General features: G+C 44.2%; 11 protein-coding genes across 12 annotated transcripts; 6 read left to right on the top strand and 5 right to left on the bottom strand.

Moving 5' to 3' along the window:
* The first annotated feature begins 60815 nt into the window (after nucleotides 1–60815).
* C22H1orf174 (chromosome 22 C1orf174 homolog) lies at nucleotides 60816–67530 on the top strand. Its single transcript, XM_065421197.1, has 4 exons — nucleotides 60816–60888; nucleotides 61909–62022; nucleotides 64222–64731; nucleotides 65707–67530. The coding sequence occupies exons 1-4, from the start codon at nucleotides 60874–60876 to the stop codon at nucleotides 65809–65811; spliced, it is 744 nt and encodes a 247-aa protein (XP_065277269.1). The 5' UTR covers nucleotides 60816–60873; the 3' UTR covers nucleotides 65812–67530.
* Nucleotides 67531–68022: 492 nt separating this feature from the next.
* On the bottom strand, nucleotides 68023–74784 carry DFFB (DNA fragmentation factor subunit beta). Its single transcript, XM_065421196.1, has 7 exons — nucleotides 74655–74784; nucleotides 73938–74064; nucleotides 72919–73107; nucleotides 72065–72144; nucleotides 71696–71866; nucleotides 70169–70269; nucleotides 68023–69591 (listed from the first exon to the last, which is right to left on the bottom strand). Exons 1-7 carry the CDS (start codon nucleotides 74766–74768, stop codon nucleotides 69372–69374), a joined length of 1002 nt encoding a protein of 333 aa, XP_065277268.1. The 5' UTR covers nucleotides 74769–74784; the 3' UTR covers nucleotides 68023–69371.
* A 6138-nt stretch (nucleotides 74785–80922) lies between these two features.
* On the top strand, nucleotides 80923–105578 carry CEP104 (centrosomal protein 104). The gene is made up of 21 exons (XM_065421389.1): nucleotides 80923–81035; nucleotides 82186–82359; nucleotides 83426–83564; nucleotides 84553–84615; nucleotides 85553–85629; nucleotides 87690–87858; nucleotides 88089–88247; nucleotides 89041–89271; nucleotides 90583–90786; nucleotides 91455–91622; nucleotides 92727–92900; nucleotides 96605–96781; nucleotides 97211–97417; nucleotides 98011–98118; nucleotides 99245–99281; nucleotides 99920–100001; nucleotides 100681–100789; nucleotides 102912–103050; nucleotides 103518–103585; nucleotides 104508–104598; nucleotides 105442–105578. The coding sequence occupies exons 1-21, from the start codon at nucleotides 80923–80925 to the stop codon at nucleotides 105576–105578; spliced, it is 2826 nt and encodes a 941-aa protein (XP_065277461.1).
* A 12136-nt stretch (nucleotides 105579–117714) lies between these two features.
* Nucleotides 117715–133207, top strand: LRRC47 (leucine rich repeat containing 47). The gene is made up of 7 exons (XM_065421325.1): nucleotides 117715–118377; nucleotides 119175–119636; nucleotides 122597–122713; nucleotides 127459–127574; nucleotides 128538–128640; nucleotides 129988–130077; nucleotides 132260–133207. The coding sequence occupies exons 1-7, from the start codon at nucleotides 117721–117723 to the stop codon at nucleotides 132500–132502; spliced, it is 1788 nt and encodes a 595-aa protein (XP_065277397.1). The 5' UTR covers nucleotides 117715–117720; the 3' UTR covers nucleotides 132503–133207.
* Nucleotides 133208–141028: 7821 nt separating this feature from the next.
* SMIM1 (small integral membrane protein 1 (Vel blood group)) lies at nucleotides 141029–142525 on the bottom strand. Its single transcript, XM_065421478.1, has 2 exons — nucleotides 142422–142525; nucleotides 141029–141155 (listed from the first exon to the last, which is right to left on the bottom strand). Exons 1-2 carry the CDS (start codon nucleotides 142523–142525, stop codon nucleotides 141029–141031), a joined length of 231 nt encoding a protein of 76 aa, XP_065277550.1.
* Nucleotides 142526–148405: 5880 nt separating this feature from the next.
* On the bottom strand, nucleotides 148406–159238 carry CCDC27 (coiled-coil domain containing 27). Its single transcript, XM_065421164.1, has 12 exons — nucleotides 159098–159238; nucleotides 158195–158324; nucleotides 156757–156882; nucleotides 156011–156153; nucleotides 155408–155569; nucleotides 154548–154781; nucleotides 151552–151768; nucleotides 150693–150823; nucleotides 150440–150517; nucleotides 149642–149854; nucleotides 148690–148794; nucleotides 148406–148543 (listed from the first exon to the last, which is right to left on the bottom strand). The coding sequence occupies exons 1-12, from the start codon at nucleotides 159236–159238 to the stop codon at nucleotides 148406–148408; spliced, it is 1818 nt and encodes a 605-aa protein (XP_065277236.1).
* A 20074-nt stretch (nucleotides 159239–179312) lies between these two features.
* Nucleotides 179313–194333, top strand: LOC135893484 (myo-inositol 2-dehydrogenase-like). The gene is made up of 8 exons (XM_065421314.1): nucleotides 179313–179485; nucleotides 180725–180795; nucleotides 182354–182462; nucleotides 184672–184802; nucleotides 185129–185236; nucleotides 186192–186310; nucleotides 187034–187190; nucleotides 192951–194333. The coding sequence occupies exons 1-8, from the start codon at nucleotides 179346–179348 to the stop codon at nucleotides 193097–193099; spliced, it is 984 nt and encodes a 327-aa protein (XP_065277386.1). The 5' UTR covers nucleotides 179313–179345; the 3' UTR covers nucleotides 193100–194333.
* A 3145-nt stretch (nucleotides 194334–197478) lies between these two features.
* Nucleotides 197479–234315, bottom strand: TP73 (tumor protein p73). Of its 2 annotated transcripts, XM_065421396.1 has the most exons (11): nucleotides 234082–234315; nucleotides 208627–208813; nucleotides 206334–206449; nucleotides 205347–205456; nucleotides 204387–204529; nucleotides 203168–203256; nucleotides 202261–202385; nucleotides 201625–201779; nucleotides 200917–201049; nucleotides 199780–199873; nucleotides 197479–197799 (listed from the first exon to the last, which is right to left on the bottom strand). In XM_065421396.1, exons 1-11 carry the CDS (start codon nucleotides 234298–234300, stop codon nucleotides 197479–197481), a joined length of 1692 nt encoding a protein of 563 aa, XP_065277468.1. In that variant the 5' UTR covers nucleotides 234301–234315. The 2 variants fall into 2 exon arrangements, with proteins under 2 accessions (XP_065277468.1, XP_065277469.1); XM_065421397.1 differs by lacking the exons at nucleotides 200917–201049; nucleotides 201625–201779.
* A 45216-nt stretch (nucleotides 234316–279531) lies between these two features.
* WRAP73 (WD repeat containing, antisense to TP73) lies at nucleotides 279532–305392 on the top strand. Its single transcript, XM_065421215.1, has 12 exons — nucleotides 279532–279600; nucleotides 283150–283302; nucleotides 283892–284008; nucleotides 296632–296704; nucleotides 298188–298291; nucleotides 298936–299022; nucleotides 299522–299656; nucleotides 299741–299818; nucleotides 301420–301525; nucleotides 302589–302714; nucleotides 303680–303871; nucleotides 304862–305392. Exons 1-12 carry the CDS (start codon nucleotides 279532–279534, stop codon nucleotides 304969–304971), a joined length of 1350 nt encoding a protein of 449 aa, XP_065277287.1. The 3' UTR covers nucleotides 304972–305392.
* A 920-nt stretch (nucleotides 305393–306312) lies between these two features.
* TPRG1L (tumor protein p63 regulated 1 like) lies at nucleotides 306313–313376 on the bottom strand. Its single transcript, XM_065421216.1, has 5 exons — nucleotides 313179–313376; nucleotides 312008–312099; nucleotides 309994–310170; nucleotides 309137–309290; nucleotides 306313–307925 (listed from the first exon to the last, which is right to left on the bottom strand). Exons 1-5 carry the CDS (start codon nucleotides 313374–313376, stop codon nucleotides 307731–307733), a joined length of 816 nt encoding a protein of 271 aa, XP_065277288.1. The 3' UTR covers nucleotides 306313–307730.
* Nucleotides 313377–324657: 11281 nt separating this feature from the next.
* MEGF6 (multiple EGF like domains 6) lies at nucleotides 324658–572870 on the top strand. The gene is made up of 38 exons (XM_065421373.1): nucleotides 324658–324743; nucleotides 333029–333163; nucleotides 348468–348577; nucleotides 374482–374586; nucleotides 459884–460006; nucleotides 497361–497483; nucleotides 517281–517406; nucleotides 518346–518468; nucleotides 519284–519406; nucleotides 522052–522186; nucleotides 525533–525655; nucleotides 527031–527153; nucleotides 528621–528788; nucleotides 529596–529727; nucleotides 532100–532228; nucleotides 535366–535494; nucleotides 536510–536644; nucleotides 537035–537169; nucleotides 542688–542813; nucleotides 545207–545338; nucleotides 546640–546768; nucleotides 547303–547434; nucleotides 548270–548398; nucleotides 550804–550932; nucleotides 552859–552987; nucleotides 554830–554958; nucleotides 555860–555988; nucleotides 559906–560034; nucleotides 560838–560966; nucleotides 561610–561741; nucleotides 563407–563535; nucleotides 565143–565271; nucleotides 565442–565570; nucleotides 565799–565927; nucleotides 567619–567747; nucleotides 568577–568705; nucleotides 572155–572286; nucleotides 572806–572870. The coding sequence occupies exons 1-38, from the start codon at nucleotides 324658–324660 to the stop codon at nucleotides 572868–572870; spliced, it is 4788 nt and encodes a 1595-aa protein (XP_065277445.1).
* The last annotated feature ends 3846 nt before the right edge of the window (nucleotides 572871–576716 follow it).

Raw genomic sequence — 576716 nt, 5'->3', positions numbered from 1 at the left:
GACTGTCTCCACACTTAATGAAACGCTGTACTTGCTAATCACACTTTGAGCAATGCTGCTTGGAGTATGTTCCTCCTCTGGGGTCTGAAGGGTCTGAAGAATCATCAAGAAAATAACCACTCAATTAAAACATATTTCATGTACATAGATAGAGCTGGCTCAAATCATATTTCCCTATATACATGGAATGCAGTGCAAGTGACAGCTGTATCTATGCCCAGTGTTTTAAAAAAAAACACAAGATGCAGATCATTTCATTTTGGATTTATTTGTTTGAGATTTGTTTTTAAAGGTTCAGTGGAAAATGTGTTAGTCTGCAGATTTTACAATCTGATACCAATTATATAACAAAAACATATATTGTGATAAAATCTTGAGAGTTGGCAAAACTGGAAAGAAATGGAATCACTGAATCAGTTTCAAGAGAAGGCTTCTTCAGATTTGCACAAGTCTCATGACACTTGATTTTTTTAAAAAACACCAGCTCCTGGAGTCAGGTGATTAAACAAAATTAAAGCTGAGATTCCTGCGTAAACAACATGCTTAATGGTTGCAGAGAAAAGCTTGAAAAATTGTCCTGAGTGCACCCTGAGAGTCCAGAAACCAGAAGGGAAATAAAAAGAACCCATTATGTATTACCTTTTTAAATCTCATTATTTGGGAGGAGGGTGATGGCTGATGCATGATTAGTGAATGCCTGGAGTTGACAATCCTGGCTCCCGTTTTCTTTTTAATTCATTCTCCACTCTCTCGTAGGCAGAACCAGGATTCCATCCCAGTTTTATTTTAATAAAACCACTTATTCTAAGCCAACTTTCTAACCAGTGCCCAGAACAGACTGAGTGGAGTCCTTGACCTTACCGCAGCAATGCAATTTGTATAGTGGTCTCCTGTTGGTACAGGGAGAAAAGAATTAACCTCAGGCATTAAAAATTGTATGGTAGCCCCTGTAATTGTGTCATTAGCAGTTTCAGGGGGTTCACCGTTGCCCTATTAATCTGTTTAAATTCATGTGTTTTGAACCCAGGAGTTTCACTTTGAATTTCAACACTTCAAAGCAAATCCTGGTTACAAATGTGAATTTCACAGGGCTGCATCACTGAACCATAAATCAACCTTGGGTTTACTGGAAACTGAGCTCCCACTGAATCTGCACAGGGCTTCAAGTTTCTAATGGCACACAAGCCCACATAAGCATTTTTAGCAGTTTTCACAGCTGTCATTAGTTCCAGACTAAAGGCCAAATTTTCAAACAGCAGAGCCTAGCACGAACCTGCAGAACATGCACAAGCACTTTCAAAAAGGTTATTGGGCTGGCAAAACCAGCCCTTTGCCTGAGGAAATAAATAACCACTGCCCTTCAGAGGTGTGACTTCCAATGTCATGTCATTTAGGTAGCAGATAAACTCTTCTCTGGATTTGCAGACATGGTCTAAGTAGGCAAACAGGAAGAGAAAATTCTCTCTGCTTTTTCTCAGGTGTCCATCGATGGCTACATGCTTCCTGAGCAATGCTGCGAATCTCTCAAATTACCAACAACTCTGGTAGTCTCTAAAAGATCTACAGCAGATTGTCGTCTACGAAGTGAAACCATAGAACTTTGGACTGTAATCTTGTCCAACCTCATAAACGAAAACAAGATGCGGTTAGGATAGATCAGTACTCAGATGAGCTACCTCCAAAGAATGCCCAGGTGTGTCAGGAAGTGATTTGGAGGGTGCAGTCGGTGGCATTCTTCCCTCTTAGTATTCACCCAATGCAACAGCATAATGTTGGGGAAACTGTGCTGTTTCAAATGAGACATAAAACCAAAGAGTTGGCCTTATATTAGCTTTGAATCCCATGGCACTTTTCACAATAGAAATGTTTAACCCAGATGTCCTGGGCAAATTCCAGGTTATCTAATTACATTCTGCTTCCCTAAAATTCTCACTGCAGTTTCAGATAAATAGTCTTTTTCATCATTTCCTCTCCTAACTACTATATAGAGGTTCTGTGCACTGATTAAACAGCTGCCACATTACAACCCAGAGGTGACTGCAAACTATATACAAATGGGTCAGTTCATCCACTACTGAAATGCAAAGTGTACTGAGATCCTTTGGGGTGGAGGGGTGAAAGGTATTTTTAACAGAGGTTAAAAACAAAAAAGGGCCAATATCTGGCTTCTTTGACAATTCATTTCATTCTGGCACTTTATCCTGCATGTGCAGTGGCTAGAAATGTTTGTAGCTTAGACGGAGTGGTGACATGTGAGGAATCAGAACATTAGCTGCAAGTGCCTGTTCATACAGTTCTGCCCTGAGAGGATCTGATTCTTAGCATGCAGGGTGAGATGTTTGAGCAAACTTTATGATTTTCAAGATTATTGCAATTATGTTTCAGTGTGGGCTGGAAAAGGGAGGTCTATTTTCTTAGTTAACAAGGTTTATTTTTACTGCAATTGAATAATACATGATTAATGTCAAAATAAATTACAACCCTTCCATTTTGAACCACTTTGCTGTCCTATATCTTCTCTTTTTTTCCCCTTTATCTCCACTCTCCCTTTAATGTTCCCTTCCCTCTCTTGTCACTGTTATGCCATTCATTTTCACAGCAGCAAAACTGGAGTGGAGGGGTGGCAGTGGGGAGCCAAAATATCTAGTATTTCAGAGTCCTATAAGTCGTGAGTGTCTCAATAAGTTATGTGATCTGAAAGGCATATCTGGGAAAGAAGAGGTTGAGGGCCCACATGATATTCATTCCCTATCCTTCATATTATCTATTTAACCTTTATTTTAAAAGTTATAATAACAAAAAATTCCCCTTGACACCAGAGGATTTTTTTATGGAGGCCTTGCAAACTGAACTTCTCAGCTTTTCAAAATCAATGCACGTTTTCCATCACTTTAGACGTGTGCTGGGTTTTTATTTTGTTTTATTTGCAAGTGAGCCATATTATACACCAAAAGTTCAAACTGTTTGAAGCCTGCTAGTATCTATCTCTATTAAAACCTCTCCGGGAGACTGGCTTTGATTGTCTGGCAGACTGGGACCCATCCATCTAAATCAGGAAGATCCCAGAAGATGTTAGAGACTCGGCCTGCATCCATTAACTGCAGGCAGTTTTCACCCTAAAACTATTTAAAATACATAAAGCATGGATCACATTCAGCTGAGTTAACATAAGAATGCATCTCAGATGTGAATTCCATTGAGCTGTATGGACTTCTTGATACTGACATGCTCAGAAAGAGGGACAATAAGTTTCTGCCTGCAAAGCAAGGTGTGCAAAGAACCTTGTTTTGCAGCAATGCAGAGCTCAACCCCTCTCCAGCTTGTTACAGGTTGCACAGGCTGGAACTCAGGTTCCCAAACTTTTTCACAGTCTGGACCACCTCTTCATAGAAAGATTGTGTCACAGAGCATCTCCCTACCCATTCCCAATTGCTTAGGCCTCCTCCCCACACATTCACATTTGTGTAGAAACTATAGCAGTGACTGGCTTACATGGAAAAGTGACGTTAGAGGGGTATGTAGTTGTCATTTCATGTGACATAGCAACTGAAAACAAGGAGAAGCCAACACCACATGACTGACAAGCTCTCTATGGACCACCAATAAGCTCTCTAAGGAACACAGCTTGGGAACTGCTGGGCTATAGAATCCTTCCTTGTTAAGCCACTGTGGAGTGTTGCTGATCAGTTATTAAACAGCTGTCGAGTTCCACCCCAGAGATGGTTGCACTTCAAAGGTGAACGAAGCAATTCCTATTTGCAAAGCACTTTGTACATTTCTTTCAGCTTAACAGGCTCATTATGCTGAAAATGCAAGATGTTGGTCAACCTTTCCCCCCCCCCCCTCCTTCCATAGAGGGAATGAATCCTCCCTTCCAGGACTCCCTGCAACAAGACTAGAGCTAGTAAATTAGCCTCCATAGTGGCATTAGAGAAAAACCTGATATGAGAGACAAGCCACCCTAACAGAACTCTCTTGTTTGTAGGCTAATGACAAGAAGAAAACAGGAGGATGGAGACAAATAAAGTAATAGCAAAGGAGCAGTTGGGAAAGGGATGCATTATTAAGCCCAGAGTTAGTAAATATGTTTCTCCTTCCAAAGCTGCTTGCATAATGATATCATCCTCATTTGAAGAGCGCATTACTGGTATTTCCTTACAATACCGTGGCATTAAGCAATGAAAATGGTAATTTCTGTCTCCTCACAATGCAAAATTTTCTGAAAATAAAGTTAGAGAAAGATCCCATTACAGGGTCTGAGTGAGTACACCAGCCAATAAGGCAAAAAAAATTGCTGCCGTATAACTTGGTTAATTAAGTTTAAACATCCTGCATTCAAAGATCTAGAAAGGCATGTGTGCCTTCACTCATCCAGAAACACACACACACATGCACAGAATTCATCCCTACAGACACATGAACGTGCACACTTGCATCTTTCACCCAGAACCATGTATATTCTCTCTCTCTCTCTCTCTCTCTCTCACACTCACACACACACACACACACACACACACACACACACAGTTCATCCTTACGCACATAAACATGCATGCCCACTTGCATCTTTCACCCAGACCCAAATATATTCTCACAGGCACATACAGACACACACACAATATGGGACACACACATGTCCCGGCACACTCTCAGACACACGCACAATCTGCAGAGGAAACACATGGAGTAACTACAACTACTTCCTCCACACCCATTGCAGCAATCTCCACTGGGCAGAAACTTTGACTGCCATGAGACAAAGTGACCCACCCTCAAAACCAGCAATGTGCATGTAACTTAGCAAGTGGCAGGTTGAATAACATTCACTGAAATGTACAGAGCAAAAAATGCCAGATTTGACAGGTACAATGATGAAGACTAATGCAAATCCAGACTACAGATAAGTAATAATGAGGGCCAGGGACATATTCCCAGATGGTACCCTGTGATGTCTACAGTGACTGCTGACCTGTGTTTGACATAGCCAAGCAATGAGCGCTATGATTTCTTCATACATAGCTACATCACCAAGAAAACACCTTTCTCTCTAACACAATAATATTCCATTAAAAACACCTCCATTTCCCTTTAGCCATGTGTTAGCCACCCTCCCCTCCCCATCTCACCCCTCCAAGCATCCAAGTAGTTATACTGTCCTGCCCTTTATCCCCTGTGGTGTTATTTTCTCGTGTCTGTCTCTGTCTTAATTTATGTCCTGATCCTGCAAACACCGATATGTTTAATTTTGTTCATGGCATGCACATTTTCAGAATCAGAGCCTTAAATTCTGACTTCCTTGTTGCAGGGCACCTATGTTTCACCTAGTGTTTTTAAAACAAGCATCCTGCACATCTACGGTGCTACATCAAAAATAAGTAAGAATAATTCAGTGAAGGGTGCAGGTGATCTGCTACAGAGAGATAGAGCTCAAAGCCTAGAGATCATTGCACAGTGGACTCTATTGGCCTCCAGGACAGGGACTGGCTTTTTGTTCTGTGTTTTCACAGCGTCTAACACAATGGGGTCCAGGCCCGGAGATCCTAGGTGCTATCGCAGGCCAAGCAGGCATCATAAATAATGTTGGTGATACTAAGTCCGGCTGTTCCTTTTTAACTTTTCATAGCACAGACTAACAGGCCTCTTTGCACTTTCGAAGCCGCTCTGACTGCGTAGTTTGAAGGAGAACCAGCACATGTTTATGAACTGTAGAATTATTGCTGCATAACATATGGGGAAATGGAAGGGTGACAACATCCAGAAGTAAACCCTGGAATTTCTATAATGAGACTGAAAGCACAGTTAATAGGCAATATGTTCCCATTCATGTTTGCATATTAAGTGACACAATGCCCCAGCCCAGTTGAAGCTGGCTCCATCTGTGTTGTGCCAATACAGGGCTGGATTCCGGGCTTGTTTGGGGTTTGAATTAAATGTTTGACTGTGGGGACATCTGCAGTTTTGATCATTTGTTTGTGTTTGTTTTCCTCTGAGGGAATCTGTATCATTTGAAGAGAAAAGCAGATTCCAGGGCTGGGACACAGGATTTCAGAGTCTGCACTAAGCTGAGAGCAATTGAGCTTCATCTCAACGTTGCTGCTGGAAAGTGCTCATCTGTCTCTCTTTCTGGTCTTCTTGTTTCCTTGGCTCTGTCATGAGGGCACATCTCCACTAGCTACAAGCTCAGATGGACAACTTCCTTCACACCGCAGGGGCCAGCTGTTAGAGTAAGAGCTGTCAGGTGCCCTCATCTTCCCCGACCAGGACCTGATATGCCAACAAAAGAATTCAGACAACTCCATCTCTAAACACCCCGCAATAATGCCCTGCCTTGGGTTTCATGTGCAGCCAAAGAGACCGAACCATTCATGGAAGAGCTCTGTCCCCCTTTGCAGTTAAAAATACCGCTTACCACAAAGAGACACAAAGGTTCTAAGAATACAAGCAGGTTTTCAATAAATTCCCAGTTCCTTCAATAGTCAGCGTATCTTAGACACGTTCTACCTCAATGAAATGGCTGCTTCTTCTGCTCCAGGCACTCCTGGGTAACCAAGTTCTTGATAATCTTGCAGGAGTACTGGGGCCATGGGAACTAGTTTGGCTCAAAATCAGAACCGATCCAAACTTTGGGCCACATCATAAACAGAACCCAACTTTGTGTGAGGTTTGAAAAAGATGGGCTTAGTTTTCCCCCCGTGCATCTGTGCTCGGTGGGTTCAGCTGATAAAGGAAACTGAAAGAGTCTGACTCGGCTATTCTCCCAGCATTTCCCACGCAGGCAGAACCAGGAAATCTGAGAGGTTTCACCCAAGAGCCTGGCCTGGTTTTACTGGGATCCCAGCTAATGCTTGAATCCAAAGGGTTTGGATTAACATCCAGATTCACTTTGTGTTTACCAGGGTTGGAAAGTTATGATGCTATGAGTTATCGAACTTGCTATACTAGCAAAAATAATAATACAGAGGCAGATTTTCCCATGCAGCACAGCTGGTACAATGTGCACCTAACGCCTGGCTCCTACCCCAAATCCCCAAGAGGTTCAATAGTCTCTTCCATGGGGCTCCATGTTCCTTTAAACTCCTGTAAGTCCCATGGCTGATGCTGAAATGAAAGCCTATACCACAGCATTGAGAAGGAAATAACCAGTGAAGATGAGGGTTCAGGGAGCCTGTGGCTTTGTGTGTCTCTCTTCCTTACAGGGCCAGCCAAGCCATACGGGAATGCTACGACTTCCATTTGTTTTTACCTCTGACAGGCAACGGGGGGCGGGGGGGAGGGAATAAATTTGAGGTTAAATCTGTGAAGAAAATAATGAAATTGCCTGAGGTGGACTAGAATAAAGAGAAGTAGCTGCGTGTCTGGTTAGAACAATGTTATTAGGAGCTCTTTGGGTAGCTTAGCCTGCAGCTTTCTTTAAAAGTCCAGTGAGATGACGCAAAGTGGCGAATTGTTTGGGGTGGGGTGGGAGGTTGGGTCTTCTTATTGTTCCATAATAATAACCTTTAAAACACAACATCCAAGGATAAAACTTCAGGGAAAAAGAAAACTCTTCCTACCTAGTTTGAAAGTTCTTTAATGTTCCCTAACTCTGAGCCATGATTTATATATGACCTAGGAGATGATGGCAGTTAGAATCTCTTGCAAAAAATACCCTAAATATGTTAGATTAAGATGAAGAATGCTGGAGCTGGTTCCACAATTCCCAGCCACTGAAAGCCAGAGGAAAGAGACCTCAATTAGGCCGTGCTTAGTGCTCTAGACCTATATCTATAAGGACCTGGGGTTTAAGGCCAATTTAGGTCACAAGCAAGAATACATTCATAAGGTCTTATTTTACCCACACCCCCATATGTACAAGGCAGGGGTCTGTGTTCAAGAAGGTCCAGGATCTGAGTAGCATGAAGTGCTGGCAGGTCAGACCTGAGTGGTATGACCCAGAGCTGGGTGAGGCTTGTGTCTACACGGGGATAACACATTGTGATAGCAAATGTGTGAACTCACACAATGTAAGACATGGTTTAACACTCACTGTAGATGAGGACTGCCACATTGACAATTGCGTTAGCTGCTTGGGACTAACCCCATGGTAATAACATCAGCCATGAGCAGCTAACATGAGAGCCTTTGTCCACACGGAGGTTATGTCTACACTGCGAGGAAAAAACCTGCGGCACCAAGTCTCAGAGTCCAGGTCAGCTGACTCGGGCTGCAGGGCTAAAACTAGCAGTGTAGACGTTCGGGCTCAGGCCTGGGCTCTGAGACCCTCCCACCTCACAGGTCTCAGAGCCAGGGCTTCAGCCTGAGGCCAACCATCTACACTGCAATTTTCAGCCCTGTGATCCCAAGTCAGCTGGCCCAGGCCAGCCGCGGCCATGCCGCAGGTCTTTCATCGCAGTGTAGACGTGACTGGAGTTTTTAACATGGTGTTAGCCAACATATGTCACAACAGGATGCATTTTCCCAATGCAGGCAAGCCCTAAGTGACAGCACTAAAGTTCTGATCCTGCAAAGCTCTTAAGCACCTGCTGAGCCTTGGGACTCCAATGGGACAACTCATGTGCTTAAAGGTAAGCGTGTGCTCAAGTGCTTCGCTGGACCAGGGCCTAAGGGCTGATCCTGCGAGGTGCTCAGCCCTTCCACTCCCATTGAATTCAGTGGGAGCCAGTTGCCTCAGTGTAGCGATTTGCCGTATTGGCTTCCTCTCTGAGGAGCATTAAATTCACTTGTGTAGGGAAGCGTCTGTGGCAGCATTTACGTCCCCAAATCATTCTCTCCGAGTCAGCACAGTTGTTCCTGGATACCAGCGAATCTGGGTATAGAACCATATATAATTACAAAAATTCATTCGGGGCAATGAATTTATGCTGTGCATTTGAATAGGCTGCCCACCCTGCACATGCATAAATTACTGGCGATGCCTTCATCAACTGCAGTTAAATTGTCTTATTGATAACACTCTGGGGGGAAAACGATAACTCATTATATTAAATTAAATACAATATCATTCAAGCTCTGGAAATCTGGTAATAGGCTGTTTTACATGCAGCTCTAACTGGGAGTTTGTCATTCCAAGGTCTGTGATGATGCCAGCAGTAACACACAATTATCTCCACTCAGCATTGGGTAAGAGAAACACCAAACACCAGCTGTCCTATCACACCCTGCAATCCCTCCAGGAGGCACCTTGGACAGGGGCTTAGAGCATACTCTGGGGCTATGCAGCATTCAACTCCTTTGGTCACTCGCTCTCTAGTGGGGGCTCTTTGGCTACACTGGAGCATAAGGGCCGTAACACTGCACTGTTGCTGGGCCTCCCGCTTCCCGATGGCATAAGAGCAAATCGGTTCTGGGCTTGGTCCCTGACCCTGTTCCTCTTACCACCTTAAAGACTCTGCCCTTCCGCCAGCAAAGCTCCCACTGAATTTTGGCCATCAGGACACCAACACTCCACTTTTGCAGGGGACCTTGATGTTTCTGGTGTCTGTCCCTTTTCTCTCTGAGGTCTGTGTTGATAACAGTACTGGAGCAGAGTACTCCTGCTATTATGCCAGGGCCCGACCCTACTCCCACACACGTCCTGGAGAGCTAGCCGTGCCACTGATTTCAATGGAAGTAGGATGGGAGCCAAGGGGAAGCATATTCCGGGTAAATCCAGTTGGCTGCAGCTGAACCAGCCGCGGGTGTTGCAGGGTGTGATAGGACAGCTGGTGTTTGGTGTTTCTCTTACCCAATGCTGAGTGGAGATAATTGTGTGTTACTGCTGGCATCATGAGGTTAGGCTCCTCATCCTGCTCAACAACTAACTTCTTGTTGCCTAGCAACATTAACATGTGTATGTATGGTGCTGTTTTGCTGTATTTCTCTGTTCTGGTGTTGGCAGGGGTGCAAACACAGCACAGCCACGCACAGACACATACGCAAGTCCCAGGTGTGCAAACGCGATTGCCACATGCATGCCAACACACAACTGGCGCACATAGACGTAGGCACAAGCTCAGGTTATCTTCATCCTCCGGAGAAGGCTCAATACATGAAAGAAACAAAGGCAGCAATAATAGGTAAACCCAGACAAGTTCAGCAACCCCACTCTGATCTGCCTTTCAAGGCTAACAGGAAGTTTAAACTCACCGTCAACCTGCTTGTGGGATAAGGCTAAGAACTAAATGAACTATTCCAAACAGCTGCACCAGAGTCCTTCCTCAGAGGGCAGCAGAGAGACCACTGCCTATGTCCATTGGGGCTGATTATAGTAATAATGGCCTAGTGCTACGGACCTAGAGCTTCAGTCCAGGCTACGATTCTCCTGGCATCTCTCACTCTTTTTCTGTATTGTTCTTTCAGACGGTTGGATGGTGGCACCACTAGAGGCATGGGAGATCCCAGACTGGCTTCTTTGTCTCTTCTTGTTACGGCTCCTTCTAAAAGAAACCACCCTCTGGTGGTTGATGAGATATAATGGAGACACAAAGAGGCTATGTCTCCGGTGTTTTTCCCTTTCTCCCATAACCCCGACAGTTTTTCCACATATCTTCCTAGATGTGCTGGACAGACTACCCTGCGTAAGGTAATATTGTGTCATTCATTTCCTAAGCATGAGCTCTAACCCTCCCCGGTACCTGCTCCTAGCTGCTCACAAGCAGATAGCCAGTTAACAATAACTAGGGCCACGGACAGAGATCAGTTGTTGGGGATATTTAATTCCAACTGGGGAGGGAAGGGTGGGTGGGGCTGAATTGACAGTCCCTATTCAAACCACCAGAGAGCACTGTAATGCACTGTGATGCAGCTGAATTCCATCACCTGCCTGAGATGGGGGGAAAACCTACACCTGTGGGGCGATTGAGTGCCCCTTGGCCACAGGGGAGAAGAGCTAGGGGATGAACTGTGGGTCACTTGGGCCATATAAGCAGACTGAGAGAGCGCAGTAAGGGAGAAGAAAGAATTTATCACCTTCTATGGGTTTGTTAGGGCTCGGATAAAGAAAGAGAAAAGGATTTTACACAGCTTAAGGTAACAAAAGTTACATTCCATTATTTAGTAAAAATGTTGGGGAAATGGAGCAGTATTAGAACGCCGCTGTTACGGTACCGCAAAGACACAGGGCAGATGACAGAATATAGACCACCAGGTATTTAGGAATTAGAATTGGTGGTGTCTAGAAACAATCCAGTCCAGTCTGCTTTGCCATGGGTGGGAGGGAAGGGGGAAAGGCTACAGAGAAGGCAGTTCTCTCCTGGAGGAAGAGCTCCGCGGGAGCAGCATAGGGGCCTGTGGCAGGGGAAGCTCTGAGCCAGGGTCTGCAAGGAGCAGGGAGATCCCTTAAGGAAGCTATCAGAGTCCCTAGGGAGGGGAGGAAACCTGATCCATCAGAAGCACCAGAGAAGGAACTCTGCAGGAACATGTTAGCGTCCTGTGGGGGAAGCCCCCAGGAAGGGGCAGTCAGAGAACTGAGAGGGGTTTTGAACTCTTACGTGACTTTGCTGGAGGGTCAGGCCCCAGAAGACCCTAGAGGCAAGTGGCAAAGACAGGTAGCTTGCAGGGGGTGCCGGAGATGAAACCCCTGCAAATCACACCCTGACACAAGGGGGCACACTTGTTGTGAGTATGCTACATTACAAGCACATACAGAAAACAATGAGAATTAAAATGTCCTCCTGGCTTAGAATAAGGAAGCTATAGGTGGTCCCATTTTCTGCAGATCCTTTAGTTTGCTCTATAGATTGCCTGTGTCTTAGCATTAACCTCCCATAAGCTAAAGTGTTTCTCCTAGAGTTCTTCTAAACCGACATTGCAGTCACAAGCCCACGTAGTTCCCCTTGTTCTTCTGTGTACCATTAAGCAGGGCATATCTTGTCCTTTCTTGAAAGAGAGAGACTATTATTCCAGGGAACAAAGCATATCTTATCCAGTTTTATTACCCGCCTCATAAGGTCACAGAAACACTGTTTCACATTATTGTACGTGACCTGCTGCTAACCCCAGTGTTAAATTAGCAGCCCATTTTTCATAATTTACTCAAGTGTAGGCTCAATAAGAGTTTAGGCAACCGCTTCTGCTGACTACCCAGGACATTCTAAATTATAGCCTGCATCTCATGTATTCTCTGAGTTCCCGCCAGTCATTATGGAAAGAGATGCTGGCAGTGTTCTAAGAATCTTAAAGGTCCAACTAACACCTAGCCTCATAGACTTTAAGGCCAGAAGGGACCATCGTGATTGTCTAGTCTGACCTCCTGCACAATACAGGCCACAGAACCTCACCCGCCCACTCCCGTAATAGACCCCCTCACCTCTGGCTGAGTTCCTGAAGTCCTCAAATCATGATTTCAAGACTTCAAGGTACAGAGAATCCACCATTTACTCTAGTTTAAACCTGCAAGTGACCCATGCCCCATGCTGCAGAGGAAGGCACACACACACACAAAAACCCCAGGGTCTCGGTCAATCTGACCTGGGGGGAAATTCCTTCCTGACCCCAAATATGGCAGTCAGATGGGCCCTGAGAATGTCAGCTAGACCCATCAGTCAGACACCTGAGAGAGAATTCTTTGTAGTCACTCAGAGCCCTTCCCATCTAGTGGCCAATCTCCGGCTGTTTGGGATATTTGCTAGTCGCAGTCATGGATGGGCCTTATACCATTGTAGGCAGTCTCATCACACCATCCCCTCCATAAACGTATCAAGCTCAGTCTTGAAGCCAGTTAGGTTTTTTTTGCCCCCATTGTTCTCCTAGGAAGACTGGTCCAGAACTTCACTCCTCTGATGGTTAGAAATCTTCATCTAATTTCAAACCTAAACGTGTTGATGGCCAGTTTATAGCCATTTGTCATTGGCGCTTAACTTAATTAGCTCCTCTCCCTCCCTGGTATTTATCCCACTGATGTATTTATAGAGGGCAATCATCTTGCCCCCTCCCCCCCCCCAGCCTTTGGCTAGGATAAACAAGCCAAGCTCTTTGAACCTCCTCTCAGAAGGCAGGTTTTCCATTTCTCGGATCATCCTAGTAGCCCTTCTCTGCACCTGCTCCAGTTTGAATTCATCTTTCTTAAACCTGGGAGACCAGAATTACACACACTATTCCAGATGAGGTCTCACCAGTGCCTTGTAAAATGGAACTAACACTTCCTTGTCTCTACTGGGAATACCTCACCTGATGCATCCTAGGATTGCATTCGCCTTTTTCACATCCACATCACACTGGTGGCTCATAGACAGCCTGTGATCAACTAATACACCCCGATATTTCTCTTCCTCTGTCACTCCCAACTGATAAGTCCCCAGTTTATAGCAAAAATTCTTGTTGTTAACCCCTAAATCCATGACCTTGCACTTTACGCATTTCTATGTGCAAAACTCCAGTTTTCAAAGTCATCCAGATCTTCTTCATATTGGCAATACCTTCCAACTCTGTATCATCCACAAATTTTATTAGCACACTCCCACTTTTTGTGTCAAGGCGTAGTGTCTACAAGAGTCTTGGGGGGAAAACAGTACAAGTTCTTTATCAAAGTCATGGCCCTCTTGCTTGGGATTTTTATCAGCACAGCTTGTTTTAAGATGGTGCTTTCAAATGTAGCAAGAAACATAATCTAGTAGTGGCTGGGGCAGGAGAATAGGTAGATATCTGGGGTAAAATTGCAAAGATGTATAAACTGATCAGCAGCTGGAAGATTTTCTCCATGGTATTGTACAGATATATGAGTTTCTCGGAAGAATCTGGTATTGATGTCTTTCACAATACTAACTGAGCAAGTGCTTAGGTCTGGAATGTCAGGAAGTGGACTACTGGACTAAATGGACCATTGGCCATTGCTGGTCTGGCAATTACATTCCCAACACTCCTAAATAGCGCCAAAAAAAAAAAACTACCAAGTCCTAAAATCAAGAACTCTGGCTCCATTGAAATGCAGGCTTGTCACAGTTGTGTCGCTGCTAGTGCCCTTAAGGGACTGAGAGGTGTGAGATTCCATTAGTGAAGTTAGTGGTGAACTGGAGGCACAAGGGCCAGGTGGTTGCTCATCAGAGAAATGGAAACCGGGAGAAATGGCCAGTCTCAGACAGATCATTCGTGGTGTAATTTGTCCTGGGGGGAGGGGAATGATTTTGCTAAATGCATCAAACAGGAGGATAATGGCTGCCTATGGTACATTAACGCTCTGGAATATCAGAGACGAGCACAGCAATGCATGGCCTCAGAGTCATTTCTTCAAAGGGCTGTATAATCAGCTTGCGGGAGTTCTTTACCTTTCTCGCCGGTTTTTCTCTTTGGGGATGAACGTCTTGGCTATAGAGTCCAAATGCAGCTCTAGCATAATGTGAAGTGGAAACAGGCCGACACTAATGGCTTCCCCCATGGCGAAATAGAGGGATTGAACAGACTATTGCAGCGTCTATTAAAAATCCCCATGTAGATCATTTGCTTTTGTGCTGTGGCTTGTGGGGGGAGGGGACTATGGAATTTTTGTACGCGCCGTTCGGCAAAGTAACCTGGTTCTCTTACAACCCGGAACAGTCTCGCCCTGTTTTGAACCCAGCACTCAGAACTCTCATTTCCCTTTTAATCATACTTCAAAACTCCGGAGCCAGTGCAGGGTAATGACCTAAAAGTAAGCAAAGGAAGCAACCTACAAAGAGAGAGGGCCCTGTTTGATCTTTATTTGAAGGGAGATTAGGAACCAATTCAGAATAGAAAAGCCTAAAGTAACAATGCTGGAAGGAAAAATCAGAAAACAGCAGTGATCAAAGAGGCCATGTCTGATTTTGTGACACCGGAGTGCCTGCCTGTAATCTCCTTTCAGAAAGCCAGTGGATCAGCATGAATTCAGAGCTTTTTCATCCTTCCAAAAACTGCTGAGGTTTCCAAGAGCAGTAGGAGAATTTGCAATATTATGGATCTGAATATGAAGCACAGCTTTTTCTGTAGAGGTACAAATATATATGAAAAATCACTGTGCTCCAAGAGGCCAGCAGCAAGACCGAAGACTCTTGACTTCCATGCAAGTTCTCTGTGTTACATGAGGCAGATATAGCTCCACTGGCTTTCAGTGAAGGGCTTTCAGATGAATCATGTATTTAAAGTTTGCTTTTCACCTCAAAGTCTTTGGGGGTCCCTCCTCTTTTTCCCTTTCCTGGCTACTTAATGTCATTCTTTCTACATAACGTTGCTCTAAGTGGACTGAAGCCTGGTCTACATTTTTTCATAGCCCTGAGCATTTCACACCCTGAGTGCCATAGTTAGGTTGACCTAGGCCCAGGTAGGTTGATGGAAGAATTGACCTAGCTGCTACCTCTCAGAGCGGTTGGTTAATTGTAATGATAGTGGGAACTTCGGAGTAGGAACCAAAGTTACCCATAGTGTTGTATGGGGGGGGGGGAGAATCATGGTGAAATGACCCTTAGCGGAAGCATGTTGCTATGGCACTTGGGAGCCAGGCAGGGGTGCTGAACAATGTGTATAGTGGGGGTGCTGAAAGCCACTGAACCAAACTCTAAACCCTGTGTATGACGGAAACCACTTCAAGCCAGCGGGCATGGCAGTCCCCCCAGCATCCCTACTTCCAGCACCTATGGAGCCAGGCAGGAAAGCCAGAAACTCTCAGCAACACGTTCAGCAAAGTCTCCACTATCTTACGTTATAATAGCAAGTTGGCAACAGCTATTATACTAATTACGTCAATGGAAAACCCCTTCCGTGATGTAGGAAGCATCTACATAGACTATGGCTCTGTGGTTGTACCACTGCAGTGTAGCTCAACCCTCAGGTATTTCCATGAGGCGTTCAGTGTCTTCAAACCAGAGTAATGTCTGCTCTGCAGATAGGACGGTTAAGGATGCAGAACATCCATAAAACAGCCTCACACTTTGGCAGCTGATCTTGGGTACCTCACTCGTGAAGGATGAACATTATGTTTCTTTTATGGCTAGGCGAGACCTATAACTCAAGGGTGCTGAAGGCATGAGAGAAAGCTCTTTTATAGTCTTTTTTCCCCCCCACAAGTGAAAGAAATGGTAATCACCCTTCATAGGTGAGATGTTTAGGTCATCACACAGGGATTCAGATTTTAGTCATTGGAACTTTTTAACTGTAACATCACACGTGAAGTTTGAGAGAACCAGTGGGTGCTAATATCAATTCTCCATCCCTTAGAAAGATTGCAGAGAGACATTTCCCCAGTAACCAATGTGAACAGCTTGTTAACAAGCTATAGGTGGTGCAGCAAATCAGGGCTTTTTCTGATGCAGGGGTTTTTTAAATGGGTAAAGTGTTCCATTTAAATTCAGGTTACCAGCAAGGACATCCTTAGACAGTGAGAAAATGGGCCCATTCCCATAAACCTGAGCAGCATAACATGGGCCAGTGAGCTCCGTTGTCCTCTCACTTCAGTTTTACACAGTGCAACTCCATTGATTCAGTGAAGTGACTCCTGATTCAGACCACGCTTAAGGAGAGAAGCAGGCCCTGTAACAAGATTTGTATCAGCACAAGTTCTGGCACTTGTGAATGCAATAACTGAAATCATGAATGCTCGTCCAAAGCACAAATTGCTAACTGTGGTCCCTGTCTGTTACCTGAAATTTGGCTCAGTTCTGTGAACCAGAGATCCAGAATAAACTGGAGTCTCCTGTTCCTCCTTAGACTCTGAAGTACATAGATGAGTAGACTCTATATGTTGTGTTGTTAAATAACAGGGGAGTAGAACAGGGTCCCATCCCCTAGTGTAAGGGACACTTGAGAACAGGAAGTGTGAAGTCATAACTAACATTCAAAGAGCAAGTGCTTCTCAACCTGATATTTTATTGCATTTGCAGGCACAAAAGGTATTAGTCTCTCTGTAAGAGGTTGTTTGTCAACATGATCTTATGGGCTTGACTAGGAGTGTGAGAGCTGGTTCCATTCCTCCCTCTGCTCTATGATCTTATGCAAGTTACTTCCCCTCCCTAGGGCTTCATTTCCCCATCTGTAGGGGGGTATCAATGGGTATCATGATGGTACCTGCCTTTGGAAAGCAATTTGAGATCTGTGGGTGAAAAATGCTGTTATTCATTATTAACAGCAGGCAGGCAACTGTTTTCCGCACTGGTTTTGTTTAAGAAATGGAAATATTTTCCCATCCCAAAGTGGGATGAAAAGTCAAAATCTCAAAAATGTTTGTGAACTGAAAGTCTGAGTGGAAAGCATTCAGTCTGAGACTATCAGAGTTTTATTTTGATAATTTCAAAATGTTTCATTTTGACTGACCTTTTTATTTAATTTATTTATTTTTATTATAATTAGTTTAAATTTCCAAATAAAAAGTAATTTTGAAGTGGAATTTTGTTTTGAAAATGTCCAAACATTTTGTATCAACAAGTTCAAAACTTTTTTTCCCCAAAGATGTTTCCTGTCAAACTTCCCATTAAAGGTGTTGGTTTCAATGAACTGGCATTTTCTGATTAAAAAAAAAAAATTTAAAATTTAGTCAACCAATTTTCGATCAGCTCTATTTATCATGATTATTCATTGTTTACCTTCCTGCCTCATATTGGACTGTATAAGTAAAAAAAAACAAAAAAACAACCCAACCATACACACACCAAACTGGCATTGCAATGTGTGTGTGTGTGTGCATGTGTTGAAATGAATGTCTTAGCTACAACCCAGCTTTCACTTTGAATGGAGGAAGCAGATCCACACGGAGAGAGGATAGAAAGGCAATATCCATATCACTTTGATTCCAACTGGTGCATAGTGAGCTGGGCACACAGCTCGTAGTAAAGTGGTATAATTACCCACAGTTAACTTCTCAAGGGGAGCTTCCATCAGGGTATCGCAGGCTTTCCTGTTTTGACTAAGAGCTAGCCTCAAGTGCTGCCTGAGGTAATACTTTTTCGCACAAGGATTCAAAAGGGAAAGCTGAAAGCTGCTATGAAGTACAGAATCAGGTTTCTCCCTGCAATAACAATAGCATATAGAAGCTGGATTTAACGTGGCCCCCTCCTGCACAAGAGATTACTTGGTTTTGTCAATATGTATCTGAGCAGCATATAAGCACTTACAAACATGTACTAGCATCCAGGGGCGGCTCTATGTTTTTTGCCGCCCCAAGCACGGCAGTCAGGCGGTCCGCTGGTCACGCGGATTCGGCGGTGTTTCAGCGGGTGATCTGCCAGTCCCGCGCGGCGTACCCGCCGCCGAATTGCCACCGAAGGCGCGGGACCGGCGGACCTCCCGCAGGCATGCCGCCGAAGGCTGCCTGACTGCCGCCCTCACGGCGACTGGCACGCCACCCCCCACAGCTTGCTGCCCCAGGCACGCGCTTGCTGCGCTGGTGCCTGGAGCCGCCCCTGCTAGCATCTCTGCTTCAACAGACTGGAACTGAGCATGGTCAGGTTTTTCCCAAGCTGTTGACTCAATTCCATCCCCACAACACATTGCGAAAACTTCCCAAATGGCTTTGTGCTGAATGGCAGTGTGGAGCACACTGGGATACCTACTCACCATACACTGCACTTTGCATTGACACAAGCACTCCTGGTGTGTTCGTGCAGCATCAACGCAAGCAGCCAAGTATGCATGCCCCTGAGTGGTATACAAACTTCAGCAGCTGTACAATGATGTAACTTGCCTCCACTAAAGTTGGCGTGCAGACACAGCTTAAGTGAGTGGGTTTTTCCCCCCTCTCCATTTGTTGCTGCTTTATTCAACTACATAACAATAAGTTCCCACCCTGAAGTACTGTAAGTGAAATGTTTCTCAAGCACTGAGTGGTCCCTTTACAAAATCACTTTGCAGAACAAATGAACACAGTCCGTGCTATGGAAACCTTAACGAGATAACAGGTGGGGCAAGACAATGGGGCCGGGGGATATGAGAATAGGTTACAGCAATGAGCATGGAGGGTGGTATCACTGGCCTTGCATGTTTATTACTTCATTTATTTATTTCATTCTGTAACTTGGCCATTAGCGTTTAATAGACTGAAGCATTAATGCAGTGGAATTTTTTTTTTTCAAATTAGAATCTAGAAGGTCAGTGAATAGAAAGACCAATGATCACAAACTAGGTTACTAGTCTTGTAGTAGCAGATTTGTCCTCTGCTCTGAGGCCAAATCAGCTGTGACTTGATCTGTCCACCAGGCTATAAATTATTCAAGTCCTCTAATGACCGTTGTCAAGAAATCATAAACCCTTCTCTGCTGTGCGAGAGCTCGTGGAGGGAGATAATGATCTACTTATATTCATGTGTTCATTGTAGAGATTAATTAAAATGTTTTGGTTTTTTTAACCATCTGTATTCATTTCGGGGAGGATTTTAGCAATGTAATTGCATTATCTGCAAATAAACTAGAACTAAGGGATTAACATTTTTTTTCCTGATTGGGATATTAAAAAAATCTCTTGAAAACTGTCTGCTATGGAGGGGGAAATCCATTAATATTCCTATTACACCATATTAGCCAAATGAAATGTTTTGCTTGTAGAGGAATTAAATAGCCTGGCGCAATCGCAGCCGAAGAGCTGGTGAGAGGGAAATAACTGCTTTTTTAAATTTAAACGTTCACTCATTAGTTGGGTCTGTACTGCTGCCGGTAGTGACTCAAGAGCATGAGTACCAACCTCAGGGCAGACTGCTAAGAAGCAGGGCGCAAACCCCAAGTTGAATGTGAGTTCTATACTTAGATTTCACCAACCAATTATCAAGTATAAACTCCTCAGGCACTATAACAGACTAACCATGAGTCACAGACAGTCCCCTTGGGTACGTTGATCTACCTTGCCACCCAGGTGAGCTTACCTTTGTGAGAGATGGTCCCTTACACCAAGAATCACAGCAATATTCAGGTAACTCCCAGTCCCAATGGACCAGTCACTTACCCCAGGTAAATTGCACCTTAGATCTCACACCAAAGACAACCGTTGTAGCCAATTCTATCATAAACTACATGAAGAGTTGTTAAAAAGGGAAATGAGAGTTGTTTACAAGGTTAAAGCAGGTAAACAGATACACAAATGAGTTACAATCATAGGTTGCAAAAGGTAATAGAAGCTTCTATAATAAGCAAGTTCTATATGTCCTTTAGGGCTAACCTAGGCTGAGCAGCTGGGGATTTCTTGCTTATGCCTAGAAACCTTGCCTTGCAGACTCCAAGCAGCACAGAGATACAGTTCCTTCTTGTTAGTCATTTTTACCCCCCTGTGAATCAGAGAGACTCACAATACAACCGCTCAAATATTACCTTACAGTATGGGATACAGATGTTAAAAGTGAGATTAATGCATCTAGAAACTCATAAGTATTCAGTAAAGCCTAAACACCGTTTTATAATTCTAATACCTATTTTAACACTACTACCACACAGGTGAGCCAGACTGGCTCCAGCCGTGTATCTGTCAGTGTTCCATTGAGACATGGGGACTTTGGCATGAGCTGGCACCTGTTTTGCTAGTGTCACAGGTCCTAGACTATGGGGAGGCTGGACATCACTTCTGTGTCGGGAGGCAGAAAAGCCTCTGGGTGCTGGAGGGAGGAAGGCAGAACCAAGAGGGCCATAATCACTCATGGGCTAGAGCCCTAGACAAAAAAAATGCAAGCTTCCTGCAGGTTTTTGCCTATAGTTTATCTACCTAGTTGCTTTTCTGGCCTAACCAGCCATCTGCCCCTGTGATGCTGGATAGCTCAGTCGGCAGAGAATTAGAGTCTTAATCCGAGGGATCAAGTTCCTGTTCAGGTGGTAGGTTTTTAATCTGCTCTGTACCTGAGCAGCTCAATGAATCACTGCAATAGCCTCATTAACTTAAGGCTTCTCATAAGCCATAGAAATGTCCTAGCAAGGGCCTGTTTCTCCAGGTGCCTATTGGCCTGCCTGACTTCCATCGGAGTATGTCGAGAAAACTGACTGGGGAAGTGAATCCTCCTGGCTTGCTAGACATAGATGCTGCAGGGCCACAGGAAAGCCCGTCTATGATCCCTTCCCACCATTCCCTTCCCCTCCTGACTCATGACTGGGAGGGAGGGAAGCTGGGATTTGAAGTCATGACCGGAGGGGGTGAACGCAGAGGAAGACTTGCTAAATTCTAAATAATGCCACATGAAATCTAGTCAGTCTCTGCAAGCCAGGCTCCCGTGCAGCCCAGGGCGAGGCTCGCTCGGAAGGGAATGTGTGTGCTGTCTGAGCTTGACCCAAGGACTCTCCCGTCACACCTGCTTGCGTCACACCACAGACATGCTGAGCACCATATATTTAAATGACCCTCTACCTTTGCACCTGTGGTGATGTCCCAGCTGCCGTCTCTGTGAGCACAATTCATGCTCGGTGCCAAACCAGAGGCCAGTTTTTAAAATGTGGCATTAAAGCAACATGTGTACTTGGAATGTGCGCAGACCCTGCAGGCCATGCATGCCTAGCTAAGTGCAGAGCTGGACCCGGGGCCGCCAGCTCCTCCTCCAGATGCACAACCTGAATGCACTGGCCATGCTCAGCAGAGATTTCCTGGAGCTGCCTGGGGCAGAGGGAGAACTCCCCCAGACCACACTCCATGGCCAAGACCGCATCACCGTGGCTGTTTTCGCTCCCTACTTGTGCGCTGAGTGGGGTGGCAAAGCAGTGGTACCGTGTAACTGTGGATCCCCCAGCTCCTTCTGACCCTCAAACTCCTGTAGGTCAGGACGTAGGGGGCTCTCCCATCGTGTCCCCACACACGCACACCCCACCAGGGGAAGTGGGACTGTGTCGTTTCTGCTGAGAAGGCAGGAGGGAGACCCGACCCAGACAGAACAAAATCCACCAAACTGATGCAAAGCCCAGATGCTGCAGCAGGATCCACTTGGTTGGTCCCTAGCCCCCAAGCAAAGTCCCGCTGAAGTTCGGGGGGCTGGTGAGGGCTTGCACCTGTGGATCCCATTGCAGCAGCAGGGCCCAGGGCTGTCTGTTGAGACAGGAGTGTGGCCTGGTGGTAAACACATGATTAGGAGCTGCACATTTCTAACCCCAGCACAGATACTGACTCACTTCTCTGTGCCTCACTCCCCTCACCCTCAGCCCTGTGCACGACATGTTTGCGTGGGCTGGTCCTGGACCCCAGATCCACTTGTCTGGGCAGGGGACAGGGATTTATTCCCTCTCCTCTCTCCTGTTAACCAAAATCAGTTTGCTTTCACCAGCTGGATCTCCGTATTTTGTTCACTGATGCCACCAGAGCCACTCCTGACTTATTCTGGGGTAAGCAGCAGCTAACTCATGCCACAGTATGTTCTCTTAAAGTTTGGCCTATTCGAAGAACTACTTACCTGAGTTTTGCAAGAGCTGCTGTGTATGGCCCAAGCAATGCATGAGAGTGCTTTCTAATGCTCGGGAGAGACAGGCAGTAGAGGAACCCTTCGCCATATGTGCCAGCATACGCCACAGATCTTAAATAGAAACGTTGTGTTGAGAAACTGACATCACTGTCTTTCTCAAGGTCCTCAGTCACTTGATCATCTCTCAAACAAAACAAAGACATTCTGAAGACATATTGTGCTGCAGGCTAGTAAATAAAATTCATGCTAAAAAAGTCACAATCTGTAATTACATCATCTCTCATCACAAAAGAGAATGGCAGAATTTGGCTCTTGATGCCTAACGTGCTTTTTCTGCCATTGTTTTAAAGTATATTTTATTATAAATATTTATATAGCAGAAAAAATCCTTGCTGAGATGCCAGGCTTCATTTCCAGGGCGGTGGAGTTAGCAGCTTCAGAAAGTTACACATAATAACAAAGCAGGTTTTAATGAGCCTGTGCTGTCATGCTGTCTGGAGTGGCTCACAAGCGTGAGTGCCTACCTCAGGGCAAACTGTCAAAACCAGGGCAGACACCCCAACTTGTGGTGTGTTCTATAAGTAGCTTGCACCAAGCCAGTAACAAATGTGACTTCTTGGATTGCTATCACAGTCTTTCCATGGAGTCACAGACAGTCCCCTTGGACTCTCCAGTCTATCCCGCCACCCAGACAAACTGGACTTGGTGATAAATGGTCAGTTACACCAAAATTCACACAATATTCAGGTTGCTTCCAGTGCCAAGACACCAGTCATTTACCCCCAGATCAATTGGTACCTAGAGCTTACACCAAAGACAATGCCTGTAGCCAGTCCGTAATAAACTATCTAAAGGTGTATTAACTAGGAAAAAGAAATGAGAGTTATTTAAAGGTTAAAGCAGCAAACATACACACAAATGAGTTATCATCTAAATACTAAGAGTGACAGAGTTGTAGTGATCTGTCAATTCCAAGTGTCTCTCAGGGCAGACTCAGAAGGTAGCCTCTGAGGATCTCTGGCTTCCATTTGGTGTCTCTAGCCCTGTGAGAGTTCAAACAGTGAAGAGATGGAAAATTTTCCTGTGACTTTGTCTATTTTCATTCAGCTTCCAAGTCCACGGGATGCACTTCCTTGCACGTAGCATTTCCAAGGTGCCATAGGGCCATTAACCAATCCTTTGTATTGCAATTTTCCTTGATGGCCCATCTGAGTTGATTGTCCTTCTGGATAGGCCGGGGAGACGATTCTCATGCCTGGGTTCACAAATTCAGAGCAAACATTTTCAAAGTTATAAAGCAAAACTTACATATTTTCTTACAGCCTGGAATATTCACTGTGCAAGTGAGATTAACGCAGGCAGCAACTTACAAGCATTTCATAGAGTCTAAACACTAAATACATTCTTACAAGATTAATACCTATTTTGAGCAAAACTAACATACAGGTCAATTGGTCCGGTCTGCAGCTACGAGTTTGTCCTTTCCAGCTAATGCCTGCAGCCTGGGCAAGAGCTGGCATCTGGCCTGGCACCATCATACATGCAACCTTGGTGCTTTTGATGTCTCTATTTCTTGAGTGTTACAGCATTGAGGATTGTGGAGCTGATCTTCCAACTTCACATGCAGACTTTAGGAGGCATGGGAATCATGTTGGCGGCTCTGCCTTCCTCTGCAGAACCAAGCAGCTAAATGTTGGTAGTTCACCTAGCGTAGGGAGCAATCCTGTCTCAAGAGGGGGGATGTGCTGCAAGAGGTATCTGCTGTGCCTATGTGATCTGGCATCAGCAAGCAAACTCATTTGCCTTCACAGTCCAAACACAGGGCCAAAAGAGGAATTAGTTGCCTACCTGCTTCCCCATTCAGTCGCAATAGGACCAAGAAATGCTCCTTCAATCGTGCCTAGCTCTACTAACCCTAAGGATACAAGGTGTCTCAGACTGCACCATAGTTGGGGGAAGGGGAGTTTTCCATGTCGCTCCATATCCACTTTGCCGTCTTCAGTATCTGTGATTTGTAAACAAAATGTTAGCAAATCTTTTCTCACTGTAACAGTGATTCCAGCTTTAATTTTTAATGCAATTGATTTCTTAAGATCTTGCACATTTGCTTGCCGAAATTTGCTGGGAACGTGTTTAATTGTAAGTCCCTGACAGACAGCTTGCGACGAGTGAGCTAAACAGAGACACTGGAAGCCTTATCAGTGTGAGATGGAGCCTCCTGAAGCAATGTTTTGTGAAAACAAACTAAGGGATGGGAGATATCTGTAAAAATAAAAAGTGGTTAATCATACGGCACTTGTGATAATTGCTCTGCCTGGAATCCTCATGCACTGATAATTATTACTCTCTGGATTTCATTATTCAGTATTGCGATAGATAGGTAGATATTGTGTGTTCATCTCTTATACAAAGCTCTTATTAACATTCTCTATAGTGAAATTATTTCCCATCCTACCAGTGAAACAAGCCGAACACAGGTTGGAGCATAAGCTCATAATGTTATAATTACCGTTCTCCTGCTGTTATCTTTCACACATTATGTTAACGAAGAGCGGTGGCACCAGGGGCAGTGCGTGGGGGCACTGTGCAGCTTTTCAGTGAATGGCAAAAAAACTCACACTTGGCTTCCAGGAGTTCTAGGGAGAGGAGTGTGATTCTGTAGGAATAGCAGCAGATGCTTAGAGCCAGATTCTGCTCTCCGAGGTGCTTACATTGCCCTCTGGGAGCGCGACATGCACACTGGAGGGCAGACTTTTGCCCTAAGAGTAAAAGCTGTCATAGAAAACTGCTGTTGTTTTAAATCCCTAATTGTTATGTATATTAGAGATGATAGGTCGTATTGCTCAGAACTGGATACAGTTTTATTTCTGTTAAACGTGGATTTCCCCAGAGATTCTCACTGCTCTATGCAGAACTTATCGAAATCGCTGTCTGCCGCCTTTTTCTCAGGCATCTAACATGGATGAAGGATCCAGAGGATGTGGTAGGGCTGTCACTCCTGTTTGCAACATCTGTCTGTCTAAGGGCTTATCTATGTGAGAAAGCTGCACCAATTTAACTTAAGGTGGGATGTTAAACCAGCACAAAAGCCTGTGAGAGGCCTTTAGTTCAGTTTAGCTTTCAAGAGGGAAGAATCAGTTTAAGCTAAATAAACCACTTTTAAACAGAAATAATGGGGTCTGCAGAGGGGATTGCCCCAGGTTAGCTACATTGGTTTATAAACCAATTTAAGTTAAACCGGGGCAACTTTCTCATGTAGACAAGGCCCAAATGCTCTGAAAAGGGGGTTAACTTGGGGCATTCCCCATCCCTGAGGAAAAATACCTTTTGCTGCTATTGTCTAGTGTCAGCAGGATCCATGTGACAGCGAACTTTCTGAAGTCTTGGTAGCCTGTTGAAATGCTGATGTTCATTGAGATTGTCCTTATTATGCACAGAGTGACCTCCAGGATGGTTTGTGTGCTGCTCAGGACACATTCTCAGTGCTGAAGTTATCACACAGATATAAACTACTGTAAGCAAGGTGAGCAAAAAATAGACTCCCAAAGAAGGCCTAGCAACATAATCACGCCCACAAAGAGACACGCACACACTGTGCTGAGACTGCTGCCTGCCACGAGAACGCAGAGCTACAAGAAACAAATCAAGGCTTGTCAAAGCAATCTCCACAGACAAATGTACCCTGTGGAGGGGATGGCCTGTGGCTTTCTTGTCCTTTAACACCGAAGTGCCACCCAGGATGGATCATTGCAAGCTGAGTTCTCCATGTGAGCCACACCTCATTAGGAAAGACAAAGGAGAGGTGTTACGCTCCCAGACCACGGATCCCTTGTGAGTACTACCAAGGCAACCACAATCTGCTTGATTTATTGCCAGCTAAGATGACCTGTGGCTTCCAGCAAGTTCCCATTGTGTCCTCAGGGTAAGCCATCCTATCAATCAATTCTGCACTTCCACAAAGGTGTGGCTAAACCTATTGCCAGTGCTACATGTCAGCATTTCCTAATGCTTCATTGAAATATAACTTCTGGCCATTCCTCCTCCTGATAACCCCTGTACCATAATGGAGAAGGACAGAAAATATTTCATGTGTTCCTTAGCTGGTTCCTTTAATGCAATATGGAAACATGTGAGTGGGATGGAAATTTGCCTAATGTTGAGCCTCATTCTTAACATTTTCTATTCCACCTGCTTGACTTTTGCACTTGTCAGGTACAAATGGCACCCAGTGGGTGTGTGATGTGGATAAGAGCCCCCCAGAGCTTTGTCTGAGACCCAGTAAATGCATTTCTACTTGTGCCCGTCATATACACTGTAAAGGGAAGCTGAGCCTCTGTCCCTGTAGTGAACAGAAGTGATCCCTATTCCCCATCAAAGGGCGCACAGGGAAAGCTACCACAAAGCTTGCTCAGCTGGTTCCACACACAGTATGTGAGCCTCACACTGAACCCGACTGCTCCACTCTGCCTCTGCCGTATCCCACTTCTTTTTATTTAAAGTGACAGTTGCCTTAGGGAAACAACATAGACCTCAGAAGAACTGGAGTCTAGGTGTAGCGGGATCACTTTAGCAAAGGTAGATAAGTGACTAGCTGACGCGTGAGCCTGTTGTGCCACCAAGCCGTGGTCTATGCTTTGTCCTTAGCTGCCCCTGTCAGGAGGCAGCAAACATTGGGATGTCCTTTGTGCCAGCCAAGGTAAGCTAAGCTAGAGGCCTGTCATGTAACAACCAGCCAGGGATCCATTCTGCTCCCAGGAAGCCAAGGATCACAGGGTAACCTCAGGATCACCAGCCCCTGCCACCTCCACACCCAGCCCCCACTGTACAGCCATACCCAGAAGGTGTGTTTCTTATTCCTCCTTTCCTGGCCTCTTCTCCCCTGTGATGTCAGCCCCCCTAGGACCTATCCTCTCCTGTTGCAGGGTCTGTTGTTCCATTCCTGCATGGGTTGTGTCAGGCCTGTGTCTCTAGCACAGCTCCCACCCTGGCCAGCCTCACGCTCCCCTCTCCCAGCATAAGCAGCTCCCCATGCTTTTCTGCTTCAGAGTGTTTGTTTGCTATTGAACTACTGATCTGTGTTTCCTTCCTATTGTGCTGAATGCCCTCCCTCTCCGCCAAAGGGCACTGTCCTTACCTCTCCTCTCTGCTGCCCGGTCTCCTTTGGCACCTTTCCCAATCCCACCTGACTCTGGCAGAATGGAGTGGCACCTCCTTTCCCCTCGCTGCCTTGATTGGCTTCTTAACAACACTTTACAATTTCCCTTCTGAATGAGTCTCTCTGATTCCTGCCCCCTGGCCTCCATACCCTTTTCCAGAATCTCAGTCCTTTCAGAGGTCAATATCCCGGGGCCCTTTACCTCTGCCACCCACTGGAGAGCAGCACCCTCGCTGCCTGTGGCACACACACTGAGCGACTGCACTCACTCGGTGTCTGTAGTGAGAGTGACGTGTCCAGCTGGGTTGTCACTGGGTGTAGGTCACAGCATGAGTGCCACCAGTGCAAGACGTGGCAAAGTCCCTGGGCCTTTCCTCGTGTGTTTACCCTCTGTTTGCCTTTCCCCTTCAGTGGGGGAGATGGGGGAACTCATTCAGGCTAGTTTATGGGAGGGTGACCTGAGGTGGCTGCTGTTGTTTACAGAGAAAGCTTGCTGTTCCTTTTGGTGGGACACAGACATCCTATGACCTGATGACAGAACAAGGAGTAATGGTCTCAAGTTGCAGTGGGGGAGGTTTAGGTTGGATATTAGGAAAAACTTTTTCACTCGGAGGGTGGTGAAGCAGTGGAATGGGTTACCTAGGGAGGTGGTGGAATCTCCTTCCTTAGAGGTTTTTAAGGCCCGGCTTGACAAAGCCCTGGCTGGGATGATTTAGTTGGGAATTGGTCCTGCTTTGAGCAGGGGGTTGGACTAGATGACCTCCTGAGGTCCCTTCCAACCCTGATATTCTATGATTCTATGAAAGTATCATATTCTATGATACTTTTCCCAGGAGAAGCCAGAAGTAGGGAAGTGAACAGCTCCCAGCTGAACGCAGCCTGGTGGACATAACAAGCGGGGTTAGTTCATTGTTTTACTTTCTAAATAATGTTTCAAATGGGCAAAGCCGTAGAGTTCTGCCTCGTTCCAACAGCATCTCCACCCCCAGCTCACTTCGTGCAAAAGCAGGACAAGCTGCAACAGCTTCTCACCTAACCCTCCCCCAGGATAAGTTGCTGCAATTCCATTTCTGCCATTGAGAGCTCAGCTGTTTAAGTCTCAATATGCATGAAGACAGGTGCCCACATCACAAAAACTACCACCCCAGCTGGCACTAACAGGCATCGCTGTGAGCCGTGCCAGCAGACAGCTGGAGGAACCAGAACTCTCCTCTCAGCTTTTGAGGTTGTCCCTCCAGAGAAAGGCCAAAGCCCCCAGCTTGTCCTGCCCTCTACCTGTTTGGGGGTATACAAAGGACTGCAATCTATAGGGCCACCTGCCTGGCAGATTTCCAGAGCACTAATCATGCACATGAACCCACATGTTCACATACACTCACGATGCACAGAACTCACTCATTTCAGGGCATACTTTCGTACTGTCAAAAAGCTGGAAGATTTAGCTCCTGGCACATGCCCGAGTCTACAGATTCCAAATCCTCTGAGTTCTTGCTTGGGGCCCCAGCCCCATGAGGTTAGCCCTGTCTCCCCCAAAGCAGGGGGCTGGCGGTGGGGTAAGGAAGAAGCAGAGAGGTGCAGGAGAAGCCGCTGAACTGCTTTCAACTCACCACTGCTCTCTCCTTCCCAGGTGGCCTGCACACCGCCCTCTGCTCCACAGAACAATATGCCGGTAGTGGCGTTTGCTGTGCTTCCAAAAGAAAGGGAAAGTTCCATTTAGCTTTTCTGATGATCCATAAAAGGCTGCCAGAGGCAGAGACAGCTGCTGATATAAAAAAGTTACAGTTATGGTTCTATGGGCTATGTAGGACTGCAAGTGCTACACTGTTAACAAGCTAATAAAGTGCAGTTCCTAGCAATTTGTTACTTTCCCATCTGTATTTATGCAGGTGCCACGTGTCCATTTAGGGGTCCGTCTATAGGGCTCTGTTCTCCCTGGGTGTGCGACTCCCTTCTGTCTTCATTTCACAGGATCAGATCCCTCTAAGGAATCTCCTGCCCCCAGAAGCACTGCAGGAAATGGTGTCAGTCCCCTACCCTCTGAGTCTATACTGAACCAATGGCCCTGAGAGGTTGCTGGGGGGGGTGAGGGGTGTGCCACTCGAGATGCTGTCTTTGAGATGAGATGTAAAGCCAAGGACCCTGGCCATTTCTATACCACAACAGGCCCATGACACTCAGACCCTGAGCTCATTTACACCTGTGTAAATCCAAGGCAACACAACTGACTTCCGTATAGAGATACTCTGCATTGACACCACGATAAATAATATCAGAATCTGACCAAGGAAGGAGTGCCCAGTCCCTTGCAGATAGTTTGGTCATTTATACCAGTGCAAGACTCATGTAAAATGCTACCACTCTGATCTGGTAGAGTTTTACTCCGGGTTTGCACAGAAATAAATTATGGCCCCAAATGCAAAACAGTGGAGAATCCAGCCATGATTTTTTTTTACTCCCTGCCCTAACCCATATGCAGTATCACTGTATAGTTGTTAACAGCTGTAGAAGTGGCTGCATTTCAGGTGTAGGTGCAGTTTTACAAGATTGTTTCTTTCCTAAAGCTCTTTAACAAATTAAAGTCATTATTAGATGTTGTTATCACCATACCATCCAGAGCAATGGGGACTTAGTTGCTATGCTAGTTTAACTGAATTTTAGCGTGTTAACATTCTAGCCAGAGGCCCCAGTGTAATGCTACAAATATAAATGCCTGTTGGGAAGTAGGTCAGGCTGCAAACAGGCAAGTCTCACAGCATGCACTGTCCTTAAGGTTTCCCTTAAGAAAGGGAGCTTACTTTATAAACATGGAAGCTAAATAACACAAACAAATCCCACATCTGGATGCTCCGATCAGCATTTTAAAATGCCTCTTTTGCATGCCTAACTGTCCATTTGTGTGTACAAATGCAGGAGCTGTTAACTTCAACTTGGTTTGTTTAAATTTAGGGGTATCTGTGGCACAGTCATTGTAAACCAGTAAAGAAACAAAAGCCTCCCTGTTTGGGGTCTGATCCACCTGCCTCCATGAGGGCAGCCCAAACTATCCTCAAGAAACATATACTGAAGCTAAAGAGGAAGAGTCACAAATGGAAAAAAATAATAATATATGTGGGAAAAACCCACAAAATAACTAATAGCAAGTGCAGCTACGCTGCGGGAGTGTTAGCGTTGTTGCATTCAAAGTGAAAAAAGAAATCTTCTGTGGCAAACATTCCGTTTGTTATCCCAGAACTATGGCAGCATGTTATAACACATCATCAACAAACAACATTGACCAGAGAGGGGAGTAGATAGCAAGGTGGTGAGAATAACATGAGCTCCTGCAAAGACAGGACCCACCGTAGTTACCAGGGCCCCCTGGATTTTGGAAGGGCCCAATTTACATTTCACCCAATCACATCCACCATGGGATTATAACCAACATACGGGCTGGAACTTTCAAAGCAGGCTAACGCACCCAAATCCCACTGAAAGTCAATGGGCATTGGGCAAGCCATTCCCTGGAAGCTCCAGGCTCTATGGGTTTTAAGTGCTGTTTTCTTCTTTGGTTTTGTCATGTCGTTGTTAATATTTTTGAGCCCTAATGATGCCCCTGGGGAAATGGCATCCTTGTGGAACTCAGCCTCCTCACAGCCTCCTGGGCTTCCTGCCAACCTGCCTTTCTGCACCCCCTGGGCATGATAAGGATACTTCTACTTCACCATCAACACTTCTAATCAAAGTCTGATTAACCCTGGGCACCAATGACAAGTAAATGGCAACTGTCCCATGGTATTGTTAGTACCATGGCATTTCCCATGTTTCTGGGGCACTGTATACTGGGTGCCGTGAGGATTAGCTACCATGCCTTGAGGCTGACTCCTGTTGGAAGGGTCCCACATGGAGGTATCCATGGCTCTCCAGCATGGCAAATGTTTACGTGGGTTTTAGCCCATGAAAGCTTATGTCCAAATAAATTTGTTAGTCTCTAAAGTGCCACGAGGACTCCTCGTTGCTTTTGTTTATTTCTGAGTGACACTCACTGTGCCTTTCACCTAGGGGAAGGGCAAGCAGCCTTCAATGAGAGGAAAATTAGAAAGGGATTATATTGGAGAGATCGAATGATTAGATTGCTGTGTAATGTTTCTCTAAACAAAAGCTCCCTGTTGTAATGGTGGTGGTTCTGTCTCTGGTATTAAAGGCCAGAATTTGGAAACTTGTAAAATTTCCTAAGTAAATAAATAGTTGGGGGGAAAAAAAAAAAAAAAAAAAAACCTGTAGCAGCTGTAATAAATTGAGAAAGGTTTCCTTTATAGGCACTGCACAGAAAGGGGAGGCGGGAATTGTACAATGGGTTTGCCTGTTATGGCAGGAGCCTGGACTTGATGCCCCAGGAGGGCCCCTCCACTCCTGTGTTCTTATGGCTTAGGGCCTGATTCTCGTTGAACCTCTTTACACTGCTGTGGGGGCTTAAGAGTGAATGGGAGTGAACACCTGGCCCTCGGGAGCAGAAGGGAACAAGAATCCACCCAGGAATGTGGAGAGGAAAAGGGCTAAGAGAAGGTATCCATTGGGGGCATAGTGGAGGGGTGAATAAACCCCACTCTGCCACAGCCACTAAGGGGTTAAGGGACACACTCACCATCTCCCCAGCTGCAGCTAATTGGCTGCCCAGCAATGCTTGGGATAAGGGGCTGCAAGAGGAGAGGGGGGCCGCTAGAGAGGCTGAAGAATACCCTACCTGAGCAGCCAAGTAGCAGAAGGCTGCCTTGGGAGCAGAACCTGAAGTTCCCTGGGGACTGGGGTGAGACAGCTGGGGAAATCCCACCAGCCTAAGTGGGTCCCCCTTCTCCTATTCTCTGGACCCCCTAGGCCTTGTGACCAAGCCCAGGAGGGATACCGCATAAGGATTTGAAGATAGCAGGAGCTGAGCCAAACAGCTAAGAGAGCAAGCTCTCAAAGGGCTGGTGGATTCTCAAGAAGCCCAAGGACAGGTCAGGGGACTTAGCCTCCTCACAGAAACATAAGATTTTGGGTGATCTGGGCTCCATTTGGCCTTCCTTTTCCCACCCCCTGCCTGCAGCCCAGAGGGTCAGGGACCCTCTCATGGTCAGCACATGAGCAGCATCCAGCAGCACCCTCTAGGCAGTACAAATCAGCTGACGAGCCCAGGCTTTTGCAGGATACCAGTGATCTGAAGCAAGACAGGGGCTCCTGGAGTGAAAAGAGAAAAGCCAGAGAGTGCCAGGGCCCAGGGCGCTGCAGCAACACTTACTGGGGAATTTACGTGACTATTTAACAATGGAGTGTTCAAAAAGGGAGTTGCCATGGCAACTGCTACACTGTGGTCCTTCACACAACCATAAAGGGAAACACTTATGCTGTGTGTGTGTAGCCATAACACTGATGGGTACGCTCCTCCTTGAAAGGCAGAATCTTATTTCCAAACAAACTGGCAGTTGTCTCCTTCGGAAGCTCTTTTGCTCCTAGTCATCAGTTCTTATATAACCGCTTTACTCTCCAGCATCCCTTAATCTCCCAGGATGCATTGCGCTCTTGTGACAATCACCCTCGTGAGGCACTGGAGACATGGAGACAGCAGCCAGGACAGCGGAGGACAGCTGGTCAGCAGTGTTTTAAGCAATATGGTGACTGTCAGAGCAGGTCTCAGTGGCACAGGAATTACGCCAGGAGCTGGTCTACACTAGGGCTTCCTCTGCTGCTGCCGGCAGGAGGGCCTGATCAGTGCTAGAAATGGGGGCAGAAAGCCTGATTGAAGACACAGTCTCTATTACAATTTAAAGGGGGGAACCTTGAGAATGGAGGCTTAGAAGCTTGCCAAGGAGTTTTTAAACGGACATGCTGAGATTCAAAACATAATTGATTATTTCTGCAATGCTGCCTCTGCCTCCAAGGAACTTGCAAGCTAGAAGAGATTGTTTAAAAAAGCCAAGAGGCCTTCCTAGAGGATTGGTATCCACCCAGGGCACAGCACGAAGGGAGATGGAAAGCCAGCCTCGGATTAGCAGCTCTGTAGCCATTCTCACAAGGTCTGCACAGGGCATTAACTTTCCTCTGTTCAGTGTGTAGAACACGGGACTTTGTGTGTGACGGAGTCACAGCAAAACTGCAATGCTGCCAGCAGGTCTGCCTAACCTCGCCCCCAGGACTGTGCTGGCTTCTTGCATCCGATCAACATTCATTGCAGCGGAAGGAATTGAGAGAAGATGAGAAGTGCCCACTAGGCCAGTGAAATCACTAAATGGAACTGTTTGCCAGCTGGCACCATCTTCTAGCGAAGCCCAGCCTGTGGACTCTCACCCTGAGCAGGTTTTGGAAGGCAGCAGGCTCGATCCATTATTTATCAGCACTGTTTGTGTGTGTTGTATTACACTCTGAAGTCTTGCCTAGTTGATATAGGACTGGCTGCTCTGCCTTCAAAGCTGTTCACTAATGTGCTGGCATCTAAGGCAGCTCTCAGTGCAGCTGTGCCCGGCTCCCCGTACCTTTGCTAAAGATACATCCCTTGGCCAGTTCTAACATCCTTCTTGGTGAGGTCTCTGTTTTTGGGATGGGAACCACAGGAGTTTACTCTCCAGAGACTCAGCCAAACCTCCTCTGCTACCTCCCAAGCCTTTGTATCATCTAGGCCTTGCATCACCTGGTTTAGGGAGTGATGTGATTTGAGGTGCTCTCCCATCGACTCCAGCTCCCCCAGAAGAGTCATCGTGAGGGCGTCTCCCGTCGACACAGCATGGTGTAAACACCGCAGCAAGTCGACCTGAGCTACGTCGACTTCAATTGCATCTGACGAAGTGGGTATTCACCCACGAAAGCTTATGCTCCAATACGTCTGTTAGTCTATAAGGTGCCACGGGACTCTTTGTCGCTTTTTACAGATTCAGACTAACACAGCTACCCCTCTGATACTTGACTTCAATTATGTTATTCACGTAACTGAAGTAGCATAACTTAGGTCAACTTACCACAGGAGAGTAGACCAGCCTAAGTTATGTTTGTTCCCAGAACAGATACAGTAAGAGCAACAGCAGGGCAGTGTGCTAGGTAATTGTGCACTGCCTACAGACCCCTGTAGTTCCCTCTATGCAATATATTTACTTGTCCCTTTCCAGACGCCAGAAGGAGAAGCAGAGTAGGTAGATGCCGATATTCTTTGATAAACAGAAACTTTGTGTTTTAGCTGAGAAAAACCTTATCTGTGGATGTCCAGCATATTTGAAGGGTAATTGTATGATCAGTGATGCAATGATATAACTGTTCATTTTCCCCTCCTAATTACCTTGCATGCCAATTTAATAGCTTAGTTGCTAACTAAGACTAGATTTTCGTAGTAATAAACAAAACAGTCTCTTGATGGGAGGGAATTTTGGCATTTCATCTGAATTCCATAATGAATAATTTATAGAAAAGCTTTATTGAAGCCCAGAGTTACACAATAAATGTTCCATGAGAACATGCTCAAATATTTCAGTGTTAATATCTCTCCAGTGAATTCCACTGACAGCCTGAACCAGATTGGAGTTGCTACATTGCTTATTTACGTAAAATATCATAATCTCACTTTTATTTGCATTTCCATGGGGTTGTTAGAGTGATGGATTTGGAACATACATGCCCAGTTAGCAGAATGCAGCTGTGGCTGTTAATTTGGGGTGGGAAGTGAGTTCAGGATTTCAAAGCAATGGGCAGCCAAGAGGAGGACTGGCTATTGGCAATGAATTGCCCTTGCAACACAAAGCAGTGCTTGGGTAAATGTCAATGGAATGGGAATTAGGTATTTGTGTCTAGGGGGGAGTGCACCTATGGGTGTTTGATTGCGTGTGTATGCTGTCGTTCCTCTTTAGTTAGGGCCTGATCCTTTCGTCCTTACTCTGTAAGCAGCGCCATAAAAACCTAAGGAAAGAAGGAGGGAAATGGACTTAGTGACAAAAGGATACTTGATAAATCTAAATCAATATCGGCCATTTCAAAATTGTCTGCAAAGATTCAAACACCGTCCTTCCACCACAAATTCCATCCACTGTGCATTTATCCCCCATCCACACCCCATTTAACCTGTCCTGTCAGGAACAGCCAGGGAGAGTGCATAGACCAGGGGTTCTCAAACTGGGAGTCGGGACCCCTCAGGGGGTCATGAGGTTATTAGATGGGGGGGTCGCGAGCTGTCAACCTCCATCCCAAACCCCACTTTGCCTCCAGCATTTATAATGGTGTTCAATATATTAAAAAGTGTTTTTATTTTATAAGGGGGTCGCACTCAGAGGCTTGCTATGTGAAAGGGGTCACCAGTACAAAGGTTTGAGAACCACTGGCATAGACCTTGCAGCATGCCTTGAAAATTGATGCATCCAAGCTCTGATAGACTGAGGCAGGGGAGTAAGTTGCAATAGCGATGGCCCCTCACTGAACAGATGCCAGCACCAGCGCCTCCTCCCATTTAAACCTGGGAGCTGCTAGCTCATGTGTGTGTGCCCCTTGCAGGTTGTAATGTTCAGCAGAGCATGCCGCAAGACTGTAGTTCCAGGGGAGAGAAATATGTCTGGCATATGGGTGTCATGGGTGAGGGATAGCTCAGTGGTTTGAGCATTGGCCTGTTAAACTCAGGGTTGTGAGTTCAATCCTTAAGGGGGCCATTTAGGGATCTAGGGCAAAAAAAAAAACACCCACAGTCAGGGATAGTACTTGGTCCTGCTAGTGAAGGCAGGGGACTAGACTCCATGCCCTTTGAGTTCTATGAGAAGATAGATATTAGCTTACAAGAGCTAGCAGCTCCCAGGTTCAAATGGGAAGAGGGGCCAGTGGCAGCATTTGAAGCATCAGCTGATGCTGACCCTTTTTTTCAGTGGCACTGAGAACCTCCCTCGCCGCTAGGTGCTGCTGGACCATTGCACATCCCTTGCTGTGGTTGTTTCTGAGACACAGAACGTTTTGTGGACGTGCAAAAGGCAGAGCTAGATCCCGAGGCCTGTGTAACCAGCGCTGTGAAGTGCCAGCTCACCAAAGGGGGGAGTGCGATTTCTCTCTTCACGGTGACTGTCGCTCAGGCTGGGCAGCACTCACCACATGCACCCTCCCTTGGCTCCCTTCTAAGCCACTTCTCGAGAAGTTGTTTTGCCTGTTAGTGACGGGGAGTTCTACTTCCAAGACCACATAATCTCTTAAACTGATTTGAATGTAAATGCAAAAGGCAGGATGCCAATACAGGGGGAAGGTAATTAATCTCAGGAGGCTAGAATTGGGATTTAAGCAACGAGATCGCATTAGGTGGATGCATTTTACCTAATTAAGAAGAGAAGAAATCCCTAGAGAGTCTGCTGCTTTTTAAAAAAAATCTATCCTGCACTTGGATGTAGCATTGCTGAAAGGGGCCAGATTATCACCCCGGAGAATGAGATCCTACATTTATCCACAGACCAGGGACAGCAGTGAAAACACACCCAAGTGGACCCCTGCTTAATGCGTCTCGCCACTGCCCTGGGGTTCCCAACAGTGAGAGTGGAGGTTGGTACATTTATTCCTTAACCTCCCTGCTGAGCGGAGAGCTAGCGGCTCCAGGGTGTTTGGGGTGATGTGGGCACCTGATCTCAGGGAACCTGATTGAGACCAGCCACCCATCACATGTGTGTCACTGTCCAGCATTCAGAGCAGCCCTAGAGACAGCAGGGAGAGTAGAAGGACAATTTCACCAGCCATTCTAGGCAAAAAATTGCCCCAAGTTGTCTTTCTCTGCTCCCTGTTGTGTCAAGCTGACCTTCCTTGTGGCTGGGATGGGTGGCTGGATGCATCTCCCAACACCGTTTGTCAAATGCTGCCCTCAAGTCATTCAGAGAATAGCCTGCAGAACAGTGCAGTCCTTGGGTCTCAAGGAGCGGAGCTTCGGAAGAGGGGAGGTTTCAGTCTTTCCAGAATCCGCATGTCCGTTAACGTGCATTTCTGCTTGGAAACGTGACTGCAAAATGGCTTTGCAGGGGTTTCATTGTCTCTCGGGGACTCCTAGTCAAATCCACTCAGTTTATTAATGAAACAATGGCTTTTCTCTCTAACTTTCATCCCTACAAACTCAGCCTGGGATCGGAGAGCCAAGCTGGGCTCTTTCCCTTGCTCGTTGCCACCAGTAAAGTCTCCACAGGTCAAATGAGGCCCTTGCTGACACCCATGCAGCCCCATTGTTGCCAGCAAGTTTGCCAGGTGCAAGTGATAGAAGTGTAGCAAGCAATTCTGTTGATGACACACAAGTAGGGTAGAATCCAGCACACTCGCTCTCTTAGCGGTGTTAGCCCTGCAGGGCTAATGGATTTGAGAGCTCATAGATATGGGAATGATGGATGCTGCAGAAGAATCTAAGATAAGTAAAGAACAATACAACTTGTTCTAGACAATAAAGTGAGCTAGCTGGACTAAAGACTCAATAGACCTATAGAGTGACATCATTTTTACATAGTCACTTTTGCAAATAAAACCACACTTTAAAAACAAAACCTTCCTTAAAGTCAGGTGCCATTTTGAGGCTGCCCACATTAGCTCTGATCCTTTATCAAGTTTCCCACTTGAAGCTGATGGGAGAAGAGCTGAAACAACGGAAAAAGGGAGTTCATCTGATCCAACAGCAAACTCAGCAGCATTACTGTTTCCCCAGGGTATTTTGGGTCCAGCTTCACATCCCTGTCATTCTGCTGCCTGGGCAAAGAACTTGTGACCAATGAGTGCTTGTGATTCCAGACAAACCATAAATTCAAGCCCTCCTGTAACTGCAGTAACACTTCTCAGCGCTGTTACCATCACAAAGAAAATGGAGTTGGAGTTATCTCTCCAATCCTTCTGGGATTTGGTGAAGATACCAGCACAAACAGCATAATGAACATTACAGCTGTCTCCTGTGTTTCACATGGACAATCTTAAATATTTAAGGAGCAACATCCCTTTCACAGTTAGAGAGACTCGAAATCCATCCTAAATGAATGAGGCATATTTTCCTCTCTGTTTGGGGAGAAAGGAGATTTGTACAGGAAACATCCCTTAGTATTAACAGTGGGATTTGCAAACATATCAAAGATGATCCCATGCACTGACAGGATATTACAGTCCTTGGTGTCTCTCTTATGAATATGCTCAGATTGAATTTTTCACTTTGAAATCACAAGCTAATGACCTGGAATAGACATCCCTGGACTGGACAATATCAGCTTTCAGTCCTGCCAATCAGGACGTCTGATTACGAAGGATAAAACCTATTCCAGACCTGGTTTTTATCCCTAATACACACACAATGTATGGCGAGTGCTGTATCTTATACCAGTAATAATGCCTTGCGATTCTATAGTCCTTTTCATCAGAGTATCTCTGTAGTGAGTGAAAAACAGATCCAAGAATAGAAATGTGAACTCCTGATTCCCACTCCAACCACTAGACCACACTTCCCAACCCCACACAGAGCTGGAAACAGAACTCAAGAGCACCAGTTCTCAGTTACTTGCCCTAAACACTCCTCTCTCTGCCAGCAAGAGAACCCAGGAATCCTCAGTCTCTGCCCTCTGCTCCAGCCACTAGGCACAGTATCTAATAGCTCACCACCACGTTTTACTTTCTTCTCAAAACTATAGATTTTGATTTTCTATAAAGGGTAGGTCCTGCGCAGCACCCTGGGAGGCAGGGTGGCCTACTGGACAGAGCACTGCATGGAGTCTTAGGAGACCTGGGGTTTATTCTTGGCTCTGACACAGGCCTGCTGGGTGACCTTGGGCAAGTCACTTTGTGCCTCAGTTTCCCCATCTGTGAAATGGGGATAATGACACTAACCTCCTTTGTAAAGCACGTTTAGATCTACTGATGAAGATCTAGGTATTGTTATTATTATAATCAGGCTCACAGTTTAATTGCAGCAGAATTAATGAAGCCCATGTATTCCAAACATCTTCCCAAGGGTCCACCAAACAGCAAAACATATCTTCGTGCCTTATTTTAATTTCAGAGGAGAGGAACAAACAACCACTAGAAGTAAAAGTCCCTGCTGGCTGTGCAGGCCCCATTCACCCTTTCAGGCCAGGTATCTTTACTCTGAAGATAGTGAGCACAGCAGAAACCTTTGGGATTGTTTTTAAAAAATACCCCACTAGAGGGAAGCAGTCTGCTTCCCTCCAAAGGAGCCTCAGACATATTTAATGCAGCAATCATCATTTTAGTAGTTTAATAAACTCCATCATGAAATATTTATGGAGATCCATTTCTTTACATTTTACCGAAGATGCAACACGAATGAGTCTTGGGGGTTTTCTTCCCTTCCCTGATTATATACTGGTGAAACAAAACAGGGGAAAGCACACAACTGCAGCAAGAGCTTGGGACCCAAAGCACAAAGCAAAGTGGACCATATATCCTACATTAGAATGCATTGACTTTAAACTGCTATAGGTAAGCAGCTGGGGGCCCTATACTCTGTATGCTTGACCACAGCACAATCCTGTGGACAATTCATACGACAGTAAACAACACAATGCACTCCCTGAGGAATAACATAGGTCCCCGCTGACATAGGTGTGAGATGGCAAAGAACCAGATCAACACCCCAATGTAAATCTATGTAGCAACCTTAGCTTAAACACCAGATGAGATACACAGGCCCCTAAAAATTCAGGGCCTAGGGGAAACATAGAGGACTAGAGCCCGTCAGAGGACAGCAATTGTGTTTCATGGTAACTTTCAAAGTTTAAAAATTTGTTTTCATTCTGTTGTTGATTCAGCAGGACTGGGGATAACAAACTCTGCTCTGAATCCAGCAAAGTGTAGGGATTTAAACCTGGGTTTTCTATGATCCAGGCCAATGTCCTAGCTACCAGGTTATCAAGTCAGTCTCAGTAGCATTTGCTCTCTCTCTCCCCCATTACTTTTGACCCAAATAGCCTTCCCGATGAAAACTCTGTCAAAACCTAAACGTTTTGGCTTTGACAAAACAGCATATTTCATCAAGAATACTCCTCTCATCTCATACACAATCTATGACTCACAAAGGGGAAGGCAGCCCCGCTAAATGTGTGGAAAATCATGCAGATGTGTAGCTGCAATGTACTAACAGCTTATTAACTGCATCTCTGAACAACTTAGATAGAAAATTACCTGTTCTCTGTCATTCAGCAGAGCCCCAGAATGATAGACCCCCACACCTAGAATGACTGCTGTCTAGACATTCTGTATTTGACCCATTTGTACCTTTATATTGTTAGCTCTGTGTGGCAAATACCGTTATTTGGGCCATCGATATTACTCATTTGTAGCATAATAGAGATAACAACACTGACTTAATTTTACTTTAACCCTACTAATACTTGGGCTTATTTATCATGCAGACTAATCACGGTTAGATCCTTCCTATGTTAACATGGCTAAAACCATTTTCCATTCTCCACCCAGGCATAGGATTAAAAGATTCATTCAAGTGCTTCCTTCTGATCTCACTGGCCACAGGAGGCCAGTCTGTGCCTTGCAGTCCATTACTTTGTTATCTTATGCTTGCTCCCTTGGGAAATTGTCCTTCATGCCCAAGCTCCAATTCCCCAACAGTTCCAAGAGATGCATGCTTTGTTTTCTATTTAAAATCACAACAGGAGGATGGGAAGCAGGAAATAGTTTATTCTTTTATGAAGTCTCTCATGTTGGCTGACATCATGTCACAAAATGTCAAAATGCCACAGCACACAACCTCCGGCCCTTTAAGATGGCATTTGAAGGACTGATTCTTTGGTTGAAAAGAAATCACCAATGGGGATTGGCTAAGAAAATCTGGTAAGGAAGATCCTGTATGTACGCTAACAAGTATAACTGTCATTGTTATCTCACATGTATGCATAGCACCTTTTGTCCTGAAGGATCCCAAGCTCTTTACAAACTCTGGGTCATGTAACAAGCCTGGCTAAGGCCCAGTTTCCCATTTTGAGGGCACAAGTCCCATCTGCAATGCTGGCATCTGCAAATGAACGGTGTGCATAGCTCTGAGTGCTTGCACCTCTAATGACCTGATTTGCATCCCTGATTTGTGGGCAGAAAATGAGAGTGCAAATTTTACAGGCTCAGATTGCACTCAGAAAAGAGGGAAGGTGTCCTTTCAAAAAAAAAATCACAAAAATCTCTATATCTGGATAATGGAGCCAGTGGAGTTCTCCCAAAAGTGAATTTGGCCAGGGTGGATGATTCCTATGTGGTGTTGTAAGTGCCCTGACTTTATAACCAATTAGGCTTTAGTGCTTTAGCTACTTTAAGACAGCAGTAAGCTCTTGACATCTTTTACAGCCATGAAAGCCATGGCAAAAGAGCAGCATGTTAGTATTTCCAAAGAGCAGAAATCAGTGTGCCCACAGAATAAGTAGAAACCTGCCCCTTTTCAACAGACCCAGGGTTGTATTACAGAAACCTCCACCAGAGTCAGTGTGCAAATGGACTGAAAACACAGCTGCCTCGGAACTGTAAAGCCTGTTATTTACCTTGCTGCATCTCAGCCATTCGGACAGACGAAGATGGGAAGTGACAATCTGTGTTTATGTCCTCAAAGCAAAGCCACCCCAGACTCTGCAAACACATGCTTACAGTGCACTCCTTTCAGTGACAGTCCATTACTCAGCACAAATGACCTGGCATGACCAGGGCCGGTGCAACCATTTAGGCGACCTAGGCAGTCGCCTAGGGCGCTAGGATTTGGGGGGCGCCATTTTCTTTGGCAGCGACCGCGGCGGCCGGATCTTCGGCCGCCCCGGTCGCCGCCGGCATTTAGGCGGAGGGAGCTGGGGCAGTGGAGCACGGGGAGGGCCGCCTGCAGCAAGGGGGGGGGGGCGGCACGCAGGGGAACTCCCCGCCCCAGCTCACCCCTGCCCCGCCTCCTCCCCGAGCACGCCGTGGCTGCTTCACTTCTCCCGCCTCCCAGGCTTGCGGCGCCAATCAGCTTAGGTGCCACTAGCCTGGGAGGCGGGAGAAGTGAAGCAGCGATGGCGTGCTCGGGGAGGAGGCGGGGCAGGGGTGAGCTGGGGCGGGGGGGTGCCTCAGGGTGGGGGGTGGGGAGGTGCCGCAGGGGTGGTGCCTCAGGGCGGAGGGGGGGAGCTGCCGCGGGGGGGGCGCCTCAGGGCAGAGGGGGGGAGCTGCCGCGGGGGTGGGGTGCGCCTCAGGGCGGGGGCTCGGGGACGGGGGTGGGGGGCGCAAGGTGGAAGTTTCGCCTAGGGCGCAAAACATCCTTCCACCGGCCCTGGGCATGACAGTCTCAAGCCCAGACGTGTCACTCAAATCGAAAACTCTCCAAGTATAAAAAGCTGTTTTCATTCCCAGCAGTCCCAGAGGATTGGTTTCAAAGAGATATAGTATGTTGAGGGCAGGCAGGAGACACCAGGTAGATTTCCAGGCAGGAGTGTGCGTTTTGATAGCACTTTTCACCCAAAGGTTTTATTATTTAATTCTGTTTCTGAGTGATTCCGCATCATGCACTGAGCACTATTAGTGTGCACAGAAGAAGCCTGGAAGAGCTTACCACCTGTCATGGAACAACTGATTGCAGAGACTCTATATGGTTACACACAACAAGGGAAGCTGTGGTGTGAATTACATCATACCCAGCTGAAACTGCAGACGGTCCGAATCTGGCCAGGATACCCAAGCAATCATTCCTGCGCTTGCAAAAAGTGCTGTTAATGAATCAGTGATGTAATGGTCCCTTTGGTGGTTGGTAGGAGGACGTGTGGGGGGATATTTGCACACACTAGTAGATGAAAACCCATGCTGTCGCAAGGGTGTAATTCATAAAGCCATATGCGTAAAAAAGCCCAAAATGCCTGAGAACTTAAAACTGGCGGTAACAGTCCATGAATCCCTGTGATGATTCCATCTGGTGATGCTTGCAACTGTTTCCATCACTTCACGCTGGCTCAACAGACGTTCTAGGCTTCTGAGTGATGTTTGGAGTAATTATGTGTTCTGGATGTGTTATTCTTGTGAGTGGTTGTGTAGGTTTGTGTGTGGGTTGTGTTGTGCTGGGAGAGTTGTGTGGATTTGTGCAGGTGGTAACTGCGGGGAGGGGGAGTCCTGTGGGGAAGGACTCTGCGTAGGAGGTTGTACATGCTGGTTGTGTTGAGATGTAGGTGGTTGTGTTGATTTGTGTAGGGGCGTTGTGCTGGGAGATTTATATTGGTTTGTGCAGGTGGTGAATGAGGGATGTATGCTGCAGTGAGGGGCTATATGTGTTTGGGGTTACTCTGTGTGATGGTTGTGTATTTGTGCTGGCAAAGTTGTGTAGTTTTGTGTGAGTGGCCAATGGGGGGGTGCAGTGGTGAGGGACTGTGTGTTTGGGGTTAGATAGGCTGGTTGTGTTGTTGTGTGGGTTGTGCTGGGTGATTTGTGCTCATGGCAGTTGGGTGCATGCGTGTGGCCATTTGTCCAAGTAAACAACCAGTCTCCCGTAGACCACCAATGAAATTGTTGAGTGCAAACTAGCTGTAGAGTCAGGGTGGTAATGGTTGAGTCAGCTCTGATATCACTGGGGCCTCTTGGCATGGCATAGACACCTGCCCTGCTATTGCTGCACACCATTCAAAACGGCTGAGAACTTAAAAATGGGCCAGTAAGAGCACAAAATCCATCAGGATTCCACCTGGTGATATTCTGACCCAAAAGAGCCCTCAGCCATGCTTGTAGCTGCTCCCATCGGGTGTAGGCTTCAAAGTGACATGCAGACAGAGTGACATTCCTGGGATCTGACCCTATCCATGGAATGTCAGGAAGGGAGCGGGAGGAGTCTGTGACAAAGCTCTGGCTCCCTGAATCAGAGCGGATGCAAAGCTGATCATTGAAGTGCTGCTGCTGCATTGGAGACCCATAAAGGACTGAGTCCAATACAGTCTGGGACATTGGAGCAGTTGCCCTAGCATGGACCTTTCCAGCGGAAGAGCTGCTCTGTTAATTTAGCAGCTCTTAAAGAGAATTGGGAGGAAAGTCAGAATATTTTCCTGATTCTCTTTTCCCATTTTACCAATATAAATCTTACCCCCAGGGCCCACCGGTGCAACCACCACTACTTCCACATCTCCTCACACTCTCGGCTGAAGAGATGGGTGCAGCTCTTTAAGGGAAACGCCTGGCCATGCTCTTTTTCTCTAGAGTGTGTTCATTTGTAATTAGCCTTTTATTGTGGGGGAAGCACTAACGCAGTGAACCAGAATGATATTTCTGCAGTGGCTGAAAACCCCACCCTGTAAGACACTGGAGAAAGATACACCTGCCACGGAAAATATTTGTGGGGGGGTTTCCTTGCGATGGTGAGATGCTACTTGGCCTAGCTAACTTCATCTCAGCTCGGTGACCAGCAGAGAGTTTTATTTCTTATGCTTCTCCGTTTTGGCTGACTCAAGTCCACAGGGATATGACTCATCTGCTTAAGACCTGGCATTTCTTAGGAGGCAAGAACTGAACTGCTGGTGTTTCCTAAACTTTATTTTTATTGACTTTTCACAGGATAAGAAATAGAAAAACAACAACTGTGAATTTAGAGTGACAAGGAGGGAGAGAGGCCACTAGGTAATCACTTCACAAGGCAACACAAATATTGATGGATCCCGTGCGCCAAACAATTGCTCCTCAGCCCATTGCTCACTAACACAAGTCCCATTAAGTCACAGCAGTAAATCAAGACTGGGCTGTGTTTTTGGAGCCATTTAAGCCTTGATCTTGCAACAACTTACGCATGTGCTTAGCTTTAAATTGAGCTCAATGGGACTACTCAGAAGCTTAAAGTTAAGCATGTGTGTAAGTCTTTGTAGGATCAGGGTTTAAAACATTCCGACTGTCCTTGGAGAGACACTGTCAGGATAAAATTAATATTACTTAAAATAAAAATTGATATGTTTAACAATTGTTGTCCTTCCCTGTGCTATTAATAACACCAGAAGTTGGTGAACCTGAGAAAATTTTAAAATCTCTGTCATAGTTGCTGGGCTCGCTGCACTTCCGTCTCTCTGTGGTCTCTGAGTGCACACCCTCTGGTGTCAGGGGTTGCCTTCACTCCTCTCAGGTGGACTCACACGATTATCCTACCAGGCCCTTGGCTGCAGTACACTATGCATCAACCCTGCAGTTCCAATGAGGTTTAGGATCCTTGTTCCCCTTCAGGAGCCTGTGACCAATGGTATTCAGAGACCCCATACAGCCCTCTGAAACCAATGTATGGTTTATTTTGTAGGAACAAAGCACTGAAAGAAAATGGATTTTAAAAACAGCAAAGGATCTACAAGCATGCCTACCGTACCTAAAGTCCTTCCATCAAAATGGCGACCTAGCAAACTAAGGCTAAAACACCCTTAAAGTCTGTGCTGGGTGTTAACTGTCTCTCCTCCTGCTTGATGAACCGTGTCTCTCTTTAAAACCTCTTGGACCATTTAATCTTCCTTCCCCACACAGGTACTGATTCATTCAGGAAACGGGTCTGGCAAGCCCAGCAGAGCATCTAAGCAAATGGCTCTTGCACTTTGCTTCAAGTTTTTGTGAAAAGTGAATACCAGGATCCACCTCGCCACACCCCTTACTGAAAATGCTGTTACTGAAATTAACTCAGTATATGTATATAGTAAACATCACATAACCAGGTCAACACGTGATATTCATAAATTATTACAGGCAGCTCCAAATCCATCACAATCTCATTGATGTTTTCCACATTTTTGCACTCTGCTTACTTCTTTGCATTTCACTCAGCTTGAAATAGAGAAGCCAGACTGGTCAGTTTCACTTTCTGATTCTCCTGCACCAGCAAAGGTTGTTGTGTTTGGGTTGCAGACACTGAAGAGGAAGGTCTAGATTTCAATTAAATTAAATCAAAGTGGAAACACTTTATCTTCATGGTAGATTTTGTTAAAGATTTTTTTTTCCCCAAATGAAACAAAATGGTGCGGCCAAACTATATGACCACCGAAAATCTTGCAGTTCCTCCTCAGTTGGCCCCAATGACAATTAATTGAAAGACCCCTCAACTCAGATCAGCACAGAATCTAGTCATGCAACCTTCTAGTTTCTATCCATCTTGATAAGTTTCCACATGGCTACTCCTCATTGCCAGTGAATGCCAATAACATTGCTATGATATACTTGTTATCAATACAAATACAAATTAAGGGTCGAATCCTGCAGCTCTTGCTCAGACTAGCCAGTCTACATAAGGTGTTTTAGATAGAATCCAGGTACTATTAAAGTGGTGTTGCCAACTCTCACAATTCTAGAGTGTCGCAACATTTTAGTGGGTTTTTTTTGAAAGTCCCAGTTCCTGGATTCATGTTATTATAAAACCATATGTTTCTATCCCTCATAGTTATGAAGAAAAGGTGGAGAACATGAACACCAGCAGACAAATAAAAAGAACACCACATGCATTATTTAAAGTCTCATGATTTTTCAGCCACACTCGTGATTTTTGGACACTTGGGGTCGGTAATACTGCTGGAGTCTATGAGAAGACTCCTCTTAGTAAGGGCTGTAGAACTAGGCCTTTCAGTGTCTGCCCCAGTTCCCTCATCAGTGTTATACAATGGTTTTTGCTGAAGAGATTCATGGTGTTACTCAGTCTATTCTGACAAAGGCAGGATAAGTCCTATCTTTATTCACAGCCAAATAGTGTCATTGATGGGTCAGAATTCGGTGCACCCCGGGGAAAAGGTCTCTTTAAGGGTCTGTTTGGATTTTTATTTTTTAATATATGTAGCTGGAGCTAAATATTCACCTCAGACTCCAGTGATGCCACCTCCATTTTGCCTCCCATCCTTCAGGCTGGCCCTATTCACCTGCTCTTAACCACGGTTCCACTCAGAGAGCTAATGCGCCATGTACCCTGTCAGATGGCCGGACAGACGCCGATTAATCTGAAATCACGTTGACCTTTTAAGCACTGTTCTTACCTGAATAAGCAAAACACAAATACCTCAGTCCCTAGGCACAAGCAGGAGCAACTGGACACCCAAGTTCATTTTAAGGAAACTCATAATAAAGGGGAAAGATGTGGTTTGCGGTAATTTTTAGGAGGTTGGGACCATTATGTCAGTCAGCTTCCAGGCAGAGGAGACTGAAGGTTAGAAGTTAGAGATGAATCAAAGCCAGACCCCTTTTCCTAACTCCCTCTCTGCACTTCGAGGATTAGGAGAAGATGTCACCTGCATCGCAACCACCCTTTACTGCTTTTCCAGAGCTAAAAGGAGTGAAGAACCCACCTCCATCCCCCATTCTGCAGAGCCCAGCAGCTTTGGGAAGCAGCAATTCTCAGCTTAAATAATTGGGGCAGTGGCCTGGAAAACACAAGCCTTTATTACACACGGCCCCAAGGTGGCTGCCTCAGCCCTTTGGAGTGCACTGGACTTTATAGCACTACTGACTCAGGCAAAAGTCCCATTAGCTTCTGAGGGAGCTTTGCCTGAGCAAGGAGTGCGGAATGGAGCCCAAATCACTCGGGGAACTAACACACTGAAAACAACCTCTTTATTATGGCTTAGCAATAAAAAACACCTGGATCTGTGGGAGCGGGGAGATCATCTGGGATTTCCCATTTGACCTAACACTCCGCTCCTCAAAAAGGATCCTCTTTGTGATTGATAAGGTATGGTAAGACTCCCTCCAGGGCCTGTCAGCACCACTTCCTGTATCTGTCACATCACAAGAAGCCTCTTGAGAGATACACCCTTCCCAGTCCCACCTCCCCAGGAGAGGAGGTTGCTGGTTTAGCAGTTTCTCAGGCTCCTTGTCGGACTTCATCTCTACAGTAACCTTCTGTGAATGCCACTTTTTGCCTGATTAGGAGCTGGACTTCAGGAACATGCATCATTTATGTCAGATGCTTCCTTGGGTTTTTTCTCTTTAATGCAGCATGTCCTGCCCTCAGCTCTGCCTCTCCTCCCCATCAGCTTCTCACTTCAATCCATTTCCTGTGGCCAAGTGCACAGCAGTGGGGTGGGAAAGTCCAAGAAGGTGACAATAAAAGATACTATGCAAACAGAGAATTTAAAAAGAAGAACATCCCTAAACACGCACTCCCACAACTCAGCCTTCCACTGCAGCACGACAGAATGTGCCTTCACTTTTCAATGGGATGCCTAGAAATTACCCACTGCTTAAAGACAGGGCTAGAGTGGGTTAGATCCTCAGCTGATGTAAATCATCAATGATTTCAATGGGGTTAAGCCAATTTACCCCAGCTGAGGATCTGACCCAGGCTATTTTGTGGTCTGATGGCACCAGAAATTATTTGCTATTACCTGCAGATGATAACAGGAAGAATGTAGTTCATTACCAGCCCAAAAGCAATCAGCGGGGAGCTTTGAGATGGGTTTTAAATAATCTCCCTGCCTAGACCACCAAGCCACTTTTAAAGAGCCCTCCACATATTTAGCAACAACATATTATTGATGGAAAATTAATAAAACTTCAGCATCAAATATTTATCCCATTACACCAGCTTAAGCAATTTAAGCTGCTGAAATCAACATAACGTTTATATTTTTAATGAGCCTTCTGTAAAGCAGGCTCCTCTGTCATTGTCAGGTGTGTGTGGCAGAGAGCTACATTTACACAAAGCAATTTTAATCTCCCCAAAGAAACAATGCTAAATAATGCAGAACGTTTACTAAACTGTTTCCTGTGACTGAAGGAAAATCTGGATGCAGTTAAGGCTGATATTCATTAGCATGTAGGATGGATGCATCTTGCATTCTCTTGCTATTGCCTCTGAAATATGCTCCACGGGAAGCTTTGACACAGAGTGACCTGAGCAGTTAAAACCTAGAGCTGCACCTAATGTTTGAATTTGTTCCCAGGCTGAGCTTTACAGAAGTTGGAGACAGCATCTAGTCTATAGAAAATTCTCCTTTGCTTTATCCAGGCTAGTGTTCAAAGCTTCAGGCAATGAGGTATCCAGCGCTTCCCTTGGAAGAGAGGTCCGGAGGCATATGGGGTGTAGCCTCCTACAATACAGGCTTGCAAACTGCAGAGACAGGATCTCACTATGCCTTTCAATGTGTTGTCGGAGATCAGGCACGGAGCCTGCTACGAAATACCTGGAGATGGGAGGGAGGTGGGATAAATGAGCACACCAGGTTGTCCAACTTTGCTTCAGACCTCCTACATCCAGTCTCAACAAGAAGCTTTAGAACTGAGTGAGGCAAGGCAGTACCACCTTTCTGTCCCCCAGTTCATACCACAAAGGTCTGCTTGTATGTGTCGTGTGTCCCTGACTTTCAAGGATGTCTAAGAACTAGAGATGGGCTTCAGCCACCAAGTATAGACCTGGAATCAAACCCAAATGGGATTTCCCCAAAGCCTAGGGAGCAAGGGAGTAGCTCACATCCAGCAATCTAGCTGGAGACCCTCTCCACTAAAACCCCTCCCCACATAACGGGCAATCTTCTGAGCAACAGAACCTTGAGCCTTCAGTGTTGTGTGGAACTTCGAAACCAGAGTTACTAAATGAGGCGTTTGGTGCTCACAGCTTGGGTCAGAGGGCAGCAGCCCAAACCACAGAGAATTATTAGCCTATATTAGTAGAAACAGAGAATAATTATCGGGGGCCGGTCCTGTGAGCTAATGGCAGAATTGCAGTGCCAGTGACCTCAGGCTCACACTCCTCCAAAGGGACATGCTGTGTCTCTGGAGAGGAAGTGCTTTATGTCACTCTCTAATAAGGACAGACACCCAAGGGTGAGAGCGTGTGATGGGCAGAGAGGAATCAGCAGGGAACGAGGAAGCCACAAGACAGGAAGGAGAAGGGAAGACCTTCCCTAGAAGAAAACCTCTGAAAAACTGATGGACAAATGGAGGCATGACTGAGCACAGCTCATTAGCCAACACCAGCTAGTTCCAGTGGCTGTGAGGAGGATAATGCCTGAAATCTCTCAAAACAACAAGCCGTCCTGCAGCGAATTTTTCAGGCCATAGGCCAATATTGTCAGAGTCCTGATGAGCTGGCAAAGCACTCATAGGCTTTTTGAAAGAGGGAGATATTGGGAGCAAGCGTTAACGTGGAACAAAGGGAGATTCCAAACTGTTAGGTGTATCACACAGGATGACAGAGCTGTAAGAATGCTCTGCAGGAATCTGGTCAGTACAGAAAGCCTGGTAATTAAGGGGAAATCTAAGAAGGGCGGGGGTAAGGAGCCTTCTCTCCAGGTGGAACCACAGCTGCTTGGCAATCAGATTACTCTGAGGACCAGTGGGTTGCAGGAAGTCCAGCAATGACAGATCAAACACAGACCAAATCTGGGAGCCAGCAGAGTCAGAGGGGAAATGGCCCAGCACAGACATGAAAGAGAAAGAGACAGCAGGCCTCTCCCAAGGGAGAGTAGCAGAGAGGGACAGGTAAGTCCAAAACTGGGAGGGCCTTAGACACAAATGATGTTTGTTTCTATCTCCCACTGCAGCCCCTTTATACTGTTCTGGAGGCATAAAAGGAGGTGAAATGACCCTTCTGAGAAATCTCTCTCGCATAGTCCAGTGGTTCGATGATGATGTTTCCATGCTATCTCTTATTGTGGATTCTGGAATTATTTTGAAGTCCAAAGCATGACGTGCATGCTTGTGAGCAGATCGGGCAGACAAAGTCAAGGGTGAGCATCTTGGTAGCTATAGCAGTGGTCTGATGCTTTCCCTTTTCAGCTAACAGTTGATTATTTCTGTCCTCTTGAAAGGCTTGGAAAACTCGGGGTGCTGAGTGTCGCCAGGCTGATCTATTTGACACAGCCTTCTTGAGATCATCCGGTTTTATTGCACCTAAGTGTGTGCTGTTCTTGATGCTGTCCTTATAGCACTTTCTGGGGCGGCCTGGATTCCAGTGTTCTTGTGCCAATTCTCCATAGAGAATTGTTCTGGGGAGTCAATGTTCAGGCATCTTAATGATATGTCCAACCCAGCGTAGTTGGGCTTTTATCAGCATGGCCTCGATGCTTGTGGCATTTCACTTTTGGAGAACCTCCAGGTTGGTAATTTTGTCCTGCCAGCCAGGGCCGGCTCCAGCAACGGAAGCAGGTGCTTGGGGCGGCATGTCCGGGTCTTCGACGGCAGGTCCCTCAGTCCCTCTCGGAGGGAAGGACCCGCCACCAAATTTGTCTTTTTTTTTTTTTTGCCTTCGCCGCTTGGGGCGGCAAAAAAGCTGGAGCCGGCCCTGCTGCCAGCAGATCCCCATAATGGCGGGCAGAGACTGCATATGGAAGGCCTCTAGCTGTTTGATATGCCATTTGTATGGTGTCCAGGTCTCACAGCCGTAGAGGACAGATTTGAGCACAAAAGCATTGTAAAGGAATATCATTTTATATACAGGGGTTCCCTCACTAGTATCAAGCTCCAGCACCGTCCAGCATAGGGGGTGGTTCAGAGCAAGGCGGGAGCGATTCTGAGCCACACATGTAAAGCCCCGCCCTGGAATTGCTCTAAGGTGAGAGAGATGCCAGGCAAAGCCAGAATTTGCCCTTCCTCTACCTGGACTTCATTTTGCAACCTCTAGTATCAAAAAAAAAATTATTTTAATCAATTCCATAGCCTGCTTTCTGGAATCCTGGCTAAGAGAGTTCATGGAGGATGGAACCCAGCTTGATGTGCCAAGCACATGTGTGTGAGGGAGTGGATGTGTGTGAGTTGCCTGATTGGAACTGCGGGTGGGCGGAAAGTAGTCACTCTATGTGGGAATAAGTCACCTGCTGTGTTGTGTGAAATCTTGCTCATGTGCCCAGAGGTGTTGTACCAGGTGCATTTTACACCCTTTTCTAAATTAATGGAGAGTAAATAAAAACAAATAAACAATAGGAAAAAAATTTCCGCCTTAAACTTTGGACTTTTAAGCATTCCCCAAGTTTAGTCTTGCAGGAGACAGGAAGTAAAGCTATCAAAATCTGGATTGCTCAGCTGAAATTCGGGAGTGGTGGGGACCCCAGGCCCAGACTGCTTACCTGCACCCAGTCAGCAAATGGAAACAGCGACGGGAGACTGATGGAAACAAGAGTGAAACTGTTTGATGCTAAGTGCCACACTGGCTGGGACTAGCAGATTGTCAGGGCTATTAAATAAAATAACAGCTCTGGCTCTGTGAATCCCCATCGGCTCTGCAGCAAGGGAATCGTGCTTGGAACTGAGCGTTCTGGCCACCCGCAAGAGAGCTAAATGGCTTGACACAGTAGGTAAGTTCCTTTCATGATAATCAGCTCTGCGCCAGAGAACAGCTGCTCCTCACCCATTAATACATTTTTAATATTACATGTTCATTCCCTGTTTGTCTCAAGAGTGCTGAGAGGGAGTCTGCAAATGGAGAAATGGAAAATCAACATTTTCCCCAGCCCTGCTGTGGCTTCAGGCTGCACTCCCCCTGGACTCTGACAATCCTGGGAGCCAAGAGATGTGCTGCTTGCTCCCTCTAGTTTGTCAATCCCATTCCCTGCCCCACACCTGGAACTTTCCTCCCCTCCCCCACATAAGGATAGCCAGGGTCTAGAACCACTATGACCACATGGCAACGAGCTGCCCTTGCTGCCTGCTTCCTTGTCTGTGTAGTTAATTTCCTATCTAATACTGACCCCAAGTGTTTGGGAGCTGGGAGGTTTAAACAAAATGAGCTTCCAACCCAGCACTTACTATATGACCTGTTTAGCCTTTACAACACCCAGGGGAGAGGCACCAAGAAAGACAGACAGACAAACAGCTGACAAGTAATTTGCACCAAAGGACTAAAAACAAGTAGCTAGCTGCTGCTGCTGCAAATTAATCCTGGTTCACCCCCCACCCAGTGAAGCTTGTGAGGCTTGCACTGGATGCAGAGTCAAGAGATTTGGCTTCATTTCTCCCCTCTTCCACCTGTTTTCTATGTAAACTAGACCAGGTCATTTAATCTGTCTGTGCCTTGGTTCCCCTTTCTCTATACACAAAAGGAGAGTGTGGGGGTTGTGAGAGATATTCACTAATGATCATGAGGATACTCGGATACTCAAGTGGGGGGACTATATAAGTAACTAGGTGGGTAGAAGCATTCAGAGCTTGATGCAATTTCACCCATAAACCCGTAGAACTAAGATTTGGGAATGAAATGGAAAATGGTTAAAAAGTGGGTGTTGGAGTAACCCACATACCCCCCGGGTGTGGTGTTCTGTCCCATCTAGTAGCACTGAGACCACTTAGAGAGAGATTAATGAGTCTGCTCTACAGCCTTAACTCAGAGCCATACAGCTTTTAGCTCATGCAGTAGAGGATCATCCATTTAGCTCCCGAGGTCCGATCCCACCTGCCGCCGACCGGGCTCTGTCGGTGTTACATTGGCTTGGTTAACTTACCCATAGTTAAACCCACTGTTAACTTAACTCGGAACAAAAGTTCTGTAAGTCCCTGGTATCTGTTGCTTCCTCAGGACAATGCCCATTCCTTCAGCCCTGCTCTAAAGGATCAGCCGGGCTCCTGAAGCAATGGTAGCGATTCTAAGGGTATGTCTATACTGCAATTAGACACCGGCGACTGACCTGTGCCAGCTGACTCAGGCTACAGGGTTCAGGCTAAGGGGCTGTTTCAGCTTGGGCTAGAGCTCGGGCGCTAGGACCCTGTGAGGGACAGGATTCCAGAGCTTGGGTTGCAGCCTGAGCCGGAACGCTACCCTGCAATTAAACAGCCCCTTCGCCCGAGTCTTGCAAGCCCAAGTCAGCTGGCATGGCCCACCCACGGGTGTCTAATTGCAGTGTAGACATGCTCTTCGATGCTCAGTGGGATATTTGTGCTGGGAGAGATTTACTTATATTTGATTAAATTCTTTGAAAATAAACATTGTACAAAGCAATTAAGCATTGCAAGGGGTATAGAACTGAGGCAGACTCATTTCAAAGCCATTCACTCATGAGTTAAGGTTTGTAAAGTGCTTTGACAATGAGTAGCACACATCGGGGCTAAGGACAGTTACTATCACTGAGTAATTGTGCTGATTACTGGGACCTGTTAGATGGATTCTACTGCCAACAACAGGGAACACAGGCCAGGGGCCAGTATCTTGTGTAATATCAGAAACATTCAGAGGCCTGCAAGAGATAACTGTATATTCTGGCAAATAACATTCCCATCTGACCATGAGATTTCTGATTCCCTGTTTCCTTCCCTTAAGGTTTTTGGCTAAGGTCAGGCATGTCATAAATCCTCTCTTAGCTGTTCCTTACTGCGGAACTTGCTTAATTCTAACCCTTCTGACCCCACCTCTCACCCTGCCAAGGCTCTAATGTAGGATGCAGTGTGTGAGAAAGATCCAAAGAGCAGGACACAAAAAATCTCTTCATGCAGGAAACCTAAAATGCCGTAGGATTACTTCCTTTAATGTAAATAACTTTGTCTATAATCTCTGCTTCGGGAGTCTTTATTTCTAATGTGAATAATTTTCAGCGATATAAAGGCACACTAGATTTGTACGGTGCGACTTTGGGACATTTGAGAGTTAGGTTATGGAGCAGTACTCTCTGCTGTTCATGCTGGGCTGGGCACCTTAGAATGTTTTGGGAGCCCATATAAGATCTATTTTATTTGAACTGAGATGAAATGATATGAGGACACACCACACCTGGGAGTAGAGGGTCTAATGTATTAACTGAGCTTGCCTGGCAACCGCCATCTTGGTTGAGACTATGGATTGAACCAGAGAACTCCAGAGCAAAAGCAAGTCTCGACAGCTTGTGCTAAAGATTAACTCATGCAGCTGGGACTGTTACCAATTGACATCTTTTCTCAATCAGACACAGAAAGGGATGTGTAGCCCACTCTGGGCAGAAGCATCATGCTGATTAGTAGACAGTTCCCTAGTCTTCATGCTCTCTCACTCTCAATACCCCCACGTTATCTTAGCAAAGAGGAATTTGGACACCTTAGCTCAAGATGATTACTTTCTGATTCAGGAAAGCATCACCAAGTGTCTCTGATTGATAATTACTTGGCTTGGGGGGTGGGGGAACCATCCAACAGTTAATAGCCATTACACTTACAGGCAAAATTCATTCCTTTGACTGCTGTCCCTGTCATGTCCCTAATGTTCAGCCAAATGAGCCCAGAAGGTTATAAAAAAAATGGAGACACTGATGAGTGTGGCAGGCAAAGAGAAATGTGCTGCAACAGACTAATTTACACATTCCGTTTCACAGTTTGTACCCCGCCGCATGTTTAATAAGATTATAGGCTGGTTCCCCCACCCCAGACCCCCCTTGCTTAAAGGCAAAAGAGCTCTCAATACAGCACTTTTCATCTCTTTTTTTCTCCTGCCTGTCAGCCCAAAGGTTAAAAAAGACACTTTTTAATCTAATTGAAAATACATCCTCTTTTATGCAATCTGATCCCCTTGTAGGGCTCCTTGGTGGTTACTAGTCACATTGCAATTTCTCAAGTCACTTGTCCCCTGAAGAAGTCTGGAGTGGTCTCAAAGGAGATCTCCATAACAGCTCCCATTTCATGGTGCACTTTCTGTGTTGCACTATGGATGTTTACTCTGTGTGGTATCAGGGCTACACCTCTACCCCGATATAACGCGACCCGATATAACACGAATTCAGATATAACGCGGTAAAGCAGCGCTCCGGGGGGGGCGGGGCTGCGCACTCCGGTGGATCAAAGCAAGTTCGATATAACGCGGTTTCACATATAATGTGGTAAGATTTTTTTTGGCTCCCGAGGACAGCGTTATATCGAGGTAGAGGTGTACTTCAGAAAAGCTCCCAGATCTTCAACTTCAAGAATTCAGAACTTCCATGAATTCTTTGCATTGGTCTTCACTGCAGACGATGTTGGGGAGATATCCACATCAGAGCTATTCTTTTGGGGCAATAAATCCAAAGTACTGTCCCAAACTGATGTGTCAGTAGAAGAGGTTTTAGAACAAATTGATAAACTAAAAAGTAATAAGTCCACAGGACCAGAAAGTATTCACCAAGAGTTCTGAAGAAGCTCAAATATTAAAATGCAGAACTAACTGCAGTATAGAACCGATCTCTTAAATCAGCCTCTGTACCGGATGACTGGAAAGTAGCCAATGTAGTGCCAATTTTTAAAAAGGGCTCCAGAGTTGATCCTAGCAATTACAGGCCGGTATCAGGCAAACTGGTAAAAACTACAATAAAGAACAGAATTATCATATCGTATTGCCATGGAATGTTGGTCTGAGTCAGCATGGCAAGTCCTACATTCTTATATAACATCCATGGCCACTGAGTGCAATGTGTTTAGGAAGGAGAGGGAAAGAACCTCATTTAGAGAGGATATCAAGCCACTTGGTTTCCGGTGTACTTTATCTTGTCAGCAGTTACAGGGTGGAGTATTTGAAAGGAACAGTATTAGGAGCTGGAAGCAGGACATCTAGGTTATCTTCCCACACCAGCCTCCGACTCTCTGTATGACCATAAGCAAGTACCTTTGCCACTGAGCACCTCATTTTCTCCATAATGACAATACCCAACTCCCAACTTTAATGAATTATGTGAGGCATAATTGTTCAGAACCAGAGGTAAAAGTAAGCCGGTACAGTCTGGTATGGCATACCAGCAGGAGCTGGTACACAGCCGACCATACCAGCAGGGGGCAATTTAAAAGGGCCGGAGCCCCAGGCCCTTTAAATCATGATTTAAAGGATCCAGGGATTTAAAGTCCCCGCCCCTTCCAGTTGAGGCCCCGCCCCCTGCTCAGGACCCCAGCCCTGCATACGGGTAAGTCCCTTAAATTACTTTCACCCCTGTTCAGAACATGTTTTTCAGATCTTCAGAGGAGAGAAGCTCAGGCAGTGCAATGTGTTAGATTAGATTATTCTGAAAAGGAAGAGTTGCTAATTTCAAGTATTGGCCAAGACTGGCCAAGCTAAAGCAAAGCTGAATATTGGTCCTGATGTGTTTACAAAGCAGGGTATACATTTTCACTATATAATAAAAACAATCGTCTGTATTGCTTGGCTGCAAGCGACAGTTCTGTAAGGGAATAGAGAACATTAGGATGCTTTTGGAGGAGGATATGAATTACACTTCAGCTACAGAACAAAGCACAAAAGGACCCTTGAGCAGTGCATGAAATTGCAGAACAACATAACAGGCATGTCTCTCAACCTCAGTTTAACTGTGAGAACTTTATGCTGCTGAGAAAAATGTCTCATTTGAATTTTCTCATAGGTAAAACATTAAACTGTTGCCATTTGTTTCTAAAACATAAGTTGTTGTTCATTTTTTTAAGGCTGAGAGGTGTGGACAAGAGTTGTTCCCTGAGCAATAGGGACTTGGAGAAGAAAGGTGGGTAACAACATCAAACCACTGATGAATGTTTGTATGGTTTTGAAATCTACAAATGTGTGAAAAGTTCCCTGTGAAGAATTCAGCTCTCAGGCCTTTAATCATGTCACTTGTCACTTCAGAGTCACAGTTATGGTATTGTACTGCACTGTTACTCTACTGGTGACATAGCAATAAAAGTTTCCATGTAATTCTTGATCCATTAAACCAACAAAAAGCAGATGTGCAATTTAGTGTGACACTCACAGATGTGCATGCACCAAGGCCTGAATCCAGAACCCACTGAAGTCAATAGCTTCCATTGGATAGGGCTCCAACTCTTTCCCAGAACATGTGCTCTGGGTATTGTAACACAATCAGTTACAGACCACAGATACCAATAATTACTTGAAATGATAAAATACTAAATAATCCTTATTAAAAAAATAACTACATATTTAAATGCAGGTGTCTCATTCCTTGCTTCACATAAATTCATCTACTGTATTATCATTGAGTCAAGTATCAGGGGGTAGCCGTGTTAGTCTGTATCTACAAAAACAACAAGGAGTCTGGTGGCAACTTAAAGACTAACAGATTTATTTGGGCATAAGCTTTCGTGGGTAAAAACCTCACTTCTTCAGATGCATAGAGTGAAAGTTACAGATGCAGGCATCATATACTGACACATGGACTCCCTGCTCTCCATGTGTCAGTATATAATGCCTGCATCTGTAACTTTCACTCTATGCATCTGAAGAAGTGAGGTTTTTACCCACGAAAGCTTATGCCCAAATAAATCTGTTAGTCTTTAAGATGCCACCAGACTCCTTGTTGTTTTTGTATTATCATTGGTGTCACTGGAGTCCTTGAAGTTAAACAGAGATTTGAGTTACTAACATACTTTGTTCCCTGTGGGTTGCAAAAATGAACTGAGAGGCAAATCTGAATAAGTCCCTAACTGAACATATTATAAATCAAACTACAGTTACAGAAAGGAGATGCAGTGGGAAGGAAAAGGATCTGTAATGTTTATAACTGAGAGAGAGATAAGGCAAAATTTGTGTTTTTCCAAACCTCAGCCCATTGGGGAGCAACTTGAAGCAAGAGTCTTCATTTTTATAAAAAGGTGATTTTAACATAGTCCTGTCTGTGGGCAAAATTCTCTTCTCCCAGCTGCACTGCCAGCCTCCAGTGAATGTTCTACCCATAATTAGCATCAATTGCTATTCCACATTCAAAATGTGCACTAGAGACCCAGCATGCAGAGGAGAATGTTGCCCCTTTACTATTATATCCACTTTAAAACTCTTTTTATGCCCTGAATTATCTCACAAAATATAACCTTTTTGTTTGTTTGCAAACTTTTGGCGAGGGGAATGGCTCTTCTTTGTTCTCCTTCCTTTCAGAAAGGGGATTCTGTGTGATTCCCACAATGTTTTTTGACGAAAACAACCATTACAGAAAGGAGAGAACAGTGAAGGAAGAAATTCAAGATGCATGTGTTCCTTCCTCCGTCTCCTCCAAACTCTCCATGCCAAGGCCCAAATGTGACAGACCCAAAATGGGGAACATACCAAAATTATTAATTCAGGCAATTTCAAACGCTGCAGGATTCCATCGTGTTGTGTAATCAGTCTTTTGGTAGCACAAGTTTCCAGATTCTTTATTTCTGATGTAAAATAATTGTCCATAATAAAAGTTTCTGTCACAATAAGGGAGAAGGGTATAAGTAACTTTAACACTAAAATGAGTGATGTTCCCTTGTGATGAGGGACATTTGAGATCAATGGCTCTGCAGGTGTGCCACATTTCTGAGAAAGCAAAGGTCAGAGCAAGACGAAGCTGAAAGGATCTCATAGTAAATGAAGTGACTTTCCCTCACATATACCCCTGTTGCCCTCATCCCAGAGATGTGAAACATTAGCCATAATATTGCAACATCAGGCATTCAAACAGCATGAGTGCAGCCCCAGAAATCATGAGATTAGTTTAAAATCATGACTTTTTCTAAAACAATAAATGTGGGGTTCTTTTTGCTTTCTGGGCTTTGAGCTTTTTTAAGGGTCCTATTTTCAATCTTTTCTTCACAACCGCAAGGAACTAGAAATTTACTGTATTTTAAATTAAAGCTGAGATTCCCACATACTCCCATGACTCCAAGAACTGGAGCTTCATGAAAAACACTAGTCATTGCAAGACTCCCACCAGATGGCAACACAAGGCAGCAAAAGCATGGTATCAAATATCATGTCAAACTGCAAAATCATTATCTTTGAAATCTCATGATTTTTAAGCCAACCTTGTGACTAGTTTGGAGTAGGCAAGGCTGCCTCATGATTTCTTAAAGCTTGTGATTGGCAATAGTGATTTAATCTCTCTGTGGCACATGATTGCCCCGCCTAGCCATGGGAACTTCTGTGGAGAAGAATACCCCCATCAAATTGCAGGTAATTAGGGTTGGAAAAATAGATTTTTATGGATAAACAATGTTTTCACCATCCACACAGAAACTGGTGAAAAACATTCTCATCAATAATAATGGAAATGTACAGAGAGGCAAAGTAAGAAAAATGCTGCTTGAGAACTTAAGGGAGTTTGATTTAAGGCCATTCACTTTGCATATTTTGACATGTGTGTTGACAATTTCTGTTTAAGGCTATAAAGCGTCAACTTCCCTGCCCCCAATTTCCCACAACTGACAAATCTATAGGAATTGGAAAACCCCCAATTTTATGCAACTGTGAAAACTTAAATCGATATAAAAGAAGAAAATGCTTTAAACTGAACAGCAACACGAGCCCCCCCCTTACACAAAACATTGCATTCTGCTCAGCCTGCTTATTATACAGAGCTCCCACGCGCTCAGGAGGGCTGTGCCCTTCCAAAGATGGCGGTTGTGTTCGCCCCGCCCCTATTAATGCCCCTCAGAAAGATGGCGTCCGAACTCTTCCCCCTCCCCTTGCGCTAAGCGCCCCTCACAAAGATGGCGCCTGCTCTTTTGTCTTTCTTCCCCCGCCCTTCGCCGCCCGCCATGTTCAAAATGCCCATCACAAAGATGGCGGCCGCTCCGTGCGTGGCGTAGTGTCGTGTGCGCGAGGGTGGGCGACGTCCGAGCTCGTCCCGGAAGCGGCGGGGCGCCGGCCGGGGAGGGGAAGGCGGCTGGAGCTGGGGGCGCCCGGACAGAGCCGTCCCCTCCTGGGCGTCTTATGAGGACCCGAAAGGTGAGGAGGGCCCAAGGCCAAGCCCGAGCCCGGCCCGCACCGGAGCTGCTCTGGCCGGGCCAGTCACGCTCCCCTGGGGTGGGGTCTACACGGTCAAAGTCTCCCCCGAGCGCCCCATCACTCCCCACAGTGCGCCCTCCCCCCCACTGCCCCCTAACTAGCGACCCCCCAGTGCTCCCTTTATCCCCACAGACTACCCCCCAACCAGCGCCTCCCCCCCACAGACTGCCCCAACCAGCGCCCCGCCACAGACTGCCCCAACCAGTACCCCCCAGCGCCCACAGACTGCCCCCCAACCAGCGCCTCCCCCCCACAGACTGCCCTCAAACCAGTGCCCCCACAGACTGCCCTCAAACCAGCGCCCCCCCCCAGGGCGCCCTTTATCCCCACAGACTGCCCCAACCAGCGCCCCCCCAGGGCGCCCTTTATCCCCACAGACTGTCCCCTAACCAGCGCCCCCCCCACAGACTGCCCCCCAACCAGCACCCCCCCACAGTGCCCCCCAGAGCACCCCCACAGACTGCCCTCCAACCAGTGCCTCTCCCCCACAGACTGCCCCCCAACCAGCATCCCCCCCACAGTGGCCCCCAGAGCACCCCCCCCAGACTGCTCCCCAGAGCGTCCCCACATCCTCCCCTGCTGGGAGCGGCTGCTGGGGATGCTGGGCAGAGGTTAAAGCTGGTCTGTGGCGCTGCGGTTTTGTGGCCCCTCTGCCTCCCTCACCGCAGAAGCTGCCTTGTTCCTGTCCCGATCTCTCATGCTAACCCTAACCATTTTCAAGTTCAGGTGCAGACTTCTCCCAGGTGCTAAGGAGTCGAACCTCCTGCCTAACGTAAATGGAGAGCGGATTCTGCCTAAGCGGTCTGCCCTGCATTCCTGTGGGATCTGTGTCACGATCGTTTGGGTGCACACCGTGATACTTTCGGAGAGTCCTTGTTGCTCGAATGGATGCTTCTACCGCTAAAGATTTAACAAGACCCCCCACATCCTTTCTGCATTGTAAAATTGCATCTGGTTTAGCTTGCAGATGGAGTGCCATCTTCAGCACGCCAGAAGGCTGGAAACAACGCAGCAACCCAGTCTTCATCTCATCAAGAGGTTGATCTTTGCAAATCTACTAAAACAGTGTGTCTGGTAGGAAAAACCTGTGACTTTCACTCTTTCTGAAATGTTTTTAAAATGTTACGTAAATTCATTTTGCAATGAGCTGTTTTGGAATATGATATAGGGGATGTTTTGACTTTTAGTAAGGCCATGAAAATAATATGTTGTGCAAAATGTTTTTAGTTCCTTCATTCACTTTGTCTCTGTAATAATATCTTTTATTGGACCAACTTCTGTCAGTGAGAGGGACTAGCTTTTGAGCCACACAGAGCTCTTCTTCAGGTCTGGGAAAGGTACTCTAGAGCAGGGATCGGCAACCTTTGGCCCATGGCCCACCAGGGTAAGCCCCTGGCAGGCCGGGCCGGTTTGTTTACCTGCCGCGTTCGCAGGTTAGGCCGATTGCAGCTCCCACTGATGGCGGTTCACTGTCCCAGGCCAATGGGGGCTGCAGGAAGCGGCATGGGCTAAGGGATGTGCTGGCCGCCCTTCCCGCAGCCCCCATTGGCCTTGGACAGCGAACCGCAGCCAGTGGAAGCTGCGATCAGCAAAAGCTGTGGACATGGCAGGTAAACAGACTGGCTCGGCCTGTCAGTGGCTTTCCCTGTCAGGCCGTGTGCCAAAAGTTGCCGATCCCTGCTCTAGAGTGTCACAGCTAAATGCTAAGGGACCATTCAACAGAAATTGGTCCCATAAAAGATATTACCTCACCCACCTTGTCTCTTCAACATCCTGGGACTGACATGGCTACAGCTAAATTTTAGTTAATGTACACGATTATCCAGAGAGCAAGGGAGATGGAAATAAACATGCATAACGTACATGCCTTTATTAGCTATATAAATAAATATAGCGATGAACATTTAATATATTGACATATGGAACATTCATTTCTGCTTGTTAATGTGGATGTGTCAGTAATTTGAGGTACTCCAGATCAGAAATAAGTAATTCTGATTCCTCAGGTTGTTACTTCAGGATATCAGCGTGGCCGTGGTGTGTGTTTTTTCTAAACATGCAACCAGTAGTGCATACATGCAAATAAATGCACTGGCACCTTTTTTCTTTTCACTCTAAAAACAAGTTTTTTGCATATTATGTCTATACTAAGGTTGAATTGTCCAAGTTTTGTATCATAAAACCTTGGAAATGGTTCTAAGGAACAACAGCATACTATAGTGGAACACACTGGAAGTGAAATCCTGCCTTCCTGTTGGCTACTGTACTGGCATTTAACCTGTTCTGTGTATAAAAAAAAAAAAAAACCTCTATAATAATATGCAGTTTTATCTTGCAGTTTATAAAGTGGTAACTTATTTTTCCTTAAACTTATAGTTTCATGGTTAATAATGGCAATAATGAATAGTTAAGGCATTTTCTGGTCGATTAATGACTGGTGAGGTTAATGACTCCATTCCTTCAGCAAGTCACTAATTACTAGGAAATGTGTCCTCCCCAGCAATCATTATCACTTACTTTCTGTATAGGGTCTGTATAGGGTTTTAACGTTAATATATGTGCAGTGTGACCTACTTATGGCTGCTGTGGGAACCACAGTTCTTCTGAGGTTTAAAATCTGTTTAAACACTGCAACGAAGGGGTTTTTTTTGCATCTAATTATAAACAGCTACAAAATGAGCTACCAGTGTGATAGATTTAGCTTGAGAATTTGTTAAAGAAAACTTTTTTTTCAAATTCACTATATTTACATTATTTGATTATATGGCCATGCAAAAAACACAATCAAGGGAACAAGTTTATACACTGTGGAGTCAGTTTTCCAGATTTGTTGTTCACAGCATAAAGTGCACTGTGGTAAACCATGTGTGTATGTACTGTCTTGTGAATTCCTATATAATAGCGATCTCATAATTTAAAGTGTATAAAGTTCATTCTGTTATGGTAACTATCAAGAAGAATATTGTGAAAAATATGATGGGTGATTATCCACATGCTACATTAGTTCTGTGCTTTCCATGGGAAGAGGATTCCAAATGGTGATTAATTGTTTGTTTGTAATTTTGTGAAATGTAATTGAGTCAAATTTTAAACCCACTGTTTATCATAAAATCAACTTTCCTTAGGCATGTAGCTTTGGATCAAACTGCAGTCCCCTAAAAAACACCCAGTGCTCACTTCATTAAGCCGTTCAGCTTCATATCCAGCCTGTCACTAATGTTGTCTAGTGAAGTTTGTTTGAAGTAGACCTTAGATCTTCTTTCTTTGTGATAGGCTTCTTCACACAAAGCAACTGACAGACGCCCTTCAAAGAGGCTAAAATGTGAAAAAAACAGTCTAGTGAAACTGGAGTTACAAGAACTTGTATCTGGAAATGGAAGTGTTCCTCTTCTGAAAGAACCAACGGAAACGTCTGATGAGGATCAACATTTGGGAGATTCAGTTGACCCCAATATGAAGCCTTTACAGAGTAAAAGCAGAAGTGCTGCAAAGATTAATGAAGAGATACAGGGGAATGATGATGATGTTTCCATAAAACCATCTGCACTGAAGGGAAATAGCTGCCCACCAAAGAAAGAGGAAGATGAAACTTTCCTGCAAAACCATATCCCAAATGTGGAAGAGGAGAGCAGCTGTGGAACTGCGTTTTCAGATGAGTCTGGGCTGGAGACCATGGATCTCCAGAAGAAACCAATACAATTGGATAATAGTGCTTTCTTAGATGAGGACAGTAACCAGCCAATGCCAGTGGACCGATTCTTTGGAAATATGGAGTTCATGCAGGTTAGAAGAATAAAACTTTGAAGTGTGTTTTTGTTGTTGTTTTAATTTTGCTCTTATGAACTCCTTTCTAGCTTTTAGTCTATATGTCCAAAGAATGTTAAAGTGGTGCCAAAACTTGAAGCAAATTTGACCAGTATTGACAATCTATTAGAGAAACATCCTGAGCTATTGGATACATCTGGCTGAAAATCTTTCAACTGAACAGTTTGCTGTTTTTAAAAAAAAAAAAAAAAATAGCAGTTTCATCTAAATTGAAACATTTCGCAGGAACTTTGATTTTGAAAGGAAAATGTCTAAATGTTTTTTCAGCTTTATCATTTTGTTTTGATAAGATAAAATGTTTCATTTCAATAATGTCAAATTTTTGACTTATTATATTTTAATAATATAATAAGATCATCTTTCATATTCTAATGTAACAACCAAAACTAAACATTTTTCCCTTGCAAAATAATGTTTCTGAATCAGGATTTTTGAGAATTTTCCCACAGAACAGAAATTTCCCACCAGCTCTACTAATGGATTGAGTATGGGACAGGATTTTGAGTTCTATTCCCAGATCCACCACTGACACATTGTAATTTTGGACAAGACATAATCTTTTTTCCCCAGCTGTTTAATGAGGAATAATACTTAACCATCATACGGGGTAATGTGTGGATTTGTTTGTAGAGCACTTAGCCCAATAATTCCCCCCCCCCCAAGTATTAAAAAAGAAAGCAAGCACCACACGCTAAGGCAGATATTTTTTGCTCTTAGCATGAGCTCACATGAGTAGTTTGAATAGGCTCACCTCAGACTGCTGCTGCTTTTACTTAAGATCTATGTGAACACAGTCAGCTGTAGTAGGGATATGTTAATGTCTAGCATATACCAGTTGTGGAACCTGTATATAGTAATGTGAAATGTCTGTATGGGAGGGCTGTTTGGTTGCTACAGCAGCTGGCTTTTGTTAATAAATTCTCTTTCTTAAAGGACCTCCCAGCAGCTGCAGTCGCGTGCACCACAATGAGCAGGCGGGAACTTAGAAAGCTGCACTTCATTGCAAAGGAAGACGATGATGACGATGATGCACTTTAAGCACAGAATGCAAAAAAGATAACTTTTTAAAGTTGTTAAATTGTCTATTTTTCTATAAGTCTGTTAAAATAATTAGTGATCCTATTATAATTAGCTATCCTACCCATCACATGTCACTGGCATGACATCTTTCTACAAGTGCCTTTCTTAGAGAGAAACTGTCTATTTCTATAGGAATCCTAGACAAAACCCAAAGCTGAGTGTGGAAGAGAGTGAGTGCCTTTACTAGTGAATGTGGAAGTATGAAGTCAGCAGGATTTAGAAGCCACAGCTACTGATTTAACAGAATTAAACAATTTAATAGAATTAAAGGACTGGTTGCTTTAATAAACTAAGCAATTTTACTTTATCTCTTTGTTGTGAAGAGGAACAGCTAACGAGCATTATGTAAATTTGAGTGCATACAACACAAGTCACCGTGGGGCTAACAGTAATTTTCTTAAAAAGCAGAAAAATCTTAAAAGCAAAATGTGACTAACACACTTGTGTTGTTATTGTATGGTGTTCTTCATAGGTGCCTAATAAGTAAGCTGCTGGTACCCAATACCTAAGAGGGAGTCCATCCTGTATTTCTTATGTTTAGTGTTATACCATTTGTTCACTTCTGAAACTAATCAATTCTACTTACAAAGCTTTAAATTGTGGTTCTGTTGGGAAAACTGGCCCTGTACAAATGTCAGTGTGGTTCTATGTTTTGTCTCTAGATGACCAGATGTGCTTATTTTACAAACAAGTATGGGAGCTTTACTCTCTGCCTGTTCAACAAACTCCACCTGCCATCTGAGATATAAGCTGGGTTTTCTTTCTTTCACATATATTACCAGCAGTAAAGATACTGCAGGATAAATATTGCCCTCACTTATACCCATGTAACCTTACTGTTTTCTTCAGTTGGTTTACACAGCTCTTACTGATGGGAGCTCAGTAAATAATTCTGTTGATGCTCAAGAAGGAATAAAAACTAATCTCTGAGCTTTCTTCAACAGTTTATTACTAGATGAATGGTGTTGGAAGTATGGAATAGGGTCGGTCTGCCTGATTTTCCCAGGCGGTAGTGGTTTTGGGAAATGAGCAGCTTCAAATGACTTTATGAAAATTATTAGTTAATCTAACGTTGGTAACACTTCATTGGAAGTGGTTATTAGGCAATAAGCTTCCAGATCTATATTTTTGAAACTTTAAGTACTTGCTCTCAGGTTTCCTACTTTTCTAGAAATACAATCAGCAGATGGCTTATCTAAATATTCATTTCTACAGCTATTGCCTATTAAGCATCCACATAAAAGCTGAATGAATTGTATAGGGTATGTTCATTCTCTTATTTTCACTTCATCTGATATGCTATTGCTGTCAGCAATGTCTTACTGCCTTTCCTCTTTTCTAATCCAGTAATATAAAGGCATTCAACTTTTTTAAATAGTGTGATTATGATTTTTAACAACTAAATCTTGCTGTAATCCCTATACCTTTGTCCTTCAGGCTTTTGGGGATTTATTTGTGAACCACTGTCCCTCATAAGTGTCTATTCGGGTGGAATAACATTTATTTTTAATAGCATCTTGAAGGGTGATGTTAAATTATTTAGGGAACATACTTTATAGACCACATTACATTTGTCAGCAGGGCAAGAACAGGATCTTCATTTGTTATGACATCTCCAAAAATATCATCCTGGAGTGTGTGTAGATTTCTTATTTACAGGTATTAAAACAGTTACAGATTACTGTTCAATTGTTTTGATTGTATAAAGTAGTATATGTTTAAAAATTAATGGGGACAGGTAACTATTGGGACTGCCATAGCCCTGCTTTAAAAATGCACCTGCTCATTGTATAGCAGCAATGCTGAATGCTTATTTTCTGAGTTTTACTCACTTTTTTTTTGTATATAGTAAAACTTCCCCACTTTGAACAATAAGATGGTATTTTTGTACTAATAACCTAATGCTACTTGGAGCAGTGTTTGTGGTGGGAGAGAGAGAGAGAAGCAAGTACATGAAAAAAGAGGCCTCTCCAGAGAGGAGGAGATATGCATGTTGTGACCAGTGTTTCATCAAATGTAAAAACACAACTCTGTGCCACAAAGACACTATTCTAGCCTGACCAATTTATACTTCACTCTATCAGAAGTGGGTATTAGTTCATTTCATTTTGCACTAGTTGCTTGTACACACCTTATCTCTCCTTTATACTTATGTATGAGGAAAAAGATGCCTGAAAGATCTTTATTAAACAAATATATAAAAATATATGGAAGTTTTACATTTACATAGTTCCTGAGAATTCAGTTGATTTTAGATGGCCTTTCAAAAAAAAAAATCATTCACATTTTACTACATAATTAAGAGGTAGAGGGGAACACAGCTGAACAGACAATTATCAAAGATATTGAACATACAATACCTTTTCCTATAATATCCTTCATATGTAGTACTGTACAACACTGCAAGAAAAGTCAAGCAGCCAAGGAAGTTGAAAGATGGTATTTAAAAAAATAAAAGGGGAACATGAATAAAAAAAAAGACAGAATCTAGCACCACTGATAGTTTCTTTAGAAAATATGTACGTAAAATAATAGTAAAGGTTAAAAATGGGAGTCATTAGTAGATTAGAGCAGAGATCCCTGGGACACAGGACTGGGAGTAGCTCTGCCACTGAGTGTGTGGTGGCCTTTGGTAAATCTAAGGCACAGGGATGGTTTGCCCAGCTGTAAGCTCTGTAAAACAATTTAACTACCCCACAGACTTAACGTTGAAAGCAATAGCTAAGTGCATTGTTGTTCCAGAGCGCTCGGAAATTAATGATTTGCAGAAATAGCTCAATGTTGCTGGAGCTTGCTTCTTGGACCTGCATTTCTAATGTAAGAAAGAGATCAAAGCCTGGATTGGTAATGGGATACTAACCCTTTCATCTCTCAATCAGATCTAGTTCTGAACATGTTAAGTCTTTACCCATCTGGCAGTTTGTGGTCAGTTGAGGGGGAAATTTTCTAAAATGTCTAAATGTTTAAGTACAGGCCTCAATGAATTTTAAGGGGATCTCTGCTGCTAACTTCCTTAGGCACCCTTTGAAAATCTCCCTCAAAGTCATTTAGTGGTGTCCACGTTAGTACAACTTTTCCCATTTTTGGCACGCCTACAAAACTGGCCAGGATTGAATCAGTTATAGAGACTGAACTTTATTTCCAGGCAGCACCCCTGTCTGGCTTCATGTGAGACAAAAAAGCCAATATGATTGGGTTTGGGAGAGACTTCAACTGCCTAGGTTGTACCTATGGCTAAAGGGCCAGGACACTTGGTATAAAAGGTCTGTTATATAAACTACATTTCACATTCTATAAACTATGCAGGTTGCTTGGAAAATGAGCTGGGGCATCATGAACCAAGTGAAAGGTGGAATGACAAATGTTTGAACTAGGTTTGATTGCAGACACATCTATATTAGGGAATTTAGCAAGAAGAGATCAATCTATGATCTTTCACTAAGAATTTCAGAAATATTAAAAATGGTGTCCTTTCAAATAGTTTAGAAAACTACAGCAAAGAGCCACCTTCAGGGAAGTCACTTTGAGACCTTCCGCATACGCTTTCTTTTTCTGTATATTTTAGTTTTGTCACAGGTAAGATTATGGCTGGTTTTCTTATGGCAAGCAATATGCACTAGTTTTAAATTTTCCAGAGTAAACAGCAACTGATAGAAGTATTCCCAGGCCACTTCCCTTCCATCTTGTTCTTTGACAGCTTCTGCCAGTGTTGGGACAATAGTACGTTTCTTCTCTATTCTGCAATATAAAATGAAGGGAGCATTTCCCATTATTGACAGTAACAAACTTTCTTTTTTATGAACCATGTATGTATTCCCTAAAGGAGTGATGGGAGTTAACCTTTCAGTCATGTGTAAGATTTTTCTGCATTGATATATTAGGATGTGTGTGATGGTGGTTTTTAAATTCTAAAGAAAGGAGCTTAGCATGAATAACGTGGACCCTAGAATCCTATGTAATTTCTAAGTGCACAACACCTGAAACAGCTTTGGGCAGGGGCAGAAATGAAAGAGACCAGTCACCTGAGGAGCCTAGTGGGGGATGTTTGTAATACAAAGAGAAGTTAGGGATAAGAGAAGAGCAGCTAATGATGAATGTACTAGAATGTAGTATCTAGTGTAGAGCTCTATCCTGCCACCCATTGCTGCAATATCTGAGTATCTTCCATCTCAGTGGACTTAGGATAAAATGAGCAGACCAACAGACTAACTATCAGACTTCCCTGTAAGATGAAAACGAGCTGGGTGGTAACTTGTTTGACACTGAAGGTAGACAGTGTGTAACAGGTATGTTTGGTTTAATGTTTTATACGTACATATGATCGAGATTCCACGTACTGAAGAGGATTCTGCTCTCCCTGTTACTGTAGGGATTGATGGAATGTTTACACAGGCAGTAATCCCTGTCAAAAGGACCCTGTAAAAAGATAAAGGCAGTGGGATGGTATCCACATAGCAAAATGTATTCAACTTGTTGCATAGGAAAAGATAGGGGAAGAATCAAGGCCATCCACTGCCAAAGCCTCCCTTTGGAAATACAGGATCAAATTTTAATAGTTCTTCTCTGCACACATAAGCAATCAATATCAGTAAGCTAACTTGTGCTTGTATTTAATTGGGTATCTAAGTAGTTATCTCTTTCCTCAAATTCCATCACTGTAGAGCAGAGGTGGGCAACCTGCAGCCCGTCAGGGTAATCTGCTGGCGGGGCTGCGAGACAGTGTTTACACTGACCGTCCTTAGGCACGGCCGCCCGCCCGCAGCTCCCAGTAGCTGCAGTTCGCCGTTCCCGGCCCATAGGAGCTGTAGGAAGTGGCAGCCAGCATGTCCCTGCGGCCCGCACCGCTTCCCGCAGCTCCCATTGGCTGGGAACAGTGAACCGCAACCACTGGGAGCTGCAGGCGGCCATGCCTAAGGATGGTCAATGTAAACGCTGTCTTGCGGCCTGCCAGTAGATTACCCTGATGGACCACAGGTTGCCCACCACTGCTGTAGAGATGCCAGCACTTGCTGCAGCCGAGAACTCTGGCTAAGAAATGACTGTGAAATGTGTGCCTAGGTAAGAGGTGAATGGGGGGCAGCTCTTAGCATGGTGGAACTTTTAACAATGATTGGAAAGCCAGTGCTGAGGCCCCTGATACCGCTGCTGTTTTACAACAATTTGTAGAGCAGTGGTTCAGGGCAGCAGATGTGAAATCCAATTTGTAGCTTATGAAGGGCAAGAAACAAGTCCTCTTTTAAAGCTGCGTGATTGTTTACACAACAGTTGGCACCATGTCCTGCTGAAAGCCTAACTGAAATGTCAGCCTAAATCAGACATTTTACTTAAATAAAATACAGAATCTTGGAAAGCCTTGCCTCCCCTAGTAAGGCTTGAATTTGTTCAGCAGTATGACAATCAGCAAAGGGACACTGTCAACTTAAAAATGTTGTAAATAAGTTAGTTGTTACCCACACCCTTAATTATTAAAAGAGGTAATTTGCCACAATTTATGCTTCTCAAAAGTTGGATGCTCAAAGTAATTAGTCAGTTTCACTCTCAGTGCTACAATGTTTAAAATATCAGGCCAAAAACCAAAAAAAAAAAAAAAAACAGTTGTTGGTTTTAAGTCTTGTTTAAATTAGTAAAAACACCAAAGTATTTTATCTGAGAACAAATTATGCTGGCAGCGTCCTTCAGTCACTGTACGTAGGTACGTTGTTTCTCTTCAGTTTAATATTTGTAGTGCCCAGAGGCTTATTCTTCCTTTAAATGCATAACTCCCATTACAATTTATTTTCATGAGCATAGCACATAAAATATACCGTACACACACTTCTCGATCTTAGAAATAGTTCCTTACTTGACAGGAGAACCATCCTTCAGTACTGCAGAGGCAGACCGCCTCCTCCTCTCTTCTGTCAAAGTAACAGCCATTATATTTAACAGACTTCAGTTTATCCAACATAAAGTCAGTTATTCTTTTATATTCTGCTTGTGCTGCTGGATGAACAGCTGAAGTATAACTGCTAACCTTTAAGAAAATAGAAAGCACTATGTCAGCTCAGACAGTGCCTACTGCACCCTGAATCTATTTAATAAATCCAATAGATTTAAATTTAAAACTTCCATGGCTGTTTATGGGGAAAAAATCAGCTGTTCAGGCCTAATGTAAAGATTTATTTTTAATAACAGCTTGAAACCAAGCTACATTCAAAACAGCAATTTTTACCTCTTTCATATAACTTCGTATTCTGCTTTCACAACTGTATCTCATATAACTTGATTTATTCTTAAAGCGAGACTCTATACCTAAAAGAAATAAAAAATATTTTATGACTTGCTGCTTGTACAAAAACTCTCAAGCTGTTGTTTTACTTGGCTGGACCTCTGGCTCCTTTTCTTGGAAGAAATGGAATGAAGTGAGTATGGCTGTTTATTTGCTGTGCTTCCCTGTTCGGAGTGTAAGCACTCCGGACACCAAGAATGCCTTACTATTTTGGCTTTACATAGGGCTCAGCATGTTGTTTGCACTTAATAAATCATATACCAATCATTGCTCTTAATGGTACTCCTTGATGGCCCATACCTGGAATACTGTGTTTAGTTCCAGGCACTTCTGTATCAGAAAGATGACAAACTGAAGGGTGTTCAGAAAGGAACACCACAATGATTAGGGTACCAGATGGACGGGCTTAAAAGGAGATAGTTAAGCTATAGCTATTTGGCTCTTTTAATAAGTGACATCTAAAGGGAATAGATATCTAAACATAAAGAGGAATATAAATCAAAAATATCTAGATACTAAAGAGTTGCCCAGAGACTGTACGTGTAGAAGAAATGGGAGGAAAGTAAGAGGAATATCTGACAGATCTACTTAACTGTGCAATAGTGTTCCCAGGAAAATGGCAGGATCCTCTTCACTTGGGTCATTTTAGAATTAAGAGTTGATAAAGCATAGAGGAGTTGAGGACATAGACCATGTGTTGTGATCAAATCACAGAAATTAAAGATGGAAACGATTTTAAACTATCTCATCTATCACACTGCTGAGAGGTTTAACTGTTATGCTGATACAGAACTTACCTTCAAACCACTTTCTGTCTTCCTCTCTGCTTTCCGCCAAAATGTTTTCACTTAGGTTTTGAATGAGATCCACTAGAAGCTTCTGTCTCTTGGGAGCCTGCTCATCTGATAGCAGCTTTTGTGCAGCCTCAACAATGTCATCTTTTTGTGTGTAAAATGTATTTAGGAAGTGATCTATGTCACTGACAACTGTAGTTTTAAATGAAGAAAAAATTAAACTAGTGCTAGGCAAACTTATGTAGTCTGAACTGCGCTTTCAGCTAGGATTTTGATGTGTTCCATAAAAAGTTTGTCTGGGACTGTATAAAGAACATTTTAAGAGTATTATGCTATTTTTCAACATTTATATCTTAATGAAAGGTAAATCCCAAACTGCAGTATTGACTTTCTAGTGTTTCATAGGAAATCTGGGAGCAAAGGGTTTCCTTCAGGCCAAATTCCCTGCACCTTATTCATGTTGAATAGCACCTTCCTCTGAGTAGCCCCACTGACTTCAACATGACTACTTGAGGAGTAAGATTCCACTCTGAGTGAGTAAAGGCATCTTTACTTTTATTCTGCACCTGTTCAAAAACCCACCAAGCTTTTCTCCACCCAATTGATCAACTCTGAAAAATAAGGGAAATTTCTTCCAGTTTACTTTTTACAGTACTACCTTAGTAATATAGTAACATCACTAATAAGTGGGTGGCCCATTGCACACATTTTTAAAATAAGGGTGTGAACAAAAACCCAGTGATAAGGCATCCAAGTGTATTTAAAGATGAAAGCTGTAGATTAGCTTTAGTAGTTCAGACTAGTAAAGGCACAGTAGAATGTTGTAATGAAGTTTTAGTATGGTATCATACTCCTTTTACATATTGGTAAACTGCGGCACAAGGAGGCCTTTACAAGGTCATACTGAGCCACAGTTGCAAAGATGGAGATAAAATCCCAAATTCTGACTCCTTCCCATTTGGGGTTTTGAAATGTGAAACTGTTTAAGTTGCAAGATAAACTGATAAATTTTTCCCACTTACAACCCTGCCAGGTCTCCCCTGGGGCTAGTAGTATAAGGTCCGTATTATCTGGAATACTGTGGAAGTAACCTTCAGTCAGTTCGGTCCCATCCTCATACAAACAGAGCCGGCAGTCAGGAAAAGAAAGCTGTTCACAAAAAGAAAACACACACAGGCACACATCTGCACTTTAATAAAGTTAGTTTGAAAATGGACACAAAGAAAACTTTAAAAGTGAAATCGGTTAAAAGAAATAAAGTAACTGAAAATGGAAAAATACAGATTCTACTAGCACCTACAGGTGCCTTTGCTGTTACAGAGCTAGAGTCTCTGGACTCCGAGACGGGGTGAAGGCGCATTGGCACCATGATCTTCCACTCCCCAAAAGCGGGGGGGGGGTGATTCTTCGGGGAGCTATTCTCAGTGCTGCTGGACAATCCCTGCTCCTGCTCAGAGCGGGTTTGCGCCCCTTGCCCCCCACGCTCAGACGCTACTGTCTGTCGGGGGCGCCCACAAACACCCCGAGATACACCAAGCGGCCGGGCCCCCGCCAATTTACTGCGGGGGGGGGGGAGCTCTCAGGGGGAGGCACTGACAGGGCCTTGGGCCCCGCCCCAGGGAGTGTGCCGCAGGAAGGGGCTGTGCCAGGCCGAGGTCACCCCATCTCCCCCGTAAGGCCCCGGGGCGGCCTGCAGCCGGGCTCGCCGCTGTCCCCGGGGCGGCGGGCTCAGGCAGCACCTGCAGCAGCTTGCCCCCCTTGCGCAGCAGCTCCGGCAGGCTCCTCCCCGCGACCCCGTACTTCTGGGGGCCGCGCAGGCTGCGGATCTTGAAGGCCTTGGGCCGCGAGGCCATAGCCCAGCCGAGAGCGGTGCCCGAGCCTCTGGCATCAGCAGCTTCCGGGCCCTAGCGCCGCTCACATTCAGTTTGCGCATGCTCAAAGACACACAGCCGGCTCCGGACGCCATGAGAGTTACCGAGGCGGAAGCAGTTCCCCCCCGAAACAGCAGGTCTGGTGCATGCGCAGATGTGGCCCGCCCGCGCGGTAGGATGCCGCGCATGCGCAGGGGGCGTGTACTAGGCCGGTTGCCATGAGAGCGGTGGCCCTGGCGATGGAGCCGGAGTGAAGTAGGTGAGGGCGAGGGCTGCAGCGGGGGGGATCGTTGCCCCGCTCGGGGTCCTGTCATGCCCGAGGTGAGCGGTAACGTGTGTCCCTGCCCGACCCCGCCCCGCGACTCCCCCGTCCTATGGGGACCCCCAGACCCGGCCGGCCTGGGCAGGGCTATCCCCACCCCCCTCTCCCCCACTGCGCTGCCATCCCGTCCCTCCTCCCCCACAGCACCCCCGTGCTCGGGCCTGGGGCCTCTGTCCACGCCCCTGCTACCTCAGCCGGCCCCTGACAGCAGGCGCCTCCCTGCCGCCCTCGCGTTGCTGGGGGGGGGGGGCACCGCAGCGGATTGCATTTGTCTGTGACGCCCCCGCCGGAATCATTGTCAAGTTCTTGTTTTACAAACGCACCCAGCCGCCGCGTTTAGGGCCTGGGCCCCGACCCTTCCCCTTTGACCGTCCTGGAGAGAAAGAGCCTGATGCTCACCGGGGATGAGCCCCCCCCCCCCCTTCTGCGGTCAGCCCCTCTGTGCAGGCGTCTCAGCAAGCTCTCCGCCCCTGACAAGGGCGCCAATTGGGGGGGGGGGGAGCAGAGGAGGGCCGGAGCCCCCTGAGTTTCATACAGGAGGTGCAAGCTCCCAGCTGGCGCTCTTAACTACAGCCCAGCATTAGTGTGCCCTTGTGCAGAGGAGAGGTGCCCCGGGGCAGGGAGCCTGTATTTTGTTTACAAGCAGAGGCGGGGTGATTAAGATCAGAATTAAATTAAGGGTGTGGAAGTTTAGCCTGTGAGGGAGGGGGGGTTGATTTAGAGAGAACAGGGGATTCAGAATGAAATACAGCAAAGCACTGAGTCCAGGTTACATTCAGAAAAGGGGAAGATTTGGGAATGTAGGCAAAAAGAAGGGGTCAAACTCAGGGAAGAACTAGCAGTGTATAGAGAAGTGCCCACTCTACCTGTGTTATTTATGTGGTTTCATCACCATAGTATCTGAGGCTGCGCCTCACAACGTCTAACCTATTTCTCCTCCCAACGCCTTGGCAAGGTAGAACAATGCTGTTATCCCCATTGTACAGGTGGGGCACTGAGGCACACACAGACTAAAGGCCAGATTTTCAAAGGTATTTAGGCACCTCATGAGATTTTCAAATGCACTTAGAAGATTTGGTGCTTTGTAAACCCCACTAGAGATCTAACTGCATCGTTGGGTGCCTAAAAACCTTTGAAATTCTGTCCTTAAAGCACAGGCCTGGGGTGGGGTCAGACAGGAAGTCCATGGCGGAGGGGAGTAGAACCCAGGTCTTTCAGGGCTAGTTCCCTATCCAGCAGACCAGCTTCTCTCTCTGCTGAATGCTTCAAAAAAAGAAGACTCTGATAGATGAGAGCAAAACCAAGGCAGCCAATTCTCTGAGACTCCAGCAAATGGTCCCAGGATGGATGTCCTGGTTGACAGCATGAAAAGCAGCACTGAGGTTAGGAAGAATGGAGCATGAGAGTCAGATGAGAGGAGATAGCTTAACTCCAAAGAGGTGGCAGGTTCTGCCCCATGCTGGGTTGTAGAGCAATAGCTGCTGTGCAATTTTACATTTTAACTGAAAACCATTTTGTTCTGTCATTTTTTGTTCTGAGCTTGAGAAAAGGAAGGAATGAGAAAGTGTCATAAGTTTCAGATGTGTTTATGCCTCAAATTCTTAGGGTTTCAGCTCTATTCAGGCCAATTCCAGAACAAAGAACAGAAACTGCATCCACAGAGTCCATAAAGTCAACGATTTGTCCATAAAGTCCCTGAGCCAATGCATATAAAATGTGTAAATCTGGATAAGATGGCTCAGATATTTAAGTTTGAGGTGTATAGTTATTGACCACTCATTATCATATGTTCACTGTGATGTTTATAGCTATGAGTGGAGGCACTGATGACAATAGAAGTTTTACTTGATTAAGGACTAGAAGATTTGACCCTCCAACTTTCTTTCTAAAGGAAGAGCTGCCCAGAGCTCCTGTGCCTGTTTATTTTCCTTTCCTGCCTGCAGTTGCCGTGATATACCTCGGAAGTCTGTTTTTTTTTTTTTTCCTCAGCTTTAAAATATAGAATTTTCTTGGTGTTTGGTTTTAAATATTCTCCCGTAAGAATGGCAACTCAATCGCTGTAGTGTGTTTAAGAGCCTTTTGAAAAGTAACTAGCTTTTAAACAGAAGTAAAAACACTGTTGCCAACTCATGATTTTTGTCATGTGTCTCATGATAATTGTTTTCCTTAAAGCCCCAGCTCCTGGAGTCAAGTGGATATGTGATGATTTCAGCTTTCATTCTTAAAGAAAAATTAAGTTTTTAGTCCTCATGGCTGTAGAGAAAGCTTCAAAATGTGACCCCAGTGCTCAAAAAGCAGAAGGCAAATAAAAAGAACCCCAAATCTGTTATTTTTACATAATCTCATGATTTTAAAGCCAGTCTCATGATTTTTGGTGAGCCTGATTCATCATTTTTGAACATTTGGGATTGGCAATACACCTCTATCCTGATATAACGCTGTCCTCGGGAGCCAAAAAACCTTACCGCGTTATAGGTGAAACCACGTTATATTGAACTTGCTTTGATCCGCCGGAGTGCACAGTCCCGCCCCCTGGGAGCGCTGCTTTACCGTGTTATATCCGAATTCGTGTTATATCGGGTCGCGTTATATCGGGGTAGAGGTGTACTGTGAAAGTGACTTGAAAGTGTCAGTTTCACTCCTGTTTAAGGTTAGTTTCTAGTCTATTATTTGAAGTGAGGTAACACCTCTAGGGCCCCAGGAAGGTGTAGTATAAACTCACAGTGGGCAGTTGCCCTAGTAGGATGTTTCCAAAGTTAAATGATCTACTCAAAGCTTGATGAACTGCAAAAAAGTGATAGAAAGTATTCTAGATAATATTAGAGCTGAGTGAGTCTAATGTTTATTAAATCCTCTTTTATATATATATATATATATATATATATATATATATATATATATATATATATATATATATATATATATATATATATATAGGAATTAGATACAGTGCTCCTATCAGCTAATTTCGAAGTTATCTGCAAAACAAACACACACACAAAATCCCTAGAGTTTTCAGGTGCCTAAATTGCCCCCCACTTAACAAAATCTGAAATGGTGCCCCTGTTCCCTGTCCCAGGGTCACTGAGAGTTGGGGGGGGGGGGGAGGGGGCTGGAGGAGTGCAGGCTCAGAGAATGTGAGAAGTGGGAAAGTGCATGTGCTGTGTTAATGCTGGCCCCTGTTTGCTGTGCATAAAGCATGATGAGGTGGCCTAGAAGTTTAGCAAAACTGAATTTCCCCCCAGGAGAACTATCTTATCACGTGAAAGTGGACCACAGTAACAAAGGGCACAGGGCACAGGGCAGCCCACAAGAGAACGTGTTCTGTGGTGTTAAAGCCTGCTCCAGTCACCAGTGCAAGTGGTCAGGTTGAACTCTGTTTAATATTTTTTGTGGTAGGTTCACAGACTCCCAGGATTCTGCATGTATCTCATTTTAATCTAATCATGATATATTTTATTTACTTTGTCAGATGTTATAGACCATTTATGTTAGTTTTCAAAACAGAGTGCAACTCATGACAAACCAGCTTGTGAGAGTTTAAAACAGGTGATGAAGTTTGAGGCAGATGGTGATGAGAACTGAAGGTGTTCTACTTTAGACCTTTTTGTAAGCAACACAAGAGTACTCTAGGAGGGAGCATTTCTTTTACAGACTTCATGAACTTTACAGGAGAAGGGATCTCGCCATCCCTTCCTGATGCCTACTTTTTGTGTGAAACTACAATGTGCTCAGTTTTCAAAGATAACTTAATACATTACTAATAAGTTATTTTGTTGCCAAGTAACCTGTTTGCAGACCACTCTAAGTGGTGAAATGATGGATATGTTTTACAGACATTATAGGAAAGCACGTGTTACATGTTAGCTCTGTATCCTTTTCACTGTGAAATGAGTTCAGTTTTATAAGATCACTAATCAGGAGGCTGTTCTGTGATCAGAGGGATCCATGCACTTTTTTCTGCTTTTGCCTCATGAACAACTGACTACTGAGTTACGTGGAGTGTCTGTGATATCAGAGGTATTTCGGTAAATCTTTACTTTTCTCACTTACCAGTTCCATTCATTACATAAGAACAGCCATACTGAGTCAGACCAATGGTTCATCAAGTCCAGTGTCCTGTCTTCCGACAGTAGCCAGTGCCAGATGCTTTAGAGGGAGGGATCAGAATAGGGCAATTTATTGCGTGATTCATCCCTTGTTGTCCAGTCCCAGCTTTTAGCTGTCAGAGTTTAGGTTGCATTCCTAACCATCTTGGCTAATAGCCATTGATAGACCTATCCTCCATGAACTTATCTAATTCTTTTTTTGAGCCCTCTTATACTTTTGGCTTCAGAACATCCCCTAGCAATGAGTTCCTCAGTTGACTGTGCATTGTGTGAAGAAGTACTTCCTTTTGTTTGTTTGAAACGTACTGCCTATTAATTTAATTGGGTGTCCCATGCCTGGTCACTGGTTTGTTTTATGTGAAAGAGTAAATAACATTTCCTTATTCACTTTCTCCATACCATTCATGATTTTATAGATCTCTATCATATGCCCCCCCTTAATTATCTCTTTTCCAAGCGGAACAGTCCCAAGTCTTTTTAATCTCTCTCCATATGGGAGCTGTTCAATACCCCTATTCATTTTTGTTGCACTGCTCTGTACTTTTTCCAATTCTAATATATCTTTTTTGAGATGAGGTGACCAGAACTGCATGCAGTATTCAAGGTGTGGGTGTACCATGGATTTATATAGTGGCATTATGATATTTTCAGTTTTATTATTTATCCTTTTCCTTATAGTTGGTAATATTCTTTTTTTACTGTCTGCACACTGAGCAGATGTTTTCAGAGAACTACCCACAATGATTCCAAGATCTCTTCTTGACTGGTGGTAATTAATTTAGACCCCATCATTTTGTGTGTGTAGTTGGAGATTATGTTTGCCAATGTGCATTACTTTGCATTTATCAACACTGAGTTTCATCTGCCACTTTCTTGCCCCGTCACCCAGTTTTGTGAGATCCCTTTGTAACTCTTCACAGTCAGCTTTGGACTTAACTAGCTTGACTAATTTTGTATCATATGCAAACTTTGTCACCTTATTGTTTCCATTTTTCCCAGATCATTTCTGAAGATGCTGAACAGCACTGGTCCCAGTACAGATCCTTGGGGGACCCTGCTGTTCACTATTGTTCACTGTGAAAACTGACCATTTATTTCTACCCTTTGTTTTCTATCTTTTAACCAGTTACTGATCCATGAGAGAACCTTCCCTCTTATATCATGACTCTTTATGTTACTTAAGAGCCTTTGGTGAGGGACCTTGCCAAAGGCTTTCTGAATGTCTGGTTCTCATTTCCTTTACATTTAAGCCTGTTGGTTAAAATGCTTTGAATTCTTAAAATCGTGTTTTCACTAAATTGGTCCTGACACTTTTTGGGCTCTCACAGACAGGTGGATATGGAAACTTGGTCACTGAAATCCAGTTGGAACGGCACAGAAAACAGTGTTACTAAAGTGGAAATTCTGAAATTGTGCAAATCGTACAAAGTTCCCTCTGAGTTTGGAAGTTTTTATTGACTTCATTAAACAATACTTGTAAAGTTAGCTAAAACTAATACCTTTAATATTAATGAGGTTTGATAGGATTTAGATTAAGAATCTGATGTGCTAGTATTTATTCAAGAAAGTTCCCATGAAAGTGAACAGTCATTTTGTCTAAGTAGAGACTGCAGGAGTGGGTTGTACTTATTTAGTTGTAGCTTTTATAAAATGGATTAACTTGATTTTTAAAAAGTCATTGTTTTGATCAGCTCAACTGTGCAGAATGCCACACAAAATTGGATTCGTAGTTATCAGTTCATCAGGACATGAAGATGGCTTCAGTGCAAAAGAACTGATGGTTCATGCACCAACAGTCAATGGATGGAGATCACCAAGGTACTGTAAGTGAAAGAGTTATTTATATTAAGGAAGCATTGAAGTGTCTCTAAAATATGAGATACAAGTAATTCACAGGGAAATAATTCTACCCTGGGTATCTGATTACACCATAAAATGAGAAATCTAAGATAGAAAATCAGGATTTTGCATAGTTGCCTCTCATTCAAGATCACAAAGAGTTTGACAAAATCCAGCCCCAGTCCTGTGAACTGCTCCAGGCAGACTCCTGTGTCCACATGAGATCCCATCAAAGTCAGCTGCCTGGTTCTGTCTGCCCAAAGCAGATTGCAGCGTGAGGGACCTCACTGGCTGTGAGAACTATGGACCAAGTTCTGTAGTTGCCTTTCATCGCACGCAGCCCTTGTTTCCCAAAACTCCAAAGTGTTCTTAAAAGAGATCCCATTAACTTGAAACAGGTCAATTAAAAAAAAAAGTGATTTTGGGCACTACATCTGCCTTGGAATCCCCCTGCCAATTTTTGTGGTTTTACAATCACTTGCCTTCTCTAATTTTTGTAATGCTTTTCTCTCCACTTCTATTGTGTGACAGGCCCACGCAGCCAGCAGGGGGATCTGTCTATACACACTGCTGTTAAATATACAAAGTAAATTGAAAAAAGAGCCCCCCCCCCGCCCCCCCAAAGAAAACCAGCTTGCTATATAGTGATGTTAGCAGGGCTGCACATTTTGGGGTGCCTGGGGCAAAATCTGAAACTGAGGGCCCCCACCCTGCTAAAAAAGTTACCACTGAAGGAAGGGGGGGGAATTGGAGAGTGATCCCACACTACACTCAGCCTGCAATAGGAGCTTGGCTCCTGTCTCACAGGGCTGGGGCTGGTTCCCTGGTCTGGGCTTTCCAACCTATAACGTGGAGTTGCAGAGCCATTGAGGTTTCGTCTGGCTGACCCTCTATTGTGAGTGGCACTATGACCCTGCATGCCAGGTGGCAATGTCACTTGGTTTTAGGAACCCTCTCAAACAAGGGACCTGGGCAAGCTGTCCCTCCTCCCCACAACCTTCCCAGCATGGCTCTGAATGTTAGGAGTTACTTGTAGAAATGAGAGAGAAACAATTTTTTGCCAACTTGAATCACGTTTTGTCTATAACTCTTTAAGAAGATGATTATTGAAAATTTTCTTTACTTTCAGACTCTGCCAGTATCCACAAGAAATCGTCCTTCAGATGGTGGAGAGATGTCGAGTTCGAAAGCTGCAATTACTCGCTCATCAGTATATGATTTCAAGCAAAATTGAGTTCTACATTACTGAAAATCTGCCTGAGTACTTTGCACCGTATCAGTCAGAGCGGTTTCGCAGACTGGGGTAAGTCAAAAGGTGCTAAATGATGGTGTCACTTTAATCAGAAAGGTAAGATTTGGGAAGGGAGTGGTATGTTAGTCATGGGTAAAATGTTGATGTGATGTTATGCAAATAGGGAAGGGAAATTCTGTCCCCCAGCTGCACCTGTGGAATGCCACAATAATAAAGTTGGAAGTCACTAGAATTGTATGGGTGCAACTGAGGACAGAATTTTTCCCTGGGCTTTCAGAACACGCGTGACAGCTGCATTCTTTTCTGTGTTTTTATTAAATATGGATATAGACATCTTACTAGACTTATTGACCAGTATCTCTCAGTACACAAGCTGACATGTCATGTTTTTAAATATGCATGTGGAAGAGCACAGTTGTTGAAAGGAGAAAAATCTATCAAAACCCACTATGTATTAAGTGCTGTGTCATTATTATTTATTTGTATTGTGGTAGCACTTAGAAGCCCCAGTTATGAACCTCACTGTGCTAGGTGCCACTAACACACAACAAAAATATGATCCATATCCCAAAGAGCTTATAATCTAAATACATTATTTCAATTTTAATATCTTCAGATAGAAAAGTCCTTTTTATTGCAGTTTTAAAGGGATGGTGGTTGCCATAACTTCAGGTGGTTTTATGCATCTCAGTTCTCTGGTATTCTATTAATAGTTGAGCATATTTAACACATCAACTCTTTTAATACATAGGCCCCAGTGATGCAATTGTGTCCATATGTGTGGCTGCCAGAGTAGAGCCCCAAGGGTTCCCTCACACGTTTTCTCAATGCGGGCTCAGGGCTATGGGGCTTATTCTACTGAAGTGATATAGGGACTGATCCAAAGCCCTTGGAAGTCAGTGTCAAAACTCCTGTTGATTTCTGTGCACTTTGAATCAAGTCTGTAGAGTGTTTTTTTTAAAAAGAGAAATGGCATTCTTTATTTCAGTTCTCAATACCATTTTAAAATTTATCAAAATACTAATTTGAATGGATGTTGTATATAAACAAAATATATCTTTCTTATTTGCGCATGTTTTTACACATTTCATCTGCTTAATCAATTTTCCTTCTACAGTTATGTCTCTCTCTCAGACAATGAGAAGACCGGGTACAAAGCACGGGAGCTGAAGTCAGTCTACGTGGATGCAGTAGGACAGTATCTAAAACTCACTTTCCATAAAAATTACATCAATAGATACAACTTATACAGTCAGGTAAGATGAACTAAAATGGTGACTTGATGCTCTAAACAATATTGCAGTTGTCCAAGACTTCCGAAGCAAAAAGCTGCTTTGATTTATAAAACTAAAATTGCCAGTGGGAAGTTGTTGTGAATGAGTAATTATCAGAAAAAATGTCAATTAAAAGTCTGGTGTCTTTTTTCTGTAATGTGCAAATTATTAGCTTCAAATTATAGGGGTCTAAAGATTTCTATTCTACACTTAAGACATTTGGATATAATCAAGAGAGCTTTCGTCTGGCACACTTTCATCCAAGCACTGCATTGTATATTGAGAGTATCGATAATATCTGAAGGTAAAAGTTCTCTTGCTGGCTGCTCTTATATCAGATTGGCCAGAAGTGGTATTCAGTGTATCCAGAACAGATTAATCAAGTGTGCAGTTCTATGCCTCTTTTCATTTTGAGCTCTGAGTGCTTAATGTGTAATACAGCCAAGACAAACAGCTTTCTCTGAGATGGAATGCTGCTGATGTCTTGCACACCACAATACAGCGCTTTGGGATTGGATTTTTTTTTTTGTAAGTGAATTAAGTAGTTACACTGCACATCTATCCAAAATGAGAGAAGCTGAGAATCAGCCTCTCTAACTTTGCATAGTTATGCTGTGTATGAATCAGACTTATGGCCCTAAAAGGGGAGTAGCAGACCACTACACCATGTTGTTTCTAGCCAAGTTACCTTTAACTAATTTAGTAACAAATTGTTAAACATATGCATCTGACCCTTACAATGAGCTCTTGCCTACCTATGTTTGGGTGCATAGGGCCCATAGAATGTATGAATTTAAGTAATTCACTACTAGATAATTTTCAGAAAGTGATAAAAATATTTTAGAGGTGCCAGCACAAGTTGTGTAGTGGCTCAGTGCATGTTCTATAATGACGTTGTTCCAGTCTTCATAAATACAAGTAAAGTAATAATGGTCTTGTGTATCCGTATTTCTTTTTAATTCTATCTTAGGTTGCTCTGGTAGCAATAAATATAATTGGGGAACCTGCAGACTACAGCAATGACAGCAATAATGTAAGTATATAAAGATGATTATGGAAGAAAGTTTCCCTCTCAAACATACTGTCCTTTGGATGTTGCTACACGTACTTAATAATGATGTGCTTCCCCTAATGTAGGGTGCCTTTTGATTTTTGTTGTTGTTACATTAGTGTTGTTTAAACAGAGCTGTCATGCACTTATTTTCTGTTTTTTGTTTGGTTGTTTCTTTTTAATGTAATTTTGAAAAGAAATTCCCTTTGGAAGGAGTAAACCAAAATAGCATCATGGAACTGAGTGTGTTTGTATTTTCAGCCTTTTAAAATGCACAGATTATTTTACATGCATGTGTACATGCAGTCCACTATGTAAAATGCAAAATGTCCCCCTTCCTGGCTTTGGAGTTAACAAAGCAACAACAAGGTAGCAAATTTCAGGTCCAGCCTTTTCATCAGGCTGGGTAGTATTCCTCACATTGGACTGCTCAACCTGCACCCTCGTTTCTTTATCCTAAGAGTCACATCTCCCTATCCACAGAAGTGATGGTCCAGTAGAACCTTCTTAACATTAACCCTACTATATTCTCACCTGATAATGAAGTGTGGTGTTTCAGGCAACTGCTGCTGTTCTCTTATAGTACAGTAAATATAAATTATAGAGTTTTATTTTCAAACTTACTCTGTAATTTGCGTATAAGAGAATAGTTTTGCCATGTTTACTTTTACTGTTGTGCTAAACAAAACTAGTATTTTGTCAGAGATGTAGTAAAAACTCTACTAACATTGTGAGACCTTTTTATATATGTGAGTTTGTTTGAAGATACTGTTAATTCAACTTAGTTATTTAAGTCTAAATATAGAGGCATATAGGAAAAGGTGTGACATGATGTCTCACATTTAATTGTTTGAATCTACAGTTTCTATCCTCTTCACAAAAAAATTGGTGACATTACATTAACCTTTTTCTTCCAAAGCCTTCAAGAGAGAAGCTGATTGACCATTACCTTGGGAACAATCCAGATGACCTAACCTTAGATGGAACATACCTTGGGTAAGATTTCTCTGCTGAGATTTGGATCAGAGGAGTTAATAAAACTAGTGACATCATGAGCTATAACTAAAAACAATTTAGGTGCCAGAACTTTGTCATTTCCAAGCTGTGAATTGTGCTGATTATTGTTGGACTTCAGCACTTAATTATGTCTTACATGCTTGGTGAATGAACAGTGTGCAGTCACATTCTGTTGGGTCTTATTTCTTCATCAGCCACCCTTGTGTCTTATTTCTCAGAAACATTGTTGTTCCTTAAATGCCAAATTTGAACCCAAGCGGTTGTTACCGAATTGACAGCACTAGCTATTCTTCTTGGCATCTTGTTAACCAGCACAACTTTAACTACCATTCATCCTATTTTCCTCTTTAACATTTACAGTGTGGTTGCCATCACAACATGTATGCCGGCAGTCAGGGATTCAGCCAATGTGGCGGCACTGCAAATTTGGCCAGTGGTGGTAGTTCTATCAGCTGACAGACGAGGAGAGTAGTTTGGCTAACAGACTAGCCTATACTCTCCAGAAGCTAGCTAGATCTCTGAGTTACTCTCCTACCGATATTATTGTCATAGCAAACAGCCATGTAACTGTCAGAGACCACCAACAGCCAGCCCTGTGTTTCTCAGTTAGGCTTTTTTGGCTGCATAATTTATATGGCCCACATTTTCAAAACTCTACAAAAGCCATACACATTGTGCCTACAGAAGCCCTCTTTTGGGCATGCAGATCAAGTAACTGACTCAGTTTGTATGCCAGTAAGTGTGCAGTTACTTGATTTACACACGTGTTGGTTTTTGCATGTGTTGTTGGTGTATGAACAATCTGTGTCCATTGCATGGGATTTTGATATTTTGGCCTATAATACTTCCTGCTTGTTCTGATCAAATTGATCCAATTCTAGCATTATTTGATTAGAATAATCAGCAGATGATTGAATTATCTGTGTGACAACTGGAGAAAATATCATAGCATGCCTGGTACACAAAAACACTCTATCAGAATAACACAATCTTTTAGTTTTCAGGAATCTTATTTTTCTGGATCTTTTTTCTTGGTTCATTTTAAAAATGTTAGCATCTCACTTAGAAGAAGAGACTGTTATTCTCAGTGATAAATTCATATATTTTTAAGGTCAGAAGGAACCATTATGATCATCTAGGATTCTAGTCTCAACTGTATAACACAGACCTTATAGAAATTACTGGGTGAAATGCTATCAAACCCCTATCTTGTGGTTGGGTTAGAGAATATATTTTTAGAAAGACATCCAATTGTCATTTAAAGACTTAAATGATGAAGAATCTACCATGTTCCTTGGTAAGCTATTCTAGTGGTTAATTTCCCTTGTAAGTAGGAGGTATTTTCTTTTGAATAAAAGACAATTTTCTCTGGACATTGAAAAATTGTTTACTTACTAAAATCACTGCAGTCATAGCAACATTGACTAGTGCTAGAGGCAGTATTTTCCAGTTTACCTCAAAGTGGATCTGGGAGGAAGAGGATTTGGTGAATGATGGAAATAACAGGAGTATAATAATTAGCTATTACCTAGTACTTTAAATCTTCAAAGCCGTGTATAAACATTATAACAGACATCTGCTCTTCTTCCTTAGAAAATCTCAGTGACCAGAGTCTTGAGGAGCTCTTTCATTTACATAGAAATGTGATAATTTAATCATATAGATGTCACTGAAAACAACAGATCACATCAAAGTCTTGGTGGTGGTAGGTCTAGAACATTGAGTTAGGAGATAGCATATCCACTAAACTTCATTGTAGAGTAAAATGGAAAATATACATTTGTTTAAATATTCTTTTGGTTTCAATAATAACTTTACAAGAGCTAAACTTGTATTTCAAAGTAAAACAGGAAAAATGTGACTTTGATGAGCCATTTAAAATAAGTGAGATCCACAGTATTCTGAAGAATGAGAAAAAATAATTGTCATCCTAATATATATATTAATCTTCTCACAGCAAAAAGAGAAGGAATATATTGTAGGTGGTGCTTCAGATTTAATCTCAAAAATATCTTTCTTTTTTTTTTTTTATTCTCCAGAAAACCTGACTCTATTTCACCACTGGATGATTTGGCTTTTGATATGTACCAGGATCCAGAAGTTGCTCAGATAATTCGTAAACTGGATGAGAAAAAGCATGAAGCTGTCCATCATGAACGTTATGACTATGCCAAGAAACTCAAACAAGCTATTGCTGACTTGCAAAAGGTACTGTTTAATGACTGTTATGTCACAAATCCATGAGTTTTTCATTTGTCCATAAGGTGGTCCTCAATCTTTGCAGTAAAATACATTTGTGGTGGCTGCAGGTCACCCCTCTGGTGTGTTTAAAAATAACAAATGAAGAGTCAGACAATTGAGTCTAGCTGGAATTCTATATACATTTAAAAGAATGTGATTTCCAGCAACCTTAATGACATGAAAGCACCATTTTTCAGGTTGGGGAACGACTCGGGCGGTATGAGGTAGAGAAGCGCTGTGCTGTAGAGAAGGAAGATTATGATCTTGCTAAACAGAAGAAACAGCAGATGGAAGAGTACCGCCTGAAGGTGTATCAGCAACTGGAGCTGCACAACCTTCTGGATCCAGAGCTGATGGTAGGGATCACTAGTCATAATATAAAAATAAACACATGGTGACTTGACTCATAAGGCTTTATCAAGTTGTATTATAAATAGAGATGTGCCTGAGAAGCTAAAATAAACTCATGGGATAGGACTCATAAGATAATTGTCATAGAGTATTTTTGTTAAATCTTTATATTTTTTTACTTGGATTGTTAGTTGCTCATATAGCATCACAGGTTGGCTTTCTCTGCCATTGATCTGTACTCATCTAGTTTTTCCAGCTATATACACTTAATGGTCTATAAATAATAATGAAAAGGCACTAACATATCACAGTTACACTAGATATACTCACGTGTTTTGTCACAGATTTTCAAGGATAAAAGAGACCATTAGATCACTTAGTCTGACCTAAACGTAACCAAGACACGTGGCTTTCTCATATTTCTAAGCACCTCTTGTTGTTGCTATCATACATGCATAAAGGGCTTCTGGTGGCATCACTGCAAACCACAGGAGTTCAAAATGAGTGACATACCACAACCCTAAGGTGTATTTATAGCTTAGAAAGCTATTGGAAAGCATTATTTGCCAATTAGGTGAGGCTGTTTATAATCTGTTGTCTTCTCCCTTGTGTTGCTTTGCTGTTATGCCAGACACCTGCATTTAGAGCCATGATTTCCACTAATTTTTATAAGTGGAGTTGTAGTGTTTATTCAAAAGCAGCTGATATAGTAGTGGTGACTGAGCTTCACTTTCAGAATTTTATTTTGAAGCAGTGTACTGAAACCTTATTGTACAAAATTGCCCTTTCTTTTCTCAGATCCAAAGACCTCCTGAATTGCCACTTGAGCCTATGGTTTATTCAGTTAGCCCTCGGCAAAAGAAACCCATGCAGTCACCCCAGCATGAGAAAACAGAAGCACAGAAGATTGAGCCTTTGCCACAAGAAAAGCCACCCAAGACAACTTCCCCTGAGCCCATTGTTCCTGAACACTCCGCTTCTCCTGTTGCCCAGCCACCAGTCTCTGTAGAGGGTTTTCCAAAGATAAATGTAAGTGATCTTGTTTATCTGAGTCTTCTCTGCTTCTCTGATTTGAGGCCTCCCACATTTGCAAGAGATCATCATATAATCATGTCCAGCCAAAAGTCACCTTTCTTGGCCATTTCTATAGGAATCTACCAAAGAAAAGATTTTCTTATTACATTCAGCTTCCTATAAAAATCTGATCATCTTTTGGTTATGCTGATGTCTCATATGGCATCAGAGGTTGGCTTTCTCTGCTGTTAATCGGTGTTCATCTAGTAATAATAACGTTTAGCATCTCTTGTGAGAAACTCTTGAAAGCCTTTACAAACATTCATGAAGACTGAGTTAAGTAAGATTATACCCAATTTACAAATAGGGAAACTGACGTAAAGAGAGGTTAAGTGACTAGTCCAAGGTCACACTGCTGATTCACTTTAGAGCTGGGCTACAACTCAGCCTGTTCCTCTAATGATCTGATAACACTCCTCTTTTATAAATTATCATGTGTGAGTCCAGGCTCAGGGCCAAAACAGCAGCAAAGAATATGCTGGAATGAGACTGAAGAACATAGTAATGGCTTGATGGCACATGCACCACGAGGAAAAGTAATCCAGGCAGTAATCGTAATAAAAGTCTTGGAACCAGCAACACTAAGCGTACGTCTACGCTGCAATTAAAACCCCATGGCTGGCCCATGCCGGCTGACTCGGGCTCACAAGGCTGGGGCTGCAGGGCTGTTTCATTGCAGTATAGACATCCAGGCTCAGGCTCGAGCCAGGCTCTAGGATCCTGTGCAGTGCTCAGGCTGCAGCCTGAGCTGGAACATCTGCACTGCAGTTAAACAGCCTCTTAGCCTGAGCCCAAATCAGATGCACCCTCCAGCTCTAGGTGTCTAATTGCAGTGCAGACATAACCAATAAGGCCAGCCCAACTTCCGCTGAAGCCAGTGGAGACTCCCATTGACTTCAGCAGGAATTGGATTGGACCCTAAGAGCAGCAATAATCTCTTTACAGCACACTGGAGTAAAATAATGTAACTGTTTACATTGTCTTCATATCTGGAGAGTGGCTATAAATGGAATTCCATAATGTTTTATCTTATCTGCTTAATGTCATATAAAATATATCCTTTGTACTGACTTCCATTCTGAAAACACTGTTCCCATGGTAACAGGATAAAAAAAAAGGAAAACTTCCAAACCTGCATTTAAAATGCAGGAGATACCACTCTGGAGAAAAGTCTGGCTGGATTGTGTTGAAATGAATCAAAGTAGTGATGGAACAACATCAGATCTGAGTCACAATTAGAATTACTTTGCTTGTCTTCTCCATTAGGTTGAATTTTTGCCATACGATGAGAGACCTCTTCCAGCTATTCGTAAGCAGCATGAGGATGGATTTGCCTACCTTGAGCCAGAGATGAATGAAGAAGATATCAGTGATACTCCAAGAAGTGGCATCACTGGGGAACCAGAACCATTAACTGAGAAAGTGCTGAGGGAGGCTAGCCCTGCCATTGAAGTTTTCGGAGAGGCCTTGGTAAAGACCAGAAAAATAAACCACTTCATATTTATAATCCAGATCTTGAGTCATTTTAGAATTCACTTTGTGAACAAAAGCATGATGAGATAATGGCTTCATATATGTAATGATTAAATAGAACGTCAAATCTAAAGTTTGGTACTGCTATAATTAGTATTAAAATCAGGTGCCTATTTTCAGCATTTACATGGCTATCTAACTTTCTGTTGCTAATGAGTTGATTACATATTATCAGAGGAATCTATTATATCTAGATAAGTTTATGTAGTTCATCCATTTAGTTCATCCATTTTTGGGAGCGAAATAAGATGTTTACAGATTATCTGCTTTCGAATTTGTCCTCTGATGGAAGTTTCACTGCTAGTGCCAGTGATTGGTGCTTTGTCGGTAGATAGGTAATTGCCAAAATCTGGGATAGTTTTTTGAGGTTAAGGTATTAATCCCTTTTCTTTTGGTATAAAGTCTCATTTTTCCTTTAAGCAATCTTATGGAAGAGATTTTCAAGGCTGCAAAAAGAAGTAAAATGCCTCAGTCCCATTGAAAGTAAATGGGATTTGGGCGCTTAATTCCCATTTTGCCTTTGCAAATCTCTTTCTGTGTCACACTAAATTATGCATTGAGTTGCCAGTATTAGCCATTTTAACAGTAATCTTGCTCTGTATCAGGTTGCAGGAGCATATTCCAAGACTTGGTCGTATCGAGAAGATGCATTGCTTGCTATATATAAAAAGCTGATGGAAATGTCTGCCAGCACATCTAAGGATGATTTAAAGAATATGCTTAGAGCTGCTGTCTTTCTTATAAGAAGAGCCATAAAAGACATAGTGTCTTCAGTGAGTAATACTGTTTCATAATAAAAATATCCTCATTGAAGCTCCAGTCCTGCACAACCTTGTGCAGGGCTATACTCACATGGAACAAGTTGCAGGATCAGGGCCTAGTAAATGAAGGCTTTTAGTTGAGAAAATAATTGTAATTTAATAATATTAAATATCTGAATAGCCTACACTCTAAAAGGGAATGCTGTTATATTAATTTTGGCTTTGAATAATAGGTGCAATTTTACAAAAATGTGAGTTCATGCAGGTTTTTAATTGCTGTAGAATTTAGGGAACTGCATAATATAGAGGTAAATATTTTAATAGTTTATAAAATGTGAGCATCTTGGGTTGTCTGTATATTGCATACCACCAAGAATAGTGACAGTGCTCAATAAATAAGTTTTATGAAACTTTTATACAGAATGTAAATGCTATAGTAGAAAGAGAAACTTAGGTTATTTAGCAAATAATATATTTTATGGGTAAGGCTCCGTGTTTGTCATGGAAGTCACGGATTCTGTGACTTTCTGTGACTTCTGCAGCGGCCAGTGCACCTGGCCCAGGGGCCGCCTGAGCAGCTCAGGCAGCTCCCGGGCCAGGTGCACCGGACTCCGCTGGAGCAGCAGGAGTTTGGGTGTGGGGGGGCTCCAGGCTGGAGGTTGGGGTGTGAAACGGTGCTTACCTGCAGGGGGGCTCCCCGGAAGGGTGACAGGAACTCTCCTCCCTCAGCAACTAGCTCCACAGTGCTGCTTCTGCCCACAGGCACCGCCCCCGCAGCTCCCATTGGCCGTGGTTTCCAGCCAATGGCAGCTGCAGAACCAGGGCTTGGGACAGAGCAGGGGCAGCATGTGGAGCTAGGAGCTGGGATCGCCGCTTCCCAGGAGCTGGGTAGGAAGCCTGCCCCAGCCCCACCATCCCCCTCCCCCCCGAGCACCCGCAGTGCCCCCAGGGACGCCCTCCCGAGCTGACCCCTCCACAAGTTTTAGTCAGGGGTATACAGTAAAAGTCATGGACAGGTTCACGGGCCGTGAATTTTTGTTTACTGCCCGTGACCTGTATTACATGGAAATAGGAAATTTTAAAATATTTTTTGTTTTAATAATCTTTTTAACTCAGGTTTTCCAAGCTTCCCTGAAACTTTTGAAAATGATCATCACTCAGTATATACCAAAGCATAAACTGGGTAAACTGGAAACAGCTCATTGTGTGGAAAGAACGCTTCCAAATCTGCTTTCTAGAACAGGAGACTCCTCAACCCGTCTTCGTATTGTGGCTGCCAACTTTATTCAGGTAGGAATGTCATCTGGAAATGCATATTAGACTGACTTTTAACACAACATTTAGCTGTTTTACCCACACATACGACAGACTGAGAATGCCACCAAGACACGGACTGCATGACATCTGTCCAAAATCAAATGTAAAGTTAATATATGAAAATGTAATAAGATATATTGGTGCTATAGTAATCCGTTTACTGCTGCTGGATTAACCTAAATAAACTCCATATCATGGTTGGTTGTTTTGACACTAAATGTTACTTATCCTTTTTGGTTTGAATGTGATATTTCTGGTCAATACTTCATTACAGATTCCACTTCCAGACTCCTGGGCTGGCTGCCTCCTGGGCTGCTCAGCTCCCAGGCAGGCAGCCATAGAAGCCAGCTTGCCCTCAGGTCTGGAAGCCCTCCATCGCCAGCCCCAAGAAGGTCCACCCCAAACGTTGCAAACCTTGGACGCTCCAGCTGAATGGCTGACTGAAATGGACATTCTTGTCCATTTCACTGCGGTATCCTGCCAAGAAAGTCAATTTTAGTCAACAGCGGCCCTCTGGAAAGCGTGTTTCTTTTTTGGAAATGTAATGTGTTGGTATATGAGAAGCAAAATATTTTTCAGGATTTCCAGTTCATCAGAAATTTCAAAATATTGTGCTGAATTGGAATTAAACCATATTTCAAAATGTTGAAATATCTCGTGAACTGGAACTCCTGAGATTCATCTTGTACTGCTTGTGAATGCAGGAGACAGACCTCTCACAGGATTTGGACCTAAACTGTGGAACTCACTCACAGAAGAGATAATGACCATGAACCTCACAGTAGTTGGAACTAACTCCATTTGTCTGACTTAGCTTCCTCACAATTACTTTTTCAGCAGCTTGCTCGAATCTACTGGTTGTGGAGTAATCTGCTAGCTTTCACTCTACTCCTGCAAGAGCAGAATGGACACAAAGTTTCGTTTGCCATTCTTTTGAGGGGTACTGCAGTGATGAGAACTATGAAAGTACCTAGATAGTCCTTGTCTCCTATTTGTAATGTGGTAGAATTTTTGATTACAAGAAAATATATTTACACTCAAACTAATTGTAAAATTATAAGTAAACTTACCTGTTCTGTGACTGAATTTTAGTCATTTTATAGTCTTTTAACCTAATTGCAATAAAAACTAAGGGAAAAGTTTAATTAGAAGTAAACAAATGATATAAATATCAGATTTAGCAAAAGAAAAAAAAGATGCCAGTTTAAAAATTGACAATCCATTCCTCATGTGGTGGCACTGAGCATTTGTGAACAGCTGTTGAAGTATAGACTCTGTTTTCCAGTAAAACTTCGACGCAGGAAAAGTAATTCTCTGTGTGTATATGTGTTAATATAGTGCCGGGAGGGTACTAGGTGAGTCACTGTCTCTGGGTTATTTTATCATTGCATTCATCCAGATGGGGAGAAAAGCTTTTTCTTTCATTGCTGACTTGACTCCGATTTTAATAGGGATAGTGTGAGCACTGCTCTGGTTTGTCACTCTAAAGCCAAAGGTGGCTTATTTATTTAATGAATACCTCTTGGCTCATGTACAATAGATTTGTAATTGTATACTTGAAAGGAAATGAGGAAGCCATTAGTGGTGTAGTTTTGTAGCCAGGACATAGAGTACTGTTACTTGGAAAAGGAGGAAGATGTACTTACTATATTATTGCTAGCAGAAAATAAAAAAAATCTTAATAGAACCTAAACAATAAAACTTAAGAAATATTTAGAGTGACAGTGTAATATTACCGTAGGATTTTTGTATGACATTTCCCTACAGGAGGTATAAAAGATGGTCAAACAGCCCTTTTCCTATATACACTTAGTACCTTTTCCTGTAGGTTTGCCTCTTACTTGAAAAGTGAATGCAGATCATTCATGTGTCCTTTAAAAAATATGAACTAAGTTTAAATGAAACATTGCTCCATAATCACTTAAAATCAAACCAATTTATGAAAGAAGCTGTTTCTCTAATGCCACTTACTCCTTTGGCACAGGGGTCCCACACAGACCGTGCAAATGAAAGGTTCATAAATTATCCTGTGCAATGGGTGCCGGCAGATCAGTGTTCTTCCTCCATGCGCATCCACTACATATTCTTTTGATCCTGGTGTAAGCTGCTTCACATGTCTCACTTTTCTCCTGTAAGCTGTTACTCTCTCTTTCCTAGCCACTGGCAACCAATGTTCAGTCAGTTGTGCTGGCAAGACCAATAGTGGCTTATGGTCTGAGCTATGTTGCAGTAAGCCTGTTAAAACAGACTCTTCTTTCTGCACAACCTACCTGAACTAATGTCTGGCTCCTTCTCTATTGTTCTCCTTTTTGTCAGGTTTGCTTACAAGAGGACAGAGTGCAGTGATTTCAAGGGAATACTACCTGGCTTCATAGCCTCATGATCTGGTGCCTGTGCTTCCATACTTCTATTGTCACAACTGACTTGGGTGTTTCTTTTAATTTACTTGTTGTTGGTAGCTCCTTAGACAAGTCAGGAAACCTTAGCTTAAATATACTTTTCTCCTTTTTCATGTGACCTTAGCAAATTTAAAGCACAACTATTAAACTAAATGTTATGACTTTTTTTGGTGTTGAAGACAATAATGATGCTTGGCACCACACTGAAAGTAAAAATAAACCAATGAACCAAATTACAAACATTACTTGAAATGTTAAAAAATACAAACCAAAACCTTATTTTTGCGATGTGGCATTGAAGAAATTAAATGGGCACAAAAGTTAGTGTAATTTGAACACAAGTGAGACCTCCAATTGCATTAACCATGTTTTAGGATTTAGAACTTCTGTAGGAATGGAGAACTGTCCTAGAAATATGCATTTCTTTACCCTTCATAAAAGCACAGAATATATGAAAATGCTAGTCTTCACTGTTCATTAGTGGAAGGAACAATTATTGATTCATCCATATTAATATTTATTCACAGGGAAAAATAACTGGATTTATTTGTTAAATTTACTCAATTGGTCAGATTCTGATCTGTTATGCTACATACTAGATCAGGAGCTGGTGGATTTAATCCAGGTTTCTTATTGAAATCAGAATCTAGCCTAATAAAACTAAAATGTTAAGTGAAAGTTACTTTATTTTTTTCTACAAACATGTTAAAATTATCAGTTTTGTGCACACAGCTAGAATAGGTACTGTCTAGCATTGAAAGGACTGAACAGCAAGCATCTTATGACAACAGAATTCAGCTATGAGGCTGTTTCCTTAGTAGATCAATAAAATGTGAGGTGGTAGATTTCCTCCGCTGAAGCACTTGCCTGAGATCAGTCTTGAGGCATTATCATCAGACTTCTTCTAGGACATTTTCTCTCTACTTCAGTTATTTAAAAACAAAAAAACTTAGTATCCAATTCTGCAGGTTTTGTTCAGATGAAAGGTCCAAGTGAAATACATATGTCTCAGCAGATGCAATATGTGCATGTTCTTTGTCAATAAAGCTGTTGTCAATAGCAAGACTGACACTTTTTTTTTTTTTTCTCTTTATGCTGTGTACAGCAGACTGTATTGAACTAGTGAATGACCTTCTGCCTCTCCTGAAAGGCTTATCTCATTGTAACTAACACGGTACATTCTTGGTTATGAGGTCCTGAATAACATTGGCTTTGCAAACCATTTCATCCTGTGTTTAAGCATTTTTCTGTGCGAGTTAACTCTGTATTTCCCTACAGGAAATGGCACTATGTAATGAAGTTAAACCTCTTCAAATCATTCCGGTTCATCTGGTCCAGCCATTGAAACCAAATTCCCCTACTCATCTGGCAATGAGTCAGGTGGACTTGGTGGAACGGCTGTTGAAAGACCTGGGAACAGAAAACTCTGGGTTTACCATTGACAACGTCATGAGGGTAAGAGTCTGAAACTACAGTATTTTAAGTCTCTTTTTCTTGGATGAATGTTAGTTTATTTGTGTTAGAGTGCCTGGCGCATATGCCAGTTAATGAGGCCCAGTGAGCTTCTCTAGGTGGCATTAGTCAACCTTGTGAAGATCCATAATGCAAAAGAAAAGCTATAAAGGATACTTGGTTGGAGAAACATGTCTGTCTGTCGGTCTGTCTAACTAGGCAATAACAATGCTCCCATTGCAGTGGGCAATCGCTCCAGATTAAGGGACAGATCCTTTGGCCTGACCGAGCTATGCTCGGCACACAGTGGAAATGGGGCTGGTGACGGTGGTTTAAAGCTACCTTTGTTTTTCCCCCAATGTAGTGACAATAGTCCAGCCCAGTTTAACTCCAGAAGAAAATTAGAATAACCTTTTACCCCAATATTTTCAGTTTGCGACAGGGGCATTGGAGCACAGAGTATATGAGGTACGCGATACAGCATTACGGATTATCTTCGACATGTACAGGCAGCACCAGGCCATTATACTGGACTATCTTCCTCCAGATGATGCCAACACACGCAAGAATGTTCTCTATAAAACACTCTTTGATGGATTTACAAAAATAGATGGTAGACTTACTGAGGCTGAGCTTAGGGTAAGTAATAAGGCTGGAAAGTGTGCAGCTATATTAAGATAGTGTATTTTCAGCAGTCTTGGTGGAACCGTATATTGAATTTGTAGCTGCACTGATCATATAGAAAAATTGTTATAACACTTATGGCAGAATTTCATAATTGTAAATATCACGGTTGTATAGTAAAAAAACAGACTCGCACTCACTTTACTATATAAATCCGTTTATAATCACTGTTATAATAGGGATCAAACATGGAAAAAAGCACAGATTATATTTCTGAAACAGTAACAATATTTTCACATCAGTAAGGTAAAAATCTAGGTTTCAATGGCAGTATGGTCATTCTGTGACTGGGACGAATGGAAGATGTGTTAATTTATTCATTATCTGTCAGTGGGGTATTTATAGGATAAACATGTCTAAATCATAATGCATTTATTTAAAATTAGCATAGAAGATCTTTTTTTGTTTATATTGTGATGGACCAGTTGTTAGTTTTACACACGGTAAGAAAACAATTTTAAGTTCTAGATTAAATGGTGTTTTTGCATCCTTCCCTGTATATGAGAGTATTACAAAACCAGTGTAACTGAAAGAGTATTTCTTAACAGGCACAGAAAAAGGCGGCCACAGAAGAAGCAGAAAAACAGAAGAAAGAGGAGATTACGGTCCTGCAAGGGCAGCTAGCAGCACTGAAGGAGATCCAGGCAGAAGTTCAGGCTGGAAAGGTCAATATCATTTTTGATCAGATGTCCTGGGTTGAAATTATCTTGTAATGGTGGAGTAATTACAGGTACTGGTCCTATTATTTTTTCCTGATGGATGCTGGAAACAGATTAAGCTGCTGTGTTCTGTGAGATGAAAGCTGCTTTGTGATAACTCTGGTACTATATTAAACCACAAGAAGTTTAACTGAAATACATGAAGGGACTGGTCTTTACTCACATCAGAAAGAGAAGTCAAAATTAAAATTCTATGCTTTGTTTTTGGTACAGTGGTACAAAAATTGCATCCATGTAGAATTGTTTAATCCATCATGTGGTATTTGGAGGCTGCTTCTACAGGCTTTAAAATGTCCAAGTACTTGTTAGAGCAGTGCAAGGATACTATACATCAGGGGTCGGCAACCTTTCAGAAGTGGTGTGCCGAGTCTTCATTTATTCACTCTAATTTAAGATTTCGTGTGCCAGTAATACATTTTAATGTTGTTGTTTTTTTTTTTAGAAGGTCTCTTTCTATAAGTCTATAATATATAACTAAACTATTGTTGTATGTAAAGTAAATAAGGTTTTTTAAAATGTTTAAGAAGCTTCATTTAAAATTAAATTAAAATGCAGAGCCCCCCAGACGGGTGGCCAGGACCCGGGCAGTGTGAGTGCCACTGAAAATCAGCTCGCATGCCGCCTTTGGCACCCGTGCCATAGGTTGCCTATCCCTGCTATACATAATAACTCATGTAGGTCACTTTAGAATGATGCTATACTATATAATTGTCAGCAATTGGATTTGAACATACTGGACTTTAAAAGGTTAATAACTGCACCCTGACATGGTAGAGGGGCTGTTGCCTACTCTGCTGCAATATACGTGCCTGTACCAAGGCAGGGAAAGGAATATGTCTACCGGAGGAACACTGTTGTGACCCAGCACACAGGAGACATTCTCTTTTTGGGAAGGTTGCCTGTCTGCATCACAACCTATGCTGCCTTGACCGTGCATCTCATTTGTTCACTGACTGGACTTTCTCTGGATTTCTTCTTTCTTGAAATACCAAGAAATCATTCTTTCTTGGCTGGTGCCTTAGTCACCAAGGCAGTTACTGACATCAACTTCTCTGTTTGGCAGGAGAAAGAAAATGATTTTCAAAAGCCAAAGACTCAAGGTAGGTAAAGCTTAAAACTATTCAAAGAAACACAGAAACCAAATTAGCCTTGAAATGTTTTGGATGGGGAAGTAGTTAGGACACATGGCAACCAGTAGATGACTGGCTATGACATAATGCACACTGACTCCTCTGAGTTCAGAAACACACCGATCCTAGAGCTTTGGATTGGTTGACTCAATCTGACAGAATCATTCAGTCTTCAGGGGAGAACTGACCATTTAGTGTGCCAACATTGGTTGCCATCAGCTAGGTGGGTGGTTTCTTGCACCAGATCAGATTGGCTTGATTCAATCAGATTGGCTTGGATTGAAGCCAGTTTGGATTTCTCCTCACACTGAGGTAAAATCATCTGCCGCTTTATTTTCAAAATGTTCACCAACATTTTAAGTGGTGACTGTGTGTGCAAACGGTCCATTGCTGCTGTTTTGTATATGGCAGTGCACCCAAAAGGCAAGCAATTGTCCTGCTGTATCCAGGAACCGTTTCCTCTTGGCACTGCGTACGCTTTAGTTACTTTTCGATGTTTAGGAGTGTACTATTCCAAATAGTCAGTTACCATTAAGACCTTGAGAAACAATATTTATCCAAAAAGAACTAAGAACCATCTATTGAGTTTAATAGATTCCTTGTTACAGGTGAGCAGGTAAAGAAAGTCACCCTACCTGCGGCAACAGAGATTCCAGATGATCATTCCTCGGTTGCAAATTATTTAGATAAGTAAGTAAAATCAGCAGCTTCTAACCACTTTAAAAGAGTAATTGCTAAAGAGCAGTTAGTGATCATCCAAATGCAAATATCTATACTGACATTTGTGGACAGTTCATTAAATAAGATTTAAATTGTTAAGTGTTAATAGGGGCCATTTTGAATATTTTAATTTCTTCCTCCTTATTCTTTATCTTCCAAAATAAATATAATTAATAATGGACAAATCAGGATTACATATCCTTCACCACTTGTACAGTGTGAGATTTGTACATGTGTTTGAGAAGTTGTGTCCATGGATTAGAAAACTGTCACAATATAACAGCCTATCACTGCTACAGGAACAGAGGCAAAGCTAAGACTAAGATTGTCACACTTAGGGGCTTGATGAAGATACAGAATGCTTTCTGGGATCAGGTAAACTGTCCAAGTGAGCTCTCCCCAGTATTTATTTGTAATAACGTCTCTCTCTTTGAGTGAACGTTTTTAGTTATAGCTACATTACAACTTTACAAAAGTCTCTGCCTGAGCCCAATCAGAGGCGGGAATTCTGTAGGGAAGATGTTTTGTACAAAAAAACTGTCTATATCACAGAATTATTTTAAACTGGAAGGATGTTTCCCCTCGACTTGGACTACCTGTTTCTTTTAGTAATCTATAGCATTTGTTATTCTTCCTCTGTCTTCTCCAGCCTATGCATTTTTTGTGGTGAAAGGGACGAATCCTTCACAGAGGAAGGCTTGGATCTCCATTACTGGAAACATTGCCCTATGTTGACAAGATGTGAGCACTGCAAACAGGTCAGGCATTGGACTCAAAAGCCTGTATCAATATACAACCTAACATACACATTCCAGAACTAACACAAGCAGTGAATTATTCTGTTGTCAATTGATAAGCTGCAAAAGGTGAAAATTGCTGTTTAACAAAAAGTTCTGTTTGTAGCAAAATCATTGTCATGGACAATAACATGAGGAGAGGAGCAGTATAAAGAACCAGATTAACAACCAAAGTAAATCTGCTCAACATACTTGTCCATTTAAAATGTAACAGCACCATTAGAATGAGGAAACTGGAAATGAAGGGGATCTCTCTTCTGGGTTAGGACAAATACCTTTTAAATAGTGTTGTTTGGAAGGAAAGGCGGTGTCACATCTATAGGGGAATCACTGCTACGCAGTATAAGTTGCAGATGCATGTGTGAAAATCAGAGCTCTTGCTGTGTGTGAAATTCTAAATCATTTCAGACCAGATGTCATATTGGGGGAGAAGTTAGTGATACTCTTCCAAACTCCACCCACAAAATCAGCTCTGCCCACAGAAGAGACATAGTCAGAGTTGATTGCGCAAATGTTCAAAATATGATCACACATGCTCTCTGGGCTCGGCTTTCCCCCGCTTGGGTCCTAATACACCCCTGGCTCTGCTGGGCTTCTTGAGCTTGGCTTCCCCTTAATCGGATTCTGCTGGGCTCAACTCTTTCTTCATTGAGGGAGGAACGTAGCAGTGTCTCCCAAACACATTTGCTGCAGGTGGCCAAGGGAGCTGTCATTCACAGTAGATTGTGAATGTGCAGATTTTCATAATCTAACCTTCCGTCTCCTTTTTTTACACAGTCTGACAATCAGTTGTATTGTTAACATTTTAGGCATCTCAGTAAGCTCCCATTGAGATGAATCGGGCAGCTGATAACACTCGGTGCCGTTGGTTCAGGCTCTGCAAATGTGGGCAGACATCACTTTATCAGTTTCGCTCCATACATGTTTTTGAGGCTGTCTTGACAATTATCACATCTAGAGACTAGATTTTGTCTTTTAAAAAGCGCTGAGATTCTGGAGAACAAGGCAGCATGCCATATGACTACTAACCAGCTCAGTGTGGGCCCTGTTTCAGATATGTATTTATTTGTGGGGGCACTTTAACATTCCAGTGTTACTTGTCGAGTAACTTGTTCCAATTTGTCATACATTTGTTTTGCACTTTCAATTTAACGTACATCTTGGGTGGGGAGAAGAGGGATGTAGCAGGAGAAGCAATTAAAACAAGCACTAAAAAGTGAGAGAGGCCGGGGGTAGCTTATTTCAATTGCTTTTCCTCTTCCTCCTCCCACCTCTACCTTTCTGTTCTTTAGGGTGTAAGCTCCGTTATTTTGTACACCCACTGATTTTTAGATCAGTCCAAATTTACTTCAATATTTACATCTGCTTTGTGACCAACTTCTACCTGAAGTTCAGCTTACAACACTTGTTGGCCCCGAGACTTCCAAGGGAGTTGCATCCATTTATTTCAGGATGAACTTGGCCTAGGAGCCCTTACTGAGGTGTTTAATGTGAATCTTTCATTTCTTTACTCAACCACTGGCAGTCAAGGTGGCTTTGAAGCATCTATCTAGACGCTGCTAGCTATGTTGTGCAAAGATTGTCCCAGAAAGAAGCATGTGTTCCTGTTTTGTCTCAGTGCCTGCCTGTACATACATGCAGTGTTAGCAACTTCTATGTTCATACAGAGTACAATACATGGAATCATTTCTAACAACTGTATTTAAAGGTAAGAATAGAGTTAAACACAGGAACAAGTTTTAAGTTATCTTTGCTTGTTTTATTTTTAAGCCTATAATGATACATTTTCACTTTAAATTTGCAGGTTACATGTGTAAGAAACACAAGCAGAGTTTTATCAGATTTAGGCATTTTTGAAATTTTACCCTGAGCCCCATTTTCAGAGGTGAATTAGGAGCCCAAGTTTCATTGATTTTCAATGACATTTAGGCTTGTAAGTGCCTACGTCACTTTTAAAAATGAGATTTGAGCTCTAAAGTCACTACAGATCTTTGGAAAATATTATTCTTAATTTCATAGCACAATACAAGTCTATTCCTGTATCTCTTGTATTCTCAGCCACCTGTCTGGTTTCCTGTTGCAGGTGGTGGAGATAGCAAGCCTGACCGAGCACTTGCTGACTGAGTGTGATAAAAAAGATGGCTTTGGGAAATGTCAGCGCTGTAGCGAGGCCATTCCAAAAGAGGAACTGCCCAAACATGTGAAGGGAAAGACTTGCAATCGTGAGTAGTTTCAAATGGAATAAGTGACGCCAGGGGGAGCTGCAAGGACTCAATTCCTTTGGAAAATCAGGCCACTTCTATGTAGGTGCTGAACTATGGATTTGGAATCCTAACTTGAGGCTAAGGATTGAATATTTTTGGCCTAAATGTTTTTGCTTTTCAGTGCTCCCTGCACTTAGCTCCTATTAACACATGTGGGAGTGTCTACGGAGCAAGAACAGAAAACCCCTGAAGATTGCTCCACAGTTTAGTTTGCTCCTCATCACTGTAGAACAAGCTGAAGGCACTTCCGTGTTAGCTGTTCTCTCTTGATCATGAGATCGGTTTCTTGACTAGGCAGGGGAAGGTAGAATAGCAGCCAGTTCCATCTCTTGCTCACAGAAACTGGCAGAGATCAATCTGTTCCTCTTGCATTTGGCAAAGCACGTGGCAATAGCGTAACTTTTTTTTCTTTCTAATCATTTCAGCTGCAAAACCAGAAAAGGTGGCAAACCATTGTCCATTGTGCCATGAAAACTTCGCCCCAGGAGAGGAGGTAAGAGAAAATGAGTGTAGTGTCAAATTGGTCTTGCTAGTCTTGTTACTAAGACTTCAATAATTTGTCCTTTAACACTGAAATTACCTACATTGCCTGAACATAACCATATCAAAAAGTGCCTGGAGTCTCTGCCTGTGGCTTCAGATTCTAGAACAATGATAGGTATCAGGTATCAGAGGGGTAGCCGTGTTAGTCTGGATCTGTAAAAAGCAACAGAGAATCCTGTGGCACCTTTAAGACTAACAGATGTATTGGAGCATAAGCTTTCGTGGGTGAATGCCCACTTCGTCACATGCATCCAACGAAGGGGGCATTCACCCACGAAAGCTTATGCTCCAATACAGCTGTTAGTCTTAAAGGTGCCACAGGACTCTCTGTTGCTTAGAACAATGATAGTAAATGCAAACTGGTAGCAAACTACTTTCAAAGGCTGTTCTAAAAGATTTTAATGGCCGCCTTGCTTCTTTTGAAATCAGCCTTGGAGCAGAAAGTGGTGCCTCTAATTCTCCCCCCACTTTAATTTCCTTTGGTAAGTGATTTGATGGAGTTACATTTAGGCTTGTTCAGGTTACAGCAGGAATTGATTATCCATGTTTGGCTTTCATTCAGAGGTCTCTTCTAAATCTGATCAAGACAGTAGTTAATAGGCAAAAGAATGAGACAGCGTGTCATCTTAAACCCAAGCTGACTGTGAGATGTTCCTGATTTTGTCCTCAGTGCGGGCCAAAACTATTGAAATCTGCTTGCTTTTCTCAGTAAAATAACACCTAGCATTTCATTTTTCCTTTGATGCTGTAAAAAATGTGTGTGCGTGCGTGCGCACGCCTGCGCATATGTGTAGATACAGAAATAGCGTTCGTATGAAAGACCTGCTATTTCTCTGCTTTTGTAACACCACTTGTTTCTTAATTTATCATAGGCCTGGAAATCTCACCTAATGGGTAAAGATGGCTGTAGAATGAATCTGCGGAGGGCGCATACACTAAATAAAACCCTGCTGATGCAGCCTGGTATGGATTTCCTTGTGATTACTATGCTTTTCACTTTGTTCACTTATTTAAGCAGAAGGCTCTATTCTAGAAAGCAGGTTGATCCTTCGTCAATAACCATTCAATGCATTATTCAAGTATTTGTATATGCTGACTCTGTATTTCTAAATATGTTGGTATAGAATAGCACACACAGAGGGCAAATTACCCTCTGATACTCCAGTCAATCTCAATGACTTCAGCACAGATGCGCTGTTGTAATGGAATGGAGAAGTTGCATCGTTTTTCATTTTGTCTTATCGTTTGTCTCATTTTATGGAGCAGCATGCCCCAAAGACTCTTCTTGCTGTAGTTGCTCTCTTGTATCCTACGGTATGCTATGAACCGAACAGATCCAGTAGTGCACAGGCAGCCGCTTAAATGCTATACTGTCAATGTGCCTCAGGCTTGAGAGGGGCCAATTAGAGATGCTAATCTAATCCTAACTATGGAATGGAGTGAAGTGAATAGGTAGTCTTTATCTGTCCTGTAGAGAACTAGAAATGAGGACACTGGGTTGATAAGCATCATACAAATGCCTGAGGCAGGTAGGTAGATGGGAACTGAACTCTGACCATGGACTCGTGTCACATATGGTGGGTCTCTGAACAAACTGATGGTATGTTGATGTCGGATGTTAATGTTTACTCCCTGGCCTGGATTCAAACTTACGATCCATCTCCTATTACCACGCCTGTGAATAATCCTGTCACTTAGAAATAATAAGATTGACTTTGGTCAATGTTGTAGCTCAGGCATGTACTTGAAATGCAAGAGATGTGCAGTATTGGTTTGTGATTGACAATCTGTATGTTCTTTTCCCAGGCAAAGCAGCAGGATTAACCGTAACCAAATCCAGTCCTACAGCAACAAAGTTTCGATCCCCCTCTGTAGGAAGCAAGATCCCTACCCCAAAAGGGGGCCTGAATAAAAGCACTGGCAGAACATATGCAAAGCGATGACATGAGAAGTACTTGTTTCCTTTGTCTCCATAACTGAGCAAGTTTTATGTGATGCACAACATTTCCAAGATTTGTTTACAAGTGATAGGAGCCCCACATCATCCATTTCACCTGAACTACACACTGCTGTTTATCAACCACAAATAGTGTTTGACTGCTTCATTTACCCAATAGTTAAAGCTTAGATATTGGTTCTCTCTGTGCAGTGTTGTGTATAATTATCCCAAGAATCTGCATCTCGCTTTTAGTGATGTGCAGTCTTTTGGGGACAGCGCCTCTGGCCTGCTGCACTCCTTTTGCACTTCCCCGATAGCATGGAGGGAGCAGAAAGCAGCCGAACCTTCCCTGATGAGGATTCTCTCAGCCTGGGGGAGTCCCTAGTAGTATAGATCCAGCATAGCCAGATCCTGAGCTATCCACTGCAGCAGCAACCAATGTAGAGATCCTGGCCAAAATATAGCATGCTTCGGCTGTCCCTGGCCAGTGTATTGTCCCATGGGACTAGGGTGGTAGCTAGTGTAACAAGAGCATCCTGGACGCTAGGACAAGTAAGGAACTGGCCCCAGGATCAGGAAGCCACAACTGGCTCTTTTGGCCCTTCCGCGGAGCATAGCTGAGACTCTAGCCCTTCTGATTCAAACTAAATCAGGTTTTCAGAACAAAGCTTTGAGGTATCTGTTCCTTTGAACCAAAGCTAATGTTCGCTTACAAATACTCCCCAAACATCTAGGGAATGCAATCATTGTATCATGTGACTTTATCAGTTTAATGAAGTCACTATACAATTTGTTAGTAATCGTTCTTTGCCAAAACTTGCTTGGTTGTGTGACACAGTAAAAGTCATAGTGTCACTACATACCTGATTGAGAGGAAATAAGTACTAGTTGTATAGAAATAGAACTACAATAAGACTATAGTATCACTTACCTACAGTATAGGTCTACTATGTGTATTTCTGCACCACTCCAGCAAATCAAAACCAATCTACAGAGAAATTATCATATTTAGGCTTTGAAACACATCACTGAATATTAGAAACGCAATAGCTGTATTGCAATCACAGTAGCCTTGCTGTTGTTAAGTTTGTGTCATAGGAGTGTCACAACCCAACTGTTCTAATGTACAGCTAACAAAAATTAAAGTAGAAAGTAAGTCTTGAGCAGCTAAAAGTATTCCTTTACTAGACACCTTGAAATTCTCTAGCTGGCCAATGTTACGTAGCCACAGAATGATGTGGGTAAACAATATGCTGTTTCTAGAAAAACTTTAACTGCTCTTACATTCCTTTGGGTTGGCTGTCTTATCTCCAGATCCAAGTCTGATATGATCAGTATAATGAATATTTCAGGTAGCAGCTTTTATATTCTATTATAATTACATATACATAGAAAAATATACCTGTTTATACAGAGTACCTGTTAGACATTTATAGCAAGGGCTTAAGCATAAATTATTCTGTCAGTTAGTCATGTTTAAAAAAGCAGATTGTACTTCCAAAACAATTATTTTATAAATATGATTAGACAGACTCATGTGAACAGATACATACCTGGAGCAGTGAACTTGTGAAATAGCAATTTCCCTAAATTAAAACTCTACCAGAGCTGTTTAATTCAGAAATAACATTGGAGAGTCACCAGTGCAGGCCAGGAACATATTTTGAATCCTGCAAGACCCAACCTGTAGTTTCTCTCTACCCATAAGGTGCCCAGTTTATAAGCAGGACAAGAATCTGAAAAGTTTTTGTCAATTGCCTTGTTCTCTGTTATCCACCCTAACATCTTGTAAAGCAAAAAATCATCCCATTCTCTGAAGACTGTAATTATCCATTATGCCACATACTAACATGATTTGATAGTAATTCAGCAACACCCATTGACTGAACCTTAATTATAGTACCATCAATGTGTCTACAGCAATCCCGTCTGTTCAGGGGTTTCTAATCATTCTGGGAGGCAGGTTATTGGTTGAGGGGGCAAATTTTGTTTTAGCAAAAGTGGACAAAATAATTTTGGTCATTTAACTTACAGAACTGTAAAAAGCTAGTCATTTCTCTTGGATGCTTCAGCTCAAAACTGCTATGTTTCTAAACTGAGATTATGCAAATTATTTTTCTGTAACAATAATTTATACTTCATTTAGGACCTAATTCGACTCCCAGTGAAGTTTAATGGAAAGATTCTGATTGACTTCAGTAGGTTTTGGATCAGCCCTTATAACAATACATGTCTGTGAGTAAAAGCTACCAGGAAGTGTAGCTTTGAAAAATAGTTTCTCTAGAAGGAGAGAAGTTACTGTTCAAAGGCTTTTACTACACTTTTCAGTGGGTTTTACGACCTGCATTTGCTGTGCACAGTTAGTGCAGTACATATACCAAAATGTGTTTCTCCAATAGACAATAAAAGTTCCCAATAAATTTTAATTTTTTTAAGTCACCAAAGTGCCAGAAAAGTTGCTGTTTAAATAGCCTCTTTGACAGCCACGTAGTCTCCATCAATGATTTCTCCATCCTATTTGCTCAGACAACGTAACACTTTCTGAACTGCAAATAAGAGACAAACCTATTCATAAAAACGCATTGTGAAATCCTGGCCCTGTTGAATTCAATAGAAGTCTTGCTATTGACTTCAGTGGGGCTGGAATTTCACCCGCAGTCTAGCTTATTCTACAGCTATGTGTTCGTGAGCAGCTGTTTGAAGTGTTAACCCAGTCTATTTATTGTTTAACTTTTAACATAACATGCTGCACTTCTACGTCACTTTCCTCCCAAAGAGCTGAATAAGATTGTTGCTCCACTGCCCAGTAGTCTGTGGGGATGGCAAAAGGTTCCTTTAGATAGAATTGTTTGATATTGTAAGAGTGGGCTAAGCGAAACCTGCTACCAGTAAAGGCTATAGAGTGGGAGGGGGAAGTGTCTGTTGCAGGAGAAAATACTTCTTGATTAGAAGGGAACAGATTGTATAACCACAGGAATTTGAAGCTCGTTAAATTGTTACTAACTACACTAGTGTAAATGCATAGTAAAATGTTTAACTGTATGCCCTTCCTTGTGTGTGTGGACAAGCAGCTTCCTTAGGTATTAGCAGAAGCACTGACTGCAAGAGAAGGAAAATATGGTATACCTCATAGGTTGTCTCGCTCTAGGAAATTTGTGACCCATTATTTGCCACCAGTGTAGCTCCACTGCTGGTAGCATTAGGGGAGGAGTATAGTCTTGAGACTGATTTCCCCTCTGTAGCTCAGCCCACCAAAATGATGCTTGGAGACACTAACAAAAACCGTGTATACTGAGAGGAGAGAGCCGGTACCCTTGGTGAAATTTGGCCTTCCTTCTGTTTACTCATAAGTCTAGACTTTTCAAGGAGGAGTGCTGCCCAAATCTTAGTTAATGCCAAGACTCAGCTCTAAATAGAATCCCAGAGGTTGGTTGAATATTGCCTTAAAAATGGGAAAAGGTTTCAAGAACTATAATTACTAAAAAATAAAAATCCCTTTTAAAAAATATATATATATATATTTTAAAGCTTTAGCTCTAGTGACCTTCTCCCCTGGCTATTTTCAGGGCCCTAATTTCATAATAACAGTTTCTCTCATTAGCTTTTTAGTAAAATAAACATTCATAAATCGACATTCCACTGTGCAGTTTTGCTTTAAACAGAACACTGAGTTCTGAGGTGTAGTGTGTTAAAATACAGTACGTGCACACCCTGGAACAGACCTTTAAAACACCTTTTATTCATTGTAAATTTCAGGACATTTCCTTCCGAGATAAAATTAATTGTTCTACACCATTGTCCACAGCAGGATTCAGAAATACAGGATTATAGTAATCTGAAAGCAATATTTTTTCTTTTGCCACATTGATATGAATTTGCTGTATTTATTGTGTTTTGTATATACTATACTATATTTGTAGTGTACAGTTTTTATAGAGCTTGTGTGCTCTGTACATGTCTATGAATTTTATAAGCACATTGTAGCACTTGCATTTGAAATGCTGTTGTATGTAATCTTTAAACACTCCTTCACATATTTGTTAGAAATTAAATTCTGTCTCCATTTTAGAACCTGATCTTGGAGTCCCTTATGCAGGCAAAAGTCCTGTTGACTTTGCTCAGAGTTTAGCTTGTGTAGTGACCGTAGGGTCAGTTGATAAGATCCCAGAGTACAGCTTACCTTTGAACGGCCCAAACCTGTCATCTTTTATACACGGAATTCAATGGACCTACTCCTGTCTGAAAAGGTTCTTGTGCATGTAAATATTTGCTGGATTGGGCCCTCCTGGGGTGCACGGCACTGGTAAATGTGACTCTTCTTACAGTGTGGTGTTTTTTGAATCCGGCGATTAATAGTTAAAACAAAGGCATTTAGTTAAATCCTTCGCATAACTGCAGCGGCAAAGATGCTCGCTGTCTCTTATTTTGACTAGGGGGAAGTCCAGAAAACGGCCAGGGGATAGACTTTTATAACTACGTCATTTATAGGTTAAGCCCAGGAATTGGAATAAAGGCCATATTTTCTGTTGTTACTCATCATTTTGAATAGCTGATAAATTTGGGGATGAACTTGGCATTGTTTTCAGGAATTCAGTATTGCTTCTTTCTGGCATCTCCAATTCTTCCCTTGGCTAGGACTTGCTCATCTCTAAGGTGTTTGAAAGTTGTGATGCTTAGGTCACCTGTCTAAAATGTGCATCTCCCTATTTCATGTGTCAGTGCTTCACAACAGGTGTATGAACTGCTTTCCTACTATCTTAGGCGACTTTCTAGAGTTTAACTAGGCTCCTTGTCTGCAATAACTGCACAGCTTCCTTACATTCTACTAGTCAGTGCTAAATGCTTTTGTATTTATACTTGCTAATACAAAGACCCAAGGCAAACTTCAGCACTTTTGAACATTATCGGGACTGGGGCCATTGCTTACTGGATTTTGATTCCATAAATAAAATACAAAAAGGTTCAGAGAAAGGCAACAAAGATGATCCAGGGTATGAAACGGCTTTCCCACACAAAGGGACGTTAGTGCTGTTCAGCTTAGAAAAGAGGGGACTAAGGGGGGGTGGGATATGATAGAGGTCTACAAAATCATGAGTGGTGTGGAAAAAGTGAATAGAGAAGTGTTATTTACACTTTCACACAATACAACAATGTGGGGTCACCTGATGACATTAACAGGCAGCAGGTTTAATACAAATAAGAGGAAGTACTTCTTCACACAACGCACAACTAGCCTGTGAAACTCATTGCCATGGGATGTTGTGATGGCCAAAAATAAACTCCGTTAAAAAAAGGACTAGATAAGTTCATGGAGAATAGATCGACCAATGGCTATTAGCCACGATAGTCAGGAATGCAACCACATGCTTGGGCAATCCTAAATCTCTGACTGCCAGAAGCCAGGAGGGGAAGACCAGTGGATCACTCCCCCTGAAGCTCTGGTAGTGGCCACTGTCAGAGACAGGATTCTGGGCTAGATGGACCATTGGTCTGACCTAGTAAGGCCGTTCTCACATTATTTTGATAGCTTTTTTTTTTTTTTTTTTTTTTTTGAATGTTGCACATATGTTTCATGTTGTGTAAAGGAGAACGGTACTCCTTTTTCTCCAGGCTAGCACTATGAAATTCTAAAATGCAAGCAGCTCCTCTCTCCATGCATAAACTCAGGATTACATATTGTAAATAGCTTTATTTCTCTTCTAACATTCCAGGCTTCTGGGATGAGCAAAATGGATCCAAATTTCTGTTGTCTGCATCCTCTCTGTAACTCACTCCTGGTGCAGCACCAGTTCTGTTCTCTGCAGGTCTATGCACCTCAGGGCTTAAAGCACTGGCAGGTTATCCCTGTTCCACGCATACCATTGCTAGCACTAGAGGAGCTGCACCTCGCTGATGTCATTCAGCTATTGAGCAAAGTTAGATGAGAGAGTAGCAAAAATAGCTAAGCCCTACACTACAGCTTCAACATCTGCTGCCTTCAGCAGTTCCACTGCGGTTGAGTTCTGGCTATAAGGTTTGCTAGTATAGATCATCCCCAAAGGAATGCTGTTACTTTTTAAAGCTTTTAAATGTTTTTGTGTATTTGTGTGTTTTTTAATTTTCAGTGGAAACTTTGTTTAAATGTAAACTTTCCCCTTCAAGATTGTGATCCAAACACAACTTTGTGAAAGTGACAAGACAGACCAGTTCTGTTTTCATTGTCCCCAGTGACTGACGTGCAAAAAGTAAACGCAGTGTAAATGGTGAAAAGTAAATGTAGGTTTAAAATTCTGTTTGTCAAAGTAAATACAGTAGGGTAATAGCTAAGGTTTTAGTAACATAGGAACAGAGTTTTTCTGATGACCTTTTTTCCACATTGTCTCAACTATTTTACAAAACCGTACTATGGATTGGAAAGCATGTATTCACAGGAGGAAATGAGGATGCAGCCTGTTGTCTCACGGCATTTAAAATAACAATAAAAATATGTACCCCATGGCAACTCCTCTGAAGTCATCTTTTAAGTCCTTAATGCCTTCAGTTAAGTCCAGGGTAGCTTACATTTTTTGCAACATCTTTTAGGAAGTGCACATTTTAATAAGGATTTTAGAGTGTGTAATAGTCTATATATATCTGAGCATGTACTACGAAGTCAAAATTGCAATCCCAAAATAGAGGTTTGATATTATTAAATTATCTAGAATTAGAAACACAATTTAGAGGTGGATAAGTGGAAATTTTCAGAGACCTCAGAACACCTTTATTAATAAACACAATAACACAATTATAGATACATTTTTTTAAATTATGATTTAACGGGGCTGCTTCCTTTTTAATAAGCAGTCTGTTTTCCATCCTTTGGTAAAATAAACTCTTGAATGAAAAACACAATGAGACATTCCCATGCTATGAAAGAAGAAACATGTTTCCAGTGGCTTTTGTGGGTTCTGGAGTAAAATATTCTGGAGCTAAAACTATTTTGCAAGGTCATATCTTGCAGGGTAAAGGAATTCCCTCCCCCCAAAAAACAACCTGATTATCATGTGCACTCCTAGCTCAGCAATATTGCAGCATCACTTCTAAAGACAGAACAGACTTTGGCTCCTATTCTGTGGCTTTTCCGTTTTAATGTACTGGGCTCTGTGAGTATCTGCCAATTTTTTCATCGATCTAAATGGCAGAGACTATTCAAGAGCATACAGCAGGCACTCTCTCCAGGAGAGTCTCCTAGGCCTCTGCTTGGAATTCCACTACAACAAATTATTTGATTGTTCAGTACTTAGCAGTTGTGGTGATTTTCCTTGGTTGATCAGAATAATCTATCTCTGGAGAGCAGGCCTGATCCTAGAGGTCTTCAGCTATCATGTGCAGTGGGCTAACACCTGGATGAAATATATAAATTAAATTTTATTGCCATGTTTTAATAAAATTCCATCTATTTTAGCAAGTACTGATGGTGTCTCTGCTTTTGACAAACATGCTCGGTCCTGTGTGTGCTATTGTCTGCTGAGCTCACTAACCTTCCAGTGGTTTGATTTCTGATTTACTCAATTCCCACACGAAACCTTCGCAGGTGAAGTTAAAGCTGCAGGCACAGCTCACTGGTATGACTGCACCTCACCTTTCAGGAACATTAAAAGGGAACCCAGGAAAGGCAGATTTTTAGCTGCTCTTCTCAAACAAGGCACCCAAATCACTGATTTTCCCGCCCTGAAAATATGCCCTGAGAAAATCTGGAACAAGAAGTTAGCGGTTAATCAACATGTGTAAACCTGAATAACAAAGCATGGTTCTCCCCTTAGAGAGTACATTACATATTATCTTGCATCATAGTAAACTTATTCTCTGTTGGTTGTTTCGCATACTATCTCACACACACACTCTCTCTCTCTCTCTCTCTCTGCCTTCCTGCCTTAGGGTACACTGATGTCCATGTAACTTGCATGATCTCTGAATTTGTCCTTGTATCTTGTAACCAGGTTAAAAAAAAACTAGTTAATTGATGACTCAACAAGTCTCATTCATTCATAAAAACAAGCCTCTCTCAGCACCTAGTTTAAACTGATCTCTGTTGTCTGAGGCAAGAGGGTGCTGTGGTCTGGGGTCACAAATTTCCCATCTAGCCTTTGGTTTTGGGAAAGCTGCAGCAGCAGCAGCATAAATGCAGAAGTGGGCAGGAAATGTAAATCTGGTGAGGCAATGCCCAGTCACACTGCAAAGCAAAGGATTTCACAGTGCAGAGCAGCTCATCGCAAGGCCCCGGAGCATTAATGCTCCTGGGCCATTCTGGCCAGAGCTTTTTGAGTGAAGTGAAATGAACTGTCCTAGCACAGCTGATTCTCTTGTCATGCACAAGCTCCCACATCCTTACTAATGCCTCTGGGGTCATCTTGTGCACCAACAGCAAGCCCTTGTAGAAGCAAGAGTCCCTGTTCATAACACTGCTTCTGCACCTGACAGTCCCAAAAGTCCTGAAGCCTGGGTGGGCCTCGGGCATATGCCCAGGAACACATGGTCAATGGGGAAGAGCTGGATCGTCTCGGAGGCCAAGAACAATCTTCTGGCCAAGGCGGTGGCTATGAAGAAGCCTCCCTCACCGGCACAGGAGGTAGGGCTCGTCATAGAGCCCCTTGGGGATATAGTACCTGCTATGCCTGTTCCGCCTGGGGAAGGCCCCACTGCTGATGTCCCCAACAAAGGGCCAGGGCAGGTTGGGGTCTCCGCGCCGGGATCCAGGAAATCCAGCATGTTACCCGTGTGCACGAAGACGTCGCTGTCTTGGAAGAGGAACTCGACCTGTGGGCAGTGCTGGTGGAACCAGCGCAGGAAGTTGACCTCCTGCAGGGTGCGCACAAGGAAGAGGGTCCGGACCCGGCCGCCCCGGCTACCTCCAGCTTGCGGCCCCGCGTGCCCTGCACGGCCACCTGCCACTTGAAGTGCTCCAGCCCTGACTTGACAGCGAAGAGCAGGGCCGTGCGGTCGCCCTGGCATTTCTCGGGTGGCTGAGTAATGGCAGTGGCGGTACAGTAGGAAGGGGTGGAATCGCCCATCCACCTACCCAAGACAGCCCGGGGCACCCAGCACCACACAGCTTAGCGCCCTGCCCCAAGAGGAGCCCTGGCTCAGTCTACTATGGACCAGCTGGAGCCAGCCCCGGGGGGGCCCAGTGCCCCCTGGACCCTGGCTCCAGTTGCTGCAGCTGGTGCAGGGTGAGCAGCATGACCAGGAGACAGGAGATGCTCAGGCCAGCCTGCAGCTGCCTTCCATGCTGGGCAGCGGACCCCTGCCAGCAGTTAGGCATCCATGCGCCCTGCCTGGGCCCCTGCGCTCGCCGCCTGCCGGGGGCACCGTCAGCAGGTCTGGCTCCAGGTTACCACTTCTCCAGCCTGGAGCTAGCCCACCCCAAGAGATGTGCAGAGTGCTTCTGGTGTCCTGGCCATGGGCTGACTGCAGGGCCACTCCCCAGGGCGAGCCTGCCAGGATAGGACTGGCTCCCTGGGCCACCACTTGAGCCCAGAACTGCTTGGCTTGATGCCCGAGTTGCAGATACCAGCATGGCCCTCTGTGTGGAGAAGCTGGGGGGAAGGGAGTGCAGTTCTTGGCCTCCCTGACTTAATGCATTGTTCAGCCTTTCTCATGTCGATCACATCCAACAATAACAGGGAGAGGCAGGGGGAGCAGCCTTAGCGGGACTCTGCCGGCAAGTCTGGGGCTGCGAGATCTGGCTGGGTGTTGGAATAAGAGTGCAGAATGAGCGCAGATCAAAGCAGGCTTTTGGAGACAGTGCCAGGGTTTTAAAGCACTACAAACTTGCCAAGTAACTCAGATGGCTGGGATGTTAATATGACCCCAGTGACTCCATTTCTTGCTGTGCAGGCATAGTCAGTGCAGCTTGTCCAAAATGACCCCCTGCCCACACACACACATACCCCTGAAGAAGAGCTCGGTGTAAGCTCCAAGCTTGTCTCTCTCACCAACAGGAGCTGGTCCAATGACAGACAGTACCTCACTCACCTTGACAAAGAAGTTGCTGTGTGAGTCTTTTAAGAGAGGCAATGAGCACTGAGAGTTAGCCCTGACTGTTAGAAAATCAGAAGTGTGAAAATTGGGAATAAGATTTTTTTTTATCAAATAAACAGATTATTTTACATCTACTATAATCACAACACACACGTTATTGCTCAACTCTCAGGGAAGTAGAACAGGAAAACCAAAAAGCTAGTTGGCTGTCAGTAAATGACCAGCAATCAGATCACTAACTTAAATTTAAGCAAGTGCAAAACTATCGGCAAGCCGAGAGTATTAATATTCCTCGCTATAACACCCCTTTATAATATTTTCTTGCTCTAATTGAGCAACATATGGCACTAGTCATCTTGCTTTCTGGTAATATACATACGTGGACAAGATACCCCCTCTGTTGGCAGAGCAATAGATTCACTCCTAGTGTTTTAGCTAGAAGTTAGAGACATACTCTGAAGACACACATAGCATCTGATTTTGCTGGTATCTGTGTTTCTGTACCATAGTGTATATTTTTTGAAGTTTCTTTCAGAATGACAGGAGAATGTGAACTGATTCTTTAGGATACCAGAATAGAGTATATTTAATTATCCTACTTGGTTTGGCTTTTTGAAGTGTTTGGCTTTTATATTGTGTCTCTTAAGAAGTTTGCATAGCTCTAGGTTATAATTATTACATTTTCACTGTTTGAAAATGTCCCTTCATAGGGGATTCTTGTAAATGAGGTTAATTAATGATTGTCTCTTGATAATAATAACAAAGGAATTAAATGGTCATCTTTTAAATATATCATCGGACATCCAAATACACATATTTTCAGGAAGTCCACAAAGTCCAAAAACCATTTTCTAAATTATTTGGGATATTAAACAGTTCCTATTTTATTTTTAACACATTTTATTTCACATTTAAAGGTTACATGTTGTATAATTAAGGTCAAATGTGTGTGGTATTAAAGGGACAAATTCCTTTGAAAAAAAAATTGTATGTGCTTATGTAAAGACTGTATCATAATCCATATGCAGAAGGGAGATGAATTAAGGCTGCTTAGGCATTTCTGTCATTTCCTAACTTTTGAGTGATTGACTTTGCACCTTAATGGTCTTTTACCATAACTTTTGTTTTTTGTTTTTTGCTATAGTTTTGGGAGAATAGAGGTGGGGAAAAGGAGAATGATTCCCCCCTGAATCCCCCTGCCTAGGCTGAGATAGTGAGCCCTCCCTCTCCTTTCAATGTCCTTTAGCCACACTCATTTCATGTACAGTTAGTCCCATTTATGTCAGTGAAAGAAGGTACTTCCCATCCTTTGAGGTGAAAAAATGGGCCCTTATAGGCACTGGCACCTTGTGAGAAAATGGTGCAGCCAGGCATCAGCCACAAGCTAAAATCTGCCCTCGGCTTTGCACACACATTTAGGCCAGGTCTACACTTAAAAATTAGATTGACCTAGCTACACCGCTCAGGGCTGTGAACAATTCGGTGCCCTGCATGACGTAGGTAGATCAACCTAACCCCCAGCTGACCTAGCTGCTGCCTGTACTGCCTCTGGGAGAGGTGGGTTAGCTGCTGTGAGTTACCTACATCAATGGAAAACCGTGGATGTAGGGTCTGCGCTATGGTGCTACTACATAGGGTTGCCAACCCGCCAGGATTCTCCTGGAGTCTCCAGGAATTAAAGATTAATCTTTAATTAAATGTGATGAAACGTCCAGGAATTCATCCCCCCAGAATTGGCGATCCCAGGGCTACAATGGCACAGCTGCTGTGGCTGTAGTGTGGACACACCCGCAGTTGCGGGCACAGGCACCAGCTGTCCCAGAGCTGGGCTGAGACCCCCACCCTGCAAGGTGACTCCAGGCAGGTTGGCAATAAGGGGGAGGCTAGTGGGACACTCTAGCCTCCCTTTGTGCTGCTCTCCATGGCAGCCACACCCACTCTCCTCCCTCGGAAATGGGAACGCGACCCTCTGGCCTCTCTGGCGGCCCCTCACTCTATGGCAGTGCCGGGCGTGGCTCTGTACAAGCGATGATGGGACACTCTAGCCTGCCTTTCGCGCCGCTCTCTATGGTCAGGCGACCGACCCCAGGCCAGCACCGCCCCCGGAAGCAGTGCCGTGACCCGGAAGTGCGGGGGCGGCAGGCAGCATGGCGGACCCGGCCTCTTGGCCGGAGCTGGAGGCCGCGGAGCGGGAGCGGCGCCGGGAGCTGGTTCTCCCCGGCGCGGCGGTGGAGGCCCGTATCCGGGCGGGGGGTGGCCGCCTGCCCCCGCGGCTCCTGGCCCTGCCGCTGCTGCAGGCGCTGGAGCTGAGCGGCTGCGGGGCGCTGCGGGAGCTGGGCCCGGGGCTGGCGGCGGCGCTGCCGGCCCTGCACACCCTGGTGCTGCGCGGGAACGGGCTGGGCCCGGCGGGGCTGGGCGCTCCGGAGGGCCCGGGGCTCGGAGGCCCCTTGCCGGCCCTGCGGGTGCTGGACCTGTCCGGGAACGGGCTGGAGACGCTGCCCGCGGCGCTGGGGGGAGCCCTGGACCCGGCCGGGCCCTGCGCTCCTGGGGGGCCCCCCGTCTTCCCCCAGTTGCGGAGCTTGAACCTCACCGGGAACCGGCTCCGGGAGCTGGGGCCGGGCTTGGCCCGGGCCGCCCCCCAGCTCCAAACCCTGCTGCTCTCCGGGAACTGCCTGAGTGCCCTGCCCGGCGGCCTCCTGCCCCCAGGCGCCTCCGGCCTCCTCCCACTGCTCAGCCAGCTGGAGGCAGCCGACAACGGGCTACAGGAGCTGGGCTCTGCCATCGCCAACCTGCCGGCCCTCAAGGTCAGGGGGAGAGGGTGAGGAGAAGGGGCTGGGCAAAGAGACTGGCTACCCCTGGGGGAGGTGAGGTTGGGCCCCTCATATGGTGGGTGGAGAAGGGGTTGAGGGGCTGGGACCCCACAGGAGATTGCAGGTGGCTTCCTGTAGGTTGGAATGGGGTGATGCTGCAGCCCTGTGGGAAGGGAGAGAGACCATTTTGCCAACCCCCGTGTAAAAATATCACAAGTTAGGCACTTAAAAAAACCCTGTGATTTTAACTAACGCCACATTTGGGCTTCATTTTATTTGCTTTCTAGTTTCTGAGCCTTTAGATTGCATTTGGTTCAGGTTATCAAGCTTTTCTCCGCAACCAAGAGGGCTAGACACTTTTTTAATGGAAGCAGAGCTTCTCGCTTCATTGATCCTGGATACTGGGGCTTTAAGAAAGTCACAAATGTTGCATGACTTGTGAGAGTTGTCAACCTGGGTGACGATTAGACCTTTATGAGAAAAGGTTGATGCATTGGAGTCTGCTAAATTACAAGTTCTAAAAGTGGTGGGTGTTCTATAGAGGAACTGGCAGAATTCATGAACTATGTAATGGTGCATTGATAGAATGACGTATCTTGGCTCTAGGGTTAGGTAAAACAAATGATATTTTTTGTGGGGGGAGATGTCTACATAAAATGTAGACATTTTATGCCATGCCTTACCATGTGGCATCTAGCTGCCTTCTGAGCAAACAGCGTGCCAAGGCAGAGCTAGGCCCAAGCCGTTTCGAAGCAGCCAGTCTAACTTTGTAAATGCTTTTCCTCCCTCAGATCCTGGATGTTTCCAATAATGAGTTATCAGAAATCCCCGCTGAGCTTGCTGACTGCCCTAAATTAAAGGAGGTCAACTTCAAAGGGAACAAACTGAAAGACAAGCGGCTGGAGAAAATGGTCAATAGCTGCCAGACAAAATCTATTCTGGAGTACTTGCGGGTTGGAGGCCGAGGAGGCGGCAAAGGAAAGGGGAAACCAGACAACTTTGATAAAGAAGAGAGTAAGAGAAAAAAGAGGGATAAACACCAGAAAAAGGATAGCGGAGATGGGGAACAGGACAAGCTGGAAGAGGTGAATAAACTGATGATCAAGATTCTGCACATTGCAGAAAATCCAGCTCCGATGGTAGTTAAAGTTAGTCCAAATATCAAAGAAGTTCGGCCATACATTGTTTGCTGTGTGGTGAAGGGAATGAATTTGAAGCAAGGAAATGCCTTGAAGAGATTTCTTTCTGCACAGGTAATTATTGAAGGATTAGGTTAGAACTTTTGTGAATCCGTTTTCAGTGTGATCATTTTACTCCCATTCCAAATGAACAGAATTGAGAACAGTCTGTTCCTTGGTATAGACTCCATTAAAGAGAAAATAGAGTGACTAAAGAAGCTATTGCACACAAGCATAAACCTCGAGGACTGCTTCTCTGTAAGTACATGAGTTTAGTTTTTTAGAGAGGGAGCTTTTCCCAACCAAGGAAGTAACTGATCAGTTGTTATGATGAACATTGATGTTTTTAAATTCTGGGGGACTCTTAGATTGACTGCAGTATAACAGTACATAACAAATTGCATCTATTCCTTTATGTGCAATTTGCTTTAGTTTCAGATGTTTGCCCCAATTTGTACTAAACTGAAATTTGCAGTAGATCACTCAAAGCTTTCTTTATGAAATAGGTGTTAGGAGCTCAGATACTATTGTGGAAGGTGCCACATAAGCACGCCGATTTCTGCTACCAGTTTAAAAGCTCCTTGTAGCTTTGCCATATACATTATGTACTGGGAACGAAGGATAAATGTGAATCCATGTTAAAATCAGAGACAGCAAAGACTGTTTCAATCAGTGATACTCAGACCTCAGTTGTTCAGGAGCCAAATTAGGGATCAACGTTACCCAAAAGAGCCACAGTAGTGTGAATTCATTGTTTCATTCACTATAGTACTATATAGTCATATTTCAACAGTATGACAGGAAATATTTAGTTTATATATTGCTGTGAGAATATCTATATAATATATAGATTATATTATTATTTTATCAACTACAGTTGGTTAATAACATAATACAAGCATCCTGATTGGTTAAGAAGTTAGACTGGTTAATAATTAAATCTCACAGTGTTTTAATATGTGCTGCAAATAACCGCAGGAGACACTAAAGAGCCACTTACAGCTTACGAGCCTCAGTCTGAGTATCACTGATTTCGATCACAGTGTGTTTTTTCTCTGGTGCTGGACTGGTAGTTTCCTACATCTGTTCTTCAATGCTTTGTCCAGTCTAGTTTTAAACACCATTTGTGGCTTTAAAACTATATTAAGCCATACTAATAGCACATGTTTGTACTCTAGTTTTCAGACTTGAAGGAGGTATGTTTGAAAAAATGTCCTAACTAGTACATTAGTCACCTTGTCCACTAGATGGCAGATGCTAGCTTTTCTCAAATGTACAGGTCCTTGTGCATCTATAGTTTTTCTACCTTGGTCGACTTGTGCTCTGCTACACATTTCCTAATGGAAAATGATGTATTAGAGGGATAGATCACCCAAAGTGCTTTTTGTTCATTCAAGTAAGTGCCCAACTTTGGTCCCATACAGTAATTGATGCTTACAAATGCACAATCTTTCAAAATATTATGCATAACAATTGCATTTAAAGTTGCAGGCTGCAATGGAGTGTTTTCCCCAAAACACCTTGTTGAGATTGGATCAGTTTCTTTTCATGGGTTTGCTAGTTTTGCCATATGTGGTAATAAGCATCTTCAAATACTCAGTCTCCTTACTTGTATAGTTAATAAGTATGGGATTTAGGGGTGGGGAGGAGAGAGTGGAGGATGGGGAAGATTATTTTGGAAGAAAAACAAGTAGTGCGGGGCAAAATTTGACCTACCATAGAGTTGTAAACTGGAGGGAAGTTTCCTCTTGTAATTGATATATTAAATATCTAAATAGAAGCATTTTATCTGCTCCCTAATTATTATCTTTTGTCTCCATTTTTATGGAACAAGCAAAACAATCTGAACTCCTCTCTTCTGTCTCTGCATTATAATTAGGCTTGGCAGAAATTGATTTTTTCCTCTAATTTCAACAAATTTTTTAGGGTAAAAAAAAAAAAAAGTGGAAAAAATCCCACCCATGACAGCATGTCTGAGTTCACCCAGGCTCGCATATGGGGATAAAAATAGCAGTGTAAATGTTCTTCCTCGGGCTGGAGCCCTGTCTCTGAGATACACCCCCCTCGCCAGGTTTCAAAGCCCAGGCTCCAGTCAAACGGGAATGTCTACACTGCTATTTATAGTCCTATCGCATGAGCCCAAGTCATTGACATGGACTTTGAGACTTGCTGCTATCAGGCTTTTTTGTGGGATCGATATATCCTTAATTTTTACAGTTGCTGGAAATTAAGCAGGGGTTAGGTTTGGGGTTAGGGCAGCACTGACAGTAGGAGAATACAGGAGACTCCCTGCATGGCTGACGGGACCCAGGGTGCAGGGAAGACTGTGGTCCTGGCAGAGCCCCTTGCCCCAGGTTGCTGCTAAACCGTTCCTGCACAGGGATGGCTTCCACATTCCTGGCTGGTGAGTGGGTGGGGCTGTGACAGCAGAGCTGCAGAGGGCTCTCTGGGCTGGTGACTTTGGATCCCTGCAGGCCAAAGGGGTGAGGAATGCTGTTGTCCTGGTATGGCAGAACAGGGACCCCCAGCACTCCCAGTTAGTGAGAGCAGGGGCTGCAGAGGGCTCCCTGCACTGCCACAGGGCTGGTGACACCCAGTCCTTGTAGGTGCAAGGCAGGGAGGCTGTGCTCCCGCTGACTGTTACTAATCAGTTTTTTTTTTTTCCCCCCTGTCGATTTCAGTTTGTCAGTTGAAATAGTTTACCGACATCTATCCATTTAAATGGAATGCTACAGAGCGTAATTATCAGGAAATTAAGAAGCATTCTTTCCAGTGCCATGTGGACAATGGTGAATTACTCTGTTTTGTAAACAAGTAAAGAGAACGATTGCTTTCAGCCCCATCCAACAGAGGGGGAAGCAAAGGCTTGTCAAATGGAAAAAGACTAAGTTGATGGAGGGGGGGGAAATGTTTGGATACTACGGGACTAGTTTAATAAGACAACTTAGAGTAAGGTTGAAGTTGGGAATGGTACAGGAATGCTGAAGGACATTGGCTGGTAACTTCATATTTCTGTGTCCTGCACATTTTGTTAGATCAAACTTCATGATGACATCTGTGAGAAACGAACAGCAGCAACCATTGCCACACATGACCTGCAGCTGATCAAAGGGCCCCTGCTGTATGATGCTCAGCCACCTAACGAATTAAAGGTAGGATAAATAACCTTTTTCCTGTTGCTTTATCAAACTTTGGAGTGATACGGAAATGGGAAGATGCAATTTTGCACGCTAAAGAAATGAGAAAATTTAACTGGAACCAGGAGGTTAAGTTCAGAAAGTGTGCCAACATTGTACCAATCCCTATCTAAATCAGGCTCAGAAAACTCCTCACTATTCAAATATCCTTCAGATGGTGCACGTTTATCAAATTATCTGATTTACTAGTAGTCATAGAACCCCTAGCACTAGTTGAATACCTTAAACATTCAAACAGGTAAAGCAGTCCAACATGTGTTTCTCCATAAAGAGCATTTTGATCTTGCATGTTACGCACCTTTGCTTAGGGTGACAGAGGTCTTGGTGTTTCCCTGTTAACAGTTTCACTGCTGGTCCTCTCATCCGTGTTGAGCTGTTGCCAAGTTAATGTTCAGTGGAAGTCCATAAAATGTTAGGATATACCTGGAGTGTTGTGCAGCATAGCAGGTGTTCATTCACGTGAATGTACCAGGAGTGATCGGCAGCAGTCTATAAGGTAATCAGCTGAACCAAATTCAGGCTCTGTTCACCAATTCTTTCTCTCTGGCAGTTTCTGTTGCCACACCCCCAGATAATGTAATCATTTACAACTCATTAGTATACCGTGCTCTTAAGCTAAACTCGATACGAGACTTAAACCCATGCTACAAAATGTTACTTTAACATGCTGCTCAGGAAACCCCTTTGTGAATTGCCATTGTAAGAGGAAGTCAGTGAACTCATTAACTTCATTGTTGATCTGATTAAACAGGGAAGTCTGAATAGTGTGGATTTTGAGAGCAGCTCAGCATTGTTCATTTCTTCTCTCTGCACACAGTCTAATCAGCAGGGCCATGTACTTCATTTCCAGGGATTGCCCAAGTATGGCTTCTGCTGTGATACCGTAGTTATCCTCATTCAGTGTGTGATGATAGCAAGATGGTTGTGCCAGTCTTTGTGATGGTTAATGTGCTTGTTGCTTTCAAATTAATTAGATGTTGTGCCAGTCATTTCAAAGGCAGCTTTTACCACAGAGGGTAATACTTCATGTTAGAAAGAAATTGAGGTTCAGGACTGAATATGTCTGGCAAAATTGATTTTTCTACAATAACAAGTAGCAGAAAACCCTTCTATGTTCGAGGTCTTACACTTGAAAAGCTCTCTCAGAATTTACATGGGCTAAAAGTAATGTTTCTTCTCCAAGGTGCTATAGTGTCCAGTTAGTGAATCTGCAGGTTCTCACCAGGGTTTGGATGTAAAACTAAGCTCTGGGTGCTCCTGCAGTAACTCCTCTGTAATGAGCCATTTCAAACAGGAACACTGCCTGCTTAGAGTAGAAGTCAATCTGCTCCACATCCATTTGTGTTCCAACAGAGATGCGCACTCTAGTGTTCAGGTTCATTTGCAGTACTAAAAACTAGATTCTCTCTCTCTCTCAGTTCTTGGTTCCTTCTTACTAATCATGGGTAAGCTAGCCTCCTGACAGGAAACTCGGGTAAACACTGGAAAGAAGCTTATGTAAAACATAACTCAGTATTACACTTGGATATTCTATCAGAAATAGCTGCACTCTTTGAACACATATAATTCTGTCAGTGTTTGTGCATCGCGTGTTATTGATAGTAGGCAATGTGTTGTCATGAAGAGAAGAGCAGGTCTCTTAAATCATCACATCTGCACAGGGGGAGCCAGAAGAAATTTTCAACGGCACTAAAGCTTGTTTAATTCTAGATGCTTTGATTGCAAACCAGGTCGGGGGGAGGGGGGGTGTTAAGGTTCGGGAGCTATAGAGTCCTGAAATATGGTCCATGACCTCACTTTGGCTGGCTAGAACTCTTAGATGCAGACTGCCTTCTTTCCATCGCTAATAATGCAATCATCAAGGCATTTCTGTTCATTTCCATAGGAGTGCAGGCAAATGTTAGTAATGCATTTTGTCTAAAGTGTTTAATCATATACAGATGAGGTTCAGGCCTCCAACAGTTGCCCTCTTATGGACTGAGGCCATTTGAAGCTAGAAATTATTTGGAACAAGTCCAGTACTTGTCTCTTGCTACAAAGGAACTGACAGGCTCTAGTAAACTTACCTACCTGTTGCCCAAGGCAAAAACACTTTTAACTGTACTTCCTGATGAAATGTTGCTAATCTTTGGTTCTTTGTTTACTTTTAATAGTCAAGATGGCAAAGCATCTCTGATTTAAACCATGCAGACCACAAAGTAATCCCTGATCAAACAAGGCTTTCTGAGAACCCACTCCACAGAATATATTTAACTCATAGCAAACAATACCAGCCAGCAGTAGAATCCAGGAACCAGTCTCTCATATATAATTGAAATTAGAAAAAATGTTGCAAGTGTGGACTTTGGCCAAGAGATCACAAATAAATCCTGAACTTCATTGCCTCTCTTGTGGCCTTAATTGCAGGTGCAAATACTAGAATGTGGACATCTAACTGCCTGACTCTGCTTGCCAATTGGGCAAACATGTTTAATACAAGTTATTTTGTGTGAATAGTCACAGAATACAGCAGGCTAATGAACACTTCTTTCACTTCTGGAGACTTTGGTCCAATTATTTCCTTGGGTCACAAGTGAAAGCTTTTGTTGGATCTTCAAATTTAATTGTCCACAACATCCTGGTTCTAAAGGGACCAGAATCCAAATTGTGGGGTAGTTCTTCATAGTATGAGCCAGTGCTATATTTTTTCTGCCCGTTATCATTAATTGATGACCAAACTATGGGAATAGCCTATGAGATGCACCTAAAAACGTGTTTTTCTCATTCCATTAATACAACAGGAGAGCAATTGACTAACCTTTTTTTTTTTTTTTTTTAAGGTGGTGGGAGGAGGCAAAGTGGTGAAGCAGGGGTTATTTGCTTATTGGAAATAAACCATAGTGTGTGTTCCCCAGTTGGACACAGCTCCCCTCCGTACCGTCTCCTCTCAGCTGTGCAGGAGTATTTCCAGCATGGAGTGATTAAAATAAAGGCATATAAATCATTGTCATAATTTAAATTACTTGATCTAAAACCAATACAAATAACTGTTTTAAATCACATTGAGGCTTTGTAAAATGAATTTTAGATTTTGTCCATTGCAACTTTAGATGAAGAAAATTTGTGCTGGATTATAAATGAGGATGGTTCTGTTTTAATTGCACTATTGTTAGGGTATTTTATTTCAGTTTTATGTAACTGCTATAGGCAAAATAAAACATTGAGAACTAAGGTCTTGATCCTGCAAACACTTAAGTGGGTACATAACTTCACTCACTAATAGTCCCATTGATTTCAGTGTGCTTAAAATCAAGTGTTTGCAGCATCTGGGGCTAAAATTGTATTGTTATTAAATATTTTTCTCTGAGTAGAATAATCATCTTTGTCATTTTAAACGGCTTGCTTCGGTGTTAACCACAAGAAGTTTCGATTTTCAATATGATAACAAAATGATTGTGGCCTTTATATGTACAGGCTAAAATATAGGAGCCTAAAGTTAGGCTCCAAAGCCCCTGTATAAGTACCTCTGGGTGGAGTTTTCAAAATCACCAGAGTGACATGGGAATGCAAGTCCCATTGACTTCAAACTGAACCATGATTTAGGACTATAGCCTGTTTGAAGCATTTCAGCTTTCTTGACTTGTGGAAGTACAATCTATCAGAAGGTGTTGGTTGTAAATATAGCATGGGCTATTTGCGTAGCCATTTTGTGTTTGAGTTTGTGGGTGTTCTCGTATGAAGGATGTGAGTAGGCTCTGGACTCGTTTTTCCACACAGATAAACATTTGAAGTGTGATGGTTCTTGGAAAGAAATCTCTATGTAAAATCTGAAGTTCTACAAGCAATTAATAAACTAAAGAGAAGTACAAAACAAAGACTAAAGAAGGCAAAGAACTAGCAACATGTAAAGTTAAATAAAAAGTTTGCTTTTTTAAAATGATTTTTCTACCCGTTTTCCATCCTGCTGCTCCCTCTGAGTCTTGCTTTGCTCCAGTCTGTTTGCAGCACCAATGAGAAGGCGGATTGCAGAGCGGATCAAATAGTGAGGGACCATAATCACTGCTTGAGCATGTAACAGCAGCCACCCTTGATAAAACCTAGGGCAACTAGAAGAGACTTCAGCAGCACTAATTGGGGTGGGGGAGTTTTCTAAACTCTGCAGACTCGATTAAACTCTACAGCTCTATATAGTAAAGTAAAATCTGAGATATATACATCACAAATTAGGCCTGTAGGGCATAAGAGTTAATACTAAAACTATTCAGTTTTTTCTTCTAAAATAGTCCAAAGCACTGGAAAGTCCTTGGGCGAACTATGGTTCTAAGATATGTATCTCAGGTCAAGCTCTTTATTCTTGAATGTCTCCTATTCACTCAACTCAAAAATAAACATGATGTTCAAAACTCAAGAACATAGCATAATTAATAGGAATGTCCCTTTGGTGTGGTAACACAAACAAGAGTCCTGGCAGGGAGATTAAACATGCCTGAGTATCTAGGATGTTTTTAAAGAATGAAATGTCACCCATGTTTCATAAAATACCCCCTTGTCTATGTTCCAAGCAGTATATTGAAATAGAAGAATTAGTTATGAGGAACTTTCAGTTAAATATTATAATCTCCCCATTTTTTATCCCTTTAGCTCTTATGAACTAGCTCAGATAGTCCTGACGTCAATGAATGACTCTTAGCTTTTAAGTATTTGCTTTCTCTCTGATACAGGTAATGCCACTGGGTCGGAAGGAGATCAAGGCAAAGGATCTTGTCCGTCAGTTGCAGTTAGAGGCTGAGGAACAAAGAAAACAGAAGAAGCGTCAAAATGTTTCTGGACTGCACAAGTCAGTGTATTAATGCACATCTTTTTTCAAATTGATCAGACACATTTTGGCCAATTTAAGATCACGTGAAAAGCAACAGTATTGTAACTGCAAAGAACATCAGATTTGCCCTCTGTGCTTAGTTATGAAAGGCAACATGTAATGGTAATGGTGCATATGCACTCAACATGAGCTCCTGAAAATCTAGAGGGGAAAAAAGGGTTGGGGGGCAGGGGGGATTTACAAATAACAATACTGAGTAAAATGTGGTTGTTTTGACATGTTGTTGTGCCTCCTATTATACCAAGAGTTAATTTGGAAGTTGTCACCATTACTACAATATAAACTGTGCCTAAAGACAGTGGATGTTTGAGAGGCGGGAAAGTGGAGGGGAGCTACATATAAATGTAAGCACAATAAGTTTACTTATATGAAATGTCCAAAATTCTGTCAATGGAACAGCTTGTAAGGAGCTGAAACCTTTAAGTGACTATACATCTAATTTGAAGGAAAGCGACACATCACCCTTCCCATCCCGTTCCTATTGGGATCATCTCACATGTCCATCATGGTGCATGTTTGGGGGAAACTGACCAGGTAAACACAGTGGGGATTGCATATTTCTGTAAGTGGTGGAGAAAGGTAGAGAGACTTAAATTTAAGCATATGAACTCGTAGTGTCAGTAAAACAAGCTCTAAAATGTTGCTATATTTTGAGCACTGGGCACAATAAAAGCATTAAGAACATGTGTGCTCACTTTGGCAATTGGAATATTACTTTAACTTTAAAGTGCTTCATGATATTACTGCATTACTCACCTTCAGTGCAGGCCGTGCAGTTGTTTGTCATGATGCTGTAGTTATGTTTTTCTGTGTGTTGGATCAGAAACACACAACCTCCATTTTCCCACTCTTCTAACTGTCTTATTTATTGTTGCCTGATTGTTCTCTTTCCATTATCTTCACTTTTTTTTTCCTTGACAGGTACCTTCAATTACTGGATGGGAAAGAGAACTATCCTTGTCTAGTAGATGCTGAGGGTGTTGTGATTTCTTTCCCACCAATCACTAACAGTGAGAGAACAAAGGTACAAAAGTTTCAATCCACTTATATCTGAGTCTCAATGATAGTGGAAATGGGCCAGGCTTCAAAACTAAATCACTCCAATCCTCTCCTTGTCAGGAGATACTCAGAGGTGTTGTGGAATAAATACTCCTGATATTACCATATGTTCAAGTCTCCATTGAAATTCATGACCGAGTTTAGAATCTGAACTTTAAGGTCTAAAGTTTATATACTAAAAGCACTAGATTTTAAAAAATGAATTTAAAGTCAACCTATGCATTTTTAATGCTGAATGTCAAAATTATGTTAAGCTATTTAGCAGTGCTGCTTAACCTTGATGGCCTGTAGCAACCCAGTGAATAGCTTTACTGGAGCGAGAAAAAAATCTGGCATACTAAGTATTTTTATCTAGATTATATAATGCATGCTGCTGTAATAATTACTAAAAAAGAACACTGTGCATATCATAGCAGTGGCTCCTGTCCTGTGGGGCTGGCTGGGCTTGGCTCCCCACTCTGGGTGTTGTAACCTCTGGGGTCGTAGGGTTACCCACTCACATTTGGCCCGGCCGGCAGCCTGTCGTCATGATGGAGGAGTGGTGCTGTGACCTCACGCAGCAATAGTACATACGAGCCCAGCCAGTCCTGTAGGGGTCACTGCTGTGGGATGAGTGTGGGAGCCTGCCCCATCCCAGGGCCTCCCATCTCCCCAAGGGCAGGACCTGACCAGGCCTCCCACTCGACTGTTTGGCTACATCTACACCATGAGCTAGGGATGTGATTTCCCTTGATCGTGTACAGATACTTGTACTACCTGTCATCGAACTAGCGGGAGTATAAATAACAGTGTAGCCATCATAGTACAGGTAATGGCAGCAGAGGCACAGCTAAGCCATGCTGAGTATGTACTCCCCTGAAACCAGTAGGTATGTACTCAGCATGGCTGTAGTGGGTGGACTGCTGTTGATACAGCTAGCATGAGTATGTGTTCGCAAACAAGGGCATCATGCCCTTAGCTCATAGTGCAGGCACAGCCTTTGACGAATCCTGGCCACCCGATCTTTGGATGGCAACCCACAGGCTGAGAAACCATGCTCTGTAGTAAGCCGTTCCAAAGGTACGATGTTTTGGCCTGAGCCAGCTGGTTATTGAGCTGCCCAGATAGGTGCAGACATACAGTTCTTCCTTCATGAAGTTAGCAAGATTCACGTGTAGTTACTTGTGCACTTGGATGTTTTTCAAATAAAGCTGAAATATTCTTTGAAAAACAAATGCACCAATGTGATTATGGAGCTGTGTGCACTAGTTTCTATTTCATTGTATTACAATTCAGCCTTCCCTTTTCTGAGTCCATCTGGAATGCTTTTCAGATTAGAAAAACCACTTCTGAGCTATTTCTGGAAGTGACAAGCGGCACCAGCCTTCAGATATGCAAAGATGTCATGGACACCCTTATTCTAGTAAGTATTCCAGTAAGCTGACTCTGTAGGTTGTTCTTTGTGTGTGCCCCTGAATAAGAGAACCAAGTTGGAACAGAGAGGTACATGGAGCTTAATTTCTCCCTTTATTGTTTATAATTTTGTCTTTATTGCATGTTACTATGAACATTTACTATTGGTAACTTTATTGCATGTGACTATGCCACTTCTTAATCAGGAAGTGTCAATGGACTTCAGATGCATTACTGCCTATTGGACATGCACACCTCTATATAGATTCATAGGCTCCAAGGCTAGAAGGAGCCATTGTGATCATCTAGTCTGACCTCCACAGGCCAGAGAACCTCCTCCAAAATAATCCATACAGCAGAGCTTTTTAGAAAAACATCCAATCTTGATTTTTAAAGTGTCAGTGATGGAGAATCTACCACAACCCGTGGCAAGCTGTTCCAGTGGTTAATTACTCACTGTAAAAAATGTACACCTTATTTCCAGTCTGAATGTGTCTAGCTTCAATTTCCCACCATTGGCTCATATTACACCTTTTTCTGCTGGGTTGAAGAGCCCATTATTAAATATTTGTTCCCATTTAGGTACTTAGACTGTAATTAGCTCACCCCTTAACCATCTCTTTGTTAAGCTAAATAGATTGAGCTCTTTGAGTCTGTCACTAGAAGGCATGTTTTCTGATCCTTTAATCGTTCTTGTGGCCCTTCTCTGAACCCTCACTAGAACTGGACACAGTATTCCTGTAGTGGTCGCACCACTGCCAAGTAGAGAGGTAAAATCATCTCTTTACTCCTACTCAAGATTCCCTTCTTTATACATCGCAGGATCGCATTAGCTCTTTTGGCCACAGAGTTAGACTGGGAGCTCATGTTCAGTTGATTATCCACTGTGACCCCCAAATCTTTTTCAGAGTCACTGCTTCCCAGAATACAGTTTTGCATTCTACAAGTTTGGCCTACGTTGATTTTCTAGATGAATACATTTACAGTTAGCTCTGTCAAAACGCATCATGCTTGCTTGTGCCCCGTTTACCAAGCAATCCAGATCACTTTGAATCAGTGACCTGTCCTCTTCATTGTTTACCACTCCCCCAAATTTTGTGTCCTCTGCAAATGTTATCAGTGATGATTTTACAGTTTCTTCCAGGTCATTGATAAAAATGTTAAATAGCTTAAGGCCAAGAATTGATCGCTGCAAAACCCTCCTGGAAACAGACCTGCTCGATGACTATTCCCCATTTACAGTTACATTTTGAGACTTGTTTTTAATCCATTTAATGTGTGCCATGGTAATTTTATATCATTCTAATTTTTTAATTAAAATGTCATGCGGTACCAAGTCAGACGCCTTACAGAAGTCTAATTATATTACATCAACACATTACCTTTATCAGCCAAACTTGTAAGCTCATCCAAAAAAATGTGAAGTTAGGCTGACAAGATCTATCTTCCAATTCACTTCAAAGCCTCCCACTATCCAGGTCTCCAGAATAGTCTGGCAGATTGAGCAGATCTTTCACCAGTCATCAGAAATGGTCTCTCGGGCCAGATATAGTCTGCCTCATTTTTCAAGACTGGGGGATTCCACACTTAAACCTCTTTGCAACACATCACAACAAAGTGTCATCAGTTTTGTTCATGTGAAGGTCCCCCAGTCCAGGGTGTCTGATGGATGCTTTCCTCCTGCACTGGAAAGACAAACTCATGTATGCTTTACCCTCCTGGTTCCACTCCTCCTACACTTCATTAATTAACGATCATTACCATGTTCTGAAGTCCAAGTTCAACGACACGTGTGTAGTTGATGTAGGGCAGGAATGAGGACAACTTAAAATATGTTGAAAGCAGAGTCCTTAATAGTGACACTGGAGCAGGTTCTTTTCATTTAGAATCAAAGGGCTGGGATGCAAAGCCTGATTTGTAAACCTGCTTGTGTGGAATGTGGGGACAAGGCTAGCAGGAGGATTTCCGATAGAATTCACTAACCTATATAGAGAGCTGTAAGTTTCTTTAAAAAAAAAAAAAAAAAAAAAATGCTTAAATGAATACTGAAGGTTTCCATTTATGGTATCAGTCCCTCAGGAGTATGTAAAGCTCAGGCCTGCTTATTGGAAACTCTTTAAGCAATTCACAGCCCATCCATTGCGTTCACCCTGTACATTGAAATCTTTGATTCCTTTTTGTTTCCTAATCAGAAAATGGCAGAACTCAACAAATTCACTTTAGAGAATAAGGAGGAAGAATCCGTGTCTGATGGTGAATCGGACATGACTTCTGAACCAGTGAATTCAAATCCCAGCCAAAATGCAGAGCAAGAGAATTCTCCATTAATGGTGGAGCAGGTTCGCGTTGTGGACATGGATGGGAACTTAAAAGTACTGTATCCATCTAAAACTGACCTAACTCTGGTCTCATCTCTTTTAACCATAATTCGTTAACAGCCATCAAGGTTCTTGTAAAATGCTTTGATTTTGATTTCGAATTTTTTTGCGTATTTTACAAATAGAGTTTGTATATGGTAAAATTAAATTATTTAGACCCCTGTCTTTACGAAAACATGTAAAGTGCCCTCCTTTTGGATGCATAACTCAGATGATTTGATCCTACTATGGCAAGGAGCACTACATTCTTTCCTGTCTCAGTAATAAAGTCCCAATGTTATAACTGGTTAGAGATGTGAATCGGTTTTTAAATGCTAAACTTGGGATCTAAGTATTTCACATATTTTGTGCTCAGGATCATTCTTATCCCATCTAGTTGTAATATATAGATATGGTGACCTTGGAAGTTGAAATAATATTGACCTGTTCTAAGAAGCTTTGAAGCAAAATACCAGTTTATGAAATTGCCCGTTCCCCAAAAATCAGTCTTTTTATAAGCCTGTTTTTTGGTTTGTTTGTGTGAATTAATGTGGAAACCTATTTGTGACTTAATGAGTAAATTAACAGATAACATAAAAACTGACCAACAAGGATATATCCCATCTACTGGTACTAAAGACATTATGCAAAAACTGCATCAGCTGTCTAATATACCATAAAAAGATGAGAAGAGTTAAAGCTAATGCTGATTATCATCACTTGAGTCTTATTTTTTCCTGATGCAACTTTATTTTGTAATGTTTATATGGGACTAAACCTGAATCACTGCAAACCCCGTAACCTCTTGTGGTTTTTTTAAACTCTTCAATCTAACTGCAGCCAAATCTTTTTTTTTTTTTTTTTTTTTTTTTTAATTTCAGCAATAAAACTTTCATGTGATAGTTACTCCAATATATTGCTATAGATATGATGCTGCTTCTCTTGTTCACCAAAGCACCAGCAAGCCACATCAGGAGGTGTTTATCATGCTGCATGTTGAAGCTATAATCCATTCACATTGAAGTATCAGCCACTGTCGAACCTTCCCATAACCATTCCATTAGCTGCCTGTTGAGTTTGCTCAGAATTTATCCTACACTTCTGTGGTTGAGGTCTATTGTTTGCAAAAGCATCGGTGTTCCCCCTTGCGCTGTGCACCACTCAAACTCTCCCTTAACCCGGCAGCCCAGAGAGAGCTGCTGCCGAAGGGTGACTCACGAGCTGGAATGTCTCATTAGCACACTCGGTATTGATGGAATGCACTGGGTGAAATAACGAAAAGCTTTTTTGAACAGGCAGGTAACATTAATGGAGAAACTAACAAATTCCTTGCAGTCTGTGTGTGGGGGATGGTCTTAATTCCAGCTACTAACTCAGTAACTGCCTACATGCTAATGGTTCCAGGCTGTTGGATGACATGTAAACTGTTTTTCTCATGGAGACAGGCTGTGTCTACGTAGTTGAACCACTCACTGTTCTATAAAACATATTGAATTTTGCTGAGATCTTCATAATAGATGGAAAAACTAAAGTAGGGGTGCCTGTAATCAAATGTCAGTGTTGTCTTTAGCATTGTTGTGTTCAAGTCATGTAACCTGCCAGAGGTACAGCTGTGTAGTAAACAGCTGTGTGGAGGAGATGCTTCCAGTAAGCCAGCTTCTACTTAAATAAGGGTTTCTGTGGGTTTTTTAGAGCAGTTTGAACTTGCCTTCAGTTCACTTAGTTTTTTCTTTACGTGTATACGCCCCATGAAAATACACTAGAGGCTTTGCAAAGAATTGGTCTACGTCATCTGAAATAGCTTCGAGTGTTCCTGCTAGAGCATGAAGGAACTCTTACATTGTACTATTAAATATTTCCTAGGCTAGGGCGGTACTTTACAAAACTCTGCTTATTCTCAGTAGAGTTTTCTCCATTACTAGTTCTTGAACACGTAGTTCAGGGACCTCAGTACTCACTCCAATCACAGTCCAACACAAGAACAGCTGCACTACTCAAACCACTTTCTCTCCATTAAGGCTAGTGATATACTGTCTATCTGTATTCTCTGTGTATGTGAGGAGCTATTGTCATACTCAAGCCCTACTATAAAATACCCTGTTCTTAAGGAAACACTTTCTGCAATTCAGAAATGCTCACTTCCACAGCTGCAGGTATTGCTGTGGGTGGAGAGAAGAGATGTGCATACAGGCAAGTTCTGGTGCCTTTTCCTTACTGTAGAAGCACCTCCACTAGAGCCCTGCAAGACTGTGGATATCCGCAGACCATTTTGGGGGATCACAGATGGATGTGGATCCAAATTTTATAGCTAAAGCCCTGCAAATCCATGGATCATTTTTGCAGATTGTGGATTGGATGCAGATATAAATTTTGTATCCCTGTAGGGCTCTAACCTCCACCCTCCAGAAACTGTTGCTTTGACTGGGCAAGTGCCTAGTTTAATATAGGGAATGTGGTATGTAGTGTTTTCCTATAGAAGATAATTTGGTGTTCCACCCACCCCCTTCCTCACAAAATACCATCTTCTAAACCAGGGAATGGAAAATTCCATAAATTGTTCATGCACTTTACTGCTGCTCAAAGCCCTTTTCATTCCTAAACCGAAGTACCAATCACAGAGCGGGTGAAGTTTGACTACCCCCCTTTCCTCTCTCCCTCACTTGCAATCCGAGTCAGGCTGAGCCTGGCAGCTGCTCTCAATGCCTGCTCCAGGGGAGGTTGCAGACCCTGGAGGGCAGTGCTTAATGGGTAATGAAAGAGGTGCCAGGGCTCAAACAGTGTTTTTACTTTCATAACTGACGGCAATATGTATGGCCAAGCCTAGAGGAGTCTGGGCACACCCCAGCACAAATTAAGCACTGCTGCAGGGCTCTGTTACTGCTTGGAAAATAAACTTGTGCAGGTCACTTGTAAAGTGAGCCAGGATTCCTGCTGTTTGCTTTCTGTGCCCTGAGGGCTGACGCTTGTGGCCTCTCACAGCCTAGGCTAACTGCAGCTGTGTGCGTGGTTTCTTTTAAGACCATGGCAGATATTCCCTCACGCCTGGCGGCTGAGTGAAGGAGCAGAGCACATGGGCACGGGACCTAGGGGCATGGCAGGTGCTGCAGCACCCCAGGTTGCTCTGTGAAAAGTTTGCTGGTGCTGTCAGAATGAACCTAGCAGCATTTTGCAATTGTTCAGAAGCCCGAAGCTGTGGTGTGAGCGGGAATTGTGCTTTTTCACATTGCTTTTGAACACATGTGGGTTACAGTTTAATTCGCTGGCTTTCAGCACCCCCACTATAAACTCTGGCCCTCACCCCATCCCCTTGCAGCTGGGATGGGCTCCGCCATGGGAGCAGCCGGTAAGTGAAAGCATGACTGTTCTGGCAGGCTGACCCAGGAGCAGAGGAGGAAGGTCCCTGCTGAGCAACGGGGACTCCCAGAGCCAGCTGGGCTGGTGCCCTATGGCAGAGCCTCGCCTGCAGGGCTCAGCAGGGAGTGGGGGTGGCTGGCCGGGGGAGGTGCCCCAGGCACATGGGGGCTGAGCCAGTGGAGCCTGGCCAGAAAGAAGAGCATGGGCACTGCCTGCACCTGCCGGCCAGGCAGTGGTGAGCAAGGCTGTCGCAGGGGAGCCGGATCTGCCCAGCCCCCAGCTGGACCCTGACAGCATGCGGCACATCTGGGACTGGCTCCTGCAGGTCAACCAGAGCCGCTTTGCCCTGGGGAGCCCCACACCGGAGCAGGACACCACCATCCCAATCGTGCACTGGTGTGGGAGCTTTGCTGGGAATCAGCTATAGTCTCACTGCAAAAATACTCCAGCCCAGTGCACTGGATGCTGAGCTCCTCCCCAGACCCAGGCGCTGAACAGTGAGAGGGACCAGCCTGCAGATTTTCCACTGGTGAATTTTCCACTCCAAGATGCTAGTTAAATAAATTATCCAATCAGGGAACAGAATCAACACCATGTGACTACCCCAGCCCAGTGAAAGTTGGCAAACAGCTACTAGCACCTGTGCAATAACGTACAATCCCAAGAGTTTACAAGCAATTTCAAATACCAAAAGTGCCACATTTCACCATTTCTTTGCAGACAATTCACAAAGAGAAGCCGAGGCAGCCTCAGTTATCAGTTATTTTATTACAAATAATTCCCCTCAGCTCTACCTGGAGGATTTGGGAGGGATAAAAAATGATCTGTATGGTATAAATCAGCATTGTTTTGTTCAGGTCAGTAACGTTACTCTGATCTGTACCAGATGAGGCGCTGGCCCAGCGTATCCAGGGGGGAGGGATAGCTCAGTGGATTGAGCATTGGCCTGCTAAACCCAGGGTTGTGAGTTCAGTCCTTGAGGGGGCCATTTAGGGATCTGGGGCAAAAATCTGTTTAGGGATTGGTCCTGCTTTGAGCAGGGGGTTGGACTAGATGACCTCCTGAGGTCCCTTCCAACCCTGATATTCTATGATTCTATGATCCACAGTGAAACACATAACATAATATAGTAGTGGGCTCAGGAAATGGGACCAACATACCATAGTGATTGGTGCACTAGAACTATGCATCTAGATGGAAATGTCTTGCTGTATGTGGAAATCAAGATTGAAGATGATCTTTCAGCAGGACAGTGTGGCATTACCAAGAATGGGCCTGTCACACAACAGTAGCCATCGATATTAGCAACACTCGCTTACTGGCGCACAGATGGGATTTTTGCTTATTTTTTCTTTTTGTTTAAATTGATGTTTGAAATGTAGGAGACATGTTTCCTAAAAGGTTACAGCAAGTTTCTGGACCAGGGAAATAGGTTGGAAATAGGTTGACAAGTGTCCTTCTAAAACAAACAAGAACTACAAGCCTTAGCATTCAGAAGCTGTGGGGGAAGTGGGATGAGGGTATCAGAGTCCGGTTTGGCCAAACTGCTCACTCATTATGCTGTACCAAGAGGTAGGTGTTAAGGTTGCATCAGAACCTTGGCCTGTGATATTCCCTCCTCTGCAAAACTGCTTCAGCCCCTAGCAACGTGCCAGAAACTGGCACAAGTTACATCAGTGAGACCAGTGTGTGCTAAGTGATAACTGTATTTCACAATTGCTTCTACACGTCATTACTGTCAGGCATGAGATACAGCAGGGGTCAGCACATAAATACCTTAGCTAGATACTGGAGTGGAATTACTCTGGGTTTATGTAGGTGTAAGATAAGAAACTGGCTCAATTTGCCACACATCAATTCTCCTAACAATGATCTCCAACACCAAAGATTTGGTGTGCTCTCATACAATGTTTTAAAATGCAATCACTCCTCTACTGATAACTTTTTTTCTCTAGATTGCTTGGTTCAAATCTCAGCCAGGTCAACAGCAACCAAAGTTACCACCACATGGTAGCCTGTGTGTGAAACCAATTGGGTGGGTCTGAGCCCAGTTCCAGGAGGGACAGGTGATCACATCACAAAACTACCATTGCATCCAGCACCAATGAGCATCCTTGTTTGTGGTCTGTTGGAGAGAGCACAGGATTGATGTGGAGGCTGAACTCTGCTCAGACCTAGAAGTACCCCTGACTGATGGGTGTCAGCTGCACAGTGTGGGGAAGTTGACACTGCTGCTGCCTTGCTCAGAGGACACCAGGTTCCTGCCCCTTCGGGATAGCGCTTTGGACAAGCACCGACTCAGGGCCCCAGTAACTGCGTCAGACTGTTTGGAAAGAGACAGCTCCCATCTAGCAGCACCACATTTGAAGACAAACAAGGAAACCAGCGTTAATTCAGGTTAGTAAAAGCTATTCCCAGAGGAGAAATGTCAGCTTTTGTATATGCTTTCTGCTGGCTGACAGGTTTAATTGTGCTTGCTTCTTTCATTCTGCTCAGATGATCTCATGGTGATTAGGTCAGGAATGTATTTTGCTCATGAGATAGCTGGTGAAAAGTTATTTTAACAGCCAAGATGAAAAGTTAAGCAATACCATTGTAAACAGGAGAAGAGGCAACACTGCCAGGTTCGACCTACCCCAGAGGTGTTTACCCTCCCTGAAGTGATTGCCAGACAGCCCAGGTGGGATGAATCACTCTCCTCTGATAAGCAGTCCTGTGAATGAGCTGCTTGGAGATCCGAGAGCTTAATATGTCTATTAAACAGCCTTTACCCTCCACAGCTCCCGGAGAGCCCCACAGTAATCAGGATTCTGAGCCCTACATAAGAGTGGCCTAGGGATGCAGAAGCTATTTCAGGGAAACACATGGAATTGTGGGTAGTCGCAGCAGGGGAAGTTGAGAAATGAGTACAATGAATATCAAACCCAAAATCCTCCCTTGCCTCATCCTTTTGTTACCCTGGAGTCTCCCGAGCTCCTGCCCTGATCTGCTGCCCCCAAGGCTGCTGACCAGCTTTCATTCTTTACCAGTGACTTAAAACAAAAACCCAGGCCCCTTGGTAAATAAAAAACTCTGTGCTGCTTTAGTTTGCAGTTTGTGCTATCGAATGTGGCTTCTCTGACGGTTATATTTGGGGGCTGGCCTGTCTCTCCCACAGATGCATCCTGGGCCAGACCATCCAGAGCAATAGATACTGCTGCAAACCTACTGCTGACAGGGTTGCTCAAATGCTTTTCCTCTCCCTTGTGTGACCTTCCCCAGCACAGATCTGGGTTGTCTCAGCATCCTGTCGAAAGGCTCCATTGCCTGGGCTGCGGTCCAGTGAGGAATGAGGGAAGAAGAGAGGGATCGAAGCAGAAGTTAGGAAAGGCAGCATGTACCTGAGGGAACCCTGCCTCCTGGGGAAGAAGAGAGGGATATGCTGATGAAAAATGACATGAAGAGAACAAAGGCCTACTGCCATTTTGTTTGCAATCAGCCGTGAGGAAGGGGGGGGGGGGCTGGCAGGTGGGAAGAGAACAGAATCTGCATAACTCTGGCTAATGCTCGTGTACTAAATCCCTGAAATAACTGCATCAATCTCTCCCTTTTGCTTGGTTGTGTCAGGACAGGCTGCACGTGTGTGCATGGCAACAGTCCCACATGTGGCTGGGAAAGCATCAATGCATATCTTAGATGAGCTCTACCAGCGGGGCCTGCCTGCAGGATCAGAACTGGGGCTGTGCTCAGATGGGGTGAATTATTCTTGTCAGGATTGTTTAGAAGAGGTATGAGCTCAAATCTTTCTGCCTTGGGTGGGGTGGAGTTGGAATCTGGATCCCACCCAGACTTTTTTGGGGGGGAGCCCTTGACCTTCAATTAGTTGACCCCCAAATACATAATGTACAGTCCCAGGCCGCTCCAAGAGTAGATTTCCCTGACACTTCCTATTCAAGCTGCAGTCACAGGAAATGAGTCCAAGACAGCAAGATACACTTCAGTGGTCTCCCCTGTACATGCCTTTCCATTGAGACGCATATTCCAGCACTGATCAGAGACATGGGCAGCCTGTTGGCTTTAAATCTGCTTTTTATTGCTTAAAATAATTTGACTCTGTTGCAGAAATATACAGAGCTTTACATGCCTGCTACACAGTTTGAAAATCCTATAAAACAGGCTGTGTGAGAGCCCTGGCCTTGAAGAGAGCTGTCTAAAGGAAATATTAACACGATTACAGGGAGCAACAGGTTCCTTTGCAGGGGGAAGCCAGTGAGGTGCTGATTAAAATAAAGATTCCCATCAAACTGGTTTATAATGAACCCAACTACACTGGGAGCTGGCCTGCAGCCTTCCTGAGGAGTTAGTAGAGAAGTTGTGTGCAAAAGCCTTTAATCTTCCTGGCTGACGTGACTGATGGAGCATAAAGAAGTTTCAAAGGTTGGGTCAGCAAGTCCTGTGAATCCAGGCACTGCACTCGCAGCCTCTAGTAAAGTGCGGGGTAGAAATAAGGGCTTGAAAAGAGAAAGATCCCAAATGTAAGGGAGCAGCACCTTGCCCCTGGAAAAGTCAGAGTCAAATAGAAGCGTGTGTGTGTCGACCCAGTGATCAACAAAGGGCTCCAGTGACTGCTAAGGAATTGTGATTAAAGTCCCCTGCATGTGCAGTCAGGTGCACAAACGGAGGTTGGGTGCCCAGTGACAGGTTTGCTCACACAACTACCCATTATGTGCTCACAAAACAGGTGTTTTCACATGCATACAGATGTGCCAGGAGATATGCAGATGCCATTAAGAAGCTCACAGAAAACATGCCCATGCAAAACCGGTACCCAGATCCCCTGCTGATGGGTGTGTCAGAAGGGGTAGGGATGGAAACCGCAGGACCAAGAAGCTGTTCTCATTGCAATACAGGTCATTTTGGCAGCAGTGACAGATTTTGGAAACAGCACATTTTGCTGATTCATGAGGGAGAGCACATCCATTTCGAGTTCCTCCTTTGCCTTTGTTGAGCCGTCAGCTGAGATTGTACAATCCGTTCTCTCGTAGGCAGCAAGAAGTGCTGCATCTAGCACTGGTTCTGTGCACCTCCCTAATCCTGATGCTGATGGTTCCCTTTGTGTGCTCATATGACACATAGTGAAGATTCCTGCATCTTGCATGCATGCTTGCTGACCTGCCTGATTGGGGGTGGGAACTGGGACAGGGAGGGTTGGGATTACCTCAGCAGAGAAATCCAGGCCTGGGGTCCTGCCGGTGAATTTCACTGTTACTTCTACTTGCACTTGTGCACATAGTAACCTGTCACGTAGCCAATGACAAAAACCGTCCAAAAGAGGATGTTTCCTCCAATCACTTTAACTGCAATGCCGATTTTCCCAGTGCACAGCTTAGTGTAGATTCTGGGGAGATAAACATGGATAAAGAACAGCTGTTGTCAGTGGACATCCTGGCTGCATTAACAGGCTAAGCAGAGCTGACTCGGTTTGCTATTTGACTGGGAGACCTGCTGTCGAACTCCAGGTTGGTACCGGAAGTGGTGCTGGTGATTCAGTAGGTGGCACCCAGTCACTAGTGATCAGCTGCCCTCAGAAAGGGGCTGTGAGGGCTGTGTCATCTCTTGGATGAAATATAAAACCCAGGGTCTGACCGCTTGTGGAGATTCTAGATTGAAGATTCTACAGCATCTCTCCTCAGAGTCGAAATCTTAGCCCTAATGCAGGGCATATTCCACCTGGAGTAATTAAACTTTGTCCCCCTCAACCTTCCCTGAAGCTTCAGTTCAACACAACATTCTTCACTGCACCCCCTGAACTGTTGTGTAGCGTTGCTGTGTCCGGCCAGAGGCAGCTGGTTTTAGTGGCAAGTGAAGTGATTCTAGTTTATTGTAAAACACGTTCGGGTGAATGGTGTTAGAGAAATAAATGTTACTATTGTTGTTACGGAGTCTACACGGGGGGAGAGAGAGAGACCATATTTCTCTTCCTTTCCATGAGTGAGGGTCAGTGGGGGAAAGAATCACGATGCTCTAAGCCACTCAGTCACTGTTTGCAATTTGCTAGAAAAAAGGAATTCTTTAGAATTGTGTACAGACAGCTTAGCTTTTCAAATAGTAACATGGCAGCCAGTTGTATCTGTAACTTCAGCTAGATTGTGAATAGAACCCAATTTCTCTGCTTTAAAAATTCCAAATTTGGTTCCCATTCCTGAAATCAATACTGAGGCACTATCTCCCTGACATCCGTGGCACTGTCCAACTGGAACCTTCGTGTGTTCCTGCGCTGTTCGGTAAACTGAGAGAGAGACAATCCTGGAAGATCTGACTCAGTTATCTTCCAGAAGGTGATCTGTGTTGGCCTTGCAGAAATGCTCTTGGTAGATCCTAGGGAACTGTGTGTCTGCTTCTAGGACCATGTATGGTGGATGAAGGGCTACTCTGCTGACTGACCATTGGCAGTCAAACCGTGTGGGGTTCTTTAATTCCAGCACAGAAGGCTAAAAGGTTGACAGACTCGCTAAGGCTAAGGAGAAGGGCAGGAGGGCCTGCAGGGAGCATCCATAGCTCAGGAGGAACACCTTGGGAAGAGGAATAGGTTCTGGACAGCTGTTCCTCTTGTGTGTGTTGTTGAGTCTACACCTGTCAGACAGCTGAGCCACAGGGGTCTCACCTTTTACTTCCCGACACCTCGGCAGTGGATGTGTTCACACTGACTTCATCACGACTACTGTCGTTCCACCTGCTGTACTGAACACCTGTGTCTTGAGGCTGCATCCTTCCAAGGAAAAGGTTGAAGGAAAAAGACTCTAGGAAGGAGGCAAAGGCAGATACAAGTTAAGCTGATGCCTTGACAAGAGGAAAAACTTAATGCAGTTTCCTAACTTGTTTGTTCTCCTTTATTCCTTATGAAAGTGACAATTACAGTCAATGATGTGACACCGGGCATGACCATGTGGGGTTACACTCTCTCTTACTGACCCCAGATCAATAGCTGTCAAGAATAATGAGAAGTACAGGCATGAAGTAGTGAGACAGCTCTACGTACCAATTACTATCCAGGTTAAAACGGAATCCCCCTGGAGAGTCTGACAGGACTTTGAACGGGAACTTTGATCAAGCCTAAAAAAAAGGGGATGGGTGACTCTGAAACCACTCCTGAGATTCCATTTATAGATCCAAATATATCAATCAATTGGGCTGATGATAATTTTTGACGTGTAAACACCTGTTCACTGGGAATTAGACTGAGACTATCAAACCAATTCACCCAGGCAAATAAACCTACAATCTGGGGTGAAAGGCTCCATTGAGTCATCCAATCTTTTATATGCATCTGACTCGGGTCCTGTCATAAACATACAGCTAAGGGTAGCATAAAATCCCTCCTTTACCTGTAAAGGGTTAAGAAGCTCAAATAACCTCGTTGGTACCTGACCAGAAGGACCAATGGGGAAAGAAGATACTTTCAAATGGGGGGGGGAGGCTTTGTTTTGTGCTCTGTGGGTGTTCTCTCAGCAGACAAAGGGAGAAACCAAGCAAGTAATCCAGCTCCTACTGAAATAATACATCTAATATTACAGAAATAGTAAGTAAGAACAAGGAAAAGCGTTAGAGTATCTCTTGTTTTAGCTTGTGAATTTTCCCTGTGCTAAGAGGGAGGTTTATCCCTGTTTTTGTAACTTTAAAAAGTTTTGCCTAGAGGGGAAATCCTCTGTGTTTTGAATCTGATTACCCTGTAAATTACCTTCCATCCTGATTTTACGGAGGTGCTGCTTTTACTTTTTCTTTATAATAATGTTCTGGTTTTTTAAGAATCTGATTGGGTTTTTAGTGTCCTAAAAACCCACGGGTCTGGTCTGTGCTCACCTTGGTCACGCTCAAGCCTTCCCAGGAAAGGGGGTGAAGGGGTTTGGGGGGATATTTTGGGGAAACAGGAACTCCAAGTGGTTCTTTTCCTGAATCTTTGTCTAACTCACTTGGTGGTGGTGGTGGCAGCATACTGTCCAAGGACAAGAAGAATTTGTGCCTTGGGGAAGTTTTTAACCTAAGCTGGTAGAAATAAGCTTAGGGGGTCTTTCATGCGGGTCCCCACATCTGTACCCTCAATCAATTGGGCTGATGATAATTTTTGACGTGTAAACACCTGTTCACTGGGAATTAGACTGAGACTATCAAACCAATTCACCCAGGCAAATAAACCTACAATCTGGGGTGAAAGGCTCCATCGAGTCATCCAATCTTTTATATGCATCTGACTCGGGTCCAGATTCCAAACACCCACAAATCTTTGGAAGACTTAAGAGCCCTCTCCCTGCAGAGTAAGGACTGCCTAGCTGCTATCTTCCACACCCCAACGGTCTCTGCAGTTCAGTAAGGAGATGTATGCATGTCCCATGGGTTTTGAAGCGTATTGGGATTCTCATGGTGAAAGGTCCCCCTACAGAAATGTAAAATTTTATTTTATGAAGCCTACCTAAAATTCTCGCCCAGGCTGAGTTATCTAAAGTTACTCCTTACTCTAGGACCTGCAATGCAGCTTGTCTATCTGTTTCTCATGTCATAAGCTCTTCCAGACTGGGAGTCCCACATATTTGTGTCTTGTAGAGAACACGCCGTCGGCACTTAACAGATCATGCTTTACAACTGCTAATTTGCAGTAATTTTAAAATTCTCCCCTTGTTGCCACCTCCTTTTTGACCCAGCCCTCCCGCTCCTGAGACAGGGCTCGAGGCACCCGGTGGTGTCAGACAACTGTGCCTGGCAGAGGGGGCGAGAAGAAAGGGTGGTCTAATGGGCAGCAGCACAAAGAAAACTAGAAATGCAGCTAGTTGATGTGTGTCTGGTAAAGAAAGGGGACCTGGAACAGGGATGGGGCAGGACTGGGAGGGATTATGCTGCCTGGGGGGTATTTTCAATTTGCCTTTTTAACTGTGATTATTTCCACTTGGATCCTAGCCTGTGTATCGTAAATAGGGGACTTTACGTTCTTGGCTCGCTGACATAACAATGTTCCTGATTAAGGTCTAAATTCTAAGCCTGCTAGTGCCAGCAATCGCACTGGTGTTTGCTAACGTACCATGTTAGAGATTAGACCCAGCAGCTCCCTTCAGAGTTTTGGCTCTGCAATCTAAATGCCTCTTTGTGCATATCTCTGTAGCATATTGCAGGTCTTTAGAAACATTTACTATTATCTGCAACTTGGCATGAGCCTGGCATATTGTGAGGGATCTTTTAAAATATTTTGACATTTTTAAAGATGCCCCTTTTTGATCAGTGTGGTGCCGGATCAGATTGGGACAAAGGTGGCTTTAAACCACTTTAGCATTTGTCCAATCTTGGGGCCACTGGAAAGTGGGTTAGAGCAGCCTGTAGGCTGCTCTAACTTACACCCCTCTCCAGAGGCCATGCAGGACTATCCCAGACTGTCAGCCAGACACAACAGTGTCCTGGCCAAGCCTCCTCTTTGCTAGGCTGCACCTCCTATGCTGGGGAAGGGGGAGTTGTGCAGGGCAGGAGGCACCCTGTACCACAAGAGGATTCCTCCACGTCAGGGGACGTTCCACTGCCGGACTTTGCTGGGTTATATGGCTGCTTTGTGCTGGTGGAGCAGCACTCTACAGCTGCAGCCCCGCTGGGAATCTGGCCCCCAGTTTTCCAATGGGACAGTGACAGGGGTGGCACAAGGAGCCTACTCTCCTTTAGAGTCCCAGGGAAGGACCTAGCACAACGGGAATCCTTGCACTTTGGGAGGTTGAGGAGCTGCTCCTTTCCGGTGCCTCCCTAGCTGCCTTCTGTATGATTTCCAGATCCAAAGGTCTCCTATCCTCTCCAGCGATCAGTGTATTCAAATAACATATTGACCAGTTGCCTAGAGCAGACACATTACTTCTGGCTGAGAGATTTTTAAACTGAAGCCATATTGCCTCTCTTCACTTCCCCCAAACCAACCAGTAAAAAGTAGTTTACCACTGGAATGGGCTTGGATTTTATACTCCTCCTCTCCTCCTAACGTCTGCGCAGAGCTGGGCTTCAGCAATTCTACCCCTGAAAATAGGGTGGAAAAGTGGGGGAAAAAAGTCAGAAAAGAAAAGCGAGTTTGCCAAAGACTGTGTTTAAAGCTGCAGCGTGCTCTCACCTGAGGATCAAAGTCCTTCTCTGACTCCGCTCCGAGCTGTTTCTTGACTAAAAATAACCCTTTGCCTTTAGCTCTTTCCTTTCTGGGTTGATTGTGAGCTTTTAACAGCTGTGTGTGCTGTTGTGTTAAACCAAGATTAGAGGAGGAGCGGGGAAGGAGGTGGGGTCCATCAGTTCAGTGCCTTTCAGCACAAAAACACAGGTGCCAGCTATAGCTGGCTGACTCCATACGTTCTGACCTAACCAGCAAAAGTGCTGGGGCAAAACTTCCACAGTTCCCACATGCAAATTCTTTAACCTCACTCCGTCTGAAGGCAAATGAGATGCATGCAATGGCGAATGCATGCCAAAGACTTGATTTGAGGAAGGAGTATAAGGGTTACCACCAGAAACATTGGCCGTTGGACCTGGCCCTTCCTTTATTTCAGCATTCTGACCTCAGTGCCATGACAGCATTGAGATTCCAGTGAAAGGAGTGCACGGCCCTGGGGGAAGCTGGACAGCAAGCAAGGGAGACTCTTGAATATTCTGAAATCCTGCCCGCAGCCCTGACTCACACAGCCCTTACTCCTCCTGGGCTAGATCCAGAGCTTCTCATTCTGTCCTCCATTATAGTTACTCCAGATTTACATCGGTGTTGTGAGATCAGAATAGGTACAGTGAACCAGAGATCTAGTCAGCACTATCAGTCTGAAGCAAAATCCTTCACTTCTACTTCTGTTTTTAATGGTGCAGATTAGGGAACTGGACAGCTCGGGGGAAGGTTGCTGATGGGATACAGAGCCTTTCACATGGCCAGATTGCTTGCTGCAATGCAGCTCTGGTCTGTTGTTTCCAACTGAAGGCTGTCTGGTGCCCTGTCTGAAATGAGGCAGTAGCCCCAGTTCAGTACTGAGTGGGCAGGTGTCAGCATCCCAAAATCACCTTTACAACTGGCAGCTAGATCATCCATCTCAGCAGAGAGGGCAATTAACTCCTGTCTTGCTCCCAGAGATGGTCCACTCCAGGCTGGAGTGGAGGCCCAATGTCAGGGTTCTACGGAGCTTGCTTATGTAGGACCCTTAGTCTAGCATCTCTCATCAGTAGTCAGTTCACAGGGAAATGCAAAAAGGAAGTTGATTTTGTGTTTGGTTGTATCAGAAATATTAAAACTGAACAGAAAAGCAATGGCACATCCCTCACTAATCATCTGCAATGGTAGACATTCAGCTGTGTGAAGATGCCACCTAGAGAAATGCAAAGATCAGACCGAAGACAGCAATGGCAGATGTTAGTCATGGAGATTCAGCCTTGTGCTAAGCTGAAGAGGAAAATGTACTTTAGCCTGGTTGACTTTTGCAATAGACCTCTGGATGCAAGCGTTGTAGAACTCCAGGCAAAGGGCTGGGACTGCCACATGGGGATGGATTTCATTTCTAAATAACCATGAGGACACCATCTGAGTTGCGGACCTATAGTTCTGTTCGGTAGCAGAGAGGTTGGCATCCTTAGCCTTCCTAAGGGCTTTGGGTTTGAATCTCTTGTCACCCTGTGCCCTTTTGCAAAGTAGGAGTGAAATGGTACAAGTGAGTGGAGAATCCTGATTTGGCAGCGTTTCATCACCACTTTACACTGGTGTAGATGAGGTCACAAGGTCCAGGCCCTGGAGAACCAGACCTTTTATTTACTGTGACATAATTCAGCCAGAAATCTCTTACAGATGAGGAGGCTGTTTTATGCATTTGGAATAACTTTGTCCAATGGGAAATTCATAAGTGTGGCTCTTGGTTAGGGGTAAAACACGAACATGCAATTTCGATTTGTAATTGACTTTGGAGCTACCTGCTGACAGCACGGAATTGGCATGTGGGGAAGTCTGCTGGGAAGTAGATATTAGGGTATTTGATCTGTTCTGTTAGTTAGAAGGAATAACTGTGTGCATGTCAAGGAGGTGATCATCATTGATTATGGAACTGGTTACAAATTTTGGTCACAAAGGCAGGTTTCTAGCTTGCTGTTATTAATGGCAATAAGGTACAGTTGAAAAGTCACTCTGTAAAAATGACAGAGTGGGGTTCCATGTTTGTTGCTCAGTTATGCTCACTTTGCAATCCAAAAGATTTTTTTTTTCTAATTGCCAGCCCTGCAAACTTGATCTTGGTATCTGAAAATCAAGCTGGTTTTCTATGGCTCACGCATCGCCAACAAAAAAGATTTTGCAATGGGAACTCAGTGAATAATTCTGATAATAATTCTCCCGTGAGAGGCGGAGATTATTCTACAGATGGAAAACCTGAGAGAATAAGAGATTTATGGCAAATTGAGCCCTGATTCCAGTCCCCAATTCCAATTATGAGGCAACAGTGTAGACTAATTAGAGATCAGCTGGCTTAACAGAACGCAGTTGAAGTCAAATTTAATTGTTTAATTTGTCAATAAAAAAACAAAACATCAGAGAACAAACCAAAATACAACCAGGAAAGAGCCTCAGGAAAAAGCACCTTCCTGACTCTGTGACTCAGAATCAGCTCTCGGCATACCCTATTTCACAGGACTCTTTTTGGTGGTCTTAGAATTAGGAGAGGACAAATTTGCTGGCTCACTGCTGAAGAGAGACGGGACCTTCACACCCTTCTGTTTCAGCATCTGATGAAAATCCAGCCGCTCGCTAATTATTCTCTGGAAATCAGACACATTCACAGGAGAATCCAGCATTAGCCATGGAGGTGATAGGATCATAAAGCTTTTCCTTCTCCCCTCACCTCTCCGCTGGTCCCCAGCTCAGGGGTCCAAGCAGAAGCATCATTCCACACCGAATCACATACCTGCATAGCCTCCAGTGCCTCCTCATCGCTAATTTCAGCTTGGGGGGATTTGGTGCCTGCAGCGCTGTATGTGGCCTGAATTATTTTGCTTCGAAATCTTTCAAACTTTGATTTTAAAAAGGAGGAAAAAAAACGACCTCAGTTTAATTAACCAGGAATTAACCAGGTTTCCTCCAATTAAAGAGGGACGCTGTCTGGCACAAGCAAAGACCTTCTCTCAGTAGAGGGAGAATTTAAAGCAACGCTTGCTTTTAAGCTATGCCAACAAGAGGGTTGGAATGACAACTGGCATTTCTGTCAGGTTCTCCTGTCTCTGAATGTCCCCAGGCCAACAGCGAGGTGCAGGACTGAAATTCTGCCCTGGGCTGAGTATGTGCAATTCCAGATGGCTTCAACAGAAGCCCCACACAGACACCTAGTGGCAACTTGTGTCTCTGAATTAGTAACCTAAGCAAATCTGACCTGACGTTGGATGGAGTCGCACCTGCTTGCAGCAGGTCTGAATATGTCCCTTTAAGAATAAATATGGAGAAATGTATTCCCATGATGGCTGTTTAGCCTGTGGCTGTATTTGAGAGAGGGGGATCCCCAGAAGGGCTGGGAGGCTGTGGGATAAAATTCAGAAAGAAGTTTGGCGTTGTAACTATTCTGCTCTGAAACCTCGGGGTCTCTTTTTCTTGGTATCCCATAAGACCCATAACTTAAACAAAGGCCCCTGGCAAGCGCAGGAGCCCAAACCGCCAGGGAAAGGTTGGGGAACAAGTGGACTGTTAACTGCCAGCCCCTCCATTCCTGCTGCTGGAGCTGAGGTGCCAAAGGGAGCCCCATGCAGTCCACCCAATGATTGTGTCTAAAGATGGCCCTGACTAAACTGGGGCCTTTGTTCTCATTAGCTGGAGTCCCTCCCTCAGGGGAGAGGCCCGCAGTGAAGGAGGAAGGAGGCCACCTTTACCCTAGCACTGATGCACTCCAGTGCAACTTTGGCCTGCTGCTCAGCGTGCTTCAAGGCCTTGACTTGGCTCTGCGTCTCACTTTGGTCACACAGCTGCTTCTGCATGTGGTGCTGGGCTACCATAACCTCTGCCTGGAGCTGGTTGATCTTGCTCTGCAAATCATCAATCAGTTTGTTTTTCTCGGCCAGTCTGGATTCTTGTTCCACAATGTCCTGAGGAGAAACACAGTTCAGGAGGAGTGGAGGAGAAAGCTGCCTAATTCAAACATGTCTCGCTAGAGATTTTGCCCTGCTATTCCAAACCCTTCCTAAATTTTCCAGAAGGCAGTGGTAGCAGTATATGTCAGTGCCCAGTAATGTTACTGGTTTGGGACTTTGTCCCCGCCAGGTTTACCTATAGTATTTAATAATAATTCTAATTAAGAGCCATTAAAACAGGTTTGTTCCCTTCTTCATCAATTCAGGCTCGTTAGAAAAATTAAACTGAGCAATAAAGTGTATTGAGAAACAAAATAGGCCAGGGCTATCCCATCTCTGATTTTCATGGGACAGACTCCCCTGCAAAACTAGGGAGGATATGGATGGCTTTAGTGTTGAAAGTAACTAGAGTGAAAGACACAGGACATCAGTGCAGGATTTGGAGAGAGAGCAGGAAAGGACCTAAAGGAGCACAAGGTGCTCACTAAATGGGATTGTTTTGTTTAATTTATACAGGCCCAGGCCTAATTGGGGCCCAGCAGGGAGAATTAGGGTGTTGGCTGCTGTAACTGAGCACTGGAGTTTGCATTGATGAGTCACCTGTCGGAGTTTGTAATTTTCTCTCTCTATTGTTCCCATCATTTCTTCACGCTTCCGTTCTTCTCGAAGGCTGGAAAACTGAGAGAAAAGGCTCCAGTTAACACATCAGCCCCATTACTACAGGTCACAGAATCATGATTTCCTGACTTGTTGAAAAAGAATAAAAACAAGTCTCACAAAGAATAAATTCCCAGTTTCCCCCACACTACACAATGGTGGCCAATGGTCTGTGTTGTGCTCTGAGTGACTGTACCTTGGCAGACATGGCTTGCAGTTGATTTCCCCGCTCTCGAAGCTCCTTTTGTAGCATTTCCTTTTCAGACTCAGCTCTCCGTAGCTGTGACTCCTGGAAAGCCAGCTGCCTTTGCAAGGAAGTGATGGCACCTGTACAATCAGAGTAGAGTCCTGAACCAACTGAACCCTGTTAAAGCCCTCGGGAAACCTCCCCTAGGTGATGAAAAAGGGGCCAGTCATTTTATTCCATCATCCAAAAATCATCTGGCTGTGGACATAAGTTATCTTAGAACTACAGTCACTACAGAAGTACACTTCAGCTGAATGATACTTTATCGCATCACTGAACTGAAGTGTCCATTTCTTAATACCAGCCAAATTCATTTTGTGCAAGAGTCAAAAGACTTAGAAATGGTTTGATATGCAGAAGCTCCCTCCAGGCTAGCAACACGTCACAGAGGTGCTGCTAGCTATACAGAGCTGATCCTCTTTGTTCAAAAGCTGCTCTTGATTAGCACCCGCATTGTTTAGCAGTCCAAACCTTACCAAGCACTTTTAAGTAGAATCTGCCCTTGGTTGGTAATGGGCATCTTTACCAGGCAGGCGGTAAGGGAAAAGAATTCAAAAGTAGCTGCTGTTGTTGGGAAGCTACCTTTAAAACTGCAGCGGGAATAGAAGCTGCAGCCTCTCAGTGAAGATCTAATGTAGATCCTTCCTAGACAGGGAACTGAGCCTCAATAATGACTTCCTCTTGCTCCCCATAACCAGCATACGAATTGTTCACAGAATAGGGGAAGAGTTTGGGATCTAGCCACTAAAATTTCAGATACTCTCTGGTCTTTAGCCCTTTTGTGTTCCCCGTATGCCAGTCCTGGTACCTGTGGCCATGTCATAGTCCGTCTTTGCTTTCTCCAGTTCTTTACAGAGTTCTTGGTTCATTTGCTGGAATTCTCTGAGCTTGATCAGGGATGCTTTCTCTTCCGCCTCTGCCTCATTCTCCTCCTCCTCTTCAGAAGCCACTTCAATTTCTGTACCACTGAGAAGCTCTTTTTCCATGTCCTCTTGTCTCAAGCCCTTTTGCTGCATTTCTGAATACTGTAAGGACAAAAGGACGGGAAGAATTTTGAAAGTTGAAGCAAAATGCAGCCTTAGGTAGAGACTGGCTTTAGTCATATAAGGCTCCATTTCTGGAGCTGAACGTTTGGAGGGACGGGAGTCTAGTTCTGGAGTTGCATTTAGGGCACCTCTCTAACCCTGAGCCAGAGACCTTGCAAATGGAATAATATAATGTATAGTGAAACATTGACACAGGCTTAAGAAAATGACTCCGTAACTGCTGCAGCTTAATTACTGGTTCCTTTTTAAACTCTTGAGTTCTAGTCCAAATACAGGAAAACTGTGCTTCCTGTTCTTCTTTATCTAAAAGTATCTATTGTGTCCAGCACTGGAGCATCTGGAGACCTCACAATGTCTAGATCGGGGTGGGCAAACTTTTTGGGCCGAGGGCCACATCTGGGTGGGGAAATTGTATGCAGGGCTGGGGCAGGGGGTTGGGGTGAGGGAGGGAGTGCGGGGTGTGGGAGGGGTGCGGTGTGCAGGAACGGGCTCAGGGCAAGGGATTGGGGCAGAGGAGGGGTGCAAGGTGTAAGAGGGGGCTCAGGGAAGGGGGTTGGGGTGCAGGAGGGGGCTCAGGGCAGGGGTGCAGAAGGGGTGCGGGGTGCAGCAGGGGGCTCCGGGCAAGGGGTAGGGGTGCGGGGTATACGAGGGGGCTCAGGGCAGGGAGTTGGGGTGCAAGGTGCAGGCAGGTGGCTTAGGGCAGGGAGTTGGGGGGCAGGGTGCAGGCGGGGTTCGGGCTCTGGCCCGGCGCCGCTTACCTAAAGCGGCACCGGGTTGGCAGCGGCGCGCACCAGGGCCAGGGCAGGCTCCCTGCATGCCTGCCCTGGCCCCATGCCGCGCCGCTCCAGGAAGTGCTGTGGTCCCTGGAGGGGGGAGGGGAGGCGGAGGGCTCCGCGTGCGCTGCCCCTGCCATGCCTCCAGGTAACTCCCCCGAAGTTCCCATTGGCCGCGGTTCCCCGTTCCCGGCCAATGGAAGCTGCGGGGAGCAGTGCCTGGAGGCAAGGGCAACGCACAAAGCCCTCTGCCCCCCGACCCGGGGGCCGCAGGGAAGTGGTGCCAGCCACTTGAGAGCAGTGCGGGGCCCGCGGCTCCATGGGGGCAATCCCATGGGCTGGATCCAAAGCCCTGAGGGGCCGGATCCGGCCCGCAGGCCGTAGTTTGCCCACCCCTGGTCTAGATATTAAAAAAACATACAATCATGGGTCTCATGCTCCTGGAGGCACAACCCATAACCCCATGCAGACCTGGAGCAAGATTTCTGGAAGTTCATTATTTGGTCCAAATGTAAACAGACACCAAATGCACTGACCGTGAACTTGACCCAAAGCCAGGTAATATCTCCAAGATACTACAAGGGAAGAAGATTCTGAATATTTGGCACTTTTACACATGAGCATTTGAAATATGCTATATTGGAGCACCTTTTTGGATCTGTGTGGTTTGTTTGTTCATAGGCCCCCTCTGCACAATTAGGAGGATTAATTTATTTTAGGATCTGTCCACACTGATCTCTTTAGCTTCTGTGGTTAGACAATTTCCCTGGTATCTTCACAGCAGTGGACCTGGGAAGGGGGATTAAATTATATGAATCTTGTTGTAGATGTACCTTCATTTACACTGATATAACTGAAAGCAGAATTTGGCCCAGAGATGTTAACCTAAGTTATTCCTTATAATGATGTTTCTAAATGCTTTGGTTTTCTGTTTACACTTTCCTATGTCTGCAAATCAGAGACCCAAAGGGGATGGGCGAGAGAGGGAAATCTAGAGCAGGGTTTCTTGCAACAAATTTTTTGGAGGCCTCAGAGTGTGGCCACCAAGTCTCTTGGTGGTGGCTGCTTTGACAATTTTTCCTAAAATACTTAATTAACTTTAGGAGAAACAAACACATATGCACATATACAAGTCCAATCAGTGTAATTTATTTTTGTAGGGGTGTTTTTGCAGACTCAATAATAATAATAACATACAGTTGTGTCTATTCTTTACTGGACCTAAACAGAATAAAAACACAAATAAGGTGCTTTGCATGTTCCTGTCTTTGTTGTTGTTGTTTATTTTGCTTTTTTGGTTGCAGGTTTGTTTGTTTTTAGGCTTGCTAGCTAGTAAGTCCCCTTCTGTGAAAAGTGATATTTGTATGTTTGTTAATATCACTTTTTCACAGCAGAGACTTGTTACCTAGCTGGGAGGCAGTGAAAAGTGATATTAACAAACATGCACTATCACCTTTCACAGCAGACTTACTCAGCCTTGGCAAGCTGGGGGGACAAATTAAGCCTTGGATGGGGAGGTGGGTAGGGAGGCAGTGGGGGCCAGGGGCGAAAAGGGGGGGTGTGAGTCTGAAGCCCAGCTGCCGGAGTCCGCCGCTGTGCAGCGAGAGCCCAATGCCCCACAGTCAGAGCCTGTGGCCAGAGCCTGCCGCCCACCATACCAGGGCTGAAGCTGGAAGCCTGAGCCCCACCGCCCCCGGGAAGGTGGGGAACTCACACCGGCTGTCTGTTCCTCCGATGTTTGTGGTTCAAGAGGGGGTCAGGACCCAACCCCTCCTTGCTGCCCCCTCCCCCCGAATCACTGCCCAAGAGGTTGTGGCTGCAAGAAAAGCCCCTGGTGGTCGCATTTGAGAAATGCTGATCTAGAGGATGCAGTCACTAAAGGACACCTTTAGCAGCAGTGTGAAAAGCACATAATAGCATAGACTCCTCTCAGTCTACTGTCAGTTTCTTTTGCCATATCTGAACTAGTGCAGATCCTCTTTCACCTCCTTTTCCAGTTGCCATAGTTCCTCCTGGTCTTTCATCAGGGACTCAGACAGGCTAGCAATCTTAGAGTCCAGAATTTTATCAGAGTAGCTTAGTTTTAATTTTAAGCATGCCACCTCCTCTCTCAAATCTTCTTTAGTGCCACTTTGTCCTAAGCCATCCTGCACTGAGCTGCTTAGCCCAGGCATCTTTGTCTTGCTGTCATCAGCTACAGGTTCTGAGGCTGTATTTTTCTGCAAGGGAAAATTTAGTATGAGGAAAACTACCTAGGAAGCTGCTTTCCACACTCCTAGCTTGCAGCACATAAAGGAAAGAGCTTGGTGCAGTAACCGCAAATACACCTCACCTTGTCAGTGAATTCTTAGTGCTAGGCCTCCACAATGGTTTTGGGGAAGCTGATAACGTGTTTAGAACATGATGCACAAATGAGCACTCTCAGCATTCCATTCTGCTTCACATTGCCTCCGACTGGCACAGTCACATTCAGTAGCTTTGTTATATCCCTTATGAGGATCATAAAGTGGGACTGCTGGATGGGGTCTCATTTGCATATAATTACCCAGAATGCTTTTCCCTCTCACTGTGCTACTTGTGAATTCAGGGCACAGGAGGGCCTTAAATTGCTTTTATTTTGAACCTCACTTCCTCAGTTTGGTTGTTTTTTTGTGTGTGCCCCTGTTTGGGGAAATCCCCTATCTGCTTACATCATAGAATCATAGGTTCAGAAGGGACCACAAGGGTCATCATCATCAGCTTTTCCACTAGCGATGGCCACTGCTGATAGCCGTTTTGTCTCTCACTATGAAGTCTATCTTAAATGCGTGCTTCATTTCATACAGAGAAAATGAGTGCAAGTCACCTCCTCTGTGATGACACTTTCCCTCCTGAGCAGCTCCAGATGCTTCTTCAGATTCTCCATCTCCTCCCTAAGGATAGAGATTACATCATCCTTCCTTGCACATTCCGCTTCACATCTTGAAAGACGATTAATCTCTTCTCCCATCATCAACAAGCATCGTTCCTGGGAACAGAAACAGGCATAGTGTTCACTCAAACAATGCATCTGAGGTTTGATGGGATATTGGTGGGCAGGAAAAAGATAGATGAGTGGCATACAAGTGGATGATGTACTGTATTTCAATACCTGCCCATCTGTAGGGAATTTAATGGCATCTAGTCTAAGGTACTAGGACCCAGGACTCCTAGGTTCTCTTTCTTATTTTGACGTGGACTTACTGCCATTCTCCTCTCTATGTGCTTTCCCTTCTTTCCTGCACTTCACGTTGTTTTGAAAAAGAACTTTGAGATCCTTTGATTAATCCATTTATCCAAATACAATTCTATTATTAACTTAATTTACATCACACCCTTAGAAAGTTAATTTTCTAGCTGGATCACTTTGCAATTAACTATGTGCGTGGTCTATTCTTCTTTTTGAAGTATTATAGCAACATTTTCTTACCTTCTCACGGATTACATCAATGTACCACGGGATTTTACTCTCTATAGGTCCTCTTTGTTGTTCAGCTGGAACGATTCCTTCTGTGAAACTCTTCCATTTAGAGAGACCACTGAAACTTTTACTGAGTAGGAGCTGGCCAGCTGCTGGGGGGGGGGCGAGGGGAGGAAGGTGTGAAATAGTGGAACGAACATTTATCTAAATATCACCCAGAGACTGGAAAAACATATTTGTTCTGTCAAACTTATTTTTTCTGGCAACAAATCTCTATTACTAGCCTCAACTTTTTGGGTTCCACTTACTGTACCATTTAAAAAACTCCTCAGAAAAGATTATTTACCATATTGAATTAAAAACAGTGACCCAGCCTGCAATGGGTAGGCTTCAAAAGGGAGTTGTGTCTTGTTTAAACTGCCTGCCGGCTTCAACCTTAATCAGCAAAATCCTCCAACTTGTGGCTGGACTTGTATGTGCCCTGTGTCCTGCATATAACCCCACCTAGACTGGAACAGGGACCGTGAAGGACTATAGGCAGCACTTCTACCACACGGTGCAGGTTGCTCTATGGAGTATATAGCTTGGAGATCATGTCATGCCACCAACGGGTTAAAAAGAGCAACCAAGGCAAGCCCAGTGGTTTTTCCTATAGCAACGTAATGCGCTGCCTTGCAAAAGCACTGATTTCACAGCGGATTTTCACCCTTCTGGGAAAACACACACGCATACAGTCTTCACAGTCATCCCCTTACCTTTGGCCGATTCTGATGGATATGTGTTCTGAAAGGCAGCATTCCACTCTTCAAAGTTGAGTTGGGAGGACAGACTGATGGTACTCAAATTAAAGGACAAATCAGGGCTGTGTGATAAAGTACTTTCTGTGTTGGAAAAAAAATCCTAGTTACTTCTAAGTGGTTTTTATTGTTTGTTTTTGGCAAGAAAAATATCTATTTGACGTATTCCAGATTATCAGCACTCTGGCTTATACCTTCTGTCACAATAAAGGGTTAAAACTCTTACCAGTTTCAGAGAAGTGAAGAGAATGTGGGTTTTATGCAAAATAAGATGGACTGATTTAAATATTATACATTTATACTGAATTCCTAGTTCAGGTATGTGAGGAACCTATCACTTTTAATATCCAGGTAGATTTACCTGGTCATGGTAACACAAACTTATGCTAGAATGAAAGGGGCTGAGATCTGAGTCACCTCGCCCTTCTGAATAAGGAAAAATCTGTCTTCAGTCACAGAGCAGGCTAAAAGGGACCACCAGAGCATCCAGAAACTAGTTCTGAAACTCCGTTCAGCATGAAACTGTCACAGCCCAGCATAAGCCCAAAGGTTCCTTACCCTGAAAAATGGGGTTGGTGTTCAGGACATAGGGAAAAACTCCTCTCGGTAGGACTACCCTACTCTGCGACTACCCCTTCAAGAGACGTGTGGAGTTTACAGCCTAAACAGCCTGGGTGCAATCAAGAAGCACCCTGCCCCGCCTTGGGGCTATATATAAACAGGGAAAGGCCGCTGAGTGAGAGAGAAAGGAACCAGAAGTGGTATTGGTGACAGTGGCCCACTCCTCCCATCGGTCACCAGCCTTACCTAGGCTGAGAGACTTTATTTTCTGATTATATGCTTGGTTACGCTGACTCAAGTCTTGGAGGTAAGAGCCTTATGAACTTGGTTAAATTGTTCCTTCCCTGACCTGCTGTCTAAGGGAAAGGGAGACAGCTTGCCTGCCTCCTAGAACAATAGGAGAAGCTGGAACTCTGGATGGCTGGAGGTGGTCTGGAGGCCCTCTGAAGGCAGGATTTTTTTTGTTTGGGTGGTCTTGGCCTCCTCTTTCTTGGATCATGTACACTTGCCTTTGGGTTTTTCACTTGCTACCAGCTAGGCTTTTCTTTTTTAACTTTGTGGTAGCATTGAGGAAATGTTGAATAAATGACACTGTCGAAAGCCCCTACTAGCAAATACATACTAGTCAAGTGCAAGATCCGTGTTACATGTTAAAGTTGTGCTGAGGGAATCATCAGTACTCTGGCTACCTGCAATTTGAAGAATGAATGGGGAAACAATTTGTAGGACTTAAACGGGAGTTCTGGGGAAATAAGGGCTATCATGTGGGAGAAATAGCTTAATATATCACAGGAAAGAGTACTGGGGGTTTGCTGATTTCTCTTGTGAGCCTTACCAAGATGGGATGTTGAAGTTGCTCTGTTACTAAATCTAGGACATCCAGGGCGCATTAGAAAAGATCTCTGTAATTCCTCCACCTGGGGCTCATACTCTGACGCAGAGACACCAGCAGGTTTGATATCAGCCTGGCAAAGAGGAGGAAATTAGACCATTAACTGGATGTGTCTTATTCAAAAAGTGCTTTTTAACTGTAGGTTGGCAGGAAGGTAGGTGTAAATCCATTCTGTGATGTGACAACCAGCAATGATAGGCTGCTCAAGGTCAGGGCCTGATCTGCAAAGTGCTGAGTATCCTCAACTCCATTCTGAAGTTGGAGGGAATAGAGGGGGCTCAGCATGTCACAGGAGGCACTGAGTTCACTGCAGGATCAGACCCTCATGAAGAAAGCCTTCATCAAATGCTAAAATTCCTTTCTCCCACTTTCTTTCAGCTAAGATTTTTCAAGGGAGTTAAATGCCCAAATCCCATTGCAACTGTGTGCCTAACCCCTTTTGGAACTGCCAGCATTAATCCTGGGGGTGGGATTATGATTTTGCTGATAAACAAAGCATTGCAATTGCATAGGAGGGATGTAAATCCACTTCTTGCCATTATCTGCATATTACAGTTGGCCTTTGCTGCACTTGCCTTGAGAGGCCCCAATATTTTGTGGGTAAGCAAATGGCATATGATCGGCTCCTGTGATGTGCAGAATCTATTCTACTTAATGGGATTTTCCTTTCTTTGGAGCTCAAACCTGAAAGAAGCTGCTGCCCAAAATGCCAATCCGCAAGGTGCTAAGTACTTCTCAGAAGGTGTATAGTGTTAGCAAGGCAGCCCCTTGTAACCCTTTGCTTCCCAAATCAAATCCCATTTTATCATGTCTAAAACGTGATTAAAATAGCAGCATATTAAATACTTGGTTCTCATAGTAGCGTCTGACTGCTTGAGCCGATTTACTCAGCGTGGATCTACCGCTGGGAAGTTTCCATACTGGTGTCTGTTGCCTTCGGCTGCTTAATTCCTGGAGCTCACTGAAACCCTTTGTCATCAAGTTCATCTCTCTAAAGGTGTTTCACCAATCTCAGCCTTTCACAAAATAGAGAGGGGGAGAATTAACGGGAGCCTGCTGGGTTAAAAGGCCTCTAATTTTACAAATCATATTTCCTCATTTGTGTTCCTGATAAGTCTCAATCAGAGGTTTGCAAACTGTGGGGCCTGCCCCCCGTAGGGGGGGGCAGAAAGGAACTTTCAGGGGGACACCAGCCCCATGTGGTTGAGGATCTGGGCTGTGGGGAGCAGGAGGGAGGAGGGCTGGCTGAGGGATTGGGGGGGAGCAGGGAGGTGTCTTAGGGGCTGGGGGCAGGGAGTGGAGGGGGCTGGGGGCAGGTGGCTAGGGAAACAGGACGGAGGAGGGCTGGCTCAGGGATTGGGGGAGCAGGGGGCAGGGATTGGGGGCGGGGCTTGTGGGGGGGTCTGTCTGGGGGCGGGGCCGGGAAGGGAGGAGCAGGGGGGCTGGGGGCAGGTGGCTAGGGGAGCAGGAGGGGGGGCTGGGATTGGAGGCGGCTGAGGGGCGGGGCCGGGAGGGGAGCAGCAGGGGGGGCTCCTCACCTGCCGCGGCCCCGGCACCCCACGGTGGACTCTCCACCAGCCTCAGCCAAGCCGCTCGGCCTGCGGGAGCCTGACCAACCCCGAGGCGGGACGGACAGGGGAGGTGGCCAATGAGCTGAGGGAACGGCGAGTAGCGGGCGGGGGAGGCGCCCGGCTTGTGGACGGCTGTTGCTAAGCAACTGGCTGAGAGCGTCGGGGGCGAAACAGGCCGCTGAGAGCGCCCGCGGCGGCAGCGCCCCTGGCGGCCAGCGCGGGCAATGCAGGCTCCCTGCTCTGGCCCACCCCAGGCAGCCCCTTGGCTGCACCAGCGCGGGCTGGGGAGATGGAGGCGCGCCCCCCCAGACCGGCCCGGAGCCCAGTTCTCCCCCCCTCGGGCAGAGAGAGGCGGGAACTGACCATGGGTCTCCCACTGCAAGTGCCCCATCTCCCCCTCTTTCCGCTCAGCGCTGAGCTGCAGTGTTAGCAACCGCCCCGGCCAGCACACGTCACCTTCCCCGCAGGACCCTTGATCCCCCCAAAGGCCAGTGGCGCCCCTAGCCCTAAAACCAGCGCAGGCGGAGGCCGGTCCCACGCCTGGGAGCAGCACCCGGGAACGCCGGGTGCCCAGAACCAGCGGCGCCTTCATGCTCCTTAGCGGGACACTTTGCTTTTAAAAAGTGAGAGGCAAACAGGGGCAGCATTGGGAGCTCTCCGGGGACAGTGCATGCGGAGGGAAGTAGATCGGTGCCTTTCGGATGCATCTCCTTTGACACCACCATGCCCTGGCAAGCAACAAGGGCCGAGTCAGCTGGCCGCCCGCTGCAGAAGGAGCCGATTCAGCACCCCAGCATGGGGACAGCTCTTTGCAGGGCTCTCCAGTCTGCCCGGCCTGGCTTTGAATGGGCTGCAGGACACCGCTCCTTGCTGCTTCGAATCAGAACCCTCGGAACAGTTTGAACGGAAACAGACCCTCCCTCCGCCAGAGCTCCAGGGCAGCCGCTGGCTCTGGGAGCTGCACTTTTCAGACCCCCGCAAGGGACCAGATGGCTCCCTGGGCTTCTCTCTCCCACGGACTTAGAGGCTTGATCCTGGAGATCTTCTAATTCCACCAGAAGCAGCGAGATGTGAGATTTAGACCAAGCAGAGATTTCACTGAAAATGCTGGACAAGTGGATCCTCCTCCTGTCATTATTAACAGCCCAAATTCAGAGCAAAACCCAGGGTGAGTTATTAATTAGCAGTGGAAATTAAACATAAATTCTGAGCTACCACCCTGGATAACGTTCAGGGTCTTTAGTACTCGGCGTTAAATTCTAATCCTGGGTGAATCTAGAAGCCTAGAGTCAAAAGTATACTTGAAACATTCCTTAAAAATCTGTTCTATTTCAGCAATTATTGATGTTCGTGACTGCTAAATTAGAATTGGATGGTGACATTTTACTACTAAGCTGTGTGAAAGCTCCTGATGAACTGCTAGATTTCCAGAATGCAAAAATCTTTGTCCAAAGGCTGTTAAAATGTGTCCTCTGATAACACAGCCTTATATGAAGATTTCACACACACGGGAAATGCTGATCCATATTAATTCACATGCAATTTGTTTTTCATCGGGAATCTAGATTTTGTTCAGTTTCAAATTACATTAATTTTTGCAAAGAAACAAAAAATATATTTTCTGGATTAACTCGATTTAAAAGAAAATTAAATTACCAATTTGTGCTGGAGATTCTGTTTCCAGACTTGGATCTGTGCGTCTCCCAAGCATTATTGATTGGTCTCATCTAAAGCCCATGCAAGGCAGTTGGAGTTTCTCCATTAATGTCAATGGATCAGGCCTTCTGGGACTTTTTGATTCTATCATTCTATCCGCTTTGCATACTATTGATGAGCAGGGGTGGGTTGGGAGAGGGGAAAGGTGGACTTAAATGACCCCTTGAGGTCCCATCCAGCCCTACATTTTTATGATTCTATGTGTTGTAAACAGTCTTTCTTTCCAGATCCATACAAGCAGGAATGCAGTACAAGGGGAATCCAGTGTCATCCAAAGGCAATTTGTCAGCTGGATGACGTGACAACCTATTTCTATTGCCAATGTCTGCCAGGATATGAGGGTGATGGCACTAATTACTGTCAAGGCAAGTGCCATCTTAAGCTAATTCTGACAGCATGTTTAGGGGACCTCCTTTCAGCAGGAAGAAGTGTGGATCAGGAGTCAGGACTCCGGGATTCTTTTCTCTGCTTTGCCAGTGACTCACCTTGAGCAAGTTACATTACCTCCATGTGCCTCAGTTGACTTCTCTATATACCGGTATAATAATGCCTATTTATCTCACAAGGGTCATAGAGCAATTAACTAGAGCTTATTAGATGCATTGAGATCCTTCCATGGAAAGGACTAAAGATGCACAAAGTATTATCGTATTATTGCAGGTAAGCAAAGGGCTGTACTGTAAAACGTAGACTAGGACAAGCCTTAGCAGCCAGGACAGACCAGTCCATGTCCATCCAAATATGAACAACTGCCCCCTATGGGCTACTTGTGCCTGGAGGTAGCTGCTTATGCTGCTATTGTAAAAGTGAAATTGGTCAGACCTTTGTGGAGCTTCCTGTGTGTATCATTTTCTGTGTCCAGAGAGCAGCAGCAGCAGCGGAACTACACAGGCAATATGGCTGAAATGGAGATTGATTTTTGACATCTTCTACCAGGACTGATTCACTTAGATAACAGTAATAAACAAGAGCAGGTGAATGCTTCTTGCCATGATTCTAAAGACAGACAAAGATCTTTGTTTATCCTTTTCTAGAGCCTGCTGTCAGCATAACTGTTTTCAATAACTCTGATTGTGATGGTTTTGGAGAGCAGGTTTGTCTTATCAAAGTAATGACTGGAAGAACAGTCACTTTCAGAGTCTCTATCGCTGGGAACCACCAGCCGTCTATGATAAAATGGTACAAATTCTACTCTGCCCAAGGACCCCAGTTCCACAGGTATGTTTAGAATAGTTCAGATTCCACACCATTATGGATGTTACAAGCCTATAATATGTGTAACAGAATGCATCAGATAGTGCTTATTACAGGAAATTATCTATTTTTACAGGTGATGATGTCTTTGTTAGGTATGCTGGGGACCAGTTTGGATAAAATTAAGAAACAATCACAGCAATGTAGGGCTGGAAGGGACCTTGAGAGATTATTTAATCCAGCCCCTAGTGCTGTGGCAGGACCAAGTAAACCTAGACCATCCCTGGCATAGGCGCTGACTCTGTGGGTGCTCTGGGGCTGGATTACCCATGGGGGGGGGGAAATGGTGGGTGCCAGCCCCCCATTAGCTCCCCCCAAACTCCCAGTGCCTCCTGCCCGCTGGCAGGCCCTGCAAATCAGCCCCTCCCACCCGCTGTGAACAGCTGTTTTGCAGAATGCAGGAGGTGAGGAGGGAGGACGCAGCACGCTTGGGGGAGTGGGCGGGAAGAGGTGGGGTGGAGGTGGACCAGGGGCGGGAAGAGGCAGGGCAGGGGTAGGGCCTTGGGGGAAGGGGTGGAGTGGGGGCGGAGCCTGGGACAGAGCCAAGGGTTGAGCACGCATGCGCGCACACACACACACACCGGGCGCTTGGTAAAGTCGGCACCTGTGATCCCTGGCAAGGGTTTGTCTAACCTGTTATTAAAAATGATAGGGATTCCACAACCTCCCTTGGAAACCTATTTCAGATCTTAACTTATAGTTAATTCCATGCTCCAGACCATGGCTGAAGTAGCTGAGCAGGACTTTCAAAATCTTGGGTTGCAAATGACCCAAGGAATATAGTTTTCCTCTTTGAGCACTAGATAAAAACTTTTTTTTTTTTTTTTTAAAGAAGTGGGAAGGAAAACTGAATTGGTGAGTCCGCTTGCACCTGGTTCATTTCAGAATTAGTGAGCTTCTGCTCTCCAACACCTTGAGTTCTTCTTCTCATGGTCCACATGTCAGAACAGAATTAGCAGCTTCCCTAAGAGGAAGGTTTCTACACAGAAGCCTGGAAACATTGCATGTATGTGGCAAATGGCATAATAATTAGGGGAACCCTCTGGAACATATTTTTTGAGGGGAATGGCTTTATAAAATTTTGTTTCTTCCTCAGTCCCCGTTAGCTATATCCCTGTTGTCACCCTGTTAGCTGGAGGCTGCAGTACTGCACTGTGGATTGCTTAACAAGCAGATTCAGGACACTAAGTTTAGCAATTTTTGTAACCACTTGCCTGAACCTTGGCAAAGCTTGAACTGGACTGCCTCTTGATAACACAGGGGGAAATTAATGCCTGCATAGAAGACCACCACAAAATCTACCAGCCCCTTAAATCCCCTATAAATTCTCCAAACTGGGCTTATGTGGGATTTAGATGGTGCCTAGGCCTTGGGTTGGCCCTCTGCATAGGAGAGAATTTCACCTTGAATTCTGATTGATTTTTAATCCCATTGCAATACCACTTTAGACACTAAAGGGCACTTGAATGTTACTTAAATTGGTGCATGAAGTATTGTAGCCCTGTGGGTCCCAGGATATTAGAGACAGGCTGGATGAGGAAATAATAAAAGGTCCAATAAAAGATATTACCTCACCCACCTTGTCTCACTTAAATTGCTATCAGTCATTGGTGTGAGTAGTTTATGTAGTGAGTGAGGCTGAGAACAGCTAGTACATAACAATCCTGTATTTGAAGTTCCTGCGTATAAGTTTAGAGATTTTTAAAGAGTGTTTATCTGCAGTCAATTTTTGAGTCTCAGTTATCGTTTAGGGTGGCCAGCCATTTGTTCAGAGCACCATTACTGATCACTGTAGAAATGTGTTTGTGGGAGGACTTATTAACTAGTACACTTTTATATATACATGGCCAAGTCCCCAGGCATGGTGGAATAGGACTTTTTTGCATGTGGTGGTGAGGGAGAAACACACAGATAGCTTCATACCATCTTTACCCTCCAATGACATTGGGAGAGGGGCAATTGGCCTCCAGCACAAGTTAGATAGTTAAGTTACATCAGTGAAGAACGTCCCCAAGAAGCCACTCTGCTGGCCAGGTTCACCAGAGGAATGTTACACTTCTTCATTCCCCCATGTTCCTGATGTGGCCATGGCCTACCCCCAGTTACACCTGGTCTGCCCTCTGGGTGGGGCAGGAGTAACTGTTGTCACATTGGCAAACAGAGTATTTCTCTACTATATAGTACAGAGGATCTAACCCACATGCATTCTAAATGCATTACTTGCATTCTATGTGAGTGGCTTCCATTGGTGTCAATGAGATGTGACAAACACTGAGGGTAGTATATGGCTTGGCAAAGATCTGGAAAAGACCAGTCACCATTTCTATTCCCCTCAGCCTGGGTAGAAGATAGTTGCCCTCAAATATAGAGTGTATCCAGTATTACACTGATCCTACAATTGACCTTAGCCAAAAAATCCCATTTGGTTACAAGGACTCTTTCTTTGCAGTTATCGAAGGAGATTGACACCAGCTGCTAACCTGTCCCCAAAGATGACTCTGGCCAACAGCAGTCTGGCTCTGAAGCTGTTTTCCATTGATGAGGATGATTTTTACCCAAACATGTTCTGGGCTGAAATCCAAGCAAAAGCCTTACCTGATAAACAGGCGAAGATTGAAGCCTATGATTTCACAGACTTTCAGATGTTAAACCCTTCTCACTTGAGATACTTTTTCGTCCTAGAAAGAATGCCAATAGGTAAGAAATGGAAACTGCTACCACTATTCACATTTAGAAAATGTTGCCATGCTGTAAGGGTCAGTGTGGAAATCTTTGTCAAATAAAACAAAGCTGGTTGTAATCATTTTTGTAAAACCAGAAACATGCATGGTGCTTTGCAGTAACCATTATATCTGTAAACATCCCCTTAAATGAGAAAGGACTGGCCCATGGGCGTTCATCCATATCAGGACCCATTTTATCGGAAACAGCTGACCTGTACTAACACCAGCTGATAAATCATAAAGGGTGGCATGCTCCTGAGCTAAGCCTTTTGTGTTTGGGATCGCCAGCTGTCTTACATTTCATGAGACTTTCTTTTTTTAGTAAATGAACAGACCCTCTTTTCTTCTGTAATCACCTACAGAGGATGTCTGTAGGACTGTTTCTCACCTATAAAGAAATAGTAAACTATACCTCTTTTTGTGAAGGTAGCACCCTATCTATAGGTATCCCCATTTATTCTGTTATATTCTTCATTCAATTTTGATTTTAGACTTTCATATCCAGCGAGACCTGATATTGGAGGGAGGAGTTAAAGTCTGATTTACATTTACAGCTTGTGGCTTTGCTTTTATATTGCATTATATGATGTTAATTTCATGCTGCTTATTAATATGATTATATTCTAATTCTCTTTACAGCCCCCTGAGTGTTGGTGCAAGGACACATTATAAAAAAAGTTGGCTTCCTCCATAACACTCTGTTTAGATGCTTGTATGTTACTGATCATTAAAGATCAAAGTACACTGAACAGTATTATGAACACTGACATAATACTGTCTCCAGGATCTTTGCATATCTTTATCTCCAACCTCATGGAGACATATATCACACTTTGACTGGAGCATAAATCCAAGACATTTCATTCAGTTGACTGTTATTTTCCTTGAGGCATACTTGGCATGATTTATATGTTCGATTGCTTTTAGAACCAATGAAAGTTTGGGGTTTTTTAGGAGCCATCATGAATGTTTATTGATCTTGTTCTCTGGTTTTGTATTTGTCTTTTTAGAGCTTGGACAGTTTTTAGAAGGAGACACTATTACCATCCAGCTGCCCCAGTATCTTCAGGTGTCTCCCTCCAGCTTTGTAAAGTGGACCAAGGAGCCTGCGCTCATGACTCTGTTTGACACCAATGCTGTTGTGCTGGCCAATGGGACTGAGGGGATTGAGATCAAAGGAGTAAAGTATGACTGTAATCTGCTGTATTTTCAGCCTGTAAACTCCTGTTTCCTTCTCAGTGTCCAGGAGTAATGCATCTTCATAAGAATGACCATTCTGGGTCAGACCAATGGTCCATCTAGGCCCAGTATCCTGTTTTCCAACAGTGGCCCAGGCCAGATGTTTCAGAGGGAATGAACAGAACAGGGCAATCTGAGTGATCCATTCCAGTCCCAGCTTCTGGCAGTCAGATGTTCAGGCACATCCAGAGCATGGGATTGCATCCCTGATCATCTTGGCGCATAGCCATTGGTGGACCTATCCTCCTTGAACTTCTTTAATTCTCTTTTGAACCACCTATATTTTGGCCTTCATAACATCCCCTGGCAAGGAGTTCCACAGGTTGACTGTGCATTGTGTGAAGAAGTACTTCCTTATGTTTGTTTTAATTTCATTGCGTGACCCCTGGTTTGTGTGTTATATGAAAGGATAAATAACACTACCTTATTCACTTTCTCCACACCATTCCTGATTTTATAACCTCTATCATATTCCCCCCCGCCCCATATGCACACCAATAGGGGATTAGCATCCACAAGGAGCAGAGAATAAGGCAAATAGACTGATGGGATTATCATCACATAGTGGTGCTCTTAATACTTTGCTGTAAAAATATTATTTCTTCAATGATTAGGAATAGAAACAGATCTAGAGAAGGAGAAGAAATAATAAGCAACTGTGAACTGAGTCTATAAGAAAAATAGCCATCAAGGGGTTCTGCAGCTGTCATAAAACAGAGTGGATCTCTGCATTTTAATCCCCTCATCTCCTATCACCTCTACTTCCCCTTTCCTTCTATTTCTTCTCTCTTGAGTACTCTCCCCCTTCTCTTCCTAAGCTACCCTCCAGTTGCCTGTAGTCTGAGGGGAGACAAAAATCAACAAAATGTCTGAGTTCTAATCTCCTTCCCTGCTCATCTAGAAACCTGTCCCCAGAGTGAAGTCTGAGTACTGTAAAGCAACCTTCAGTAGAAAACCTGAGTGGGAAATCGAGGATTCTCATTTCCTTTCTGTTTTACCTTCTCTCAGGAATAGTGAATTTGGTTACATCCGAGCTCTTGTCTATGATTTCACCCCTGATGTTCCTGGAAGGGTTATGGTAGCCCAGAGGCTCTTCTTCATAAAGAAGGGTACTGAGTGTTTTTAAATTTATGGTGCATTATCCTTAGTATGCTTTCATCAGGATTTGACTTCCATGTCATCTCTACCTTTTTACTTTGATATTCAATGCCACCAAATCAGCCAATGCAATATTTAAAAAAAATCATTAAAACATTCTATTAATATTAGCTTTGGTAAGACCGCTTTTTTATTTAAATTATTATTTTATATGCAAATATAAATAGGCCACTTCTGCTTGACAGTGCCCTTTTAACATATGAGTGAAATTAACTGTTCACCAAAGCTTTTAGTGAATCAGGTTTTCCACATTTTTAAAAGGATGCTGAAACATTGGAGAGGGTGCAGAAAAAGAGTCACAAAAATAATTTGAGGGCTGGAGTAGATTCCTTACAATTAGAGATTTAAAAACATGATCCGTTTAGTTTTTCATCAAGAGGATTGAGGGGTGACTTCACTGCAGTATACACATACCTTTACAAGGAAGAAATACTAGCTCTTTAACCAAGCAGAGAAAAGCATAAGAAAAGTCAATGGCTGGAAGTTAAGGGCATGATAAATTGAAATTAGAAACAAGGGACAAATTTTTAACAGTGAGGGTGATTAACCATTGGCACAAACTACCAACAAAAGTGGTGAACTCTCTATTTCTTAATGACTTTACCTCAAGACCGGATGCCTTTCTGGGAGATTTGCTTTAGACTTTTGTCAAGCACACGTTATTGGGCTCAATGCAAGTGTAACTGGGTAACATTCTATGGCCTGTGCTATAAAGAAGTCAGTCTAGATGATCTAATCGTCCCTTCCGGCCTTAAAATCTGAGTCTGTGAATGAACCAACACCCATCGCGTTTACTATAAAGGGCAACTATGTTTTTTTGACTTGAATAAAATGCTATGATTAAATGGATCAATTACTTTATTTTGGCCAGGCACCTGTTTGTTTGTATCACATGTGCATTTTTCCCTCCCAGATATTAGCAAAATGTGCAATGGAACTCGGAATGAAAAGAATTGCCACTGTAACCCGGGATTTGAGGGAAATGGCGTACACTGTATTGGTAAATATTCATGCACTTTGCTTCCTGGAGCATTTTCTCATAATGTAAGCATAACATAACATAGAAGATACTGAAGCGTTCGTGATCCTGCTGCAGCCATTCAATTCCTTAGGATCAACATATATCCATGAAAAGGATTCCCATGTGAAACCAAAATGCTGCTTGCCTCATTGAAAAGAATAAAAGCCGGGGGAGGAGGGCATCCATTTCAGAATGTTATAAAAATAACAGAATTCTTCAGTAATGACACTAAAATTGCACATTTTAATGATTTTGCTAGTGTTTTAAGCTGCTATTGTAAAAATAGTGTAGCCTTTCTAAAGGGTTGCCTCAAGGTGAAGATCAGAATAAGATTAATCACTCATTAGATATAACAATGAGTTTTGTTAAAAACATCTTTATGCTGTGCCATGCAGCTTGTGAAGGAAATCCAAAGTTAATTCCAGAAAGGTTGGGTTTAGTCAACATTCCCTTTCATGGCTGGCTTGAATTCAGTTTTATTGTGATTTTTAAAAGTGTCTGATATCCTTTTTTGCACCTGCAATGTTTGCATGACAGTGTAATAGTGAGATGCACTATGAGAAAGCACCTCTCTGTCATGCTGTTAATGGTAGTGGCTGAAGTTTTTAAAAGGACAAGACACATTTTGGTCCAATAATACTATTTTCAATCATATAACCTAAGATAGAGAAGTAATCAGGCCATGCTTCTGGGCATCTTCTGACTATTTGTGGAGGCGAAGCAAGATTTTCCCTCATGAGCAGGTTTGCACTTTACAATAATGGCAAAAGAAAATGCCCAAGCATTGGTCACAGCATGCTAGACTTGGTAAACCAATGGCAGGGAGATGGGACGCTGGACAAGTAATCTGATGTGATGACTCTTCTGTGTTTTGTTGAGAGCAAGTTGCAGGAATTCCATACAAGAGCAGTTGGATATCTCTTTAGTGCCCACAAAAGAGCTGGTCACACGAGCAACAGACAGAATGGTCAGGGACCATTATTCAAGTTAATGAAGAATAGTCGACTGCTGAGGCAGCATTAAAACGATGACAATCAAGTGAACACCCCACCCCCCCCAATGTCTCATGAACAGACACCAAGCCATGCGCTGCATTCTTTGATTGCTCAACAGACTGTTCCAGTGTCCTGCTGGGCCAGTGAAGACCCACCTTTGTGCACAGGATCAGCATTTGAGTGCACAATTCACATAACAGTGCAGCTGCAAATGTCAATTTGTGCACACAAATGTGGGTTTGTGTGGGCCTAGTGGGTTCACACACACTGGTGCAGGTGTGTATCCATTGTGCCCACAGTCGAAAACTGTGACTCGGTTATAATTAGTTAAATCTGCTGTTAAAACTTAGGCACATTCACTTCTTTCTGCTTGAAGATATAGATGAGTGTGTGGAAGGAATGCCCATGAAGTGCCTGCCCGAGGCTGAATGCATCAATAGATATGGATCGTACTTTTGTCGTTGCCCACACGGATTCGAAGGAGATGGACTGTACAGCTGTGTAGGTAAAGGAAATGTGAGCTCTGAGACTTGAGGTGGTTTTTTTTTAACTGAGTTAGCTTGTCCGCTAATACATTCTGAAGTCTATTTTTCAAAGGCTGTGGTTGTGCTTTACAGGGACCAAAGCAATGTGCAGAAATAGCTTCTTGATAGGCCAGAAAAGGACCAGGCAGTGAGCCCTATCAAGATGGCTTGGAATGATGGAGGCCTAGGGAAATCAAGTCCCATTCCTACCAGGGAGCCTTGGTCAAGACAGACTCAAAACAATATTTGTGGTTGTTTCCCCATGTCAATGGTCCTGAGTAAAGATACTGTTGTGCTGTAGAAACCTGTAATTTACATGAATCCTGTATAACTAAATTTAAATGGAAAAAATAGTGTCGGTTTTTATCTCCATTCTAGATATAGATGAGTGTGCAGGAGGTATCCATAACTGTAATCCGGATGCTACTTGTCTGAATACTCTTGGCTCCTATTTCTGTGTGTGTCAGAGTGGGTTTATTGGTGACGGCATTCACTGTAAAGGTAAGGAAACGAGATTACCTGTTGGTTACTTACACGTGACTGGGAAGAAGTGAGGAGTGGATTTTTTTCTCATTCTGATGTTTTCATCTTTGTCCTCCTTATGGCAGCAAAAAGCATATGGTCCCCATGGTCTCCGTGGTCTGTCTGTACTGTCACTTGTGGATACCAAAACCAGATGCGGATCCGTTTGTGCACCCATCCAGAGAGTGGGATGCGTTGTGAGGGACCTTCTGCTGATCTCAAGCTTTGTCCCAATCTAGAACCATGCCCAAGTGAGTCCAAACTCATTCATCTTAGAGTATGTATATATCCACAGCTACATTCGTACAGATTGCTGTATGATTTCTATTCCCTATGCAACGCTTGTCAGCTAAACTGTGCCAGTTTGGCGTGGGAAACAGAAATTGGGATGTCCTGCACCAAAACAGGCTAAATAAGAAGGCTAGGTCTACACTACAGCGGGGGGTCGACCTAAGATACGCAACTTCAGCTACGTGAATAGCGTAGCTGAAGTGGCGTATTTTAGGTCGACTTGCCTGGCTGTGAGGACGGCGGCAAGTCGACCGCTGCCGCGCCGCCATCGACTCCGCTACCGCCTCTTGCCGCGGTGGATTTCCGGAGTCGACGGTAGAGCCATCAGGGATCGATTTTATCGCGTCTTCACTAGACGCGGTAAGTCGATCCCCGATAGACCGATTGCTACCCGCCGATCCGGCGGGTAGTGAAGACGTGCCCTCATTTGCTCTCAGCAGCTCTGCTTCTTTTTAGTTCTCTATCCCCTAGAGCATGAGTCATCACAAAATGATGATCAGTTGTGTTGGTGTAACAGGATGGCTGATCCCAAGACCTTGTACAGGAATGTAGGACTCCTTGAGTTCCCCTAGGTGCAGCTCATAAAACCCTGTCTTAAGATTCAAGGTAATTACTATTAAGTCATACTGGCAGGTGGGTGTAGTAAACTCCAACCAGTGTATAAAGGGGTTCACGGGGTGTCTCTGGCCATAGGGGACTAGTACAGAGGAAGGAAGCCCGAAGAACATGTAAGCTTGGAAAGTTTAGATTGAGGTTATGTTATTGCTTTTGAATTTCCACTAAAGCCAAACCCAGGAAGCGGGTGCTTGGATACTAACTCAGGAACTGCTTGCTATGTTGAGGATGGGAGTAGGGACTCAACCTGTTCAAAGCTGGTTTGCCATTCTCTCCAGCAGTGGAGCCATAAGAAGACAGGTTGTAACAGAAGCTATCTCACTGACAATCCCTTGTATTATATGCTTCTTTAGTTGACCACAAGTTAAAGAAATTCTTAGGGCTTGATCTGCTGATGACCTGCTCTTGTGTAGTCATTTCCACTACTGCAAAGTGGGCATAAAATATTACCAAACGAGAATGGTAGCAGCAGTTTGCATTGGTGAAACAGCTACCTGAGGTTCAGGAAAACTGTGAACTGGGCCCTTAGTTGGCACCTGTAATGGGGTAAACTTATCATTGATAGCGCCCCCTGGTGCCTCGGGTCCAACTGAAATCTATAAACTAGTAACTCTTCCATCCCTCTAGGGCTCTACGGAAGTTCTCTTATAGGCCCTCTCTGGGGGCCTCCCCAACAGGATCCCAACTTGCTCCTGCACAGTTCCTCTTTTGCTGCTGCTTTGTCACAGGATCCCCCCACTGCCTCCTTTCCCTGGGGACTCTGGTAGCTTCCCTTAGGGATCTCTCTGCCCCTTGTGGGCCCTAGCTCAGAGCTTCCCCCACAGGAGCCTACCCTGCTTTGTGTGGGCCTTCCAGCCTGACTTCTTTGCTCCTCTCTCCCAGGCCTTCCCCCATAACCTTTTCACAGCAGGGGTCAGTAATTATCATTATTTATTTTCACATCACCATCAGGTGGGGGCTAGTTGCTAGCACACAGGCTGAAACTTAAAGGACCAGCCAGCCTGTGACAGCACCTATCAAATAACATTTCATCTCCTGCATTTGAAGGAAGAGATCATGTTAATGGGGTAGAAGGTGGTCACAGGAGAGCATGGATTGTCACAATTAGGACTGTCACTTGGAGGAGCTTGCCCAGCAAAATGAGCTGTGCTGAGCCATGACAGGTATCAACATGTGATCATCACGGTGATATTTTGGTATGTTTTAACAGTCTATCTCAGAGCACACCCAGTGGCCCCATTGCTTCTAGAACAATGGTCTCTCTACACCCCATTGCAGTATGTAAAGGTAAAAGCTGAGTTCAGGGCTTCACTAAAAATATATCCATAAGGTAAAGCAGAGACATTTCTGCTGAGAGAGAGAGAGAGAGTGCTATTTATTCTGTGACCACATCCTTGTTCTAATGATTATTTTCCATTATCCTCAATGATGTGAAACCCTTTCAGTGAATCTTGTCACATTCCATGAGGATACACTTCAACACAAATAGCTGCTAATAGGCTGAATCAATGTGGATCTGCCACCTTGCTCAGAGAGGTGAGAATGCTTCTGTTTCATTTCTCTAGTGAATGGCCAGTGGTCAGAATGGTCACCCTGGTCAATGTGTTCTGACACCTGTTCAGGAATCAAGAAAAGAATCCGGATTTGCAATAGCCCTGCTCCTTCCAGAGGAGGTTTGCCCTGTGCTGGGTTAAAGGAGGAAGTCACGGTGTGCAACAACAACAAATGCCCAGGTACAGTAGTTATTTTGAATTCTGTAACATTTCACCAAAATATCAGACGCAGGTGAGACTGAGAAAGAGATTTTGTTGCATAAGTAATGTCAAAGGTGCTTCAGTACCAGATTGGAGTGTCCCCACCACATCTCTGCTCCCATTTCACCCTACCCTTCCTCCCACGCCTAACTGCTCCCTTTGTCTCCTCCTCCCATCAGTAGGTGTACATCTTCCTTATGCCTTGATGCTTAGAACAGCCATCTTTTCCTGCATATCAAATCTCCATTTCCTCCTTCAAGTTCTCATTAAAACCCCTTTTCTGTGAAGACTTTAGTTCATGTTCCCCTCACTGTTAAAGTTTCTGTAGCTTCTTGCATGTGAACTGCTGATCCACGTTTTTGTTCAAATTGGACTGTAAGTTCTTCAGGGCATGGTTACTGCGTTTTTCAGGTTTTGTAAACTGTGATGTACCCTCCCAGTACTTTATGAATAACAATGATGCTGCCAGACGAAAAAGTGGCCAGTGGTTTGCATGAAAAGACCAGATTTGCAACAGCCCATCTGAAGTTATCTTTCCTGAACATAAATGCCTGAAATGTGTCAAAATTAAAAAGAAATGAAGTACATAAGCACTGGTCATGCTTGGTTTTTCCTTTGTCTCAGTTGATGGGATGTGGTCTCCGTGGGCATCCTGGACTCCCTGCCCCATCTCTTGCGGCCTAGGCGTGGTGAGCCGATCTCGACGATGCAATAATCCTGCCCCGGAGCATGGGGGAAAGAATTGCACTGGACATGGATATGAGGAAGGTTCTTGTGGATTTCCAGTAAGTCATAGATCTGTATGATAATTGATTTTAGAATATTCCTATCTGAAAGAAAATGGGGATCTATTATCACTGATGGTAGAACTTTAAGTAGGTTCAGAGGAGCATCCAGAGTTCAGATGCTTATTAAAATGGACAAAATGGGCTTGAATTGGAAGAATGGTAGAGTACCTCCAACGATCAATAGGAATGACGGGAGAAGTCCCCCCAAAAGGCTAAAGTCGTTCTGACAGTATCCTAGCGGCTCACTATCAACCTGATCCTGAGATACTCTTCTGTTGAAGCCAAAGGGAATTGTTGCTGTTCAGGATCGCTCAGAAAAAGGCCTTTTATAAGGGTGTTTTGTTTTTTTGGAACTGTCAAGTCTTAATATAAGCAAACAAGATAATGAAATTTCTAGAATTCTGCTTTATAACACATTTCAGGAGAACTCTATGCATGTTATATTTTTTTCTGTTTATTTAACCTCACGTTTTTAAAAAATGACTGGTTAACATCTAATTTTTACTCCAGTCACTCATAAAGGGCAGAATTACTCACACTACAGATCTTGGTTGCCTACACTATGCTTGCTTTGCTAGTGGAAATTGCATTGATGTCAATTAAAGTTTCAGATGTAGACATTTCAAGATGACCAACTGCACATACTAAAGGAGAATGTGATCTGATAATGCTTTCCTTCTAAATGTTTCTTTCACAGCATGCTAAGAATACTGCATTAGAAATTCAATCCTTGCCACACAGTCCGTCTTTTATCTGTTTTATTTGCAGGAGGACTTTTGCAAATACCTGAAGCGACCATCTGAATCCATTATACCAGGGAAACTGATCCAGTAATCAGTCTAAGGAAGTTAGTGTGCTGAAAAACTGTTGAAATTCACTGGCCTCTAACTCACTTACATGCCTTTGAAAAGCCCAGCTATACTGAAAAGTTCCAAAAGAAACCTGCCTCAATAGAAAACGTATAGTCCTGATACTTACTGGAAAACACACATTATGGGTGTTGGAACCAGTGCAGTGTACTGAATGCTAAGGCCTATGTTGTTCATGACTTTCGTAGAGAAGAATAAAAGCCGGGCACAAAATGAAGACTTAGAGTTAGCTTTTTTTGCTGCAAGGCAGAGTGGGACTTGTACTGTGCCTTTGAGTAAGAAAGTGAGCCTCAGTAAGCAAAAACTGAAGACAAGGATGGGGAAAGGATGCCAGGGTCCAAGACAGACACAGAAACCAAAAGCATCCTTTTGAGGAGTGGGACATAGAGCACTGTACTGTGTGAATTTACAGATATGATAAAACGCCCGTGTCACTAACACTGTGTTTATGGCACTGCTTCATGGGCAGGGATGGTTTCCTTAGCCTCTGTTTGCTAGAAGCTGGGAATGGGCAACAGGGGATGGATCACGTGATGATCACCCATTCTGTTCATTCCCTCTGGGGCACCTGGCATTGGCCACTGTTGGAAGACAGGATACTGGGCGAGATGGACTTTTGGTCTGACGTAGTATGGCTGTTCTTATGTTCATTTACTTTTTGTGGGTGATTCATCTGGCACTATCCCTCCCTCGCATCAGCCAGGGCACCAGGTAGCAGTGACACCCTGGACAGTACCCTTCTACCCTGGATCCCCTCAGTCTCTCTTGGGCCATGTGGCAGGAGCTGCAGCTTAGATCCTTTCATGTTCTTAGCTCAGGTTTTTGGGTTTGTACAATTTCTGTATGGATTTAATGAAACTGGTACAGTTAAACGGATACCATCCCCAAGGGTGAATGTAGTGACACTGGTACCAAAGGGGTTTATATTCGCTCATTCAGGCAAATGCATTGTAGTAAGCTCCCTGACAGGCACCTTCATACCAGCAAGAGTGTGGCCACGCTAGGGGGTTGCACCAGTATCAGTATAACATCCTCTGCTACCCACCCTCTCTCACGGAGCCATCAGTACAAAAACTGGCTGGAGACCAGCCCTGGTTATAAATCACATGGAGGAGGAGGAGTCTGTGAGTGTCCGTCCGTCCAGGGAGAGCAGTGCCTGGGGGGTTGTGGGGGGACAATACCTGAGGGAGGTCAGGAAAGCAGTGTCTGGGGGACCCTGGGGGCAGTTGTGCGGGGGGGGGGGTGTCCAGGAGAGCAGTGCCTAGGAGTGTGTGTGGCTGGGCGATGGGGCAATACCTGAGGGAGGTCAGGGGCATAGTGGGCGGGGGGGGGGGGGGAACAGCAGTGCATGGGAGGGGGGAGTGAGGGAGTGTCGGGGAGGAGCAGCAGTAGCTGGGGGAATTGGGGGAGCTGTGTGGGGGGAGTGTCTAGGGGACTGTGGGAGCAGTGTGGGTGGGGGGGGAGCAGCAGTAGCTGGGGGGATCGGGGGAGTTGTGCGGGGGAGGGGGTGTCCAGGGGACTGGCGGAGCTGTATGGGTGGGGGGAACTGGGGGGAAGCAGTACTGAGGGAGTGCCGGGGGGAGCAGCAGTAGCTGGGGGGATCGGGGGAGCTGTGCGGGGTGTCTAGGGGACTGGGGGAGCAGTGTCGGGGGGGCAGCAGCACACGGGAGGGGGGTGTCGTGGGAGCAGCAGTAGCGGGGGGTGATCCCCGGATCTCAATGAGGTGTCTCGTCCCCCCACCGCGGAAGGTCTCTCGGGGGCGGGCAGGTCCCTCCCCCCCGCGTGGCCGCCGCGGCCTCCCGACTCCGAGGGCAGGTCGGGACTTCCGGTTCCGGGGTCGCGGGGCGGTGGGTCCGAGGGGGCCGGGCGCTGCGGCGGAGGCAGAGCGGGGACGGGGCCCCGGGGAATGGGAAGCGGAACGGCCCGGAGGCGCCTCCTCCTGCCGCGGCCGGGCGGGCCCCCCGCCAGCCCCGCGCCCCGGGACAGCCCCGCGCGGGGCCGGCCTCGCGCCCGTTAGGGGAGCGACCCCCCGGGCCCGGGCAGCGGCTTCCCGCCGCGGGGCCCGCGAGCCCCGTCGCTGCTGGGGGGGCGGCCGGGGCCCCCCGGAGCGGCCGCCCGCCCGCCTGGGATGAGAGGCAGCCCCCTCTGCCGGCCGCGGAAGGGAGAGCGCCCGGCGGCCGCAGGCGCCCGAGGCCGGAGGGCAGCGCGGGCCCCCGGCCCGGCCATGGGGCGCAAGAAGAAGACGCTGCACGACTACGCGGCCGAGTTCAGCGACCTGGGCGTCAAGCGGCACCTGATCGAGCACGGCGGCTCCGGGGAGAGCTCGGTGGTGGAGACCCTCTACTGCAAGTCCTGCGAGCTGCCCATGCGGGTGCGGCGGGACCGCATCCTGGAGCACCTCTCCTCCGGCCGCCACTACCGTAACCGCCGGCTGGTCAAGCAGCACGGCCTCCGCACGCCCATCCTCATGTGAGTCCGCCCGGGGCGCGCCCCCCGCCCGGAGCCCCACCTTGGGATCCATTTCTTCCTTCTCTCCTTCAAACCACCGAACGATTACACGGGGCTTGTCACGCTACGCTTATTTCAGCTTCGTGTTTTCTTCATGTAACAGCAGGGAGCGGTTATTCTTCATCATAAAAAGCTGGCATGCTTTTTTTTTCTAGTGGTGCTAAAACTTCCTGAGTCCTTCCTGCTAATTACACAACACTCCTGCAGATAAACAGATGGGAAACTGTATCCGATTTCCAGGCAGTAAGGGCTAGTGGTATCCTTGTATTTGTCAATTTCAATTTGGCATAATTTGTTTAAAAGAAAAACAAAACAAAAACCCCCGGGTTTTATAAAACCTAAGATCTATAGAAATATTTTTACCACTAAGAAGGTAATTGTTTATTAAACATTCCCTTGCAGCCTTTGAAACCCAAATATTTCAGTACTAAGAGCTTAGAAGTGAAACTGACTTAATTGCTTTTCATTATCAAAGCAGAATAGTACAAAAATACACTCAAAAGTAAACTGTTTAAAAAAAAAAACCACCACACTTGTTAATTCAAAGTAGTGTGGTTACAGGTGAAGAATTTTTTCAGAGTTGGTAATGTGCATTTTAAGATGTGTATGTTGCCTGCGTTATTTAAAGTACACTGACTGGGAAACATATTGCAAATTTCTTGAATTTTATGGATTAAGAGGAAAGTAAAACAAAAGCAAGTGTAAGTCATCAGAATGAACTTCATCCATTTATTTTGATAACTGTTGTTTAAATATAATGATTTACGTTAGTTCATAGAATACTAGAACCTGCACTTTGTATATTTTGTGAAAGTGTAGCTAATAGCTCACCATGAAGAACCTGCTATTAAATCTTTGTTAAGAAGATGGGAGATACTATTTTCTTTGTGTATAGCTAACTAAATTTAATTGCCAGATAGCATGTCAGTCAAATGATGGAATAAAACTTTAATAAATTTATGATCACACACCTAGAGACATCTGAAGCTCAGTAAAATTTCCTCAGTTTTCTCTTGTTGGAACAAAATCTTTGTATTTTAATAATCCTGAATTACAGCGGCTTCCTTAAGACTTTTGTCCCCTTTTATCTAGATCTGCAGGTTCAGACCTTGGTACCAGCCTTTCCATGCAACTTGACACTCCTTCCCTGCTTTCTCAGCCTTCATTTATTCTCTCAACCAACCCCTGCATCACCAGCACTGGCACCAGCTATACCATGGTACCATCTCCACCTTCCTACCACAAGTCCTTGATCCCTGTTCACCCCAGCGCCATCAGCTCCACAACCAGTGTCATGTCTGCCAGAGAAGACCAAACACCCTCTACCTCTACCAGTCACCCTTCGGCATTCGCTGCCCTCCATATGAGAAATGCGCCTGTCCCCTCAAAACAGAGCACCCAAAGACTTGTTATTTCTGAGGCATCCAACAGTGTGGCTTCTGGAGGGTCAGTGGGACGGTACAGCAGTAGTGGGACTTCAGGAAGCAATATTGGTCTTGCCCTCTTCGGCGTGGGGCTTGGTAACAAAGCATTGTTTCAAAGTTTGATGGAAGAAAATGGCTGCTGTTTGCTTTACATTGTGGAGGATCAGCTGCCAGATGTGGAACGTGCCTTCAATACAGAATTCCTGGCCAACACCAGGGTGCTACGGCAGCAGGATGCCGACATAGTGCTCAATGATCAACGGTACAGTCCGCCAATAACTTCCATGCATGTTTCCTTATTAAGTAATTAAGGCTTTAAGGGATAAGTAGCACAATCAATCAGCGTTCTTACTCTGTCTTTGGAAAATTTTACTGAAGTTAGGACACACTTGGGGAATCCTGCTTGTCTGACCTCAGTACCCTCAATATTACATTATAAGATTGGACCGCTGTATTCCTTTCAACAGCAGGTGGCAGCTATAGGTGTAGTTGAATTACTTTACTAGAAATCCTGAGGATAGCACACATTCTAGGATCTCGCCGGGAAGCTTAGTTTAACTTCCGTATATAGGGCTTCTGGATGTAGCCGTACAAACAAACGATCAGTCTCGTCTCTGCAGATAGTTTTGTAAGGGATGATGCCTTTGGTCAAATTCCCTTCCTCATGCTGTCATGTAGCATGTTGTCTGTCAGTTTCCCTGCTGGCTGCCACCCTTCCACCGCAGAGTGCCTGGCTTATTTCAGTGGAGGTGAATGTGTAAAATTCATAAAGCACTCCAGGATCCTTCAAGATGAAGGGTACAGTGGAAATGTGCAATATTATGTTGTGTTTATATCGCTTTACTGAACATCCTGGAATGCTGATCTAGATTAATACAATAAAAACCCGTTGGCTAAATAGAGTTCCTGTCAACTTTCAAATGAAGGCAATATTTCAGATTTCACACAAATCTTAAAAGGGAACAGTGACTCTGAAAAATGTTACTTTACAGTAGAAATTCAAAGGTTAAAAATGGGTTAAATTGTACTCACTGTACATTTTCCTGCAATTTGCTGTGTAAATTTGTTTTTTAAGCCTTTCCCCATATGTTTTGATAACCTGGAGGGTTCAAACAGGTTTTGAAAGAAACCATTTTAAAGGTTTTTCTATTAAGCTGTGAACACATGCTCTTTATAACTACACCGTTTAAAAAAATATCTAGTGAGGCTACGGACCATGAATTAAGTCAGCGTTCCATTTAAAAACTCTACTAAATGTAGTAACCCAATCTGTTCCTGATACTGTTGCCCCAGAGATTATGTTCTTGCTGTTCTTAAAGAAATAACTTTCCCAGCTCATAATATTATTGTCTCCTGGGAGTTGCTGGTTTCTTTCCCCACCGTCTTCCTGATGTGAGGAGCTTTTGTAATGAAGAATCTTTTTCTCTCCTTAATTTTGACCCCCGTTTGTTTCAGCAGAAGTTTTGTCTCCATCTAAGTATTTTTCTCTTAATTTCTGCAGTGTCTCTGGAGCCATTGTCTGTTCACCACCTGAAGCAGCCTCAGAAATTGTGATAGATGCTTTACGAGCAGGTAAGGGGAACTGAAGTAGATCTGCAGCAAATTCTGCTTTCATATATAACCTGTTGTCCCACTGAATTGGGCCCACTATGTTTATAAAGCTACCGTTTGGGTAGAGACACAGTGAACCCAAAAACTGACCGTGTACTAAAAAATAATTGGCTTTTGAAATCTCCAGGATCTCCTTATTGGGGAATTGATCTGAGACATGCTATTAGGGACCAATCTTGTGCTCCTGAAGTCAGTGGCAAAACTGCTATTGACTTCATGGAAGCAGGATCAGGCCCAGTTTAAGTACTAAATTGGCTATTTTAAAAATAATTGTAACATTAAAAACATCCCAAACTGCTAATTTTCCGGTTTTTGTATATTTCTCCAGCTAAAGATCAGCCATATATTTGTTCTGAATGCTTGTTCAAATGAAAATTGTTCCAAGAATGAAATCCTTTTGTGTCTTTTACATATGATGATTAAAGAACATCTGCCCCAGCAAAACTTTGCACTTATGATCACTTTGTCAGGGAAGTCCGTGTCAGAGCTGGAATTGAGGAGTTTCTGGATCCCATTCTCAATCTCAGCCCTACCCTCAGTCCACTAGAGCAGGGATCCACAAATTCTTTTATAGTATCAATCCATCTTAGTGGGGTGATTATCTTGTGGACATCTCTGTTCCCATTTGCTGTCTCATGGCATAGTTGTGGCAAGTACAGCATGGGCATACATGGTAAAGTAACATTAGAAAAGTATTAATGCATTTAATCAACTGTAAATGGAGAAGAGAGCCAGCACCATGTAACAGGCCGGCTCTCCATGGACTGCCACCAATTGCTCAGTTGGTCAGTGGTGGTCCATAGTGGCCTAGTGAAGTGGTGGTCAAAACAAGTTGCCTCTCTTATCTTTCTGCTAAAATGTCTCAACACTTTTATCTGTGGAAATCATTTTCCTCTGGTGGCCTAGAAACTGTACATCTCTAGACACAAATTGAGCTTCCTGGTTAGTGATGATGTATCTATGTTAATGCCCTCTGAACAGGACTGACTTCAGTTTTATTTGTAAATTCCTTGTCTTAATTCAATAAGGTCCTCCCATCAGCATTTATATCAGGGATTATTATTCCTCTCCAGTGATTAAAATCACTTGCAGTCTGCCTCTTTGTACCTTGCAGCTTCCCTTGAGGCATACACGGAGTGTCTAATTGCATAATTAGGGAGAATTTAGTCCACTGAAGACACTGACCCTAATGACTTGTAATGTCAACGGAGCTTGTACTGTGTTGTTGTTCTGACTACAGGTAACTGAAATGTCTGTTCAGAGAAACACAGCTAGGAATAAAAGAAAAGCCAAGAAGATCAGAGTTTCATTCTCTCTAAAAACAATCACTTCTTGAGGTTTGTAAATAGTAAACGGTAGCTGCTGTAGGTATAGAAAATCATTCAGCTAAAACAGGTTTTCAGTTTTCTGAAACCTTGCCTCTGGAATGTGTTGACATGTATAGAACACTGTAGAATATATAATGTTCAGTGTGGATTATGTCCTGCCTTCAATTTTGTATTCTATGACATTTACATAGGGAAAGGCGTGTTTTGCGAGAAGCTACCCAGTTTAGATAGGCAGACAGCAGAGGCTTGTTTTGATGAAGCTGACAGATGTGGAAGACCATTGGTCTGTGGATTCTACAAGTAAGACCAGCATTTTTTTGTTTTCAACAAGAAGCATAAATGTAAAATAATGTTTATATCTGATGAAACCTTCCTAAATTTTTCTAGCTACTTAATTCTTGTTTTAGAGAAATTTTGCTTAGAAAGTAGCTAAACAGAGAGCTTGGTTGACTTGCTGCTTCAAAATTCATTGTTCACGCTTCATAGAGATAACAATCGAATCTTTTCATAATTGGCATAGGATTAAAATTAATTTATTCATCTACGCTGGATTGGGTGCTAACAGAATTTGCATTACAGGTACCTAGGGTAAGATTTTCAAAAGCATCTAAGCATGTTCAGGAGTGACTGAAGGAGCCTAAGTCATTTATGTCACTTGTGTTCTTGAAAATTTTATGCCAGATCTTTTTTGGAGGTGAGGAAAATGTACTGGTAACTAGAATTACTGAGCCATACTATGGATCAACTTTGTTGGCATGTGGTTTCAGAAAAAAAACAAAGTGGGAAGATTTTTTGTATGTGTATACAGTCGTCTAATTCAGCAGACATGGGTTTTGGTAAAAGTTAGACTACTTGAGATCTGCATTTGGCTGTTCTCGGTTGCAAAATAATGTTCTTTTTAAAGAATGTATGTAACAAAAAACTCTTTCTGAGCTAGTACTGATGTAATTAAGCCACTGTAATTTGGTGAAATTCATCTCTATGCATATAGCCAGTATAGTACATATGTATTATTTAAATGTTACGTAAGCCCTATTTTGAATACCTTAGGCTGACCTTCTGTATACAGGTGAATTTAGCTCGTTACTCCTTATAACACCTTTTGGAAGAAGTAGTTTTTGTACATTCTAAGGTTGCATAATGGACATCAAAATGAAAGTCCTGCTTGTTTTCAGAATGGTTGGTCCATTTAATAGGAGTACATGTAGTAAATATTTAAAAGTGTTCTTTCTCCTTGTGGTTGTATATATAGATCTTAGGGCTTGTCTACACTACAGGTTATGTTGGCATAATTTATGTCTCTCAGGAGTGTCAGTAAGCCACCCCCCTTGGTGAAATAAGTTACACTGACCTAAGTGCTGGTATGGACAGCACTGTGTTGGCGGGAGAGCTTCTCCCACTGACATAGCTACTGCCTCTTGCAGAGGTGATTTTATTATGCCGACGCTAGAGCTGCCTTTCATTGGCACAGAGCATCTTCACCAGACACACGATGTTAAAGCGCTGCTGTAGCGCTTCTAGTGTAGACTAGCCCTAAATCATAAATCACTGTAAATATGGGGAAAGACGGTTAATTCAATGTACTTCCGCTTTGTTACAGTTCTGTAAACTTAGTAACTCCACTGAAGTCAAGGAAAGTGGCTCTGAGTTTACACCCAGAATTTGACCCAATATGTTTAGTAACTGGATTATTACCCTCCCTGCCTTCCCCCCAGCCTTGACCACTTATGTTTTTGTTGTTGTTGTTGAAAACTGTTCATTTCATTTTAAGCAAAAATTATCTGTATGCAAATTATATATTTATATGGAAATATATTCAAACACAATATATATTGTGATATTGCATTTTGGTTTGAGTGCTACAGAGAAAGTTGAGCCCAAGCCACAAGGTTGGATTTGAACTTCTCTAGAGTGGAGGGTTTTTTTTTTGTTAAGACCTAATTGAATATAAAACCGTAAAGGTGTCTTTTTTAGCTATACAGGCAAGTCGCATCTTAGGCACATTTAACATGCGCGAATTCAGCTTTGCGCGGTCGGCAAAAACGGGGGGGAAAAAGAAAAACAACAATATAAAAACTGCATCTGTAGTGCGGGCGATTCTGCCCGCCATTGAACTCAATGAGTGTTTCACTATACGCGGTTTTCACTTTACGCACTAACTGCAGAATGGAACCCCCGCGTAAGATGAGACTTGCCTGTATATAACTTCCTGGACATTATTCATAGTGGCTTAATATCTTAGTTTATATTGTTAGTAAAGAGCTTTAAGGGCAAATACTCATTCTGCTTATTGCCTATGAGAACTTATTTTGAGGTTTTGAAAGTCTCATAATTTGCTGAGCAATTGATCTCATCAGAAAAATTGGACTTTGACCCTTGTCTAAGTTGGAAGTTGTCTGAAGTCCAGACTCTTTTCTGCTACCCTCAAACATCTGACTGCATGTCAGTGGTGTAGATGACCTGTTCTGTACTCAACACTCACTGTTCCACATTGGCTGTCTCTCTGTAGGCGTTTTGATCCAGCCCTGCAGTTCTTGTATAAAAAAGTCCATGACAGCCAGGCACTGGGGAGGATTCATCGGATTTCGACAGTTAGCAGCATATATCCAGCAGCATCTCTTAGCTTCCTAAAAAAGTCAGGTACTGAGTAGCTTTCTTATAGAAGAAGAGGTTGGTTCTGTGAAGGGATAGCAATTTATCTTGCCGTGTGTGTGTGTGTGTGTGTGCGCGCGTCCGTCCGTCCATCCCCCTAAAATGCATTATTCTGTTCCTTACGGCAGGGAATATTCCCTTTGACCCTAATGTTGATTTCTGATGAGTGAGTATATCTGTATGTTCTTGGAAATAATATTTCTGGTGCTCTTACATTGGTTTCCATGCAGTATAGATATCTAGGTTTGCTCATAGGTTTTACAGGAATTAAATGCTAAATCTTGTAGTGCCCATTTTTTCCTTCTTACTTCCAGGTGGGATTTTCTATAATGCTGCTGTACATGATATTGATATTATCAGTTTGTTGCTGGGAGAAAGTGCACCAGATACAATATTTTCACTGGGACATGCATTCTGTGCAGGTAAAACTACATGGATTGGTGACATTGTATTGGATGTGTTGTTAGTTTCCTAGTCATTGCATATTTCAGTGCTAGAAATTTGAAAATATGTGAAGGGGCAACTAATGTAGCTGTTCTCTGATGGATCTGTTTGAAAATTGAAATACAGAACAATTTCTAGAATGTTGGGATAGATTTGCAAACACTTAAAAAACTTCACTGAATTCTGTGAATTTCTCAGTGCTTCAAAACTATTATTGTAGGAATATCAGTAATGCCAATTACTGTGAACATTGGGTGATCTGTAAAGGGTTTATAATATTACCATTTCCAGGGGGTTTCAAACAAAGCTTTGTGCTTAAAAATACCATTTTTTCAGTTCTTTGGTTAAACCTGACCTAGATAAAGTTGATTATTTCCCTTTTAATACTTCAGACCCCTTTATGGACCTGGTTTACATCAGCCTGTTAAACTATTAATCAGAGCCTAACTATTTTAAATGTAATATTGGTTGCTGCCAGCAATGGGCTGCCATTGCTACAAGCTGCAATATAGATCATCTTAATGTATGGTAGGGCATTGAATTGCCAGGAATAAAACCAATAAGTTACCATATAACGGAATCTGAAGGCTGCCTGATGTTGCTGTATTGTAACGACAAAGGCAAGTGTTTCAAAGGCAAAAGGTTCTCTCTAAGGTAGGCCATGCTGCTTGTCCTGGAGAGTTCAACCCCCAGTAAGTACAGTAGAAGCAGCTTCAGAGTTTAGCGGTGCTGAAGAGTGGTGGGTTGGACTGTACTTTGATTAGTGTAGGCGGCCATAAACATGTTCAATATTTACTGTGCTTCTTATTTTACTGTTTAAAGATGTTCTTTTCACCATAACGCCTCTTACGAAATAAGAGCAGTTTTGTGTACAAGAGACTTGCTGGTTTGCTTAATTTCCTAGTCTGAGTTAGTGCCTCTCTTGTCGCTCAGATATGGCCTACTTGAAGGATGCAGACACTGTAGCAGTCAGCATGAAATTTCCTAGTGGAGCAATTGTTACTTTGGACGTCAGTCAGCACTGTACTAAAAGCTGTGATCAGAGACTAGAGGTGGGTTTTTTCAGATGAGTCTGTCGTGATACTATGGGTGTACGCACACTACACACAACACTGCTACTGCAATAGAAGTAACAATTAACTGCCATGCTCTCAATTTAAAATAAACCTTCTGTTTTGTTAGTCAAATTCTGCCAGTGGATGTGCACATGGTCATTTTTTGGAGTTACTGTGAGCTTCATACGGTCACGCAAGAGCAGAATTTGGCCCTGATACTTTCTCAGCTGTTTCGGGTCCCTTGAGGCTTAAACTCTGTAGACAACCTATCCCTTTTTTTTCCGTAATGTTTTTATTGTGGACACAGCAAGCCAAGAGGTAAATCAGAGTCTCACAGATATAAAAGGTACCAAGGGGGGGGGAAAGGTACAGATCTCTCATTATTGGAGCAAATCTTTTCTGCCTAAATTCATGCTGGTTTATATTAGAGTTCTCTAAGCTGGATTTGGCAGGGGGAAATGTTTAAGCCTTAAAATAAAAGCTGCTTGTTTCATAACAAAGGGAGAGTGGATATACTGTGCAACTGTAACCCAGGCTAGTACAACGTGTGCTTGTGTCCTCTGTAGTGACTGAGCAAGTAATTCTACCTGCTGGAGGAGTTACTCCTCGGGTGGTACAAGCCAATGGTTTATAGATGGTTTTAAGGCCAAAAGCATGTTAATTTAGGGATCTTTAACACGTTTATGTGTATTTTTGGTTTTTTTCCCCCTTTTCTCCTAGGTTCATGGTTCTCAAGGAACATTACGGGTAGATAATCAGAATCCCTTGGGAATTACAGAACATGGAACGTCTGTGTCCATATATTCACAAACCCAGGCTGATCGGTACAAAGAAGCATACAGAGAACTCTTTAGACACTTCCTCAGAACCCTCAAAGGTTAGAAAAAATTGCAAATATATGCAATGTCCATTTATTTGTAAGAGTAATCTTAATTTCACTTTTGGATTTGCTTTTAAAAAACAAAGTCTTGAAAATTGTTCCAAAAGCAATGTCAATTAGGGGTTCATTTATTCTTGGAATCTCGGTCTCCACAAGGAGAGAAAATGAAGAAACTGGTGTTCATATGAACTCTAAATACCAGCCAATCTGAACAGTTTGAAAAGTAAAACCCTTAAATAACTCTGAAATCTAGATGGTTGTTTTTAATATTAGAATTGACATTTCTGGTGGCAGCCAAATAAAATGCTAATTGATGACACTGGCAGTATGGGAACCCAATGAATGGGTCTAGTTCTGCCTTTGGATGTCCCCCAGTGTCACATGTATATCTGAATACAGAAGTTTGCCCTAAAGGTGTTAGACGTAGAAAAAGAGAGTAGATTTTCAATGTTTAATGCTTAGTGCTTAACTTGTTTAAGGTTTGCTGGTGGTTTAAAGCAGCATCCATAAGCTGGAAATTTGCTGACAGTACAGTTGTCGTAGATTCGGAGGCCAGAAGGGATCATTGTGATCATCTAGTCTGACCTCCTGTATAACATGGGCCAGAGAATTTCCCAAAATAATTCCTAGAGCAGAGCTATTTAAAAAAAAAAAAAAAAAAAATTATAATAATAATAATAATCCAATCTTGATTTTAAAATTGTCAGCGATGGAGAATCCACCACAACCCTGTGTAAGCAGTTCCAATGGCTAATTACTCTCACTGTTAAACATTTATGCTTTATTTTCAGTCTGAATTTGTGTAGCTTCAGCTTCCAGCCATTGGATCATGATATACCTTTCTCTGCTAGATTGAAAAGTCCATTATTAACTATTAGTTCCCCATGATAGGTACTCGCACACTGTCATCAAGTCACCCCTTAACTGTCTCTTTGTTATGCTAAACAGATGGAACTCTTTGAGTCTGTGACTACAAGGCATTTTTCTAACTCTTTACGCATTCTCGTGGCTCTTTTCTGAACTCTCTAATTTATCAACATCCTTCTTGACTTGTGGGCACCAGAATTGGACATAGGATTCCAGCAGTGGTCGCACCAGTGCCAAGTACAGAGGAAAAATAACTTCTCTACTTCTACTTGTGATTCACTTGTTTATGCATCCAGAGATCGCATTAGTCTTTTCACTGGGAGCTCATGTTCAGCCGATTATCCACCGCAACCTGCAAATCTTTTTTCAAATTCACTGCTTCCCAGGACAGAGTTCCCCATTGTGCAAGTATGGCCGACATTCTTTGTTCCTAGATGGGTACAATCACATTTTGCCATGTTAAAATGCATATTATTTGCTTGCATCCTGCTTACCGAGGGGTTTGGATCACTCTGTATCCGTGACCTGTCCTCTTCGTTATTTGCCACTTCCCCAGCTTTTATGTCATCTGAAAACTTTGTCAGTGATTTTCTTTCAGGTCATTAATAAAAATAGGGCCAAGAACTGATCCTTGTGGCACTCCATTAAAATTATTGGTGATAATTCCCTGGTTACATTACGTTTCTGAAACCTATTAGGTAGCTTTTATCCATTGAATGCATGCCATATTAACTTTATATCATTCTAGTTTTTTTAATCAAAATGTCATGTGGTACCAGGTCAAACACCTTACACATATCTAAGTATATTACTTCAACAGCCTTACCTTTATCAACCAAACTTGTAGTCGCATCAAAATAAGATATCAAGTTAGTTTGACAGGCTCTATTTTCTGTAAACCCATGTTGAATAGCATTAATTATATTGCCCTCCTTTAATTCTTTATTAATGGAGTCCTGTATCAGCTGCTCCATTATCTTGCCTGGGATCATTGTCAGGCTGACAGGCCTATAATTACCCAGGTCATCCTGTTTACCCTTTTGAAAATTTGGCACATTAGCTTTCTTCCAGTCTTCTGGAACTTCCCCAGTTCTCCAAGATTTACTGAAGATCAACATTATGGTTTGGATCAGTGGTTCTCAAGCTTTTGCACTGGTGACCCCTTTCACATAGCAAGCCTCTGAGTGTGACCCCCTTTATAAATTAAAAACACATTTTTATATATTTAACACCATTATAAATGCTGGAGGAAAAGCGGGCTTTGGGGTGACGGCTGACAGCTCGCGACCCCCCCCCCCATTATAAATGCTGGAGGAAAAGCGGGCTTTGGGGTGACGGCTGACAGCTCGCGACCCCCCCCCCCCCCATGTAATAACCTCACGACCCCCTGAGGGGTCTCAACCCCCAGTTTGAGAACCCCTGGTCTAGATAATACTTAGTCCTGCCATGAGTGCAGGGGACTGGCCTAGATGACCTCTCAAGGTCCCTTCCAGTTCTATGATTCTATGATTAACAGTCCAGTGAGCTCCTCCGACAGCTCTTTGAAAACTCTTGGATGCAAGTTTGTTACCTGGCTCCTAGCATTGGTATAGAGGAAACTAAAGAATTTCTTCCCTTCTTGTCCTTCAGTTCCTTGATTAATTTTGTTCTCGAAATCTCCATTTTGAGCTGAGTACACCTATCTTCCCTCTTTTTATCCTCCCTGTTTATTAGTTTAATGCCCTTGACTACTCTAGCCAACCTGTCCCTGAGAAGATTAGTCCCCCTTCTACGAAGGCCATCCAAACTATACAGCCCCTTCACCCCACAGAAGCAAAACCCACCACCTTATACCACTTACTTAGCCAGCAGTTCATTTCTAGAATCTTCTATCTTCCTTTGCTTGTGGGGCAAGAAGGAACTCAGAGAAGATAGCTTGGACATTCTATATTTTACAGCATGCTTCAAGTTCGCTGAAGTCATCTACTGTTTGCAGTATGTCCTGCAACACTGTCATTAGTGCCTCTATAGGATCCTTTCCCATCGACTTCAAAAGCCTATCCAACTTTAGAGTGACATCTCAAGTCTTGGCTCAGGGAAGGTAGCACACCAGGGTGTTGTCTGTCTGTCCCTTGTAGAATGTTCTTTCGATTCTTCTGAGTTCTGGATTGTCTGTCTTCCTTGGATGGTTGTAGAACTTTGTGGGCAAGCTTGATTTTCTTACAGGTTGGGCCAACCTGCCGTCCAGAGGTGTATCCCATACATCTCTCCGTTCCCTTGGACCAGCTGGATTTTGAGAGGTCTCTTCCACAGTTTCCACTCTGAGGAATTGGTATTGATTGGAAATGTCTAGTGTGGAATTCCTCCAGGTCCTTTTCTCTGTGGTAGCCACAGTCTGCCTGTTCTTAGCTATCACTAGGCACATAGAATGCCAACATAACGTCTTGCCTCTTGTGGTTACGAACTGCCAAGCCTCCACTCTGACTTCCTCTCTCTCCTACTCCTTGGCGGCCGTCTCCTTTCTTCCTTGAAGCTGGAGTACTGATGTTTCCTGAACCTGGCTGTCTAGGGAATGCCTCAGCTTCTCTTATTCTCAATAATGTGTCTATTTCCCCATCTTGTCCAAGAATTTTCTCCTTCAGCACAGTCACCGGCCTGCACTTAATGCACAGGAAGTTGCTTCTAGTTTTAGGCAGGAAAGAAAACATGGCACATCTGTTGCAGGTCACCACCATGCTTCTATCACTGGCCATTTTGAAATCACTTGTAGAACTGAACCTGGAAGATTCTCACACTCCCTTCTCTAAACTCCCTCTGAAATTCTCCTGATAGCTGCCTCTGTTCATGGCTCCCAAGTTCATGTAATAAGTACAGTATAAAATGCCACATTTTAAACGAGGTGCTATTAATACCAGGATCCAAAACAATAGCTAAATTGAAGAAATCTTTAAAATATATCTAATATCTTCCCCCCCAGAGAGAAGTGCTTCTTTCCTTTCAAAATTTTCATACTGTGTTGAGCAAAATGGGTGCAATATCCTCCTACAATGCAAAACTTTAGAGCCTACAAGTTCACTCAGTCCTCGTCCTTGTTCAGCCAATTGCTAAGACAAATAAGTTTGTTTACATTTATGGGAGATAATGCTGCCCACTTCTTATTTACAATGTCACCAGAAAGTGAGAACAGGCATTTGTATGGGACTTTTGTAGCCGGCATTGCAAGGTATTTACGTGCCAGATATGCTAAACATTCATATGCCGCTTCATGCTACAGCCACCATTCCAGAGGACATGCATCCATGCTGCTGATGCTCCTTAAAAAAATAATGCGTTAATTAAATTTGTGACTGAACTCCTTGGGGGAGAATTGTATGTCTCCGGCTCTGTTTTACCCGCATTCTGCCATATATTTCATGTTCTAGCAGTCTCAGATGATGACTCTGCGCATGTTGTTCGTTTTAAGTACACTTTTGCTGCAAATTTGACAAAACGCAAAGAAAGGTACCGATGCGAGATTTCTAAAGATAGCTAGAGCACTCGACCCAAGGTTTAAGAATCTGAAGTGCCTTCCAAAATCTGAGAGGGACGAGGTGTGGAGCGTGCTTTCAGAAGTCTTAAAAAAGCAACACTCCAATGCGGAAACTACAGAACCCGAACCACCCAAAAAGAAAATCAACCTTCTGCTGGTGGCATCTGACTCAGGGGATGAAAATGAACATGCGTCGGCCCACACTACTTTGGATTGTTATCGAGCAGAAACTGGCATCAGCATGGACACATGTCTTCTGGAATGGTAGTTGAAGAAGAAAGGGACATATGAATTGTTAGCGCATCTGGCATGTAAATACCTTGCGATGCCAGCTACAACAGTGCCATGAGAACACCTGTTGTCACTTTCAGGTGACGTGAACAAGAAGTGGGCAGAATTATCTCCTGCAAATGTAAACAAACTTGTTTGTCTGAGCGATTGGCTGAACAAGAAATAGGACTGAGTGGACTTGTAGGCTCTAAAATTTTATAGTTTTATTTTTGAATGCAGTTATTTTTTGTACATAATTCTACATTTGTAACTTCAACTTTCATGATAAAGAGATAGTACTACAGTACTTGTATTAGGTGAATTGAAAAATACTATCTTTTGTTTTTTACAGTGCAAATGTTTGTAATCTGAAATAAATATAAAGTGAGCACTGTACACTTTGTATTCTGTGTTGTAATTGAAATCAATATATTTGAAATTATAGAAAACATCCCAAAATATTTAAATAATGGTATTCTTTATTGTTTAACAATGCGATTAATCGCGATTAATTTTTTTAATTGTGTGACAGCCCTACTTCTAGCATGTAAAGGACCAATCGCTTTGCAGATTGCATAAGGCAAGTTTCAGGGTGTTCTTGCCTACTTTGCTTACTATAAAAGTGCCCACAATAATTGGTTTAGTTATTTTCTTTCTCCCTTATTTACCATAAACATATTCAAAATAGTTAGTTGTTTCAGCAATTACTTGTTCAGGCTTGTCTTCTCCTAACTTGGGCCTGCTTATGTGAGCTAAGTTAGCTCTACAAACACTTGGATATTACCAGATAATGAGATACACTGATGAACCATATTTTTATACAGATCATTATTATTTGTATTACAGTAGCTTTTGCAGGATCCAAGTGAGATTAGGGCCCCATTGTGCATAGGCACTGTACATGCAGATAGGAAGAGGTAGTCCCTGCCCTGGAGAATTTATAGTCTAAGCAGACAAAGGGTGGAAAGGGAAACATAGGTGAAGTGACTTGCTCATGATCACACGTACGTCAGTGGCAGAGCTAGGAACAGACCCCAGGACTCCTGATTCAGAGTCCAAAGCCTTATCCACTATACTTCATTGCCGGTAGTAACATATTTTTACTTTTACAGGCAAAGAACCCCCTGTTATCACCAAAGAGCAGTTTCTCTGGACGATTCAGGTAGCTGCAGCTGCCGAGCAGTCTTGGAGGAACGGATCTGCTGTTGACTTACGCAACGAAGCAATAGATGTGTCTCTAATCAAGACTGAAATCATGTGACACACACTGCTGTTTGAAGTGAAGGCTGTTCCCTGAGCTCTGCTAAAGGGAGTGAAGTCTCTTCATCTAGTGAGGTTTCCACTGTTGTCTTAATACAAAACTAAACAACCTTGTTTATATTTTTTTATTTTTTTTTACATTTTCACTGGAAACACCTATAACTCGGATACCTTTTAGAACTACATAAGTGTTCAGTACTAGTGTTACCGATGATTCTTAAGACATCATTCAGGACTCTGAGAAGAAATTATGGGAGGCTTTGTCTACAGTGGCATTTCCTTTTTGAAGGAGTTAGTTTCGGGTTCTGGAATACTGTTTTCCTGATAGTGGATTTCCCAGACACTAATCATGATAAGATAATGACGTACTGACAACCAGCTGTTGTAGTGAAGACTGTGCAATGAACATCTTTAATGGCAGCTTGAAAATGAGGTGCAATCATGGTGTTCAAAATGAGAGCATCCATTTGGACCATACTGTACATCTCATTAGTATATGCAGGAATGTGATTTGTCTACTAAATACCCCTCTTCTGAGTCCCCCATCTATAGAACTGTCCATATTGTTCTTAATTCATTGCTGTGGATTTGAAATAACGTAGCTGAGAAGTTGTGAGCATCTAACTTTTTGAAAATGAGCAGGCAGGGAGACTTCTTACCAACCTGGCTCTAGAGTGTAATGAAAGAAACTTGGAAGGCATGCTATAAGTTGGACTGTTTCACAGAGCAAACCATGCACTTGTTCATTTCTATATGAACACTGCATCACTGTTAAAAAAAAAAATAAAGGTTTCTTTTAGAACAAAATCGTGAATCTCTATACAGTAGCACTGTACAACATCTGTTACGAAGAAACGTCACCTGGATGCAACAAAGAGAGTGCGATCTATTGGCAGTTTTGTTTTCTTTGCTTGAATCCAAATTCATGTTTCAGTGTTTCTTCAATAGGGAAATTAAATAATACCTGTTTTCCCTGAGTGGGGGAAGGGAATATGATATACATGCTTTTTACAGTCCGCCAGATTTGGATTACACATCACAGAAAAAGATAGTGCCTTCCATAACAGGCAAGTCTGTTTAAACCAGGTTATTTGTAACTTTTTATTCTTATGTTGAGCATATTGAAATTTATATATTTGACTTTTTTATTCTTGTTTGTATTTCTCATACCCTGGTTTTCAAGATTTAAAAAAAGTTTTTTTTTAATTGTATTAAAATAACATTCTGTATATGTCACATTTTCTCTTCCTAAAAAAATTTAACTGTCAATTTCCAATTCTTATATATATATATACACAGTATATATTACTAAAACTAGAAATAGCTGTGATATTTATAACTAAACACAGTTCTCTTGTGGAAATGGTTTTTTAAGTGTCATTTTTTTTGAAACCCAAAGAAAGCTGTGTATTAATGATAAACGTTACTGTCAGATTTGTGGTATATTTTCTGGCCATTTATTGAAAGATAGTTTATATATAACCCTCTCCCCCAAATTCCATTAAACCAAGATAGCCACTTATTAAATGAAAGCGAATGTTTTTCTTTTGTTGGGTTTTTTTCTTTTTGACGTGAATGTTTGATTCAGCCATAGTTCTTCTAAAACTTATACTTTCCTAAGTGTAACTTCCTTAAGTATGATCTCAGATTGTCTCTGCTTATATGTTGCAGAAAGTAGCACCAGTGTGCTAAAAGCTTTTAGAAATGAGGTAGACTTTTTGTACGCACTGACCAAGGTTCATCCACAGCTGCTCCCCAGTGACAGATGAAGGCCATGTCTTTTTTTGAATGATGGGATCCTGCAAGCAATTTGCTCAATGCACTCAAAGCCTATTTTAATTTTACTTTGGCTTGGGTAAGTACTTTTGTCCTTTGCTCGTTTTTATCTTCACACTACTCACTGAGCTTCACATTTCCTGCTCAAACTTCAGGCCAATTCTGAAAGGCAGAAGGTAATTCTCCAAGTTGTAGATCAGGACATTAGTTACTATCAGATCACCTCCAGGGCCATCTAGTCAGGAGTTGCTTTTCTATCAGAGCCACTGTCTTTCAGACGTCTGTTTTATTGTGTTACAAAAAAAACAAAACAAAACAAACCACAGCTATAAAAATAACACATTTCCCAAAAGATAACATTACAAAAAATACAATTAATAGAGTTGGAATATATCCAGTAATACTGCTGGAAAAAGCATTAGTTAACATTGAAAACATGAATGATTATTTAACAAAATCTTAAAGCATTAAAGTGCTTTAATTCACTACTACTTAGAAAGCGCATGTTCACAGCTCAGCAACACCCTCAAGTGCTAATCCCTAAAGAGTACAGTGTGCACAAGTGTACAGCTTTCAAATATGGTGGGCTGGCTGCTTCCGCCCACTTAGGTTGGTGGGCTGGGGTAAAAGCCAGTGGAAACTGAGCTGGTAATCCCAAGGAGCAGAGCAGTGGTTTCCTGCCTTCCCAAGCTGCTGAGCTGCCAGTGGAGAAGGGGGAATCTGCGTAGAAATGGGGAAGGGACAAGTACACTTGTGCTACTGTGCTGGCACTTGCAGAGGTACAGCTCAGTTTCTCTGTGGCACTCCCTCTGCTAAGACTGAGGACAGTGACCATCCTGCTTGAGAGGAGAAGGTAGATCTTACGAGGTGAACACTGTACTTGCTCATAGGTGAAATCCTACCTCTGGCCCCTGTATGCCCGGTAAAAGGCCCTGAGCAGCATAAAGGAACTCTGAAAACCTCAGGCCAGGGGAGGAATCCCCCAGTGCAAGCACAGTGGAATATAACCATAAGGCTCTCTTTCAAGGAACCCCTTGCAAGCCCCAGTGTAGGGAGTATGCCAAAGGCAGGACTGCAGTGTTGTGGAGATTCCAGACAGTGTGAAAGCCCCAAGCTGCCATAATTTAGGTCTCCAGGGCTGTCTAAACTATGGGGCGTATAGTAGCCCAGGACTGGGAGGGGACAAAGTTGGCTTAAAGCCACCATAGCCCCTCCTCTGCCTGAGCTGTGAATTCTGTGCTGTGCCTCTTAGAGGGGTCTCACAGAATCTCACCCAGAGAGTTTCCAGCTGACTTGCACAAGACATGGAGATGAATACATCTGCATGCTTGACTGTTTCCAGCTGAGTTTTTAAGTTCAACCAGAAGACAAACAAAAGGCTTGAGGAAAATTAACAAAACACCTATCCACAGGGACTGTAGGGAAGGAAGAAACCATTTCCACTCACCGATGTGGAAAATATAACTATTTTACCAGATGGGGATGATTATCAACAGTCTGGGAAATCCAAATTTTTTTTTTTTTTTACACATACAGGTTAATGGTTAAGGCAAAATTAATGGTGTGCTACAAAAAAAAATCTGATTTCTAGCAATATCAGGAACTTTGAGCAAGATTTGGGTGAACAATTGTAATCAATTATACAGAATCCTCTAATTCCTAAGAGTGGGGTCCATGGATTTGTCTCCAGAATTGTATTAAAAATCCACATGGGAAAAAATGAATTTTTTACAAGTAAGGCTTGAAATATATCAGGTTTTTGTATGTTTACATGCTAGAGCATGAAGTTAATTTAATTATGACACAGTAGTGTCTTAGGGGACATTATCAATATTTTTATAGCATACAGGTACATGAAAATAAATCTCTCTATCCTTACAGCACGGTGAATATACTGTACATACAGCATGTGTCTATATACACAAATATCATTTAGATACATGCACACAGTCTGGAATCAGCAAATAAGTTGCTTTTCTGCTCTACAAAAAAACAAAAGAAACAAATACTTTTTGGCAGTCCATCAGGAAAGCAAGTCCTTTTGTTCTTGGGTATCAGTCAATGGCAGATATCCCTAAAGAAAGTGGAACAGTTGAGGGTTAAACCACTTTTTCACAAGACACAGGTCTTTATTATTCAGCCATCCCTTAGCAGACAGAGCAAGGATAGGGTGGAATGTGGGGCAGGCTAGAGTTAATCAAAGACAAATGTGTGTGTTTTGCTTTTACATTGCAATAGAGTTTGATGCAAAAATGGTCCAGCAAATTGTAAAGTTGCACTGTACATTGGCAAGTTAATATTCCCCTGCCACACAAGGCTAAAAAAACTCTACAGCCCATTGAGAGATTTGTGTCAGCTGCCTTTTTTCCTCCCCCTGACCACTCTCATAAAACCATTGGAATTTTCCTCCTGGGGAATGTCCCAGACCCATGTCCTCACACAGCTCTGAGTTCCCATCTCTTGAGTAAAGCCATGTTAAAAAATATTTCTCCAGACACTCAAAGCTGGAAATGTTTTGCCATTTTTCATGCTGGGATTCTAGATTTTTCCCTATTCCTTTAAATCTCTGTATCTGGTTTCTTGCTGCCACACTGCTGGAGACCTTCAGTTGATCTCTCCCTCTGTGAACTCTTCTTTTATGGACTGTTTGCGGGATTTGCAGTCCGGGAGGTCAAAGCCAAAGTCCGCCCACTCATCAGCCCCGCTGCGGTTAGGGATAGTGATGGTGTGACGCACACGGAAATGCACCGCTTCCATGACGCGCTGCCGTTGCAGCTCCCCAGAACTGCCAATGGAAATGGTGGAGGCATTGCTGCTGGAGCGGATAAGCTGCTGGGCTCCATATTCATGGCTCTGTTTGAGTTCCTGAAGGCCTCTCCAGATAATTATCCTGTACTGCTCTGGGATCTTCAGTGCTCCGAGATCCTAGAACAACAACATCACTAAGGTTGGTCTCTTCAATAATAGCCATTTGCTAAATAGCACAGTCAAGATAGGGGCAAACCCACGGACCATTAAATGTGTCTATCAGTGTGTGGGTATAGCCACATAGTCAAACCATGAGACGATCCCGGCTTTGGGTCGTACACCATATCATTTTGTAAGGAAAAGAGAATTCCTTTGCTTTAAATGAATCTAATTAACAAAACGGACAGTGTGAGGTTGACCCCCTTCATTGTGCAGGTTGCAGAGCACCATGTGAGGTGTCGGGTCATTTGATTTACTGAAATAAAGAGGAAACCATCATCCCAGTTTGCCTGCAATCATTTCTCTCTCCCCTCATAACCTGGATTAAGCCTTGAACTAAAACGCCAGGTTACAAATGCTGATGGGATGGGCAAAGGTTGCCTTGGGGAGCATGATTGGCTCTGGATGGCTGCTGTTTCTCTGCTCTACCAATATGAAGCGTCACAGGATTCTTGTGCATTAACCTATGCCATCATGTGCACTAACTGAAGTTATTCATCACAGACATTAAGTGCTATGGTCCTAATGTTAACCAGAAGCATGAAAACTTCAGGATTGTATCATACGTGCCAGAGGCTGCATCAGAAAAAATACAAGTGGTTTGTATTTCAGACGTATTGAATTGCTGCTAGAGGTCCACATTAACTCCAAACACACAGACTCACTCATGAGCATTAATTCCATAGGAAGTAAGTATGTAATTAGGGGTTAAAAATGTCAACTCAGACACACAACCCAGCAATCGGTTTTGACCATTCCATACATGTGCTTTTTGGCAGATTAAAAAAAATCACTTACAGGGTTAGTTATTAAAATGTTTCAAAACTAATCTAAGACTATGCAACTGGCCCCAGCTACCAATGAAAAATCATTGTGTCTTCAATAATTATACCATCTGTGTTCTTGATTGGTTCCTAGCTGCCAGACTAGGAGGGCATACAGCAAATATCTTAAGAATGAGATGGGATCAGGATAAGAGCTTTGTCCTGGTCAAAATACTGAGTCTGGGATTTATTTGGGTCTGTCATAGATGAAGTGTTAATGAATTATGTGTATGCTGGTTACATTACTGGGCTCAGGGAGCCCCTTGCCTCATTGATGTCGAGACTGGTTGGATGACCTTACAATTTTCATCAGCACCAAAGGCAGGTGAATTTCATGCAAAGTTGGCTCCTCCTCTCCCAAGAGATTGTCCTTCAACCAAGAAATAGCTACAATAAAACTCCCCACACCCAGAGGCAAGGGGTTTAGACACAAATTAGAGCATTTCCCATGTAATGTATCAATTAAAAAAAAAAAAAGTACAGCTCTTGACCAGCCAGCCCACAATATCAGGTTCTGGGGTTGAAACAAAAAATCACTAAATACAAAAAGCCTGATTCTGACCTTGTTTGTTCTGTTTTTTTGCTAATATGACTCCATTTGGCCAGTGCAGTTACTCCTGATTTGCAAGGGAAGAAGTTGGGGCCTGCGGATCTGAGCTAAAGCTCATCGAAGTCAAATGGGAATCACTCAATGGGCTTAGGGTCAGTCCCTGAGGGCTGAGACATATTTAGTGAAAAGCAATTCCAAGTCTGATTTCTGTATCTTTGGCTTTATTTTAGATGTGCACATGAGGAGAATGATTGAACCTGAATTCTTTTTCATGTTTGTTTTTGTCTGCATTTCTTTCTTAATTCAGATCTCCGCTAGGCCTTGCATCCTACAGCCTGGAAAAATCAACAGTAGAGAATATTACAGTTTCTTTTAAGGATTGCACTATTGTTCTAAACCTATAGGACTAGAAAGAATGCATAATTGGGAAACATAAAACATGGGGACTATAAAGCCTGTATGATAGGTAGGTGCACATTTATTTCCTTTATTTGGTTGTCCTTGTTTTAAGATCAACAGTGGGTAGAAACAAGTGATAAGAAGAGATCTTCCCAAAGCATTTACCTCTATGGTTAGATTCTGCAGGTGGTAAATATTCTGTAACCCTTGTGAGGTGAAATAGTCGATGCAGTTTGGACACCCCAAGCCTGTTAAAAAACTGCAGAAAGAATTTGAAAGTAAAGTGGCATTAACTTGTCAGGTATATATGCTGTGTTCTCAAGTGTCACCACTGTGGCAAAGCACTTTTGAATTCACGTGAGGGTATGGGGACATTTGAGTGGACTCATTTCTTTCGTCTGAAGGCTTGGCAACTCTTCTCATGCTACTATGGTATTATGGGATGCAAGAAATTGGAAGCATAGCAAGAACCCATTTCAGGGATCCTCAAAACTCTGGTCAGAGTTTTCTTGGGGCTGAAAAGCGTGAACTAATTTGGCATTAATGTTGGAGAGGTAAAGCTCATGGGACCAAATTCATCCTAACAATTCCACTGGCTTCAGCAGTCTTCAATGGTCTCAGTTAAATGACTTATATGGAATTACTCCAGGGATTAATTTTTCCCTTTGAGCAACTTGACTGAGGAAGGGTTGTGGAATTTGGCCCTAAGTCATTTGGTCAGCAACAATTAATCTTTGCAATATAACATTTGGTGCTGGAATATTTTATGTAGAGCGCTTGGCTGCAGCTACAAAATGCTAGCACTGATTGTGCTACTCCGTGATTCTGGTAGACCATCTGGGAAAACATCTGATGTATCAGTTCTTTGAGAAGGACATCAAATCACGGACTACAGACCTGATAACATATGGATATAAATCCTCTACTGCAATTTCCAGTCACCATTGGTCCGAAAGGGGGAAGAAGGAAGAGCTGCAAAGTTATATGCCAGTGTTTGACATGCAGGGCAAGGTGCCTTTTCGTATCAGTCTGCTAAAGGGATCAAGTTTTGAATGAACTTAGTGAAAGTGAATAAGCCAAAGATCTTTGCAGGTGATTTGTGTTTCTAACTAGCAATTGGCTGGCGAGGACAATTTCTGAAGTGAAGAGTGGTGAGAACACACTGGTTTCATGAGCAGTGATTTCTCAGTTGGAACTAGTGACCAGTTGACCAGTTGCTAAACATATTTTTGAAGGTTAGAGTAAAGGAAAAGAGCATGAAACAACGACTACAACACACCACAGGTCCGGTGCCGTCCCTACCTGACAAGGCTGGGGTCAGGGTTGTAGGGTGGAGGAGGAGTGCAGTGTGAACCTGAGACCATGGCCTGGGAGGAGTGGCCTCCGTTCATGTCTCCATTGGATTGCATGGGGTGGCTGTTCAACATTCCAGGTCCTGAGCACAAGAAAAAGCAAAAGAGTTTCCATCTCATGGGCTGTGCCCAGAGTGTCCAGGGGAGAACCATTGAAAAGTTTTTGATTTAACTTAACTCAAAGAAGCTACAACTGTCCTTTCCCAAGCACAGAGCCCCATTCTCCACTCTGCAGGAATAACCCACCTCAGGGACCAGAGCCCCTGGGTGTTAACTGGCAGGATTCCCTGCAAATTCACCCGTCGGGTGGAGGAGGGGTGAAGAAGCTGGAGGTTCCACCCCCACAATCCACAGATTCAGGGGCAACCTTTGCAGACACCGGCTACAACGTGGATCCGGGCAGCCTGGCTTGGGCAGGGCTCTCCCAGCTACTGGCATGGTGAGTTGTTCCAAGCAATGTAGCTGCATAAGCGACTAATGACCAAGCCCATGGTAACCTACTCTGCTTGGCATGGGAGAGGGGGAGGAGGAGGAATTTGGAGCTCGGCGTAGGGAGCTTTGCACTGCTTTACGTATTGTTTAGCCGAGCGAGGCTGCTGTCTGTCTGGCTTCTTGGCCCTTGGTGATTGCAGAGCCCGTGGCAGTGCGGGTGCCTTACCCATTGGGCCCAGGTTGGGCCCGGAGCTGGAGTTGTGCTGCGGTGGCTGCCCCACCAGCTGGTTGACAGACGGCAGTTTGTTGATCCCTCCTCCGTGTACTTTGTTCATTGGCGAAAGGACGGGCCCGTAGGAGGAAGGGGACTGCAGGTGACTCCTGCTCGGGAAGAGTGGCACAGTCAGTTAGACCCTAGTGGAGACTGAGCAAATCAAACCTCTCTAGGGACTCCCTCCTGGGTGTCACTAGACTCCCACCTTGGCCGTGTCCGTACTGAGGTTTTAGCCAGCGCATAGCTGCACCAGTGCAAAACCCTGCTCCAGACGCGACTGACGCTGGTTTAAGGTTGGGCATATTGCACTGGTGCAGATCGTGCCGCACCCCTATTGGGGAAACCGACTCTGTACCTGTCTGTCTGGAATGTGCATGGGATGCAGAACAGCTGGCTTCACCTTAGTAGCAGGGCCCTTAAGGGCATCCTAATACATAGCATTTACACAGCTTCCATCTCCATTGCCCTGTGCGAACCCTAAGGGTGGTTAGGCCAGCTTCCTGGATCCCTGTTATGTCTTACGGTTAATTTGACGTATCTCTGGAGACCCCTTGTGGCGACAGTGGACAATACGGTCATGGTACTTACTGCCTCTGCAGGAGTTGCTGCTGCTGTTGCCGATAGGAGTCGACTAGCTGCTGCGGGACTAACTCCACCAGCTCCAGACTTTCCTTTATCTTCATGAGGATCTCAAAATTCTCCCGGCCACGAACCTGAATCAGGGACCAAGGCAAGCCTGTACTTCGGTCTGACTTGCCTTGTCAGGTTTGCTGAGGACCCTCTCACACAGCCAGTCCCACCTTCCCCCTCCTTTACCCAGCCCACTCAAGGGACAATGTGAGGATAGCCTTAAGCACAAGCAAGGCAAGCAGCTGCCTGGGGTTCCATGCTTCTAGGAGAGCCATCCTCAAGAAATTCAGTTGCAACTCATGGTCTCCTCTAGTCCCCTTCCTGCAGGAGCAGAGTGGGGTCTGATAACATGTCCCCTCCCCTAGCAGCAGGAAGATGGCGTAGCCAAGTCCCTGGCCGTGGGAGCGGTGCTGAAGGCACACCAGGCCAAATTCCCTCTTGCCACAGCGGGATCAGGGAGGAAGGTGACTTGCAGCCTTGTTTTGGAGCAGGCAATGCCAGTGCATGATTCTGGATCTCCGCTCCTGCTGCTTGGTGCTCAGCGTTCGTTGCAGACTTGCTCCCACCCGGTTCTTCACTGTGCCCAGTCTTAGCCCCATCGGTCTTGCTCCTTGCACCCTGTCTGCCCTCTGTAAGAACTCATCAGGCCTGTAAGCGCCAGCCACCCAAAGCAAAGCACTTCAGTGCTGTGTACTGCTGGGAATGCCAGTCTGGGGAGGGCTCGTCCTTTCAGCTAGGTAAAATATCACTTCATTGCCCTTTGAATTCTGGGAGCTGCTCCTCCATATCCTATCCAGGGGCCAGCGCCACTGCATTCCCAGAGCAGGGCGCAGACACTACGTGCAGCAGAAGATTTGATACTTACTGGGACATAATACATTTCCTCTTCCCCGTGCCGCCTTTTCTTAACGCCAGCCCCTAGTGCTGGAATCCCCGGGGGGCTCTGTTTGAAAGCTGAGGAAGGAGATGGGAAACAGTATTACGGGAAAATCAAGTTAAATATGATCATCTAAGCGGCCACTCCCTAGTTCTTCCATGATGTTAGAACGGGACCCGTGTTAGATAAATGCAACAGCTCCTAGCAGAGCAGGCAGCTGCTAACGGGCCCTGCTGAACGAAAGCCAGAACCCAGGAGCAGGGAAAAACAGGGCTTCCCTGACTACCAAGCCCATTGCTGGACGATGCAAACCTTACTGCACAAACCTAACTATGACTCCAGCTCCCAAGGGGAGAAAGAGGGCATCGCTGCATGGCCCTAGGCCCTTCGGAGTGATTTGCTTTGTTAAAGTTGAAGAAGATCAATATAGATCATTAAATTCACCCACTTGACAGGTGACTAAAAGATGAGTTATCACCATTGTGATAGAGGGCGAGTGAGAAGCTCTTGTGCATGAGCAGATAAATCGCCAGGATCCTTCTGTAAGGTTTTACTGCAAACAGTTAAATAACTTCCCTGAGAAGGCTTAGCTGAGCATGTGCCCAATTATTGGAGGGGGGGGGGGGACTAGTGATGAAATATAATATGCTTACACAGAAAATTCTTTTCCTCTGCCTCCCACTTCAGCCCCCTGCCCTACACTCAACAGAGGTTTTGCCTGCTGCTAACCTATCTCTGGGAGGAGCAAGGCTTCAAAGTACAGCAAAAACTCCCCACTGGCCAATGCTGGATGGGAAGAGAGAGGGCAAAGAATTCCTTTCTGATGCCTGCAGAAGAGAAGCTTAAAGCTTATGGACCATGTTAGTTTTTTAACTATCTTAGCACTAACAAACACTTGCCTAATGACGATGATGATGAACAAATAGATCTGGCCAGTGAAGCACCTGCACAATAATGCCACTCTGTTTTTCTGACTGCAAGGTTTATATCTGATGACAGCTGGATTTGAGCAATGAAGTTTGGATCAGAGTATTGCTCTTCATCTAAACTTCCCCCCCCAAGTTCCGTAGTTCAGAGTGTCCGTTGCTGCTGCCCCTGGAAGCCTGGGCCATGCCCTGGACAGCACCAGCTCAGCAGTGCTAGGCAGTGCAGAACTGGGGGTCTCACTCGGAGTCGAGGGTCCCCCTTTCCCGAGAGGAGGACTCACTGCGCTTGTTGACGTTGCCATTTTTAGCTGCATTTTCGTTCAGGGCTTGCTGCTCTCGGTAATGATCTTCATCGGCTTTCCGATCTCGGCCGGGACAGGCGCAGATCCGCCCTTCAAACGATCTCCTCCCCAGTACTTGGCCACTGGGGAGCAGAGTAAAAACCCCAAAGTATTTATTTTTTTAGGGAACTAATCAGACTAAACCTCATTCTCTATGGGGCTGGGTTTCTGTCCCTTGATCAATTATTCAAAAAGCTTTTAAACACCCCAGAAAATACTAAAAAGACAGGAATTTGCTGAGCTCAGAAGCCCAAGGCTGCTGTACATAGCCACCAGGCCTGACGCAGCACACAAGGTGCTGTGTTCCACGTAAGGTCTCACGGTGATGCACGGGCTCTTGTGCAGGTCCCTTTGGCTGAGGGTGAATTTCCCCCCGGTGGCCTTTCATCTCTGATTGACAAAGGGCTAATACAGTTACACCCTGGGAGACGGGAGGGAGCAAGAGTTTTTTCAGGCTGTGAAAGGTGTGCAGGGGGAGCAGCCTAGGCCCCTGTCCACACCCACCTTCCCCACACACCCACCCTCTAAGGCTCTTCGTAGTCACTAACTTCCCCGTCAGGGAATGCCACTTCCCCGCCTCTTCGCTGTGCTTTGGACTCTCCATGCCAAAGATGCTTGACCAGGAGTTTGCCTTGGGCTGCAGCTTCCAGAACTTTATGGGCCGCCTTCTCCTCCAGGGCTCTTGCAAATCAATCGGGGGTTTTGCTAACTCCTCTGTTTCCCTGCTGAGGCTCTCCCCAACCCCAGATGTGAACTGGGTGAGCCTCTCTCCAGCTATTTACCCAGCTAAAGTTCAGCTCGTAACCTGTCCAGGAGGCCCCAGGAGAGCCAGGCTCAGGAGTGCGAAGGGGAGGGGGGATGTCTGTCCTTTGCAGCACAGGTACCATAAGAATGACTCACTCTCTTGTCTCCAGGGTTATAATGATGAGGATGGGTCGCCTGTTCATCCCTCCCACGCAGCTGCTGTTGCACATGAAATTGTACAGAATGGTGGTGAACTCAGTCCCAACCTGCCCAAAAGAGAGGAAATGACATCATGGTGGGGGCGGGGTTAGTAGAGGGGGGTGTTAAAAGCCCAGGGGAGATGGTGGCAGACCTCAGTCACTGCAGCAAAGGGCTGCAGCCAGACAGGTGCAAAGAGCATGTCTCATCTCACAAACCAGTGGGGGTGGGGGGGTTGTGTGTGTTGGGGGGAATATTCAGGGAGGAAGGCAGGGAAGATGAATTTCTGACCTTTGCTCTAAAGAAATATCCCCTCAAATGGGGATTACGTAGCCACTGTAACTGCAGAGAGCCTGTGTTACTTTCACATCATGCTGGTTTTGTGGGACCTTATTGCTAGATATTTCATTCATTGACCTGGGCGTGTGACATTGCAGCTGGAAATCAACATCACAAATGCACTAATTTAACAGTGCCCTAGGGGGCGTGCTAAGCTTTCCACTCACAATTTTTATTTTATTTCATTATTGGCCTTTTGTGCCCCGAGCAGTTACTAGCTGGCCCGAAGTTTCTGTTAACCTGCACAATGCTCTGCGAGCCCAGTGGGTTTGAAGCAAGATTCCCCTTTACAGTGAGATGCTTTGGGAAATCCGGAAAGGGAAGGAGAACAGGCACAATGTATCTGCTATCCGGGCTGTAGCAAGAGGGATATTACTCTCCAGACACTGCAGTGCCATCAGGAGCCTTGGCAGGGATCTCAATTCACCTCCTGAATTCCACAGGGTGGATGCTGCTTTCAGCCCCCCGGTGCCAATGGAGTCACTGCAGGGTCGGAGCTAGTGGGGCAGCTATAACTTTATTTAAGAAAACTACTATCCCTATTTTCACCCTCCCTCCTGGCCCCTCCCCCCAGCACCTCTAATCCTCTTCAAGCAAAGAGAATACCTGTGGTGGCTCATATGGCACCATTACACTCTGCCTTCCGGTGACAGGGTCGTCCACGTACTGAGAGAGATTGTTGCCTTCCACCCGGATCAAGTGGCTGGCTGGAGCGGACTGGCCTGCAGAGGCAGAAGGGAGAGTTAGAGATAAGACCCTTCCCGGTGGGCTTGCCGACCCAAGAACGTTGCACGGGGTGATTATAAAACCTGTTTAGTTAAACCAGGGCAAAAGGCAGTGTGGACGCTCACATTTTGGTTTACACCACATGCATTTCAGTTTAGCTTAAGCTGATTAGGAATTGGGTTAAACGCAACCAAAATAAGTGAGTTAAACTGGAAAGAGTGTTGTATGGGATGGTTCTGGTAAAATGGTTTTAAAAAAACGATGGAAGTTAAACTGGTTCAACTTCCATGTGTAGACATTGTTCCCTTCAGCTTCCCCTCAGCCCCACCTGCTCTTGAGGGGCCAAAGGGGGCTGTTATGGCCACATAAAACCTGACCTGAAAATTCCACCCAACGTGGCATTCAACCTAAACCTGACACTCTCCTGAGGAGCCAAAGAATTTGTTTAACTGACTTTTACTTTCATCTGCCTCTGAGTTTACTGGGTGTTCCAGGTGGGCCCGAACCAAATCAGGACTGGTCCCCATCACAGTAGGCAAGTACAAACACCTAGCAAGACGCCCATGCCAGGCCGCTGTCCCTCATCCTCTGAGACTGAGAAACCCTGGGCATCTGCCAGACAGGAGAATCCCGAAGCAGCCCAGTGGGCTCCAAGCATACCCAATGGCAACCTCTGGGCAGCTTATTTGCAGAGGTGGTGCTGCTGCTTCGCTTCGGTGGTGCAGTGCCTCCAATGACCTGTGCAAAGGTCGCCTCAGGCTGCGCAGGAAGGTTTGCGTTCACAGCCACTGTTTGTTTGAGCGTTTCGATGCTTTCTTCATCAAAGTGTCTCCGAGGCTGATTTTGTGGCCGCATGCACAAAATCCCTGGGCTGGGCTGCCTGGATGTGGCTCTGTGGAAAGGGGGCACTAGGCAGGCCCCAGCCAGGGAGAGTTGAATGTCTGGTTCTGACCGTGCCGGGGAACGTGGGGACAATTGCCTGGCCTGAAGAATCCTTTGGCTCTGCTTCACACCTGCTCATTCCTGCTGACCGGCGAGCAGGGCCCCACTTAAACAGAGGCACGTCAGGCAAGTCCTGCAGTGAGAGGTGGGGACCCCCTAACTACCTAACCCCTTTCAAAACCCCTAGCCCCATTCTTTCCTGCTGCATTTGACTGCGCTGGGCTGCATTTTCAGCAGGCAAAGGGTTCTGCTGGGAGCAGAACATTATGTGTAACAGCAGGAATCTCACAAGCAACACGTCGGGCTCTGATCCTTTTGTCTTCTCTAGATGGAGTTTAGTGAGGAGCTCAGGGTGCTGGCTGGAGCCAAACTGAGTTCAGGCTCCCTGCCTTTCTTCCTCTGAACGTCTTTAAGGGAGATGAGATCAGTAGATAACATTTTCAAAAGCACTTAAGCAGCTCTGCTCCATTGATGTACAGGGGACTTTGGCTCCCAAGTCACTTAGGTCCAGATGCTCAAAGGCATTTAGGCTCCTTACTTCCAGTGAAATAAATGGATGTTAGGTGCCTAAATACCTTTGAGGATTTGGAACTTGGGCACTTTTGAAAATTCTATCCGAGAGTCACAAGCAGCAACTTGAGGAACTTGTAGCTTAGCTAGTAGGTGACAAATAGCTCACAGGCAAGCAGCTCAGACCTCGAAATAATTTGCCTAGGGCACGTGTCCTGTCTCCACCGGCAGAGGGGCCCAAGAGGACAGGCAGCACAGGAGAGGTAAGGTAAAGGATGATGCTGTCCTGGCACAGAGTGGATGGAGCACTTAGATCAGGTCTGAGCAGAGGCAGAGCTAACAAGCCCTGGAAGCACTGCCTGAGCTGTCTCACCTGCCATCAGTTCAGTCCCGGGGCTGCCAGGAGCGATGGTTCCCAGCACACATCAGGCAAAACATGGTGGTGTCATCTGAGCTTCACAGGCAGCTTTTTGGTTCTCAGAGTGAAAGGGGAGAGGGGGAAAGACTCCTGTATACAGGAGTGAAAATGGAGGGCCTTGAACTCCACCTGTCAGGTGTCGCGTGGCCCTGTTCATTGTCTAGTGCAAGTCTTGGTCATGGGGAAGCTCTGGGCTACAGGTTATCAGCATGAGACAGGTTCAAACAGAATCATTGTCCCCACCTGGGAGGCGGATGACGGAGACACTGACCCGCTATTTGAGGGGAGGAGACCAGCTCTCACCATCATTAAAGTCGCGTCCCAGCTCATGGTTGGGGCAGCGCTTCACCACCTCTGTCACGTGCTCTGCCTTCTTGTAGATGGGCATGGCCCGGATGACGGTGCCTGGCGGGGGCGGCGTGGACACTTTGATCTGGATGGGGCATGTCTTGGCGATCTGACAGTAGAGCTTCTTCAGCAGCGGTGAGTACTGGAAAAGAGCAGGGAGAGCTGGGCTTAAGGGCACATCCCTTGGCGCGGGCAAAGGGCGGTCGGGGACGGAATGAATTGCAGCATCAGGCCTGTCACAGCAGCTGGAGAGACGGAGCTCATGGAGCTTTGAAGTGCAGGCACCATGTCTCCATTCCAGTGTGCCCCGCACTGTGGGCGCCAGGCACCGCTGCTCAGACCAGCACGCTCTTAGAGCTTCAGAAAACCCACACATAGGACTGGCTCCTTTATTTATTGATTGATATTACAGCACCAAACGGCCCCAATCAGAATGAGGCCCCCCCTTGCGCGAGGTGAGTGAGACGCTCCCTGCCCCAAAGTGCTAGCAATGCAATTTATCCAGGCCCGGGGTGTGGGTGTGCATTGGGGCCCTCAGGCTAAGTGCCTCCCTGCCCCACACCAAGGCAGATTGTAACCTGCATGTCCCACTTTTTAGAAATGTCTCTTGGCTGAGGTCACCTGGTCTGCAGCCCTGTTCCTCCACTGCCCCCATCTTCATCTGCCTTTCCGCACCTTGGCTGCGCCAGAGAGCCAGGCCATGCATGTGCCTCTGGCCGGCACGCTTGGTTTTCACGCAGAACACGTGGCGGGTTGCTGGGGAAAATGTTTGGGGGCAACTCAATGAAAACGATAAGCATGTAAAGGAGGAAGGGTAACGCCTCCCCCCCACACACACACACCCTGGGGAGAGCAACGGCCAAAAGCCACATTCTGCCTTTATAACTTATACGCCTGCAACCTGACAGCCCTGAGGGCTGGGTCCAGCAAGTCACTGGGGCTGCACAGGTATGAGGCGGAGCTGAGACTGCAGAGACAGCTGCCCGCTGGCTGATGTCTCCCTGCCCCCTCCATGGAGGGAAAAGCAACAAAATTTCCTTTTCCAATAATCCTCCGCTCCCCCCCCTCCCCGCCCCAACCTGACTAAATGCAGCCTGGCTGCACAGGGGTCTGTGCCGGCGTGTGGGACAGGAGCTTTATGTGCCATTCCTAGATGCTGAACCCATGGCTTGCATTCACATTGGGTTCGGGAGTTAGGAGACAAAAACTCATCCCCCTCCCATCCCTGGCATCTGCTAGACGCCTGTATGACCCTCCCCTACACACACAGCTCAGCAGGGATACCTGATCAGCTCCCCCCGCTGTACCCGCATCAGCCTGGGCTGAGACGCTTCTCAGCGAAGATTTGGGGATTTTTTTGGGGGGGGGAGGGGAGGGAGGCTTATTCCAACATGCTGGAACAGGCAGGTTTGCTCAGGGATCCCAAAAATTCACCAGGAGCTAGAGGAGCTGTTCTGCACCAGTTGGCTCCCTGCACAGACGTGCTGCAACAAGTCGGGATGAACTGGATGCAGAGGGTAGGAATGGAGGGAAGAGCCCCCTTTATGGTGTCCGATCAACTCCCCTTCAAATGGGGGACGACCAATCACCCCCCCCCCCACCACACACACACACAACAAACTTTTAAAAAGCCAGATAAAACAAACAGAGGCAAACCCATAAAGAGATTTTCGCTTCAAGACACAATTCCCTCTTCACTTCCCGGTAGCTCTGAGAAGGAGAGCTGTCACCTGGCAAAGAGACTTACAGCACTCAGTGAGTTTTAGGCCCCCAATCAGCAGACAAGCTGCACTTCTGCTACCATTGGCGGCGGCGGCGGAAATCAGCTTATTATTGTTCTTGATTTCAGAAGACTAAATCTCTCCCTTTTCAGGATACGAACTCCCAGAGCCTCTGGCCCGAGCTGCTGTAGGGGTGCTAACTTTACAGCAGCTGACGTCTGTGCTTCACTTGGACCGTCTCTACACTTGGAATTAGCCCGATTCCACTCCTGGCTGTAGCTGCCCCAGTACAGACCCTTAGTCTAGCTGGTGAAGCCAGCGGTGGCCCTTCCTGCAGCCAGGCGGAGTATTACTGGCGCAGATCCTAGCTTTCCTTTGCTACGTCAGCGCTGCCACCCGGCTGGCTGAAATCGGGGCTAATTCTGCATCTAGCACTGAGCACTTCACCCATTCCCTCGCCCGCCCTGACTAGCACAGGTATGGGGGTGCGCTCTGAATCCAGCTCCAGAGAGGGCGGCACCTCCACACACAAGTGCTTACTCTGCAGTGTATTTCTGGTAGCTTTTCTGTAGCCTGCAGCTGTACCAGCAGGGAAGGGAGAGGTCCAGGGATCACAGGCACAACCCCGTGACATGGTTAGGGTTGGCTTTGGAGCAGGGTCTCTGGGATTCTCACTGCATGAGCCTGGGCAAGTCACAGGGGTTAGCAGTGTCTATGCAGCACGTTAACATCCTTTGGATGGAGAGTGTGAGGGAAGCTGAGTGACCGCCCCCAGCAGGGCATCCATTCCCCAGGAAAAACCTGCACCCACGTCCTTTGGCTATTCCAATGTGAAAATGACCAAGACTGGAGTATATGAGACTTATTGGCAGCAGTTCTGAAAAACCAGGGTTACTATTCAGTGCTTAAATGGCATCAAGGAGCAGCCGACCTCCCTGTAACAAAAGGGAGCTGGAACTAAACTGACCCAACTCGCGGCAGAATGGATCGGGGTGGCAAGCACCCCTGCGGGATATACACAGCCCAATTGTACCTGCACCTAACACAGAGCGTTCAGCACCAGGCAGCGCGGTACCAGAATGATATTGCCACTTTGGAGAGAGTTCAGAGGAAAGCAACAAAGATGATCAGGGACTGACATGTGTGGGACTGATTAACAGAGCTACATTTGTATCTTGGCTATGAAATTACACTGTGGTGGGGACACACACACACACGTCAGAGCCATGGGATTCCACTTATGTTACAGCAGAGCTCAAAGCCTGGCACCAGATCGGGGCCCCATTGTCCTGGGCGCTGCCCAGACGCAGGAGAGGCAGGCGCTGCCCGGAAGAGGTTACACTCTAAACAAGGAGGATCACCTCTCTTTTGCACACAGGAGGAGAGGCACCACGAGCTAGGAACTGAACCCAGCCCACAAGGCTGTCCTGTCTCTGAATACTTTGTACCCAAGTGCCATGTAGGAAGAGAGCCCCAGGGGCCGTTGTGGAAGCCCCATTGCTTTGGTACTTAAAGCTGCGCTGCACAAAGCAATACAATAGGGACCAGCCTTGTGCTGATGTGTGTTGTGGCTTCTGTTCTACTAGGCCTGGCCTTTTCCATTTCTAACTCTGACTATTAGCCAAGTATTGCAGCATGTCCACTGCCCATTGAACGTACACATGGAAATAAGAAATGTATTTTTTTTGCTGGCATATTCTCAAGAGGAGTTGCTGCGGCCTGGCATTCTCCATCACTTTGGTACCCAAAAGGTCATTCTTTTTCTGGACACTTTGAGCTCTAACTGCTCTTGTTGTCAAGTAGAAGTTTAAAAGTGCTCAAGCTCAGCACTCCTGCACCCTACAGCGTGTGAAGAAAATGGATGTTTGTTTTCCTCTGGCTTTTCTGATCCTCCCACTCTCTGCTGTCTGTGTATTTCAACCCAAGTGCCAACATGGCAGGAAAGCAGAAAATTGAAATAATTACTTGTTAAAGAGCCAATTATTGCCTTTTGTGTTCTAACCACTTTGAGGTTATTGTGCCAATGTAAAGATTCTTTGCTGGCAAAGGGCATCACTTGAGAAACACAGGTATTCCTTTGAAGTTATTTAATAGATCACTTCTTCCTTCCATTGCCTTTCTCACATGTCAGGCTACATGACAAGCTGCTGTTGTGTGCACATCGTGGGGTTTCTGTAGTACATCATTAGTGTTGAATGCATTTCCACCAATTGTTCTTTGAAGTAATTCCGCATTGTCCTTCCACAATCTCTGGCCTGAGTTGGAAGTATCTGTCTAGAACCTAATACATGTGCATTACACAACACTACCAGAGTATCCAGGACCCATGTAAGTCACACACACCTGAACACTTGGGGCACTGTGGGCGTGATTTTCCAAACAGCTTATTGCCCCAGTTCCCCTGTAGTGTCTCATGTAACTAGAGCATCTCAGAACCGTGTAGGGCCTTGTTATGCCACTAGTGTTCAGTTTTGTATGGCTTCCTACCAGACTCCAAAGCAGAGACTAGCCAGAAGGGTCCAGTCTGATCAGCCAGTCTAACCTCACTATTACTGTAGCGGATACTGAAGACGCTGTACTAAAAAATGTCAATGGCGAGAGAGAGATACTGTAAGAGAGAGAGAGAGACAGTCAGACAAAGAGTGGTGATGTAGTCCCGCAGGCAGTCTGAGATGTGCTCGGAGTGGTTGGTTGTAGCTAGAAAACAATTTTATCTTTACCATTGAAATATTCTCCACAAGGCTCTTACAGGATGTGCTTGATCATGTGAAAGAGAAGCAAATTCCTGCTAGCCAGGGGCTGCCATTAAGAAAGGCAAACCCTGGTGTTTCCAGTGCACAGGTTTCATGGGCGTGCTATTTGCTTCCACTGGAGAATCACTAATTAGTATTGTAATGATACTTTGCATTTAGATGGTGCTTTTCATAGGAGGATTGCAAAGCCATTGACCAGCATGAGCAAGTATTATTAACCACGTTTTCTAGAGGGGAAACTGAGGCACAGAGACTTGCCCCAGACCTCACAACAATATACCTAGTTCCCTTGGACTAACCACACTTTCTCTTGTAAATCCAGTTTCATGGTCAGGTATCTACCAGGCTTAAATCAGAGTGCAGGTTACACAGCAATTAGTGTAGGACCTACCAGCTAATCTCCCTGAGCATGTAATTACCACAGCATGTACGCCACCAAGTCAGACCTGTGCAGTTACCCTGCAAGTACAAGAGCACTTACATGGTAATCCCTGCCAAATAAAGTACCACATCCCTCAATGGATAAAAACCTGAGCATGGAATCTGGCAGGGATGGGGTTAACACCATCCACAGGTGCTTGCTCTCAGTGCAGCAATTCCCAGAGCAGGGTGGGCTCAGCTGGGCTGAATTGCTCCAGGAGCCGAGCTTATAAGAGGCGTGAGCTGAGGGCTAGAGCTTTCCCCTTACGGTTAGGGGCTGAGCTGGTGCGGTCATTAGGCCTTGCTGTGGGGAGAGATGCTCTTTGCATAGCTGCACCCCAGATCAGCGGGTGGCTGTTTTCTTTCCTGCCCTGGGGATGTGTGTTGGTTCTGGGGTGCAGCCAGCTATGGGTAGGGACAGCATAGGGCACAGTGCAAAGAGCTGTAAATGAGGCAGCAGGAGGAAGCGGTGAAAAGGGCGTCCGCCTACTCTGCAAAGCCAGGAGGGAGCTTTCCAAGGGCAGGGAGCTCCACAGGCAGGGCCCAGAACTAGCAGCCTTGTTACTCTGGTGCCTGGTGCCCTGGAAATGCATCTAGATGGAGGGTTTCCAGAGGCACCTTGGCAGGGTGGTCAGCAAAGCCTGTTCTGTATTCCTCACCACAAGCAACGCCCAGACGCTGAGCTGCCAGGGGTTGCTCCAGTGACTAGGGGGTGCCAATGACTGGTCTGCACTAAGGAAAGCTGCAGAGAGGTCTAGTTTCTACAGAATGAGGCTGGGGTTTGGAACAACTGGGTAACATTATCAGCTCTGCCACTGACTTGCTACATGACCTTGGGCAAGTCACCTCCCCTCTCTGTGACTCAGTTTCCACACCTTAGCAGTGGGGATAATATTGTTACCCAACTCGCAGGGGTGATAGTTACAAGGCTTGGTTCATTAAGATCTGTCAAGTGATTTGGGCTCCTCATACTGTCACAGTCACGTCCCAGCTTTCTGTAGACTGCTAAACAGTGCGAATGTGTGACATGCCTCTGAGGTCACCCCCGGGCCTGATAGTGTGTGCGGGCCCCCTGCATGGCTCAGCATATGGGGATTTTCCCACTCGGGGTGGAGCACAAAGCATAGGGTCTCAGTGTCACATGTCCTGCCTCGGTGGGGCATGGAAGCATGCTTGTGAAACAGTCCACTGCTTTGCCACTTGGTAGGAAAAAGCCACACTGAGGTCCCAGAGCTGGTGACGTGTCACAAGTGTTCATACAGCTACAGCAAAATACACACCAGAAGAGTGAGTCTATGGGATGTTCTGGAACATTTAAAGCCAGGGAAAAGAGAGAAGTGAGGAGGGGGGAGCTTCCCTGCTGCAACTTCCATTTCAATGAAGCGTGTGGCTCCCCTCGCTCTGTCAGGAAATCAACGAGTCCCTTTTCCATTCCACCTCCCGCCAAGGTGCTTTGCAGCTAAGAAAGAGTTTGTTTGTTTGTTTTGTTTGTTGAGACCTCCTCTCCTCTCCTGCACACACCTACAGTGCAAGCCGATCATGGCAGGGCATGCTCCTGTTCAGAGCACTGTATCTTATCCCCGACAACACCCACCTTGTGCCAAAAGATACCACCGCACAGGACACCTGCAGGGTTGGTAAAGCTTGTCCCGAGCCATCAAACACACAGAGCAAAAGCCAAATTGTGAGACAGCAGGAGTCCTGCAGCTTCCTGGGCAATGCGTGGACATGAGAGCGGCGGGTTCTGACTGGAGCCAAGCTGCCTTGGCTGCAATGAAATGCTTTAGAAGCACGGGTGCTCTTGTTCCATTGCACTGGCCACGTGACTCTGGCACGCCTCCAGCCAGCCTTTCCTTTTTCCTTATACTGAGTCCTTAGTCACTTGGTGCACCCAAGAGTTTTCTCCCAGGCCAGTTTCATGCTTATAAGAGACGGGGCTGCAGGGTGCCCGGGCAGGTGCCGCTACATCCACCGAGGATTGCTGCGAGTACCTTTGGGTTTTTAAGATGGCGATGCTGTTTTTGTGGTTCAGGTCAGCTGAACAACAGGACCCCGTGGCCAGTGCATTTCTAGGTGATTATAGCCTGTCTTGCCAAGGCAGAGGGCCAAAGGGCAACTGGTGCTAACCACCCAGGAAATGCTACGATTGTAGCTAATTTAGCAATCTGTCTTAATGTGGATCAGAGATCCCTGGCTTTCCTTATTCCGTGATCTGAGTTAATCATGTGCACGTGCCTGCGTAGCTGAGACAGAGGCTGTCGAGATGTTTGTGGTGATACAAAGGACTGTGAAGCATTTGCAGTCACACACATTAAAATATAAAGTATAGAGACACCATATGTATGAGACAGAGGATGGCTGAGTGGCCTGAGCACCAGGTTTGCAATCGCTAGACTCCCTGGAACCATAGGTTTGGATTGTGGCAGGGTTGACTCAGCCCTTCATCCTTGCGGTGCAGATAAGGGAGTTCCATGCGTTCACTGTGTATGGGGTGGGGCTTTTGGAGGACAGCTGACATTTTGAGATCCTGGCTGCCCTGAATGAATGTTTATGATCCCAGAGTAAGGATTTGCTCAGTGTTTATAGTGAAAATTGCCCTTTCTCTGATTGTTCTGTGATGTGCCGTGGGCTGCTCTACCAGGCTGGCTGTCACTGGGGTAGCAGCGCTCTACGGCAGTTTTTCAAGTATTTTGGAGCTCTCTCATGCTGTGTTAGTGTAAGCTGTGATTGAACACGATCCACCATCACACAGACACATCCAACAAAAACCGGTCTAACCCCTGGAATCTAAAGCGGAGTGCCTGACAGCTGACCTTTCTGGCAAACACACCTGGCTCAAAGTCACCCCCTTTGGTTTGAGTTTTGTACACTAAAAAGGCAGCGTGAATTGGACGTAATTTTTGTTCCTGTCTCAAGGCATGTTATCTTTATCGTGCCTGCACACAGAATGCAGCTGTCTCAAGGTCTCTGCTGCCCTACCACTCTGCACTTATCAGTTCCTATCAAGATTGCTGGTCAACCCAGATGAGGGGTGGACGGATGGATTTGTATAACATGTGACTTCCAGTAAATATTAGCAGCTACATGCAGAAGCTCCCTTTTAGGTGGGTCTTTGCGTTGTGGGGGCATGTGTGTGGATACATTCTTCTAGGAAATTCTGCTGTGGAACCCAGGCCCGAGGAAATTCCATGAACGTCTATTCCCCACTGACAGACCAGTGCAACTTCACTTTGGTTTCTCTCCTGTAAACTGCATCTCAAAATAAAGCAGCTATCAAGTGAAATGCTAGCCAAAGGGGAAAGAAGTTAGGAGAGAGAAACGAGGAATGAAAGGGACCTTTTCAGCTGAGAGCCATGAAGCGATGCAGAGAGGGCTTAACACTGTCCCAGATGGCAGGAGCTGCAGAGAAGACGGTTCTCTGACCAGCCGGGGTGAGATTGTGCAACGGGCCAGGGAGTAAGTGAAGGTATCAGGGAAGAGAGCCAGAGGCAGGGAGTTGGAGGGTTTTAAACACAAAGAGGGGCAGTTTGGATCTGGCTCCGGAAATAGAAGAGGTGTTTGAAGAAGGGGTGGGGCGGGGGGGGGGTAACAATTTGTATATAGGACATGAGGGTGAATTTGGCAGTAAGGATGCTCCTGGCCTGTCTGAGTCGCACAGATATGCCACTGTCTGATCACACCTAGGACAGGTCAGCTTCCTGTTATAAAGGCAGTAGAGTTCTGTGTGACACTATGAACATGCCTCTTTGTGACATACCCAGATCTCAGGCTAATGAAGGGTGCAGGATCTGACTACATTTTGATGACATACTGAAGTCAGTTTCTTAGATGTGATACCATTTAGCATCTAAACCAGGCTTTGCACTTACTTTAGATTAGATTTAAATAGTCTCTCCTGAAACACGTACAAAGCTGCAATTTGTGAGCACAGAACAGAGAAGCATGACCCCTTTGCTTTTGCCCATGTAACCTACATACTCTGTGTGATTGTGATCTGATACATTCATTTTCAGCAGGCAGCATGGCAAAACCAGGGTTATTTGGGGGGTTCTTCCTGGCCAGGTGTTAACATACTGACAACTCCTGTCAAAGAATCTTTTCATGTAGACATTCCCGGGCAGTCCCCAACATGCCTGGGAAATAAAATTTTTCTGGAAGAGTAGAGGTGCATTATGGTAAGTTCTTCGGTAACACATGCTCTCATTATACCATGTTATGACATGGATAAATCTCTGTTAAATAGCAAAAACGATTGCCCTGCAGGCAAAAGAGCTGCAGCCGAACACAGACATGCCTCCACTGATAACCTTATCGTGTCTTAACAGCTCCAGGATTGTCTTCAAAGATCCTTCAACAATAACAAGCTATTCTTTTAAGGAACTGTGTGCTGATAACTCAGAGAGAGCAGTAGCCTGTTTTATATCCCATTTCAATACTGCATACAATACACGGCTCTTTTCTTTAGCACAGATGTCCTATCACCTACCAGTCAATGTCCACTCAGTTCATGCATCTCCCATTTGCATGCCCTTTGCCTTCAGTAGGATTCTGGTGGGAGTGACCGGTTCCTTGCCTCTTAGAGTTATTCCTTTGACAAGAGTAGATATTTCTTTGTGAATTAGCCTGTTCACGGCCGCTATGCACCAGAACCCTCTATTTTAAAAAATTAATTATACTTTGCACGTACACAGCCTGATTTTCAAAAGGAAGAAGCCCAAAATATTTTGCATTCACCATAATGCTCGTGAAATTTCATATCTAGTTCAGATGCCAAAGTTAGACATCTAAATGGTGATTTGCATGAGCTAATCATCTATTGCACTTGCATTTCTGTCCATAGTCCTGGGCTTCTGGACTTTTGAAAAAATGGACCCATGGTAATTAGCACCAGCACTTGACAAGCATTCGTTAAGATATCTGTGCCCTATTTTACAAAGACATACACTAGTGAAGTTACTTGCTCTTGCTCAGAGCGAGTCAGTTGCAAAGTTGGAGTTCGAACCCAGGACTCCCAAGTCCCAATGCCTTACACTAGTTACTAGCCCAGAGCCACCACTTTGCCTTTTTCCAGAGCACACTTTTGACAACAGCCATTAAAGACCCTGGCTATTCATTTGTATTCCCTCATGTTCTACATATTTTGAAATACGTGGCCTCTTAATATAGATTTTTTTTTGGCATTGAATTATGTGATATGAATTATTGTGTAGCTCACTCACAGGTAAGAGGACAAAACCAAACCTTCACATAATCCCTAACGTCCCATAGTGCAACGTGACATTTGCTCCGGGCTGCATTGCTTGCACTCCATATATATCAATAATCCTCAGATACATCTTCAGTCTGAGTGATTGTGCTATGTTTTCATAGATTCCAAAGCCAGAAGGGACCATTGTGATCATCTAGTCTGACCTCCTATTTTCAAGGTTCTTGTCTCAGTTTGGAGAAATTGTGACTCTGTTTTTTCTTGTAAAAATTTGTTGTTCCCATTCGGGTGAGAACTGGAAAGAAAGAAAGACAACAATGGCTTCCTGAAAGGAGCTGTTGAACAAGCATTTTGAAAAAAGTCTTGGACCTCTTCCAAAGGAGCTGTCCCTGGTCTAGGTGGAGCACAGTCAAACTAAATGTAGATGTCTTTACTCAGCGTGCATATCTAGTGGCTTCATCAGGGGACTAGCTCCCAGGACACCTGGGTTCTACTCCTTTTCTAACTTCCCAAGGTGGATTAATCTATCACCAGAGAGACCTCCCTCTTAGGATTCCATTTCTAATAGAGACTAGATCTTAAATATGTTCCCTGTTCTGTCACCTCCGTATTATTCCTACCCTTTATTTTTGGTCCCTACTGTACCCTTTGGGTATTTATAGACCTTTAGCCTCTTCCTTCCCACTAGCTTTATTATTAATGTCATTTCCCTCACTGAACAAAGGCAGAGACTGTCTTACGCTGTGTTTGTATAGGAATGAGCACAACAGGGCCTCAGCCTAGCTGGGGCTTCTAGGAGCTACTGTGATAATTAATAGCAAATAATGGTAGTAGCACCAATCTGATGTAAACTGAGCTTGTTCTATCTGAAATGTCTTTTAATCCAATTTTTGCCCTATTGATGCAATTTCTAATGCCAGAGTTTTTTCATTTGTTGCAATGAAAATCAGACCTCAACCTGCTTCGATGTTTCTTCTCTGCTACTGCAACCTCCTTTCTTTAAGTCCAAGTAAATTCCAGAGTTGTAGGACTTATTGGAGGAGCCAAAATAGTGAAACACTGACAGCCTTTCACTATTCAAGCACATCTCTGAGTTAATCCCATGCATTTTTCCAGTGCCTTTCACACCCAAGAATCCCAGAGTGTCATGGGATAGAGGTCACTTCCCCTATCTTCTGAAATGCAGCCATTTCTGGGGCGGGACAGAGCAGCCATTGTGCACCAGTGACTGGGGATGTAATCTGCTCTTGTGAATAAGACTCTTTAATAACATCCATCCCGAGGCTGATATTTATCATCTAGAGCTTAGGTCCAAGGAAGGGTTTTACAGAGACATGGTCGAAATCCCATTCGAATACTCCACGCAAACCCAGTGAAGTCTGAGCTTGTCTGCAGTGTCAAACTGCACCGAGTTTTACCATTTACTGCCCTGCATCCTGAGCAGGGGAACAGAATTCCAAACCCCACTAAGGACAAAGCTACTTCATTGCTTATATCTACTGGCGCTGCTTCCTGTGATGGGGACAGGAGAAAAGAGAAGCATTTTCCCATAGCGCTTTGAGAGCCTAAAACCAAAATCTAATCTAAACATTCTGTGTGAAAAGGCCTAATCGAAACATCCCTCCCCCCCCCAGTTCTCCCTGTTCTGCAGAACCGCTAGGCGGATGTGTCCCAACAGATTCTGAACTGATAAAAATCTTATTTATCTTCAGCTGTTGACACAGAAGCGTCTAGACTTGTCTACTTCAGGAGGCTTGGATCCGAGTGCTGCTTCTTTCTTCCTTGAAGGAAATGATTTGCCCAACAATTACTTTTTTCCCCACTATCTCCCCCTGCCCCCCCCTCCTCCTCCTTACATTCCAGTCTCTTCATTAGTCCTACTCAAGACGTGTCCGGGACTGCAGTCAATGGATCCCAATAAAGCCACTAGACTGGCAAGAGGGAGAGAGAGAAGAAAAGTGCTGCCTCAGGCTGCTAATTTCCTTGTACTCCCTAGCAAGCAGCTGTGGAGCTGCATCCCAGGACAGGTTTGGACAGATCACAGCAGAGAGGTGATAATAATGTGTCTGTCATTTTACTCAGACATGTAGGATCTTGCAAACCGCAAATACCGTTAACTGGCTCGGACGAATCTGTTACAACAGATCCTGGAAGACATGCCGACTGCAGGGCTTTTTTCTTTCTAATTTTTTTAATAACCATTTTTTAATCATTGGTCTTTATAATTTCTCACTGAGCTGGAAATTCCATCACAAGTTACTTTGTTTCCCTTTTAGCGTGAGCAAGGATGTGGATGTGTCCAGGGCATCATATGCACTGTATCGGGAGATGTACACAAGATTTACACGGACTGTCTATAAAACTAGAAAGTCCCAGTCCCGTCTGACCCCACTTCCCATCCACTTCGTCCAGCCCTCCAGAAGAAAAGAAGTGGAGTTAGTGGCCATTAATGATCAAGTTGAAGAGAACAATTTCAGGTCTTTCACACTGAGCTGCTTGGTTCTGGACAGTGGTGATCACAGGATGGCTGCAAGTGAATGTTTAAACGAGCGGGACAGTAAAAGGTTGGGAATATAAAGGGGATGTAACAATACCTAGCTCCTATACAGTGTTTTCCTCCATAGGCTCAGAGCTCTGTACAAAAGGAGGTCGGTAGCATTATCCCCATTTTATGGAATGGGGAAACTGAGGCATAAAGAAGGGCAGTGACTTGCCCCAAGGCCACCCAGCAGAGCCGGGAGTGGAATCCAGGACTCCTGAGGATCATACGTCTTCCCCAAATCTCCCCTGGCTGCAGCTATACAGTGGGTACAGGTTCCACCCAGCTGTGGGCATTGCTAGCCTCACCTTTAACTCGAATGTAACGTTGCTCTCGCAATAAACAGATTGTCAAAAAATTGCCTCTTCACCCGGAAGGCTTCATGGACACAGGGACACAAAGGTGTGCATAGCATCCTAGCTTTGAAAGGCTTGCTGTGGGCTCTTCCCAATGCGGCAGGCCCCTTAGTCTCCTCTATGGATACTGCAGTTGTTTGCCTAGTCAAAAGCTCCTCACGCAGAAGAGGGCTCTGCTCCGAACAAACACAAGGTGAGCAGGGAGACTCGCAAGGATCCCCATGCCGAGATCAGCTCACTTCATCCCCTCAGAGGGTGGGCTTTGCTCTGCCCAAGGGCTCACTCCACACCTGGGGGATCTGCAGGAGGACCTGTGACCGCCAAACCCAGCTCTCACTGAGGCGGTTACCAGAGACTCCCGAAGGCTGCACCGACCTGCTGCACCCCAGATCTATTAGCAGGACCACAAATGAATAGATTTCTTGTTCTTCAGCCTGCATTTTTCTGTGCTTACTATCCTGCCATTACTCCTAATTACAGTCCCATGGTTCACCCTAATTGATTTCCCTCCCTCCCTGACATTTACACCTTTAAAATACCTGTCGACTGGGCTCACATCCTCTCTTACTCATTGCTTGGCCGAGCCACACATACTTAGTTCTTTTCAAATCTTTCCAGTACATCTGACTCGCTCTCTGTCTGGCTACTTTGACCACGTGACCAAGTCTGCACAGAGGCCAAGTGCCACTAAGAAACAAGCAGAAAACCCAGCAATGCAGTTGTTTTGGCATGTGTCGGGGAACTCGTGGGGGTAAAGAGTGAAGAAATATGGTTGGGGGAATCTAGCTGAACACGCTGGTGCAAAAACACAGGGCAATAAAATCTGACCTGGAGTCGGATCCTAATTAATCTTTAGCAGCTAGCACTCCCTGAACAGGCCCCATGGTGCACTGTCACAGATAGCCTTTGCCCAAAGACCTCACAATCTAAATAAAGAGAGGAGGAAGTATTATTATTATTTAATTTATTATTACCCCATTTTACTGATGGGGAAACTAAGGTGCAGAGAGATTTTCCAAGGTCCCCAGGGAGCTGTGGCAGAGCCGGGAACTCAGACCAGCTCTCCTTGGTGCATTCTGACACTATCAGCTCAGCACTGACACCACCTTCCTGTTGTTCCCAAGCTGTGAGGCTCCAGGGTGGTGAAAGAGCCTGAGTGGGCAATCAGGGCTTCAGCGCATTCCCTGCATCGCTGGGAAGTGCCCCCGTCTCCATTGCATGGTGGTTTCCATGAGCACTTAGTATTTTCCAGTTTGGATTCAGAAAGGCACTTGAAAGCCATACAGAGAATTATTGTGACGTCCTTTTAGCTAAGAATGAAACTTCTGGGTTCAAGTAATGGCCCCCCTTCTAGAATCATTCGCAAGGAGTTTCCTTGTTCCTCATGCACAAGAGAGGTCTACAGGCTGAGTACAGAGCAGCCCTTCTGAAATGAAATTCTGGCTTGCAAAGCATTGAGATCGGAGCTATTTGCTGAGCAAGACCAATTCTGCAGCCCTCCAGTACACCTCTCCCCCAAGATCTGCCTGGTGGTGACACACGAAGTGATATTAATGGCAGGTACATTTAGGACCAATGAAAGGAAACACTTCTTCACACAGCATGTATTCAAACTGTGGAACTTCTTGCTGGAGATGCTGTAGGTTGACTTTATACAAGGCAGGATTTGCACCTATGCAGGCTTAAAAAAAGGCATCCAAGCTCATGCTTCGGGACACCCGTTGATCACTCCAGGGGTCAGGAAGGAGTATTCCCCTAACGGCATTGCACAAAGGGGCAGGTGCACTATGGTTCATTTTGTTTGCCCCCCAGTATAGCCTCAGCTATGGGTCCCCACTGGAGCTAATGGATGGACGCTCTGATCCAGGATGGCGCATCCTATGTGCCTAAACATGAGATCAAGTGCTCTTGCATTATCCTATACTGGACACATACGTGTTATTACTGAATTCCAGGCTGTGTATTTATCTTTACTTGGTCAGCCTACTCAGGAACCATAAAGGAGTCATGCTACATCTCAAGCTTTACAGGGCACAGTATGGAGCAAACGTTGGCTAATACCCTTTTTCTACACCAGTGGAGGAGATGACTCTTGTGAGGGCTGTTTTGCTCTGCTCTGTAGCACAGTTGGGATTAGGGAAAGGCTCGTGCCTACCAGAGTTGTGCTGCTGATTTGAGAGGTTTTCGAAGTGGCTTTTCCTCAGAGCTGTATTTTGTAAATTTGGTTACTATGTCCAATGTGCTTTTTGTTCTTTTTGTAATTGCACCAAATTCCCAGTTTATAGGTACAGTCTTCCTATCAGCAACAAGAACCCCAAATCCCTAACACCGAGACAAGGATAACTGGAGCATAAATATGCCTCCTTCCCCCAGTCCCCAGCCTCCTTCTCCCTCCGCATATACGACGTTGGCCTCCTCTGTGTCCCTGCTCACCATTGTTGGAGCCAGAGACATCCCCTCTGCAGCTTCTGACATCCGACGACTTCCTTTTGTATCTTCCTGCCTGACTCTCCAGGTGATTTCAAACCTCAGCAGGAAACAGGTGTCCCTGAACTTCTCTGCTGCTTGATAATGCTGCAGAATTTGGAGTGTGGGAGAGAGGCTGATCAGCTGCAGGCTGTCATGTAAATAGAGAGGTCTCAGTCTGACACCACTGGAAACTATCTGAAGTTTGTGTTTGAAGTCAGGGTCAGGCCCTAAATGAATTGGCTGATATAGGAGAGAGACAGAGGTGAGCGAATGGCCCAGAAAATTCCTGCATTTCAATCCCTGGAACGAGGTGTAAATCCAAGGAGCCTAGTTAATAAACAAGATTTAAGATGATTTTGCTTTGGCAAGTAAAACATTGGGAACAGGCATTCAACCATTTGCATAGCAGATGTCCGCTTCCTGCCACATGCCCCCTAAGTACATGGGTCAACATAGTAAGATATGTCCCTGCCCCAAAGAGCTTACAATTTAAATAGACAAGACAGACAAATGGCAGGAAAAGAAGTGATTTTTATCCCCATTCTACAGATGGGGAACTGAGACCCAGAAAGACAAGTGGCAAGGCCAAGTCTGTGGCAGAGCTGGGAACTGGCTCAGATCTCCAATCCCTTAACCACAAGACCATCCTCTCTCCAAACCGCTGAGGATGGCAACGCACAGGTACATTGCCCCCGCCCCTGAATCCGTCACTAGAATCCACTGGAGGGTATGAGAATGTCACTAATCTGCTCTAATACAGAAGAGGAAAAAACCTGATCCTCCCCACGTAGCAGGAGAAAATACAGCAGGCAAACAGCCTTCCAGATGAGATCAACATGCCCCTCTTTAGAGAACAAACCCTGCTGAACGAGGACTGCTACAATCAGGTGGGCTGTCTGACTTCCCTCCCCCACCCCCAGCAGTGCCTGGTAGCGATTCTGTAAAGGACCCGGTATTCCGTTTTCCTCTTTTCAAGTGAATCGGCCAGTTGTGAGAGGTGCCCGACTGACAGCCTGGGAGAATCAAGGCCTTTCTTTATGCACAGAATAGGTGCCGTGTAGGCTGCATCAGTGCAAGCTCTGCAGCTGGGCACTTCATCCGGGGCAGCCCAGAGGACGGGAGGAGAAGGAAATTCACCCTTCACAGCCCATGCAGTCCAAGGACTCTTTGGAAAGATAGCCAGCCAGGGGGCAGTTAGCGCCAACTGTGCTGCAGCTATTGTGATCTGGGTAACAAGGCCAGTCAATCTGGGCTGGAATTTTGTCTAATTTCACCCCCACTCAAACACTGGGAGTGTGAAAGTGTGGCTGAGGTTTGGGCATTATTGGGCTCCTGGTCCATGCAGGGGACAGTGTGAAAAGAGGAGCAGACGGGGCTAGAGAGGGAAAAGGCCAGTGAAAAGAGCGATATGGTGACCGTGGCTCACACTGGTGAAATCGGTAGTCACTCTGGGCCCAGGATCAGTACCATACACAGCAGCCGTTATAGTTATCGGCAAGCAAGGCAGCTTCTTAGGGTGGCAGATTTCTGGGAGCTGCCTAAGGCAGCAGATTTGGCCTGGTCACCCCTCCATCATGACCATGGATAAGGCCAAACCTGCGACCCCCAGGAGCCAGGTTTCAACGCCACTCACTTAAACTTAGCTCAACTGCCCCTCTGTCATGACACGACAGGTGGATGGGCAAAATCTGAGAGGTGGGGGGCATCATACTCAAGTGTTGCCTTGGGCAGTAGGTTGCCTTGAGTGGCCTCTGACTATACAGGGGGTGGGGGGAGTGTGCATCTGTCCTCAGCACCGGCTTCCCGTGGCGAGCACAAAACATGCCTTTATTTATTTGTAATTACAAATGTGTTTAAAATGGCAAGAAACCCCCCCTCAAAATAATGTGTGAGGTTCAGGCCTGGGCACACCTAGGCATCAGAGCCACCCACTCCTCACACAGCTCACTGAACTCAGACTGGATGCCAGTAGCTACCAGGTCTGGCGTCAAGCTCCCTCTTCCCCCAGTCCCCAGGCTCAGGTCTATTTTCCATTGGTTCAGACACAGAAACATAGGGAGAGATTTTCACAAGCACCAAAATGTGCATGGAAAACGTGCACCTGGCTAAGCATGCAAATTGCTCCTGCGTTTCGGTGCATGTACGTGCATACTCAGAGCCATGGAAATCAGGCCTGGAAGAATGCTTTTCGTGACCACTGCTCATGGCTCCCGAAGGAGACTGATTCTCACCACATGGGACTTTCTGTTGTTACCACATAGGTAACAAGGTCCGGTCCCTCCGCTGACGTAAATCAGCTGGGCCTCACTGACTTTAGAGGACCTCAGAGGTGTCACGCAGGGGTGAATGGAGCTTGCAGAGGCCCAGGAATATTTTGATGCAGTGCTGCTAATTTACAGGGGCCCTAACTGTCTAACTGGGCTCTGCTGGCAGCACCAAGGAGGGAGAATTCTCTCTTCATGCTAAAGAGCAAAAGGCCTCACATCCATCAGTGCGTTCCATAAACTTCTGAGATAATGTAACTGATACCACGGTCATGTTGGAACAGCCGACTGCTCCAGCGTCTTCCCAGGGCCTGCCGAAAATAGCTCTCACAAACACTGCCAAGGGCCTTTCTCCTTCGCAATCCCACTGTGGCTGGGACTTAGGAGCATGAGCCACGCCCAGCTGGAGCCAATGGAAAGACTCCCAGTGACTTCAGTGGTCTCTGGGTCAGACCCCCGCTGCGGATGCTTTCCTATTTCTGCCATTCCAGAAGCTGAATGATTTCACCCACTCAGATTTCTTTTCAGCTGCTTGGAGACAAGCACAAGTGTTCAGAGCTCAGAGGCAGAGTGTGATCTGACTCACGGTCACGGCCCTTATTAAGGGACATTCATCAGACTGTTGAGCGTTCCACATCATTAAGGAGCGGTGCCAGGAGTTAGTTATTTCCTACTGCTGCTGCTAGAGGGAGACAGATTTTTGCCATTGTTTGTTTACAGGGTATTTTAGATGATGACTGTAGCAGGCGCAACCAACTTTTGGGATACATTGTTCGGTCATCCTCTCCCTTCCCTGCTCTCCCCATCCCAGCCCCTGGCCCTAACATTTATGCAGTAAGAAATCAAGCTGTGAAATTGGAGAATCAATCTAATTAGGCTCCTATAACATGCCCATCACTGTAGTATCTAACTGACTTAGCTCTGGGGTTGGACCTGGTTTGGATTGGGTCACCTGGTCCAGAACTATTCATATCCCTGACAGGCTGATATCTAGTCCCAGCCTTGAATCTCTCCAGTCATGGAGATGGTCACAGTCTCCCTTAGCAGCTTGGTTCCATTCTCTGGATTGTGGTTGAAACAATGTAAGTGAACTGGGCACTAAATCCACCCCAGGCCTATGTCAAGATTTCAGTCCGGCACTGCTCCACTTCAGTTTGAGGACTATCCAGTTTCTAGCTTCAGAGTGCCAGATTGGTCAGCAGCTGAGGTCTGGGGTGAACATTGTCTCCTTCCTCCAATAACAACATCCTCACCAGGACCATGATGGAGAGTTACACCACCTGTGGCAGAGCTGGGGTCTGATTCTCTATTGCCTGCACCACGTGCAGTCATATCCACCTGAGCGAAGAGAGTGCAAAGTGCTAGTGTAAACCATTAGCAAGGCCAGGCAATGGAGACTCAGGCCCACAATGCTGGACTGGATGGACCCTTCATCTGTTCTGGGTCATCAGGGAATGCAGGGACAAGTCTTGATCTGAAGGAGGAGGGTAGCTTGATTCCTAGGGCTCTTTTTCAGTGAGGCCGCGGGAGGCCAAAGACCCTATTAACGGTTCTGCTGGCTTTGGTGAGGACGATAATGTTTTTAGAGGGGAGGGAAGCAGCAGTCAGTCTGAAATTGTACTTGAGAAAAATACTAATTATCTATCAGTTACCAGCTGGCTGGCGTGGCAAGGGGGCTGAATGTGAGAAAACAGCCGAGATCGGCTCCCAGCTCTAGCATGTACAGGCAGCTCCAGGCAACGGAGAGTCCTGACAGCTTCCAACAAGCAGGTAGGCGCCCTGCATGCCCTGTCTTGTACTACTACAGATCCACTCCCTTCCTCCCACCCCAGGAAACAAGCCACCAGAGGGGCCTTCCAAGGCACAGAAAAAATCTCATTTTCAGGGTCTGGCCCACCTCATGGCCCTCTGCTGACAAAGAGATTGTTAGAAAAAACAACCTGGCTCCAAGGTTTTGCATAAAATACAACAACGGCTTTATTTCCAAAGGATTGTGCTAAGAGACAGAAACCACTAACGCTTTGCTGAGAGACAGGTTTGGTCTGACGGTCAGTGCACAGGACAGGCACTCCCGAGTCACATGCATCTTCTGCAGGAGATTCCCATGGAGAAGCCCTAAAGCAACATTCTCTGACCCACATAAGCCCTCAATTTGCAACTGAAGCCTCGGTCCTTTTCTCTGTTATTCCCTTTCATAGATTCATAAAGTCACAGATTTTAAGAATTTTAAGAATTACGATTTTGTCTGACCTCCCTCCTAGCACAGGCCAGGGAACCTTGCCAGTAATTCCTGCGCTGAGCCCATAATTGATGCTTGAGCTAGAGCTTCTCTTTAGAAAGATATCCAGCCTTAATTGAGATGCTTCAAGTGTTGGAGAAACACAACCTTTGGTAAGTTGTTCTTACGGTTAGTTATTCTCACTGTTAAAGATTTGCGCCTTATTTCTAGTCTGAATTTGTCTAGCTTCAGCTTCCAAGCATTGGATCGCATTATGCTTTTTAATTCTAGACTAAAGAGCCCCGTACTACCAGAAATCTTTTCCCATGCAAGTACTTGGAATAGCAGTATGTCAAAGCACACTATGCAACTTTTAGTGTGTGGTACCAGGATCCACATAGCCATTTAGTGCAAGCTGGTCACTGCAGATTTAAACCCAGGCTTGCTGTGCACTATTCCTCTGTGTAGAGATGCTCTCAGTCAAATGCCTTACAGAAGTTTAAGTATATTATGTCAACACACTTATCTTTATCAACCAAACTTGTGTTCTCATCAAAACACAACATCAAAGACCTATTGACAAGACCTATTTTCCATAAATCCATATTGACTGGTATTCATTATGCTAGCCCCTTTTAATTCTTTACTGATTGTATCCCCCATCAGCCTACCCATGATTATGCCTTGGATCACTGTCAGGCTAACTGGCCAAGGGGGTCTTTGATCATCCACTGGCTTTTTCTTTTTTCTCTCCAATCCAGTGCTCCAAGATTTATTAAAAATTAACACTAGTGGTTCAGAGAGCTCTTTGGCCAATTCTTTTAATGCTCATGGGAGCAATTTATATGGTCCTGTTGATTTTAAAATGTTTAACTTTAATAGTTGTTGTTTACAATCCTTCCTAGTACTGATGGAATAGAAAACATTTCTTTATCTCTATAAGATATGAAAACATCTTGCTTCTTTCTGAACACAGAACAGAAATATTTGTTGACTACTACTTTCTGCATCATGATTAATAATTTTGCCATCTTTGTTTAGTATCAGAATTATAGCAGTACTAGGATTTCATTTGTTCCTGATATATTTAAAGAAATCTTTCATGCTGTCCTCAACCCCACTGGCCATAGAGTTTTCATTGATACCTTTAGCTTCCCTTATCAATTGTCTGCATTTCCTAACTGCTGATTAGTACTTCTTTGGTCGAGACTATCTGCTGTTTGCATATAGCAAGCGAAATTAGACTGTGATCACTTGATTCAATTGTAATCATTTTCTTTGCACAAATACTCATTCTCCAGTCTTGTATCCAGTGGGGAAATAAAGCATGCAGTCTAGTGGAGAGAAAACAGACCTGGAAAATAATCTCTTTCTTTTAACAGAAAATACAAAATTACAAAGTTCAGACACTTTGTCAATCAGACAATGGTGCAATCTGGGATGAGTTTCGCTGCCAATCCAGCATGACCAGTATTTGTTAAAAGAGAAGACGTTACAATGGTCACTGCAGAGTCACATGGGAACTTATGCTCCCTCCAGCAAAACAGCTGACGTTTGGAACCAAGCATCTGCCACAATTTTCACTGTCCAAAATACAGGGAAATGATAGGCCTGATTCTGATCTCGCACAGGTTTTACATGTTGTAACTATACAGACTTTAGTGGCGTTACTCCAAATTGACTTGCAGTGGAGTATATGAGAGCAGAATCCGATTTTTATCTGTCTCACACATTCATTCCACATATTCATTCTTTCACTGTGGTATCGAAGTGCCTACAACTTCCTGGAGGCTAATTTTCAAAAGTATATTTGAGCCACGTGGGCTTACGTGCCTCGTTCAGGTGTTAAAGCTGATCTGGGCACTTGAATGCATGGCTGGGGATGATAATTCGGGGTTCCAAACATGAAAACTAGCCTCTCATGTTAGTCATTTCCTCCCCCCAGCACAGATCAGCTTCATTCCAAGTGTAAGGATACAATAAACCAGGGTTGCAGCCACCACAGTGTGCTCTGCTGAAACAGTCTGGGACTTTCGTTCTACTTCATTCTAAGCGGAATTCTACTGAATCTGAATGAAATGCAAAGCAGGTTCCACTGTGCTTCCCGTGAGATAAGAATATCCTGATTTCGATCATTTGTCCTGCGTTAGTGCAAGGTCCTGGGAAGATCTCAGCTTCTTGAGCAGGGCTCTGTAATAATTGTAGAACTGAATATCCCGCAAAAGAATCCACCCTAGCTTTTATGTGGAGCCCAGTGCATGATGGCAGAGGACGTTGGTAGTATAATCAGTGCTGTGTGGATGCCCATGCAGTGGAGACATCATCAATGAAGCTGAGCATGCCCAGATCTCTAGTGACAGAGAACACACTCACCAGTCCCAAAAACGGAGCTTCCACTAACCTGGGACACAACAGTCAGCAACAAAGCTGATATCGATAGAACAATGGCACTGAAACAGAACGAGGGATGTGATGCAGTCAGTGGCTGCGCGCCGTATGGGACGAGCCCAACGCACTTGTTTCTGCACTTGTTTCTGTGCTGCTCTATCCTTAACTGTTGCTGCTGCTAGTGTGACCAGACAGCAAGTGTGAAAAATCGGGACAGGGGTGGGGGGGTAATAGGAGCCTATATAAGAAAAAGACCCCAAAATCAGGACAGTCCCTATAAAATCGGGACATCTGGTCACCCTAGCTGCTGCTATTGTGGGAATGATGTGGCATTGGGTATATACACAGTGTGTGTATTCCAGGCACAAATCCTATGATCAGTGAGCATTTGAGAGCAGGAAAAGGGCATTTTCCTAATGGTTCATTCAACTGTGATCAGTGGGTGCTCCTTCAGCAGGTGCTTTCCCTTGATTCACATGTACTGAACAGCTCCTGTCCACAGCTCTGTGTCTGTGTGTAATAATGTCAGGAGTATTGTAAGAATCCAGGAGGGCATTCTCTGCTATCCGGGATCTGTTCCTGTCCCAGTGAAGCCAGCTGGCTAGCACAGGCTGCACCGTCTCTGGCTTTTCATTGTCTTTCAGGAGTTTGTAGCTGATACACTCCGCTTGCATCACTGGTGGGAAATACCAGACCAAGTAGGCTACTGAATCCCCCTGGGAAATGCTGAGTTTATTTTCTTTGCTGTTTGCCGCCAGGCTGATTATTAGTATCTCACCTGCACTGTCAGGGGATGGGATGTCAAAGTGCAGGCCTCACGATTAAAGCAGCCCTGCCTTTTGTATCTGACCAAACCATGTTCAATGACCACCATGCTACCCCGGATCCATGTGGTGGCTCCCAGCTCACGGGAGTGCCCAAGGAGGGAGGAATCTCAGAGATGAGACCCATCACAGTAGCCTACATTTGTTTTCCATTTGGCATCCCTTCCTTTTGAACAGCCCCATCAAAGAACCAGGGTTTGGGCAGAAAATTCCATCTTTCATCCAAATCTGGCCCTACCGATTTACCTAGGTTCTTACCTGACTCCTATCACAGGCCTGAGTCCCTCCACTAGCTGGGCAATTCCTACTGACCTTCACATTTCACCAAGGGAGCTTTCCCCCCAAGGGAAGACGAACAGGCTAGGGTTGTTTCTTACCCTCAGGGCCTAATGTTAATCCCAGACCTAACCCAGGGAGATACCCCGTTGTTAATCTACACATCACAGACCCAGAGAGGGGCAGGGGATACACTGCCATCCAGACACCCTGTCCTCTTAACTAGAATGCTGGCCAGGTACAGATTCCCCATAAAATGTTTGGGCCGGCTCCTCAGCTATTTACACCACAGCATCTGGCCAAGCCATGAAGTAAGCGATGATCCCTTGAAAACCAGATTTATTTTTGGTTTGCTTTAGAAGCTCTGAGCAGCTGCTGAAGACTGAGTGGTCAGTGCAACGCCGTACGGATTGACCTGGCATTTGCTTTATTTTATACCACAATGGCTCCTTATTCTTTGCCGATACCAGGATCCAGTATATTTTGGCGTAGAATTGCCGGGAGATCATTCCGACGAGAGCTCGTTGTGTGCTGAGGGCACCGGGATAGGAGTTCCCTACTTCAGCGCTGTGCTGGGCATGCTTAGAATTCAGCAGTCCCGTTCATCTCCCTTGCCTGCTCACCTGGGAGCCCCGCGGAGGTGACCCCTCACTGCTCTCCCTATTCATTGTCACGGGGCAGCTTGGCTGTCTAGAATTACAAAACAAACTGCTGGGAGACAGCTGTTATAAATCACCCTTTTAACCCCTTCCCCGCCACGCTCCCACTAGGCAATATTCCGTGTGCACTTTCCATTCCCACACGCAGCAGCTAGAGGGGTGGCATGTATTGGACTGACAAGAACAGAATAGGAGCTGCAGTTATTTGGGGTTTCAACGCTCTTAGCCCATACATGAAGCAGCCGGAAGACAACTTTTTGTCCATCATTAAAAGGCCTTTCACAGTAATTAAACACATCAGCTTCCAAAAATAAGTCATTATCACACGTAGGGCTGATACATGTTGCTCATGATCTGCTGTGCTGGTTTGGTAGCACGGTCAAACCATAACCCTACAGGAAACCCCTTTGCTCCCTTTCTGTGTCAGCTGTCTCACCTCAGTCTTTATACCCTGGCAGGCATTCCCCCAGGGAAAGGAATTCTGTCTATAAGATGCATCTATTTTCCCAGGCGTTTCTTGGTGGGTGGGAGCTGAGTGGGTGCTTTAGTTGCACTGGGAGTTTTTTTGTGAATACTTTGTTTCCAGAGAAATGTCTAGGACAGAAATGTTTTAAAAATAAATAAGTGTCAATATTTTTTTTTCTTCATAGGCCATGCTTATGCAAAAGCCCCTATGACATGAATTTAGGACCTAACCGCTGATGAGAAAAGCAGCACCCTTCTTCTCTCAGTCATTTCCCTGTCCCTTGCTCTGCTGAGATGACGCTTTTCATAGACCTCAAGACATGCTGTGAAAGCCATGGGCTGAGTGGCTGGCTTTTGGGGTACTTGTAGGGACAGGTCTATGCAACTGTGTTATCCACTGGCTGCTCTGTTCATTTTTCTTATTGTGTGACGTTGCTGAATGATATTTTTGTGGCTGCAAGTTTAATTCTCATCAGGGCTCCTAGAGCTTGAGTGATTCATTTGCTATTACAAATCAACAGAAATAAAAAAATATGAAAAATCTAGGGATCTACTGTGTCTGGAAATAAATCCTGAAAATAAACCCCGCTATTTCCCAAAGTTTTGCTTGTCAGGCTTGAGTTATATTTGCTGCCTCTAAAGGTGGCAACCAAAATACCCTCTGTTGACTATCGAATAACTATACATTTTGCAGCTGACATTGCAACGTCCGCGGTATATAAACATGCACTGTGTATCCTTCTGCGAAATGATACAGAGACAGTAAAGGGTTTGATGCAGATTCATTGCAAACATTTCTATAGACACACATGCATCTCTCTACTGAAGGCAAGAAGAACTCATGCAACTTACTGTCCAAGTGGCAGACTTGGCTGTGCTGGATTGCTGGAACGTCACCTCAAAGTGGTGGGGCCCAGGGTAGTCAGCGTTGGAGGGGATGACAGGAGCTGGGGACATGGCATCAAAGGTAGAGCTGGGCTGCGAGTAGGGAGAATGCGTTGGGACATTGGAGGGGTGCTCAGAGTTGTAAGGGCTGGTGGAAGCTGCTCTGCTGCCGATGCTCTGATCCATGCTGCTGTTCAGCAAATTAAACTGGGACTGGAGGAAGGGAAAAGGGGAGGAGGGGGGAAAAAAAGAAAACACCAGCCAGTTTAGAGACAATGAAATCTCAGCTACACTTCTCCAGGACTTCAGGTGTCCTGTTACAGCCTCCTTAAAGGGCCAGCGCACTGGAACGTTAGCTGAAATACCTCCTCTGGGTTGGTTTGTTTTTAAAACAGGTCACCACTTGTGAAAGGGATAAAACCTGACACATTGACATCACCCCCTTTTGTCAGCTTCATCCATAATGGAGGCAGCCAGGTGCCAAGATTCCTGGATTGCCAGTGCACTTTACAGTGTAAAACCACCTCTTTCGCTAGCAGGGAAATCACCGCGTAGCTAGGAAGAGATGTATATTTGCTGTTTTCTGCTACTCCCCTTATGGGAATGGCCTATTGACTAGAAAATGATAATGATCTTAGAGCTCACCCTACAGAACACACCAATACTACAGAACTCCATAGGATGCCAGAACAAGTGTGATGGAAAGGCTCTCATCCTCTGTTAAGTTCTGGAAATGTTCAGAGGGATTTCTATAGATCCCCGTTGGTTCCATCAGGGACCTTTCTGTAAGGGCTCATTCACTTCCATTTCAAATCTCAGCACTTTCAGTTCATGTGGGACCAAACCAACCCCCCACCCGGAGCCAAACACTCCCAAACTTCACAAAGGAACCCAGGCCAGGAGCCAAACTTTGCAAATGGCTCCTATCTTTCTAAGGGGCTGAACCAAACCCCCAGATTCCAGCCAACCTAAGTTTTGTGGGGTTTGAACTCTGGATCTCTTTTGTAGGTTGGGCCCACCTTAGCTGTAGAGAAGCCCCATCCCAGAAGCTCAGCAGTAGCCAGACTTTACACTATTTCATAGAAGGAAGGAAGGAAGATCTATTAGTAAACTGAAAACAAAATAATCAGTTCTGAAGAGAGACTGATGCTGACGCCTTGAATTTACCTTCCAGCCTTTCTGATTATCTTTCTTCCCAGGGTTTGTTCATTGCTTGAGATGCCTCTGTGTAAACACAGGGGCTTCCACCCCCCAGTCACTACCCATCTACCTTCCCATCAGATCCCACCGTGATGCCTGTGCGTATGTGACTTTATTTTCATAGCAAAGCAGTGCAGGGTTGTGCCTTCACTGCAGACTCCATCGGGAGACGGAGCCAGGCTGGAAGAGAGAGGAGAGTCCTTAAAACACATGCATGCCCAGTACTCAGGAAAAAACCGCTCACGTGTGTGGAGTAAAATGCTCCCTGCTCCCCACTTCGCTCCAGAAGAGTCACCTTGAATGAATTACACTGGTGGCTAGAATGTGAGTGCGGAGCCCACGGCTCCAGTCTCCATGCACACGCTGCACTCTGTTAGCAGTGGTATCACACGGAGCCAGCACAGGGTTTTAAAAGGATCCACTCTGCTGCAAAGAGCTGCCTTCAAGCTCTGACCCACCAAGTGGATTCATTGTTATCAGCTCTGGGAAGCAAGGCTGTACTGTGGCAATCTGCTATCTATGCAGATGCACTGTGGAGACATATCGAAGTGATAACAGAGGGAAGTAGGATGGTCTGGTGACCAGGGTACAGGGCTGGAGTCAGGACTCCGGGGCTTGATTCCTGTCCATAAACTAGCTGTGCTGGGTTATGCTGAACATAGACACATCAACAAATAAGTGGGGCCCGCCTGTTAGTTACACGTATCTCACCTGTCACATCTGCTTGGTTAGCAATTGTGGATCATGTTTAGTTCATATCATATCCAAACTATTGGAATACACCTTATTTCTTCTTTCATTCCCTCCTTTCTCTTCCAGCTTTACTCCTCCTTCGTGCACTTTTCCTTCTTCATTTCCCCTCCCAGATCTATTTAACTTTCCTCATTTTTTTCTAGCTGTTCCCAATTCTTCCCATCAGGAAAGTGACACCGATTAGACAAACTCTTCCTCATGTGTCTCTTTCCTCCGCTTGCCATCACATCGCAGGCTGATTGTGCTCCCCCCAGTTAGTCTAACACCACCGACACCATTTAATGCCAAAAGCCCAGCCGTAGCCCATGCAGACGATACTGAGGGATCGCAGCAGCCCATAAAGAATCATCAAACTCTGACTCTAGTCCCTTTGGAACAACCTGTGGGTGAAACCCACAACCATGATTCCGCTGCCCCCAAAGCAACAAAGACCACTCGGGAGCTGTAAGAAATTTAGGAGAAGATAACTTCGAAAAGTCTCTATCTCCTGGTAATTGCAGCGTGCCCAGAACCAGACAGCGATGTGTGCACATGTACATACATGCTGCAAAACACAGCTTCTGGGCTCAGCCCAGGGAATCCTTGGCAGCCAGCCCAATAACAAAGTCAAGGGTAGGCTTGAGCAAAGGTCACCACTGTACCAAAGTGGGACAGAATGCATTTCCCTGGGGGGGAATGCACCGAGTAATGATATATTGCACGGACAGCTCTGGGACTTCTAAGCACCAGGGGGAGGCGGACTTCTAAGCACCAGTTTCCCAGCCATTTGGCCTTTGGGCACCTATTGCCCGACCTTTCAAAGGGCGCACCTTTCCTAGGCATCCTGCACCATGTCCTGTCTGCCCTCCATGACACCGGGGGGCGGCAGGGGGGGGGGGGAAGATGCAATTGGCTGCTGCATTCAGTTCCATAAGGCCGACCGAATCAAATATATTGGACAAAACGACTCACATTGGTAGGTGGGACTTTCTGCACAAAGATGCAATTGCTGGCCAATGGCAAGGCCTCATCATAGCAGTGAAACAAAGGTGGGGTTTGCTGGAGGTTCGTTCGCAGCGGGCACCGTCGTGAATCATCTTTGGGGATTAAACTGAGGACCTCCAGCACCATGTCTACCACTTGTTCTAAAGGACTCCTCTAGCTGATAGCTGTAGTTCAGTCATTCCCTCAATGGATCAGCCGCAAGACGAGGTCCCTTTGTTAAACATGACATTTAATAATCATTTGCTAACAGAAATTACTGTGTGTCTTGCTTAGGGGCACTTCTGAGCTTGTGAAAATGTGGGTCTGATGCTGCTTGTTAACCCAGACGGACACACGCACACACACATTCTCCCTCTTCGGTAATTAACCTCGCTCTTGGCCTGTCATGACCCTATTATGTCAGTGATGCCCACTCCCAGGCCTCAGAGTGACATTTCACATCTCGGTTTTTGGACTAACTCCCATTGAAGGGACACTACAGACACCAGTTTGCCTCCTGATTTAACTTTCACCCCACATATTATTTTCAAAGCGACTACTGATTGTGGATGCCTGAGTTAAAGGGACCTGATTTTCAGAGGGGGATGCTTGCTTGGCACTTTCTGGAAATCAGGCCCTTTAAGATGTCTCAACGTGAGGACTCAAAATCACTGGTCCCTGTTGAAAATCTTGGACTTAACGACAAACTGAAATTCTTTATCTACCCTGCGCTCATACAAAGCTTTCCGGTCATGTAATCAAGTTTAGCAAGAGAGATCATCTCCCACTGATTGTCTGAAAAGCAGCCCCCTCTGCTATCTCCCAGAAACATACACTAAAACCTAAATGATTCTGAATGGGTTAGAGCTGCAAACTGGAGAAATCTAGGTCTGACTGTCCAAAGAATAAGGACCAGGAAATCAAGGCAGAACACAACTGTTACTTCTGCCAATCCAGACCACCAAATGGGCTTTATGGCTCTGATGTCACCAACCAAACCTCATCATAGCCCCCAGGTGCTCAGAAACTACGCAGATAGGGGTGCGTCAGCAGATATATCAATAGACCCTGCTCCTGAAGTCAGTGGCAAACTCCTGTTGATTTCACAGGGATGAAAAAGGGGAGAGAGTTGCACAATATTTCACACCAGCACAGGACAAAGGATCCTTCTCTTAAATGAGATCTCCTCTTTCTCTGTCTCTGTTAGGAGATGCATGCATGCATCCATGGGACAGGAAACCCTCAGAATCAGGGAGAAGTTGGATGCACTGGCTCTGTTTGTGGGATCACACTGAAAAAGAAAGTAATACTCCTAAATATAAAAATATCAAGGGGGGGGGGGGCTGGAGAAAATACCCCATGCCTGCCCCACCAGCCCACTGGTTAAACCATGGAGCAACCCCTATCTCACAGCCATTTTTTGTTCCTCTCTCAGATTTTTCATGGACTTAAGGCTGCTTTTCAGTTACAAAGTGCTGTTTGCTTTGGGGGAATAGGGGCATTTCCTCCAAGGCAAATGTCGTAGAAAGTTATGAGACTGACGCCCTGGGAAGGGTTGGAATTTTATCTGGTAAAAGGTGCAATTTACTGAGGGACACAGCGGCAAAGTTTGTTCGAGATACTCATAAGAGTCATTAGAGTGCCCTCTGTCTGTACAAAGTGGTACTGCCAGACTCTGTAAATGAATCCTTGACAAGGCCTCCACTCTGGAGCAAGCAAACATTCCCCTGCATGGGATGTCTTGAATACCACAAACAGCACCTGAATTACTCGGTGGTGAACTTGGTACATACAGCCCACAGAGCACCCCCCCCCCCGCATCATTAACATACCCGCCAATAAGATGATCGCATTGTTGCAAATAGGGCCTATTTCTCACTTTACACATGCACACCCATATCCATCCATTCACCCCTTCACACCCACTCATGCACACACCCACCCAGTTTCCCTATTTAGGTTTGTGAGGGTGGATTAACGTTGCAATCACCTTTCAGAGGCAGGCTGTACAATTCATTTTACACAAGTGATGTTGTCTGTTAGCAGTTTGCAATAATGCAGTCCACGGTTTGGGAGACGCTCAAACGCACAGCTTTGATGCAGAGTGAAAATAAGATAATTGGCCAGATTTACCCCGGCTTGTTTTGTATGTACTGGGCCAGGTCCTGCCTTCTTATAAAGCTGGTTTTTGGCATCTATTCTGAATTTCCATTGTCAAATATTTCCATTAACAGCTGATGTCTGTGACACTTCTGGAGTTACCAAGGTGTCCAGTGTGAATCACTATCACCTGCTCCCAGCACAAGAGAGCCTTATCTGTGCCCAAAGGGGAAAATCCTCCCGTGCTCTGCTCCCGGCTCTGCAAGCCCCTCCCCGCTCGTTCCCCCAGCAGGCTAGCAATTAGCACATGCCACCTCGTTACACTCGAGTGCCCAGTCCCTCATCTTCTGGACACCCTCAATGTACACTGATCTGCTGCCTCCATGGAAGCAGTGCACCCCCGTCCACCAGCCTCCTCTCAGGTCAGTGCTCTCTTCAGCGCAAGGCACTGGGTCGTGTCCACTGTAAAACCAGACAGAAGTTTATTTAGCACAGCTTAAGATAAAGATCCAAAATGGATGCAAGTAAAAGGACTGGAACCACCAGGTTACAGTGTTACATAAAATGTAAAATGCAGTCGAGAGCCTGTACTTATTAACCAGTTCCCTTCCAGTCTAATAAAGTGTTTCTCACCCAGTGGTCAGTCCTAACAGCACTGGTCCAGTCCAGAGAGATGGGATCCACTTTTCATGGGATGCGCACACTGGCAGATTGTCACCTCCGTAACGAATAACATCTTGTGCCCTTTCTTCTTCTTCTTCTTCTTCTTCTTCTATGCAGCCCCAGACTTTTTGTCTCTTTTCATAATCAGTTCATTTACTTCAGCTCAGCCCTTGAGGGTCCCCTGTTCAGAATCTTTTGTTGGAGTTTGTTTGTTTTTGTCTTTGTAGATGCTCAGGCCTGCATCTGGTCCAGACTGTGAACACCAGGCTGGGCTGGGTCCAAAGATGTTGATTATTCTCACTCTTGACTGAGTTACCTGAGACCCTCCCCACCTCAGGTGTCGTTTCATCTCCAACAGTTTGGGACCACAGTATTCTACATTTTACGTAGCTCTTAAAATATTTGCCATACAAACCTCTCACAACAACCATGGTGATCAGCTAGTTCTTAGTTTTCCCCCACTTTGGTGAAGTATCATGAAGCTGGTCAGACATAGGTGTAATATGCTTGCCTGGGCATGTTAGGGCATGTTTGGGCATGCCCGTGTCACAACGGCACAAGATGGAATTTGTTCTCCTCTATTTGGTAAATCCTATGGCCTTAAATATCATGTAAGTGTAGCAGAATCACTCCGGGGAAAACAATAACTGACCTAATTCTACATCCAAAACTCAGACCAAAATCCAGCCTTTTTCTGAGGTTGAAAAAAACCAATTCCAAAAATGTGAACTTTTAAAAAAATAAACATTTAGCATATTTTTTGGTGTCACCTGGGATCAGAGCAGAAATACCTCAATTCTCCACCTCAAGCATTGCTCCTCTGGTGTTTCCTATTCAGATGCAGTCAGAACACTCTGGAAATCTCACAAATGAAAAAGCCTGTTCTCATGAGATTATCATTTTGATCTGAGAGAAGTTTGATCTATTACATGTAGAACCTAGTCTTTGGAGAAGCTGAGGACTTTCGCATTCGATGGCTGAACATTCTAGCAAAGTGGCTATGAGACACATCCATTGAATTAAAGCACTGAATTCATCTGAGATTTGCTCATGAAGAATCTTTACAGAATTTTCCCACCGTTTCCCCCCTGTGATGTTTAATGGAAAGAGTTATACATTTTTTACCCATTATTCTATAGGTTTTTTCACGTGTCTTATGGCAACTTTTCACATATTCTTGTCAACTGTACTAAGACCATGAACAGCCAAGAGAGTATTTGTAATAACTCCTACCAGCCTCGGGGCCTTGTTCAATTTCACAGGGTCTCTTTTAGGTGAATATAATGATCCAAAAAGTGTCTACTGCAAAGCCTGAGCTCATCCATACAACAGGAACAGCACAAGCCGTGCAAGCCTCCTCCAGATAGCGTCCTGCAAATGTGTTCCAAGACACCTCTGAGGGAACCATGTCCAGGGAACAGACTCTATTTCAGTCTCCCTACATTCACTCCTTTCACCTTGTCCCGGCCAAGTCTGTCTCCTCGGCCATCCATCCCTCGGTATTTCTGCTCAGGCAGTCTGCTGCTATCTGAACTCAGAGCACAGAGGCCACCAAACTGCCCTCAGACAGGTAATTATTGTCACTCACTCCCAGCCTCAGCTGGACCTCACCCTGCAATCCAGATGTGCAAATCACCATCTGTCTTTACCCTGAACCATCCAGTCTTCCATTGCTGAGGCCATTGCGAGCTGTTCTCAAACCAACCCCTTTGCTCTGGGCGGAAGGACTGTCCTTGCTGTCACACATCATGGCTCAGAGTGTATAATCACACTTGGAAATGTACATGTGTTAAACGACAAGTCATTAAATGTATTGTTTGTAAAAGCATGATTTCTCATGACAAACAGGCACAGCTCTTCACACTCCTCCTCCCCCCAAACGAAGTCAGTCTGAAATGCTTGCAACTAACCAGATTTCAGACTTAAGAGACATGTTTTAACTTGGGAGCCTAACCTCACCCAAAGGAAAGTTACTGGTTTACAGTATAATCGCTTTAAAAAAAAAAAGCTATCAAGCTTTTCCAAGTAAGACCTCCAGTTCTCTACATCTCCCACAAGATCGTCAGGATTCTGTGACTAACTGATGGAATGTCAAACAAGATCTAACTTGCATTTGCAAATACATCTCTTTTCTCCCCTTAAATATGTGTATTAAACCCTCTGTCTGCTTCTCCTGCTGTATAGTTTGCCTAAGATAAACAAGAACCTCATGAACTATCCATAATTCCAGAAATAATCACAAGAAACTTCATCTAAACTGATATCAAAATATATCTGGAAAACAGTCCACAGAGCCCATGATGGCATGTTCAGCCAGCTAAGCACAGAGCTGCTGTTTTCTTACTATTCTTGGAGTAATAAAATGAACTCCAAGATAACATCCTGCCAAAAACATTCATCGTCAAATAAGAAAATCAAATCTATTTTCTCAGGAACAAACGGAAAGTAACTGGTTTACATTGATGAACCAACATACTGATTTTTTTGGGTTCTCATTCTGTACATAAATATTCATCCTTCAAAAATAATAGCAATGTGTGTTCTGATCGTCAGGGATAAAGAATAAAGTGTGTGTTGGTTCAGTAGTTATATCCTGAATAGTGGGAAATAAACATGAAACATTTCCCGTCTCGGCAATTTCTATTTCCACGGAATCAAGAGCTCTGCAGACTGCAGAAATCCAGAAACCAGAGGTCTGTTGGAAATGTTTGCTGCAAAATTCTACAAAACTAGGAAGAGTTCTTAAACGATGTTGCAAGTTTACCCTGGTTAGAGTCAGGACCCCTGGGCTGAGGATATCCAGCCCTACCACCGATTCGCCATGTGACTGTGTGACAGAGCCTTACTGAGCCTCACTTTACCCGTAAGTAAAAGGTCCAGTATGGGAATGGGGGAGCAGCAGCAAGCTACCACAGCCTATAGCTCCCCCAACCCATACGTTCCCCACGGGGAAAGCCAAGCCCACCTTTCACCCACCATGGACACAGCCAGCTGACCTGACCTCTCCTGTGCTGGGGGTGACTTCGGACCAACTTCCTGAGCATCTTTCCTGAAACACTTCCTGCAGGTGAGGGAGCGAGGGTGGAGGAAGAGAAAAGACAACCCTATACCTCCCCCCTCTACTCTCAGGGCTGCTCCTGTAGGGAGGGGCCTCACATTCTGCTCCCTCTCTCTCAAAGATACTGCCTGTCTTGCTTCTACGAAGGCTGCCATCCCGGCACCAGGTTCCCTGCTCCCCAGAGGACTTGTGAGCTATTGGAATGAAATGCATAGGAGAGGGAATCCTTTCTAGCCATTCATCCCCATCACAGTAGTATCTGAATAAAGGCTTTCAGCTTTGGGCCATACACCATGCTCTCGGGAATCATTTTTCCATTGGGCAATATTTTATTTGTGTTTATTATTATTTATTCTTTGCCTTTCCATAGTTCTAAGATCAGTCATATGCCTCATTGGTCACAAAAACATGGCAAAAAGACAGTCCCTTCACCATGGAGTTCACAATGTCAGCATAAGTACTCTCTGAGTCAGTCACTACCTGCAAGCAAGCTACGCTCCCATCAGTGTGCAAAGCATTGATCTGTAGCACTTAGAGCTAAACACAAGTCCCTTGCACGAATCATTGCCAGGAGAAAGGACCCAGTGTTTACCAGTGTGAATGTTCCCACACAATTTTAGTGTAGTAGGTGTGATCGGTTCTAAATAAGAGCACAATGAAACAGAGGCTTCCTGGTCTAGGATGAGCTTTTCTCGGGCCATGACATTTTGCAAGAGATAGATACGCAACAAAATTCCTGTTGGTGTTTCAAAATACCCCACAATGAGGGGTAAGATATTGAACTTGAAAAGCACCCGCTCTGTATGCTCTATAAGTGCTTTCAGAAGGATTTTGCTGCCCCTTTAGATTCATTATATGCAACTGTTAACAATAATGTGCAACTATTTACAGTACAACATCCACTCCAGCCAGCTGTCCCAGCGTGTGCAGTGCCTGTGTGCAAGAACAATGTACAACGTGCAGATAAATCAGAAGTGACCCACTGCCACGAGCACGGATGCTCAGAGTGTGAGAGACACTCTTCTTTTCAAAAGACAACACCTCTGATAAAAGTAAACCACTCTATTTGTGAGAACAAGAGCTTCGTGTCTAGCAATCTAAGTGATCATTTGTACATTGAACCGGACACACCATCCATTTCAAATTCACATTTCTACCCAAAAATGTGTTCCCTATCATTGTTACAGAAACATCGCAGATTACGAAGGGCTGGATTCTGCCTCTAATCTGTGAAACTATTTACAATTGTAATTGTTGGGGTGGGGAATTGTTTGAGAGATGGGGATTGTGGTAAGCTATTTTAAATTGATGCACTTAGGCTATACACCTCTATCCCGATATAACGCTGTCCTCAGGGGCCAAAAAATCTTACCACGTTATAGGTGAAACCGCGTTATATTGAACTTGCTTTGATCCGCCGGAGTGCGCAGCCCCGCCCCCCGGAGCGCTGCTTTACCACGTTATAGCCAAATTCATGTTATATCGGGTTGCGTTATATCGGGTTAGAGGTGTATTTTTAATTTCTCTTTTTAGCACTCCTATAAGCTGACATAAGTAAATTAAATAAATTAAATCAATACAAAGTCAAATTGCACGCAGAGTGAACAAAGGTGCCAAAACATAGTCCATAGAGATTAGTCAAAAGTATTACCCTCACCCCTTTTTTCCCCCACTATGTTTTCTCTGTGCGTTTAAAAGCACTTTGGGTACAGTCAGTTTCCCTGTTTCCCAGTATAGTTGGTTTCCCCTGGCAATTGTGTGAACTTGTCACAAAGCAACAGGCAAAAGAAACAAGATTATTTTTAAAAATAGGAAACTGTGGTTGTAAATCCCCAAATGTCAGCAGTGGGCTTCAGGGGCAGCTGTCATACCCAAAATTACTTTAACTCCTTTTTTGAGAATGATTAGATTGCAAGTTGGTGGTATCCCTTTAAAAGAAAAATCCACAAGTAAACATTAAATAGAAATATCACTGTAATAATGGCACACAGAGTAACAGAATTACAATGCAAAACCAAGGCACCACATGTGGAAACAGAAACAAGCAATTCAATAATTTCAACCAAGAATTGCAACACTGTTTTACTCTATATGTATAATTATTCATCAATAAATACAAAAAGAAAACTGCCCTCAGAAAAAAATTCTTTGTTATTTAAAAAGGAAATGCATTTGGGGATAGATGTCTTTCCTTCACCTTGTATATTCATTAAGGACGCTCTTGCCTCATATATCCTGAATACCAGAACAGCAAAAACAAAATCTGTACACTAAAACAGCATCATATTGTTTATAGACCATGCTGAAAATGTATATATGAGAATCTATGTCCAGTGCTAATTGTCATAATCTCCCAGCGCCTTTAATCTGCAGAAGGAAACCTATTTGGGGACACAAACACACATGTGCGCACACACACACACACACAGCATTACAGAGATGCAAGTGTTCCCATGGTTTCTGCAAATGAGCAAGTCCCAAATGAAGGATGCACCAGTGCCTTGGTGCTGCTGAGCAGCTAAGCAGTTTGAAGACCGACTGTTTCTTTAAACTGTAGCTCAGAGCTGTAGTTAGTTAAAGATACGGGAGAAACCACAATGCAGGGTATAGAGGCTTGTACAGATGTATTCATGTGGGACTCGGGAGCTTCAAACAGCTACCTCAGCCGGAGATTTAAATCGCATTGAAGACTTTGCAAAGCACAACACACATCTTAGATATACAGAGAGTGCACCAGAGACATGCCAACTAAGTAGACAACATTTTAACCACCCCATCCTGAAGTAGAATCTGGCGAAATTTCCTCTTGCAACATTTTGGAGTTGCCCATAAAGTTGCAACCTGCCTGATGGTCAGAACAGATGAGTGCCTCCTGGTGCTAAAACAACATGATCTGTTGCATGTGCAGAAGAGCACATAAGCAAGCATCCATCCAACTTCCGTTCTACATCAGCCCCTTCTTGCACTGGGCCACCCTGCCTGAATGAGGACTGAATCTCACGCGTGGCATTTCTCATATAGCAACAGGCGCAAAACTCAAGAAAACAGAATGAGAGCGCAATATTCTGCAGAGCCTTTTGCCTTGGGGGAGAGGACATTCCCTTTGGAGGAAAAATAATAAATCAAATGCTGTTCAGAAAAGGTAGCACCTACCGTGGTGTAATGCTGCATTGGGTCGCTAATATACAGCATTTTAGTCTTCTTGGAATTTAAAAACAACTAGGAACTTTCCCGCCACAGGAGTCATGGGGTCGGGGAGGATGGAAAAAATAAAGAGGGTATTAATCAACGTACGATAATGGAACGTAAAGACAAGGGCAAGTGACTAGGGAGAGGCAGCGCCGGGGATGCTGGACTGGCTACCTGTCTGCAGTTTGTTGGCTTTCTCGCTTTTTCCATCTCCCTTAGTTCTGTCATCTGCATCTAACAACAAAACTCAGGCCCACCCCTTTCTCTCCCTCATGACTATTCATTAAAACACAGGGCAGGCTGAGGCTTGCCCAATGATGTATTGGATTGTACCAAATGTCCCTACCAAGGGGGAGTCTGAGGGTCCTTCTCCATAATTAAATTCAGCTGGATTTAATTCCAAAAAGCTGCTTGTAGAGGATCAATGGAGCTAAAAGCCATTTGAACTGCACCTTTTATCAGTAGAATAAGGCAAATAGATTTGCACTGATGAGTGCATGAAGTGACTTTGGGATAACTCAAATACTGTGTTTCTGGAGCTGGGCAAATGTAGACATTGGCCTTTATTCATTCTATCTATCTATCTATCTATCTATCTATCTATCTATCTATCTATCTATCCCATGATTCTGATATATGGCAGGGGTTGTTTTTAGTTTCCTCCTAAGGTCTGTTATCCATATGACATCAACAGGGTTTCCTTCTTTTGCTCCTGAAGGACTGGAGTTGATAGCGAGTACAATGCAGAAAGAGGCACGCTCAGCTCACAGGGTTACTGTTCACCATGTCTAGGAAAACATCTCCGAAGGAATAAAGTGGGATGACATCATTATCTCTTACACATAAAAGAGCAGATTGCCTTTAGTGAATCAGTAGAGAAGTTCCCAGAGTGTAGTCACACAAATGTCCCCACGCTGCAATCCAAGCTAAATAGCAACTCATGATCCACTAACCAAACAGTAAACTACAAGAAAATATTGAGAGGAAAAATGAACATGATTCACTAGTTGGGAAGTTCTTGACAGTTCAGAGGCACAGAACAGCTAGTTGATGGGTGGCTGATTTCCTGGGTTTTCTCCCCACCAATAACCCATGTCATTCTTATGTCATTCAATGTTCTTATGTCATTGGATTGCCTCTTTTCAAGAAGAGATGATCTACCTATCCTTAACAAGCCTGAAAAACACCAAGACTTCCCTTTACTCAGCTACATTGCAACACTGTTAATCAATCCTCTTCCAACATGAAATCAGACTATAAGATTCCTTCACATCAAATGCAGCTTGTGAATGATCATGATGACCACAGTCTCACTCACCTACCAACCGCCCAGAAAATACATTTAAAAATAATCTTAGGCACAAACAACTATTTGGCTGGAGACAAATTCAGTGACATTCACTATCTGAGCCATGTTTTGGATCTGACAGATCTCTCCCCTACCTTGGGGTTGTGACTCTGGAGTTTCCAATTTCTGAGGACTGATGAAAATCCCTGCTGGTCGTGAGGGTCTTCAGAGGTGCTGTTAGGTCTGGATCAAGAGAATTCAATTGACAGTATGGTCCAGGAACAGCTCATCAGAGCCAGATGCTGATAATATAGAAGCAAATGGTGGGAGTGGGGGGGGGGGATTATTAGCTGGAGAGGAGGAGAGTGGAAGTGGACACAGGCAGACGGATAGTGTAACTGTCCACACCAAGGATGTCAGAGTCTGATTAGTGACCCTAGCAGAGTGCAGAACAATGGTGCTGGTTCCTTGAATAGATGGTGTCTGCTGCATTATCTCTGCAAACGTTACATTTGGGAGACAGTGATAAGCTTCTTTAATGTTCCCTGAATGTACCTCCCTTAAAGGAAGGTGAAGGTCCGCTCTTCACTGTGAAAGTCACTTGACAGGTGAATAGGATTTGATGCACCACATCAGACCACTGGTCCATCAGCTCTGGCATCCTGCCTGCAGCAGTGACCTCTACCTGGTGCTTCAGAAGGAGGTGAAAAACTCACAATATATTTGGCAATTCTGCCCGTGGGGCCCAGGTGATCAGCTTACAGCCTGAAGCGTGAGATCCGACGACCTGTCTCTTAGCATGTACAGCCACAGATGTGCATAGGTCATAATATTGTCCAACTCTTAATCCAGCTATAGCATTTAACTCTATGCCACACCACTCATGTGGCCTAATCAGGCATCTCTTCACACTAAGAAGATTTGTATCTTTTGCCTGGTAGCTCATGGACTTTTTAAACATGAAACTCCGCCTTTAAAAATAAGTGCTATTATTAACCAGCAATCCCAGGTGTACTATCAGCCTCACACACACAGGTATTGTGGCAGAGCAAGAGTCACCCAACAGCTCTGAATAATTGCAGGAAATCAATGCTGTGGCCAAAGAGGCCCCATGTCTTTTCTTTTTTCATCCAGTAATTCATTTTCTTTTACTGCTAGCTAACGATTACTGTGACATCAGCGTTGAGTGATTTTAAACCCACAATAATATTCCTGTGATCACAAAGAAAACCTGCTTTTTCCCACCTGCTGGCGCCTGACTAACGTCTACGCTAGAGAGCCAAGTACACAGCGCTATGCAGTACAATACCAAGCACTGGCAGAATTCGAGAGAGATGCTATAGGAATCCTGGATGCTAAAAACTGCTTCTGGGTGGAACATCATCAAAGTCAGGGGAACTGTGCAGGATCCAGGAGTGTCAGTGACAGCCCAGGGTGAGACAAATTGGTCTGGATAAAGTGAGAACTTTACCAGAAACTTCATCCCATACTAGAAACAAACCTGAACCAAATCTGTGTGCAGATTTGAAGAATGGTGGATAATTCCCCTCCCTCAACAACACAACCCTGCCTCAGGTCCTCAGTTCAGTCAGGACTGGAATCAGAAACAGCACATCCGTATGGGAAAGGCCACCCTGGTGGCACTTCTGATCTGGCTGCACCCAGGATGTGAGAAATTTCCTGACATGCCTGTTCCCAGGACATTTCTAGACCACAGAAAAGCAGAGAAATATCCAAATGCTTTGAGGCTTATGCAGACTCAACTTTCAAGCCTTTAGAGTTTTACTGTATACAAGCCATGCATTGTAGTAGTTGTACATATCGGGGAAATACAGAACATTTCCAAATTTGTTTAGCATTTCTTAATTTCATATTCAAAAGTCTTTGGTGCTTTAAGTAGCTCCATCTATCCTTTTGCAAACCCGTGCACAAACCAAAAGTCTAACAATGTCATAAATTGCAAGGCATCTTTGCTGTGCATACAATTAAACACTGGAAAGCTGGTCACTGGCAGGTCTGCCACAAACACCTGCTTACACGATCTTTTTCAGATGTGCAGTAGCTCCAGAATTAGCCTGCTCTCCTCCTGAGAGATGGGAGTGCCTGGCACTCTGAGCCAGATGCCCAGGAGACACCTTCATGAGATGCACTTTACGCCTGGCTAGACTTCATAATGGAGCTATATCTCAATATCCTTGGAGGCTTCTCAATCCCATCAGGAACACGGGGTAGAAAGAAAGCCACAGCCCACAAGCCCCATATCAGTGGAGTTGCCCCTTGGTTTGAGACAGATTGTTTTGTGCGGTTTTCTGAATGTATGGGAATTTTTAATACACGGTGGGTCATATTTTCAAAAGCTGGCACAACGGGTGCATCTCCAAAACCCTAGTGGGTGTGTATGTGTCTGCACCGATCGGAGAACAGTTCTCCTGTTGTAACTGCCCTTGCATGTGCAATTATCTGATCTCAATATGAAAACTTCTGTTTCCATACACCATTATGGACTGTTGCAGGAAATAGTGCACAGTACGAGTATTTTGCTGTGCCTTGACCGCAGGGTCAATCGAAAACATGGCCCAATATTTTCTATTTAAAATAAGCCCCTTGGTTTGCATCTGCCAGTTTCTGTGGGCACCAAGGGGGCTTGTGTGTCACCACAGAAGGCAGCATGCAATGTTTCTTCTCATTAGCAAGGTGGCCCTCCGCATTGAATAGAATACACAATCTACTGCTAAAACAGCAGGTACAATTACAGACCTGGCAGGTAAGTACCATGTTTGAATGAAAACCCTCAACAGCCAGGCACACACACACTGTCTGGCCTCTTGTCATGGGAGGAGACGGGATCCTTCTTGAACTACTAGGACTCAACCCAATAATGATAATAATAATTTCAACACCAGATACCCCTTAATCTTGTAGACCAATAACCCAGTATTCCCGACAAAACTTCTGTGACACTGTCTCCTTCAGAGAGAGATGAAAAGCTTTAGGTGAGTGATAGGAGAGGTGGCTTAAAGATGTCTTTAGTCAGGATAAAAAATAAAGAAAATGCAGCTCTGGTTGCATGGCACCTTCCGGACGTGGAAACTGTCATTTGAATTGTAAGGGTAAGAATACAGTGGTGTTGTAGCGGTGTCGGTCCCAGGATATCAGAGGGACAAGGTGGGTGAGGTCATATCTTTTATTGGACCAACTTCTGTTGGTGAGAGAGACAAGCTTGCAAGTTTGACTCGAAGAAGAGCTCTGTGGAAGCTCGGCAGCTTGCCTCTCGTGCCCACAGAAGCTGGCCCAATAAAAGACATGACCTCCCCCACCTTGTCTCTCTTGCGAGGGCAAGGGCAGGAGCCTGTACAGTGTGGTATTTATCAGATGACCTGACATGTCATCTGGACACTATGCACCACCCGCTTTATGGATTTGCTCTCTTTGGTTCTCCAAGAAACTAGTAGCTGTGGGCTAGAATTCATGTCACATCTCTAATAACAGCGCCTTCCACCGGAGGAGCTTGCAATGCTTTACGAAGACTGGTGAACTGAGCAGCACAACCCCCAGGTCATGAAGTAAAGAAGCACCATTATTCCTCTTTTGCAGATACTTAGGCAGGTCACTTAAACTCAGAGAGTTGAAGTGACCTGCCACGGGTCACAAAGCAAATCAGTGGCAGAGCTGGGCGTAGAACCCTGGAATCCAGTAACCACAAAACTATACTGCTTCCCTTAGAAATCTCTCTAAACCTCATGAGCACTTTGCCTCAGAAAAAAGAACTAACAGCCACCTCCTTTACTCAACACATATGCCACTTTTATTTCAGGCCAACAGGATCATGTGTCTATGCCTTTATTTTTATACTTGTGAGCCTGCTACACATTTTAGTGGTGACAGATAGTACCAGCTGGACTCATCTCATCCTGAGCTAAGCAATATAATGTACAGTCCCAAAGCTGGGCCAGTATAAATGTTTACTAACAGCTCATTATATCAAACTAGTGCTAACATGCACTGGCAGTTAGCTACACCCTCTGCACACGCTCCCCTGTTCTAAGCCAGGACGTTAGGAATCCTGCATGCTCACCAGCCCATGGCATGTGTCCTGCAGTATGATGTGGGCAGTAGGATGCCCCCCCTCAGCAGCAATAACCAGTTGCATGGAATTCACACTTGGCCCAGCTTATGTTACAGCAGGAATAACGAGAAGGGAGGCCGCGGCCAAAAGGCTGGGGCAGCACCACAATTAGCATTTCGCTGGCCACCTGATCCATCTGCCAGGCAGACAAAGGCTGCGGAGAAGAGGGAAAGAGGCCCACAGAGGAGGGAAAAGTGCAGACGGAAGGAGACTCTCAGGACTTTTAGGAGGGAAGCAGGAGGTTTGAGGAGGGAAATTTAATAAATGGGCAGGAGTTCTGAGCACTTGTCTGTGTGCTTAACGTTAAAGAGGGGACGTTCCCAGGAGACCAAACCTGTTTGACAGGGAAGTTTTGACACACTAATCTCTGCAAACTGCGCATCAGAGCGGCAGAGACATATGGAGCGAACAGTTCTAATCTAGACAGGTCAGAGCGATTCTGTGTGTGTTTTCTATGAATAATAATGCTTTGCGCTTCTCAACACTTCTGTGAGGACATGGGGGGCCTGCCATTCGGGCTGACAGATGCAGGGACTCAGGCACAGAGAGGGGAAGTGACTTGGTCAAGAACATGCACAGGACCCAGATCTCCTCTCCTCCTAAAGCAGGGCTGAGGTGTGAAGAGCATAAGTAAAGTATCCGGAACCGTGTGTGTGTCTCACTGTCTGTGCAAAGAGTTAGGGGAATAGTGGGTGGAGGTTCCTGTTCCAGAGGAGGGCAGGAGAGCCTGTGATGTGTCCCAGCGAGGGCCATGACAATAAAGAGGGAAACATTCTGATCCCTTTGGAGCGCTCAGCCAGCGGGAAGCAGCTCATGTTCACTTCCCGCAGCAGCGGAACATGTGACCATCTCATTAACACTAGCGGGGGGGTTGTGAGTGCAGGTTTGCCTGAACCAGCCCTGCTTTCATTCTCTGCAGATCAGTACATGGATTAATGGACAGTGTGGAGGAAAACAGACCTATTGAGCGATCAGTATCAAGGCAATGGATCCAAATGCTAGAAAGAACACATTGCCCAGACTATACAGGTTTTCAATCACTAGATAAACTGAACTGCACAAGCCTCTGTGTCTGCATTAGCCCATGAAGTATGATCTGGAGACAGTCTGAGGCCCAGGGCAGGCATTCCCTGCATATACTAGGACAGCTGGCTCTGGTGCATTTTGTAAAAGAGTAACATAAAAATTGCATATTATGGATCAGTGATGCTGGCAACTTTATGAGAGGAACTTGCTGAGAATACAGAGTTGGTGCTTTTTAAACCTCTACTCAACATATGAATTTACTTTATTATAGCCATTGTTGTGAAGGTTCCTAATAACAAAATGAAGGGTCTGATCTTACAAAAACCTTACTCACCTGAGTAACTTCACCAGCTACTCGCATGAGTTAGGCTGAGCTCACATGAATAAAGATACGCCGTCTTGGGCCTTAATTTTGGTGAGCATGGAAAAATTCCCTGCAAACTGCCATTGTCTGAAACAGCAAGAAAATCAGAGAGCAAAGCCCACCTCAGTCTAGGGAGCTTCTGTTTTATTTTGCTCTTTCCCCACTTAGAATCAATCACATCCAATAAATGCTTAAACCCCTTTCTCCTTGATGGACGTGGCATCTCTTTTCCTAGCCCTAACAGAGAGACTATGCAGACAAAAGTACTAAGAACCCAATCTTGCCTCCACTAAGAGCCACAGAATCATAGAATATTAGGGTTGGAAGAGACCTCAGGAGGTCATCTAGTCCAACCCCCTGCTCAAAGGAGGACCAACACCAACTAAATCATCCCAGCCATGGCAAAGCTCCTCTTCACTGCAGTGGGAGCAGGAGTGGGCCCTCACTGAGTTATGCCTGTAGAATATCTTACAAATGACTTTTACCACGCAGCGTGTTTATACTTGAGCAATTATAGGTTATTTATGTTGTTAAATGGTACTTGCACAGCTCTCCACCTTCATTATATCCGGGAGCCTGTGTCTTGCGAGTTCAAGCAAGCAGAGGCATGAAGCAAGTGTCTCAGTGCAGCTACTATGACTGAAGTGCTTTAAACTATTCCAGCTCCAATAGCACCTCCCTCTGTGCTCTGCTGCCTTCTTGTCTCAGGGGTTTGATTTTAGCATGTTGCTCCCACGTGGGATACTTTGGGGCATGGGGCAATAACAATAGCTGCTCCTGCTGAGTATATGGATGGGGGGAGTCCTTCATCAAGTGGCCAGAGTTGCTCTGTGTTTTAGCCGGATGGTTCTACAGACAAGAATCAAACAGGGACCACCATGGTCTATGGAAAGCACCTTTGCCAGGTGACACAAAAGAGAGCCACCCCGTGGTCAAGCCGACAGACACTGTACTGAGGTGATCTCTACTCCATGTCTTACCAGGACACTAACCCACGTGCTGTTCTGAAACAGGCACCTCGTTGGACAATCCAGTGAAACTTATTAATAAGGGACTGCTATTTTCCTGGCCATTGTATGAGGTGGCTGCATAATGCAGTACAATTAATATGGAAGAGCCCTGCTTATTCCATTCACCCATACAATGACTTTTGGCCAGCACTGACTTTGTTTGGCTTATGAGCCAGTAACACAGAAATAAATGCCTCCATATCCCACTAGCAGCCCCTTGAGCCATCCAGTCCCCCAGGAGGGAAACAACCTCTTATTTAAAATTACTATCTTTCTTGTAACCTGAATGCACTCACCATGACTGATTCATTCATACTCCTCATCTGGAAGACATCCATTGTGACCTCGGTTTGGTTAGACACCTCACTGCTTCCTGAATGACTGGATGGAGGGAGATCAAAATAGGTGCTGTCTGGTTCCCTGAGAAAAGGAGATGACATGTCTTCAGCTCCCACATGCAGCTTTCATCAATCCCACCCAATAGCTTGGCTTTCCCTTGAACTTTGACCCCTTCAGCCTTTTGTTTTCCCAAGACAGGGCTGCACCCTTGAGCACATTTCACTTAGACAAATTGGTGGACAAACAAAGCATAAGACTCAGAGGACTTAGAAGTTGTCACTCAATAGCGATCGATTAGCCAGGCAGAGCATTTCTTCCTTCCGGGAATGGCTTTAAGTTATAGAACAGCTTGGAGGAGAAAATGAAATGGAACACAGTCCTCCTTCCCTATTTGATCAGGATGCTAAGTATAGCGGCCAGAGAGGTTGCAAAAGCCGTGGTGCCATTAGAAAATGCTGTGTATTTAACTTTGGAATGCTCGTTTCTTAATCAGGCAGACCCTGAGTGGTGTAAGGAGGTCAGGCCAGAGAGAGAACCACTACAATAGGAGTGGGTCTTACCTGATCCATCCAGCAGAGGGCACATACACACGGGCCTGTCCGTCACATCCACCTCTCCCACTAAGCAGGGGCCTGATCCAACGCCCATTAACACCAGTGGAAAACCTTCACATCGGCATTGGATCCCTGTGCAGGGCGCTGTGGCAACACGACTCCATTGGAGTCACATGAACCGGGACGCCTCACGGCAGCAGCTGCACCCAGGGCCCCCAAGTGGGGCTATGAAGGAAAGATAATGCAGCCCAGGACTGGATGCTCTTGTCTGACTAACCTGTGTGGGGCTAGAGGCGGACAATGTGTATCCCTCTTGCCCTGCCAGTCTCCACCCACTTGCCCCAATGTGGAGTCTGGACCACACAGGGAGGACTCCAGGGTCTTGAGTGGAGGGACAACGCTGCAGAGAGAGCTGAGCGGGGAGAGCCATGTGTAGAGAGCACAATCCCTTGTGAAGACGGGCAAACCCTCCAAGCAGCCATGTCAGCTAGAACAACCCAAACTAGCCTATGCCAGCTTCCCGCGGCAGCACTGTGTGAACCAGCCCTGCTTTAATTCCCTGCAGTCCAGTACGTGGGCCAGTGGAGTGTGTGTGAACCCTACAAAGGGCTGAAACAGGCTGGTAAGACTCGATGAATAGAGGCAGGCAGGAGAACAAAGCTGGGCACAAGCTTGGCTGCTTCCATCTCAGCAGAACTTAAGTCCCTTTGGCTGTCACATCTTCCTAGTTTCTTTTGACTTTCAATGAGCACTTCCAAATAGTCCCCTCCAAACAGTAACGTTTGCTACAGCAAAAGGAAGTGCCTGGGCGTTGACCTTCAATCAGCAAGGGGGAGACCAAATTCGAGCTTTGCTGTAGTTATTTTTTGCAGCATTTTGAAATGCATCCTTGCATTTGTGGTGCAGATCTAGAGCATTAGCGCTGGTGGGGTGGGGTGGGGGTAGGTTCAAAAGCAGCCACTAAAACAGGAGGCCAAATTTTGGGTGCCCAGGTTTTTGCATGTGCAAGTTATGGACCAGATCCTGTGAGGTGATGGGTGGTTTCTCGTTCAAGATGTTCCACGATCTCTGCTCTCACTGAGTTGTCTTACATCAGGACCTCCACTGATGCAAGGAGATTGGGCTGGTAAAAGGTAGTCTGAGCAGACAAATCTGAGCTATTTTGCAAGCAAAAATCTGAACATGAAAAATTCATGCATGAAAACATGGGCATGCAAAACTGGGCTTGCAGCTTAAGAGACTGGGTAGAGGTACCTATAAAAATGTTTCCCTTTTAAGTCCTCCTCAACCATATGAGTCACTAAGCATTAAACAATGATGGACCAATTATTTCCCAGAATGAGTTTTAGCACAACGGTCAAGTAGCACTTACAGTGTGCTCCAGAGATGTTCAAACGTCGTTCCTTCATCAGCTGGAGAAGACTGGGACATCTTCACAGAGGGGGAGTCTGACAGAGGATAAATCACTCTGGGCCCAAAGAAAAACAGCATCATTAGTGTTGCCACAATGCATATAATCATAACAGCCTGTACTTACACAGCACCTTTCAGACAGAGGTTCTCTAAGTGCTTTACAAAGTGTATATACAGGGGTGTGCTCTGAGCATGCAGGGGGGTGGAATAGACGATCAAATGGTTCTTTTCCATTTCTTTATTTCCAGGGCCTGCACGGTGCATCTCATGTATAATAAAATCAAGATACAATAAACTCAGTTTAAGATAAAGTAGATTGAAAGTCCCATATTGAGCCATTACATCACAGCATGTGGATAACAGTGGGCTCTAATTTTAGGGGGGGAAATGGAGGATCCCACTGGATATAACCCATTGCTGAAAATCCCCCACCCTCGGTTTTCTCACTGGCTCCCAGTTTTGCTCTGCCACAGCCCCTGGTGGAGTACAGTACTCTCAGATGCGCCCAGGGAGCTCACATGTAGCTCCCCAGTGACGTTGCACTTGGAACCAGAGCTCCATAGAACTCATTACATTGAAATGTTGCCACTTCCTCTCCTGCCAGCATTGTAATCTAGTCCCAAATCTGGCAGAGCAGGCCTCCAGAGGTCGTCAGCGTGTGAAAGAAAGAATTAGTAGCTGCCTTTCCCATTCGTTTGGCACCGCCAAGCCCTACAAGCCCAGGCCTGTTCAGTATGGGTCACCAAGAGAAGGGGGGAGGAGGGAGAAGCAATCTGTCACTTCATCCAGCCTTTGGGTCCTTATTCAGCAAGATCATGTGAGACTCTCAGGAGGTTTCTGAATGGAGGGTTTCACTACGTACTCCACAGTAGTACCGACCTGAGGCGGCTCTGTCACAGGAACGCTGCTTTGTTATGATTTAGTACTTGAGTACAAGGCAGCAGGACTTGGCTACAGCACTGGCCGGAGATAATGAATTGCTTGCAATGGAGGCACCCAAACTTTACCCATCTGAGGGCTGCCATGCTATAATCCAGAGACAGTTTGCACAGGAAAGAGGAGATTGCATCCACCTTCATGCTGAATAGTGAAGTATGGAGAGCAAAGACTAGAGGTTCCAGCATGCAGTGTTCCATCTCAACCTGAGAAAGATGGCATCCCCTCTCCTAAATGACTGCTAGTAAAGTCTGAGAGCAAAATCTGGCTCTGTGTCTGTGAACCTTTCATTCATCTAGATGTCATTTCAAAGAGCCAAGACATTCAACCCCCCCCCCCCCCCCGGAGTGAGGGGTTGGAAATTCTAAAAGACAGGAAATTCTTTCTCTTCTTGGAGGTAGATCCTCAGCTAGTGTAAATCGACATAGCTTCACTGAAGTCAATGGAGCTAAGCTGATTCATGGAGCTACGCCCTTCAGTGGAGCTTTCTGATAAAGCTAAAATAAATAGCGTTAGGGCATGAAATGTGAAACCAGGCTGATGAGATGCTATTCTCAAACCTCTGCTTGAAACTATCCTTGTGTTTTTAAATTAATGCCGCACATGGTCAGTCATATGGAGGTGCCAGATCTCAAAGAGTTGTACCATAATTGTATATTTTTAGGCAGGCTCCACTCTACTAGGACAATGAGTTGCAATCAGCAATGCCTTGCTTTCGCTCAGTAGAATACCAAAGCCCACAGATACCAGTGATGGGCACAGCATAAGAACCAGAGAAGAACAGAATCGATCATTACCAGCAATAGAAAGGAAAGGATGAGCTGTGCCAGTGATTCCATATAAACCAATTTTACTGTCACTTTAAGAAACAAACAAACAACTCTGAAAAGCTCAGCACTAACTTATGAATCAAATGTGTTTTGCTGGGTTGAAAATGATAACAAAACACAGCCAATAATTTACAGACAGGGACTCTCCAAAGCGTTTATATTAGAGATTCCGTGCATGGGGGCCCTATGCCGCGACTAGAAATTAATATAATTAGTTACCATCTGCTGGCCCTTCAGCGGCCTACAGTAGGAAATAAACTGAGGCCATAGTAGAGTTCCCAATGAACTCATCATCATTGACACTAATTGGCTCCCTCACTGACAGTCTCAACAGAGAAGCCAAGGATTGGATGAGCCAGGGAGACTGAGGGCCTGATCCAAAGTCAACTGAAATCAATGGAAAAACTCCCACTGATTTGAATGGGCTCTGGGTCAGACCCTGACTGCCTTACCCCTGGGTGGTCCAGAGCGGGGTTGAGGCTCTGTGGTGAGGATATGATGGGGAGGTTGCTCTACCTCCGCCCATGCCATACCTGATCTCTAGAGAAAGAGATCGCCAGTCTCCCGGGTTGTCAGCTTGTCTCCTTTCATGACCACAAAATCAACTTCTGGTTTTAAAGAGAGAGCGAGCGAGCAGTGAAGCAATGGAAATGTTCCTTCGGCAGCCCTCTGGCTGCTGGGGCTTTCCCAACTGTGCTGTATTTCCAGAGATGTCATCACCATTCTGTATGCTTCTAAATATACCGAAAACTTGGAAGGGACTGATGTACAGTGGGTGCTTGGATTCCAACCCATCTCTAATAAATACTGGCTCCGTGACTCCCATTTGAGAAGGTTACAATAAACTTTATTAAAGTGTCAACTGTTGCTTCAGGCAGCCCTCTTTAGCCAATGGTGTGCTCTGTAGACAATTATTCCTAGTATTCACTTCAGCCCTAACCGTCTGACTACTCATTTCCATTAAAGACCACTTACAGTTGGGAATATCATTTGCAAACATATTCACTGAATATTTGTTGCATTTTTCTCATAATTATTATTTACCCAACCTGAGTCACAAATGTCATTGCCTTCAAATTTCCCTTTCAAATTCAAACAAATATTAATTAATAATTTTTGCACTGATCAGCAAGTGCAATAAAACACAATGGAATCAGACACAATCTCACATCACAGCTCTTTGAATCTGGGCTCTCTGGTTTGAACACAGGCTCTGACCCCACCGTGACATGTCTGGGTTTGGGGGTAACCACAGGAGTCCAGAGTTTACAAAGCTCTCCTTAAACTAGACAATATTTTGTATATATGACTATGGGAGTTACTACCTGTGAGTCATAGCAAATGTAATATGAGAATATTAATATCACTTTGAAAGCCAGCCCTGTCCTCATGCAGCCCTCTACAAAAGTTCACGTGTTAAGCCAAAAATATTATCAAAAGCAATTTGATCTCCAAATGCTCCTGCAATTCTAATACTAAGGTGCTCATTCAAAGGAACATCTCCAAACTTGTATCAGATTGTTATTAACCTTAACTAGCAGGAGCAGAACGTATTGTTCTTTATTAGACACTGTTCAACAACAATAAGCTATAATAAAAACATTCTTAGGAAGCACTGTTATAAAGCTTTTCTCCATTAATATTAATCCTTCTACAGCACCACTCACTTGGGATTACAAAGTGTTCTGCCAGCATTAATTTAGCCTCATAACTCTCCTGTCAAGAAGGTAAAGTTTATTATACACAATATACAGATGGGTAAACTGAGGTACGGAGAAGAAAAATAACTCTGCTACCCTCACAATATAAGCGAGCGGTAAAGCCAGAACCCAGATGTCTGGAGTTTTATTTGTCAAGGTATTTCTATGCCTTTCCCACCCAACACCTATGCACCTCACAAATATGAATAAATGTATCACATTATAATCTCCGTGTGAGTATTCTTATCTCTACTTCACAGATGGGGAGCTGATGCACAGCGAGATCACATGACCTGCCCAGGGCCACACGCAGGAAGTTTGTGGCAGAGCAAGGACTTGTCATTTGAATCCCAGCACAGCGCCATAACAACAAAAACCACCCTCAGGCCCAGGCTGAGCGCCTTGCTCCCTCCTCTAGAGAACATTTTCTCGCAGGTAGTTGTTGACAGACCTCATCTTCTAAGCAGCCCATTTGTGGGATGTGTGGGGCAGGTGCATTTATCAACCCTGTGTTTTCCAGCGCTTCTAGCGAGCAGAAGGTGACTGCCAGCGGCCTCACGCTATCCTCTGCGAGGATCATCGAAGTCACGTTCTTACCGTGGGACTAGTGTCTGCTTAGGAAAGGACCATGACCCAGAGTCAGTTTGTGTAAAGCCTAGGGGCTTACATGGAAACTAGTGCCAAGTAGGAGACTCCTAGGTGATATTGCAAGGTCAGGAACATAATGAAACCAGGAGGCGCACTGGTATTTTCCTTCAGCTGCCCTCATGGAAGTGATGGACTCAATACGCCCCCAGAGTTCTCCGCCAAAGCAAAGGATTCGAAAGAGGAAAGACAAAGAGTTTATAGGGCTGAAAGGAAGCAGAGGGTAACGGCTCAGGAAGAGAAAGAGAACGTGTCGATACGGCGCTTTAGTCCTTATCAGTGTAAATTTTAGTCTGCACTAGCATGTCCCACACTACCTGGCCCACGTGTAGTCTACTGGCATGCACTAAAGTCCCTAGTGCTTTTAACGTAATAACGTAGGGTCCACGTGGACCAGTTAGTGTGCGACATGCCAGTGAGGACAAAAATGTACACCCCTCTGGTGTGGATTAAAGTACCATGTAGACATGCCCAGAAGTACAACAGACAAAACACAACAGGGTTTACTGGGTGGAGAAAAAACTGTCCTAAGACCACTAACAGTCTCATCGTATGGCCAAGAAATGGGGCTGAAATTAAGTGTCAGGATTTATTTTACACTGTGGTTTTCTTTGTAGTTTAACAAAATATGGTGATCAGTCTGAAGTAATTCCCTCACTCCCCATGTCCATAATACCCAGCACCCACCAAAATGCCTGCAGATTAAAAAACTCTAAACTGATCTTGATTAAACACTTAGATAGTTTGTACCAAATTTTCAAACAGGGGGCTCAATCTTCACCTGGAGATTCTGTGCACACATGCAGTGACTGGTAAATGTGCACATAAAAATGCACATTTGTGACTGCAAAATAAATGCACACCCGCACAAGTATCAGAGTGTGCAGTACTCATTGTGCACATACAGTTATATTTTCCCATGTGCTCTCACAGACCTTACAGTGAAAAATTAGGCCCTGCTTTGCAAATTATAGATCTGTGAGCATATAGGCAAATCTCAACTGTTTCAGACAATGGGATGCTATTAGAAAGTAGGCAATCCACCAAAGAGATCTTCCTTATTAGTTTCAACATTGGATCACTTTCGACAACATGTTGGGGATCAGCTGCCAGAACTCTGGCAATCCGGATTGTCAGCCAGGGTGAGTAGAGAAACTCAGCTCTGGTGGGGCCTGGCATGATTCCAATGGTAGCCTTTGACAGCACACTTGGATTTGCTGCAAGTCACTACGAGCCGCTATGTGACGTAGGCATGCCTAGACTTGCCCAGACATGTCCAGGCAGGCTTATTACACCTATGTCTGACCAGGTTCTCGATACTTCACCAAAGTGGGGGTGGTGTGTGCTCTCTGGCAAAAGCTAAGAATAGCTAATCGTCATGGTTATTGTGAGAGGTTTGTATGGGTAATATATTAAGAGCTGTGTAGAATATTATGCTCCAAAATTGTTGGAGATGATGCCTGTCACCTAAGGCAAGGTGGGTCTCAGCTAACTCAATAAGTGAGAACAATCAATATCTTTCAACTCAGCCCAGCCCTGAGTTTACAGTCTGGACCAGATGCAGGCCTGAGCATTGACAAAGACCAAGAAAACCCAAGAAAAGACACTGACTAGGGGCCCTCAGGGCTGAGCTGAAGTTAATGAAAGGCCCTGATTATGAAAAGAGACAAAAAGTCTGGGGCTGCATAGAAGAAGAAAAAGAAAGAAGAAGAAAGGGCACAAGACATTACTCGTTATGGAGGTGATGCTCTGCCAGCGTGCGCATCCCATGAAAAGTGGATCCCATCTCTCTGGACTGGACCAGTGCTGTAAGGATTGTCCATTGGGTGAGAAATACCTTATTAGATTGGAAGGGAACTGGTTAATAAGTACAGGCTCTCGACTGCATTTTACATTTTATGTAACACTGTAACCTGGTGGTTCCAGTCCTTTTGCTTGCATCGATTTTGGATCTTTATCTTAAGCAGTACTAAAAAAACTTCTATCTGGTTTTACTGTGGACACGACCCAGTGCCTTGCGCTGAAGAGAGCACTGAACTGAGGGGAGGCTGATGGACGGGGGTACACTGCTTCCAAGGGGGCGATGAATCTGTGTGCCTTGTAGGGTGACCAGATGTCCCGATTTTATAGGGACAGTCCCGATTTTTGGGTCTTTTTCTTATATAGGCTCCTATTACCCCCCACCCCCTGTCCCGATTTTTCACACTTGCTGTCTGGTCACCTTGCAGGTGTCCAGAAAACGAAGGCCTGGGCACTCGAGTGTAACAAGGTGGTGTGTGCGAGGAATGAGCGGGGCTCGCAGAGCCTGGAGCACTTGTGCTGCCAGCGGCTGGCGGAGTTGGAAGGATTTCCCGTGGTGGGCACAGATAAGTCTCTCTCATGCTGTGAGCAGGAGGTAGTGATCCAACGTCACACCCTGTAAATCTATATTTTCATGGCCATTTCCAAATCCAGACATAAATGTTCAGGGAGCACAAGCTTGATCACTGTGCCCCACGGATTCATCTCCCTTAAATCCATCAGAAAGACGCCAGCATTTCCTGGAGCCACCAGGCTGCAGCCATCTTGGACTCTCTGCTCCCTTACACTGCATGGAGCCATGCTGCAGAATCATTCAGTTTCACTTCCTTGCCTTTCCCCTCCACGGACACTGGACCCCATTTGTATCCAGTTAGTGACATATCCCCATCCCAGGAACGTTGGGTAACCTCTTTCAGGCAGAAGGCCAGTATTACCACCTTATAGCACCTTCGTATTGTCATCTAGGACTAAGAACTTAAAAACGTCCTGCTTTTCGATCTCAAACTGCAGAATCTGGAAGCAGCAGCTTTCTAACCAAGTGAGCTATTGTTCTTAGTACAGAGGTACCCCTTCTGGCTCAGGGATTCCTCTGGTCATCCCCTTTCTCTCTGTGCTTGCCCTGAGTCAACTTGAAATTTAAAGGATTAAAAAAATGACTGAAAATATCACATTGTAAGTTAAAAATGAAAGCAGCCCGAGTATTCTCTTTCAGCTGATCCTAGATCCTGGGGTTCTATTAGCTTTGTGTCTTGTCTGTGGGATACAATGTCCACACATTATTATCCGGAGGGCTTTTCCAAAGCAACAGTGGACTCTTTTGCTACGAATTTAGCCACAGTAGGATTCTATTTGTTGAAGTCCCATATCCCCCCGCTCCATTTTCATAAGAGAAAGAAACTTTGTGCAAGAAAGGAACATGGGCTGCAGCTTTAAGAGAAAGCATAGAACCATTCTGAGCTGCAGTAGGGCTTTTCTTAGCAACCTTACCCTGGCTCCATGCTGCCTTTCTCCGTCCCAGGAATGAGCAATCTCAGGACTGAGCTGCACGTTCTCGTTCAGCAGGGAGAGCACAACAGCAGCACCCACTACAATGTGGTCATGATGGGTGACACGGTTTCTAACCACGTGGTTCGAGTCATTTTCAGATGAAAAAAAAATCTGAATATTTTAAGGGCGTTTTTGGAGTTCAGAAGCCTGATCTGTGTTTGCAAAGCCAAGCTAGTGTCTCTGTACAGCTCAGAGCTCCCACTAAAACTCTATGGTATAAATAGAGGCTTGGGCTATTAATATTGTTACTACACTCGTCAGTGCATTTGCCAATTAATTTGCTGTAAAGGAAGTGGTAGAAACCAGGAGAGAGTGTGGCTGAGTAGTAATAATACTACTTTGACAGCCTGGAATGAAAGGCAGAGAACTGCAAAGTGCTGTACAACTATTAGTAACTCCAGAAGTCTTCAGCAATATTAATGGCAGTACAGCATCCTCTAAAACAGGGGGTCTCAAACTTTTTTTGCTGGGACCCCTTTGAAAATATGTGATGATCCCCCCCAAAAAGTGATGACCCCACTCTCCATACCATGCCACCCTTACTTCTGCACTGCTGCTGGCGGCAGCGCTGCCTTCAGAGCTGGGTGCCCATTCGCTGCTCTCTGGCCTCCCAGCTCTAAAAGCAGTGCAGAAGTAAGGGTGGCAATACCGTGACCCCCCCTACAATAGGCTTGCGACCCCCTTTTGGGTCGGGACTCCCCAGTATGAGAAATGCTGCTCTAAAATGAGATCTAATTTTACACCATTATTTCTAATTAATGACAAAATTATTTAGGCTTGGGGGAATGTCTGTAACACAAGATTTAAACATGTCCTTGCAGTGAGATCCATTGGAAGGGGAAAGTGTCCCAATGCAAATTGGTGATGATCACTTAAATTAATTAAAAGTGAACTGGGAAGAGCCCTAGAGAATAATCCTGTATTGCTAGAGAGGAGTGGGCTAGATAATCCAACAGGTCATTTTCCTCCCTTCTTTCTGAAGCGCTATGGTTACAGCACTGTGAGGTGGGGAAGTAAGGAGTAGTATCCCCATTTCCCAGATGAAGCTGTGAGGCAAGAAGTGACTAAACCCAGGCTACACACACAGTCAGTGTCAGAGCAAGGAACAGAACACAATTATCCTGATTCCCAGTCATTAGTTCACACGATACCTGGGATTACATAATGAAGTTGATGTGTTTTTTCTCCTGACACTGTATAAACACTGCTGCTGTATTATAATGCACTTGATACTCAATGATAGGGAAGGCAGCAGATATCAGTGGCTCTGTTAACGCAGCTAAGTCTGAGGCAGGGTAGTAATATAGTGTGGAGGGGTTAGTGTTCATTGACAATAGGCATCTCACTATTTACATGTTTTATTTAGGATTTCACTGAAACCAGGTCTCTAGATTCACTGGTTGATCCTCTCTGGAGTTTTCAGTGTCAGATGAAGTCCCAGAGGACTGATTATGGGCTGTAGAGATTTTCATGCCTAACTCACTGGGTTGAGTCCACCCAGGTGGGCAGAAATGGCCAAACATTGTTACCACCTGATGGCTGGCTGGTGGGCTACCTTGTCCGTCCCTGTCCAGTTAACGTCCACACCAGGAAACTACCATGCAACTGGCCCTTTGCTGACAATCTCAAAAGACACCAAATAAGCCATGGAGATTAAACTCCTCTCTCATTCTTTAACATGGTCCCTCTTGATTAGGACTGAGGTTTCTCGGCAGAAGAACCCTCACATTACCTCTGCCCCTGCTGGGTGTGTGATCTATGACTAAACACCATAGACCAAATCACCAAAGCCATCAGCCCAGCACCTGTTAGCAGCACTGAAGTCACTTTGTCAGCTAAGGATAAAGTCTCTAGGTAGGGCTGGTGTTTGGATGGCCAGTACTGGGAAGCTTTCTGCAAGGGATAGCACTCTGGCAAAAAAAAACAAATTGAAGACCCTTGAATTTAGGGGGAATTTAGACCCAGACCCAAACTGTGCCTTTGAAAGCCCAATAATGAACATGTCTTTGCCTGGGGAATGCTGCAGCAGGGGATCCTCTGCCTTCTGCATGTCTGTGCATCATGCAAATTGCAGGGAAAGTGAAGAGTTTTACTAGACATGCAACTGATTTGAACGCCCTTAACTGTCTACCAGCTAACTGTGGCTGATGAACGGACATTGCTGGCTGCAGCGTCCCCTCTGCACACTGTGGGGGATGGGAGATATTCTGCAGAGCAGGGCACATGGCAAATTTGTCTCAGGCATTTAAAAGGGCACAGAATTTAACATGCATATTTGGGTTCTTTGGCTGCTTTAATCCAAGGTTACTGGTGCATTTGTGCTTGTGTTTTCATTCAAAATGGAGGCTTCCACACCAGAATCCCCTTCTCTAACCCCACCCCTGCAGCTGCTGCTGCTTTCCTCTGACGCTAGTCAATGCCTTATAGGAAATTCCCTGAGTCGAGAAGATTAGAAATAGCTGGGGCAAAAGCAAATCTTGCTTTAGTTTGTCTCAATTCAACATGGTCCCCTGACTGGTAAATATCCAGGGCTGCCCTTCTCACACGGAGGCACTGGACTTTTGGACTTTAAAGTTTGTGGAAAGACTTTGGTTTGTTCCAATTGGCTTGATTTGTTCTGTGGATTTATCATCCATGTGAATTGCCTGCACAAATGGTTTCTAAAGAAGTCCTTTAGACATGTTTAGAAACACTCAGTCTCCTTGAAGAACCCCCTCTGGTGTAACTTTGGTTGTATGTACATTCCAAGTAAATCTGATTAATATTTTCCACCGAAATGACCTCTCGTGCCAGTGTAGTCCGAAGAAAGTGAATCAACAACATGCCCCAGGAGTCACTGATGTCTTTGGAGGAGAAAGAAGTGGTACTTCAGGAAAATACAATAGCTGAAACTGCAAAGCCACAGCCATGATTAATTCAAATTTAAAAACAGATTTTACTTAGAGGATGACTTCAACCAATGGAACCCATGCAATTCTGAGCTAGGGCTGATACTCGGTGCACACTTCCCTCTGCCTGCATGATGGAGAAGCAGTCTTAATTTTCAGCACCTTATTGTTAGCAGAACCTGTGTGTTGTACCCCACGGCATAATCGCTGAGTATCTTTTTGTAGTTGCTATTGTTAAAAATTTTCAATTCCTTTGTTTAACAATGTACAAACATAAAGGATAATGTTCTCTCCTGTTGATATGATTTTGGCTGTAAGTCTGGTTCAGATCTAATACCATAGCAATGGAGTTGTTCTGGCATCTATTCATATTCATATTACGACGCTACCCAAGGGCCAGGCCATAGTAGGTGTCTCTCAGAGATATTTGACGTAGTGTTCTAACTCCTCCATTATCCTTCTGTGCAAAGGAAACCTTCAATTTTACCACCACATATATCCTTGTTCCACACAGACTTACTTTTTATGTGTAATGAGAAAACTCCACTGCTATCAGCATTCTAAAACAGCATGCTACTGAGACCTCACGGAGGCTTGGCTCTCCACTGCCCTGCTCCGTCGTTTGTAACAGTGCCAGGTGAGTGCACAATGAATACAAAATGCTACCATTCTGATCCGGTGACATTCTACACCCATTGTGCACTGGTGTAAACGACTGTGCAAGGTGGAAGGCCACAGGGGGAAGGCCACATTCAATTCCCATTACCCAACAGCCTTCAAACATGTCCTGAGAGGAAAAGGCCCATGCACAAACAGGCTGTATGCCCTAGGTATATCAGCACCACTGGGGCAACTAGTAAGAGATAATTGGGCAGCCACGTTTCTGAAAAGGGAGTGCTGTCTGTCTAGTGGTTAGAACAGAGGATTGGGGTCCAGACTCCTGGGTTCTATTTCCAGCTCTCCCACTGACCCGCTGTGTGGCCTTGATGTCATGTGAATCTCTTTGTACCTCCCTCTTCCCATCTGTAAATGGGAACAATGATGCTCACCTGAACCAGCGGTGGTTGAGAGAATGAATTAACATTGGCAAAGTGCTTTGAGATCCTCATGTGATAATTCATGACTATTATAATTAATCATATGCTATTCAATTCATATCTGGAACATGGAGCTTGTATGAATTGACAAGAGATACTAAGCTTCACTAAAGCACACTTGAGTCTCAAATCCTCTGTTAGTGCCCATGAGGACAGAAGCAATTTGCCTGTCAGTGTGCCTCGCTACCATGAACCGCAGGGCCTTTTTCATGTTTTTTCTAGCTGTCTCCTCAGCCCGAGGTAATGCTGTTCCTTGGCTTGCTGTTCTCAGGTTTTACTCATGCACGGCCACCTCCTAAGACAGGCACGATACATACTGTACTTTACGGATCCTGTGCTGTGTCCAGTTTATAACAATTGTCAAACAGGTCAGCCATGCAGTATCATAAGGGAGTAGATGATGTTCCTCTTTCAGGCACTGAGCACTGGCTAACCCATGATGCCTCCCATAGAGGAGGAATTATTCCTCTTGTGATGGGAGAACAGAAGAAATTAAAGTAGCCCCAATTATTCAGAAAACAGCCACCACAGTGATGAATCCACAAACGAGATTAGATAGGTGAAATGGGAAGATGGACTGGTACATAGAGAAGCAGAAGGAGAAGGAATCTCCGGGAGTTTTGTGATGGGAGAGAAAACTAAATTAAAGTAACTCCCCCCTTCCTTAGGTCTGGCAGCTAAATTCCACCTCTGAGTATAAATGTGAATCCACTGAAGTCTACTATTGTAGCTCTGGCATGACACAACTTCCCTCTGTCACCATGTAGGTGACATGGCACCGGGCATCTATCTATCCACAGCAAAGGATTTTTATCTGAGTCTTTGTTGCTATTTTTCTCCACCAGTGCTATAACTTTGGATCAAAGACGCATTGGATCAAAGTATCCAAGATGTTTAATGTCATATAACTACTCTAGGGAGCAAAGCAGCCACAAATCATCCTCCAGATGCCATACTGAGAAATCCAGAGAGAGACTGTGCTAAATAAATCACACACACACACACACACACACACACACACACACACACACACACACACACACACACACACACACACACAAAAGGCCCCCTACCTGCTCTGTAGCCCTGAGAGTTTTGAGTCCCCCCGGAGGTCTCCAGCAGACAGGGGCGGCCTGGTATTGTGAATCTACGTTATTTGCTGCACTACAAGCAAGTAGCGTCCCGGTCGCCTAGGCGATGACATTGGAGCTGTTGAAAGCTATGTGAAAAGTGTGGCAAGGGCTTGCGCTCTCCTTCCTGGAACACAAGGGAGTTACAAGGGGGTGGGGAACGCTCAGCCAACTGTGCCTGGGAATTAAGATGGTCACTTAGGCCAAGCAAGGTTGGCTCATCTAGGGCTCCAGAAATGCCCAGCCATTCAGTACCGTTGAGCAGCAGAGTGCACTGCCCTCATAGTAAATATACCCATGAAAGGAGAGTCTCTGTTTTATTAGTGTTTAATCAAATACTGTGAGAATGAGGCTGTTATCACTAGGCGATAAGCTCACGCTCAGAAGCCGAGGAGTTTTCTCTCTCTCTTCAGACAGTTGTTGAATAGTATAATTTATCACAGGCACGTGGACTCCGGTGACATCTGATTGCGGGTGGGAAAAACTGACCTGCCAAGCAGTGCCTAGAGCAGTCGCCAGTAAAGACCACTCCATTTCTGATTGAAAACAACAGGCAATGTCCATCTGGAAAGCCCTGCAGAACCTCCAACTAAGACGCTAATTATCTTTGCATTACAAAATTGTTGAATAACTTCTTACTGTCTCTTGTCCCTGAGTTATCAGTTTTGTTGATGTTTATGTGCTTAACCCCATTCAAACACTTGAAAAAGGAAGCTGAAGTGTATTCATTATTTTAAAAACATCATTTGAACTTGTTTGTTTATCCCCACTCAGTGTCTACCAATAACCAAAAGTCTGTACTTAGGCATCCCCAAAGCATACTTAATGGGACAGACTTCTGTCTGTTGTTAGAATAGTCAGATCTTTTATTCCCACATATATATTCAGGTGCGAACTAGATGATCTGATTTATTCATTATAGGTTGACATTTACAAGGGTCTGAACGCATTAGCGTTGACATGTTCATATTGCCTGAGATGAACATAAAATCCTTGCGTTTATTGTCACAGGTGAAAAACATGCTTCATTTTCAAAGGCCTCACTCGGCTGCAATAGGTTATGAGAGCAATGCCTTTTGATGGAATATATTTGCACATATTCTTAACCTCGTGTGAAATTTGTTTATATTGTGCTTTCTGTGTAGATTGCAAGCTCCTCTGGACAAGGACTGTCTCTTTGGATAGATGTTTGTACAGTGCTTAGCGCAATGCGGCCCTGCTCTAAGATTGCGGCCCTTAGCACTACTGTGATTTGCGTTATTTTCAGAGTGCCCATTTGGTGCTGTAGGCAGAGGAATCTCTTTAATACCCCCTGTGCTGGCCACACATGACAGGCAGCAGCTTAATACTCTGCTCTCTCTCAGTGGCTGGCTGTACAGCTCGGCCTACGGAAGCAATGTGATTTCAGTTTCAGAGTCTGAGAGGTTTGTATGAACAGTGCAGAACTGCACTGGGGAAGCTGTTGTCCCTGCCCCAAGGAGCCGACACTCCACAGTCCAGCCCGAGTGGGAGCAGTTCAGACCCAAAGATGCAGGGGGGAATGTGGCTGTGCTGGGCCTGGCAAGGGAGGGGAGGAGAGGTCCACCCTGGATGCCGGAGGTGCAGAGAGGGCAGGGCAGGGAGCTGGAGGTTGCACCAGTGCAGCCAGGGCAGGGGCCACTCTAGTGATAGGTGAACCTCCAGCTAATATCAGCCCTTCCTGGGGGGAACTCTCTCTGATTGGCTGCTCTTCAGCAGGAGGTAGGGCAGTGGGCTCTAGATATTGGCTCTAGATTGTGATCGACAGCCAGGCTAGAAGCTGTTGTAACTTCAGTGCAGTATAAATACTTCCTCCTAAGAGACTCAGAATGAATGGTACTTTTAACCACACTGGGGCAAAGAAAGAAAGAAGCCAATGGGAAATTGTTTTTATGCAACAGTCAGGTTCTAAAAACGACTTCACATATCACCTCACTAATTCAGAATAACTGATCTTGAGTGACCCAGAAAGAAAGATAGAGAGGACACTATCTTGCGCTATTTGAAGTCAGTGGACATAGTATCAGGCCAATAAGGCAGGTACAGTTTCAACCTGAATTATCCATTAAATATTTCTTTGAAAGATAGTGGATCAAATTCATCCCTGGTGTGACCCCAGGGATGTTACAAACAGCATGCAAATTAAACTGTTATAAAACAAGGATGCAATTTAATTAACTGTTAAACTGAAATTAAGCATGATTTACACCTTTAACACTGATTTTAACATAGAGTAGCCAGCCTTCCCTCACTTTATTTAAACTCAAATCCACTTTGCATTTTTCTCAGAATCTTATGAATTTCCCTTTTTATCCAATTTTTGTTTACCAATATATTTCATTTTTAATTTGCAGTCTCACTATAAAAGCTGAGGGAAACTTTCACAAGTTGATGTCTCTTCTCTCATTACTGCCAATAATTAGTCAGGAGGAGGCTGCTCATGATCAGAAATTAAGAATCAGGAAGCAAGTTGGAACATGCTTTCTTCAAATATATTGATATATATAGGGGACTCTTCTAATTATGAGACAGTTTTGTTGACATTTGTGGACTGTAGTGAATGAGGAATGTGAAAGGGGGAATGAGAAAATTGGTGTCTAATCATGGTGTTGCATATCACATCTTATTAAATAGTGTGCTGATTGCTTATCCTATTTGCATAATAATTATTAGTTTAATCTCTGTTCCTTATCATTTGATTATCAGACTTCACACATAAATTGTTGCTAAAAGCAATATACGTTCAATAGCTATCTCCCATTTCTTTATTATTCAAATAACTGTATTTTATATACCAGATGGAAGTTTGTTTAGATAATGATATTCTCCTTTGGATGTTGAGGTTAAGTGGAAAGGAAGAATAGTTTTGCGGTTAAGACATTGGACTAGGATTTAGGAGAGCTGGGTTCTGTTCCAAGCTCTGCCTCTGACTTTCTGCTGACCTGGAGCAAGTCTCTTCTGGCTGGATCTTTAAAGGTATTTAGATACCTAAAGATGCCTTTCAAAATGTGGCCCTAGGAGCTTTTGAAAATCTCAATAGGTGCCTATCTGCATCTTTCGGTGCCTAAATACCTTTAAAAATCTGGCCCTTAGGGTCCTAAATCAGTGGAACTTAGGCCCTTGAGACATTTAAATTTGACACTAGGAAGTTTTACCTCTAACTGTACTGGTATAATTAAAGAGCTACAACCCTCTAGTGTGGATGTCCTTATACTGGTATTGCTATTCTCACACTGGCATAAGGCACCTTCATATTGGTATAATGGCATCCACACTAGGGATTGTACCACTTTTATTATTTTGGTGAAGAGTCACATGCTAACCCGTGTGTAAACCAGGCCTAAGGAGAGTTTGGTTTTGAGGAAGTTGAGGTAGGGCTAGTCTCTGCTGGGCCAACATCACAGGTGACGGAAACACTGGCTGTAACTCTAAATGTAAGAACGGCTTCCTGATTACATAGAGAGGTTCCCCCAGAGAGGCTCTCCCAGGAGAGCCCACTGCAGCCAGAAACAGCAGGCGGGAAATTAATCACAGCAAAGGTAATAAAGTGAATTGAATCTCCAGATGGCACTTGGCACAAAACATGTTGTTCTCAGATGCTGAGAATACGTTCAGATTGCAAAGGGGGAAAACACCTCAGACAAGGCGGAGAAACTTCTAAGTCATTATACATTCTGTGACTACTGTGCATGCATCATGCTCTGAATTGACTGTAGTCTTCTTAGCAGCAATGAACTTCTAATTTATGCCCAGGTGCAAATAACAATGACATTGGAGTGGTTATTATTCTGGCTCCACCTAATCTAGGAGCAGAATATTCATTTAAGAAAGATATTTTCCCTAGGGACATCAGTTATTAAAAATTTTCTTTTCTATAGCACCTTTCATCTAAGGATCTCAAAGCATTTTACAAACATTAAGACTCTCAAGCACTCATTATACCCATTCTACATGTGGGTAAATTAACACACAGGTAATTCTGGTGACTGGCCCAATATCAGCATATCAAGATCAAGACTGATAACAGAAACCAGGAGTCCTGCTCTGAGCAATAGGAATTAGGAAAGTATTATACGGTATTAGCCTCTGCTTGGATGGAAAGGTTTATCTGTCAGCTATGGAACATAAGGCCAAGTGACTATTATATTAGGCCTGCCCCATTGGCTTTGTAGAGTTTTCACCTAGTCTTTCCTTCTGGTTTGTCCTTGTTCTTGGTTTAGAACCAATCCCATTCACCAGCTGCTTTGGGGGACAAAGTCTGCAGTAGAATGGACTAGCAACATTATCCTGCCCGCTAAGATACACTTCTTTTCCTCCCTCCTTTGAATGAGGAATGAGGACATTGTATATTCAGTCCTTCTAGGGAGACGTGTGATATGTCCTGGATGGAAGCTGGAGGAAATGGGGTTTTTTGCATCTGAAGAAGTGGGTTTTTTACCCACGAAATCTTATGCCCAAATAAATGTGTTAGTCTTTAAGGTGCCACCGGACTCCTCGTTGTTCTTCCAGGGAGAGAAAATCTATGAAGGTGGATAATCTGTCTCCTCTAGAGCTCTTACTGAAACTCTGAATTTACTGTTGTGCTCTGTGATCTTTTAAGAAAACAACAAAGTAAAAACAAACAAAGAACTAAACACTCCTATCAAATACATCTTAAAATGCTACCCTGTCCCCCTAAACTCTCTATTTGAAATAATTTCTGCAAACATATTGTTGAATTGGAATAATGCCATTTCAGTTCATTTTTTGTTTGTTAAAGAAACCCAAAATATAAATAGGTTTGTAAGGATTAGATTTTTATCTGTGAATGTCAGTAAATGTTGATTCCACCATACACACAAACCAAAATATTTCCATTTATAATAATCAAATTTTACAGTTACGCAAAATAAGAAAAATTCTGCTTGAGAACTTATTAGAGATTGATTTAAGGATATTTATTTTATATTTTGACATGTGAAGTTGACAATTTGTGTTGTAATGCTTATCAATATTTAACTTTTTGAATCGCAATGTCTACTGTAATTAGATAATTGTTTAATCCCTTATTATCTGGACCCCCCTCCAGAATCTCCGGCAACTATGAAAATTTAAATCAATAAACATTGAAAAAATGCTTACACCCTTAATTTTCCACTACTGTGAAAATTTAAATAAATAAAAAATGTAAAAAGCTTAAAAATAAACATTTATATTATCCATCAAAATTATATTAAAAATCAAATTCTGCCAAGCTGAAATATAAACATTATTTGTGATAAGGAAAAGTCATACACCTATCCCGTGAGGAGGAGAAGCAGAAGTTCCCACCTTTGACTGACCAAGGATACGCAAATAAAATCAAGTAACATCTCAGAGTTAGGAAAAGGTATGGCGGTGTTTCTAAGTGATGCAACCGCTGGTGGAATTCTCCATTGCAAAATAAAATTGAAACCTAGGCAGCACTAGCCTAACCTTTGTCACCTCTCATGTTCTGCTAATTCTCCAGAGAACACTTCTCTATCTTTGTTTTAAAAGTTCTGTTAAATTTTGTAGCTTGGCTTCCTCACCTGTGTAATGTTCCTAGTTGGTTACATTGGCATCCATGGTAACAACCATAGTAACAGAATACAGTTCACTCCTGCAGGGTCACTAACGTGCTCTCTCAGGATTAAAGTGATTGGATCTGGAATACACACTGTGGACTACATTCTTCTCTCAGTTACAGTGGGGTAAATCTAGTGTGTAACTCCAGTTAAATCAGTGGGTTAAATTCTGCCCTGAGTTACACCAATATAAATCAGAAGAAACTCCATGGTAGTCAGTGGGCCAGGCCAAATTTTGCTGTCATTTATACTGGTGTAAATTCGGCTTAATTTGATTTTCTTCAGTCTATTGGATTTATTTTGACTTCAGCAGGGTAAAGTACTATGCTCAGATACTGCAGTGATGATGACCATCAAAATACCTAGGTAGATAAGGATACTCCAAATTTATACCACAGTGAATGAGAGCAGAATTTGGGCTAGTATTGTTATAAGTCTGTCCTGCTTTGACCAGAACATCTTTTTGGGCAAGGAGCATTATTTTCCTTAGTTCACAAAACATTCTTTCCCACCCACCCCCTTCAGACAGATCCTTTATATAAAATGTGTCTGCTAGAAATCAGCCACTTTGAAAGCTTGCAACATAATTATAGGTTTACACCCCAGGAGATTCTGATGTGTAAATCCTCATCCCGCAACAGATTCAAGACATCACCTTGGCTCTGACCTTGGAGACTGCCATTCTGAGACCAGCTGTTGGGGGAAGCCATGAGGGATGGATGCTTCCCCACTCCCCACTCCTCCCTGCACCCCTACAATGAGAGTGAAATCTTCACAGTGACCCCAGGCCAAAAGAACCAGGGATCCCAGACCACTCTCAGACAGGGTTCTCACACCGCATGTACAACTAGAAACAGGGCCTGATTCTCCTCTTGCTTTCACCAGTTTGACACTGCCATATATCTCCACTGACTTCAGTGAAGTTATTCTAGCATGAGGGCGAATCAACGTCATAGTTACTGATTTCATAGCCACCAATTTCCAAAACATCATCTTGCAAACAACAGCCCTAGGGAAGTTGGTGCAAACGTCCTACTGTTCAATCTCTTCTTTCACCCTCTCCAGTTTGAGAGACAGTTTGACTGAAACACACAATGCTCAGATCAGTGACCAGAGGCTACTACATGTCAGACATCAGCTCTCAATCCCTGGGAGAACAAGGAATCACTCCACACAGGTCTGGATTGTCTGCATTTGTCTTACTCATTGGTTTGGAAACCGTTGTGTAGAAATAGATGCAGACCCGGACACTTTGTGCGATTAATGTTCCATTTTTCTTGAGCCCCCGCCTCCCCCCGAGCTGGCCTGGCAAAGGACAGGCGAAATGAAAAGCCGTGGCGGAGATCAGCCTGAACACTGCTCTACTGAGAGCGAAGTTTGAAGGATCACCCAGGCTATGCCCGGGGGGAGGGGAGGGAGAGCTGGTTAACCCAGGACTTTTCACTAGTATCCTGGGTGTTTCCCCGCGAATCCCCCCTCCCTGGTCCCAGGATCCCGGGCTGGAGGGCTCCGGCGCAGCCGGGCAATGCAGAGGGACGGGACGCGACGCGAGGGGGAGAGCAGAGCCCAGCCTGCCCCGGCTGAGCGCCGGGAAGCCCCCCTCAGACCAGTGGCCTGACGCTGCCCCGGCTCCTCGGGCAGCGCCCCCGCCCCGCCACCCCGCCCCCGCCGGGCAGGGAGCCCGGGCTGCCCCGGCTGGGCCCCGCAGCCGGGCCCACGTGCGGGGGCCGCCCTACCTGGCTGCTGCGGCGGCGGCGGCGGCGGTCTGTGCGCATCGGTGCCACTGGCAGGGCAGGAGCCGGGCTGCGCGGGACCCCTCGCCGCCCTCTCCCCGGGCTGGGGCTCGTGTCACCGCCTCCTCCGCCGCCGCCGGAGCCCAACCACCCCGCCGGCTCCCCGGGGCCCGTGCACGGGGCCTGCTTAACCCCTTCCTGCCCGCGCGGCAGCCGGGGCCCGGGAGGCGGCTGGCTGACAGCTGGGGGCGTGTAGCCGCCTTTCCGCGCTGTGCGGGCGGGAAGGGCCCGGGGCAGGGGGGAGGAGGAGGGAAGGGATGAGCTGTGCGAAGACAGGGGCTGGGGCAGCTCCGGGGCAAGGCAAAGGGAAGGAGGGCAGCAGCCCGGCTAGGTGGTTCCCAGCCGGGTCCAGACAGGAGCCGAAGCTCCTGGGTTCCAGCACACACTCCTACCCCACCTGCGGGCCAGGGAGACAGAGGAGCTGACTGCAGGGGCTCTTTGGCTGACGTGTGTGTGTGTGTGTTTTGGGGGAAGGTGTCTATAGAGAGAAAGATGCCAGGACAGATATCCTCTCTGCCTAGCCATACACAGTATCAACCCTTCCCTGTGTCCCCTGAAACTGAAGCCCCACCGTTGTCTTCCAGGCGGCACATCCCTGAGATCATCCCTTTTCCTCAAGCTACGAGTTACATATTCACCGCCACTCTGACCCCCCAGATCTCCAGCACTAAAATGTCCTTTTAAAGAGGATCCAGGCGCAACACACACACCCCCTCCGACCCCAACTCATATAGCTTTAAAAGGACAAGACAAGAGAGGGAATTTGAGACTGATCTTTAAAGGGAGATTTCAGATATTTCTGATCTTTTCCCAGGAAGGATTTTATTTTAAACCTCTCCCTGGGATTTTTAAACACAACCCTGGAATTGAGGTTCCCGAACAACTGAGAATATATAATTAACGCAATTAGAAATACTGCAAATCAGTCACACGCAGACCGAACAGGCGCGGGGACTAGTATTTACACCTTCCGAAATGCAATAACATGGAACGAAACGATCATTCCAATGAAGCATCACGGTTTTCCTGCAAGAGACGCATTCGTATTTTCTCCTGTTATGTGTATGTGACCGTTAAGTCGTTTTTAAATTTATTTTTTATTTTCTAAACCTATTTCCAGGAAATCAAATGGAGAAAACATATGTCGGTACTGGCACCCAATTCTGGTATCAAATTAATGCCACCCAGGAGTGTCCAGGGCAGACACTGCAAATAAACAGAGGCTGGAGAAACAGAGAGAATAAAACCCATTGCTACAGAAATTAAAACAAATAAATTAAAAGCAGGAGAGAATTATTAACACATATTTTGTCTCTGGAACAATGGCCCCATTCATCTGCTAAGAGAGGAATCCGTTTGCTTTTAATCCGACATTGTTCAACTGACAATTTGCAGATTCAAAATATTCTTTCTGCAAAGGTAGGCGATGCTATTCCTTATTTAACACCAGAGATGGTTCCGTAGAGCCATTGGCAATAATGAACTATAATAATTAATACGGGGCCTAGCCTGCAGTCTTTATTTAGGCAAAACTCCCCAGGATGAAGCCCTTGAAACGTCCAGTTGCGTATACAAGTTTTGCTGAAAGGGCTTTTTATAGTACAGTATAAGGCTAGCAGAAATACTTCGTAAATGCTATGTAAACACCTTCGGCAGGGTTTGGTCAGATGGCAGTCGTATAAAGTAAATACACAAACAATTTCCCTCTATTGTTAACTAAATTTCACTGAATGATTTGTCATCACCGAAAGTATTTTTAAATAACATGTTGTCATAAGAAACATGATTATTTTTATTTTGTACATTCATAAGCAGAAAACCATCGCATTCTTTTAAACAGTGACCGCACTTATTGTTTGGTCCCAGTAGGTTATTTAGTTATTGTAAACAGCTTTTGGTTAAAAAAAACATTCGGAAAGGTTTAGTGATGCATTCGTTAAAAAACGGATGTGATTGTATATAACAATGTATTTACAGGTGGACGCTTCCAATCGGATTGTAAACAAAACAGAAAGCAGAGAGGTGCCAAGAAAAAAAATCAGGCCTGAATTGTAACATTAGCTATTTCATAATTTATTTCTTATAGCTAAAAAGGGTGAGAAGAAAATGATTTAAAATCTGATATTTAAAATATTTCAGGAAAGCAGTTAGAGAAAAGGGTTCGGGATTATTGTATTGCCGGAGGGAGGGAAAATTGAAGGGTAAAATTGGAAAAATTCACCGAAAATTAATGGAAACAAATTAAAAGTTTTAGGAGCAGAACCAAAACGTGAGATTTCTGTTCCTTGCTTGTATGTATTGTGTGAGCACATGTGTAAATAACTAATGCCAAAGGATTCCCAGGCGTAAATTCACAGGGAGGAGTTGGTTTCAACCTGCCAAGGTACAGACAGCTGGGCTGGCAGCAAACAGACGTTATCCCGCATGTACAGGATAAAAGTAGCTGCAGGGGGCACCTGTAAATGGATTAATAGCTGCGTGACCAGATTAACGCTGAGACTCTGCGAGGCATTTTCCCGGCGTTATTCTGCACCAGCCGCGTCCCGCAGTGATGCGACTCGAGGAGGATGCCCAGGAGACACCTAGCTCTGGAGAGCTCCCCGTGCACAGTACGGGACCTCCCCTCCGGCCCCTCGCCAGCGCCAGGAGCTCGATACTAATTCAGGTGGGGCCTCCGTACAGACAGATGCACTGACAGTCCAGTCCCTGTGTGTCCGGAAATAGCCCGCAGCAATCTGCCTCCAGCCCGGCCTGCCCTCGCCGATTGTCTGTCTGTCCCACAGATACCCGTGTCTCTCTGTCCCACACATACCCCCTCTGTCTGTCTGTCTCACACATATCCGTGTCTCTCTGTCCCACACATAACCTGTCTGTCTGGTCTACACAATGCCTCCCCCCGCTGTCTGTCTGGTACCCCTGGGTCTGTCTCTCCGTCTGCCCCACGCACGCCCCTGTCTGTCTGTCCCACAGATGCTCCTGTGTCTGTCGCACCCCCTCTCGATGCAGTGGTACCTGTTTCCCCCCCCACACACACCCCGGACTACAACTCCCAGGCTGCCCCGGGGCGGGCCCGGCCCTGATAAGCCGCCCGGGTTCCCGGCGCCGTCCTGCCCGCTTCCGGCCCGGGAAGGCGGTTAGAGCGGGCGGGGAGCGGGCGGGTTTGAATCGGGCTGTGGGTTCACACCCCCTCCACCTCCAGAGTCGCGGCCTGGCTCGGGCCCCCGGCGGCGGTTCTGGGGGAGGCCGCGTTGCCGGGGGAACGGGGCAGGCCGCGCTGGGGCCTGGCTCCCTCCGGATCTGGAGTGACACCGGCTGGCCGCTGCCCCGGGCACTGGAACCGCCTCCCCGGGGGCCCGTGCACCCGTGCCGGGAACTCCCCGCGGCTGCTCTCGGGGCCCGCCATGAATTTCTCGGAGGTGTTCAAGCTCTCCAGTCTGCTGTGCAAGTTCTCGCCCGACGGGAAGTACCTGGTGAGTGGCCCGGCCCGGCTCTGCGACGGGCGAGAGACCCGCAGTCAGGCGGGGGCTGGTGCAGCCCGGGCTCTGCAGGGCCTGGCTCACCCAGAGCGCATCCTAACAAGCACCCAGGGCAGGCAGTTGGGCAGGCTGCCCCCCAGCGCTTCTAATTCTCGGGCATCTGGGGGGTGGGTTTCAGGCAGTGCCTTATGTTCTGGGGGCTCTGCCCTTGGCTGCAGTGTCAGGAAACCGGCACTCTGCGTGTCCCAGCCACCCAAGGAACCTCTCCCGTTATCAGGGGATCTCAAACTGGGGGTCGGGAGGTTATTACATGGGGGGTTGCGAGCTGTCAGCCTCCACCCCAAACCCCCTTTGCCTCCAGCATTTATAATGGTGTTAAATATATAAAAAGTGTTTTCAATTCATAAGGGGGTTGCACTCAGAGGCTTGCTAGGTGAAAGCGGTCACCAGTACAAAAGTTTGAGAACCACTGCATTAGAGCCTCATGGAGAACCAGTTGAATTGACAGGAAATGTATAACTAAAGTGTGAAAAGATTTGTAGATGCATGAGGGTAGTAAACCTCTAGCCAAAAGGTATTCACTGCAAATATGTGACTCTTTCTAAAAATTAATCTAAAACAAAGTACAAGTGAAACCGAGAATGACTGTAAAAAGCAACAGAGAGTCCTGTGGCACCTTTAAGACTAACAGATGTATTGGAGCATAAGCTTTCGTGGGTGAATGCCCACTTCGTCGGATGCACCCACGAAAGCTTATGCTCCAATACATCTGTTAGCCTTAAAGGTGCCACAGGACTCTCTCTTGCTTTTTACAGATCCAGACTAACACGGCTACCCCTCTGATACGAGAATGACTGGTGTCTAGAGTGTGTGTCATCTGGGCAGAAAACAGTCAACAGGGGTCTTGCAATGTAAAATGTAATTGTTATATCAAATAGTAAATGTCTTTTAAAATATAACATTTTATTTTAATGAACACACTTTTATTTTGAAGATAATGATCTTGTAGTGATGTTCCTAACCAGTGATACATTTTTGATATAAACATTTTTGTGTGAAAATTACATATGGAAATAACACATAATTAGTATAATTGTTGAGACTCATTAAATAAATTCAAAAGCAATGTTAATATTGATCACAACATTCAAGATTTTACTAGCAAAAACTCAATTTAATCTTCCTGGGAAATTTTATATTCCTGCTAACCACTTATTTATTATAAGGCTTTACCAACTTTTTTAGTTTCCTAATAAAAGTATTTCAATCATTAGTAAAATTTGCATTTATCATCCGTTCCTATACCCAGTGTATATAACAGAACAACAACAGACATGCACCTAACTTTGATAACATTTTTAATATGTAATCAAAGTATTGTATAGAAAATTGGTCATTAAGATTAAACTGTTTTAATGGTCCTCAACTCTGGATATTTCATTACATACAAACAAACCAACAACAACAAAAATGGATGGGGGTGAGGGAGAGTATGATTACAGCCATTAATACTGTGTGGATTTAGTTAATGAAAAATGATCCTTCACATACTTTACAATATTTTTTTCATTGTGAGTAATAGCAGCTGTTATTTAAAAAAAAAAAAAAAAAAAAAAGATAGAAACCTCTGTATTTATTGGCCTTGGTGCTTTTTGAAGAAACTGACTTTTGTTTTGAGGGGCAATAATTATTGGGGACGGGATGACACACTCCCTTGTTTTGCTTTGTGTAAGAATTAGCTGTAAGTTTAGCAGTAGGAATCTATAAATGTATTGTTCAAATAAATGTTAAATGCCACCATTTTACTGATTCTCCCCCCCGCTCCCCCCCCCGAAAGCTACAGGCAAAGGTATCATGATCCTGCAGCTATGGCACTGCACCGAGTCAGGAGGCCTGTGTTCTGTTCCCAGCTCTGCCACTGATTTGCTAGGTGACATTGGGCAAGTCACTTCACCTCTCTGCCTGTGTTTCCCCTCCTGCCCTTTCTGCCTTGTCTAGATAGATTGTAAGCTCTTTGGTATGTAGGGACTGCTGTACATTGCCTAGCATAACAGGATCCCTATCTCAGTTGGGGCCTCTGGGTGCTACCATAATAGTGAACCTGAGGGAGAGACAAATAGCAGATCACGTAGTCTTTTGCAATCAAATCCTCGTACTTTGTGAGTTGTTTTCTATACTGCAGGTGATAAAAAAGCATGAGTAACTTAAAAAAAAATAGTTTTAGCAAAATAATGTAGTGTGAACAGTCAAGTTACAATATATAACCTCTAAATTTTAACTTCTCTTTCACTCTAATGACTGTAAAGATAATGTCATACAGTATTAAGTATTATAGTGACACCTACTGGTGATCAGTTTCTTCATTACTTGCAGTTACTGTACATTAGTTTCTTCATCGCATAAAACTTCACTTTGAACTGACTGACTGTCAGACAAGATCTCAGCCCAGAAATTGAATTTTCATGGTCAGGCTTGTTCCCAGTGAACTATAAATGGCAAATATTTCTAATGCACTGGTTCTAATGCACCGGTTCAGTCAATTTTAAAGTTATGAGTCAAAACACAAAAAATTGCAAAGTTTAGACCCATTGTCTGTATTGTTTGAACAAGACACTTTTTAAAATCTTGAGGCTCTGATCCTGCTATGAGTTGTCAGTTGCGCAATTGCTTACATGTGTGTTACTTCACTTGCTTGTTGTTCACTTACTCCAGAATAAGGCCTTAGCCAATTTTTCATTAAAAGGAAAGCATGAAATGGAAGAAAAATAGTTTTGAAAAGAAGATGCAATTGAATAGTATATAAAAGCAAATAGATATTTTCCCTTACTTATATAGGCCTTAGTCCTGAAAATACTTAAGCAGCTGCTTAACTTTTATGACTAGTATCATTATAATAACCCACCCCTTTTTTCTCTTTGTTTACTTTATGCATTTGATGATGCTTTCTGTATAGTCCTGTGTTTTAAGGGCATAGCAAAAGGAGAGAGATAGAGAAAATAAACATTTTAAAATAAGAAAATTGACTCAAAAGCCACAAAAATTGGCTGGGGGATAGTCAGGGACATGTGCAATATTTGAAGCTACTTTAATTCATTTTTGAAATTGACTAGATTCAAGTTGATTGTATCAGCTTAAAAAACAAAAACAGTTTTTGTGATAGAAATGTTTGAAAATGTTTTTGTACTTTAAATGTAAAACAAATTTAGTACCTTTTTAAAATAATAAATTGGCCTAAAACCAAACATTTCCATCCTTCAGCCTCGAAGACATAGGTGAGTTTTGTAAACTCTTAAAAAATAGATGGTTTTAATGTAACATTTGCTTTGGATTAATCTCTTTTCACCTTCTTTTGCAAATGATTGTGTAGCTCATACAAACCTACAAATCCAAAAGTATAAACTCTGGTGCATCCAAAACATCTAAACTCTAGATCGGTGTGGTAGAATGCGAATGATGCAGCACAAGCCCTGGCACTCTTAAGTCTCAGTTAATAACTCTGATATGGGTGCGTCAGTTAAGCAGTTTATTTTTGTTTGCATTCAGGCTTCGTGTGTGCAGTACCGTTTGATAGTTCGAGATGTGAACAACCTCCAGATCCTTCAGCTGTACACTTGCCTGGATCAGATCCAGTACATAGAATGGTCGTCGGACTCTCTCTTTATATTATGTGCCATGTATAAACGAGGGATTGTTCAGGTAAGTACAGATACAGCATGGCGTATTGTTTCTGTCTAGAATTTACTAACTGCTAAATTGAGAACTTCTAATGTCAAGCACTAAGTGAGTGTCTTTGCCAAAGAAACTGACACTCTGATTAATAACACATGGTTTGAAGAAAGCCCAGGTTGCTGCTGTTTGTCAAAACCTTGATTAAAAGGTTATTTGTTAGTTTGAAGACAAATAACATCAGAATAAAAACACTTGGAGCAAATGTATAAAAACAAAAGCTGCTACTGAGTATCTCATACATCTATTATTTCAGAAGGAAATGAATACATGCAGACTCTTATTAAAGGGGGCAAAAGCTTTAAAAAGGATGGGTATTCAGAAAACATGACAGAAGAAAATATGCTTTATGACTTGTGTTAATGCACAGAGATGTGCGGCTTACTTTTGTAATGGGATCCAGCGCCAGTCCTTCATGGCCAAAGGCTTTCAAAGGTTTCCTGACCCCCTTGATATGTGTTGATGGAATTTTCTTTCTTAGCTGTAGCGTGGCTCTGTGAGGAGAGGAGGTTTTGATGTGCTATTCAGTTTGCTGCACTGACTAGTCTCTCTGACCTAGGTCTGGTCCTTGGAGCAGCCAGACTGGCACTGCAAGATTGATGAGGGGTCAGCAGGATTGGTGGCTTCGTGCTGGAGTCCGGATGGTCGTCATATTCTCAATACAACCGAGTTTTACGTAAGCGTGAAGTCATGATTGTTCTGTAGAGTATCATATTACTGTCTGCACTCAGCTTCTAAAATAGCCCACAGCTCTTAAAGCTGTAGTGTTCTATTAATCAATGTATATGCACATTTTTTCTCATTTTAGATCAATTCTGATTTAATTACTGCTTGGTTCTTTTAAGTTTGCTTTCTGAGTTTTTGATGAAAAGGTGGACTACTGAACACTCGTGCCTTTCAAAATGAAGTTATGCATTTTAAAAAAAGATGATTCAAAACTGGCAAATGTGACCCAAAGTTCAAATTTGGGCAAAAAACAAACATAGATGTACAAACTTTTCCAAAATCTATTAACAGAAATGTTTCTAAAACTCTAACAGGAACAGTTATTTTTAAACAGATTTCCTCCCCTAAGGCATTAAGAGTCTGGAAGTGATGGTAATCTAACTGATTTTCATCATCCAACCTGAGGGATGCAAAAAGTAAGCATAAGCATGAAAAGTAATACATAAGCAGAATTTTTTAAAAATGTAGTTCAAGTAATTTAATGTGATCTGAGTAATATAGGTTTATAGCATGCTTTTTAAGTAAGAGTGCCCTTTTAAATAAAAATAAGGCAATGCTGTTTAGATAAATTACTTCGGAGACTTAGAACCTGACCTGCAGAAAGTTCCACATATGCCTAACTTTACTCATGTGATTAATCTTATTGATTTCAGTGGAACTTCTTGCAGGACTAAAATTAAACACGTATTAGTGCTTGCAGAATAAGGGCCTTAGTCTGGAATCCTAGCCAAGATATGACACTGGGAGTTTGGTCAGTATGAGCCTGGTTCAAAGCTCATTGAAAACAGTGGGAGGGGTTTCATAGGTGTTTTCAGAACGATCTGATTTGATCAGGGCTCAGAGCAGTAACGGTAATAGTGAAAAGAAGCTAAGAACTAAATACAGTAAATTTGCCTTGCCACTGTATCTGTTCTCTGTGACTATTCATAGGACTTGATATACCAGGGCTGTCACACCAGCAACTTTCACCAGCACTAAATTCACTTTTTAATCCAACAAATTAATAGTATCTGTGCTGCAGAATTCTTTAATGCTTATGGAGATTTCACCTGACTGGATCTGAGCATCGTTTTAGAGGTAAAGGTGAGGAAATGACTTGAGAAGAAAATTCACTTCTTCATTCTACACAGTGGACCTTGATTCCTATAGCCTGCTCTTTTTACATGTGTGAAATTCCCATTATCATCAATGGGAGAAGCCTGGGCCAGCAGGGAGAGCAGAATATCAGCGTTGGTATCTTTGCTGTGGATATGAGAGGAAGATTTTGTTCTGTGTGGACTGTAGAGAGTTAATGCAAGCCTTGAATGCTAACATTTCTAAGTGAGTCTGAGAGAGAAATTGAATACAGCCAGAAAATATTTCATGACCCACGCACTGGGATTTTTAAATGAGTTTCACATGGGAAACTCATTTGGTGTCAGGTGTAGAGAGAGAACAGTTTTCTGACTATACATCAGCACTTCCTTTCTTTTTCCAGGGGACTGTGGTGACCACATGGTGATGAATCCAGGAAAGAGTTTCCTGGTTTTGATTGTCCTTGGTGGGGATAAAAATGAGTCCAGTTGTTCAAACTAAAGACAGACATATGTCTAACAGGCAGGATTGTTGTAGTTTGAGAACCAAAACTGTGGGCGGCTCCTGCTGCTGCTGCATGCTACAAGTAGGCTCATAATGGCACGTGCATGCGGGGGTGGACTAGTGAGTATTTTTTTACCACCTATCAGAACTCAGTTTGACCCTACAGGATTTCATTTAAGCCTTTGCCAAGTTGGCATCTGTGCTGGGATAGGTTTTCTCTCCAGCTGTAAACAGGTTGCTAAATTAACTTGTGTCAGACAGCTGCTTGGGTTATGCCAGTGTCTGTGTTGTGTTTACTCTCTAGTACACTATATCCATAGTCTCTACTGGGACAGACAGTGTTTGAGACAGGAACTGTCATGATACTTAATATCATCGTATTATGTACATTATCAAGTTCAGGGATCGTTTGATGGCTTTAAAGGTTCTGTTTTAACTCATACTGCTCAGATTTGGTAGTTTGACATTTTCATATAGCACCAACTAATTATGACTCAGACTTGTAATTCTTCAGGTCAATATGTAAGCTCCAAAATGGGTTCACTAATATCTTTTCATACTTTCACTACAATGTGTGTGTGTGTGTGTGTGTGTGTGTGTGTGTGTGTGTGTGTGTGTGTGTGTGTAAAAAAAAAAAAAAGTGTGGTTGTGATAGTTTGTTTCTAGCTACCTGTACGATTTATAACTTTCTATAACTAAACTGCATATGCATTATTTTCATAGTGGGTGCTCTGTATGGTATATGAATTATAAACAAAGTATAGTTCATAACACTGATTTTTTTTCTGATCTGATTTGCATACAGGAAACCAACATTTCCATTAAAATAAATGGAAAACTTTTCCATGAATACTTCAAAGTCCATTCACCGCTCATGGTGTGCAAACTCAGTAGTGGATACCTTTTTGAGAGAGACAGCATTATGTTGTATGTATCTAAGATCAATGCAAATCTGAAAACGTTTCAGTTTAAACTTGTTTTATTGCAAATGACAAGCCTATATCTCCAAACATTATGGCATAACATCTAGGAATACAAAATGCTACAGGTAGATGGAATCGTAGGACTGGAAGGGACCTCGAGAGGTCATCTAGTCCAGTCCCCTGCACTGAAGGCAGGACTAAGTATTATCTAGACCATCCCTGACAGGTGTTTGTCTAACCTGCTCTTAAAAATCTCCAGTGACGGAAATTCTAACACTTCACATGAATGATGCAATTGAAACATGCAGAATGGTACATCGTTCAACTCAGTGACACGGTCTTGCTGGAAATCGAGTATAGAAAAGTGCTGTACTTTTCCTTATTTTATTTTTTGCTGAGTACTGCCCAGCATTGTCATTTGTATTGGTAGTTATGGTATATTGAGTTTAAACGAAGCTGAGCACAAATCCCTAACTTACATACTTTTAAAAACTATATATTTTCTTTTGTGTGTCTTCTCCTTGTTTTGCTGCCTAATCTTTAATTGCAGTTAGCCCACACTTTATTGATTAAATCTCTTGGAAAACATTAATCAGTGGTCAGCAACTTTTTGAACGTTGAATTTGGTCCACTGAATCCAGCATCAGCCCCTATAACTCATTACAGATCGCAAAAATAAAAAAATAAATAAAAAAAAAGAGACCCTCTCCATCAAACATCTAAAATTAGCAATTGATAGCAAATATTTAAATAAAATTATAGGCTCTTGGTTTTAAGCAATAAACTATAAGCACTGTTTTCAGTTTTTGAATGGTATGAAAAAGTGAGATAATTAGGATTAGAAAACATTGAGTACTATTTTGAATAAATAAGGAATGTGTTAACAAGAGAGATCATTTTATGTACCATTTGTAAAGAACCAGCTATATTAGGGATAACAAATGGTAATATTTAATTTAATGAAAGAGTCCGATACAATTACATCACATAATGGCAGGCAGACAGTTTTTTTTTAAAGTGCTTAAATACGAATACTAGACGTCTAAATATGAAGATGGGTGAACTTGAGTGCCGTGTATTAAATGAGGATATTGATATAACCAACATCAGAGAAACTTGGTGGAATGAGGATAATCAATGGGACACAGTAATGCCGCGGTATAAAATATCTCAAAAGTACAGAATAAGTTGTACTGATGGGGGGAGTGGCACTATATGTGGAAGAAAGCGTAGAATCAAATGAAGTAAAAATCTTGCCGACCACCTGACCAGGATGCTGATAGTGACAGTGAAATGCTCAGGGAGATTAGAGAGGCAATAAAAATAAACTCAGTAATAATGGGGAATTTCAACTATCCCCATATTGACTGGGTACAGGTCACCTCAGGACAAGATGCAGAGATAAGGTTTCTTGACACCTTAAATTTTATTATGTTATGGTCACTATTACCAAGCAGTTCAACTATATTCACCTCTTGGTCGAGATCCTGTGCTCCACTTAAAACTAAATCATGAATTGCCTCTCCTCTTGTGGACTCCAGGACTAGCTGCTCCAAGAAGCAGTCATTTAACATCCCTAGGAGGAGGGAGGGGGTGGGGACACCAAAACAGCCCACCACGGTAGCATTTAATTTGAGAACGGGGAACTACACAAAAATGAGGAGGTTAGTTAAACAGAAATTAAAAGGTACAGTGCCAAACATGAAATCCCTGCAAGTTTCATGAAAACTTTTTAAAGACATCATAATAGAGGCTCAACTTAAATGTATAACCCAAATTAAAAAACATAGTAAGAGAACCAAAAAAGTGCCACCGTGGCTAAACAACAAAGTAAAAGAAGTAGTTAGCGGTAAAAAGGCATCCTTTAGAGAGTGGAAGTTAAATCCTATTGAGGAAAATAGAAAGGAGCATAAACTCTGGCAAATGAAGTGTAAAAATATAATTGGGAAGGCCAAGAAAGAATTTGAAGAACAGCTAGCCAAAGACTCAAAAAGTAACAGTAAAAAAATTAAGTGCATCAGAAGCAGGAAGCCTGCTAAACAATCAGTGAGGCCCCTGGTGATCAAGATGCTAAAGGAGCACTCTAGGAAGATGAGGCTATAGCGGAGAAACTAAATGAATTCTTTGCATCGGTCTTCATGGCTGAGGATGTGAGGGAGATTCCCCAACCTGAGCCATTCTTTTTAGGTGACAAATCTGAGGAACTGTCCAGATTGATGTTTCATTAGAGGAGGGTTTGAAACAAATTGATTAATTAAAACAGTAATAAGTCACATGGACCAGATAGTATTCACCCAAGAGTTCTGAAGGAACTCAAATATGAAATTGCAGAACTACTAACTGTGGTACGTAACCTATCATTTAAATCAGCTTCTGTACCAGATGACTGGAGGATAGCTACTGTGACCCAGGCTCCAGAGGCGATCCCAGCAATTATAGGCCGGTAAGTCTAACTTCAGTACAAGGCAAATTGGTTGAAACTATAGTAAAGAACAGAATTATCAGACACCTAGATGAACATGATTTATTGGGGAAGAGTCAACATGGTTTTTGCAAAGGGAAATCATGCCTCACCAATCTACTAGAATTCTTTGAGGGGGTCAACAAGCATGTGGACAACGGGGAGCCAGTGGATATAGTGTACTTAGATTTTCAGAATGCCTTTGACAAGGTCCCCCACCAAAGGCCCTTAAGCAAAGTAAGCTGTCATGGGATAAGAGGGAAAGTCCTCTCGTGGATCAGTAACAGGTTAAAAGATAGGAAACAAAGGGTAGGAATTAAGGGTTGGTTTTCAGAATGGAGAGAGGTAAATAGTGGTGTCCCCCAGGGGTCTGTACTGGGATCAGTACTGTTCAACATATTCATAAATGATCTGGAAAAAGGGGTAAACAGCGAGGTGCAAAAATTTGCAGAGGATACAAAACTATTCAAGATAGTTAAGTCAAAAGCAGACTGCGAAGAGCTACAAAAGGAGCTCACAAAACTGGGTGACTGGGTAACAAAATGGCAGATGAAATTCAATGTTGATAAATGCAAAGTAATGCACATTGGGAAATAATCCCAACTATACGTATAAAATGATGGAGTCCTAATTAGCTGTTACCACTCAAGAAAGAGATCTTGGAGTCATTGTGGATAGTTCTCTGAAAACATCTGTTCAATGTGAAGTGGTCAAGCAGTCAAAAAAGCTAACAGTGTTGGGAATCATTAGTCCGTCTGTCTGCATGTTTCATAATGTGGGAGTCTATGTATCTTGAAGAGAACTCAGCTAGAATGTAAGGAGGGGGAAAGTAGACGTTTGTAATTAGCTATATAATGCAGATTGTTCGTGTGTGACTATAGGATATTGTCACATCCCACCCATCCTGCAATTTATGCCAATTTGATAAGTTCATTTCTCCCCTATAAATTATTGTAGATAATTCACTCCCCTGATCCATAGGAGATGGAGGCTTTAGGTTTCCACTTTTTCATTGTGACTCCCATGTTTACCAAAGTACAAAACAACAATCAGTAACATCAATTCATCCAGTATTTCATTAGGAATCATATTTTATGAACTGCATATTTCTGCGTTTTTTAGCTCAGTCAGGGAGTTAAAACACCAGTGAACCTATTGTAAATTACAGCCACAGTTTTAAAAAGTTTGCTTTTTGTGCATATTAGAGCTACTCCTTAGTAATTGTAAATAGCTATATTGGTTGAAAAATACTTTCTGTCAAGGAATGTGCCCTGAATAATCCTCTGAAATCCTGTGCTGACAGACACAGCTATGTAAGGAGGCCTTGTGACCCAGTCAAGTCTGGGACAAAAGTTGACAGTCACTTGAGATGCAAGTTTGTTTAAAATTGTGGTTTTTGTCTAGTGAAAATCACCAGTCTCACACCTGCCTAAAGCTGTCAAAGTTGAGATGAAATCTCTACCCCAGCACTGGAGACTGTTTATCACGTTACCATCTAAATACTTTTTTATTCTCAGCTGTTTTTAGGCTATTTTAAAAATGCTGCTGCTTTTGGTTTGTTTTTCCACTGCAAAACAACAGCTGAAAACTTCCTGGACACCATTACCATTAGGATTTGAGTTTGACATTTCACTTAGTCCAGTCATCTACACTAAAGAGAGGACGTCTTGGGATGGTCAGTAAAGAAATGCTTGCAGCTGATCAAATCAGTTTTTCCCTGCAGCAGAAATTGTCTTTTTTCACAGAAAACTCTTTTGTTAAATTTTAAATGGCTGTTTTACCTGTTTTCACATGCCGTGAGCACTATGCTCTCTTCCCTCCCTTCTTTGTTTCATTGATAGCAGAGACAATCTTTCTTGTGCTAGTTTGCATAGAGGTTTAGGGCAAGTATGTGGATAAGTGTGGCTGTTACCATTGGGAATATGAAGGCTCTCTTGTCCATGGGACTAGTTGCACGTTGACAATGAAATGTACACAGTATAATTATACTCTGCATTTCATCCATAGATTTCAAAGCGCTTCTCAAAGTTTGGGAAACAATCTTCCTAACAGATGGAATAACTGAGTTGCAGAGAGTAAGAGCAATATCTTCAAACTTGGGTACCAGAGTTTAGGCACTTCAAGTGGCCTAATTTTTCAAGTGCCTGATGTTAGGCACCAACGTTTGAAAATGTTGGTCTGTGACTTGTTTAAGGTATCAATGAATCTCAGATCTCGTGACTCCCAATTATATGGTTATTGTACTAGACCATAGCTGGTCCTCAAGTGACATATCTGAGCTGGACAGGAGAGCCTATGGGTTTTTATGTGTACCTGTACTCCAAAGGTGCATTAAGAGACTGAAGATATGTGCTTTGCCTACTCAAGAAGCCTGTGTGCCCACTATAAGACCTTCATTTAGTCTGGTATTTGTAACAGTTCGTTACAGACTTGTGTAATGTACTGGGTGTGCAGTCTGAACCTGTCAAACCCTCAATATCATAATGACCATTTTATTTATTCATTATAAATGAAGTAACATACAGGTAAGATATATGTAGAAATATGTGCAGTAATATTAAAACATGCTCTGAGTGTCCATGTGAGCACATGCTATCGTAATAAAACACATATTTAATAGAACTTTACAGTGAAATTTGTCATAAATGGCTTCTCCAGGGACTGACAGAATAAGGGGGGATAAAGAATTGTACCTGGTACAGTCGCAGATATTTTGGAGCTGTTTTAAGATTGGAGTTGCATAATAAAGATCATGATCTCTTGTATAGGTTTCTCTGCAATAGTGAACAGTAAATGTCTTTGAGAAAATATTGACTGCAAAAATGGTACCCTTTTTTGGGCTATATATGCTTCATAGGTGTTTTCAGAACGCTCTGATTAAAAATGTAATCGTTTTATTTTAATCACTTTTCCTGTCTGTAACCATGCTGTATCTGGATATACCTTTTGTGAGTTTTGTGCTTTCATATACATGTATTTATTTAAGCTTAGAAGCTACCAAACAGCACAAAAGCCAATAAAGTTCTTGGTTAGAATAATATATTGTATACATAATTCGCTTATTTATTCCAAACTGAGTATTCTCATCTGGTGTCCAAGCAAAGTTAGCTAGAGGTGCAGTCCATCCCTTCCTGTGCAGTGGAACTAGTGTGGTCCTGCTGTATGAGAAGACAGGCTGTCGGGCACCGATGTGGGGTTCATTCTGCACTGCTGTAGAGGGCAGAGCAGAGATAGGGCAGGTGGCTCCTCTACCACCTCATTTCCCTCATGGAGTGGAGGCTGAAACGAAGAAGTTAGAGTGCCTCTACGGCCTGTGGGGAGGCTTGCTTTCTCCCCCCTCCCCTTGTGGAGTTCACCCTTGGGTTGACTCAAGCAGCAGGGATTTGCCCTATACTGGAGGGCCAAGACTGTTTATGTGGGGGCAGGGCAGGAGGGCATCATGCTGGGGATTTGGACACTGGCACACTCTGTTCTGCCTATTCTCTTCCTGTGGCACATACTCCTCCTGAGTCTCCTGTGGGCTGTAATGCTTTGGTCTAATTTCAGTTGTTGGGTTTAGTGTGCAGCTGTGGGTTGGTGTTGGTCACCTGAGACCTACAGGAGGTCAGACTAGATCTGGTGACCCCTTCTGGTCTTAAACTGTATGACACTTCCATAGCCAGTAGGTACTTGGTCAGGAGGCCAAGTCAGTGTTCCAACTATAAACTTGGATGCTTAACTATAACCCAGAACTTAACATTCAAGGCTTGGGGTGTGTGTGTGTGTGTGTGTGTGGCTGGATTGGATTAAAGGAGAAACAGAGGCAAGTACAGTTAACGGTGCAATTAATAGGAGCAAGCAGCATGTCACTGTTGCAGTTGCTGTAGAAGAATGTGAGTAGGCATGGTGTTGGTATTTTTAAAGTAAATCTTGTATCAGGAACAGCCTAATGGTGTATTTTTGTGTGTCCGGAAGTCAACAGTTGTGGTGATATAAAACTTGATTATCAAAGGTCAGCCTAGTGCAGGGATTCTCAAACTTCATTGCACCCGCAACCCCGTTTGGACAATAAAAATTACTACATGACCCCAGGATGGGGGACCAAAGCCTGAGCCAGCCCAAGACTGGGGGAGTGGGGGCTAAAGCTGAAGCCCAAGGACTTCTGTCCCAGGCAGGGGCCTGTAATTTGAGTCTCGACGCCCAGGACTAAAGCCCTCGGACTGCAGCTTTGGTCCTGGGCCCCAGCAAGTCTAAGCCAGCCCTGGTGACCTCATTACTATGTGGTTGGGACCCACTTTGGGATCCCGACCCACAGTTTGAGAACTGCTGGTCTAGTGGATTTTTGTTGAATTACTATATTACATACTCTTAAAGTTAGCACTATAGGCCCTTGAAGAGCTGTCTAGGGGACGGTGAATTGGGCAACCGTTCCAGGCCCCGTGCTTTGGGGGAGCCCTGCAGGTCAGTGTGATTGGCCGGCGCCGCATGGGCGGCGGGTGAACCTGCTGGCTGGGGGAGGCTACTCCCAGCCCCACCCCTTCCGCCCGAGGGAGAGCATGCACCCCGGAGTGCTGGGAGGGAGAGTGCGTGGCGGCACTGCTGCAGCTGCCCCCCAGCCCTGGAGTGCCGGGAGGGAGAGCAGCGCCGCCGAAGCGAGGCCCTGGGGTGTGTGTGTGTGGGGGGGGGGGCGCGGAGTGTGGGCAGGGCCACACCTGGCTGTCTGGGGAGGCACCGCCTCCCCTACCCACTCCCGGCGTGGTTGGTCCCATTAGCGATGTCACTTCCGCCCCAGGCCCCGCACCTCCCTAGGAATGGCCCTGGACCATTGATTCTTAGTTCATAAGACGCTAAATAGGAGAGTGATAGGAGCAGTTAAACACTTGTCCTCTGCTCCCTCCTGCACTTTTTCTTTCTTTTTGCTTGACATGAAAGAGGCTTGGGGGCCCAACTGGTTTTTTTCTCTTTCCTGCTATCTAGAAACCCTGATTCAACTTCTGAGTGATGTCTTTAAATCTCTTTACAAGCTTCCTTGCTCTTTAAATTTATTCTTGTGATGCTCTATGTAGAGGCTGGTGTATTAAAAAAAGAAAGTGTTAGTCCTTTTGCTTTGGGCCTCTCCTGATGCTTCTCTGTGGAGGTGACATTTAGCAGGATGCTTTGAAGTTGAATTTAAGTATTTCAGTTAGGACATGGGGGCAGCACTAGACTTTACAGTTTGCTCCAGGTACTAGGTGTGAGAGTGCCCACAACCAGGTGATCAAGTGCAGCCAGGATCTATCTTGGTGGCAAGAAAATGCATTCTAGTAAAATGAGAGAAGTCTATAAAAATTGCTGTAGAAACATAAATGCCACAGCTGATCAGACTAGTGGTCCATTCAGCTTGGAATCCCATCTCAATGGTGTTCAGTACCAGTTGCTTCAGAGGAAGTTGCAAGAATTCCTATCATGGACAACTGTAAAGTAAACTAACCATGGTGGAAGTTCCCCCCGTCTGGCAGTGGTTGGTTTATGCCTCAAAGGAAGATACTTCCTCTAGCTTCAGAATTGTTATAGACCAACCAATGTAACTGTAGATATAGCCATAAATATTCTAGGTTTTATTTTTTCCCCTTTGCTCGGTGGAAGGGTTAAAATCAATACATAGAGTGATGTGGTTAAACACTGTACTAGGCCTACTTTGCTATTGTTCGTAAGATTTGGTGGTGCTGCGATAGTTTCAGAAAAGATTTCTTGGTGTCCCACTGTACTGTACCTGTCACTTTCTTGTAGTATCCCCTTGTTATAACAAAATATTGAAAAAAGCTAGAAAAAAATTATATTGGAAAACATTCCTCTCTCCAAATATAAATGCAAAGGTTCACATGAGACACTGATGAAGACACATGTCTGGTGTTGCTGCCGTTGCTATGGTATAGTAAGTATTTGTTTTTAATTGAATAATCTGCAGATGGTAATGCAGAGCTTCTATAATACAGGCTGTGACCTTGACCTGCGGTGGAGAGGCCTGTTTTGCAGCTGACTGCTCTTTCTATGGTTCCCAAATTCTACAGATGCATGAGTCTCCACAAATACCCCAAACACTATGTAAACGGTTCATACTGATTCTTTTGAAAATCAAGTCCTTCCAATAATTGCATAACATGTCACTTTTCTGTTTGTGTGGTTGAGAAAAGGGAAATTAAAATGAAAATTGGTTAGCACAGGTCTTGATTTTTTTGAAACTGAAAAATACAGTGAAGAGTCAGTAATTAGTAATCTCATTCCAAGAGATGCAGCATGTTACTTTTAAGTTGAAATTGCTGTTTCCTATTCTCATATCATTCACTAAGGACCTAAATACAAGAAGAATTTCTCACCTCTTGCCAGCCTATATATTTCACATTCTTCCAGATTCCTGAGATGGTTTAGAAATCACACAAATCTGTGCAAAAATGATACACGTTGGCAGTCATGATGCTAGCTCTTGCACTACTATCAGCATTTAATAATTCTTAATGTAAATTTTAATAAAGTATTGTTGGCCCTATTAACTTCCTGCTTCTTTTATACATCTCATCAACACTGTATTGCTATGTGCTTCCATTACTAAATTGGAATAAATATCATTGACTGAAAAGTAGGGATGGGGTTTTGTTTGCGGGAACCTAACATTCCTAGCAATCAGAGCTCACAAACTTCCTTAGTTAAACCCACAGAAATAAGGAAATGAAAGGATAAAGCTAATCTGTAGTTGACTAACTCCTCTCGTTGTGCCTAAATGTTACAGCACACATATGTACGTTCAGTTTTGTATAGAGGCTTGCACATTAAGGTTAGTTACACTGGTCCGGATCCTCAAAGGGTTGATTTCAGCAGAAGCTAGGAGCTTAAAATACCTTTGGGAATCTGGGCCATACTTCCAAAGTGTAGTACCGGGGATCTAGCTTGTTGTAGCTCCCAAGTTCACTTGCATTTTTAATAACCTGATATCTTATTAAGCACTCTACCTTGAAGCTTTTTAGTTTTGTTTTAAAAGGAGACTTAGTACCCAACCTGGTCCAGAACTCTGGCAACAGAACCCTGGGCTATATGTAAAATGGCATATTAGATATATGTCTGGAAGAGGGCTGGGTATGTTGTTTTGTTGGAATCTCCAGCCTTTGGGCAAACAGGAGTGCCAATCTCCATGTGTCCTGGATAATTCTGCATACTACAGTACAACACAACTTGATTATTTTATAATGACTTCTATATAAACTCCACCTGAAAACAATTTACAGAACTAAATAAAACAGGATAGCTGTATATCTGTTAAGTTTGAAGCTGTTTTTAACTTGATCAATTATTACAATATCTAATATGTGAAGGGCATTACAGAAGGGTTATACATTTGTTAGGAAAAGAGGTTTTTTTAATAAAACCTCAAGTGCAATCTAATATAGAGACACTAAGATTTAAGTGGAACAGTTTTGTTAAGAAAAGTTTTTGGTTCCATGTTCCAGTCTGTTTTAATGTGAGACCCTCCCAGTACAAAAAGTTTAGTGTTGAACTAGATCTAGTTTAGTGTTGAATTAGATTCTCGGTACACTTTTTTTTTTTTTTTAATCTGCAAAGATAAACAAATACTTCCTTGTCTCTTTCTCTTTCCAACAGCTGCGGATAACTGTCTGGTCCTTGTGTACAAAATCTGTGTCTTATATCAAGTATCCCAAAGCTTGTCAGCACGGTGAGTATATCAGACCTAATATAGGAAGAGTATTCTTAATATGGCAATAAAGGAAAATGGAATTTACATATGATGATCAAGCATATGTTTATGGTCAGGGTGTATTCAAATACCTTCCCACTGATGCTTGTAGATCAGCCTGGAGGGACACGCACATCTTATTTAAGGTACGTCCGCACATACAGACACTGCACGCCCAGCTTGCATGGGTATAAATAGCAGTGTAGACAGGGAGGCCCAACGTAGGCAAGTAGAGTGACCTACACACCTGAACCCTAGGGTATATATCTACATGGCTCTCTACGTGCCCAAGCAGTGCCTTCCACATCTACACTGCTGTTTTTTAGCAATTAATGTCCAGCTGCCAGAGCTTTCTCCAACTCATTGAAAGGCTCTAGTAGGGAGGAGGCAGAGGGGAAAGGCTCCAGCAGCTCCCCGAGAGAGAAGTGTGGACACAGCCTGCCTTACACTGGGATGTGTAGCTACGTGTACCCTACATGTCCCCACAAATATAGACGAGGTCTTAGTGAGCTCAGTACCAGTGCACTACCATTACTGTTTGTGTGAACCCTGGGAGCTAATCTGCAGTCATCGTAGTCTTACTAGGAATGAGAAGTAAATATTACATTTAGTTTATGCACCTGTCCAACTTCCAAACACCAGTGAAAAAGAAAAGATACTGAACAAAACCATTGCCAAGTCTGCTAGAAATCAGTAATCTAGTATTTTCTGTAGCTAGTATAGCTAGAGACTGGATTGTGAGACAAACCCAGAACAAAAAATAGGGAGTATAAGTAGCCCCTCTCAATTGCTCATCTTTTTGTTACGCAACTGTATTCAGTCCTCATATACATGTATGTAACAGGGTGACAGATTCTGGGATCCTGCACAGAGACTCAAGGCTCCTCAGAGTCATCTTAATGTCAGGTGCTTGAACCACGTAGGAAGATTTAGAGTATTTACTGCTGAGTCAGTAGCAGGTGTATTTTGTTACCTGAAGGCAGGATGGAAGAGAGGCTGAAATATCCCTCTTGCAGAAGCAAAGGGAACTAAGGTGGGAACAGAGGAAATTCTTTAGGGAAAATACTGGGTACAGCCAAGCTTGGTAAGGGAGATCTGAGATTGAAACTTGTTGTATTACCATGAAGGTCAAAACGGAGGAAGGGGGTAAGATTGGCCTATGTACAGTGTATATCCTCTTCATAGAAGGGTGGGAACTCCATCTGTTCAGTTTTTTAGATTATAGACTCTTTGGGACAAGGATTTTGTTTGCTTGAGTCTCAGTGAAGTGCCTAACACGCTTTTTGGGCATCTAATAGGTATTCCAAAATGATTTCCAATCATCATTTACATTTTTCTGAATAAATTCTTTCTTCCAGCTGATCTGGCTCATAATTGTTTTCCGCTTTGGTGCTTTAATAGGGCGAGTTTCACAAGTATATGTATTACTGGTCCGGACTGTATTTTCTAATCTCTCTGGCAGGAATAGCCTTCACGAAGGATGGTCGCTATATGGCGTTAGCAGAGAGGCGTGACTGCAAAGACTTCATTAGCCTCTTTGTATGCAGTGACTGGCAACTGCTGAGGGTAAGATATGTCCTTGCCTTCCACTGCTGTTGCACAGATTTAAAGTGTACTCTGCGTAGTGTAGAGTATAACTAAATTATTAAACAACTCTAATGCTCCATGTTAGACTTGGCATTTCCTCTGATGTCTCCTTCATTGGCCAGCAGGTGTGTGGGCAGGCAGAAAAATTCTGCTTCAGACGCCACATACAGTAATGATAAAGCACTACATTTTTTTTATTGTGAGAAGCATTCAAATGTTCTGGCTTAAATCTGAGTAATCATGTTGACAGTAAAATACATTGCAGAAGCACCATGCTCAGACCTTGCTTTTGCCAAAATGATGATCTGAACAACAAGTTACAACATAAGAGAATGTGGTCTTTTTATTAGAAAGTGCACTTTGTTTCAAAAGATCTTGATTTTGTATAGTTTGGTAGGAGAAAATAAGGAAGCAGTGAATGTAGTGTATTATAATAAAAGGAAAGGAAATGTTTCTATTTTATGCAGTCAGACATATAAAAGGATGTGCTGCTTTTTTTTTTTTAAATGTGTAAAGGTAATATACTAATTTAGGATTTTACTTTTAAAGTCAGGTGCACCCATACATTTTAAGTACAGTTTTTAAAACTGTTTCATTGTTTTATTTTCTCTGCATTTGGGAAGCATTTTGACACTGAAACTCAAGACCTATCTGGGATTGAATGGGCTCCTAATGGCTGTGTGTTGGCAGTGTGGGATACCTGTCTGGAGGTATGAGAAAATACAGATTATTTCTGAAGATCTTGAACATTTAATTAAGGGCTCCTGAAGATATTAAGTCGACTTTTCTGGCTGCTACATAGAATGCAGTCTCTTTTTGGAAGAGGGGGGGAAAAAAAAAAAAAAGGCTTTAAGAAACAATTTGTAATATTGTACTTAGGTATTGGTGATGGGTGTCAAAAACTGTTGCTTAAATCTCCATATAAAGTCATTGTTACCAAATTATCCTACTTATAATATTTTCCCATAATTTAAGTATCTTTTTAAAAAAAAAAATTAATTTACCAACTTGGTTTTAAAAATTGCAGAAGATTCTAGCAACTATGCAAATAACTAATTGCAGAATTAGTTTATAAGATATAGAAAAGGGAAACTCCATTTTGAACATCTGTGCATTTGAGATGGGGATGGTTTTAAAAAGGAGTCACTTAGTCTCTATTAGTTTTTAACAGTGTCACTAGTCTTTAAATCAAATCAATTTGTGTTACAGTATAAAATCTTGCTGTACTCCCTTGATGGCCGTCTGCTGTCCACATACAGTGCATATGAATGGTCACTGGGTATTAAATCAGTTGCCTGGAGCCCCAGCAGTCAGTTCTTGGCGATTGGTAGCTATGATGAAAAGGTAAAAAAGGAATTTAAACCCATTCAGGTCAGTTGCAAAATGTTGTCATAGCAATCCCCTCTTACTACACTTTCCTTGAAATAGGTGCGTATCCTGAACCATGTGACTTGGAAGAAGATTACAGAGTTTGAACACCCTGCGACCATTGCTAACCCAAAGATAGTAAGTATAGAATGGGGACCCATTGGATCATTAGCAGCAGTTTGTTTGATATCTTTGGTAAAAGCTTTTTTACTTTGACTGAAGTCCTGCTTTCCTGCTGATCTGCAAATGCTGCTAAGGAAATTGAACGAAAATGTTGAAGTAAGGAAAATAGATTAATCGTTTTTAGTTGACTTTTCAGTGAATTCTCTTTTCTTTTCCCCTCCATCCCACTTCTCTATGTAAGGGAGTCATGGATAATTATTGCTAAGTACTAATATCTTCTGGTAGAGGTGGTGGCTGTGTTTACAGACTGGGTTTGCATGTGGTGGTGTACCCAAGTGCTCAGAAGCTGAACATGAATGAGAATTTTGTGTATATTAGCGCTATACAATTTGCAGTATGTGAATAGTGTTGGATTTGATTTGAAGTGTTTTATGATCACACCTAATCTCATTTGTATAGGCAAATCCAGCTCACTTAATGAGCATTTTCTGTAAATGTTTGTCACAATCTGTTTTTTATCCTTGCACATGTGAAGTCTGTGGCCACAGTTTTTACAGTTCTCAGCAGGGAGATAAATGCATATTCTACTTCAAAATCACAGGCACTCTCTGTCCCCACCCTTTGTGAGGTAGAATCTCCATTGGTTGTAATATTACATAGCCAACAGAGGGGACAGAACAGGTCTGACATAATATGTTATATTAAGGATCAGTGTTTGTGGTGTGCAGACTTAGATTTAGATGATTTTTTTTTTTTTAATTTATCATTGTTGCTTATCAAGGAATCTGCCAGGCAGAATATGCTTAAGTAAAATGTCTCCTTGCTAGAAAACAGTTCTGGTTCTGTGATAGCTGTCTTCATTATTGCTCTTTATTTTCTCTTCTGGTCAATGTGACTCAAGCATTCTAGATATAAATCTGGCTGCCAGACTAAGTGCTGCAGCACCCAAATGTATTAGTTATCCTTCAAATTCAGAATTAAGAATAAAAATCTAAACTTGAGAGGTAGAATGAGAAACAAATGAAATAGTTCAGTCCCTTTCCATTGGAAAGACGAGAGCTCCTGCTGATAGTTAGATTAGGAGCTCCAATTTAGTCACATTGTTAGCATTTCATCACTGTTTCCTTTAGCATTATCCCATTAACATTGCTTGTTTGCAGTGGTTTTCAATGGCATGGAATGAAATATTGCATGTGTTATCAGAAAAAAAACTGTCCTGCTGTACTAAAGATTGCAGTTATATTCCCAAATTCACTTTCAGTTGGTAAGGGGTAGGAAGGTGCATTCTGTTTGACTCATTTTACATAGGCTCTCCAATGACAACAATTGGATTATTTGAAGTTCCATACACTGTCCATTTCTGTAGTACACAATTGCTTTTTCTGATTGTGGGCCCAATTTTCAAATATGGGCACCATCAGGTCTCAAAATTCACTATTTCCATGCCCAAATCTGCCTGCTCCCAGTGTACAATAGCAAGGAGCATTGAGAAACACTGTAAATTTAAAATGAATGTGCCTTAATGCTCATTTTCAGCATGGGATGTGGAGGACTCAACACACTAGGTTCAAATCTTGCTAGGCCCTTTTGTGAAACTGTCTTCTCCTTCTGTGCAGATTGTATATAAGGAAATGGAGAAATCCCCAAGAGTTGAAACAGAGAGCCTTGCCTTCCCTCCAGCCAGAGCACAAGCCAGCTCTCTCTTCAGCACACAGAGTAAATGTAAGCAAACTAAAATGAACCACTTTAGAATACCTGTGATGTAAAATATTTAAGCCTTGTAAAGCAACATTATATCACACTTTGCCTCTGAAGGCAGGGGCAAAACTTAGGTTGCTAAGGGGAAGCCCATTCAATTAAATGCAAGACCTCAAAGGATGTGTTTTCCTCAGCTAGAAAGGATGATGGTTGCAGAATGGGGCTAAAGGTGAAGATCTTAACTTAAGGGCAATGAAGGGCTCCAGGAGAGGCATGGCAAACTTTGGGGGTGAGTGTGGGTAGACGTGATAGACAACCCCCACCCCTGCCTAATGTTGTTGTTTTATTTGTGCAAAATGTGCCTCAGAACAGGGTGATTTTTGGCTGGTTTAAGTCTCTGCAACAGTGATATTTCTTGTCTAGAATTACATTAACTGCTGCAGATAATGCAGAGTAGATAGTCATCTTATTGTAGGAGGCTTCAATCAAAGGGAATTTCCACACTTAAAAAAAACAATTCAGAAGATATGGCAACCTAAAGCCTCTCTAGCTGCCTGTATTGAGGATAGAAACCCTGCCTTTTTGTATGGTCAGGTGGAGAAATGGGTGGCTACATAAGGAAGGGTACATTACTTTTCTCTAACAAGTTCTGAACTTAAATTAGAATTATTAAAAAATTCAACACCTTTACTTTTTCAGACAACATCCCTGATCTCTTTAATACTAACGATATTTGAGTGTCAAATATCAGTATATACTATTATAGTGCTGAACAATCATTAACTAGTTCAACTTCATTATTCCCTTGCCTTACATGGGTGTTAATATGTGAGATGTTGTAAAACATGAATCAGAGTTAGGAGATCTTGATTGTATTCATAGCTTTGTCTCAGACTCTTGTGTACCTGTTTTTCCTTCTGTAGAAAGGAGAAATACTATCTGACAGGTATGTTGAGATGAAGTTTGTAAAGATCTGCAGTATATTACTATTTTCCTATCATTTCAGAAATAACTGTTTTAAGTTAGAAATATTACTGCCAAGTCCATATGGACTTGCTTATTAAAGTGCTTTTATTTCAAATTTCAGATGACATTTCCCAGGTACCAGTTTCTTTACAGTATGTCAAACCGGTTGCTGATCGGGCAAATCCCAGAATAGGAATTGGAATGCTGGCATTTAGTCCAGATAACTGTTTCCTGGCAACCAAAAATGGTTAGTACCTAGTGGGCTATATTTTAAAGGAGAAACCCTTTTGGTATTATCTAGATTTTGTTGTTTCTGCTATAAATAAACAAGTAAATTACTTAATTGTGAATTATTTGTATTCTGGCTGCAGCTAGAGGCCCCAGTAGGGATTGAGGCTAGCACTGTACACAGAGGGACTTCAACCTTTAGCATAAACCACTAAGCTGTGGGACCAGCTATTAATTGCTGCATGAACTCATAGCCTTGGCTTTAAGTACCATGTGCTAAATTATCTCCCTTCATATTTACCTTAGCTCACTATACTGTATACATAATCTTGGTCAAAATCCATCTCTTCTCCCCTCCCTGCACAAGTCACTTTCAGAATTTTTCAAAATATTAGTAATTAATTTTGCATTAGCAAGAACTGTGGGAGTTCTGGACTTTTTATGTAACCTTTTCCCTTGTAGATCTGGAGCTCTGTATATCAGGATATAGCATTCCCTGGTGCTAAGGTGTTATCAAAGGGAAAAAAATCTTATGAAACTGGTGGAAGGGTGGGGTCTTAATCCAGTTCCTAGCTGAGAAATGTTCACATGATAGAACCCACCAATAATGGCATCTCTATGTAGTTTTAGAAAAGCCAGTGAAGGAAAATTCTATAGATTGAATTACTCTTTTTGTCGTAGTGGCAATTTCCCCAAGGAAGGCGCACTGCCAGAGTACTGCTGTGCTGTACTGTACTTAAGACTGCAAGCCCTCTGCACACATTCCGAGTGATGTCACCTTTCACCATTTCTTAAAGGGATAATGAGTTAAGTGTCTTGTAAGGTTATGAATCATCAGTGCTAGTTGCCCAGATTTTTCTGCACCAATGCTGCAAGCAGTAGTTTAGATAGGCTATTGGTAGTGAAGCCCATTTAATGTGAGAGATTGCAATAACATTGCATATAGTGTTGTGTTCCTTACAGTATTCTAACCATTTCCAACAGATAACATTCCTAATGCCATCTGGATCTGGGATGTTCAAAAGCTGAAACTGTTTGTAGTCTTGGAGCAGTTGTATGCTGTTCAGTTGTTCCAGTGGGATCCACGTCAACCTCGACTTGCCATATGCACTGGGAATAGCAAAGTGTACCTGTGGTCCCCAGCAGGGTGCGTGTCAGTGCAGGTACCAATGGAAGGTAAGGCCGCCTAAAACTACTGCTGCAAGTCAGAATCATTAGTTGGTTTGTTTGTTTAATATAAATAAATTATTGTACTGTTAGTGATAAATAGTGATGTTTTGACTGCTTGAAGTGATCAAACATTTTGGGTACTTAGTCACATATTCCCATAATCTCTTGAATGTAGGGAAGAATGGCACAAAGCTTACATCTAAGGTAATTCAGTTATTGCCCTAGCATGGTAATTTGACATGTAAATAGAAACACTTTAAGGTTTTGCTTTCATATCAATTAATTTTATATGGACGCTGTAGCTGTCTAAAGCAACAGAGGGTCCTGTGGCACCTTTAAGACTAACAGAAGACTCTGTTAGTCTTAAAGGTGCCACAGGACCCTCTGTTGCTTTTTACAGATTCAGACTAACACGGCTACCCCTCTGATACTTGTAGCTGTCTAGTATACCAAAATAAGAACTGTATAGTGCCTACCATACTTTTGGGTACTTTAAACATTAAAATTCCAAAAGCACCACAAAAAGTAACATGAAATCTGAATCTTAAATCTACTCCAAAAAGGCAGAGTTAAGGTTCCTATCTATCCTTTCCTCTATTCCAATATGCAGGTATACAGTAAGATCTTTCAGTGGACTGTAATATTAGCTGGCTAATTGCTTTACAAATATCTTTTCTGCTTGCAAGTTCAATATTATAGTAAATATAACCTTTTGCATGCTTCTTGGCTTAACATTTTCTTCCATGGAAGAACTACTACCTGCAGTGTCTGGTTGCAGATCTTTGCAACAGTGATCAATTTTGTGATATTTACTTGCAATAAAATATGGTTAAGCTCAACTACAATGGTATGTACAGTACAAAATTCTCTTCACTCAAGCCTCTTATCTCTTACTGATGAAATTACTAAGCTACTCCAAGTAAAAAAAGATTTCTGGAACAGAATTATTGTAACTCTTGATTTCTTGCTACTTATTTCTTTAATTTGTATCTGCAGGTGACTTCCAGGTCCTCTCGCTTTGCTGGCACTCTAGTGGGGACTCTATGGCACTCTTGAGTAAGGATAATTTTTGCATGTGCTACTTGGAAAGAGAAGAGGTAAAATAAGAGCTACTAAAGGAACCCCTCCCTCTGCCCCCAAGGCTAGAAAAGCCTACTTTGCAAATAGATCTTTGTGGAAAAAGTGCTGCTATATCTATATGGAACAGATAAGAATGGGCAGGCCCTCTTTGTTCAATAGGAAGAGATTTTGTACTAATAGCAAATCTTATGTTTGGGGGAGTGTAAGAAGACTCCCTTGGGTGAAGTACTGTGATAGTTACTTGAATGAAGTGTGTTCGACAAAGTAATTTAGAAAGAGCTCTTTGATTTTGCAACTAAAATTGTGGAAACTAGCAGTCTGAATTTTATGAAGTTTTAGGGTTCAAAGAGTTAAACCTTATTTTGAACTTCTGTCAAAATATTTTCTAAAATGGTATGTTTGTAAATAGTGTATAGAAGTTATTTAATTTGTATAAATGTCAATAAACATTTTGATAACTTCTGCTAGTGTGGCTACAGTCTATCAACCCGGCACTATCCTAAAGTGTAGAATCCTCTACATTCATATTCTGAGCTGGAACTGAAGTTTGAAATGCACATGTACATATCACTGTTGCTGTCACCCTGATTCCAAGTGGACAGTGACTAACTGCATAGCATTGCACATCAATCCTCATACCCCAAGGACACAGGGTTCAAGAAAGAATAAAAGGCAATTTTCCAGCTATTTTCATGGAGTAGTGTACAAGTTCATAGATCAGTCTTTGCATTTAGGTCACTCAATACAGTCAGTGCTCTATTCTATTAGAATTAAATATGGAATGAAATGCATATAGTTGTTAGACCCTGAATACTTGGAAGGAATCAGTAACTGCAGTTCTGACAAGGCAGTTATTTTATTATCATTTTAGCCATGAATAAGTGTTAAGGCATCAAGTGCAACTGTGTAAGAACCAGTTTTCTTTACCAACTAAAATGTTAAGTTGGTATTGTATCAGAGCCTGAACTGTCTTCCTCTAAATTAGAGGATTGTGTAGAATAGCATTTGAAAAAAGGACAGGTGAGATTCTTACCCCATGACAGTCTCCTCCTCACTCACACCTGCTTTAGTTGTGGGAAGAGACCAGCATCAGGGAGAGGATTCATATAAGCTGTTTTAAAGAGACTTAATCACAGAAATGTGGAGTATCAAATTGGATGGAATGGAAGGTGTGTGTAATAATTCCATAATGATTTGGGGAAGAGGAGGTAGTCCATCTTGGTCAACACCAGATGCCCCAATAAATTACTACAGATTTTTTTTCTACTCCGTATGAGTTTATGCTTGGTTTATGACCTAAAGCATGAGGGTTTATATTCCTGCTTTTACAACATCTAGTGTTCTGCCAACTAAAAACCAGAGAACAAAGATGGTTAAACTTATCTTTACTGCAAGATTAACAAATGCTAGACACTGGTGTCTTAGAAAAGAGCCCATATTGACAAGAACATGCAGCTGGTTGCATTCCAGAGCCATTCAAAAACATACATACAGTTTATTTCAAGTTAAAAGGTAAAAAAATATTTTAACATACCACTTCCACTGCTGCACAGCATATCACTAACATGTTAATGGGCAGAGAAATGCTTCTGCTAAAGTTATATATTAAGATGGTCTGTATAAAGGATTCATCTACAGTGAAACTTGTCACAGTAATCCCATGCTGTAGTTCTGTTCAGTATCTTTATATACTGCTGCATTTAAAGTTAGCTGTACTACTGAATTTACTTTCTACAAACTTAAATGGAAGATTACATAAGACTGAACACAATACTATGACTAAAGCTTCCCCTCTCCCCAACAACTACATGGCCACATAGGTTACAAAAACCTTACATTGGTGCTAGACCAGATTAGAATATGTATTACTAAATGAAAACACAAAACAAAATACACTTTTGCTAAGGAAATATAAAGCTACTCAAAGTAGAATTCCCTTTAATTATAAAACTACCATTCCCATGTTGCATTAAAAGTAACTCCATAGGAAGGCAAAGATATCCTTTAACTGTCTGAAATTTTTGGCTATTCTAATTTAAGATATTTCTTTAATAGATGGCTGCAAAGAGAAGCCTTAAATAAGGTAAACCTACAAATTATACAGATTCAGGTTTGATAGCTATTTAAAAGAGACCAGTAACATTACTCAAACACTTCAATTTACAAAGTAATTGTTCAATTCCACTGGTTAGGAGAAGGCATAACACTCTAGTTTTGACCAAATTAGTTGTCTTTGCTAAAGAATGACAGTTCTTTAAAAATTCGTGACACTGAATTAAATTCCTGAGATTACCATAGTCTAGACATTAGTACCTTCTTAGCCAATATAAAATCAGTCTCAACTGCACATGAAATAATTTCATTGCAATTGAATCCTTATGTAAATATAGCTATAAAGCATGAACATGCACCTTATCTACATTGGATATTGATATGGAATATTTGTCACAGATAAGTCACGACCTTTAGCTAGAAATGTAAGAGGAAATATCATTGCTCACTAGACTTGCATACAAATAGTGACAGTGTAAGTTAAATCCAGGTACTCTAAGAAAGCAACTACCCCGTGACCACCTGAACTCAATACCTGACTTAGCCATCTATGAGCTTCATAACAGTAGTGACTGTTCTGTGAAAGTCATTCATTCTGCAACTAACAAATCCCTTTTATCTGACATTTTATTCATTTTTGTTCTTTTCTGCCATGTACTGAGTTCTCCCAACTCTTTCCCCATGATACTAATCTCAAATCACTTTCCCTTTAAGTGGATTGATTACAATGAATTTAAAATCCAATTTTGCCTCTTGTCATGGAGTAGCCAAGCTTGGCCTCATTGTTGATGAAAGACATCAATCCCACGTAAGTTTCAATAAGAAGAGGACGCTCCAGCACTAGTACTCCATTGGCCCTCCCTGGCAACGGACACTCTTTATGGGCCTTCTTCACAGCTTGGATTAATTGAGTCTTAAAGTTTTCCAACTAAGGGGGGGAAAAAAACATTTTAAATAGACCTGCTCTACTTTTGACAATCAGCTTAATGTTTTCCCATTATTTGAAAAGCTGTTGCTAGTTTGCTTACAAAGGCAGAATTATACATAAAAGAGCCACTGCTGCTGAAATAGAAGATTACGGACATGTATATAAAGTTGTAATTGTTATACATAAGACTACATACATCCTATAATAAATTCCACATGCTAGCATTTACTGATGCAAGTACACCTCTACCCCATATAACGCTGTCCTCAGGAGACAAAACTGCATTATATCGAACTTGCTTTGAGCCACCAGAGTGCGCAGCCCCGCCCTCCTGGAGCACTGCTTTACCGCATTATATCCGAATTCGTGTTATATCAAGTCGCGTTATATCGGGGTAGAGGTGCAGTTTCAAATGAGAACATGCTTTCCTAAATGAGACGTTTGCATAAATATCAGCTATAACAGTAATTTTTATAATATTAAATGCTTAGCTCTACAACTGTGTCCACAACCGATTGTCTTAGGGTAAATAAACTTTCACCTGAAGGGCTCTTTAAAAAAAAAAAAAAAAAAAAAAAAAAGCCACTGAAATACATGTGTGCATAGGAGGGGTATATATTTTGTAACTACACAATTTACTAGAACAACAAGGAGTCTGGTGGCACCTTAAAGACTAACAGATTTATTTGTTGGTCTTTAAGGTGCCACCAGACTCCTTGTTGTTTTTGTAGATACAGAGTAACACGGCCACCCCCCGATACTTGACAATTTACTAGGATTCTTCTAGAATTACAAGGTACAAATACTCTAGGTAAAGCCTAGACCTCTTCCCAGGAAAGAAGGTTGATAAAACTCTACCTGTTTAAGGAAATGTTTTCCTCTTTCAGCTTCAGGTTTTTTGGAAATTTGGAAATCATTGCAACCTCTTTCACTATATGAACATGATTTGAAGAGAGTCAACAAGACTTGCCTGACTTCTAGCAACAGGCAAGCAGCAGCAACCCTGCTGAAATAGATGGAGAGCATAGAAAAAGCTTGGCCAGTCTCTTTACATTTATTCTCTGCTTCCATCATAAGAATTTTACCTTCTTTTGAAAATGACTTTAAGAACTGAATCCAGCTTAAATCATCAATGTGATTTATACCTAATACAGTATGGAAATCTATTAGATATAAATCTGTATATCTAACAGTATAGAAAACTTCCTTACTTGGCAAAGGGATGCAATCTTCTCATCAGCATTTGCCATTGGATGTTCCGTAAAAGTAGCATAGGGCACATTTGTGGACCATGGATTCCATCGGTTTATGAAGGATGCACGGCTTTGCTTATCCCATTGAATTCGAATGCCAGTGCCTTCTCGCCTACCAAATTTGAAGACACCACATATTTGATAGGGTAGGCCTTGAAGCTCTTTACAGAGCAGGTTAATTTGCTTTTTTGGAAACATTTCTGAACACCTTAATGAAAACTAAAGTCCATTTTAGAATTTTAACGTTTGTTTCTTAGATAGTAATGTCTCTAAACAAATCAGCATAGTTTATAATAAACACCTTGAAAATCAGTTATTTATACCAGCTCCCAAATTAAGTAAAGATTGTTTAAATGACAAGTTGTATGAAAGATTAAGTTTATTAAAATTAAACATACAAGTCTTCCATATTTATATTCATGCAGCCTAATACATCCTAGTATATGGTCTAGGGTTAGACTAATACTCAACATAATCAGATTTACTTACAAGTTTCTAATATAAATGCTAACACTGAACAATTAAAATAAAATTACTGGAGTGCTTACAAAGACATTCCCCAAAATAAAGTATAGTCCATGTTATAAAAAATATTTCAGGAGTAAACTGTTTTCAGTATAAATGGTAACTGTTTTAAAAATGTTGCTTCCCTCCTGATCAACCAATTTCAATTCTTTAATTACAGCAAAATCAAAAACCTTTACTAATACAAATAAATGGAAAGGCTATCAAACTTGATATATGGCTAATGATAGACTAATAGCCTTAACATTAGCAGTATCATTAGAAACTAAAAAATAAAAATCAAAACTTACTTATTCAGTGATTTAGGTGGGAACTCAAATTCTCCCACAGAAATAGTGTCAATTGCACTGAGTGATATTCTAGTAACCTGCTGGCACTGCAAGCTGATGAAGTCATATTTACAGATCAGAAGGGACCAGTCAGTGATAAGAACCAGACGCTCCTTCTCATTGTTCCAGTGGTCAACTCTGGTAAGACAAACAGTAAACACTGGTAATCTTCTACCCTTCTTGTAGTAGTATGACTAAAACAGGGGTAGGCAACCTATGGCACACGTGTGCCGAAGGAGGCACATAAGCTGATTTTCAGTGGCACTCACACTGCCCCGGTCTTGGCCACCAGTCCGGGGAGCTCTGCATTTTAATTTAATTTTAAATGAAGCTTCTTAAACATTTTAAAAACCTTATTTACTTTACATACATATTATAGACTTGTAGAAAGAGACCTTCTAAAAACATTAAAATGTATTCCTGGCACACGAAACCTTAAATTAGAGTGAATAAATGAAGACTCAGCACACCACTTCTGAAAGGTTGCCGACCCCTGGACTAAAACATGTAGTAGTTTGACTAATACAGTAGCAACTGAGAATTATTTAAGCAACAGCAGTATTGTTCTGTAGAAAATTAAAATAATGATGCTGTATTTCCCATTCATTCCTATTTTTATATAGGATTGACAAGAATCTGAAAGCATGTTTCAAATACACAGAATATAGGAAACTACTAACAGTTTTAAAGATTAAGGAAAAAGCTTCAGATGAATATATAATCAGTTTGTAATGTTTTAATGCTTACACAAATCAAGAAGTAGCACAAATCTACAACTTTTACAATGAAGGCCAACAAATTCTAATACAGCTTACTGTTTTGCTGGAAATACCAGTGACCATAGGCCATGTTTCTATATGCATAGGGGAAACAATTGCCTCCAATACATCAGTGCCTCTCCATTTCTGGCTCTTTAGTACTTAACTATTGTAGCAGTCTCAAGTAGACTATGGCTTTCACCCTTAATCACCACTGAGGGGGCACTGACTCTTTAGAGGATTCAAAACAGTGCATTAAAATGCAGCTTTAATAGATGGTAGAGTTGGTGTTATTTTCAGAGAAAACAAAATTTTGTATGATGCTTTAAAAAGAGGCACTGTTAAAGTAAAGCTGACTAGACCAAAACTGCTCCCCTCTTTTTAAAAAATAAAATAAAATTCATAGGCTGAGTAGCCAACCAAAGCATGCCTGAACTGCAGCTACTTCCATCTTACCTTCTGCCAGTTCAGATCTTACTAGCAGGCACAGGATTGAAATTGACAACTTTCCTTGCTCTGTGAAGTGCCTGGAGCTGAGGAACCCTGGAGCTAAGCATAGAGCTATCTTTTGGTCCCTCCCAACAGAGTTTAGGAGCGATATGGGATATTAAAATATAGGCTGCAATAATTTGTTTAATAGGACATGGGACTAATTTTGGAGTCTTACCAAGATTGAGAGTCCCTTTCGTTCAAACAATTAATGGCTTGGGCTTTTGATAAAGCCAAGTCTATTATATATTCTATTCCAGTACTAAGACACAAGGTGGGTGAGCTAATATCTTTTATTGGGTACAACTATACTGCATTCCAGAACTAAGACATTTACCAGGTTTAAACTGATCAAAAAAAGCAAGCAGGTAAATGAAGCAATTATTTATAAATAAATCAGATGGTGGACCAACTGAGGAGAGTTCAGGATATGCTGGCAAACATGGGATTTTAAGTGATTTGTAAAAGCATTTTACAAACACTGAGTCAAATACATCAACATATAAAACATGCAGTAAAAAACTTGGTTTAAAGATAAATGTTGCTGGATCAACTGTATACTAAAGACATGATTTTGTCAGATTTGCACAAGAAAGCTTTACTCTAATTACTTGTGAGGTTTCACACAGCTAGCAAGAGCATTTTTAGTAAGTGTGCAGCTCCAGGAGAAAAATCTTATCCTGAAAAGCTGAGAAAAGTTCCATTTGTCTATTAGTACTGTTACTTACTCTGTTAGCAACCACACACTTTGTACCTCTCCATCTTCAGTGGGCATCACAACAACACGAATCTCATTTACTGCCTGCTCTATAGTTCCAGGCTAAATCAAAAAGAGAATCAGGTTTTATATTTCTCTATTTACATATTAATGTTTGCAACTGCTTGACAGAGTCATGCTGTTCTACATTTTAGGAGGTATTGAACCTGAGTTACTCTATAGCTCCTGTCTACCAGGACCAGCGTTAGAGATCTGAGAGGCAAAGATCCAACAGATTATTGTAATCATCTAGTGGGGGTCAGGTGGGTGCTCCCTATTGTCTCCTCCTGGCCTCTCTGTATCTCAAGCAATGGGACCTCCACTACTGCCTTTAAAAGATTGATATTCTAACTGGCCTCTCACTTCTAACCAGTCTGGGATGACCACTTCTTGCCCCTGTCAACAGAACAAACGCTAAATTTACCTTTCTTTTTGTGGTCTGGGTTCCCAAACCCTGTTCTCCGAGATTGGGCTAAACTCTGGCAGGGGGCTCTGGGAATAAGGAAGATGAGAAAGAAACTACTTTCTCTAATTCCTTAAGAGCCCAGTGCATGATTTGCACACTCTGGAGAAAGCTATGGCATGAAAGCAGATCACTGCAGTCACTCGTGGGAACAACGGCTCCGATTGCTGGAGTGGGATGGAGAAGAAATAGACGAGCATAATTTACATCATGAGGAACCGTGGAGGAGAAAAGTAGCCCAGGTACTGAAACGTTCCTGGCCCCGAGGCCCTTCCCCCGGGCCTCTCCGCAGAGGCGAACAGCAGGGGGCTGGGCCTGGGGGGCTGGTTGTTCTCAGTGAAACCGAACGGGGTGTTCTAAACAAACATCATTTAGTGCAGCAAACCCCTCCCCGGCTGCGTCTGTCCCCAGAGGCGGCGGCCGCCCCGGGGGAGGCGCACGAAGCCCAGAGGCGGCGGCCGCCCCGGGGGAGGCGCACGAAGCCCAGAGGCGGCGGCGGCCGCCCCGGGGGAGGCGCACGAAGCCCAGAGGCGGCGGCCGCCCCGGGGGAGGCGCACGAAGCCCAGCGCTGCTTGGCCGACAAGCGAGCGAGCTTCTCGTTTTGCCCCCGCTCCCCCAACCCCTCGAAGGCCTCAGCCGGGGCAGGGCGCCCGGCTCTAGGCCCGCCCCCGGCCCGCACCCGGAACACGAAGTACTCCTTGAGGCGGCCGCCCCGGGTCGGGTTGCGGACGCTGAGGGGCCGCAGGGTCTGGCGGGGCGGCAGCGAGTCCCCGGGCGGGCTGAAGGGCACGTCGGCCTCGGCCGGCACCAGCAGTGCCGCCGCCCCGGGGGGGCCCCCGTCCGGGTCCCCCTCCACCGCGTCCCGCAGCTGCAGCATCGCCCGCGGGCTCCGGCTGCCCGAGTCCCACAGCCCGGCGCCGCCTTCCGCCCCGCCTACGGCCCGCTTCCGCCCCGCCCGCAGGCCACTTCCGCTTCCGGCGCCGCGCGGGGGAGCGGAGAAAGGGGGAGGATGCAGGCGGGGGAAGGGGCTGGGGGAGGAGGTGAAGCGGGGGGGCTGGAAGAAGTTGGAGAAGTGGAAGAGAAACGGGCTGGGGGAAGGGAAGAGGGCCGAGGGGCAGGGATGGGGTGAAGGGAAAGGATGGAACAGGTGGGAGGTGGGGCAGGCCTAGGGGGCTGGGGGAAAGAGGGAAGGGATAGGGGCTGGGGGGAAGGGGGTAGGGATGGGGTAGAGGGGGAAGGCTGGAACAGGCGTTGAGGGGGAAGGGATAGGGGGCTGGGGTGAAGAAGGAAGGGATGGGGGAAGGAGGTGAAGGGAAGAGGGAGAGATACCAGGGGTGTGAGTGTGTGTGGGGGGAAGGGTAATTAAAACACACAGCAACCTCCCCTCTGCAGAGTGGAAGCTGAGGGCTCCTCCTGCAGCCAGCCATGGCCCTCTTATGGGGTGGAGGGAGAGAGGGGTTGGTGGAGCCAGGGACTGAAGCTGGTGTGAAAAGGGGTTGGGGGCTCAGTACTACCTGCATCAGTAGTGTAGTCAATAGAGCTGGATGGACAATGTCCATCTAAATGAAATCTCAATTGAAAATGGTAAAGAATTTTCCTAGGAATGTTTCCCTGTCTAGCCAACAACAGTGTTCTGCCGCCTCCATGTCATGGACCTATGTTTCTGATGTCAGTAATTTACAATGGAGACTGTCCCAGAGTGTGGTCTGTGGAGTTCAGTAATTGTCCCGCCTTCTTTAATACACATGTGTAGCCCAACCAAATCGGCAGTATGAAATGGGCTGGCTCAGATCACGGTGATTTTGACCTGTTCCATTTAATGTACTTGAGTTTGGTCTTTGGGCTCTTAACAAGTTGCCAATGAGTCTCTTGTCTGCACAGAATGTGGGCACCCAAAGTAGGGGAATAAAAGGTGTCATAACTATAAAGGGAAGGGTAACAGCTCTCCTGTGTACAGTACTAAAATCCCTCCTGGCCAGAGACTCCAAAATCCTTTTACTTGTAAAGGGTTAAGAAGCTCAGGTAACCTGGCTGACACCTGACCCAAAGGGCCAATAAGGGGACAAGATACTTTCAAATCTTGGTGGGGGGGAAAGGCTTTTGTGTGTGCTCTTTGTTTTAAGGGGTGGTTCGCTCTTGGGACTGAGAGGGACCAGACATCAATCCAGGTTCTCCCCATCTTTCTAAACAAGTCTCTCTTATTTCAAAATTGTAAGTAAAAGCCAGGCAAGGCGTCTTAGATTTACTTTGTTTTCTCAACTTGTAAATGTACCTTTTACTAGAGTGTTTATCTTTGTTTGCTACACTTTGAACCTAAGACAGAGGGGGGTCCTCTGAGCTCTTTAAGTTTGATTACCCTGTAAAGTTATTTTCCATACTGATTTTACAGAGATGATTTTTACCTTCTTCTTTAATTAAAAGCCTTCTTTTTAAGAACCTGATTGATTTCTCCTTGTTTTAAGATCCAAAGGGGGTTTGGATCTGTATTCACCAGGAGTTGGTGAAAGGAAGGAGGGGGGAAGGGTCAATTTCTCCTTGTTTAAGATCCAAGGAGTTTGGATCTGTATTCACCAGGGAATTGGTGAAAGGTTTCTAAAAGCTTCCCAGGGTAGGGAATGGTGGCAGCGGACCAAAACTAAGCTGGTAGTTAAGCTTAGAAGTCCTCATGCAGGCCCCTACATTTGTACCCTAAAGTTCAAAGTGGGGATACAGCCTTGACAAAAGGTATCCCAAATTTCTGTGGATGTAAAGGGGTTTGGGTCTCAAATCTAGGATTTGTCCCCTTTCTCTCTCTCATCATAATGGGGTCTATCAGTCAGTGCTGTGGGTTAGGCTGGGAGAGGCGGCATTGTAACCTGTTTGGAAAACAAACAACTGTTGAGAAAACATTAAGTGTCATAAAAGCAATAAACAAACTCTACATGTAGGGACTGAAAAAGCATATTGGGAAAACTGCTTCTGACTCAGTGCCAGGCACATGATATTTTTTTTAAAGCAATAGCTGGGTATGCAATTTTTACTGGCACATTTCCCAGTGTTCTTATCTATTTTCACATAACAAACAGTCAACCTGTGGAACTCCTTGCCAGAGGATGTTGTGAAGACCAAGACGATAACAGGATTCAAAAAAGAACTAGATAAGTTCATGGAGGATTTGTCCATCAATAGCTATTAGCCAGGATGGGCAGGGATGGTTGCCCAGAATGGGTGACAGAGGATGGATCACTTGATGATTACCTGTTTCGTTTATTCTCTCTGGAGCACCTGGCATTGGCCACTGTCAGAAGATAGGATACTGGGCTAGATGGACCTTTGGTCTGACCCAGTATGGCCATTCTTATGTTCCTGGTATAAATAAAAAGTGTTGTTTAAAACACAAAGCTAAGAAAGATTTAGGCTGACGTGATCAAATTCCTGGGGCATATTTGCAGGGTGTGATTACAGAATATTGCTGACATCTAGAGACCAAGGCCCAGATCCTAGGTATTTTGGCTCCTGACTTATAAATATCTTTGGGAATCTGGGCCCAGGTCTAAAATTTACAGCCCGTAGCTATGTATGAATCATACTGGCATATACAGTACAATGCAATTTTATATTATGTAGGATCATTTATGTAGATTTTTGGGTAACATTTTCTTAAGTGCTTAAGGCACTCTGACTTAGGCTTCTGAGCGTCTGTCTCTTGAAAATGGGACATAGGCTTCCAGATCACATAGGTGCTTTTGAAAAATTTACACTTCATCTCAAAACACATTATTGAGTTGAATAAAATATAATAATACAGTGAGAAGGAGAAATGAAAAGTCTAAAGGAGGGGAGTAAATAATGTTTTCAGATGAGATTTGAAGTGTTGGAAAGCTGATGAGTCAGATCCATGAAGGTGGTTCCACATGGCAGGAGCTGCAGGGGAGAAAGTCATGGAGACAGAATTTAGAGGGATCAGGATTGAGACAAACTGACACTAGTACCAGGTTATTATGGGGGAGAAGTTGCCCATCTTGTTTTTTTTCCAGCCTGTATAGTTTTTAATAATGGCTCTCTGGAGCCCCCTGAAAGCACTAAATTCACTAAGAATTGTTTTTGAAATAAAATAAGAATAGGCATTTCCTTTAAATTTGTTTGAATAAACATTTATAAAGATACAAAAAATTCTCATCCTGTTTGAACATATGGGACCAGTTTTTCCAATCTTTGTTAAAGTTGATCACATTTCTATCAGCAGATGGCAGTATAAATCATCACAACCATCCTGGAAATGCTGGATTCCATGGCCAAACCAAACCCTGCTTTTCTGTAAGTAACACCGTGAGATTACACTACTTACTGTGCTCCAGTGCTTATTTATTTTATCAATCTTGTTAATAAGCAATCAGATATGTATCAGTTAATAAGCAGATACAAGTTAAGTCATACAATATATGTTGAGTCAAAACTGGAGGGAAAAGCATAACAAACTGAGCAATTATCAAATGACCATAAGTATAAATATTCCAGGAGACAAGAACATGGGAATAATGCTTACCGTTTATATAGCATGCTTCATCTATACATCTTAAAGAGATTTACAAAGGTGGGTAAGTATCACTGTTCTCATTTTACCAATGAGTAAACACAGACAGAATAAGTGATTTGCCCAAGGTCACATAATGAGTCAATGGTAGAGTTTAAAGTCTAGCATGCTGTACACTGTACCATATTTCCTCTGTTTGATAGTCAAGATTAAATAGCTGGGTATCAAAGCATGTAGATTTTTTTTCAGTTCCCTGTTTGCAGATTCTATATATACTGTTTATCAGCCCATATTGCAACTCTGTTACCACTTTCCAGGGTTACTATACTTGGTGCCAGAAGAGGATATTTTTAGCAGACAATTGTGCTAGAAGACAGTAAAAACTGAAAACATAGTCAAGAAACTTGACATACAATGTATTGGATTTCAGACATTCATCTTTTACACGTGTTTCCTAAGTTAAGTCCATTCTTGAAATCCTTACTCAACTCTTTATTTATGGAAGTACCCCCATAGTCTTCGCTATGTAGTCATAGGCTACTAACGTAAGGTTTGTAGAATTGGCCTCATGTTCAATAACATTAACTGACCAAACCTTGGGTGTTTAAACCAGGGCTTTCTCCATCATAGTGTCATCTTCTCTTCTCAGTCAACCCTACAGGGTAGCCACACTGTGTGATAACCTTAACCATCAACCTATGTACACTACCTGGCATCTACGAAAATCAGTCTAGAGGCTATTCAGACTGCACCAGTTACTTGATGTCTGAATTGGGAAGATAAACTTGCAGCTAGAATAATTCCTCTTTTGGTTCTTCCTCTCCTCTCCTCTGCCCTTGTGTCTGTCCACAGGGGGCCACTGTTCCTTTTTCATGTTTGGTGGAAATAACTGACTCCCTAAAGAAATGACTCCATTCTTATAAGCTGCATGTACCTTCCAAATACACAAGAGGGAGCTACTCACTAAAAAGTATATAGTCCACAAACAGAACTTTGTCTCCATATTTTTAAATTGGGTTAGAGGGTAAATTGGTTTAGAGCATTGCAGTTGCTGTCTCTCTTCATTTTTCACAACCCTAGGAGTAAAACATTTCTTGTACCTCATGTTCTCCAAAGCTTTGAATGTCTTTCCTTAGTCAAAAGGACAATGCAATTCTTTCCAGGCTCATGAAGGGATGGGACCCATGGCAAAGCGGAGGGAGTAAAGTTCAGACTTCATTAGGTTGTGGAATATCCAGCCAATGTTTTTTGTTAACCATTGAAGTGTGATTCTACTCCAAAAAAGTGACTTTGTAAAAATGGCGCTTGCACAGAGTGGCTGGCCTCTTTAAGGGCTTATGGGTCCAGCCCCACCTGTAACTGATCAGTTGCCTTCTAGTTGAGGTTGTGGGGTAGGTGTCATGTGATAGTTTGAAGAGTACCATGCTCCGAGTTTTAAAGTCAGTGTGATTTATGCTCCTAAGCACCTAAATCCCTTTTGAAAATGAGATTTAGGCTCTTAAATCAGTTAAGCATTGCAGTGCTGAGCACAGCAATGTCTAAATACCTTTAAAAACCAGGGCCCTAGTCTGTATAAAGGCTAGCAAGGGATCAGTTGAGCTGGAGAACCATAGGTGAAAGAACTCCGCTATTAAGTGACTCGCAGGTAGAAGGCCTGAAGAGTGAGAACTGGAGTCCCTATGGGCACGTCTTCACTACCCGCCGGATCGGCGGGTAGCAATCGGTCTATCGGGGATCGACATATCGCGTCTAGTGAAGACGCGATAAAATCGATCCCTGATGGCTCTGCCGTCGACTCCGGAAATCCACCGCGGAAAGAGGCGGTAGCGGAGTCGACGGCGGCGTGGCAGCGGTCGACTTGCTGCCGTCCTCACAGCCAGGTAAGTCGACCTAAAATACGCCACTTCAGCTACGCTATTCACGTAGCTGAAGTTGCGTATCTTAGGTCGACCCCCCGCTATAGTGTAGACCTAGCCTATGACAGGGCAAGGTCCTAGAAGGGCTGAGAGGGGTGCGGGAAAAGCCTTTAGGAACTATAGCCCATGTTGGACAGGGGAAACTACTTTATTTTGGTGTTTTTGTTTATGTTTTCTCTTTAACCAATAAATTGTGCCCTGAGGCAAGGGCCTGAAAAGAGACTCTGAAGTGGCATTGATCCTTCCTGAGCTAGTGAGTTAACCAAGCAGTGTGCAGGCACCTTCTGCTCCTCAGATCTGTCCCGTTTGTATTCAGAATCAGAGCTGCTCTCTTCCGTGACTAAAATAAGGCTTCATTGCTTTCAACTCCCTTTAAACCTGCAGAACAGCACAGGTGAGAGTGAGCTGAAGTCTGGTTTTTGTGCATCATCACCAGAATTGTTTACTAAGCACCAGTTGCAGGACTGTGATGCCCTGACCAGGTGCAGTTTCATAATGGTCTAATTTGTACTCATTCACTCATAGGCCCTGATTCTGCAAACAGTTGGATGGTTAACTTTACTACCTTGAATAGCTCCGCTGAAATGAATGGGACTACCCATGGTAATAAAATTAAACACCTTTAAATGGGACCTTAGTAAAGACAGTTTGGCAGCAAAGGTTTAACTGAGCACAGGCTATGTCAGCATTGATAGAAAATCAGAAGTCAGAATATATATATATAAATCCATTTTATGTCCACACCTTGAATACTGTGTGCAGTTTTGTTCACCCCATTTCAGAAAAGATATTAGAATTGGAAAAAGTACAGCGAAGGACAACAACAATGATTAGGGGTATGGAACAGCTTCCATAGGAGGAGAGATTAAAAAGACTGGGAATGTTCAACTTAGAAAAGAGATGACTAAGTGGGGATATGATAGACGACTATAAAATCATGAGTGGTGTGGAGAAAGTGAATAAGGAAGTGTTATTTACCCTTTCACATAACGAGAACTAGGGGTCACCTAATGAAATTAATAGGCAGCAGGTTTAAAACAAACATAAGGGAGTACTTCTTCACACAATGCACAGTCACCTTGTGGGCCTCATTGCCAGGGGATGTTGTGAAGGCCAAAAGTATAATTGGGTTAAAAAAATAATTAGATAAATTAATGGAGAATAGGCCCATCATTGGCTATTAGCCAAGATGATCAGGGATGCAACCCCATGCTCTGTGTATCCCTAAGCCTCTGACTGCCAGAATCTGGGACTGGATGACGGGATGGATCACTTGCTAATTGGCGTGTTCTGTTTATTCCCTTTCAAGCATTTGCTACCAGCAACTGTCAGAAGGCAGGATACTTTTTAAGAGCAGGTTAGACAAACACCTGTCAGGGATGGTCCAGATAATACTTAGTCCTGCCATGAGTGCATGGGACTGGACTAGATGACCTCTCGAGGTCCCTTCCAGTTCTATGATTCTATACTGGGCCAGATGGACCATTGGCATGACACAGTTTGGCCAATCTTATGTTCTTATTGGTGACGCAGAGGTGTAACTCAGGGAAGATTTTTCATGAAGAATCTATTATACTGGTGATGCATGAGCCAGAAGGAACTGATATGAATTTCAGATCCCAGGTTGAGGTTATTGGCTTTGAGATTTGGAACATCTTTCTTCTTGTAAATTGAGCAAATTTGATCTGGAGTCCTTGGAAGACCAATGCAGAATTCCACAGTGCCATTTTAACAAAGTTATTTTTCAGATTTGAACAACACTTCAGAAATTAAATATGAAGATAATTTACAAAAGATACTCAGTAGAATTTACCTGCTGCTTACAAGAAGCAATTTTAGGATCTAAATAGTTTTACAGTTTCCCTTTATTTCAAGAAATCAATGTAATTTCACACAAGGCTTCAGGGTGCTGAGAAGAAAACGAGTGCTTGAATTTCCTTATTGCGCTGACTTACACTCTGAAGTTTTAACAATAGAATTTTTACATAGCCATGACCCTTTTTTAAAACAGAAAATATCAACGTCCCAGCTGCTGGGCCAGACAGCTTCTTAGTTCCTAAGGGAGAATGTTACACACATAGCTGTAAAGGTGGTACATGGGACACTTATGAAAGGGTTCATGTGTAAAGCCAGCCATTTGCAGAAGTTGTTCCTTTTCCATCTTCTTCAGCTGGATACATTTAGCTGTTAACAAAAGCAATTGTTATTTTTCTAACTTGCCCCTAGACTATTAATATGTTTCTCCAAATTCAGCAACATGTGCAGTGCCACATGTCATCACCTTGCTCTTCCTGAGGCAGGAGCCCTGCATATTTTTATTGTCTAAGTGCCACTGCAAGCTTTATGCCTAGAAGAGCAGTAATAACAAGACCATGTATACAACAAATGCAAGTTGCATTCCTCAAAGACATAATTAGGGCGAGGAGCATTTCCCATGGGCCCCATTTTCTTACCATAGCTGTACACTGGAATTCACACACCATGCACTAGAGAGTTTGAGTGTCAGGGTCATTCAGAAGCTTCTGCCCACTTGCTCACAAAAAGATTCTCTCTATCTTTACTGAAAGAGCTGGGTAACCCGTTGTTCCTCTGGAGAAGTATAGGTGGGTGGTGGGCAGTGTCTAGTGAAGCTGGTTTTGGTGTGAGTTCAATCCAGCAAATATAAACTCATCTCACATCACATTTCCATAAACTCTTTGGGGCAGGGACTGTCTCTTACAGTGTGTTCAGCACCTGGCCTAGTGGGGTTCCAGTCTTCCTCTGGGTGCATTAATTCCGAAGTCTGGTTTCTTTCACCTAGTCACGCAGGGCCAGTGCAACCCATTAGGCGACCTAGGCGGTCGCCTAGGGCACTAGCATTTGGGGGGCGGCATTTCGAGTCCTTCGGCGGCGACCGCGGAGGCCGGATCTTCGGCCGCCCCGGTCGTCGTCATCGGCATTTAGGCGGAGGGAGCTGGGGCAGGGGGGCGCGGGGAGGGCCGCCGGCAGCAAGTAAGGGGGGGGCGGCATGCAGGGGAACCGCTCCCTGCCCCAGCTCACCTCTGCTCTGCCTCCTTCCCATAGCACGCCGCCCTGCTCTGCTTCTCTCCCTCCCAGGCTTGCGGCGCCAAACAGCTGATTGGCGTCACAAGCCTGGGAGGCGGGAGAAGTGGAGCGGCGACGGCGTGCTCGGGGATGAGGCGGAGCAGAGGTGAGCTGGGGTGGGGAGCTGCTGCACGGCTCCCCAGGCCGGGGGGAGCTGCCACGGGGGGGCACCTCAGGGCGGAGAGCTGCCACAGGGCTCGGGGAGGGGGGGCGCAAGGTGGAAGTTTTGCCTAGGGCGCGAAACATCCTTGCACCCTCCCTGTAGTCACGCACATTCCTGGATGCACTGCTGAACCAGCTGGGGCTGGAGGTCTCACTGGAACAGACTCTCCCTCTGTCTTCCTGCACTCCTCATTGCTCTCTCTCTCTCTCTCTCTCTCTCTCTCTCTCTCGTGCAGAAGGCCAGTCCTTTGCTGGGGACCAGTCTGTTCACCTCCCTCTCCCTCATTGATTCCCCGCCCCTTTTTGAAAGGCAGCTTTTGTCAGCCAGCTCCTCCCTTGGGTGTTTGTTACTGCAGCGCTTTCACACTTCTTGTCTGCTCTCCCCACCTCCTCTTGTACCAGCCAATGCGCCTCAGCCCCATCTGGTGGAACCATCTCTAGGGGCAAGCAGGGAGTTCAGTCTTTTTAGCCCATTTAATCCTCAGCACATCTGCTGAGACTGACAACAACAGGGCAATTAATGCCACTTGTGATGCTTTTTTTTTGTTTTTTGGATGGGGTGGGGAGTAACACTAGTCCAATTAGGAATTGTACTGAGACCTACCAACTTATTTCACACTGGCTAGTTAACAGTCATTGGATGGCAACACAATTTAGTCCCTAGTGAGCTGCGTTTGGTGGGAATCAACGAACTAGAAGTCAGTCTTAATACGCCATTTCCTGAGCGAGTCCTACTCTCAAAACCATTCCAGATAAATAGATAAAATGCACTTGTGACTTTGAGTTAAACTTCATATTCGGGCCAAACCAAAATGTCTAGTGCAGGTGGGGTATGTTTTCCACTTGCCATGTATGAACTAAAATAAAAGTTCGAAAGACTGCTTGGCCATAGAGCAATGTTTGAGGAAAAAGAGAATGTGAGGTAGTGAGAAGCATGCTGAACAGGGACAGCAGAAGGCCACTGTGTTTGTTTATTTGGATTTATACAATAATAAAACGGGACCTCTAGGCACCCCAGACACAAGTTACAAGGACAAAAATTAAATTAAATAACAGCCTTACCCCAGCAGAGGTCAACCCCCAATAAAACACAGCTTCCCTCTCCCACGCAGATCTAACCCCCATCAAACCCCACTGCTCATTTAGTTTTCTTTTGCAGGAGGGCAATTAACTAGGAGAGGGCAAATAACTAATTAGTCTTATCCCTTCTGTCCCCCACTTTGCCCAGTTATTTTGGAATGATTTTTTCCCCTTGGATCCAGATTTATGTATTATTTTAATTATAGTTTTAATCTTGCCCCACACCCCATATGCACTTCAGCAAACAATGCACTAAATAACAGGATTTGTGAGCAAGGCACTTGCGTACCTATTAACCCTCCAGCCATCAAAGTGTTCTTCCTGCCTGTCCCTGTCAGCCTTCACACACACACATCAGAATTTCTCTTGGAAGAGTTGTGAACTGCCTTATCTGTTCTAGATGTGCAGGAAAGCTTGGATCTCTGTGACTCTTTTAGACCTGTCTTTGGGGGCTGGAGGGATTGCATAGCTTTGGGAGTTGGCAGTGGGTCCTGCAAAAGAATTGTCTTTTGATCAGCAAAATGAAATTATTCCTGCTACTCTTCTGCTGAGTTCCCCCCTCCCCTTCCTCTCCTCACGGTTGGGCACGGCTGGTGGGAGGGATTTCTGACTGTCAGCAAGAAAGAAACAAGAGAGCATGTGAATGAAAGGCAGACCTGGGAAAGGCAAGAAGAAAGTTTTGTTGGTCTGTAGTGCAGGGGATAGAAGAGCTGCTGCTTTCGAAGCGAGTGTGTGTAAGAGAGTCCTGCCAGGAGAAAGGTGGAGGTTGATGGAGGGAGGATGACTTAGGGTGTGCAGTGAAGGTTAATGGAAATCTCTGCCCATTGCTGAAAGGGACTGGGAATTTTGTGGGTCCTCAGGGAGGTGGACTTCTCTGTGGGAGCTCCCATCCTCAGAGTTGGGTTATATATTGCCTTGTGAAGTGGATCAGGACACCAAACCAATCAAACCTACATGGGACTTCGCTGCTGGACTGAACCCAGATTTTGTAAGCCACCGGCACTTTGGATCTCATTAGAAGGCATATGCCAGAAGGAAAAGCCACCTCAGCATACTTTAATACTAATAAGAGAAACTAAGGAGCCAGGTTTGGGTTTTGGAAAAGCTCTGTGACCACTGGCATTGTAATCACTTCCCTTGGACTGAAGATACAGGGGAAACTGCCTGTAGGAGGAAAAGTCCAAGAGTGATAAATCTGCTCTTCCAGCGAACCCCAGCAAGAATCATTGTGTGTTCCCATAGTGTTGTTCTTTGTCAGCAAAGGAGAAACTGGCAAAGTCAGGAAGTAATCATGAGCATTTTTCTTTGAGGAAGAGACGCTTGCCAGCCTCTCACTTGGGCAGGCTGTAAAACTTTCTAGGCACCCACCAGAGCCACCCTGGGAAGGGAAAGGAGCAACAGCAATGGAGCTACACGTGTTGGTGCTATCATTCATTCTCGCCCTGCCAGTGTCTTCGTTCACCTATAGGAACAAACTACAGCCCCTTATGTAAGTACTCAGCAAAGAGAATCACCAGCGTTGGTCAGATCAGGTCAGCAAATATTTAAGGGAGAAGCTGTTATATGCAATTTTTAAAAACGTTTTTTTTTTTTTTTTTTTTTTTTAGTTTTCCCCGGTCACAAGTGTGCATAGAACAAAGGCAAACAGGGATTTGAAAAGTATGGATGCTTCCCTTTGCCTGTAGGAGATGCTTGGATTTTTTTTCTCATTGAGATGTAGGTAGTGTGTGAGCATGAAATGTAATTATATAGTTTGAAGACTGTTTTCCTATGACTGCTGCTTTTATATTATCCTCTTTTCTATTTCTCTTTTCTTATCACATTCCTCTTTGTAGTCACCTTTTTTCCTCCTGCTCTTAATCTAGAGGCACTTAGCCCCGTATTTTTTAATGAAATGTTATAGCTTTAGTTTGGCATTAACTGTGTGGATCCTTTGGGAAAACTTCCTTACAAGTTTGGTATCCTGCCAGGAGAAGATCTCTCCTTGCAGGGGGATCTCTCTGCTTTTCTTTGTAAATGAAACTAGCATTGTGCAATGAAGTAAATCCAAACCATCTTTTCCCTACATCAGTAACTCGGTTACTGGGGATGGAGGCACTCCTGTTCAGTGGATGTGTTTTGGAAAATTATTGCAAAGATATCTTTCTTGCTTATGTAAAGAATTTCATATTATCTCCCCAGCAGTGCCTGTTAGGGATTGTTGGATCAGATACTGGAAATGAGATGTGTGCCAGTGTATTCAAGAAAAGAAAATGCCAGGGAATGGGAAGTGCTGAATTTAATTTAGCAACTTAATTCCCAATAGAGCACTGCTGACAATACTCTTTAGACACAAAACCACTGTTTGGTGCACACAAAAACTCTCCTTCACTGCAATAAATTACTCCAGAAACATTGCTGCTGCCAACCGCATTCTTGTGGTTCTTTTTAGTTCTTCCTTTTGGGATGTGCAGACAGCTAAGGGGTGAGGCATTTGTAAGTAAATAGCAAAGGATATACAGGGCATTCTGTAGATTGCCCTTTGATCAGCTGTAAATGCAAGTTTTGATAGTTATTATATGGATGGATTTGTTGTCTTTTGGAAAAGGAGATACTAGCAAAATAATAACTGCTTCCCCGGCCTCCGTCCATCTGGGACTTGGGTCTGGTGAACTGATGTGTATGAGGCTTGGCTAACTGAATAGCTCTTCAGTGGCCACATGTGAGAACAACAGGACAGGATTTTAAGGCAAAGCTATGGGGAAACATGTCATTAATCCAAAAGGTATTTTCAGGCTTTCTGTAACAGTATCCTTATTGAATGTCTTGGAGCAGTAAGGTGCCAGCTGGAATTGCTATACTTCTCCATGTCTGAATTATTGAGTTAGTCTGTTGCTATAGAAAGGGTTTTTTTTTTTTAATGCATAAGCTCTTTTGGGGAACCGTAACCACCAGAAGTGGAAAAAACCCCAACAGATTGCTCCTAAATCTCATTAATTCACAGACTAATGTTTGCTACACCTTCTAAAATTAAAACAACAGATTCATATTCCTTGAAGCCCAGTTAGTCAGAAAAGCGGTTAGGCAAAAATGGCACATACTCACTCAATAGACCTGCTTCCTAACTCAATCAGAATTGCTCACCTTACTAAAGGAAGCATGTACACCTGTCAGCATCAGTGCATCTAGGAGATAGTGAGCTCTCTTTGCAGCATCAACACAATCCATGTGTAAGTTCAGTGGCAGACTCATTACTTCTGGTGATTGGGTCAAAGGCAGAAGGATCTCAGGTGGGGTTTGTGAGGATGGCCGTTAGAAAAACAATCTGTTAACCTGTAAATAAAGTTCATATATTCTGGAATAATTGAGAGTGGATGAACATGGATCCTACCATACATTTTGAAATCCAGACCCACAAGAAAATTGCCTCCTCTTTGACTCTTGCTCTTTCTTAAGGTGCTCTTTCTTAAAAGTCCCTAAAATAAAAATATACCTGTTGGGGATCAGTGGACAAGTAGTTGTTGGATCTTTCATAGAGGCTTTACAGTTCACCTTGCCTAGAGGTTCAGTGCATGTGAAGAGTGTTAACAGCTATGAGGTAAGCTTCTCCTAGGGAGACAGATGTGAATAATTGCTATTCTGAACACATGTTTATTTGCTTTATGATTTTGAAATATTTTTCACACTCCAAGCAGAGAGCTCAGTCAGACTAGATATTTACTGAAAAGGCTTATAGAGCCTTGTCTGAAAAAAACAGATGAAAAGATTCAAACTTCCTTTTTTTTCCTAAATGCAGTTCCTGTGAAAAAGACAATTACTATTAGTTCTTTAAAATGTAGAATCATAGAATCATAGAATGTCAGGGTTGGAAGGGACCTCAGGAGGTCATCTAGTCCAACCCCCTGCTCAAAGCAGGACCTAATCCCAACTAAATCATCCCAGCCAGGGCTTTGTCAAGCCTGACCTTAAAAACCTCCAAGGAAGGAGATTCCACCACCTCCCTAGGTAACCCATTCCAGTGCTTCACCACCCTCCTAGTGAAAAAGTTTTTCCTAATATCCAACCTAAACCTCCCCCACTGCAACTTGAGACCATTACTCCTTGTTCTGTCGTCTGGTACCACTGAGAACAGTCTAGATCCATCCTCTTTGGAACCCCCTTTCAGGTAGTTGAAAGCAGCTATCAAATCCCCCCTCATTCTTCTCTTCTGCAGACTAAACAACCCCAGTTCCCTCAGCCTCTCCTCATAACTCATGTGCTCCAGCCCCCTAATCATTTTTGTTGCCCTCTGCTGGACTCTTTCCAATTTTTCCACATCCTTCTTGTAGTGTGGGGCCCAAAACTGGACACAGTACTCCAGGTGAGGCCTCACCAATGTCGAATAGAGGGGAACGATCACGTCCCTCGATCTGCTGGCAATGCCCCTACTTATACAGCCCAAAATGCCGTTAGCCTTCTTGGCAACAAGGGCACACTGTTGACTCATATCCAGCTTCTCGTCCACTGTAACCCCTAGGTCCTTTTCTGCAGAACTGCTGCCTAGCCACTCGGTCCCTAGTCTGTAACAGTGAATGGGATTCTTCCGTCCTAAGTGCAGGACTCTGCACTTGTCCTTGTTGAACCTCATCAGGTTTCTTTTGGCCCAATCCTCTAATCTGTCTAGGTCCCTCTGTATCCTATCCCTACCCTCCAGCGTATCTACCACTCCTCCCAGTTTAGTGTCATCTGCAAACTTACTGAGAGTGCAGTCCACGCCATCCTCCAGATCCTTAATGAAGATATTGAACAAAACCGGCCCCAGGACCGACCCTTGGGGCACTCCGCTTGAAACCGGCTGCCAACTAGACATGGAGCCGTTGATCACTACCCATTGAACCCGACAATCTAGCCAGCTTTCTATCCACCTTATAGTCCATTCATCCAGCCCATACTTCTTTAACTTGCTGGCAAGAATACTGTGGGAGACCATATCAAAAGCTTTGCTAAAGTCAAGGAATAACACATCCACTGCTTTCCCCTCATCCACAGACCCAGTTATCTCCTCATAGTAGGCAATTAGGTTAGTCAGGCATGACTTGCCGTTGGTGAATCCATGCTGACTGTTCCTGATCACTTTCCTCTCCTCTAAGTGTAACTTTAGTGGACTTCAGAGAAGAGGCAAACTGACCTGGATGGCTCTTCTCTTGCAAATCCTGGCACTCTTTTTGGCCAAAATCAGATGTCCAGTCAGTTTATAATAATATGAATGCATCCTCTTTTTGGGAAACTGGAGCCTGCCCTTGCAAAGCGGATAGCCCTAGTGATCTATGCAGTGTTTTTTTCATTTGCAGACCCCTACAAAATTTCAAATGGAGGTGCTGATCCCTTTGGAAATCTTAGACTTAGTCTGCGGACCCCCCTGCAGACCACAGGTTGTAAACCACTGTTGTATGGTAACAACAACCTTTCACGGACCCTTAGTCATAGGGTTGAGGACCACTGAAAAATGCATCTTTCATGTAAGAGTAACTACTGTTAGTCTAATTCAGGAAAAGGGTCAGGGCAATGACTAGCTTTGGCTATGAATAAACCTACTGTTGCTTCAGATCCTTTTAATGAAAAAGGGGGCACGATAAAGGTCTATACTCTTTCTTACGATAAGAGAGCAAGGGAACATCAGTTTAAAACACACGAAAGTAACACATTTAAAATGGAGCAAAGTGAAAACAGATGCTCTACATAATGCATAGTTGGCATGTGGAACCTACTGCCACAAGATGTTTTTGAAGTGAAGAGCTTAGCAGGATCTAAAAACAACATAGACGTTTATATGGATAATATGAATATACAGTTACAGAGAGAATAAAAATAATAGCGGATATAAACCATTAATTCCCACTGGAGTTAGAAAGAGATTTCTTCCGTAGGCATTGCATTGTTGTCCGGTATGGAAGTTTTGGACATTTACCTCTGAAGCATTTGGTGCTGAGCCCTGTAAGAGACTGGACTAGGTGTACCAGTGCTCTGATTCTGTATCGCCGTTCTTGTATTCCTAATTGTGGAGGAAACCTGATTGAAACGGGAGTTAAACAAAACAAAACAACCGCTTCAGAACAGAACAACACCCATCACCACCACCCAGAAATATTCAGAATAAAGAGAGTGCTAGTGTACAACTAGACTAGTGTACAATTAAATCTTTTCAATGGTAAGAACCAGTTGGGACCCGTTAAGAGAATTCCTATCAGTCAGAAGTTGGGTGACATTAGTATTTACTTTAAAAGGTGGGAGCTGTACAGGATATAATACGTGACTTTAATTCCCATTGTAGAAAGCAGGGCAGGGAAGGGTGAGAGTGAACCAGAGCAGGACTTCTCAGTTTTTTTTCCTCCTGAGACCCACAAGTCACTCAATGTTTACTCCTGTGACCCCAGATCATACAATTTTTGTACTGATATCCCTGAAGTATTTTCATTGTTTCATTGCTAAAACATAAAAAAATGTTGCAGTGCATAGTAATTTGTGACTTTTTAAATCTATATTCATTGTGCCATATGTGGTCAAAATTAGGTTAGGAACCCACTCTGCTGGCTTCACAGTCATTGTTTTGAAAATTGGTTATAATACAATCCTGTAGTTGGCCAGCAGGGGGTGCTACAAGAGGGGAGAGAGACCTATCTTTGGGCTGGTCTACACTAGGGGAGGGGATCGATCTAAGATACGCAGCTATGCTATTCGTGTAGCTGAAGTCGAAGTATCTTAGTTCGACTTACCTGTCTGTCCTCACGGCGGCAAGTCGACTGCCGCGGCTCCCCCGTCGACTCCGCTTACTTCTCCTGCCGAGGTGGAGTACGGGTGTCAATTTGGGGATCGATTACTATCCGCCAATCCGGCGGGTAGTATAGACGTGGCCTTTGTAAACAGGGTATGAAGTAACTCATTCCTAAAATGAGCTCAGGTTTAACCAGTCTGGCAAGCAAGAATGCCAAATACAGAATCAACATTTCTAAGAAAATGTTAAGAACACCAACACAAAACAAAAATCCTCTTTCTGAAATGCGGAACTCCCACTGTAGCAGCCCTGTCGTGGCTGTAATGCAGCTGTAGCTTATTTATGGATCAGCAAACACATTCTCAGCTCTTCACTGTCCAAAACTTGTGATTTCAAAATATCTCTTATACCGGGGTAGGCAACCTGTGGCACGCATGCCAAAGGTGGCACATGAGCTGATTTTCAGTGGCACTCACACTGCCCGGGTCCTGGCCACTGGTCCGGGGGGCTCTGCATTTTAATTTAATTTTAAATGAAGCTTCTTAAACATTTAAAAACCCTTATTTACTTTACATACAACAATAGTTTAGTTATATATTATAGACTTATAGAAAGAGACCTTCTAAAAACGTTCAAATGTATTACTGGTACACAAAACCTTAAATTAGAGTGAATAAATGAAGACTTGGCACACCACTTCTGACAGGTTGCCGACCCCTGTCTTATACTATCCATGATCAAGTTCGCAGTGGCAACTAAGACTGACTTCCAAAAGGTTCTCCACTTTATTATGTATTGGGGGGAAATGCCTTTTTTACTACTTGGTAATAATTGTATAACCACCTCAATTTAGCCATTTTGCTAGTCAATGCTATTGTAGCTTCAATGAACAGCAGCATATAAAGTCTCTGTTTGATGAAGCAAAGGTTTGGTCTACTATGGCAAATCCCGTATGCCTGTTTCTTTCCAGGAATCAACCCCAATCACTTCCGTTCAGTGGGAGGGCATTTTGGAAAATTTAAAATGAACTTAGCAACAAACAAACATTTTATTTTGTGTGGAGAGGCAAAAGCAAATAGAAATCAAATTGATTAGAAATTTTAAACTCTGGGCCTCTGATACTTGGAAAGAGATTACACAGCTTATTATTTATTAGCATTTGGAAAGCCAAAATATTTTAATCTTTTAATAATTTGGTTGCAAAGCACTAAGACAGTGAAGTTTGTAGTACGCATGAGTTCTTGATATGTTTGCTCTGTTTCATCAGTTTTTGAAGCTGTTGATTAATTTTACGTGTTCCAAATGCTATAAAACAGGGGTGGGTAAACTTTTTGGCCCGAGGGCCACATCTGGGAATAGAAATTGTATGGTGACCCATGAATGCTCACCAAATTGGGGAGAGGGGTGAGGGCTGTAGTTGGGGGTGTGAGCTCTGGGGTGGGGTATGAAATGAGGAGTTCAGGGTCCAAGAGGGGGCTCCGGGCTGGGGCGGGGGAGTGGGTTGTGTGGCGGGGTGAGGGCTCCAGCTGGGGGTATGGGCTCTGGGGTGGGGCTGGGGATGAGAGGTTTGGGGTGTAGGAGGGGGATCAGGGCTGGGGTAGGGGGTTGGGGTGGGGAAGAAGTGTAGGTTCCGGCTGGGGGTGCGGGCTCTGGGGTGGGGCTGGGGATGACAGGTTTGGGGTGCAGGAGGGGGATCAGGGCTGGGGTAGGGGGTTGGGGTGAGGAAGGAGTGTAGGTTCCGGCTGGGGTATGAAATGAGGAGTTCAGGGTCCAGGATGGGGCTCCGGGCTGGGGCGGGGGAGTGGGTCGTGTGGCGGGGTGAGGGCTCCAGCTGGGGGTATGGGCTCTGGGGTGGGGTTGGGGATGAGGAGTTTGGGATGTAGGAGGGTGCTCTGGGATTGAGGGGTTCAGAGGGCAGGAGGGGGATCAGGGCTGGGGTAGGGGTTTGGGGTGGGGAAGAAGTGTAGGTTCCAGCTGGGGGTGCGGGCTCTGGGGTGGGGCTGGGGATGAGAGGTTTGGGGTGTAGGAGGGGGATCAGGGCTGGGGTAGGGGGTTGGGGTGGGGAAGAAGTGTAGGTTCCGGCTGGGAGTGCGGGCTCTGGGGTGGGGCTGGGGATGAGAGGTTTGGGGTGCAGGAGGGGGATCAGGGCTGGGGTAGGGGTTTGGGGTGGGGAAGGAGTGTAGGTTCCAGCTGGGGGTGCGGGCTCTGGGGTGGGGCTGGGGATGAGAGGTTTGGGTGCAGGAGGGGGCTCTGGGCTGGGGTAGGAGGTTGGGGCGTGGGGAGAGGCTCAGGGATGCAGGCTCCGGTGGCACTTATCTCAAGCAGCTCCCGGAAGCACTGAACTCCTCATTTCATACCCCACCCCAGTCCGTCCACCTTTACCATGTTGGAGGCTGATATGTACCTGATGGGGTGTGGTGAGACTTAACTGATCCATGAAGGCCTTTGGTCCTCCAGTGAGACACTCTTGAAGTGGAGGTGCTGGTGTTATTTTATTATATTATTTGTACTGAAGCTAGTGCCAAAAGTGGTGGGCTGCTCGGTAAATAGACTGTCTCACCATAAGCATATTAAACCAGGTTTCAGAGTAGCAGCCGTGTTAGTCTGTATCCGCAAAAAGAACAGGAGTACTTGTGGCACCTTAGAGACTAACAAATTTATTACAGCATAAGCTTATGCTCTAATAAATTTGTTAGTCTCTAAGGTGCCACAAGTACTCCTGTTCTTTTTGCATATTAAACCAGTGCTCCGTGATCTGAACTATCTCCCTGGGGGCTCCCAGAAGGAGTTTAAGGTGTTGGGTGATGTACAAGGCCCCAAAGGGCTTTGGACCTGCTTAGCTGAGAGGCTATGTCTCTTCCATTTCCTCCCGTGTAAATTAAATGTGTAGATAAATATTGTATAGAATATCTTGTGAGACTCTGTCTCAGAAAAAGCATAGCTTACCCACACCCTGTTCATTCTCAAGCTGTCAAAGCCCTGTACTGGTTCACTCCAAGGTGTTGAGGGTAATATAAATATGTCTGCTTCTCTCCGTTCGACAGGCCAAACGTTTGTGCGGAGCAAGAGCTGGTGATAGTGGGGCACAGGCAGCCATGTGTCCAAGCGTTCACTCGGATGGTCAAAGTGTGGAAACAGGGCTGTGGAGGACAGCTGTGGTGCACAGGCTATGAACGGAGGTAAGTGCTGCTTTCTGGTGCTTTTTTTCTCCCTTGTCGAATGAAAATAGATTGTTTCTTCTGAGTGGAAATGCTAACCAAACTCGCTTTCCTTAAGCGTGTGTGTGTGTGTGCGTGCGTGTGCACGTGCAAGTATGTGCATGTATGACAGCAAGAGAGACACACAAAGATGCATGCTACTAGACTGAATTGACTTCAAGTTTATTCAGATTCTGGACTGGAGGAGGTGGGGATTGTTGTAAAGGTGAAAAGCCAGGCAGACCAGGCTGCCCTTCACCTTTCTACCTTCCTCGATGGACGAGCCACAGAATAGCATTGAAAGCGGCCTTAGAAGAGGCTTGGTGCAGTTATAATGAGTGCTGCGGGGAAAGGGGGGTATAAGTGGTGTATTCTAGTGTACAAAGGGGAGTGGACAATACAGGTGCTCCCCTGCTCCCCCCTTCAGCTCAGAGGGGGAAGGAGTGGGCAATGCAAAGAATATAAAAGGTGCATTATAAAGTAACACGCCTAACAATAACAGCTAACAAAGTCACCATCGACTTGGTATTAGGGCTCGCAGAAGGATCTGGCATTAAATTCAGTCACCAGTTTGGAGAATGCTAGTTACTACTGCGTATGTGCCTTGGCTATCTGATTTGTATTGATTTCAGCTTGCAGTTTTTATTAGGATAACATAAAGAATTCATGTAGTGGCTGACTCAAACTTACGAAGGGAGACGTGCAGAGAAACATGTGGCTCAAAGCCACAGATTAGCCATCGATAGTGCAGCTATTTAATTACACCATGGTCTGGCTAGAAATAGGGGAATCCCAGAGGATTTTGTGAACCTTTGAACACAATCACGGGACAGGGACTGTGTGTTCCTATGTGTTTGCACAGCATCTAGTGCAATGGACCCTGATTCCAGCTGGTGTCTGTGGGTGCCAGCGTAATACAACTATTATAACAATGCTCAACTTTGAGAATTTCAAATCCTTTAAGCATTTAGTGAGTAGAATGTAGATTCTTTGTTTGTTTTTGGAGCAGGGAAGCCATTGTATTTGTTTCCAGATATCTTAACCCATATTGCATCTGTTTGCCATGATCATACCATGTTAATTACATTAATTAAGTGCATCATCTGTATTATCCCAGCAGCTTTCAGTTGTGTTGGCTTCACAGCAGGAAGGTACAGATAAAGTCACTATAAAGTTTTAAAGGTCAGGGCTTCTCAAACTGATCACTTATTGTGAATTAAGTTTATTGTGTGTTAATAAACTGGTTGGAAAACAGAAAAACATTTTTGCTGACAAAAAAAATTCTCTGTTAAAAAACCCAGCAGGATTTAATCATGATTAGTTACTGGATGTGATTTGTCTGGCCTGCTCTGACCAGTTAGCACTGTGTCAGCAACTCAATTCTTCACATCCTGGTACATGTGGTAAAATTTTGCAATGTAGACAAGAACCTAATGGCACTGGTGCAGATTTTCCAGGCAACTTTTCAGTTACCAGGGCGCAACTTGCATGGAGTTCATGGAGAATTAAGTGAGCAGCACTTGTTCTCATTAACACACATTGTTCTCCTATTACATTGGGCTCTGTTTGCCAGTGTAATGTAGCTGAATTAACATTCAACCTGCTTTGCACGTTTTGGTGTTCATGGGGTTGGAGTGTACTGGCCACATTTTCAAATAGTGGTGGCAGAGTTGCTCCCGTGAAAGCCCTCCTTTTGTATGCACAGTTTTTACAGGTGTAATGTAAGTGCCAGTGTCTGAAAACTTGGTCCTATGTGTAAGGCTTGTTTTGTATTGTAAGGTCGACCCCTGCCCTAGCTCTGCCAGTGATATCAGCCTTGATAATCTGCTTCCCCAAGAAACACTTTTTCCCACGCTGCCCCTTACAAGTGGAAAAAGCTCCCAGTCAAAATCGGACCTTTCGGTCCTTCAATTCCTTTCTCAGAACTTGCCTGTTACTCGATACAGGTAGGAAATTGCAAGCTGATTAAAAGCTAGGCAGGTGATGAGTTGTGGTTACAGTCTCTGATTGGTTAAGAACTGCCTGCGTTCTGTTAGCTTTTAGGACCCTGTCTTCCTGAGCCTCCACCCAGTCCACTTGTTTGTCTCGCCCACCTGCTAAGGCTTGTTCTTTAGACTGTGAGCTCTTTGGGGCAGGGACTGGAATTTACTACATGGTTGTATGGCACCCATCCCAGTGGGGCCCCAGGCTGGTTGCCACCCCGCGATTATAATGTTTAGTAATAGCAAGGCTGTTTCGTGTGGATAGGAGCATCTGAGACCCTCTTTACTCACATCCCACCTTGACACTTCAATTGTGACCATCCTCCCGCCGGCTGAAGGGAGCTGGAGGTTGCTTCTTCCAGAGCCCGTTACCAGCATTTCATATGTAACAAGGGGTGCTCTCCTCACTGGAGTTGCTTGCACTGTGTCCACAGCCTTTCCAACCTCTGCCGACTTAGGGGGTCCCACATTCGTTTACCAGTTCCTCCCATAAGTATTTTAAGTGATGCCAAGTAAACAGTGAAGAGTAAGAACTCCTTGTGATTGTTAGTAGGAACTGACATATGTTAATATATCACAAAGTGTTACTTGGGCAATAGAACATGAATAAACATGTTACTTGGGCAATAGAACAGTGCAGAATAAATCCAGACTACCTTATTTTATAGAATATTGTAAACGTCGTTTTTCTTATTTATTGCTCTAGCAGCTATTAAGAAAAAGGTTTAATGCTGTGTAAAAATTCAATGTTTACTTTTCATATCCCATTCCCTGCCACCTGGTACCATGCTCTGCAATGCCAGCACTTTATAAGTCTCCTTTAATGTCTCTTCCACACATGAAAGAATTCCAGTATGAAAGCTGAAAGTGAAATGTTCATCTGCTAAAAAGCTCCAAATGACCTATACATATTCCAGAGGAAGGGGGAAGCAGTTATTCAAGTGGATCTTTCGAAAGCTAGGCAAAGAGAAAGGAATGAGGTCCCGTCCCCCAACAGCTGTCCCAAGTTGTTCTCATTAAAATAGAAGTCCCAAACCTGCCCTCTTCCAAACTGCACTGACCAAGGCAGCAGCCTCTTTTAAAGGGATTGAACCAGAAACACTGACATATAAAGACGATCGTGAAGAACTGGATGTCCATATGATGGTGAGTTCTGGAGAGAAACTAGGAGTCTTAAAGACTGAAGGGACATTTTATTTTCTGTAACCATCTGACAATGTGGGGTTATGTTCCTGGAACCAGATTCAGAGTGTTAACAGGGTCGCAGAAGTGATTCCCCCCTTCACCGGTTTCAGGTGCTGGCACCACAGACTCATCCTGGGGCCTTACAAGCTAGCTGAGTTCTTTCTGCTTCTCGCCTCACCAGGAATGTGTCAGAATGTATCTTACAGTTTTGTGGATGATGGTGGAGTCTGTCTCACTACCCTGATCTGTATTTGTTCCTATCTTGCTACTAAAGCACGGGAACAAAATCTTTCCTTTTGTAATTAAAATAAGCAGATATTTGCTTGTTTGATTTTTATACTATCCCTATCCCAAGACTTTACGCCCATGGGAAATCAGCAAAGAGCACATCACACAATAAATCTGATGAAACAACACTAACAAAACATTAAATGCTTCTCACCCCCCTACAAACACAAGCTCTGCCCTCCCTTCCCATTCACCCTCCACTAAACGTCTACATAAATAGAGAGGTCAACAAATTCAGACTCTGACAGACCAATGTGGGGAAGCGAGTTCCAGAGTCAAGGACTCTTCACACTGAACCATCCTGCCCCCAGATCCTAACCAATCTAGGAACTGAGAGACTGAGTGTCCCAGCTGATCTCAACTGCCGTGGTTTAACAGGAGAGAGCCCAGTCTCTAAGAAACACATAACCCAAACCATTAAAGGGCTTTATAGATTAAACCAACACACAGAACTGCAGATCAGTGCTTTCTGTGGAGCACAGTTGTAATGTGCTCCATGTGGGAATCTACATTCTTCAATAGCTGAGTTTTCCACTTGATCTTTACTGTAGTTGTATCTAGGGCTGGGTGAAATTTTTCAGCTGAAACTATTTTTGCTGAAAAATGCAGATTTGGGCCTGTCAGACTGTTTTGTTTCAGGTCCAATGAAACCTTTCCTTGACCTGAAATGAACTTTTTTTCTTTTCAGGTTTGGCACTGAACTAAAAATCAATTATCTGCACAGCTTTGGTTGTATCTGCAATGCAGTAATCCAATCTGGTGCTGGACTGGGAGCAGATACGTTGTGGGAGAATCGTTAGGGGACCAGGGACACATTTTAAACTGACAATACTAGGAATCAGTTTGAGCTGGATAACCCATCTTTTTTGGGGGGTTTAAGAATATTAATATATTCCCATTTTCTTTTAATCTCATCAGAGCAAAGACTGCTCAGTAATCAGAAGAATAATAGGATTGCCTGGAGCAGTTACTATATGAAAGTACAGAGAATCAACCCAAGCCATGAAAATTCAATTGAGGGACATGCTCTGATTTTTAACAGTGACAAAACTCTTCTCCTGATTCTAACGGAAAAAAGTTTTAGGCAGAGATTTAAGGACTGGCTCTGTTCCAGGATAGAACAGGTCTTGAAACTAAGACACTGACGCACATCCCTTTTACATTATATCAGATTCCGTGCATGGGCCTTGACCATGTTAGATTCGGATTTGTTGGTTCTCCAGAGAGGCTGTTGTTTAAAAAAGATACAGTGCGGTACTCACGCTGCCTCTGAGATATGACTGTACAGTGGTCTGGGCTGAAGTGACTGATTCCTAGACAGTCAGATTGCCAGTGAATATGCTGACTCACATTTAGGTTGGTTTGTTGGCATAGTGGATATATGCACATTCACTGCGCACTGTTTCTTGGCCTAATTAGGGCCTAATATTAGTCTTTCAGAAATCAATGGCAAAAACGTCTCATTGACTTATGTGGAAGTAGGATTCTGGTCCTTAGTCATTGAAATGTTTAACGGGGGCTCATTGGCTTCTCTGGCTGTACAGAGCTAAACATCTGAACAGATAAATGTCTACAGGCTGAAACTGCTTATGCTGCAGTTAGCGGTGGAGTTCTTCTAGGCTTGATTAAAGACTCACTAGGTAAAGTTCTATGGGCCATGTTATACAGGAGGTCAGACTAGATGATCATAATGGTCCCTTCTGGCTTTAGAATCTGTGAATCAGAGAATAACATGCTGCCATCCATGGGCTCCCTTCCAGCCGGCACTGGGCAATATGAATGTCAGATTTGCTGGAAAAAGATTAAATTAGTGCAGGATGCTGTCAGCAGCTCAGCTGTGGTCTTCAGCTGCTGTTGGCTCTGTGATGTGGAGTTTGTTAACAGCAGATACGCATCAGTGATCATCTCTGTAACCTTGGAGCACCACTGAATGAGGCAGCATGCTAGGCTGTGGATGAAATCAGTGAGGAGCAATGGGCTGGCACTGCCAGAAGAGCTATAATGTCTGCTCTGAGAGGTGGTGGCTGTTGGCAGGGTCGGCTCCTTAGTTTTTGCCGCCCCAAGCAAAAAAGCAAAAAAAAAAAAAAAAAAAAAAGCTGCGATCGGGAACTCTAACGCCGCCGCTTCATTCTTCGGCGGCAATTCGGTGGCCGGTTCTTCCCTCTGACACAGACTGAGGGACCCACCGCCGAATTGCCACCGAAGAGCCGGACGTGCTGCCCCCTTCCAGGGGCCGCCCCAAGCACCTGCTTGCTGGGCTGGTGCCTGGACCCCAGGGCCGGCTCTGGCTTTTTTGCCGCCCCAGGCAAAAAAGCCTCCGGCCGCCCTCCCCCCCCCTGCAGGGGGGGGGCGGCGGCCGGAGCCCCGGGGGGAGGGCGGCAACTCCCCCGGCGGCCGGGGGGGGAGGGCGCCGGGGGGGAGGGCGGCCGGAGCCCTAGGAGGAGGGCGGCGAGCCCCGGCGGGGGCTCCGCTCTCCCCCCGGCGGCCAGAGCGCAGGGGGCAGGGCGGCGAGCGGCCGGGGGGAGGGCGCCGGGGGGGAGGGCGGCGAGCCCGGCCATGGCCCCGCTCTCCCCGGCGGCCGGAGCGCCGCGCCGCCCCCCTCCAGGTGCCGCCCCAAGCACAAGCTTGGTGGGCTGGTGCCTGGAGCCGGCCCGCCTGGAGCCGGCCCTGCTGGAGCCAGCCCTGGCTGTTGGGGAGATTCACTATGATAACTGCTGTCATGAAGCAGATGACTTGATGCTTGCTTTGATGCACTATAGGGCTTCCTTAAAAATGGGTGATAGAGATAAGTAGGACCAAATTTAGCCCTGATATAAGCTGGTACAACTATACTCAAGTCAGGTGAATTACACTTGCCTGTATCAGGGATGAAGTTGGCCTTTAGTAGTTGAAGTGCAGTGATCTGAACTGAAAGTGATGGCAGGTGTTTAGCTTCCTAGAATATCAGATAAGTAGCAGGTGAGCCTAATTTGGGAGCATAGAGGCTGTTGAAAGCTGGAGAAGTGGGTTGTGAAGGAAGGACACTGCAAATGCTGAATTCTGGATCTTTCCTTCTCTGGCTGCAGTCCTGGCTAAAGTAGGTCAAGGCCAAGCACAGACCTCTTTTGCGTTATATTGCTTTCTGCCCCCTTTTCTGTTTCCCCGTCCCCTTGAACAGTTATAAGCCTTTTTTATAAAGCCACATCAGGAAACTAATTCTAAGGCGGTATCTTGGACTGGAGACAGCTTTTAAGTGTTGGGTTTAAGGAATTGCTCTTAACCTATAACTGTCAGTAATTATCTTGGCGATAATATCTATGTAATGGTAATAAAGCAGCAAACAAACCCTCTTATTTTCAGTCACAGAGTCTGTCTCTCTGACTGTGTTTGAGAGAGCACTTTGAAATGATAGGTGCCTTGTCTGCTCCTACTTCAAAGGTTGGCAGTTCTCCAGTCACAAATGTCTGCTTCAGGTCTCTAATGCATGTTTTTTGACATTGTAAATCAAGGAACTAAAAACATCATCATTTTCCATTGGGAACATCTGTCTACTGGTGAACAGAAGTTGCCTTGTACACAGGATGAAGGTAGAGGTTCAAGCTAACCATGTATTATTATTGCCTTTTTTGGTGGAAAACAATGATTCTGTGTATCTGTTTCAATTTGTTCTTGGTTTGGTTTATGCACTTTTTAGTGAATGTGGTGCTGGTGAAATGTGCTGACTTGGCAGCCCCATAGACCAAAGGTCTCTGTTTGTCCACAACAGACACAGTGTAGGCAGCTGCAGCCTGATTCCCCATTCTGTCTGCCGAGGTACATCAGCCCTGAAGTGGACTGACCATTCCTAAGAGAAAGAAAGGGGTGCGTTATCCAGGCCTATTCAGACCTTAGCTTCTGGATTAAGACTCCAAACAAGATTTGTGTGGATAGGGTTTTTTTGGAGTGGACCCCTGTCTGCTAGGAAATGAGCAGAGGCCCACCAAGATAACTTCATAGTTTGGTTAGCTAATTTACAGAGTTGCACAGACCCAGCTCTGAGAGCTGTCTTGGAAAGAGACATCACCTTGTCTGAGGGTGGAAATCAGAGCCCTCAGAGGTGGCCAACTAGTGGGTTGGGCAGGGCCGGCTCCAGGCACCAGCCCACCAAGCTTGTGCTTGGGGCGGCACCTGGAGGGGGGCGGCGCGGGGCTCCGGCTCCGGCCGCCGGGGAGAGCGGGGCTGCGACTGGGCTCCGGCCGGGCTCGCCGCCCTCCCCCCGGCGCTCTGGCCGCCGGGGAGAGCGGAGCCCCCGCCGGGCTCGCCGCCCTCCTCCCGGCGCTCTGGCCGCCGGGGAGAGCGGAGCCCCCGCCGGGCTCGCCGCCCTCCCCCCCGCGCTCCGGCCGGTCCGGGAGAGCGGCCCGTGGCCGGGCTCCTGGGGGAGGGGGCGGCGGGAGGCTTTTTTGCCTTGGGCGGCAAAAAAGCCAGAGCCGGCCCTGGGGTTGGGGCAAATGGTGTTTCACAATTCCAGGGCTGATGACAGCTTGTATGTTCCAATGCTGGGATTTAGTTTCTGCCAAAAACCATGGGGCTGCCCCCATGTAACTGGGAGCAGAATTTACCTGTCGAATTTGAAAAATAAGTGATATAAAAGGAACTTTAAAAATCCTTTCATCAGGCTGTCTCTGCTGTTCTCTTCCCTCTGACCTTCCTGCTGGAAGTTTCCATTGCAGGAGCAATACATCCCATTAGAATGGCGATCTGATGCCAAACTCTCTTGTGCCGTGCAGCTGAAGTCACTGGAGTGCTCGGTTACGGCATCCATGTGAATGTTATGCAGCCTCCGTTTCACCCACTGGAGCTGCTCCAGTTGGACTGTGCTCCAACAACACTGGGTTCAGGAAACATATTAACAGGCTCAGGATCTGACACACAGAAGGCTGGTCTGAACTTGGCTGCAATTTATCTGAGTTAATGGACGTGACTAGGAAAATACAGCATCTGCTCTTCCCCTCCCAAGTGCTTCTGTGTAGTTTCACCTGCTTAATGACGAGCATCTGTCTGTAAGGCTGAGTTGAGAATAATTCAGTAAACATTAGTGGTAATTATCGATAACCCCTAATGTCCCTGTGAATGTTCTTGTGGCACTGCAGATACTGGTAAAGTCCTATCATTCGGAGCCTAAACGCATAGCAGGCCTGCTAAAATGGATGAATTTTGTGTGGGTCAGAGTCCACTAACAAATCCATTGTTTCATGTTTTTTTTCAGGCTTTTTCTGGGCGGGGTGGGGTGAGTAGCTGGGTGGGGCAATGGAGAGCTGAAGTTGCACCACAGTTACAATTACAATTGTCTATATATACAAACACATACATTCAAAACCATAACCTGTGTGCCTATCTCAGAGTGACTGTCCAGTGCATTACAAGCTTCCATAAAAGATCTTACTCAATGTACTCTTACAATAAAATAACACAGTATGCAATCAGTTGGGTTAATTGCTTATTTTTGAGGGTTTAACCTTAATATATGGAGATATACCTATTTCATAGAACTGGGACCCTGAAAGGTCATTGAGTCCAGCCCCCTGCCTTCACTAGCAGGACCAAGTACTGATTTTGCCCCAGATCCTTAAGTGGCCCCCTCAAGGATTGAGCTCACAATCCTGGGTTTAGCAGGCTAATGCTCAAACCACTGAGCTATCCCCGCTTCTGTTCTCCCCTTGGGGTGTCTGGACACTGATTGTCCCAAGAGTCAGTTGGGATTTTTTTGGGGGGGGGGGGAGGGTATTGCTATAAGTGATAGTGATTGTTTTTATAAAATTTGTACGTGGGCACAGATTATTGGGATTGCCACATTTTATAAAACTAAATAATACTTTATGCTAGAAAATCTACTGTAGGGAACTGTCCTTCATTGTCCGGGGCATTAGTGGTGGTGGACTAGATTATCTAATAGGTCTTGTCCAACTACCACTTCTGTGTTTCTGTGGTCCTGCTGGTGTATTAATATGTGGGACCTCAAGACATGGTGGTTGCTGATTTAGAGTGTGAAGAATTGTTTTGTATTGGCTAAACTAAACATCCAAGGGGCTGTGTAGCTAGCTGCTCCTGGAAATGTAATATTTTTGGTACTATTTGTGTCTGTTTTAACAACAAAGAGTTTAGTTTGAGACAGCCTTCAGTAATCACACGCTGATGCATGTATGCAGTGTACTCAAGGGTCTGCAAATGGATCTTTCATCAGCAGGACACGACAGTATTTTTCTAAGCTAGAGTTCCATTAGCTCTCGCTGTTCTGAATAACTCTGGGCCAGAAACTCTGAAAGAGAAAACAAAAGCTAAGATAAATAATCTCCTTTAACAGTTCTTTCCACACCTCCCTATTCCACCTTCCACTTTCTTTATACTTTGTGACAGCCATAGAGGCACCAGCAACTGGGACTGTGCAAAATGTTTGCATCACATTTTAAATCTACTTGAACTAAGCCTTGGGTTCAAGATTCAGTAAATGTGTTAACCTCGGGCTTGACTCATAAAGTTAATTGGAGATGGGCCGATGTTCACTCACAGCTCAACTAGACATTTAGAAATCTGTTGAGGGCAGAATGGAACCCAGGCTCTGTGCAGAATCTCCTGCATTATTAGGTTTTATTGATTGTAAAGGAGGGCAAGAAAAGAGACAGATTGACATTGGGTTGCTGCACTAGCTGGTGGCTTTGCTTTGCCATCAGAATGAATGCTTTTCATAGCCGTTATCTCTTGACTGAGATTAACGGTTTGCTGCCAAGCTGATATTTTATCCCGTCTTGGGGAATGTTGATTGTTTTGGGTCCCATTAACTGTGTTTTTCCATTTCTTTCTGTGCAACATCTCTGGATGCTCTGTTAGATAGCAAGAGTAGCTCTCCATCCTACCAGGGATAGCTCAGTGGTTTGAGCATTGGCCTACTAAACCCAGGGTTGTGAGTTCAATCCTTGAGGGGACTATTTAGGGATCTGGGGCAAAAATCTGTCAGGGACAGTACGTGGTCCTGCTGTGAAGGCAGGGGAATGGACTCAATGACCTTTCAAGGTCCCTTCCAGTTCTATGAGATAGGTATATCTCCATATAAAAAATACCAACTCATGAAGGAAGTTGGGCCAGTGCTCAGTGAAACAAAAAGATCAGAGAATCATTCAAATTAGGGATGCAAAAACACCTAAGTTATTGAGTCACCCCAGCAGGAGTGGAGAGTGGTTCCCAGAGCTGTGTTTTCTCCAGTCTAGTTTTCAGTGTCTGGATCAGTTGGAATATTTAGTGCTTCATTTGTTGTAGGATGTTATATTGGATCCCATTTTTCTTGGTAAAGTTTTGCATATGGTAGGACTTTTCCATAACTTCAACTCCTCTCCCGTAGTTCTTAGCCACTGTCATCTCCGTTCCACTGCTTCCATAGGTAGCCTGTCATAATATCTTAGAGAGTTTTAGGCTTGAGCACTGCTTCCTCCACTCCCCTTTGACCTAAGTAGGAGCTGCACATGAATGTCCAAGGGCAGAATACAGTCTATCAAGTTTTTCCTACTGTCCTTTGATTTTCCTTGGAGCAGCTTGTCTTCCGTGTATGAGTCTATGCAGCCTAAAAGAAAAACACACTGTCTGTTGTAGTACAATCCAGCAATGTCTCCATGAATCTGCATGGGAAAAAGATCTTTTCCTGTCACCACAATGCATAGAAATGTTTGCATTCCCCACTCATTGGTGGGTAATATTATTCATTTCTACACTGAATGCTTTTGGGTTTAGTTACATACCACATCCCTGGCATTAACTTTGCACATTGTAATGCACATTACATTACATTAAAAGCAATATTTGTTTGGAACATAAGGCGTTGGGTGGTGGGACCAAGAGAACCAGATAGATTTCAGCCTGATTGCTAAATGTCTTTAGTGCCTGAAAGATTGTAAATTCCATTCTTAGCTGTATGTGGACCCAGGTTACTTCCTTCACAATTTGCTAGCAGCTTGTCCAAAAATGGGTAACTGCTTTTATTTTTGTCAGCTGTGAGGTCACATACTCATTGGCAATGAAGTGTAGTTGAAGATTTCCTTCATGGGAATTAATTGGGATAGTGCACCATTATTTAGTTTCTTTGTAGAGTCATGTAGACAAAGTCAAACAACCAGGATTAGTTAGGATAAATATTTTCAGTGGATGCATACAACACTTTCAACTGTACCAAATATTTGTTGTTGTTGTTTGTCCATTGTGCTTTGGGTGAGCAGTTTCATGTTCTGCCAAAGTAGGATTTTTAAAAAAAGCTTCAAAAGTTGTATCTCTGTTTTGATTTTCAGATACACAGAGCACTAAATTTCCGGGGGGAAAAGTCACATTTATTGATGTTTTAACTCAACTTCTGTTCACCAGACTGACATCCCACCCTGTAAGTCATGAGCAGAAGTCATTAAAAGATCTTCAGTTTCTGCCTTAGTACAATGTCTGTGGTAACAGAGCCCCATTCCTGCTCAGGGCCGTGGGCATTACCAAAAATAAGCATAATGATCCTATTGGGCCCTCAGAAGTACTGGAGCTTCAGCCGCTGCAAGAGCTGTGGTGTGACTTAGCGGATAGAGCACAGGACTGGAACTCAGCAGACATGGGTTCTATTACTGACTCTGCTACTAGCCTGCTGGGTGACCTCGGGCTAGTACTTCCCTCTTTGTGTGTCAGTTTTACCACCTGTGAAATGGGGATGATGTTACTGACCTCCTTTGTGAAGGGCTTTGAGATCTATGAGTTAGGTATCATTGTTATTTACCCTGTGCAACAGATTTCTGATGGCAGCTGGTGGGGTTTTTTTCAGGATTTGGTTGGGTGGGATATTGGGGTGGCTGTTAATTGGGAGCTGGGAAGGGTTTTAACAGATGGTGTTATGCAGGGGGCACATTAGATCAGGGCACTTGTTACTGGGGGCTTATCTTTCAGAGTTGAGGGGTCATGGTGGTCCAGAATGGGAGGGAGTTCAATACAGATGCTGAGGAAGAAGTCTCCGAGAAGCCTGGGGTCTGATGGGGTCATGAATGGTGCTCACCCTTCAGGGGGGCCAGAGAGAATATGAGCTATATTTGGCTTTATAGTTTGTTATTGAGAAACATCTTGTGCCTGAAAATGTCCCAGATCCGACTCGCTGAGGATTAAATGTTCCATTCATCCCCAGAACATGTGACCCAGGAATTAGATCTGTGAGGATTGCACGGGCTCTTTCTGCCTTTTGGGTTGCCCTTCCAGAGAACACTCCTGTGTTTGGATTTGAGATAAATGTCTTCAACTCACCAGGGCCTGATGAAATGCATCCTAGAAAACTCAAGGAGCTGACTGAGGAGATATCTGAGCCATTAGCAATTATCTTTGAAAAGTCATGGAAGACAGGAGAGATTCCAGAAGACTGTCACTATATTTGCCCTTTTTCCAATCTATAAAAAGGGTTATTTCCCAGAGAATTACACACCAGTCAGCTTAACTTCTGTACCCGGAAAGATAATGGAGCAAATAATTAAGCAATCAATTTGCAAACATCTAGAAAATAATAAGGTGGTAAGTAACAGTCAGCATGGATTTGTCAAGAACAAATCATGTCAAACCAACCTCATAGCTTTCTTTGACAGGGTAACAAGCTTCATGGATGGGGGGAAGCAGTAGACGTGGTATATCTTGACTTTAGTAAAGCTTTTGATACTGTCTCGCATGACCTTCTCATAAACAAACTAGGGATATGCAACCTAGATGGAGCTACTATAAGGTGGGTGCATAACTGATTGAAAAACTGTTCCCGGAGAGTAGTTATCAGTGCTTCACAGTCATGCTGGAAGGATATAACGAGTGGGGTCCTGCAGGGATCAGTTCTGGGTCCAGTTCTGTTCAATATCTTCATCAATTATTTAGATTATAAATGTATTCTCTATGCCATTAAGTTTGTGGATGATACCAAGCTGGGAGGGGTTGTAAGTGCTTTGGAGGATAGGATTATAATTCAAATGATCTGGACAAACTGGAAAAATGGTGTGAAGTAAATAGGATGAAATTCAATGGGGACAAATGCAAAGTGCTTCACTTAGGAAGGAACAATCCGTTGCACACATACAATGACTGCCTAAGAAGGAGTACTGTGGAAAGGGATCTGGGGGTCATAGTGGACCACAAACTAAATATGAGTCAGCTGGTAACACTGTTGCAAAAATAAGCGAACATCATTCTGGGATGCATTAGCAGGAGTGTCGTACGCAAGACATGAGATGTAATTCTTCCGCTCTACTCTGCGCTGATCCTCAACTGGAGTATTGTGTCCAGTTCTGGGTGCCACATTTCAGGAAGGATGTGGACAAATTGGAGAAAGTGCAGAGAAGAGCAACAAAAACGATTAAAGTTCTAGAAAACATGACCTATGGGGAAGATTGAAAAAATTGGGTTTGTTTAGTCTGGAAAAGAGAAGACTGAGAGCGGACATGATAACAGTTTTTAAGTAGATAAAAGGTTGTTACAAGGAGGAGGGAGAAGAATTGTTCTTCTTAACCTCTGAGAATAGGACAAGAAACAATGGGCTTAAATTGCTGCAAGGGAGGTTTAGGTTGGACATTAGGAAAAACGTCCTAACTGTCAGGGTGGTTAAACACTGGAATAAATTGCCTAGGGAGGTTGTGGAATCTCCATCATTGGAGATTTTTAAGAGCAGTTTGGACAAACACCTGTCAGGGATGGTCTAGATAATACTTAGTCCTGCCATGAGTGCAGGGGACTGGAATAGATGACCTCTCGAGATCCCTTCCAGTCCTATGATTCTATGATTCCAGTTCAGCCAGACCCTGAAATGCACCACACTGCCTAATTTGAATGTAAGATTAATAACCCCTCCGTGGGAGAGGAGCAGGTTCACTAGAAACTTGGCCCAGGATTGCTGTGAAGGTTTGCAGTCCTCAGGGACCCTTTGAAGAACCTGGGCTGGATGGTGGGTACTTTTACACAGAGCCCAGTACTGGGGACATGTGAAAAGCGGTGTTGCGTGTGGCACCCCATGCTCCTGTCACCCCTGTAGTGGCCTTAGCTCTCAGATGTGAAGCCAGTTTTATTTTATATAAATAGGACAGTTCTGGAAGGGGCAAGGAGTGGCAGGAGCCCCAAGAAGATCTTGATGCATTTATGAATGGGATTATATAACTGTATTGACTGCAATATCAGGGGACTAGACTTGATGAGCCAGTGCCTTCCAGTCCTATGTGCAGTGGTGTAGGGTTGAGTGTTAGTCATGGTTGCTAAGGGGGAGCAAGAGAATTGAGGAGACTGGAAACTTCCCCACAGCTCTGCCTGTGAGTAGCTTGTTGTTTAATTCACAACTGCATTAGGAGCCGTCTGTGCATGGAATAGCTTGACGTTTCCCAGTCGGATGCTAGCATGATTTTTTTTATTCCTTCATCATAAGCCAAATAGTTTTTGAGCTCTCACCAGCCCCTTGGTGTGACTCGCTCACCAGTACTAGATGAAATACCTGTGGTTTTTATAAATTGACTTTCCTTTGACAAATAGCAGTTTAAATTAGGGGGGAAGCAATCACACAAAACTGCAAAAGAATTAATGAAATACGCAACTTGGAAAAGAAGAGAAGTGCTAGGCTTGTTCTGGAGCCCACTCCCCCTGGGCTCTCTCCTCCCTGGTTAAAATGGATTGAAAAGCATTATGTTAAGATCCATGATTGTTATTAGAATACGTGGAAAATATGCAAAGTATTTGAAATTAAATTCTTTTTATTTAGGTTCTACCGTCAGAATTGAATCTTCTGTGCACTCCACTTTCCTACTAAATCCTCCTCCTCCAGGGGTTAATGGTGGTTGTGTTTTGTGTTTTAGAACAGCCTATTACACAGACTACAGGCAGGTGTACAGCATGGAATACCAGACTGTGTACAAGTGCTGCCCAGGATGGTCCCAGCTTGGAGGGGATGCTGGCTGTCTTTACTGTAAGTACCACTGCACACCAGTGAGGTTTTCTTCTCATTCCAATTGTCTTTGCATGCTTATTTCATGGCCTGTGCACTGCAGCAGATGCTATAAACCCCTGTCTTAGAAGAATACTTTCTTTTAATGGGAGGGAAAGTTTCTCTCTGGACTCCTGTGAAGTGGTGTGAGCCACTTTCTGTTTTGTATAGAACTTCCTCATTCTAACACACAAAGATGTTCAGGGTCACATTATTCAGTTACCCAGTTGCCAAAAGCTACTAACATTTTAAAACATGTCACAATCTGGTGATATAAACTGTCCCACTGGCAGAAGCTGCAGAAAGCTGTAATCTGAGTGGAGTTATCATTAAGCATAACATTAATTGCTGGTTATGTAAGTGAACATGCCAGTGATAGCTAATTTGCCCACAAATTCCTCTTGCTCAGCATTCTCTGGAGCTGCTTCTCACCTCTTCATCGTAGGAGGAGGCCTTGGAAATGAAGCTTTTGAACAAATGAAGCCCTTGAATCGTTCAGATACAAAAATGTGCTTCACTACTGTGTTTCAGGAGCCCTGTGAGATTTGGCTGGAAATTGATGGACACTCAACTGTGTGTGCTTCCTGTTTTGTTTGCCCCTCCCTGCACTTATAAATGAGAGAGAGAGAGAGAGAGAGGTTCATTCATGAATTTACATATAAGGGGAAGTGTCTCTCAGACTATCTTGGAAAGGATCAAATGTGTCAAATGATTTTTGGTTCTATTTTAGGGTTTTTCATGCTTGGAATTCAGCTTGCTGAACTTGGGGCTCTCCCTACCCCTTTCTTTTCAGCTGATCTCCCCTTATAAAGGACGTTGGGACTTCTTAAACTGCTGGTGTTTAGTACTGTCAGGACCTCGACAGAAGGTGTTAGTGTCACATTCCCAGAACAGGAAGTTAACTGTCCAGTATGAATAAGCTGGGGTTGTGATATCTCTAGTGGTTTAGAGTGAGGGACTTGGAGTCAGGACTGCTGGGTTCTAGTCCCAGTTCTTCCACTGCTGTGCTTTGAGACTTTTGGCAAATCACTCTTTGCCTCAGTTTAACCATATGTAAAATGGGTATAAAAGTACCTACTTCACAAGTGTGTTGCAAGGCTCCTTTAATGGTTTTTAAAATGTATTAAAATCTCTTGATGGATCATGCTCTGAAGGTGCAAAATATTATTATTATTTGCTGTGCTTTTATTATGGAACATGGTTGATTAAAATGGTATATTTGGATAGCTTGAAAAAAGGAAAATATTCTCTTGGATCTCACACCGATCTAGCCAAGCACATACATAGAAATAAAAGTCACTAGAGAGGGAGTATCATGTATATTCTTCATGATTATATTATTAATTTCATGCTCAGTAACTGAATAAAATCATCAGCTCCTTTTTTAATTAGCATTGGGAGATGCATTTCCTACCAACGTCATTAAAATTTAGCTTTCATTAGAGGTGACAGGCCGGTGAACTAACAAAGGGGGTGCATGCTTGGCTGTCTTGGCATCAAAAGAATGAAAGCCAACAGTTTTCATATCCATTTTAAAAATAATTTTGATTGTAATTGACCTGGGGCGTTGGAAAATGTCTCCTACAGCTAGTCCTCTTTTGTTCTCCAGAGGGGCTTGCAGACCCCTTTTCTTGCACTTTGCTTCTTGAAGTGAGGTTGAAAGAGTAAGATGTGTCTAGCAAGCCAATTTTTATTTTTCTGATTTAAAGGATGATAATATAGGCGACTAAGCCCATTGCATCAAAGGAAACTCTGTGGCTACTTAATAACCCAATGGCAGCAGGCAGACAATACTCTCAGCTGAACTCAGAAAAGTGACTACTGTAATGAATTTCCTATAGAGGAAGTGAATAATTCTATCCAGGAAGGGAGCAAGAGGAAAGGAAAGAGAGCGGCCTAGAGAAACCTCTTAACTTGTCATCCCAACTATACGTACTGAAAGTCAAAGGTGTAGGAATAATCTCTAACTGCACTGGACTGTTTGTAGAAGAATTGATTCAGGGGATACTAAGCAGAGGGCATGGATGATGCTGGACTCTCATAAAGAATGAAGTATGTCTGGGCCTTCTGAGAACAAAGGCATTGGGCTATTTAAATATTCATCATGTGCCTGTTGCTGACATAATAGGAGAACAAATGCCATTTACTTTCTTATTATGCATAAGTCAATAGACCCTGTTGTTCCCTTTTAAGTTTTGTTTGCTTGGGTATTTTTGCTTATGATTCCTGGGAGGAACAAAGCTGGAAGTTTTTGCTTTGTGCCTGCAATGGATGCTGAAAAGCAGACTTCAAAGTCAATGATTTTCTCTTGCTTCCTGTTCACTAGCCTTGAGATTTCAAGGGAGAGTGGGGGGGGGGGGGGAGGACGTGATTCAGGTAACCAGTTAAATTAATATTTTGGTGGGAAGGGGGGTAAATGTGAAAAAATAGGAGGCTCTGTGACAAGAACAAGGACCTGTCTGATGCTTTAGAAAAGGAAGGCTTTCGGGAGGGTCGTTGCTGGCCCAAACCCACTTCAGTAGAAATTCTGGCAGAATTGGAGAATCTAGAATGCAAAAGGGCTGCCTTGATAATGTGGAGCTGTTGTTTAGTTTGTGGCAGAAGGGTTTCAGTTTCCGAAGTCAAAGGTTTTTTCACTGATCACATCTGGCATGGGCTCACATGGAAATGTGCACTGGGTTTCCAAGCGCCTTTCTGGATCTTACATTCAACCTTCTTTATTTTTTATCTTCAGTTTCTTTTGAGCTTAAAACTGTGTTTATACCCCTAGCAAAGTGAAAATATAGATGCTCCATCTCCTACGTTCCATATTCAATACGCCCATAGCATATTTCTAGCTTGTGAGGCTTTATAGTGGTATTTAATGATATGGCACACACTGAGGTCCCAATAGTACTTCAAGGGAGAGCTGTGCTTTAACTGTGTTAGGAGACAGCTGTGTTGTAACCATGACTGCATTAGACAAGGACTATAGACTAGGTTTTTGGCCCCAGTTATAACATGGTTTGGTCCAGTCTGCGCTGTCTGGTCAAACTTTGTTAGAACCCGGTGCAGCAACAACAGAGTGCTTAAGACTGGTGGCTAAAGTTGGCACACCACTGTCAACCACAATAGGAGAGAGCTGCTGTTGTTTATCCTAAATGTTCTATCAACCCACCATTCAACACTGCTCTGTGGGATGGCAAGTGACTTGTATCCAGGCTTTCTGCTTCAATCAGCAACATATTGTGATTGATGTATAAGTCTGTTGTTCTTTCATGTATCAAAATATTCTGTCCTGAGGGTGCCCTGTAGCATCTCCAGCTTTTTGGCTTGCATGGGTGTAATTACTTTTTTGCCCAGTCCCCCTGTTCTCTAGTGTGAACTTTTTGTTTTTTTTTGGTTCTTTGTTGAGACTTTTATGGATCCTTTAAACAGAAGGGGAGGGGTCAGGATGGAGAGAGGAAATGAGTTGAGTAAACTGTATGAATGAAGAACTACTTTGACAGAGAAGTGTGCCCAGTAACCTGTGAATTCTGCAAGATTTGCTGTGGAAACTACCTCATGTAACACTGAAGGCTCAGGGCCTGGTCCTCAGCTGGTGTCAATTGGTGTAGTTCTGTTGAAGTAATGGAGCTATGCCAAATTATTCTAGTTGAGTGTCTGTCCTCAGAGATGTAATAGATCTTGTTCCTGCTCCTTGCAGACACGTGGGCAAGGCCATCAGTGGTAAAAATATAATTAGAACTGTTGGAGACTGTAAGGCAGAATCAAGCCAACAAGAACATCTTTTTCTGTCTTCCGATTTGACTTAACATTTCTTCACCACAGTATGCTCGTTCCTCCAGGCATTTGAATGCTCCTTTACAAATCTCTTCACTTCTGCTCTTCTTGCTTTTGTGAGGCTAACCCCTCCGTCTGTCTAAAAGCAGAAGCGCATGATGCTCTATTAACGTAACTTTGTTCTTATACTCCCTGTGTTCTTATACTCCCTGTGTTCTTATACTTGTGCCCATAGCTTAGCCATGCCTGTAGTTTCCCTCTTTCATAGTAATGAGGTAGTATCTGATGTACGATAGGGTCTGCTAAATAATATTATGGGAGACCAAGGCCCCGGTATCTGCCTGGTTATTAACCCAACCCTGAAGAGTGTGCTTCCCCCAGGGCTATATTACCTGCCTGGCAGGAGAGTGCTTTGCCTTGGCAACTGATACCACACTCTGCCTCTTCCTTGTTTAGCAGGCTTACAGCTGACTTGAAACACTGAGGGCTTATTCCAGCCTCCAAAATGTGCTTGTCCAAGTATTTAGAGGTGTGAGAATGGCCTATGCAGTACCATCAGGCTGGGACCTGCTTAACGACCCACAGAGTTCAGCATCTCTGCTGGGAATGAATAATTAGGAAATGGATGGAAAGTTTCATAGAAACACCCTGTAAAATGTCACTTAAGGAAGAGGTCTAAAGAATTAATGCTCCGCAGAGATTTGAAAATTTCTTGAGGAATATTTGATTTCCCTGCTATTCCCCTCCCCCTGTGCCATTTGCAATTGTGTCTGCTGGGCTTATAACTTTCCCAGGAGTTGTCAGATCTCACCTTATAAATGTGTAGTGCTCAGTTCCCTTGTGGATTACCTGCTTTTTCTCCTCCCTTCTGCTCACAAATAAGTGGAAAACAAGTGATGATTGATTAAAAAAAATCAGATTTTTTAAAATTTGAATTGGATTATTTTACTTTAATCCATTTTTCTTTTTTAAGATAAATCTACTTAAAATTAAAATTAGAAATTATGATAAGGCCTAAACTACTTGTAATTAAACTACATTTAAATAAAATAAAAAGTAAATAAATAAAAATTAAGGTGCACATGTTTGCTGCAGAAGTTCTTTAAAAGTCAAACCTCTGAACTGGTGGCAGTCACTGGCTAAGCACCTGGAACCAGAGAGTGTTGAATTCCTTTTACCAGCTTTTGACACCACTAGCCTTTTTTAATTTCAGTTTATTCTGCTAGTTCAGTTGAATGACTAGTTCAGTCAAAGTTAAGAAACCATCAAGAGTTGAAAGGCAAGCTTGTCCAATCTATGAGAAAAACTAGGTGTGAGAGAATGAGATCTACTAGTTCTAAAGTCTTGAAGGACATGGTCACCAGAAACAATCAGCTCAATTTACTAATTACAGATACTTCCTTTGTTTAATAAATCAGTTTTAAATGCAGAATGTCTCAATAAACTTGCTTTTTTTCTTGTCTAGCACGTTTAAAAAATTTTTTTTTTATTTAACTAATATACCAGTTTTACAATGTTGTTTTTATACACTTTTAATTGAATGCCAATTTCTACCCAAATAGAGCTTGATACAAATCACAAGTAAAAATGATCACATAATAAGTGCATTATTCACCATTTTCTAATATAATGAAATATGTAAACAATAATCTGAATATATGTGTGTTAAGCTATGTAATTGTTTAAATATGTATAGATATATTGTGTTCTTATGGTTAGGAAAAAGTACCAAACTTTGTGTAAAGAGCTATGTTTATTTGTAAATGAACATATTTTTAAATAGATTGAGTCTCATTGGTTAGAAACTTTCTTTAGGAAAATAATTAAAAAATACAGTTGCAAAACAAGATGAAAATGGATTATTTAAATCGAGGTTTCCTGCTTGATGATTTAAATCATGATTAAAATGTGATTTAAATCACTTTGACTTAAGTCAAACCATGCTGCTTCGCTGCAGCTCTGTTACCATGTCATTCCTTATTTCATTTTCACCCACCTTTGTCCTGGGCCATTCATCCGCACAGCCCAGTTTAGAGAGGGAAAAGGTCAGAAGTCATGACAGCCTTTTTCACTCATGGTCTGGTATCAGATTCCTTTCCTTAATGATAACTGATAAGATTGACTTTTGAGCTAAAACTATTAGTTTCAGATGACATCTGAGATGTCACATAAATTCCACATGGGTTGAATAGTGTAGTTAAGGTCCTTGCTGTGCAATACAAGGCCTGTGTGTCTGGGTAGCCTCACGATGTCTACTGTTAGCTCCAGGATGCCTAAAAGTTGGGTCCCGTCAAGTCTGTACAATTGGTAGCTCTTAACCTGAATGGAATGATTGGAGTTCAGTAACAGACACTGTGTCTGGGCACCCCTGCTAACTCCTTCCATTTCAGAGAATGAAACTGTAGGATGGAGAGGAATTGAGGATGGCGAAAAGGAGGGAAAATGAGGAGAAACAGGAAGAAAGATTTAGTGGGAGATTCAGTACTTTATGACTTTTTGATGGGTACAAGCCAGTCTCAGTGCCAGCATTTCTTGTGCTATTAATGACTCTTGTTTGTCTTCCAGGTTCTGAGGCACAGGCTTGATTGTGGCTAAAGAGGGAGAATAAAATGTTAAGTCTGGTGTGGGGGTGGTTATCAGAGACTGAGGTGGGTTGAAAGAGCACTTTGAGCATCCCCAAGGGGTGCATAGAAAGCAGCCAAATTCTAATCGCCTTATTAAGAGGGGAGCTTTTATTAGTCACAAATGGCCTATTAAAGACTCCAAAGTGAGTTACCCTGCACTGAACTACATATCACACTGCCAGCTCTGTTTAGCTTTAGCATATCATCTAGTGAGCAGTTAAACAGCACTCAGCAGGACCTACTCTGGCAGCCACGCTCAGCTGTTGGTTTTTATTCTGCAAATATGTCAGAACTCTGCTTGGTGCATAACCATGGGCTGCACAACCCTCCGAAAAAATCTTGTACCAGGTCTTCATGAGGGAAGGCTTGATTATTTTATAAGGTGTGTTGGTTTGGTCCACAGCAAATATGTTCATATAACAACTTAATTTCCTTAATAGGTTGACTTTCATGTGTACATTGCCCCTCGGCTCCTGGAAGCTTATTGTTTTGTCAGTTCAGAGGGCTAAATTGTATTTCTGTTCATAGAATCATAGAAGATTAGGGTTGGAAGAGACCTCACGAGGTCATCTAGTTCAACCCCCTGTTCAAAGCAGGACCAACCCCAACTAAATCATCCCAGCCAGGGCTTTGTCAAGCCTGACCTTAAGAACCTCTAAGGATGGAGATTCCACCACTTTCCTAGGTAACCCATTCCAATGCTTCACCACCCTCCTAGTGAAATAGTTTTTCGTAATATCCAACCTAGACCTCCCCCACTGCAACTTGAGACCATTGCTCCTTGTTCTGTCGTCTGCCACTACTGAGAACAGCCTAGCTCCATCCTCTTTGGAACCCACTTCAGATAGTTGAAGGCTGCTTTCAAATCCCCCCTCACTTGTCTCTTCTGTAGACTGAATAAGCTCAGTTCCCTCAGCCTTTCCTCATAAGTCATGTGCCCCAGCCCTGTAATTACTTTCGTTGCCCTCCACTGGACTCTCTCCAATTTGTCCTCATCCTTTCTGTAATGGGGGACCCAAAACTGGACGCAATACTCCAGATGTGGCCTCACCAGTGCCAAATAGAGGGGAATAATGACTGCCCTTGATCTGCTGGTGGTGCTCCTATGAATGCCATCTTGGCAACAAGGGCACACTGTTGACTCATATCCAGCTTCTCGTCCACTGTAATCCCCAGTTCCTTTTCTGCGTAACTGCTGCTTAGCCAGTCGGTCCCCAGCCTGTAGCGGTGCATGGGATTCTTCCGTCCTAAGTGCAGGACTCTGCACTTGTCCTTGTTGAACCTCATCAGATTTCTTTTAGCCCAATCCTCCAATTTGTCTAGGTCACTCTGGACCCTATCCCTACCCTACAGCATATCTACCTCTCCCACCAGCTTAGTGTCATCCACGAACTTTCTGAGGGTGCAATCCATCCCATCATCCAGAGCATTAATGAAGATGTTGGACAAAACCAGCACCGGGACCAACTTCTGGGACACTCTGCTTGATACCAGCTGCCAGCTAGACATCGAGCTGTTGATCACTACCGGTTGAGCCCAACGATCTAGCCAGCTTTCTATTCCTCTTATAGTGCATTCAACCAATCCATACTTCTTTAACTTGCTGGCAAGAATACTGTGGGGTGAGCCTTTTGCCTAGGATCAAGTATAATTTTGGTTAAAGATCTGATGTATCCTCTTTTGAAAAGCTATCTTCTGTCCTGGATGATCTCTTCCATATTTAACTCATATGAACATGTATGTTGTGGTGCAGTGTATGGAAAATGCTTTTTTCAGTTAACTTTATTCTATTGTATTTGACTTCCCAGGAAACCTATTCTACTATGTTCCTGTAAGCCTCTACCCCTTGTCTTTTGAAACAGTAATAGGCTTGGCAGGGTTGCATTTAAATGAGTAGTTGTCTGTAAACTTTGATGTCACCTGACACACACACAAATCAACAACAAAACAATCCATTGATAGTAGCTGGTGAGCGCAGCCTTTGCTGCACCTTGCGCCTGCAGGGATTTATTATTTCAGCCCTGCAGCCGCCAGGGAGCTCTCTGCAGCCCTGCGCCCTTACTCACCAGCTGGAATTGTGAGGGCTGTCTCTGGGCAGGAGCTGCTCAGCAATGGGGTGGCTTCCCCCTGTTCGTCCTTCTTGCAGTGCTTTCTTTCTAGCTTCTGCCCTCCTGAAGTAGGAAGTGCTGGACTGGCTCCTATCAGGTAGGGAAGGGTTAAGTATTCACTTAGGCTTTAAAGTTCATGCCTAAATATAAATAACATTGCCAAGGAATGAGCCAGAGAATGGTGATTTCCCCCTCCCCTCCCACCCCCAGGGTCAGACATAACCCTGATAAAAGCAAGTATTTCTATATGGTAGCTATTGTCCATTTCATAGTATAATACAATATGAAACTTGTATACCATCTTTTATGAAAGATTCTAATTAACCTTTGTAGTCTATACACAACAATCATTTCATCCATTAAATAGCAGCCATGCCTGGGATGAAATGTAGGAACTGTTTAACAGTAAAGAGCTGCACTGTGTAACAGTGGAAAACCATATGTTGCATCTTCTGTCTGAGGATCTCTTTACAAGCATTAGTGAATTAAGACTTTTAGGCCCCTTTTGCCCCTTATGGAATAGGATATTATTATTATTTCCACTTTACAGTTGGGGAAAAGGAGGAACAGAAAGGTGAAGGTACTTGTCCAAGCCTCAGAGGAAGTTTGGGGTCTGGTCAGGAGTAGAACGCATATCTCCTGATTTCTAGTCACGTATTTCCAGTATCCCCTAGAACCATGCGGTGGGCCTTCCTTGTACTGACTTGTAGGGAAGAGCATCACTTACTGCACTGTCAGTACCACTCCATGCAGCATCTAGAGGTTCCTTGTGGATGCACAGCCAAACACTGCGCCAACCTGACTCTATCTAGCTTATGAGATCTCACAGGATCAGAGAATGAAACCCGAAGAGCCTTAACGTTCTACCGGGCCTGAAGGTTATTTCCTGCGTGCAGAGAGAATTCCATTGAATAATATTGACGTCCTCTAAAAAAAGATGCTCTCTTCCTGTAGGACTAGAGTACTGGTGATATTTTAAGGTTGTTGGACTTTACTAAAGATGCAGCATGGCATATATCCGTGATAGGAAGTCCCAAGGAAAATATCTATAGATACTTGGTCAGTTTGTCTTTATACTTGGGGGGGGGAAGACCTGTGCATTTGGAAGGAATATATAAAAACTGACATTTGTAAGGGGAGCCACCAGAACTTGATTTTTATGAGTGGGTTTCTGAGCTTCTCCACAGGTAAAATGTATGGGTTTGTAATGACACCCAAGGCTACATAGTCATAAAAAGTGACTTAAACATTAGCTAGGAAGATTGATGGATTTCTGAGGCAGCATTTCATCACAGTCTCATTAGTCTGGGGATAGGAGTATTTTAACTTCAATGCTACCTTTTGTATTATTAAGCAGTCTTTTGGGGAGAAAATAAAAAGTGGTCAAATACTTAAACTCTAAAACAAGAACTAGCACCCGGGCTAAGTATTTCAGCTATAATGTCTCTAAGGTCTAAGGTGGGGGTTCAGACATGGGTCAGAATGGGATTTAAATCAAGGTAAAGATACAGCTCAGCTTTGCCAGTCATGATCTACTCCGCTCCATGACAAGGGAATGTTTGCTTCTCAGAGTTAACTGCCTAAGCCCTTTGAACCTGAAGCAGGTACAGAGGCGGGACAAATTGTGACATTTATAGTGCTGTGAAGGGTAACTAAATAATGACACTGTGTCTTTAAGAAAAATTGGAATTCTGCTGGGCTCAGTTGACCAATTGATGGTCATTTTAAAGAGAGTCTCCAGAGACACCAAGATATAGCTGATTAGCGCCTTTGAAAGAAAGGGGAACTGTAGTTATTATTACTGATTCCTGTAACATAGAGTTAAAGATGTGACACTCAGAGCACATCTCCAAGAAACAAACCAGCATAACAAAACTAAATTATTCCTCTCCAGGTACTCCTGATCTTCTTTGCTGGGTTGGTTGGGGTTGAATTACCTGGGTGGTCATCTCTCCCTCTCCCTCTTCCACAGATTCAACCTTTAGTCATTGTGATGGAGAGGTCAGTCTGTCCTGATCTTTGTTGTGAGATTTTTGTGCTTTCACTTATTTTGAGATTGCACACCAAGCTCCATTTAAGGATGGACCCAGGTGTATGTCTTTCCTGTGTGACAAGAAGGGGTGAACTGGTATCCATCATTTCCCTGTGATACTACTCCAGCAATCTAATAATCTACTCTCAGGAATTGTTTCTTGATATTCAGCATTTATTGCCTTCTATTCACTTATGTAATAACCCTTTGAGTAGAGAACTGAACCCATAGGGAATTAGTAGGAGAAGAGAAAAAATGCAAGCAGTTAACATAGATGAAGTTATTTCTTTGTGTGTGTGTGTGTGTGTGTGTGTGTGTGTGTGTGTGTGTGTGTGTGTGTGTGTGTGTGTTGTGAAACAGGAGGAATTTACGCCGTGGAAGAAAAGCATGATAAAGGACAATGTCAGGACCTAGCATACAGTGGGAATTTAGGAAGCCAATTGTGTTTCAGTAGGAAAATCGAAGTCAATATTTAATGCATGTAGCTATCAGTGGTAAAAAGAGAATAGCAGGAAACTTAGTAATGGGGAAATTAGTTCTCCATTTTGTAGTGGATCATAATTGACTGCAGTCTGATAAAACACCACGATAAGAGAATTATAATCAAACACGACAAAGAATGTAATTTGAAGGATTGGCCGCTAAGATATGTCCCTAATATAGCCTCACTAAGCCATTACACAGAACTGGAATAATTTCCTCCAGTTTATGGTTGATACCTCTTTCCATATCAATGGAAATTATCTGCTCAGAGCTCCCTTCCCTGTACCTTTCTGCTAAGGGCTCATGCTTAGGTCCTTTGATTTTATACTTGCATTTTCATCTTAATTCCAAGCAACCCTGACATTTCCCAGCTGTATCCATTACACTGCCACTACTCCAAAAAGCTCATCAATTGACTCCCAGCCTGGATGTTGCAAAATGCCTCTATGGCTAAACTGTCCTATGTGGTCTTGGGGAGTGCATCCTAACATCTCAAAGAGTAATACTGAGCTAAGGGAGCATTGCTGAGTCTGGGCAACTGGATCTACTGCAGTCAGAGATTTAGGGTGACCAGACAGCAAGTGTGAAAAATTGGGACGGGGTGGGGGGTAATAGGAGCCAATATAAGAAAAAGACCCAAAAATCAGGACTGTCCCTATAAAATTGGGACATCTGGTCACCCTACAGAGATTACAGAATAGTTATGGCGCCTCTTACTGTGCTGTTAAATATAAATCTCTTGTATGCTTGCCTGGGGTAATGTTGTTGTGACACATGATAGCTGATTTCTTGTGAGAGGCCCTCAAATCTCTTATTGATTATATACCGATAGTCAGTAGCACTGCAGTTATACAAAGCAGGTATAGTTCCAGTGGGAACACAATATATTGACCAGAATATTGAGGGATAATGGGGAGCAGTATAGGGAATTAAGTGAGAATTACTGTATCGAATGGTTAGAGAAAGTGGGCCTTGGAGTCAGGACTCCTGAGGTCTTGCCTCCAACTTTGCCACTGACTCACCTTGTGCAAGTCATGTAATCTCTTTGCCCCTTTGTTTGCTCACCTGTAAACGCGAGGAGGAGGAGGATGATATATACTTCAGTGGAGCACTCTGAGGCTTAGTTAATGAGTATTTGTAAAGTGCCTGGAGATCCTCCAATGAAAGGTTCCTAGAAGTGCAAAGTGACAGAATAGAAACATAATTGGGAAATAGGGATTGTGGCTCACCACATAGTTGTCATTGTTTCTTAAAGCATTGCTGCCCTGAGACTGCCAAGGACTGCGTGGTATTCATTGTGAATGGGGGGAGGGCAAGCATGGTATATTTTTTATAACTCCCAGTAAGAGGTAGTGATCTCTCACATGCATCGAAGTGTCTGGCGTCGTGTATTTCTTTCTTTCTCCACTGCTTTATTTTAACTAACTGGTGCTACAAACCCCATAAACTCCCTTTCTAGTTTCTCTTTGGAAACAACCATAATACAGAAACTAAAGTGTGGTAGTTCAGTGCATAACAGGATGCCAGTTCTCGCTCTCCCGCTGATCTGGAGCTAGGATAAGATTTACACTGGGTGGCCAATAATTCACTACTTTCTCCTGTTTCTGCCTATTAACATTCCAGCCCTGAGCATTACAAGAACCCAACAGCACTATTCCAGCCCTGGAGGCAGTGAGTGACAATGCAACTTATTATAGTTGTAGCGGATGGGCTGGGATGATGCCCATGGGGTACGAGTACCCCCTCCTCCACGATACAAATACAACCTGCTTTCCAATATGGAAAATAGAGGGATGTTTTATGGAGAGCAGAGCTTCAGGAGATTTGGCATGTCTAAGACAGCAGGGAACAAGTCTCCTCTGCGTAATGATGATGCATTTTAGATGCACGCTGCCTTTTTAGTCAGAAGTGTTGTAAGCACATCAAATGTGCGGGTAGTCTGTCAAGTTGCCAAGCTCCACTTTCGAGGTGGTTGCATATCAGTGGTGGTGCAGCTATATAATTTGTGTAATGCTTTAGGCTCCTTTGGGAAAATATGGAGATGATGTTCGTGCAGTATCATCGTTGTGCTTGGTACTGTAATTTGGGTAGAGGAAGAAGTGGTGCCTCCTCCTGGGTCTTACAGTTTCAAGACTCAATTATACAAGATGCTTAGGCCCCAGCTTTTTAAAGGCATTTAGGCTTTGCTCTGCTCAGCGTTCATAGATTCATAGCTTATAAAGGCATAACACAGGCCAGGGATCTTCCTGAATTAATTCCTGTTTGAACTAGAGCATATCTTCCAGAAAAATGTCTAAACTTGACAAGCAGCGAACTTTATGCTCCTAAGTGCCTAAGTCACTTTTGAAAATGGGACTTAACAGATGAAGTCACTTAGGCCTTGCAAAGCTGAACAGATCAAAACCCAAATACTCTCAGAAATTGGGGCCTTAAAGATTTTTAAAGGTATTTAGGCACCTAGTGGGATTTTCAGAAGTGCCTAGGCACCAAACACCTATTGAAATCAAGGAGTTGTAGACACCTATGTGCTTCTGAAAACCTCACTAAACACCTAAATACCTTTACAAATCTGGCCCTTAGCGTTTTAAGTTACTATTTACTTAATGAGAGTGAAATATACGCTCAGAATCCAGCCCTTAATTATACAGAAAATACAGACAGATCCATCTATTTTAGGGTTTTCTCAGACAAATATAATTCAGACACTTAATACACTGGTTGACCAGCAAAGAGTCGGTCCTAGACTGGTAGCAGATGTATTTTGTTGGTTGATTAGTGTTGAAAAGTATATTTTTAAGAAGGGATGGATGCAGAGCAGCTGGCTGACCCCAGCACTCTTGCTGCTGCTGCTTCCACCGGTGGAGCTGTACTGGTCTTATAGCCATGCTGGGAGGCTTTGAGGAAAAAAGCTCATTGTAGACACAGCCAGTATCCCCTGGGCCTTGGAAATCTCCAGCTGGTTACATTTTACATACCTGAGTGAGTTATAAAGTCTAATCCTGTGGGTCTCTGTGGGAGACAAGGCCAACAAGTCAGAGTGATAATAAGAGTTAACAATCAGGTAACTGTGATTTCAAGAGCTGTTTGCTCCCAAAGTTTCCATGAAGCACAGTTTAGTTAAGAACAATTCTGTCTTTTCTGGTATAGTGTCTCTCCTCCTCCCCCCCCCCCCCCCCCGCCGCTAAGGACATGTGCATGAAAACAGGCTCTTTGTTCCTTGGGACTTCACCCAATCCTGCTGCTTAATCCCCACCTGAAATCCTCATTTTTTTTCTTTTCTTTCTTTTGAACATCACAGGCAATTGCTGTGGTGACCATTATGATATCACAAAGAATGGATTATGATTTTGGTTGAGCAGTAAGCAGCAGGAACCATTGAACTTTAATGTATGTATGTATTTACAATAAATATTCCTAGTTGTATAATAAAAGTACAAATCCTGAAAACCTAGGGCAGAAATGCCTCTGAATTTTCAATGATGTCAGCTGCTGTATATCAGTCACCTTGTTAATTAACATTATTTCTCTTCTAGTACATTGCTTCTTAAGGACGTAAATGAAAGTACTGGCTTTGTTCCTTAGATTCCTTGATTTTTTGGGTCAAGCTGCAAAAAAAAAAAAAAAAAATAGTAAAGAGTAAAGTTTTTTTTTTCTCCTGCTGATGATAGCTCATCTCAATTGATTGGCCTCTTACAGTTGGTATGGCTACTTCCACCCTTTCATGTTCTCTGTATGTATAAATATCTTCTTGCTGTATGTTCCAGTCTATGCATCCGATGAAGTGGGCTGTAGCCCACGAAAGCTTATGCTCAAATACATTTATTAGTCTCTAAGGTGCCACAAGTACTCCTGTTCTTTTTTTAAAGAGAATCTGTTTTCTCTCCCCCCTGTGTGCCCCTCCCCATTCCCTATTTTTAACATTTGCAGCCTAGACACAGAATTTTAGCATGTAGATTCCATGTACTCCATTCAGGTGCTTATCTGACACATGGCCTCTCTCTTCCTTCCCCCTCCCACTCCTTCTCTGTTGCAGAAATATGTCTTCACCACAGGCTGGAGTTTTTGTTCTGTCCTTTTACTCTTTGGTTGTGGGCTCACATAAAAAATGCTTTGATCTCCTTTACACCATTGATTGATTCTCAAAAGCTCCTATGTCAGATCTGCTAGTTACCATCTTGCCAAGAAGTTAAAAGGCTCTGTGAACTGCTCCTTGGAGCCAGGTGACTGCAGAGTTCCATTGCACATCCCCGTCCCTTGACCTAGATCTGCTTTGCCAGGACTCAGAGATGTTCCTTTTGTGTAGCTCCAGGTGACATAATTACATTTCTTCCCAGCATCAGGCCCTTTCACAGTCTAGATTTATATCTCTCCAGTCCAACTTCAAGAAGCAGCGTATTTCAGCGAATCTGAAGTGAGCTGACAATGAGCTCTGTGCAATTTAAGAAACTTTTCAACGTTCTGAATTTTTTATTGTGTGTGTATGGGGGAGTGATGGCACCAGTTAATGAGACAAAGGCCACATTGTGTTAGATTCCCTGTGTTCATCCCATAGGATGGACACAGGAGTTGGGAGGAGGAATGGGGCGAGGAGGGAAAGGAAGATGACCCGTAGTGCCCAAGCAAACACCTCTCTCTGATCACATGTCGTATTGCTACCATGCAGGTCACATTCCTATCTGTGCAAGTATTAGCAGTGCTGTGAGCTAGAGAAGAGATATTGTTCCACACCTGGCATGTTGATACATGTATTTTCATCCATTTGTGTGTGCAAAGCCTCTTGCTGGCATGTGCAAAATAAGTATTCATGCTCTTAACTGCACATTTTCCACGTGCAAATACTTTATTTTTTGTATATAAATGATTGTATCTGCAAGAATTATGGGGACATTTTTGGAGCATCCCTGCTAACTATAATATGGCACAAATGGATGTGAATTGGAGAGCCATTAGCCCTGCTATTTTAATAGTGACTATTGTTAGTTTGGGTGACGGGGAAAGGGGGAACGCACAGACTGGATATTGCTATGTTGCCAGGAGGGAGTAATGCACACTCAGTGCACAGTGTACTGCTTTGATTTGTCCTAGTAATTTGAATCTTGGGAGTGAATGTGTGAAGAATAGGACCTCCCAGGAATTGCGCATCAGAATCCTTGAAACCAGATAGGAACTAGAGAGGTTCCTGCTGAATTAGAGACGTGGTGGGTGGGAGGGATGGGGATAGGAGCTATTCCACCTACACAGTTATTGGGTGATTATTGCTCTTCAGCTGACCCCAGGTGTTGGGATATTTGCCTGTGTTTTAACCACCCACTTTTGTGTGCCTGGTCACTGACAGTGAAGAAGGGCAGTGCACCAATTCCGTCTTAGGGCTTGAATTGGCTTTAGTGCTTGTCTGCTGTGGAGTTCTTCCATGTGCTGGTGCCCATGGCTGAGCCCAGTACATCATGCCAGCAGGTGTCACCATCGTCCCTTCAGAGCCTTACAAACATCGTTAAATAGCTGAAGACAATCAGTTACCAAAGTGTATGAAGCCATGCTGGAGATGTATTTAATTCTCCAGCATTTTCCTTTATGGTAAGTCATAAATACAGAGCCAGCAGTACTGCAAGCTTAGATGAGAAAGAATTGCCTTTCCACAAATTTTTGTATTGCATTGAGGAGCACAGATGATGACAGCAGGTGCTGCTGCTATTGTCTCAGTTAGTATTAATGTAGAATCACAGACACTTTACAAGGGGTGGCCGTAAACACACAAGAAACTTCTGGGTCAGCATGAAATTTCCCAGGGGCAAAGAGATGGAGGAGGACACTCTATATCATAAATAGGTTCACAATTGGTGTGTTCCTCAACCATTTCTTCATGAAGTAAGGTGCTGCATGTTGGCAAATGAAAAACTTGAAGTTTCCCTTTAACCTGAGTCCAGGACACTAAAGTTAGTACATTTGGAAGAGGGATAAGCTGGTGATCACAAAAGTTTCAAACTGGGAATCCAATGATGATGATTGTTTAACAGAGAACAGCATTCGGCAATATCAGTAATTCCTAGTGGAGCAGAACCTGCAAAGATGAAATTTTGAAACTGTAATTAAAGCCTCATTACAGTAGGACTTTTTGCACTGTTGGTGCTGGTAATGGTAAGTTCAGGTATTTTTCCCATGGTTTTGTGTAGGTAGTCCTGCTGATAGCCATACTAGTGCTAGACAAAACTAAAACAAACCAAAAAATAACCCCCGTGCTCTCCACAATTCTTAGTGTATTTAGATGCACCCTAAGAAAGCATCAGTCCCAAGCTGTGAAGCAAAAGGAGTGCTCCCATGAGAGGGAAGGTGTTATATACTTAAACAAAAGCCAACAATAAAGTCTATCGGCATCAGATGTTGCTTTCCTCAGTACCACCTCTATGTCACCTGGACTCATTGATGGACTTGAGGAACAACTAAGATATTAAATAGAATAACATCAAACCAGGTATCTAAATCATCACTGAGTTAGAATGTCAAACTGTGATATTAGAGAGACAAGGTGGGGGCGGTGATATCTTTTATTGGACCAACTTCTGTTGGTGAAAGAGACGAGCTTGTGACCTACCCAGAGCTCTTCCTCAGGGTAGGTCTGAAGAAGAGCTCTGTGTAGCTCAAAAACTTGTTTCTTTCCCTAACTGAAGTTGGTCCAATAAAAGATATCACCTCCCCCATCTTGTCTCTCTAATATCCTGGGACCAAAAAGGCTACAGCTACACTGCAAACAAACTGTGATATTGTCAGGAATTAGGAGAGGGAGGTGAATGACAGAGTAACAATTATATTTTCAGTCCAAAAGATGAAGGAGAATTCTAACTTTCCAGCACAGACAGAACCCGATATATGCCTGCTCTGAGCAAGCTTTGAGGATAGTGTCTGGAAAGGTGCTTAGTGTGCTTTGTCCATAGCTACAGTTGTAGTTAAACTGTATTCAGCACTGGCTCAGCTGCAGCCATGAATGATGTGATGACAGCAGCAGGTAACTTTCTTAAAGAGAAGTATAGACAAGGCTTCTCTGTCTCTCTCTCTCAGCCCAGCCCTGCTTCCACTGAAGTCAGTGGCAAGATTCCTGTTTGCTTCCTTGGGAACAGGGTTTCGGTCTGATAAAGATTCACGATATGTCTGCGAGGTGACACTTTTTGCTGGCAGTCAAGCTTCACTCAGTGATTATGCAGGACAGCAGCCCATGTTAGTCAAAGGAGTCCAGTACAATCTGAACCAAACCCCAATCTAAGCTGCATTTGGCTTTCATTGAACCGTTAATGTTTGTCAGGGTCACTTGCTTTCTCTGCTAGTTCTAGTAAATTAATGTTTCTGAGCCAATAATTTTTGGATCACCAGCCCTGTCTCTTGTAATTTCAACTACTTGAATAATTATGGTCTCTGGACTCATAAATTGGATCATTGGGACAGGAGGGCCCCTAAAATGGATGATCACGACAGAATTGGCAGTTGCAGTACATTCCTCTCTGGAATGCATAAGCTGTAATACATCATTTCACACTCTTGCTTTTGCCCCAGTCTTGTCCAGGATGCACTCCTTACTCAAGCAAAAGTCCTACTGGAGTTAAAGACTGAGTGAGAACTGTTGGATCAGGAACTATGTAGAGGTCTGTTTCAGATGCACAAAGCTGCAAACTCACTCACTCATCTAGACATACAGTACAATGTACAGATACATGTACACTTCCCCCCCCACACCTGCCCTGTGTTAATAATTATCTGGCTTGTGATTGCCCTTGTGAAATGTATTAGTATCCACTTCCGTTATAAAGCGTATTTTTGGACTCGGTTACAGAATTTGTTTAGTCAGTGAAAGAAGTGGTTATGGGGTGACGGAGAGAAGGAGACCGAAGTAGTAGTAAGACAGGAGAGCTGGAAGGGAAACACCCACCCCAAACCATTGTTACGTCCTGCTCAGAAGAGTTGTGATTCTGGATATGATCTCTTGGGAGGAGACAGTCCACTGCTACAGTGATTGACAGCATTGTAAGACCCCAGTTAGACAATTTTATAGTCCAAATCTTTGTATGGACTTAAAAAAAGAAAGAAAGAAAGAGACAGAGGCTGTCTGTGTTTTCTTATTTTACACAATTCTGTCCAGATTAATTTTATCCTAGTGGGAGGTATTAACTAATTATTTTGTGCTTAGGTAAATCCTAGGAATCAGACATTTAATGGGGAAAGAACCTTCCATATTTAAAAATGTTTCCCCTAACTATGGTGTTAACAATAATTTAGATTATGAAAAAGAAGGGATTTCAAAAACTTGATTGAATGCTCACCGTCTGTGTATATTTTTGCACTTGATTTGGCTAGAACAATGAAACTTGACTGCTCAGTTTTACTTTTTGTTTATGCTCAGTTTCATTTTCTCACCTGCTAGAATGGTGATGCTGTGACTATCCAGTAGAAAGTAGTTTCTGCTGATTTAAATAAAAACCAAACCCTCCAAATTCTTGACAATGCGTACTTACGAAATAGTTAAGACCCTTAGTGCTATACTATCCTGTACAGTCATAGTTCTGGCTATTTTGCCTAACTGTGGGGAATAACCTCGGCAGTTTAGTTCATCCCCAGAGGACTAATAGAGACCGTATCAAATCTTCTTTTAATTTTGACTCTGTCCAGTCATATTAACCCACAAGCAAGTAGATGATATCATTGGTGCCATGTTTTCTATCACCCAGCCAGCAAAGCAGCTAGGAGTATCTGCGTTTCTCTAAACACTCAGTATTTGCTCAGTAAACACTAACACTAGCTCTGCTGTTTATGCATTATTTTGAGCAAAGAATTTGCAATGAGAGTTAAACACACTGGGTTTGTCAGTGGAAAGCAGCAAGTTGAGAACAGGGTTCCATTGGAATTCCAAAAGAAGAAGTTGGAGAAACAGAGAATTAATTGCATATTTAATCTCTGGTTCTCAGGGACAAAATATCCTGAGCCTTGAAAGAGAAGGTTTAATAGTTATTATATAGCAGTCTTCCTGCTGCAAGATGCAGGAGTCCATCCGCTCTGATGTAATTGGTCTTTCACGCATCCCACTCGGGGATGTTTTGATGTTTTGGGGGAGTATAATTTTCTTGATTTGCTAACCAGTTATTTTTCAGCAACACTTTTCATCCAGAAACTAGCTGTCTGCAAGGGCTGGGAAGGGAAATGCAGCTTTTCAGCTCTCGGTCTCTGGTTCAAATGATTCCCTAGCTGGTAGTGACTGAAAGTTTTTGCCATCTAATGTCTGATCTGTGTGAACTGGTGAAGTCAGTCCAGTTGCCAATCTATAGGTGTTCACATTGCAGTTAACAATTAGATGATCCCCACCTCTTGTTTGTTGGCACTTTCAACAGAAAGGGCCAGGGAGTGAGTGGTCCATGAAGATGAATATATCCAGTTACCCCCTAGAGACGTTCCCTCAAGGACAGGGCTAGTTCTGAGAGTAAATAACCAAGGTAATTCACTGGTAGAGGAAATAGCTGTTGTTTATGTTAAAACAAACGAACAAAAATAATGATTGCATATGGATTCATTCAACCAGAAATATGGGGGACAGATTCCAGAAGTGGACATACGTTCCCAATAACAATAAGAAGAAATGCAAAAGGAAATTAAGATTTTATTGAAAGATGGAATCAGAAAATGAGACCATATGAAGACTAACCAGAAAAAGCCCCAGTGCCAGACAGGAAACAGGGGAGATACACTCCCTCCTTTCCAGACTCATTGTAACCACTCAATACATTGTCAAAAGTGTGTAGAGGAAGTGCTGGGAGTCTGCTTGGGAACCATACTGGATACGCTGATCAGACACAGGCTAACGGAGCACCTGGAATGTTAGCATTTCATTAGGATGGATTCTCAAAAGGTAGATCACACCTAACAATTCTAATGCATTTTTTTGGTGGGAAAGCAGCAAAGAATTGCCAGGAAAAGCAGCTGTGGATACAAATTTACCTCTGCTTTAGGAAAGGGTTGATGGAGAATTGTACAAAGAACTAATCAAAAAGTCATAAATGAAACATATTGTATTGCATTTTAAGGTGCATTAAAGAGCTAATGTACTTGTATATAATTATTCCTAATCAGTACTGTGGAGTTAGTCAAATCATCATGAAAACCATCCTTATCTTCATTACTTAAATGGGTCCTCCTTTTTACCAGACTCTGCTAACAAAAAAGCTGTAGCATCATTGCAGTAAAATATAAAATAACTATTCATAACAAACAGTTCACCAAATTCAGTAATATTTTCTGTTAATAAATTATCAGCAAATGGCCAGATTTGTATAAATGTTTATTTAAGATTTCCAGCAAAAAGGATTAAGTGACTATATTTTTGCCTATGGATTTCTCATGAACCATTTGCTGTGACTACTGCTTAGAGTATTCGCTATTTGTACTGTGTGATTGGTCACCTACGTAATATGGTAATGTTTCTGCTCTCTGATTGAATGTCTCCCCAAATCATGAAGAGCTTTCAGGATGGCCGCACAAACAGTTTTGTAGTATGGATACCTATTGGTGGTGTTATACATACATGTATGCTGCATATATACATTTGATGGAATAATGAATACCCAAAGCAATAGTCTTGGTGTAAGTCATCTGTAAGGAATGATACTTCTTTATTGGAAAACTTCAAACCATTACATAAATCTGGCTGTTTGCAGATAATTCATGGAGAGAAAACATTGCTAAAGTTGTTGAACAAATTGTTATGAAGAGTTCATCCAGCTCAAGTAGATTCCAAGACTTTGTGTTCCCTACAGCTTTTTAGTGGCAGTGAGGCATTATTAAAACTAGGGCTGACTTTCAAATCTCACCTTTTTTTAGTTATGTAAAAAAAAATTTTTTTTTTACATATAATACAGAATTCCAGACCTTGAAAATTCTAGACAGTGGAGATTAACATTTTACTTATTATAAGCCCCAAATCTCAGAGCATCATCTGTTTAAGTATCCGTTGTAGAGTAGTTTCCAGAGTACCTGTGAAGTTACTTATTGTTTAGTTTTCCCCTGGGTTCCAGTTCAACACCTGTTTAATCAATGAAAGGATCTCTCTGAAGCTTTGACGGGACACATTTCAAACAGGAACACATGCTGCCTCTCTCTGTGCTGAGCTGCACATGTGTCAGCAGAGCAGTGTGCTGGAGCCATGAGATCGCTTTGCTCTGAAATTTGGAACTGGACCAGCAATCAGATGATACATCTCTAAAAATGTATGAAATGAGTTCCTAATTGAACCGTAAAGCAAAGAATTTGCTATTGAAGGCACAGAGGGAGCAGGAATGTGGGGGTATTTGGAGAAGTATCATCACTTCCATCAAGGAAGGCTGAATGCACAAGGAATGGCACCAAGGATATCATGTTAGAAAAATTCTGGAGGGGGGCGGGCAAAGTTGTGCAGCATCCTCGCTTCTGTCTCCCTGTTGAGGCTGCAGCTGCTTATTGGGGTTAGCGGGCCAGGCCTATCCCAGGGAGTGGGGTGGTGGGCTGGGGGGTGTCTCACTGATGGCTGTCCCAGGGCAGGGATCAGGGTCCGGTTCACTCCATGATAAGCTTGTCCCAGGCCACTGCTGCTGCTTCCTGTCGGCTGTTGGGGAGTGGGGAGGCTCTGACAATGCTGTGATTAGGGGCCCCGTTCTGCCCTGCAGTCAACACTGCAGCACCGACTGGGGAGGAGCTATGAAAAATTGGTGGTGGGGGGGGGGCAAACCAAAGACTGGGTTACCACCTCTTGCAGAGGCGGGTTTACTACAGTGAGAAGAGCGTCACTGATGCACCACTTGCTGCGCAGCTGCTGCGTAGCATTTTAAGCGTAGATGGAACCTGTATTATCAAATGTCTGGGTCTCTGAAGCAGCTCTGGAAGACATTGGGGCTGGGATATTCTTTGCAAGCCAAGAAGTGCAATATGTTGCAGTTACCACTGATGGATATTTTCATACGGGAAAGTGTTTTTCTAATGGCACATGGATGAGAACAAACATGCTGCGTCCATTGTGGTCCCCAGGTTCTTTAGCTTGAAAGAAAAGAAAGCGCAGTTATAACTTTTGCCTTAGCAAAGGGGGTGGTTCTTCCCGCAGTATCGCACTGTCTGGTTGGGGGAGAAGTCCAGGCACACAGACACAGATGGTTGCAAGGGTAAAATTTTCAAAAGCACCTAAATCCTATTTTCAGAAGTGAATGAGGCACTTGGAAACCTAAGTGCCTCAGTCATTTTTGATAATGGGACGTAGGGTCCTAAGTCATGTACGGGTTTTTGAAAATGTTAACCCAAGACTGTTCTGTTGGCAGAGCTGTGGTAGCGTCCACTTCACACACTGTAGCAGCAGCCTCAGGGTTCTCAGGTTACCACTCTCTGGTGGCCCTAAAGCCTGGCCCAAGCCTCACAATGGCAAGTGCCACGTAAACAACTTGCTAATGCACATAATTTGCATAGTATAGAAATGATTATGAACATCATAAATCTAATGTCTCGTCTACTTTAAAGTGTAAGATCCTAGGGGCAGGAACCTAGTTTTATTTCTGTTTAGCGCCACGCACACCAAGGTGCTATCTGAAAAATAAGAACTCTGCATTTCTATTGTTCCTTTCATTTGAGAGTTTCAAAGCACTTATTAAGCCACATACCATCCCAGTGAATTAAGTCAGAAATACATGAAGATCACTTCACTCACTGCTGAAACACAGCTAACTCTAGGCTGGAAGGCAGCAGTTAGCACGCAGCAACACTATGGAGGTGTTTAGAAGAGGAAGTGAAGAAGAAAATCCTATCCAACTGAAACTGCATGAGGCATTTCAGGGGCAGAGTGTATTTATACCTGAGCTGGGGTTTTGGCCAGGATGCTGAGTTTTTAATAGTGAAGGGGCAGGCAGCGCTGAATAAGGGTCATGCCCTTCTGCTTGGGAGGAGTCGCAGAATAGCAGTACTTTTGGAGGGCTGTACATGTCTCATTCATTTGACCTTAAGCTCCACTGCAGAATGCCCTAAAGCCACTTAGCTGGCTGAAATCTGCCAGCCTGCTGTTATGCACAGAATTCAGGAAGTTTACAAAAGATAGAGAGAGCTACTTTGCTGTCATCAACTCTGTGTTCAGTGCAATGGTTTCTGGTACTGTGCAGATGGACCTCGTCCAGGGAAACAACTGGCTTTTATAAACCCCGGGCCTTCATAAAAATGCCCCTTTGGATTCTCACTATTTTACTGTAATTACATTGGATGAGCTACAACTTTGAGCAAAACGTGTTTCAGACCAAGCTGATTTTAATGGTCCTTTTAGAAACAAAATGTTGGTTATGTGATTATGCCATAGGATATGTTACTTTCCGTAAGCTTGTTCCACAGAATACACTTAATTCATGTGTAGCCAGATCTGGAGAGGTGCTTAGGATCCGCAAGTTGTGGATGCTCAGCCCCTCCCAGAATTTGTCCCTTACAAACTTTATCTAAAGAGTAATACTTTGCACTTTCCTAGTATCTTTCATCCAAGTATCTCAAAGCATTTTACAAGTGACCTAATGAGCGGTGCCTCTCGAAACCTGTGTGAGATGGGTCAGTAGTATTGTCTTCGTTTTGCAGATAGAGAAACTAAAGTTCTGAGAGATGAAGTAACTTGCCCAATGACAGAGCCAGGAGTAGAACTTTTCTCATTCCAAGCCTCATGCTTTCTACACTGGAGCTTAATCTCCCACAAATGCCGATATGAATCAAATGCACTTGAGAGATGATACTAAGTGCTTGTTTCTCTCTTTGTGGGCAGCCCTCACTTTGAAGGGAACTGAAAGGCTTTTTAACTGTAACAAGTATAAGGTTTTCTGTTGAAGTCACTAGCACCTTAGTACAGGGTAAGGAATGCAAGGAATGTAGTTCCTGGCTGCTGCTTTTGGCATTAGTGATGTCAGCCATTGTTGCAGGAGCAACACGGAACAGAACCCTGGACTCTCATTTTTGGCAAATAAATAAATCAGGGAAATATTGTTCAAAGAATGTGTTTGAAAAAGAATGTATAATTTTAAAACGTTCATTTGTGTTCCGTGATTGGGGATCCGTGGACAGGTTAAACACTGATTAATTGAAAGAAAAAAAACTCATGTTTGAGATTTTTCTCATTTATAAGATTCCAGCCTCTCTCCATCCCTGGAATTATTGCCGCTTTCTAGAAATCCTTTGCTAAAGTGGAGCTTGCCTAGCAGAGGAAGAATCAGGGCAGTGCCACCTTCTTCATCCTAATGATCCCACTTTTAACTTAACCCAGTTGTTGTAAATTACAGCACATATTCTTTCCTCTGGATCCCCTTGTATTCTACAAGCTAAGTAGGGTTATTCTGGGTCAGCACTGAGATGGGGTACCTCCAAGGAACACCCATCTGTAGGCACTGTAGAAAGTGATGTTGATGATTCAGTAAGTGGCATTGTTTCTTCTGATTCAGTTAGGAATTAATGCCCCAGATTGGATATAAGGAAATCACTGGTGCTGGATAAATCACCTTTCAGATGAGGCATAAAACAGTCATTAAAGACCCCTTGGTGCTTTGTAAGACTGGAGTTTAAAACCTCAGTACCCCCCCCCCCTCCATGTTTCAGTTTGGGCAAATGCTTCGAATGCAAACATGGTCACGAGGTCAGATATTCTTTCTCTCCTGTCCTGGATTTCTGGGGACTCTTTTTGTGTGCTATTAAACTGCTGCTCTGATTTAATCCACAGGGGGATGCATTTTGGGGTTGGTTGTGTATTGGTTGTATATCTATTTACGTTTATAATGGGCTCTGGGAGCCTTCATGATGAATGGACGTTGAAGTTAATTTAATGTGTGTACAATTATGATCTCATGTTGTTCCTTCTTCCCTCCCCTTCAGCTGTCTGCAATTATGGAGTTTGTTTCAATGGAGGAAACTGCATGGAAGGATCTTCTCAGCTCTGTCGCTGCCCTTCTGGTTTCCAGGGACCCCGCTGTCAGTATGGTGAGTAGCCTTTCCAGACCCTTACCTTAAACCTTCCTCCTACATATTCTGAATTTAAAGCCGAGGGAGCAGGCGATGAAGGATGTTTTCCCTGATGTTTGCTTCCTGACCCCAGCATCCTTTATCTTTGCAAGCTGCAGTTTTATCTGCACAGCTCCATTAATTTGCTCTACACATATTCTGGCTCCTGTTTGTTATGTTTTGAGAATGGGATGTTTGGGAAGGAAGTGCTTGTCATGACTTGCTGTGAATACAGCCCTATCTCTCCATAATATACAGTACAATGGCCTTTATTCCTGGCCACCACCAGCAGAAGTGGTTTGTTGGAATCAGAGAAGGAAGCTGATTAAAGTTGGGTTGAACAAAGCAACCCTGGGGTCGTTTCCTGTGAACTGAACCTTTAGCCATTGGACAAAAGCCAGAGGGAGCCCAGCAGTAGCCCGTCGCCATTGGAAGGGGACAGCAATGGTTAAGCTATTTCTAGCAAGGGTGTCAGCACATGTTTTCACATGTAGATGTTGTTTAAACATTGACAGAGTCTACATCAGAAAGGACTAGCTAGAGCTGTTATGTCTTCTGTCAGGCCTTACTGGTTTTGAACTGTTAAACTTTGTGTAATTAGCTCCTAACACAATACACACATTCTCTCTTGTGAAGGTTATTGAACTTCTTATGTTATGCAATTCAGACTCTTCTTGTTGGCTGATATGCTATTCGGTAGCAAGCTGCGGCTGGAGAGCAGGCCAAAAACTCTGAGCACTACTCTAGACCTAATTTATACAAAACAAATGTGTAAGAACAATGTACATTGTATTATTCCTAAGGGGTCTTGGGAATGTCCATCCGTAACATCCAATCAATCAACACATTTATTTGGTTGGCAGTCTGGAAAATGTGCCATGATATAACGATTAATCACAGTGCATTGCAAATCTTTTACAACAAATTAAAAACCAATAATAAGTATATATTTTTTCACAATGCATAATTAATTGTGCAATTCATGACCATTAGATATCACTGTGGCCAAGACCTTAGTAGTAGTCAAAATGGGATTGGACATTTATATGAATAATTAGATAATCCTCAATTACATCAGATAGGAATAGAAATTTTTGTGTGTCAGAGTATAAGCCAAAGGAAAGGAAGAAGTTTCCTCTATGGGCAGGTTATTTGATAATTGCCCACTAATGGGTTTTGTGCACCTTCCTCTGAAGTATTTGGCATAGATCACTGTCCGAGAGTACTGTAGTAGACAGTTGGGACTCAGGGCATATGTAACCCGCAATCTCAGATTGCGGCGTGTATAGAAATACACAAGCTAGCTTTAATCCAGCAGTGGAGTCATGGTAGCACAGGCGTCAGTGCAGGTTAGCTCAGAGGTGGGCAAACTACGGCCTGCCGGCCACATCCGGCCCGTGGGATCGTCCTGCCCAGCCCTTGAGCTCCCAGCCGGGGAGGCTAGCCCCCGGCCCCTCCCCTGCTATCCCCCCTTCCCCGCAGCCTCAGATCGCCGTGCCGCCAGTGCTCTGGGCAGCGGGGCTGCGAGCTCCTGCCGGGCAGTGCTGGCTCTGGCCTGGCGACGCAGCTGCCAGCCCTGGTGCTCTGAGCGGTATGGTAAGGGGGTGGGGAGCGGGGGGGTTGGATAAGGGGCAGAGGGTCCCAGGAGGCAGTCAGGGGACAGGGAGCAGGGGGCGGTTGGATGGGGCAGAGGTTGGGGGGGGGAGTGGTCGGGACGAGGAGCAGGGGGGGTTGGATAGGGCATGGGAGTCCCTGGGGGGCCTGTCAGGGGGCGGGGATAGGGGGTGGGGCAGTCGGGATAGGAATCAGGGGGGGTTGGATAGGGGGAAGGGGGCCAGACTGTTTGGGGAGGCACAGCCTTCCCTACCCGGCCCTCTGTACAGTTTCGGAACCTTGATGTGGCCCTCAGGCCAAAAAGTTTGCCCACCCCTGGGTTAGCTGCTTGAGTAATTACCCAGAGTTCTAGGTGGGCTTGTACAGCCTGCACTGAAGTCTGTGCTACAATGACTTTGCTGCTGTTCATTCCCTAGTTGTATTAAAGCTGTACACGAGCTGCAGTCACGCCCTGGGACGTACTCGAAGTGAAGGAGTTCTGCTATATTTTTCTTTCTTTGATGAATTTAAGGAAGGTGGAAAATTCAAGTCAGTATTATTTCCTTCCTGTTTTAGAACCATTGGGCGGGGGGAAGAGTTTGGTCTCTCTACCCCAGATTGTTGATTAGCCATGGTAAAGGGTTGGTCTTAGCCCAGTGAGAAGGGCTGATCAGCCGTTTAAGAAGGGCTGGACATGGGGGAAGAGCTGGGGTTGGGAGGACACAGTTACACTTCAGCCTTTGTGGCCGGAATGCATAGAAGAGGACTGGGGAAACAGGGCAGTTTGCTACATTCCTAAATTGTTGTACTAGTTCTGTTGCCGCAGAATAAATGAGCAGCTTAATGGTGCACTTTGAAGAGGGCAAGGTGACGAGTTCCCACCATTCTGGTGCGCCAGAAAGCACCTAATTACCTGATATGGTGGCCAGCGAGGTTTCAGCTGCTGGGTCAGCATGTTAGAGCCGATTTTTTCATGCCACATCTATTGTAAGGAACTTGAATTATTGTTACAGGTATCAATTAAGAAGTGCGTAAAAGGCTTTAAGTCTCATTCAGATAATCCTGTTAAAGAAAAAAAACCCTGGTTTGCTCTCATTCAGAAATGCAATTTCAGGTTAATCAAGAAACTCTTTGCTGCTTTAAGAGTTTGTTGTCAACGTTAGATTGTGTTTTCAGCTGGCTCTGTATCCATCCTGGACAGCCAGGAGGAGTGGGAGTGTTTTCCACCAGAGAATCTGAGCCTTCCTTTGGGCTTGACTGGACGGTGGAACAGCCAGTGCATGTTGAGTTGGCATGTGATCCTTTATCTGATGGCCACCCCATTTGCCTGGTGTAAAATACCCACATAGGGGAAGAGCCAAGTTCCTTGGGAATTGAAATAGGAATTTCTTCAAAGGCCCAGGTGCGCCGGCAGCAACCCTTTGCTGCTGCTATTTTGCTGAAGGGCATCCCAGCCTGAATTATTTTCTGAAATGGAGACTTCATTTGGGAACAAGTGGCCTCTTGAACCTGGAGCCCAGTGCTCTGTTGCTGATGGACTGCCTGCAGAGTCAGTAGCAAGCTTAGGGCGGTGCTGCTGGAATACTGTGCCCAACACAAACACGTCCTCCCGTGTTTCATTATGTGCATGGGGATGCTGGAAGCTGACTGCACAGCCTTACCCCCTCGGCAGAGACAATAAAGCAACAAGATGCTCGCTTCCCAGGCCCTGGTGGAAGAGAACAGAACCACTCCAACTTGTTTGTGACTTCTCTGATGAGCTGATTTTTAACAGTAGAGTACAGAAGAATCAAAGGCATTGGTACAATACAAAGTGGGGATACTGTCTGTGGAAATGTACTAACAGAAGTTTAACCAACTAGGAAACCTGTGTGAATCAAGCCTTTTAAAAACAACGGAGTGAAAGGTGCCATATGAACAGCCTGCTGAGCCAGGGTGAAATTCTGGCCCCACTGAAGTCAAGAGCAAAACTCCCATTGACTTCAGTGGAGGCAGAATTTCACTTCCGGGTTCTTCATTGCTCTGTAGCCTAGGTTTAGCACAGCCAGCAGTGGTGCAAACCTCCCTCATGCTGTTCCGCCACTGTTCTGACTGTATTTACTGTATGATAAAAATTCAGTCTGTGCCTCATGAAATCTGTAAGGATACTGTTGAGGCTGTGCCAGGAGAGTACCGATTACACTGCTACTCGTGATGCAGACACTCCTCTGTTAGGCGGTAGACTGCGTCCACTAGCTAATTTCACGTAGTCCTTTAAAATGGCCATGACTCTCATTCACTACAGAATAAAGGTTCTGTCTCCCATTACCAATTCATCTTAGACATCCAGTCCTTGGTTTTAAGTCTCTTTTTTCCCCCTTATTGATCTTCTTGACGCTGTTGAAGAGTTTGCAGTTTTGGTTACCCAGACCCTTTTAGCCCTGACTGCATTCACATGACCTAGGGCTGACGGAGAGCCTATGCCAAGCCTCTCTGCACCATACATTGCATGCCCTGAATGAAACTTTGAGATTACATCTCTCACATGAAGATAAGCACTGGGTAGCGTAAATTGAAAGGGCAAAGGTATCAAGTTTTTCCCAAAGAGGCCAGAATTTCTAGTCAGAACATGACATCTTTTCATCTGTTTTGTCAATCATAGCTGAAAGTTCATTTTAATAATGAGCTGCATGCCAGTTGGAAATGTCACAAAGTATATTTAGACATACAGTATGATTCTGCACATAGTTCAGTGCAAAAGCTTTAACTATTGTTGAAGCCAAGTTTGGCTTATTGACTAGCAAGGCAAAAGGGAGCTAAGATCCAGAGTCCAACAGCCTAGCCATGCTTTCTAACCTCACCTAATGGTATGGCTAGGAACCATTCAAAACAAAGGCGAGGCTGAGTTTTGTGTGTGAAGTAACACTCCAGAGCACATGGATTTTGTGAGGTACTAGATTTCAGTTGTGTGTGTCTTCTCTACAAGAGACATGCACAGTGCTCTGATCTATAGTGACGGAGATCACATACACATCTGGTCTCCTGCATGGCAGAGCAGGGCATTAACCACTAGCACCATGCAGCACTGATCACACAAGGGCACATTTTGCCACCTATGAGCTTAAATTGGACTACTGCCCTGAAGAGTAGTAGTACTCAGTGGGAGTAAGGGTGGCAGATCTTACTCTTGACCCACACTGAGGCATGAAATCACTGCTTGAGTGTCCCATACTTTGCGCCTTGTTTTTCTGTACAGGGGAGAGGATTTGTTTCCCACACCAGTTCTTACATGTCACCACTGCACTTTCACTGCAAAGCCACAGCAAGGCAAATGTTATAGCGTGGCGCATGACATCACCCCCAGATTCATCGTCCTTCTATCTAACACATTTTCAAAGAAATCATCAGGCAGTAGTGACAGATGAAAGCACACAGGGTGGTCTATCCTGTTGTAGTTTTTTTTTTTTTTTTCTTCTTTTTCTTAAAGTCCTCCTATCATAGAGAGACACTTCATTTCATGGGCTGTTAGCAACATGATGCTGGTAATTTAACATCTGCTCTTGCGTGCTGTTTTGAATATAATCCTGCAGGGGGCTGTCATATGTTTCATAGCGTGGATAGAGTACAGGACGGTGTGAATTTTCTTGAGCCATGTTTTTTGTTTCATGTTGCATTCGGGCAGATGTGGAAATTTTTTTTATAGCCACTCCAAATTCTGCTGACAAAGCTGGTACAGAACTTGATTGTCACAGCTTCTCCCTTCCTGTATTTGCCTGCAGGAAACTCAGTATTCCAGTTTTAACCTGTTGATCACTTAACATTCTGGGGCAGGGTCAAGATTAAATCCAAATTTTAGTGTAAGAAGAAAAAGGGTTTGGTGTACAAATCATTTACAATCTACGTTGCTGTTTTTGTTTTTAAAGCTAACGCATATTTCCAAAATACCCAACAGTAAATTTTTTTTATAATGATATAGCCCCAGGGAATAATCTGTGCATGCAGTTATTCTTTAACATCTACCATTCCAATCCACTTGTTAACCTTTCTGTTTATCTCTCATTCTCTACACGAGGAGGTATCAGAAGAGAGCTAATTCACAGGTGATGTACTTACGACAGACTGCTTTAGTATGCGTTTGTGAAAGAGAGATTAGTTTCCTTTGGAAGTAAACATTCCTTAAAGAGTCATTTGCAATTTTTTTTCATATCTTCCCTCACACAAAATAATAAAAATAAATGCAGGGAGCCTTCCCATATAGAACCTGGGAAATATCAAGCATTGCCACATTTGTAAATGTTTAACAAATGCCTAAATTATAATTGATTGCAGCTTTAAAAATAAACAGCATATTTTCTGGTACCCCAAAATAGTATTGTCTGACAAAAAGAGGGAAATGATTGGTTTATTTTGGAGAGAGAGAAAATACATCTGTAAATTCCACTAACGTACCCCCCTTGAAGAAAGGGCCTGAAGTCAATGCTTTAGGCTTTAAAAGGTCAAACTTTGTAGTGCTGGAGATTAGCCTTTATTTTCCTTCTCTGTAAAGCTTTTGCAGGAACAGCATGAGACAGAAAGGGAAGGACAATAGTAGCTTGTGTTAGTGGCACACTCAACACCCTGTGCCTTATTCAGACACTTCTATGGGGCTGGTCAGGGAAGAAACAATGACCTTTACAAAGGAGGAAAAACAGCACAGAGCAATCGAACCATAAATCACTTATCATCCCAGTTAAACCAGTTTAGTTTTAGTTTTCCCATGATCGTAACAGATTTGCAGGCAAGCAGAAGCATCTGCTGGAAAGGGGCACTTCTCACCCAAATAACGAGCGGCCATTAGTGAGTGGGAGTGGAAATTATGGTCACCCATTAAACGCTAGTGCTGGGTCAACCTCCAAAGGGCCAGTTCGGACAAAGCACTCTTAATAAAAATGCCTCTCCCAAGTGTCTGAGCTGCTAAGGAGTGCAAAATGGGGTGGGAAATCTTGCAGAAACAGGCCAATTTGACAAGATTTCCTGTCCAGCTCTCTGTCAGGTTGAGTACCCTGGGAGAACAGTCTTTCTGGTGGCAGTTCAGGATTTATTTCTGGACAGAACCAGAAAGCAAAGAAGCAACCACAAAAACAAAAAAATCAAAGGGAAAAATGTTACCCAAGCTTTTCTGTTGAACCTTACAAATGGTTTGCTTCAGATTGTGCTTTGAATGGTGGTTCAGAGAATTCACTCGTCTGTAATTATGTTGTTAAATTTTAAATAACTCTCCAAAATGCAAAATACTAGGTAGTCAGCTCATGGGCTGGTGTATTATTGCAGCATAGCTTCATTGATGTCCACAGAGGGAGGCTGAGTTATACCAGCTGAGGAAGTGGCCCAGAATGTGCAAAAGGCAAAGTGCTGCATCCCCAAAGCTATCCTTCACTGAAATTAAAGAGAGAGAAAACCTGTTACTTTGGAATAAGCTAATTAAAGAAAAATGGAGAGGAGAATGTGGAATATGGTGGGTAAATCATTCTTCATGGCTCTTACTCTGTCTATAGAACATTCATTTTTAATTTCCTTTGTAAAACAGCAGAACCCAATTGAATTGAGTGGACTGTTTTTTGTTTGCTTCCTCAAATTATTTTAATTCCCAAGTGAAGCGTGTCTCAAAGCGCATGGCAGGAGCAACCTCCTAACATCCCATTCTGCCAAGATAGCTGTGTACTGTTCGTTAGTCCTACGGTTCATAAACTTTCCAAAGGCAGTCATCCTGCTCCTTATAGGGAATCCATCCTGACATGAATGTCTGCTCACGTCAAGGGTTCGGAGGAAGTGGCAGGACTTTTGAAAGCTCAGACCTAAACAGGAAATGCTGCATTGTTTATGACTTCTATTGTTTCCCTGTTCTTATGTTCAAGTAGCGGAAGATGTAAGGTAACCAGTGCTGAATTTGGATCCTGAGTGAATTCTAAGAAAAGGACTAGAGGGTGAACCTGTGAAATTCCAAGACCCTGGAGGAGTTTGCACGAATAAATGGTAACAACATAGGTCTCAATAGTGCAAGGTGACAAGTGTTTCCTGACAGATACTGAGCTCCCTCAATTTCATTGGGAAGTTAAGGATCCTCAGTACCTCACCGAATCAGGCCCATAGTGTTATGTTAACATCAAAGGATTCTGAGGTTCAAGCGGGATAAGGACCCAAAAGAAACTATTTTGGGCTGGAAATCTCCTGAGAACCAACTCTCGTGAGCTTTTCAGCAACGGGGTCAAACAAAAAGATAAACTGCTTTTCACAGCATATTTCCATTTCAGAGCCAAAATCAGGAAGCACAAAAAAAGGCACACAGACGTTCTTGTTTTAAGTTACGTAGGTTTATTGCGTGAAGGGAAAAGGCACTATGAGCGTGAAGTAAGATAAACCCAAGACAGGCAGGCACTGTATGAAGCCAGGTTGATCGTCTGTTTTAAAGTTACCTCAATTTTATCAACTATTAAAAAGCGTTAAAGCTTGATTCACATTTTAAGTAAAGTTTCGGCCTTGTTTTTACTTGATCCCAACTGGCTCTTCTGTCTCAAATGGTGCTCAATTATCTATCTAACCGTAGATAATCTTGCTGCAAGGCTGCCTGAGGTGAAGGGGAAATACACTCACATGAAAGGTAACTAATGGATAGGAACTAAAGTGCCTGTTTGAAACCCTTAAACACCAGCTCATCATGTGTTGACAGCAAGCTGCATTCTTGAAATGGCCAGGTGTAGATCAGTTCTTGTAATGCCAGGCTTGAGGTGTAAAAGATTTTGTGATTGCTCCTTACTTAAGGGTATGTCTACACTGGCAGAGTTACAGCGCCACTCACTGTGGTCAGCACCTCTGTGAAAGGCTCAAGCAATCTTGTGTCGTAGCTACTATGCATGGTGAGATCAACGTTGCCCTCCTCTTGCCTTTGTAGTTTAAGGAATAACTCCACTGCCACTCGTGACGTGTTAATCCGAGCGAGCAGCATACTGGTCAACAATGCGGGATCCATTCCTGCAGGCCGAAGAGGCAGTGCGCGCAGTACGCAAACTGTTGAAAGATGGCGCCAAATGCAGACAGAAGCACAGGGATTGCTGGGATGCGAAGCAATGCATCAACGGGGCATTGGGACAGGACCCAGAATGCCCCGCGACCACCTCCGCCTTCCCACAACAATTAGCGGCAGAAGAGGAAGAGATGCTCTGTGGGATAGCTGCCTGGAGTGCACTGCTCTGAATACTGCTGCAAGTGCCGCAAATGTGAACACGCTATTGCGCAGGCAGCTGACAGTGTGAACACACAACAGCGGTTTCCCTTCAGCGCTCTCTGAGTGGAGCTGTAACTCTGCCAGTGTAGACATACCCTGTATCCCAAGCTGTGGTCCTGGCTTGTTCTAATTACCTGAATTTTAGAGAGTGGTAATTTTAGGCCATTCCTTGGATTTGGCGGTCCTAATATTTGGATAATATTCAGATCCCAGAGTCTGAGCATCACTTGCTTGGAATCATATTCTCTTGCACCTTCCCCCAGCATTCCTGGATTTCCCCCTGCTTCACATCAGAATTTTCCTCTCCCTTCCCTTGCTCCAAGATGCCCTAGAATATCTTAAAGATACTTTGCCTTTCCCCCCTCTTCCTGGGATCTGCAGGATGCTCCCCATTTCCATATTTCCGGGGTCTCAGAGACAGTTTGGCCCACTGCCATTCCTGAAAATGGTATGGTTTGGATCACTCATCTTCAGATGTAGGATCTATTACTCTCTCTCCTTCTGCCTTTTGGTTCATATAGCTCTCTGCAGAGCTGCCTGCATGAAAAGTTTAACTCCATTTGCTACGTGCAGTTAGAATGGCACCTGCTCTGGGATTGTCATGTTGTGATAAATGGAGCTCATCTGTAGTGAGGGTAATCCCTGTTAAAGAAAAACTGCGGGTGTCCTATTCTGAGTCAGCTGAACTGGATTCAGGCTCTGAATGGAGGGCAGAGCACACAGAGAGGATCTTAGAGTATCTTACTGTGAGAGCACCTGTACTCAACGTGTTTATAAAGGAAACAGTTTACTAACCCCCAGTCAGGTGCCCGCTTCTTTTGTTTATTTCCCAATGCAGGCAGTGGCTGGTGAGTTTTGAATCTTCTGGTTTTATTAGGAGCAGGTGAACTAACTGATTTACTATCCTAAAAACAATGGTGGTGAGGCTGGAGAGCAAAAGAAGGGGTGAAACTAGATACTACTTTGCTTCCTCAGAGCACTGAGTATTTTAGGAGTAGAACTGTGTGAATCGCTGAGTTTTTAGTATGCTGACAATTCCAAAAAATTGAAAGCAAAATCATTTCAGGTTGACCAAAAACAATTTTTTTTTTAAATTTTTGGTTAATTGAAAATTGGGGGGCAGAAATTGCTTTGGGTGGAATGACATTTTCATTGTACCAAAAATGAAAGGGTACATTTTGATTTCGAGCCTTTTAAATTTTTTTTTATAAAAAAATAAAACTAAAAGTAATTTCAAAACAAAAAGTTGTTTCAAACCGCAAAGTCGAAATGTTTTGTTTTGAAAATGTCAAAAGAAATGCTTAGACATTTTAGATGTTTAGACGGAGAATATCTTATTGCCCTTATATAAATACATGGTATGCCCACATCTTGAATACTGCATACAGATGTGGTCTCCTCATCTCAAAAAAGATATACTGGCATTAGAAAAGGTTCAGAGAAGGGAAACTAAAATGATTAGGGGTTTGGAACAGGTCCCATATGTGGAGAGATTAAAGAGGCTAGGACTTTTCAGCTTGGAAAAGAGGAGACTAAGGGGGGATATGATAGAGGTATATAAAATCATGAGTGATGTGGAGAAAGTGAATAAGGAAAAGTTATTTGCTTGTTCCATAATATAAGAACTAGGGGCCACCAAATGAAATAAATGGGCAGCTGGTTTAAAACAAATAAAAGGAAGTGTAGTTCTTCACACAGCGCACAGTCAACCTGTGGAACTCCTTGCCTGAGGAGGTTGTGAAGGCTAGGACTATAACAGGGTTTAAAAGAGAACTAGATAAATTCATGGGGGTTAAGTCCATTAATGGCTATTAGCTAGGATGGGTAAGGAATGGTGTCCCTAGCCTCTGTTTGTCAGAGGGTGGAGATGGATGGCAGGAGAGAGATCACTTGATCATTACCTGTTAGGTTCACTCCCTCTGGGACACCTGGCATTGCCCACTGTCGGCAGACAGGATACTGGGCTGGATGGACCTTTGGTCTGACCCAGTATGGCCGTTCTTATGTTCTTGTTCTTTTTTGGAATTTTTAAAAAGTTTTTTGACTGAAATAATTCACTGAATTCGACACAAACTGGTGAAATGTTTTAGTCAACCTGTATCTGCATTTTTTACTGAGAAAAATTAATGTAGCAAAATTTCACCTAGCTCTAGTTAGGAGGATTGCTGGGGAAGGTGTTTGGGGGGGAAACAGTGAGCATAGGTTCATGTTCCTGTAATATTTTAGTGGTGATAAAATATTCACTTGATGGGTGCTAAACATATCTTGGTGAGTTGCTTTTTCTCTCCTTATCTGACAATTGTCTAATTTTTTGTCTGTTAAGTGACTGAATACTTTGTGCTCACGTAACCCAACAATCATCAGGCCTTGTCATATATTGATATAGGTTTCCTATTCTGCAAACAGATGACACAAGTGAAGCATTTCGTGTTAGCTACAGGTGAGGAAAATGATATATAGACAAAGTAGATTGGAGACTTTGTATTTATTTTGCCAGAGCATTTTCATGCAACTTTCCCCAGTCCCCAAACTTTCCTTTTAAATTCTGTTTTCAGCCAGCCCAGCTTTGAAAAACATGTTGTGGTAGGTACGGCTCTTGATTCCTGAAAGGCACAAAACAAAAAAATAAAATAAATAAACATCAGTGGCAAATATTGCTTTAGTGATTGCTCTCAGCAAATAGATGCTTCTCAGATTGGTGTCTCCAACTTGTGATGCCTTTCCATTACTCCTAATGCTTTCTCAAAGCCAAAATCCTTAATTGGTTCTATTGGCTGCCTGAGAGAACAAGCAGACCAGCGCTGATTAAAAATGCTGGAAGATCCAGTTGCAAAGTTAACCTGCCATTCTGCTTCATTTCTAATCCCTGTGTCCTAAAGTCAAGAAGATTGGATTGGCAGCTGTAAATGCCTTTTCTTGTCACTTGTGAAGTCTTGTCCTGTCTCATCTCCACATTCTTTCCAGTGGTCTACACACACAGTTGCACTGGATTAACTGAAGGTGTGATGTTAAACTACTTTAACTAAACTGATGCTAAATTGTATGCTAAATTTCAGGGGCAAGCTAAAGCAATGTCTGCCAGGGTTAAATCAGTGTATGAGTTTCTGCTCATAACATTGCACTGATTTAAATGAACCTGTTCAACATTTATATCTCTAGTTAAACTGGTGTGGGTTCTCTGGGTAATCTGTCTCTTTTCAACTGCCTTAAAAGGAATCTCTGTGGAATTAACTAGGCCTACTCTACACTTAAAACTTACACCGGCCTAGACATAGTGGTAAGGGTGTGATTTTTTTTTTTTAAATGACCTAGCTATGCCAGTACAAGCTGTCGTGTGGACATGCTAATATCGGCATAAAAGTGCTTTCCCCAGCATAGTTGATGTCTCTTGAAGAACTGGTGTAAGCCATGCCCGTTCATACCCAGAGTGCTCCTGTTCCTGAGTGGAATATAAGCCATTGTTTATCGAGTCAAAAGTAACCTACAACTCCGACATATAGATATATTGGGCCAAAAGGATGACCGTAATCCATTGACTGGAAGGCTTTGTTTTTTTGAAGTATAATATTTAGCTATTGGCAGATAAAGCAAGGCAGGTGGTTCCGGTGGATAGATCACTTTGATTCTAGGGGACCTCAGTCCAGTGCCAATCACAACACCATCTGCATCTGGTCAAAGCTTGTCTTCCAATTTCCCCTCACAACATGGCAGTGCTGCCTACACTTAATGTTTGACATCTAGCCTTTAACGTATACTTGTATCTATGGGAGGAATAGATGATAATACAGCCCTCTGTATTTCCTCAGAATTGCTGAGTGCCTGGTTTAAAGATGCTTCAGCAATACAGTAATTACTTCCTATAGTGACTCTCTACAGTGGGTGAAGAAGGGCAGCCATCTGGCTATAGTATTCTAGTGGGTGGAGGTCTCAGGGCTGGATCATTCATACATGTAGGCTTAGAATTAAATTCCGTTGGCTGGAACATGGATGATCTTTTGGGTAAGGCATGGGACAGGGGAGAGGAGTGGTCAGAAGACTTGCGTTCTGTTCCTGGTTCTGCTACAGACTTCCTGTCGCCTTGGGCATGTCTCTTAACCTTGCGGTTCCTCTGTTTCCCCATTGATAAAATGGGTTGAATTCTGGTTTGTTTGTAAATAGCTTTGAGACACGTGAATGGAAGGTGTTAGCGATGGGCAAAATTATTTTAGTATCATTGTATTATTTGTGGGATTTCCTCCGTAGAAAATAGCAGTGGTTCCAAATGAGAGAGAAACAGGGTGTCTTTTCAGTCCTGAGAGGCTCCAGGGCATTTCCTGCCGCTCGCTCTCTCCTCTCCTGGCAGCAACAGCAGTGCTGTGATACGCCTGGCAGTGGGACTGCTCAGCAGCCTTTTCACCAGTCAGTTTTGCATGTAGCATTGATTCAGAGAGAACCCAGTGGAAGGACAGCCATTTCAAACCTCTGTTTAGCCGTTTCCCATTTGCCTGCCCCTGCTGCGTGGCTGAATGTATCAGGTACACGTGGATAATACCTACTGAAGATGCTGCCGAATGTAATCGGTTCTCTCTCCCACATAGCTGACGTTCCATTTTCAGCAGACTGTCGTGGCACCGAGAACCACTTGATGCATTTCTACAGCATAGCGCCAGTCCCTGTGCATTTTGAGAACGTCGTGTTTTTCTGGGAACTTTTGTGATATGGGGTGAAAGCAGCAAAGGCCGTTATTTTTGTTTTATGCTGTAAATCAGCGACTTGGCTGGATTTCACAGCAAGTTAATTGCCTTGGCTTCATGTTTGTTTACTAAATATTTCGTTGTACAATGGACAGTTTCAACCACACTGAGTTTCTGAGGGCTTTTATATTCTAACTTCGCTGTGCTTTAGCGATTGATCCTTCTAATTAGGCTGGCTGTGTTTTGAGTGGTCAGCCAGACCAGACCAAACCAAACCTTCTTTAGCCACATAAAGAAGAGGTTCGCCAACTAAGAGAAGAAGGCCCTGTTATTAGTGTCCTCTTTTTCAAAGCCAGCTAAGAGAGTTTTTTTCCTCTCCTTTAGGACGTCACTGTTTCTTTCCTTTGTTTTGCTGTCCTCATTTATACAAATGTTTGACTAGCCCTCAGTTTTGCTTGATTGACTAATAACGCTGTTCCTCTCACTAATCCCTTCAAATTGTTCAGCTGGAAGTGCTCTGGAGTGTTTCTGCATGGACTGCTGAGTGGTGAGGAGTGCAGGGGCTGGAGAGATGGATTTACTGTAGAGTTGTTAGCAGAGGTGATTGTTGGCGAAAAAAGCAACAAAAAACACGAAACTGTAAAATACTTTCAAAGCATTACAGACAAACCTGAAAAGGTTTTGCTTCCCCCGCCTTTGGAAGCAAAGGAAAATCCCTTGTAGAGCTCTTCTTGGGTGGAGCAGCCAGGATCATCGTTCCTGCATCAGAACGAAACTTGGGCTGTATTGTGTGTGTGTGTGTGTGTGTGTGTGTGTGTGTGTAAGTGTAAGTGTAATAATAAGACATTGAATTCAACTCAGGTAGCTGTTCTTGTCCAAATCCACTGAACCCCCACAAAGATTCACTGGTTTGACAGTAACAGGATATTGTGCTTAATGTTTCATGGTTTTACAGTTCACAAGGCTGGTTTAAAATATGTTTGTGGAACTAAGTAGCAGCAGTTGTTGTTGAGCTCTCATCAGAGTACTAGATAGTTTCCACTGTTAATAATACCACTGCTAAATAAAGTAGAACCTTTTTTCCTCCAGCAGCCAAGAAGTTTCATTGCTCGTATTGACAAACAACCTACAGAGTGTGGCTTTTTATAATCCTGCTGGAGGCGGAGGAGCAGAGGAGTGCATAAACCCATAGTGGGTCGCCTGCTGGGTTTGCTCTGTGATTGTGCTTGGCGAGGCTTTTCCTTTCTTGTTCTTTTTGGCTCTGACAGGTAAAGGAACAAGGGCAACTTGTGCGAAGCTCTGCTTCATTCTGCGCTATCTGCTTGTCCATCAGTCAAATATTAAATATTTAGTAGTTGGCAAACAGGTAGCTCTGCACTCTTTGAGGAAGCTAGTAAGAGGAAAATAAGCCAAATGCACGTGTGGGTGTATTTATTTCAAAAGGAGATTTTGGTAAATAAGTTTTAAGGGGAAAAGCAAACATGTCTGAGAGCCACATTTTCCTCCTGTCCCTTTCCTGATGTGTGTTTGAGATCAGAACCCGTGAATAACACATTTCATGTCAAAAACACCATTCAGCATGCCGCTTCAGGTTTCTGATGGGATGTGTCTGGAGATGTGAAGTGTTTTTTAAATAATTTGGATGCAAGTATTGGGGCGTTAGTCTATAAATAGTGTAATTATTTTCATGCTTTTGAGTTTCTAAAGGTTAACTGAAAAGCCTTTGGACAACTTCTATGTGTTAATTTATTTACAATGTCCCAGATCAGTAACATCATGGATTCAGAGGCTTAAAATTATTACCAGACCATTTTCGTTTTGAAAACACTTGCAGTAGTGGAAAGCAGTTGACTTTTTAGGGCCTAGCCTATCTCCCCTAGAATTCAGCAGGAATCTTTCCATTCACTTCAAATTTCTCTTGGGTTGAATCAAGCCCTTATTTACCAGACAAGAGTCAAGATTCAAGATTTTGTCTTTCCTCTCGAAAGAGTTGATTACATCAGATAAAAGAAAATGCAGTGTTGATGTTTTTTGGATGTCTTGCAATGCTTTACTCAGTCCTTGGTCGATAAATGAAGAAAGAACCGATTTGCAAATAATATGTGTTAATAATATTTAGTTCTTAATAGGTTCAAAATCGTCATACAGACTTCCACTGTTTAATGCCACCTGAATCATGGAAGTGTTGTGCATATTCTCTGCATTTCACAGAGAGGGAAACAGAAGTTAGTCAATCAGCATATATCAAGTTGCATTTTTTGCAAATTTCATGTCCTCACGAGGGTTCTGTTAATTATTTTGGCTTTTGAGCAGATTTTTAAAGCTGTTGTCAAACATGTCTATAATGTGAAAAGTCAGGATTTTAATAGTCATGCAAACTTCTAGAGCCTGCATAACCAGCCTGGAAATCTCATGGGAGCTGGTTCTCTTATCATGTTTATAGGCAGGCCAGAAATATTGTGCAAACAGCCTGGTATTGCAGTACTAAGGGGTCTGGTCCCAGACAGAAAGCACAGAAGTGTGTGAAAATGTAACAGAATGGAAAAATGTAACCAAACATTTTAGAAACATAAAGTTCTGTTCAGATTCATTTCTAGAGCGGGCAGAGGTCTGGCAGCATGTAGAGGAGAAAGTTCTTATTTTTTCTAACTGGTTTTGCTGTCTTTAAGAACAAGCGGTGTGTGGATTACCCAAGCTTTTGCAGCATAATCCTCACTAATAACTGTCCTTCAGTGTTGGTGTTTTATATCGTTCCGTTCCTACTATCCCCAGCAAATTCCAGGTGCACATAAAAAGGTGCCTTTCGTTCCCAAGTAGGTATTTAATGTTGCTCTGAATATTTCCAAAGTACTCTGACAACCCTCCAGGAATATGGTTAGAAAAGAAACACAAACAAGTTTCTGTCACTGGGTGATAAAGGCTCAAGTTTCCCTTGCAGACAGCAGTTGTATTTGAGTGGTACAGCTGGGAGGAATCCTACATCTCTTAGTCCAGAGAAAAATGACTGAGTTTGAGTTTTGCAGGGAGATGGGGGCAGTAGCCTGTTTGCTTAAGATCTGATACTAATAAAAGAGAGATGTGGGAGAAACTGCCTAGTTATGCCACAGTGTCTAAGCTTTGTTACTAGTCATTCTAACTTTAGGCCCAATCATGTGAAGTGCTGAACGTCCCCTTCATGGTGCCGCATGTCCTCAGCTCCCATTGACTCCAGTGGGAACGGAGGACGCTGAGTGCCTCACATGGTCAGGTTCTTAATCATTACAGCACCAGTACAATAGCTGACTGTCGGTCCCAGCTCTAATCTTCCCCACAAGGATTTAAAGCGGATGATTACACTCAGCTGTGACCAATTGAAAGGGTGGTTTTTTGGTGTGCAAAACCTTAATGACTTCGGAAAATTTAGATTGGGATCCAGAGAGCATTTATAATGGTTTCTCTTTTGTTTGTGGTTTGTGAGCTGTGTGTTCAACCTAAACATTTTGCTCCCATAAACCATCTGTTGAAAGCCAGAATGTACGCACGGAGGTGAGTCGAATGATATTTGTATGGAGAGAGCACGTCATTTTCCAAGCAATGAAAATATAATAAAGTCTGAAAATGGACCTCCTGGGGTCTCTTAGTGTAATTGGTACTAAGGAGAACTTGATGCATGAATGCCAAATGGAGAGAATTAGTCCTGAGTCCTTGAACCATTACATGGAGAATGCGACGGCTCCCAAAGTCAGGAAGTCAAAGGCCACTGGAAAATCACAAACACTGACCCACCAAGCTGGCTTACCTGAACAGCAGATAATTAACAAACTAATACTATATACATTAAAAAATAAAAGGATTCAGTACAGTTTGGGCAGAATAATCAGCTCTGGGGATGTGTATGAAACAGTGTCTGTATCAATGGAATCGCATGATTATTGGTGGGGATCAAGCTTTAGATGAATTTTTTCAGAGGAAAAAATAAAACTCATCAAACCTTTGTTTATGTTTAGAAGTGAATCCAAATCAAACCCCAGGAAGGTCTAAAACATTTGGTTAACGTTTATTATTTTATTATTTATTTCATTTCTTTTAGCTCCTAGAGGTTAAGGTAGTTTGGGTGAGTATCCAAACTTCTGGGTGCTTATCAGATTTGAACCCAGACTCTATTGAGATTCACCAATGGCTGGATAGTGATGACAATTAGGGATGGGGAGTGAGGTACCCAGGCTCATAAGGATTCTGATGCTTTGGGAGCTGAGAGTTTGACCTTCATGTTACCTGAAACATTCTGTAATAATCTCCTCGTGATCAGAATGAGCAGCACAGGCACAAAATAGTCAGGCCAGGATGACTTGAGCAGCTGGGTTGTGTCGTCTTTTTTTTTTTTTTTTAAGCTAATAGGAATTTTGGGGCTTGCTTCTGCCTCTCTCTCTTAGAGAGCAGATATTTTCATGAGAACAGAGTGTTTGTTGCAAAACAGAGGAAGGAATTTGTCTGTGACAAATCTGAGACTTAAAATTGGGGACAGCAAAAGGTCCACCAGGTGGGATTGCAATACAGGCAAAAAGCTCTGAAGCCCACTGAGGTCAGTGAGAGCCTTTCCACTAATGTATGTGGGCTTGGACCAGGCCAGTTAAAGGCTCTAATCTCCAGAGGTGAATCTGCCAGCTGTAGCTTTGTGCAGCCCTTTGTGGTTTCATAGATTCATAAATACAAAGACCAGAAGGGACCATTGTGATCATAGAACTTCCCGAAATAATTCCTAGAGCAGATCTTTTAGAAAAACATCTACTGTTGGATGGAGAATCCACCATGATCCTTGGTAAATTTACAATGGCTAATTACCCTCACTGTCAAAAATTTACACCTTATTTCCAGTCTTGAATTTGTCTAGCTTCAACTTCCAGCCACTAGATCGTGTTAGACCTTTCTCTGCTAGATTGAAGAGCCCATTGTTAAATATTTGTTCACCATGTAGATACTTACAGACTGTAATCAAGTCACCCCTTATCTTCTCTTTGTTAAGCTAAATAGATTGAGCTCTTTGAGTCTGTCACTACAAGGCATCTTTTCTAATCCTTTAATCATTCTCATGGTTCTTCTCTGAATTCTCTCCAATTTATCAACATCCTTCTTGAATTGTGGACATGAGAATTGGACACAGCACTCCAGCGGTTGTCACACCAGTCCGAAATACCGAGGTAAAGTAACCGCCGTACTGCTCCTTGAGATTTCCTTGTTTACACATCCCAGGATTTCGTTAGCTTTTTTGACCACAGCATATTATTGGAAGCTCACGTTCAGCCGATTATCCACCGTGATCTCCAAATCTTTTTCAGAGTCACTGCTTCCCAGGATGGAGTCCCCTGCCCTGTAAGTGTGGCCTACATTCTTTGTTCCCAGATTTAAATTTAGCCATATTAAAGCACATATTGTTCACTTGCGCCTGGATTACCAAAAAGATCTAGATCGCTCTGAATCAGTGACTTGTCGTCTTCATTATTTATCCCTCCCCTAATTTAGGTATCATCTGCAAACTTTATAAGTGATGGTTTTTATGTTTTTTCCAGGTCATTGATGATAATGTTACATAGCATGGGGCAAGAACCAATACCTGCGGGACCCCACTGGAAACACACCCATTTGATGTTTCCCTGTTTACAATTACATTTTGAGTCCTATCAGTTAGCCAATTTTAATCCATTTAATTCGTACCATATTAATTTTATACCATTCTAGTTTTTTAATCAAAATATCATGCAGTGCCGAGTCAAATGCCTCACAGAAGTCTAATTATATCACATCAACACTATTACCTTTATCAACCAAACTTGTGATCTCCTAAAAAAAAATTAGGTTAGTTTGACAGGATCTATTTTCCATAAATTGATTTGCATTAATTACATTACCCTCCTTTAATTCTTTATTAATATAGTCCTGTATCAGCCGCTCCATTATATTGCCCAGGACTGATGTCAGGCTGACAGGCCTATAATTACCTGTCATCCAGTTTATCCTTTTAAAAAGTTGGGCAACATTAGCTTTCTTTCAGTCTTTTGGAACTTCCAAGACTTATTGAAAATCAATATTAATAGTCCAGTGAGCTCATCAGCTAGCTCTTTGAATACTCTTGGATGCAAGTTATCTGGTCCTACTGATTTAAAAATGTCTAACTTTAGTAGTTTCTATCACCCTCCAGAGATATAAGTGAGGTACTGCTAGTACTTGGTACTATTGTCAGGAGTCAGGACACTTAATACATTTCTTGATTTAACCTCACTGGCTAGTAGCAAGTCTGCAAAGTATGTTAGTTGTTAAGGTTTGTGGAAGAGTCTATTTTTATCCTCTTTTGAAATAATACTAACGATAAGTACATTGTGTTTGTTTCTAGCATGCAAGAGTTGGAAGGGTTTTGGTCTTCAAAATTTCTTGTCTCTCTGGATTATGTAGATAAAATAAAATGCACTTTTTTTTTTTTTTTTTTTAAATACCTATTTAATGCTCAGAAATGGTATTGGACTGACAGCCTTGAGACTGAAACCCTCTGGCCCTAGAGCAGATTCAGCATGGGCAGTGGCAATGTAAGCTTTCTCCAGAGCATCCCCTACCAATTATGCCAGACCAGCCCTTTCTCCAGAGCATCCCTTCATCTCTGACCTGCAGTGTAGCTTAGACTCCATTCCCACTTCGTCTTTAGCAGATCTTCACAACAAGGAGACCAATTAGTGTCATTTATGGTGGTGACTGTTATTTATCTAATTCATGGACCTGCTGCCAAAACAAATACAAGAGATATGTTCTAAAAAGATTTTCGCCGGGAGCTCTGAAATGAGGCTGTAGCCTTAGAGTCCAGTTCGTAGTGGACAGGTGAACATATATTTGTTTTGGCAGCAGATACACAAATTAGATAAATAATGTTACTCAGCATGTTTAACTGATGTCTTTTGTGTCTTCTGAGGTATGCTGGGACCATTGTGCAGGCTGGGGATGAAATAATAAACCAGAGTAGACTTTTCACTTCAGTTTCCTAGAAGAGCTTATCTAGTTGCTTTGGGAATGTCAAGCAAATTCCGCCTTCAGATGTCTGTCCCTAACAGTTCCCCTGCTTTCTGATTGATCCCTGTTGTTGTTGAGTTCTTTCTGTTCTGTACCCCGCTGAGAATTTTCAAGTCTCTCAGTCTTTTTACATTATAGAAAAAAAGTGTCTTGAGAGAGTTTATTTCTCATGACCTTTAATTGGGAGTTATCTTCAAGAGACTTATGAAAAGCCCCAGATCATCTCAAACTCATATTAGTATTAACCCTATATCGGAGCTTGGTCAAAGTTGTGATAATGTTGCATTAGGATTCATAGGTCAGCAAAACATAGCAAAATTCAAAACCACTCAAAATTCAAGCACTTTTTTTTTTTTTGCCTTTTGATTCAAATTGGAAAATGTGACCCATTCCAGTGAAAATAGACCCTTTTCTTAGTGAAATTAGAATGAAGATTGAAGGAAAAAAGGGTAAATGTTAGCACACGCTTTGTGGAAATGGTCAGAATTGCCATGTTTAAGGATGATTTATGCACTGGTCCAAATGTCACAAAAGAAAGTATTACAGCTAATGTTTTTGCAGAGATGGATAGTCTTACACTGCTTTTTTCCTCAGGAGCGTGTTGCGGTTTTTAAGGCACCCAATTAGGTCATTTTGTGCCAGTTCACATCACCTTTTAATTCTGTTTCTGAAACAATCAATCAGCTCAGCTGAAGGTTTCACCTTCATCTTTATTATTTTTCATTGTGTTTAATCCTAACGCATTTTCTTCTCTCCCCCCATGCTCCCAGCATTAAAGGAGCATCAAATGAATAGAATAATTTAACATTTATTTTAAAGCAACTAATATAATAATTCAAGAAACTAATAATTGGGAATGTGAAAATATCTTTGAGATGCTGTGTGTTCCGGGAAGAGACATTGAAGATTCCAGCTTCCAGTGGTATAATTAATGAGGGGCATATGAGAAAATAGAACAATTTCTCCATATCCTTGAATCGAATTCAAGTGCTTGGCAGCTTTGTGCATTCCAGTGGCTCTCTGGAATTCCTTTACTGCAGAGGAGCCTTGCTATTCTGTGCAATATCAAGCCAGACTGAGTTGTTTGATAACAACTCCTTCAGAGAAGGAGCAGAAGCTTTCTCTGGCAACCATCGTAACCAGATCAACAGCTGGCACCAGCCAGAGAGAAAAACAATTTGTTACAATCATTTTTTTTATTGCGTAACATCTGTTACCAAATGCCAATGAAAAATGATCTCTCAGGAAACAGGAATCCTGCTTATTCTGGTATCATTACATCAAGTTCAAATGTGAGGTTCAAGCTAGTATTTGCCCTTGTACGTCTCTTTTCTTTGGGGGGCTTTCCAACAGCTGTTGGTTTCACAACATTAATTAATTAATTAATGTAAAGCCTCACAGGAATAAATGGGTGAATCAGTCTGGGTAAAAACAAAACCAAAAAACCATAGACTTGCCCTTCTAATCCACGCCTTTGCCTTTTTTTTAGAACCAAACTCAAAAATCAACCTTGACTGAAGTTCTGCAGTGTTCCAGTAGTTGTATTTTCACTTCCAATTTCATGCTGAGACAGGAAATGAAAGTGTTATAATATCCCCCAAAAGACTGTTCTTGCAGGATCTCCAGTTGGGTCTGGAAGCTGACCTAACCAGAAGTTCTTCGAGTGATTGCTCATATGTATTCCACAGTAGGTGTGCGTGCTCGCCACGTGCACCGGTGCCGGAAGTTTTTCCCTTAGCAGTACCCGTAGTGGGGTGGAGATGGTTGGTGAGCACCCAATGGCGGTTTCCCTCGGGACCGGGGGCCCGACTTGGGCGGTGCGCCCCGCACCGGAAGGACGAGGATGTCACACACTGCCTGTGCTGCCTCCGGCATTGAGGGTATCCTTACCAGAGGAGAGGCATGCGCGGACGGGACCGGACTACTCCGCTCCGCGCGAGTCGGAGGTCTAGGTCCCGATGGGGATTGTGGGCTGCCCAACTCGGGTCCGGCCTGACCCCTATCCTTGTCTCGGCGCCGCTGGGTCTTCCCTTGCTTCTTAGCGGGGGAGCGGTGCCGACTGGTCCCTTGCTCCACACCGAGGACGCAATGCCTGGCGCCGGGTCAGGTCGGCGCACCGGTGCCGGGGCCAATGCCGACTCCATGAGTAGAGCCCGGAAATGGATATCTTGTTCACGCTTCGTCCGATTTGCAGATTTTGCAATGCTCACTTACGTGAGTCTCGCCCAGACAGCGAAGACACCGAGAGTGTGGATCGCTTCTGGGCATGGAATTGCGACAGGAGTCGCATGACTTGAAGCCTGGGGCACGGGGCACGCCCCGAGCCAGGCCGCTAACTAGAGAAACTAACTACAGTCGAAGAATCGTACCACTAAGGCTAGAGAGCTACAGCTAGGCTGGAGCACAAAGTTCCGACTACCTTCACTGGTGGTAAGAAGGAACTGAGGGTGGGGGGAGCGCGCAGCGCCCCTTATAGCGCGATATGGAGGTGCCACTTTAGGGGTCGCAGCGGGGCTCCCCCACTACGGGTACTGCTAAGGGAAAAACTTCCGGCACTGGTGCACGTGGCGAGCACGCACACCTACTGTGGAATACACCTGAGCAACACATCTCGGAGAACGCCAGTTACGGAACAGGTAACTGTCCTTTTCTCTGTGTTCTAGGGGGGGTGTCTGGCTAATTTTGGAGTTGGAGGAGATTCAGATGGTAATTATTGAAATTGAACCTTTTCAGATTTACCCAAAACTACAAGCAGCATCGCTTAAAGGTGGATATCATTACATCAGTATTACAGATGGCTAAAGTGATACACAGCGAGTGTTATTGATTAGTTGACAGCAGTCCATTCTGAGGAGGGACCTGCCTGTAAGCATCAGTACCTGTGGAGCATGCACTCATCTTCACCAATTAGCCTGGCTAAAATTCATCAAATAGAACTGCTGACCCCAGGCAAACTTAATTTCCCCAAACTGGAGACCTCAAACCCAACCCAACTGGATCACAGAAAATAGTAAGACATTCTGTACATTATTAGATTGAGAATGTTTTGGTGATTTGATTGAAATATGTGGGATTTTGGATTTCTTTTGCGGTAGCCAGTGGTCTATAATGAGTAAGTCTACCAAATGTCAGGTTTACCACTGCAAATGGGACTGGAATGTTTGACATTGGATAAGAAAGACTGATGCCCTTTGATGACCTTGGATGGATTGGCCGAAGGTCATATCTGGCCTTAGAGAAAGCGTGTACCACATTTTACCTCAATGGAAATGTGAAAATGAATTGCTGTTCCATCAGTCTCCCCATTACAAGGGCCTATATAATTTCATATGATTTATCTATCTAGCCCTAGAAGTGCACATGATGACAATAGACAAAGCTGAGGCCCCAAATTGGACAATGAGTTAATGGCAGAACATCAGGCATCTTGATTCCCCCGTCCTCTATCCCATGCCGCCTCACAGAATTAGTGCTTTGTGGAGCTAACTTCAGGGTGGGTTTGTTAATTCTTCTTTATAATGCTGGCCATTAGTGCCCATGCCTCAAAGAATAATAGAATCCTTAGGAAACTAGGTCAAATCTCTGCAATAGGCTATATGGTGGGGGTGGCTGGAGTCATGGGTTTTTTTCACCTGGCTGAGGAGTGGAGTCAGAATGCTAGCAAGCCAAAAGGAGGTGCGCACAGCATTTTCGCCAGCAGAAACAGAGACTGAATGGCGTATCCAATCAGCATTTGCTATTTATGGGGTGAGGTTTTCCAGTCTCAGCTGCATTAATTTCCTCCCAGACACCCAACTGCATGCTTAACTTTATGGGACCACTGTTTCTTGTGGTCTGACGTACACACACGTGCACATGAACTGCATGCAATTATGCAGACGTTTTTTCTTTCCGTAGATTAACATTTGTGGGGCCTCTGAACCCACTTTAGTTATTCCCATTGGTTGCAGTGACACCTGCTAGGCTCTCAGTTGGCAAACGCCAGCCAAGGAACTGTTTTGAATGCCAACAGGTGTTTCTGATTTATGGGAATGCTCAGAAACTGGCTTTCTTTCCATCTCCGGGGCAAATAAAAACACAACTGAGATCTGGAAACTCTCCATTTGACACCAGAACAGCAAGCTGCGCTGTGCATGAATGCCAAGAAATCAAAATAAGGCCCTCTTCTGACTCTGACAGACCTATGGATTAGATTCCTGTGCTGCTCTCCTTCAGTAATTGCTTTAAAAATACATTTTTGCTTTACATCCCTTTTGTTTTGGAACAAATAGCTCAAGGCTTTTATAGCAGCTGGCTTTGCCTATCGGTTCTCCTGTGTTGCTGTCTGTTGCTCAGGCCTGTAACCTGGATGTCATCTTCAATTCTTTCTAGGTCTTCAAGTTAGTGCTATAAGTCCTTGCAGATTTTTCTGCATAACCTTTTTAAGATGTGGCTTTTCCTATCAATCCACCCACCTAAAACTCTCTTCCAGGCTATCATCTTGTCTCTCGATTACTACGATATCCTTTTCTCTGGCCTTGACAAATGCAATCTTGCCCTGCTCAGGTCCATTCGGAATGCTGCTGCAAAAATAATTTCCCGAGCCTGTCATTTTACTGTGGCACCCCTCTCTTTTCATCCCTCTATTGGTTCCCCCTTCTCTATCGCATCGCACACACGCTGCTTGTCTCCACTTTCAAGGCCCTTCATGAACTATCCCGGTCCCACCTGTTTTCTCTGTTGAGAGGTCAGCGCCTACCTCTGATCAGCCCATGATGCCAGCCTCCACCTCCCACTTCTTAAATGTTCAAACATGCCCCTTTGCGCACTCTCCCGTGCTGCCCCCCCACAGGGGAGGAGCTCTCCATAAACATCTGCAAAGCTACCGCCTTCAAATCCCTCCTTGAAATACTCCTTTGCCGGGATGCCTATAGAACAGGGGTCGACAACCTTTCAGAAGTGGTGTGCCGAGTCTTCATTTATTCACTCTGATTTAAGGTTTCGCGTGCCAGTAATACATTTTAACGTTTTTAGAAGGTCTCTTTCTATAAGTCTGTTATATATAACTAAACTATTGTTGTATGTAAAGTAAATAAGGTTTTAAAAAAGTTTAAGAAGCTTCATTTAAAATTAAATTAAAATGCAGAGCCCCCCGGACCGGTGGCAAGGACCCGGGCAGTGTGAGTGCCACTGAAAATCAGCTCGCATGCCGCCTTTGGCACACGTGCCATAAGTTGCCTCCCCGTGCTATAAAACTTGACCATGGGTAGGCCACTGGTGCTCTGATACCACTGCCAATCATGCTGACCAATATTGTCTCATTGTTTCCTTGTGCTCCCTCATCAGTCTCTCTGTATCTGTCAGTCGTCTCTTGTCTGGTGCTTAGCTTGTAAGCTCTGTGGGGGCAGGGACAGTCGTTTTGTACAGCACCTAGCTGTAGAATGGGATCCTGCTCCATGAGGAGGGCTCCTGGCACTGTGGTAATACAAGGAACAAATAATGTCAGTCCGGATCACTGGGCAGGCAGGTCCAGTAAATGTTTGCTTGTGTAACCTTAACTGGGTTTCAGCTTTTTCCTGAGTGAAGTGCCCTTTTCATGCTCTCCACCCTACTGCCTGTTTGCATTTTTAAAACCGATAGTAATAAAATTCTGCCTTTCTCTGTTGCCTTCAATCCAAGATTCTCAAAGTGCACTGCTGGATTAAGCCTTACAACATGGATTCGAGATAGGGAAGTAGTAATATCCCGCATTTTATAGATGGGGAAACTGAGGCCCTGATATTTAAGTGGCTTGCCCAAATTAGCATGACCATTCTGATTCCTACTCTAATCAGCCAGGGCCGGCTCCAGGCACCACCCCAGCAAGCAGGTGCTTGGGGCGGCCAAGGGGAAGGGACGGCAGGTTGGGCTGTTCAGCGGCAATTCGGCGGGGGGTCCCTCTTGGAGGGAAGCACCTGCCGCCGAATTCCCGCCAAAGAAGAAAGCGGTGCGGTGGAGCTGCCGCCGGAGTGCGGCCAATCGCAATTGCGATCGCGGCTTTTTTTTTTTTTCCCCGCTGCTTGGCGCGGCAAAAACCCTGGAGCCGGTCCTGTAATCCGCAGAGATCAAAGTGCCAACATACCACAATGCTATATAATGAGTGTGACGGGCAAGTGTTGTGCTGGGCCCTTTCGCTGTTTGAACAAAACAATGAGCAATGGATAAAGGGAAAGGGAGGATCCTGAGCGGTTAAAGTGCAGCCTCTAGTTACTGCCCTTGCCCTCAGAATGCCATTGTGTTCTGTGAGCTGCATTGGGATTCAGTACAGCACGTGCTGCGATAATGGATGCCACGTGTGTATAATTAGAAGATCACTTTTCTACTGACTCGCAATTGTCTGTCACTTTCTAAACTGTATATTTGCTATTGCAGCCATGTCAGTTCCGGTACATTATAAATTGTCTTTTTAGCTGCCTATGGTGTCGCTGTACATTTTATGATACAAATCACATTGCGAATGGCACAGGTGACTCTGAGATATGGTTCCTTTTATGTCACGGGTGACTTAGTAGGGTGAATTAGCCCTGGGTTATTTTGCCTAGAAGTTGTTAGGAGTGACACTTGTTTGGTGGCTTATATGAGCTTTGCTATTAACCTCTATCTGGTCGCCTTGTTGGCAGGCTCAGCAGAGGGGTCAAGGAATAAATAGATCAGGGAAGCTGAATTTCCCTGTCACATCTAGTGGTTGGTCCTGCCAGTGGAAGTGTATTAGGCCTTGTCTGCCTTAGGCTTATCTCTGAAATTCTCCACTGTTGCTAACACCAGTGCATCTCCACTAATGGGGACACTGTTGTAGAGACAGTACTGGAAGCTGCTTGGTATTACAATCACTGCCTTTTGTAGATCTGGTGTGAGTAGGCAACCCCGTGCTTAAAACACTGGAAGCCGCCTGGAGCCCTGTCTAACTTAGTGCTCCTACCATTGCTGCCGTGACAAAGCTGCAAAGAGGGGAAAACCGTATTCTGTAGCGACTCTCTTAGAAGGATGGTGCTCAGGAAAGCTTGCTTTAGTTTCAAGGGTTGGAAATGTGGCGCCTTTCCTTGTCACTACATGGACTGTAAAACAGCATTGGAAATCTTTTCAGGTGCATTGTGAGAAAAGCCAGTCTTGTCATGCACATAAGGTATGTGCTGGTACCATCACTTCTGCTCTCTCAGATGGTCTCCTAAGAACTGGAAGGACTCCTAGCGTTCCATTCATGCTAATATTCTGTGGAATAGTATATCTAGTTTATGTCATTGCTCCAATTATCTCATTCTGCATTCCACTCTTATTGTTCTTTTCCACCCAAGGTTCAAGTACTGCAGGTCTGTGGAAATCTTTATTTAACATTCAATTTAAAGTCTTGAGTTTCAAGTGTGTTGAAATGCTTTTCCAAAAGGACACATGGAATTGCTGGACAGGAAATGGCCACTTGGCTTATCAGGGTTGTCCCCTTCTTTAGCTTCCATGTGGACTAAATGTAATAACAATATTTGTGTGACCAGCTGACTTCCAGTTAATACACTAAAATGGTAAAAGTCACTAGTGTGTTTAGCTTATGCCACAGAGATGATGAGCTCATAAGAACATTTTGTAACCACAGATCAGCCTCTGGGTCATGTCTCATATATGCAAGTGACAGCACTATCAAGCTTGCTAATCCCTTGTCACTTGTGACACTGTCTTTTCCGCCCAGCCACAGCATTTGTTCTTTCACCACCCTCACTTACACAGTGACAGGGTCCGTGGCAGAGGGCAAAAACAAAATTCCCTTCCAGCACTGAGTGGCCCTCACAGCAGTACTGCAGTCTGTCCCTCTGAACATGTGGTTAGTCTATGATGCCAGTTTCTTCCTTTCCCCAGAGACTGAGGGTGGGACCTCTTGGGCTGCAGATTGCTGTGCTGATGTGGTGTAACTGATTTCCTGTCACTCATTGCAGCAATTTCCTTATCCTGGTTTAGGGACCATCCCTGAAACAAATCTGGAATAGTTTCCCAGAGATAAGTCTGCTCAGAAATACACCTTGCAACATCTCTTAGTCACTCACGCTTCGTTGCTTCAGCTTTTGATTATTACAGCTTATGTACAACATAAAAATCTATAGCAAAGCGCACAATAAAAATACACAATAAAGCATATAATCCATCACTCCACAGATACTGCAGTTTTGGCAGGTCCTGTAACAGCTGCACTGGAACGAGGTTTCTAACATTTGAACGCGTTACTGGCATGCTCCACAAGGCTACATTACAGGTCTGTCTCATCTTACGCCGGGGTTCCGTTCCGCGGTTAGCGCGTAAAGCGAAAACCGCGTATAGTCAAAATTACATTGAGTTCAATGGCGGGCGGAATCGCCCGCACTACAGGTACAGTATTAAAATTGTTATTTTTCTCTTTTTTTGTTTTTGTTTTTGCCTTCTGCGTAAAGCTGAAATTGTGCATGTTAAATGCGCGTAAGATGCGACAGACCTGTATATTATTCCTATGCATAAATGTATGTCTGTTCAAGCTAATATCACATCGGCACCAACTCCTAACCCATTTGCCCCAGGTAGTCAGCTAAGAGGGATCTTTCTCTTCCCAGTATTTTTTTAGTGTTGTGTGAACCCCCCCCCTCCCCCAAAGTGGAATTTGAGTTATTTTGGGACAGCTTGTCAGACAAATCCTCAGCTGGTGTAAGTTGGCCTCACTAACTCAGTGGAGCTATGCAGATTTATACTGTCTGAGAATCTAGCCATGTATGCTTGTCCAAACTACCCAAACCTCTTGCGTCTCCAGAATGGATGCTGTAATTCCGGAGGACAGGCTTTCGAGGGACAGGGTGGGTACTGCTTGTATTCTTTCAGGATAAAAACACCTTTTCTCAGAGTATTTTGGCTCTTCAGTTTTTGTTTCTGTATGGGGAGATGCGAAAAATAATTTTTAAGGTACATACATTTTTAAATGCTCCCAAGAAGATCTGGTTCCGGATCAGTTTGAGAGTTGGGAGAAAGTTTGCAGAGCTTCCCATTTTCTCTGGAGTTTGCCCATCCCTAGTTTTAACCTGTGCAAGGAGTGCACTCAGCCAGTGTTCCCTTTAAAAGTTCCTAGAAGGCTGAGAACAAAAGTGAGATGTTTTGCCTGACACCCAGGGCCAGATTTTCAGTTAGGCATCTGGGTTTGTAAAGCTGGTCCCAGTCTGTGATAGCTGAAGTCTCTGTTACCATGGTAAATATATAGCATCTAAGGGGAGAATGGATCTGAGATAGCTTTTAACTCTCGTTTTATCTTCCGGCTGCACTATATGGAAACAGTTGGTTCATTCCTTGCTCTCTGGCACCAGTGATTGGCACATAAATAAAAGGAAGGGCAAGTGGCAAGCAGCTCTGCAGTGGTAGCTGTTTCATGTCTGCTGTGTAGAGCAGTAATTGACAGAGGACCTTACTAGTAAAAGAACCCCAGTTGCGGATGGTGACATTTAAAGTGGGGAGGCAAAACTGATCTATAACTGCTCCTCAGAGCCAGTGGGTGAAGATAATAATTTATCTGATTTTACAGCCAGGGGGACACTGTCCACCTTCTCCTCTGTCCCCGTTGTCATGCTTTGGAGAGCTGCCCTTGCACCGCACAGTATAGGAACTGCTCTAGAAAGAAAAGCTATTGTTTCCTTTCATCTTTTCTAGTTGCTTTGATATATAACTTTGTTTTAATATTCAGGGACTTGACACGTCAAGTATACACAGCAGTCTGCACATTGAAGCCTGTACAATAGATCCTAGTGGCACTCCGTGACTGACTTATCAGAAAGTGATTAGGCCTCGGCTACACTTGCGAGTTACAGCACAATAAAGCAGCCCAGGGCGCCCTAGCTCGCTCCCTGTCCACACTGGCAAGGCACGTAGAGCGCTCTGACTCCGCAGCTACGGCGAGTGGAATAACGTTTGCTGCGCCCTCGCTGGAGCGCCGCGGTGCCAGTGTGAACGAGGTGTTGCGTTACTGCGCTGTGATCAGCCTCCGGAAACGTCCCATAATCCCCTTAAGTCAAGTGGCCACTCTTGTCATCGTTGTGAAATCGGCTGCAGGAATGCGGAAATGCCCTTTCAAAGCTCCATTTCGGAGAAGCTGGCTGCTTATGAGCTCTCAGAAAAGTAAACATTTACTGTTTGCTTTGAGTGAGTGAGAGAGAGGCGGGGCGGGGGGGGGAAGAGGAGGGTCTGAACTTACAAGACAGCATGCTGACACTCTCAGCACCCCAAAAACCCACTCTCTCTCCCCCCACATACACACAACACACTCCCTGTCACACTCCACCCCACCCCCACATTTGAAAAGCACATTGCAGTCACTTGCATGCTGGAATAGCTGCCCATAATGCACCGCTCCCAATGCCGCTGCAAGTGCTGCAAATGTGGCCACGCCAGTGCGCTTGAAGCTGTCAGTGTGGACAGACTGCAGCGCTTTCCCTACTGCGCTCTACGAAGGCTGGTTTAACTCACAGCGCTCTACATCTGCAAGCGTAGCCGTGCCCTTAGTTACCTTGCAAGGGTGTGTGTTAGTCATCCCTGTGGTATTACAGTCACTTGTAAAGTGCTGTGAGCTGCCTCCATGTAACTAATATATTTGCACTTAATTTCAGCTGTTTAAGTTTTTTCACAGTTTGAATTGGAGAATCTGAAGTTTAAAGTGCATTCAGCAGGATGGAACTTTGTTCTTTCACTTGTGTTTTTTTTTTTTTTTTTAAGTAGCAACGACCCTTTCATCAGAGGGAAAAGGAAGGGTGTATAAATGCCTTTTGTAGCTTGGCAATAAATTTGCTGAGGACAACATAAAATGCGCCCATAAAATATTCTTTAAACAACATTGCTGTTTTTCAGTAGCAATGCAATGTTTCATCCCACTGTTAATTGCCTAATACAAGTTATTGTACAAACAAGTCATTTGCTTTTGCAACTGTTTCCATTTATTTTCACGGGGGGTGGGGTTGTTTAGTTTTTTGTTTTTGTTTGTTTTACTCAGAGTCTCACCGGATATTTCCCCTTTTGGGGTTGAGCTCAATTATATCGTAGACAAAGAGACTGGAAGGAAACCATGATTATCTAGGAACATACCAGTCATTCAAATGAACGGTGTGCTCCTTGAGGTGGCATGCAAACCTAAAAAGATGCAGTGTTTGGATTTACTTTGAATAAACACCCCAAAGTTGTGCTGCTTCTCCAAACTTTCTAGACTGTTAGACCTTCTAGTCTTCTTGGGTTGGAAATCTGGCATCCTTGAGCTGTCTGGCCCTTTCCTTGCCACTTGTAAGTTTTAGTTAGTCTTTCTCTCGATATTTCAGCACTTCTTGTTCTGTTCTCAGTCAGAAAATAGAAGTATAGGTTTGTTGGGGGTAGGGATGGGGAAACAGCCTATGGCCAAACATTTCAGAACCTTAAAATGGCTTTGGTAAGTTCCCTTCAAAAAATGGGCATTGTTTATGTCGTTTCTTATGTATGAGTTTTGACCCATCCCAGAAAAACTTTTAAACTATCAATCTTATTCTTTCAGTCAGTACATCCTTAATTTTTTGGGTAAGTATCACAGGAAGATTACTACTAAAAGAATTCAGGTCCCATTTGTGCTTAATTTTTGTTACTGTGATTACTTGCGACTATGTTGTCAGGTCTTTACTTCCTGGTTAAACACACTCTGGCTGTGCGTTACCCAGGGCCATGCACTAGAGCCTCCATTAAAGCTCAGAGCTGAGAAAATATCATATTCTTACTGGCATGGGAGTAGGGTGTTTAACTTCCATAGACCCCTTTTGAAAGTCCCAATCTAGAAAGCTCAAACATGTATACCTGGAGGAGCTTAATATATCTACTTCTTGAGAATACATTGTTTAGTCACTGTAGACTGCTATCAGGGAATCTGTCAGCTCATTGATTCTGGCTTGACAGGGATTGGGCAAGGAGCAGCTGTAAATTATCAAGAAAAGAAGGTTCGGCAAATGGGCTTTTAATGGGTGTTTATGTACAGGATCAAAGAAAAAGAGAAACAAGTGAAGGGCTTTATTATGGCCAATCAGTTCTGCTCTCGTGTTTAACTGGTGTACTCTTCTATTGATCTTGTCTGTCACCCTGAGAAACAAAATGGTTTGCTGGCTCTTACAGGTATGAGATCACAAGTTTGTATTGTGCAGGGATGCAGAAAAATACATCCATTGTTTTAAAAAGGGAGGCCAGGAGTTAGCTTGCTTGTCCAAAACTCCATTGCCCTTCACAATTTATTTGTTTATGTAGATATAATCCATTAAAAAACCCCAACCACAAGATATATTTCTCTAACAAACATTCCCTGGAGGGTTGTGGTTGTGAGTTTGCTTTTGTTTTTAAACAAAAAGCAAAGGGTTTTTGCTGTTCACATTCTTAGAGGTATGTGGAGGTTCATGGGTAGTTAAACAAAATATGTGTAAGTGCCTTCTCTTGGGGGGGAAAGCCAAACCCAATAACTGAGATACCGTTGTAGCGTATGTCTACACAGAAGCTGGGAGGAATGATTAACAGCGAGGGTAGACATCTACTCGAGCCAGTGCGCTGAAAATAACAGTGTGGCTGCAGCAATGTGGGCAGTGGCTCTGGCTAGCAGTGTAAATATGTACCGATGGGGTCAGCCCCAGCCACCGCCTTTCCCACCATGGCTACACTTCTACTTTTAGCATACTAGCTCGAGCAGAGCTAGCGCATGGCTGTCTACCCGCACTGGGAATCACACCTCCCAGCTACTGTGTGGACATACCCATAGACTCATATTCTTTAATGAAAGGCAAGTGCTGTGTACTAGGACCTTTCTAGGGAGCCTTCATGATAATGATTTGACCTGCCAGTGCCTTCTGTTCTTGACTCTGGCTCTCCAGAGTTAGGTCCCCATACCCTTGTCTGAGGTTTCAGCAGGTGCCTGTCAGAATGTTTGCATTCTAGGATGAACCTAGAAGGATTTTTATTTAAGGGTGGCTTGTTTACAGCTACTCAAAGGAAGAAGCATGGTTCACCAGGTGAGACTGAGTCTTGTGGTGCTACATGTATTCCTGTGTGTGAAGTCTGATTCCGCTTTCCCTAGAACTGGAAAGTATTGAGCAAAACCTGGAGAAGGATAAATGGGAAGATCCGGGCCTGAAGGATCTAGTGCTGACGGTGCTTGCCTCTGAACATGTGGTACAAGCAGTATGCTACTAATGATCTAGGGCACTGGTGTACAGCAGCACTCCTCGGTCTCCCTCCTGTGGGGTCATTTATAAACCACTCATTCTCTCGACAGCTGTGGCAATGTATGAAACCACCCTGAGCAAAGCAGCCCTGTCTAGTGCATCGAAAAATCCTTCCCTTGTCTTGGCAGAGTACTGCACTCTACTCATCCAAGAGGCTTGTTAATGCATCTGAGTGCACATGTAGGACTAGGTTCCATTTGCTGCCATTGCCTATTAGATTATGAATTGGAATTGTTAAGTGAGCAGCCAACCTCCAGGTCATGGCTTTGTCAGACAAGCAAAGAATGGAAAAGTTGCTTTTTGGTCACTTGAACAAATTGGAGGTTTGTGAGACAATTTGGGCACCATTTGCAGATGGGTATCTGGACTAAATACTTTAAATGTCTCTTGTGTAAAGAACAAATTTTGAACTTGTAACCAAGGTTCTTTTTCAGGTATGTTTCTGTGTGGATCCCGGACTGGGTGAGCATGCCCCTCTTGCATGCCAGATCAGAATCTTTGGAGGTGGGAGGGTGCCATGATTGGGGGAGGGAAGCAGGTTTGTGGGACAAGAAGGAGAGAAATATGAGAGACCGAGAAAGTGGAGCAAGTCCATGGAAATCAGGAAGCCAGTTTTCAGATTTAAGTTTTAGATGGTTAGTGCACCTGTCATAGTGATGGGGGCATGAATAGGAGGTCGGTGACAGAATATAGGTAGGAATGGATAGGAAAACTGTGATAGAAATAATAGAAAGTCAGTAGTGATTATGTAGGGTAGGGAAGGGATGAATGGGAAGTCGTGGATGGTGCTGGTGACTGATTGGAAACTAAGCTACTGGAGGGTGACATGACATCAATAAATTGCAGATGTTATGAATACATTTGTCCTGCATAGAGCAAGAACATTTCATGAGCATCTTTGTCAACCCCATTCTCTCATCCCTTAATAGAAGATTTTCAGCAGCCTGGAGTTATTTGTATGGAAGCATTTTCAAGCTCTGTGTATCTACTTTCTCTGACAGATGTGCCTTCTCCCAGAGCCTTCGCACAATCTAAACCAAATAACTCGTGCCAGTCTGGACAGGTACTTACATACATCCCAGTGGTGAAGGAGGGATTCCAAACAGCCTTTAGCTTCTTCTTTTGCCTTTCTCTTTCTTAGGGACTAGTAAACCTGCTGCTCCCTGTCACTGGGAGATGGGTTTCTCGGTCACTAATTGTTGCTGAGGTTCATTAGGAGGACATTTTTTTGTTCCTCTGTTAATTATTTCCTCCCTTGAGCAGATGTTGCTGGAAGCAGTGAAGGGTTCTTCATGCTCTGAGGCTGCAGGAAAGAGCCAGATGAGATGAACCTGCTTTTAGGATTTAAGAAGAGGTCACGGACATTATTTTGAATCTCTACTAAGCCCAGGAAGCCTCTGCAAAGCACCTGGCCATAGCCTCATTGAAACCATAATTGTATTGTCATAGAAGAAACAGTCCAGCTGGGGAACTTGAGGACCAAAATGATCCTTGAGTCACTCGCATGAATGGTGAAAATAGCTAGAGACAATATCTAATGTGAAATGTTGCAGTACTAAAGAGGTCTGTTGAAACGTTCAAGTAGTAGGCTTCCCAGGCAGAGGGTAAACAATTAATAGGCTCTTGAGAATAGTGCTGGAAAGGGCCTACTTTTGGGATGTGCTCAGATTCCCATATTTGTATTTGCATTTCCACTCTTTGTGCTATTTGTATATGTGTTCTGAGCTTTTCAAATGCACAGGGAGCCATTTGTGGTTCCAAAACAACAGGGGATCTGATCTGATGATATTTTTTCTCTTTGGTAGAGAATATGGAATTTCTAGATTTCATATTATTTCAGACCCATAAATGGCTCTTTTGGGAGGGCAGTGGAAGAGAAACATACACACACGTCAGTATCAAGATACTGGAGTTTATTTGGGTCACCTGAATATCTATCTCCTTTAAAACCAAAAAAAGACTCAGACTTCACACTCTCCCTGAGAGCATTTAGAAGAGAATGTTTGGCCTCTTTAAAATTTCTGTCTTCACAGCATGGTGTACAACCTCCAGGAGCAGAGTTAAGGAGGCTTGGGTAGCTTATAGGGCAAATCACTTCTTTGTGAGACTGGAGTCATACAAATTGAAGGTTAATTTGAGAGCTGATACCACCGTATATACTTTTCCTTAAAAACTCTGCAATGTGTTAAACCTACAATTTTCCTGAATCAGTCTAGTAAATTCAGAAACAGTAATCCCTATAAACTTGTTCTGTGATACTGCTTAAGTATAATTTGGCTGTATTGAATATTTACATTTGTAGGGAAATTTAACAGAAGCCAAAAATGGTAATTTATTCTTTTCAGAAAAAAATCTCCAGGATATATATCCAGTATGTGTGGAGATTATATCCATGTGATAAATTGAATTTATTACTCAACTTTGACCACCATACCTGAACTCTGCACACTAATCCAGCTCCACTGGGACTTTTTCTAACATTCCAGAACTCTGAGCAGATTCAAACAGATGCTGTACTTTTTTTTTAATCAGCCTGCCAGAAAAATGCTTCTTTTTCCCTCCCAAATATAGAATTTCCCTTCCCCCTGAAACACTACTCTGGTCTGACTCTTAGGGTGAACAGCATTCCGTCCTGCACCAGTTAAACATTGAAGAACAATGTTTTTTCCCTGCAGGCTAAAAATGGGATTTTTTTTTAACCATTAGAAAGTCAGGAATCTTCCTTTCCAATGAGATACAAAATACTTACTTAATCCGGAAAGTTTCTGAGATATTGAACCATAAAATCCCAACATTATTGAATTAGCCTAAGCATAAGAAATTTCTACAGTGATCTAGTTATAATTTTTTCTCTCTCTGATCATGATATTTGGACACACACACAGCTAACAGAGGAAGTAGGATGATTATACAAGGCGTCAGGTGATCTGGATTCTGTTCCATCTCTGCTGTACACTGAGGCCAAAATTTTCAAAAGCGGCCCCTGACTTTGCATGTCTCATTTTCGGGGGGGGGGAGGGGAGGCTGAATTTGGGCTTGATTTTTCAGAAGTACTGAGCACCCGTAACTTCAGCTGATGACAGTGGGAGCTCTAGGTAATCAGCATCTCTGAAAACACTGGTCTACAATTTTTGAGAAGTCGTCTGCTTCAGAGATAAAATGTGCTATTTATTATGTATTTTGATGTGCTGAATTCAAATATGACAATTAAAATAACTGGCTACTGTTTCTAAGATATTTAAGTTTTTACATTTTATGTCTATGTATATTGTGTAGATAGTAGAGTTTTAATCATAAATTGTAAACCTAGGTCTTTTCATGTGTTTATGGTTGCTTTACATGATAATATTTCACCTGTCCTGTTTATATAACACTTTAAAAATCAGTAAAAGGGTTATATAAATAAAATTTATTATGAAACAAAAGGCAAAAAACTATTATGTACATAGTTTAGTCCTATTCAGTGTCTACTCGGCGCTTCTTGGCTTGTCTCTTGTATTCATTAAATGGAGCATCTCTTGTCACTGTCCAGCAATAGTCTGCAAGCATTGATGGGCTCCATTTGCCCTGATAGCATTTCTCCATTGTTGCAATGTCCTGGTGAAATCGCTCGCCATGCTCGTTGCTCACTGCTCCGCAGTTCGGTGGAAAAAAATCTAGATGAGAGTGCAAAAAATGTATCTTTAGTGACATGTTGCAACCAAGGCTTTTGTATGCCTTGAGGAGGTTTTCCACCAACAACCTGTAGTTGTCTGCCTTGTTTCCGAGAAAATTTATTGCCACTAACTGGAAGGCTTTCCATGCCGTCTTTTCCTTGCCACGCAGTGCATGGTCAAATGCATCATCTCGAAGAAGTTCACGAATCTGAGGACCAACAAAGACACCTTCCTTTATCTTAGCTTCACTTAACCTTGGAAATTTTCCACGGAGGTACTTGAAAGCTGCTTGTGTTTTGTCAATGGCCTTGACAAAGTTCTTCATCAGACCCAGCTTGATGTGTAAGGGTGGTAACAAAATCTTCCTTGATTCAACAAGTGGTGGATGCTGAACACTTTTCCTCCCAGGCTCCAATGGCTGTCGGAGTGGCCAATCTTTCTTGATGTAGTGGGAATCTCTTGCACGACTATCCCATTCGCAGAGAAAACAGCAGTACTTTGTGTATCCAGTCTGCAGACCAAGCAAGAGAGCAACAACCTTCAAATCGCCACAAAGCTGCCACTGATGTTGGTCATAGTTTATGCACCTCAAAAGTTGTTTCGTGTTGTCATAGGTTTCCTTCATATGGACTGCATGACCAACTGGAATTGATGGCAAAACATTGCCATTATGCAGTAAAACAGCTTTAAGACTCGTCTTCGATGAATCAATGAACAGTCTCCACTCATCTGGATCGTGAATGATGTTGAGGGTTGCCATCACACCATCGATGTTGTTGCAAGCTACAAGATCACCTTCCATGAAGAAGAATGGGACAAGATCCTGTTGACGGTCACGGAACATGGAAACCCTAACATCACCTGCCAGGAGATTCCACTGCTGTAGTCTGGAGCCCAACAGCTCTGCCTTACTCTTGGGTAGTTCCAAATCCCTGACAAGGTCATTCAGTTCACCTTGTGTTATGAGGTGTGGTTCAGAGGAGGAGGATGGGAGAAAATGTGGGTCCTGTGTCATTGATGGTTCAGGACCAGAAGTTTCATCCTCTTCCTCTTCCTCGTCTGACTCAAGTGAGAATGATTCTGGTGCATCAGGAACCGGCAGTCCTTCTCTGTGGGGTACTGGGCGTATAGCTGATGGAATGTTTGGATAATGCACAGTCCACTTTTTCTTCTTTGACACACCTTTCCCAACTGGAGGCACCATGCAGAAGTAACAATTGCTGGTATGATCTGTTGGCTCTCTCCAAATCATTGGCACTGCAAAAGGCATAGATTTCCTTTTCCTGTTCAACCACTGGCGAAGATTTGTTGCACAAGTGTTGCAGCATATGTGTGGGGCCCACCTCTTGTCCTGATCTCCAATTTTGCAGCCAAAATAAAGAGGATAGGCTGTTATCCTCTGCGTGGTTATACTGCGCTTTTGTGATGCAAAAGTCACTTCACCACAAACATAGCAGAAGTTATCTGCACTGTTCACACAAGTACGAGGCATCTCTGCTCACTTTGGCTAAACAGAAATGTGTCCCTTTGCAAAATCAAACACTGACAAATAAGAGAGCACGACACTGTATGATTTCTAGAGCTGATATAGGGCAATTTGTTCAGCAGAGTGATGTAAGCTTCGTTATGATTGCATCATCCATGACTTCTAGGAATAACATGATGCAATTCATATCATGTATGACGCAATACCAGCTTCAGATTGCATCATTCATTGTTTTGCCTAAAAAGCAAGTACTGTCCAAACCTAGTCATAGATTTATTCATAGATCCAGTCAAAGATGTATTTTAGTCATTTCTGGTTTAAATTGAGATCCCTTCCCTTTATAACTCACTTATCCTCCGCCATTCCCAAGTCAAGGGTTGTATATACTGACCCAATAGCATATCTTGAAAACTAGAGCCAATCAACAATTTTAAGCATCATTTTCGTTCTCAGTGACCCAGAATTAGTAAAGTTTGACTACATTTATTTCAGAAGCATTTTGGCTGTAGAGCAGTGAAATCAGTCTCAGGGTGCCTTAAGTTGGACACCCAAAGTCAGTGGTCACTTCTGGAAATTTTGGTCTTAGTTTATGACCAAAATCATTTGGGGCTTGATATTCAGAGGTGCTGAGCACCCACAGCTCTGACTCAGACTCCAGTTGTAGCTGTGGGTGCTCAGCACCCCTGAAATTCAGGCCACTAACTTTTCATCCCCACTTTTCAGGAGGGGCTTGGTGTTTAGGGTTAGTTCACCAACTATTCTAAACTGCTATGAGATTTAGAAATGCATATAAAGTGAGCGTCTATAAATTGATTATATGAATCAATAGGGTCCATAGCAGTTGCAATTTGAGTAGAGTTGATCCCCTGGCCGCTATTTCTTCAAGCACGGGGACAGAGGAGTTGAGAGGATGTTGTCAGTCAGATTTCAGGTAAACTGATGAGGTCACACTGCATCTGCCCTCCCCCCTCTGTTTATGTCCACTCAATTTTTTCCCACCTTTAAAAGATGTTATTTATTCATCTTTGATTCCTAGTCTGACAGTCTCTTGGAATCTGATTCAAAATTCCAACAGCAAGCAGGGAATTGAAAAACAAACTTACTGCACAGTAGTTTGGATGCTAAACTACTGCTGTCCCTAATGCTTATTCAGTCTTTATTGGGCCAAATACTGAAATCCTTACTGAGGCAAAATTCCTTAGCCCACTCAGTAGATTCAATGGAAGATTGCCTGAGTAACAACTTTAGGGTTTGTCCTGTTACTTATAGTTACAGCTTATTCGTATTTGTATTGTAGAAGCACATAGAGGACCCGTCTGGAGATCAAGGCCCCTTTGTGCTAGGCGCTGTACACACACATAATGAATTGATGCTCCCAGCTTCAGCGAGGTTATAAGAGACAACAGGTGGATACAACAAACAGATGGGGAGCACGAAGTGACAGCAAAAGGGTTACAATTAGTGTAATTAGTAACAGTCACAGTTTCTACAGTTGGGGGAAAGATCTGCATGGAATTTTTGAGCACAGAGTTTGGCGCTGGGAATGTCTGCTGGCATTTGAGTTGTGAAGCTAGTTTATCCTGCTGCTTTTTAATGAGCATGGCCTGGCGTACTGCCTGGTACAGCCTGTGTATTCATTCTGTGTCTCTTCCTCTCTTTGCAGACGTCACCAGTATATCTTAAATCTGCAGTGTTGTTTATATACTTAATTAGTTAAGCTTGGATGAACTGATCATTAGGGAATAACATCAGGCACAAACCCAATGATGCTGGGTGTTTTACTTCGTACTCCTGAATGTTGGGCTAAAAAGGAGAGGGGGAAAAACATGTCTATTTTGATAACTGTCTTTATTAATCATGATCTCTGTTTTCTGCTCCTCTCCTCCCAAAACCTTCACATCATCCCTGATTGCTGCTTTACAGGAGCAACTGGTAATTTATCATTCCTGTCTCTGGCAACCGCATGACAGCATATTCGCTTGTTATGCCCCAAAATGGTGGAGTTTAATCTGTCTTTCCACATCCTCTGACTATTTGAAACCTCTTTTAAAAATAATTGTCTGCTAAACTTATTTACTACCCACTGCTGATATCAGATGCTCCAAAGTCCTTACTAGGAACAAGGCAGCAAACTCAATCCATGCACTCTGGAAACAGTCTTCTTTCCATCCAAGATAGGAGGATCTAAAATGCTGAACGCTTTGGCCCTGTTTGGTTTCCATCCAAAACTTCAGATGTTTATCTGAAGATCTTTGGCTTCAGAAATATTGCACCAGTACTTCCCATGTTCAGACACATTGGAAATGCCAAGAGGATAAACTTCTTCATAGCATTTGTATCCTTGGTCCTAGTCTGAATCGTGAAATTTGGAAGTTAACCTAACTTTTCCAGCATCGGGAAAGGTTTAAACATCAATCAGGGTTTTGGGCAGAAGTTCAGGTCTGTTAGTTTTTTTCCAATTCCAAGACAGTTTGTGTATCTCTAATTTCTGTCATGATTTTCCTTCCAGTCTGACATCAAACTTTACCTTTCCAGGTCACATTTGAATAGCTTTTCAAACACCTCTGAGATATTTGGCCTTTTCTCATTTCTCCTTCATCATAATCCCTTTGATCCATTTTTGGTAAATAGCAGCTGGCTATCACAAGCCCAATGATGTGTCTGCTAGAAAACCTCCAAATGAAGGATTAGATGTGGGGATTAGGGTGAGAGGATCTGCAGCGTCTCTAAGAACATGGGGATGGTATTTTGTAAACAATGGACTTCTAATGTGTTCCCAGGGTGAATTTCATTCCTTTTGGGATGCTGACTCTTGGAGCAGGAGTTATTGCTGTTGAGGTCTTTGGAGATATTTTCAGTCTAATTTAGGTCTGTCAGCCTGTCTGTCACATTTCTAGTGTGACAATCACTGTAGTGTCCAAGTACCAACAATACTTTGCTTTCTACCCAAGAATCCTCAGGTGGTTAAAATTAATATAATAATAATAAAACCTGGCAGCAGCTGTGAAGTAGGTAAGTGCTATCACCCTCATTTAGTAGTGGGGGAAACTGAGGTGACATGACACAGCAAAGTCACATCACATGTATAGCAGAGGCAAGACTAGAATTCACATCTGCTGGTTCTCCTATTCCTTTGCCTTAACCACAAGACCATCCTTCCCCCGTTTTGTCTATTCCTTTTGTGCACATCCTCTTAGCAAAATTGACCATTTCCATAGCTTTTAAGCAAGGAAATCCAGGCCATGCTGCATGTTGTTCAAAACCCTTGAATATGCCAGTACCCTGCTCTATTACAAGAGCAGACAGGGTTGGTGGAAAGACACTGTGGTGTACACCAGAACAACACACAAGTGTCACTTGGCATAGAAGCCAAGCTGGTGCCCCCTTTAAAGTAGTTTTCTTTAACGGTGGTTCCTGTTAAGGTTAAGAGATGCGTTTGTATTGAGTCTCTGCCAGTGAATATGCTGCTTAAGGTCAATCACAGCAGGGGCTGAAGTGGACGTTCAAAGCATTTTCAGAGTTTGTCTATGATGTCTGGCTGTTACTTTTGTCTGGTCATTTCTCTGGCTCATCTATTTAGACTGTAGGCTTCTCAGGGCATGGACTGCCTTTATTCTGTGTCTGTACAGTTCCTAGCATAATGACCCCCCAATCTCGATGCAGGCCTCTCGGTGCTACTACTGTATTATATCAGTAATAAGGGGTCACTGCCCACAGAGAGGTAAGAAAAGTAGTTTTGGCATGGAAATGTTTAGTCTTTCACTGCAGCAGCTGTGGGACCATTTTATCTATAAACTACCTTGATTTCCTTTGGCAAAGAGAACCTGAAGAAGCAAGATGCTCTCCAAAGACTTCTCTGTGGGCTAGTTCAGTCTGTCTGCCATAGAAATATGATGGCATAAAAACAGGAGGCGCCAAGGACAACAGAACAGAGAGGGATTTTATGAAATAAGGTGAACATGAGATGCAATATCTTGCCATATCAGCACATGCATTGGATACCCTCTATCTGACCATTCCAGGAAGCTACAGCATTTTCAATGGCATTCTGTACCACACCGACCATGATTGAGCTCATCTAAGTATATTCTCGTCAAGGCCCATGATTTTTCTTAGAGACTTCTGGGAGGTGCTGCATGGGATGTTTTGTTGAGTCTCTGTTGTTTGCAGGTTAGAGGGAGGCAGGCTGGCTTTGTCTGTGTACTTGATGTAGTCCCTGGAAAGGCAGCAAGTTATAAATGTTTAGCCTGATAAGAGCATTTGAAAGGGGGGGAAATGATAAGCTTGAAAGGGTAAAAATAAAATCACATTTATCATGTAAACATATCTGGTCATATCCTGATGAAGTTATCCAGACAGAGCTTAACTGCGCAATAGTTTTGTCTGCCGCATTCATACTACAATGGGTTCTTTTTATAATACGCTTTGGCCTAAAAACAGTTTCCTTAACACTTGTCTCATCCCATCTCCATTTATTTAAAAAAAGACCATCCAGTACTGTGAAAAGGAAATACCAAACTTCCAGATAGATCCTTGTGTATCTGTTATATTTACACTTGTTATCCAAAATCCCTAAACTGGGGGTGGGAATAGCAATACATACATTTTTTTCAGGGTGTTTACTTTGTACATTTTGTATATAGACATTTAGCAAGGGAGAGTCCGTTTTAAACATCTGTAAAGATGTAGACTAAACCCTTACCATTTTTAAAAATAGGAATATAAAAATGAATACATTTCCGGACATGCCATTTCAAGGGCTCTTGATTACAAACTGGAATATTTTGAAATTATGCACGTTTAAAAAGTCAGGTTGCCGGCGTCCTTTTAAAGCTGGTTTATGAGAGCCCAAAGAAGGAACCGTGTGAGGGTAAAACTCCGCCGACCTCAGAGAGTGAGACTGTTGCTGTGCTTCTAATGGGGCAGCACTAAACTCAGCCCAGGAAGACGGGAGCTAAGCATCCTCTTGGCTGTCCCCAGCTGTCTGTGGGCGGTAGCACCACCCAGCATCCCTTCAGTGTTATGTATGGGCCACGGTCCCTGCCCTCCTTACCTTTGATACACTCCTCCCAGCAGGACCCCCCCTGTGATGGGGCTTGCACCAGGGGCCTCAGAGGGCAGCATACACTAGCTTACACAAAGCTTGCACCAGGGGGAATTCTGTCCTGGCTAGATCCAAGACCCTAGTGGACATGTTATTTTGCAATAGCGTAAAAGGGCCATAATGGTGGAGGAGAGAATCCTATGGCTTCACACCCCCAAGTTTTCAAACCCACTCTGTTTTATCTTCTTTAAATCTAGGTAAAACCACAATCATTGCCTGGTGTCTAGGGCAGCCAGTCAATTATCCCTGGGATCACTCAGGATACATTTTTTGAATATTAGGAATACCTATCAATCAAATCAGCCTAAGATTCAAATTGGTAAAGAAACCCTTAAGGGAGACATTTGTGTAGTTTCTAGTTGGGTGGCAAACTTTTCATACCGGTCTAGAGAAGAATCAGCAGAACGACAGTACTATGGAGCAGCACACCCTTGGCTGATCAGTTTTTTAAAATTTTCAAGGACTCGAAAATATCTTCTCTTCCCTTCTCAGAGTGCAGGCACCAAATCCAACCCCGTGTACATGCCTCCAGCACCAATGCAATTACATGAGGGCAAAAGTTAACGCCAGGCATTTTGGCATAAAAGGCATCAGCTTTTACTTTTTTTTTTTTAACGATTATCACAACTGCTTTTCACTGGAATCATATTATAAAAGAATTAACAAAGTGCCCATATATCCTAGATAGAAAGTAAAGGATAGTAGCTCTAATTCTCAAGACACTGCAGCTTCTCTCCAGTGCATCTGTTTTCATAGAGATATGCTGTAGTAATTTGAGTTTTAGAAAATAATGATGCAATATTTCATCTTAGAATTAAATTAATTCAGTTCATTAGCACTAAAACAGCATAATTACTTTGATAAATTCATTATTATTTAAAGGCGGAGGGAAATCACTCTCTGTTCTGCTTGAGAAACTAGCCCTTGAGGGTTGATTCCCATTTTGAATCACATACCACACTTAACAGAGGGGTGGCCGTGTTAGTCTGAATCTGTAAAAAGCAACAGAGGGTCCTGTGGCACCTTTAAGACTAACAGAAGTATTAGAGCATAAGCTTTCGTGGGTGAATGCCCACTTCATCAGACGCAAGACTGATGAAGTGAGCATTCACCCACGAAAGCTTATGCTCTAATACTTCTACCACACCTAAGAGTTTGATTTATAAATTATTATTTCTTTAAAGAGAAAAAAAAACAAGGGATGGATGCTTCAGCAGACCCTGGAATATCCTAGCACACCAATCACATGGGACAGGACACTGATGTTCCTGTGCTGGCAAAATACCCATTGGCAGTAGGCTGCAGGATCAGAGCTATGGAACTGAAGCAAAATACATTATTTATCCAAACTGTAATCAGAGTCAAGTTATAATATGATGCCCAAAAATGCAGAGTTATTTCTGCTGACTCACCAAAACAAGTGTGTCCTATTAGGTCTTACTCAGGACTGTGAAAAGGCTTGAATTGTCATGGCCAGGGGGAGAGGGGTTCTGCAAGGAGAAACCTAAGGAACAAGCTGTGTTCAGAGAAAACTTAGGCTGAGGTTTTTGTCGTTAATTAAGTTAACAATAAAGGCAAAGCCCATGAAGAGGAGGTGCGGGGACTGTGTTGTGAGACTCCCTACCCCGTTCACATGAACATAGACCATGAACCAGCATTTGGTCACGTTAATCCTGTTACATCATAAGTTTCCAAAAAACAGCACTCCTGAAACTGTCATTCAGCGAGATATGATCTCTTCCTACAGTTTGCCAGAACACAGAGGTGTCATTCAGCAATGTTATTAATTACACAGCAGTTGAGCATTAAAAAGTTAATTGGGGTTGGACTACTATGTTTCAGACATTCCTGCATGTTTATAGTTACTACATTGATTAAATTGACTTGAGTATGTTCAATAATCATGGGTTGTTTTTTTTATTAGCAGTGTAATAGTTATAGTGCTCTACGAAATGTAAGTTTTCTGTATTTCTAGCCTGTAAATAGAAGTGTTACCTAACTTGCATAACTACTTTTTCCTTATCCTTTGTGAGCCGTGTGTCTAGTCCTAGCAGGTTTGAATATTACCACTAGCAGCAAATGATTCCTACAGGGAAATTAAAAGGTCAGATCTTTACAGTAGGTATAGAAAGTAGTTTGTATGCAGCAAATAATTAACCTGCTGCAGGTGGTAATGAAAGATCTTAGGGTGGCAGTTCACTTACAGGTCTGTCGCATCTTACACGCATTTAACATGCGCGATTTCGACTTTACGCAGTCGGCCAAAAAAAAAAAAAAAAGAGAAAAACAGTTTTAATACTATACCTGTAGTGTGGGCGATTTCGCCCGCCATTGAACTCAATGGGGTTTTGGCTATACGCGGTTTTCGCTTTACGCGCTAACCGCGGAACGGAACCCCCGCGTAAGATGAGACAGACCTAAACTATGAATTTAAAAGGATGAGATGTTTGTATGAGTAAAAATGGCTACAGAGAAAGTAGCACAAGTTAGATATTATGAGGGCTACCAATTCATCTTTTAGGGCATAAAAGTCCCATAGTATTGTATTGTACTACTGGATGCATTATAGAGGAGTTTAACTTCCTGTGAAGCATCAACCCCTGGTCACCCTCAGGAAGAAGATACTGGAGAAGATGGAACTGTGACTGAATGATGGCCTTTTCCATTGTGGCCAGGCTCATGCTCCTAAGAACATTCTGTCTGTAGGATTAATCTGGCACATGGCTGCTCCCACGTCACACGAGCTAGTTGAGACCTCTGTGCCTGGTAGCACTTTTAGCACGTCTCAGTGATGTGCTATGATTCAGTTGGGTTTAGTATTTAAGTTGATTTGTTTAACTGACATGATTTCATGTGTGAAGCATGGGGAAAGGATACTGTCTTGCTGTTTCCTGTCTGCAGCAGGAAGCAGCAGGCAGGTCAGTGCAGGTGTTTCAGCTTCTGCAGGTGGATCGTGGCTCTCTGCCATTTCCTCGTCTTACCTGGTCTCAGGCCGGCATCTCATTAAATGCAAAGAGATATTGCAGGATTATGTTCTCAGCGGAAACTGTCTGGGTTATCTAGAAATGACGGTCTTTCTTAGTTGAATGTGTTTTCTCTGTCTCCCTTTATCATGTTGTCATGTAATGCAAACACTTATAAACAAGTAAAGGGACTATTTCATAGGAATACAAAGCGCTGGCACATTGATTATCATTGCATCCTCTGTTTAGGGCATGCCATGGGATGCTGCATAAATCAGTAGGATTTGGCAGGAGCGTTGTCTCTGGTACTAGTACACACGTAGGGTCCAGTTCTCCTCGCTTATAACAGTATAAATCAAGAGCAACACAATTGGAGTGAGTGGAGTTACACCTGTGTAACAGTGAGGATGAGTGAGTTGGGATGAAGAAGTGGAAGGATAGAGGCACTGTACTGGAATGAGGGTAAGGTCTCAGTTCCTCATCTATGAAATGGGGATATTAATACTTCCTTTCTCCCATTCTTTGACTGTCTTGTCTGTTTAAATGGTAAGCTCTTTGGGGGCAGGGACTGCCTTTTGCTCTGGTATGTACAGTCCCTAGCACAACCAGGCCCTGATCTCAGTTGGGATCTCTAAGCACTACTGTAATAAAAATAATAATAATTTGAACCAGGCCTGCAGTCCACAAAAAAGGAGGGAAAAGAGCATCTCCATTAACACAGTCTGAAACTTAGACTCCTGCCCCAGAAACATCCAGAGATCAGTTTTGTACATGAACACATAGAGGAGGCCACAAGAGTTAATAGCATACAATTCTTTAATGTTAAGTGTTCACACACCTCTGCACTTCCTGGTTCTGGCTGGAACTAACAGTGAAGAATTACAGTCCTATGAGAGAGCCAGGTCTGGCAAGTTCCCAGAGAGACTTGGGAAAAAACACCAAAACTGGACCCTGGGACCGTTCATTTTGTAGTTATTTTGTGTGAATATTATGGAAACACTATGAAGTAGAATAACTGGGACAATAAAATAAACGTGATGATTTGAGTTCATAGATTCTAAGGCCAGAAGGGACCATTGTGATCATCTGGTCTGACCTCCTGTATAACACAGGCCAGAGAACTTCCCAAAATAATTCCTAGAACAGAGCTTTTAGAAAAACAACCAACCTTCATTTAAAAGTTATCAGTGATGGAGATTCCACCATGACCCTTGGTAAATTGTTCCAATGGTTAATTACCCTCATCAAAAATGTATGCTTTATTTCCTGTCTGACTTCCAAGAGGTTTGTGTGAAACTTCCATCAGTTTTGTTTTCTGTGATTTCGAATCTCCAACTCGTAGCTTTGCTGACAATAACCTAACAAAAGCCGTACTAGCTATTACTTAACGTGTGTGTGTTAAAATGCTGCATTTTTAATAGCCCGTAATTTTCTTTGTCTGCTTTTCAACATCTTTTTCTAATGTAATAAAGCAACTACTTTTTACTAAAGATTACTTATATGAAAAAAATGCCATTTTAAAGCCTTTTTGGGAAACATAGAAATAACATGTATGTTGGTGTATGCAGTGTAAAGGTTAATTAACCAGTCATCTCTTTTGCAGGCTGTGCCCTTTTTAGGCAGGTTTCCTGGCTTTTTCCCAGCATGCTGCCCCTGCTCTGTTTGATTCACTCTGGTCCCTACTTTGCCCATGAGTTACAGGTAGGAGTCAAGCATTGATTTGAAAGTTAGTGGTTGAAGTTACTCGCTGAACCTCTCCAGGGATATGGGTCACAGAAATACATGGAGAATAATTCATTCCAAATCTCATACCTAGTTATGGAGGTGATCCCATCTCTGGACTCTTGTTTCCTAAAGCAGAAAAATGTTTTGTGCTGGACCCAGGTCTGTCCTGTGGAGCTAGAAGCTGCAGCTGAAGATTTATCACCTTTGCAGATGAGCCCGTATTTATAGACATCTTCACATATTCAAGCTGAGTGTGTGTGTGGTGCAGGGTGTGTGTGTGTGTGTGTGTGTGCGCGCGCGCGCGCGCGTGTGGGGATAATCCTGACTCCATTGAAGTCTATAGAAAACTCCTATTAACTTAATGGGGCCAAGATTTCACCCTTGTTGAGCAGGAAGCTGATCTATTTCCTTTTATTAGATTGTTCTTTTGCAGCTTATTGCACTCTTGTTTATTATTAAAAACAGAGATTACATTACCGTTTATTCCATTTTCTGTTTTGTTCAGCTGCTTATACCACTCCCATCTCGATGGTAGCTGGGCACCTGGCTCTTATATAGGTACTTTTCATCCACAGATCTCAGCATGGTTCTCAAGGGAAGGTAACTCTTGATGTTACAGCGTGTTCTTGCATAAATAAATCTTTCACCCTATGTGATGGTTATTGGGGGATGTAGGACTGTGGGTCCTTGTTACCCTCTGCCTCCAGCAAGAAGGAGCCTTTCTTGTGGTACCTGGGTGTCCGCTTCGTAACACCGCCAGCCTTTCAGCCACTTGGGTGCTCTCCTCTGGTCTATGGCAACCCTAACTTCACCTTGCAGGTTAGCAGTAAGTGCACCCCAACCCATGAGTCCCTTTGAATTGTTCCCCTGTAATATCCAGCCCCTGACACTGGGCACTCACAGAAATTCCAGGTCGTCTGCCCCCAAAGGTGCAGTGTAATCCCAATTTACCAGTTTTACATTAAGCCACCACTCCTGTAAACCACACAGCAGCTGTGAGCACTTATAATAAATCAAAAGTAGGTTTATTTAAGAAAAACTAAGGATTTAACAGAAATGAGAGTAGTAGGCCTCATGGAGACTGGGAAGGGAGGGGAGCTTCATCCAGAAACAAAATTGATCCTAAAGAAGGTGGATATTCTTCCCAAATCCAATGACTGAGCTGTCTGTTTTTGCCACCAAGTTTAAACCTTCACTATTACATCAAAACAGGAGATAGAGACAACAACTGAGGCACTCTAGCTGTTCATGTTATCTGCCATGCTCCTTCTCCTTATCAGCTTCTCTTCAGGATCAGAAACCAAACTCCAAGTTTCAGCTTCCCTCTTATTAGCATGTTTGGCAAACACTTTGTCTCTTCCAGTCAGAACACGTCCATCAGAACACGTTCAGGGATGTTACTGTGGGGCCTGTGCCTGTCCCACCAGATGCAGTGCCACCTTCTTCTTGTAAAGAGGGAGAGGAGTTTAGTCATCAGAGGCCGTTTGTGGCAAGCAGACGGACTATGTCAGAGGCCGTGCAGGAAGGGTGTGAATTAGCTAAGCTTGCCCAAGCTGTGAGGCAAATGCTCAGCTTTAGGTAAGGCCCAGGCCTTTTGATGTTTTAACCCTATTTTGTGATTGCTCTATACCTTTGGGTGACTACACCATGTGTTTGTTTTGAAGAAGCTGTTCTGAGTCACCTTGATCAGCAGATGGTCACAGGCTTCCAAAGTGAAGTTTCTGGCAGCAGCCAAATACAGTTGGGCCTCTCACGTTAACATGGTTGGGAAACGGGGGGCTGCAACCCAGAGATCCAGTCTAAGAATGGTTGAAGTAGAGACAGGCAAAGGAAGTGAAGACTGTCACCAGAGGGGGGCACTGAAGGGGGCCTGAAAAGGGGCCTGAGGCATAGCTCGTCCTGTAACCATGACAATTAATCCCCCTTTATAAAAATCTAGATACAGTGTTTGTGACCAAGAATCCTCAGGCCGACTCTGTCGTGTGAAGTAATATTTATATTTCCTTTGATTCTAAATGTTACCAGCCATTACTTTGATCAGAATGACCATCTTGTTCTTGTGTTTACGGGACAAGGATAGAAAGTGCCAGCTCTTCTAAAACAAAAGTCACTTACAACAAGCGTGAGACCTGGGGCAAAGGGAAGTTTTGCGTACAGGACAGAGATGGCCAGCAGATGTGGTAGTTTGTCCAATATCTTGCCAGATTATTTGCTTTGCCAATATTGGTACATTGTCTTCGGGAAGCTGCTGGGACTGAGTCAGCTGCTGATGGGCACTTTATGTGCTATGTTTAAGTATCCAGTTTTCCCAGGAAAGATTGTTTTTCATTCTTCTTGCTGAATGGCATTCAGCTGACTCAGTCAGCAACTGCAGCACATCTCAGAAATCTACTCTCTTGTGTTATGATAAAGGATGTGTTTAAATCTATATTTCTATAGCTAGACACAGAGCGAGACATAGACCAGAGCTGCCAGTAATTAGCGGTCAGCGTACACAGTGGCTTTATGGTTAGTGGGTTGGAAGCTGTGACATACAGCAGGGATGGTGCAGTTAGTAGTGACAGGAGAAAGGAGTCAGTGAAATAGCTGTGTGTGGGTTATGGAGGAAAAGGAATCTCAGCAGCGAGAGGGATCTCCATAAATTTTGGCAACATTGCTGAAAAATGCAATTTGCCTTCTCATAGATCAATGGAGACAATGGGTCCAAATGATCAGATGTCACCATGCTTTTTCTCACTACAGCTAAAAAGAATCCAAATTGATTAGCACAGTCAAACAATAAGAATGGTAGTGTGTTCTAGTGGTTAGAGCAGGAGACTGGCAGTCAGGACTTCTGGGTTCTATTCCCAGCTCTTGCACTGACTTGCTTTTGATGTTGTTGCTGTTATTTCTTTGTATAATCATATTGCCTAGGAGCCCTGGTTATTGACTAGGACTCCATTGTGCCAGGCATTATACAAACACAGAACAAAAGACAGTCCCTGTGTGATGTTGGGCCAGCCACTTTATCTTTGTTTCCTTACTCTCACTTTCTGTAAAATGGGCATAATGCTTACGTACCTCAGGGTATGGTGGTGGTGGAGAGGGAACTGTAGGACTTGTCTAATGTTTGTTTTTAAGCACTCTGGTTTTCTTGGCTAAATGAGGCTCTGTAAGGGCAAAGCTTTATCTGTTGAGCATAGTTTAGCCTGCATTAATGAACTTTTGCATTAGAGTTGGGAAGGGTGGGATAGAATTCTATTGCATGAAGAGGCAATCAAGTGCCATATTTAAGCATGGCAAGGGAGAACCTCAGTGATTCAGTTCTGATGAGAGTGCAGAAGTTCAGTTTCTTCTCTGATCGTCTTGGCCCTCCAGGACTGGATATCTGAGGACCCGAGGCTCTCTCAGGAGAGTCTCGGTGCAGTCCCACCCTGGTCTGGGAATGCTAGGAGCAGCAATTCAATCTCTCCCCCCCGCCCGCCCCATCCAGAGCAAACCTGAAGCTTCTTTTCATATTTGTGCTAGGTAGGGCAAGTTAAGCTCCCTTGCACAACAGCTTGCAGGCACTGGCTGCAGATGTCTTTAAACCCAATGATTATTCACACACATCAAAAGTTCACTGATTAAAATGTTAATTACTTCTTCCTACTGGCTTTGGCTCTGACGTGCAACCTGATGTAGGATTACTCCGTGAAAGCTGGTGTGTGACATGCCAGCTATTGTAGGTATTTGGTGCATCTCTGGAATTAATGACTTGGAGACCCATGTCCTAACACTCAAGTAAGAGTAACAGAACCCAGGGAGTCCAATGAATGTAAATGGGAAATACCTATTGCTGCTAGGGTGATGTCTGTTTTACTTAGTTATGTAAGAAATTTGAGTCGACCTGTCACTAGTGATCCAGGGTTCTTGGTTCAGTGTCTTAGCAAGATGCAGAGTCCGATCTCCTCAGTATTCTGTTTTCTCTATTGTGTTGTTAAACCTGAAAAGAGAACAATGGAATGATGCTGAATCACTGACTGTGGCCATCTCCATCTGACAGCAGGTGGCAATTTACCTCCTTCCTCCCCTGGCCTCCCATTCCTCCCTCATATTAAGAGCACAGCCTTTCATACTTGCCCATCCCTCCCCCACATAACAATGCTCTCCTATTCTACTGGCTTTTCGGGCAATGGCCTGTGGTTCATTTGGAAGGGTTAATTTAGCAGCACTCCGTCCAACAGGATTATATAAATCCTACAAATTAAAGTAGACTTCAACATTATAAGTAATAGGGGGGAGGGATAGCTCAGTGGTTTGAGCATCGGCCTGCTAAACCCAGGGTTGTGAGTTCAATCCTTGAGGGGGCCACTTAGGGATCTGGGGCAAAACTCAGTACTTGGTCCTGCTAATGAAGGCAGGGGGCTGGACTCAATGACCTTTCAAGGTCCCTTCCAGTTCTATGAGATAGGTATATCTCCATATTTGCAATTAGGGAGCAGTGAATCAGTTCAGGAAATTCTGAACTGACGGGAACTTTCACCTCTTCTCTAGGACCACACTTAATGTTACATCTTCTCAGGTTGGATCAGAAGTGCAAGAAATCTCCAGAGAAAAAACTATTCTTGTGAAATTTCCTATCCAGTTTTGCAGGCTCAAGAGGTTTGCGTAGTTTGGAGAAGCCGCACCTTTGGAGGAGTATATACACTGAACCCAAGCTATTCTCAGTAATTGTTCCCTAGCACAAAGCATTTCTTCTTTGGTCAGTTCAATTATACTGCCATTTGTCTTTCTCTCTCCTGATTTTCATCTATTCTGCTTCAGGGTTTTGACAGCCCTGCACTTGAATGGCTTATATTTGCGATGTTTCTGACTGTGCATGAAAGATGCAATTCTTTGGGGGTCAGCGACAGTTCTGAAACCAAACTCCCTCTGTTTTCTAGTGATGAGCATGGTATTATAAACCTAGACAGATAGACACTCAGTATGAACTGGAAATATACCAATCCTCTTTGCCTTGGTGAATGCTGTTAGTGGCTGAACAGCACTAGGAAAAATTCAACACCAGCATCAAAATTTAACTGGATCTGGTATCTTGATATTGACCTCCTTGGAGTTTTGATACAAGCTACTATGCTAACTGTTCTTACGCTATTCTTGTAAATATTTAATGTAAAACTTTATACTGTGGTATTTAAAAAAACAACAACAACAGTTTAAGTGTTTAGTCCTGAGCCACTTGATGTTCACTGTGCACCCAGATAAAAGAATTCAACTTTTCTGCTGTTCCCAAAGAGGGAATGGGAGCAATTGGTTCCCCCTGGTGGCTTGCATTAAAATTGCAGTCACTTTAAAAGCATGCCTTTGTTAGTGAATGGATACTTGGCTTGTACACATCAAGTGAAGCTGTGCGAGAGAAAGAAAAAAGAAAGAGACAGATACAAAAAGTCAGAGAGAGAGGGAGAACGCTCAAAACTTTGGGCTTTGTGGAATCATTGTCTCTTGCTTTCTGTTTGTGGATGAAAGGCAGTCCGGGAGTCATTCTTTTTACTGAAGACAGCCTAGGGAAATTGCAACATGTTTCACATTCCAGAAAATAAAAACTTCCTTCCAAGGTGCAGCTGAACCAGGTGTTGGCAATTTGTTACCCAGTAAATAATTGGATGTCACCCATATGTGCCCATGTGGGCTGTAGTCTGGTCTGACTCTTTGCCTGTAGAAGCGTAAAACTCTTTTGCTTTATTGGAAGGAGACCTGAGCAGCCCTAACCCTTCAGGAATTCTCAATAGGATCTTTCATAACCAGGCTCAGCTTGCTTTTCCCTGCAGCAAAGGGCCAAAACATTTCAGCATAGCTTCTCGTGTATTACAGGTGAGTTGAAATTTCTCCTGAGACAGGCCTAGCCGAGCCCAAAGGCTCTCTGCTCAGCACAGCTGATGTCTCTGGACTGTGAGAATCGCCGCTGGAGTCTTGCCTGCAGTAATGTGCAGCATGTGCCAGCAACGAAGAAGCCCAGTGCCTTGGAGCTGGGAGTTCAGATTGTGGCCTGGTAAAACAAACAAAACGATCGGCGAAGGTTGGAATTCACAGTTCTCCGTGTTATGCCTTTGATGTTGCTGAGGTTTCATGTCAGCGCTTGGCTCACAGATGTCTTAGCCACAGCCCTTTAGCCAAAGGTGAATTAATATATTTGTTGCAGGTCATGATGTGCTCTGAGATGGATATTCTGTCTGTACAGCGTAACTGGCCAGACTATAAAGCAGTAGGCCTGCAAACATGCCTGTGCTGTCTGAATTGGAACAGAATTGCAGAGAAGTGATGTTGTGTCAGTGTCCCTTTAATAATAATTTTCAATGCCAGCTCATCTTTTTATGGTGGTCATGGTCAGTGGTGCTGATGCTTGTTTTACAGATCTGTCCCACGAACTGGGAGGCAGCTTTTGGGGCTGGCTGGCATTGTGATTTATTTAGCACTTCTGCTTCAGCTGGCTGGGGAAAAGCAGCCCATAAAAACATCCAGATGATATTCACAAGCTTTCGTTATGAAATCACGGATGTGTCTGCCTTGGCTGCTGACAGTGAACTGTACCAATGTCCGTCTAGGTTGGGTTTTTTTCCAGTGTGCAAAGGAAATGTTGCTCCTAACAGAATTTGACAAGCAAGCTTCTTACTTTGCTTCTTGCTTGGTGAATGGAGACCTTGGGGGAAAGGCCTGTGATGGGACTCTAACTCAAAGAAGAATCCAAGTGGTTTCAGTCAGCGTTAGGGAACCTGCTAGAGACAGGTGATTCAGATAATGCAGAGTAGCTGCATATAGATATCCAGACTCTCAGTATCTCAACCAAACTGCTCAGCTTTTGGAATTCATCCAGAGCTGATTACTGTGAGACTCAGAAGAATCATGACAGGGCTTTGACAAGGCAGAAGGGAGCAGTCCAGTAGGGGATTGAAAACTTTAGGAACAGTTTTCTGTCAATTTAAAGAAGGCATCTGGTGTCCAATTCACCTTACAGCTTTCACTCCATAAGTGAAATCAAAACTGTGGCAGTAAATCCAACACTGGTCACCTTCTGTAAGAGCTCTGTTGCCTAGTGTCTCATGGACTAATAGCTTTAAGGCCCAAAGGGATCATCTTGATCATCTAGTCTGACCTCCTGCACATTGCAGGCCACAGAACCTCACCCACCCACTCCTGGAATAGGCCCATAACCTCTGGCTGAGTTACTTAAGTCCTCAAGTCTTGATTTAAAGACTTCAAGTCACAGAGAATCCACCATTTACTCTAGTTCAAACCAGCAAGTGACCCATGCCCCATGCTGCAGAGGAAGGTGACATATCCCAGGATCTCTGCTAATCTCACCTGGGGGGAAATTCCTTCCTGACCCCAAAGATGGTGATCAGTGTACGTGGGAAAGACCCACCAGATAGACACCTGGGAAAGAATTCTCTGTCTAGTGTCCCATCTCCAGCCATTGGAGATATTTGCTAGTAGCAGTCATGGATATGCCATTGTAGGCAATCTCATCATACCATCCCCTCCATAAATTTATCAAGCTCAGTCTTAAGACAAGTTACTTTTTTTTTTTTTTTTTTGCCCCCACTGCTCCTCTTGGAAGGCTGTTCGAGAACTCCACTCCTCTGATGGTTAGAAACTTCATCTAATTTCAAACCTAAACTTGTTGATGGCCAGTTTATATCCATTAGCTCTTGTGCCAACAATGGCCCTTATCTTAAATGGCTCCTCTCCCTCTGTGCTGTTTATCCCTCTGGTCTCCTTATTGCAGGTGGACTCCAGGTTGGATTAGGCTCATACATGAATCTGGAGTGACTTACTGCTTAATTGGAACAAGATTGGTACAATACCAAGCAAGGAGTATGAATGACTGCTGTCATGGGCTAATAGCAGATTCTATACAGTAATGAGGATGGGGAAATATCCTCTTGAATCTTGAGTAGGAGTAGGTAGGTTATATTACCTTGGTATTTGGTACTGGTGTGACTGCTATTGGAATACTGTGTCCGGTTTGATGTCCACAATTCAAGAAGGATGTTGATAAATTGGAGTGAGTTCAGAGGATGCAGGAGTCTGCTTTCCGCAAAAGAGGGTGAGCTGCACTCCCTCCCCAGGCCCTTTCTTTTCACCTTTGGCTCTAATCAAAGGGACTAGAACATGTTGCCCCCAATCCCAACCGATTTGGAAACTAAGACTTTTCAAAATACAGTATGGCCCACACAAGGCAACGATGTGGCAACAGACAGTAAGTACTTTCCAACCTCTGGGACGCCTCAAAATGATTCCTGCTCAGTCAGGAGTGTAACAATTAGGCAGTCATCCAAATACAGCTATCGGCTATCTAGTCAGCCAGGCTGTCTAGCAGAATAGCTGCTAATGAGAGCAGTGCACAGTGACCGGATAGCAAATGTCCATGCAAGTTCGTTTGCTGATCAGTTAGTGCTTTGTGAAGTTACTTTATATTGAAAAGATATAAAAACTTTGGCTTACTTAATGGAGTCAAATTTCAAGGTCCCCTAACGTAGCGCATGGTGCTGGAGATCACGGCTGAAAGCATGGCAGGTGGTTGTTAGCTGTTCAGTGGCCAGAAGTACTTATTAGTTAGTGCTTTGGCTGGGCTATAGCAAAGACTGTTAATGTGAGAATGCCTCTTAGTTCAGGAGAGATGCCGTGATATCCAAGCCAACTGGAGGATGATGTGTTATGAGATATTGTTCTTTTAGGTTTTAGTACATTGGTGCCACACGGACAGGGCATATGTTCCGTACTGGGGCAACTCTCTTCTTTGTCCTGCCGCCTCATCACACTTGTGTGGAAATCAAGAGCCTGGGAGATTCTCCCTTTAAAGGTTGTGGTTCTGGGAATGCACAGATATGTGTCACTCCAATTGCTAGTACGTGCATAGGAGGGGGAGCAGCAGGCAAGCAACCTTTGTGCATCAATGGAACGTGAACTTGGGCAACGCTGTGGGGAGGGCCCAGATATGTGAGGCAGCCCTGCATGTGTGTTTTGCCACAGATTCCGGGTATGTTGTACAACACTGAAACTTCATGATGAAACTGGTTCACGATAGATGTTGTCTCTCCTCTTGTCAGCGCTTAGCTCTTGGCATGGAGTGCAGCTGATGTGTGTGGGAGGATGTTGTAAATGCTTTTTTTGCTACTATTTTGTTGCTAATTTGAACCAATGCCAAAGTGGGAAATGTTGAACTATATTAAATACCGAAGGGTGAGACTCTCTGTGGGTTCAGAGAAGCATCTAAAAGTGTGGAGTAGGAACTGGACTAGTGACCGGGACTGGCTTCTGGGATTGCCAGTGTTTGCTGGTTTGGGCTGGGCAAGAACGGTCTCTCTCTTGGAGTTTGGTGTTTCCTCTTTCCTTTGCAGCTAGACCAGGGAGCATGAGAAAGCAAACCACCACCAACAAAGTTACTCATTTTCAGGCCTCATACAAGGGCTTTTTTTGAGTTTTGCTCCAGGAATCTGGTTGCCTTTCGTTTGATTTGAAACAGCCCATCCATCCCTACTGTTAATCTGAGCCTGGGAAGACATATGAACACTTTTCAGATGGAAACAAGAGACCAGGCCTTTTGTGATTGAGAAAGGGATAGTCCCCAAAACCCAATTTGAGTTTCACACGTATCTGAAATGTTTTCCATAACCTTTACCCTGTGATGTAAGCCGTACGTTTTTATTTGCTCATTGGGGACATCAACCAAATGCAGTTGAAAAAGCTCTGCTGTTTTTTAAAAACATTTTTCAGTGCAGTCCTTCATTTTAAGAATATCACATATTATGATGTGAGCACATTAAACATAAATCTTTTCAGAAAGCTATTAATTCCAATGGGATTAGCAGGTCTATGAGGTTCTCATAATATCTGGATACAAATATAAAGCCTCTTCTATCCATGATTTTGCTGCACAGTTTAAAATGTGATTGTTTTTCCAATTTTTAGGGAGATTTTTGGTGTTGGGAAGCAGAATCCCATTAACGAGACATACTTGAGTCCTATCTCTAACCAGCACTGGCAGTCCCTCACTTGCTTCTAAAGAAAGTACCTCCAAGGGTTGAGCGCCTTTGGGCCCATTCAATTCTTGGTCTCTCTACCAAGGGACAGATTGGGTGGCACTTTTGATGTGAATCCCAGTCCACTGGCAACTAGACTGCGGGCAGTTACCCATTTCATATATGTCACAAGCAGCTACCCAGATAGTAAGGACTTTCAAGGGCTGCCTGCCTGAGCCAATTTGGAACCAGCAACGTAGGTGTGAAAATTTCTGTAACCCATCCACTGAGCCATCCAGCCTCCATCAGTGCTGATGTCCGTTTGGGCTTCACAGACACGAGTTTCACTCAATTAATGCGAGGAAGGCCGTGTGACAGAGAAAAACTGTCATGACCGACGCAGGGGCTTGGAGTTGGTTCACAATGCCATGCACCCTGAAACACCTCACTGCAGCGCTCCAGCAGCTTTGCAAGCTGTGACGGCGAGCCTGCTCATCTGCGACTAAATTCAAGTCCATACATGTTCTTTATTTAGTAAGGCATTTGAAGAATAAACCATCTCATTCAGCAACATCCTTCCTTCACCTTCATGAGGGGACCCTGTCAACTAACTTGCGGTCTAAGGGAATACAGCTTCCTTTAACAAACTTCAGAGAAAAGCAGAGGCAGCTTTTCTAATGTTGTTATTCAAGTATTGGAAACCAAGATTTGCTCCCTACTCCCCCTTTCTAGTGGAGCCATGTTTTGGGATACTCACAAATAACCCAGTTGGTGCCCTGACATGTGTGGTCCTCATTGCATTTGCTTTTTATTGGCCTGTAAGAATAATGTACAAAGACATTCCTGTCTTCCTTGAAGGTCGAGTTCCTTGATCTCTACCACCTCAGTGTCTAGGGTCACCCAGTATTTGCTTGATGTGTGTGTTTTAGAATGGGGAAACTGTACATTAATAAGGGGCAGCCATTGTTCAGGACTCAGACAGATGCTATGGACTTGGGACCCTTCATTCTTAATGCTTCCTTCAGGCCTTTTCACAAGACCCTGTAAAGTCACTTATAGACAAGAGGTGGTGAATGTTAACGGGCTCTTAGCCCAGAGGCAGATGGAAAGTAAGGGTATTTTTTGTTATCAGTTTAACTTGGTGGGTTCCTTTCATCTGGGAACGTTGACTCTCCATAAATAAAGTACCAGATGTGCTTGAATTGTTTTTTTTTTTTTAATAGTTTGGAGATTTTCATTAAGTATAGCAATCTTTCTTGTTGCTAGCTATTTCCTTTCAGTGAGTTTGCTGGTGAAAAGGTGTCAGACTGACGGTTCTGGAGTCTGTCCGCCATGTGGGTACAGCATGAGCAAGAGGGCAAGCTTTGCCATACTGCCCTGCTGCTGTGTCCCGACCTCGAGAGTATCCTTCCAAGGGATTAGTGGGCAGTTCAGTATCCATGGTCCATTCCCTCTATGGCCTCTCTGCTGGGACTGCCAACCAAGTGCTAATTCTGGAGATGTTTTGTGGGATCTGGACACTTGTCTGCTAGAAACTGAACTGAGACAACCAATTGGTTTCATAGAGAATCCAAACAGCTATCTACTGTTAATGACATTTGGTCTGGCCATTAGTGACCGCTCCGTTTGGACTAGTGACCGAGAGGTGAAAGCTCTCAATATCCCAATATTCATCCTCCACCTATCTGGATCCCTTTGTGTTCTCTGCCCCCAATTTTCTTTCTTTTGGGTGACAGGAATTCTTATTGATGGAGCTGGTATCGTCTCAAGCAACTTTCTGACAATCAGAGATTAATGAGGCAAATCTTAAAGAAATTTTAAAAATAAGCCTCCATCAAACTTGTCCTGAAGAATGTTATGGCTATTCAGATGTTTTTCATATTAAGATTTTGAGAGAGCGTATTATTCATCTGAAGCCAGAAGCCTGGTTGTGCAGCTGTAATGAAATGATGGCACTGAATCAAATACTGTCTCCAAATTATCTTGCAACACTTCCCTCAACACTGAAAATAAAATGTGTTGAGGTGGTGACAGTGTGTCATTTGTACCAAGGTGAAATTTCATCACTTTATAAACAGAGCAATTTAAACAGATATATATTAAAAGTCACTAGGCCCAATGAAGGGGGGAGTCTTTCTCAGTCTTACAAGAGCAAGTAGTTAGGGAACCAATCAGCCTATTATTATTGATGGGCTGACCTGTTCAGATAAAACAAAACCAGCCCCAGATTTCATCCCACAACTAAAAGGATACCTCTACATTTGAGCTAGGAGATGTGATTCCCAGCTCATGGAAATGTATCCACTCTAGCTGTGCCAAGACAGCACCTAAAAATAGCAATATGCCTATGGCGGCATGGGGGGGCTTAACAATAGGTGGAGCTAGCGCAGGTATGTCTATGTGAGCTGGGAATCACACCTCCCAGCTCAAATGTAGACATAACCAAAATCTGACTCTCGAAAGCATTTAGAGTTTCACAAAACTTCACTTGACATTTTGTTTTTGAATTCCTTATCCATTTCCACTTCCTGCTTTTGATTAGGTAAAGGAATGGAAATATTACTGTAACCCACACACCACCTGGGTGTGTTGTTCTATCCCATCTAGTGGCACCGTGACAACTTAGAAAAGAGAGAAAATGAGCCAGTTGGCTTTTAGCTCATGCAGTAGAGGCTTATGCACTAATTTCCAGAGGTCCGTGGTTCAATCCCACCTGCTGACGACTGGGGTCTGTCGGCGTTACAAGTGGGGGCTCATCCGGGATTTCAACTGGGAAGTCTCTGAAGCTCGGGACATGCTTCCTCAGCTAGGGGAAGTGTATAACCCACACACCTCCTGGGTGTGGTGTTCTGTCCCATCTAGTAGCACTGAGACCACTGAGAGAGAGAGAGAAAATGAGTCTGTTCTACAGCCTTAGCTAAGAGCCAGTTGGCTTTTAGCTCATGCGGTAGAGTCTCATGCACTAAGCTCCAGAGGTCCCCGGTTTGATCCTGCCTGCTGACGACTGGGGTCTGTCGGCGTTACATTACCATGTTAGGAAAGCTGTTCTCTTACTTGCAAGCCTATAAAAATGGAATGTAATGATAATTTCACAGAGTTTAAGTGAGGCTGTGATGAGTACGTAATTAGGAGGTGAGAGAACTTGTTCAGCATTGCAGCTTGATGTCCGCGACTGAAATAATTTGGGGATGTTTGAAGAAGATGCTCAGCTTTTGGATGCTACTTTGAACTAGGCTTCTGAACCTGTCACTAACTGTTGGACAGTGCTGAAAGCATCACGCTAAATGGGCCGTTCCATCTCTCCATTGTGGCCACTTCTATATCTTATCTATAACGTGGCTCTATAGAAGATACATGCAGGGTGGATAAATGTAAATGGACATTTTTGAGTAGCCACAGGAACAAGTCTCAAACTTCTCAAAAACACCAGAAAAGAAATAAATATGCAGTTGAGCTAAGTGGTGTTTATGGCACACTTATAGGACATGGTAATGAAATGCAGTAAGAGAGGCCTATAGCAGAGGCTAGGAGGGTAAGCTGCTGCCAGTTCTAATGGTTGGAAGGAGGCAGAGAAATTTATGTGGATTCAACTGCATATGGAGAATGAATTTGAAGTGAATCCTGCACAGGTGCAGGGATAAAAGGGAAGTGGAAAAGAATTATGAAGATCTCCCAAAGCAGATGAATTCAGTTTTACATAAAACATGGTTTTCAACAGGATATGTTTGAACTTCAGAGTCTTATTCAGTGTGTGTCCCTGAAGCTGCTTAAAAGTGTACAGATTGTTTTGGAAATTTAACCGTAGTAATATATTCCTTTGCAAATCCCATTCCAGCCATTTCACAGGTTTGTTTGAACCTCAGAGACCTGGGCTACATTTTATCGTCCAACAGATTCATTGTAGTTTTGTGGTATGAACGTTGCAACAATGTTAGACTAGCTTGGGAAACGTCAAAGGAATATAGAAAGTTTCTTGGAAAATGAAATAAAAAAGTACAACAGTTAAATGCTTCAAAATCTTAATTGGCCTGTGCTCAGAGTAGACTCTGGACTAGAACAGCAGGAGGAGCTTGAGATCAGGGTTGAAGTATATTGGCACAGTTGGGTGGGTGGGTGGGTTTGGCTAGAATGGGAGGAGTGTTGCTGGCCAGGGTTGAGGGAAGAGCTGGATGAGGGAATCTAGACTAGCATCTGCTCAAGTTGTGTAAATACTACTAGTTTCTTTTCTGTATGAACACCAACACCAAAAGAGCGATCCAAATTCATTGGCATTACCTAATTTAGAGTCAGATTCTATTACCTTTACTTGTTTTGAAAGTACCTTACTCTACAAGTAGCCCCATTGGACTCAGTGGGATTACTTGTGGAGTAAAGTGCTACTAATTGGCAGTTATGGGTATAAGAATCTAACTTTAAGAATTTTTAAAAGAGATTCTTTACATATAATTAGGAACAGTACTGAGGTACATTTAAGTCTTACTAAGGAAAGTACAGTAATTCTTGTTGTACTGGATTTGTCTAGATTTACATCAGACCATTCACATTACTTTAATAACTGTGTGTGTGTGTGTGTGTGTGTGTGTGTGTGTGGGTTTGATGTATGCTGATTTATCCAAGAACACTCGGAAGCTTCTTTCAAGGGACAGGTTTGCTGGATTTCCTGGGTACTTCCTGTATATGACCTTGGAAATCAAGAATGGGTGGAGCCTGTTGAATTAATTCTAGGCGACCCATACTTGGTTTCAAGGGTCAGCAGGGAATCTACAGAAGAAACACAGGAAGTATTTTATTTGCTATTAAATACTGTTAGAATTGTCCTTGATTATTGAAATGTAAAAGGGGAGGAGTGAACTTGGTTAATAAACAATAATTAAAAAATGCAGGGTTTTCTTAGAGTATCCTTCCATCCCAAAATCATTATAATTCTTTTATAAATTACTGTTTTTTTTCCTTTTGAAAAGCCTTTGTATTTTTCTGATTCATAGTGAAAAACTTCATTCTCTGAATGAATTGAGTAATTTACAACCAAAACCAATTTGGATAATTGAATCCAAAATCAGGCAACACTCACCTTACAAACCCCAAAGTTAGACTAGATTCAGCAAATCAACCCTGAGTTACGGCTGAGTTAATTTTTGAGTTGCTGGGTTCATTCAAACCCAAAAGTTAAAATGAAACTCAGGAGCTGTGAACCCTATGTGCAGGTTTGCATGAATCTGCCAACTGTTGCCTGCCTTTAGTGATCCTTAAGAGGTCTACGGTAGAGAACCACATAGAGGTCTGAATCTCATTGGATTTGCTGGAGTCTGCCAAACTCTTCTGGAAGTCTCACAAATATATGTTTTCTCCATGACATTTCTGCTTATGGTACCAGCCAGTACCTGGAAATTCATGGGTGAGTGAGCATGAGAAAAGTACATTTCTGAATCCCAAAAGAGATTATTGTTGGAGTTCTGCAGTGCAGGTTCAAAAGGGTTTCATTTTACCAAACCAGCTTTCCCATCTCTACTTGTTCCCCTTGGGCCAGATAACCCACAATAGTACTTCCAGTTGGGCTTTGGTTTCTCAGGAGATGGATGGGCCACTGGGACTGAACTCTCCTCTCATGCTTGGAGATTATTCTTCCAGGGAGTGTTTGAAGTACATTGTTGGGTAACTCGCACTGCCACTTCCTGTACTGTTTTTGTTTGTGTCTAGAGGGTTTCTTTATCCGGGGCTGTCAACCCAACTCTTTTAATCAACACTAAATTAATCCAATACATTCATATATGTAATAATATGGTAGAGTAGCGTAGATATATCTTCTGATATATGAACTCATGAACAACCATAAATTGGAAATAACCATGTTCCATGTGAATGATTTTCACAGCAAATGACTGTTTGCAGAGTGAATTTGTGGCCATTTGGAACAACTCACTTTTGGCTCTTGGAAGAATCCAGATTCCTTTAAAAAAATGTAAGAAACACTGTACTCAGAATAGGCATCAAATTACCAGCTTTTACTGACTCTGGCATTTGCCCCTTAGAGACAGAATCGTTCCTTGAAAATGCCGTTCTCCAGAAATTGAACCTGATTTATAAACTGAGAAGGTTTTAGCTGGAGCAGAGCCAGTGAAAGGAAATCCTGGTGTGGTCAGGGGGGAATCATTTTGCAAGGATTTAGGTGATAGAAAGCTAGTAAAGGCTAGATCTACACTACAAGCTAGGGGTATGAGTCCCCTGTTCAGATATGCATACTTGCCACTATCCATGCATCTGTGGCTACACTGCTATTTATGCTCGGACTAGCTCAGTGGGAATCATCCTAGCTCATAGTGTCGAGACATCCTCAGACAAACAAATCTTCTCTGATCTATAGACCTGAGCATATCCTGAGTGATTTGGTTTGCAGGGTGTTAATATGAACCCTTTTAATTTGTTTCAGTTCTCCCCACCTCCAGCCCCAGGCCTGACTTTGTTACTTTTATTATTGTTAACATTTATTATTTATTTCTGGTAGGGTCCATAATCTTGCCACAGTAATATGGTGCTGTGCTAAAACAATTTTTGGAAGGATAGATAGACTTTTCTCTGTTGTCCCCCAGATTTGCCATGATCAGTCAGTTAATTTCTCGTAGGCGCTAGGATAGGGATGAGACTTCAGAAGACTCGTGGAAGTGGAGAGGATAGTTCCCATGCAGGCGGGTTTGTGAAGGATGTTCCATGCATAGGGAACAGTGCAGACGAGGACAGGGACACTGTTGTGGGAGAAGCAAAGAAACTGTTTCAAGGTTAATGTCACTGGTCATGTGGAATGATGGGGTTGGGAATTGAAACTCCAAAATCAAAGCCTATCTCAGCAGAAATGGTCATGTTTTGGGTAGAAACAATGGAAAATTCTGAATGTCAAATGTTTTCCACCTAAAGCCACAAATGGGTCAGAGCCATGCAAACCTTGGCCCAGGTTCCCCACAATATCTGGGAGCCTCAGAGAAATCTATTTATGCAGCTGACCCAAGTTTCAAGTTTGTGGCAAAATATGAAAGCAGATGTCTTTACCATTGTGCAGTACAGCACAGCTCTGCTATTGGACATGGACTTGGTTCTCCTTTCTCTAGCGTATGGATCTCAGTTCCTAGCTGTGGGTCTTCTAGAGATTTAGTCCTGTGCTTCATGCTGGGGAAATGCTGTCAGTCAGGATTGGGAAAAAGATAGGAATTGAACATTGTTTTCAAACTCTTCCCCTCACTACCTCAAATCCTTAAATTATGTAGGGTTCTGTAATTCGTTTCCAGGCTACAGGTTTTTCCGAATTTGATTTCTTAGACCTGCACTATGTTCTGAATTGTTGGGTTTATGTGTATTGGGATAGATCTACTGCTGCAGTAAGTGGGTGCAGTGAGTTGCACCTCATGGTTTATAGCATCAGCCAATTTGCCTCACAGTCATGGTGCAGAGCTTTTCGACTTTTTGTGAGGGATTGAATCTCTGCCCTAAATACAGCGAATCACCTGGCAACATATAGCACTATCAATGGCTAGGCCCACCATGTACCCAGCAATCTAAATGAATATATGGACTGTATCCAGCTTCTTGACCTCACAGACATGATTACTGCCATGGCAGTTAGATACTGAGATTGGATGAAAAACCTGTAAAACTCCCCAAAAACCTCAAGAAATGTTGCCTGCAGGAAATTAAAATTGTGTGCAGTGGTATGAATGGCATATGCCTGCCAGCGCCCCTGGCCCCACTTACTAAGTTCTGTTGTAGGAGATTTCTGTAGCTGCCAAGTATTCAACATCATAAATCAATTTATTGAATGGTGATTTACTAATCCCCCAAACCTTTAAGCAGACTTCATTATTTAACTAGCTAAGAAGCCGTCACAAGATAACGAATTGCCTCTCAGTTAACAAACTTTTTTCCCTATCACTTTAGCCTTTTGAAATATTTAACTTGCTACGTGTATTCTTGCTGAATTGCATGAGAATCAGAAAGATATTTTATTATTGTTGTCACTCGTGGATGACTGGATCCTAGTTGTATTTCTGTTCCAAGCAAACACTACTGACCTTGTTTACAAGCATTTGATGTTTAGCTGTTGAGCCATCTCTCAGGGGTTTCTCGCAAAATTTTTCTCCTGTTCAGACTCAAATGGAATTCACCCCTCTGAGTTTTGAGGTTTGTTCTGGAGTTTGAACAAGACCAAACATTCAGTGTGAAATGTAGTTAAAACCACACACTTTCACTGTTTTTCATATGAGAACTATGAAGAATTTGCAAGTTTTCTATGAAATGATAACTTGGCCCTTGTTTGCTCAAATTTAGGCCTAGTTTACTTGAAAGGATTTCAGAGCTTTCAGTGAACCTGAACTGAATTTGAATTTGTTCGGAAATACGAATACAAGAGACTTTTGAATAGAATTGGGTTTTATAACCAAAAAAAAAAAAAAAAGTTCCTGCAGCTCTGATATTTCACAAATTTACAGTTACAGGGCCAGATTCTGTTCTCAGTTACGTTGGTGAAAACATGGTTTAACTTAAGTGAAGTGGGAAGTTGCACTGGATTTACATCAGCGTGGAATAACTGATTAGCTATTTGGAATGTCAGCTCAAAGTATTTACTGAAAACTCCTCAAAACCCAAAAGGATTTCTATATCTAAGTTCTTGACACCTAATTCACTGATTTTTTTGGGGTGGGGCATGCTTTTAATTGTTGGTGGTACATGGTTTACATAAAATCTTTAATGTAGACCAACCATATTTAACAAGGGAATGCCAGCCACAATCTCACTTTTGTAAAACATAATGAATTGTTTCAAAGGTGCATGATAACCTCCTGGGAATGATGCACAATCTCCTTTACCAAGCACTCAAAGGGTCTATTAGGAGTGACTCCAGCTCAGCTGCTTCTAGTTAGTTCAACTTCAGTAGATTCTGGTTTGATTTAGTGACCAGCCTTTACCACGGTTTGTTCATGACACCTGGCTGCTGGTGACTGCTGATTCATGGCCATTCAACAGAGGCAAAATAAATCTCACAGTGCCATACTTTGGGGGTTGATTAGAATTCTGTAGCCTTCTTTACCTAGAAGTCCTATAACGCTGTAGGCCCATGAGGATGACCAGAGGATCCCAAGTTCGTGATGGTAAAATATCAGAAGGTAGCCGATGCATCTGAAGAAGTGAGGTTTTTTTTACCCACGAAAGCTTATGCCCAAATAAATCTGTTAGTCTTTAAGGTGCCACCGGACTCCTTGATGGTAAAATGTTTCACTCTTTCAGTCCCTTCTTTTTTTTACTAAGTATGGATCATTGGTATCCCTTTGAGAGTCATTTCCTACTCTTATTGGTACTACGCAGTCACAACAATGGTATTTTTATTCAGTGAGTTTTGGAACAGCATTGGGAAGGTAGTTACAGGCTTTGACATTGGGGTAATTCCTATGTATTTGTGGTAAAAAACCAAATAAAGGCTCACAGAGATGCCAAAGGGCTGTTGGGTCCCGTTGTCAATACCCTTGCTACTATAGGATTGTTCTCTGCAGTATTCCTTAGGGCATTGCTCAATTTTAAATGAACCAGACAATGGGGCTTCCATTACTTCATTTGGGAGGCTAAATATAACGTTACCTCAGTTATAAATTCAGGGTAAAACAATGGAAAGAACAGGACAGAATCAAAATGGAGCTAGAACAAAAGCCAGTTTGCCTACCAAGGACTACCGGGAAGGGAGGGAGCATGATATTAGAAAAATATACACAAGGCAGCTGTACTTTTGAGGAATGTTGTAAGTATTGTGATGTATCATCCAGTGACATCTTGTGACTGAGCAATCTTGACTCTCTAGATGGATAGTATGCTTCAGTGATGGAGTAAAGAGCTTTTATAGCCTCTGGTCGTATTCTTTGAGATCTGCAAGCTTCAGGAATCTGTGTTAATCTCTTTATATCACACTCATCGCTGTAGAATCTGAATGCTTTATGGATTTTACCAAACATGCATGCAAAAAAAAAAATGCTTCTCTCCCTCTCCCTCCTTGTGGGAGTTTGTTTAATTAATTGTGTGGGAGTTACTTAGATTATCTATCCATGATTTAAAGAGAGAGTTCCCTATTGAAGAAAATTATGGTAGTTTCAAATATACTAGACTGTACAAACCCTGCACAACAAACCCTCAAACCTTATGAAATTCATGCGGTTTCAGGCTTACTGACAAATTTGTACCTCCACCCAGATCCATCAGAATTTACTAAGATTCACTATGAACCTTTCTAGCAATCCTGGGACTGATTTGTGGTTTTGCATCACAATTATGTGAAATTCACTTCTGATGTGAACTGTGGTGAAAGATGGCAATTTTGACTGAATCTCCCTTTCGGATTTTAGGTTCATTTGACTCTGAAACCCAAGACCACGCTCAGGAGCTCTGAGATAAAACATACAAATAACTAAAACACAAAGAGTTTAATCCAGGGGCAGGCAAACGTTTTGGTCTGAGGGCCACATCGGGTTTCCGAAATTGTATGGAGGGCCAGTTAGGGGAGGCTGTGCCTCCCCAAACAGCCAGGCGTGGCCCGGCCCCTACCCCCTATCTGACCCCCCCTGCTTCTCACCCCCTGATGGGCCACCCCTGGGACTCCTACCCCATCCACCCCTCCCTGACCACCCCTGGACCCCCCCACCCCCGATTGCCCCCCGCTGCCCCATCCAACACCTCCTCTCCTTCCTGACTGTGCCCCCAGGACCCCTGCCCCATCCAACCACCCCTTCTCCCTGACTGCCCCCGGAATCCCTGCCCCTGACTGCCCCCCGCCGCCCCATCCAACCCCCCCCTCCTTCCTAACTGCCCCCCCCCGGGGAACTCCTGCCACTGCGCTGCCCGGTAAGAGCTCGCAGCCCCGCCTCCCAGAGCATTGCGCCGGCGGCGCAGTGAGCTGAGGCTGCAGGGGAGGGGGAACAGCAGGGAAGGGCCGGGGGCGAGCCTCCCGGGCCAGGAGCTCAGGGGCCAGGCAGGAGGGTCTTGCAGACCGGATGTGGCCCACGGGCCATAGTTTGCCCACCTCTGGTTGAATCGATCTCCTGCAAAGTGAAGCTGCCAGATTCTATATGACTTTGTTCAGTGTGGGCCCATTACTTTTGTTATTTTGGGGGTTAAATGAGGATTTTTCCCCTTTAGAGCTTCTATTTGATCCTGCAGATTTGTGGCCTTGCAATCTCTTCCACAACAGACTGATATAATAAGCATAGGATTAGGATTTTATGCAGAAGAGGCGAAGCAAGAGGCGAAAACTTCTTATTAAACCATCAAACATTTTAAGGATGAGCAAAATGAAGACAGAAAAACCCTGGCTTCATAAACTCTTTTCTTTATTAATAATCTTATTCAGGCTACCCCCAGCATGAAAAATCCTCCTTTAATCTGAACTCATTTTGACTACTCTCTTCATATCTAACTCAGCCTGACAGATACTTCATTGCCTTGAGATGCCCTTTTAACTTCTAAAACATCAGTTGGGTTTTCAAATTCTTAAGGCCTTTCAAAGCGTATCAAAATCCCAAAGGGTTATATTTCTTAACTCCCTTCCTGTTGCATAGTGAAACTCAACATCCCTCACAGAGACCTTCATCCTCCAGGTGGCATATATCTGACCAATCCACAGTCAATGCTGTTTGGACTGAATAACAAATGCATCTTTATGGCTATGTTAATAGTGGACAAGGCTGGGAAAATAATTCTTCCCTGTGCTTGTGAGCAAGTGCTGTTCGCAGCATTTTAGAACCATTTTCTGATCATATGTAAAACACGATCTGCCATGTGTCTGGCTATTGTATCCACCAGGGCTGGCCTTTGCCTCAAAAGAGATTTGTAGCAGCCCAGTGATCGGTATATACTGTATTGGACCTTTAATGAAAATGCAAGGAAGGCGAATATTTACTCCCCAGAGCCAGGTTAAATACATCCCTGGAAAAATTTCTAGAATAACATGTCTTTCCGTACATCGGTACTGTGTTTAGGAGATTAAATTGTAAAAGGTTTAATTAAAATGTGTGGGTTGTTTTTCTTTTTTAACCTTGTGGAATGGAAATCCATTTGTAGGGATAACTCTGAGCGATAGTTATGCACCGCTCCTCGTAACCCCATAGTAGCCTTTCTCTGTTCCACGATCTGTTTGGAATGAACTGTCCTTCTGGGGGTCTCCCAACCCTGGTAGGGTTGCTGGAATGAGAGGATTAAATGAATGTAAACCCTGAAGGATTTTGTTAAGCTTCAAGAGGCCTTAGGATTTTGAAAAAGTAAAACAAGACTTGTGCAGCCTCACGCTTCAGAAGTAGAAAAGGCACCTCGAGCCCAGACAGATTTGTCAGCCCAGTGGCTAAAGAGGATGGAAGTTATTAATTACAGGCTAATCATCTGGTTCTTCAGGGAATAAGAGAGATTGAAAAATCACTCATCCCTTTGTGTGAAACATATCTGAAGCACAGGTCAAAGCCACCTTTATTCAACAGCTTTCTCATTCACCATCTCCGCTCTTCGTACACACAGTAGGCCAGATTCTTAAATCCCCTCTAGCTGTAACTAGCCATTTGAGAGTTCCTCTGGGGAGCTTATGGACGTAGTTTGGGCAAGGCATGGAATTTCCCCCTCCCCCCCCACGCATGGCCCCATTGATCTGACGGGAGCTGCCACCCTAAATATAGAAGTCAAACTACCCCAAGGATACATGTAAAGCCAGCAGAGCCTGATCCTGTGCCAGTTGTTCTCATTGCTCCAGGGCCACCTGGGGGGGGGGGGGGCAAGTGGGGCAATTTGCCCCAGGCCCCCGGCCCTGGAGGGGCCCCCACGAGAATATAGTATTCTATAGTATTGCAACTTTTTTTTATGGAAGGAGCCCCCAAAATTGCTTTGCCCCAGGCCCCCTGAATCCTCTGGGCGGCCCTGCATTGCTCCCACTGAGCATGGATGCAGGAGAAAGTCAAGCCAGGGTAATTACTTCAGAATTTCCAGCAGAATATCATCTCTGTGAATTGAATCCTAACCTGGTCGGTACTCTGTTTGTACATTAAGAAAACAGAGAAGTCAACTGATTTCCCTTGCATATGCATCTTCAGAGATACCCCTACACATCACTCACACGTACATATTCAGACACCTCCAAAGATGTCTAAGGAGAGTGCTCCTTGGAGACCTCTGGAATTATGTGACTTCTCCCAACTAGGGTGGTGGCTTGATTTCCCCACCAGGGTTGGCATGGCATTTCCTCTCTGGAAATCACTGCCATTTTAGGATGCTGTTGCCTGCTTCACTGAATTTTTCTTGAGAACAGTGGGATCTTCTTCTTAGTCCATTCCAACAAAATTCTTTGCCAGCCTTGTTTGTTTCTTTTGGCAATTTGGATGTAATGAATGCACATTGTATTTTTCTAACTATACAAAGGCCAGTTGTGCTGCTCTGATGGTGCTTGGTTTTCCTAAACACACATTCATCACAAATATTGTTCCTGTAATTATTTCTAGTGGAATTAATGGAAACTAAACATTGTGGGACCAACGAGATTAAGCTCCCTGCTTGATATAAACAATGGCCAAAATAAGAGGAGGAGGCTTCTCAGTGCTGCCTCATCTCCAAACTACAGACCGTTTACACCCCTCCTCGTTAGCTACATGGCATACATATAGTAACTTTGTGTCACTGGTAGTTCTGAAAGAGTTTATATTCATGTATATGAAAGTAATGTGGAAGGAAATACCCAGCCGCTGCTTCAGTGGCCAGCAGCACAACAGTACTGATCAACACAAGCAGGTCCAAACTGCACTTCAAAGCTCCCCTAGAGGCTCAGGGCCTACAAGAATTGATACTTTGGCCATTCATCCCCACAACTGAGGACTGGTTCCACCTGCTATGACTAGGTTTTTCAAGGCATTGTGTGAGCAAATGTTCTGCCTACCCGCTGTCAGAGGAGGGATGGTCTTGTGGGTGAGGCACTGGACTGGAACTCAGGAGATCCAGGTCTTATTTCCATCTCTCCTACAGACTCCCCGTGTGCCTTTGGGTGAGCCACTTAATCGGGGATAATTTTCAAATTCTGTTGACTTTTAATGGGACTTAGGCTCATAAGTCATGTAGGCAGAAAACTTTACCCTTAATTTTTATTCTTAATTAATTTTACTCTTAATCTCTCTGTGTCTCAATTCCTTATCTGTAAACTAGGGAGAACAATCCTTCTTCCCATCCTTAGTCAGTCTGTCCATTTTGTCAGGTTAGGTTGTAACCTCTAATCTCTTATTATATGTATGTACAGTGCCATGCACACTGGGGCCTCTGGGCATTGCTGAATACAAATCATAACAACAATCTGACCAACTAGAGCAAATGAGAGGCTGCTCTGGGATGGAGAGCCCTGTAAGAGTCATAGGTGACCACAAAGAAAATGTCCAGTGTTTCAGTTCATACATTTTCTGGGCAGTTGGATTTTCTGTCTTGGCTAGTGAAACATGACGTACAATCAAGTTCACTGACTCTTGTTGATCTATTGTGGGTGCAGAGGGAAAGTGCTTAGTGAATTTAGTGTGGTTGAAAGGCTGACGGTCCTGGAGATAGAGGGCTTCTAACCTGAGGTTAGATACATGCTTCTCCATTCTGCCTCACCCCTGACCTGGAGGGACAGCTCCAAGGAGAAGAGGGTTGTTCAGTCTCCATAGCCCGTTCACTTTGGTTTCTTTGCTGGAATTTGGGAGGTGAGAGACAGGGAAAGAGGGGCTCTAGTCGGTTGAAATATTGCGAGGCATGTATCTCTTGAGTTTGAAAGGGATTGGTTAATGACTGAAAGTAGAAATGAAATGAAAACAAATGTAGAGAGCGCTCCCTAAATGCTGGTTCTCAGTTTGGACTGCCGTTGTGCTGTTCTTTTTACAGTAATACGTCTCCATGTATTGCCAGCCTCTGGAGACGATGTGATGCTCCGGGCCCTAGCCCCCCAGGGCAGCAATAGCTTTTCTTCCCGAACATCTTGCACCTGCAGTGATGTCTTTGAGAGGTCATGTTTATAACACAGGTTGTTACAGTGGAAAATGAGCTCCACAAAGCACAGGGGTGTCTTTCTCTCGTGGAGAGCAAATCATTTTACCCTTCCGGGCTCACTACAGGCTGCAGTCTGATTTGATTTGCTGTTGATTCTGTCAGATGCAGGCTAGACAGTGGGGTGGATTTAACTGTTTAATAGAGCCCCCCATCCAGGATCCTTATGTGCCTTCTGTGCCGCTCCAGCCCCTAGCTGTCGGCAAAGCTCAGGGGAGGCAAAAGGGAATCTCCCCCTGGCCAAGCCAGAGGAGCTGTGACAACCTGGTCTCCACTGGAAATCGCTACCACCTGGTCAAGCCACAGGAGCCATGCTGACCTGGTCTTATCTGGACCATATGTTGCCTACCCCATGCTAAGCTAGGAGGAGCTGAGTTGCTTTCAGGTAGTTGTCACCTGCTGGCTATGCTGGAAGCAGCAGTTCAGTTCTTATCAGGAAGCTCTTTGCAGGCATTGCAATGTGCCATCTTATCAAATGCTGGTGATGAATAATAAAGGTCCATTTTGGCTTCAGCCTTCCTTTTGGCAAGAGTTTGCATTGCAATGACGACTTTAGAATGTGAGGAGCAATAAAAGAGAAGCAGCTTTGGTGTCTTAGCATTCTGCATGGTTGCTAAACTGTGTGGCACAAGTACCAGCTACATGCACCAGTGAATCCCACCATGTTTTCAGCAGCAGCACACCCTAATTAACTCCTGAAGATATTGTCTTTGTGTGTGTGGTTTAGTGTGGGAAGAGAGGACTGGACGTCTGGAAACTTGGGTTCTAGTCTTGCCTCTGCAACCGACTCATTGTGTGAGCCTGAATAAGTCACTGAACCCCTCTTGTGCCTAAATTTACTTGTTGTAAAACAGGGATCATACTTGTCTGCCCAGCATGGGTTACCTATCTCACAGGGTCAGCATCTGCAATGCTCTTTGTGCTCCTCACATGAAAGGGACTGTAGAAGTGCAAAATATCATTAACGCTGACCCGGTTTGGCATAATGGGAGTTCCAGCTGTTCTCTCTGAAGTAGTTACAGGTATTGGATACACTCACAAAAGAAAGTAGTCACACAAATGCCTAGAAGTCTGGAAGAGAATGGAAAAGTTACTTCCAGATGGCTGAACTGACCTCTGGGGATGTGGGGGTAATCCAGGTAAGTTCCTTCAACTCAGGAAGAATGTCCTGCTAACAGCTACGTTCTTTGACCTGATACTGTAAAGCCACATCAATCCCCAGTACCTGTATTTTGTTATGTTGCTGAGATGTGGATCTCCTTCTGAGAGGCAAGTGACGGGTTTGATGGGTCTTTGTGTATCCATCCTCATCTATGAGTTTCTGTTACTTTGTGTCCCCCCTTCTCCCTACCCGCCAAAATGACAAGGAATACGATGTTTGTTACCACAGCTGCTCTCATTTATTTTGCACTCACTGGTCACAGGTCACATTCCATGCATTCAGAATAAAACATATGCCTCTACAGATCACATTAGGCACAATAATAATCATTCGCTTACTAACCATCCCAAACCACCAGATGGGGAACAGAACAAAACAGCCCCCCTGCCTCCAATAGCCAATCCAACCTGCCCAGGTTTGGGATCCTCAGCGCCTTTTAGTGATGATGCTCTGAGTTTGGGAATTTGGTTGAATTCCCAAAGCAGGAAAAATATTTGCTTGGGAAGGGGTTTCATTACAAACTTTTGTGCACCCCAAGTATTAGCCTCCCGCTGAAAGGAATGCACCATTTACTTGCTATGATGTGCACAATAGCATATTTGAAAAGTTTCAATATGTAAACAAAGGTGAAACCATTGTCTCCACTTTTTCTGGCCTGTTTTGATAAACGCTATCAGGGCCGGCTCTGGCTTTTTTGCCGCCCCAGGCAAAAAAGCCTCCGGCCGCCCCCCCGCGGGGGGGGGGGAGGGAGGCCGGAGCCCTGGGAGGAGGGCGGCGAGCCCCGGCGGGGGCTCCGCTCTCCCCCCGGCGGCCGGGGGGAGGGCGCCGGGGGGGAGGGCGGCCGGAGCCCTGGGAGGAGCCCTGCTATGGGGTGGGATAGGGTAGGGGACAGTGGGTGCCTTGTTGCTGAGCTGTTGGTCTTGGAAATGGGGGTGGGATCAGTGGGGCGGGGGATTGGGGTGCTGTGGGGTGGAACAGGGGCCCTGCCGTGGGGTGAGCAGGATGCCTGGGTCTATAGCAGTGGGTGGATGGGGGGCACACTCAGAGGCGGGGCCGTCCAGGAGAAGCCCCGCCCCCAGTCGGTGTCTCCCACTCCTCACAGGGAAAGCCCAGCAGGTTGGAACCGGAGCAGGAGCGGCGCCGGCAGCTGGCCCAGGGCGTGGCCCGCCTGCGTGGGGAGCTGCAGCAATTGGACCTGCTGGCCGGGGGGGAGGGCGGCGAGCCCCGGCGGGGGCTCGGCTCTCCCCCCGGCGGCCAGAGCAGCGAGCCCCAGCCGGGGCTCCGTTCTCCCCCCGGCGTCCAGAGCGCAGGGGGCAGGGCGGGGAGAGGGCGGCGAGCCCCAGCCAGGGCTCGCCGCTCTCCCCCCTGCGGCGGGGGGGAGGGCAGCCAGAGTGCCTGGGGGAGGGCAGCCAGCCCGGCCGTGGCCCCACTCTTCCCGGCAGCTGGAGCGCTGTGCCGCCCCCCTCCAGGTGCCGCCCCAAGCACAAGCTTGGTGGGCTGGTGCCTGGAGCCGGCCCTGAACGCTATGATCATTTTGCTGGCAGAACAGTGGTTCATGCTGCCCCAACATGTAAATGCAGGATTTGGGCAAATAGAGTTGCATTCAGAAAGCCTACTCTGGAATCTGGCAGCTGTGTAGAGTGAAATGTAGCATGCACTAGAGTTGGGAGGTAATGAATCACAAAACTGCAGGTTCTGCGATTTTTCTCTCTCTTTTTCAGACAATGGTATTTGGTAATCTGCTGAGGGCTGAATTAGAAGGGTCTGAGGGAGGTAAAAGGAAGGCCTCTTTGATCGCATGAACTTTGCTTATTTTACTTTATTTGGTCTCCTTTTCCAACACTGCCATATTTCAACACAGCTTCAGCCAAAAGACAAATGTCAAGTTGTCCCACCCCAAGTGATTTGTAAGTCTCACAATTTGTAAATTGTCAAAGGTTCAGAATGCATAGTGAATGTCTGAGATGAGAATAACAATTCCATATAAGCTGCAGACATCATTTATTAAATATAATTGGACAGCATCATAATAAAAAACAGAAATTACTCAGAGCAGTTCACCCCCTGAAATCTTCCTGTACAACTTGGAGCTTTTCTCGTTTATTCTTACTTACATTTTCCCATTCCCAAAACCTAATTTATTATAGGCTTTCACAGCCCTCATGTTTAATGTACTTAATTCTCCATTGGTTTTAAGAGGTAAACTTGACAGGTCAGGTCACTACAGACATCTGAATTTTTTTCTCTTGCTGTTATAAAAATAATCCACTGCCAGTGTTATAATGACTAAAGAACGCCACCCAAAGGAACGTCTTTGTGAATAGCTTTTCATGGACGGTCCAGAAATACTATGTCAGGTCCCAGGTTAATTCTCTTTGCAGGAATGTATATGTTGTAATAGTGAATGTGTTTCCACGCTGACATTTATGCATGCGTTTTCACCTTTTCACATTCATTTCCTTCCATTTATTTTAGCTTTTTTTCTATTCTTTGGCCTGCCTGCTGCAAAGTCCTTCCAGAGCTTGTGTGATTGCCTTCATCGTAACATCTTATACAGTTGACATGGAATGTCTGGCTCCACAGCAGAATGGTGTTCTTTTCCAGCATAACCCTGGCTTCTCGGTAGTTGTCATTCTTGAGAACGCAGTGCTTTCATTTCCTGAAAGTGCTCATTGTCTCACTTCCTGGGGGATTGTTTCTACATCTTTCTCTCTGTCACCTGTCTCATCTGTTTTATCTGTACAGCTCACATCACCACAGTATCTGAGCATCTTGTCTAGCTCTTACTTTGTCATCTAGGGATAAGCAGCGTTCTTGGGAGGAGCAGTTGTTTTGTTTTAACAGTGTTTCAGCTGTTGGACTGTTCTGATGTAGTAAATTCATGTGGAAGGAGCCATGAAATTTCTTCTAGTGATGGGGGATCTCAAACTTGAGGAGGATTGTGGTGAGTTTGGGTAAGCTCTCAGAGCTGCAGACGCTCCAGTTGAAGATTATTCAGTCCCCGTGGGTCTGCATATTTGGGCTGGAAATCTCACAAGAATAGGATACTTCCCAAGATGCCAGGTACTGCCTGTCATTATAAAAATACTGCAACTGCAGCCTTTGTCACAGATCTAGGAATGCAGCGCTAGTGCAGGAATGAAACATGCCAGGAGGACAGAGCTAAAGGAACATTGCATTTGGTTTGGTTCTAGAAGATGGGCTAAGTGTTCAGGCTGGGAGAATGATCATATTCTTCCTGACATGCTTTGCCCCGAGCCTTCCTTTCTTCCTGCAGTCAGAGCATTTCTTTGGGAATGTATCTTTTTACAGAGCTCTTGCAGTATAATTCATGGATAAAGGGGTGGAGTTTACCCACCAGCTGAAAATATCCAGACTAACTTCTGATTGTTAAACTGGAGAAGGGCCAAGAAGGCCTAGTTCAGGTTTTGGTTCTGCACAACCTCATCACTCAAGCTTTGTTTTTGCAGAACCAAGAAGCAGAGGTTGGTTTGGAATCTCAGTTTCAGTTCATCAAACTATCCAAATTTGGGGACAGGGGAGTTTCAGATGGAAAGTGGTGGGTTTGTCCCCTCTATATAAGTATACGACAGAAGCCTGGGTTTGAAGATTTGCAGGCTACATTAAAGACAGTAATAATTAAAATAGTGCATAAGAATTTCATCTTTATGCTGAAGTTTGTATATAACAAACAGCAAGAAATTTCCCCAAAGCATCAGAGATTCCACACATTGCAGTAATAACTAGCAGTTTAAAATAATAAGCGCTGAACAGAACTTGTGCACTGTTTTAAAGCTGCCACCAGGAGGCATCCATTTTACAACAAAAAGCAACATGGATGAGATACAGGAGAGAGATTGGAGCTTCTGACTTTGCAGAGGTGCTAAAGATTATGTGCGTGGAAGCTTCTCTCTGAATGCTTTTTACTGAGACACTGTGATTCGTGGTTTTGTCTGAATGTGACCAACTGGAGCTCAGTGCTCTTGGTTTGCCAGTTTATTAATTTTCCTAAAAATGCTGTCCTCAATAGTTTGCTAACCAGAGAAGCACTGCAGCCTACAACCCAAAGAATTGTAGGTTGCGATGCCTCACAGGTTAGCCAACTATAATGACAGTAGCATGAATCTTCTTAAGCAGAGGTGTAACGTTAAAATATAATAATAATTGAAGGTGCTATGGGCAAGTGCCTTTACTTTGCAGGATGATCTGTGTGCTTGATGTGATTACTGAGGAGTTGGTTTGAGTATTACCCCAAAATGTATACTCTTCTTTCTTTGGCATTTTGTCGTGGCTCTCATTTGGTGACATTCTGATTTGCTCCTGACATACAGCAGATGGCTAATGTAATCCGGCTGATAAGGCATTGGTGAGGCCTCATCTGGAGTACTGTGTCCAGTTTTGGGCCCCACACTACAAGAAGGATGAGGAAAAATTGGAAGGAGTCCAGCGGAGGGCAACAAAAATTGATTAGGGGGCTGGAGCACATGACTTATGAGGAGAGGCTGAGGGAACTGGGATTATTTAGTCTGCAGAAGAGAAGAATGAGGAGGGATTTGATAGCTGCTTTCAACTACCTGAAAGGGGGTTCCAAAGAGGAGGGATCTTGACTGTTCTCAGTGGTACCAGATGATAGAACAAGGAGTAATGGTCTCAAGTTGCAGTGGGGGAGGTTTAGGTTGGATATTAGGAAAAACTTTTTCACTAGGAGGGTGGTGAAGCACTGGAATGGGTTACCTAGGGAGGTGGTGGAATCTCCTTCCTTAGAGGTTTTAAAATCAGGCTTGACAAAGCCCTGCCTGGGATGCTTTAGTTGGGGATTGGTCCTGCTTTGAGCAGGGGGTTGGACTAGATGACCTCCTGAGCTCCCTTCCAACCCTGATATTCTATGATTCTAAGTGCAAGCCCTCAGCTTCCCAATATTTTGGCCTTGGAATCTTCGTTGGCAACTCTTTTGCATCTGGTACCTCTCTTGATGAGGAATCAGTTTTTGGACACCTGCATCATCCTGGATGTCAGCACGATGAATATCATCACATATCATGCACTCCCACTCTTATTGCAGGAATTTTATTCTAGTTACCAGAATTTGCAACTGTTCTTTATATTACACCTTACACCTTGCTCTGAATCCTGTTGTGGCAGTTAAGATCAGCTGAGAGGCTCTAAGCTTGAAGACTTTATGGCCAGAGGCAGGCTTCTTCAGTCAAAGATCCCAATTACTGGACTCTTCATCTCTTGGGTAACCCACTGGACCCCAAGTCTTGTGACCATCAAGGCAAATGACCTGAAGCACCTGCCTGTCACAGTGACCCTTGCTTAAAAAAAAAAAAAAAGTGAAACAAACAAGTTCAGAGGTGAAGTGAAAACCTAATTGTTTTACCAAGAATGTTTTTCATTACTCACTGTTACCTCTGTAAAGATGATACTATACGCATCTCAGTTTGTGTCTTATATACTAGTACCATGATGTCTGCCTAGAGAAACAAAACTGTGGCCTTTTATGAAGATTCTAAGATCTGCAAAGAACAGCGTTTAGAAGAGACAGAGTCAGCAAAGTCCTACCAGCTTGTCCAAAAGGAAGGCTCGCTTTTGGCTGCTGCAGGTTCTGTCTACAGACTTGCAGGATGCAAGTTAAAAGACTCAGTTGTAGAAATGTGAGCAGTGCCAAGTTGGGTCTTGCCACTAGATGAGAGAAGTTGCTGATTAAGTCCTTAAATTGACAGATACACCTGTCATCTCCATTCCTCAGACTGGAAGGTTGCAGAGAAGTCTTGGTTCTGAGTTCAGTTAATCTTCTTTTCTTTTCCCTGTGGCACATGCTGACTTTAGCAAGATTTCAGGTGGATCTATTTTGGAGCAAGTGACTTGTCTAAAATAATATATAATCATTAGCTCAGCCTAGATTTCATTAGCGTTTATTGTCTGAATGGTATATGCTGACAATGGACATCCAGCTGTCTGTGCATTACTCTTAAATGAACATTACAAAGCAAGAACAGAGTGACTTCCTTCCAAGGTGCAGTGTTTGATTTACCAGCAATAATGGTCCTGGCCTTAACTTGTATCCAGTAACCAGGGCAGGCACCAGGCACCCAAGCACGTGCTTGGGGCGGCACCTGGTAAGGGGCGGCGGGAGGAGCGCGGCGCGGCATTCCACGGGGGGGGGGGGGGTGCTCCGGCGGCGCTCGGCGGGGGGGGCAGCGCTCGGCGGGGGCGGGCTCCGGGGGGGCAGCGCGGGGCTCGCGCTGGGGGGAGGGGTTTCCGGCACGGGGGGCGGGCTCCGGCGCGCGGCAGTCGGCGGGGGGGGCGGCGCTGGAAGGGGGGTTCCGGCGGCGCTCGGCAGTGGGCGGGGGCGGGCTCCAGCGGGGGGGGGGGGGGGGGGTTCCAGCGGCGCTCGGCGCAGGGGGGGGTGGGCTCCGGCGCGCGGCGCTCGGCGGGGGGGTGGCGCGGGGGGGGGGGGCAGCGCTCTGGGGAGGGGTTTTGGCGGGGGGGGCGCTCGGCTGGGGGAGGGGCTCGGGGGCGGCGCTTTTTTTTGCTGCTTGGGGCAGCAAAAAAGCTAGAGCCGGCCCTGCCAGTAACTTGTCAAAGAACTATGCCTTACTTTGGCTTTTGATACAGATGATGAGCTTGGAGTCAGATTAATCAAAGTTAACTGCAGTGTGTGTAGAAATGGGCTTCCCACTCCTGCAGGCAGGTGAGCATGCCCTCTCAGCTCCGGGTGTGCGAAGGAAAATGAGTTAGCTACAGTAGCCGAAGGAAATGTACAGAGTACAGTTTGCAGCTCATGATTCTGACTTCCAGACCAAATGCCTTAAAAACCATACTGGTCTCCTTTTTTTCTGACAGGTTTAAGTAACACATTCTCTTTACAAAGCAAAGAACTAGCTGCTTGAACCCAAATACATTTTTTTAATGTCTTGTTAAGTGCCAAATGTCAAGAATTTCATAGTGAACCAATAAATCTCTTTAAAACCTCCCCACACATTTCAGATGTCTGATCGGAACATAACATCTCCAAATTTGGGTTTGTTTTGGATTCTGTAGCTGAAAATATGAAATGTCCCAGTATAGCCAGGGTAGAATATTCGTTTTCTTTTAGCCACGATGTAGAGTCTCCTAAAAATCTCCCCTGCAGCCTATTTGCACAAGCCACTTTAGAGGTTGCTGCAGAATTTGGTGCCTCTGAACTGGTATGGGGTATTACTCCTGGGTGCACCCATAGTATGGGAAGGTCAGGATATATGCAGTGACACCTGTACAAGGGAACACATTGCTGTTTGGTAACCCTCTATCTAAGCAACCATGTTAAATTATCTTCAAGGTTTCCACTATGGTTTGTTTGATTTTTCACTTAAATTCTCACTTCTGCTAGGCAGTTGATTTTTGCTGGTCCCTTAGTTGTTGGCTGCAGGTTGCAGAGAGATTTAAGTATGAAATGGCTTTTAATATGAGGTTCTATAGCAGTCTTATATGTTGTACATTAGGAACATTGGCAGCTCATGAAGATAGTCTGTTGGTTTGAAGTAATTAAAGTAACTTTCACATATTTCAGTGAGCCATGAAAATGTTGCACTACAGAAAGCAACTCCGGCACTTACTTAAGAGGATGGGGCGTGCAGCCAGATGATGGCTTCCAGAGGGATTATGGGGAGGATGGTGCCTCAAAGTTCGGGGAAAGGGATGTGTAAACTTCAGCTGATTTGGGGCTCTGATTCTTAAATCTGTTTCTGATTCTGACAGCTGGGCATTACTTTATGCCCACAGAGTTTCTTCTGTGCCATTGGCCTATACCACACAGTTCAGTTAAAGAATAGTGTCATCTTGTCTTTAGATAACAGACGAACCAAAAAGAAGAATGGTGCTTTCCCCTTCTCTCAGTTGGTAATCACTCAGGAATTGTGGGTGCAAATTTATCATAATGGTTCTGCCTTTTCTTCAACAGAGGATTAAAGAGTTTGCTTTTAAAAGCTGACACACAAGTTAAACTATGTTGGGTAAGTAATGACATTTGGTGTCAGAAAGACACTCTCTCTTGTCTGTGGGAGTATTTGCTGAAATGACCAGCAGCTGCCAGCTATTCAGTGAAAATGATTCCCTATAGGTTGCCGGCAAGAAATAATTCAGCAGAATGTAATGTAAGAGATACCACACACTGCTGAAGCTTATTAAACAAGCTACACATGAAACTTGATGGCATCCAGAACTGATCTGGAATTAAAGGTCTGAAAATTGGTATTGAGTATAAAAGCAGAAATGGTAGATTCTGAGAGGGTGAGATGGGCTTTTTGCTTGTTTTCTTTGACAATGCGAGCAAAACGTGCAAAATTATCTTGGAAACCAGCCTTTTGATTTGGGATGATTAGTCTCTCTTATTTTTTTTATTTTTTTAAACTCTGGACTCCTAGTAGTTGGTGAGAGATGGATTCATTTTATCCTTTGGGCTTCCCATGTCAGTAAAGATTTCTGCTTTTTTTTACTCTTTGTCATGTGTGTTTTTGAAAGTTCCTGCTATGCGTCATTTGACGATGGATTTCTCCTGCTTCCTTCATGTCACCTCATTAATAATTATCCGTGATGTGTTGTGCATGAGCATTTGAATGGGCTCATTAGACTATTCAAAGACTCCAGTGGGGTCAGCCATGTGACTACCTGCTGTGATCTCCTCTTCCATGTGGAAGACTCAGTTTTCATGCTACCCTGTGCCTTTCACTCTGCTGGGCCTTTCATAGATTCATAGCTCATAAGGCCAGAAGGGACCACTGTGATCATCTGGTCTGCTATGCTCCACCCCACCCCACCCCACCCCACCCATATAATACAGGCCATAGGATGTCCCAGAATTAATTCCTATTTGAACTAGAACTTTAGGAGCTGGGAGTGCCTGTTGGAGGCCTAGAGAACTGCTGGTCACAAGGAGTGCCTCTCTGGTGAAGTGCTGGTGAAATATACACATGAAGAAGTTGGCATCCGATCAGAGGCGGTGTTAGCCCACTGGGGCCGCAAGCAGGAATATTTGGCCTCTCCCAGCACATAAAAAGTGAATAGCGGGCCCCCTTGAGCTGCTCAGGGCCCTAAGCAATGGCTTAGTCTGCTTATGCCTCGCACCGATTCTGCATCAGATCATCAAACGGTGGTGCATAAAAAAATTGAGACCTTCCAAGAGTCATTGTTGCCCTATTGGATACTGGTATGCAAAAAGGGTCATTGTTACTTAGGGATTTATCTGTGATGCCATAGTCATCTGCATGATGATGTCACAAGAAGAAAACTGCAACCTCAGATGAATAATAAGCAACAAAGGTGGGGTGGAAAGGGGGTTGAAATAGAAATACAGAAAATACAAAATATTGTTCAGTTTTCTCCATAAGAGGATAGTGGGTGTTTAACAAGTTTGGCTGAGAAGTAGCCAACTCCTGCTAACCAGTTACTTTGCTACATCTCATCCTTCCTTAGTTCTACATAAATGCTCCCTTTCTTTATGCGTATCAGCAAATTAGTCATTTTGGGCAGGTCTGGAAACTGAAACCTCTTTGATCGGGGGATTTTGGTATTAAGGAATTATTGCAATTCTTATAGTTTTGATATTTTCTGTTATTAACAGTGCTCTCTGGTTTGAACTCACGATTGTTTAGGTTATGTCATAGCTGCAAGTATAAATTACAACATCACAATAGCACTTTATCCTCTTTTAATATGGCAATAAACAGGAGAACTGTTTCATAGGACAAGACTGATGGTCCATAAGGTCTGGTGTTTGTGGCTATTTCTGAATGTTGCAGTGAAAGCCTTAAACCTTCTACATTGCAGCTAACTGTGAAATTTGATTACATGATGGGAAGTTTCTTGCTCTTTCAACTGGTGACCAACTGAAATACGAGGATTGCGAATCCTTGTGGTTTTTATCCTGGATCTCTTCTTACTCATGCAAATATCTGATCCTTTTTAAAAATAACGTACAAGGCTATTTTCAAACCTTGAGTCATAAATTGCTTTTGCAAAATACAAAGGTGCACCCATTATCCCAGTCTTTAATTTTTCATGCACAAATGGGTATTACTGGGGGAAACAGGATATATGTGAGTGTAAATATCTCTGTGCATGCAAACACATGTACTGCATGTTCGGTGGGGAAAGTACCTATTTCGTAGCAACATTTTAAGCTTTAAAATGTATCCCTTAGCATGCACTCAGGAGAATTATTTTGTACAGTTTACCCTTTATTTTTTTTACTATTGGCACTAGATATCTAATTAAAAAATAAAAAAGAGAGATGTATATGGAACAGATACACACTTTTATTTTACATTAATCATCCTTCTGGTCTGGCTCTCTACTAAAATCTCTCACATTTCCCCCCAATTTCTCATCTCTTTCAGATGTCAATGAATGCGAAGCCAGCAATGGTGGTTGTGAGTCCCAGTGCTGCAATACGATTGGGAGCTTCTACTGCAAGTGCCCCGATGGGCTGAGGCTGAAGGGAGACGGGAAGGCGTGTGGAGGTAGGAATGGGATGACAGCCTGCTGGCGTGGGCCAGCCATTGGGGGCTTTGATGAATTCCCTTGGCTCCTACAGCTGCATGTATGTTACAAAGAATTGCATTGTAGCCTTAGAACTTCTGAAGTTATAAAGCTAGGCCTTGCTAAATTTTATAACAAAGTTATGCTTAGAGATTTTTACAGAACAGATCGGATCTCTCTGTGATTTGTAGAGTAAGAATCAGCTGTTGGAGTGGGTGCTTTTAAGTGTCTGTCTGGTGTGTTGTGTGCCCTTCTTCTGCTGTTCAGAACCCTTACCCCTCTTCTTCTGTACAATCCAGCTGTATTTAAAATACGGTCTTCCACACAGATTGTATCTCAGGATGATTTGCAAGATAAATAATAGTGTAGATGGTGTGTGGTGGGGGGTAGGAATAATAGGGTTTAGGGATGTTGGATGGGGGTTTGTGAGGGAGGTGTGTATGGTCTGGAGTAGTACTGTGTGGAGTGTGTAGGAGAGACTGGGCGTATTTTGGGGGTGGGGTATGTGATTGCGCATGGAACAGTATAGTTGTTCCCAGTTGATCCCAGACCCCTGGGATCATCCCGCACTCTGGTAGAATTCTTTCTCTTTTTGTAATTTCAGGATGCAAAATAAGATTTTAATTATATTGACATCCAACACCCTCCCCTCATGAGAAGGAATAGGAGGAAATCAGGTTTAGGTTTAGTATATTGGATGGGACCAAGCGTGGGACTTTTGTTTTCCTTTATGACAACAATTGTAACTAGGAGAGCAAATACAAAACATACACCAGTTACATGCTCCATAGATGATTGATTGCAGCTTAACTGCTTGGTTTCACTTATACACTCAATTACAGTATGTCTTTTATTCCTTCACCTAGGGTACCTTCCATCTGAACGCCTTTTCTGGCTACTGGGAGGCAGCAATGGTATCTTAAATTTCAGCCAGATTTCCAAGGGAATGAAAGGCCATTAGCCGAGAGAGGCCATCTAGTATCTCTCTCTCTCTGTCGGACAACATGTTATTATCTCACTCCTAATAGAACTTGCTTTTGTGAAGTGAAATCACTGCAAGCTCTCTCTTCAGGAATGTAACGGTTCTGTTTGTGCCCATTCCCAGCTGTGTCCCGTCTGTGAGAGGAGAAGGGCTGTTTGTGGTTTCAAAGCATTTTAGGCTTCTTGACAATGTTTTGGAAAACTTTTGCGCTGAGCTGGTTTTAAGTGGACAGATTTGTTCTGATTATTCAAGGAAAGGGGGAAGTATGCTCGGAAAACAGGTTGTTTATATTTGTAGTTTAAAGAAGCCTGCTCTTATTAAATAACAATACTCTGCAGTATTCTGCACTAATGCTCCCAAGTAGGGAAGCTAGCACTAGTAATGTAATTTATCAATTATATTGCAGTACTGACAACACCACCAGTTGGGACAATTGCTGAAAGAACATTTTCTTTTATTGCAATAAGGCAGACAGACTTGCTAATTATTTTAGCTTGTTAAATTTCCTTGAGTCTCTTCAGCTAGGTGAGAAAGAGAGCAATGCAAAATATGTGAATTTGGAAAGATTTCAAGTGAACTTCGGTGGGGTTTCTAATTTTGGGGAGAAATTTATGGTTTTGAGTGGAAATCTGGCATAATTTGATACCTCATTCTGGGGTGGTTGGATGGTGATCAGTGAGCGAGAAGCCTCTGTTGAAATATTTCTCCATTTCTTTCCATTTCCTACTAATTTACAGCATGGTGGCTGAAACCTAAAACACACATCCTGGAAAGGCATAATTGCCTTGAGTTTTCCAACATCAAATCCAGACTTGAATAAAACAATCTTAAATCAGCCAGCACCTTTGAGATTTTAGAGTAAGTTAACAGGCCTCAGAACGGAGTCTGTGATGCCAAAGAAAAGTCTTCTCTGTGCCAGGACTGAAATATCCATTCCTTTTACCCACTTCCACATAAAATGCTCCTCTTACAAGTGCTCGCCTATTCCTTCCCCCCGTGACTGACACGCCACTTGGCTCCACCTAAACAGTGGTAAACTTGCACTGGCCTTCTTTGAAAATTGAAACTCTCCTTGACAATGGGCATGGGAATGGGAGCAGTATGTCAAATGACGGGGCATCCAAAATATGGGATGTTGTGGATTCATGTGTAAAAGCTGCTCCTATACAGAAATATCCAGCTAAGTTGGCATTTCTAATGTCCAGGTGTCAAGTTTATCTTCCTTTGAACTGGTGAAGCTGTACTGGTGCTAGAGCAGCTGTGGGAAATTAGAAAGAAAATGTGAGCATAGACCCAGCCATGGTATCTAAATGCTTGAATAGAAAATCCAATTTCATCTTACTCTCTGCTTGCTTACTACAGTCAAAGTCCCTGTCCCATCCCCTTCTGCCTGTTTGCTATATATATTTGCTCTTGTTTTTATGTTGATATTAAAAAATGCCCTTCAGCAAGGGTCCAAGCCATTAAAAACTACTAGCTGACACCCCTTTTGCCATCCCCTGCTGGGAATTCCTTGTCTCATGTCATTTCCTAATAACCATTTCATACTGGCTGGACACAGAATGTCATTTTAATGCTCCTCAGAGAGTGGCAGGGTCTGTCCAAAGTCATGTAGCCTTCTGTTCAGCATCAGTACTGTCATCTCTTCTAAAATTGTGTCTGAGGGGAATGTTACATTTTTGTGTTTAGATTACCTTTGGAATAGTAGTTTAAGCACGCGATTGAGGGTACTACAGAATGTGACTATAATGGACAGCTCCATAGCCAGTAGGAAGAATTAATAGATAATTCTACAGAGGCCTGGTGGTAATGCTCAACTTCCAAGAGGATTAGTTTTCTCATTTTCTACCGTGTTAGTACCTTAGTACCAGTCCACACCGTGGTTTAGGCATGAATCATTATGTTTAGAAGGAGGGTTTGATAGGTCCATGACTTCACCCACAGAGTAGCCCAGCCAGAAGTTAGAGTCCTAACAACTAGATTTTAAAGGACAAGCTCTCTTTCCTCTACCCACACACTCCTGATGTCATTCAGTCATCCAGCATAAGTGCTCAGTTTCTGGGCACAATCAGTAGCATGGACATCTAAAATGATACCAGTTGCACGCACAGAGGTGGGAAAAGGCTGTCTGGTTTGAGGCTAGGATGAAAAATCAGGCTTTATGGGTGAATCCTGGCCCTATTGAAGTCAACGGGAGTTTTGCCATTGTCTTAACAGGGCTGGGATTTCACCAAAAGTGTATATCTTACATTGTTCCCCATCTTCCACTTTGAAGTTGCTATTTCCACAAAATAGGCAAAGAGATACACATTTGTAATAGTCTAGGCCCCAAAGTAAGCCTCAGTCATATGGACATTTCCCCCTTAGAGCTTGAATTCGTTATCATTATACAGCAGGGGTGGGTAAACTTTTTGGCCCAAGGGCCACATTGGGGTTGCAAAATTGCATGGTGGGCCGGGTAGGGAAGGCTGTGCCTCCCCAAACAGCCTGGCCCCCGCCCCCATCCGACCCCTCCCACTTCCCGCCCCCTGACTACCCCCCTCAGAACCCCCCGACCCATCCAACCCCCCCTGCTCCTTGTCCCCAAACCGCCCCCTCCCGGGACCCCCGCCCCTAACCGCCTCCGGGACCCCACCCCCATCCAACCCCCCTGCTCCCAGTCCCCTGACTGCTCTGACCCCTCTCCACACCCCCTCCCCTTGACAGGCCCCCTGGGACCCCATGCCTATCCAACCGCCACTGTTCCCCGTCCCCTATCCACACCCCCGTCCCCTGACCGCCCCCCAGAACCTCTGCCCCATCCAACCGCTCCCTGTCCCCTGACTGCCCCCCAGGACCCCCTGCCCCTTATCCAACCCCCCCGGCCCTGGCCCCCTTACCATGCCGCTCAGAGCAGCATGTCTGGCAGCCGCACCGCCTGGCCAGACCCAGACACGCCGCCGCGCTGTGCGGCAGGAGTGCGCAACCGCCCGCACGGTAGCGTGGCTGCAGGGGAGGGGCCGGGGGCTAGCCTCTCCGGCTGGGAGCTCAAGGGCTGGGCAGGACGGTCCCGCGAGCCAGATGTGGCCCGCAGGCCGTAGTTTGCCCACGTCTGTTATACAGCCTGTAGTTTTCTACTAGAGCTAAACTCTCCCCCCCCCCCCCCTCGGAAATTATCTGCTATACTAGTTCTGCATGTTTGGAATGGCTGGACCTCAGTGTCAGACTATTGCAAGAGATTATTTGCTAACCAGAGCCAAGAATTAGCTGTATTTTTTCTGAATATATGCCAATCCCAGCACTAGCTGAAATTGTATGAAATGGACACCTTTACCAAGTTCTTACAGCATTAAAAATATAAAGAAAACATATTTTCTTTAGTAAGAGTTAAAGCACCCAACTCAGCATGTGATATTGATATATTAGTATTGTCACATGTTTTGTGGTAGAATTATCAGTTTACTGCACTTATTTGCTTAGTGGGAGAAAGCAGAAACTATTCAAAGTAATTAATAAACATTATTGACATACTGGGAGAGAGCCAACTTAGTGAACATTGATTTGGACATTGAGGAATTTTTGAGAAAAAATGTTGCATCCTTGCCAGTTTGGTGTATTTGTCATGTTTTGTTTAAAATAGCTGAAAAGTATTTCCTGGCTTGTTACACACACTATCAAGATGTGTGAAATAAACAGCTTTGTCCTTATCTGAGCCAAGTTAAGGCATTTTGAGTTTCCCCAGTATTCCCTGGACAAGGTTTAGTTTCTCAGATGATTAAGGGGTTCATGATACTGGTGGGAGTGAACCACAATTACACTCTCTAGTACAGACCATGTGGTGCTGTTATACAATACAGATGGGCAAAATGGTTTGGCTAAAATTAAAATTGACATGAACCTTTGCCCCAAACATAGACTCAACTAAACTTTTTTTTTGTTTTTAAATAGCTGGGACCATAAAGGGCAGACGTTTCATGAGTGAGTCTATTCCTATGGCATTTCCAGTCCTGTCTAAACTGACAGGTGCTGGAAATGTCACAAGTCTCTTATGATATTACCAATCCAATTTCCACTCTAACGTGGTTTCAATAATCTCCTCATCCAAAGTTTTTGGGACTGACTCGCCAAAATTTTGACCCTTGTGTGGTCACTTATATCTGTTCAAAGTGGGTTCTGATTTGAATGGTGTTACACAAAATTTGCAGTCACTTTGCTCAGGTGTAATATTGATGCTTCCTCTGGGTTCCCAAGACTGAGAGTCACCCCATTGCCTCTTTTTTGTAATTTCTGCATGTCAGCTCCTGGACACCGCCAGCCTCTCTGCCACTCAAACACTAGCCTCAGAGTTCTGCCAGCACTTACTTTGCCTTGCAGGTATCAAAAGGTGCACCCCAGCCCCCGAACCCGTCTAAGTGCATTCCCTGCAGTGTTCAGCTCCCGTTGCTGGACACTCACAATAATTAGCAGGTTTGCTTGTTTGATTCAACTGAGGAGTCACACGTGGCTTAATAACACAGCACCGAGATGTATTTATAATAAAAACAAGAACAAGTTTAATAACATAGAACAGAGAATCAAAGACTCAAATGAGTAGTGGGTAAGAATATTAGAACCAGCATGCTTACATACGAAACAAAAGGATAACACTCTTCTTGGAGTCTAAATGTAACTTTAACACACTAAAATCCTTGTCTGAAGTAAGTTCTCATCTCAAGCAACTTCCCAGCATCACCAACCAGCATGGTTGGGATCCACCATTCATGGATGCACAAAGTGTTCTCTTTCTTGTTTCCTCAGTGATAGATAACCGGGTGCTGTCCCTGTCCGCACAGAAATAGTCCAGAAAACTTTTGAAGTGTGTCCTTTTGAAGTGTACCACCAGATAAGTCTTCTCCCTCTTTGCTTTTTTCCCCTCTGTACTCTTTGACTTCACAGGGTTCTGTTGACTTGGAATGTAAATGTAGCTCCCATTGTATCTGGCATACAGTGCTTAATTTATGACACAGAAAGGGATAGGTGAATAGACATGCTTTGTCTGACAGAAAACCCAATTCTGAACTCTGCTTTGTTTCATTTTCATTGTGTGTATATAGAACTCCTTATACAGTGTCCGTACATATCCTTTGCAATGATATTTATAACCAGTGTGTCACTGGCTTTCATTTGACATCGTACAAGACACTATTTATGGATAAATACCATGAAAGCGGTGTGTTAGGTGTAGTGAGTTTGTCAGGCCTGATACAAGTCACTTTTACAAAACAGTGAACCCTTTGCCACTTGGCATTGAGGGGCTCTGAGAGTCACAGTAAATAATTATATGAAGGACAAAATAGTGACGAATAATGGTGCTTGTGTTGAGCTCATCAGCAAAAATTCTTATTCCTGTGGCAGGGTGTGTACTCTGCCTTATCTGAAGCAGTTTAAATTTACTCTTATTTGTACATCAGAACTAGAAATCACCTTCAAATACCCCGTTTGTTAAGGGATATGTAAAGAAGAGTTAATAGGCCTAGATCCATTATTATAGGGGTTTTTTAAGTAAAGGCACAAGAGACACAAAGAGATATTTAAAGTTTGAAACTTGCTTTTCTTACTGAAAATCCTGTTGGACTTCGAATAAAACAATCTGGGCTCCAAAGTGTGAGGGGCTCAGCATCCTGTCCTCCTCCTTGGTTCCACGTTGGACACAGAGGTTCCCAAAGTTGAGATGGAATTTGCATCTTTGTTGAGAATATCCTGAGAGCATGAGCCACGGGGGCAAAGGCCATTGTTTTACTGTCTGCATCTGTGACTTGATTAATGGCCCTTGCGATATTTTGGTGACACCAAATCGCAGGCCCCTTTGGAGTCTTCCCCTTTGATGTATCTGTTAGACAAACAGCCACACAATAACATCAGCGGGGTTTGGGGTAGAGGTGAAAACTCCAGGACTTGATGTTTGTGTTCAGGGTAGGAAACTTTACGAAAAACACTTGAATCCCAACGATCTGCTCTGAGGACTTGGCAGCCCCTGTTACAGATGTAATTTAATTCTTGGGGAAACACGTCCCTCACGCTAACTAGTATTGGAGGGATTTGTTATGTTGAGTCACTCATGGTAAAAGATGTAGAAAATGAAAAATGCAGTTAAAAGAAAAAAAAAAAGAGGAGAAAAAAGTCACTCCTTTCGTCCCACACTGGAGATTGATTGGTTAATGGGTGGGATCTCAGAAACAAGGGTGCAGGCTTTCCTCTGACCCAGAAGGAATGGTAAGAATTTCTGGGAAGTGATTGGCTGTCCCAGAGTTTGACTGACTTATTGACAAGTTGAGAAGATCTTCCATGGATACGTGATCTTTCAATTAACTCCTGCCATCTGGCATGTGATTCAGTCCCATCAGAGGACTGAATTAGAAAGAGCATTTCTTTTTCACAGTTAAGAAATAGTCTCTGTTTAAAATGAGTTCACCACTGGTGTTTGGGTCTGGTTTGGCAGCCCTGAGGACTGAAGTCCCCGTATCCACGGAACAGGTACAGCACAAGCAGTAGCGGTGCATATGTGCCCATACTGTTTTCACCTGTGGTCTGGGGGGAGCATGTCTAGACAGAAGAGCTTCCATAACTTATGCAGTCCTGGGTACCTCTGCTGAGACTAGCAACAACAGAGCCATATAGTGCTGTGGTGTACCCAACTATGAACTACACAGAGGTTGCCAAACTTACTTCATTATTCGTGTTGAATAACAACCACTCATGGTGCCAACTTTCACCTCTATGGACATGAATTGAATTTGATCTGGTGACAGAATGCTGAGAGTAACTATATCTCATAACAATCCCATAGTGATCTCACCCCACCAAAAATATCTAACCTATTTTAGGTGCGTATTGTAAACATGGTATGGAGTGTCCTTAATCTGTTGCGTGTAGTGGCAGAAACCGAGACGTGGCTGATCATGCCTTGTGGTTGAAGCAGTGGAAGTTGGGCCTAGTTGTCTGTGCGGTGGCAGTCAGGCTGGAAACTGGAGCCAGAATCAGGAGTGAAGAGTGGGATTGGAACAAGGCAGGTGTAGGGCTGGACGAGGCTAAGGTCTATAGAATCCGTCACCACTGTCAGGCAGGGGAGAATTCCGAGCTATGAAGTGACGCTGGGTGGATGGAGCTGCTGTCTCTCCTGGGATGCTTATATACCTGCCCTGAGAGTGAGCAGACCAGCTCCTGGCTTGTGGATTGGCTGAGACTAGAACAGGAACGACTCATTACTGCATGTGGCTTAATCAGGCTCTAGTTCAGGACGACTCATCACCTCACGTGTAGGGTGACGATAATTATAGTTATTATAGTTATATTATAATTCTATCATGCCTTCAAATATTTCTATAAATATTATTCTGTTTCCTTTTTGAATGTACTATGAATGGTGGGTTACTCTTTGGAGCATTTAATATCTCCATCTGTATGTTGCATTAACACAGATTTTTGCATTGTATGGGGGGGGAAAAAAACAAGTCCTTGCCTCTTTACAGCAATTCTTTAGAGATTTGGCAGGCTCTACTGAGTAAAAGTTCCCCTTTGAGGGATCAATATCAACAGGTACTGTCAGGGCCGGCTCCAGGCACCAGCTTGTCAAGCAGGTGCTTGGGGCGGCTGCTCAGGAGAGGGGCGGCACGTCCAGGTATTCGGCGGCAATTCGGCGGACGGTCCCTCACTCCGCCTGGGAGCGAAGGACCTCCCGCCGAATTGCCGTTGCAGATCGCGATCGCGGCTTTTTTTGTTTGTTTGTTTTTTTGTTTTGGCTGCTTGGGGCGGCCAAAACCCTGGAGCCGGCCCTGGGTACTGTTGTCACTACATAATGTTGTGTAATAGCAGATAAAGTGGCTGTTTCATCTTACAAATTCTCTTTCTGATCAATTGCCATTTTCAGTTCAAATAGCAGCCAAATGCCCTAACATGCTCCCAAACTGGGTAAGTAAAAAATCTTCATGAAGCCATGTTAGAGGAGGCTTCCCTTTGTAGTCAGGTGAAAACAATGCTGATAACAAGCAGGTAGCAGGGTGCTAGGTTGGTTTCTCATCCAACCTTAGGTTTAATTTTCTAAGAGCTGTTCTACTCAGGCTGTGCAACTGACTATGTGGGGTAAAATCCTGGCCCCACTGAAGTCCATGGGACTAAGTTTTGCCATTGACCTCAATGGGTCCAGAATTTCACCTCTGGTCTTTAGCTAGAAGGGTTGTTGGAAAAACTAAGTTCTTGTGAGTATTGCTAACAGAATGTCTGCTACACACAACCATATTTAAAAGTCCCCATGCTAGCAATAGCCCATGTTATTGGTAGCAGAGCTGAGTGAATAATTTATTTTTCGGTTTGGTGGCAGAACTGAAAAATCAGAAAAAAATTTTAGTTTCAAACTGAAACTGATTTTTTCCCCAGATTTTCCTCACACAAATGAAAAAACAAAAAACGTTTTGTTTGAGTTGAACAAATCATTTTGAACCTAATTTCTAAGTGACATTTTTGACCTGAATTTGCAAGTGATTTCAGTTGCCACGAAACTGCATTTGTCAGTGAACTTACTATTTGCCCAAAATATTCACCCAGCTCTTAATAGTGCAGTTGCAGATGTAATGTGGACAGGGCTGCCAGAAAACAACTTACAATTTAAACAAGCAAAGTCCAGCACAATTTTACTCTAGTTCCATTTTTCCCACCTTTAAAAAAAAAAAATTTGTATCATTTGACAAATGTTACTACTGTCAAGTACACTGGTCTTGGGGTTTTAAAACCAGTGTCTCTCCTTTGCTTGCACCATTGTTTTCTTTAGCAAAGTGTAAAAAATAGTTTGGAGTGAATTCACGCCCCTGCAATCAAAAGTTTTGAAACTTTCAGCAAAAATCAGAATTTGCAATCCTGGAATGTGTCTGAACACATTAGCAACTAGAACAATAGGTTCATTGTCATACTTTTAATGTACCCTGTTCTTCTGTTTTATGACATTGGGGTATCTAAGTCATCTGCCTGGCATCTTTCCCATGACTGCCCAACAAGTGCAGACAGAGGTAGGGCAGAGAGACAGACAGCTTTAGCCAGGGCTGGGTGGGCGGTGTGGAAAAATGTTTCCACTCAGCTTTCTCTTTTTTGAGTTATTTGGGAAACTTATTCGTTCTTTATTCCCCATTCTCCTATGAACTGAAAGGCTGCCTATTGACTTACTTCAAGCATAGTGTCGGTTTAATCCTATAGCTGCGCTGAGGGGGTTGTGTTTGAATCTCAAACAGATTCAGGCGGAAGTTCAAGGTTCAGGGATGGGACTATTGCGGAACAGAGTTTGGAGTTGATGGAGCCTTTCACATAGAGGCGTAGAGACAGTGGGCACATATGCTTATAAATAAGAGGCTTTAAAGTCTCCTCAAAGGCAAAAATGGGATGCAGCCTTAATTATGGAATTGCTGTTGCACCTCAATAACAAATAAATCCATCTATCAAGCTGATTGCAGCTAGTACACTACGAGACCGAAGTGCTGACCCAGTTGATACCGGCAGCGTTATCAATAAGGAGACTGCACAGGGTTTGCAAGTGTGACTGCAGAATCTAACTAGCACTGGCTTCCTAGATCCATTCTCAAGTGAGAAGCTCCATCTCAGCAGAAAAACTGGAGAGTCTAAAGTCTCAAACACAACTAGGGCTAGCATTGTCAAAGCATATCACGATATAACCTGCAACATTTTGACCAAGAGTCATAAAACAAGGTATCCAGGGCTCAGGGCTTCAGTCCCGCGTGGCTCCCAGCTTCGGGGTGGGGTGGGGTGGGGAGGGGTGGCGCTGGGGCTCCTGGCTTCAGGCTGGGGGGGGTGGGGCACGTTGGCTTCAGCCCCACGCTGCTCCCGGCTTTAGACGGGGGGCTGGGCCACGCTGGCTTCAGCCCTGTGCCCACTCCTGGCTTCAGCCCTGCAGGGTTTCAGCCGCGGGGCCCCGTTGCTCTGTGTCATGCCTGTATGCAACATGCCTGCTACACTCACAAATGCAGGAGCAGCTCTGCTCCACTCCTTTAAACGTGACACCCAGTATTCTTTGAGTGAACATAGCCAAGGAGCATCTCTGACTTCCACAGTGGATTACTCTATTGCTTGATGGACCTTACTCCATATATCAGGCGTCAATTTCCCTTGTCTGCCCCTTTGTTCTCTTCCTTTTAGTTAGTACCTCTTGGGTATTTCTGGATTGTTCGCATGTTCCCTGCTTGGTTGCCTCTTCTCCCTTGCACACTCCCATCAGACTCTCCTTACAGGTCGTATCCTCTAGTCTTGTAATTATTTTTATACCTTTTCTTTGGATATTCCAGTTCTTTGGATACTCCAGTTTGTCAAGGTCTTTTTCTGTTTTGTGGCTCCCAGAACTGTACCCACAACTCTATCCATGGTCTTCCTGAGGCTGAGGAATACAGAAACCTCTCTGGACTTACAAAATACACAGTATTCCAATGTTACATCCCAGAATAATGTTTGCTTATATTGCAAGAACATTCTGCAGGGATTGCATGTGAAATTTGCTAACTAATCTCACCCCTGGTCTTTTTCTGCTGCTCTCAGACAAGCCTGCTCTGATTTAGCATTTCTGGTTAGATTGTTTTATCTATTGCCTGCATTTATCTACCTTTCATCTCATGCTATTGGATGCTGCTCAGCCTTTGAAACTCACCAGTTCGATCTAAAGTTTCACTGTGTTTACAAGCCTTCTTAATTTGGTATCATTGGTATAGTTGATTAATGAGCCTTTTATTTTACCTCATCCTTAACTTGTCCAGGGAAAAGGGTCAGGTGCAATGGATTCAAACGGGAAAGGAAAAGGAAAGAAAAGCCATTTTCGCTTTCCACTGGGAAGTGTGACTAAACCGATTAAAAAGAAATTCTTGCAGTGATATGTCTATCAGACTAACCATCCCAGTGCCAAGAACAGATGTTCTGTTAACAGTCCTAGCTTCCCTGCCTTTCACATTTACTTAGTAGAGATCTACTATCGAGGTACTTGGGTCTTCAAGGGTTTTGTTAATTCATTTAGCTGGTAAAATATTTATTGCATCACTTATAAGTACTGTGCATATCTGTCTTATCTATCCCTCTGAATGGTCTGAACACAGGACTGGGAGTCAAGACCTCCTCACTTGTAATCCTGGCTCTGATTCTGATCCCTTCTAACGAAAGCTTACTAACCTCTATGTGCCTCATTTTCCTTGTCTATAAAATGGGGCATTAAAGTCCCTCAGATGGGTGTTGTGAGGATTAATTCGTCAATGTTTTAAATCACTTTGCAGGTGAAAAGCATTATATAAATGCTAAGTATTCCAATTAAGGTTGTAGGTGTTTGTTTATCTGTACATTGCATAAGGTGATAAAGATGTAGGCCCAAATCCACAAATGCATTTGGGCTCCTAACTTCCATTGATTGCATACATGTAAGCTTCTTCCAATTGTGTTGGACAGTTAGGACTTTAATAGACATTCCAGATGTGTACATGGAGATCAGAGGTGTGAGTGAAAGGTGCGCTGTAACAACTTAGCATGCTACATCACATTAGCAATTTTAGCTGACTTTTGTTTGTTCAGACTGTTCGTAAAAACTAATGTATTTCCCGGAAAGATCATTCTTCTTCGATCGAGTAACTGTCCAAGTTCCTGGGTTAGAATGTTTCTTTTAAACTCAGAATATGAATGACAAGTGTGCAGTGTGTTACAGTGAATGAATATTCTCAGGAGCTGAATGGTTCATGGAAGGTTAGGCAGCTGCTGACATTTGGAACAGTCTACTCAAGTGACTAGAGTCCACCTTCCTTTGGAAAGTACACTGTGATCACATTAGGCTGTTATTTTCCTCCTGGATTGCACTCTGTTGCATATTCATCATGGAGTGATATTCATTACAGTCTAAACCACAAATTTTAATTTGGAATTTTGCTATGGCCAAATAATACCACTAAAAGGAGCTGCTATTCTCCTCCACTCGTATGAACACCATGTTATGAAACATTCCAGAAAGCTAATTGTGTTTTATGAGTTGACCTCTGGAAAATCCAATAAGCTAAGCTTACCCCTCTATTTTTTTTAAAAATTTAGATTCTATCCTCCATAGCACAGGAATTGATAACATTATTACGTTCTTAGGGTAATTGGTGTGGCTTGAACGCAGTGCCTTAATTTAGAAATATTTCATCAGATTAATAAAAAGAAAGACCCAGTAAAGTTTCTTTACCTTGGTGGTTGCTAGAGAAACACCATTCTTAGCCACACTCTCTGCTCTCTTGTTTTCAGTTCGGGTCACAGGAGGACCGAAAGCTTTGGAGACACCAAATATAGGGTGTTCTCCCATAGCTTTTGCTCTCTAGGACAGTCCGTGTAGGGCAAATAACCAAAATATGGAACTCTCATTTTTAATATATGGAGAATGTCTCCCCAACCTTTTCATACCGTGTTTTCAGTCACAGGGTTTGAGAGCTGTTGGTCAAGTGTCACTTGTAGAATGGGAGAGCCATCAGTTGGTTAGCCCATGGAGGAGGAAAAGGATGTTGATTTTATGTCATTCCTGGGGGGATAAGGCAATGATTCTGGTGTCAGATGGCAGGAGGCTTCACCACTCATTGGTGACAAGGTGGGAGGGATCCTGGTTGGGGGTCAGATGGGAAAGGGAGGGTTCTTCATTTGATGTCAGTCACGGGCTGGGAGGCTTTGTACTTAGTCACTAAAGATTGCAATCCACATTGGGTTGGAGCTCTGTTTTCTGGGATCTGTTACCTTGTCATGTGTAGTGGTGGTAAGTTCTGCTGGGTTATAGGTGAGTGATATGTCAGTATCCTTTGGCTTGTGTTCTTTACTTGCTGTTTAATCTTTGGGATTATGTAGTCTTAAAGCATGAGTTAAACCCCCCCAGTGTCATGCTGGCCTTTTAAGGCCACTCTGAGAGGATTCGTGGCAGTACCAGTTAGGGTGCAGCAGACACCTTGGCAGGGGTCAGGATTCTCAGCCACCCGTTCTAATCCACTTTAGATAAAATGTGGTTTGAGAACTATCTGCTGGCCATGCAAGTCCAACCTACACCCCAAAACAAATGAATCACTATTGGCATTAACTGGCACCCTCGATGTTGGTGTGAGCAGAGAGGCCAAGAAAGAAGCATGGTTTTGTGGTTCACTATCTGGCCTGGTACTCAGGAGATGGGGGCTTAGTTTCTGGTTTCCCGTTTAACCTTGTGTTCGTCACTTCACCATCTCAGTCCCTGAGTTCCCCACTAGTAAAACGTGAATAGTAATAATGCCCTACCCCGGTGTGAGGGTAAATCATGTTTGTCAGGTGCTGAGGTGCCATGGCGGGGAGTGCCATGGAAAAGCCTGTAAATAAATGAAAAGATTTAATGGGTCACGGAGACTGAACTCTTCTCTCACCAACTGTTCCCCCCAGGTATGTGCTGAGGCATGTTTTGGGGGTAGGGGTGGTAGGGCTTGGAAGCTTGCTTTGTGGCTGACTGTGTTGTACCTATTCTGTACCTTTCACCAGCACAAGATAGACTTAAAAACTATAACAGCATAGTAGTAACCTATCAATTCAGCCATCTCTTGGAAAAGAGAATCTTGTCTGTCAACATGTGCTGTGTTTGTTACGGCGATCACGTAAGGACCAACATTCAGATGTACAGCTTCCACTGGCATCAGTGGGATACCAGAGGACAGTGTAAAGCTCTAAGGAATTACCTTAACGTCAAAATCTGGCTGTATTCCTTTTCATGAACCAAAAGAAGAATACAGTCAAAAGGGTTTTGCTTGGGTTGGAAGTGTTGGCTCAGGTGCCTGTGGGTGTAGTTTGTGGGCTTCTTTTAGCATTGTGCATGACCAACAGACCGATGACATACATAATGAAATAATGCAAGCTCATTTTCTTTTTAATATTAATAGAATGTTTGTATTCGCCTTTGATCATCTTTTTTCTTCGTGATCTTTATTCAGAAGCAATCAGTACAAACATTTGGAAAAAATGGTTTTGTTTGCTGTAAAATAAAAAATCTGTGAAGAGATTAGCACAGATTCCTAGGCTTCCAGAAATGAATTGCAAGTATTATTAATGCTTTTTAAGCATTCCAGGAGCGATTATATTTGTATTATTTCATTAGTAAGACTGTACTATGTGGGATCAGTTTGCAAGTTTTTCATTCTTCAGCTGCCATCTAGATTCAAAAGACAGGTTCGTGCAGAACTAACCTTTGTTTGTTTGTTTTTAACAGAACCTCGTGTTCTCTCTCCCACACACACACATGCAAACATTCACATATCCACACAAGGTACATGCAACTCATAATGCACACAGCTACACATGCACAACACATGCTGATCATAGCACACACCACATGCCCTCTCACAAAGCACATACACACAGGCTCCCACCACACACATGCCCATGTGAGCATGTGTGTACACATACACGTGTATCAGTCCAAGGCAAGACTCAGTTAATCAATGTCTGCATACAGCCCTTTTCAGTAATGCTCAAGGATGCCTTTCGTACCTGGAGTAGCTTAGAATGACAAATGGCTCATGGTGTGGTACTCTGTATACAGGGTGGTGCACAATATGTTGGCATTTGTTCAAACAAGCATCTTTGTGCTTTCTCCCATGCTGCCCATCGTGCCTGGGAGGAGCTACCTGTAAATACCCTCAAAGCTACCTGATGATCCTCCTTCAAATCGCTCCTTAAAACACTCCTTTGCAGTGATGCCTATACAAACCTTAAGAATGGTTAGGTTGCCAATCATGTTGACCAGTCTTGTCTCGTTCTTTCCTTGTACTCCCCGTCAGGCTGTCTGTATCCACCTGTTATCTCTTGTCTTGTAGTTAGATTGTAAGCTCTTGGGCCGGGGCACCTGTTTGTACTGTGTTTGTACAGTGCTCTAGCACTATGAGATTCTGATCCATGACTAGGGTTCCTAGGTGTAGAGTAAAATAAATAATCCATTTGTGAGAGTCATTCTGAATGCTTATTGAAAACCTAACTTTGTGATCTCCCGCCCCAATATGACTGGTCTATATAATGTACTGTTCACAGGAGTGACGCAACGTAAGCTAGCAAAGCCAAAACTAATGTTTGCCAGTCAAGTGACAGACTTGGGACAGTGTGTGTAACCCTTGGGTACAGCCCAGATAGTGGCAATTTTAGCTTCCCAACTCCCCCAACCATGTGCTTCATCCCATAGCTGGAGGAACAGCCTCTAGAGATCAGAGTAAAGTCTATTACCTATTGTGACCGTGCTGTTCGTGGGAGCCAGCTGAGATCACTCAATTAGGGTGAACTGCAAACAAAACGGGGCAGACAAACCCCCAAAGCTGGTGGATATTCCAATACTTAGATTTACCAAGCCAGCACAACACAGCTTCTGTAGTACTTCACTGGCTACTCAGAAGTCCAAATAACGCCGTTCCCTGAAAGTACCCAGCCTTTCTGGCCCTGTCACCTTCCAATGAAATATTATATTACACTCATAACGTCACACCTATTTAACTCCTGACCTCTCTGCTCAGACAAGAGCACCAAATAGTGTCTGTCATGACCTAGAGGACCTTAGGAGTTGGTCTGAGACCACCAGTTCATTTCATACTGGTCATGGAACAGTTGTAAGATAGTAATTTTTGCTTGCTAGTGACCTATATTCGTGCCAATGACCTAGAAGGGAAAGGCTATGTCTGACAAATTTTGAGTATTGCAGACACAATTGTCCATTTGTGTGCCCAAGTTGTGTGCAAATATGGTATCGGGATTACAAATGCCATTACAGTAGTTGTACACAGAGATGATCATTTGAACTAACTGACCATTGCATGAGAATTTACCATATTTGCATGCATAGTTATATATTTGCCTGCAAAAGTGATGTCCACCAAAACACAAGCAATTGCTTTTGCAAAACTCTCAGTCTGGCCCAGAATCTTAATTCTCTGAGCCATTAAAATACTTTTCAATGTTAATTTTATGTAAAATTTCATTTGTAACGTTATCCAGTACTGAACAGTGTATAATTGTGTTTCTTGCTCACAGAGGCAGCACTCTGTGGTTCTTTATTTTCCATTTGAAAAACAGGAAATATATTCCTGTACATCAGTCAGGAACAGAGCGGGCCAAATAACTTGTAAGGAATTGTTTATTTAATTCACTGCTTTTTACCTCTCTGGGAATTGTCTGCAAGCAGATTGTAGTTTTTTCAAATATATTCATTATTCCAAATTATTTGCTGAATGTTTGCATCAAATAATGAGGTTTATAGCTTGTTTGCAAGCAGTCTGTTTGACTAACAAGTTAACCCAAAATGTTTTGATTTGACACTTAATATGTTTCTGTTTCCTAACTGGATGTGTTATATTTCTTAGCATCAGTTTTCTGGTGGAATATTCATGAATACAAATTCAGAATTCACTTCCTGCAAATATTCTGCAATTTGCATTTTCTTTCAGTGAATGTTCCCGCTGGGAAACTGCAAACATAAAGAAGCAAAGACAATCAAAGTGAATTCATTAACATTTTTGAACCACTGATGGCAGAATCTTTTTTTGCACTATTCACACAGTTCTAGTCATGAACCTATTGTCTATTAACAAAAGCCCTAACAATATATGCAGATGATCATAATAATCAGTACATCTAAATTATGACACTGAATTTTGCATGTGGTTCCCAAATACCTGCTTTAGGTGTATAGATGCGTGATGTCAGCTGAAGTGCTGCTAACACCAGTCTCTAGAGCTGGATACTAGAGAACTGGAGACAAGACGTTCCGGGTGAAGAGTCCCCATCTCTGGAATTCAGTCCCTCCCACTTTCTGCCAAGAACGGAGTTCAGTGCAATGTGCAGGACTCCTCTTTTTGGCCAGCATTTGCTTGAATTTGGGCTAAGACTATGGAGGTTGGGCTGGTTGATAGGGGCAGCTGTTGCCTAGTCTGGTTGATGTTTCATTTTAACATACATAAAGCCACAGCAACAGGGACATACTTATATATTAATTGATGGCCTATTTTAGGCATCCAAATGAACTCATGTTGCTTTGTTTTGTCAGGGTTTTTGCTCCTAGAAGAGAAACCGCTCTTCTTGTTCCACAGTGTGTGAGTGTCTCGGGATATTTTGCTCTACCGTCACTAGTAGTGTCGAGGCAGGACTTTCCAAAATGTGGTGTTGATTTAAAGCCCATCTCCCCCCCCCCCACACACACATGCATTTCGCCCCAAGTCTTCTATTTTCTTTTTTTGCTAACATAGCCAATTATAGAATTCCAGCTTGGACCAAACCCAGCTTCCCAATAATACTCCAGAGCTGCCAGCCAGGAATTTTTTGGTTTCTTTCAGTTTGTGTGGTTTCGGGAGGAATGTGATGTCACGCACAAATTCTGGCTCAGCACAAAAGAAGAAAAAGCAGAGCAGGGGAGGGAGGAGAGAGTGAATGAATGTAAGGGTGGAGACACTTCTGCTGGGTTTGGCCTTTACCTGCAGGGGGCGGGTCGAAAGTTGAGAACATAAAAGGGAAGGGGTGTGGGAGGGCTCCTAAGAAAGCTTGGTCCCAAACGACATCTGTTGTTAGGAAGCAGTAGCTGTTATTCCCATGGCACGTTGTGCGTGAGAGTCTTTGCAGGGCAGCTTGGCTCTGTGTGCAGCTTGCCCTGTAGGTGACAGACACGTCCTGGGGTGGTTTTATTTGAATTTAAGGGTTTTCCTTCCATTTTGTAGCTTGACATTATTTTCTCTTTAATTTGCTCTGGAATCCTGTTTTCTGGCTTTTTATTCTTGTTGGCTTTTCACCATGGCAGAGGACCAGAGGATTTTTTGGATGGTGCTCTGGTGCATTGGCCTTTTTGGTGGCATCCCAGGTGCTGCTGGCGTTCACTACCGCTATCTCTGGAGAAGCTGTTACCCCTGTTATATGGGGCATGCTGGTTATGAAGTTGAGATGAGGCGAGGTATGTATCCCTGGTATATTCACAGTTACAGGGATGCTCTTGACAGGCACACTTTTGAACAATGAACCTATATGAGGTAAAAATGTTTTTTTCTTTATTGATAGCTTGGAGGCGGGTGACTGCAGTATAAGGAGCGACTGTCATCCTGACAACTACTGAAATCACACATCAGTGACCTGATTGCCCATCTGATTGTGTTTTGGTGTAAATTTTCAGCATTATAGACATATTCCTGCTTGAATGGATTTATTATTCTGAAAAGTCATTCTTGGCAGAGAGGCTTACTTTATGGAATTTCTTTTACTTCAATTGCTATAAAGTTATGTAGCTGCTGTGCAACAAGCATGTTAAAATAAATTAGTATTTTGTCATGGGTTGTGCTGATCTGAGTTTTGCAAACTCCAAGGGGGTGTCGCTCAGGGCAGCAAATGAAAAGGTAAAATGCTGGCTTTCTGACTGATAGATTGATCAAGCATGTCTGTGTTGTCTGACTAGTGCACGATGAGACCATATACAGTTATGCGGCTCTGTGTTATTCAGTGTCATTACATATAATGGGAAATGCTCTTAGAGTTTTCATTTTTCTAGCAGTAATTAGAGAAAAGAAGTAAGGAGTATAGCTGCTATTTTCACACACGTGAGTGCTGAGAGGACAGCCAGAGACTGGAAAGCACAGCAGATTACATCTCTGAATTTAAGGGTCCAGACTTATTAGTGTCTTTGTTAAAAACAAATTCCTAACCTCTTTGTCTCGAGCCTGCTGCTGTGTGGATATTTCCTGGCAAAGCCAAGCAGTTGCAATTGAGAGTCACACCACATCTTATGTGGTTATAAACATTAAGAACATTCTGCTGCTGTAATGTAACATTTTGTCGTCTGTTCTGCTGATCTGAGTAATGCAAGTGCTAAAATAGTATTGACAGCTGGTGTTGGGCACAGATCCAGATGTGCACAAAAGTGAATTATTAGCTCCCCACTGTTTCCATCCCCTGGACTAACAAGGAATGGAGGACCAAATTCTGCCCTGACATCGGTGCCAGTGAGAGGTACACATTCTGGCACCAGAGCTGAATTTGACTAGTCACTTGGCTGAGATAATTAGGAAATGATTGTGTTCTTCAAAAATTCTCCATTGGACACTAATCAGAAATGGCCCCATGCCTGTTGGTGTGTGTGTACTGGTTCTAATTGTGAAATGATTGGGGAGCAGCGAGAGAACTCTTGCTTCCCATGCCGGGGTGACTGGATTGATGTGGGGATTTGTGTGTGCACTCCTGCACATGTCTCCCTGACTGTATGTTCAGCTGACTTACTGGGCGATAAAGGTTGAGACTGTCTGAAAATTCAGGAAATGACAGAGAATATGTGGAGTCCACAGTCCACCAAAAGCTTGTAACCATTGACATTTGTAAGTCATATAAATAGGAAAGAATGCAATACCTCAGCACAAGTTAAAACCGATGAATAATGGCCACAAGCTGCTGTTTGTGGAGGTGATACTAGCGTGTTTGCTAGATGCCACACACCTTTAGAAATTGGGTGTGTTACTCTTTCTATTTATAGACCAGCTGTTTGTTTTCAAACTCACATCATGTGGAATGTCTCCATCCCACTCCATCAGTTTATCAGCTTCCACAAGTTCAGACTCTCCCTTCAAAAGATAAAGGTTGTGTCTGCGGCACCTGAGGTCAAGTTTCACACCCAAATCCAAGGCTCCAGCATAACGAGGATTCACAGGATGCTTAAAATCCAATTAAAAATTGGCTTACCTGCTCCTTTCTTTTTTATTGTATCACTTAGAATCATAGAAAATTAGGGTTGGAAGAGACCTCAGGAGGTCATCTAGTCTAATCCCCTGCTCAAAGCAGGACCAACCCCAACTAAATCATCCCAGACAGGGCTTTGTCAAGCTGGGCCTTACCTGATTCTGATCCCACTTACCCCAGTTTCACAAACATGTTGCCCTCTGGATGTGGAGCTACCCTGATTTACATTGGTGTGAGATCTGAATCTGGCCCAGTGTCTCTGATGGTCCTCCACAATTGAGCTGCTGCTCCTGAGGTTCAGGAAGGTAGTTCAAAGCTGCCAGTCAAGATACCAAGCAGTCCTGTCCCTTTGGCTACTGTTCCCCAGATGAAGACTTCCACAGTTGCAGAAAAAGCCTCGTTCATATAACAATATAAGAAACCAATTGAAAAATGGTCATCTGTATAACCTTAAATCCTTCTTGTGCGTCTCTTGTTGTTGTTGTTGTTGTTGTTGTCTTCCAGGCAAAGGGTGGGTTAGAGAGCCAGACATATTCTCTTTTAGGACAGAATATAGCAGGTAAGCCAAATATTTCTTTCTTTGAAGAGATTATGTCTGGCACCCTTTTGTAGTAGGGAAATATCCAAGAGAGAAGATTTCCAAGAAGAAGGAGAGCAGAGAAGTAGTGAATAGAAAATAAAAATCTCTCCCTGGGCTCCTTCTAAAGAGAAGTGAATTATTGGCCTACTCCAGCATGAAGTATTCGAATGGTATTCTGACAAAGCTGTGAGTTTAATACTGGTGGAGGTGTGAAGACTAGATCACTCAGGGATATTGCAGATTTTTGTTGGCATGGATTAGGCTTTTTCTGCCCAAGAGATGACCCTGGGTATGGAATAGGAGCTAGATTTCTGAACTGTAATCCTCCAAGATGCATTGGTTAAACCATCCAGTGCTGCTGCTTTCTTCCTACATCAGCACAAGTGATGTTTGGGCCTAGTTTTGAATGTGTTTGGACTAATTTATGGAAACCCTGTGAAATCAGATCATTTTGGCTCAATTTGTTTTTGAGTTTGGGGACCTAAAATGGAAATAAAATCTCAAAAGGTGTGAACTGAACCAGATGATTTAAAGGAAGGTTCACACGAAGTACAACCACCAAATGTCTCACCCATCTACCGTGTACCCACCTATCCAGTGGACGTCCTAATCTGTGTGATACTGACCCCACTGGGAGATGCAAGGCTGGCTTCATACATGCAAAGGACCTTGAGATTGTTGGATGAAAGGCTCTATAGCAGTGCAAAGGGTTGCTGCAGCTCCAGGAGAGCACTGACTGAATTAGAAGCACAATCAAATCCAGTCCTCCCACATGGTAGGGCAGAGCATGTGGTCAGTAGTCCATTGATAATGGTATGTTTGATACAGTACAATGGTAGTTTTTTTTTTTTTTTTTTGGTGATCCTGCTTCACTGACTGCACTTCTTCCCTTTGGTCCATAGACCATAGCATGGGTCCTGGGTCTTTCTTTTGTCTCTTTGATCTCTTTATTTTTGCAGCCACATGCATTGGTTAAACTTGGGCTGCACTGACCTTTTTGCCTGCTTCAGTGCTAGGATTCCATGCAGTGCACATCTCCATAAATATATCGAACTGTCATCATGCCGCTAGAGAAGGGCAGAAAGCAGGCATTTCAATATAGTACATGCCTATGCTGGCACCTTAATATATTGAGTAGCTTCTGGCAAACGTATTCTGTAATGCTTCTGTAATGTATTCGGTGACACAGGCCCTGTGCTGAGTTACTTCTATGTCAAGTGTTAATGTAGGGTTATGCCTTCCAGTACCAAAGGTTCCCTCTGAGATCCTTTCATTACTAGATCAAACAGATTAGTTGTGGTATCTATTCTTATGCTAATATCCAATGTGTTGTCTTTTGGGGACCTATGTTGTGACCTTGCAGAGGGATAGATCTGACATAAATGCATATAACATAGACATAAATGCAATACAATACATAACACAGTTGGTTGTTTTTGTTTATACCAATTGATCTCAATGAGACCGTGAGTTCCTGGGGGCAACGTCCTGCTTTTCCACCAGTTTGTAATGCTGTGTGTATTCCTGTCATTTATACGGTGCCAGGAGTGTACATGGCCCGTTACAGGCCAGTTCCATGCACAGACGTGCTGTACAGTCAAAATGGCACAGAGCACAGTGAAGGACATCTATAAAGTAATGATGGGGAGAGGGGTCTGAGAGGAGGAGGGGTTACAACTGGAGGAGAGCCTGATGTCTGCCTGTTGTTATGAGCACCTGTGTTCCATTCTGAGTAATGCATGAAAATCATCAGTCCCTTGATTAGACTGAAATGTGAGCCAGGGAAGAGCTGGGCTGACTCTCCCAACTGCGTTGCTTTGAGGCAAAACAAAGGTGAGTTAAGGACACAGCAAGTGACTTGACTCTGAATTTGGGAGCCGCTTTTGGTTAAATAACTCCATTTTGCATTTGTATTTAAACAGATTAAATATTGTGAAATCGCAGTAGCGAGTGTTGCTGTTTTCTTGCAGGATGGGGATAGAGATCGAAGAGCCGTTTTGACCTCTTTGTCACATGAATAGTTTGGGCTCCAGAGTGACCCCAGCTCTGTGGTGGCTTTAGTGCTTCCACTGAAAAGCAAAATTCTCTCTCGTCATTTCTCTGAGGGCTGGAGACGGCTGGCTTGCTTGCTTGCTCACCTCGATGGATCTGCCAGTTTCGTTGGTGTTTCTCCCTGGGCCTGGAGCCAAATGGAAGGAGGAGGGTTACGAAGAGAAAAAATAAGATCCCGGGGGGGAGGGATAGCTCAGTGGTTTGAGCATTGGCCTGCTAAACCCAGGGTTGTGAGTTCAATCCTTGAGGGGGCCACTTAGGGATCTGGGGAAAATCAGTATTTGGTCCTGCTAGTGAAGGCAGGGGGCTGGACTCGATGACCTTTCAAGGTCCCTTCCAGTTCTAGGAGATGGGATATCTCCATTAATTTTTTTATTTTTTATTTTTTATTTTATTCCAAAAGCAAGCCTGTCTGGGGCTGTATTGTGAATATTGGGTGGGATGCTGGTGGCTGGGAGTCTCCTGTTGTTGTTATTGTGGTTTATTATTTGTATTACCTTAATAGTGCCTAGAAGCCCAAGTCATGGACCAAGAGCCTATTGTGCTGGGTGTTGTACAAACACAGAACAAAAAGATGGTATCTACCCCGAAGAGCTGACAGTCACGTTTTAAGACAAGAGTCCAGGCAATGTCAGACAGAGGAGCACGAGGAAACAATGAGATGATAATGATCAGTATGGTGGACAGGTGGTCTTTTGCTTCACATTTCTGGAAAGCACATAGGGCCCCATTCTACAGCCCTTACTCCTGTGCATAATCTCATCGGCTACGACAGATCTACTCATGTGAGTAAAGACTTTACAGTCACTGCATCCCTTTGTACCCGAGGACAGCAGTACCTGTGTGAGGCTTGATTCAGTCGTCGCGTAAGGGCTTCGAGAACCTCGGGTGAAAGGTGCCGCAGAAGTGGAAAGCATTTTTTCGTTTTCATACACTCCTCAAGAGCACCAGCTATCGGACAGGCGTGGTGAAGGAGACCACCCAGCACAGTCAGGATAGAGATCTGGGCTGGCGGGAGGCTCTTAAGCAGGGGTGTCCAACTGGTGCTCTTCAAAGGCCGCCGTATTAAGAAGAAAATGTGTATTTGATTACGAATTGGAAGTATTGCCCCTGAGCAGCACCCTGCAGAGGGTAAACTGAAGTGCCTGCGTCAGTCCCATTGCTGCCTCCCTTGCCGCTCCAGGAACTGCTCTGCCCAATCACAGCTGTTCAGCAGCTCCGCCACTGGCTGCTTCTTGCATTGCAGGGCAGGGAGAAGAGTAACTCCGGCTGCTCCACTTCTTGCTTCCCTGCTGGACTTTGGGAGCCTCCCAGAACAGGAGCTCAGCTGGCCCTGCCTGAACCTGGGGCAGTGCCTAGCAAAGGACGAGTCCCCTCTGCCACCCAGGGTGGCCTAGGGGAAATGGAAGGGAGAAACTGACAACTAAAAGCTGATTACAACTCCCTGATACTCTCCCCCAGACCCAGCCCAAGTGCGGCCACTTCTCCTCTATGCCGTGTGCCCTAGGGCCGGGGGGACTCCACACCCTCTGGGAGAATCCTGGGCAGGGGCCTTTCAGGTGGTTACTCCTCCATTTGCCCCATCTCAGGCAAGTGGGACGGATGATCTGCCCCAAAGTATTAATTGGGGTCCCTTGATCTTTCTGAATCAACATCTTCAGGTCCTCAGGCTGTAATGGTTGGACACTGCAGCTTGACACTGAAAGCCTAAGCCTGTCCAGGCACATGCCAACAGCAACTTCCCCTTTCCCCTCATTGCCTGTTTGTCGTCTTGGTGACCAAAGCACCGGAGAGAGCATCAGCAGCAAAGTATGGTTTGGTCTTAAACAGGAAGAAGATGGAAAACCTGAGGGTGATGGGAGCCAAATGGGGAGGGGGATGAGCAGAGGGGAGCTCCTGCAGAGAGGAGACAAAAAAAAAAAAGAGATGAAAAACCTGCTGCCCCCTGGGTGATTCTCTCACTGTTGGAACCACTGTATTTTTCCTGGACTTTATCACAATGGATGTGTGGCATAACAGAGCCCTAACAACTCCAGATTGCCTAGTGGGTGGGAGGGGAACAGAATGAGGAAAAAGTGACCACAGACCAATTATTTTTTCTTCCAATGTCTCCAGGTCCCATTCTGTGCCACTGATTTCCAAGGGGAATCTGCACAGTGGGACAATCGATCTGCTTCGAACTATTAGCAGTCTGTCTGATTCTGCAACTTGTTGCTTTGCTGATTCCACCACCTTTCAGCCTCAGTATTTCCTATAATTGTTGTAATCAACTTTAACAAACTGGTACTGAAAAGATAAAGTAGCCCAATCCCACATTCACTCCTTTTTAGAGATTTTAATTAACCTTTCCTCCTGCATCCCTGGTTTGTATTCCAGGCTAATCGCCACAGAGATTAAAACTTGGCACTGGATGTTTAGTCAAATACAGCAAACCCCAAAAGCATATCTACTTCCTGGGCTTACAGCTGGGATCTGTCTTCTCCTCTCACTCCTCCTCCTCCGCCTTTCATAGGAGAGAAACTGCCTCTGTGAAAACGGTTCAGTAATTTGCAATCTGCTGCTGCCCTCTCTCCAGTAAAACTCTCTGATAGGGAATTCTTGTTAGAGAAATATTTTGGTTTAAGTCAAACAGGGAATCACTCTCAGTCAGGGTAATGCGAGTAATCACCACCATCTTCTCATGTCCTCCATTACTTCAGCTATTGTCTTGTGTTTTGTCTTGCCTGTGTTGGATTATAACCTCTTTGGTTACAAACCATATTTGAAGATACATTTTGGAAAGTGTAATATATATGTACAAACAGCTGTCTATACCAATAAAGGATTAACAGTTAATCAGAGAATTTTATCTAGTTTGGGGAGAGTGCTCAGTGAATCAGGTATGCAGACCATCGCTGCTTGAACTAAAGGATCATTCCTTTTAGCTGTCACTGGCATGATGCTTATTCCTAGACCATCCTATGGATGGCACGACATTCCCAAATACTTGTAGGTCTGAGTCTGTCTGTTACATGGCAGCAAGGTACGTGTGCATTCACACACACACTGTGTACCTAATGCCAGTGGGTCTCAAACTTTTTCATATTGTTGACTTCATCTTAAAATGGAGATCTGCCCTACACAGCTCCTCTCCTAGGCTCCAATCTCAATTCCATACCTTCCTTGTAGCAACTATGTCTGGAAAAAAGTGATGATAGGGCAGTGCAGAGGAGATAAGAGAAAAGCCACCTGCAGGAATTGAAGAACCACTGGATTATATCATGCTCCAATATATGGTTTAAAAGCTGCACTGCATCCTCCAGGCTCCACTGCCACTGTTTCTGAAGAAAGATCTCCAGTCAAATGCAGTGCAGTGCACCACGAAGGTGACGCCTACCTATTAAATTTAAGTTATCGTCACGGTGGTCACAATGTTGAACATTTTTCGGCAAAATATTCAAGGCAAGAATGGAAAATGTCCTGCCGTTTCACAGATCTGTGAGAAAACGATCTCTGCTGTCCACGTCTGTGTGAGGATGTTCATGCGGCTGTAGAAGTGACAATGCAGGACTCCAGAATGGCACAGCTAAGATCAGCCCTACCATCTTGCAGAGTGTAGTATACTGTTAGCCCCAGCAGCAGCTCTGGAGTGTGCATGAAGGTGCCACTTCTCTCTCCTTCTCCGTATTAGCAAATTGTTTGATTTGCAGAGCTACACCATGACATCCCTTCTAAAGTCATACAACTGAAGATTCCTTTGGAGATAAAATTGTTGTCTTCACATCTGAGGTATGAGGGATTAGAAGTTTTATTTGTTCACTGGGCCATACAGTATATATCGAAAAACAACTCTGCTGATACAAAGGGAGATAAGATACTCCAGAGGCAGAAAAAGAAGAGGATTGGTTAGGTGAGAAGTGTGTGGTGGTAAATGTGCTGCATACTCCTGCTGCTGGAACTGTGAGGGGCTTGTGTTGAAGCATTGGCCTCCCTCCAAAGCAAAGGTGGGAAGGGGTACGATAGCAAGGTTTGAAATGTGTAATTATGAAGGGGAAGAGGAGCTATTTGGGTGAAGCTATCTTAGGGGCAATGGGGTGAAATTAAGAATAAATGTAGGTGGAACATCAGGAACATTTCCTAATGGTGAGATCTCTTGGGTGTGGAATAGTCTCCAGGGGAAATGGTTGAAGCATCATCAGTTGACATATTTAAATCTAAACTGGACAATGTATTAACAAATGTACCGGAGGGAACAATGTAGATGACTCACTAGTTCCCTCAGTCATTTCTGAGATTCTGTGATTTCAAATACATTGAGCAGCGCATTGTGTTATGACAGGTCCAGCTGCACTTGGCTTTTCCTGAGATACATATAGTCTAAATGGGTCCCATGTTTGACTCCATGCAAGATTTTCCGCCTGCCGTTGTTAATATTCACTGCTTTTCTCATTCCTTCCTTGTTTTCCTTTTCTTAGTTTGGCCCTTCCCCATTCACTCCTATTCACCATTGCTTGGACAAACACACTGTATTGGAAACCCCACTGAAATGCACACACGTCTTTATTACTAACACCATAAACTCTGTGCTTTGTTATTTCTCCACGCTGTATTGTGTCCTTGTGGGCAGGCTCATCAGACAGCCCAGACGGGATGGGCCGTAATTACTCTTTGACCCCAGAAGGCCATTGGTTGAGTGCAGTTACCACCCATGTTGTACCTGTTTTGTGCCAGACGACTACACTCACTAGGGCTGTTCATCAAGCACATATTCACTTCAAAAAAAAAAAAAGAACGTGGGATTTTCAAAAGTGCTCCATGTTGGCCTAACTCTACTCCCATTGAAAACAATGATCAAATTCCCATTGATTCCCATGGGGGCAGAGTTAGGCACTCTTGAAAATCACATTCAGCATGTGAATTCTTCACATAACTGTATGAATCACCTGAAGGTTGGGATCTTTACTCCAGCTGTTAAAATGTGTAGGGGCTTGACTTTCCAGTTCTCCCTGCACAGCTGTTGGATTGGCCTTTGCAACATCAGTCCAAAACCAAAAGCAGAGAAATCCCATCTTCCTTCCCACACTGAGACCTTCACCCAAGGGAACCAAACGTAAACAGGCAGATCTCAGACACATTGACTCATTGGAGAACTGCAGCTCCCAAAACCTGTGTACATATTGACAAAGAAATGTAGGCTCTGGGACGTGCTAAACAAATGGGCAGTTGTTTTACGCAAACCATATTGACCCAAATCCCTTTAGTAATACAGTGAGCTGCCTTGACAGAGCTTAGAGCCTGCTAACATTCCTTAAAGGACAGGTTACAGGAATGTATGTAGTGCTGTTGTAGCTGTGTCAGTCCCAGAATATTAGCGGGACAGGTTGGGTGAGGTAATATCTTTTATTGGACCAACGTCTGTTGGTAAGCGAGACAAGAGTTCGAGCCGCACAGAACTCTTCTTCAACTTGTCTCTCCTACAGCAGAAGTTGGTCCAATAAAAGATATGACCTTACCCACCTCACCTGTCTCTCTATAGGAGTATCAAGGCTCATTGGGTAAAATTGTTGCAATAAGGGAAGTAGAACACCAAGGGCCTGTTCCTTCATTCCAGCCGAACTCAGCACAGGGAGGAAGAGCAAGGTAGATTTAAGACACCTTTATGCTGGTGAGGATAAGGGTTGGAAGGGGGGTGGTTTGCTACTAGCCCTGAGAGTATTGGAGCTTGCACCCAGATTCTGACCATGCCCCCTATGCTCGGGGATGGGAGTGACATGGTGTAAGGCCTCTCGGTGAGCTCTGTAGCACCCAGGGATTTCCTATGCATCCGTTAACTTCCCGGGGGCTGGTTCTTTGGGGTTCATGGCTCTGGTGGAGCAGCACCAATAGCCTGTGGCAGAACAAAGAGTCTGGCCCCATGGCTTCTTTCCCTTCAATCCCTTTTGCCACTGGAGCGTATCGTCGAAGTTCCATGTGTATGTGAGAGAGGGAGAGGATGTGAATTCAGTGCTGGTGGCAGGTGCTGGATGGACAGCCTGGGGACTGAGATCTGCTGCTTGTCCACAGAACAGGAATGACATGGGCAGCTTCCGGACAAGATGCTCCAACGTGGCATCACCCTGCACCTGGCAAGACCACCTTGGGGGGTATGTAGATTAGATCAGTATCCAACTCCACTCAGTCTTTGGTTCCTCTCTTCACAGGGCTAGTGGGGGTGCCAGTTTAGTACCCATTGTAACAGTGGTTTTTATTTTGAGGACACTTGTCCACTGGCAGCTGGACTGAGAGCCACCAAATTTGACTCTTGGTGTGTTAATTGTTTTTCCTCCTTCTCCAGCGTATGCCCTGTCTGTTGATGTGTTACTTCACTGCAGTAATCTCACTCCTTTTGTGACATCTCAGTCCCCAAAATGCAGTGTCACAGGCAGAAGCTGGGCTCCAAAGGAAGGGAAACTCCCATAAATATCTCATAATTAACAGTGATAGTAAAGGTGCATACAGAAAACCACAAGTAAATGAACCTGCTTTCAACCAGACCCTCTCTTTTCTCAGCCTTGTCTTCATCAGTGAGAGCTTATTCCACCTTAATGGTTTTCTGAGACTCTACAGCTGCCTCGAACCAGGGAAAGTGTTCAGGTGTCCTCTAGATTGTCACTGGAGGTGGATAAGATGCTTCAAGTTTCTGAACCGCGCCAGCTGGGACTGTACCGAAGCTGGTGACTGTAGTATGTTTCTTTACTTTGCTAGTTTCCTCTCTGCTAGTGGGACAATGGCCTTCAAGCTAAGCACTAAAATAATGGGTCAGATGGAGGAAATTTTCTGACTGTTTAATAATTCCAGCCTGTGCTCATATTGCCCCTGGACCACATGAGCAGGAATGTGTTTGCTAGGCCCCTCTCCTTCCAGCCATCGTGGAAACAGGCACAAATAACAGGTTGGCAACTGTTGGATTCTCTGTAGGTTTTTCTATGTAATTTATATTTAATTCATTTTGGGGAGCAGGGAGTTTCTCCCTTTCCCCCACATTCTCCATGCAAAGGACTTGATCTTCTGGCCAAAGAGTTTGGGCTCTGCCTTCTGTGGAGCTCATCAGTACAGCTTCTACATCAGAGGGTCACTTGACATCAAGGTAAGGTAACCCATCCCTCCCCAAAGGACTCCTTGTGTTATCTCTGCAATGCCTTCAGCCACTATGGACTATGGGAATAAGGTGTCATTCTCAGATCCCACGCTGCAAGCATGGTGCTGGTTTGTTGCTAGGCCTTCCAGATAACAAACTGGTTTATCCAACCTGCATATGGAGTAAATACATCACAGGCTTTAGGACCTTGTAGAAGCTAAGTCTTGCAAAGACTTAGGAAGGAAGGTGTTTTAGCTGGAGCTAGGTTGGCTTGGCAGGCACTTTAAGCTTTCACCACAGCCTTTCCTCTGAAATACTGGTATGGTCAGAAAATGTGTGGAGGGTACCAATTGGAGCTAAGATTTCGCATCAGAATTTTTAAATTACTTTTACTTTAAAAGGTACCACTCTATTTATTTATTTTTTAAAAATGCCTTCTTCCCCCGAAAGATGGCACCGCTCAGTCAACAGTGTCTGTTGAAATGGACATTTCTCCTGGGAGTTAATGAGAATAACTAGCTGTTAATACAGACTTCAGAAGTCTGAAGGAATGCCTAACATAGTGAATGCTAATGGGAAGGGGGTAGGTTTAGCAGATAAAATAAAAAAAGAACAATAAAATAAAAAATCACTTAGAAAAGTTAGATGCCTGCAAGTCACCAGGGCCTGATGAAATGCATCCTAGAATACTCAAGGAGCTAATAGAGGAGGTATCTGAGCCTCTAGCTATTATCTTTGGAAAATCATGGGAGACGGGAGAGATTCCAGAAGACTGGAAAAGGGCAAATATACTGCCCATCTATAAAAAGGGAAATAAAAACAACCCAGGAAACTACAGACCAGTTAGTTTAACTTCTGTGCCAGGGAAGATAATGGAGCAAGTAATTAAGGAAATCATCTGCAAACACTTGGAAGGTGGTAAGGTGATAGGGAATAGCCAGCATGGTTTTGTAAAGAACAAATCGTGTCAAACCAATCTGTTAGCTTTCTTTGATAGGATAACGAGTCTTATGGATAAGGAAGAAGCTGTGGATGTGGTATGCCTAGACTTTAGTAAGGCATTTGATACGGTCTCGCATGATATTCTTATCGATAAACGAGGCAAATACAATTTAGATGGGGCTACTATAAGGTGGGTGCATAACTGGCTGGATAACCGTACTCAGAGAGTTGTTATTAATGGTTCCCAATCCTGCTGGAAAGGCATAACAAGTAGGGTTCTGCAGGGGTCTGTTTTGGGACCGGCTTTGTTCAATATCTTCATTAACGACTTAGATATTGGCATAGAAAGTACGCTTATTAAGTTTGCGAATGATACCAAACTGGGAGGGATTGCAACTGCTTTGGAGGACAGAGTCATAATTCAAAATGATCTGGACAAATTGGAGAAATGGTCTGAGGTAAACAGGATGAAGTTTAACAAAGACAAATGCAAAGTGCTCCACTTAGGAAAGAACAATCAGTTTCACACATACAGAATGGGAAGAGACTGTCTAGGAAGGAGTACAGCAGAAAGGGATCTAGGGGTTATAGTGGACCACAAGCTAAATATGAGTCAACAGTGTGATGCTGTTGCAAAAAAAGCAAACATGATTCTGGGATGTATTAACAGGTGTGTTGTGAGCAAGACACGAGAAGTCATTCTTCTGCTCTACTCCGCGCTGGTTAGGCCTCAGCTGGAGTATTGTGTCCAGTTCTGGGCACCGCATTTCAAGAAAGATGTGGAGAAATCGGAGAGGGTCCAGAGAAGAGCAACAAGAATGATGAAAGGTCTTGAGAACATGATCTATGAAGGAAGGCTGAAAGAATTGGGTTTGTTTAGTTTGGAAAAGAGACGACTGAGAGGGGATATGATAGCAGTTTTCAGGTATCTAAAAGGGTGTCATAAGGAGGAGGAAGAAAACTTGTTCACCTTAGCCTCAAATGATAGAACAAGAAGCAATGGGCGTAAACTGCAGCAAGGGAGGTCTAGGTTGGACATTAGGAAAAAGTTCCTAACTGTCAGGGTGGTTAAACACTGGAATAAATTGCCTAGGGAGGTTGTGGAATCTCCATCTCTGGAGATATTTAAGAGTAGGTTAGATAAATGTCTATCAGGGATGGTCTAGACAGTATTTGGTCCTGCCATGCGGGCAGGGGACTGGACTCGATGACCTCTCGAGGTCCCTTCCAGTCCTTGAATCTATGAATAGAGAAAGTGATTTTTTTTAATCCACAGCCTGCAACATGGTGTGTCTTGGTCATATAAAGATATTAATAGAAAATCCGTATGTGGTGGGAGCCTCGAGGGAAGTTTTATCCGGCCATTTGAGCTGGAGACTAGAAGTCAGGACTCCTGGGTTCTTTTCCTGACTCTGGGAGGGGAGTGTGATTTAGAGGTTGGAGCAGGGCTAGGCAGTGAGAGCTCTTGGTGTTTACCCGTGGCATTGTCACTGACTGCTCTGTGACTTTAGCCAAGTCACTCAACCTCTCTGGGCCTTCGTCCCACCACTGACTAATGACCGGGACCTTCGCCACATGTGTGGTGCTGCATAGTTTATTAACATTTTTCAGGTGCTTTGAAGCCCCCAGGTGAAAGGTGCTGGAAGGAAATGACAGTGTTTCTATTATACTCTGTAACTGAGCCATAGGATCCCAAACCAGGTTCTTTTTGTGGTTTTAGGAAGCACTCTGTCCTTTCAGGGTTATTTTGTCATGCTTTTCAAAGAAAGGATGAAGACGGATTAGATCCTTTGCACAGTCACAGCTGTTGAATCAATCAGCAGAGGGCAAGAAAGGAATGAAAACAGTTAGGACTGGCAGGTAGAGGGGATTCCAAATATGATTCAAGTGTGTGCTGGGACAAGCTCCTGCAAATGGCTTACATGCAAAGGCACAAGCAGTTACAGGAAACACCCTAGAATGATTAACTGAGGAATTGTTTCTCAGTGTTGTTCGTATTCAGTGCTGACGTGTATTTGTTCATCATGCAGCCAGGCCATATCACTCTGCTGTGGCTTGACCTATGTGCTGGGTTGGTGATGTCTTCCCCACTGTACTTTTATGTATCCAAAATGAATTGCCGCTGCTCGCTATGTAGGGTGAGGTAAGATACGGTAGCTGTCGCTGAATAAATCCGTCAGGGGATCGCCAGGGCAGTGTATTGGCCAGCACAGCAGGATTCTCAGGAATGCTCTCCCCTTGTGTACTGTAAATCCTGTACACTGGAAACCTCCCAAGTCCATAAGCCCGGTGCACAGAAATTCAATTCCTGCCTTAACTGCTTTATTTATTTCATCACATATTCCTTTTAAAAGCTCCTGGGAGACTGACTAAGAACGGGGAGGCTCAGGCTGAGAGAGGAGGGTGGGTTTGACAGGCTTAGTAGAGGGAGGGTTGGGTGTCATAGGCCAGGAAGAAGAGAGGCTTTGAAGAGCCCGTACTCTGTGCGTTGTCTGTGCAGTAGGGAAAGCGAGTTGGCTCTGATAGAAGCAAATCCATGTTCAAATTAAATTGAACTACAAAGCTCGAAGTATGATGTTTCCCCACAGAGGGACTGTAATTGTGTTTTAACGACACACGCAAGCAGCCGCTACTGTTTATCTCCCTAAATGAACCCAAAGCCACCTACATAAACTAGAACAACACATGCCTGTGTTCCTAATAGCCAGCATGACTCTCCTTGGACCTAGTGCTTATGAGCCAGGGTCCTGGCTTTGGTCAGTTGTCACCATCTGACCTTTTCTTTTTAGTTTATCTATTTTAGACTCTCTATGGTAGAAGTGTTGTTTGTCCTCCTCCTCCCACTCAGCTCTGAAGAACAGGACGTGCAGCCTCATGTTTGGTAATTGCCGTGCTCTTTCTTCCAAGTTACCTCTGTTATTCACTGTGTTGCTGGCATGAGGGTAATGAAGGTGCTTGCAGGGGAAAGTTATCCTTAGTTGTACTCTGTGAAACTCATGTCTTGGGATGCACAATGCTGAAGTAACTCATGTTCCTTGTTGTTCAGTTCAGTGGTGCCAGCTACACTGTAGTTGCTGCTCCTCTGTATATTTCCAAATGGCTTTTCCCCATGTTCTGTCACCTGATACTGTCTTAACCACTCTTCTATTGAAAATCTTGCTCCTGCCTGCATCCTGAGTTCTTGGCTATTGTAATTCTCTTCTTTATGGGCTCCCATATAGCATGCAATAGTGTTACTCCAGAAAGGACAGTCTACCTAAAGGAAGAATTTGTTTTGGTTTGAGAACCTATTATTATAAATTAGAATAACAAGTGATTTAACAAAAGGTCTCACATTTTCAACAGTCTCCTAGGATTATTGTTGTTTCCTGTTACAGACAGGAGAGAAGGGCATTTAATTATACTAGCCTTTCTTTTCCATTGTAGTTTTCAAATTGCAGTTGCAATCTGAGAGAAATATTTCTGGGCTCGTTTCTTAGGGCCTCGATACAGTCATGAAAGGAGTGTTGGTGCAATGGAAAAGAAACTGAATGATAACAATGTATATTGGTTTATTCTCTCATCCAAGAAGCCAACTGTCTCTAACACAGAAGAGAATGGTGTTCCTGCTATACTATTCCAATTACATTGGACTAATATGACTTTCAGCCTCTTAGTAGGAAGGGAAGAGCAGAATCAAAAACAGAAGAAAAATGAAATCCAGACTTGTAATTTCTCTGTATGGATCTATAGCAAGGATCGGCAACCTGTGGCACGCGGCTCGCCAGGGTAAGCACCCTTGTCCCTTGCCGCTTCCTGCAGCCCCCATTGGCCTGGAGCGGCGAACCGCGGCCAGCGGGAGCTGCGATCGGCCGAACCTGCAGACGCGGCAGGTAAACAAACCAGCCCGCCCCACCCTGGCGTGCCGCGTGCCAAAGGTTGCCGATCCCTGATCTATAGCTTAGTATGTGTATATATGTATGTGTGTGAAAGTTTTATATATATGTGCCAATTAACTGATATTCTCAAACACAAACTGCTCTTCACCTAAGGAATCTTGTGTCTCTGAATCCTGCAATTGCCTTCAGTGTGTGTCTAGCTGAGATAGCATTGGATAGCATGAAGCTCCTAGGGTGGTTGCCTTCTTTGTTTCTACAGTATTTAATGACAACTATGTATGACTTAGTCATCGTGGAACAGGAATGAATTTCTTGTTTTTAAACACAAACGGTCTACTTTTTTTATAGTCTTAAATGTGAGGTGGGATAGGATGTGTGCCCAAGAAATAATGGATTGGTTAACATTTGAACCCTTGAAAGAATGCTCATTGTTTGGAGGAAAAAATCAAGATTGTTCTGGCAATGAGAATGGCTTTTATTCAAGCCCAGATAGTTTCAATTATGGAAATGGAAACACAGAGGTATGCTGGCCAAATGGGTTTCTCTTTGTAGAAAGCTTTGCCTCAGTTTGTCCAAGTTTGTTTTGGTGTGAAAGCCAGGATACCATGGATATCTGTGCAGTAGAAGGAACTAGAAAGAGCAGACAAGAAAATTGCAACACACATTTCAGAGTTTCATATGTGGGGTCAAGTTGACCTTAAACAAATGGCATTACATTATGCAAAAATCCTCCTACAAGTCCATTATACACAATTTCAGTGGGATAGGATGGTTTTCTTTGCTTTCTGGCCTCTAATGACATGTAGAATTACTGAGCACAGATTAAATATCTGTCACCTTCCACCCCAGGGTTAGCTGTATGGCAACAACAGGTAAAGTGAGACCTGTAGTTTGTGAAATTTAAGTGCTTTGGGAAAATTTGGGATGGAAGAGCTCAATTCAAGGTGTTCTTCAGCCAGCCCCATCTTTATTACAAAGTAAATTGCATGGAACCTGGTCTATCTGGCTCAGAAAGATGAAGGGCTGAGTCAACCCTGCTAGGATCCCAACCTGTAATTCCAGGGAATCTAGGGATTTAAAACGTGCTGCTTTAAGGTATTCTTTTTGGCTACAGTCTGTAAATGTTAGATGTTTACTCTTGTCATTATTATAAATAATTGAATCTGTATATAGCAAATGGGATCACCCAGCCTGTTTAGAGTGAGAACAAGGAGGATTTAGAGTATACAGATCTTCTTTAGGCTTCAGAGATGGGATTTCCCCCTGGAGTATTCCAGTAGTGTAATTCAGTCCATCTCTACTCTCTTTATCCTGAGAGTACATTCAGATGTCTGAAAGTTGCACAGCATAGCTGATCCCCTAGTGGGGATGGTACTGTTGGAGAGTCAAGTCTGAAGGATGGTTTATTTTGAATGACTTGTGATGTACATTGGTGTTCTTTGCATGTCCGTCCTTGTGATTTTGGCCTGAATGGCCTGAATGGTTAAACCTGATGATATGGCACTCTCCCCTCCTGCCCTTCATCCATTCCTCAGCTCTGGAGTCAGCAAACAGCCAGGAGAAATGCTAAGGTTTCTATAAAAACAACAAGGAGTCCGGTGGCACCTTAAAGACTAACCGATTTATTCGGGCATAAGCTTTTGTGGGTAAAAACCTCACTTCTTCAGAACAGAGTCCTCCCTTCTCTGTATGGACACTAAAGCTCAACTTTGCCAAAGCCTTCATGCAACATCTGATGCACACACACAAGTTATAGATTTGCCAATGTCAGCCTGACTTGCTTGTGTGCATGGGGTGTCATGCAGATAAGTCAAGCGTGCACAAGATGTGCATAAAATTTTGAAAATTTAGGCCATCATAAAAGTAGGGATTTGTCCATGTGATGTTGGCCAACATTCCCTCTCCCTCCGTGAGTTATCTGCATGGCTGCAGCTCACAGCCCAAGAGGTGTTGTATGTATATATTGTGGGAAACACTTTCATCCTGAAGCATACCAAAGAATGCGTATGAATATTAAATGTTATTATTATTGAGCTCTTCCATCCCAAATTTTTCCAAAGCACTTCTTACTTGCTAAGGTTTCTGTTCCTCTTCCCATCTGCAGATGTTGATGAGTGCCAAGTTCACAACGGGGGCTGCCAGCACAGATGTGTGAACACCCTGGGATCCTATTACTGTGAGTGCAAGCCAGGCTTTCGCCTGCACACTGATGGCAGGACCTGCCTTGGTAAGTTAAGGCTTTCGTTCTTTTCAGAGCATCTAATTCTCCTTTTTATTCCCCCCCCCATGCAGCATTGCATGGAACACAAACATGGTTTCCTTCTGCCCACCCCTCTTGCTTCCATTGTCCATGCAAGGCAGTGACATGTTGAGAGGACAGAAATCAATTGCTGATTTCTTACAGTGTTTGTTTCTGCTTCTGGTCCAGTGGCTACGAGGCATGACATTTTCAAAACCAACCAACCCAAAAAATTTACCATTTTGAATCTCAAACCACCCCGCTCCCCAAACATCAAGGTTTCTTGTTAAGTTAATTTGGGTAAAAGGTTCAGGTTAGTCCTTATTTTATCTGAAATGATTTGCCCATTGCTTCATGGAATGCACTGTTGTTGCCGAGATGTATCGAATGAGGCTAATATGCACGATGGTGTGGTTTTCGTTAATGCTGTCATTGTGGCCCTAACCAACCTCAGAACCAACAAGATTAGCTCCATGTGTGCCCTGCTTGGGTTTGAGGCTGACCTCAGTCATTACGTACAGTAATCTGTTCTGAAGGATGTCTAATCCAAAACCAAATATTAGTGAACACTCTAAAGATGTGGGAGCCAAGTCAGGTGCAGTGAGAAGGCGTTTGTGAGTTGCAGGCCCATTCGTGCTTGGGATGCTGATGAATCCAGCTGGCAGTGGAGAAAGCGTTTTAGAGAAAGGAAAAAGAAACCTGTTGTACTCAGGCAGAGCCATGATCTGTGAAGCAGTATTTCATAAGAGGTTCAGTGCGATGATGGTATCTTACACTGACTACATATTGCACCTTTTGCTCGCTAGAAATGAACATAGAATCACAGAATATCAGGGTTAGGTTGGTTAATATCAGGGACCTCAGGAGGTCATCTAGTCCAACCCCCTGCTCAAAGCAGGACCAATCCCCAGACAGATTTTTGCCCCAGATCCCTAAATGGCCCCCTTAAGGATTGAACTCACAACCCTGGGTTTAGCAGGCCAATGCTCAAACCACTGAGCTATCCCCTCCCCTTATATCTGTCTACTAACACTATTCCAAGCCTTTCCACGAGGCTCTCAAAGCCTCACATCTTTCCCACTTATTAGCCAGACATTGCTGATGTCAAGGAACCACCTGCTGGGACAAGAAAGGGTTTGATCCCCATGGCTCATTCAGTCTTTGGCCTCTGTGCTGAGTGCCCGTAGGGTGCCAGTTCATGCAGACAGTTATCCGCTAGGAATTAGACCCACAGATCAGACATTAGATGGCAACGACTTTGGTCACTTCCAACAAGGGCCCTGAACTGATGACAGGGAGGGGACTGTCTCGTTGCTGTACCACGTATAGACAAGCTGACCTTCCTGCATTCTGCGTGTGTTATGAATGTTTTGAAGGTGGAGTTCATAGCACGCATCAGTGTATTTAGTAGCTAACGGGAGGTAGCCTATGACCAAAAAGCCTTCTAAAGTAGGAATTTTGAAAAGTGAAAAAGGGACTAGTCATATTTTGAAAAAAGCAAATCTCCCTTGAGTGGGTGAATACATTTTTTAAACTAGTAACAAATTAATTATACAGCAGCACATCAAAGAAGAGCCATCCTTGATTTAGGGTCTTAATTTTCTCTCTTGATATTATCAAGTTAGCATATGTGGAAAATGTTGGCGCTTTTGTGCTCCCTGTTATGGCAAGTTTTCCTGAGCCAAGAATTAATGAGTTCTTGGCAAGGAGGAGTAAGTTCCTGGACACGAGGGGATAGTGTTGTGCCAAGGAAACAATCTGAGGTGCCTTTCTCCATTCACGGGTGAGGCTTTGGGGCTGCATTTGATTTATATCCCATCTTTTGGGGAAATTATAGGATGAAATCCTGCAGTTCTGACGGTCACAGACAAAGCTCCCACTGAAGTCAATGAGAGCTTTCCCTGCTTAAGGATGAAGTCTGGTTTGCAGGATTTGGCTCAGATTATCTGCACACATAGGACCAATTAAACAATATTTTTTATCAGAGAGATGAGAGTTAGTGGAAAGGGTGAAAGTTTAACTGAATATGTTTAATATACAGCTGCTGAGGTTCTTATTGGTTTCATATCTGATGTGATCTAAAAAAGCGATGGGAGAACCTCAAAGAGTTTGGAGGTTCTACTCTTTGCTGAATATCTCGGGAGTACAAAACTGGGTTGGCGATGTCACCAGAATAGTCTTTCTAGTGAGACTTCAGATACTTCCTTCAGTTTGGAAATTTTGCAAAAACAACCTGCCTTGTGGTAATCTGGCTCTTCCGCTTCCAGACACAGCCCAGACCCAGAAAGTGTGGAGGTTCAACATTCAGGAGGGCTGTCAAATGAACAAGCACAACATTCACTTTGTTTTGATTCTCTTTGCGAATGGGAAAATTAGTTGCTTTTGGATCCTTTTCCCTTGCTAGTTCCTGACGTGTGGCAGTGAGGCCAGCCAGCATATTTCTTAGCAGCAGCAGCAGGTCTCTCGAGTTCTGGTGCCTGCTGTTGTTTGGAAGAGAAAAGAAAACTTCTTCATAAAATTACAATTGATCTAAAAGCAGAAACATCTGTTGGAATTTTGTGTTGCTCTTCAAGAAAAATAAGACTTTTTATTGCATCCTACAATCAGCCTTTATCAGCCAGCTATAGTAAATAGGGAAAGAAGTTAGCACAAGAAGTGTTTCTAACATATTCTATACTGCATCCCTAGTTTATTCTGAATTGATTTATACTTTTTAAAATTGAGTACCCATTTTTGGGTCAGATAGAACTAGTTGGGTCTTTTCTTTCTTTCCTCCCAATCTTTTCCTTTTCTTAGTTTGTCTCTAGGATTTAATCAAAGAAAGACAAGCCTCTGATTAAGACCCCAGAGAACAGGGTGCATTTTTAGTTGCATATAACATGCATGTACTCGTGGAATACATCAAAAGTTGCTATCCATATTCTGGAATTAATTGTGTGTTTTGTTAGAAGACTGGAGTTACAGCATTAAATTTACAGTAGGATGAAAGGCGACAGAGAAATAGGGAGTTTCATAGTTCTCGCTAAATCTTTTCCAAAATGTTCTAGACATTTTGTGAAACATTTGTAGAGATTTTTAAAGAGTTCTTCAAAAGTCAAAGAAACTTTTCTCCTTCCCTAATGCTCTGAAATCTTTAAAAGGTGCCATGTATTTGGCTTCAGTAATCCAATCCAATTCCTAGTTCAATATGGTTTTCAAACCTAGATCCCAGCTGTTGGTGCTGGGTTTTCTTGCATCCCTGGTTTTTGCATTTCAGAGCACACTTTGCAGTAAACAGGATATATTACTCCCAACTGGGCATAAACTACACATAGGACTTCTCTTCTATGGACTGTTAACATGAGCAGAATGGTGCCCAGTCAGGGACTAAGAGTTGAGTCCACATTCTCAGTGAATTAAAAAAAATCTGGGGTGATCTGTTAGAAATGCAAATGGCCCCAAGACTGCACCCCATGTAATTCTGCCATTCTTTTATTTTATAGGAGACTTTATCCATGTAGCTGTAATTTAAATGCAGAGAGCTTGAGTTCCCTGCATGTGCACAGCACTCAGGGGTTTCCCCTGCTAGACATAAAGCTCTCCCCGTGTCATATATCGCCACTAAAGAGGCAGAGGGGGAGAGAATCAACATCCTGGAAACACAAAAGGCCACATTTTTAAGGGCAGTAAAGGGGTTGGGCTTTTCTGGTGGACCCCAGTTTTTATTGATGCCTGGGTTTTTTGAGTACTTCCCCCTGCCAGAGATCAACTTTCATTTCCAGGGATAGGGGAAGGAGGGTCAGCACTGAAGGTCAGCCTGCTGCTAGCTCAGGAATGCACTAGGAATGAGGAGACAGGGTTTTAAACAGAAGATGTAAAGGTTTGTATTGAGGAGTTTTCTGAGATAATTAATCTTATTATAAAATAGTCTTTCCCTGAAGAAGGGAAGCGTGCAGCGCCTTTGCTCCGGAGGGGTAATGGAGTCGTCAAACCACGTGAAGAATGGCTCCTTATTCAGCGCTTGAATCTGAGAAACCCACTGCAGTTGTATTCAGGCACACTCTTGTCCCAGCAGCTACAAAGAACCATGTTTAGAACAATGGCAACATGCTGGATCTGCAGCACTGGAATCTAGCAGTGGAACTGTGCTGTGAAATAAATTCCCCATCTACCTTTTCCTCTGAGAGTCCAGTCATGCAGCCACTTGGCTGCTGCAGATCCAGGCATCACCTTCTGAGCATATGTAGTATTTCAGACCTGATAGCTGGCGTTTGGTTGGTTTCCAGGCCAGTTTCTTCTAACAGTTCTCCCCTTGGCGCCCCCTGCTGGCTGTTGAGCTCAGCCTTGAGGTTGGTGTCAGCCTTCTTGCTCTTGCTGCTGCTGTTTTGAATTCACTTTTCCTGCGGGATGCTGTTTATTTGCCATTTTTGCAAATTCTTTGAGTGAATATTTGCATAAGTGGAACAAATTCGTGGGTGTAGGGGATTCTGAGACTTGTCAGGCCAAAGACTGCTAAAAAATTAATGTCTAAGAGAGAGAGTGTGTGTGTGTGCCAGTCACGACTGATGTGGCCAACCCCAAATCAAACCATAAATCTTTTATGCCACGCTGCACCGTTACATATATCCCACGTACAACATTTATTAACTTACTCTTCCTCCCAGGCTACCCATCGTATCCACAACTGTGCACCCCAAAACCCCACCCCCAAATGTACTGACCACATCATGATATTTCTAACATTGTCAGGGAGGAATCCATTTAAATTGGCAGTTCATGGAGTGTCATGTTGCAAGGGACAAATCCAATGGCAAAGGGATGGCAGACAGAGACAAGAAGCCAGTGTCTCCCAGTCCATTGCTGTAACCACTTGAACCAATAACCATCCATTTGTATGTATATGCTGCGGTTACATGTGTAAAAGTACAATTTGTTACCTGAAGGATTTAATTTCCTTTCTGTGGCCTAAAGTGTTGCTGTTTCTTCTAACTCATTGAACAAAGAATACTATAGAGTGAAAAGCGAACCCTCCCATTTGGAAGCATTAACTTCTCAGTCACAAAGGCCCCCAAAATCAAAGGAAAAGATATGAGGGATGATCATCATTAACTGAAACGTTCAGTTAACTAAAATGGATTTTCCATGAACCTTCTTGCTTTCCTTCTATAAGGAAACTTTACTACTTGTATGGAACATCTATGCAAAAAAATTCCAGTGGGAATCCAATCAGGCCTATGCAGGCTGCAAAACTGCTCTGCATTAAACTTCCCAGGAGGGATTAGCAGTAAGATGCATGGTACTGGAGCTCATCTACCAGAATTAAGGTGTCCCCATCCATTAAACCTTACCTCCCATTATGGGAGGTATTGGGGTAGCTTCTAAGATCTCTGGAGCTCAGGGCTGGCAGGACCTGACATTATTCCAGCATGCCTGCACCTCTGTGACAAAGTACATCTAGAATATGACCTATAATATGAATAGAGAGCTTGTAGAAACTCCACACTATATAATTAATAAATTAATGTTTCTAAAAAATACCACCACCAGAACAGCTATAAAGATACAGCATTCCCATTTTAGGATTGATGATTTTTGTTCTTGCACATTTTCCTGATAGAAGAAATTATAATGAGTGTATTGTACCTCTGTAATAGGATCAAAGTTGACAATATGGGAGTTTTTCAAAGTTCAGAATGGAATAGAGGAGTCGGGTTTATTTCCATGCGCAGTAAATGGGGTTGTGTTTGTGACTCTGCCTTCCCTTCACTCCTAGGCATCCGTTTGGCTCCTGCCATGAATGCTCATGCCAAATGAGTGTCTCTATTCCTATGCTTGTTGCTTGGTGGATGGTTTCTACCCCATCAACTTTGTGTTGTGGTTCTCTTGGTACCAGTAGCTGTATCCTATCCAGTTGCTGATGGCACTTTAATAGACACGAACAGCCGCTGAACTGCAGTGTTGAGAGGTGTTTTGAGTTTGCAGAAGTCACTTAAACATACAGTAGTTCATGCCTTCAATTAAAAAAACCAACCCACATTAAGTACCCCGCATTGTGAACATGAGGTGGTCATGGAGCACTCTTTCTCCCAAGATTTATTCATCAGGCAAAGTATGTTCCAGGGAACTGTGCAGAGGCTTTCTGTTCCTTCACCGCATTCCGATACCTAGACTGATAACACAGTGAAGTCTGGAAAATGCAAGCAATCAAGCCAGTATTCACTCAGTGGGTCACTTTGCAATAATCCCTGGTCCTTGAACGTGTGCCTGCTTTCTGTGGTGTTTTCACAAGTACATGAAAGTGGTTCACTCCGCCAGTGCTCAGTCTAGATAAATATTTACCCTGCAAAGTCAGAGGCTTTGCTATGACTTGATCTTTGCAATCACATGGTTTTTATTAAAACAACATTCTTGACAAGTATTACAGGGCTGGCTCTTTGAGGGCTGTAGGAAAGTGTGTAGTCTACAGCAGAACAGACCTGAGGCCTCACTTAACAATAACCTTAATTTATTCTTTAGTTTTCTTCTTTAACAAATTCTTCCCCAGTTCTAGCGCCATATGGGAAGAGAAAATTTCTCCTGCATAAGTGAAAGTCTGCAAGGCCAGGTGTGCCTGAAGGTAGAGGAACTATGTGACTGAGTGAAAGAGATGAGAATAAAGACCAAATTAAGTGATACACTTTTGCAGGGGCGGCTCCAGGCACCAGCGCAGCAAGCGCGTGCCTGGGGCGGCAAGCCGTGGGGGGCGGCCTGCCGGTCGCTGTGGGGGCGGCAGTCAGGCAGCCTTCGACGGCATGCCTGCAGGAGGTCCGCCGGTCCCACAGCTTCGGCGGCAATTCGGCGGCGGGTATGCCGAAGGCGCGGGACCGGCGGACCTCCCGCAGGCATGCTGCCGAAGGCTGCCTGACTGCCGTGCTTGGGGCAGCAAAATACATAGAGCCGCCCCTGTACTTTTGGTCACATATGCTGGATCCTTTCCAGTGGCAGGCAAACGTCATGATTTGGAAGCTGGTTCAGAGCTGCACCCCAAGATCGGATGCTTATGTGTGGACACACATTTAAAGAAGGGTACAGCAAGTTACATGTGTAGATGCAGTTAGGAAATTGAGCATCTAACTGGTGAGGGAATGTTTTCTAGTTGTTGTATTAGTTGCTGCCTGCCAAGACATTCAGTGTCCTGTATAACAATAACCACAGTTAAAACCTTTTGTAATGAACTGCTTACTATATGTGGGTATGTTGTCTGTACCGCTGCACTCTGCTGGATGGAATCAGAACTTTTCAGCTGTGTGCCATAGACCTTGTATTGCCTAGCTGCTGAAGGAAGTTCTCCCATAGTTCAGATATGTAAGAGCTTGTGCTTTTGGAGCAGGAAGATCTGGGTTGCATCGCAGTGACGTTCTGAATGACCTGGGCCCAGTAGTGTTGTACTAATCCAGGCAAAACTCCCCTTGAGTTCATGGGATTTTTATCTGTGCAGAGTAAGCAGGATCAGGTCACTTCTTGGTGTGCATGGGCTGCATTTCAGTGTGGGATATCTTTCAGTTGCAGCACAGAAAAGTCTCAGTGCAACTAATGCACAAAATTCCTGCAGTTATAGAAAATGGATCGTAATGAAACAAAGAATGAATAATAAATGCAATGGACTCCCTCATATTCCATTCTGCTGAAGGAAACCTGGAACATATATTGGTTCCTAATGGAGCTCTGAGCCGAGGTACCCAGGAGTCTTGCAGTCCAGAGCCACTGTCAAGCATGGATATTAACTTTAGGAAGCTGTTGGCAATACTGTGAGCAGAAATGCAGTGCCAGAAAGTATTTTGGAGACAGAAAGGGTATCTTGCTATGAAGTTTCTAGTTAAAATATGTCAACCCATGAATCCAATTCTCTGAATGTTTTCCTATCACCGCAAAACCCACAAAGCTGTTGATTCATCAACGGTACTGACTAAAGCACATCCTGTCTCCAAACCCCCCCCCCCCCCAGAGAAGGCTGGTTTGCTGTTAACTCTGAAGGTTCAAAACCTCTTGCAGAGCTCACACCACAAATAGGGTAGCACAGGGAGAGGATGAATACTTCCAGCTCATTGTTTGGGTTACTATTACATGTTTGTGATGGATATTCCTATCCCCTCTCATGATATGCAGGAACTAGAAACCAGGTGAAACATTTAGCTGCTTTCTTTCCCATGCCTCCTGTAGCTGTTCACACCTGTGTACGCTGCACAAGTATAAATGATGAGGCAAGTTGCAAAGCAGAGGAGAATCAGGTCTTTTAGGTTTCTGAAACATGTAAAATGTATTGAAAAGATTTTACAAAGGAAATAACGTAATGAGATGCCCAGCGATTTAATATGTATAGCTGTGTAAGTAACACAGTTACACCTGTTACATTTAAAATGTATATTTTGCCCCTTTTAGCATCTTTCCTCCAAGGTTCTCTAAACACTTCAAAATTCTGCCTCTCAGCACAACCTCTTATTAAACCTATTTTACTGATGGGTAAATTGCCCACAGGGAGGGTAAATGAATTAATTTGTGTCACAGTGAGACAGTAGCAGAGTCAATAGCACCCAGGCCTCCTGGCTCTCACTCCCCTGCTCCACCAGGCATACTCCCTCCCCTAGAAAAATGCTGCTAACTCCCACTCTCTCCATATACACTGGACAAAGGGGCCCTAAAGGCTCCAGATACGGCCTGGGGACAATTCCCCTGGTGCGGGAAGCAAGGGAAAGAAAGCCACAGGGTGTCTTCCGAAGGCCCCTTTACAAGCCCTGGCTCAGGTGCTGTGCTAAAGTGAGGGTGAGAGTGGCAGTGCTGTGGAGATTCTGTGCCACACTGCTGCCCATAAGCAGACACAGTCAGCCCTGGACGGCTGCCTAACTTCTGCCAGGGTCGCTCGAGGCCATGGAACACCCCAGAATTGGGAGGGTGCAAAAGTTGTTAAACCCACCTCCCCCCCCCCCCACACACACACACACTTTCCTGGGGCTGTGATGTGTGTGTGTGCTGCTTAGAACAGCACGGGAAAGCGCAGAGTCTCACCCTGGCCTACAACTCATTGTGTGATCTGTACCAAGGCTGCAAGAAATTCTTGAACGTTGTGCACATTTTCTGCTGCTGAAATATGACAGCCCAGCGTGACGCGGCTTCAGTACAGAAGGAAGGGAGAACAAACGGGGCGATTTCTACTCAAGGAAAGAACATCGCCACACTATCCTGAAATTACCTCCTGTCCCGGGCTCAGAAATGGATGGGAAGAGGGGGATGGCAAACATCTTTCAGTCCTTTTATACTGTTTCAGAGCGTTTCTCTTTTTTTCTTCTTTTTTTTTTTTGGACTCCATTGCAAAACGAGGGATTTACTTTGAGCCAATTGCTTTCTTTGGCCTGGGAAGCAGAGATGGTCCTTATTAGCACACAGCGTGTTTCTGGAGATTGTTGGAACTTAGATTACACAATATATCCCTATTTATATCATTAAGAGTATGTTAGATGAAGAAATATCAAGTATACCAGGGATTTATTTGATTGGATGGAAGGACTGTGTTTTGATGTTTCGTGTGTTGCTGAAGTTGCACACACAGTGCATGCGCTGCCATTGCCTAGAGCTTTGTTTTCAATCCCGTGTGTTGTGTGGCCAACTTAGACAGATGTGCTTGAAAATTTAACCCTGACTCTGCACAGTGGTGTTGACCACTTAGGGATTTCTTGGAGTTGAAGGTTTTGTATTCAGCGTTAGGGGGTGAACCCCCATACTGACAACTTTGATTGGCTGCATTTGTGTTTTAAGAATTTTCCTGTTACTTTTGATGGCAAGTCAGCTGGACTTGAAAGCAAAATAGTGCCTAAGCGAGAGAGAACTGAGAGCAGGGGATATTGAGTCAAGGCCACAGATTCTGTTTCTGCCTCGGCCACCAACTTGCTAAGGTATGTGACATTAGGCGTCGATTCAGCAAAGAACTTCATGGCACTCCCTTGTGGCCTCAGTAACTCCCCACAAGGTTTCCAAGTACAAGTAGCCTGTTGCAAGGTTAATTAATTGCAGAAGTCCCACAACCATAGTCTGGAATTCCCCAAGACAATCCCAACAGTACATGGAAGCTTTCAAGTCTCAGTAAACCATCAGCACACCAGGTACTGCCATGGCATCTCTTACCATGCTCAGGTGCTCTGGTGCAGCTCTCGTGTCTTGCTTTAGATTTTGGCATCTCTTTAGACTGTCAGGTATGGGCCTGTCATCTCTCACCATGCCTCACTCCAGCCCTTCTAGGAGGGGTGCTTCTCCTCCCGTTTTCAGTCTCGGGTCAGGTTCTCGCTCTTGCCCAGAGACATCATTGGGCTTGTGACGGGTTGGATCACAGAACCCCCTTGGGAGCTGCCACCCAATGTACCAAGACTACTACTGCTCCTGTTTTCCCTGCCAGCTCAGGACTCCAGCACCCTGTCTTGCTGAATTAGACACTCCAGTCTGCTCCAACACAGACCCAGGGTCTGAATCACTTGCCCCAAAGCTGCAAGTTTACCTGAAAACAGCTTACAGTAGTGTGCTTGTCTTGAGCACTCAGATGCTCAACTCCCAATGGGGTCTAAACCCAAATAAATCCGTTTTACCCTGCATAAAGCTTATGCAGGGCAAACTCATAGATTGTTCGCCCTCTATAACACTGATAGAGAGGTATGCACAGTTGTTTGCTCCCCCAGGTATCAATACATACTCTGAGTAAATTACTAAATAAAAAGTGATTTTATTAAATACAAAAAATAGGATTTAAGTGGTTCAAAGTAGTAACAGACAGAACAAAGTAAGTCACCAAGCAAAATAAAATAAAATGCGCAAATCCATGCCTAATCAAACTGAATACAGATAATCTCACCCTCAGAGATGCTTCAGTAAGTTTTTTCTCAGACTGGACACCTTCCAGGCCTGGGCACAATTCTTTCCCCTGGTACAGATCTTGTTGCAGCTCAGGTGATAGCTAGGGGATTCTTCATGATGGCTCCTCTCCTCCTCTGTTCTCTTCCACCCCTTTATATATCTTTTGCATAAGGCGGGAACCCTTTGTCCCTCTGGGTTTCCACCCCCCCTCACTGGGAAAGCACCAGGTTAAAGATGTAAAAACGAACAGGAGTACTTGTGGCACCTTAGAGACTAACAAATTTATTAGAGCATAAGCTTTCGTGGGCTACAACCCACTTCTTCGGATGCATATGCATCCACATCCGAAGAAGTGGGTTGTAGCCCACGAAAGCTTATGCTCTAATAAATTTGTTAGTCTCTAAGGTGCCACAAGTACTCCTGTTCGTTTTTACAGACACAGACTAACACGGCTGCTACTCTGAAACAGGTTAAAGATGGATTCCAGTTCAGGTGACATGATCACATGTCACTGCAAGACTTCATTACTTACTTGCCAGCACACACCCATACAGGAAGACTCACAGGTAAACACAGCCATCTGCAGACAATGGGAGTCATCAAGATTCCAAACCATCCTTAATGGCCCACACTTTACATAATTACAATAGGCCCTCAGAGTTACATTTTATATTTCTAGTTTTAGATACAAGAGTGGTACATTTATACAAATCAGATGATCATACTCAGTAGATTATGAGCTTTGTAATGATACCTTACAAGAGACCTTTTGCATGAAGCATATCCCAGTTGGATTATATTCACTTATTATCATGTTTTTATAAAACCATGTAGACTGCACAACGTCACAGGGCTCACCCCTCTATCATTTCCCAGCCTCCAGCTCTGTCTGGTCCTCCTGTCTGGCTCAGAGGGCCAGCAAACATCTCCCTCTGCTGCTCTCAGCCCTCTCTGGCCATGGCTGTCCAGCCTGGGGAAGTTTGTAGGTGACCCCTGCACACTGCCTTTCTGCCTTCTGCTTTCACCAGCTTGATCTCTGGATCCACAGCCCAACTAGGGAACTCTCACCGCTCCCTCCTTCAGTGGCCTCCTCTCCCTGCAGCTATCAGCCCAGCTTTGCTCTTCTCCTGAGCTCTCTGCTTCTCTAGAGCCCTTGGCTTTTCTGTCTCCCTCTCAGGACTCTGAATTGTCACATGCCTTTGGGCTGTTCCTCATTTATAACTCCCTAGAGGTAGACCTGCCCTGCTTATTGCACCAAACTAGGTTGCACCTGGATTGGAACAGGAGAGCTGAGCCTGATTGCATTTAAGGGGCCAGCTACCCTGTTACAATGTGCTTAACTTTAGGCATATAAATTAAGCACTTGCTTAAGTGCTTTGTTGAATCAAAGCTGAATCAGGGTTGGTAAATGGGATACAGAGCTGTCTAAGCAGGTAATCTAGAGAGTGAATGAATGGGAGTGGATGTTTCACTTCCCCCTCTATGTTCTGAAATTGGTCCCTGGGAGATAGCGAAGAGTGACCTTCAAGGGAGACGTTTCAGAGTAGCAGCCATGTTAGTCTGTATCAGCAAAAAGAACAGGAGTACTTGTGGCACCTTAGAGATGTACGTCTGACAGCTTCTATTGGCATCTGCGCTTCCAAGACTGCAGGAGAACTGCTGCCTGTAACCCCAAGGGCTTGGGTTGACTTTCAGCTGCAGTAAGGAGTCAGATGCATGCATTTGCCAAGCCTGAGCCTGAAGTGTGCTGCTTTGCCAGTTGGTTCAGTCTATTCTATTATCAGACTAGACATGGCTTTCCGTGTGCGGCAAACACTGGCACTGTCCGTGCTGTATCTGTTTCGGGGTCAGCTGAGGACCTCGGACTCTAGGGCTGTCAGCCCAGAACCTTTCCCAACCACAAAACTCACTTTCAAAGCAGAGAGGATGGAAGTAGTTCGGTCTCTTTTCAAGCTGTGAAATATCATCTGTGGAAAATCTGTCGAGTTTTTCTCACACAAATCCACATGATACACAATATGACACTGGGTTTGGCAGCGTTGTCACGGAAAGGGTCAGCTAGGAAAAGCATCTGGGAATGGAAATTTGTTTTAGTGTGGCTTTGTAAAGAAAGGGATTACTAATTCAAATAAGACCAATAATGAGTCTTAGCCTTCACTCACTGCTCTGTGAGACAGCATCCTAAGGAGGCCCAGGACTAAATGGCCCTTCCTTTAAGAAGAAGAAAAAAGAGGAAGCTGTTTACTCTTTAGTTCTTGCCATTCCCTGTGCTTAAATTAAACCAGTCTGCTTCTTTTCCTAGCATATCTTAGTGCTGGCATCCGAGAGCACTGCTGCTATTCAGTGTAATGTGAGTGGTATATATTAAAAGCCATATAATGTTATTGCTTTGATCCTTTCCACCATAAACTACTTTGTGCTGAATAGCCAGTGATGCCAACCACCACTGTCTTGTCCATATGCCTCTTGCCAGAGAATGACGCCTGGCTCCTATTACTTGTACTGGGCTGGAAAGTACCCGGCATGGTTAACGCAAATAGAACACTAGGGTTCCTTAGTCAGCATGTCCACTGTCAGCATGTATGAGGTTCAGATGGGATTATTAGTCTTTAACAATAAATTTGCTAACACAGTGTACTGCACTTTGGGGAGGTGGAGAGGAGAATGAGAGGAAATAAAATACCTGTAAGATCCCAACATTCCTGCTGCTTCACCTTTTGGCTTCTGTTTATTAGTTCTCCTCAAACATTTTGAGTTGGCTTTTGCAGTAAGGCGTCAAGGCACTTCACAGCCCATCGTCACACCATATTTGGTTCCAGTGCTGCTGAAAAGTCATGGCAAAGACATGGTAGCAGCGTTCCAAGGTCTTAGGGTGACCAGACAGCAAGTGTGAAAAATTGGGACAGGGGTGGGGGGTAATAGGAGCCTATATAAGAAAAAAACCCAAATATCAGGACAGTCCCTATAAAATCGGGACATCTGGTCACCCTACAAGGGCTTTCTTCTAAAAGACCTTTGTCAAGGAGGACTTGCTGGTCAGTCCCTTGGTAATGGGATGTATATCCTTTCACTAGTTGCTTGTGTCCAACCCAGCTTTATCGTGACGGATAGTCATTGCCATCTGACAGTGCTTGGATGGTGTACATGTGATATGCTGGAAGTTTCACTCTGCCTCATTACGGAGGATTGTCCCCATCACAAAAATCCACGATTACAATTGCTAGCACGTGGCATCTGGTTGGTATGTCTCCGTGGAAAGGCGAGGGACTAAATGGACGTGGGAGATTAAACCTGGTTTTGTTAGTTGTAGAAGTGGTCCTTTCAAATCTGCTTTGGGAAGCCTGCCCATGCTGTTGCTGCTGTGTGTCTGTCTTCGAGGACTTCCCTCTCCTGGGCTGGCAGTACAGCATGATGTCTTTTTTGATTTGAAAGCCAACGAGAACTTTGACTTTAGGTTTTAAATCTTTAAAAATCTGGTGTATAGCATTGATGGGTCACGAAGGCAACTTAGACCCCAGACTCTAATGAATAGTTTCATACTGTGAGCTTATTTTGGACTTAAGATGTGTTGGATTTTAAACTTTGGCCTTGTGTTTCTCCCATATGGAGAAATGTACTGGCTGAGTTTAGCATTATTTTAATAATTTTTAAAAAAAACCCAGATCTATAACTGCATTATTTATAGAGATTTTGAATATGTTTTTATTAAATATTTTAATATACCAGAACATTTAAAATGGCTACCACCCAGCTCTGTTATAACTCAAGTAATGTAACTATAATTTTTCAGTAATGCCAACTACTTTTATTGTCTCTGTCAAAGTAGAACAAATAAAAAAAAAATCAGGAAAATTAACCCAGGCTTATATTCTTGCTCCAGTGTCGTGCAGCATTCTGCAACATTTTTGACCCAGTTAAGTTAGTTTTATTCCCAAAAATGTTGTTTAGTTAATCAGAGACTCATGTTTGCCTTGATGCAAATGGAAGTTCAAACTGTTCTGTATCAGAGAGGTCCTGAGCTCTGGTTTGAACAGATTCGGTTTGGAGAATTGTTTGTAGAAAAATCAGAACATTTTTGTGGTTTTTCCATGTGTATCCTGGATCAAATGTCTGCACAGTGAATAATATTGGGGTTTCGCTTACATTCTGGTAAAAATATACTGGTTTAATCAAATAGCTTTCAGTATTTCATCAGTCTACTTTGCTACAGTAGAAACTGTTTGTTAAAAAGGTCCAGGTTAAATGGATTTAATTAGGAGGGAAAATGAAAGGCATTGAACAAGCCTGAGAGGTCTGTTTCCTTACTGTAAACATCCAACCTCAGAGGTCATTTTTCATAGCTGAGCTAAAGAGCTGTACTGTATTTGACTTACAAGTTATAAACGCCAAGAGTTGTCATTTGATATAACTTCTTAGCCTTTTTTTTCTGGCCATAGTCCTCTAACCTTCTTTCCAGCTGTTCATAACCCTTTCTATAGGAGAAGGTCTTTGTGTTTCAAAGTGAGCTATAAATAACAAATGAAAAATCAATTTACAACTGCAATATGCGCTGAATTCCCCCACTGCCGAGGCCAAGGGAGGCATTATAGCACTCCTACCCCAGTCCGACGAGGGAGGCGTCCTGCAACACCCCAGCTCAGGCTAAGAGGGGCACTCGGCATACCTTCTAAGGAGGTATAGAGCAGGGGTTCTCAACCTTTTTCTTTCTAAGCCCCCCCCCAACAGGCTATAAAAAGTCCACGGCCCACCTGTGTCACAACAACTGTTTTTCTGCCTATAAAAGCCAGGGCTGGCATTAGGGGTAGCAAGCAGGGCAATTGCCTGGGGCCCCTTGCTACAGGGCCCCCCCGCAAAGCTGCATTTCTTAGGGTTCAGCTTCAGCCCCGAATGGTGGGGCTCAGAGCCCTGGGTTTCAACCCCATGCGAGGGGCTTTGGCTTTCTGCCCTGGGCCGCAGCGAGTCTAATGCTGGCCCTGCTTGGTGGACCCCCAGAAACCTGCTTGTGGCCCCCCAGGGGCCCCCGGACCCTGGTTGAGAACCACTGGTGTAGAGCACCCAAAGGCAAGTAAATGAGGTATTCAGTATCCCCAGCCTAATAAGGGCAAGACAAACTTTCTGAACTTCCCAAAGGTTCAGTTCACTTGGAGTCCTGGCCAGAATTTGAGTCCCACTCCATTCACGGGTTAGTCATGTGTTTGTTTTTCTGTGCACCACCAAGGGGATAGAGAGGCTTCAGTAATTCATGTTTATAAAGCCCTTTGAGATCCCGGGATAAATAGAGCTGGGGATTCTAAGTGCTATTGTTGCTGCATGTTGTCCTATTGCAATTATATTGTAAAATAATAATATTTTAAAATGAGTGAGCTGGAACTTTGCAGTGTCTGCCAGAGAAGCATATGTTTTTACAGAAGAGAACTTTAGAGGAACATAGGGATCCCATGAAAAACAGGCAGAGTTTTATTGGCTTTAGCTTTCCAGGGTTGACTGATTAGCGATACTTTGGAGGTTGCTCAAGTTGTGATTGAGGTGGTTGTGAAGAGGTGTTTTTAGTTAGGGACTGTGGTTGTCCCCTCGTAAGATTCTTCCCTATTGGTACAGCAATTTCTTCTGCAAACTGATTGGTGGGAGCTCTTTCTGTGTTTCCATTATAGGTTGTATTTTTAGGACCAGCCACACACACACACACACACACACACACAAAACTCTAAAGTGTGATGTGTAATGCCCACACACACACACACACTTTTAATCTCTCCTGGGTGTGTAGTGACCAAAAGTCAGTGCGGTTGGATAGTTTTTTGGTGGCCTGTATGAAATGAGCAGTTATTACAGATTCAGTTATTACGGATAAGATGTTCACATATCCAATCAAACATTTGTTAGTATCCTTGTTCATCTCAGTGGAGAGGCTAAGGATTGAGTGGTAGGGGAGTGGCACTATATGTGAAAGAAAGCCTAGAGTCAAATATAGTAAAAATATTAAATAACTCAAACTATACCATAGAATCTCTAGGGATAGAAATTCCATGCTTGAATAATAAGAGTATGGCAGTAGGAATATACTGCCAACTACCTGACCAGGATGTTGACTGTGATTGTGAAATACTCAGGGAGATTTGAGAGACAACAACAGAAAACCCAATAATAATGGGGGATTTCAACTCTCCCCATACTGACTGGGTACATCACCTCAAGATGAGATGCAGAGATAAAATTTCTAGACACTATTAATGACAGCTTCTTGCAGCAGCTAATACTGGAACCCAAGAGGGTAGAAGCAATTCTTGATTTTGTCCTAAGTGGAGCACAGGGTCTGGTTCAAAAGGTAAATATAGCTGAACTGCTCAATAATAGTGACCATAATGTAATTAAATTTAATGTCCTTGGGGGGGGAGGAAGTGCCAAAGAAACCCACTATAGTAGCATTTAGCTTCAAAAAGGGGAACTACATAAAAATGTGGAAGCTAGTTAAAGAGAAATTAAAAAGAACAGTTACAAGAGTGAAATGCCTGCAAGCTGCATGAAAACTTTTTTAAAACACCATAATAGAGGCTAAAGTAAATGTATACCCCCAAATAAAAATAAACAATAAGAGAACCAAAAAATTGCCACCGTGGCTAAACAATAGAGTAAAAGAGACTGAGACAAAAAAGACGTCCTTTAAAAATTGGATGTAAAATAGAAACTCTGACCAGTCAAGTGCAAAAGTATAATTCGGCAGGCCAAAAAAGAATTGGAAGAACAACTAGCAAAAGACAAAAATTAACCGCAATTTTTTTTTAAGTACCTCAGGAGCAGGAAGCCTGCCAAACAGTGGGGCCCCTGGATGATTGAGGTACTAAAGGAGCACTAAGGAAGTCAAGGCCATTGTGCAGAAACTAAATGAATTCTTTGCATTAATCTTCACTGCAAAGGATGTGAGGAAGATTCCCACACCTGAGTCAGTCTTTTTAGGTGACAGATCTGAGGAACTGTCCCTGATTGAGGTGTCAGTAGAGGAGGATTTGGAACAAATCAATAAATTAAACAGTAATAAGTTACCAGGCCAGATTGTATTCACCCTTGAGTTCTGAAGGAACTCAGGTTACATAGCAGTTCTGCAATTTCATATCTATCACTTAAATTAGCCTCTGTACCAGAGGACTGGAAGATAACTAACGTAATGCCAATTTTTAGAAAAGGCTCCAGAAGTGATCCTGGCAATTACAGGCTAGTAAGCCTAATTTCAGTACCAGGCAAATTGGTTGAAAATATAGTAAAGGACAGAATGATCAGACATGTAGATGAACACAATATGTTGGGAAAGAGTCAACTCAGTTTTTGTGAAGGAAAATCATGTCTCACCAATCTATTAGAATTTTTTGTGGGGGGTCAGCATACGTGTGGACAAGGGTGATCCAGTGGATATAGTGTAGTTGGACTTTCAGAAAGCCTTTGACAAGGTCCCTCACCAAAGACTCTTAAGCAAAGTAAGCAGTCATGAGATAAGAGGGAAGGTTCTCTCATGGATCAGTAACTGGTTAAAAGATAGGAAACAAAGGGTAGGAATAAATGGTCATAGTGGAGAGAGGTAACTAGCAGGGTCGCCCAAGGATCTGTACTGGGACCATTGGTCTGACCAATATGGCCATGCTTATGTTCTTATGTAATTCTTTAAGGGTAATTTATCATAGTGGGGAGAAGGCTAATTCAGGAACCTCACGGAGGCAACCTGCTATCCCAGGTCATAAGAACGGTTTGTTTTGTTTGTTCAAAGTTCCTTGGCACAGAGAATTGAAGTGACCTGCTCAAGGCCACACAGAAACGTAATGGCATGGCCAAGAACAGAACTCAAGAATCCAGATTCTCAGTCTCCTGTGCTAACCACTAGATGGTACTCCCTGTCAGCACATCTCTCTCTAAACTCTACATCTCTGTGTTAACAAGAAGACAGCTAAGTGGCTTCGATAGTTGTAACACAAGTTACAAGGTGAAATGGGTAAACGAGTCTGCTAACTTTTGTGTAGAGGTCACATTTTCAAAGCAGCAAATTGGAGGTTAGGATGCAGGATTTATGTGCAAGCCTGCAGGTGTGGCTTAGAACATATATCCTAGGTGTTTCCAGCAGAGTCTGTGACATAACTTCTTGGCCTCATCCTGTGTAATCAGAGTGTCTTTTGTGTGTCCAGTCCAGAAAGTTAATTTTCTGTATCATTTTGTCACGAGGAAGCATTTGAATATGCCGTCGATGGCCATTCACTGTAAACAGAAATTATTGACTTGAACTAGCTGGGCTATTGAACCTGTAGTCAGTGTCTTTGAGCACAATTGCAAGAGTTTCAGTTATAAACAAGCAGTCCCCAGTCCCTGCCCTCTGACACTGCCACCTGCTAGGGAGGGATTAGCGTTTATAAAGCAAACATGCTTGTCGTTAACTCCCCTCCCATGTAGCTTTCTGAATTTAGTTTTAGATTATGTAATCCAAGCCAGAAATGTTCTGGCCTGTGTTCCTTTCCCTGAGGAGCAGCTGGGAGCTGTACTGGGAAATCTTTATTTCTAGTATACAGTGTTTTAAAGATGCTGACTCACGCTGCTGAATAGAGTTGCTCTCATCATTGAAGAACAGTGCCCTGGGTCTGGGTGTACTGCCCAGAATATCTTCATAGCGCAATATTGTAGCATGTATCTTGTGTATTGAATACAGAATAGATGCTTATGACAACAACAATCACTGTTTATATAGCACAGTTTAAAGATTCACCAGGAACTGCCTCCACCTATGCCAGGACTGAATATGCTCCAGAGTTTGGAATTCTTATTAGCCAGTCTGATTCCTGCTGTAGTCGTAAATCTGCATATTGGTGCCTGTATTCTGCCCTGGCTCTTGCAAAGCAGATGCTTGCATATTGTTTGTCAGCCTGCTCTAATCATTTTCACCCTTTGCTCTCCTAGCTGTGAACACCTGTGCCGTCAGCAATGGTGGATGCGAACACGATTGCGTGCAGCTGACCCTAACACAGCATCAGTGCCGGTGCCGGCCCAATTACCACCTGAAGGAGGATGGCAAGCACTGTGTCCGTGAGTCTGCTCTGAGCACGTGGAATGAATTGTGAATTCAGAGGCACTCCTTCTCATTTGTCTTTGCTTTCCCAGGTTGTAATCACAAGCTAGATTTATTTAAAAGGAAGTCCAGTGCTGTAGGAATTCCATGTTGTTATTCCCATGTTCCCACTCATATTCCTAGAGAGGAACCAGATGTGAAACGGTTAATAATGATTTAGAGACTAGCTAACTGGACACAAACCAGGGGGATGCCACAACTGCATGCTCAGATGTGGAGCAGATCAGATTGGGATGTTGCACTGTAGTAGAAGCTGGTGCCAATTCTGCTTATTATATTGCCCTGGACATCTTCTGGGAATTATTTTGGAAGCGGAGGAAGAGCAGAAAGGAGCCTGGCCAACCCAAATGAAATTGTATTGGGACATGCTGTCCTGAGGAAGTGAAGGAGCAGCAATATGTCAGTGGAACAGAAACCCCTGCACTTTCCTCCTGCCCTACGACAGATTTAAGGCTGTCCTGCCTCCCCTGCTGCGCTTTATCGGGGAAGTGACTTTGATGTAGGTAGAGTTTACAAACTTTGTAAAGTACTTTGGGATCTTGTGGGGCAGCTGATGCTGTGACAGTTTGACAGAACCGACAGTTTGCATACACAGCCTGTGGGATAGGCATGCGCTGCCAGGGACTGCTTGGTAAATGCATCTCCGGTGAGTCCCCAAAAGAGTTCACGGTTCACTCTGAGTTTTGGGCCAAGTCCAGGGCAGTCCTTACAACAAATGAGGAGCTTTTCTCCCGGGAATGGAGCTTCTCTCTTGTATTGATGGATTGTTTTAAATGAACTACAGTCTCTCCTGGATATCCAGGAACATGGCGCTTTATTCTTCCACGAGGCTAATGCCAGCAAGAGAGAGGATCTGTTTGAAATGATGTTTACTTGTCCCTGCTCTGTCTCTGTAGTGAGGAACCCGTGTGCCAATAGGAATGGAGGCTGCATGCACCAGTGCCAAAATCGCCGTGGAATAGTGCACTGTGAGTGCCACCCTGGCTACAGACTGGCAGCTGACAGCAAGGCCTGCGAAGGTACAGTACCCACAATGCAGCTTGCACGGAGAGAGAGACAACCCTTGTCTTGCTCTGTGAGGTATTGTTAATGTCAGTGTCTAACACAGTGACAAATGAGCCTTACGCTTTTCCAGAGGTTCAGCTCAGGAAAGCATCCAAGATTAGTTGATTAGTTGAAATCTGGCCAGCAGCCATACTTCACTGATCTAGCAACGGGGCTGGAAGCCTCCTGTGAACAGATGAATAGTTCCTGATTCCAGCCCTTCTGTTTGCTGGTGTCTCTGCTTATGGTCCTGACCCCAGTGTGTGGGGAGGTGCAGTGGAATGTAAGGAATCACCAAAAAAAAAAAAAAGTCAGAAACACCAAAAATGAAATGCTTGGTCTCTGGTTTGAGTCTGTGGCAGAGGTTTTGGCAAAGAAGAGGGTACAACCCACTATTCCCCCCAACGTAGGCTTTTGAGCCAGTGATCTCTGTTTCCAGAAATGCAGTAATGCAGTACAAAGGCAATCATACGCATTTCCTAGCTGTGCACAAGACATGTGGCAACCGATTCAACAATGGACGTTTGCCATATCTGCCCCCCCACCACACACACACACACCTCTCCACTCTACTGAAGTTCCAGTTAACTCCATCATGCAACTGTTTCCAGCTTTTATCTCTCAGGAGGGACAAGAGACCAGTCTGCTGTGTGCAGTTCAGAAAGGAGCCCCACAAACCATCCCTCTCTTGAAGACGCTGAAAGGCAGGGAGCTGTGCTCCTTCCGGAGGGCATTCCGCTGCCAGAGCTGCTCTGCTTGGTTTTGGTAATTGCCCGTCTTTCTCTTGCAGACGTAGATGAATGTGCGACTGGGCTGGCCGTGTGCGCACACAGCTGTCTCAACACCCGCGGCTCCTTTAAATGCACTTGCAATCCTGGGTATGAGCTGGGGGAAGATGGCAAGCAGTGCTACAGTAAGTATTGACCGCCTTGCCTGGGCTCGCTAACACACAGACGATGAGGGGAGAGAGCTTAGTTTTGACAGGGGTTAAAAAAAGGAAAGTAAACAGTGAGGTAATCCTTGACAAACCTTTGTCCGTTGTTGTTCTATGTGCGCTGATACAAGGCGTTTTCAGTGGCCTCTTTTAAGGGAAGTTTATGGGACTGCTTATTCTCCCACCAGGACAAGAGCTGTGCCGGGTTTTTAAAGGTATCATGAAACTGCCTGCAGTGGTTTTGATAGTGTATTAATAGCTGTTTAAAAACAATGGACCAAACTCCGCTGCTCTCTGTCCTCCCCGACGTGAAGTTGGTGAAATTGCAGAATTGTAACTGAGGCAAAACTTGATCTAATGTGTCCCCATCAATTCCCTCCCAGGGAGAAAAGAGACATTCAGGGTTATGAAATGATGAAGCACATAAATTCTTTATCAAGCTAATGAAGACCAGCAGTGATAGCTAATTGCCCAAAGAGAAGTCACTGGCATGTAAAGCTCTACTGTCCATTACTGACGTGATAAATAACCACCATAGATGTCCTTGTTGTTATTAATCCCCTAGCAAATGCATTAATGTTGGGTTTTGTCACTACCTGTGTTCTTGTTTACCCTAGCTGTTCTCTGCCATACCCTGCTAGTCAGCAATGCAATACACTGGACTGGGGGGTAGTAGTGTTCCCTCAGGCTTATCGGTTCTTATAAGAAGCAACACGATATGAGATCCATCCTTCAACTGGTCATTCCTGCTGCTACTGCACTTATCTGTGATCTAGATATTGACATTAAAAATGTCTTTACAAGAGTAGGAATCTGACTGATGGGGTCTGAGAGTGACATGCAGAGCTGGACTGATGCTGTACCCCATTTATCTATTAAAATAACACTGGTTTTCCCCCACTAGTATAGTTCCTTGCAGCTCACAGGCAGATCATATAAAGATATTTCCCTTAGCACAGTAGTTTCGTATTAAATTAGCAATGTTCCTTCCCTTTCTTGGATGGGGATAAGAAATTAAAGCAGGTAGGCTTATGGAGTATCAGATGAGAAAGGTAAATGCGAGTCTGGGAGTAGTGGATCTGCCCAGTTAATTTCTCTTAGCATTGTGAGTGTCTCAGCAAAGAATCTAGTCTTCCCATGGCTTCTGCTGCTAATTGGCACACAAGTGACTTGAAAGATCTGGACCACTCTCAACACCTAGCTACTTTCTTATTCACATTGGTACTAGTTTGTAAATATTACTGGTAAAAGATGCCAGACTGCCCGCTCTGGAGACTGAAGCAGTACATCTGTTGGCAGTGGCAGTGCAAGCTTCACCCACACACACTGCCTCCTGCTGGCATGCTTCAGCCCCATTCTGAAATGACCACTGCTAGAAGTGAGAGATTAATTCAGTCTCTGCAGCTCTTTGAGGCTTTGGCTTCTCTACTAAGGCTGCCAGCAAGGGGCCCAATTTAGTGCTGTTTGTGGTGTTAATTTCCTTCAAGTGTCCTTAGTGGGTGCATGGTTAACATTTTTTATCTCTAAGCAGGTCTGCCTTTCATAACCCCCTCGCTGCTCTGACAATGGCAGCAAAGGGAAAAGAATAAAATGTTCTTCGTTTCGTTATGAGATCTGAGTGAAAGACAAACTCTCCCTCTACCCGTGGGCATGGCTCCCTGCCCGATGTCAGGAGAGATGCAGGGGCAGCATTCATGGCTTTCATGCTCCCATCCCAGGATTTGACAAGTGCTGAAGAAAAACATCACATCATTTTGTGATGAAAGTTCTTTTGAAGCGATGTATGGAACTGAGCCAAAATCCTCTCTGGGGACACGTTCCTTTGTGTTTGCAAAGCTTTTAATTAGCTAGCCTGATTTTAAAATATGTAATTAATAAATTTCATATTGGCCATAAATCAGCTCAATTAAAAACCTTTTTTATATAATTTGGCAAAAACTCATGTATCTGTTTGCTACTCATGTTTCTTCCAGCATTACAAGGAGTGGCTCCAACTCTCCCGGTTCTCAGAATCTGAATATTTCTGTAATTAGCTCTGTGCTGCTGCTGCTGCTCCAGTTTCTAGCTGTCATTAAATCTCTGTGCAGAACCTCCAGCAAGGTGATGCGCCAGATTCTGGCTGGCAGCATGCTCTGGAGCATGTCCGAAATCAGCAGTCAGCAACAGGAGTAAGCAGTGGGCTTTGTCTGCCCCTTTTCAAGGCCGTTTGAAAGGTTGTAGGGAGGCTGCCCCACAATTTGTCCAGGACAGGATTTTTGCAGGGATATTATGGGGCATAGCCTGGGATCAGGAGCTGTGAACGGCATGTGATCTGTTTGTGCATCATTTCCTCCCCTAGCAGTGGCCTCTACATACTACAGCTACCCCCAACCCCTCTCTCCTGCACATTGTTCCTACACTTCTTATTCCTGAGGGCTGTGCATAGACAGCTGTAATATGTGCATGCAATAAAGCCTGCTTGTTCTGGGAGTCTGTTATCCCAAAGGCTGGGTGACTGCCAGAATGTGGCTCTGTAAATCCAGGTACGGCAGAGATGGCTCGGCTATGATCCCCTGGAAAAATCCTGTGTAAATGTTACAAAATGATCGATAGATAGCCATACGGTATGTTTGTTTGCTTTCCAGGGATAGAGATGGAGATTGTGAATAGCTGTGAGGCCAATGGTGGCTGTTCCCATCTATGCCGTCACACCAGCTCCGGCCCTGTCTGCTCCTGTAATTTTGGCTACCAGCTTGATGAGGACCAGAAAACCTGCATTGGTAAGGGAAGCAGTCTGCCCTGCAGAGATGGCTCCGTTGTGTGCTGAGTGATACATTGTTCCATTAGAACTCAGGGGACTTCATTGTGCTCCACAGGGGCTGGCGTGTCCATATGGTCCTGCTGTGTTTTAGACAACTCTGAATTGGGGAGGGTCTGTGCTGGCTGAACTATGAATAAGATTCCAATCTATGCAAAGAGGGATGGTGCCTTCCTTAGGACACCATATGCATTTATATTAAAGCACTGAAATATTGATAGTAAAAAAAAGAACCTTAGGTCAGTGAAGAGCCCTCTAGTAAAATACGGAATGCTTTCTCTTCCCCAGTGTAACCACCCATTCCTGTTCATCTCTGATACTGCCTGAATCTGAGGTCTGTGCCCTGCTCTTGCAGGACAATGGACTTGATAATCTAGTAGTTTTTTTTTTTAATTCTTTTTATTATTAATTTGCAAGGAGGGATTATAAAATGTAGACTCTTCGGCCAGTTCAAATCTGAATGGCCAGTCCTCCTTACGTACTGTACGGAGTACAGTGGAAGTGGACGGTAGTGGCTTTCTCAGCAGTTGAGACTCTTGCTGATGCACTGATCTCACATTGTGGTCCATGGAGATGCTTCTGTTCCAGTGGTGAAGCACCTCCAACTTCAAGCCATAGCTGTAATGTGTTGCTATTATAATCTCCTGAGGCTTTTCTGGCCAAACAAATCCAAACACTTTGTCCTGTGCATAGTTCCTATGTATCTGTCTTTGCTGGGCATCTCTAAATTCAGTTGCAATCCAATTGGTGGATGAGAGGAGACAGCAAACACCATGGAGGGCAGAACTAAAGAGCAGAGTAACCTGAAGAGATCTGAGCAGCGAGGGCTGCAGGCGGCAGAGGGAGATCTAATATTAATATGTTCTCCACCAAGGGAGGGGACATAAACAGCACCAATACAATGTAGGGCTGTACTCAAGCAGCTGCACCCATCACATTAATGGGAATCTATTTTCATATCAATCCCTTTACATTTTCTGAATGCTGCCATTCTCTCTAGCCTAGCACTATAGCGGTTGTTGCAGGAAAGGTGAAGGATCAGGATTGCGGGAGGGGAAGTGCTCACAAAAGGATCTTGATTTTTAAGGAGTGCTCCACCAGATGAAAATGCTTTAGACCCACTGGGCTATGTGGCTGAGAGCAGCACCTATGGGTGGCTGAGTCCCTGCTTACTCTAAACTAGTGCGCCTTGGAAAGCGTTTCCTGCTGAAGGACACAGAAGATTCGTTCCTTTTTTGTGAGCAACGAAGAAGTTAGCCTGTGGCTGGGGATGCACTTTCCTCCTTGGCGTCCCCTTGTGACTTATTTCGGGTACCCCTAAACCTAGCCCTGGAGGGGATGGACTAGGAAATGTAGCCTCTCTCCTCCTGCTTCAGTGGCAACATTACTGAAACAACTGACTGTATCACTGGGTGAGACGGACCGGCCACCAGCCACCAATCCATCACTCAGCTCCATCTGGGTGTACGATGGATGTATTCACACACTGGGTAAGAAGGAAATGCAGCTTGAGCTCTCTGTACATAAATGCCATAATCTTGATGTGTGCATTTCACTTCAGACTATGTAGTTCCGTGTGCCACTTGACAATTCACCTAGTAGAAATGTATTGTAACGCTCAGTAGCCAGGCATTTCCTGTGTCAATAAATTTAAACAGGTATTTCCTGTGGGGCTGGGTCCAGTGTTTAAACTTAGATAACCTTGGATGTGTCTCAGCTGGGTATGATGAGTATGAACTTGGCTGGGTCAATGCCTAGATCCTTCAGGTGATTTCAGAGAGAGGGTAAGAAACCCTATATGTATTCTGTCAAATCAATCATACGTATGGTACTGTGTGTCCTGAATGATGCAAGAATGTATGGGATAATGGAAGAAGGTTATCTACAATCTGCAAAAATAGAAGACTACAGGGTGGTGACAGATGATAGGGAAATAACTTATGACTGATTCCATACAAAACTTATTTGTGTGGAACTGGAAAGTCCCAGTTATCGTATGACTCAGGAGACAAATCTGGTTCTGGTGCTTCTTCTTTTCATTTGGGCTCAGGGATCACTTTCCCTTTCACAACACCATCTGTAATGAACAGATTCACTCTTTTTCTGAAATAAGGCACAATGGACAAGCCATCACCGATTTAGTTGAAAGGAGAACCAGCTCTGCCTCTCGCATAGCTGAGCAAGAGGAAGCTCTCATAAGAGCAGCTGGAGAAGTAACCCTTTCTTTAGAGGTTTCTGGAGACAGTAGTAACACCTCTCTCACTACAGTGCAAGATAAAAGAGAGGTAAAGTGGCAGTTAAACTTGACTTTGCACAGCAGGCTCATAAATGCCTCACCCAAGTTGTTTGATATAGGCCTGAATAGAGTTGGTTCTTCCCTGGCAAGTTTTAATAACAAAATAATAATCTTCTGCACTCCCAGCTTTCATCTGGAGATAGCAAAGCCCTTTACCAGGGAACCCCCTGGGAAATATGTAGGTATTCAGCCCACTTCACAGATGTGTAAACTGAGTTCCGTAGCGATTAAGGACCTGACATTTTACTTTAGACAGAGCTGCAAGTGCTCATCACTTCTGAAAATCATGCTCTAACAAACTTGCTGAAGGTCACAGTGAGTCAGTGACAGAGCTGGGAATAGAACTGAGCAATTTTCACTCCCTGTCCCTTGTACTTGACCAGTAGACCCCACTCCTTCCCCAGTGTACTTACAATGATGGATATTGAGTCACTTTCCAAGTACAGTCTGATTCACATCCTGTCTTGAAAGGTAAACACCAATGATGCTTTTTTTTAAAAAAAATCCTACACTGTTTAGGGACCTATATGAGTAACATGAAGTTCATGGAGATTTCCAACAAATAATCCAGATGGATAGTTACATCTCTAGAAGAAATGTTGACTCTATCTTTCTCATCCTTATCTGCTGGATCCAGGGTTCAGGTTTCCCTATGTGGCCCACAGCAGCTCATGCTGTTGCACCTAAGACAGCAGTGCCTGCTTTATTTTAGGTTGGTATGAAGTTGTCAGCTGTTGCAAAAGGAAGGGGAAATGATGTGCAGATATTATGTTTTAAAACATATTTATTGCTGATTTCTAAAATGGCATATTGTTTCTATTACTGTTTTTGGGATGCAGACCTTTTTCTGTAACCTCTGCACTTTACCTTTAAACAAAATCACAGGCCAGAGAAGGAAGCTCATCAGACAAATTAGACATGGAAAGGCCTGGACGGATGCATGTGTCAGCTTTCTGCAAAGCAGAAACTCTCAGATTTGTGCTAGCTGATGCGCTTTGTTTTCCATCTTTAGATATCGATGACTGTGACGCACGTTCTCGTTGCTGTCAGCAGGACTGTTACAATTATCCTGGCGGCTACGAATGTGTTTGCTATGCTGGATACAGGCTCAACACCGACGGTTGTGGGTGTGATGGTAAGCAGCAATGCCTAGCTGGACTGGGGTGGGTGAAAGAGGAAAGACACTGGCTCAGCTCCTCTGCGTTACAGTATTGTGTTATGACAGCTACAGGCGTGGCTGTCTTGGTCCTTCCACTAGTCCTGTTATGCCTGGTTTTACAATTACATTGAACTTATGATAAATGTTAAGTCAGATTTAAAGGCTTATTTTTGTTGATTTCTCGTAGGTTTTTAGTAGGGGAAAAGGAGCAAAGAAACATGCAAGCAAGACAGAGATTAGCTGCAATATAGTAGCAGCTAAAGAGCACAGTTTGGATCCAACCCAGAATTTCTCAAAGTTGAAGAGGGTTGGTTTGGTCTCATCTCTTCTAACGCTTCATAGGAATGTCATTTTGTATTGCATGTAACAGACCAGTATTCCCAGTAATTTTGGCCTTGGAGTGGCCCAGGCAAATGCCAATGTATCTACAAATATATAGCTAGGAAGATAATGACTAGTGCAAGCTCTGAAGTGAGATGACATGAAATTCTTCCATATGGCCCCAAACAGCTGGCCATTTCTTCCAATTATTTCTCCCAGGGAATGTCAGTTTTTCCATCAGTTCTGTTCTGAGTAGCTCATTTAGCCAGTCAGAATACAGTAAATGGGAGGGATTTTGGGTTTCCATTCCCCGATGATGATTTGTTTTGTCACTAGCATAGATATCCAGCCCCATTTGATGTTATTAGCTGGAAGATTAAATTAATCCAACTGGCCCAGCATATGTAGGCTGATTCTTAAAACTGGGGAAACTTGTTTTCAGATATCTGTGGTTCACTTGCTTGTGTGATCTTTGTTCAATGTAAAAGAAATGTTGGTAGGTTTGCATGGCTGAACAGGACAGAAAATGAGATGGTCTCTTTATCCATAGATATTGGTAGGATAAATAAATACCTCAGATGGGAAGGAGAGAAGTGATTCTAATCCATTCTGCGACGTGGTGAAAACAGAAAATAAGAAAAGAAAATATGGAGATATACCTATCTCCTAGAGCTGGAAGGGACCCTGAAAGGTCATTGAGTCCAGCCCCCTGCCTTCACTAGCAGGACCAAGTACTGATTTTGCCCCAGATCCCTAAGTGGCCCCCTCAAGGATTGAACTCACAACCCTGGGTTTAGTAGGCTAATGCTCAAACCACTGAACTATCCCTCCCCCCAGTTCTGGAGCCTGAAGACTCTATCAGCCCTGCAACGTCCCTCAGCACAAAATTGATTTAATTTTAGAAAGTTGAGCAGAAACAGTAATACTTGCTGTCAGTCTCTGAATTCTATGTATGCCTTGGCATCACTGACCTATACTGGACACTTCCCTTATCTGCATATGTAGATATAGTCCCATGTATATTTTTTAGATGTGGATGAGTGCTCCTCAAATAACGGTGAGTGTGAGCACACGTGCCAGAACCTGGTGGGGTCCTTCCAGTGCAGCTGCCAGATTGGATACAAACTAGATGAAGACCGGAGGAGCTGTATTCGTAAGAAACATCGTGTGTGTGTGTGTGTGTGTGTGTGTGTGTGTGTGTGTGTGTGTGTGTGTGTGTGTGTGTGTGTGTGTGTGTGTGTGTGTGTGATTTCCCGTTGAAGATATTTATATATTAAATCTTCAACAGGAAACAATACCAAGTGAAAACAAGGGTTTCATATATATATCCTTTTCCTTCCCTTACACGGTTTTCACTTGGTGTCGTTTCCTTGTGCAACTTTGTGTATAATCCAATCATTTTCACTGCAGAGAGGCCAGATCTGAGATTTCCAAAGCAGTCTAGGGGGGGTTCGATGTACATAAATTAAAATTTAAAAAAATAATAAGATATGGAGATATACCTATCTCATAGAACTGGAAGGGACTGATTTTTGCCCCAGTTGGCCCCCTCAAGGATTGAGTTCACAACCCTGGGTTTAGCAGGCCAATGCTCAAACCACTGAGCTATCCCTCCCCACCTTTTTTTAAGGAATGGAAGGCTTGAGTCTAAATCCTCCAGGCTGCTTTGAAAGTATGCTGAGTGACAGAGCTACGATTTATTACACCCTTTCTGAACCTTTGCTGGCTTCTTCACAGCTCCATTATTGACACGAACTGCTACTATGAACTGTATTATCATAACCGAAATGGAATACCTCTGCAGCCTACAACAACACAGACAGAACTATTCCCCTGCTTTCACAGAGACTTTCCTCCTGGCAGGGTTGAGATCTTCCAAACAGCCTAGGGGAATTAGGCATACGTCTTCCATTAAGATTGTTATAGGCTGCAGGGGGTTTTCTGATGAATTATGGTGATGCACTTCGTGGGAGCAGCTGAAGAGCTGTGGAGAAGCCAGGAAAGGTCGGGAAACGGGTGAACAAACCCTAGCATGTGCTCTTTTTTTAAATTTTAACCAATTTTCACTTCAGCTTCTGAAAGAAATATTTGTACTGGAAATGTCAAGATAGCTCTGTCGTATTTAGGTTATAAAAACTAAAATAACAAACAAGATAAGAGTCCTTTTGCGGCAGCTTGAGATGGCGGCCTTGAGGACCTAGCTGGTGTGACAGAACAGTCTCCTGGAAAATCTGATCGCTCTATAAATATAAAACATAAGCCTTTCACGTCGATTTTTTTGGAGGCACTCAGATACTCACATGATGGGAATGGTATAAAATTCTAGACTGAAAGAAATAAAAGAATGTGGGGGAAGGAAAGAGACAGGGAATGAATCACAGTCCCCAAAGTGGCCAGGGACAGTTGTGTGGGTCACTGGAGTAGACTCTATAAAACACTAAATCAGTACAGAACCAATGACTCTGTCAGATCTTGTTCTCTTTTCCTTCTTTTTATTTCATATTTTTGTGCTCTTTACTAATCTCTTGTTCCTCTCTCATTTCACTCCTCTTTAAATCTCTCCTCTTTGGATTGGTGATTTGGATAGAAATGTTTGCTTTTCCCCCATGGATTTTCCTAGCTCTGGATGACCCCATGGAGGCCCTTGACGGACAACGCCCCATCATACGCCCTATTCCTCACGTTGCCATCCTGCGTGATGAGTTCACCCAGCTCTTTGATGAGGAGTATGAGGAGGAGGAGGAAGAGGTGGAAGCAAGAGGAGAGCACACACTTTCGGAAAAATTTGGTGGGCATTTTGTAGCAAGGGCATGTGGAAAATTCTCTGGTGTCTTTAATAGTAGCAACACATTTGGAGTGAACTTACATGTCCAAATTTGCACATGCAACTCAATGCATCCACAGAGTTTGTCATGTACAAAGCCTGCATTACTGCACAGATTGGGTGAGCTGTCATCCATTGAGCACGTGCAGGTTGGGTAGCTGAACACCCAGCTACAGTTTCCGCGTGCTAGTACAGCCTTGCAGATGGAAAAGTGGTGCCCCTCCGTTTTACAGACACCATCAGTTGTATTATGCAAACTTGAGCATTCACAGTTGTAAACTAAGGCTCTCAATTTGTCTCTTAAGGTCTTAACCTATTTAAAACTAATATTATTAAAACTCAAGTTGTCTTGGAGTACTAGTTTGCTGCCAAACAGAAGAAAATACCCTCACACGCCCCTTCTTCACTTGTGAGTTTGGATTCATATTTTCCCTCTCATTGAACACCAAGTGTGAAATCCTGGCTCCATTTAAGTCAACGGGAGTCTTGTCATTGATTTCAACAGAGCCAAGACGTCACCCCAACCATTCCAGGGTCTTGCTGCTTGTGACATGAACCGTCACAAAAGGCAGACCATTTCCAGACTCCGTTATGCATTCCCCACATGTCCCAGACATTCCACTCCACTACCACTGCTCTACATGTTACTGGCGCATTTGCTGGAGATTCAGTGTTCCTAAGTGGTGTGGGTTTGGCTGCCCAGCTGAACCCTTCAGCTCAATGAAGGAGCTTTTGGAAAGCCCACTCATCCGCAGCTTCTTTTTCTTCCAGTCTGCTTGGAGGACACCTTTGGTCATGACTGCAGCCTGACATGTGATGATTGCAGAAATGGTGGAACATGCAATGAGGACCAGACTGGCTGTGACTGTCCGGAGGGCTGGAGTGGAGTCCTATGCAATCAGAGTGAGTTAAGTTGGAGAAGGGCAGGGGGAGAGGGGTAAGCAAAGGGCAGGGTGGTTTTATAGTTTTTGTGTTCCTTCCAAAAGCCAGTCAAAAAGAAGAGTGAGGTGAGCACAACTCCACAGCTGGTCTAAATAGCACTAACAACCCCAGCTTTTCTTTACCCATTGCCTGCATTTGCCATGTTTGTGTTGGCACAGCATGGTTGTAGTCACCAGACAAAATCCCTAATAAAGTTCTCTATCTCTCGTTACCATATAGATCCCAGAGGGTATGAATCTATAGTTCAGACCTGCAAATGTATGTATTTGGTGTTGGATCTGAGCTTAGCTCTCAGACTGTGCACATAAACCTATCGGCAGTGAATTAGACATATTACATTCTTTAAGACTAAGAAACTATTTAAGGCACTAATGGGAGTCCTCCTAATTCCTCCTTCCAACTGAACTTCTGGCTTCAGAGCTGTTGGCAGTTTAAATGAAGGAATATTTTCCCCTTGGGCCTCTTTCAGTTTAAACATTATTGGCATTTGATGCCCATTTCAGAGAAAGGGCTGCTGTTAGCTGATATTTGCAATTTGAATTTGAACCCCCAAATCTGACTTGTCCAACCAGTACTTTCTGGAGTCCTTATTTTGCTTTTTAAATATTTGGAACTGTATTTGCAATGAGTTGAAAGGGAAAGGATAGCTTCCCTACCTCCTGGCTGGGTTCATGCTTGTAAATATTAATAGAACTCCATGATCCCGAGGCAAATCTATTTTTTAATTAAGTAATTTTAGGAAAAATTAACCATGTGTATTTCAGAAGAGAGTACATACAAATGAATACATATATTGCCTAAATGGTAATGAAATTGGCATCTGGATTTCAGAATTTATTTTCTAAAAAAATATTTTGGCATGTATCTTTCAGCAAATAAATGCAAAGCTGAAAAAGTTTGTTTTCCAGGTGTTTTCCATAGTGTAGGATGCGATGACAGGTGGGGTTGTTGTAGGAAAGAGGAGAAGAAAACTTCAGAGGCTTGAATAAGTATCTAAACTGAACTGTATCTCCGAATTCTGTTCAGCTTTCTCTAAATTTCTGTACGCTGTGAGTTTTTATCCATTGACGTTTTGGTTCATTCTTAGTGCTACCATCATTAATGATGTATACAGAGCTATAGAAGGCAAGATCCCAATCCTGAAGAGTTTACAGTCTAATCCAGACAAATACAATGCATGGGATAACAGGCCAAATGCAAGAAGGAAAAATGAACATAGTCTGCATGGAGGCCTTAGTCAAAAGGTTGAATATTAGCTGGACCATAGACCAGAAGCACCAGTTGAGAGCGCACCTTATCTGGTCATCCTCTGACTTTCCTATGGCCCTGCACCAGCACTGGGATGCATTGGAGTAGAGAGGTGCAGAACAGGCATGAGAATAGTCCCACTGCACTGTATTGGTTTCATACATCCCCATGTCCCTTTCTCGGCTTCACTGTCCTCCATTTGAATTACTGCGATGTCAGGACGTGCTTGCTGCAAGTCACGCAGGGAGTTTGCTGGAAACCCTTTGGGCTGAGTGTCAGATCTTATTGTAATTAATCTGTCAGTCTAGGGCAGTGGTTCTCAAACTGTGGTCCATGGACCACCAGGGGTCTGCGAGCTCCATTCAGGTGGTCCGCGGATACTTCCCTCTAAGGTGCGCACCTGGGTGGCCGCATATGAGAGAATGAAGGGCCACCCACCTAATTAGTGGAGCCAAGCAGGCGTGGCTCCACTAATTAGGTGCCTGGACCCTGGAGAAGACGCACATGTAAGGTGAGGTGGTGGCCTTGGGGGGAATAGGGGGTAGGTGGGAGGGAGCAGTGGGTGAGAAGAGGGGGTGGGGGGAATTTGGGACCGGCAGGGCTGCGGTGGCCAGAGAAAGAGACTACTTTCCCCAGCTCCAGGGATATGGCTGCCAGGGGAAGAGGGCCGTCCTTCCCATGCCCAGCTTGGGGGCTGCTGTGGTGGGGGAGAGGGAGAGACCCCCCTCCTTCCCAGCCCCAGCTCGGGGACGGTGGGTGAGAGAGGGCACATCCATTGCATTAGAAAGGTAAGACTACTGATATTAAAATATGAGTTGTGTGCTTTTATTTGTAGAACAAAAAATGTTTATTATTAAGGGGTTTTTTATATAGCGCTTTTATCCAAAGCTCTTTACAATCGTTAGCTAATGGTACAAACAACGTTTGGAAAGATCATTAAGTGGTCCGCTGAGACCCTCGGCAATTTCCAAGTGGTCCGCAGAAAAAAAAAGTTTGAGAACCACTGATCTAGGGCAATAGAAATGAACAAATAGCTGTGACAGTACAATCACCTTTCTGACCTCTGTCTCTCTGTCCCCTCACAGCCTGTCCCGAAGGCACCTTTGGGAGGAACTGCAGCTTCACCTGCCACTGTAAGAATGGAGCCACGTGTGATCCAGTGACTGGGAAGTGCCGCTGCCCGCCTGGGGTCAGTGGAGAACTGTGTGAGGATGGTATGGTCAAGCTTCCCAATCTCCTGCTTCATGCAGTAATGAGACTCCCCCTTTTCCTCCCCCTAACCCAGTGACATGATGGTGGGGGAGGCTGCTTCTGTGCAGAAAGTCTTGTTTCATTCTAAGAAGTTAGACAGCAGGCTGATAGAAACGCGGGGCCACCCTGTGCTCCTGAGGGCACAGTCTGGCCGCATTCCCTGTGCCACGCACATCATTGTGAATAATGTTTCATGCACAGATTAAGCAGGGTGGGAGCTGGGGTGGGGAGAGCAGAAAGTGTCAGCACAGGACTGGGGACCAGGAACTCCCGAGCTTCAATCTCAGCTCTGACCCTGATACTTTCAGTGACCATAGGCAAGTCATTTAACCTCTGCACCTCAGCTTCCCCATTTGTAAAATGGGCACAGTAGGGTGACCAGACGTCCCAATTTTATCGGGACTGTCCCGATATTTGCTTATTTGTCCTGCGTCCCGACCTACCTTCGGTCGGGATGCAAATTGTCCCAATATTTTGCCTCCGCTCACAGGAGGGGGCTCGCGCCCCACCCCAACTCCGCCCCCTCCTTCCCCCATTGGATCCCTCCCCAAATCCCCGCCCTGGCCCCATGGCCCCAGCCCCGCCCCCTCACTGCCCCATTGGATCCCTCCCCAAATCCCCACCCTGGCCCCGCCTCTTCCCCAAGCACGCCGCATTCCTCCTCCTCTCCCGTCCCTCCCAGGCTTGCACTGATCAGCTTTTTTTTTTTTTTTTTTTTTTTGCTCCGACCCCTCCCCCCCACGTCCCGATATTTCACCTGTGTGATCGGGTCACCCTAGGGCACAGTGATACTCTGATTGCCCTCACCAATGGGTTGTGATGATTCGTTAGTGTTTATAAAGTATTGGAAAAAGGAAAGAATTATATCAGTGCAATACATGTGGAGGAAGGACAGAGAGATATGTGCATAGAATAGGTGCAGTCTCTCTGCTATTCTGGGCCCTGAATTCTTGCACAAGGTGCTGGGGGTTGTACCTTCCTAATTGTCTTGCTCTCCTCTTTTTACTGTAGAATGTGTTTTAATGAAATTGGGGACAGAGCAAGAGGAAAACAATATTTCTTAACTGCTTACAAGCTCCGTTCCCAGAGCTAACAGGGTAGTTCATTTGCTATTTGAATTGATACTTTATAGTGGAGTGTTTGCTCTAGTGATAAATGGAGATCATAGCCAGGTATGATGCCGGGCGTTCACAGTCCATTTGTGCTTCTGTTAAAACTTAGAAGCACTTTACACAGGATGTGCTCTATTGATCAGTTTATATTCCTTAATCTGTTGCCTGACACCTGTATTTTAAGGGCACCTGGCATCTTTTAACCCTTTGCTTGGAACATCACTTTGTGTGAGACTCTGACACATCCCTAGATTCCATCTTACTTGCTGGATCACGTAGTCTTGCATTTAAAAAGACTTTTTTTTCCATCTGAAAAGGATGATTGAAGAATCCACTTGACATGAATCCGTGTTCTAGGTCATTCCCTAATTCCTGCACCAAGCTCCTGGTAGCCCTAGTTTAGCAGATCAGTGACGTCCTTCTTAAGACATAGGGAGCAGTGATGGGCACTGACTCCTAGGCAGATGATTGTCTGGGGGAAAGTTCAGTGGAAGGCAGCAAAAAAAAAAATGGTATCATGTCATAAGAAATAGAAGTGTTGTGGAAAGGTGTCATGGTTGTCACTGAGATGGAAGTAGACACTGAAGATATTTGAGAATAATCGCTTCCCATCTTCCTGCACAAAAGGGATCAGTTAAGCTGGTGTAGATATTGATCTATTTCTCACCCCGAAGGGTTAAAGTCATGGAGATATAATCTTAAAACATGAAAACGGGGAGTCAGTAAGAAATTCCATCAGAATGACTTCATGAAAGTGGTTAGGAGCAGAGGGAATCCATTGCTGGAGAAGACAATTGAAGCAGAGTATATATGAGTTCGAGAGACACCCAGACTTTTTTTCCTTAGGAAGGAGGCAGTTGAGGGGTACAGTGAAAAAGCAGGAAGGTGGGGTTAAGATAAACAATACAGAGCTGGTGAATTGGGCCGGATAGCCTTCCTTCTTCCTAAACTGTCTGATGCTGTTATCAGATGGGAGACGGCTTGTGCTACCTGTACCTCTGCTGGTTGGCACGTTCTGCTGAGGCAGTGTATTTGGCACATGCTTCTAATATTAAATTCTTCAGCATTACAAAAAACCTGGCAACTGTTTTATTCCTTTAACAGTTCAAATATGATTGTAATTTTTCCCAGGGGCTGGCTTAGTGGTCTAAGTGTCAGGTCTGAAAAAGCTAGACTTCCTGGAACTGCATGTTTGGCTGCCAGCAGGTTTGACTCAGCCCTTCGTCCTTCCAATGTGGAAACAGTGGTGCTAGGTGCCCTGGGGAGTATCTTGGATGCATAGAGGGAGGAAGTACCATGTGATTTGCTGGGTGAGGTCCTGTCTGATCTAGGGGGTCATCAGAAATCACAGGGCCTTTGTTTCCCACTGGCCTTTATTCCTAACCTGGTGCTTCCCATCTGGTGCCCTGGATGCGGCTGCATTTCAGGGCTTCTGTGCGTTTCTGGTTGCAAAGCACTTTGGGAGCCTTTGCACTGAAAGGTGGCCTGGAGCTGTCAATGGTAATTTGGTGTTTTCTAGTTGTCTGTAGAGGTCTGTCCGTAGTGTGGGTTTATCATCATCCTGTCACACTAGATCAAATCACTCTCCATCAAGTCCAGTATCCCATCTGTGGTATTTGCTGATTCCTTGAGAGCACCCCAGCGCTCCATAATGCACCTAACCTAATAAACAGCCCTGTACATGAGGTGAGAGATGCAAACCCTTTCTGATCCCCGCAGCCATTGGATAATGCCCAGAAGAATATGATTTGACTACCCCCTTATTGAGATCTGACCTTGCAGGGAGGCAGACATTATTCTTGGTGACAAAATGATCCGTTCCTTCTTTCACATCCAGGTGCCCTGTAGGACTGTGATAATTTCTTATCATATACAGGCAGTGTTTTTGCAATGGGGTGTTCTTGCCAAGTTCTGTTGTAAGCCCCCACTGACTGACGTGACACTCCTGTGCTGGGTGTTCTTACCAGAGTACATTTTCCCCTTTCTAGGCTGCCCTAAGGGATTCTTTGGGAAACAATGCAGGAAGAAATGCAACTGTGCCAACAGAGGTCGGTGCCATCGAATTTACGGGGCCTGTTTGTGTGACCCTGGACTTTACGGACGATACTGCCATTTAGGTGAGTCTGGCCAGCCGTAAAAGGGTTGGCTGACTGCTGGTGTGCCCCCTGGTGGCTGGGCGTGGCGTAGGTAGCTTTCCTCTTCCAGTACCCACTGCCGATGGTCATGCCGTGGTGTGCTTCTTCTCATGACACTCATGACATGGCCCTCCAGCCAGGTCACATTTTAGTCCCCACCCATTCCATGTTCTTACCCCCTCTCTGGGTCCCATGGTCCTCATGTCCTTTTCTCAGGGCTTTCAGTTATCCTTATTCTCTTATCAGGGGCCTCATGCAGACTCCTTGCAGCTGCCTGCCTGGACTTCTTCCTCTCTCTTTTTCAGGCCATCTCCCCCACAACCTCTCTAGCTTCACCTTTTCTCGGGGCTGGGACTAGCAGGGGTCTCCTCTGGAATCCCTCAACAAAATCCCTAACTAAAAGTACAACAAACAAACCCAACTTCTGCCCTCCTCGGGCTTGACCTTTCATCCCACTCTGTTCCTCAGTTGAATGCCTCCCAGAGCTCTCTCCTCGGAAGTCCAGATCCTGCTCTTTTGTCAGGGCTCACCGCTGCAGCTTGCTCCACCCCGATAGCTGCTCCTTGTCTCTCTCGGTATCTGACCGGACGTCTGTACTCCGGGGAGAATCCCCCAGGCCAGCTATCCCCCTGGGGCTCCTCCTTGACCCTGCCAGTCTCTACAGCCAACAACGGACTGAAACATTCTCTCCTTCTCTACCTGCAGCCCCCTTCTAATCTGGTCTTCCTTTCTTTATAGTCATCACCCAGCTAGGCTTCATGTTTAGTTAGGCCTGGTTCCCACCCTCCAGGTGCAGCCAGGTGAGTGAGTTAGCCTCTCAGGCCCACATTAACCTTTTCAGAGCCAGGTTGAACCCCTTCTAACACTGTTACATCAGACCGATCTTTCTAAGAGTTCCCTTTGGGCAGGGTCTTTGGAGGGTGATAACGACGCTATTGGTTGTCCTCTGCTGTTTGGTTTCCCAAAGCACTTAATGATGCTTTCCCACCACATCTAGCCTGCCCGAAGTGGGCCTATGGGCCCGGGTGCTCCGAAGAATGCCTGTGTGTGCAGCAGAATACCCAGGAGTGTGACAAGAAGGACGGCTCCTGCAGATGCAAACCTGGTTATCATGGCAAAAGGTGTCAGACAAGTGAGTGGTTAGGTGACACGGGCTGTTTAGGGGAGTATTTCCCTAGGCTTTCCTTCCCCCCCCCCCGCTCATTAATTTTATTGGGAAAACAAAGAACCACTACGACCCTCCCCAAGGACATCCTGTTAATTAGAACATGAGCAAGCCCAATTTTCAACCTTGGTCAGCTAAGTTAGGGTGTCTAGTTCCACACACGTTGGATGCCAGTGGAAACTCCCTGAACTTGTGTCCGCAGTCCAGCTAGGTGTGATATGTTAGATCAGTGAGGGGTCTGTTAAAGCTCCACTGCAGAGACCTCGAATCCCTGATACTCAGTTTGGGCTGCGTGTTCTTCCCAGGTCTGTCTGCTAATGCCGAATGCTCTTTCTTTTCAATGACTGTCATTAACAGAGTGTGACTCTGGCTATTACGGTGGCGGCTGCAAGAACAAATGTAGTTGCCCCCTGGGAGTTTCCTGTGACCACGTGAGCGGAGAGTGTCAGAAAGAGTGTCCCGAAGGTTACCATGGGGAGAACTGCGACCAAGGTAAAAACCGCATGTGGAACTGGGCTGCAGAAGGGCACGTGTTGCGCCAGCACAGATTGTGCATGCGTCAGATTCCACTTTTCAGAAGCTCCGTGAGCTTCACTGGCAGGTTCCTCTGATGGTGGCTGAACGCCGCCATTCAGCTTGTTATAGTGTTTCAAAACTACAGGGGGCTAAGGAGGAAATTTCCCAGGTACTGCAGCAACCAACGTGCTCTAAAAACGGAGAGAAATAATAACTGGGCAGGCAGAGTCCAGATATTTTACGCTTCGCAAGGCTGATTCCTCTTGCTATAGCATGACTGCAGTGCTAGGGGTCAATATATGTACGTCTCTATTCTATTGTTTTAAAGGCTACAGAGGCGTTAATGACACACGTAATAATTTCTAAGCATGCTGTAGACACAGGGTAGATTTTTCGAAAGTGCCTATGTGACTTGGAAGCCTAAGTCTCATTGGAAGTACAATATAACTGGCTTCCAAATAAGTGCCAAATTATTTAAAACACCAGTTTTAATACATGGATACATTGACAGAGGCATTTACAGCACTTTACATTGAGGGTGGCATATTCCATTGCAAAATGCTTATTAGACAAATAAAGGACACAGCCTCCGTACGAGGGTTGGTGTGAATGGTTTATTTCTAGGCAGGCACTTCTTTGAAATGAAGCTGTTCCTGTGTGGCTTCTGGCCTAAATTCTCAAAAGCCCCTACTGGTGTCGTTGGGTACCTCTGGTTTTGGATTCCCAATGTGGGACACTGTAAAGGGACCTGATTTGGCTTCTTTCAGATATTTCAAGTTGGGCATCCGCAGTCACTAGTCCCTTTGAAAATGTTGCCCTCCGCATGGCTGTTCAGTGACTGGGCGCGGTACCGTGGCGACAGTTTGTCTGTTAGTTCTTCAAGGATGAGCCCTGATTTGTCTCCTCTCAAGGTCACTGAAGGGCTTATGAATTTCAGAAATGAATTGGGACAAAATTCTTCTATGTCCCAACTTCCAGTGCACACATACCACCTTCTTGCACACTTCTCTTTGTTAGGCCAAATATCTTTCCAGGGTGCCTGCAGTGCCCTGTGCCAGCTGCTGCCTATGCTGAGTCTGAACATCTGTAGTGGTCAATTTAAGCTTCCTCTCCCTATAGTAGCGAAGCCAGAAGAAGGGACAGCAAGAACTACTTTTACAACCCTCCAGCCTTCCCACCCCACTACAGCAGATCAAATGAGCTGAAACTGAAATGGCTTTAGATGATAAGAACAGCCAGGGGCTGTATCCAAGCACTGCAGTTTTTTAAAGTGTGGAGGGAGACATTTTTTAATAATGATTCTTAATCAGAGCAGGAGGAAAAGGCCTCACTTTATCCTGCCGTTTGGGCGCCTCGGCTTTTGTAGATGAAGATGATATTTAGCGGCGTTTTCTTCTTATTCCTTTGACATCTGTTCATTTTCAGGCATTCCATCCCTGGCAGAATGGAGTCAGAGTCTTCTTTCTGCATTTTATTCCACATTAAAGCTTTTTTTTGATCTGCAAGAGGGAAAGAAAATCTTATATTTCAGTGGTCTTAAAATTTAACCTGCTGCCCCCATATGTTCCTGTTATCAGCTTTCTGCTCTTCAGAGAAGAGGGCCAGCCTGGCAACTGGGATACATGGCTGAACCTCCCAGGTAACTGCGGTGCAGTGCTCAGACTGTAAGAGCTCCCTGGCTTTGTTAGTTCATGGCAGATGTGCATGTTCGATTTTCTTGCAGTGAAACTCGCATAGGTTAATGTGAAAAGGCAGCAAAAGAACTGTTGGGGTGAGGTTTGAGGGGATGATTAACCAGGAAACATGACTGCAACAGAACTTGGAAAATAGCACTTTGGTCCAGCCTCCAATTTGGCCCACGGATCAAAAAGCATCATCCCCTTTTGTGTGGCTGTTTTGTTCTGTGGTGCATTAATTATTGTTATTACATGTTTCTGACATTGGGGCCTATGGGCCAGCCAAGGGAGGGGCCCCAGTGTGCTGTTCAGACCCAGAGTGGCAGACAGTCCCTGCCCTGAAGAGCTTCAGTCAGAGTAGACAAGACAGACACGGGGTGGGGGAAGTGCTATAACACACCAACACAGTGACCTGTGTGATAGCAGCATGTGACATGTTCATTCCTCAGTTCTTGGTCCATGGGGATGCTGAGGGGAGGAGTGGCCCCATCTGGGCCCCATTTTGTCTCCTCTAACCTTAGTGCCAACTGCTTGGATCCGGTAGGAAATAGCCAAGTGCTGTCATCTTCAGACAGAGAAAGGAAAAAACCCACAGCATAAAAACACTTGCTGCTGCTCAGCGTCCAAATTCTGACTGTAACCACCGATGGGTTTTAGGTTTGGCTTGGATCTCATACCCAGGCACTTCATCCACACCCCATTCAGCAGATACAAATGTTAGTGTAATTTGGTAGCATGTGCTTATGCTGAATAACAGCACAGAAAAAGTAGCCCATTCATCTTATCAGTGAAGGCGAAAGCTATAGATTTTCACCAAAATATTCCAGTAGAGCAAGTCAAAGGGTTTGCTTTTATATCTATTCTACATCCCTGGGGCAAATGACAGCAAATAATCTATCTCGATCAGCTTTGGCTCTGTGCCTGCAACCCATGCTCTCTGCTGACATGAAAAGGCTCTTAGCAACAAGATCTGTGGCTTAATTTTGTGTTTGAATAATACAGTGCGGCAAACAAGAGACGGGGAAATAAGAACTACCCCCGAACCCCCACACTCTTTTGCCTGATTTTTTTTTTTTTAGTTTTTTTTTCAAGGTTCATAAGAATTCTCTCCTTTTTTTTCCTCCAAAATTTTTTTCATTGTCATGTGCTTCCTGGTACTATCCAGGTGTCTAATTGGCTGTGCCAAAATACAGTGAGAAAGTTGTTTGTGTGGGGTTAATTTAGCTCTGACTGTAGGCAGGAGGTGCTCGAAATCTTAAGCCCATTCTTGTCAGATTTCTAGACCAGAAACTTGGGATAAACCCTGGAGATGAGCACACCTCAAATCGCATCCAAACTTTGCAGCTGGCACCCTTTTGTGGTAAAAGTCTGATCTTTGGGTTTCACATCTGTGCTGAACTGCTGAGGCCTGTGAGGATTGTCCAACACTGTCTGAAAGTTAGATTCATGCTTGTGTCTCCCATCATGGCCAATGTTATGCCCATAGGACTGACCAAATGGTAATGCAACTGATTTTTCTTAGTGATTCTTCCCATGCCAATCAGGGATTATTCTCCTGCAGTTCTTTCCCTCTTTCTCCGATATGCTGCCCTCCTTGCCAAATCTACGAGAGTTTCAGGAATGTGCCAGAGGACATGCAGGAAACCTTAGCAAAGTTTGTGCTTCACTACAGAGTTCCTAGCTTCCAATCACCTGGGAAGCAGGGGTCCTTCCTAAGGTCACTGGTAGTCTCAGATCTTCCATATGGCAGAGAACTGTGCTGCCTCTGGAGCCATTGAGCTAGTTCAGAGGTTGGAAATTTCAATCAGGAGATGCTTTTTTAAAGAATAAGAACGGACCTAAGGTCCTCAGGGAAGAGTCACAGGAAATAACACAAATATTTTTATAGAAATAATAGGCTCTTGACTCTTGTTTGGATCTGGAAACTATTAAAGAGCGAAGACAAGCATCTGCCACCAATTAGCAAAGAAGAGAAACATCAGAAAACTCTGCAGTGTTGCTTTAAATCTCTGAACTGGTGTGGGTTTTCCCCCCCACCATCTTTTGTGAATGTCAGTGTGTTTCACTACCTGAATCGTCTGAAACGCTGGGGCATATGAACCAAAACATTCCAAGCATGGAGCTCTCCTCAGAGATTCAAATAGGATTTAAGGATCTTTAACTTTGAGGCACTCGGTCTATGTGGGACTTCATTACTAAACCAGATCGTTCTGCAAAAAAACAAAATCTGGCTTTCACAAATCATCCTCGCACAATGAGCTAAGGAAATGAAAATGTGCGTTCCTCTTGTGCATGATAATTCTCTTTCTCTCGCTTTGCATTAAATTATCCATTGTCGACAGTGCTGATTCATAAAAATTGGACTCCGTAATGTCTGAGAACTTTGGTCTCAGCCTTTGATGTGTTTTTTTGGACATCAGGTTATGCAATGATTTGGAAGAGTAGAGGTTTGACTCATTTGAAAATAGTGTTCTGGCATGTAAGTGTGTGCACATCTGCCCTCTAGTGGACGGGAGGTCAGATGTGCTGAGGTGTTGAAAGCCACTCCTGTAACTCAAGTGGGTGAGGCATGCAGTTATGACGGTTCTTAGGGCTATTCCTCATGGCACTTGCATGGGGTTAACTGACGTCAGTGGTGTCTGTGTGCCAATATGTGTCCATTTTATGTGTGACTCAGTATAAGCATGGGAGCTTCTTGCACGGCCTTTGCCCTCCTATTGTATCCTGCAGCAATATCATAATGTTGAATTGAGGCCGTCGCAATCATTTTGATGGCAAGAGACTGACATGACAAATGAATGGTTGCGACTTCTCCACACATGGTACAGTTAAGGCATGAAATCCCTGACCCAAACAGAAATATCCTGCTTAATTGTTAAGGGAACCCAGGAAAAATTAGCCATGTGAACATCCCTTCCCACCCTCCCTTAGATTACGGTGTTTTTGTTTTGTTTTTTGTTTAGCTTCACTGAACATTAAGATTTAGCCATAGATAAATTTGACAGACATTTGATTGGTCGGATTACAGAAACAAGATCCCAGAAAATGGGTCAGTTGCGTTTCAGTACAAGGGAACCACTGACATGAGGTCCTTATTTGTTCCATGCCAGGAAGGAATGCGGGCTGGTTTACAGACAATGCCCAGTCTTGGTGGAAATATACTAAAAAAGGTGCTAAAATCTGGCAGCTCCTGCCTGTGGATGAATGCAGTTTCACAATCGAGCATATTCGTGCTCTGGGTGTGCCTATGATAAGGACACTTTGCAGGCAACAAACCATAGGCAGCAGGGGAGGGCAGTTTGGCCTCAAATGCTAGTTACTGAACACGTGAGCTATACAGTGAAAGGGCAGGCACTCATTTCAAATAGAAAAACAGTGTGGTGCTGTGAAATTTCTGAGCTGCCTCCTTGTCAGGGACCTCTCCCTGGGGACATGGTGGGTAGGGTGAGGTCTGGAGCGGGGAGGAGGGCATGATGGCTTGGGTCAATAGCAGCCACATGCACACCCCACTAAGACATACTCCCTCTACAGCATGGAGCGCATAGGCGGCAGTGTCTGGTCCTGTGTTCACACCACCCTCCCCAGCTCCTCAGCAATATACAGTGCAGTTATGTTCCTTTCCACTGGAGGGGGGCCATTTTCCCTCTCCCCGTCTGACACATGCACCGGGAAGTAGCCATAATGTGACCCACAGAGTCAGGGAAGAGGTATCTCCTTCGTGGTGACGTGAGGGATCTGAGCTGTGATTGGCTGAAAGTCTTCTCTTGGAAAACGTGTCATAGTGAAGTGTGATTTCTCCTCCATTATTTTAACCGTAGAGTGCCCAGAAGGGACATTTGGAGTTAACTGTTTACAATCCTGTTCCTGTGGCAGCTCCCCCTGCGACCGGCTCACTGGGAAGTGCATCTGTTTGCCGGGTAGAACAGGACTTGACTGTGGCCGAGGTGAGAAGGCAAGAGATGTGGGTGGGGATGGTGGTGGGGGGACTTAAACTGTCCATTTGGGTTTTTCTTTTTCTTTTGTTAAATTAAAGAGGTTTTACAAACCTCCTGCAAATAGATTGTGTGGAAGTAAAAAAAAAAAAGGGGCAGCATTATTTTTGTGTACAAGACTCTGACAATAAAATCAGCTAATTGGGGTCCATTGTCCAAGCTGAATGAAGTGTAAGCAAGTGATAAATGGCATGAGGAATGAGAAGTGAATTGGAATTGCCAATTGTTGCGGTCTAAGGAATTTTTCTTTACAGATGTATAAATTTTTTTATCATCCTCACCATGTCCGTTTAATGACTGGAAGACCAGAGATCCCTAAATAAAAAAGCTAGCTACAACAGCTGGAAGCTATTAGTCATTACTGAAATGTCTTCGTTCTAATAGCTTGACTGAGCAATATAAGACACACATGTACGGCACTTAATAGTTCCCCCCAGCCATTGGAGGGGCTTGGTATCACTTTAACAAGGAGACTTGACTCAGCTTTAGCACTTCTCAGCTTCCTGGCTCCTTTTTGGAACTAAATGCAAATCTTCGGAATGCTGAGCAAGATCTCTGTCTAGCAATGTGAAACCATCTTGCCTGAATGCAGACCACCTGCTTGAGCAGGTCAGAACTCACTAATTTTAAGATCAAGCAGCAAGAAACACATTGGAAAGCGCTTTGGCTAGCACTGGTTGAAGAATTACGTGCTTGCATAAAGCAGGCAAGAAAGCAAACCTATCTCAATGCACAGCAAAAGCAAGTGGTTCGTTCGCTCTTACAATTTCAGGATGCCATTGTGGGGTTCGCTGAGCACCATCTGTTCCCATTGAACCCTGTGAGAACGGATGGAAAGCAGCGTCATGCAGAAGGCATGCAGGATCAGGCCCTTTTTTAGTGTCCGTAAGCGGCTGGCCTGCTTTGCTGTGTGTCCATCAAACGGAGTTCAGCCTATTCGACCTTAGTCACTCTGGCTGGAATTTTGCATCACTATAAATCCCCAGGCACTGGATGAATTGTTCTTTCTGAAGCAGCCCTCTTTGAAACTCCCAGCAATGTGGCTTTGGTGAAGAGCTGGTGGGTTAGGGCTTGTGCACACAAAATGTCATTTTTCATCTAGAATATCAGAAGAAAAATAAGCAAAACAGGTAAAGAAAACAAACAGAACCGGCTAATGCACGTAACAAGCAAAGTGGATTCAGAAAACCGGCTCAGGAATGAATAGCATTTGCTGTGGAGGAGGCAGCATTGCTGAGTTTGTAGAGACAATGTACCTCATTTCACTCCCGGTATGAAACGGTGCGACAGAGAGAACTTTTTGGCTGGTAAGGGAACAGCATTGCAGACAGACAGGAGTGGTGCAGAATGATGGCATTCGTAGAGACTCTGTTGCGTTGTCATAAAGATAACTGGCCCCAGCAGCTGGGATGCGTGTAGTCCGTCCCGCAGCTCCACACACTGAGAGAGAGGAAATTCAGATCACGAGAGCACAAGCCTCACTTAAGTCATAAAGAAACCATAAAATAAACCTGTCTCTTTAGTTCCTTTTAAATGGCTTTGTGGCGAGGTGCCCAGGGCTTGCAGGCACCCCAAGGCTGTAATATTTGAAAGAATGCTCTTGAATCGAAGATACAGATTTCCCAGCTCATTCAGCGTTACATTCACGTTGTTCAAACTCCTGGAAAGATTGCCTGGTGGGGGAAGAAAAGGCTTGTTAAGTTTAACTATGTGACTTCAGTGCTGCCTTTCTAATGTCATTAGCTTCCCTCTCTTCCCTGGAGTAGGGCCCGGGGACCCAGAAAGTAAGGGGAAAAGCTTAATTCAAAGTAAATAAAATAAAACTCCCTGGAGAAAGTAAACAGGATGAATACTCTCTCTGAAAGCATTTGCATGAGGGTGGGGTTCTGTCCGGGAATGTGGGCTGGTGGGGGGGGGGGGGGGGAGGAGAAAACAGATTTGAAAACTCGTTAGTGCTTTTTGCGGCATCTTTTGTTCGTGGCATTTGCTTTTCCTGTCCCCCCAGGCCCTGATGTGGGAGCAGCAGTAACAGAAGGGGGAGGAAGGTGTAGAGTGGGCAGCATGGTGGTCTTCAGCCACTTTCTAGTGGACCGGTGTCCGCATTGTCATTGGTACTAATTGCCACTTTATTAGTATTCTCAGCAGAATGGGGCCCACCAAGGGGTGGCCTCTCCAAGGCGGGGTTGTGTCCACTGGCTGCACAGAAGCTTGCCCTCTCCCTGCCCTTAGCACACCGGCTCTGTGGATAAAGGGAGCTGTGGAGCTGGCACCTTTCCCCAGCACTAACTGCCCTTTGGAATAATGAGTGGAAATTCCTCTGGCATCCGTCTCTGTCTGTGCTTCAGCTTGCCCCGCTGGCCGCTGGGGAGTGGGCTGCCAGGAGATCTGCCTGGAGTGTGAGAACGACGCCAGCTGTGACCCGGCCACGGGTGCCTGCCTGTGTCCACCTGGATACGTTGGCGACCGCTGCCAGGATGGTAAGTGGGGCCATTGAAGGCTGGATTTGTTCTGTCTCGGTGAATGCGCGTGGGTGGTGATAACTAGGATTCCTACAGGCGAGGCCTGGAGTATCCTACTTAGTGATCTGAGCCTGTGGTTATCTGTCACCACTGGGCTAAACAAGAAACGGCGCTTAGCATTGTACATCCTGGAGTGCCATGCATTAGCTGGTATCCTCGCAACTCCTAGGAGCTACCACGGGTCCCTTTTATAGGGAATACGTCTACGCTAGGGGGACTATACCAGCGTTGCTGTGGTGCCGTAACCCCATAGTGGAGGTGCAGCCTACAGCGCCAGAAGGGTTTTTTCTGTTGGTGTAGGAACACCGCCTCCCCAGGTCACGGTAGCTTCCGTCGACAGAGCTGGGGGTGAGGTCGGCATAGCTACGCCGGCCAGGGCTGTGCATTTCTCACACCCCTAACTGCAGGGGCGCTGGGACCATTTTTACAGGCAGGGGCTGAGAGCCGTTGAACCAAAGTGGAAACCCCGTATATGATGGAAACCACTTCAAGCCAGAGGGGTGCAGCAGCGCCCTCCCCATCCGCACCTTTAGTTCCAGCACCTGTGCCTGACCACCGTCACTCTGTTGACCTACCTTTTAAACGTTGCCTAGGCCTGGGAAAGCAAGGCACCAAGAGGTGGTGCAGCTGGCCTAGAGTCACACAGCGAGTCAGTTCCTGGGTCCCAGTGCTCTGCTCAGACAGTCCCTCTGGGATCTGGCAGTCAGGGCCGGCTCCAGGCACCAGGCACCCAAGCACATGCTTGGGGCGGCACCTGGTAAGGGGCGGCGGGGGGAGCGCGGTGCGGCATTCCGCGGGGGGGGGGGCGCTCCGGCGGGGTGGGGGGGGGATTCCGGCAGCGCTCGGCGGGGGGTGGCGCGGCGCTAGGTGGGGGGGGGGCCTCGGGGGGCAGCGCTTTTTTTTTTGGCTGCTTGGGGCAGCAAAAAAGTTAGAGCTGGCCCTGCTGGCAGTGGTATGGAGCTAAAGTCTAGCTGCTCGCAGGTAAGTGGCTTAATCCTCCTCCTTGTCCGACGTACGGAAGGAAGCAGTAATGCCAGAAGGAATGCAGCCCCTCAGTGTGGGTTCCTGGACCTGGCCAGCCCAGGCGGGAGCATCTGAGGTCAGGCAAGCAGGGTTTTTAAAGCATGTGGCTGATGGCCCTGCTCTAGAGCCACACTGGAAATCGGGGTGTGTAACACCACACGCTGCCTATCAAAAATGTAACTACTGCACTGTTGCTATAGCAGCAGTTTGCTCTTAATATCTCTCTTCCCTTGCAGTGTGTCCAGCTGGCTGGTTTGGGCCAGGCTGCCAGATGAGATGTAGCTGTGGGAATGATGGGCACTGTCACCCGGTGACAGGGAAATGTAGCTGTGCTCCTGGCTGGACTGGGGATAACTGCAGGAGAGGTACGGTACCCTTTGTGTGGCGTGGACATGGTGTAGAGGGCACCTCTCCTCGGTGTATGTTCGCTTTCATCTGTCTCCCCGTTCTGTCTCTCACAGCCTCTGCCTACCTGCCTTCCCCCACCCCTTCCGTGTTCTTTGTGGGGATTCAGTCTGTACAAAATGTAGTGATACCCTGTGTTACCTTATCACCTACTATCAGAGGGGTAGCCTTGTTAGTCTGTATCCACAAAAACAACGAGGAGTTGCATCTGAAGAAGTGGGTTTTTTACCCACGAAAGCTGATGGCCAAATAAACCTGTTAGTCTTTAAGGTGGCACCGGACTCCTCGTTGTTCTTATCACCTAGTTTCTTTCCATTGACCTGGCCTGAGGAGTGCTGGCTGCGTTCCTCTTTCTCTCTGTCCACATGAGCCGTGCCCATTGATGGAAGCCACGCACATGCAGCGGAGAGAAGAAAAGCCCCCTCTCCCCTGTGTCTTTGCCCAGCTGAGCAAAGGGCACTGCCACTCAGGGCGAGGTCTCTCCTCTGTTTCAGCCTGTGACGCTGGCCACTGGGGCCCCGATTGTGCTAACACTTGCAACTGCAGCAACAGTGACGGCAGCTGCAATATGAGGACAGGACAGTGCATTTGTGAAGCTGGCTCCACGGGACTCCATTGTGATCAGAGTGAGTGTTGTCAGCAGGCTGGTCTCACCTTTGGTCTAGCCAAGCTGAACTCTGTTAGCTTTTATGGTAGGAAAAGGTGCTGGCCTGGCAGCCCTGCTGAGTGAAGACCTCTGCTTACCCACAATGGTTAAAGCGCAGGTAGCAGCAGGGCCAGCTTCCCCCATAATGGCACATCTGTTGGGGGGTGGGGCTGGTTCTTTTCCCATGCCCGGTCTCTTTGCTGATACAGTAGAACACCAGAGTTACAAACTGACCGGTTAACCACATCCCTCACTTGGAACCAGAAGTACGTGATCAGGCAGCAGAGACAAAAAGAAAAAAGCAAGTACTGTACAGTCCTCTGTTAAATGTAAACTGCTAAAAAAAAAAAAAAAAAGAGGGAGAAAGTTTAAAAAAAAAAAAAAAGATTTGACAAGGTAGGGAAACTGCGTCTGTGCTTGTTTCATTTAAATTAAGATGGTTAAAGCAGCATTTTTCTTCTGCATAGTAAAGTTTCAAAGCTGTATTAAGTCAATGTTCAGTTGTGAACTTTTGAAAGAACAACCATAACATTTTATTCAGAGTTATGAACAACCTCCATTCCCAAGGTGTTCGTAACACTGAGGTTCTACTGTATTACCAATGAGTGCCAGTTGTGATTGGTATTTTGGTGACATGGATCTGTTCCCTAAGAGACCACCAGTCCACTCCAAACAACCAGCCGTCAGATAACGCTACTTTCATTCACTGCTGCCCTCACTCGGCAGGGTGTGAACCAGCGGCCCCACGTAGCCCCTTAAAGTGACCCTGATTGGAAGGACGCTCTGGTCAACGTTGGTTGCCTTGTATTTGCTAGAGTGTCCAGAAGGATGGTTTGGGCTAAGCTGCCGACACCGGTGTCAGTGCGACAATGGAGCCGTCTGTGACCATGTCAGTGGGGCGTGCACTTGCAGCCCTGGCTGGAGCGGGACGTTCTGTGAGCGTGGTGAGTACCCTGGTTTTGCTCCTTTAGGAGAGCTAAGGAACCAGTCGTGTCTAATGGAGTCTCCATGTCACTGGGGATTGTACAGGACCTCCTACTGGCAAGAAGCACCCAGCAGGACTGTGGGGAATATTGCACTGTCCCAAGCTGGCCCCGAAGTTTAATTCTGGAGATAGCAGGTTCATACAAACAAGCGAATGACGGTGCATGTAAACAAGGAGCCTCCCTGTTGGCACATGCATGTGGGTATGTTCTGGCAGCATGAAGGCTATCTGATTTTGCATGGTGCGTGCATTTGAAAACGGTAGCTCTGCACTTCCTGGTTCCCACTGAGATTGAAAGAGCCAACAAAAGGCTGCTCTCACCTTATCTCCAACCTGGTCAGATGCAAGAAACACCAGCAATCTCACAGCAAGGTATCCCACTCCACACGGGTTGGGTACTTTGGCAAAGCTCCCAAGCTTTGGGGTATGTATCCAAATCGAGCTGATGAACGTTTGGAGAGTCCCATCTTCAGCTGTAAGTGCCTTGAGGCAGGGACGATCTTTGTCATTATGTGCTTGTACAATGAAATCCCCATCCTTGGTAAGGGCCTTTAAGCTACCTCAATACTAATAGCCCATTACTGGTCCAAAGCTTCTAATTATGGAGGCTAAACCCCACAGCCTTAATGTCCATCGATGTATTTGTAAAACAATTCACTAACCAAAAGCATCTGCAGTTTTGAACAGTCCTCTGAGATTTGCCAAAGATTCAGACTGACACCAGCATGTTTGTCTGTTCCCAAGGGCCTGAGCCTTAATCAGGGAGATCACTGAGGGCGCAGATAATCCCCACGCACCACTTTTCCTCTTAGTCAGAAACCTGGGCCAGTTTTGCTTTTCCAGAATGCCCCTGGTTTCATGCCTTGCAAACAGCCATCTGCAACAAGCACAATAACGTGTGTTTTATACGATGAAAACCAAATAAGTAAAAAACTCCCTCCCGAGCTGAGTGAGACCTTGAAAAGGCCATTTCAGTTCAGAGCAGGCTTTTGCTGTACAGCTTTAAGCCCCATGGTTTTACGGTGGATACTGCAACAGACCCCCCCCTTAGCGATGGCTAGAGGACAGCCCACTCGCACTACGAAGGGAAACACCAAGAGCTGGCAGCCGCTTTGACGACAGATTTAGGCCAGGGGTACGGGATGGGAAGGAGGTGAGTGCTTTTTTGGGCACTGAGTCTGCCAGCAGCCACACCGCCTTGGAAGGCACAAGGGGAGCCCATTTCAAAGCCAAAGGGAAGAGACCATTAGGCCCTGAGATGAGCGCTTGGCTATGTTCTCACACGATTGGAGCCGTGAATGCACAGGAGAAAGGTTGAAGGAGGATATGTACAGTTTTTATGGGACAGGAATTGTATCTCACCAATGAACCATGAAGTGAGTTCTCGCTACACAGGTGGGATAAACCACAGCACTGAATATGCAGGAACAAATATTCCGCCAGTCTTCCAGCCCAGTTTGTAATATGTCAATATAGAGTTTTACAGTATTGTTAACAGCTGCCAACCAAGGATCTCCAATCAGGTTATAAACATGAATGAATGAAGCCTCACCCACTGCAAGTATTAGGGCTTGTCTACACAAACACTTAGTTTGCAACACATGCAGTGTGAATCTGCCCTGTGCTAGCCTGCCATACATTATTCCCATGTGGACCCTGCTGATGCACACTAACAGTTCCTTCCTGCGCTTTGATCTACACCATTGCAAAGTGGGGTAGATAAAGTACACTAGGGAACTGTTCTTGCCCATCAGCAGAGTCCACACAGATCACTAGTGCACAGCAGGCGAGGGCGTGGTAGATTCACATCCCCGCTTGCTGTGGACTAAGTACCATCGATTTATATAAGGGCAATAATATATTCAATAATAATAAATATATAATATTAATAATAATAATATATTCAATAATAATAAATAGTCTTTGCATGGCTCACCCGCAGTTAGTGAGCTAGAGTGGGGAACAAAACCCAGAAATCTGGACTCCTGGTCGTCTGCTTTAACCTGTCAACACCGCTTCATTCTCAGATACTGTATTGGTTAGTATAGTTCTATTACTATAGAAAAATAAACTTGTTTGAAAGGACAATCTGGGGCATTAACACAGGTGTGTCGAATAACCAGCCCTTGCCTTCCCGGGGTTGTGGCTCTCTTATTGCAGTACCCTGCAGTTCCAAGTTTGAATCCTGTCATGGTGCAAGGGTGTAACAATTTATTTTTGCGAAGTTCCTACAAATCCACTAGCAAAGCACTTTATTAGAAGAATGAGCTATTGTGTAGTGTCCCTCTCTCCTTGGGAGATTTCCAGCCCTCTGCACACACCGACGTTTATACAAACATTTCTGGGCTTTTTCTGTTTTCCCAGCCTGTCCCGATGGATTTTATGGCCTGGAGTGTCAGAAAACCTGCACATGTCTGAATGGAGCCCGCTGTGATCATGTGACAGGGCGCTGCATCTGTCCCGCCGGCTGGATTGGCCTTCACTGTAACCAGAGTAGGTTCTGAGGTTCTACCATTAAATCTATCCCAATAGAGGATTCCCATTTGCAGGCTACTGGTGCCTTTGAAGGTGAATTTGGTGAGAGACGGCTTGCAGTCGATCATACAGTATCCTTGTTTCTCCGTCTTGGCACGTGATCCAAAGAGATTGGTGTTTGCATCTCTTTTGCTGCTTATTCCCACCTCTGCTGCTTTCATGACACGGAAAGGAGTGTGACATCAGGTAGGGAGTAAGCAGCAGGAGTTGATGGATGCTGATTGAGGAGTTAAACCCTGGGTGGCACTCCTGTCGGATGATACTACATGAGACCGGGAGCCCTTGAAAAGGGATGTACCGGGTATATGGATCAGCTTTGAAGGTGGGTTTTACCCTTCCATCCAGAAGAACACCGAGTAATTTACAGCCCATGGGCCAGATCTCAGGTGGTGTAAATCAGCATAACTTCACTGAAGTCAGTGAACCTGCTCTGATTTGCACCCGCTGAGGATCTGGCTCTACTTATAGGAATCCCATATCCAGTTGAAACTGCTGTGGAAGCTTAGATTGGCTAAAGGTAATTACTCCACCTGGATTTTGTCCAGGATGAAATTGTCCCCCTAGTGAATATTTTTCAAAGCTTTTCATGAGGTGCCAGCCGCTCTTTAAGAGCTTGTGCTAGTGAAACAAACATCAGGGAGGGGGGAGGAAAGGCTTCTTTCCTGTGTGACACACAAAGCTTTGCTGTTGCCTTCACATTGGTCTGAAGAGTCAATGCAATTGCTTGTGCCAAAATAATCAAAGATCCTGCTAAAGTCTTGCAATAATGAAATCCTTCATTCTCAGAGCACTGCTGCCTCTGTAGTAGTAGTAGAAAGGTGGGGGTTTCAGATGTAGTTTGAAGGCAGGTTTCAGACACCAATGTCTCCTGCGCCAGTGATGCCTTTCACCTTCAACAGATGCATGCTGTTTCCACAGGTCTTTTCCACTTTTCATCTCCTCTCTCCATTTCAGTCGTGCTCTTTATTGGATGCTGAGAACAGCTGTGCCAGCCAGGGAGGGAGAATTGACTTTGGAAAAATAAGCCCCCCTCTCCCTGGCCCCCCAGACCGTAACCCTTTTCTATAAGACCTTAACCCTTTTCTATAACCCATGCCCATGGGAAGGTTCGGAAATGCTGAGTTAGCTTTTCTTATTTTTACATCTGCCTATTACTGCCAGATTTCAGCTAGGGCCAGATGTGGAAGTGCCAGAGTGGGCAGTTCTTGTGCTGCATCTAGCATGACTATAATCAGGAAATCCCAAAAGTCTCAGAGAGAGCCTGTATTTGCAAGATTTCTAGCCCCGTTTTATAGACTGAAGAAGTTCAGAGACACTTTTGACCTGGATCTGAATTGTGCAGCATTTATCGGAAACAGACTCCCAATCTCAGAGAAATTAGGGGGGCAAATTTTGTCTATTTTGCAGTTTACCTCCCAAAGTTTTGAATGGCTCAGCCTCTGCGCCCATAACTGTAGATAGTAGTGAGGTTTGGGGCGTCTGTGAGAACGGCTTCCTAATGGATTACTTTCAAAATATCATGAAAAAATAACATCCATATTTGTGAACTGCAGCCGTATATACAATCTGACTGTTCTTTTCTCATGATAGTGTAAACACATTTTTTTTACACACACACACACACACACACACACACACACACACACACACACACACACACACACACACACACACACTTTCTCTCTCTCTCTCTCTCCCTCTTACTTTTCTTGAGCAGACATAGCTGGCAGTTAACCTGACCTTCTTGGAACATTTTCATTGGTGAGGTTGCTGGTTCATCCCCTTTGTCTTCTCCCAAACAGCTGCATTTCTGAATCAGCAGTAAAAGTCTATGTAACTAATACCTGTTACTTAGTTGTTGTGCCTACTTCTGTTTCCCTGCAGCTTGTGAGGATCACTGGTATGGAGAGAATTGCAGTCAGGCATGCAGCTGCTTTAATGATGCCATCTGTGACCATGTTAGTGGACGGTGTCTCTGTGCGGCTGGATGGACAGGTGCCACCTGCCAGCAAGGTAATACAATGTGTGGTCACATCCTATTCCAAACGGTCTTCTTCCTTGACGTGCGGAAAAAATCAGCCATTGGGGAAAAAAATTCCAAGTCTCTGTGAGTTGTAGTTTGAATCGGCCTAGCAGCTGCGCTCTGGTGGCGTGGTGATGAGCCTGGATCACGGTTCAAATCATCTCCACTTGTGCTGCACATGCGAACTCTCAGTAAGGGCTCTGTCTTGCAAAGCGCTGAGCATTCTGGCCCTACTCCAGCAAAGCACTTACTCCCAAGTCAATGGGACTAGACATGTGCTTACAGTTAAGCATGTGATTACGTGCTTTTTCTGGGGTCCTACAGCAGCTTAACATAATACAAGAACATAAGTACAGCCATACGGGTCAGCCCAATGGTCCATCTAGCCCAGTATCCTGTCTTCCGACAGTGGCCCGTGCCAGATGCTTCAGAGGAAATGAACAGAACAGGGCAATTTTGAGTAATCCATCCTCTGTCATTCAGTCCCAGCTTCTGGCAGCTGGAGGTTTAGCATGCAGAATCAAGCACTAAAGGAACTTTAGATAATGCAGAGATAACCTGTTTTACTTGACTACTACAGTAAACGACCGAGAAGTTGTTTTTCCACCAAGGTGACTGCGTCCATCCTATGGTTCTTTGATAGAGAAGTTTGGTAGCATTGCCCAGACATGGAAGAGCAGGGTGTTCTGCAAGCCAAGACAGAAGTCACTGGCTGCCAACCTGTGGCACTAAATTCATACAACTCCCTTTAAAAATAATTCAGTGTATTCCGGACTAAACATTCTCCAAAGGCATCTGGTGGACAATTGAGTTACTTAAATTTCATGTCATCAAGTTACTGATCCCACCAGCCTCCTTATGCCAGGCACAGACATCCCAAGAAACAGGAGCACGTTCCACTGGATCCTGCAGCGATGTTGTGAGGCTCTATTTGTGACACCCCAGCTCGTTTCTATGGCAGCAGCGTGTGAAGTGGCAAGCACGGGGTTATGGACCTCCCTGCAGGGGCAGGAAGGAGCAGAGAAATATCTTCACTAGCAACAAAGCTTTTGCAGGAAAACACAGGCCAAGCATAGTTCAGCATCAAGGCTCTTTTCTTCCAAGTTTACTGTGTTATGAAAGGCACGCCCCGCCCCGCATCTGGCCTTTGGAAAAGCCAAGTGTATAGCAGCCTTGTGCCAAGCTGTGTTTAGCTGGTGAGCCAAAACCACCTTCCTTGTTCCAATGGGCTATAATCCTCCAGTCTTCCAACTCGCTGTGCCACGTTTTGTTGAGACCTTCCCCAGTGGGACCCAGGAGTCTAATACATTCCCCCACACTCACCGATCTGGGCTCCATGTGTCATTTCCCAGAGGGGGGGATCAATAACTAGAGCTGAGGTTCCCAAACCTTGTTTTGCCGCCCACCTGCTCAGGAGGTCAAGGCACCACCAAATGGCTAAAGTGGGAGCTGTGGGGAAGCTCGCAGAGGCTGGGGAAAGCATGGAAGAGAAGAGAGAGGTTACGGTACCGAGGTTTTCCATGCACGTGACTCCCTCACCTCTCTGCTGTTTCTCTCCCTTCCCCACCCCAGCCCAGTCCCCTGTGGCGTGACACAGCTTATGTGCAAGTAAAAATGCAGAACCTTCCTGTGGGGCCAGCTAGGCAGCCCCCAGGCATTACTGCATTGTGTTCTTGTTACTTATTTCTAGTGGTAGCAGCTCCATTTCATTTTTGTCTACTCCTAACCCCCCTCCTCACCCCCAACATTACAACAGGCCTGATCTCTGCATTTTAAACCCAGTGTCAAGAGCTGCTTTCTGACTTTGGTCTTTGTCCTAATTTTTCCCCAAGCGTGTCCATATGGTTTCTATGGCGTGAACTGTCACCAGCACTGCCTCTGTCGGAATGGCGGAACGTGTGACCCCGTCACAGGGCACTGCACGTGCCTAGGAGGATGGACTGGATTGGCTTGTGAGCTGGGTAAGCACCAGGAGTGGAGCAGCTGGCCATGTTAACCGCGGGCCGTTGGAACCTGCAGAACGTTTGTTGCACGTTTGACCCACTCCCGAGAAGTTTTCCCTAATTTCACTTCAGTCATTTCATGCCCCAAGATTGCAAGAAAATAGTAATTTGGCTGCAGAAGGATAGCGGGGAGCATTGTGGAGTCTCAGGGAACATTGTTTGGGCCATGTTTGTATTAAAATGTAATGAAAACGGGGCTACCAAATTTCCAACAAAAAGCAGCAATGCAGCTTCAGAACATTTTGAGTTTGGCATCAGAACCATTTGGAACCAGAGTGTGTCTGAGCTGGCGCAGCACGTGCCCAGGAGGGGAGTACAATGTGCTTTCTAATCTCATCTACACTCAATCAAGCCTGCACCCAAGGGGAGGAACACCAGTGGTCAGTGGAGCCATAACTCCAGTAGCCAGTCTTAGAACAATCTGGTGATAACGGCAGGGTCGTTAGCCGTCTCCCTCTAGAGTACGTCTACACTGCAGCTGGGAATGTGGCTCCCAGCATGGGCAGACACAGGCACTAGCTCTGCTTGAGCCAGAGTGCTAAAAGGGGCAGTGTGGACATTGCAGGCCCCATGAAGGTGAGGGCCAGCCACGCAAGCTCAGACACAGGGATCTGGGCAGGCTCGAACTCAGGCAGCTAGCCCACATCTCCACCGGAGCTTCAGCGTCCACACTGCTGTTTTTAGCGTGCTTGCTTGAGCAAAGCTAGCGCAAGTCTCTCTACTCAGGCTGGGGGGCCTGCTCCCAGCTGCCCTGTAGGCACATCCTTACTTTCTGTCCCCAAGGAGGAGTTGTGGGTTTGTATTTCTGGGCTAAGATACTGTTGCGTGCTATTTCAGTCAACTCTCTGGCTTCCCCTAGAATGTGCGCAAGGACGGTATGGTGTGGATTGCCAGCAAGCCTGCGACTGCCAGAACAGGGGGCTGTGTGACCATCAGACAGGCCACTGCATCTGCCGGGCTGGCTGGACTGGGCAGCAGTGCCAAAGCGGTAAGTGAAAGCCACAGGAGCCCACCAATAGTTGCGGCTCCTGCTTACCTGCCAGGACAAGGGAACGGGGTTGGCTGGCCTGAGCCCTCCCTCAGATGGAACCATCCTGAGGTTCAGGGAAGTCGAGTTACCTTGTTTTTTTAAAAGGCTGCTTTTGATACAACGAGAAAAGCACAAGTCCTCTCTGCCGGAGGTAGCAGATACTTTGCTTGGTGCATCTGTTCTAGGTGCCAGGGAATTATTGAGTAAATAAATAAAGGGCCCAACGTTTGGCTTGCACAGCTCAAGAGAAAACATGCCAAGGTTTTAGCTTTGCAAACTTGTTCTGACTGTCGCTGTGCTCCCCTCAAGGTCTGAACAAAAGCAATGTTATCCTGCGTGTACGCAGCGCTGTACAGTCCCGAAAAGGCCATGTCCCTTCCCAGAGATCTGAATGCGTCATCCTGCTCCCCCAAAGTCAATGGCAAACCTGCAGGAGCAGACCCTGAATGAGACAGATACCCAGCCTGCCCCTGAGCAGCAGATGGCAATGGAAGACAGGGTGAAGCTGAAATGTCATAGGAAAACCTCCTCCTGACCCAAGACTTTAATAGCTTTCTGCTGCTCCAGATCACCTTCCCTTCTTCCCCCTTTCCAGCTTCTGAGCTTACTCACTGCTGGCACCATTGTGCAGACCTGAAATACCTGGCTTCTGTCCTAAGCACCAGCTAGCTCTTAGGCCTGCCTGCTGTCGGCCCTTGTATTCATCTTATCTACAGACTTCACTAAGTACCCTGGCGAGCCCTTTGCTATTAGCTAGTGTTGAAAGGGAGGCTGGCTTGAGAAAGGGGAGCCTCAGGGACTGGATCAAGTCCCAGAAGATCAGCAAAGGGGAGCCCCTCGCCTCCCAGAAGTTCCAGCAGCCACAGCAAGTGTAGCCCACTGTGAAGGGGGTTATTAGTCTGAGGCTGGTAATCAGCTGAAGCCACGGGCGTGAGTGAGTTGTCTGCTGCAGCCATTCCCACCCTCAGCAGCATGGCTAGGAAAAGCCCTGACATTTACAAGGTGTTTACTGTGTCACTGTTTTGGTTCTGGGCTCTTGTAGGTATTGTGGGTGTGTGGCTGCTTTGTTCCCTGGATCATTAGCAGGAAGCAGGCTGTGGCCTGTAATATGAGGTTGCTGGAACATTTCTTAATGTGGGACGAAGGTCAGTCAGGCAAGTTTCAAGAGCTGTTTGAGGCTTTGCAAAGCTGAGAAATCCTAATCTTCTCCTTCCCGAGTATCCCTTTCACTGATGCACTCTCTGGCTGAGCTGTGTACACGTTACATTATGTGTAGCATTGTTCCGCTCCCTCTCAGCTTCTCTTCACACAGGTCATTCCAGGGTTCTAGTAGTTTTTGTCCTCTCTCTCTGAACCCCTTCTATTTCTGCTTGATTTTTCACCCCCGATCATGGGCATTCCATTGAGGTGTATAAGGCAGCTCTGGGGGATTTCAGACTCAGATGAAAGCAGGATGTGCTCTTGTGAGATATCCGACCTCACGGTTAGAAGAAAAGGATCTGAATTTTTGGATTCTGCTCTGAACGGAACCTTCAGAAGCTTCTGAGCCTTCTCCAAGCAGAATATCGAGTGTTCTGCTACGTGGCATTGAGCTCCTCTTGGGCCAGCGTGCATGAGGGGCCAGGGCAGAGTTCTGATGGTGCCGGTGACATTTATTTTAGTGTTTTCCAGACCTGGATGTGGTGTCCTGATGCAAATTGCAACCAGCAATGCCAGGATACGGTTCTGTTTCTCCTTCCAATTAGAAAGTGCAGGAGAGAATTACCCACAGAAGCAAACGCTCAGTGGAAGATTCCAAACATCTGCTCTGTTCCATAGCCTCCCTGCTTGTTACCCTCACTTATTTGCATTGGACCTTAGCCATCTGGTTCTTCTGTCTGAGGAGAAAAGCAGATAATGAGATCCATGCCATAAAGAGGTTTGACTAGACTTGGCACACCCTCAGTACAGCCTCAAGTACTGTAACGTGAAACACACATCTCACTTAACCATCCGCCATCTTTGGGGACTGGCAGGCACCATCATCTTGGCTGGGTATTCAAGTCAGCCTCAAGGCACTTTACCAAATCACAGGTCCATGTCGCTGTGTTATATGGAACTCTTTGCACATGACCCTCCTCTAGTCAAGTCGTTGCTTTTCACAGGGCAGCTTGCAGCAATGGATCATCATAACTAGAATGATGCTTTGCAGTGAAACTATTCAGGACTTTTTCTGTCTCACTGTAGGCAGAATTTCACTACATTGAGACCACTGTCTATATTGACATTAAGATGTAAAAAGCCCAGCAATGCCTATCCCTTGCTAGCTTACCCCATCCCCACCAAAAGTCAGACTCCTTTATTTGACTTCTTTTTAGGGCTTGTTTTTTTAGAAAAGTTAGGTGTGCAAACGTGCACACACAGTATATGCACAACTATGTCCCTAATCTATGCTTGCAGTTACCCGTGCAAATTGGGTGAGTGCATGGGCAAATGCACCTATTTTGTCATTTGCACATGCAGTTACTGAATTTGTGCACTCAGTCCCGTTGACTCGTTGCCAATTAGTTGTGTAGTTTGTGCAACTAACTTCTCTAAAATTCAGACAATGACTGTCTTTTCTGGTTTCCATCTGCTTTAAGAACCAGCCTCTCACTTCCTCATAGATGACAGGAGGAGAATGGCCCTGATGGTGATGCTATCCTGGCCCCAGCTCTCACTAAATAGTGCCAGGAATAATGCTTCCAAAAACATTTGGCACTGTTAGAGAGAGAGAGACTTTCACACCAAATTAGGAAGAAGAGAATGGTTATGCAAAGAGCAGTTTGTCGGCTCACAACTTTCTTTCTTCCCCTCTTTCTGCCTGGCTCAGCTCTTCTCCTCGTCTCAGCACCCACTTTCTCCCGGCCCTGGATTCTGCCAAAGTTTCTGACCTCATGGTCTGTTGTCTCAAAGGTAATGGCGATGTCACAAATCCAACAGGAAGTGCCAAGTTCAGCCCGGACGTAGATGTGTGCAACTCCGCTGACTTCCGAGGGAGTTGGAACTGTTTAGGCCAAGGCTGCATTTGGCCCAACTGACCTTATGACCTCGCTTTATGAACAGAAGAATCAGAAAATCCCACTTTTAGAAACAAGCGAAGATTGTTTCGGAGAGTGCAAAGAAATGCCGAGTCAATGGATTTCCCAGCGGACTGGCGATTTCAGACGATGGGTAATGGGAGATGGAGCCTTTTCCCCAGCGCTCACTGATTCGCTCTTGCCCAGAGCGGTGGTGATTAACACGTTATTGTCTGGTGACTGTACAGTGGCCAGTGTCACGAGTTTATTCCCAGTCAACAAGTTTCCCCTTTGACAGGTAAAGCAGCAGCACAGTTGGCACTAAGTGGCTCCCTTGTCGATGGTCTCAGTCGAGAGGCCAAGGACTGACTGGGCTACAGAGATTAAACTCTTCTCTTGCTCCTAAAGCAGCCGCGGTACAGGGACCCTTTCAGTGCTCCAGCCAAGCAGCGTTGGGAAGCTTGCCCAGCTGCTGCCCATGCTGTACCTCCTCTGGGGATGAATGAAGGACCCCATTCTCCAGAGCTGTCAGTCTGGTACCTATCGCCACCATCAAAGAAAAGAAACAAGTCTGATCTATTTGATCCTGTTCCCAGTCTCGTTAGGCCCAGCCCTGCAGACTGACAGATCCCATCTGACTTGTCAAACATGAAGTGAAACCTAAAACTTCACCCCCTGACATGAGAAAACGAAAGGGACATAAAATAAACGTTTGAAGTTCTTTGTGCCTGGCGAGCATAGTTTGAATTGCCCTGTGTAATGAAACCAGACCATGCCCGTATTCATTCTGTAGCACCCCTGTAACCCCCACCTCTCTGTACGTTTGAATCTCTGCAGCTTGCCCGGAGGGTACGTTCGGAGAGCACTGTGCAGAGCAGTGCGCCTGTGGGGATGGAGTCTCGTGCCACCACGTCACTGGCGCCTGCGACTGCCCCACGGGCTGGAGGGGCCAGCGCTGTGAGAAAGGTGAGAGAATCACACCCCTCCTCACGTCGTCTCCGCTGCTCAGGCTGTTCTTGTTACGTTTCAGCCTCAGATGAAGCCACGGAGCCTGGACGTTTTGGGAACGAGCCTCTAGAGTAACAGACGAAGTGGGAGTAGATGGCTCAGGGGATGGGCGCAATGGGCTATAGAAAGAGGCGTTTACCTTGGTTGCTGTAACAAATGCTGCCGGCTGGCTGATGTCAGAGTTCAAGCCCAGTACAGTCCCCAGTAGACAGATAGCCACAGCATTATTGGCACTGATAGACACCAAGACATCTCAGCAGAGGCCCAGGACTAAATGGGTCACAGAAACTGAACTCCCACTCACCTCTTCACAGACCCTCCAGGCCAAGGTAGCTTCGGGGAAGCTTGTATGGCTGGTGCCCTGCTGTACCTATTCGGCTAAGAGGACTGTTTTCTTAGCCTGTCAGTCTGGCATCTCTCAATGCACTAGAAAGAGAAGTGTGCCGAGGAAAGGGGGCATTGGGAGGATTGGGGGAAGCAGCCAGACTTTGAGATTTGCTCAAAGGAAGGAAGGAGACGTCGGCTTCTTAGCAACTCCTTGGACAGACGGCGCCCAGTTGGGACACGACACGTCTTCAGCTCACATTGGTATTCCGTGGGGCATTTCTTTCACGTTTCCAGGAAGGCTACAGCATATCGCATTAACCCTTTAATTACACTTGATTTTGGGGCCATCTAATTCCTGCTGGTGTTGGGCACTAGGAAGAATTTGCAAGCCTTTGGTCTTGATTTCTTTTCCCCGCCTTGTTTCCTTCCCACAGCCTGCCTGCCTGGTTCATTTGGGAAGGACTGTGCCAGCCGCTGCGACTGCCCCCCAGGAACGCCTTGCAACCATGTCACTGGCCAGTGTGGCTGCCCTCCAGGATTTATGGGCCATGGATGTGAACAATGTACGGAGGAGGGAACAGCCCTTCTACAGTTACTAGCAGAGTCCAGGGAACTAGACGGGTCAATCCATTACTACTAAAAAAAAACCAGTGCGTTGCCAAATAGCAGCTCACACTTTGGCAGGTGGTGCATGCCCACAGAATCATAACAGAGCAAAGGGAGCCAAGTGGGAAACCAGAGCAGCATATTCCATCCAAAGGATTAGCAATAAATCAGAGTAAGAGCGAGCTCCTGTGGATATGAGCAAGTCTGGGAGAGACAGAGGCATGCGAGCACATTCTTCAGTGCTGTAAGTGTATGTATTTCAGAGCTCTCCGTGCACGTGCGGATGCGTGATCGCAGAGGGCATCTAGTATCTGAAAATACTTCCGATCCTCTTCAATCCCACACTCCTTTGTGCATCCTAGCAACTACCCCCATGGTCCTCACAACAGGATACACCAGCGCGACTGGTTCCCATTTCCCCTGGCTTTGAGTGGCGGATGAACACCATGCGCACTAAAGGCCATTCTGGGTTTTGATACCAATAAGTCCTGCTCTATAGTGGAGTTCTAAATCTGACCTACATTAGGGAGTGGGGTTTGGGGGGAGACCAAGAGCCCCTACAATAATGCTGTGGTGTCTTCATCTCCTTCCTTCCTACAGCCTGTCTGCCAGGGACCTTTGGGCTGAACTGTGCTCAGGCTTGCCAGTGCCCAGAAGTGAACCAAGACTGTCACCCTGTCACTGGGGCGTGTATCTGTGCACCTGGTTATCATGGAAGAAATTGCCAGCTAAGTGAGTTTGCGCTAAACTTTGTCTTCCGCGTTGTCAAGGTTCATGCGACTTCACCTACGGCGTCTCTGCTGGATGCTAGCCAATCAGGGACTGTGTTCTTCATGCTGAGTGTTCCAAGGCGAGGCCATGGTCATGTATCAGGGCATAAGCTGATGGGGTCAGGAAGGAAGTTTCTGGTAGCATTCACAATTAACTAATCAGAGGAGAGGGGACTCCACCTTCCTCTGCAGCACTGGATATTAGTCATGGCCAGGAACTGAACTCCAGGAGCCTTGGGACAGCTCCAATATGGCACCTCCTGCATTCGGATTGGCTGTCATCCCAGCTTCCCACTGTGCTTCCCTTTCCCCTCACTCGTGCAGCTTGAGATTTTTAAAAACATTTCCCAGGTTATGTCTTTGTGAACCTTGCCGGTAACGGGGGAAACGATTCTGCCCAAGCAGGCGTTTTCTGTTCCCTTTGGTCCTCCGTCCTATGTCCCTGCATACTCTCACATCCATCCATCAATCCACGCCCATACACGCACGCTCTCTCTCACCCATACACACACTTTCTCTTACTAATCAGTGAGTTACATTTTGTGCCATCAAAAACAATTGAATATACACAAGTGCCACATTCTGCCATTTCCCATCTAACCCATGGACAAGGTGGCTACGTAGTATGATCAACAGAGAACTTTTTTCTGCTCTTTTCCTCTAAGAGTAAAACTCCTTGGATCAGTTTCCCTCTGCCAAGAGCAAGGAGGGCTATTGAGAGACACTTTCACCTTCCTCCTTTTGACTGTGCAGCTGGAGGAAGAGCGGGGATTGATGGGCACCTTATTGCAACCCTCTTGAAATAATCTCCCCCAATTTCATTTTTGCTCAAAGTTTTCTATGCAGTGGTTTTAAAAAATGTATTTTCACGGCACTAATAGCTTTCCCATTAGGAGCCTCCTTGAAAAACAGGGATGTAGCTGAGTATTTTGTATAGTTCTCTAAGATTTGGTGAATGCAAGATAAAATGAGCAGCCAGTGCCTAGGAGCTGTGAGCACTTCCCCATGCTTTATGCTGTGCTTTATGTCCGCAGGTGCTAGGAGGATGAAGGAACCCAGGATGGCCTTGCGCTTTGATTATTTCTGTCACAATATGTGGGTTGTATCTAATCAAAACAGTCCACTCCATCACGCAGTCCATTAGGCAAAAACAGACCTGGCTTCCTGAATCTTCATCCTGCTGGTGTGCACGTCGTGTCAGCTGGGCCGCTTTCTCTGGCTCACCAGGAGATCTTTGTTCGGATGTAGTCAGGAAATCAGCAGCTTCTCACTCAAAATAGACAGGAAATGACCTTCTCCCACCTCCTCTCACTGAGGGAAGCGAATTGGACGGTGTCATTCTCTGGCATGTATTCATACCAACACCATTTACTCACCAATATCAATCGTTGTTTTACAAGCAAGTAAACCAGGGTTAACAACGTCTTTACAATCGTTTGTTGATGAGTAAATCGGCGGACCCCTTAGCTTACCAACATGCCGCGCACTATTTCGAATCATCTTGCCTTGTCATCAGCGATTGGGGGGGGAGACACTTGCATTGTGAATGTCAATGCACATGCCACGTGATCAGTGTCTGGGCTTTGTCGTTTTTCTAAGCATTGGGTTTTTTTTAATTTCCCCCCAGGATGTTCAGCTGGTTGGTATGGCCCCAATTGTGAGCAGCAGTGTAAGTGTAGGAATGGAGGACGCTGTGAGACCACCACAGGGACATGTCAGTGTCCCGCTGGGTACGTCGGCGCTGACTGCAGTATCGGTGAGTGTGCAGGGTATTGCCCGGGGAAGTCTGAGACTGAGTAGCAGGCTGCTTTAAATCCCAATGGGGTGAATCCTGGCATTAGCTGCCCACGTGCAGCTTCCTTTGCCGCCATGCACACGAATGAGATGCTGCCCTTCAAGAGAGAGCAGCAGTTGTGATGCGGGCCACAGTCTAAGAACATTGCAGGCAGACTTCAAGCAGCACATTTGCCTTCCAAGTCCAGCTTCGCAAAACATGACACCGAGTATCTTCCACTGCCTAGTTTCGAGATGTCTGCTAGCAGAGGAAGTGCTGGGAGTGAATTCTCAATTACTGCTGAAACGCATGGACCATTCCTCCTTCCTCTGACTCCTGTTTTCGATGATTCACTGTCCAGAACTACAGTAAAAGCAAAAATCCATAAGTTTGGGGTGTTTCTTACACTTGAAAGGTTTTAGACAGTAGCAGCGGAAGGGAGTCACATAGTAAATGTGCCACAAAAGAGAATAATAAAACCCACCTCTACAAAATACTAATAAACTCCTTGATGCGGAAAAGTCTCGACAGCTTTGGTTCATCTTCTAAGAACAGAGTCATGAAGCTTTTTCCTCTTGGGTGCCAGCAAAATGTTTTCTGTCAAAACCCCGGCAGGACCAATAGTGACCCTGCCAAAAATACCTTTGTGGAAGGGAATTTTCTTATTACTCATTGGGGATGGGTGTTTTTTCTCCAAGCGTCGTTATGGTTCTAACGACGCATCAGCTAAACAAAGGGAAAGTGAATTGCTGCAAAAATTCAAGCTGTTGCCAAAATGGATTTTACCAGAGGGAGCTACAGAAACAGGTAGGCGTTTAAGAAGATCATGATGTGCAGACAGAGAGATGATTTCATGCTTCCTAACAGTCAGGGTGGCTAAGCACTGGAATAAACTCCCTAAGGAGGTTGTGGAATCTCCATCCTTGGAGATTTTTAAGAGCAGGTTGGACCAACACCTGTCAGGGATGGTCTAGTTAATACTCCGTTCTGCCGTGAGTGCAGGGGACTGGATTAGATGACCTCTCGAGGTCCCTTACAGTCCTATGATTCATGGCATGAGTGGCTCATCTGCGGGGTCAGGAAGGAAGCCTTTCTCCCAGGTACAACACTACACCATTGGCTGTGGGCACTACATTTTCTTCCTCTGAATCACACAGGAGAGGCTGGTGGACAAAGAGCCTGTCCACTATTACAGCTGATTTAATTTCTTGCTTTTATTGAAATGGAATCGCTTTCTTCCTGGGGGGTTTTCCTGCACCATAATGGCTGCCACGTGTGGAAGTGCTGCATTAATCTGGCAGTTCACGCTTGCACCATCCCATTGCTTGGCTCTGGAGCCTCTGTTAAAATGCTTTCCTCCTTCAGCACAAGTGATCTAGACGGCTCATTTCTTCTCTACCAAATCAAGCCTAAGATCACATCGTTAGCGGCAGAGCCTTGAAAAGAACCCGAGGAGTCCTGACTCCTTGTCTCAGAGCGCTAACCACCAGACACATTCCCCTCCAAGCCAAACCGAAACCCTTCCTTTTCAGCCCACAGCCTGCTTCTAAGAATGCTAATGTCACCATCTCTCCTCTCCCCTCTCCTAGGCTGTCCTATTGGTCGCTATGGCAAGGACTGCAGGCACCTGTGTTCCTGTGGAGAAGGAGCCACCTGTCACCACGTGACAGGCATCTGCATTTGTCCAGCAGGAAGAACTGGTGCCAGCTGTGAACACGGTAAACATTCACCATGGTGCCATTTAACCAAGACTGGGTATTTCACCACTGTGGTTTGGAAAGGCCTGTAGGGTTGGGTACAGGCAAGCTACCCTAGCCCCATTGGCGTAGCGTCTGTTTGATCATATCGGGATTTGGGTTCCTACCCTCTCCTCCTTTGTCTTTTTCAGTCTGCCAGAAAAACCGGTACGGGGCAGGCTGCAAGCAGACGTGCTCCTGCCAGAACGGAGGAATCTGTCATGCGGCCGACGGCTCCTGTTTGTGTGGGCTTGGGCGGACCGGGAAATTCTGCGAACTGGGTAAACCCCCTGGAGGTGCTCTGTCCTGGCACCGGCCTGGCAACCGTTAAACTAACGGAGTTTGTGTTTAGAATTGATGCCCTCTTTGCCACGGCCACATGCGTAGCTGTGCCCTCCCTCGCAGGGCACCCTGTGCGGCCTGGCCTGGCCACAGGTCACCCGCTGCACAGGACGTGCCCGTGTATGAGCCGTGCGCCAGTTATTCTCTCTGAAACATGTTCCCTGCAGAATGCCCACCCGGGAAGTACGGCGCCAACTGCCAGCTGAACTGTGCGTGCCGGAATAATGGGACTTGTGACCCAGTGACGGGAGCCTGCCACTGCCTCAGAGGGCACTACGGGCACTTATGTGAGCACAGTAAGTTCAAGCAGCGGAACGGCTGCTCCTTCTGCCCTCCGCGGCGGTGTGTTGTAAAGATGTTGAATGTGGGCACAGGGGGACATAAGGCAGAGGGGCGGATCTGACTCGCACGGGGGCAGTTGGAACATCACAGCAAGTGAGAGGCCCAGTGGCACCATCACTTCCATACACACACACGCAGCTGGGGAGGGATGCCAGGAGGTCCATCAAGTCTAGTATCCTGCCTCTGGCAGAGGCCAAAACCAGAGGCATCCACACACTGTAAGACCTCTTGGTAATGCACCTGGCCAGCTCACCACTGCTCTCTCCTGGGGAGGGGTAAAAAGGAGGCATGTGGACAAAGCAGCGTGGTGAGCCCCTCCAGCCCTGACACGTGACACTTGGCAACCTAGCGTTGGTCATAACATTGCACAGCCCGGTTGCAATTGCACTGCAGTGTGTGTCTGGCAGCCCTGTACGGCACAGGCAGGTTATCAGTCAAGTTAAAGATGCTGTTGGTTTGAATGTCCTGTCCTGTGTGTGTGCTTGGAGTGTGCACCCATAACCTGACCCACATTAGCAACTGCTTAAAAACAAGCCAGAGTACAAAAATGCAGCAACACGGTCCCTACTGTAATGTCAGAAATATTTTGTTTCGTTCGTTAGTGTGCTCGGGTCAGACAAATCCAAACCCAGATTCCTTAGCAGTATTGTGGGAAAGGCAGTGCTACCACACACCTGCATCAAAGGGAAAGACTGGCACATTTTGGGTAGTTTCACACACTCGATTTATGGCTTATAACTACGATCTGTAACCCTCCAACACACCCTTTTTGTCCTATGACTGCAGCGGTGTTAATGGGCCACTCTACCTTGAATGGTCCCTTAGAACGTTTGCTTACTACTTATGCTAAACAACCTGTTCCAGCTTGCATTTAGCTGTGATGCTCAGAGCACCTTGCCCTAATCTGAGGAGGAGCTCCATGTGGCTCAAAAGCTTCTCTCTCTCGCCGACAGACGTCGGTGCAATAAAAGATATCACCTCACCCACCTTGTCTCCCACACGACGTTTTGCATTTTTCACCTTAAATCTTCCCCTGTTGTTCACTAAAATGGAAGAGAACTTCCATGGGCAAAGCCTACCGTGGCCTGCCCAGGATGTCCGTGAAATAGTTCAGATGGGTGAAGAGTGAGTTGTTGTGTTCCGAGCGTAGATCTTTTTTGCTATTGCGATCCATGGAAAGAGTAAGACTTTACACTCAACAATCTTCCTGAATTTCAGGAGCTGACTGTGGATAGTTTGCAAGCTCTTTGTTCGACGTTTGTACAGCGCCTGGCACAACGGGGGCCTGCTCCGTGACCAGAGCTCCTAGGCACAACAGTAATAAACAGGGCTTTGGAGCTGTGCTCTGGCTCCGCTCCAAAGCCCTGGTAATAAATGATGATTTGTGGATCCAGTGTGCAGCAGGGAGCTAAAAGAGAGACTGAGAGCAGTGGTCCACTGGTTAATTTCCCCCCCCCCCCCCCCCGCCCCTTCATAACACAGAGCAGGATTGTCCCTCTGCATCTTGAAACTTCCCAGTGTAAAGGGCTCACGCCTTCCTCCCACGGGTTAGCGGGAGGGTGAGCTGCTGGGACCCCCAGCGAATAAGGCCCCATTCAAGCGATCTGTGTTTACTAATGAACTTTCCAACTGGCTTCCTTCCCAGCCTGCCCTCCAGGTTTCCATGGACTGCGTTGTCAGGAGTCGTGTGATTGTCAGAATGGAGCAACTTGTGACCCAGTGACCGGTCAGTGTCTGTGTCCTGCTGGCTTCCACAAAGACCGCTGTCAGACAGGTATAGATCACTTCAGCGTATTGCCCATCAAAAGGTGAAGCGTCGTCACTGCTGATCTCTCTTATGCTAGTGTGCGAATCTATAGCGCCCCCACTGCCGTCAGTGAATGTACTTCCAGCTGGCCCCAGTGGCACTCAGCGGGGCATTGTGGGGAAGGTACTGCTGGCAAACAGGACATGTGTTAAGATCATCTTAGAAGGGCTCTGGCCCTGTAACTATGAGGTAGCATTCACTAATCAGAGTGCTTGCCACCCACTCGTCAAACATCAAACCCACTGAGGTAGGAAGTAGTGCCAGCCAGCCCCACTGTGGTGTTCACACAGGCAGGGAAGGTGGAGACAGCAACGGATCCCTGGTGTGCTGCTCTGATCCTAGACAACATTTCTTAGACGCCAGTTTTCTGCTATCTCGAGCCAGTTGGAATGACTCAAATTTAGACAAGCAGAGGCCCAAAAATACATAAATAATCAAGCAATTCGTTCTCTCTCCCCCAAAATTTTCTGTTTCGCACAACACCCCCCTGGAGATAATTACTAAACTGAGCGCACGGGGCCAATCGCCACAACAGAATCAGCTTCTGTCACAAAAGTCAGTGACAAAGGCCTCCTACTAACGGGGCATAGCCCTGGCCTTGCCCTCAGAGGGAAGAAACATGCAGGGTTTCCCGGTGCCTTGGGATCATTTCCAGGTCAAGACGACCGTCTCTTGTCTTGGGCGGGGAGTCTCACAGGATCGGCTCAGAATTGGGAAGCCTGGCTGTGTGAAAAAGCACAGACCGAAGGGCCGGAGATCCTTGTGCTGCCCTTCACCCTTTCTCTTGTGCTAACAGGCTGCGAGGAGGGGCGGTATGGAAAGCGTTGCCAGCAGTTGTGCGACTGTGAAGGAAACGCACCATGCGATCCAGTCACTGGGCGCTGCCTGTGTCCGCCTGGAAAAACCGGCACCAAGTGTGACCTGGGTGAGTATGGATTATTTGCAACAGACCTAACAGGTGGGCAAGTGACGGCCTTAGGACGGACGCACTATCGTCACTCTCCTGTCTGGGGCTGGGACTACTAAAGGGAGGGGCATTTGTGCAGCCTAGCCAGAGGGCATTGGACCTGGTTCTTCTTGCACCAGCCTTACCCTAGTGCGAGAGGAGAATTGTGCTTTATGAATGTGACCTACAGAGCCGCTGGGCACAAGTACTGAAGTTCTATGGAACGATTGATGTGGAGGACTGGATGGCTCCAGGTCCTCCTGTGGGATGTGGGGCCGTTCACCTCTAGGTCGCCCAGCAGGGACTCAATGCCATGGTCCATCTCACCCTTAGGGGGTGGGTGGCCCCATCGCAACACACTCCTCGGCCCTGATTGTTAGCCGGAGTCAAGAAGCCAACAACCGAATGGAACCTGAACTCCGCTCTGGGTCCTTGGGGCGGTCTACCAAATCCAGGGGTAAGGTACAGCTTGGGAGCAGCCTGTCCCATCCCTCTCCTGGGGCAAACTGCCCCCTTACCTTTCACCAGGCCTGTGCTTAGTTCTGTCACCTCAGTATCAGGCAATGCGTGGATAGAACTGCAAGGTAACGCGCTGAAATAATTCCAGCTCCTCCAAACAATCTCATAGACTCATAGACTTTAAGGTCAGAAGGGATCAATATGGTCATCTAGTCTGACCTCCCGCATGATGCAGGCCACAAAAACTGACCCACCCACTTTCCCTTGAAGTCTTTAAATTAAGTCGCAGAGAATCCTCCAGCCTGCGACCCCTGCCCTATGCTGCGGAGGAAGGCGAAAAACTTCTAGGGCCTCTGCCAATCTACCCTGGAGGAAAATTCCTTCCCGACCCCAAATATGGCGATCAGCAGAACCCCGAGCATACAGGCAAGATTCTACAGCCGGACCCTTATTTTACCAGCGACGGCTTGTTAATGCCTAATTGACTAAAATCACGTTATCCCATCAAACCATTCCCTCCATAAACTTATCTAGCCTACTCTTGAAGCCAGAGAGGTCTTTCGCCCCCACCGTTTCCCTCGGAAGGCTGTTCCAAAATTTCACCCCTCTGACGGTCAGAAACCTTTGTCTAATTTTAAGCCTAAACTTCCCGACGGCCAGTTTATATCCATTTGTTCTCGTGTCCACATTAGCACTGAGCTGAAATAATTCCTCTCCCTCCCTGGTATTTATCCCTGTGATATATTTAAAGAGAGCAATCGTATCCCCCCTCAGCGTTCTTTCGGTTAGGCTAAACAAACCGAGCTCCTCGAGTCTCCTTTCATAGGAAAGGTTTTCCATTCCTCGGATCATCCTAGCGGCCCTTCTCTGTACCCGTTCCAGTTTGAGTTCATCCTTTTTAAACATAGGAGACCAGAACTGCACACAGTACTCCAAGTGAGGTCTCACCAGCGCCTTGTATAACGGAAGCAGCACCTCCCTGTCCCTACTAGAAATACCTCGCCTAACGCATCCCAAGACCGCATTAGCTTTTTTCACAGCCACGTCACCTTGCCGACTCATAGTCATCCTGCGATCAACCAGGACTCCGAGGTCCTTGTCCTCCTCCGTCACTTCCAACCGATGCGTCCCCAGCTTATAACTAAACTTCTTGTTAGTCATCCCTAAATGCATCACCTTACACTTCTCACTATTGAATCTCATCCTATTACTATTACTCCAGTTGACCAGGTCATCCAAGTCTCCCTGCAGGATAGCCCGATCCTTCTCCGAATTGGCAATACCTCCCGACTTTGTGTCCTCCGCAAACTTTATCAGCCCACTCCTACATTTGGTTCCGAGGTCAGTAACGAATAGATTAAATAAAATTGGACCCAAAACCGAACCTTGAGGAACCCCACTGGTGACCTCCGTCCAACCCGACAGTTCACCCTTCGGTACCACCCGCTGCAGTCTCCCCTTTAACCAGTTCTTTATCCACCTCTGAATTTTGATATCGATCCCCATCTTTTCCAATTTAACCAATAATTCCTCATGCGGCACCGTATCAAACGCTTAACTACAATCGAGGTATATTCGATCCACCGCATTTCCTTTATCTAGAAGGTCTGTTACTTTCTCAAAGAAGGAGATCAGGTTGGTTTGGCCTGATCTGCCTTTCGTAAAGCCATGTTGTAATTTGTCCCCATTGCCATTGACGTCAAGGAGCTTAACCACTTTCTCCTTAGAAATTTTTTCCAAGACCTTGCATACAACAAACAGAAGTTAAACTGACAGGCCTGTAGTTAGCCGGGTCACTTTGTTCCCTCTTCTTGAAACTAGGAACCACATTAGCTATTCTCCAGTCCAAGGGTACCACCCCCGAGTTTACAGAGTCATTAAATAGTATCGCTAAGGGGCTTGCAATTTCTCGCGCCAGGTCCTTCAATATTCTCGGATGAAGATCATCCGGTCTGCCCGATTTAGTCCTATTTAGCAGGTCAAGTTTGGCTTCCACCTCTGATACTGTAATGTCAATTGCCCCTCCTTTATTCCCCTCTGTCCCGCTCCCTCTATTCCTAAGCCCTTCATTAGCCTTGTTAAAGACCGACGCAAAATATTCATTTAGATATTGTGCCATGCCAGGATTATCCTTAATCTCCACTCCATCTACAGTCTTCAGCGGCTCCACTTCCTCTTCCTTTGTTTTCTTCCTAGTTATATGGCTATAAAACCTCTTTCTTACTATTGGATTTAATTCCCCTCGCAAGGTCCAACTCTACAAGGCTTTTGGCCTTTCTCACTGCATCCCTACGTGCTCTGACCTTAAGAAGGCAGGTTTCCTTGCTGATCCCTCCCCTCTTCCATTCAGTCATTGGATGCTTTCTGGTCTTTCTCAGCTGAGCCCAGAGCCCTGAATAGGGGGAGGAGCTTGGCGGACCTATATAAGAGGCCTCCCAGCCAAGCAGCGGCACACGCAGCGAGCAGCGGCACCCAGGAGCATGCAAACAGGGCTGCTAACAGGGGAGTTTACGTGGGAGTTTCCAGGGGGAGCTGCAAGGGGAGGCGGGAGGCCACGGCGGTCGGTGTGCTCCTTCCTAGGCAGTCATTTCCCATTGTGTATGTGAATAACTAACCGACTGTTTCTTCCTAGGTGGAGTACTGTGCATGTGGTCTTATTGAATGGCATCCTATTGACCTCACACCATGTCTCCACTTTGTCTAGATGAGTTTGAAGTTTGATCCTATCGTCCACACAGTTGTTAATATGTGTACTCTCTATGCCAGTGCTGGGCAACCTGGCGGGCCGCAAGACAGTTTGTTTACAGTGACCGTCCACAGGCACGGCCGCCTGCAGCTCCCAGTGGCCGCGGTTCGCTGTTCCCGGCCACTGGGAGCTGCAGGAAGCGGCGTGGGCCCCAAGGAAACATTTCTGTATCAGAGGTGGAAGCCAAACGTGACCTATCTCTCCGCCTTTCTTACCTCTCCAGACTGCCGCATGGATAAATTTGGCCCCGATTGCACCCTGACCTGTGACTGTGCCTCTGTCAACTCTTTCTGCAATGCTCAGAATGGCCAGTGCACTTGCATTAATGGGTACATAGGACCCACATGTCAAGAAGGTAACGTCAGGCAGCAGTGCTGCTATTTCCATAGTTCCCCCTGTCAGTCACCCCACACCAGTAACTGATTGATTGCAAAGGTGGGGCAAGATGAAAATGGTTGTGGTTTCGTGCTTTTAATGTGGGGGCACCCCCCTAGCACTGTCATGCCCTCTGGGTTTTGAAAATTTACAGGATTAATACAACCTAGGGTAGACACGATCATCAGCTAAAGGAGCCCTCTGGCCTGGACCTGACACACTCTCACCAAAGGGGTTTCCATTAGGCAGACGGAGGGATTTCGCTTTCAGACACGTAGGGTGTGGGTACCAACAGCGGTGCGGTGCAAGCTAGGGCAAGCTTTCCTTGGGTAACTAGCGCCATTAAAGCTACCTTGGGTAGCTCTACCCTGCCTACCCCTGGCAAAAACCAATAGCATTTGAGCAGGTATGAATCAGTCCAACGGAGGGCGATGGTGGCACTTTGACCTATGCTCCTGAGCCTTCTATAAGATCTCAATTGTTCCCTCTTCTCTTGTAGCTGTGGCAGCTAGAATATCCTACCTGTCCTCTCCCAGGAGAGCTTTCCAGCCTGTGAAACATTAGGTCATACAGCCACCCTGTTCGAGGAAACCAAGAGACAGCTTGTAAACGAGCCCCTGGTCCTTCTGCAGAATCTGTCTTAGCTAACACTAACCACACAGGAATTCTTTTGGTGACCAAATACCAGGCCCTCTGCGATTCAGCCTAAGAAAGAGGTTTGAGGCTATTGTACACAGCTCAGCTCACCTCTGCAAGCAGACTGTGAACAAGTGTGTAAAAAGCCACACCCCTGGAAGAAATGCTGTTGGAATTCCATGCTCCCTAGAGGATCACAAACTTTGGGAAGCATTTCATTTTTTACTCCATAATAGACACACGCTAGTTCAAATGTGGTTTTTCACCAGGGGGCAATTATTGGACTTCTGTGGCTCATCCTCCAATTCTTTTTATTGTGGGCCTGGGATTTTAATCAAAATTATGTAACGATACTTATGGGAAGATGTACAAATGTGTTTTCATGCTTGGTAGCCAAAGATCCCTGGCACCAGTGCGTGGACATGCTGCATCGCTTGATTTTTGAACCTGTGAGCAGTCTTTCATTGTAGTTTACTATTGGCCACGGTGCTGTAATAAAATAAACATTCGATAAGTTGGTCATAAGAGCGCTCACATTTAAGTTCCAAAATGTACTGTAAGTCCTGGTTCCATAGAGGAGCATTTGATACTCATGGGGGACAAGGACTCTGGGGATTGTGCAAACTTCGTTAAACAAATGAGACTTGACTTGACTTACACGTGAGTGCTTCTTCCAGCATCACATGAAACGCAATCTGGTTTGTAGTAGTATGTATATCAAATAATGGTTGGTTGTAGCATAGTAGATCAGACTCGGTATTTGTAACCTCATCTTTCATCAAATGAGCAATGCGTCTTTCTTTGCAAATAAACTTGGTCAGGACCCAAAGAGCTGAGCTACTAACCCGTTTATCCTTGAGATGTTTAAGGTGTTTTGCACTCTGTTCCACTGCACAAACTTAATAGGTTACACCCTCCCTCACCACAGCTGGGTACAAGAAACCTTGTTGCTTTAAAAGATTAATTTAGCTGCTCATTTGATGAAAAGTTATTTATTTATATATGTTCTCCTTTGTACTCCTTTTGAACTGATGATTGCTAGAACACAGTATTATGTCAAAAACAACAAAGTGGTACCTCGTTTGGATTATAATAAAAGCTAAAGGGAATATGGTTTCATTGCTTAATATCTCCAAAATACACTTATAACCAGGACCAAGCTGTGTACCCACGCCGAATGCATAGGGAAAAGCAATACTAAACGTTTTGCTCTGTAGCGTGCGTCCGACAAAGTGGGCGTTCGCCCACGAAAGCCTATGCTCCAATACATCTGTTACTCTGAAAGGTGCCACGGGACTCTCTATTGCTTTGCTCTGTAGTGCAATTTATACCACATCGATCCAGCTACAGTTCAATTTGTTCTTGATGGTGTCGGCACACAGTCCCAATGTCACCTTCCTCCTGGGAATCTTGGACAGAAACGGTGTAAGTGCACGCAAATTAACTTCACAAATGAGACTGTTCAACTACTCAATGCACCGAGAACCTCATGTTGACAAGTTAGAGGATGAGGGTTCCACCTTTCTCTTCTACCGCTACATTCTGTGACCAACTGAGCTAAGAACCATTGGACTGAATAACCAATTTAGTTTAGGTTCAAAGAGGATGTGCGTTACTGGCAAAGGTGTCTAAAATAGGTCAGTAGTAACAGGGCACAAGATAGCACATCGCTGCTAAGAGCACAAGTATAGCTCCGACTTTTACATTTACCAATTCTTAGTGCTACTTAACACAAAAAAGGGTGATTGATTGAATAATACATGTAAAGTGTATCTGATTTTATTTTAATTTTTTGACTGACAGGTTTGCAAGTTACCACTAAACAGCATTGAGCACTTTCATGTAACTACAAATCACATCTCCCTACTTTACTTTGAGAGGCAATATAAATAAACATGGTCTTACTATAGACCTAGATCGGTCTCTACACATTAACTTGATCGTCTGACAAACCGTAATCGCCTGTGTTATAGGAATCGTGTGAGCAGCTGGGCCAGACCCCTAATAGCCCAAGTGTGCTGTGGGCTCGTGACAGCTTCCAAACGTAGTGAAATGTTTATATGAATGGTGGGTTTGATAATAATAATAAGGGCAGGATTTTCAACAGTACTGAGCATTAGAGATATTTGGGGGGGGGGGGAAGAGAAGAGAAATAATTTTCCAATCCCAAAATCAGGCCCAAACAGTTAATCTAAAAACAAAACTGTGAACAAAAACGATTCAGATTGGGTCAACCGAAATGCTTCATTTTGATCATTTCAAAAATCTTTGTTTAGATTTTCCCTTAACTTTATTTTAAACTTTCAAAATGTCCAAACAGGAGATTCTACATTGTTGCAAACTTTTTTTTGTTTCCTGAACAGAAAACTTCACTGAAACTGATCCATTCCTGCAAAAAGTTTTGGTTTTGATGAACTAGCATTTTCTAACAACTGGCTTAACTCTGCTCCCATTGATATTTCGTGCTTTTGAAACCCCTGTCCCAGATGTCTCTTCACAAGCTGTGCTATGACAGGACTTCTCCAGGAAAAGTTCATGGAGTCTTAGCACTGCCTTTGATTGAACAGCTGTGATTGACAATACTGCGGGAGTTTGTGCATTTCCTTCTGCCCGCTCAATTTCCTAGCATTCCACAGCCTAGAATTGAGCACAAGAGCCTGATGCAACTTTCATGGAGTGAAAATGCCTACACCGCCATCTACTTCTGATTTGGGTTTCTACCTCACCCTGTGGGTGGTGTTTATACTACAGAAACTGACATCAGGGACGGAGTCCGGCACCACTAAAATCAATGGGAGCTTTGCCATTGACTTCACTAGGCACCTGTGAGCAAAACATAGCGCTGCTGCCCCTACTTAGCATAGACACAAGGATGTTCGACATGGCAGGTTCGCAGGGTAAACAGAACCTTAGCCATGATATTAGTGCTGTAGTCATCACAACCGGTGTAAAGTTCTGTATTCCAATAACCAGTGAAACTGCCATTCATCTGAAAAAGTGGGTTTTTTACCCACGCAAACTTAGGCCCAAATAAATGTTAGGTGGCAGCAGATGCCTTGTTGTTTTTGGGCAGTTCTAGTTTTTCTTAGGAATCCACCCTGACTGTGAAACTCAAATAGGAATGTGAAAAGAGCCTGGCATCTTCTCAGATGTGGCCATTGAATGACTTCGCAAAGTAGTGATATTTCAACTTAAAATACACTGCTGCTAGGACAGATGTCCTCGTCCTCACATGAAAAGCCTGTCTAGTGTAGCTCTGTTATTGCCAGATCTTAGCGACACGGTAGGTGAGGTAATATCTATTTTTTTTGGACCAATGTCTGTTGGTGACAGAGAAGCTTGCGAGCTTATCCTTTGTGTGCGCGCATCCTTGAGGCCCGCCCATTACAGAGAAAAATGCAGTGTCATTTGACTGAGTTAATTTGTAAGATCCCATCTGCCAATGATCCACTGTGCCAAAACCAGTACTGAATGTGTTGCTCAGATGATAATGGGCCTGTCTGAGGCTACATCTACACTACAGGGGGGGTCGATTTAAGATACGCGAATAGCGTAGCTGAATTCGACGTATCAGATCCGACTTACCCTGTTGTGAGGACGGCGGCAAAATCGACTGCCGCGGCTCCCAGTCGACGGCGCTCACTCCCACCTCCGCTGGTGGAGTAAGCGCGTCGATTCGGGGATCGATTGTCGCATCCTGACGAGACGCGATAAGTCGATCCCCAAGAGATCGATTTCTACCCGCCGATTCAGGCGGGTAGTGTAGACCAGGCC

The sequence above is a fragment of the Emys orbicularis genome, chromosome 22, assembly GCF_028017835.1.
Source record: "Emys orbicularis isolate rEmyOrb1 chromosome 22, rEmyOrb1.hap1, whole genome shotgun sequence".
NCBI classification, from domain to species: Eukaryota; Metazoa; Chordata; order Testudines; family Emydidae; genus Emys; species Emys orbicularis.
The sequence above is the reverse complement of the archived record's forward strand: the minus strand, read 5'-3'. Positions and strand labels throughout refer to the sequence as shown.

Excerpts from the sequence above, each read along its gene's own strand:
- SMIM1 (XM_065421478.1), bottom strand. The coding sequence starts at position 142,525 with ATGCAGCCTCAAGACACAGGTGTTCAGTACAGCAGGTGGAACGACAGT. Across the intron at positions 141,156-142,421 it reads GAGGTGTCGGGAAGTAAAAG|AATCTACACTAAGCTGTGCA; the intron begins GTGAGACCCCTG and ends TTATCTCCCCAG.
- LRRC47 (XM_065421325.1), top strand. The coding sequence starts at position 117,721 with ATGGCGGACCCGGCCTCTTGGCCGGAGCTGGAGGCCGCGGAGCGGGAG. Across the intron at positions 119,637-122,596 it reads AGAGATTTCTTTCTGCACAG|ATCAAACTTCATGATGACAT; the intron begins GTAATTATTGAA and ends ACATTTTGTTAG. Across the intron at positions 127,575-128,537 it reads AATGTTTCTGGACTGCACAA|GTACCTTCAATTACTGGATG; the intron begins GTCAGTGTATTA and ends TTTCCTTGACAG.
- TPRG1L (XM_065421216.1), bottom strand. The coding sequence starts at position 313,376 with ATGCTGCAGCTGCGGGACGCGGTGGAGGGGGACCCGGACGGGGGCCCC. Across the intron at positions 312,100-313,178 it reads AGGAGTACTTCGTGTTCCGG|CCTGGAACTATAGAGCAGGC; the intron begins GTGCGGGCCGGG and ends TTTTTGATTTAG. Across the intron at positions 309,291-309,993 it reads CCACCTAAATCACTGAATAA|GCGAGAAGGCACTGGCATTC; the intron begins GTAAGTTTTGAT and ends CAAATTTGGTAG.
- DFFB (XM_065421196.1), bottom strand. The coding sequence starts at position 74,768 with ATGGCCTCGCGGCCCAAGGCCTTCAAGATCCGCAGCCTGCGCGGCCCC. Across the intron at positions 73,108-73,937 it reads AGGGGAGACCTGGCAGGGTT|TTGTCAGTGACATAGATCAC; the intron begins GTAAGTGGGAAA and ends TTAAAACTACAG. Across the intron at positions 69,592-70,168 it reads ACGTGGAATCTCGATCATAT|AATAGAGAAGAAACGTACTA; the intron begins GTACGTATAAAA and ends TTTATATTGCAG.
- MEGF6 (XM_065421373.1), top strand. The coding sequence starts at position 324,658 with ATGGAGCTACACGTGTTGGTGCTATCATTCATTCTCGCCCTGCCAGTG. Across the intron at positions 547,435-548,269 it reads GGGACTCCATTGTGATCAGA|AGTGTCCAGAAGGATGGTTT; the intron begins GTGAGTGTTGTC and ends TGTATTTGCTAG. Across the intron at positions 560,967-561,609 it reads GGGCCATGGATGTGAACAAT|CCTGTCTGCCAGGGACCTTT; the intron begins GTACGGAGGAGG and ends TCCTTCCTACAG.
- TP73 (XM_065421396.1), bottom strand. The coding sequence starts at position 234,300 with ATGGATCAGAGCATCGGCAGCAGAGCAGCTTCCACCAGCCCTTACAAC. Across the intron at positions 203,257-204,386 it reads TGGCAACGTCAACAAGCGCA|CTTTCAAACAGAGCCCCCCG; the intron begins GTGAGTCCTCCT and ends CTCCTTCCTCAG. Across the intron at positions 202,386-203,167 it reads AGGAAATGTATTATGTCCCA|GTTCGTGGCCGGGAGAATTT; the intron begins GTAAGTATCAAA and ends TCCCTGATTCAG.
- C22H1orf174 (XM_065421197.1), top strand. Across the intron at positions 62,023-64,221 it reads CTACTAAAACAGTGTGTCTG|GCTTCTTCACACAAAGCAAC; the intron begins GTAGGAAAAACC and ends TCTTTGTGATAG. Across the intron at positions 64,732-65,706 it reads GAAATATGGAGTTCATGCAG|GACCTCCCAGCAGCTGCAGT; the intron begins GTTAGAAGAATA and ends TCTTTCTTAAAG.
- WRAP73 (XM_065421215.1), top strand. The coding sequence starts at position 279,532 with ATGAATTTCTCGGAGGTGTTCAAGCTCTCCAGTCTGCTGTGCAAGTTC. Across the intron at positions 299,819-301,419 it reads CCATTGCTAACCCAAAGATA|ATTGTATATAAGGAAATGGA; the intron begins GTAAGTATAGAA and ends CCTTCTGTGCAG. Across the intron at positions 302,715-303,679 it reads TTTCCTGGCAACCAAAAATG|ATAACATTCCTAATGCCATC; the intron begins GTTAGTACCTAG and ends CATTTCCAACAG.
- CCDC27 (XM_065421164.1), bottom strand. The coding sequence starts at position 159,238 with ATGAACTTGATGACAAAGGGTTTCAGTGAGCTCCAGGAATTAAGCAGC. Across the intron at positions 156,154-156,756 it reads TCCATCAGAATCGGCCAAAG|CAGCTGGCCAGCTCCTACTC; the intron begins GTAAGGGGATGA and ends CCCCCCCCCCAG. Across the intron at positions 148,795-149,641 it reads TGGAGTGCATCAGTGCTAGG|TTTGAAAGATTTCGAAGCAA; the intron begins GTAAAGGTGGCC and ends TTAAAATCAAAG.
- LOC135893484 (XM_065421314.1), top strand. The coding sequence starts at position 179,346 with ATGGAAGAAAATGGCTGCTGTTTGCTTTACATTGTGGAGGATCAGCTG. Across the intron at positions 182,463-184,671 it reads TTGGTCTGTGGATTCTACAA|GCGTTTTGATCCAGCCCTGC; the intron begins GTAAGACCAGCA and ends GTCTCTCTGTAG. Across the intron at positions 187,191-192,950 it reads CTTCCTCAGAACCCTCAAAG|GCAAAGAACCCCCTGTTATC; the intron begins GTTAGAAAAAAT and ends TTACTTTTACAG.
- CEP104 (XM_065421389.1), top strand. The coding sequence starts at position 80,923 with ATGCCACACAAAATTGGATTCGTAGTTATCAGTTCATCAGGACATGAA. Across the intron at positions 91,623-92,726 it reads TAAAAGACATAGTGTCTTCA|GTTTTCCAAGCTTCCCTGAA; the intron begins GTGAGTAATACT and ends TTTTTAACTCAG. Across the intron at positions 97,418-98,010 it reads TTACTGAGGCTGAGCTTAGG|GCACAGAAAAAGGCGGCCAC; the intron begins GTAAGTAATAAG and ends ATTTCTTAACAG.